General features: G+C 38.2%; 3 protein-coding genes and 1 pseudogene across 3 annotated transcripts; 2 read left to right on the top strand and 2 right to left on the bottom strand.

The window, feature by feature from the left end:
• Nucleotides 1-134832: 134832 nt before the first annotated feature.
• Nucleotides 134833-137170, bottom strand: LOC128651877 (C-C motif chemokine 3). Its single transcript, XM_053704852.1, has 3 exons — nt 137042-137170; nt 136558-136669; nt 134833-135370 (listed from the first exon to the last, which is right to left on the bottom strand). The coding sequence occupies exons 1-3, from the start codon at nt 137112-137114 to the stop codon at nt 135280-135282; spliced, it is 276 nt and encodes a 91-aa protein (XP_053560827.1). The 5' UTR covers nt 137115-137170; the 3' UTR covers nt 134833-135279.
• A 619-nt stretch (nt 137171-137789) lies between these two features.
• LOC128651875 (40S ribosomal protein S24-like) lies at nt 137790-138256 on the bottom strand (annotated as a pseudogene).
• Nucleotides 138257-202316: 64060 nt separating this feature from the next.
• Nucleotides 202317-204021, top strand: LOC128651874 (C-C motif chemokine 3-like 1). Its single transcript, XM_053704851.1, has 3 exons — nt 202317-202447; nt 203318-203432; nt 203819-204021. Exons 1-3 carry the CDS (start codon nt 202375-202377, stop codon nt 203907-203909), a joined length of 279 nt encoding a protein of 92 aa, XP_053560826.1. The 5' UTR covers nt 202317-202374; the 3' UTR covers nt 203910-204021.
• A 105278-nt stretch (nt 204022-309299) lies between these two features.
• LOC128651873 (C-C motif chemokine 3-like) lies at nt 309300-310910 on the top strand. The gene is made up of 3 exons (XM_053704850.1): nt 309300-309419; nt 309725-309839; nt 310226-310910. Exons 1-3 carry the CDS (start codon nt 309347-309349, stop codon nt 310314-310316), a joined length of 279 nt encoding a protein of 92 aa, XP_053560825.1. The 5' UTR covers nt 309300-309346; the 3' UTR covers nt 310317-310910.
• The last annotated feature ends 265806 nt before the right edge of the window (nt 310911-576716 follow it).

Raw genomic sequence — 576716 nt, 5'->3', positions numbered from 1 at the left:
TGTCCATACATATTTTATCCATAGAGGAAAAAAGGATCCTTATCAAAGGCCTCTCCTTTTGCCCACCAAATCCACTCAACATTTTTAATGTTTTTGTGGATCTAAATTGCTTCACAAGAAAATTGTCTTTACAAAAATATTTTGCCCAGAAAAATGTAAAAAAACAAAATCGTTGGGAAGAGAACACCTTATGTATTCTCACAGATACCATGAACACTGGTACTAATACATCCACTACACAAGGCTCCATTGATAATCTCACTACTCTCCTATTTGAAGACGTCATCCACACAAATGTTAAAATTAAATCATCTTTTTCTCCTCCATTAGGTTCTAGCCAATATGTTGAGATCTATCAAAATCTAGTAATAGATGATTTAGAGAAAATTACCTCAAAAATCTATAAAAAGAACTTCTATAGGAAGCTGAGTGAAAGGAGAGCAATTTCATCTCTCACTAGTAACCCTAACATCATTATTCGTGATGCAAATAAAGGTGGATGGATAGTGATACAAAACATTAGCGACTATCTCATGGAAGCAGAGAGAATACTTAATGATACTAATTATTATAGAATTCTTACGTCAGATCCTACAAACGCTTTTCTGAATACCTATCAGAAACTTATTGAAAAAGGCTCCAGCCTTAACATTTTGAATAAAGATGAAAAAAACTTTCTGAAAGTCAGTAACCCTAGTATAGCACACTATTACCATTTGCCAAAAATCCACAAAAGTTTAGACCATCCACCTGGACGCCCAATTATTGCTGGAATCGATAATCTCACTTATAATTTATCATACTATATAGATCTTCTGTTACAAAAATATGTGGTAGGGCTACGATCATATATCAAGGACAGCACCGATCTATTAAATAAAATCAAAGATTATAAAAATAATGGCGACCTTATATGGATTACATGTGATGTGGGCTTTTTATATTCAAATATTTCCCATGATCTAGGCCTACAGGCCATTTTTACAACTTTGAATCAAGATGACTATATGCCTGGGTTTCAGAAAGAATATATTGTAGAATGCATACAATTTATTCTACAACATAATTATTTTTTGTATCAGGATGTTTATTATCTGCAAATTAAAGGTACGGCCATGGGCACCAGATTCGCTCCCAGCTTTGCCAACATTTTTATGGGCATTTTTTAGGAGACCTACATCTACAATTCCTCAGCTGGGGCGAATCTGGTGTTCTATGGCCGATACATAGACAACCTTATCTTCATTTGGAAGGGTGAAATGACAGCTGCTCTCTCCTTTGCTTTGTCCCTAAACCCGAATGATTTTGGCTTATCATTTACAGCCATCATTAATGCACAGTCTATAGACTATTTAGACCTCACACTCAGTTGGGATCAAGTAGGTAATTTGTGTTGAAAAACCTTTTTCAAAAAAGTGGACAGCAATAGCTATCTAAATTTCACGAGCAACCATCAAAAAAGCTGGCTGTCAAACATTCCTTATAGTCAGTTTGAAAGAATTAGGCGCAATTGCTCGACACTTGAAACTGTTGATTCCCAGAGTCATATAATCTATGAAAGATTCATTGACAAGGGATATGCCAAAGACTTATTAAATCTTTGTAGGGAAAAAGCTAGACTTCTGGACAGAGACACTTTACTCAATAAAACTAATACTAGAAAGAAAGATGATTCCTTCTCTACTGATCCCATGTTTATGAATATAACAGTAACTTCAAACAAATCAGACAGATTTTAAATAAGCATTGGCACATTATTCTCAAAGACCCAGTTCTTAAAACTTTAGTAGGAAGCAACCTAGAATAGTTTACACTAGAGCCCCTACTCTTAGAGGTAAGCTAGCTCCCAGTAAAAGAGTCAAACATGTAAATTTGTATCCACAATAAAATCTTAAAAGAAATCAAACCACCTTCCTCAGTCAGACAGGGGTTTTTAAATGTGGCAAAAAAGGATGTAATACATGTAAATATACAGTATATGGTCTGGCAAAAAAACTTTTTCCTCCTTAACCACTGGAGAAGTCTTTCCTATAACCAAATTTTTCAATTGTAACTCCAGTTTTATTGTTTATGTTGTGGAATGTTTATGTGGGGTGCAGTATGTGGGGCGCACCTCCAGAAAAGCCAGAGTAAGCTGGGGCGAACACTGGCGAATTGTAAAAATTGCAAAAAGAAAAAAAATCAAACATAGTGTCCCAGAACATTGTCTTAACAAACATAATGGTAACCCTGAAATTTTCAAGTTCTATCCAATAGATTGTATTCCGCCATCTACAGATTATAATAGAATGCTGCTTTTAACTAAACATCAGCCAAACACTCAGACCCCACACACATACATAAATAGTCTTTTTTTTGGCTATATTTTCTAACATATTGTCAGTATTTAATTAATACATTATTTTTTCATTTGGATGCTTTTACTAATAGATTATTAGTTTTCATTCTTTTGCACCTCTCTTCACTCTTTAGTTCCTATATTCCACTCATTTTACATTGTGTTTAATATCTCATTGAGAATGACTTAGATGTCAACACATACGAATCGCATATTTATGCTATCTGCCATTCTGTCTTCATACACTGAGTTACAATATATACCAAGTACATATTAGATAGAGGCTCCTCCTATTTTTTTTTTAGTCCCTTGCTTATTTACAGTTTTTTGTACTTAGTCTGGGTTGTTCCATTTCACAAAATTACAATATATATTTATTTTGCTTAGGTTGTATTTTTGTTATCCAACACATCTTTTTTATAGATTAATTATAATTATTTATCTCCGGATAAGTAATGCATGTACTGTTTGTACCATTTGCTTGTGATATCATTATATTTTATTATTATTTGATTTTTTATTACCTATTTCCGGTCTCAGTCGCCCGCCTTATGCTTTGTTATTTCTTCTTTTTTTTTCTATATACCAAGTACATATTAGATAGAGTATCAGTATACATCTAGTATACATCTAGTACAGTATTAGGGTCCAGTGTCCATCTGCATTGTATATCTCATCCCCATCTGAGCTTGACAAGTGCTCTTTCACCATCAGCATATATACCTGGTCTAGCTTTAGCTTTATTATGACATAATATTCGTTACTTCTTATAGATATCGTTAACAAACATTTATTCCGCTATGTACAGACTACTAAATTTGGTATCTGTTTTTGCATTATTAATTCACATCATTTATGAACTGCTGTCACAACACCTTCTCCGTTCTGCTTTTTACACAATTGTCCCCTTTTTTTATTTTTTAAATTTTATCATTATAATGTATTTTTTCTTATGTTGATATGCTGTATTTTATCTTATGCATTTTTAGCTCTTTATTCGGATCATATAGATTCATTGTTTTATAAGTTATCCAATTGTTACAGATATGTTGGTTGCTTTGTATTTTAATACCTTGTATCAGATGTATTGCTAGTTTTTAAATTGGCGGAATTTCCCGCCCTATTATGTCTCACTAGAGTGTTTTTAAAAGCCCAAGTGAAGGCTTAACCTATTACATTACCTGATGAAACGGCCAAGAGCTTAACGCGTTGTATTGCTCTAATAAATACCTTTTTTTTTTTACAAATACATCTGATCCTGCTACATTATATTATATATACAGTTACAACCTTCCAAAGAACTGTTGGCTATTTCCTAACACCGGAAACTTCAAGACGCTACAGATCGCTTATGCAGGCTCTGTGTATCGCCAGCGTGCAGTGTTCCGGAGTTACCCGTGAGGCCAACCACTTGATCTACTCACGCTGATCCGATCTGCATACGCTGTGTGCAGGGGTACTCTCCACCATTGCGGCTACCTGGATTAGCCTTCTCTCCCTTTTGGCGGACCTTTGACAAGATTTACCTTTCAGCGTACTGACTGCTGTAAAGGTCAGCCTGCTCAGATGCACTTATCTTTAGTGCCAACTCTCTTGTGAGTACCTTTGGGTTTCTCTTTTTATCAGTACGATATCACACCATTAGGCGCTCTCTTTTTCTGTCTCCATTTTTCTAGATTACCCGAGTTAGCACCGGTTCTGAAGAGGAGCTGCCTTCATTATCTGAACTGTTTGGTGATTTCACAGATTCATTATTTGAACACTTATATTCAGAACACTTGCTGTTCTTTCAAATATCCTTTTTTTTCAAAAGACTTTTCACTTTCTTTTTTTCATATTATTTACCGAGGTTTTAAAACACCGGATTGCAATTGTTTGATGTTTGTGGTAAACCCGCCATATGATTACTCTATTCACAAATTATTTCACATTTAACAATATCGATATGCTTTTGTTTGCACATGCTATATGACTTTTTATTTTTAGTGTTCTTAGCGCTCTTTATTAACACCATATTGCATTGCTTCACAATTTACACTTGTTCCTTTGCACATATTATTGTGTTTCACATTTGACAATTTTTCTATTACTTTTATTTTTTTGTTAGTTGTGTATATTTCCTAAAGCACATTTGTGGTTTTATTAAGTCACAAGCGCACCCTATTGTGTGCTTTACTGCATACTTTCTTTTAATACTTTACAGTTAGTAAACAGTTAATAACTATTTACTAACTAGTCTACCTAGTTAAAATAAATACAAACTAACCTGTGAAATAAAAATAAAACCTAAGCTAGCTACAATGTAACTATTAGTTATATTGTAGCTAGCTTAGGTTTTATTTTACAAGTAAGTATCGCCTAGATTACGAGTCTTGCGTTAGGGTTAAAAAGCAGCATTGAGAGGTCCCAACGCTGTTTTTTAACGCCCGCTGGTTTTACGAGTCTTGCAGGTACAGGTGTACCGCTCACTTTTTCGGCCAGACTCGAAAATACCGCAAATCCACTTACGTCAATTGCGTATCCTATATTTTTAATGGGATTTTCCTAACGCCGGTATTTTGAGTCTTCCTAAAAGTGAGCGGTACACCCTCTCCTGTCAAGCCTGGTACCGCATTTGAAAGTTAGTAGTTAAAAGTTTTATGGGCTAACGCTGTAGTATAAAACTCTTAACTAAAGTGCTAAAAGTACACTAACACCCATAAACTACCTATTAACCCCTAAACCGAGGCCCCCACCACAACGCAAACACTAACATAAAAATTTTCACCCCTAATCTGCCAAACCGGACATCGCCACCACTATAATAAATATATTCCCGCCTCGCAAACACTAGTTAAATTTTATTAACCCCTAATCTGCCACCCCCAACATCGCCGCCACTATATTAAATGTATTAACCTCTAAACCTAAGTCTAACCCTAACCCTAACACCCCCCTAACTTAAATATAATTTAAATAAATCTAAATAAAATTACTATTATTAACTAAATTATTCCTATTTAAAACTAAATACTTACCTATAAAATAAACCCTAAGATAGCTACAATGTCACTAATAGTTACATTGTAGCTATCTCAGGCTTTATTTTTATTTTACAGGCAAGTTTGTATTTATTTTAACTAGGTACAATAGTTATTAAATAGTTATTAACTATTTAATAACTACCTAGTTAAAATAAAGGCAACTTTACCTGTAAAATAAAACCTAACCTAAGTAACAATTACACCTAACACTACACTATAATTAAATTAATTCCCTAAATTAACTACAATTAATTACAATTAACTACAATTATTTAAAGTACGAAAACCCCCCCACTAAATTACAAAAATAATAATAAAATAATTACAAGATTACACCTAATCTAATCCCCCAAATAAAATAAAAAAGCCCCCCAAAATAATAAAAAGCCCTACCCTATACTAAATTACAAACAGCCCTTAAAAGGGCTTTTTGAGGGGCATTGCCCCAAAGTAATCAGCTCTTTTACCTGGTAAAAAAAGTACAATACCACCCCAACATTAAAACCCACCACCCACACACCCAACCCTACTCTAAAACCCACCCAATCCCCCCTTAATAAAACCTAACACTAACCCCTTGAAGATCACCCTACCTTGAGAAGTCTTCACCCAACCGAGCCAAAGTCCTCAACGAAGCCAGGCGAAGTGGTCCTCCAGACGGGCAGAAGTCTTCATCCAAGCCGGGAAGAAGAGGTCCTCCAGACAGGCAGAAGTCTTCATCCAGACGGCATCTTCTATCTTCATCCATCTGGAGCGGAGCGGGTCCATCTTCAAGACATCCGACGCAGAGCATCCTCTTCCATCGACGTCGACTGTAGAATGAAGGTTCCTTTAAATGACGTTATCCAAGATGGCGTCCCTTCAATTCCGATTGGCTGATAGAATTCTATCAGCCAATCGGAATTAAGGTAGAAAAAATCCTATTGGCTGATCTAATAGGGTTAGGTTTAGGGGTTAATATATTTATGTAGAGTTAGTGATGTGGGAGGTCAGAGGTTTAGGGGTTAATAATTTATTTAAGTATATTTAATTGTGGGGGCTTGTGGTTTAGTGGTTAATAGGTTTATTATAGCGGTGGTGTGGGCGGACGGCAGATTAGGGTTTAATAATCTTTAAATAGTGTTTGCGATGCTGGAGGGCAGCGATTTAGGGGTTAATAGGTTTATTATAGTGGTAACAATGTCGGGGAGCGGCGGAATAGGGGCTCATATTTTTTTTTAGTGGCGGCGATGTCCGGAGCAGCAGATTAGGGGTTAATAAACTTATTATAATGTTTGTGATGCGGGAGGGCCTCGGTTTAGTGATTAATAGGTAGTTTACAGGTGTTAGTGTACTTTTTAACACTTTAGTTATGAGTTTTATGCTACAGCTTTGTAATGTTAAGCTCATAACTACTGACTTTAGATGGCGGTACGGATCTTGTCAGTATAGGGTGTACCGCTCACTTTTTGGCCTCCCAGGCAAACTCATAATACCAGCGCTATGGGAGTTGCATTGAAAAAGGACTTTTTTAAAAGCGCGGTACTGACGCTGTGTGACGGGCAAAAAGGTGTGCGGGACACCTATACCTACAGGACTTGTAATAGCGGCGTTAGGGAAAAAGCAGCATTATGAAGCATAACATTGCTTTTTCACTCATAATGGAAAACTCGTAATTTAGCTGTATGTGGATTAGCGACAGATCAATATAACCTATTTTGTGCCCTTACAAAGCCAAATCTGATCAAGTTCTCTAAGTTATCACACTGTTTTTTCTGTAACTCATATCTAGCAATCCGCCCATATAGCAAATATACATTTAGCATCTTTCTTGCTTTGAACACCATAGAACACAGTAGTCTCAAAGTCTGTCTGACATGTAGTGCTAGATCTAAAAAATCACATAACTAGTGTTTACCAAAATGTGTATTAGACACCAGTTTTCTTTTGATTACCTTAGATAACAATATGTATATAAGTGGGACCAGAAAAAGAAATCACATTACTTTTATAGCTTTGGAAGTATTCACAGTTGCAGCAATCTTCCTACTACTATGGCACCATTGACAACGTCATGCTCTACAGCAGAGGCAAGAAGTTATCCGTCAAAGACAGTGCATAAGGGTGCCCCATTTATTTATTTTTTGCCTCATTGTGTTTTGGAAGTACAGACCATAAATATAATTCCTATGGTATAGATAAAGGGACATAAATAATGTCCAGAAACTCCCTCACTAGCATAGAAGCCCACAATTGTTACATGAAAAACATGTCAAACGCCTAGATTACGAGTTTTTGTCGGTAAGGCTGTGCGGTGCTAACAAGCCTTTTTTTCTCACCGCTCACTTAAGACAACGCTGGTATGACGAGTTTTCTGCAACCCGGCTTTAGCCTCAGAAAAGTGAGCGTTTAGCAAAATTTAGCTCCACATCTCACCTCAATACCAGCGTTGCTTACGGTAGCGGTAAGCTGGCTAAACGTGCTTGTGCATGATTTCCACATAGGAAACAATGGGGCTGAGCCGGCTGAAAAAAAAATCTAACACCTGCAAAAAAACAGCGTTCAGCTCCTAACGCAGCCCCATTGTTTCCTATGGGAAAATAAAAAATATGTCTACACCTAACACCCTAACATGAACCCCGAGTCTAAACACCCCTAATCTTACACTTATTAACCCCTAATCTGCCGCTCCGGACACCGCCACCACCTACATTATACCTATGAACCCCTAATCTGCTGCCCCTAACATCGCCGACACCTACATTATAGTTATTAACCCCTAATCTGCCGCCCCCAACGTCGCCACAACTATATTAAATTTATTAACCCCTAATCTGCCGTCGCTAATGTCGCTGCCACTATACTAAATGTATTAACCCCTAAACCTAAGTCTAACCCTAACCCCCCCTAACTTAAATATAATTTAAATAAATCTAAATAAATTTACTAGTATTAAATAAATTATTCCTATTTAAAACTTCATTCAGTCGTCGGCCGTCGGAAGAAGAGGATGCTCTGCGTCGGATGTCTTCAAGATGGACCCGCTCCGCTCCGGAAGGATAAAGATAGAGGATGCCGCCTGGATGAAGACTTCTGCCGTCTGGATGACCTCTTCTGCCCCGATCGGATGAAGACTTCTGCCGTCTGGAGGACCACTTGTGCCCAGCTGGCTAAAGACGTCTAAAGGTAGGGTGATCTTCAGGGGGTTAGTGTTAGGTTTTTTTAAGGGGAGATTGGGTGGGTTTTAAAGTAGGGTTGGGTGTGTGGGTGGTGGGTTGTAATGTTGGGGGGGGATATTGTATTTTTTTTTACAGGTGAAAGAGCTGATTACTTTGGGGCAATGCCCCACAAAAGGCCCTTTTAAGGGCTATTTGTAATTTAGTGTAGGGTAGGGAATTTTATTATTTTGTGGGGCTTTTTTTTATTTTATAAGGGGGCTTAGATTAGGTGTAATTAGTTTAAAAATTTGTAATTTTGTTTTTATTTTCTGTAATTTAGTGTTTTTTTCCTGTAATTTAGTTTATTTAATTTAATTGTAATTAATTGTAGTTAGTTTAGGTAATTAATTTAATTATAGAGTAGTGTTAGGTGTAATTGTAACTTAGGTTAGGTTTTATTTTACAGGTAAATTTGTCTTTATTTTAACTAGGTAGCTATTAAATACACTGTGTGCAGAATTATTAGGCAAATGAGTATTTTGACCACATCATCCTCTTTATGCATGTTGTCTTACTCCAAGCTGTATAGGCTCGAAAGCCTGCTACCAATTAAGCATATTAGGTGATGTGCATCTCTGTAATGAGAAGGGGTGTGGTCTAATGACATCAACACCCTATATCAGGTGTGCATAATTATTAGGCAACTTCCTTTCCTTTGGCAAAATGGGTCAAAAGAAGGACTTGACAGGCTCAGAAAAGTCAAAAATAGTGAGATATCTTGCAGAGGGATGCAGCACTCTTAAAATTGCAAAGCTTCTGAAGCGTGATCATCGAACAATCAAGCGTTTCATTCAAAATAGTCAACAGGGTCGCAAGAAGCGTGTGGAAAAACCAAGGAGCAAAATAACTGCCCATGAACTGAGAAAAGTCAAGCGTGCAGCTGCCAAGATGCCACTTGCCACCAGTTTGGCCATATTTCAGAGCTGCAACATCACTGGAGTGCCCAAAAGCACAAGGTGTGCAATACTCAGAGACATGGCCAAGGTAAGAAAGGCTGAAAGACGACCACCACTGAACAAGACACACAAGCTGAAACGTCAAGACTGGGCCAAGAAATATCTCAAGACTGATTTTTCTAAGGTTTTATGGACTGATGAAATGAGAGTGAGTCTTGATGGGCCAGATGGATGGGCCCGTGTCTGGATTGGTAAAGGGCAGAGAGCTCCAGTCCGACTCAGACGCCAGCAAGGTGGAGGCGGAGTACTGGTTTGGGCTGGTATCATCAAAGATGAGCTTGTGGGGCCTTTTCGGGTTGAGGATGGAGTCAAGCTCAACTCCCAGTCCTACTGCCAGTTTCTGGAAGACACCTTCTTCAAGCAGTGGTACAGGAAGAAGTCTGCATCCTTCAAGAAAAACATGATTTTCATGCAGGACAATGCTCCATCACACGCGTCCAAGTACTCCACAGCGTGGCTGGCAAGAAAGGGTATAAAAGAAGAAAATCTAATGACATGGCCTCCTTGTTCACCTGATCTGAACCCCATTGAGAACCTGTGGTCCATCATCAAATGTGAGATTTACAAGGAGGGAAAACAGTACACCTCTCTGAACAGTGTCTGGGAGGCTGTGGTTGCTGCTGCACGCAATGTTGATGGTGAACAAATCAAAACACTGACAGAATCCATGGATGGCAGGCTTTTGAGTGTCCTTGCAAAGAAAGGTGGCTATATTGTCACTGATTTGCTTTTGTTTTGTTTTTGAATGTCAGAAATGTATATTTGTGAATGTTGAGATGTTATATTGGTTTCACTGGTAAAAATAAATAATTGAAATGGGTATATATTTGTTTTTTGTTAAGTTGCCTAATAATTATGCACAGTAATAGTCACCTGCACACACAGATATCCCCCTAAAATAGCTATAACTAAAAACAAACTAAAAACTACTTCCAAAACTATTCAGCTTTGATATTAATTAGTTTTTTGGGTTCATTGAGAACATGGTTGTTGTTCAATAATAAAATTAATCCTCAAAAATACAACTTGCCTAATAATTCTGCACTCCCTGTAGTTAATAACTATTTAATAACTATTCTACCTAGTTAAAATAAATACAAAGTTGCCTGTAAAATAAAAATAAACTCTAAGATGGCTACATCTATTGTAGCTATCTACATATATTGTAGCTATCTTATGGTTTAATTTATAGGTAAGTATTTAGTTTTAAATAGGAATAATTTATTTAATACTAGTAAATTTATTTTGTTTTATTTAAATTATATTTAAGTTAGGGGGGGTTTAGGGTTAGACAGGTTTAGGGGTTAATAAATTTAGTATAGTGTCGGCGACGTTGGGGGCGGCAGATTAGGGGTTAATAAATGTAGGTAGGTGTCGGTGATGTTAGGGATGGCAGATTAGGGGTTAATAAAATTTAACCAGTGTTTGCGAGGTGGGAGTGCGGCGGTTTAGGGGTTAATATGTCTATTAAAGTGGCGGCAATGTCCGGTCGGCAGATTAGGGGTTACATTTTTTTAATATAGTGTTTGTGATGTGGGGGGGGGGCTTGGTTTAGGGGTTAATAGGTAGTTTATGGGTGTTAGTGTACTTTATAGCACTTTAGTTAAGAGTTTTATGTTACAGCGTTATCCCATAAAACTCTTAACTACTGACTTTAAAATGCGGTAGGAGTCTTGGAGGTAGAGGATGTACCGCTCACTTTTTAAAGCGATCATAATACCGGCGTTAGGAAAATCCCATTAAAAAGATAGGATACGCAATTGACGTAAGGGGATTTACGGTATGCTAAAATCGAGGAAAAAAAGTGAGCGGTACACCTGTACCTGCCTGACTCGTAATACCAGCGGGCGTTAAAAAGCAGCGTTTGGACCCCTCAACGCTGCTTTTTAAGGCTAATGCAAGACTCGTAATCTAGGCGTAAATGTGTATAATAAAGTAAATAAAATTACTTTAGCCTAACAGCAAAAGCTTTATGTCTTGAGCTATCTAGTCTCTTGATAAATGCTTTAGCAGCTTTACATTTCCTAAATATATCTCATAGAGAAGTAGACAGTCCATTGTGGACACAGTTTTAATGTGTTTGCCAGCCTTATGTAAATAATGTTCACTGAACATGTTTTGTGCTTACGCCTTACAGATAAATGAGCTATCAATACTTTTATAAGTTTAGATCATTTCAGACTGAGCTTTGACACATGACTATGCAAATAAAATTGTAAATACTAACACACTTGTATGGGTCTTGAAACTGGTACATTTAGTTCAACAGGAAGGTGCTTTATTTCCTGTGCTATTTAGCCACTCTGCAATTTTGTTTGCAGTTTTCCACTCATACAGTGCTTAGAGAAGTAGGCAAACCTAGACCCATCCTATACAGCTAAATGTGATAAAAAAAGTATCTATGCAATATTTCTGCGGAAGCTATAAGTTTGTGCTGTAAAACATGACTAATAAAATACAGCAAATATAAATACTAGTTACCTTCCATGATTTTAGAACCTGTGACTTTATTTAGCCAGCAAGATGCCATATCCCTTGTACTATTTATTGACTCTTCAGTTACTTTTCTCTATTTTACAGTAAGTCACATCTAGTATCTACTTTCATTGAGTTTAACTGCCATTCTCTTGGATACACTTGAAGTCTGCTGGGATAACCCACCTGTCAATTTTAAATGCCAGTCAAATGTAGAGCTGTTGGTCTTACAAGATGAATTTAAGTTAAACAAAATTGATTCTACCTCCCACATCTTTTTCCTCCTTGATGCTTGAGGAGTGACACTGCTGACAAATTGTCAGAGAAAAACTATATAGTCCTTCCTTACAAAAAAAGATCCAGAATATTATTCTAGGATACTGATAAAGAAACAAATTTGCACTTCCCTATTGACCTTGTGTTATGCTCGTGGGATACTCCACTATCAGACCAAACTCGGCCAGTAGTCTTCTTATCCCGGCATCGAGCCGGAATGATAGGGAATATCCCAGAGCAGAGAAAGCTCACAAGATGAATTAAGCAGCACTCACCACAGGCAGGATAGTGTTCAGTGGCAACGGTAAAGCAGTCCAAGGGTAAACCACTAGAATTGTCAGGCAGGCAGGGTTTGGCAACGGTAAAGCAGTCCAAAGGGTAAACCACTAGAATGGTCAAGCAGGGGTTAACAACAGAGAGGCAATCCAGAACAATAGGGGTTAATCAAGCAGAGAAGTCAGACAAGCAGAGTTCAGCAGCAGTATATCAATCCGACAATATAGGGTTAATAGGCCAAGTAGTCAGACAAGCAGAGTTCAGCAGCAGTATATCAATTCAGCAATTTAGGGGTTAGTAGGCAGAGTAGTCAGACAAGCAGAGTTCAGCAGCAGTATATCAATCCAGCAATAATAAGGCAAATAGCAGTAATGATCTATCACACCCAGGAGCACACAAAGTAACACCTATACTTGGGCAGTGATAGATCGTTTCTGTACAACTTACATAGGCGCAGGATTCACACCACAGGAATCCAGACCCGCATCAGACATAGGAGCGTGTGGCGATTATGACGACAGCGCCACACGCATCCATAGCCTACACAACCCCTGACAACGAGCAGGGAAGGAGATGACGTGCTCCTAGCAACGGCTAGAGCAGAGCGGCGGGACATAGCCCCCTTCTCTAGGGTTCCCTTTGGGAACCAGAGTCGGCTTCAAAGGATGAGCAGCATGGAATCTAGAGACTAAAGACAGAGCATGCTCATCACGGGCAGGAACCCAGGAATGATCCGCCACAAATTAACCCAATGTACCAGATACTGCAGTTGTCTGCACCTGTATCTGGAGTCCAGGATCTTAGCAACTTCATATTCAGGATCACCATGGACCAGGAATGGAGGAGGAGGATCTCAGAGCTGGGTATATCTATTCTTGATGTAAGGCTTGAGTAGTGAAATATGAAAGGATCAGTAATCTGTAGTAAATAGAGGAGGACAGAAGCGCCACATGGCCCAATATTGTTGGGAATATTTTGAGATTATAAGGGTGTAATGGTTGCACTCACATGAGATAAGACACCCCTAGTGGTGTGGAAGGAACAATCTGGGGTCAAAAACAGTCACCCAGAAGACTGACCTCTGGTGGATATGTTGTGATCTGTAGAGGACAATACAAAGCACAAAAGGGTGACTATATGGCCTAGTATTGCTGATGCAAATAAATAAAAGAATATATGAAATGCACTCACATTTGGTGGAGCACCTCCCTTGGTGCTACAGGGGCAAACTGGGGTCAATATAGACACCCAGTAGACTTATTCATCGGCATCCAGGGGCTCTCAATGGTCCAAAAGCAGAATTAAGATGTAAATGGTAGAGAACAAACAGGCTGGTAAGTAGTAGCAACGCGTTTCTCAGCCAACAGGGCTGTTTCATCAGGCTTGGTAAAAGGAATATAAAATATAATACAAACACTTGCTATATATGGAATACAAACAATCCAATTAAATAATTAGTGTGATGAACTACACCTGAAATGGGAGTTACCAGGTAAACATACTGGATGAGTCATAGCCTATCACAAATGGACAAGTATTTACTGACATCACAATTCAATCAATATATTGACATAAATAAAATTATAAACACAATCTGAAGGTACAGATTCATCAATATTATGACAGGTATGATAAAAGACATCATCCTAGGTAAAAATTCTAATCTGTCAAAATAAATGAAAACATCAAAAAGTCAGCCTAAAGCACCCTATGTAAATTATTCAAAATCTTATGAGGGCTATAATATCTCATATCTAAGTTTGAATTGTTTCCCACCTGGGTCCTTAGCCTATATTTTAATAATTATTAGGATACCTGCAGTATAAAAGGTGTTTATATATATATATTACATCTATGACTGCAGTCATCATAAAGGACTAAAGGGAATGGCAGCTGTACTCAACTCCTAAAATAGTCGATTAATATAACATACTTAGCTGAGTTGAGAAGTTGAGTACAGCTGCCATTCCCTGATTCCAAGGGGGGCCTGAAACCTCGTAGCGATGCAGCCGCCTGAGGTCTCAACGGTCCAGATTTGGGCCCAGCGATCATGAACTCTGCAAGTTTGGCATCATTCAATTCAGTATTATTCATCCTGTTTAAATCTGAGGTGTATTTCAGCAGATGCTGCAGAACTGTCTAGGTAACCGGCGGATAAGGAGATCACACTAGAAGCCACAGATATTGACACCCTATCATGGCCGCCGCCTAGACATGCCCCCCCCCAGTTTCAGTACTTTTAAAATCCAGTATAAAAATATATCAATAATCAATAAGTCTTTTCAATAAAAACCTGAAGTTGCCATCTTGTTTAAAGATCACTCCAACAAAAAATAAAAATAAATAGTGTAAAAAAACAATAAGATTGTGCAATCCCATTTTAAAACCCGGTTAGGATGATGCTTGTACTGTTAGTGACAAACACAAGAGTGCAAGGGAAATAGCATTTAGGGGCCGAATTATCAAGCTCCGATGCCCCTGTTTCCGCGCGAGCCTTCAGGCTTGCTGGAAACAGAAGTTATGAAGCAACAACTTGTCCACCTGCTCTAAGGCAGAGGACAGAAATCAATCCGATCGAATACGATCGGATTGATTGACACCCCCTGCTAGCGGTCGATTGGCCGCAAATCTGCAGGGGGCAGCATTGCACCAGCACTTCACAAGAACTGCTGGTGCAATGATAAATGCCGACAACGTATGCTGTCGGCGTTTATCGATGTGCAGCGGACATGATACGCTACATCGTATCATGTCCACTCGCACTATGATAAATCTACCCCTTAATCTCTTTCTTATTACCATTTTTTTTAAAAAGCATGTCTGGCATTTTGCTGTAAGATTGACAAATGTTTACTGTAGTACATTTTACAAATATGTAGGGTTTCTACTTTCTAGCCATTTATTTAAAATGGATTCCAATGTATAGAAAATATTTGAACTGTTGTGAACTTTTTATTGTTGTGATCTTTGAAAATCATTTAGCACTTGTTCATACTTAAACTAAATCTTCCTTATAACACAGCAATAATTATGAAGAACAGATACTTTGTGGCTTAATTTTTTTCTTGTGGGTTTGGTGTTCAATTATAAAGCTAAAACATTCAAAACAAAAATAAGTTGAGGTTAGTGCGTAGTGGCAACCTGTCATTGTAGGACTGTCCCTTCAAAAGCATTTTTTGCTAGTTTCTCCAAAAAGCTTAGGAAAATGGGAAAATGTACAGAGAAAGCTAGTGTTATTCTTCCTCAGGGAACATTAATGGTTAATCAACGTGAAGATCCAGCCATAAATATTATAAGGGAGCTTTCATTTTTGCGGATAAGAATTCTGAGACCGGAATTCTGCAGCTTCTCCCATGGTTCAACATGGTGCGGAGAAAGAAATTCCTACCACCAAGAGCTGGATGAATCTTTTAGGGAAGATCTCATACATTTTTCCAATGGCCAGGTAGAGAATTATATCAAGATAATTATGTCCAAGGTGTCACGCCGCTCCGCTCTAACCATTGCTAGGGGCGCGACACCTCCTTCCCTGCTGGTTGTCATGGGCTGTGTCGGCTTTGGGTGCGTGTGGCGCTGATGTCATCGCCGCACGCTCTTCTGTCTTATGCTGGTCCGGATTCCTGTGGCGCGAATCCTGCGCCTATGTAAGTTGCACAGAAACGATCTATCACTGCCCAAGTATAAGGTGTTACTTTGTGTGCTCCTGGGTGTGATAGATCGTTACTGCTATTTGACTTATTATTGCTGGATTGATATACTGCTGCTGAACTCTGCTTGTCTGACTACTCTGCCTGTTAACCCCTAAATTGCTGGATTGATATACTGCTGCTGAACTCTGCTTGTTTGACTACTCTGCCTGTTAACCCTATATTGCTGGATTGATATACTGCTGCTGAACTCTGTTTGTCTGACTTCTCTGCTTGATTAACCCCTATTGTTCTGGATTGCCTCTCTATTGCCAAGAAAAAACAGTGGGTTTTAAGGAGCGCAAATCTACCCCTGCATTACACACTAATCTGCTCCCATCAAGCAAATAAAAGAATAGGTACAATGAGAAAAGGGGGGGGGGGGTGTATGCGCTAAGCAGCTACGGGGAAAAAAAATAATTAAGCAGTGGTATAGTGTTCCTTGTAAATAAGTGTGTTAAGGATGTGTAATACAGAACTGATAGGTTGGAATCACAATATACTTATATAGATGTACCATATAATATGTCTATTGATCTAAGAATGAATCTAGTAAAAAACAGGTGGAACAAACATAAGATTTATTAATCTCAGATTTAAAAGATATACTAATCTCAATAAAACATACATACATATATATATATATATATATAAGATTGGATGTTAATATGACCGGTCATACGTTAGTATAAATCAGCAAAAATTACAATATAAAATCCTAACAATAAAATCCTAACAATAAAATATATAAGTGCAACTAAATCTGGAGAAATGTGGAGTAGTTGCTACATATATGAATAAGAATAAATCCACCTTTGTTCTACTGACACAGGATGGGAGTGCAGTAAGAATATAAATTCCAATATGTTGGTATGGAGAAGTTCCGTTTGGCAATAAGCTTACTTCAGATATATGGCTAAGTTCCGTTATAGCAAAAAACAACTAGTGTGAAAGTCCTGTTATAGGGAACTAACTGGTGTTAGAAACAACATGTAGAGATAATGTTGCATTAGTTCCGTTATAGTTCCGTTATAGTTCCGTTATTCCAAAAGTTCATACAGTGGATTTAAAATAAAATGTTTTTTCTTTAAAAGATTAAAAGTTACCTCTGACTACCACGCTGTGGTGCCCTTACACCTCTATAGTGCCTACCTGCTCTTGTCACGAGCTGAATCCTCCGTCTGGGTACGGCACAGGTGTCCAAAGCGGCTTCCAACAGCTGGTAACGTCAGGGACGTAGGATGCGTGTCGACTGTAGATCCGGTTGAAGATATGAAACTCTGCGCAGAGTGCTTTAAAATTTGACAAAGTAGTTCCCACGAATCCTTTGTAATCCTTGTAAATAATACTTTCTTATCACCTTGTGATTAATAGTCTAGCTCCATCAACGCGTTTCGCCATGTAACATGGCTTTATCAAGATGGTTTAGACTAGTTTTGGGATCCTTTATAAATGTGTGATTCATCCGTGATTGGTCCTGGTTTGATTGTTAATTTCTTTAAGGCCATCCCTTACTTAAGGTGGATATTCTTAAAGGTGGATTTCCTAAGTTCCTATTCTCTATTATTGTGAAGCTATTTTCTCTGTTATTTACAAATAAAACAATGATCTAAAAACAATCTATTTTAATATGAAGCCATAAAGTCTTATTTGTACTGATTCTTTATTTACTCAAATAAATATGTACAATATATATTATCAATTTTCTTTAAAACATCAGATCAGGTATTGATGAAATACAGACATGATGTTATTTGTCTATCTATGTCTAACATCTAAGTTTCTAAACCTTTTTGGAAATCCTCTGAATGTCACAAAACGAATTATAATTTGTTAATATATGTATATTTGGTTTTTGGTTACGTTTGGAGAAAGGTCCAAATATGAATTGTTTTAATAACAACTAACCTCTATATTTATATTTATCAAAACATCTGTTAAAACTTTCAGTATACACATTAAATGTATGTGAGTTAAAAATTATACAACTATACTGTTGTTAAACCGTTATTAACTCTATGTGCTAATACTTTCTAGTTGATCCTGTGATTCTTAAATATAGAATTAAGAAGTTTTAAAATTATATGCTTACGAAAAACTGATTATATTGGGAAATATATATCTATGATTAGTGAATTTGTATAGTTGATTTAATTCAATGATTTTATTTTATAGATGTATATATTGTGTCATATTTATAGTTATACTTTTGTAGTGTGGATGTTCTCATTTTTTTGCTGATGTAAAATTGTGTTATTATATAAAAAGGCAAACAGTTATAACATGGTAAAATGTATAGTAAAACATATAAGGATAGTGTCTCTAATATATATAATTACAGATAGGTTATTGCTAGGTATGTGTATGTAGGTTGTTACTAGGTTTGTATGTATATATATGTGGAAATTTGCAAAATTAACGGTCTAGAATGAATGGATTTAAGTCTAGCTCTGAATTTAATCCTTGTGGGAACAATGTTTTTAATTCAAAAATAAGTTCTGCTTCTTTTCTAAGGAGTAGTTGATCGAAATTACCTCCTCTCCAAGGTTTTGCAATCTTACAGATACCCCAGTATTTAAGATCATTGATGTTATTATAGTGTACTGTCCTGAAATGTTCATATAGCCTAGTGTCTTGATCACCTTTCTTGATAAGGTTAAGGTGTTCTCTGATTCTTGTGCGTAAAACTCTGGAGGTCTCTCCTAAATATTGTTTGCCACATGTAGACTGTATTAAATATATGATGCCTTTATCGCTGCATCTAATGGTTTCTTTTATATTGTGTTTTTTGCCTGTATTGGAGGATATGTATTCTTTACATTTGCTGCTATGTTGGCAAGCTTTACAGCTATAGCAAGGATAGTATCCCCTCAGTTTTTTTCCCATCAGATCTTTCTCTTTAGACTTATTATTTTTCTTTTTGAAATCACTGGGTGCAAGGATATTTTTAAAGTTAGTCGCTTTCCTGTAAATAATTTTAGGGTAATCTGAAATGCTATTTCCCAAAATTGGATCAGATTTTATTAGATGCCAATGTTTGTTCATAATTTTGGTTAGATGTTTATGATGGCAGTTGTAATTAGTAATTAGAGGTACTATAAGGGTTTCATCAGTCTGGTTTATGGCTTTTGTTTTTTTGGAAAGTATGTTTTGTCTATCCATATTCCTGACTTTAATTATGTCATTTTTCAGAATACCATGATCGTAACCTTTTTCTAAGAATCTCTCCTCTAAGATCTTAACAGAAATAGAAAAAGTATGCATATTCAATCTCAGCAAAAAAACTCTTACAGAGGCTGAAACTAAGGTACTAAAATTGGGACTCACATTTGCACCTACTGTTCAAATGAATAAGTTTGAAACTCACATACACATTAAACAATTCGTGAGGCAACTGACCCTGAAAAGACATTTTATAAAAAATCCAGTTGAAAGACAAATAAGACAAACAGCAGAGACATCAAGTCAAATCACACATACTCAACTGAAACCCAAATCTAAATTTTACCCCTACCATAGTAAAGGAAGCAATGTAGAAGTCTTTGAAAGATCAATTCTATCTGAAATAGATAAACTAAGTCTAAAAGACAAGAATAGCGTCAAATACAATATGACTAAAAAGGAAAGGGAGGTTTTAATAGAATTACGAAAAGACAAAAATATCACAATTAAACCGGCAGACAAGGGAGGGGGATTAGTTATCATGGACACCGAGAATTATATTAGAGAAGCAAATCGTCTGCTGAACGACACAAACACCTATAAAAAGCTTAAACTAAACCCTATGAACAAAATTAATACAAAATTACTAGAACTTCTCAATAAGGCCAAAGTAAACAATTTAATTAATATGAAGGAATTTAATTTCATTTATCAAAAATACCCCAAAATGGCCATGTTCTACTTCTTACCCAAGATTCATAAAGATCTAACCAATCCACCTGGACGCCCCATAATTTCTGGCATTTCATCCATCTGTTCAAATCTCTCTCTATATATATAGACACCCAACTTCAAAGTTATGTTCAAAAATTGCCGTCATATCTCAAAGACACTACAGACGTCTTAAATCTACTACAAAATCTGAGTTGGCAAGATGACTACATCTTGGCAACCAGTGATGTAAGTTCATTATACACTAGCATAAAACACAATAAAGGTATTGCAGCTGTAGACTGGTTCCTAAAAAGTGAGAACAGTGTACAACTGAAACACAAGCAATTTATATTGAATTGTATTGAATTTATATTGGAAAACAATGTTTTTTCTTTCAATGATGATATATACCTCCAGTTACAGGGTACAGCTATGGGCACGAGGTTTGCTCCCAGCTATGCTAACTTATTTATGGGTAAGTGGGAACACCTATTTACCCAAGAGCATGAGCTGGGAGCAAACCTCGTGCTGTTCAAAAGATATATTGATGATATACTAGTAGTTTGGAAGGGGAGTGAGGAAAGCTTGTTGTCCTTCTTTGAGGATATGAACCATAATGATCTAAACTTGAAATTCACTTATACAATAATTAGACAGCAAATAACGTTTTTAGATTTGGACATTTTTATAGAACAGGGAGAATTAACAACTAAAAATCATTTTAAAACAACTGATGCGAACAATTATATCCCTACACATAGTTGTCACTTGAAAAAGTGGATAGACAACATCCCTAAGGGTCAATTCCTTAGGATCAGACGTAATTGTTCCAAACTTTCTGATTATAATACACAGGTTAAGATCTTAGAGGAGAGATTCTTAGAAAAAGGTTACGATCATGGTATTCTGAAAAATGACATAATTAAAGTCAGGAATATGGATAGACAAAACATACTTTCCAAAAAAACAAAAGCCATAAACCAGACTGATGAAACCCTTATAGTACCTCTAATTACTTATTACAACTGCCATCATAAACATCTAACCAAAATTATGAACAAACATTGGCATCTAATAAAATCTGATCCAATTTTGGGAAATAGCATTTCAGATTACCCTAAAATTATTTACAGGAAAGCGACTAACTTTAAAAATATCCTTGCACCCAGTGATTTCAAAAAGAAAAATAATAAGTCTAAAGAGAAAGATCTGATGGGAAAAAAACTGAGGGGATACTATCCTTGCTATAGCTAAAAAAGCTTGCCAACATAGCAGCAAATGTAAAGAATACATATCCTCCAATACAGGCAAAAAATACAATATAAAAGAAACCATTAGATGCAGCGATAAAGGCATCATATATTTAATACAGTGTACATGTAGCAAACAATATTTAGGAGAGACCTCCAGAGTTTTACGCACAAGAATCAGAGAACACCTTAACCTTATCAAGAAAGGTGATCAAGACACTAGGCTATATGAACATTTCAGGACAGTACACCATAATACGATCAATGATCTTAAATACTGGGGTATCTGTAAGATTGCAAAACCTTGGAGAGGAGGTAATTTCGATCAACTACTCCTTAGAAAAGAAGCAGAACTTATTTTTGAATTAAAAACATTGTTCCCACAAGGATTAAATTCAGAGCTAGACTTAAATCCATTCATTCTAGACCGTTAATTTTGCAAATTTCCACATATATATACATACAAACCTAGTAACAACCTACATACACATACCTAGTAATAACCTATCTGTAATTATATATATTAGAGACACTATCCTTATATGTTTTACTATACATTTTACCATGTTATAACTGTTTGCCTTTTTATATAATAACACAATTTTACATCAGCAAAAAAATGAGAACATCCACACTACAAAAGTATAACTATAAATATGACACAATATATACATCTATAAAATAAAATCATTGAATTAAATCAACTATACAAATTCACTAATCATAGATATATATTTCCCAATATAATCAGTTTTTCGTAAGCATATAATTTTAAAACTTCTTAATTCTATATTTAAGAATCACAGGATCAACTAGAACGTATTAGCACATAGAGTTAATAACGGTTTAACAACAGTATAGTTGTATAATTTTTAACTCACATACATTTAATGTGTATACTTGAAGTTTTAACAGATGTTTTGATAAATATAAATATAGAGGTTAGTTGTTATTAAAACAATTCATATTTGGACCTTTCTCCAAACGTAACCAAAAACCAAATATACATATATTAACAAATTATAATTCGTTTTGTGAGATTCAGAGGATTTCCAAAAAGGTTTAGAAACTTAGATGTTAGACATAGATAGACAAATAACATCATGTCTGTATTTCATCAATACCTGATCTGATGTTTTAAAGAAAATTGATAATATATATTGTACATATTTATTTGAGTAAATAAAGAATCAGTACAAATAAGACTTTATGGCTTCATATTAAAATAGATTGTTTTTAGATCATTGTTTTATTTGTAAATAACAGAGAAAATAGCTTCACAATAATAGAGAATAGGAACTTAGGAAATCCACCTTTAAGAATATCCACCTTAAGTAAGGGATGGCCTTAAAGAAATTAACAATCAAACCAGGACCAATCACGGATGAATCACACATTTATAAAGGATCCCAAAACTAGTCTAAACCATCTTGATAAAGCCATGTTACATGGTGAAACGCGTTGATGGAGCTAGACTATTAATCACAAGGTGATAAGAAAGTATTATTTACAAGGATTACAAAGAATTCGTGGGAACTACTTTGTCAAATTTTAAAGCACTCTGCGCAGAGTTTCATATCTTCAACCGGATCTACAGTCGACACGCATCCTACGTCCCTGACGTTACCAGCTGTTGGAAGCCGCTTTGGACACCTGTGCCGTACCCAGACGGAGGATTCAGCTCGTGACAAGAGCAGGTAGGCACTATAGAGGTGTAAGGGCACCACAGCGTGGTAGTCAGAGGTAACTTTTAATCTTTTAAAGAAAAAACATTTTATTTTAAATCCACTGTATGAACTTTTGGAATAACGGAACTATAACGGAACTATAACGGAACTAATGCAACATTATCTCTACATGTTGTTTCTAACACCAGTTAGTTCCCTATAACAGGACTTTCACACTAGTTGTTTTTTGCTATAACGGAACTTAGCCATATATCTGAAGTAAGCTTATTGCCAAACGGAACTTCTCCATACCAACATATTGGAATTTATATTCTTACTGCACTCCCATCCTGTGTCAGTAGAACAAAGGTGGATTTATTCTTATTCATATATGTAGCAACTACTCCACATTTCTCCAGATTTAGTTGCACTTATATATTTTATTGTTAGGATTTTATTGTTAGGATTTTATATTGTAATTTTTGCTGATTTATACTAACGTATGACCGGTCATATTAACATCCAATCTTATATATATATATGTATGTTTTATTGAGATTAGTATATCTTTTAAATCTGAGATTAATAAATCTTATGTTTGTTCCACCTGTTTTTTACTAGATTCATTCTTAGATCAATAGACATATTGGCCTAGATTTAGAGTTCGGCGGTAGCCGTCAAAACCAGCGTTAGAGGCTCCTAACGCTGGTTTTGGGCGCCCGCTGGTATTTGGAGTCAGTGATTAAAGGGTCTAACGCTCACTTTTCAGCCGCGACTTTTCCATACCGCAGATCCCCCTACGCCATTTGCGTAGCCTATCTTTTCAATGGGATCTTTCTAACGCTGGTATTTAGAGTCGTTTCTGCAGTGAGCGTTAGAGCTCTAACGACAAGATTCCAGCCGCCTGAAAATAGCAGGAGTTAAGAGCTTTCTGGGCTAACGCCGGTTCATAAAGCTCTTAACTACTGTACCCTAAAGTACACTAACACCCATAAACTACCTATGTACCCCTAAACCGAGGTCCCCCCACATCGCCGCCACTCGATTAAAATTTTTAACCCCTAATCTGCCGACCGCCACCTACGTTATACTTATGTACCCCTAATCTGCTGCCCCTAACCCCGCCGACCCCTGTATTATATTTATTAACCCCTAACCTGCCCCCCACAACGTCGCCGCAAGCTACTTAAAATAATTAACCCCTAATCCACCGACCGCAAATCGCCGCCACCTACGTTATCCCTATGTACCCCTAATCTGCTACCCCTAACACCGCCGACCCCTATATTATATTTATTAACCCCTAATCTGCCCCCCTCAACGTCGCCGACACCTGCCTACACTTATTAACCCCTAATCTGTCGAGCGGACCTGAGCGCTACTATAATAAAGTTATTAACCCCTAACCCGCCTCACTAACCCTATCATAAATAGTATTAACCCCTAATCTGCCCTCCCTAACATCGCCGACACCTAACTTCAATTATTAACCCCTAATCTGACGACCGGAGCTCACCGCTATTCTAATAAATGTATTAACCCCTAAAGCTAAGTCTAACCCTAACACTAACACCCCCCTAAGTTAAATATAATTTTTATCTAACGAAATAAATTCTCTTATTAAATAAATTATTCCTATTTAAAGCTAAATACTTACCTGTAAAATAAATCCTAATATAGCTACAATATAAATTATAATTATATTATAGCTATTTTAGGATTAATATTTATTTTACAGGTAACTTTGTAATTATTTTAACCAGGTACAATAGCTATTAAATAGTTAAGAACTATTTAATAGTTACCTAGTTAAAATAATAACAAATTTACCTGTAAAATAAGTCCTAACCTAAGATATAATTAAACCTAACACTACCCTATCAATAAAATAATTAAATAAACTACCTACAATTACCTACAATTAACCTAACACTACACTATCAATAAATTAATTAAACACAATTGCTACAAATAAATACAATTAAATAAACTAGCTAAAGTACAAAAAATAAAAAAGATCTAAGTTACAGAAAATAAAAAAATATTTACAAACATAATAAAAATATTACAACAATTTTAAACTAATTACACCTACTCTAAGCCCCCTAATAAAATAACAAAGCCCCCCAAAATAAAAAATTCCCTACCCTATTCTAAATTAAAAAAGTTACAAGCTCTTTTACCTTACCAGCCCAGAACAGGGCCCTTTGCGGGGCATGCCCCAAGAATTTCAGCTCTTTTGCCTGTAAAAAAAAAACATACAATACCCCCCCCAACATTACAACCCACCACCCACATACCCCTAATCTAACCCAAACCCCCCTTAAATAAACCTAACACTAGTCCCCTGAAGATCTTCCTACCTTGTCTTCACCATCCAGGTATCACCGATCCGTCCTGGCTCCAAGATCTTCATCCAACCCAAGCGGGGGTTGGCGATCCATAATCCGGTGCTCCAAAGTCTTCCTCCTATCCGGCAAGAAGAGGACATCCGGACCGGCAAACATCTTCTCCAAGCGGCATCTTCGATCTTCTTCCATCCGGTGCGGAGCGGGTCCATCTTGAAGCAGGCGACGCGGATCCATCCTCTTCTTCCGATGTCTCCCGACTAATGACTGTTCCTTTAAGGGACGTCATCCAAGATGGCGTCCCTCGAATTCCGATTGGCTGATAGGATTCTATCAGCCAATCGGAATTAAGGTAGGAATTTTCTGATTGGCTGATGGAATCAGCCAATCAGAATCAAGTTCAATCCGATTGGCTGATCCAATCAGCCAATCAGATTGAGCTCGCATTCTATTGGCTGTTCCGATCAGCCAATAGAATGCGAGCTCAATCTGATTGGCTGATTGGATCGGCCAATCGGATTGAACTAGATTCTGATTGGCTGATTCCATCAGCCAATCAGAAAATTCCTACCTTAATTCCGATTGGGTGATAGAATCCTATCAGCCAATCGGAATTCGAGGGACGCCATCTTGGATGACGTCCCTTAAAGGAACAGTCATTAGTCGGGAGACATCGGAAGAAGAGGATGGATCCGCGTCGCCTGCTTCAAGATGGACCCGCTCCGCACCGGATGGAAGAAGATCGAAGATGCCGCTTGGAGAAGATGTTTGCCGGTCCGGATGTCCTCTTCTTGCCGGATAGGAGGAAGACTTTGGAGCACCGGATTATGGATCGCCAACCCCCGCTTGGGTTGGATGAAGATCTTGGAGCCAGGACGGATCGGTGATACCTGGATGGTGAAGACAAGGTAGGAAGATCTTCAGAGGATTAGTGTTAGGTTTATTTAAGGGGGGTTTGGGTTAGATTAGGGGTATGTGGGTGGTGGGTTGTAATGTTGGGGGGGGTATTGTATGTTTTTTTTTACAGGCAAAAGAGCTGAAATCCTTGGGGCATGCCCCGCAAAGGGCCCTGTTCAGGGCTGGTAAGGTAAAAGAGCTTGTAACTTTTTTAATTTAGAATAGGGTAGGGAATTTTTTATTTTGGGGGGCTTTGTTATTTTATTAGGGGGCTTAGAGTAGGTGTAATTAGTTTAAAATTGTTGTAATATTTTTATTATGTTTGTAAATATTTTTTTATTTTCTGTAACTTAGATCTTTTTTATTTTTTGTACTTTAGCTAGTTTATTTAATTGTATTTATTTGTAGCAATTGTGTTTAATTAATTTATTGATAGTGTAGTGTTAGGTTAATTGTAGGTAATTGTAGGTAGTTTATTTAATTATTTTATTGATAGGGTAGTGTTAGGTTTAATTATATCTTAGGGTAGGATTTATTTTACAGGTAAATTTGTTATTATTTTAACTAGGTAACTATTAAATAGTTCTTAACTATTTAATAGCTATTGTACCTGGTTAAAATAATTACAAAGTTACCTGTAAAATAAATATTAATCCTAAAATAGCTATAATATAATTATAATTTATATTGTAGCTATATTAGGATTTATTTTACAGGTAAGTATTTAGCTTTAAATAGGAATAATTTATTTAATAAGAGAATTTATTTCGTTAGATAAAAATTATATTTAACTTAGGGGGGTGTTAGTGTTAGGGTTAGACTTAGCTTTAGGGGTTAATCCATTTATTAGAATAGCGGTGAGCTCCGATCGGAAGTTTAGGGGTTAATAATTGAAGGTAGGTGTCGGCGATGTTAGGGAGGGCAGATTAGGGGTTAATACTATTTATGATAGGGTTAGTGAGGCGGATTAGGGGTTAATAACTTTATTATAGTAGCGCTCAGGTCCGCTCGGCAGATTAGGGGTTAATAAGTGTAGGTAGGTGTCGGCGACGTTGTGGGGGGCAGATTAGGGGTTAATAAATATAACATAGGGGTCGGCGATGTTAGGGCAGCAGATTAGGGGTACATAGGGATAACGTAGGTTGCGGCGGTTTACGGAGCGGCAGATTAGGGGTTAAAAAAAATATGCAGGGGTCAGCGATAGCGGGGGCGGCAGAATAGGGGTTAATAAGTGTAAGGTTAGGGGTGTTTAGACTCGGGGTACATGTTAGGGTGTTAGGTGCAGACGTAGGAAGTGTTTCCCCATAGGAATCAATGGGGCTGCGTTAGGAGCTGAACGCTGCTTTTTTGCAGGTGTTAGGTTTTTTTTCAGCTCAAACAGTCCCATTGTTTCCTATGGGAGAATCGTGCACGAGCACGTTTTTGAGGCCGGCCGCGTCCGTAAGCAACTCTGGTATCGAGAGTTGCATTTGCGGTAAAAATGCTCTACGCTCCTTTTTTGGAGCCTAACGCAGCATTTGTTTTAACTCTCGATACCAGAGTTAAATTTATGGTGCGGCCAGAAAAAAGCCCGCGGAGCGTTAACAGCCCTTTTACCGCCGAACTCCAAATCTAGGCCATTATATGGTACATCTATATAAGTATATTGTGATTCCAACCTATCAGTTCTGTATTACACATCCTTAACACACTTATTTACAAGGAACACTATACCACTGCTTAATTAATTTTTTTCCCCGTAGCTGCTTAGCGCATACACCCCCCCCCTTTTCTCATTCTCTCTATTGCCAAACCCTGCCTGCCTGATCATTCTAGTGGTTTACCCTTCGACTGCTTTACCATTACCAAACCCAGCCTGCCTGACCATTCTAGTGGTTTACCCTTGGACTGCTTTACCGTTGCAAATCCCTGCCTGCCTGCCTGACCATTCTAGTGGTTTACCTTTGGACTGCTTCACCATTGCCACTGAACACTATCCTGCCTGTGGTTAGTGCTGCTTACCTCATCTTGAAAACTTTCTTTGCTGTGGGATATTCCCTATTATTCCGGCTCGAAGCCGGGATAAGAAGCCTACTGGCCGAGTTCGGTCTGATAGTGGAGTATCCCACAAGCATAACATTATACTTGGGCCATGGAGCCAGATGAGGTGGTACGAGCACTTTATCTTCAGGGACAGATGTTGGGAACAATCAGCCAATAGAATGCGAGCTCAATCCTATTGGCTGATTGGATCAGCCAATAGGATGAAAGCTCAATCCTATTGGCTGATTGCAACAGCCAATAGGATTTTTTCAACCTTAATTCCGATTGGTTGATAGAATTCTATCAGCCAATCGAATCTAAGGGACGCCATCTTGGATGACGTCATTTAAAGGAACATTCATTGTTGAAGAAGACGTCGAACGAAGAGGATGCTCCGCGTCGAATGTCTTGAAGATGGAGCCGCTCCGCGCTGGATGGATGAAGATAGAAGATGCCGTCTGGATGAAGACTTCAGCCCAGTTGGATGAAGATGTCGGCACGCTTGGATGAAGACTTCTGCCGGCTTCGATGAGGACTTCTGCCGCTTCATTGAGGATGGATGTCGGCTCTTCAGAAACTGTAAGTGGATCTTTGGGGGTTAGTGTTAGGCTTTTTTAAGGGTTTATTGGGTGGGTTTTAATTTTAAATTAGTGTTTGAGCTTTTGAAAAAGAGCTAAATGCCCTTTTAAGGGCAATGCCAATACAATTGCCCTTTTCAGGGCAATGGGGAGCTTAGGTTTTTTAGATTAGGTTTTTATTTGGGGGATTTGGTTGTGTCGGTGGTGGGATTTACTGTGTGGGGGGGGTGTTTGTATTTTTTATTTACAGGTAAAAGAGCTGATTTCTTTGGGGAAATGCCCCGCAAAAGGCTCTTTTAAGGGCCATTGATAGTTTATTGTAGGCTAGGGTTTTTTATTTGGGGGTGGGGCTTTTTTATTTTCATAGGGCTCTTAGATTAGGTGTAATTAGTTTAAATATTTGATAATTTATTTCTTATTTTGTTTAACTTAGTTGATAGTTTTTTGTAATTTTTATTAGTAGATTTAAATTATTTGAGTAGGGTTAGGTTTTTAACTATATAATATAGTTAATTTAATTTGTAGTTTAATGTAATTTTAGTATAACAGTTAGGGTAGGTTAATTTTTAGTTTAATCTAGTTTAATGTAATTGTAGTATAATAGTTAGGGTAAATTAAATATTAGTTTAATATAGTTTAATGTAATTTTAGTATAACAGTTAGGGTAGATTAATTATTAGTTAATATACTTTAATGTAATTTTAGCATAATAGGGTAGGTTAATTAATAGTTTAATATAGTTTAATTTAAATCTAAAGGTAACTTTAAATTTATTATAAGATAGGGATGAGTTAATATTCAATATAAAGTTAGCAGGTTGTTAGGTTTAGGGGCTAATAGGTTAATTTAGTTTATGACGATGTGGGGGGCTGGAGGTTTAGGGGTTTATAGGTTTAGTAAGTGTTAGTGATGGGGAAGGCCAGAGGTTTAGGGGTTAATACATTTAGTTAGTTGCGGCGGTGTCGGGGAGTGGCGGAATAGGGGTTAATAAGTTTATTAGAGTTGCGGTGGGCTCCAGGAGTCCGCGAGCGGTGGGATAGGGGTTAAACATTTTAGTATAGTGGCTGTGTTTAGTGACAGTATATAAATAAAGCTGTGAAAAAGCTGAATAGCAGCGAGATCGATGACTGTTAGTTAACAACAGTCTGCTGCTCATCGCCTGTACTTGGTGCGCGGCTTTTTGCCAGATTTTTTGTTAAATATGGAGAGCGTATTCAGGTCCGCGGCCGCAATGTCAGGTGAGCGTATTGGTGCCGTTGAATGCAAGTAAGTTGACGGCTTGATAAGTAGGCCTCCATGTCTAGTCCTTGGGAGAGAGCAGCAACTTTTGCTGGCATGACATAGGAGCGTGTTTCCCTCTGTGATGTCTGTGTGGTGGATTGGACTGCTGCAGAGAAGCAAAGTGGGTTCTCTATCCCTATCTCTATAGGATCTAGAAAGATATAAGGAACAAGAGAGGCGCATGTGTGTACCAATAAAACAATGGAAATGACCCAGATAAGACCCTAATCAGGGTACTCACATTTGTGAGGAGCACTCAGACAGTGCTATTGGATGCAGGCTGGATATTTTGCAGCAACCCAGCTCACTGTTCAGACTTGGATAACCGGAACATAGGATCCCAAAATCTGGATAGGTAAATAAAACAAAAGGGGCGCCTTTGTGTGCCAGTAGTATATTATAGTATTTGTAATAAAAAACCCTACTCAGCAACTCAGCTTACTGGTCACCTCCATAAGCCAAAGCTCTGGAATACAGGAACACAGGACCCTGAAAATGAACTGCAGCAACAGACTCCCAATGGGCTAAGGTGGGCAGCTAGCATATCCCACCTTAGGGTTTCATTGTGTTTTTTATATATATTTTATTATTTTTTTAAAATAAATTTGTTTTTATTATCAATATCATCTCTGGAACCTTATTCAATTAGCCTTGTACATACCAAATACTCCCATTGGGAGTCCTTTTGTTGGCTGCCTCCTTAGCTTATATACATTATTTTTTAAATAAAGACAGCCATAGAAAGAAGAAAAATGGATAATACGAGTGAATATGGTTGATTACAGATTCATACTTTATCAGAATACTTTCCAGAAAATAAAAACAAGCGGCTGGATTACGAGTTTTGCGTTAGGAGCTATGCGGTGCTAACGAGCAGTTTTCTCTCACCGCTCACTTACATACATGTTAGGTAAGGTGGGGCAGACTTGCTGGGCCTATGGCTCTTATCTGCCGTCAATATCTATGTTTCTATGTTTCTATTACAGGTTTTTACAAACCCGGCGTTAAAAGGCAAGAAGTGAGCATAGAGCAAAATGTAGCTCCAAATCTCACTTTAATACCAGCACTGCTTAAGTCAGCGGTGAGCCGGTCGTACGTGCTTGTGCACGATTTCCCCATAGGAATCAACGGGGAGAGCCAGCTGAAAAAAAGTCTAACACCTGTAAAAAAGCAGTGTAAAACTCAGTAATGCAGCCCCATTGATTCCTATGGGGAAATAACATTTATGTCTACACCTAACACCCTAACATGAAACCCGAGTCAAAACACCCCTAATCTTACACTTATTAACCCCTAATCTGCCGCCCCGACATCGCCCACACCTACATTATACTTATTAACCCCTAATCTGCCGCTCCAGACACCACCGCCACCTACATTATACTTATTATCCCCTAATCTGCTGCCCCCAACATCGCTGACACCTACATTATATTTATTAACCCCTAATCTGCCACCCCCAATGTCGCCGCCACCTACCTATATTTATTAACCCCTAATCTGCCGCCCCAACGTCGCCGCCACTATAATAAACATATTAACCTCTAAACCGCCGCACTCCCGCCTCGCAAACATTAGTTATTGGAACAATATCAGCTGATCGGAATCAAAGGGACTCGATCTTGGATGACGTCACTTAAAGGAACCGTCATTCGTCGTTAGTCCGTCGGCTGAAGAGGATGCTCCACGTCGGATGTCTTGAAGATGGACCTGCTCCGTGTCGGATGGATGAAGATAGAAGATGCCGTCTGGATGAAGACTTCTGCCCGTCTGGAGGACCACTTCACCCGGCTTGGATGAAGACTTCTCCCGGCTTCGTTGAGGACTTTGGCCCGGTTGAAGACTTCTGCCGCTTCCTTGAGGATGGATGTCGGATCTTCAGAACAGTAAGTCGATCTTCAGGGGGTTAGTGTTAGGTTTTTTTAAGGGGTGTATTGGGTGGGTTTTATTTTTTAGATTAGGGTTTGGGCCGCAAAAAAACTAACTGCTATTTTAAGGGCAATGCCCATCCAAATGCCCTTTTCAGGGCAATGGGGAGCTTAGGTTTTTTTAGATAGTATTTTATTTGGGGGGTTGGTTGTGTGGGTGGTGGGTTGTGATGTTGTGGGGGTTGTTTGTATTTTTTTTTTTACAGGTAAAAGAGCTGATTACTTTGGGGCAATGCCCCGCAAAAGGCCCTTTTAAGGGCTATTGGTAGTTTAGTTTAGGCTTTTTTTTATTTTGGGGGGGGGGGGGGGCTTTTTTTATTTTGATAGGGCTATTAGATTAGGCGTAATTAGTTTAAATATCTTGTAATTTGTTTATTATTTTCTGTAATTTAGTGTTTGTTTTTTGTACTTTAGCTAATTTAATTTAATTTAGGTAATTGTATTTAATTTAATTAATTTATTTAATTATAGTGTAGTGTTAGGTGTTAGTGTAACTTAGGTTAGGTTTTATTTTACAGGTACTTTTGTATTTATTTTAGCTAGGTAGTTATTAAATAGTTAACTATTTAATAACTATTCTACCTAGTTAAAATAAATACAAACTTGCCTGTAAAATAAAAAATAAACCCTAAGCTAGATACAATGTAACTATTAGTTATACTGTAGCTAGCTTAGGGTTTATTTTATAGGTAAGTATTTAATTTTAAATAGGAATAATGTAGTTAATTATAGTAATTTTATTTAGATTTATTTAAATTATATTTATATTAGGGGGTGTTAGGGTTTAGGATTAGACTTAGGTTTTGGGGTTAATACATTTAATATAGTGGCGGCGACATTGGGGACGGCAGATTAGGGGTTAATAAAAATAATGTAGGTGTCGGCGATGTTGGGGGCAGCAGATTAGGGGTTCATAAGTATAATGTAGCTGGCGCCGGTGTCTGGAGCAGCAGATTAGCGGTTAAAAAATGTATTTTAGTGTTTGCGATGTGGGAGGGCCTTGGTTTTGTGGTTAATAGGTAGTTTATGGGTGTTAGTGTACTTTTTAGCACTTTAGTTATTAGTTTTATGTTACGGCGTTGTACCATAAAACTCTTAACTACTGACTTTTAAATGCGTTAGGACTCTTGACGGGGTAGGGTGTAGCGCTCACTTTTTGGCCTCCCAGGACAGACTCGTAATACCGGCGTTATGGAAGTCCCATAGAAAAAAGACTTTACGAAGTTTACGTAAGGCCAAAAAAGTGTGCAGTGACCCTAAACCTTCAAGACTCGTAATACCAGCGGGCGTAAAAAAAGCAGCGTTAGGACCTGTTAACGCTGCTTTTTTACCCTAACGCAAAACTCGTAATCTAGCCAAAGTTTATTTATACACTGCATTTATTTATGTATTTATATATATATATATGTTTTTAAATATATATATATATACAGTATATATATATATATATATATATATATATATACTGCATGTAAATAAATATATATATATATATATATATATATATATATATATGTTATTTTAAATTGGTTGTTATTTTCATTGTAGGAAAAAAAGATTACATGCATTACAGCTGCAGATACATTACACAAAAGAAAATTATATCATGGATCTAATGTTGACATACAACTTTATATGTTCACAGATCTCAGGCGTCCGAGAGAACGTAACCCCTCGGTACGTCACTCACTCATGGAGGGTCGTCATGAGGACGAGTCAGGGACAGATGTGGATGTCCCTGATATCCAAGGTAAATTTCAAGTATAATGCTATCGGCTAGATTACAAGTTTTCAGCCTCAGAAAAGTGAGCGTTAAGCAAATTTAGCGCCACTTCTTACTGTAATACCAGCGTTGCTTACGGTAGCGGTAAGCTGGCTAAAACGTGCTCGTGCACGATCTCCCCATAGGAAACAATGGGGCTGAGCTGGGTGAAAAAAAACCTAACACCTGCAAAAAAGCAGCGTTCAGCTCCTAACGCAGCCCCATTGTTTCCTATGGGAAAATACTTTCTAAGTCTACACCTAACACTCTAACATGAACCCCGAGTCTAAACACCCCTAACCTTACACTTATTAACCCCTAATCTGCCTACCCCGACATCCTCGCCACCTGCATTATGTTATTAACCGGAACATCCTTCTAGGCCGACGACTACCCAACGAATGGCTGGTCCTTTAAATTACGTCATCCAAGATGGCATCCCTCGAATTCCGATTGGCTGATAGGATTCTATTAGCCAATCGGAATTAAGGTAGGAAAAATCCGATTGGTTGATTTAATCAGCCAATCGGATTGAAGTTTTTCCTACCTAAATTCCGATTGGCTGATAGAATCCTATCAGCCAATCGGAATTCGAGGGACGCCATTTTGAATGACATCATTTAAAGGAATATTCATTCGTCGTTAGTCCGTCGGCCTAGAAGGATGTTCCGCGCCGGAGGTCTTCAAGATGGAGCTGTTCCTCGTTGGATGGATGAAGATAGAAGATGCCGCTTGGATGAAGATGTCTGCCGGTCCGGATGTCCTCTTCTGCCCAGATAGGATGAAGACTTCTGCTGGTCCGGATGTCCTCTTCTGCCCCATCGGATGACCAGTGGTGCCCGGCTGGGTGAAGACGGCTAAAGGTAGGGTGATCTTCAATGGGGTAGTGTTAGGTTTTTTTAAGAGGGGATCGGGTGGGTTTTAGAGTAGGGGTGTGTGGGTGGTGGGTTGTAATATTGGGGAGGGGTATTGTATTTCTTTTTTTTACAGGTAAAAGAGCTGATTACTTTGGGGCAATGCCCCACAAAAAACGCTTTTAAGGGCTGGTAAAAGAGCTGATTACTTTGGGGCAATGCCCCGCAAAAGGCCCTTTTAAGGGCTATTTGTAATTTAGTGTAGGGTAGGGAATTTTATTATTTTGGGGGACTTTTTTATTTTATTAGGGGGCTTAGATTAGGTGTAATTAGTTTAAAATATTGTAATTTCTTTTTTATTTTCTGTAATTTAGTGTTTTTTTCCCCTTAATTTAGTTTATTTAATTTAATTGTTTTTAATTGTAGGTAGTTTAGGTAATTAATTTAATTATAGAGTAGTGTTAGGTGTAATTGTAACTTAGGTTAGGGTTTATTTTACAGGTAATTTTGTATTTATTTTAGCTAGGTAGTTATTAAATAGTTAATAACTATTTAATAACTATTGTACCTAGTTAAAATAAATACAAAGTTGCCTGTAAAATAAAAATAAATCCTAAAAAAGCTACAATGTAACTATTAGTTATATTGTAGCTATATTAGGGTTTATTTTATAGGTAAGTATTTAGTTTTAAATAGGAATAATTAATTTAATTATAGTAATTTTATTTAGATTTATTAAAAATAGATTTAACTTAGGGGGGTGTTAGGGTTAGGGTTAGACTTAGGTTTAGGGGTTAATACATTTAATATAGTAGCGGCGACGTTGGGGGCGGCAGATTAGGGGTTAATAATTGTAGGTAGGTGGCAGCAATGTTAGAGACGGCAGATTAGGGGTTAATAACAAATTTTATAGTGTTTGAGAGGTGGGAGTGCGGCGGTTTAGGTGTTAATACATTTATTATAGTGGCGGCGATGTCCGGTCGGCACATTAGGGGATAATAATTGTAGTTAGGTGGCGGCGACGTTGGGGGCGGCAGATTAGGGGTTAATAAATATAATGTAGGTGTCAGCGATGTTAGGGGCAGCAGATTAGGGGTTCATAGGTATAATGTAGGTGGCGGTGATGTCCGGTTCCGCAGATTAGGGGTTAAATATATTTATTATAGTGTTTGCGATGTGGGGGGGCCTCGGTTTAGGGGTTAATAGGTAGTTTATGGGTGTTAGTGTACTTTTTAGTACTTTAGTTAAGAGCTTTATGTTCCGGCGTTAGCCCATAAAACTATTAACTACTGACTTTTATATGCGTTAGGAGTCTTGGAGCTAGAGGCTGTACCGCTCACTTCTTCCAAGACTTGTAATACCAGCGTTAGGAAAATCCCATTAAAAAGATAGTATACGCAATTGACGTAAGGGGATTTGCGGTATGGAAAAGTCGCGGAAGAAAAGTGAGCGGTACACCTGTACCTGCCAGACTTGTAATACCAGCAGGCGTTAAAAAGCAGCGTTAGGACGCCAAACTCGTAATCTAGCCGTATGTTTGCAGTATTTTACATTAAAATTACTTTTTTTTTGCTACAGGTTCATTCAGTGTGCAGGTTAAAAGGGACAGTCTACTCCAGAATTTTTAATTTTAAAAAAGATAGATAATCCCTTTATCACCCATTCCCAAGTTTTGCATAACCAACACTGTTCTATTTATACACATATTACCTCTGTGATTACCTTGTATCTAAGCCTCTGCAGACTGCCCCCTTACCTCAGTGCTTTTGACAGACATGCAGTTTAGCTTATCAGTGCAGACGCCTAAATAACTCAACGGGAGTGAGCACAATGTTATCTATATGACACACATGAACTAGCAATGTATAACTGTGAAAAACTTTAAAAATGCTCTGAGCTAAGAGGCGGTTTTCAAAGGTTTAAGAAATCAGTTTGAGCCTACCTAGGTTTAGCTATTCAAAAATACCACCAAGGGAACAAAGACATTTTGATGATAAAAGTACATTGGAAAATTGATTAAAATTACATGCCCTATCTGAATCATGAAAGTTTATTTTTGTCTCGGCTGTCCCTTTAATGTAATTGATTTATTTTTTTAAAAAAAGTGTTTGTACCAGTTTTTCAACAACAATTTTGTGTATAATATAGGCCTTGTCACATATTCCTCATACTAACAATGATTTGTGTTTGTGCTTCATCTCTGACAGATGACCAAGTACCGGGGGAGGATCCTGCCCCAGCCTTTTCGCCAGCGCTGCCTGATGAGGAGGTGGCTGCAGTCAAATGTAAGAAAACTTAATATTAGGTTTTAACAATTGTATCTTGTTAATGAATTTGTATAACATATATTTTTTTGTGTCTTTTTATAGATATGGATCACGCCACACAAACAGAGCCCTTTTTTGCCGATATATTTAACCAGCTGGCAGAGGGGCTGGACATTGTATCCCGGGCTGTACGGGTCCTGCAGGAGGCTATGACCAATGTTAATTCATTTTTATTGATTTATTAAAAAAAAAAAGTTATCAAAACATTTTATAATAAATATCTATTCAATCAAAATGATGGTGTAGCTGTATTAATTTAAATATTATTTTGAAGTGGCATGAAAACAAAATATATGTTGAATGATGTATCAATAGCATGCAAAGCGTTAAATTATATATATTTTTGTATATTTTTTTAATATAATTAATTTCACTTCATCTTTTAAATAAACTTTGATGAAGAGCATATGCAGATAAACTATATTGCTGCTGATTGATGACTGCACATGCCTCATATGATTGGCTTGCACATGTGCATTGCTATTTCTACTAAAAAGGATATCTGAGGATTAAAGTTAAACTGAAACTCAATTTTATCAATCGATCCGCTTCCTGCAGTTTCCACTCTTATTTCACCGCTTTAGTGATTAAGTGGTTGTCCAATGCATATGTGGTCACGTAGGTCATCTGTTGAGGGGGTGTAACTTCTTCATCTTTTACTGATGTAGACCTAAGGGCTAGATCACGCATTTACAATAAGTTCTTCTTATTTTAATCCCTCTCTACGAATCTCTGAGTCATCTCAAGAAGATGAGAAGATGACTCCATCATGATACGCCCGGCTGATAAGGGAGGAGCAGTAGTTGTGATGGAAGAAGATGACTCCACCATGATACACCCGGCTGATAAGGGAGGAGCAGTAGTTGTGATGGACACCCTCGACTATAAAGCAGAACTTATGAGACATATTGGTCACCAACATGTACCAACCCTTATCTAAAGATCTAACTCAAAAACTAAAATGTTAGATTGACATCACACTGGCCAAATGGAAAGGTGCTGGTTACATCTCCAAACAGGATTTCAGGTTCTTACAACGGGATTTCCCGGTTACACCAATAATCTATACTCTACCCAAGATCCATAAAGACGCTTCGAAACCACCAGGTAGACCCATAGTCTCTGCCAGGGGTTCGTTATTACAGCCCCTGGCACAATTTGTTGACTTCTACTTACAACCATGGGTCAAACAACAGAAATCCTACATCCGAGACTCCTCCGACTTCATCTCGCAGATTACACAACTCACTGATATCAGCTCAACTGACATATTTGTCATGCTTGACGTAGGAAGCTTATATATTGTGATACCACATGATTCTGGCATAGCAGCAGCGGCTGAAGTCTTGAGAAAGGCGGTGCATAGTGGCCCATCTGAGGAAGTTCTTTTTGCTTCGACAACAGATTCTATTTACAAACATATACAATATATGGCCCAATATGAAACAGAGAGAATGGACATTTATGAGATGAGCAGTATCAAATTCTACTGTCGTTACATTGATGATCTGTTTTTAATATGGAGTGAAGGAGAAGATAAGCTTAACACTTGGATCAAACATCTGAATGAATTAAGGAGCACCATTTGATTCAGCCATAAAGCCAGCATCAAATCCGTTGATTACTTGGATGTAAGGATCTTTAAAGATACTGGCAGAATGGGGACAACCCTGTTTCGAAAAGACACAGATCGAAACTCTATGCTACACGCTAGGAGCTGTCACCAGCCGACTCTGATATAAAACATCCACAGGCACAATATCAGCGAGTCATCTGTAACAACACTGACTTATCTAAATGCACAAGACAACTAGAAGAGATGACTCAGAGATTCGTAGAGAGGGGTTACAATAAGAAGCATTACCCTTCAAGGGATGGAAAGCTCCCATGATTTGGTACAAGAGGGGCAGGAGCCTAAGAGATGCACTAATCAAAACGGACACTGATTCGACGAAAAAACAAAGTCAATGAACAAGAAGAAGTGCTGATATAGATGCATCAGCTGTGTCACATGTAGTGGGATGATCACTGGTACACACTTTCAACATCCTGATTGCAAAAGAAAATATGAGATTAAGTATTTTTTGACGTGCACCACACAATATGTGGTTTTTCTTCTTAACTGTCCCTGTGGAAAGTTTTATGCAGGCAAAACGGCTGATGATGCAAGAACTAGAATGGCAAACCACCGTTCTAGTATCCGGTTGGCCATCCAAAAAGGGAAATCCGATCTACCAGTGGCCTGGCACTTCCTAGAGGCTGGTCACACAGTGAAGGACTTAAGATTTCGTCTCATAGATCATGTCCCTAAATTGAGAAGAGGAGGTGATAGAGCGAAGATCCTTCTAAAGAAGGAGGCAAGATGGATCTATGAGCTTGGAACGCTCAGCTCAAGGGGACTCAATGGTCACTCTGGGTGGCAATTCTACCTAGAATGAACTAGGATATGGACATTAGTACATATGAGGGTCTGCATCCATCAGTGGTTCTGTCATGGGCGGCCATGACTGCGGTGATGACCTTTTGGTCTTCTGATTCTATGAGAGTGCATGTTCCACTAATAGGGTTGGAGTTGAGAGGGTGTCCCCTGAACTCAAAGAAGTCTTGTTAGTATTAACATCTATATTAATACATTTGATGCGAACACATGAGCCTATATTTAGGTCTATATTTATACCTCAGTATATAGTATAGCAGATTACCAGTGACCAGTTTGGTATATGTTTTTTTTTTTAAATTGTACATTTAGTTAGTCTTTTCACGCACACAGATATATTTTGATGCCTTAAACTTTGCTGATCACTAGTGGTCCACCCTGATATGGAGCTCCTCGATCAGCGTGGTTCTATATGTATATGCATATGCATATGCATGGATTATATATTTCACCATGATAAATACTCTAATGACATAGCTGATAGTATATAGCTTTTCTTAATTGCATGAGTAACAGGTGACCTGTTATTAGGACAATGTCCATTTTTTTCTGACTGGGTTCAAGAATAGAGAATATGACTGGTGATTATCAATTTCTTGCCCCATTATGTGTAATATTTGAATTAGGCTGTTTGTTTATAGTTTTAGGGCTATGTTATGCATTTCAACCTTTAGATGCCTTTATTACTGTTTATTTTACATAGGAGACTCTCTTTTGTATTAGCATAGACATGGAACTGATTGGATTGCCACTTGGTGTGTAGGCTGTGGGGTTAATGTGATAGTGCCCATGTGACAGGTTTTGTTTTGGTTGCAGTCATCTAGCTTTGTGTGATGACTTGTTCCTCTTGCTGCCATATGCTATAGTGATGGTGTGCTCTGGTTTTAATTTTGTTATGATTACGCATGGTCTATCCACGCCCATTATGGGCATGGCTTAGATTTGTCAGCTGTTAAGGGATATTTCTCACCGCAAATGATCGCGGATTGGATTGATATAGTCTTAATGTGGGGTATGCAAGTTCTGATTATAAGCTTGTTTGATTTTTTCTGGTTTTGAGTGCTAACGTATAAGGCCTATAGGACGCTATTGACAGGTCCATTTTTATACATCTGATTGGAGGATGATTAGAGTGTGTTATCAGAAAGAGGTCCCTATTGGTTGTTAAGTGAGAAGCATGACACATACGTAAGCTGTTAGTTTATGTTGAACCACTACAGGCCTATTATTAAAAATCTGATTGGAAGATGATTAGGGAGTGTTACTAATAAGTGGTCCCTATTGGTTGCTTAGAGTGAGCATGCTTTACATGTAAGATGTTATTTTATTACGGTATTTCATATTGTGTTACGGTATTCTATAGGTGGATCACTGCTGATTAACTTAGTGGCATCACACAACATATGATATTTTCACTTTAATACACTGAAATGAATATGCACTTAACTCTGTACAATTTGTACTAATGAGGTCACAAATTTGTTTGCACACGGGCAGCTGGGATTGGCTGTGAACAAGGGGGAGTGTCACAAAGTTCTTTAAAAGTTTGCAGTTTGCACTAGTTGTTTGTCAGAGGAAGGGACTGTTTGCGTCCCGAAACGTCACAATAAAGGATATTTTTTGTCACAGTTGACTGAAGCCCAGTGAGTGCTTATTTCAATATATATATATATATATATATATATATATATATATATATATATATATATATATATACACAGTATATATGGGGTACAATAAAGACATGTCAGTAAAAGCAGACTAGGGCAGCAATTACATGGCATGCTGATGCTCCCTAGAAAGATTACAATCTAACTAAGTAGAATGAAGATTCCACATCTCCATGTTATGGAAAGACACCCCAGATTCATATTATTCTGAAGAAACGTAACCCGTACATTACCATATTGCCAGTATAACACATTTTCCATCTAACTGACATCTCAATACCTATACAAATTACATTACCCAAACCCATGTGCAGACATTAGAATACTATTAAGAATTCTAGGCTGGGAATATTTTTTTCTCTGGAACCTCACATTACTCACAAGAATGCCCTATGTCCATATTAATGCTTACATACCCAAGGTCCTCAAGTTACTTCCAGGTGTATCTGAGCAATACCGCAATAATATATTAGTACAGTAGTACACAAATGTACTCATGTCATTACAGATTCTAGAAACGCATGTTATTGGCTTCTCATGTTTATTTGTTCATAGTGATCCTAGAACCCATGTCATGCATAGGTACCCCACCGTGATTTAGCCATAGGTGCCACAGCCCTAACATAACTTACAGTTACCAAAGCCCAGACACTCCCACTCCTCGTTATACTCGCAGGTATCATTTCTCTCCCTCAAGTTGCTGGTGAAGAGACACCGAGAAACCAAAGAGACCCTTGGGCACCCCGGCTTCCTTCAACACCAGGAACTGAGTGTCCACATTAAACCCAGAGCTCAAATGGCACAAACCAATAAGTAAGGGGGAAACCAACATCCCCATTCTGCAGGGCCAAGAACGATGCAATTTGAGACGGTCTGACACACTCTGAATGACTCCTTCATATGCCCCTGCTGCTCCACTTCAGTCCTCCACTAACCAGTCTCCCGGCCTTCTCTGTTTTCACCTCATCGGAAAGCCGTTCACGTGACCGCTCGGTGGTAAAGCTAAAACCACCCTGTCAAAAATATATATATATATTTTTTTTACAGCCACATAGTCAATGCAGTGCCGCCCCCCAATATCTGCCGCCCTAGGTATGGACCTTGTTGGCCTATGCTTTAATATGCCCCTGGTGAGGAGGCTTCAGTGGGTTTTACCAAACAGTCTACTGTGTCTTCTACCCAAAACATATCTTCTCCACTCATCTGTGTTGTGCTGCTGTTGGCAGGAGATGTAAAAATATCTGTGTTCTGCCTCTGCACTTCTCCCTAAAATAGAATTCCTCCCTTTTCTTGGACCACAATCACCCTGCAAATCCGTTTGTCCTTCCAAGTTGTCAGGCTATTTCAGAAAACCATTTCCCCCTTAATTCTCTGATCACACATGGTGGCCAGCATTTCTCCAGACACTACCACATGTGACCTTTCAATTGCTTCTTGAGCCTAATGACAAGTATTGCTACATCACTACTAAGTACTCCACCATGAATCACTTAATGAATTTCAAGGAAGGCATCCACGATGAGTGAACAAGGGTATGACTTGACCCATACTGGCAGTGTTTTGGCTCAAGTTCTCAGTGATATCCCTAAAAGGCTTAAGGACTGCCACTAACTGAACAATCATGGTCAACTTATCGCTGCCTAATGGGCTTCTGATCCCAAAACAAATATTGTAGGCCATAGCATAGATAGCCCTCTTCTGCTGAAAAATATTTTCCTCCAAAGTTGAAATTTCCACCTAGAAGTGATATCTTACTTAAAATGGTGCTAGGGAAGCCCAGCCTTCTCCTCTCCCTGCCTAATGAGCTAGCTGGCTTTAACACTGTGGTGGACGTGGCCTACAATCCTTCAACAGCAGTCAAGTACAACTACTACCTTATAATTTCCTTTTGGGATAGCAGGCCATTGAGGGAATACTTTTTACTTTCCTACTGCTGTCAGTGGAACTGCTAGTGGTGCTAGTGGTGGCAGTGGCGGTGGCAGCAGGGAACTGCTAATGCTGCTAGTACTGACAATGATTGCACTAGAAGTTGAGGTAGCAAGATGGGTGTCGCTGTTTTAGTAACAGGCTGCTCTACAACTGGAGATGATGGTGGCAATGGGAGTGAATGCAGGGGGAGACTGCTGCCCACTTTGCACAGCTTGTGTAGTGGAATCTCCTCCTCCTCAGGCTCATAATATCCTGGTGAAGAATAAAGGCTATAGTGGAATTTTCCTTGAGAAAGGGGCGGAGTCCCGAAACGCGCGTCGGAATCACTAAGACAATTTGGCAGCGGTCCATGTAGCAAACAATAGCCTGGATTAATTGTTTGCTACATTTTCTATACAGAAAGAATTTTCCCAATTTGTGCAAAGGCCGAGAGTTACATTGGACATTTCTTTTCCTTTTTTTTTAATTATTTTTTGATGCAGTTGGTGCTGGTCTTCACCCCCTGGGGACGCCCTGGGGGTGTTATGTTTACTATTATGTGCTGTAACAATTGTTGATTTATTCAGTGTTCAATTTATGTATGGTACGGATGTGTATGGTGGATGGGTTATGTGTGAATTTGAGTGAGCTTACATTCAGACTTTCCTGATTTATTATTGTACAGTGTGAAGCAACATATACAATTAAAAATCCTTTGTTTAAAGATTTCTAAGACTCGTTGGCTGGGATTTATTGATATTATGTTATTATTGAGTCAAGGACCAGACTCTATCCCGTGCATGAGCATGTTGTAAATTTATCTAGAAGGTGGTGCGGTCACTGTTCGGTAATTGTATTATTATTATTGCTAAAATATTACAACTAACCATTATATTATTTATATAATCATGTTTAGATATCTAGGATTTGTTTGAATGACAATGGCCCTAATTTATGAAAGTCTGGCGGACTTGATCCGACAGTGTGGATCAGGTCCCCCAGACCTCGCTGAATACGGCGAGCAATACACTTGCCGTATTCAGCAGTGCACCAGCAGCTCACAAGAGCTGCTGGAGCAACGCCGCCCCCTGCAGACTCGCGGCCAATGGGCCACCAGCAGGGAGGTGTCAATCAACCCGATCGTACTCAATCGGGTTGATTTCTGGTGCTGTCTGTCCGCCTGCTCTGAGCAGGCGGACAGGTTATGGAGCAGCGGTCTTTGTGACCGCTGCTTCGTAACTGCTGTTTCTGGCGAGCCTGCAGAAACACGGGGCATCAAGCTCCATTAGGAGCTTGATAGATAGGCCCCAATGTGTGTGTAATAAGTCTTTATTAGGAGACATATGTTTAAATATCCAATGTTAAATCTGATTGATCCCAGTTGCATTTAAAAAGGGACCACAACAACTGTGCTGTAAATGCCTGATGAAACGGCCATTTTGACAAAGGCAGAGAAACGCGTTGCATTAAGGGAGCACTGTGTTTGCCACTATACACTTTATGCCTTTTTAACTTGTTTTTATTAAAAGTGTTTGTTTAATACAAGCTTATAGTGCTTATATACAGCATGTTATGTTTTCAACTATTGAACAATTCACAAAGCGTTCCTGTTAGCTGGTTAACGTTGAGCTGATACACCTTTAACCTATCAGCCTGCGTCCACAAGCACACAATGGTGCTTCTTCCGAATGTGAGTACCCACTTTTAGTGTTTGCTCCGACCCTGGATGGTAACAACAATTGATATGCACATAAGGCGCCCCTCTATTTCTTTGTTACTGTAGACTGTGCTCCACTGGGAGTGTGAAGAGAGCAGTCAACCCCCATCACAGAAGACTCTGTTTAATCTTTGTTCAATTGGTTATATGCCATAGTATTATTATATTATTGTTTTATTATTATTTGTTATTATTTCATCATTTATATTGTTTTTTTACATTAAAAAAGAAAGAGAGGGGGTGCTCTAAGTGTGAGAAAAGAGATGTGACCAAATAGTTCTATATTTATCTAGCTAAATATTATAGATTAATATTAACAAATCTAAATATTACTAAAGTGATAAATCAAAGCAATATGCTGTATAAACCAGTATCAATGTGGTTTCAGAGTGATAAATCATACAATGTGCAATGTTATCCAGTGTTAATCAATAAAAATGTGATACAAAGTAATACAAATAATAAACAACCAAAACAAACACATTAGTTGGTCTAAGATTGAAAGACATTTTCTATCTATATATTGGATGCCACCCTATTAGCTACTCTGAGTGAACTTATTTGTTAGAATAATGCAATAAATAACACCTTCCCCAGAGCAAGGCAAGGCCCACATAGTATGAATCGAGTAATGCCCCCACTACAATAAAAAATGGCTTCAATAATATATGTGCAGTCACTGACTGCAGTATGCACTGTGGCTGCAATGAGGCACTAAAGTATTTTTTTTTTAATAAACATTGAACATTATGTTATACTAGACAAAGCCTAGCATATAGAGCAAAAGCAGGAACCCAGGAACCCACTGCAATAAAAATAACTTAAATTATATATATATGCAATGTACTCTTAGTAATATAAATTATTAAAAATGAATAAACATACTGTAAAACATTCTAAACAATCCATAGAATATAACTACAACTCCAATTCCATAAAAGTTGGGACAGTATGGAAAATGCAAAAAAACAAATAGAGCCATTTGAAAATTCTGTTCACCCTCTGCTATATTGAAAACACATTATTAACACTTTATTTGATATTTTACTTTGCAAATTTAATTTTTTTAAAAAAATATACTCTCATTTCAAATCTGATGATTGCAACACATTGCAAAAAAGTTGGGACAGTCAACTGTTTACCACTGTTTAACATCACCTTTTATTTTAATAACACTTATTGAGCATTTGTGCACTGAAGACACCAGTTGGTTAAGTTAACCAAGTGGAATTTTCCCCTATTCATCTATTATGCATGTCTTCAGCTGCGCAACTGTATGAGGCCTTCGTTACCTTATTTTGCACTTCATAATGCACCACAAATTCTCAATCAGAGACAGGTCAGGACTGCAGGGAAGCCATGCTAGCCCCTGCACTCTCCGTTTACACAACCATGTGCTTGTAATCCGGGCAGAATGTGGTTTGGCGTTGTCTTGCTGGAAAATGCAGGGACGTCCCTGGAAAAGACGACATCTAGATGGCAGCATATGTTGCTCCAAAATGTATACATATCTTTCTGCATTAATAGTGCCCTCAGTGATGTGCAAGTTACCCATGCCATGGCTACTGACACCCCCCATACCAAGACAGACGCTGGCTGTTGGACCTTACGCTGATAAAAGCTTGGATGGTCCTTTTCCTCTTTGGCCTGGAGAACACAACGGCTGTTTTTTCCAAAAACTTTCTGAAATGTTGACTCGTCAGACCACAAAACACAATTCCACTGTGGTACTGTACATCTCAGAAGAGACCGAGCCCAGAGAAGTCAGCTGTGCTTCTGGACAGTGTTGATGTATCGATTCTGCTTTGCATAGTAAAGCCTTAACTTGCATCTGTGGATGCAGCGGCGAATGGTGTTGACTGACAAAGGTTTGCCAAAGTATTCCTGAGCCCATGTCAGGATATTCATTACAGAATCATGACGGTTTTTGAGACAGTGATAAAGGGATTCAACAAACAGGCCTCTGTGTCCTGCACTGATCCACACTATAAAGGGCTGCCTGATGTCATCAAGTGCATCTGGAAACCCTGAGAAAAAAGCCAGAGTCAAATTTCTATAGCAACGAAATGCTACAAGCAAGGAAGTGGCAGCTACTGCAGATGGCATCTAGAAATCTTGTTTTTAAAATATTTCGGCTATAATTAGAGTTCTGCGGCCAAAGGGGTGCGTTAGCTACGCGTGTTGTTTTCCCCCCCGCACCTTTTAAACAACGCTGGTATTTAGAGTTCACAGAAGGGCTGCGTTAGGCTCCAAAAAGGGAGCGTACAGCATAATTTACCACCACTGCAACTCTAAATACCAGCGGTGCTTACGGACACGGCCAGCTTCAAAAACGTGCTTGTGCACGATTTCCCCATAGGAAACAATGGGGCAGTTTGAGCAAAAAAGCAGCGTTCAGCTCCTAACGCAGCCCCATTGTTTCCTATGGGGAAACACTTCCTAAGTCTACACCTAACAACCTAACATGAACCCCGAGTCTAAACACCCCTAACCTTACACTTATTAACCCCTAATCTGCCGCCCCCGCTATCACTGACCCCTGCATATTATTTTTAACACCTAATCTGCCGCTCCGCACACCGCCGCAACCTACGTTATCCCTATGTACCCCTAATCTGCTGCCCCTAACACCACCGACCCCTACATAATATTTATTAACCCCTAATCTGCCCCCCCCAACGTCGCCGCTACCTACCTACAATTATTAACCCCTAATCTGCCGACCGGACCTCGCCACAACTATAATAAATGTATTAACCCCTGATCCGCCTCACTCCCGCCTCAAAAACCCTATAATAAATAGTATTAACCCCTAATCTGCCTCCCTAACATCGCCGACACCTAACTTTAAGTATTAACCCCTAATCTGCCGACCGGACCTCACCGCTACTCTAATAAATGTATTAACCCCTAAAGCTAAGTCTAACCCTAACCCTAACACCCCCCTAAATGAAATATAATTTTATTCTAACTAAATAAATTAAATCTTATTAAATAAATTATTCCTATTTAAAGCTAAATACTTACCTGTACAATAAAGCCTAATATAGCTACAATATAAATAATAATTATATTGTAGCTAGTTTAGGATTAATATTTATTTTACAGGCAACTTTGTATTTATTTTAACCAGGTACAATAGCTATTAACAAGTTAATAACTAATTAATAGCTACCTAGTTAAAATAAATAAAAAATTACCTGTAAAATAAATCCTAACCTAAGTTACAATTAAACACTACACTATCAATAAATTAATTAACTAAACTATCTACAATTATCTACAATTAAATACAAATAAATACAATAACTAAAGTACAAAAAATAAAAAAAGAACTAAGTTACAAAAAATAAAAAAATAATTTACAAACATTATAAAAATATTACAACAGTTTTAAGCTAATTACACCTACTCTAAGCCCCCTAATAAAATTACAAAGCCCCCCAAAATAAAAAAATGCCCTACCCTATTCTAAAATAAAAATTGAAAAGCTCTTTTACCTTACCAGCCCTTAAAAGGGCCTTTTGCGGGGCATGCCCCAAAGAATTCTGCTCTTTTGCCTGTAAAAAAACCCATACAATACCCCCCCCAACATTACAACCCACCACCCACATACCCCTAATCTAACCTAAACCCCCCTTTAATAAACCTAACACTAAGCCCCTGAAGATCTTCCTACCTTATCTTCACCACGCGGGTATCACCGATCCGTCCAGAAGAGGCTCCGAAGTCTTCCTCCTATCCGGGCGATGTCTTCATCCAAGCAGGGGCTAAAGAGGTCCATCATCGGGCTGAAGAGGTCCATCATCCGGCTGAAGTCTTCTATCAAAACGCATCTTCAATCTTCTTTCTTCCGGCTCCATCTTCATCCCGCCGACTCGGAACATCCATCCTGGCCGACGACTTCCCGACGAATGACGGTTCCTTTAAGGGACGTCTTCCAAGATGGCGTCCCTCAAATTCCGATTGGCTGATAGGATTCTATCAGCCAATCGGAATTAAGGTAGGAAAATTCTGTTTGGCTGATGGAACGATTGAAGATGCCGCTTGATAGAAGACTTCAGCCGGATGATGGACCTCTTTAGCCCCCGCTTGGATGAAGACTTCAGCCGGATGATGGACCTCTTCAGCCCGATGATGGACCTCTTCAGCCCCCGCTTGGATGAAGACATTGCCAGGATAGGAGGAAGACTTCGGAGCCTCTTCTGGACGGATCGGTGATACCCGGCATGGTGAAGATAAGGTAGGAAGATCTTCAGGGGCTTAGTGTTAGGTTTATTTAAGGGGGTTTGGGTTAGATTAGGGGTATGTGGGTGGGTATGTTCGAAAACTGTAAGTGGATCGTCGGGGGTTAGTGTTAGTTTTTTTTTAAGGGTTTATTGGGTGGGTTTTATTTTTAGATTAGGGTTTTGGGCAATGTAAAAGAACTAAATGCCCTTTTAAGGGCAATGCTCATCCAAATGCCATTTTCAGGGCAATGTTTAGCGTAGGTTTATTTAGATAGGTTTTTATTTGGGTGGTTTTGTTTTGTGTGTGGTGGGTTTTACTGTTGGGGGGTTGTTTGTATTTTTTTTTTACAGGTAAAAGAGCTGATTTCTTTGGGGCAATGCCCTGCAAAAGGCCCTTTTAAGGGCCATTGGCAGTTTAGTGTAGGGTAGGTTTCTTTTTTATTTTGGGTGGGCTTTTTTATTTTGATAGGGCTATTACATTAGGTGTAATTCGTTTTTATTTTTGATAATTTTGTTTTTTATTTTGTGTAATTTAGTGTTTATTTTTTTGTAATTTAGATAATTGTATTTAATTAATTTCATTTATTTTATTTTATTTTATTGTAATGTTAGGTTTTATTGTAAGGCAGGTTAGGTTTTATTTTACAGGCAAATTTGTATTTATTTTAAGTAGGTAGTTAATAGCTATTTACTAACTAGTCTACCTAGTTAAAATAAATACAAACTTACCTGTAAAATAAAAATAAAACCTCAGATAACTACAATGTAACTATTAGTTATTTTGTAGCTAGCTTAGTTTTTTTTTACAGGTAAGTTTGTATTTAGTTTTAAATAGGAATTATTTAGGTGATAATTGTAAGTTTAATTTAGATTTATTTTAATTATATTTAAGTTAGGGGGTGTTAGGATTAGGGTTATGCTTAGGGTTAGGGTTACGTTAGGGTTAGGTTTAGGGGTTAATATATTTATGTAGTGTTAGTGATGTGGGAGGCCAGAGGTTTAGGGGTTAATAACTTTAGTATAGTGGCGGCGACATTGGGGGCGGCAGATTAGGAGTTAATAAGTGTAATGAAGGTGGCGGCGATGTTAGGTGCGGCGATTAGGGGTTAATAACTTTATGTAGGTATAGGCGATGTCGGGGGCGACAGATTAGGGGTTAATAACTGTAATGTAGGTGGTGGCGAAGTTAGGGACCGCAGATTAGGGGTGTTTAGACGTGGTTTTTATGTTAGGGTGTTAGGTTTAAACATAACTTTTTCTTTCCCCATAGACATCAATGGGGCTGCGTTACGGAGCTTTTCATTCTGCGATCGCAGGTGTTAGACTTTTTTTTGCCGGCTCTCGCCATTGATGTCACCCCGAATTGCCAAAGGCTCTTTTGTGTGCACACAAGTTTTTGCTGACTTAGAAACATTTTTAGGATGTATGTGCATGTATAAGGAATGACTGCTCTGGGTGTTTTTGAGAAGTGTACGTATGTGAAATATCTTTTTTCTACACCTGTTTACACTTTCTATTCAGTTCAGGAGCCTGGAACTGTATGAACTAAATAAAATAAGTGTTTATTGACATATAAACAGAGTGCTGTATTCCCTGTCTTTCTATAGGACTCGTTAAGAGGTTTAAGTCCTATCCTTTCTTTTCTAATAGTCTAGAATTAATATTAGGGGTTAATATAGTTTAATTTAGGTTGTTGCGATGTGGGGGCCGGCGGTTTAGGGGCTAATAGGTTTAGTTAGTGTTGGCGATGTGGGTGTATGGCGGTTTAGGGTTTAATAGGTTTAGTTACTGTCGGCAATGTTCGGGAACTGAGGTTTAGGGGTTAATAGGTTTAGTTTGTGTCTGCGATGTTTGGGAACTGCGGTTTAGGGGTTAATAAGTTTAGTTTGTGTCAACTATGGGAACTGCGGTTTAGGGGTTAATAGGTTTAGTTAGTGTTGGCGATGTCGGGGAATGGCGGTTTAGAGGTTAATAGCTTTATTTAGTGTTTTAGTTAGTGTCTGCGATGTTGGGGAACTGCGGTTTAGGGGTTAATAGGTTTAGTTTGTGTCGGCAATGTTTTGGAACGGCGGTTTATGGGTTAATGGGTTTAGTTAGTGTCGGCGATGTTGGGGAACTGCGGTTTAGGGTTAAAAGTTTTATTTTGTGATTTACTTAGTTTCGGCGATGTCAGAGAACTGGGGTTTAGATAGAACAATGAAAAATTCCTGTCCTGAATATTAATAATTGATCCGAAAATTCGGAAACTGATTTATTCATTTTTGGAAATTTTTCGGGATTTGCCAATTCGGAAATTGAGGTGCATTTGAATCTCTGAATCGGCCAAAATTCATCCGAAAACGAAATTCGGCCGAAACGAAATCTAATAAAACTTATATATTAAAAAACTAATCTGCAAAATGCCCTGAAAATGTCATTCACCTGTTTGGCAGCCCAGATTAAAAACAAACAAACAATCTAATCTTAAATAAAAACCACTCCAAAAATAAAAACTAAACTAAACCCCAAGATGATACTTATTGAAGATGATGGCGGCGGCGCTCCATCTTCATTCATCTTCTCATGCGGCGGTGGTCCATCTTCTTATCTTCATCCCGTTTGTGGTGATGAAGGTGGCGGCGGGGGTGGCAGTGAAGAGCAAGTTTGCGCAAACGAATTTGCAGTAATTGAATCAGCACGTCACTTGTAATATGGATTTGAGCGTAAAAAACAATGCAATCCCGTTTATGCTCCTAGCGCTAACGATAGCACTCCACTTGTAATCTAGCTCTTAATGCATTAGCATACGTATACTAAAATGACAAAAAGAAGACTTTAAGGGCCCGATGATCTAAATCTCTCCTCTCCAGTGAGATTGTCTAAGCAGTCTTGTCAGTACAGGTCCCTTAAAGATTTTTAGAAAGGCAAATTTTAGCTTGAGGGTTGTTTATCTTGCTATTTGGGTTCTGTATTTGAAAGAGAGAAACATAAATTGTAATATAATACTCACAGCCCCCAATGAGTTTACATAATTTCTCTCCATACTAGCGTGTTTTCAATCATCAAGCCCTTTATGTTCATGCACAGAAATGATCAAATTATTTATGAAACTGAACATAAACATGAATTTCTTATTCAACTGTCATGTGGTTAAACATTATATGAGGTAACAAGTAATACATTATCATTCTTCCCCTTTTTCTCACACTAACTTTCTATGGCCTAGATTTGGAGTTTGGCGTTAGCCGTGAAAACCAGCGTTAGAGGCCCCTAACGCTGGTTTCTTACGGACTCTGGTATTTCGAGTTCAGTTACCGACACTCCAAAATCACCTAACGCTCAAATATCTACCGACACCTCAGACCCAGTAGTAAACATATACCGACAAAATAAACATCCACGAATCACAAAACAAATATTACACAAACTACACTTACACTCATACAAACACTACACTATATTTATTTTTCAGATTTAATAATTTTTCATCAAAATACAAAGGATTAAAGTTGCGAGACTTTAACAACACAAATCCATTTTCCCATTGACTTACATTGACACACGGGAAAAGACCCTCATATACCTACATCTAACTAATAACATTATCACAAACATACACTCATCGATGCATACAAACAATATACACCACATGACATACAAAAAATATTTATTTATTACAAAAAGAACACGATTTAGTTACTTTTTCACACAAGCTCATGACGTCACTCACTTTACGATGAAAACCAGTCTTAGAAAAAAAAAATTACCAATTTTTAGAGCCTCCATTGACTTCTATTGGGAAGACGTGCTCGTGCACGCGAAACCCTCATTTCCCTAACACACGCAAATAGCGTAGACAGAAAAACTCCAAATACCAGCGCTAGAAAAGACATGATTTCATGCGTTAGACCCAGCTATGATAAATAGATTAAGAAATGACTATTTCCCTATGGTGGATTTATGGATTTTACTGTTTGAATATTCACAACACCATTAAATTGTTTCATACTTTTATATTACATCAACTACAAATCAACATCACTAGTGACAAACTTTTATTTAAAAAAATATTACATTTAAACGGACACAAAAATAATGTCAACTTTTCTGGATTCACAAACACTACACAATGGGAAACAATTCTCATTTACCTTTATTATTGCATTTCAGTTATTCAACTCATATGCTTGAAGCAACAGCATATCTACATAGGCTTAACACATGATAACTCATGGATGCACATACATTACTTTTAACATTCACTCATACATGTGCATTCAAATGATGGGGGAAAAACACATTACATTCTCTATAGGAATCACAAAACAGAACATATGGATTTTACTGTACTTTTAACATCATGATTCCATCACAATAAACCATTAGGAATTACGTACAACAAGAACATCATTACACCAGATTACAGATGTCACTTTATGGGAAGGAACAACAATGCCAGACCGCTTTATACAAGTCAGCATATGTGGGACACAATCACAATATATACGTACATGTACATAACACGCATCACCCATCACGCAACCACAAAGCACACATTTATATTTTATTCAGCACACAATAACAATGTAGCACAATACAACAACACAATGAGGATTTCAGAACTACATAGGCAGGTTAATAATATCATGACATCATTAGAAGATTCAACCATACACATCACAGATTCACGACTGTACCGCCCCTTTCTGAACTTTTACACTCAATACTACAATACAACATATACGTAAAGAACAGTTTGGAACAGCATTATTAGGGCGATTTCAATGGGACAATTAATAAATATTGTCAGATCGCAAATCACTTATATATATAATACTACAGATGACAGCCAGAAGTTATTCAGCATTAGTGCGATTTGAAAGGGACGCATAAAATATTGACAGCTCGGCAATCACTTATATATACAATACTACAGATGACAGCCGGAAGTTATTCAGTATTAGTGCGATTTGAAAGGGACGCATACAATATTGACAGCTCGGCAATCACTTATATATACAATACTACAGATGACAGCCGGAAGTTATTCAGTATTAGTGCGATTTGAAAGGGACGCATACAATATTGACAGCTCGGCAATCACTTATATATACAATACTACAGATGGCAGACGGGAAGTTCGGAATTATTATTGCGATTTTAAAGGGACGCATACAATATTGACAGCTCGGCAATCACTTATATATACAATACTACAGATGGCAGACGGGAAGTTCGGAATTATCATTGCGATTTTAAAGGGACGCATACAATATTGACTGCTCGGCAATCACTTATATATACAATACTACAGATGGCAGACGGGAAGTTCGGAATCATTATTGCGATTTTAAAGGGACGCATACAATATTGACTGCTCGGCAATCACTTATATATACAATACTACAGATGACAGACGGGAAGTTCGGAATTATTATTGCGATTTTAAAGGGACGCATACAATATTGACAGCTCGGCAATCACTTATATATACAATACTACAGATGGCAGACGGGAAGTTCTGAATTATTATTGCGATTTTAAAGGGACGCATACAATATTGACAGCTCGGCAATCACTTATATATACAATACTACAGATGGCAGACGGGAAGTTCTGAATTATTATTTCGATTTTAAAGGGACGCATACAATATTGACTGCTCGGCAATCACTTATATATATATATACAATACTACAGATGGCAGATGTTACTTTATCGTTTAAAAACAATGTTGCAGCAACATTGATCGATCACATTCGATGCACATTATACACAACTATGCACTGTCATTCATGTTAGCCTGGACGTGTGCTTTTTACTATAAGATCGCGTTTAAGAAATATTGATTACGCATATGATCAAACATTACAAACATGCACTGTATGTGTGATATTTGACACTTTCACATTGGGATTCATTTGGGGAAAACAACATTTCAGCAAACAACAAATAAACGCACACTGTGAAAGCATTCGCGCCGCTCACATACAGACAGGTGAATACAATCAGCAATCATTACAAACAATACCATTGGACTAATCGTACTATAAATCCCCCAAACAACATGGCCAATGCATCACCTGTGATCCACATCAGATCAAGTGCATACCTTGTTACGCTGTTTTGAAAGATGGATGACGATGACATGGTAGATGCTGCTGGTGCTGCTATTGGCGAACTAGCTGTTGGTCGAATCAGGCAGCCTCGGCGGCTCAGACTGAGACGAAGGGGTCGTCTGGTTCGAGGTCCTCCTGTCTACAGGGTGAGACCCACCTTGGAAAACATGAGCGACTTTGAGGTTTATGATAAGTATCGGCTCGATCGCGAACAGCTCATTGGCCTTTACGATCTTCTTAAACCTCATTTGGAGCCACGTATAAGAATAAGGACTGCTGTTCCCGCCATGAGTAAGATGCTAAGCTGTCTATATGTCCTGGCCTCCGGGAGTTTTCAATCCGGAGAACTGTACATGCATGGCCTGGCTCAAGGTACATTCTCTGTGGTGTTTGATAACTTTCTGGACGCCATGGTACGTATCAGTAAGCAATACATAGGATTCCCACAGAATGATGGTGATTGGAGGCGCCTGAAGCGGGAATTCTTTGATATTGCTCAATTACCCAATGTCTTGGGAGCCATAGATTGTACCCACATTGCGCTGAGTGCTCCAATTGATGACTCGCCCTTCAGAAATCGCAAACATTTTCATAGCCTCAACGTGCAGTATGTTTGTGACGCACAGATGAGGATTATGCATGTGTGTGCGAATGTTGGAGGGGCTAGTCATGATGCCCGCATCCTCTCTCTGTCGTCCCTGTGGAGACCGTTTGAGGAAAGACAAATGCCCCCTGGTTATCTCGTTGGTGAGTATTTGTGCACAACATGGTTAATTAGTTTGACAATTGCCACTGTAGTTTTAAAATGTTAGCGTAATGTTCAGCTATAGGATGCAATGTAACCATATATTTTCCCCCCGCTAATGTCTACTTTTAGTTCAATGCAGATATGTAGCATGTCTTACCTTCAATGCTCAGATAGAGAATGTAATGTAACCATGTAGTTAGCATTTTACACAAGGCTTGATTTAGGAGAAATACGCATATGTAGCATGTCTTAGCTGAAATGGGAAGATATTAGCTAATGCAATTTAACCATGTCATTGTCTCTTTCCGCTAATGTCTTTTAGTTCAATGCAGATATGTAGCATGTCTTACCTTAAATGCTCAGATAGAGAATGCAATGTAACCATGTAGTTTGCATTTTACACAAGGTTTGAATATGGAGAAATATGCATATGTAGCATGTCTTAGCTGAAATGGGAAGATATTAGCTAATGCAATTTAACCATGTCATTGTCTCTTTCCGCTAATGTCTACTTTTAGTTCAATGCAGATATGTAGCATGTCTTTCCTTAAATGCTCAGATAGAGAATGCAATGTAACCATGTAGTTTGCATTTTACACAAGGCTTGATTTAGGAGAAATACGCATATGTAGCATGTCTTAGCTGAAATGGGAAGATATTAGCTAATGCAATTTAACCATGTCATTGTCTCTTTCCGCTAATGTCTACTTTTAGTTCAATGCAGATATGTAGCATGTCTTTCCTTAAATGCTCAGATAGAGAATGCAATGTAACCATGTAGTTTGCATTTTACACAAGGCTTGATTTAGGAGAAATACGCATATGTAGCATGTCTTAGCTGAAATGGGAAGATATTAGCTAATGCAATTTAACCATGTCATTGTCTCTTTCCGCTAATGTCTACTTTTAGTTCAATGCAGATATGTAGCATGTCTTTCCTTAAATGCTCAGATAGAGAATGCAATGCAACCATGTAGTTTGCATTTTACACAAGGCTTGATTTAGGAGAAATACGCATATGTAGCATGTCTTAGCTGAAATGGGAAGATATTAGCTAATGCAATTTAACCATGTCATTGTCTCTTTCCGCTAATGTCTTTTAGTTCAATGCAGATATGTAGCAGGTCTTACCTTAAATGCTCAGATAGAGAATGCAATGTAACCATGTAGTTTGCATTTTACACAAGGCTTGATTTAGGAGAAATACGCATATGTAGCATGTCTTAGATGAAATGGGAAGATAGAGAATAAGATTGAACTAGATTTTTTAATTTTAAAATAAACATTTGTTACTGGATTATCGTGTACAAAACATTTTATTGGACTCCAAATATTATTTTGAGGATTCTGTTAGAATTATGTTCTGTTCATAATTTAAAGGTGATTCTGGGTACATGAGCCGGCCTTGGCTCATTACCCCCTTGCGTAGCCCGACTGATGTGTCTGAGGAGCGCTACAATAGGGCTCATAAGAGAACCAGGGCGGTGGTTGAACGGATGTTCGGGCTCCTGAAGATGAGGTTCAGGTGCCTGGACAGGTCGGGAGGAGCCCTCCAGTACAACCCAAAGAAGGTGGCTAAGATCGTTGTAGCCTGTAGCGTCCTGCATAATATTGCACAGCGGGCTGGGATGCTGCAGGCCGTCCGGCCGGACAGAAACGTCCTCAGAGATGAGGAGGATGATCCTGTTCTAGAGGGGCCATTCCGGGACGAGGGGCTCAATGTCAGAGCAGACATCATCAACCGCAACTTTAGACGGTAAAGAATAGAAGTTAGACTGGAGTATTGTCAATAGATGTGAACTAGGGAAATGACAAGTAGAGAATTGTGCAAACATGTTAGGATTGTTCATCAAATGCTAAAAATGTGTTTCATTTATTAATATAGGTGATGCTCTGGGCATTGGGTCCTGTAGCGAGTCTTTGCCACCTGGTTTTTAAAGAAGACATCAGCTGGTAAGTATAAATGTATGGACTGTTGCTGGCATGAATTGTACACAAATACATCATATGGCATACATTTTCTAAACTAGTATTTAGTTTACACATTACTTAAAATGTAAATACTCAGAAAGGGATCCTCTAGCATGACTATGGTTCAATGTCACACATTAGAGGTTTGTTCTGCTCAATATGACTCATCTTCACACTTGATAGAACATAACACAAGATGCTACACACGCTTAGTAAGCTAGTGACAGATATTTCTTATGAAATGGGGGGTGGGAGAGGGCTACAGAAATGATTCACACACTTGTAGTAATTTTTATTAAACTTTTTCTGCCATTAGGGAGCTGACTTAATCTAAAGACTGAAAGGGAAGAATTAGAAGCCTGACAGTGAAGATTGCCCAGACTGACAGTGGAAAAAGCCAAGATTGAAATTGAAGTATACCAATGGGATCATGTCTGGCATTATCTTTCAAATCTGCTGACCTTGAAAACCATACAAAGACATGTTCACATGGTAAGTGCCAACTATTTGATAGAATAAGGCTGTGGAGGCATCCTATTGGAGACACTTAGATGATTTTCTAATTTTTAGATGGTATTTCACAGTCCTCTATTTTTGAAATGATGAATAAGACACCTATTGAAGATCAACTGTTTAGCCCTGAATTGACTTTCAAAGACCATGCATTATCCAGGTTGGTGTACCAATGCATGCTAGTTAAGAATCACAGGAAGAATGTTGAATATTAGTAGCTTACATACATTAGTCATATTTAGTTCTTAATGAGATATTTAGGGATCACAATCAGACACTTAGATGATTTTACTTTTTTAGATGGTATTTCACAGTCCTCTATTTTTGAAATGATGAATAAGACACCTATTGAAGATCAACTGTTTAGCCCTGAATTGACTTTCAAAGACCATGCATTATCCAGGTTGGTGTACCAATGCATGCTAGTTAAGAATCACAGGAAGAATGTTGAATATTAGTAGCTTACATACATTAGTCATATTTAGTTCTTAATTAGATATTTAGGGATCACAATCAGACACTTAGATGATTTTACTTTTTTAGATGGGATTTCACAGTCCTCTATTTTTGAAATGATGAATAAGTCACCTATTGAAGATCAACTGTTTAGCCCTGAATTGACTTTCAAAGACCATGCATTATCCAGGTTGGTGTACCAATGCATGCTAGTTAAGAATCACAGGAAGAATGTTAAATATTAGTAGCTTACATACATTAGTCATATTTAGTTCTTAATGAGATATTTAGGGATCACAATCAGACACTTAGATGATTTTACTTTTTTAGATGGTATTTCACAGTCCTCTATTTTTGAAATGATGAATAAGACACCTATTGAAGATCAACTGTTTAGCCCTGAATTGACTTTCAAAGACCATGCATTATCCAGGTTGGTGTACCAATGCATGCTAGTTAAGAATCACAGGAAGAATGTTGAATATTAGTAGCTTACATACATTAGTCATATTTAGTTCTTAATTAGATATTTAGGGATCACAATCAGACACTTAGATGATTTTACTTTTTTAGATGGGATTTCACAGTCCTCTATTTTTGAAATGATGAATAAGACACCTATTGAAGATCAACTGTTTACCCCTGAATTGACTTTCAAAGACCATGCATTATCCAGGTTGGTGTACCAATGCATGCTAGTTAAGAATCACAGGAAGAATGTTGATTATTGGTAGCTTACATACATTAGTCATACTTATTTCATCATTAGATATTTAGGGATCACAATCAGAAAAAGGAATACATATTATAGTTGATATAGAGGTATTTGAATGGACATGAAATATGACATTTATGTTCAACATATATATTATTGAAATGGGATATACATTATTATGTATAATTTGAAAATCTGATATTTTAATTTATTTTTTATTACACAATATAATGGTGTATTTATTTATTTTTATTTTTTTAATTTAATTAATAAATATCTTTAAAAAATGTTGAACAAAGTTAGAGCATAGACACAAGATGATTGTAAATGTATTTTATGAATATTTGACAACGTGTGTATTAACTTTGTTAAAATTTTGTTTTTTAATTTCAGATTGGCATCTGATGACTTCCAGGAATATTTTTTTGTTTTTGTTTCCGAAACTTTTAATTTTTTAAATGGTAATAATAAACATTTTATTATTAAATACACTCTTTTGAACAGATTATAATAAATATCCATATAATCTGTCAATAAAAAACAATTTGACTCCCATGACTGGTAGTTGTCTATTTGACAAGCACATGCATAAGATCAAATAATGCATTAATTTTAGAAAATCCACTGATTCCGAGAATATTACATTAAACTATCTTTTTTAACATTAATTGGGGAGTGAGATCCATCGATGCTTTTCTTTTGAAATTCTTAGATGTTAAAATAATTTCGGATATGTAGTCAATTTCTCATAAATTATTTGTTTTCACTTTTAAGAAGGGGAAGTGGTTCAATTACATTAAAGTGACAGTGTTGTTGAATGTAAAATTAATTTTATAAGATCTTGTATCTTCCTTAGGTATCTCAAAACATTATTTGCTAAATTATTTTAATTTTTACATTTATAAATGGTAGGTCATTTAACTTGATATTTTTCACAAGCTAGTTATTGGATGCCAGGTTAATCGATTTTATTTTCTAGTGGAGTCATTTAACTATAGTTATTAATATTATGTAGTTTTTAAAATCTTACCTCTTGGGTTAGACATCACATATCTATATATAATTTTCATTCCCCTTTAGTTTATTTTGACAATGTTAAATCAACATTACAAATGTTTTGGTCCTTAAAGGGACATTCACAAAGTATATTGTGTATTGATTTTTAAATAATTCATAAAAGAATTTAAACATATTTAGAAAGTACTATAGAATTACATTCAGTCTTTAAATATACTTTGAAAAAAATACATCAATGCACATATCTTAGTCAATTACATAAGGCATCTATGTGCAACCAACAATCAGCATCAAAATAGCCTATGTAGATATGTATTTAATCCAAGAATATATATAATTACAATCTAATGATTGAATACCAAAACATATTAAGTTGTTCAAATATTATAATCTTATCCAAAATGCATACATAGCATATAGCTTAATGTCCCTCTAAGCTGAAGACTCCGAAATACCTCCTTTACAATATATATTTCAGTCAGTGTGTAAAACAATCCAGAAGTTAATCTAAATTTGCTTTACTCATATGTTATACTAATTTAGCAAAAGGAAGGTGCCTAGGTTTCTGATATTTCAAGCATTATTGTGAAATGTTTATTTAAAGGGACATTAACTAAAAATATACTTAAAGGGAGACAGTTAAAAAATTAATGATTTATACATTTCTGAATGAGTATTCTATTTTAATCAACTTTAAAAATTGTCTCATATTATGAATGCTCCTTGTGATGATAATTTATTTGCTTCAGTACTCTGGACAGAACTTGTTTTTTTGTGGTGGATTAATTTATCCAACAATCATCAAGGACAACCCAGGTTTTTTGCAACAATTGTCCGTAATCTAAAATATCATTATTGATTTGCAAAGAAAGATAACAAGATAATTCTTAACATTTGAGAATCGGATTAAATTATAAAGTTGATTAACATTTCATGCTCAATCTGAATCACCAACGCTAAATTTGTTTGGACAGTGTCCCTTTAAGAGATTTAAATAGTGTATTTACTTCTCTTCCTATCTTGACATACTTTGCTTGAAAAGCATATCGAGATAGGCTCAGTAGATGAAGATTGGTGGATGCACAGAGATGCCTTATGTGATTGGCTCAACCATGTGCATTTAAATTTCTTCTGTTGAGGATAACTAAATACTAAGATAAATTGATTTACATTTTAAAGTCTAAACAATTTTCTATCTCTACAGATCATTTGATACAATTGTTTGGTTGTAATGTCTATTTAAAAATAAAGACGCCATTGCACAATAACATATATGAGCAGTTCAGACAAATACAAGCTCGAGGTTTATTTACTAATAACAAACAAACCTGTTTATCCAAGTTACTGACATTATAACCTGAATTTGAACATTCAGAAATATTGCGTGGGAAACGCATCTTGAAACACCAGATTAGCATCTTTAAACATTAGAGTCTAATGTCACACAATAGCACACAATCAATGTGCATTATGAAATACATTTAATAGAGCAATGTCAATACTTCACAATAAGTCAAGAAATGGATTTTATGAACAATAAAGACATACAATATTAAATGTGTATTTGTATTAAAGAAACAGACCGTTATTAAACCGAGAAATGTCTACAACATTTAATAATGTGACAGTATTAGATTTTAAAGAGAATTTAATCATTAATATTTAACGGATCACGGATATTACATCTGCGTCACACATATCCGCATGACAGGCCCATGAGTTACAAATAAGTCTACATGAAAAATGAAGTAACAGCACCACCATGAGGTATGTGTAAGGAAGTTAATAAGATATGAAACATTAAGGAACGGCCAATCAGAGTTCATCAGACAAACACAACTTGAGTCAGGATGGTCTCACAGACATTCTAACAATATTTCAAACTTTTATCCAATCAGATGTACAGATAACTTGTCCCATGATGCATCTCATGTTTACTTCACCATATAAAAGTCCATTACACGTTGCCATCTTTGTCAGTTCTCTAATGCCTGCAGGCAGTATATCTGATTTTGTTTGAAAAAAAAATCTACAACCCAGCAGGCATGTCAGCTCCCAGGTTCACCAAGGAGGAGAGCGCTGCACTGGTCCACGCCGTCAAGGACTTTTATCCCCAGCTGTTTGGGAACAAGAGGAGGTTGACAGATGCGCATGTTAAGAAGGCCCTCTGGGAGTCTATCACCAATGCGGTTAGATTGGTGTGTGACGTCCAGAGGACCCAGGATCAGATCATGAGGAGATTCGGAGATATGAGGTTGCGGTTAACAAAAAAAGTCAACCTCATAAGGGACTGGGTACAAGCCCGTAAAAGAGGTGGCAAAAGAGAGGCCCCGCGGAAACTGTACCTACTCCTTTATGAGGTGACTTTATGCGAGCTCCTCAATCTCCGGGTCCCCAAAAGATTTAGATCCTCGCCATCCTCGGCCTCCTCTTCTTCCCTCCCAGCTGCGGGATCTGAAAGTCCTGACGCGGGGGCCAGGGCAGCTGCTTCTCCGTCCGGTGGCCTGGGAGGAGATGGAGAATCTGAACCAGGTAATTATCCAACTTCATATAATATCTTAATATTTTTTTTTATAAAAAAAAATGTGTATATAGTCAGATACTAAACCTATACACATCTCACAACATACACTACATATGATGTTTAGATATCTGATTTTAGATTAGTGACACATGAAATAGGAATGATGTGTCTTGCGCTCTACAGAATATGCGTCACAGAGCGAAAATGGAATTTCACATACACGTTAACATGGGTTAGCTGTAAGTGGCATTGCTTTATACATGTTGGTCAAATGACGGATGCGTAATTCCGCATGGAATCATTGCGCAATGATCGCGAAAATGGAATTTCGCATACACGTTAACATGGGTTTGCTGTAAGTGGCATTGCTTTATACATGTTGGTCAAATGACGGATGCGTAATTCCGCATGGAATCATTGCGCAATGATCGCGAAAATGGAATTTCGCATACACGTTAACATGGGTTTGCTGTAAGTGGCATTGCTTTATACATGTTGGTCAAATGACGGATGCGTAATTCCGCATGGAATCATTGTGCAATGATCACGAAAATGGAATTTCGCATACACGTTAACATGGGTTTGCTGTAAGTGGCATTGCTTTATACATGTTGGTCAAATGACGGATGCGTAATTCCCCATGGAATCATTGCGCAATGATCGCGAAAATGGAATTTCGCATACACGTTAACATGGGTTTGCTGTAAGTGGCATTGCTTTATACATGTTGGTCAAATGACGGATGCGTAATTCCGCATGGAATCATTGCGCCATGATCGCGAAAATGGAATTTCGCATACACGTTAACATGGGTTTGCTGTAAGTGGCATTGCTTTATACATGTTGGTCAAATGACGGATGCGTAATTCCGCATGGAATCATTGCGCCATGATCGCGAAAATGGAATTTCGCATACACGTTAACATGGGTTTGCTGTAAGTGGCATTGCTTTATACATGTTGGTCAAATGACGGATGCGTAATTCCGCATGGAATCATTGCGCAATGATCGCGAAAATGGAATTTTGCATACACGTTAACATGGGTTTGCTGTAAGTGGCATTGCTTTATACATGTTGGTCAAATGACGGATGCGTAATTCCGCATTGGAATCATTGCGCAATGATCGCAAAAATGGAATTTCGCATACACGTTAACATGGGTTTGCTGTAAGTGGCATTGCTTTATACATGTTGGTCAAATGACGGATGCGTAATTCCGCATGGAATCATTGCGCAATGATCGCCAAAATGGAATTTCGCATACACGTTAACATGGGTTTGCTGTAAGTGGCATTGCTTTATACATGTTGGTCAAATGACGGATGCGTAATTCCGCATGGAATCATTGCGCAATGATCGCCAAAATGGAATTTCGCATACACGTTAACATGGGTTTGCTGTAAGTGGCATTGCTTTATACATGTTGGTCAAATGACGGATGCGTAATTCCGCATGGAATCATTGCGCAATGATCGCGAAAATGGAATTTCGCATACACGTTAACATGGGTTTGCTGTAAGTGGCATTGCTTTATACATGTTGGTCAAATGACGGATGTGTAATTCCACATGGAATCATTGCGCAATGATCGCGAAAATGGAATTTCGCATACACGTTAACATGGGTTTGCTGTAAGTGGCATTGCTTTATACATGTTGGTCAAATGACGGATACGTAATTCCGCATGGAATCATTGCGCAATGATCGCGAAAATGGAATTTTGCATACACGTTAACATGGGTTTGCTGTAAGTGGCATTGCTTTATACATGTTGGTCAAATGACGGATGCGTAATTCCGCATGGAATCATTGCGCAATGATCGCGAAAATGGAATTTCGCATACACGTTAACATGGGTTTGCTGTAAGTGGCATTGCTTTATACATGTTGGTCAAAATGAAATGTGAATTATTATATATGTGAAGAATGCAGTATTCTTATTTTCAATATTATACATAATAAAAAAAGAAGAATCCAAATAAATTATAACATATGCCCATCAATTGATGAGAATGAAATAACACCAAAAAATAATTAAAGCTACAGTAAACAACACAACTGATTGAAAATAAGAGTACAGGATATATTTATCATGAATTGAATTGAGGAAACAATTAACTCATGGGACTACCAAAGGATTAATATTTTTAAATTGATTTGCTAATAATGTAAAGATTTTAAACATGGCATGATTTGTATTAATGATATCCAATCCTCATTTAATATATTACAGATATGGATGTTGCTGCTGGATCCTTAAGGCAGGGCTTGTCACAGTATGGTATGTCTCATTTTAGTTGACATTTGTCTTAGAAACATGGACAGAACATTACATACTAAATCCACATTGTTCAATATTTATATGTAATGTCCCTTTAATAGATGAAAATTAAATAATTCTTCGGATATCCTTAAATAACATATTAGATTGGAATTGCATGCTCAATCCCATTCATTACATCAACATATGGAGTAGAGAATTCATTAACACCAACATTGTCAAATCAATATAATTTTATATTAAAGGGATACTGAGCTAAAATTATTAATGTTGTCATTCAGATAGAGTATGCAATATTAATAAACATTTAAATATAATACTATAATCATATGTGAAATATTCTATTGCTAAATGTATTTTAAAATCAAGAATGTACGTTTATCTGCATCTCAATTTTGGTTGACCAACCTGGGTTTTGATTGATGATTGGTGGATACCTTCAACAAACAATATTTATTGAATCCAATATTGCTTATCTGCCTTTAAGATTAAAATGTAGCAACATTCAAATTATAATAGGAGTCAATGTTAAATCATTTGGAACAGTTTGAACAGTGAAATCAATGATTGAAATAAATCATGTCAGTGTCCCTTTAATAAACAATAGATTCATTCATCTTTACATTCTTTGGATTAAACAATATTGATATATAATTCACATATTCACTGTTGGAGTTACTTTATAGATATCAGCATACTCTAACAGCACCATGATTACATATTTGTACTAATCAATTTGGTTTTGTATTGTGATAAATATGTGTTGTGTCCTAAACAAGATTAATGTACATTGCACAAATGTGCCACATGTCTTTGTTTATATTTGTCAACAGCTGTTCTTCAAAATGTGGTTTGTGTGTATTCTTTTAAGAACATTGATCAATGGGTATATTTAGATATGCAATACCATTGTATGAGATGAGTTTGATATCTAATATAGTCAGAAATTAAACATATGTTCAATACATCATTTTTAACAGAATCCCCTTGATTCAATCAAGCATTTTTTGGTTTAATGACTGCTCTATTCTTCACATTTTCAAGTTGATTATTCTTATAAATCGATACAGATGTGATTTAGTGATATCCCAAATGTGTTCACTAATATATATCTATATCATTCATAGAGAGAGTTGGTGTGGGGAGCCCACAGGAATCCAGCAGTGACACAGAGCCGCCTTTGCGGTCTCCTGGTAAGTCCATTGACTCATTTATATGTCATTGAAGGTGTATTGGTAATCAATATTATGAGCATGATTCTGATAAAGCATAACATTTGAAACAAACATATAATTATATATTAATTTTCTTTGAATATTGAAAGATTAATAATTAAAACTTTATTAGTCTACACATTTGTTATTCAGAAGATGTATAGCATATGTTTGTTTCCATGTTCATTTTTGACAACAGTCATCAAGTGATACACACATGAGAAATCTTAAATGTTCTATGTACTATGCTTTTATGATTTTTAAATTAATACAAACAATACATCGAAAATATGAATCATTGAGAATAACAAATCTAATGTAATTTGTATGCTCCATCAAAATGATGTAAATCATAACTTTGGGTGTGTATATCTTTAATGCAACATTGATGTGTGTCTTTGATCAACAGTAACATATGTTATAATATCTGATCTTAACGTGTACACAACATGTTATGTTTTACAGAGATTGATGTAACATGTGGGACGGAGGAGGAAGAGGCTGCCTTGAAGTCTGATGGTATGTGAAATATATCTATCATGTTTCCAACATGTTGCTTTATTGGAAATCATTTTATTGAAGACATTCAAAGTCTACAGCTTTTGCACTTTAAAAAGGAAGATAATTTGTCTGTTCAAATACACTACTGCCCCCTTTCTATATCAGGCAGCATGACAAATTTTTTATTTTTTTATTTAATTTTTAAATTTATAATTCATGCCATCATTATGTCACATGCATAGTCCAGGCCAAAACACAATAATAATGTTATCATTGTACAGACAGTCATTGATATTCATCTGAGTGCCTATATGCATACCATATCCTCATTTCATAATTGTTTAGAAATTCAAACACACTTCGAAGTATATTGAAAACATAATCAATTTGAAATGCGTTGATTTCATGATGTATGAGATGTTAATATATTTGGATTATTTTTTTCAGATGGATCCTCCACCTCTGGTCATCTGGTTTCCGCCCCTGCCCAGTCCCCTGACCAGTCACAGACCCCTGCCCATGCCCAGACCACTGCCCAGGCCCAGACGCTGCCCATGCCCAGACCACTGCCCAGGCCCAGACCCCTGCCCATGCCCAGACCACTGCCCAGGCCCAGACCCCTGCCCATGCCCAGACCCCTGCCCATGCCCAGACTCCTGCCCAGGCCCAGACCCCTGCCGGCCCTTCCCATTTGTCATTTCCTGTCCCTCCCAAAAAACGCCGCTCTCCCCGTATTATGGGCCGTACAGCTGCCCAGACCCCAACTCACCACTCCCCAGCTGTACGGCCTACCCCGGAGCAGCAGCTCATCCCTCCCCAAGCCAATCCCATCCCTCCCCAACACAATCCCATCCCTCCCCCTGTCTCAACCTTCATTGTCCTGGGTGTCGGATTGTCCTTCCCAGGCACAGCTGTAAGTATCATTCAAAATCAACATTATAAGATACTTAAAGGTACACTGAAGGTAAATTTTTTCTATTGTGATTCAAATAGAGCATGCAATGTTAATCAAATTTATAATTTACTACTCTTATGAATTATTCTTCATTCTCTTGCTATCTTTATTGAAACAAAGAAATGCCTAGAATTAATTTTAAATAGAAAATAATTGTGGACATCATTTCTTTATTGTTGGATGAATGTATCCATCAACCAGCAGGGACAACCAAAGTTGATAAACAAATATAGCCTGCCCTAAAAACCTACATTCTTGCATTCAAAATCTAGCTAGAGAATTCTAACATTTAAAGAATATGTTTAATTTTTTAATATTTGTAATGTCATGCTCTATCTGAATCAGTCAATTAAATATTTAGGTTCAGTGTCCCTTTAATTTGATATCACTACATATACCAATCACCACTACTTGGATCCAACAATTTATGTACAAATGTTGATACATTATCTCTTGTCTAACCCAGTGGGAATGTAATTTCTTCAGGTTGCTATGTTTACACAGCTTGTCCTCAACGCCAAAATGTTTAAGGATAGGTGTGCCTACCACAGTATAATTAAAATATTTAAATTGCTAATGTAAGTACAATGTAAATCCTTTAACAAGATTTGATACACTCAAGCTGTATAAGTGGATCATCGAAAACCAATTAAAGGGGACAACATGTTTGAGTAAACTGTCCCTTTAATGATTTCTGTCTGTCTGAATAACATATTTCATGTGTAAAGAATCAATTTAAACTAATTGATGTAAAGAATGATTTGTCTTTATGATGACAATGTATCTTTGCTTATTTTTTCTTCTGTTGTGTAATTATCCTTAATATTTTATTTATTCTTTATTTTAGGCTGTGACTCAGCATGGCTCATGCTAGAAGGTATAGCACGAGTAGAGCAAGCCGTGTTGAGGAACGCAGCTGTCCTGAGAGGGATGAACGACACCATGCAGGCCCAGCTCCGGGTTCAGGACTTGACTCTGCGTGAAATCATGCGATTAACTTCAAGGCCTGAATCTGGAGCTGGACATGCACAGGACGATGAAGAGGATGACCAGTAAGTGGAGGATCTGGAGATGCTCCAAGGTCGCAGATAAGAATCCTCCGTCCACATGTTGATGTTTTTTTTATTGTTGCCATTTGGCCTTTTTCAAAGTTTATAGTTGTGCCTGTTGCACTCTTTTACCTTGTCATATGTCTCCAATGGGGCTATGGTGGCCCTTGGCAACTCTCTTCATGGACTGTGATGCACTGTGTTACCTTGTCATATGTCTCCAATGGGGCTATGGTGGCCCTTGTCAACTCTCTTCATGGACTGTGATGCACTGTGTTACCTTGTCATATGTCTCCAATGGGGCTATGGTGGCCCTTGGCAACTCTCTTCATGGACTGTGATGCACTGTGTTACCTTGTCATATGTCTCCAATGGGGCTATGGTGGCCCTTGGCAACTCTCTTCATGGACTGTGATGCACTGTGTTACCTTGTCATATGTCTCCAATGGGGCTATGGTGGCCCTTGGCAACTCTCTTCATGGACTGTGATGCACTGTGTTACCTTGTCATATGTCTCCAATGGGGCTATGGTGGCCCTTGGCAACTCTCTTCATGGACTGTGATGCACTGTGTTACCTTGTCATATGTCTCCAATGGGGCTATGGTGGCCCTTGGCAACTCTCTTCATGGACTGTGATGCACTCTGTTACCTTGTCATATGTCTCCAATGGGGCTATGGTGGCCCTTGGCAACTCTCTTCATGGACTGTGATGCACTGTGTTACCTTGTCATATGTCTCCAATGGGGCTATGGTGGCCCTTGGCAACTCTCTTCATGGACTGTGATGCACTGTGTTACCTTGTCATATGTCTCCAATGGGGCTATGGTGGCCCTTGGCAACTCTCTTCATGGACTGTGATGCACTGTGTTACCTTGTCATATGTCTCCAATGGGGCTATGGTGGCCCTTGGCAACTCTCTTCATGGACTGTGATGCACTGTGTTACCTTGTCATATGTCTCCAATGGGGCTATGGTGGCCCTTGGCAACTCTCTTCATGGACTGTGATGCACTGTGTTACCTTGTCATATGTCTCCAATGGGGCTATGGTGGCCCTTGGCAACTCTCTTCATGGACTGTGATGCACTGTGTTTCCTTGTCATATGTCTCCAATGGGGCTATGGTGGCCCTTCGCAACTCTCTTCATGGACTGTGATGCACTGTGTTACCTTGTCATATGTCTCCAATGGGGCTATGGTGGCCCTTGGCAACTCTCTTCATGGACTGTGATGCACTCTGTTACCTTGTCATATGTCTCCAATGGGGCTATGGTGGCCCTTGGCAACTCTCTTCATGGACTGTGATGCACTGTGTTACCTTGTCATATGTCTCCAATGGGGCTATGGTGGCCCTTGGCAACTCTCTTCATGGACTGTGATGCACTGTGTTACCTTGTCATATGTCTCCAATGGGGCTATGGTGGCCCTTGGCAACTCTCTTCATGGACTGTGATGCACTGTGTTACCTTGTCATATGTCTCCAATGGGGCTATGGTGGCCCTTGGCAACTCTCTTCATGGACTGTGATGCACTGTGTTACCTTGTCATATGTCTCCAATGGGGCTATGGTGGCCCTTGGCAACTCTCTTCATGGACTGTGATGCACTCTGTTACCTTGTCATATGTCTCCAATGGGGCTATGGTGGCCCTTGGCAACTCTCTTCATGGACTGTGATGCACTCTGTTACCTTGTCATATGTCTCCAATGGGGCTATGGTGGCCCTTGGCAACTCTCTTCATGGACTGTGATGCACTGTGTTACCTTGTCATATGTCTCCAATGGGGCTATGGTGGCCCTTGGCAACTCTCTTCATGGACTGTGATGCACTGTGTTACCTTGTCATATGTCTCCAATGGGGCTATGGTGGCCCTTGGCAACTCTCTTCATGGACTGTGATGCACTCTGTTACCTTGTCATATGTCTCCAATGGGGCTATGGTGGCCCTTGGCAACTCTCTTCATGGACTGTGATGCACTCTGTTACCTTGTCATATGGGTCAAATATTCCTTATTTTTACATGATTATTTCCAAACGTTGTTGATGTTTTCTTACATACTAATAAAAGACATGTCATTGCACGATTCTTTGTCCTCATTCTTCATGTTATTTTTTGAAAGCTCTAGTTTATCTGGTTGATCCTTAAAGGGACCTACCAAAAATAATGGTTTTTCCAAAATCATATATGTAAGACAATTGTAAATGACTTTAAGATTAACATCTCCAATGTAATCTTATTATTTGTCTTTATATATTTTTCTCAAAGCTTTATCATTGCATGATTATGATTAGCATAGTAATTGTTTTATATATGTATATATAGATTGTTATTTGTGTATATATGTATATTTCAATTTTCACATCCATGTGTGTATTTATAAACTCTGCATGAATTGATGCACCTTTAACAAATGATCTGAGGATTGATACAATGATATAATCCCTGTAAAGTGTTCATTTTATTGAAATAGTATTGTCTATGTGTATCCTCTTTTTAAAAACAAAATAATGTCCCTTTAAGTGATGGTGAGCACAATTGTTAATGAATGTATTTCCATTTCTAAAGCGTTTTTGTCCTTTTTACATGAACAAGGACATATAATCTTATTAATAAACAATCTTATTGTAATGTTGACAGCACATGTATTTCATTTTCAATTCTATCTTATTGTAAAAGTGTAACCAAATAAATCTCTGTGTGTAATGCAAATATTTTAGATGATGAATATTTTTTATCAAATATGTTAACAAAATACTTCTCCTCCCATATATGGCTATAGGTAGGCTGACCATATTTAAACTTGAATAAATGACACGTTTAATCAATACATGTATCATTATTGTTATTCCAAAACAATCAAAACATATCTTAAAACATCAATGGCATATGTATTTCTCATGTGTATCTTTTAAATGTTAAAGATATACACCATAGCTATAGTTCAAGGGACAGTCAAGTCCGAAAAGATGATTCATGATTTCGTGACATTCCTAGATAGCAATCTAGACACATACTAGTTCCTAAAATATAAATACGTTTCTTAGTGATATGCCAAGCTGTCAACTGAGTCCTTGGATTGGCTGCGGTTTTTCAGCGATCTCGGATGCGCCATGTTGCTTAAGACGTCACCTGCCAGGCTGTCCAATGATTCCTTGTATTGACTGACGTTCTTACGTGATCAAGAATGTGCCTTTTATTGGATGGCGTTTTGACGCGATCAAGGATGCGCCTTTTTTTTTGGCGTTCTTACGTGATCAAGAATGTGCCTTTTATTGGATGGCGTTCTTACGTGATCAAGGAAGCGCCATGTTAAGACGTCACATGCAAAGGTAAAAAAACGTCTGATTGTATTACGTAGTCCCGCAATATTTGTTTGTGCACGTTAAACACGTTTGTGACTGCAGCCAATTTTAAAAACCTTGCGAATATGTATTATTTGCATCATGTTACATTGTTGACCCGTAGCTGATAAAGACCACCACATTCTCTTTTGCTGGATGTCTGGTTGAATAAACGAACGAAAGCAAAATGTTTTCATGCATATGATATTTCGAGGCAAGTGCAAATCTCTATAGTCCATGTTGTTTAATATGTTTGTCAACAATATGTTCCTTTTTCAGAAAAATGACTGTTGTGTTTAATGTTAAAGATATCTAATTAATAAATATGCGCTATTGTGTTAGAATAAAGTAATCAATATGCATTTAGCTTTATCATATGCTAAATATATGATGCCGACTTCTTCTAAATGTAATTTCGTTGTATATTTTATTAAAGGTTCATTAGACACTCACATTATAAATGAAATCTTTTAATTTGGTCTCTAGTTAGATAGTCCATTGTTTAACAAATACACGTTTCATTTTGCTTCTGTTCAAATAAAATGTAATTAATTATCAGACTCCTTGCCAAGCCTCTAAGTTTCATGTGAGTACCATCTCCAGCTTTCTCCTGTTTTGTGTATGATGGTGTATTGTCTTGTTTTACGGTTGTAATGGGGGTTCATCTATATTTTCAATAGAGCTAACCCGATTTTCTTTGAAAGTGTTTGAAGCTTTGTAATATTGATATCAGTATATGTTAATCTTGTTGTTTCTAGTAGTGTCTATTACATACAGTTCTGTTAAAAATATAGTATACTGTCCCTTTAATGCAAATGTTGATTTTTGTATCATGTATGAGTTCCACATTGGTTAATCTTCAAATATATTATTGTTAGCATATTTTCACCCCCCACTCCTAAAAGGACTTTAAACCATATTCATTGTTAAAACAAATCTCTTTATAAAAATAAATTAACACAATAATGTCTCTTTAAGAAAATAGACTTTATTTAACACATCAATATAAATCTGATTTCAATATTTATTGTTTGAACAAGTACATGTAGATATACCAACAAGCTTCAAATATATGTTAGCATATGTAATTTTGTTAAAGGGACAGTTTAGAAAACAAATAATGTTTTGCATTATTCTAAAAGTCAATTTTGTAATATCAAATGTTTCTCACCAATTAATCATTTGTCTGTGTTTATTTAAATTTGCTAGCTAAACCTATGAGGTTCGTGTGCTCATTTCTTCGAGCTTGAAGAGTGCATTTGGATAGCATTTGTATATGTAAAACCTTGTGCTCATACAGCATATTATTTACCATGTATTGATCATTGATATCTAAAATGTTGTTATGTCAGAACAACAAATAAGTGGTCATTTTTCATAGTCATAGATACAAGGGTAAGCACATAAGTCACACGTATTTCTCCATGTTTTGTTGTTTCCAACTTGATAATGCGTAATACAGTGTTTTCTTTGTAATCAATAATTTTCTGACTGTCCCTTTAAGCTGTGTTATTGGCATTCAAACAGTAATATGCCATCATGGATAATTGTAATGGTAATTTTGTTTGCGATTCGGGAAACAGTTTGGACATCACATCACAGAAACCAATCAATATCATGAACAAGGATAGGTATGTGATGATGTGGTTTTCACACACTTATAACCCACACTCTGCAAACAATCTGCCTCCATGGACCCGGTCCCATAGAAGTAGATTATATACAGAGTGTGGTCCACAAGTGTATGAAAACCACATCATCACATACCTATCCATTACACATTAAATAAAAAAAACATTAAAGATGAAAATAAATACTTACTTCCTCTTCCTTCCCCTCTTCCCACGGGGCTGAGGCTCTGGGAGGGGCAACTGCCGACTCCGAAGAGTTCTCCTTGGAGATGTTGTGGGAAGAGTGGAAGGAAGAGTACTGGGACGACCAAGGTGAGGAGGAGAAGATGGCTGAGGAGGAGAAGATGGCTGAGGAGGAGAAGATGGCTGAGGAGGAGAAGATGGCTGAAGAGGAGAAGATGGCTGAAGAGGAGAAGATGGCTGAAGAGGAGAAGATGGCTGAAGAGGAGGAGATGGCTGAAGAGGAGTAGATGGGCCGGCAGGAGGAGATGGGCCAGCAGCAGGAGGCCCAGCAGCAAGAGGCCCAGCAGCAGTAGGCCCAGCAGCAGGAGGCGGACCAGGAGGCAGACCAGCATGCGCCTCCCGGAAAAAATTGAACATCTCTTGCTGTAGATTAATGATTCTGTTTTGGCCTTGTTCGATTCTATTAAGTATGTTTATTATTTGGTTTTGGCCTTCAATTATTTGATTTTGTCCATCAATAATTCGAGTTCGGCCTTCAATATTTTGTATCCGGGAGTTACGCATCTGGTCTATGTAGTCCAGTAGAACCCGCACCTCCGCTATTTCCTCTTGTTGTGCTTGGCGGGGTACCCGTGCACGGCGGGGTACCCGTGCACGGCGGGGTTCGGGTCCTTGAGGGGCCTCTGGTTCCGCGGACTCCTCCTCTGCTTCCGGGGCCTCTTCATCTGCTTCCGTGCCCTCTTCGTCACGGGGGGCCTCTTCCCTCCGAAGTGGAAATTCCTCCCCACCACTCTCATCCCGGGGAGATGGAGGAGGCTGTATTTCTTGTGCTGCCTCCTCCCCAGACTCTGTATATTAGAAAAAAAAAAAATGTATATATTAGCATATTTGCAAATCAAGCTTTAAATGACTTAGCTTACGATACAATTACAAATGCAGAATCATTAATCCACTTTGAAATCTAACAATCAATACGATTTCCACATTTTCTAAACCGTGTTTGTGATATCTCTGGTCAATCTGAATGTTTTAGCGTTTGTTTTCAGTCTGTTTAAATGCACACCTAACCTATAGCCTAGATACTGATGTAACCGCAAAGTAATTGTGAATGCGTGTAAAGAACGTTATAGCATTAATCTGATTCTTAAAGGGACATGAAACCCAATGTTTTATCTTTCATGATTTAGAAGCATACATTTATAATCAACTTTCTAATGTACTTTTCTTATCTAATTAGCTTCATTCTCTGGATATTCTTTGCTGAAAAGCATATCTAAATATGCTTATAAGATGCTGATTGTTAGCTGAATATCGCTGCCTCCTGTGATTGTTTCACCGTGTGCATGGCTATTTCTTCATTAAAATATATCTCAAGAATGATTCAAATTAGGTAATATAAGTACATTTGAATGTTTTGTCAAATTGTATTCGCTACCTCAATCATGAAAGTAAAGGTTTGCGTATAGTGTCCCTTGAAATACATTCGTATGTGAATTTATTGTTCAATGAGCTTACCGTCAGATGAGAATGGCAGGTTCCCGGTATCAATTCCTCCGATACCGACTACATCCACCTCGGAGATCCTGGGCCGCAACATTTCCTCCCATCGGCAGTACTCTATTTCCAGGGCAGGTCCGCCACCGGTTCCTGCGGAATGTCGGGCCTCCAGGCTTAACATTTTCTTGAGATCCATCTTACAGTCCCGGTAGCGATGTTTTATCGAATCCAGATCTTTGTTCCGGCCACCCACTGCATTGACTGCATTTCTTATCTCATTCCAGAGCCTCCTCTTGTCAGTCGGGGTAGTCTTCTGGTGCTGCAGCCTCCTATACCTGGCCATATAGGCCTCTACGAGGGCCTCCTTCTCCTCCATCGAAAACCTCGCCTCCCTAGTCGCCTTGGCCTTCCCCTGTGACGATGCCCTCTGTTTCCCAGACTGTGAAGCCCTACTCTGCCCGCCACTGGGCCCAGCCACTTGTTCATCTTGAACCAAGTGGCTGGGTCCACCCACCGCTTCCACCCCCGCTTCCTGCCCCCCTTCCTGCCCCCCTTCCTGCCCTGTTCCTCTCCCCCTCCCTCTTCTCTCCCCTCTACCTCTCCCCTGCCTGGCCTCCATCTGTTCCCTAAACTAAACCCCAAATAATCAAACAAAAAGTGAGTGTGATGAAATGAAAGGGGGTCAAAATAAAGAACTAAAAAGACAAAAAAAGTGCTGAAAGTGTGAGAGGGATGTAAAAAAACAAAGAGGGTAAGGAGTATTTAAATAAACCAAAAGAAGAAGAAGACTAAAAGGAGGATATGTAAACTAAATGTAACTAGGGGATGGGTATGGGATGGGTATGGGGTATGGGATAAGAGTAAATGGGATGAAAGGGAATGGGACTACAGGGAATGGGGTATGGAGTGTAGTATGAGGGGGTAGGGGGTATGGAGTGTATGTAGTGTTATTGATAAGTGTATGTATGTATTGAATGTGTTTGCGTGTAAATATGTTAAGTGTACAGAAAAATCACTCGCTCGCTAACTCACACTACTACTAATTCTCACTAACACACTACTACTAATTCTCACTAACAAACACTCCCACTAACTCTCACTAACTACCACTAACTCACGCTCCCACTAACAACTCTCACTAACAACTCCCACTACCACTAACTCACTCACGCTCCCACTAACAGACTCTCTCCCACTCCCACTAACTCCCACTAACTCACTCACGATAACACTAACAACTGACTCTCTCACGCTAACACTAACTCACTCACAATAATGCACCAACTCTCTAATCTTAAACCTCCAATCTCCAAAGACCCACCAGCAACACAGTCAAAGAAGCCATGCTTGTGTGGTGCTTATATACCCTGTATAAATGTTTAATGATGTACCAATTTCCGTTGTAAGTTGTGTTCAGGTGTGCTTTATTAGCAATTAATATTAGTGCAATGTGTATTAGTTGTGTGAATTTGCGCATGCTCATTTGGAGTTAGTATTTGTGGAATGTGTAGAATGCGATGATGTCATAGTGGTCGTTTTCTCTAACATTGTCCAATAGTATTCTTTTTAAATGTGAATTTGCGATGGTGTGTTATTAGTGAAGTGTTGTATATGTATGTTTGTCCTAATATATAGTGATATTGAATGCGATTATTTTTCTAGTGTATGTATATATTTTTTATTCCTTGTTGTTATTTTGCGAATGTCCGCATCTTAAAGTATATGCGTATTCCCCGTATTAAATTTTTTTTCAAATCCCCCCGCTTGTGAATGTGTAATGCTTGTGTGCTTTGTTGATTGATTGTTGTTGTGACATTTGCGGTGTGTTATTGTTGTGCATGATGTGGTATGCGTCATATGACCGAGCTGTGCGTATTTATCGCGAGATCGAGTGTTAGGTGAAAAAAGCAATTTTTTTGCTTTTCCATTGATCTCTATGGGAGACTGTGTAACGCGGGCAGGATTCCGCGTGTGACATACACGCATTAGGAGCATCGTTAGATGGTCTTTTTTGTACTCGAAATACCGGAGTCAAACAATGCTGTGCGTTAGACATAAAACACGCGTGGCGTTAGCAACCCATCTACCGCCACACTCCAAATCTAGCCGTATGTCTTTTTTTGTCTCACTTTTAACCCTATTTTTCCTTCTTCTTTTTTTTCTTTTTCACATTTAGTTTTCACTTTTTTATCACTATATAGTCTCTTTCCATTTCTTTCAGTCCTGGTATTTCTCTATTCCTCCCAATCAGTTTATCTCTCAAAATGTTTAATCTCCTATTTCTTTCTTGACACTGTGAGTCCACGGATTATCAATTACTGTTGGGAATATCACTTCTGGCCAACAGGAGGAGGAAAAGAGCACCACAGCAAAGCTGTTAAGTACCACTTCCCTTCCCACAACCCCCAGTCATTCTCTTTGCCTTTAGTGCAAGGAGGAGGTGAAGTTTAGGCTTCCCCTCCCTGTCACTTCCGTTCTTCAGCAGATTGGCATTTTCATCTTGGCTTTTCATGTCAGGAGGAGCAGGTAGGCACCTCAGCTTAGCGCTGAGGTGTAGAGAGTGCTTGGGAGGTTTATAGTAGTATTGGATACTGTTTAACACTAATCAAATTAACGGGATTTTTGCCTTAAGGGTTTTTGAATCCATAAATAAAAGTATTGACTGTCGTTTTTTATGATTGAAATCTAAATTATACAGATCTATCTCAGAGATTAGTTTTCGATCAATCAACAAGGGACTCCCTACCATGGTGGCTGTCACAAGAACATATGTCCCAGGGGACGTGTTTTCAGAGACCCTCTTGTATAATTGTGACCATGGATACCAGCCTGTTGGGTTGGGGAGCAGTCTGGGACTTGTTGAAGGTGCAGGGACTTTGGTCTCAGGAGGAATCTGCTCTGCCCATAAACATTCTGGAGTTGAGAGCGATCTTCAATGCCTTGATGGCTTGGCCTCAGCTGGCCCTAGCCCGGTCTATCAGGTTCCAGACAGACAACATAACTTCAGTGGCCTACATCATCCACCAAGGGGGAACTCGGAGTTCCTTAGTCATGAAGGAGGTGGCACGGATCATCCAGTGGGTGGAGAGTCACAATTGCTGCCTATCTGCTGTCCACATTCCAGGAGTGGACAATTGGGATGCAGATTTTCTGAGCAGACAAACTTTCCATCCCAGGGAGTGGGAACTCCATCTGGAAGTGTTCTCCAGGTTAACAACCAAATGGGGGTTGCCAGAATTGGATCTGATGGCGTCTCATCAGACCACCAAGCTCCCAAAGTACGGTTCAAGGTTGAGAGATCCTCAAGCCTTTCTGATAGATGCTCTGGCAGTTCCTTGGAACTTCAGGTTGGCATATCTCTTTCCTCCATTTGCTCTCCTTCTGCGAGTCCTCGTTCGGATCAAGCAGGAAAGAGCATCAGTGATTCTAATAGCTCCTGCATTGCCTCACAGGATCTGGTATGCTGATTTAGTAGAGATGTCATCTCTACCTCCATGGAGACTACCACTGAGGCTTCTCTGAAGCTGACTGCTTGGAGATTGAAAGCTTGATTTTAGCTAAGCGTGGATTTTCCAAGTCAGTCATTGAGACCATGGTTCAGGCTCATAAACCTGTCACTAGAAAGATTTACCATAAGATATGGCATAAATATCTTTATTGGTGTGAGTCTAAAGGATTTTTTTGGAGTATGGTCAGGATTCCAAGGATCTTATCTTTTCTCCAGGAAGGCCTTGAGAAGGGGTTATCTGTCAGTTCCCTCAAGGGTCAGATTTCTGCTCTATCCATTCTGGTGCACAAGCGTCTGGCGGACATGCCGGATGTACAATCCTTTTCTCAGGCCCTGGTCAGAATCAGGCCTGTGTTTAAATCAGTTGCTCCACCTTGGAACCTTAACCTTGTTCTTAAAGTTTTACAACAGGCTCCGTTTGAGCCTATGAATTCCATAGATATTAAGTTATTATCTTGGAAGGTTATGTTTCTTACTGCTATTTATTCTGCTCGGAGGGTTTCTGACTCTCAGCTTTGCAGTGTGATTCTCCTTATCTCATATTTCATGCAGATAAGGCAGTTCTCTGTACCAAGTTTGGTTTTCTTTGTAAGGTTGTTTCGGACAGAAATATTAATCAGGAAATTGTTGTTCCTTCTCTCTGTCCTAATCCTTCTTCTCATAAAGAACGTTTGTTGCACAACTTAGACTTTGTGCGGGCTCTTAAATTCTATCTGCAGGCTATGAAGGACTTTCATCAGTCTTCTGCATTGCTTGTTTGCTTTTCTGGAAAACGTAAGGGTCAGAAAGCTACTGCCACTTCTCTTTCTCTCTGGTTGAGAAGTATTATTTGTTTGGCATATGAGACTGCTGGACAGCAGCCTCCTGAGAGAATTGCAGCTCATTCCACTAGGGCGGTGTCTTCTTGGGCCTTCAAGAATGAGGCCTCTGTAGAACAGATCTGTAAGGCTGCGACTTGGTCTTCTTTGCACACTTTTTCTAATTCTATAAATTTTGTACTTTTGCCTCGGCTGAGGCTTCTTTTAGGAGAAAGGTTCTGCAAGCAGTGGTGCCTTCTGTTTAGATTACCTGTCTTGCCCTCCCTTATCATCTGTGTCCATTAGCTTGGGTATTGATTCCCAACAGTAGCTGATGATCCATGGACTTACCGTGTCTTAAGAAAGAAAACAAAATGTATGCTTACCTGATAACACATTTATTTCTTTCTTGACACAGTGAGTCCAACACCCTCCCTGTTTTTCAGACAGTTTTTTTTATATAAACCTCAGGCACCTCTGCACCTTGTGTTATTTCCTTTCTCTCCTTTTCCTTCAGTCGAATGACTGGGGGTTGTGGGAAGGGAATTTATACTTAACAGCTTTGCTGTGGTGCTCTTTGCCTCCTCCTGCTGGCCAGGAGTGATATTCCCAACAGTAATTGATGATCTGTGGACTCACCGTGTCAAGAAAGAAATTAATTTAGCAGGTAAGCATACATTTTGTTTTTCTCAATCAGTTTATCACTCAAAGGGCCAGATCACAAGTTGAGCAGTATTTAACGCTCCCGTTCACACGCTAAGTAAGCTAGAAGTAAGGTCTTTGCGCATGTCAGGTAGTGTTCGTATTACTAGTTGAAAGTAAAACGTTTTTGCTCACGTGCTAAATTGTTGTGCACAAAAAGCCGAACTTCAAATATTGCAATCGTGTTAAGTTATTCCCCCATAGAAGTCAATGGAGCAAAAAAATAAAGCCTAAAGGAAATAAGTTTTGTGCAACGTCTTTGTTTTGCAAAACAGTTAACCAGAGCTCTGAGGTAATCATTCTGGTGTAAATCGCGATTGCGCTCACCTGTTCGTGTTTACTTTCAACTTTTTTTTTTTTTTTTTTTTTTTTATAATATTTTTTATTGAGGTTTTAGAGATAATACAGCGTAAATAAAATGCCATGTAATAAGAATAACAGAATATTTAACATACAAATAGGTTATGGATAAATCAGAGATATTACATTAAATCTATGTAGGCAGCCTTCATGAACCTCCATTTTATGTTATTTTATTTTCTGTAATGTGTTCCTCTATGAAATAGGGGAGTTACTTTTGAACCCCAAAAAACTTATGTACACTGGTAGAGGAAATTGGCGTTTGAAGTGGCCACTTTTGGACCAAGTATCTGAGATAGTAAGATGGGGAAGGTCAGCAGGTTAAAGCTGCTTTAAAGAGATGAGAGGGAGGGGGGGGGGGGTAAGGTGAGAAAAGGGAAAAAGGAAGGGTGCGGATGTGGGGGGCGTGATGGGATTCAATTAATGCGAATATAACAGTGAGGCTTGTGAGCAGGAGGGGTTCCCTTGTGGTCATTGTGAAGTCTGGATCAAGTTACCTAGAATTGCAACTATCTTCTCGGGGCAATCAAGTAAAGGTCAGGGAAATAGGTAGATGGATGTTATTATAGGCTCTTAAAAAGAGATCATTCTATAAGTCTGTCTGTGAGCAAGATTTGTCTGGAGGGGTGGGTAGCTGTTTGGTATGTGGGAAGAGGGGGAAGGAAAGCGTGGCATTCCATAAATGAGGACTAACCTATTTAGCGGTCAGCAAAGTTTCTGCCAGTAGTGTCGGGTATGCCAAATGTTCTATATCAGCTAGAGCATAAGATAAATTGACTCTGATTAGTTCCATATAAAATGACATAACACTAAAACCGTCTGCACACCAATAGCAAAAAAAAAAAAAAAACAGATGATGGATCTCAATGCCAGGGTAAGGTAGTGAAGACATATTATATAGTTTGTGTACTTATATGTATGAGGAGGCTGTTTCCATACTGAGTATATATTTCGATGAATATATATAGTAGGGACCCTGGATCGGGATCCAAACTCAGAGTGCCTTAAGAATCTCACATGATATTACAAGCCCAATAATAAAGACATAAATATGCAGACAGTAAAAATGTGCTAGTATAACATTGTAGGAAAAGAATAAGGAACATCTTAGTTTGATATATGGGAATCAATCTCTGTGTGATTTCTGCGTTGATACTAACCATGCATACCTGCAGAGTGTCAAAGCTAAACAATATTGTGCTACTCATATGACTAAACTGCATTGTGTTGTCTGATTCAGACACAGGTTCTAACTGTCAGAATACTAAGTTATATAGAGCATCAAATACACTTATTTCCCTTTGAAATGGCGTTGCTAACTAAATTAGATATACTAATATCTATAGCCTTATAGTATTTCAAACATATTAAATATCAAAAGTAAATTATAGGTAAACTAGAGTAGTCAGGAACAGTATAGCCAATAAGCTTAGACTCAAATATAAACCCACAATAGGTAACAAATAGAAAGGAGTATAGGTAAACATCGTGGGATGCAACTGTCTCCCTATAACTATTGAGAAACTTGTGAAGTAGAGAGGAGTTATAACTTCTGGGGGTCTGGCCTCAGCCAAAGTCTCTTATCGTGCAGGCCATGTAAGCAGTCATACAGTTATGAAGAAGTCAGACCTCCCCTTCAGGCATCCTTATGTATACGTAGCAGGCAGTATAGACCCTTATGAGAAAGGTGCCATAAAGAACTTTAGCAGATATTGCGAGGCAAAATTACCCCACTCCAGTCCTCAGGCACTTGCGTTGGTCTAGGAGGTGCGGTGCATCCTGATGTAGCCTGCCCACGGCTGAGTTATAGCATGTAGGAGAGAGGTCTTTTCTGTAATCGGAATTCTGGTCAATTAGTGCTAACAGGGAGACTAGCTGTGCTCGCAAGCAAAGTGACTTAGACTCAGGCATATTGTCGGGCTCATCTGTATTCTCTGTCTCGGTGACGATCGGCCGCCTCGCCACCGAGTTCAGGAGTGTAGTCGCATCTCCTAAGCTGTGCCCAATTAAAGGTGTGAGGAGAATCACTTGAGTTTGGGCCTCTTTAGTCTGTTTAGTGTGTTTGGCTAGGCAGTCGCTTGGTACATAAGGCAAGTGGATCTCAGGCAGCTCTGCCGGGTGTAACAACCATTTATCGGATCCATCCGCTTTCGGTCTGGGGTGAGTAATCGGCTGGCTGGGATCAAAAGTTAGTGGATCAGGTTCTTTCTTTTGGAGAAGGAAGATCTGTTGCCTCAGGTCGTCAAATTGCCTATCCATGGTGCGCCCAATTGCAGCGAGTGCTGCTATAACTTGTGACTCCATTTGTTACGAGTAGTAGAATTGTTCAGTAATAGTTGCTGAGTGTGGCGCGCCGGGAGAGGGTGATGAAGATTCTGCGTCTGTAGGCCTCTATGCTGTTTATCAGGTATAAACCGGGTAGATGTTTCAAAGTTTGGTATGTTCTTATTCAGCACACACTTATGCACATAGATATGCAGTTTTCAAGATAATGTGCTATTTGATTCCTCATATAATTCAAGAAATATAGATCTCAAACAGGAGGTCTCTGTATTTGCTTCCTCTCCCGGCGCTGCTTGGGCACGCCCCCTACTTTCAACTTTTAATACAAGTGCTAAACCCAACATGCACAAACAATTGCGATAAACCCCTTTTCGCTCGCGTGTCACTCCTAAACTGGCCCAAAATGTTTAAAGGGACATGAAACCCGAATTTGTTTCTTTCAGGAATTAAAAAGAGCGTGCAATTTTAAACACCTTTCCCATTTACTTCTATCATCTAAATAGCTTCATTCTCTTGATATCCTTTGTTGAAAGGCATATATAAATAGGCTCAGTAGTTGCTGATTGATGGCTGCTCATAGATGCCTCATGTGATTGGCTCATCCATGTGCATTGTGATTTCTTCAACAAAGGATATCTAAAGAATGAAGCAAATTAGATAATAGAAGTAAATTGGAATATTGTTTTAAATTGTACTATCTATCTGAATCACGAAAGAAAAATGTTGGGTTTCATGTCCCTTTAATCTCCTATTTTCCCCAAGGACAGGGAATAAATAATACACTAATGTAACTGCATATCTAATTTCAGCCTGAGAATAGGAAGTGTGAATTACACAGTCATAGCTAAACATTTTTTGGGACATATTTTGGGCATGTATATCATAATCCTGACATAGTACCACAGTTTTGCTTTATATCCATTTTTAGCTGACTTCTCGTTTTAGGACTCACTAAACACAATACCATTGAAGGGAAAGTCCTACCTTAAAGGGTAAAACCCTGACACCCACAAAGCCCGTCTGCTTTTGTTGTAAGTTAGATCTTTTTTGATTTATCTCCAAATCTAGGATAACCATAGGTCACAATGTATATGTTCTTTAGCATTAGTTTGTAATTGCAATAAGGAAGAACAGGCTTTAGTATGAACGAGTGTTCTATGTTTTTCATATAAATAAAACGTTTATAGCTTTTTCAAAATACAGTTACACTCATAATAACACCATCTAATAGAAATTATTTAAAAAAATATTACACAAAATAGTTATAAAGGCTCAAAGGTATGAGATCTCAGGTGTTAGAAAAAAAAGGCAGGCAAAGGGCTTTAACATAGAGATACATACACATACATGTCTAAATATGTATATGTGTATATATATATATATATATACACATATATACGTATTTATGTATTTATATGTGTTTATATGTACTTACAGACCATAGATATATATATACACATAAATACGTATTATGGCCTAGGCCAACAAGACCTTTGCCAAGGGCGGCAGGTTTGTGGGGCGGCACTAATTCCATATCAAACATTCATGGAAAGCATAGATCTGAATACATTTATCCCCTGGCTTCCTAAGAAAGCTCAGTGATACGTTGTTGACCATTGTGTAATTCAGCGCTCAATTTTATTTCAGGAGCTTGGCACCAAGATTTTGAGATCCTTCATATTCTCTGATGTCCGTGGTATATGGGCCTGATATGTACATATTTATAGACATACATATATATATATATATATATATATATATATATATATATATATATATATATATATATATATATATATATATATATAAAAGTGAATTGGATTAATTTGCAGTGAAGTACATGAAAACATGTAAAAGCATATTTATGCAATATTAATTTTTAATAAATGTTTTAACTATGTATTTTCTGTAAATATTTCACATTACAATGTTCTTCACATGGGGGGAATATTTTTTTAAATAGATATTCCTATATATATTTGTATATATCTATACCTATATATAACCCCTTAAGGACCGGACATTTCAGACAAAAGCTTCCCCAAAAGACCAGAGCATTTTTAGCATTTTTGCCATCACTACATTTAAACAGAAATAGAGCCTTTTTTTACATTTACCTATCAAAACTATATATTTTTTTTAGTAGACAACCCAAAGTATTGATCTAGGCCCATTTTGGTATATTTCATGTCACCATTTCACCACCAAATGCGATCAAATATAAAAAAAATCGTTAACTTTTTCACAAACTTTAGGTTTCTCACTGAAATTATTTATGAACAGCTTGTGCAATCATGGCACAAATAGTTGGAAATGCTTCTCTGGGGTGCCCTTTGTTCAGAAATAGCAGACATATATTGCTTTGACGTTGCTTTTTGTTAATTAGAAGGCCGCTAAATGCAGCTGCGCACCACACTTGTAATATGCCCAGCAGTGAAGGGGTTAATTAGGTAGCTTGTAGGGTTAAATTTAGCTTTAGTGTAGAGCTCAGCCTCCCACCTGACACATCCCACCCCCTGATCCCTCCCTAATTCCTCTCAAACAGCTCTCTTCCCTCCCCCACCCCACAATGGTCACCCCCATCTTAAGTACTGACAGAAAGTCTGCCAGTACTAAAATAAAAGGCTTTTTTTCTTAAATATATTTTCTGTATTGTATGATCCCCTCTTACCCCCCAACCTACCCGATTCCCCCAAACAGCTCCCTAACCCTTCCCCCTCGACTTATTAGCTGCCATTTTAGGTACTGGCCGCTGATTGCCAGTACCTAGTTTTCCCAAATTTTCCAACTTTACATATTTTTTTTTTACATTTTATTTACTAATGTAGCTGCCCCCACCTCATTTACCCCCCTCCCAGAACGATTTCCCACCCTTTTATCCCATCCCTCAGTATGATCTCCCTCCTACCCCCTCCCTGCAGCTCTGAATGCTTTTTACGGAAGCCTCAGTGGTCCCGCCCACCTCCTGCCCCCCTCTAGCGATGGGCAGCCCACCTGCCTCCCTCCTTACCCTCCCAGCCACCAACGATCGGCAATACCGCTGCCCGATGCAGAGTGGGCCACAGAGTGGCCCTCTCTGCTTCGGTAACTCTGCCCGTCTACTTCTGCACTGCCCCACTCATGGGGCGTTCAGAAATAGCGCAATCTCGCTAGTTTTAGCAAGATCATGGAAGAGAGAGCCCCAAGTGCTTAACAACCAGCGTCGTACAGGGTTCTGCGCTGGTCGTTAAGGGGATAATCATCTATTTATTTATAGATATATATTGTACCAAAATACCATCAAATATATATGGAAATATACATTTATGAATGAGTAGAACATATTTTCTATGTGAAAAACATTGGAATGTGAAACATTCATATTTTTATGTCGGATTAGCGCACTTGAGATTATGCGTTTAGGTTAGCGGGAGAGTGGGGTGTTAGGTTGTTTTACACATTTTTTTCTCCATTGACTTCTATGGGGGAATACATTATTGCATGTGCAATATTCTAAGTTAGGCTTTTGATGCGCATCGAGTTAGTGCACAAGCAATAACTTTTTACTTTCAATACCAACACAACCCGGCACAGTTAGCGAACGAGCGAAAGCTGACAGTAACTGTAGGATAACTGTTCACAGAGCACTTACTGTTGAGAGATTATGACATTTTGTGGTAAAATATCTCCCTTTACATACAGTTGTTCAAAGGATATTTTCTTGTTTTTTCAGCTATGCTGCATCACTTTCAAGTGATTTATCATATGGCCATAACAGTATGTGCCTTTACCATCTTATGAAAGAAATATATATCTGCTGACATTATACATCTGTTTATATACTGACCTAGTTGTTACACTCTATATTTTTCTTGCTGACAGAAGATAATTATTATTCTCATGATAAATACTCTCATTTTTCTAGTTTCATTATGCAATAACTTTAAGAAAATTCAGAAATTACATGAGCATCAGAGAAAACATAATTTCAAAGTAACTTCTCTATTTCTGTGCCCAAATTACTACCCTTTTTTGTGAAATGGAAAATTTCAATATATGTTACAGTTTTGCAATAAAATGTGTTTGGCTTTCACTTGTTATAACTTGTGCACTTGTTATACAAGGTTGGTTCTACATGGTTTGAAGAACCCTCTTTGTAAACAGAAAAACTAAATATTAGAATATAGCTACAATCATCAATATGGATGGCCAATGCAACAGCATACAAGCAGCTACAGCATGTAGAGTGCAAAAAAATTAAATCAAAATTGACAAAAATCTCTTGTGGTGAGAGTCCACAAGCCATTACTCCTGGGAATTGCTTTTCTCTGCCACTAGAAAGAGGCAAAGATTCCCAGACCCCAAAAACTCCATAAAACCTCTCCTACCTCACTGGCACCTCAGTCTTGTCTTTGCCTCTGCTGGAGGAGATTGAAGAATGAAGATGTGCATTTGATTTTTCAGTGAGAGGGGTTCTCAGACCAAGTTGAGGCCCATTTCTCCTCAAAGTACAGTGATTTTTGGAGGGATTATCTGGAGTATAGGTAGTGGTGTATAGTTAATCTATTGGGGTCTAAGCCACGATATTCAAAACATCCCCGAGAAACTGCCTTTCTGTCCTCGATGGCCTCTGTCGATATTTTCAAAGTAAAGGGGCATGACCGAGCAGTCCCTGCGAGTGGCGATGTCTCTCACAATAAAGTAAATGGGAGTGGGACGTCACCGCATCACCCAACATCGCCGCTCGTCTGCAATTTGCTGTATTGGTTTGAAGTGGATCAACACTGCACAGACAGTGTGCTAACTGAAACTAAAAATTGTTTCCGTGTAGGCACACTACAAATATTGCTGGCTAGACCTAAATTGTACTACACCTGGCTAGCTGGTGAGACAAACATGGCTTCTACCCTCCTCGCAACTTGCACTTAGCTGATTAGAACATATAACACTGTGTCGATATGTCCAAATCAAAGTGCAGCCTACTCCCACTAGAATTGCCCCTCTAACTCTCCCTGAAAACCTATACCTACATCACATCTAACCTACACTTCCCCTGAACCACCTCACTACCCCCCACTGACCGGAATACACCTAAGTCAGAGCTAACCTACACTCCCTCTGCACTGCCCAGCTAACTCCCCTGACCACCTACACCTAATCTACACACCCCTGGAACGCCCAGCCAAGTCCCTAATACCTCCTACACTACTTCCTACACTTAGTAATATAAAGTCATGTCTAAACTATCCTCCCCTGGAACACCCCAGCTAACTCCCACATACTGCCTACTGTCAGAAAAATACCTGACTATAATAAACTATACTAAATAGTAAACCACCCTATTATAGCCATAGGAGCTATGTCGCTAAAACTATAAACAATGTTTAAATAATGTATCAAGGGGATACCACTTGTTTGGGGATGCTACCTTCTGGGAGGAATGGGGGACTGGAATTTAAGTGTCCCCCAGTCCTCACAGAAGATAGTACGCCCAAACAAGTGGTATCCCCAGGTGCCTCATTAAATTGCAGACAACTTACTAAAAGGGCGACTTCATCTCCTGCACCTTGCTCAATCGGCACCCCTTTTTAGAAGCTCCAAACCGGGGCTCAATTCCAGTTTGATGCTCAGTTTGAGGAGCCCAGCTAGGTTGGCGAGGTTTTGTCAACCATCTCCTTGACAAAAATATGCATTGCCATGTACATTGTAGATTCTTTAGAATATTGTATATATCTTAAAAGGGATTTGTTGTTGCTTTCTGTGTTTATTATTTCAAACATAAATATGTATTTGAAAATATATGTTTATGTTTAAAATAAAAGAAATCAACAATAAATACATTTTACTCTACAGATATATACAATACTTTAAACAATATGCATTACACATAAATATTCAATATTTAAATTGATGCATTGTTACGTAGAATGCATATTATTTAATTTTTTTGCAAATAAATTAAAATGTAGTTAATGTTGCTTGTTGTGTTTATTATTTGTTATTAAAGACAGTATAATTAAAATTATAGTTCTACATAACTGCATGTCTGTTAATTAAAAATATAATTTAATGCTACTGACTATTATAACATAAATATATATTACAACCCCAATTTTGAAAAAGTTGGGAAAGTATGAAAAATGCAAAAAAAAAGAAAAGAAAAAAAAATCACTTGAAAATTCAATTCAACTTGTACTATATTTTTCACACATTATTAACACATTATTTGATGTTTTACTTTATAAATGTATGTATTTTTTAAAATTTACACTTATTTTAAATCTGATGACTGCAACACACTCCAAAAAATTTGGGACAGTCGACTGTTTACCATTGTATAACATCACCTTTTCTTTAATAACACTTATTAAGCGTTTGGGCACTGAAGACACTAGTTGGTTAAGTTTAGCTAGCGTAATTTTTTCCTATTCATCCATTATGCATGTTTTCAGCTGCACAACTGTACGGGGCCTTCATTGCCGGTTTTTGGACTCTATAATGCGCCACACATTCTCAATCGGAGACAGGTCAGGACTGCAAGCAGGCCATGCTAGCCCCTGCACTCTCTGCTTACGCAACCATGTGCTTGTAATACGGGCAGAATGTGTTTTGGCATTTACCTGCTAGAAAATGCAGCATATGTTGCTCCAAAATGTATATATATCTTTCTGCATTAATGGTGCCCTCACAGTTGTGCACATTACCCACGCACTGGTACTGACACACTTCCATACCAAGATAGATGCTGGCTTTTGGATCTGATGATGATAACAGCTTGGATGGTCTTTTTCCTCTTTGGCCTGAAGAACACAATGGCTGTTTTTTCCAAAAACTATTTGAAATGTTTACTCGTCGGACCACAAAACACAATTCCACTGTGCTACTGTCCATCTCAAATGAGACTGAGCCCAAAGAAGTTGGCGGCGCTTCTGGACAGTGTTGATGTATGGATTCTGTTTTGCATAGTAAAGCCTTAACTTGCATCTGTAGATGCAGTGGCGAATGGTGTTGACTGACAAAGGCTTGCCAAAGTATTCCTGAGCCCATATCAGGATATCCATTACATACTCATGATGTTTTTTGAGACAGTGATGTCTGAGTGATCGGTTTTGGACTTGCCCTTTAGGCACCGATATTTAACTGTATTCCTTGAATCATTTAATTTTATTGTGCTCTGTAGAAGGTGAAATGCCCAAAATCCTACCGATTTCTCTTTATGGAATGTTGTTCTCAAAGTGTTGGATTATTCACTGATGCATCTGTTGGCAGATTTGCGAGCCTCAACCCACCCTTGCTCTTAAAGGACTAAGCCTTTTTTGGAGGCTCCTTATATACTATGATTACATGATTGACTCACCTGTTTCACATCACCTTCTTATTTAAACTTGCCACTTGTCATAGTTATTAATCCTAAATTGCCTCTTTCCCAATGTTTTTGGAACATGTTGCAGTTATCAGATTTGAAATGAGTGTATATTTTCAAAAATACATTTAAACATCAAAAAATGTGTTATTACTGTGTTTTCAATATAGTACAGGGTGAATTGAATTTTCAAATTACTCTTTTTGTTTGTATTTTTGCATTTTCCATACTGCCTGGGGTTGTAACATATATATGTATCTTATCACTAATAAACACAGCAAACTAACATACATACATTTTAATTTAAATGCAATATTTAAAAGAATATGCAATATACATGACCAATACATACCATTTTATATATTGAATATCAATTCAGTGCCTGACTTCATTATACATACAATGTTTAAAATAAAATGCATTTTCATGCATAGTGCATATTAGTTTAAGTTTTGGATATAAATTAAAATTGAGATATTCTTGCATGTTGTGTTTATTATTTTAAATATGAATATATTTTTAAAATATATATTTATGTTATAAAAGACTGTTGCATTATAATAATAGTATTACATAACTGCATGCATGTTATGTAATAATATAATTGTAATACTCCTGTCCCCTTCGCTCTGCTCACGATCTCCTACTCTCCTCATCTCTTGTTACTTCCTCACATTCTCGTTTACAAGAATTCTCCAGACTGGCCTCCATCTTGTGGAACTCCCTGCCTTGCTCCACAAGACTCTCCCCTAGTTTTAACAGCTTCAAGCGTTACCTAAAGACTCTACTATTCAGTGATGCATACAACCAACACTAACCTTCCCTAACTCCATTGTTTTCCCCTTGAACCCCTTAGAATGTAAGCCTATGAGCCCAGTTGTTTGTAGATCACCTTCATAAGAGCCGACTACAACAGTGCTACTCTTGGAAGGGCCCTCTACCTATTTCATCCCTATAAATGTTATCCTGTATACCAACTATGTTTATAGCGCTGTGGAATCTGTTGGCGCTCTACAAATACCTGTTAAATAATAAATAATAATAATACTAATGACTTTTGTAACATAAGTCATATATCAATAAACACAAGAAAACATAAATACATTTTAATTTATATACAATACTTAAAAGAAGATGCATCAAACATGAGAATGCATACTATTTTAAACATTTACATAAATGCTAAAATACACTATTAACCCCTAAGCTGCCCTAACTTAATCACCTAACCACCCCCCATTCAGGTGGTTAGGTAATTAAGGGCTACTAAATGCTAAACACCAATAATCACCTAATCAGCCCTCATACAGGTATGGGGGGTGGTTAGGTGATTATGCCCTTAACCGCCACCTCCCAACGCAAACTACAACTACACTAACACTTATTCTCCCATCTTAACTAAATTTCAATATTTTCTATTTCTTGCTACTGGCTGATTAAAATTCAGCCAATATAGATTGGATGATTAAAAAAAGGGGTTCACTGTATCCAGAAATTCAGTGTCCGGTGGTGACCGCATGAAGAGGAAGGCTCTAGGAAGAGAGCTGAAGACTTGAAGAAAGAAGACGCGGAGGAGAGGTGGCAGAAGAAGACACCAAAGTCCATCTCCGGTGTCGTGAAGATTGGCCCCTGGCATCTGGGCCTGGGATGAAGAGGGCCCACGCATTGAAGAAGATTGCTGTGCAGAGGTGGTGGAAGAGGCTCTAACCCTTAACCTAACCCTAATAACCCTTATGTAGCAGTGATTGCATGAAGAGGAATGCTCTAGGAAGAGAGATGAAGACTTGAAGAAAAAGACATGAAGCGGAAGTGGCAGAAGAGGCCACCAAAGTCTGCTTCCGCTGCCATGAAGATGGCCCCCGGCACCTGGACCCAGAATGAAGAGAGCCTCGATGTGGATGAAGATGAGCTGGATTTTCGCATGTTGAGTTTAAACTTTGGATTTAGTTAGGGCTTTTTTGAGGTGTTTTTATTTTATATTTCAAAGAATAGGGGGGTTACTTTTATTATAGAGGTGCATTGGTGTAATTTTTTTTAAATGTAAAAGAGCTGTATTGACTTTCGGGCATTGTCCTACAAACGGGCCTTTTTAAGGGCTATTGTAATTTACATTTAGTGTTAGGGTTTAGTTTTTTTTTGTTTTGGGTGTTTTTTATGGGGTATGTGTTGGGTATAATGGTGTTTTTTTTATTTTGGAGGCTATATTTTTTTATTCTGTAGATTTGTTATTTTTAAGTGATTTAGGGGGTTTAGTTTAGAGGGGTTTAGATGTTAGAGTAGGGTTAATTTTCATTGGGGTTGTGGTGGTTTAGGGGTTAATAGTATTGTGTACTTGTGTTGGGTTAGTGGCGGTTTAGGACTAGGAGTTAATAATGTAGGTTGCTTACCATGGGCTAGTGGCAGTATAGGGGTTAACAGTTTAGATGGGTACTTGAAGTGGGCTAGTGATGGTATAGGGGTTAATAGATTAGATCGGTACTTGTGGTTGGCTAGTGGCGGTATAGGGAGTAATAGTTTAGAAGGGTACTTGCGCTGGGTATGTGGCAGAATAGGGGATAATAGGATAGATACTTGCGGTTGGTATGTGGTGATTGAGGGATTAATAGAGTAGAGGGATATGTGGTGGTTTAGAGATTTATTAGTGTAGTGTTAGTTTGCGATCGTGGGATACTTCAGTTTAGGGGTATCAGGATTAGTGGTATATTTTGCCGCCTCGTAGCACTTTCGATCATAGTTACAACATAACATAACAGCCATAGTTACAAGCCTTTCCACAGATGTTGCAGGGACTTGTCATTTGCCTCCTTTTGTTGGTTCATCAATATACTTCTTTCCAGATCCTCTGCTGTTATGTTTTAGCACTGGTTTTGACTTCCTACTGGTTTCTTCCAGTAGTAGAGTGCCTATAGGTAAGTACTTCATTTCTAATTTTATATTTGGTACTCTTTAAGCCTGTTAGGTTATCACTATATATATATATATATATATATATATATATATATATATATATATATATATTACATATGTATATGACCTTGGGCCAGTTATACATTTTTTATGTAATTTCCCTATATTTATATGTTTTTTCGATTATGTCCCTAAATCTGCCTTAGAAGCTGGACCATTTAAAAACTTTTCAACAGTGTTAAGTGTTTTTAAGTTGATTTTTTTTATCTCTGGCTCTCTTATGCAATACATTTTTTTATATTTGAATGCATTCTAACCTATCTAACGCTGCTCTAAGGGTGATACTGCTCCTTCTGTTTGTCTCTTAAAGGAGAACCTGCTGATTCCTGGAATCAAGGATTTTATACAGTCTGCTGTGCCTGAAATTTTGGTGGCCATGCTTCCATCAAGTAAGTGTAAAAGGTCAGGTAAGAATTTACCTTCTACTAGCTCTAAGCCTGCTGAGGTTAATGTTTCTAGTCATGAAGTTGCTATGTCCTCAGAGGAAGAGGTTTGATTCTGATGATCAGAGGTCTACATCTGATTATGAATCTGTGTTATATATTTATTAATTTAAATTGAGCATATTTGTTCTCTTTTTAAATAAATAGGGCTAAATCAGGTATTTCTTTTAATCCTGCAAGGTTTAAGAAAATATGTCCTTTTCCAGCTTTCAATGTTAACTTTTGGGAAACTATTCCCAATGTGGATGGGGTTATTTCTTCTCTTGCTTTACTTACCTCTTACTTTTAGCACAGTAATGCTTTTCACAGAGTAGAACTTTCCTGTAGTATATTAGTCTGATCCTGCTTATTACGCTCAGTCCAGCGCCAAAATACCATGCAGTTCCTCTCTGAACAAGGAACACAGCAACCCTAAACGATCATTTCGGCCTTCATTGGGCCTCATCAGTAAGATGTAGCCATATTCCTTAAAGTACAAAAGAAGCTGCACTCAAGTGGTAAATCGACATAGAACAGGCTAACAATGTTATTGAGCTGGTTGTTAATTCCTGTGAGTGCGCTTCTCTCTGTGTGTATTTAGTCTCCCTGAGGGAAAAAGGGCCAACCAGACATGGACTCCTTGCTCAGTGTGCTTAAAGGAATATGGCTACACCTCACTGACGAGGCCCAATGAAGGCAGAAACAATCTGGGGTTGCTGTGTTCCTTGTTCAGAGAGGAATTGCCTGGTATTTTGGTGCTGGACTGACTGTAATAGGCGGGATCAGACTGATATACTACAGGAATGTTCTACTCTGTGAAAAGCATTACTGGGCTAAAAAGAGTCTTCAAAAAGGTGGTAAATCACCATAAAACAGGCTAACAATGTAAATGAGCTGGTTGTTCTTTCCTGTGAGTGCACTTCTCTGCGTATGTATTTAGTCTCCCTAAAGGAAAAAAGGGCAACCAGACGTGGACTCCTTGCTCAGTGTGCTTAGAGGAATATGGCTACACCTCACTGACGAGGCCCAATAAAGGCTGAAATGATCATCTGGGTTGCTGTGTTCCTTGTTCAGAGAGGAATTAGCTGGTATTTCAGCGCTGGACTGACCGTAATAGGCGGGATCAGACTGATATACTACAGGAAAGTTTTACACTGTGAAAAGCATTACTGGGCTAAAAAGAGGCTGCACCCAGGTGGTAAATTGCCATAGAACAGGCTAACAATATCATTGAGCTGGTTGTTTGTTCCTTTGAGCTCTCTCTCTCTCTCTCTCTCTATATATATATATATATATATATATATCTTTATCTCTGTCTCTCTGTCTCTGTTACTGTAGCGTTTTAATGGTTATTTTGGGGTTTTAATCTTTAAGACTATGCCCTTATGCACTTAAAGGGCCATGAAACCCAAAATGATTCTTTCATGATTTAGGTAGAACATACAATTTTAAACAACTTTCCAGTTCACTATTATCAAATTTGCTTCATTCTCTTGGTATGCATTATTGAAAGAGCAGCAATGCACTACTGGTTTCTAACTGAACACAGGGGTAACCCAATGACAATTGGTATATATATATGCAGCCACCAAACAGCAGCTAGAACCTTGGTTCTTTGCTGCTCCTGAGCTTTCCAAGATAAACCTTTCAGCAAAGGATAACAAGAGAAGGAAGCAAATTAAATAATAGAAGTAAATTGGAAACTTAATCATGGTATAGTGGTAAAAGCAGTAAAAAAATGATATTTATACATGGCAGGAATGTTTTTTAGCAAATTATATGGACCAGATTCTGAGTGGATCGCTAACAGTTACGCTCGAGCAATAAGGGGTTTATCGCAGGTTATTGCGTTTATCGGGTATACCGCAGGAATTACGAGTTGAAAGTAAACACAATCACTGGGGTTTAATCACAATTTAAGCTATAACAATTACTGCGTCCTCAAAGCTCTGCTTAAATGTATCACAAAACGAAATAGTTGCACAAAACACATCAAAATGCATTACAAAGTTACACTCATAATAACACTATATATTAAAAAATAATTTAAAAAAATATTGCACGCAAAAATTGTAAGGGCTCAAAGATAGGAGGTATCGGGTGTTAGAAAAAAAAGGCAAAGGGCTTTAACATAGAGATATATACATATCTATGGCTAAAGATGTAGATTTTTTAAAAAGAGGAAAAAGAAAGAAACAACTAAAGTAGAAACAGATGTAAAAAAAAGGAGACATCACGAAAGTCATGAAAGGAATTTTTAATTTAAGCAAGAAAAATCTTACTAAAGATCAGATTTCAGTCTTAAATAAAGGGTTAAAATACTCACCTACTCAACAATGTAACAAATTCCAAACTTACATCAGAATTAATACATGTATTTGAAAATTCTTTCTAAAATGATCCAATTATGAGAAATAATAATGTGACTAACAATCATTTTACACATATAGAAGTTGAAAAGAAATACAAATTTTACCCAACTCAATTCAGATCTGGACCTATGGACACGTTCCTAGAGTTAGTACAGAAAGATATAAGAGAATTGAAAATAGTACATAAAATCATCCTGAAAAGGGTAGAACTGAATGCATTAGAAGAGTTAAAAAAAGATAAAGAACTGGTGATAAAGCCTGACGATGAAGGTTGTACTTATTAATAAGGAAGATTATATTAAGGAGTGTTAAAAACAGCTAACAGATAAAAAAAAAATACAAATTATTAACTAGTAATCCTTTGTCAACATTTAAAGAAAGATTAAAAAAATATCTTAAAAAGGGCCTAGAATCAAACATATTGAATTAAAAGGACTTTATTAATATAGCACACGCTAAAATTCCAACTTTTTATATATTACTGAAAGTACAAAAAAACTCAGTCCAACCCTAAGCGAGACCTATTGTCTCTGGTGTGGGCTCTTTAACCAGTAACCTTTCAATATATATATATATATATATATATATATATATATATATATATATATATATATATATATATATATATATATATATATATATATATATATATTGTCTTACAGCCATGCATAGTTACCACAAAAGCATATTGAAAAGATACATTGCATATTTTATACATTTTGAAAGATATAACATGGAAAGAGGACTGATGGTTAGTATCAGCTAATGTGATGTACACAAATATCAGTAAATCTAAATGTATCTCAGCAGTAAGAAAAATTCTGGAAAAATATAAAAATTAAGATCCTCTACAATTAGAGTTTGTCCTAGAAGGAATAAAAATGATTATGGATACAAACTTTTTTTGGTTTTAGGACTCATTTTATCTTCAAATTGATGGCCCGGCTATGGGCACCAGGTTCACTCCCAGCTATGCCAATTTCTACATGTCTACTTGGAACAGACCTCTGTGTATGACGACATGTGCTGGAATAAGAATCTGGGGACCTGCCATAGATATATTGATGATTTATTTATCATTTGGAGGGGTTCCATAGAAGAACTTCATTCTTTTATGGAATCTTTAAATAACAAGGAATGTCAAATTAAGTTAAATTGTGAATCTAGCCAAGTATCCATGACTTTTCTAGATCTAGTCGTTTATATCGAGAATGGTCTTTTAAAAAACAAAAACTATTTTAAACCAGTGGACACTCACAGCTACATTCAATTAGATAGTTGTCATTTATTTAATTTAAATTTTTATTTAACTGGTTAAAATAAATATTCTTTATATAATTATAAAGAATTTGGTCCACTAATCCTTGACTTCTGTGCACAAAATAACGAAATTAAAAACAAAATTTATAAACATTGGGAGGCCCTTAAAAAAGATTATTGTCTTAGTAGCATAATACAGGACAAACCAATAATCATATTCAAAAGAGTAGCCAATATTAAAGACAAAATAACTAGAAGTTTTTGGAAAAAGAAAAAAAGGGAAATACCTGGTTAAATTATAATTTAAAAGGTTTCTACAAATGTGGTAAATGAATGAGCTGTAGGGAATTTGCTAGACAGGATAAGAACATAATATTTATTAAATGACCAATAGAAATAAAACCTATGAAATAAGACAAATTATTACCTGTAATTCAGACTATGTTATTTACCTGTTAAAGTGTTCTTGCAATTTGGTCTATATAGGATGGAAGTCAAGAAAACTTTCAGTTAGATTCAGAGAACACGTATTTAAAAGAATACATCAAAGTGATCCTAGAAATATCATTTTCTACTTAGGGATACAGAAAATAATACCTCGCTAGAGAGGGGGAGATGTAAATGTTGCTCTGCGAAAGATGGAGATGAAATTTATATTTGATTTAACCCCTTAATGACCACAGCACTTTTCCATTTTCTGTCCGTTTGGGACCAAGGCTATTTTTACATTTCTGCGGTGTTTGTGTTTAGCTGTAATTTTCCTCTTACTCATTTACTGTACCCACACATATTATATACCGTTTTTCTCGCCATTAAATGGACTTTCTAAAGATACCATTATTTTCATCATATCTTATAATTTACTATAAAAAAAATTATAAAATATGAGGAAAAAATGGAAAAAAACACACTTTTTCTAACTTTGACCCCAAAAATCTGTTACACATCTATGACCACCAAAAAACACCCATGCTAAATAGTTTCTAAATTTTGTCCTGAGTTTAGAAATACCCAATGTTTACATGTTCTTTGCTTTTTTTGCAAGTTATAGGGCCATAAATACAAGTAGCACTTTGCTATTTCCAAACCACTTTTTTTCAAAATTAGCGCTAGTTACATTGGAACACTGATATCTTTCAGGAATACCTGAATATCCATTGACATGTGTATATTTTTTTTTAGAAGACAACCCAAAGTATTGATTTAGGCCCATTTTGGTATATTTCATGCCACCATTTCACCGCCAAATGCGATCAAATAAAAAAAATCGTTCACTTTTTCACAAATTTTTTCACAAACTTTAGGTTTCTCACTGAAATTATTTACAAACAGCTTGTGCAAATATGGCACAAATGGTTGTAAATTCTTCTCTGGGATCCCCTTTGTTCATAAATAGCAGACTTATATGGCTTTGGTGTTGCTTTTTGGTAATTAGAATGCCACTAAATGCCACTGCGCACCACACGTGTATTATGCCCAGCAGTGTAGGGGTTAATTAGGGAGCATGTAGGGAGCTTTTTGGGGTAATTTTAGCTTTAGTGTAGTGTAGTAGACAACCCCAAGTATTGATCTAGGCCCATTTTGGTATATTTCATGCCACCATTTCACCGCCAAATGTGATCAAATAAAAAAAAAAGTTACATTTTTCACAATTTTAGGTTTCTCACTGAAATAATTTACAAACAGCTTGTGCAGTTATGGCACAAATGGTTGTAAATGCATCTCTGGGATCCCCTTTGTTCAGAAATAGCAGACATATATGGCTTTGGCATTGCTTTTTGGTATTTAGAAGGCCGCTAAATGCCGCTGCGCATCACACGTGTATTATGGCTAGCAGTGAAGGGGTTAATTAGGTAGCTTGTAGGGAGCTTGCAGGGTTAATATTAGATTTAGTGTAGAGCTCAGCCTCCCACCTGAAACATCAGACCCCCTGATCCCTCCCAAACAGCTCTCTTCCCTCCCCCACCCCACAATTGTCCCCGCCATCTTAAGTACTGGCAGAAACTCTGCCAGTACTAAAATAAAAGGTATTTGGCCCTTTTTAAAAAAAAAAAAAAAGAAGCATATTTACATATGCTGATGTGTACGATCCCCCCTTAGACCCCAACCTCACTGATCCCCCCTAAAAAGCTCTATAACCCTCCCACTCTAACTTAATGGGCGCCATCTTGGGTACTGGCAGCTGTCTGCCAGTACCCAGTTTAGAAGAAAAAAATGTTTTTTTTTAACATTTATTAAAAGTTTCTGTAGTGTAGCTTCCCCCCACACAAAACCAACCCCCCACCCCTCCATGATCACTTTTTGTGCTTTTGCACAAACAAGATTAGGTCTTAATTATTAAAACATTTTCCGTAGTGTAGCGGTTCCCACCCGCTCCCGCCCCGTGCACGCGCCCGCCCGCCACCCTCCGTGCACGCGCGCGCGCCCGTGCGCGCCCCCGACGATCGCGCCCCCGATCCCGCCCCCCTTGACGTCATGCGGCACACCGATGGCCGCCCACCCGCCTCCCAAGTCGGCTCCCACCCACCAACGAAACCGGCCATCGATGTCCGGTGCAGAGAGGGCCACAGAGTGGCTCTCTCTGCATCGGATGGCCGTAAAAGGTTATTGCAGGATGCCTCCATATCGAGGCATCACTGCAATAACCGGAAAGCAGCTGGAAGCGAGCAGGATCGCTTCCAGCTGCTTTCCACACCGAGGACGTGCAGGGTACGTCCTCAGGCATTAACTGCCTTTTTTTTGAGGACGTACCCTGCACGTCCTCGGTCATTAAGGGGTTAAACTCCTTCATACCAAATGGACTTTATAAGGATTTTGAACTTCATAATTTCCTATAGCGACTGTCTCCTACCTTAACATATTTTTTTTGTTTTACAAAATTATTACTCCTCTCATTGCAGCCTTTTTGTATATATCTCTATTTTGGAATATAGAAGATTTTACTTACTAATTGTCAAACAACCCTTTGAAGTTTAAGGTTAGAGTGGAGGACTAAGATTATGAATATTGCATTTTTGCAACTGCAAAGCAGCAAGTTCAATTCCTATGTTGGGGTTTAAATTCTTATCCCATTTTATGAATGCCTTTGCAAAATATTTTTTTCTAATTTTTCCTTTTTTTAGAATTGCTTTAAAAGTTATATTCTCAGTTTTCTAACAATGCAATTTTTATAGATTAAAATACACATGTATAAAACCAAAGTAACTTTTTAAATTTTTTTATTTCAGTCAATAAGTTTTCAAGTTAAAGGAAAGTAACTTGTAAGGTAATATAGCCTAGTGGATTAAAGGTGTGATTTTTTATGCTTTACATCAGTGATTTGCAACCTTTTTTTTGCCGTGGCACACTTTTTTACATTAAAAAATCCTGTGGCACACCACCATCCCAAGATGTTACCAAATCACACATTGTAGCCTAATACAGGATATATATATATACATATACAGGGAGTGCAGAATTATTAGGCAAATGAGTATTTTGACCACATCATCCTCTTTATGCATGTTGTCTTACTCCAAGCTGTATAGGCTCAAAAGCCTACTACCAATTAAGCATATTAGGTGATGTGCATCTCTGTAATGAGAAGGGGTGTGGTCTAATGACATCAACACCCTATATCAGGTGTGCATAATTATTAGGCAACTATCTTTCCTTTGGCAAAATGGGTCAAAAGAAGGACTTGACAGGCTCAGAAAAGTCAAAAATAGTGAGATATCTTGCAGAGGGATGCAGCACTCTTAAAATTGCAAAGCTTCTGAAGCGTGATCATTGAACAATCAATCGTTTCATTCAAAATAGTCAACAGGGTCGCAAGAAGCATGTGGAAAAACCAAGGCGCAAAATAACTGCCCATGAACTGAGAAAAGTCAAGCGTGCAGCTGCCAAGATGCCACTTGCCTCCAGTTTGGCCATATTTCAGAGCTGCAACATCACTGGAGTGCCCAAAAGCACAAGGTGTGCAATACTCAGAGACATGGCCAAGGTAAGAAAGGCTGAAAGACGACCACCACTGAACAAGACACACAAGCTGAAACGTCAAGACTGGGCCAAGAAATATCTCAAGACTCATTTTTCTAAGGTTTTATGGACTGATGAAATGAGAGTGAGTCTTGATGGGCCAGATGGATGGGCCTGTTGCTGGATTGGTAAAGGGCAGAGAGCTCCAGTCCGACTCAGACGCCAGCAAGGTGGAGGTGGAGTACTGGTTTGGGCTGGTATCATCAAAGATGAGCTTGTGGGGCCTTTTCGGGTTGAGGATGGAGTCAAGCTCAACTCCCAGTCCTACTGCCAGTTTCTGGAAGACACCTTCTTCAAGCAGTGGTACAGGAAGAAGTCTGCATCCTTCAAGAAAAACATGATTTTCATGCAGGACAATGCTCCATCACACGCGTCCAAGTACTCCACAGCGTGGCTGGCAAGAAAGGGTATAAAAGAAGAAAATCTAATGACATGGCCTCCTTGTTCACCTGATCTGAACCCCATTGAGAACCTGTGGTCCATCATCAAATGTGAGATTTACATGGAGGGAAAACAGTACACCTCTCTGAACAGTGTCTGGGAGGCTGTGGTTGCTGCTGCACACAATGTTGATGGTGAACAGATCAAAACACTGACAGAATCCATGGATGGCAGAGTTTTGAGTGTCCTTGCAAAGAAAGGTGGCTATATTGGTCACTGATTTGTTTTTGTTTTGTTTTTGAATGTCAGAAATGTATATTTGTGAATGTTGAGATGTTATATTGGTTTCACTGGTAAAAATAAATAATTGAAATGGGTATATATTTGTTTTTTGTTAAGTTGCCTAATAATTATGCACAGTAATAGTCACCTGCACACACAGATATCCCCCTAAAATAGCTATAACTAAAAACAAACTAAAAACTACTTCCAAAACTATTCAGCTTTGATATTAATGAGTTTTTTGGGTTCATTGAGAACATGGTTGTTGTTCAATAATAAAATTAATCCTCAAAAATACAACTTGCCTAATAATTCTGCACTCCCTGTACAGGGAGTGCAGAATTATTAGGCAAATGAGTATTTTGACCACATCATCCTCTTTATGCATGTTGTCTTACTCCAAGCTGTATAAGCTCGAAAGCCTACTATCAATTAAGCATATTAGGTGATGTGCATCTCTGTAATGAGAAGGGGTGTGGTCTAATGACATCAACACCCTATATCAGGTGTGCATAATTATTAGGCAACTTCCTTTCCTTTGGCAAAATGGGTCAAAAGAAGGACTTGACAGGCTCAGAAAAGTAAAAAATAGTGAGATATCTTGCAGAGGGATGCAGCACTCTTAAAATTGCAAAGCTTCTGAAGCGTGATCATTGAACAATCAATCGTTTCATTCAAAATAGTCAACAGGGTCGCAAGAAGCATGTGGAAAAACCAAGGCGCAAAATAACTGCCCATGAACTGAGAAAAGTCAAGCGTGCAGCTGCCAAGATGCCACTTGCCTCCAGTTTGGCCATATTTCAGAGCTGCAACATCACTGGAGTGCCCAAAAGCACAAGGTGTGCAATACTCAGAGACATGGCCAAGGTAAAAAAGGCTGAAAGACGACCACCACTGAACAAGACACACAAGCTGAAACGTCAAGACTGGGCCAAGAAATATCTCAAGACTGATTTTTCTAAGGTTTTATGGACTGATGAAATGAGAGTGAGTCTTGATGGGCCAGATGGATGGGCCCGTGGCTAGATTGGTAAAGGGCAGAGAGCTCCAGTCCGACTCAGACGCCAGCAAGGTGGAGGTGGAGTACTGGTTTGGGCTGGTATCATCAAAGATGAGCTTGTGGGGCCTTTTCGGGTTGAGGATGGAGTCAAGCTCAACTCCCAGTCCTACTGCCAGTTTCTGGAAGACACCTTCTTCAAGCAGTGGTACAGGAAGAAGTCTGCATCCTTCAAGAAAAACATGATTTTCATGCAGGACAATGCTCCATCACACGCGTCCAAGTACTCCACAGCGTGGCTGGCAAGAAAGGGTATAAAAGAAGAAAATCTAATGACATGGCCTCCTTGTTCACCTGATCTGAACCCCATTGACAACCTGTGGTCCATCATCAAATGTGAGATTTACAAGGAGGGAAAACAGTACACCTCTCTGAACAGTGTCTGGGAGGCTGTGGTTGCTTCTGCACGCAATGTTGATGGTGAACAGATCAAAACACTGACAGAATCCATGGATGGCAGGCTTTTGAGTGTCCTTGCAAAGAAAGGTGGCTATATTGGTCACTGATTTGTTTTTGTTTTGTTTTTGAATGTCAGAAATGTATATTTGTGAATGTTGAGATGTTATATTGGTTTCACTGGTAAAAATAAATAATTGAAATGGGTATATATTTGTTTTTTGTTAAGTTGCCTAATAATTATGCACAGTAATAGTCACCTGCACACACAGATATCCCCCTAAAATAGCTATAACTAAAAACAAACTAAAAACTACTTCCAAAACTATTCAGCTTTGATATTAATGAGTTTTTTGGGTTCATTGAGAACATGGTTGTTGTTCAATAATAAAATTAATCCTCAAAAATACAACTTGCCTAATAATTCTGCACTCCCTGTATATATATATATATATATATATATATATATATATACATACACATATATATACACACATATATATATATACACACACACACACTGTACTGTGCTTTCATGCCATGCCTCCTACAAACTATACATGACATATTGACACTCATTCACAAACAATCATAATGATTGTCTGTGAATGAATGTCAATGTCATGGTTGTAAATGATGCCTGATGAGCCTGTCACATACCTCCCAATATTTCAAAATTTGAAAGAGGGACACCCCCGCACTGTTGTCAGCCGCGGCACACCTGAGGATCTCTCACGGCACACTAGTGTGCCACGGCACACTGGTTGAAAAACACTGCTTTACATAATAGGAAGGTCACGAGTTTGATCCCCTACAAAGCAATCAATTTACATTTTAATTAATTTTATACAGTTTTATATATATTTTTAATGCCTTGATTTTATGTATATAGATCACTATGTTGTCGTATTTTATCGATATGGTATATTTTCATAACATAAATGTTAACATATGATGATCGTCAGATCATGGAATACCTTATGTGTACAATTAATAAAGGACCAATCAGAAGTGGACTTGGGATTTTAAAGGATCTAAAACAGAAAGAAGGACATCCTTGAAAAAGCTAAACGTTTATTGGGAAAACATACATCAGAGTTCTTTGTGTGACGTCACTGATAAAGGTGGAGACATTCCTTCTGAACCACTAACTGCAAATCGAGACATTGCTGTTATTGCAACGCTGTGTTCAGCTGGGATTCTTGCTGGGGTCTGTGCTCATGTAAGCTTTAGTGATAATCACTGTTTGTCTTAATAAATCGCTATTTCAAAGTATCCAGCTAAGCCCCACTTCATGTGTCTCCATAAGAAGTCTTCCCTGATTGTTTATATCTAGAGCTTGATGTGAAGCTCTAGAGTATGTGAGTACCTAAATACATCATAGTATTTTACCATTGCAGCAATATATGTCTTTCTTTTGAGGTACAAGCCTTGGAAACAGTCAGCAATTCCTTAATTTGGGACTGATTAAACCTGATATTTAAACGGACATTTCATATATCCTTTATGCACTAACACATTTTTTGTTTTATTTTATTTGTGTTTTAACAGGTTTATATATGGTTTGTTTGTATATATATATATATACAAATATATATATACTGTATATATAAAAGGAAAAACAGGCAGACACTCAAGAAATTCTTGAAATTTCAAAGGCTTTACTTCAGGGCAGCAGTACAAAACAGAGCAACGTTTCAGGGCTTACACCCCCTCCTCCGGCTCAATACAAAACTAACACATGTTCTATCCCTTAAATAGCCATAGACCCCCCTCTCTCTCTCTCTCTCTGACATCATCGAAAATCATATCATAGCAGCTGTGTCAAATTTACAATTTGTTTAACAATACATCAACATCACAGCAACCTGCATCTCTATGAGACTAACCAAGAGGCAATCACCTTTCAAATATTCTTGGAACAAAGAATATATAAGATAATACTATAGACCCTAAATTTCATATAATTTTATTAATTTTTATTTTTATTCTTTTATAAAGTTTTTTACTTTTTTATAATATTTGTAAAGCTTATCAAATATTTAATGTTTATTATTCTTATTTTATTCCTATAGTTTCAACAGATTTAAATACCAAAATAGATTTTTTCATATTATTACAAATAGCCATTAACAATTATATGCACATATAAAATGTTTTTCAAGCAAATGTAAATTATTATAGTAAGATGGCTAAATTGTAATCCCTGTTGAGGCCCTTAGGATGCATAGTATTTAACCTATGTATCCACATAGCCTCTTTTCTAAGTAACATCCTACCCCTATCAAAGCCAATTCTTCCCCTAGGTACATAATCCAGAATAATAAAGCATAATTGATTCACCTGATGACCCTTCTCATAAAAATGAGAGGGGACCAGTAAATGTCTCAGCTTAGGGTTTCTAATGGTCGACATATTGAGTTAGTGCTATTGTCTGGGAAATCTCCCCAATGTATAATAAACCACAAGGGCATTTGAGCTCATAAATCACATAAGTTGATTGACATGTATAATTTCCCTTAATGTGAAATGTCTTGCTAGAAAAGGGGTGACTAATAACATTACCCTTAATAATACTATTACAATAAGAACAATTCACATATTTAAATGTTCCATTCTCCACAGGTCTAAAGACTCTTTGTTTAGTTTTAGGGGGCATTATCTTACTAACTGCCTGCCAAGTGAATTACCCTTTCTAAATGCCGAGAACGGCGGTTGTTGAAATTCCTCAATTTCTAGCATGGAAAGACCCAACATAAACCAATATTTAGAGATAGTTTTATGCAATTTCACACTAGTACAATTAAAGTTAGAGACAAATGCCAATTTTTTAGAAGCAACAGTTTTCACCTGTGGTTCAAGATGAATAGGCTCCAATTCCTCCGAGGAATAACCTCTTTCTTGAAACCTATTGCTCATCTCATTTAAGCATGTTAAACAGGCCGAAGGATCAGAGACTATTCTCTTAACCCTCAAGAGCTGTGACTTTGGCACACTCTTGAATACTCTAGGGGGATGAAGACTGACAGGACAAAAGGGTATTTTTGTCCGTTGGCTTTCTATAGATATCTGTTTCAAAGTGATCACCAGCACGCATAACCACCGTATCAAAAAATTAAATTTGATTCTGATGATATTTAGTTGTAAATTGGACAGCTGGTACCTTATGCTATATCGTCTTGCGGAATCCCTCAATGGATTCCATGTTGTCCCGCCACACAATAAATAAATCATTTATATAGCTCCACCATGCCAAACAATTATGAAATTCAGGATCAGTATAGACCACTTGTTCCTCTAGTCTATCCATATAAAGGCAAGCGTAGGCGGGAGCAACATTGGAACCCATTGAGGTACCCCGTAGCTGCAGAAAAAAACTGTTATCAAAGGTAAAAAAATTGTGAATTAGAACCAATTTTAGTAACTCTATAAAGAAATTAATCTGATCTTCAGAATATTTTTCTGATTTGTTTAAGGCCATCCACGCACTATTTAATCCATCCATATGGGGAATAATGGTATATAAGCTACATACATCCCATGTAGCCAGAATGATGTCCTCAGGCAAATCAGACATATTCTTTTGTTTACCAAGAAAATCACTAGTGTCTTTGAGAAAATACTTACCCTGTCTTACAAATGGAGTAAGAATCTTTTCTAGGAATTTGGAGATGGGGCTGAACAGAGAATCTATAGAGGCCACTATGGGCCTACCTGGCGGATTCAACAAATCTTTGTAAACCTTGGGCAAAACATAAACATTAGGATTTTTTGGACTCTGTAAATACAAATAATTAATTAAACATTTTCTCAGAAAATATACCTGATTCAAATGCCCTGCCCAAGATCTCCCTAACCCTAGACATAAAGCAAGGGAGAGGATCAACATCAAGTTCCTGATAGACCTGTATGTCAGTAAGTTGTCTGTAGATCTCATTTTTATACTTTAAGGTATCCATGACCCCAGTGGCCCCGCCCTTATAAGTGGCTTTAATAGTGATGTCAGGATTCTGTTTTAATTTATTAATGGATACATTTTCAGCAGATGTTAAATTGTACCTTAAACATTGACCATCATGTTTACTCACTAACATATCAAACTCCCTATTGACAACATTAATAAATGTATCCACAGCATGATTATACGTTGTGGGAGTAAATGAGCTTTTAACATATAAGCCAAAGTCAGGTGGATTGAGGCCATCAGTTCCACTTCCAGTCCCAGAAACAAAAATATCATCTGAAGCACCAAAAAAAGCTTTCAATCCACGCTTGATCTATACAAACGGTGCAAATCCATGCTTGATCTATACAAACGGTGCAAATCCAGTTGCAACTGAAATGTGTCCATCTGTTCGACAGGGCAGAACGATAAAACCTTAGAAAACCAGGAAAGTTCAGCAGCAGTAAGCTCATAACTTGAAATGTTAATTACATTTTCATTGCTAACATTACCTACTTCTTTGCCTGGCGTGTCCTCTGTTGCATAGCCAGACCTTGACTTCCTTCCACACCTGCGGCCTCACTGCCTCCTTCGTTCTATGTGGGACTGTCATCCCCCCGAAGATGCTGATGAAGAGCTTGCCTCTGTAGAGGCTACATCTATGGAGGTTTTCTTACCCCGATGGGGCTTCCATGGTTTAGCCCTGGTCCAGTTCTGATAGCTTCCAGCTTGCCAGCGGTACACATTACCCGCTCTGTAGTTGGACTCATCACGTCTAAACTTCCAGCGCTTGTGTTCCTCCACTTCCTTCCTGAACACTGCGGCGCCATCTTTGGCCATTTGTAACAGGAGTTTGAAGTCCTCCTCTGATGAGGCCTCCCGCAGCATCTCCTCCTGTGCCTTCACCTTGTCATCCAGGGTAACTCCATTTTAGAGAATTTAATATTCAAGATCATAATATTTAAGGAGTATTTATTGAGTATTTGTTGGTATCTTTGGCAAAACTCAGGATTTTCTTTGAAGAAAGTAGGTTGAAGTCTTGAGTGCATTCCCCTCGGGATCCTCTTTACTCTATGGTATTCAGCTAGTTTAAGTTTAAGAATGTAGCAGAATACTATGTTGTCTTTTTATTAGCATCTCTAAATCTTTAGAGAAGAGATCTTTGTCAGGTGCTGTTAAGAAAACCCTTGGTCCCAATGCGAATGTAGCTATGCGTGCTGCATCCTCCTCTGAATAAGAAAAGGAAGTAAGGAAGAAAAAAAAAAAAGCAGTCTGTTTAATTGCACACAAAAGAAAAAACAATTGTATTATAAATTCATCAAAAATATATACATCAAGCAAGAGTTGACACTTCACACTGATTAATTACATAGGCACTAAGCGGGGTACCCCAATATTGGCACAGGTTAAAGCATTTCCCAAATGCCTAAAATCACAGCAGAATGGTATATTCATACAAATAATGGATGCATGTTAATAACATAAAGTTGAAACATATCAATCAAGTGTTACACATTGAAGAATCCCATGATTGTTGCTAAAGCTTGTTGTTACAAAATCCTTGTAAATGTAAAGAAATGCACATTGTAAAGTTCCTCTGTTCCAGCTATATTATTGTTCATGGTTTGTTAACACAACAGTCATCCTAGAGTGTGGCAGAATAATGAGGATACATTTACTCTCTCACAGGACTGCCAGGTCAGCCCTCCTCGAGCTTCCCCCTGCACATACACTCACCGGACCAGTATCGAGTGATTTTCCCAAACGCCAGGTATGCGGCACAGATGATCCTCCCAGAGCTAAACAGAGTACCTGCTCACTGGATCGTGCTCACCACGTCATAGGCTGGAATCAAAGCTGCAGGCAGCAGCTGTACTTTGCCACATAGTGAGTTACTTCACATGTAGTTACAAACAACAAATAATGGCTTCTCCGCTTAGGTTAGTAACCTTTCTCAGTGGTTAGCTTCAGACTTGGCACGCTCGTCAAACATAGGCGTGGCCAATATCGATAGCTAGGTACATTTCACCCATCACATCTGATTGGGCTTTCTCAAGCATCAAACACTGTTTTTTGAGTTTTTGTTTTATTTTATTTGTTTTTTTAACAGGTTTATGTGGTATGTGTGGGTGGTGTGATAGCTCTTAAAGATCAGTTTGCTATACCCAAAGGCACACACTAATCTCTCTAAATGTGAACAAGGTAAAGTAAATGTATGGGGTTAGGGTAAGCACTCAAACAAAACTGAGCCAACTGATATAGATAAATATATCAAATACAATATTTAGAGATAAAAAAGACAATTTAATAAGTGACTACGAATAAATAGTCAATATTACATAGATAATTGTGTAAGTACACAAGATGCCGGCATTAATAAAATAACAACAATATGTTTAAAACTCACATATAGCTAGATCTAAAATTAATAAAAAATAGAGTAAAAACAAGTTAAGTATTCCTAGTTCTTTGAAAACAGAAAAATACTTAATTAGCAGATAACCATAATGACAGATAATAGTAATATTAAACACATAGATAGTGCAAGGGCATAGGTAAATGACAGTGAACTATATATAAAAAGGGTTCCTTATTTACGGCAATCTCTTAGCGTGCTGCTAAGTCTTGGTAATAAAAAGTGTGATGTTAGGGCATTTTATCCTTGCTGTGCACAGCTGAGAAATACCTTACTGTATGTGAACGGTTGTTTTTGTGTAAAGCAAATGCTTCCTGGTCATGTGACCGTTAAAAGTCCAATTGGAATTGCTTAATCCCGAATAGTTGTTTTCCTGTAGAATACTCTTTTAGATACAGTGGCCTCTAGTTATCAAGCCGTCAACCTCAAATACGCTGGAATTCCGCAGTGTATTTAATGCGAGGCTGATTCGCCTAAGTTATCAAGCCCTGCTGCCGTGCAAAAGTAGAATTTTGTGACATAAACTTCGAACCGCCGGACTCAGTCCGACACAGATCGATTCTTACATCACTCCAGATGTTCCGAACACAAGTTCGGCAAATCTGACTACTTTTGCTAGTTATCAAAAAACTAGCAGGTACGCTCGGTACTTTTCCGGCCCAGCGTACCTGGTTTTCAATCCGCCACCCTGGAGGCAGCAGATCCCATAGGAATCAATGGGAGTCTGACCAAAGCGGACACCTATCCTGCCCCCCCTACACTGCCGCCACCTATAATACATTTATTAACCCCTATCCTGCCCCCCTACACCGCCGCCACCTATAATACATTTATTAACCCCTATCCTGCCCCCACTACATTGTCGCCACCTATAATACATTTATTAACCCCTATCCTGCCCCCCCTACACCGCCTTATTAACTAAATTATTCTTATTTAAAACTAAATACTTACCTTTAAAATAAACCCTAATATAGCTACAATATAAATAATAATTATATTGTAGCTATTTTAGGATTTATTTTTATTTTGCAGGCAAATTTCAATTTATTTTAACTAGGTACAATAGCTATTAAATAGTTATTAACTATTTAATAGCTACCTAGTTAAAATAAAATTTACCTGTAAAATAACAACTAACCTAAGTTACAATTACACCTATCCCTAAACTATCATTAAATAAATTATTCCTATTTAAAACTAAATACTTACCTGTAAAATAAACCCTAAGATAGCTACAATGTAATTAATAATTACATTGTAGCTATTTTAGGATTGATATTTATTTTACAGGTAACTTTGTATTTATTTTAGCTAGTTAGAGTAGTTATTAAATAGTTATTAACTATTTAATAACTACCTAGCTAAAAGAAATACAAAATTACCTGTAAAGTAAATCCTAACCTAAGTTACAATTAAACCTAACACTACACTATCATTAAATTAATTAAATAAATTACCTACAAATACCTACAACTAAATACAATTAAATAAACTAACTAAAGTACAAAAAATTAAAAAAAACTAAGTTACAAAAAATTAAAAAAAAAGTTACAAACATTTCAAAAATATTACAACAATTTTAAGCTACTTACATCTATTCTAAGCCCCTAATAAAATAACAAAGCCCCCCAAAATAAAAAAATGCCCTACCCTCTTCTACATTAAAAAGTTAACAGCTCTATTACCTTACCAGCCCTTAAAAGGGCCTTTTGCGGGGCATGCCCCAAAGAAATCAGCTCTTTTGCCTTTAAAATAAAAATACAACCACCCCCAACATTAAAACCCACCACCCACATACCCCTACTCTAACCCAAACCCCCCTTAAATAAACCTAACACTACCCCCCTGAAGATCATCCTACCTTTAGCCATCTTCAGCCAGCTGACCACCGATGGAACAGAAGAGGACATCCGCATTGGCCGAAGTCATCATCCAAGGGGCGCTGAAGAAGTCTTCCATCCGATTGAAGTCATCATCCAAGGGGCGCTGAAGAAGTCTTCCATCTGATTGAAGTCATCATCCAGGCGGCGTCTTCAATCTTCATCCATCCGGATCGGAGCAGAGCCATCTTCAGACGAGCCGACGTGGAGCCATCTTCTTCCACCGACAACTTACCGATGAATGACGGTTCCTTTAAGTGACGTCATCCAAGATGGCGTCCTTCGAATTCCGATTGGCTGATAGGATTCTATCAGCCAATCGGAATTAAGGTAGGAAAAATCTGATTGGCTGATTTAATCAGCCAATCAGATTGAAGTTCAATCCGATTGGCTGATCCAATCAGCCAATCAGATTGAGCTCGCATTCCATACAGCCAATAGAATGCAAGCTCAATCTGATTGGCTTATTAAATCAGCCAATCAGATTTTGTCTACCTTAATTCCAATTGGCTGATAGAATGCTATCAGCCAATCGGAATTCGAGGGATGCCATCTTGGATGACGTCACTTAAAGGAACCGTCATTCGTCGGGAAGTTGTCGGTGGAAGAAGATGGCTCCGCGTCGGCTCGTCTGAAGATGGCTCCGCTCCGGATGGATGAAGATTGAAGACGCCACCTGGATGATGACTTCAAACGGATGGAAGACTTCTTCAGCGCCCCTTGGATGATGACTTCATTTTTTTTATTTTGGGGGGCTTTGTTATTTTATTAGGGGGCTTAGATTAGGTGTAAGTAGCTTAAAATTGTTGTAATATTTTTGAAATGTTTGTAACTTATTTTTTTTATTTTTTGTAACTTATTTTTTTTATTTTTTCTACTTTAGTTAGTTTATTTAATTGTATTTAATTGTAGGTATTTGTAGGTAATTTATTTAATTAATTTAATGATAGTGTAGTGTTAGGTTTAATTGTATCTTAGGTTAGGATTTATTTTACAGGTAATTTTGTATTTCTTTTAGCTAGGTAGTTATTAAATAGTTAATAACTATTTAATAACTATTCTAACTAGCTAAAATAAATAAGATACCTGTAAAATAAATATAAATCCTAAAATAGCTACAATGTAATTATTAATTACATTGTAGCTATCTTAGGGTTTATTTTACAGGTAAGTATTTAGTTTTAAATAGGAATAATTTATTTAATGATAGTGTAGTGATAGGTGTAATTGTAACTTAGGTTAGTTTTTATTTTACAGGTAAATTTCTCTTTATTTTAAGTAGGTAGCTATTAAATAGTTAATAACTATTTAATAGCTATTGTACCTAGTTAAAATAAATTGAAATTTGCCTGTAAAATAAAAATAAATCCTAAGATAGCTACAATATAATTATTATTTATATTGTAGCTATATTAGGGTTTAATTTAAAGGTAAGTATTTAGTTTTAAATAGGATTAATTTAGTTAATAAGAGTTATAATATTTAGATGTATTTAATTAATATTTAAGTTAGGGGGGTGTTAGGGTTAGACTTAGGTTTAGGGTTTAATAATTTTATTATAGTGGCGGCAGTGTAGGGGGGGCAGGATAGGGGTTAATAAATGTATTATAGGTGGCGACGGTGTAGGGGGCAGATTAGGGGTTAATAAATTAAATATAGGTGGCGATGGTGTAGGGGGCAGATTAGGGGTTAATAAGTTTAATATAGGTTGTGGCGGGGTCCGGGATTGGCAGGATAGGGGTTAATAAATTTATTATAGGTGGCGGCGGTATAGGGGGGGCAGGATAGGGGTTACTAGGTATAATGTAGGTGGCGGTGGGCTCCGGGAGCAGCGGTTTAGGGGTTAATACATTTATTATAGTTGTGGCGGGGTCTAGGAGCGGCGGTTTAGGGGTTAATACATTTATTATAGTTGCGGTGGGGTCTAGGAGCGGAGGTTTATGGGTTAATAACTTTATTTAGTTGCGGGGGGCTCTGGGGCGCCGGTATAGGGGGTAGAACAGTGTAGTTTAGTGTGGGTGCTTAGTAACAGGGGTATCAATAAAGCTGGGAAAAAGCCGACGAGCAGCGAGATCGGATGAGTGATAACTATCACAGTCCGCTGATCATCGCCCCGTACTTGGTGCGCGGCTTTTGGACAGCTTTATTGATAACTTTGGCGAGCGTATTCAGGTCCGCGGCGGCGATGTGAGGCGAGCTTAGGCGGGCGTATTGGGGCCGGCGATGGCAGGTAAGTAGACACGTTGATAACTAGAGGCCAGTATATCTGAAGTGTTTGAAAGTATTAAATCTCTCTGTGTAAGTGCAGTCCTGCTCACTGCTGTGATATACCAATCATCGAATGAATGAATATGCGTGAATATAAGGAAAACCAAATACTTGCTCTGTTCAGAAGCGCTCAGGATATTAAGTATAGAGTTTTTACACATAAATGCACAAAGTATAACTTGAACCTGTTCAGCTCTTGTAGCAAATTGGCTTAAAAGGGTTTAGTGATCAAATCTATGTGTTTCTGCAGCGTTATCTGCCTTTATCAAGATGATCACTAACTGATTTTGTGGTTCTTATGTATCCCTTATCAATGGTGCTGGTTTTTGATTGATGGGGATCTTTTCCACTCACAGGGTAGCTTAATTTTTTGCCTGTTTGTGGTTGGGGAGTTTTTTTGGATCCCTTTTTTGTCTATGTTGCAAGTTCTTTATGTTTTGAGTTTTTTATATCTTATCCATTCAGGGGATTGATTGCTTTACAACTTGGTGTGATTGGTGTGTTTTTCTCAGGTTCTTAAAACCAATCATAGTAGGTATTTTTTTTATGAACCATGTTTATATTAGTCTTTTGTGAATCAAGTTGATACTAGTCTTAAAACTTTGTTGTGGTTTTCCTACTCGATAATTTAACAATAATTTAGAAAACTAAAAATACAATTCTATAATATAAAGTGCTACAATTAAAATGCTTTTATTTAAATTGCCTCACAATATATATTAATAACTGTCTAGGCAACTAAAAAATAAACACAATTCAAAAAATATACAATATGAAAATGTACAATATATTCAAGTCTAGATGTAAGATCTATATCTTGATGGTGAAGATAAAGTAGGATACTTATATTAAATATAATAATATAGTATTGGTGTATAGTAAAGAATATGTGGGAAGAGTGCATACAATCAAGGTTAGGGCTTCCCAAATAATTTTTGGCTGGTGTTAGAGAGGTTATATTCCAGTGTATAAGTTTAAATAGGTGTCTATAAAATTTAAAAGATTAAAAAATGTATTACTTAAAAATAGATGGATACAGTACTAAATCTAAAAGTATATAATGAGTTATTGTAGTATTCTTTTTATAGGTAGTTTATGTTATATTATTTTGGATTCTTTTAATATAGGAAGTTTAAATCTAATTCATTGTTAAGACCCTTAGGGTGACCCTTAGGATGCTAATCATCTATGATTAAGCGCAAGTGTGCGCAAAACATGTAAGATTGCTGTTTCCTTCCCTTGTTTTGTTGTGTCTTTCTATATTCATGTATTTTTTATTGGAATAAACACCCTTTTCTGTTGCTCAGTAGCCATCCGCTTTTTTCATCATTTGCCTTTGCGGTAGTCCTCCACTTTTTTGGTTGGCTCCACACACCCCTTTCATTTTGAGTTGGTCTGCTCTACCCCTCTACCCTTTACCCAGCGGAAGTTTACTTCAGCAGCACACCACTCCTACACATTTGTAATGTTTTAAAGTTAAAAATAATTTCGGCCTCTTTTTTGCAAAATTAAAGTGACGGCTATAGGCACAAGGTTTGCTTCTAGCTATGCAAAACTTTTCATTGGATACTTTGAAGAAACTTTCCTCCACAATAGCCAGTGGGGAGTGGACCTTGTGCTCTACAAACGTTTCATTGAAGACATGTTCCTAATCTGCAAAGGCGAAACAGAACTACTAGATCTATTTTTAGAAGATCTAAACTCAAACAACTTCGGTCTCACGTTTATACATGAATACAGCAATAGACAAATCCATTTCCTCGACATAGAAATACAAATAATAGAACAACAAATAAAAACCCAAACTTATTTTAAACCTATAGACTCAAATAATTTTATCTAATTTGACAGCTGTAATCTGGACCGTTGGAAGACTAATATTCCAAAAAGTCAATTTTTAAGAGTTAGGAAAAACTGTACAGACTTAGAACAATATGAGGTCCAATCAGAAGTACTAGTAGAAAGTTTTAATGATAAAGGTTATGATATGCAAAGAATTCTAAACACTAGGAAACAAATTAGAGATGTAGACAGAAAGGAACTTCTGAGAAAAACTTTTAATCAAAAGAAAAATATACAGAACAATCATATAATAGAAACTAACAAAATATAGGTTCCATTCTTTACAGGGTACAGCTCACAACATAATGAAATAAAGAAAATGTATCAACAGACATTGGCATTTCATTGGCAAAGATCTTATTTTGGGTGATAAAGTGAAACAAAACCCGGATTTAATTTTTAAAAATGCCAGAAACTTTAAAACCTATTTTGCACCAAGTGAATTTAAACACTCTAATTCCATCCATATAGATAAGAGTCTCACAGGGGAAAAAATTGAAGGCTTTTTTCCTTGTCATTCATGTAAATTCTGTAAACATAGTTCTAAGACCAAAGAAGTTTTTTTCTATTGAAGGTAAAAGAAGTTTTAAAATTAGAGGTATTCTTAGATGTGGAATCAAAAACATGATATATATCATTAAATGTTCGTGCAATCTAATTTATATTGGTCAGATGAGCAGATGTCTCCGCGACAAAATTAGGGAACACATCTGGAGTATTAAACAGAAGAAGACTAATACTTTACTATATCAACATTTCAAAGAAACACATCTGGGGGATATCAAATGCTTTAGATACTGGGGTATTTTAAAGATACAGATTAATAATAGAGGGGGCAACATAAAAAAAATTCTTCTGAAAAAAGAGGCCACAATTATTTTTAACTTTAAAACAATACACCCTAAGGGTTTTAACAATTAATTACATTTAAACTTCCTATATGAAAATAATCCAAAATAATATAACATAAACTACCTATAAAAAGAATACTACAATAACTCATTATATACTTTAAGATTAAAGTACTGTATCCATCTATTTTTTAAGTAATACATTTTTTAATCCTTTAAATTTTATAGACACATATTTATACTTATACACTGGAATATAACCCCTCTAACACCAGGGAAAAACATTTTTTGGAAGCCCTAACACTTATAGTATGCACTCTTCCCACACCAATGTAATACTCATTGAAGAATAAATATCCTTTACTATACACATTAACACTATATTCTAATATTTAATATAAATATCACACTTTATCTTCACCATCAAGATATAGATCTTACATCTAGACTTGAATTCTATATTGTACATTTTCATATTGTATATTTTTTGAATTGTGTATATTTTTTAGTTGCCTAGACAGTTATTAATATATATTGTGAGGCAATTTAAATTAAAGCATTTTAATTGTAACACTTTATATTATAGCATTGTATTTTTAGTTTTTCAAATTAATGTTAAATTATCGAGTAGGTTTAAGGAATACCACAACAGAGTTTTAAGACTAATATAAACTTAGTTCACAAAAGACTAATAAAAACTTGGTTCATAAAAAACTACCTACTATGATTGGTTTTAAGAACCTGTGAAAAACACACCAATCACACCAAGTTGTAAAGCAAATCAATCCCCTGAATGGATAAGATATAAATCACTCAAAAACATAAAGAACTTGCAACATTTACAAAAAACGGATACAAAGAAACTCCCAACCACAAACAGGTAAAAAATAAAGCTACCCTGTAAGTGGAAAAGATCCCCATCAATTAAAAAACTAGCACCATTGATAAGGGTATATAAGAACCACAAAATCAGTTAGTGATCATCTTGATAAAGGCAGGTAACGCTGCAGAAACACGTAGATTTGATCACAACCAATTTAAGTCAATTTACTACAGGACCTGAACAGGTGCAAGTTATACGTTGTGCATTTACGAGTTGGAGCACTTCTGAACATAGCAAGTATTTGGTTTTCCTTATATTCACGCATATTCATTCATTCGATGATTGGTATGTCACAGCAGTGAGCAGGACTGCACTTACACACAGAGATTTAATACTTTCAAACACCTCAGATACACTGTATCTAAAAGAGTATTCTACAGGAAAACAACTATTCAGGATTAAGCGATTCAGATTAGACATCTAACGGTCACATAACCAGGAAGCATTTGCTTTACACCAAAACAACTGTTCACATACAGTAAGGTAATTCTCAGCTATACACAGCAAGGATAAAATACCCTAACATCACACTTTTTATTACCAAGACTGAGGATCAAGCTAAGAGATTGGCGTAAATAAGGAATCCTTATTATATATATTTCCCTGTCATTTACCTATGCACTTGCACTATCTATGGCCTAGATTTAGAGTTGGGCGGTAGCCGTCAAAACCAGCGTTAGAGGCTCCTAACGCTGGTTTTTACCGCCCTCTGGTATTTGGAGCCAGTCATTAAAGGGTCTAACGCTCCCTTTCCAGCCGCGACATTTCCATACCGCAGATCACCTTACGTCAATTGCGTATCCTATCTTTTCAATGGGATCTTTCTAACGCCGGTATTTAGAGTCGTGGCTGAAGTGAGCATTAAAAATCTAACGACAAAACTCCAGCCGCAGAAAAAAGTCAGTAGTTAAGAACTTTCTGGGCTAACGCCGGTTTATAATGCTCTTAACTACTGTGCTCTAAAGTACACTAACACCCATAAACTACCTATGTACCCCTAAACCGAGGCCCCCCCACATCGCCGCCACTCTATTAAAATTTTTTAACCCCTAATCTGCCGTCCGCACACCGCCGCAAGGTACGTTATACTTATGTACCCCTAATCTGCTGCCCCTAACACCGCCGACCCCTATATTAGCCGGTCGTCATCGGAAGAAGATAGAAGATGCCGCTTGGATCAAGATGGTTGCCGGTCCGGATTGCCTCTTCTTCCCGGATAGGATGAAGACTTTGGAGCCTCTTCTGGACCTCTTCAGCCGCCGGATTATGGATCGCCAGCCCCCGCTTGGGCTTGGATGAAGATTTCGGAGCCTGGAACGATCGGTGATACCTGGCATGGTGAAGACAAGGTAGGAAGATCTTCAGGGGCTTAGTGTTAGGTTTATTAAAGGGGGGTTTGGGTTAGATTAGGGGTATGTGGGTGGTGGGTTGTAATATTGGGGGGGTATTGTATGTTTTTTTTTACAGGCAAAAGAGCTGAATTCTTTGGGGCATGCCCCGCAAAGGGCCCTTTTAAGGGCTGGTAAGGTAAAAGAGCTTTGAACTTTTGTAATTTAGAATAGGGTAGGGCATTTTTTTTATTTTGGGGGTCTTTGTTATTTTATTAGGGGGCTTAGAGTAGGTGTAATTAGTTTAAAATTGTTGTAATTTTTTTCTAATGTTTGTAAATATTTTTTTATTTTTTGTAACTTAGTTCTTTTTTATTTTTTGTACTTTAGTTAGTTTATTTAATTGTATTTATTTGTAGGAATTGTATTTAATTTATTTATTGATAGTGTAGTGTTAGGTTTAATTGTAGATAATTGTAGGTAGTTTATTTAATTTATTTATTGATAGTGTAGTGTTAGGTTTAATTGTAACTTAGGTTAGGATTTATTTTACAGGTAATTTTGTAATTATTTTAACTAGGTAGCTATTAAATAGTTCTTAACTATTTAATAGCTATTGTACCTGGTTAAAATAAATACAAAGTTGCCTGTAAAATAAATATTAATCCTAAAATAGCTACAATATAATTATAATTTATATTGTAGCTATATTAGGGTTTATTTTACAGGTAAGTATTTAGATTTAAATAAGAATAATTTATTTAATAAGAGTTAATTTATTTTGTTAGATAAAAATTATATTTAACTTAGGGGGGTGTTAGTGTTAGGGTTAGACTTAGCTTTAGGGGTTAATACATTTATTATAGTAGTGGTGAGCTCCGATCGGCAGATTAGGGGTTAATTATTGTAGGTAGCTGGCGGCGACGTTGTGGGGGGCAGGTTAGGGGTTAATAAATATAATATAGGGGTCGGCGGTGTTAGGGGCAGCAGATTAGGGGTACATAGGAATAATGTAGGTAGCGGCGGTATACGGAGCGGCAGATTAGGGGTTAAAAAAATATGCAGGTGTCAGCGATAGCGGGGGCGGCAGATTAGGGGTTAATAAGTGTAAGCTTAGGGGTGTTTAGACTCGGGGTACATGTTAGAGTGTTAGGTGCAGAGGTAGGAAGTGTTTCCCCATAGAAAACAATGGGGCTGCGTTAAGAGCTGAACGCTGCTTTTTTGCAGGTGTTAGGTTTTTTTTCAGCTCAAACTGCCCTATTGTTTCCTATGGGGGAATCGTGCACGAGCACGTTTTTGAAGCTGGCCGCGTCCGTAAGCACCGCTGTTATCTAGAGTTGCAGTGGCGTTAAATTATGCTCTACGCTCCCTTTTTGGAGCCTAACGCACTGAAAACCCAGCCATTCTGTGAACTCTAAATACCAGCGGTATTTAAAAGGTGCGGGAGAAAAAAAGCATGCGTAGCTAACGCACCCCTTTGGCCGCCAAACTCTAAATCTAGCCGTATGTGTTTAATATTACTATTATATGTCATTATTAGCATATCTGCTAATTAACGGCTAGATTACGAGTTTTTGTCGGTAATGGTTTGCGGTGCTAACGAGCCTTTTTTACTCACAGCTCACTTAAAGGGACATGAAACCCAATTTTTTTCTTTTGTGATTTAAAAAGAGTATGCCATTTTAAACACCTTTCTAATTTACTTCTATTATCTCATTTGCTTAATTCTCTTGACATACTTTGCTGAAAAGCATATCTAGATAGGCTCAGTAGCTGCTGATTGGTTGCTGCACATAGATGCCTTGTGTGATTGGCTCCCCCATGTGCATTGCTATTTCTTCAATAAAGGATATCTAAAGAATTAAGCAAATTAGATAATAGAAATAAATTGGAATGTTGTTTAAAATTGTATTCTCTACTTGAGTCATGAAAGAAAATATTTGGGTTTAGTGTCCCTTTAAGACAATGCTGGTATTACGAGTTCTCTGCAACCCGGAGTTTAGCTCCACATCTCACTGTAATACCACCGTTACTTACGGTAGCAGTAAGCTGGCTAAACGTGCTCATGCATGATTTCCCCATAGGAAACAATGGGGCTGAGATGGCAAAAAAGCAGCGTTCAGCTCCTAACGCAGCCCCATTGTTTCCTATGGGAAAATACATTTTAAGTTTACACCTAACACCCTAACATGAACACTGAGTCTAAACACCCCTAATATTACACTTATTAACCCCTAATCTGCTGCCCCCGACATCCTCGCCACCTGCATTATATTATTAACCCCTAATCTGCTCCTCCGGACACCGCCGCCACCTACATTACACCTATGAACCTCTAATCTGCTGCCCCTAACATTGCCGACACCTACATTATAGTTATTAACCCCTAATCTGCCATCCCCAACGTCTCAACAACCTATCTACAATTATTAACCCTTAATCTGCTGCCCCCAAAGTCGCCACCACTATAATAAAGATACTAACCCCTAAACCTAAGTCTAACCCTAACCCCCCTAATTTAGATATAATTTAAAATAATCTAAATAAAATTACTATTATTAACTACATTATTCCTATTTAAAACTAAATACTTACCTATAAAATAAACCCTAATTTAGCTACAATATAACTAATAGTTACATTGTATCTAGCTTAGGGTTTATTTTTTATTTTACAGGCAACTTTGTATTTATTTTAACTAGGTACAATAGTTATTAAATAGTTATTAACTATTTAATAGCTACCTAACTAAAATAAATACAAGTTTATCAGTAAAATAAATCCTAATCTAAGTTACAATTACACCTAACACTATAATTAAATTAATTACCTAAACTAACTACAATTAAATACAATTAAATTAAATAAACTAAAGTACGAAAAACAACAAACACTAAATTACAGAAAATAAAATAATTTTTTTTTTAAACTAATTACACCTAATCTAATCCCCCTAATAAAATAAAAAAAACCCAAAAATAATAAAATTCCCTGCCCTATACTAAATTACAAATAGCCCTTTAAAGGGCCTTTTGCAGGGCATTGCCCCAAAGTAATCAGCTCTTTTAGCTGTAAAAAAAAAATACAATACCCCCCCAACATTAAAACTCTAAAACCCACCCAATCTCCCCTTAAAAAAACCTAACACTAACCCCCTGAAGATCACCCTACCTTGAGCCGTCTTCACCCAGCCGGGCACAAGAGGTCCTCCAGAGGGGCAGAAGTCTTTATCCTATCCGGCCAGAAGAGGACATCCAGAGGGGCAGAAGTCTTCATCTAGGCGGCATCTTCTATCTTCTTCCATCCGGAGCGGAGCAGGTCCATCCTGAAGACATCCGACGCGGAGCATCCTCTTCCATCTGACGGCGACTGAAGAATAAAGGTTCCTTTAAGTGACGTCATTCAAGATGGCGTCCCTTGAATTACGATTGGCTGATGGAATCCTATCAGCCAATCGGAATTAAGGTAGGAAAAATCCTATTGGCTGATGCAATCAGCCAATCGGATTGAACTTGCATTCTATCGGCTGTTCCAATCAGCCAATAGAATGCGAGGTCAATCCTATTGGCTGATTGGATCAGCCAATCGGATTGAACTTCAATCAGATTGGCTGATTGCATCAGCCAGTAGCCAGTAGGATTTTTTCTACCTTAATTCCGATTGGCTGATAGGATTCTATCAGCCAATCGGAATTCAAGGGACGCCATCTTGGATGACGTCACTTAAAGGAACCTTCATTCTTCCTTTAATTTAGTGTTTGTTGTTTTTCATACTTTAGTTTATTTAATTTAATTGTATTTAATTGTAGTTAGTTTAGGTAATTAATGTAATTATAGTGTAGTGTTAGGTGTAATTGTAACTTAGGTTAGGGTTTATTTTACAGGTAAATTTGTATTTATTTTAGCTAGGTAGTTATTAAATAGTTAATAACTATTTAATAACTATTCTACCTAGTTAAAATAAATACAAAGTTGCCTGTAAAATAAAAGTAAACCCTAAGATGGCTACAATGTAATTATTAGTTATATTGTAGCTATCTTATGGTTTGTTTTATAGGTAAGTATTTAGTTTTAAATAGGATTAATTTATTTAATTGTAGTAATGTTATTTTGTTTTATTTAAATTATATTTAAGTTAGGGGGGTTAGGGTTAGACTTAGGTTTAGGGGTTAATAAATTTAGTATAGTGGTGGCGAATTTGGGGGCAGCAGATTAGGGGTTAATAAAATTTAACTAGTGTTTGCGAGGCGGGAGTGTGGCGGTTTAGGGGTTAATACATTTATTAAATTGGCGGTGATGTCCGGTCGGCAGATTAGGGGTTAAATAATTTTATTATAGTATTTGCGATGTGGGGGGTGGCTTTAGGGGTTAATGGGTAGTTTATGGGTGTTAGTGTACTTTTTAGCACTTTAGTTAAGAGTTTTATACTACGGCGTTAGCCCATAAAACTTTTAACTTCTGACTTTTAAATGCGTTAGGAGTCTTGACAGGAGAGGGTCTACTGCTCACTTTTTCCAGCAATCGTAATACCGGCGTTAGGAAAATCCCATAGAAAAGATAGGATACACAATTGACGTAAGGGTATTTGCGGTATGCTAAAATCGCAGAAAAAAAGTGAGCGGTACACCTGTACCTATCAGACTTATAATACCAGCCGGCGTTAAAAAGCAGCATTGGGAACCCTTAACGCTGCTATTTAAGGCTAATGCCAAACTCGTAATCTAGCCGTAAGTATTTTTCTGTTTTTAACGAACTAGGAATACTTAACTTGTTTTTACTCTATTTTTGATTCATTTTAGATCTAGCTATATGTGAGTTTTTAAATATATTGTTGTTATTTTATCGATGCCGGCATCTTGTGTACTTACACAATTATCTATGTAATATTGACTATTTATTCGTAGTCTCTTATTAAACTGTCTTTTTATCTGTAAATATTGTATTTGATATTTTTATCTTTATCAGTTGACTCAGTTTTTTTTGAGCACTTACCCTAACCCCATGCATTTTAATAGGTTTATATATTGTTTGTTTGTTTGTTTTCCTATATATATTTATTTATATATATATATATATGTATATATATATATATATATATATATATATATATATATATATATATATATGTTTTGATGTGTATTTTAAATATAAAGTCATCAGTTATTAAAAAAAAGGGTGCTAACTCACCCTGACTATACCGCTGCAGCTTGCAAAACTCAGCGGCTCCTCTACCAATGAGGTGACGTTTGCCCCTCTAAACCAATAGCTGTGCGGGCATACAGAACACTGTCAGCTGACATGCATAGCTATTGGTTTAGAGGTGTAAAAGTCAACTCAATGAAGGGGAGAGCTGTGTGGTGGGTGGCCGGAGCAGCTAAGTTTAGCAAGCTGCTGCGGCACAGTCAGGGTGAATTTAGCACCATTTTTTTTTAATAACTAAGGACTTAAACTCCACTTTATTTTTTGTGATGGTAAATCCTAGTGTTTGTCAAACGCTTTGATTTACCATCACTTGATATTAATAAAGCAATTCTATAGATCTATTTAGGTGTCTCTGCTTAAGATTAAGTTACATTTCAGAAATGTGCTTTTCTATTTTGCTTTGTATATCACCACCAAGAGATAATTAAAATTATTGTTATTTTTCCGTTCATAAGAAGCTTTTGAGTAAATGGAGGATATGTATTTTTCCACTTATTATTCTGTTTGTCAATTTAAGATCTTTCCCATTGCATAACCTTTTTCAGTTAATTATGGGGGAGATACACTTAGTGGTTATAGAATTATTTTAGATGTTATTTTTTATCTATGTGAGGTACCTGTGTGACTGTTTTTACTGGCTTTTAGATTCTAATAGATTTTTTGACCCCTGGTTTTGAGATCTGCCTTTTCTAGACTTAGGTTTTATACTACTGTTTATGAAATTTACTTAATACAGTTAGTTGCTGTTTTTAAGATGCTGTTTTACTTCTAGAATTCTAATTTAAGGATAACAGGGGTATACGGTTTCCCCCTACATTGTTTAATATTGTCTGTTCATTTCATAAATTGGTAATGAATGCAATTTATATACAAGATAATTATTTTGTCATTTTATAGATAAATAGTGGGAAATTCTACTTTGAAGTTTCTTATACCCAGTTTTTAGGTAGAAGGTGATTATGCTTTGAATAGTCTAGAGATGTGTTCTTATAAGAGCAGTTGCAGTATATTGGTCTTTTGAGATAGACAGTTTGCTCCCCCCACCCCCACCTATCTTTTATTGTGTATTGCTTTATAATCTTTTTACTGGTAAGTATTACCAGGGAAGGCCAAGATAACTAACCAAATATAAGCAATTTCTAAATCTTGGCCTATATCCCTGGGTAATATTTACCAGGCTCCCTAACCCCTTTTCTTAGTCCACTTTTTTGACTTGACATCTCTAGGAAGAGGAAGGAGAGGTACCTGAGGATTACCTTTATAGGTCAATTAGGGGAGTGGTGGTTCTGTCAAAGCCCCTTTGGGGAGGGTTTCTTCACTGGTAAGTATTACCTAGGGATATAGGACAAGATATTTAAATTGCTTATATTTGGTTGTTAAATTCTAGTTTTCTTAAATCCTACCCTTTAAATTAATTGCTTGTGGGCTCCACTGCTTGGATATTAGTTCCCAGCAGTAATGGATCATGGACTATCACCACTTGTATGAAACAAAACATCATTTATGTTTACCTGATAAATTAATTTCTTTCATGATGGGGACAGTCCATGAGACCTCACCCTTTGTTTTTTTTCTATGTTTTTTTTTTTTTTCTTGCGCACATCTTTTTTACTGCTCCTATTTTTTTGCTCTTATTAATTTTCCTTTCCGCTTTTATTTGTATATATGTTAGACTGAGGTGCCAGTGAGGTAGGAGGATTTTATAGAGTTCTAGGGGTTTGGGAATTTCAGCCTCCTCATAGTGGTATGGAAGAGTAATTACCAGGAGTCAAGAAAAGTCCTGAGCACTCCATGGGTAAATTGTAAAATATAACGTTTATTCCAAAAACTTAAAAAGCAAACATCATAGTGCAGGCATATAAGGCAGTAACCATTGTTTTGTGCTAGTTTAGCACTTAATCATAGGTAATAACAACAATCTACCACCATGTACTTAAAGCTGACACCAACAAACACAGTACATGGTATAGACCGCCCCTTTCCTTTCTTAAGGTGGACTGAAAATCGTTAAAATCATTTTGTGATATAAAAGTGAAATTTGTGCCTTTTGCTGTTGGAGAATGTAATTCATATATGTCACAGATATAGGAAACATTGTTTATCATTATACTTTATTTGTACAAAAGAGTGAACATTTAGATATATTATTATTTTTCATTTCTTTATCTTCATTTTTAATTCTGAATTTTATAGAGTTCTTGGGGTTTGGGAATCTTTGCCTTCTTCTAGTAGTATGGAAGAGTAATTACCAGGAGTAATGGATCATGAACTCTCACTACCATGAAAGAAATTAATTTATCAGGTAAGCATAAATTATGTTTTTATGGCAAAATGACAATGACATATAAGCAGCTCAGCAATTTCACAACTGTACCATAAGCAACTGCGCCATAAGCAAATAATTTTGCATATTATTAAAAAAAAAATCTGAAACCAAAATGGCTGCCAGACCTTGTAACATATAGTCTTGATATTACACACAATATTGCTCACTATCGACTAGATTACAAGTGTTGCGCTAACTGTAACGCAAGTGCGGTATTGTTTTTGTTAGGCTCCGGCAAGCGTGTTCAGCCTCGCTAGCCTCACCATTCTTTATGCTATTAAATAATATTTAATAACATAAGGACTGTTGAGGTTAGCGAGGCTGAAAACGCTCGCAGGAGCCTAACAAAACCATACCGCACTTGCGTTGTAGTTAGTGCAACATTTGTAATCTAGGTGCATAGTTGTTAATAAACATAGCAAATTTTAAATATTTTCATAAATTTGTTTTTGTTTAATGCTTAATTGTAAAATATCATTACGATTTTTTGATAAGTTGAAGATTGTAGCCAAACCACATGACCAATCTGATTCTGGGTTATAACAGCTCTGTCTTGCAGTTTTGGAGAAGATTTTTGCATTTTTTTTTAAAAACTGAGTATATGAAGTAAAATGTCTGCCACACTGTGTAAAATAAGGCTTTCAAATTACATATGTTAAACATATCTATACATATGTTAGACATAAACCTCTACAATTTCCTGAAGTTTCATTATTTTTTTTATAAATGTTTGAATACATGATAGCAGCCATGTTGTGCAAACTTTGACCTCCATATCCGAATCTGTATCTGTGTCATATCTGTAAATTATCATGTCTCTAATACACTGTAAAATAGTGTAATACTGTAAAAAAAAAATGCGAAAACTGAAATATTGATTTTGGAAAAATCATGGTTTGATCAACCATGGTTGATGATATTGCCAGAAGCACATATGCAAAATTTCACTTCATTCCCCTCAGTTTCAGAGAAGAAGATCTTTGAAAACTTTTGCAGAACCCTGAAGGCTCTCACAGAAACAGCTGTATTGGGGCTGATTCGGGCCATGATAAATCGGTCCCTAAGTCTCTACCAGCATATCTGTTTTCAAGAGTTTTGCATAACAAGTTAATGTTTTATGGGCAATTGAAGATTGTGGAGGAATAAAAAAAAAAAAATCCTGACAATAACAATAGGTTGTCCAGCAAGTTTGTTTAACTATATTTTTTGATAAACCTGTCAAAGCATATATTGATAAGCCTGACATAGTACCACAGTTATGCTTGTTATTCATTTTAGATAACTTCTCTTTTTTAGGAAAATTACTTTTGTAAGGGATACTTCCTTTATTTTAATTAGGAAAAGGAACTGCTGTTGAAGGGAAAGTCCTATCTTAAAGGGTAAAACCCTAACACCCACGAAGCACCATTACATCTGCTTTGTTTAGGAAATCTCTCAGTTTTGCTTTATCCTGTCCTGATGTCCTGATGTATCTGTTCTTAAGCATAATTTTGTCAGTATAATAATGCAGACCAGGATTAAGTATGTTCAAGTGTTACATGTTTTTCAAAGTTTATATTAATAAAAAGTTCAAAATATTAAAAAGGTTTTATACATTTGATTCTACGTCAGATTTTTATGTGCCACACCTACAACAAAACACCAAACAGCTTTTAGAAAAATTAGTATAACAAATGATGCTAAATACTAGTTTTATTCAAACTTCAATTAATTTTGACCTGTTCATTCACCTGTTCAAGGGTTTGACAAATATTTGTAACATTATGCATAATATATATATATATATATATAAAAAAATACACCATTTTTAATTACTTACATGTCTACCCTAATAAAAAAGGATGATCTTCCTGGAATCATTCTGAAGTAATCAATGACTCCAGACTAGTCATCAGAAGTATTCAATGGCTCTTCATGCTTGTGAAGTAATCAGTAAGGTAATCTGCTAATCGTTTTGAAGTCAGCACCCACATTTTTTTTTACCTTAGCTGATGACTTTACAAGCCTGATGATATCTGATGGTGTGACTGTGCAAATGACTTAGAAAGTATGATCATGTAATTCTGGTTGTTTTGGGAAATCAAATATACTACCTGGATTTCTCTAACTCTAAATCAAAACTACTTGGTACAGCACTAACCTATATTAACCCTTTCACTACTAAGCCATTTCCATCCCTAACCTGATCCGTTTTGGAGTGTTTAGAGGCTGCTCACATTTAAGCTCCACTGTAGGTAATTTTTCAGTGAGAAACCCACACATATTACATATATATAGTTTTTTTCAACAGACCCAACAGATTCACACTACTTAATTACTGTATGTATAAATGACACATGAAAACTCAACCACAAAACCTGAATATATATATATATATATATATATATATTATTTAAATTTTAATAAACAAGGTTCTAAAAAATAATGTGTATGTTTTTTCTTCCTAAACCATGTTGTAAAAAGAAGAAGGGTTTATCTGCATATAAAAAAGTATATAAGTTTATAACTTTGATGTACGAAAAGGGGCTTCCATGAGCCTCTTATCAGATAAATGCACATTTATACACACCAGATTTTCACTGTTACTACAGAGGGGCTCCTTGGTGTTAAACAAGGGGTCATGGGGGTATTTAGGACTTTTTGGTGACTTCCAGCCTGCAAACAGTGTGGGGATTTTTTATTTTATATTTTAGATATTGGCGATTGCCCTTAAAATGATATGTCTTCTGAGTTCTAGGACTTAAGGGAACTGAGATTGAGGGGTTTAAATACTTACCCCCATACAGCTCCCTTAAGTCCTATGGAGCTGATCTTCACTTCCTGGTTGGCATCCCCAGATTCTCCCAATGATGTTGGTCCACTGGACCTACAGGAATTTGGGGGTTAGTGCAGGGGGGCCTGTGATGAGCTGCAAAAGTGCTCTCCCTCTTGGATAATGACACGTGGTTGTCATCAGCTCTTAACTCCATCTTTAGATGATGACCATGTGATATCTTACACAGTAAAGGGATTAACTTAAGACACAGAGACATTTTATATTTTGAAGGGACAATATAGTCAAAATGAAATGAATATGATTCAGATACAGCATGTAATTATAAACAAGTTTCATATTTACTAATATTATCAAAGGTGCTTTGTTGTTGGGTAGTAAACATAGGTGGCACAGGAGCTGCATGAGGCATATATGTGCAGGCAGTGCAGCCACCACCACATTTTCATTATGGGTTTAAAACATGAACCCATTTTCCTATCATTGGGGTTATAGGGGGTATTTGATTCCTAATTTTAAAACTGCATTTATCCTTGTAGGTCCTGATTCTGGTGTTCTAGAGAAAACTATCCTATCTAGGATGTATGTATTTATTTTTTAATAAAAACTAATTCTGACTTCTCCAACATTTTATGATGAAGCATCCACAAATGGATTTGCATCCTTTTATTCACTTCACGTCAAGGATGTTTCAACACTGCTGTACCCTCAACTCATCCTAGCCTTACATATTTTCCCCTCATGCATCACTCTGTCCCTCCCTGTGCTCAATCATACTTTGCTTGCTCTTGCCCCTTTTGTTTTCCTGCCCACACTTAGCCCATTTCCACCTTTTGACCCTACTCTACCCCTCCTTTCACCAAATCCCTCAATCATCCTACGCTTTCTTACCCCCCAGTCAATCAACTACTTAAAGAAACAGTCAAACTGTGTATTTTATCATTGAGACAGCTTTTTCATTGATAAACATATATGTGGCATGGATTCAAAATACAGATTTTAGATACAAGGAATAAATAATTAAAATGTTTAGAACAGAAGAATTCATTGTATTAACTTTGAAATTTACCAGAAAATATTCTACTGTTAATTTCAAATTCAAAATAATCTTATTATTCAGTATTTGTTTGTTAAAGGGACAGTCTACTCAAGAATTGTTATTGTTTAAAAAGATAGATAATCCCTTTATTTCCCAGTTTTGCAGAGCTAACACAGTTATATTAATATACTTTTTACCTCTGTGAATACCTTCAAAGCTTCTTTGCCCCCGTATTTAAGTTTTTTCTAATAGACTTGCATTTTAGCCAATAAGTGCTTTAGCTTCAACAAAGAATACCAAGTAAATATAAAAATGATAAAAGTAAATTGGAAAGTTGTTTAAAATAGCATGCCCTATCTGAATCAGGAAAGTTTAATTTTGACTGTCACTTTAATTAATTCTACTGTATTTAGTGATGCTTTAAAGGGATATGAAACCCCCCCAAAAATATTTTGTGATTCTGATAAATTTTAAAAAGTTTCACATTTACTACTTTTAGCAAATTTGCTTCATGCCCATGGTATTCTTTGGTGAAGAGATATATAGGTGTCTGGATCACTATATGGTAGGAAATAGTGCTGCCATTTAGTGCTCTTGCTAATGGATAACATTCTTTCAAAACTGCTGCTATATAACGCTCCAGTCTCTGCTTTTCAACAAACGATACTGACAGAACAAAGAAAATGTGATAATAAAGGTAAATTAGAATGTTGTTTAAAATTGCATGCTCTGAATCATGAAAGAACGTTTTTGGGTTTCATGTACCTTTAAGCTTACAGTGCAGGGACAGAAATAAATGTGTGGTCCTCTGTGGGGAGGTTCCACAAGTTTCAATGAAAATTTCCTTCCCCATCGCCAGTTGATGTCAGAACTCTTTGTGCATGATTACATCACAGGAAGCAAAGAAGTCCCTGTGGATGCAAATATTACCCAGCAGGACGCTATATACAGATTATGATCAGAAGTACACAATAAGAAGTTGATGGCCAGCAGGCCACTATATACAGTTAATGTCAGCAGGGCATAATAAAAAAGGTGATGGCCACAAGGACACTATATACAGATAAGCCTACATTTATCATCTACCTGATGGACAGTTTTTGCTAACGCAAACCTCTCCGCCTAGGATCAAAGTATGCGGGCAGTGTATTACAGCAATATATTAACATATGTATTTAACATTGCACAAGTATTTGCTTGTGCAATGCGTCCCCTGCTCACACTAGCCCAATGGCATGTGAGTAAGGGGTTGCTAACTACTCCGGGTTGAATGTACCCAGAGTTACTTAATCTGCCAGATCTGGCATACTGGTTAGGAAACTGTGGTCTGTTGACTGCTGGTACCTAACTTCCGGCCGCAGGTGATATGCCCCCAGAGCTGCATACACAGCTTGATAAATGTGGCCATAATATCAACAGGACACTGTATAAGGTAATGTCAGCAGTATACTATACACAGGTGACTTCTAATAAATGCTAGATAGCTAGGCAGCTAATGATAAGGGAAGTTGTAGTTCAATAAGTAAGCTGGTATGGTTGACAGGAGCTAATACTAGGAATGACTGTCAGGAGCAGGTGGCAGATGCAGGTATTGACTAGCAGGATATATTATACAGGTAACAGCCGACAGTACACTGTATGCAGGTAATGGTCAGCAAGGTACAATAGCTAATTAACAGCAGGGTACAATATGCAGGTTATGGTCAGCAGGATACTATATACAGGAATTGCACAATAGATACTTAGCAGGATGTTTAGGGAGGGAATGATTAGGTAGGAATGATGCAGGTACCAAGCATCATTTTTTTTAATGACCTATTACAGTGTTCTAGAAGGATGCTGCAATGCTAGGCAACAAGCCAACAGGAAAGCATTATATTATATATGTGGGTGCTCATCACTTTTAGTAAGTAACTTGTAAAAAACTAATATGTAACTGATCTTAATAGGGAATATATATTTTAATGTTTTCAATAGTAATCAAAATTGCAATAGCTATCTGATGTTAATTCAAACTCAGTCTTTGAAGAGCATATATTTCACTTCATCAGGCATTTTATTCAGGGTATTTGCTATTTAATGTCCCAGATTCACTAAGTCAGGTGAGGTAGGAAATAGTAAGGAGAAGTGAGATTACTTTGCAGAAGTTACTTATTCATGATTTTATTTAGATTTTTACACTAAAAGAACATAGCTGTACATTCAATATTAAATATCAATAAAGATAATAATTGTTTTTTTACCAGGGTACTGGTCCTCTTATCTTTTATGTGCAATTTTATATGTGCGTGTGTGTTTTAGTAGCGCATTTTGTTAATAGCATAAGGTTATGTGTATCTATGGATTTATCATATTCTTGTATGATTAGTTATGCAGGTCTCCCTCCCTCTCCCACTCAACAGTAAACTGACAGACTAACAAAGGGATGATATGAGATAGATGACAGACAGACAGAAGATAGATAGATAGATAGACATAAATAGATAAAATAGATCTTTTTTGTAATACCCTTAGTGCTAAGTTACATTTTATTTACATTGACGCCCTAAACATTCAAACACTGATTTAGAAAAGCATATCAGCTCAGTCTTTTGGACACTGAATTGTTTTCTATAGTTGATATCGCAGTGCACAGTAATTTTTTTTTTGGCACAATAATTTAAAAAAATGAAAATATAAACAACCAGATGTTTACAAAAGATTTATTTTCACTCAAACTATTAAAAAAATAAATTAGACAAATATACAGAAAATGTGTATACACAAATATTCTTAAATACTAGAGGTAGTCAGAATAGAGACAACACAGATACAGCATTGAACTATGGGACTAAGCACAAAAAGACATTTGCTGAAGCCAAACCAAGAACATATATTTAAATTAATTAATTTTGAAATAAATAACTTTGATGCTCATATTTTGTTTCAGTCAGTTGTATGTTCTTATGGTTCTCCAATTGTCAAACAAATCCAACTGTGGCCGTTACTGTAAGAAGGCCTGACAGCCCAAATATAATTTGTGATATAAATATAGTATTATTGTGATTTGTTTGTTACACATCATCCTGCTATTTCCAAACCATTATCTAAGGACCAAATGACATTTTAGTACATTTTCTAATCTATATATATATATATATATATATATATATATATATATATATATATATATATATATATATATATATATATATATATATATATATTTATATATATATATATATGTACTGTATATACTGTATATATATATATATATATATATATATATATATATATATGCGTGTATATTTTATGTTTTGTGTGAATACAGTTTTTTACACTAAGGGCTAGATTACAAGTTACGCGTAAAATATTGCTTACGCTAAATCGTTATTTGCACTCAGCAGAGTAATGCCAGTGCATGCTAATGCACAGAAGCATTGCAATCATGAGAGCGCTTCCTTAGGCACCAATGGGGGCCGGGCTCGCATATTATCAGATACGGCATGAGAACTAGAGCAGCAAAGGGCATTAATTTTAAATATATCAGTTTATGAATATATACATATATATTTATTTATGTTTTATTATGTGTATATCGTCATACTAACACATGAATATATATGTATAGAAGCATATACATATGTATTTACTGGGAATACACAGTCCCCATAGACTGCAATGTAAAGGCCCTTTTCAGTTCTGTTTTTGTTTTTCTAACACCCCACAGCCGCCACTTTTAGCTCCTTATAACTGCTTTTTGCAATTACCTTGTTAAAAAATAAAGATGCTACCATTTTTATTATTTAATAAAGATTTCCGTATTTTGAGGACATTTAGAAAATTAATCAGAGATCTGATCTCTGGTTAATTTTCTGAGCGCTAATTGCTACCGCAAGCTCACAGTAGCAATAACCAGCAGCTTGTAATGGCTGGTTATTTATTGCGTGCCTGCAAATGGGCAAATTTGCATCCACTTGTAATCTAGCCCAAATTGTTATAAAATTAATATCACACAATAATATATTGTTCTGCTTAAATAAATATTTACAAAAATATTTTCACATTTAAACAATAAATTAACACAAATATCAATACACTTGCAAAATAGATTAAAATAAAATTAAAATAAACTGCGCATTGTTCTTATGCAATAACAATAGGATACAAATAAACAACAATAAGTCATAAATTCTGTTAACAAAATGCAACATCAATAAAAGTTTTTCTTGAACAGAAATGAATAAAATTCCTTATTTAATTCCTGATGTAAAATCTGTGTTCATTCTGAATTAATTGCTAAATTGAGAAAAAAGAAGAAGTTTATTTCCTGTTATGCTAAGGAAATATTTGGTAAGAATAACATAACTACTTTACAAAATGTAGTGATTCTGCTCTATAGGATAACATGAACATTTGAGAGATTTTCTCACTAATAGGATACATTCCAATCCAATAGAAACATGTAAAAAAAAAAAATATTTAAGAAAAAAAATTATCATAGGTATTAAAAGAAAGTTAAGTAGAAAAAAAAAGTCATGACAAATTCTCTGATTAGAATATACCTCAGTGGTTCCAGCTACAAATGATATAAACATGGGAAAATCTAGTTTTACATTTGATACAACGTTGATCAATTTGTCTTTTTTGGATCAGGTATAATGCAACACTCGTTGGTTTGTTGATTGCAACGTTGGTTTGTTGATTGCCATTCTTTTGAACAATGAGTAATCACAAAGGTGTTCCATTGTTGATCAAATAATCTTTCACCCATTGGTCACTTGGATTACTGCATATGCTACGTCCTTTTATGGTCTTAAATCTGTAAAGTGTAACATTAGAGGATTTAGTCGCCTGTTTTAACATTAGCACCACTGAATAAGAATTTTCAAAATTATGTTGTCATAACATTATTCATTTGCTTTAATTTGTTATTGCTACGCATCTCCTTTACTTCAAGGCAGGGCAGCCAAAAGGTTAAAGGGACAGTCTACAATATATTTTTATTGTTTTAAAATATAGATAATCCCTTTATTACCCATTACCCAGTTTTGCATAAACAACACTGTTATATTAATTTACTTTTTACCTCTGTGATTACCTTGTATCTAAACATCTTCTGACAGCCCCCTGATCACATGACTTTGTATTTATTATCTATTGACTTGCATTCGTTATTGTGTTGTGCTAAATCTTAAATAACTTCTCGGGTGTGAACACATTGTTATCTATATGGCCCACATAAACTAGTAGTCTCCTGTTGTGAAAAGCAAATACAAAAGCATGCGATTAAGAGGCTGTCTATAAAGCCTTTGAAACAGGCAGAAATTTAGAGATTTAAATGTTATAAAGTATAGTAATCTAGCAATGTTGGTTGTACAAAGCTGGGGAATGGGTAGTAAAGGCATTATCTATCTAATTAAACAATAACAATTTTAGTGTAGACTGTTGTTTAAAGGGACATAAAAGTAAAAAAGGAACATTCATGATTAAGCCAGAGCATACAATTTTAAAGTATTTTCCGATTTACATACATTATCGAATGTACCTGATTCCCTTTGTATCCTTTGTTGAAGAGTTTAAATATAAATGCTCAGGAATATGCATGTCTATTGAGCACTATATGGCAATATTTTTAACAATGTTATACACTTTTAAATGGCAGCAGTGCTCAAAACATGTGTAAGCTTCTGAGGATATCTAGATAGGCTCTTTAATTTGAACATTTGATAATGGAAGAAAATTGGAAAAGTAGTTTAAATCTCAAAAGTATTATTTTGACTGTCATGTTACTTTAACTAGCAAGTCTACATAAGCATATATTTTTTCACTGTTACATTTTCAAACTTCCACTAGAAGCACATTAGAAATCATGCATAACCGCTATATTGATGACATAAAAAAAAAAAAAAATTGTAAACTAAAAAATGAAATGTTCCCACAAGGTCTGCATTTCTCTACAACGGCAAATAATCTTAACCCCTGTGGCAGAAGTAATGCAATACTTACATGACACCAGGATTGGAGCAGTGGCTGCTTGTGAAGTAGTAGTCAGAGATTAATTTTTGTGGAATTGGCTTTGTTGAGTAATTAAAGCAACAGGCGGATGGAGATGCTCCCACTGGAAGACAAATAAGAAAATAATGGGTTATTACATGCTGATCAGTAAAAAGAAAATATCTTAATGTTCACATTATTTTGCCATTATTTAGAATTAAAAAGTTTCCTTAGAAACAACAAAATCCTATAACATATAATGATAATATTTAAAGAAACAGTAAACATTTTTTCTCCTTTGCATAGGATAACAACTTGCTGTCCTGCATGAGGGTGGATCTGATTTTTCTCTAAGGGAGTAATATAATGACAAAAATATACAAATTACAATTTTACTTCTAACTAATAAATAAGTTGACACATATTGACTCCAGTAATTTGTAACTACTGATTAGTCTTACAGTGTAGCATAAAGAAAATTTAAGCAATTACTTACATGGTGCACCGCGGATCTGTGAGCAACAGGCACTGAGCAGCAGAAGAGAGAGAGCAGCCAGAGAGATCTGCATCTTGGTAATTAGGAGCAGAACTGGACAATGAAATCTCAAGGCTTCTAAATGTCTGATCGGTCATCTGTCATCCAGCATCTATTTATTGCCAAGCACAGGAAATGGAATATTGCGAGTGAAGAAAAGTGGAAGTTCCAGACGTAGATCACTAAGTGATGTCACCCAAGAGCCTGCAGTAGAAAGAGGAACTAAGAAGTGGGCAGCGGAGGTGCAAAATGTAGATTTAGCTATAGCTACAATATATTCCAATATTTTTTTGTGAGCAGTAATAATTATGAATCCATGTAGAAATCAGCTATGTTCCACATTCTTAGTGACTATAAATGTTAAATACACACTGTATCTTTTATTCGCTGCACAGTAAAAATGAGCTGCATGTATGTTATACTGATATTAATTTAAAATACCTTAAAGAATATACTAAATGATATTCAACTGTTTATTTCAGGAATATGCATGCAGCTATGAAATCTGATTATCCATACCATATGCAGTACTTTGAATGATTGATTTATTTGTTATGCCAACCCAACCGTAGAGCTGAGGTATAGGCACTAAAGCAATAGCCCATATTAACAGGCTTCAGTTATTTACATAATAAACAGGTGAAATCAAATGGTAGACATCAGGGGGTTGACTACAATCTTTTTTTTTTTTTCTTTTTTTTTTTTTCAATTTTTATAAATGTTATTACAAGCTCCTGGATTAAAGTACAATCTTCAGACGCACCATCCTTGAATTTGTTAGTCCTTCTTTTTACCAGCACCCACGGTTGCTTTGGCTGTACCCCTAACTTTCTTCATTCTGTTCTTGCGTTCTTTACATTGTTTTCTAGGTGTCTTTTTCTTCTCGTAAAGCCCGTGCCTTGCGAGTCTGTGCTTGGGCTCATTTTTCTTTGCATAGTCTAAGGAATCGTAGATCATGCAAAATCCAGTGGTTTTGCCACCACCAAAGTGAGTTCTGAAACCAAATACGAAGATGACATCCGGGGTTGTCTTGTACATCTTTGCCAGTTTGTCTCTGATTTCAGTCTTTGGGACAGTGGCTTTTCCAGGGTGAAGAACATCAATGACCATCTGCTTGCGCTACAGAAGTCTGTTTGTCATGAACTTCCTGGTTCTGATGGTCACTGTGTCGTTCATCTTGGCGGCTGTCTCACTCAGGGACGAAGGAAAGAAAGAATGAGGGGGTTGACTACAATCTATCAGCAATATCCTCCCAAAATGTTAGTTTCTGGCCAAATCAGTTGTAAAGTTATTTGAGTGATCACAGCACAAAATGGATCCATGTGTTAAAGGCCTGTAGCTGCAAAAGGGTTTTCAACAGAAAAATTCCTGAAAAGGCCTTTTCGTGTTTTAAGTACTTGTTTTCAAAGTAGGAACTGGAAAGCCATTTCACACCTTTTACAGTTAAAGTACATGTATTTTGAACTAACCCCTTTGTTTATTGTGTAAGGGAAATGTGTGAGATATAACCTATTGCAATGTGATTCCATCCTCACCACTACTTAGCAACTGTTTGAGATTAACCTATTGCAATCTGATTCCATCCTCACCACTTTTTTATAGTATTGAAAATGTAAAGTGGAAAGCGCTATGATAAAACAAGATTGCACCTTTGTAACTGGGTTTTTATAGGTGATGTTTCTTTGTGCATGCTAAGTCCTGGATTTTATGCACTATTATGACTGTGTTTGGACTTAACATGCATAAAGGTGTGTCTCCTATAAAAACCCAGTCACAAATGTGTGATCTCATTTCAAAATCCTCTATTCAGATAATATTTTACAATGGATTATATTCATAATTTACAGTGCTTCTAATAGAAACGTGTAGACTTCAATTTGTTGTAATGCCATGCGAAACTGGAAAGAGTACATTTGAAAAAAGAAATATATGTTATTAAAAAGAATACTTGTCATATATGGAAAGTGACAATTTAGTGATTGAGTTATTGTGATTAGTATGCTCATCATGCCAATATGCAAATGACATTCAGATGATTAAGCAGTGGTGAGGAGGGAAACAGATTACAATAGGTTCCTTTTAAATTCTTGATTGTGTGATCCCATTTGAGAGCCTGGTTATGAAGTTGCTATTACTGTCGGTGGCAATCAAGTGTGACTTAAAATCAAACATTTACAGAGACAGATTGCTCCACGACTTTTTGTATATGTTGGAGTACTGATGTGACTTTTCCTGCAGATTCACTTAGCTGTATAGGATATAGGAAACTCAACACATATACATACAGAATGTAAATGTGTGTCCTGTCCACTGTAGACAGATTATACAATACCATGTATGCTAATACACCTTTACAATGCCTCCTTTGGCTTTTTGAGATTGTTTTGAACATGTGCAAGACAATTTACTGTTTTTAATATATCCAAAATGCCATTCTTTATCAAGTGCATTGAGTTCTCAAATTTGAAAAGTCAAAACTGGTCTTGAAAACTGGATCTCTCAAAAATGGATTGTGATCACCAAGAACTTTTCAGCCCAATAGTAAAAATAAGGATTTTAGCAAGGATCCGAAAACACAATTGTGGGTGTGTGAAATATCTGTCAATGCAGCAAATGGCCTTTTCAACCAAAAAAAGAAAAGTTCTCTACCAATGTACATTATTGTCATTGACCCCTAGGTCAGAACAGAGTGGGAAGAGCAGTCTGACCAACAGACCACCAACCAAGTTGCTAAAGCTTATAGGGAGTGTGACAGAACTTAACCAAGATGACAAAATAACCAACTGTGCTTCCCTTAGCCATGTCATGGTTGCTTTTCTTCTAATGTGACATATCTGGCTTCTTTTCCTCTCCCATTCTCTTTAACCACATAGTCATATAACTGATAGAAGACATAGGGGTCAATTTATTAAAGGCGCGGCGGACATGATTCATTGTAGCGAATCATGTCTGCCCGCCATCGCTAAATGCCGACAGCATACGCTGTCAGCATTTTACATTGCACAAGCATTTCTTGTGAAATGCTTGTGCAATGCCGCAACCTGCCCATTCGGAGGTGTCAATCATCCCGATCATATCTGATCGGGATGATTGCAGTCCGCCACCTAAAAGGTGGTAAACAAGTTAAGGAGCAGCTGCTTTTTAACTTAGGTTTCAGGATGACCTGAAACCTTGTGCAGAGCAAGCAGCATCATCTGCTTGATAAATCTCCCCCTTTGACATAATTTTATCAAAGTCTAATTTAAATTGACAGTTATAATAGATCAGCATAAGTACGTTAACTTGGGGCCCACATTTTAGATTGCTGACCACACCATTTGTGGCACTATGCTAAGGGGGAAAGATAACCCATTGGACAGTAGTTCAACTCTCTAGGCTAGAGTATGCTGTCTGAGCACCCCCACATTTTCTGCATCTACATGCCAAGCCCAATTTCACTACAACCAAAAATGGGGCCTCTTTCCACCACCTCTAATCTTAACCAATCTTTCAACCATTCCTATTTTATCCAGAAATAAACTGTTGCCCATGTATATTCAGTGCACCTCATCTGTTCTGGTGTTCTGGACAGTTATTTCCTTGCTGTAATGCGGGGGAGGGGGGGTGGTCACTACTTCTGAAGACCTTTTCTTTAGTCCTAAATTATATTTGTGAGTCATGTTTTTTAATCACAATTTAGCTTTCTAAAACAATATCTACCTTTTCAAATTAGGGACTCTACTGGAATATTATTTCACTCAAAAGCATGTGAACATATTTTTGAAACATCACTAATTAAAACTAAAATAATACATCATAGTAATTTAAAAACACCTTTCAAATAGACAAAGTTATAGCTTGAAATATGAAATTGTTACTTGAAAATATGTATCTGCTAGCATTATGCATCAGTGTATACAGACTAAGTCAGACGTGATTTCCCTACCAATTGGTGCATCCTATATCTTTCTTCCTGGCTGAAGATCATTTTTACTCTCATGATAAATGCACTCCTTTTTTCAAAGTTTAATTCTGCAATATGTTTATAAAAATTCAGAAATTACATAAGCATCAGGGAAAACTTAATTTCAAAGTAACTTCTCTATTTCTATCCCCAAATTACATTTGTATTTTTTGTTGTTGTGTGAAATGGACAGAAGAATATTCAAATATTAAATATGTGGTTAATAAGCTGAATACTGATTTATCTTATTGCAATAATTTCATAGTAAACATTGTTATTATACTACTGCATTTTTGTGTGTGAATTTCCCTTCTCTGTACTATAGTTAGACTTAGTTTGCCTATGCTCAATGTCAGGACATATCAAATGGTTATGTCATTTTTCTGCATATAACTAGTGGTAAAAGCTGTGTACATGGGCCAAAATGTTGAATGAAAAAAATATACCTACCCATCCCTATCCCTCTATTCATCTATCCCCCTATTCCTCTGTCCCTGCCCCTATCCCACTGTCCCCCTGTCCTTATCCCCCTGTCCCTGTCCCCCTGTCCCTATCCCCCTGTCCCTATCCCCCTATCCCCCATCCCTATCCACATGTCCCCCTGTCCCTATCCCCTATCCCTATCCCCCCTGTCCCTATCCCCCTGTCCATATCCCCCTGTCCCCCTGTCCCTATCCCCCTTTCCAAACACTAAAATTGCAAAAAATAAAAAAATAAAAGTTTACTAAAAATAAAAAAAAGCTAAGATTACTGAAAAAAACAAACTTCATTGTCCAAAATAAAAAATAAATATTCCTAATCTAATACTCTTTTTTTTTTAAAAAAGCCACCCCAAAATAAAACCCTAATCTAATTTAAACTACCAATAGCCCTTAAAAGGGCCTTTTGTAGGGCATTACCCTAAATTAAACAGCTCTTTTACCTCAAAAATGACTAATCTCCCCTCTAACATTAAAACCCCCCTCCCACCAAACCCCCTAAAATAAAGTAAAAACCTAACACTAATAAACCTAAAATGCCCATTTCCCCTCAAGGGGCATTTGTATGGGCATTGCCCTTAAAAGGGCATTCAGCTCTATTTTACTGCCCTTAAAAGAGCATTCAGCTCTTTTTCAAATTTCCCAAAAAACCCTAATAAAAAAATAAAAAAACAAACACATTTTTTTTAAAAAAACCCTCACACTAAAGCCCCAAATAGGTACTTACGGTTCCTGAAGTCCAGCGGAGAAGGTCTTTTTACAGACGGGTCTATCATCTTTATCCACAGCAAAGGCGGCGTGGGGCAGTGTTACAGGTGTGACGTTCCTCAGCGGGGGCGATCCTCAACAATGGCGGTGCTCGGCAGCGGTCCCCGGCGGCGGCGCTCCTCCACGTCGCTGAGGCTCCTCTTCATGGGATCATCTGCCGTACACTGAAATCAAGAGCAAGTGAAATCTTATTGGCTGGTGAACAGCCAAAAGGTTAAGAGCAACTGAAATCTTATTGTGAAAATGTCACATGAATTATGTGAAAATGTCAACCAATAGGAATGCAAGATACCCCAGTAAATATGGGGTACCTTGCATTTAATCTTCAGTGTGGACGATCGCATTAAGAGGAGCGCTAAGCACCAAAGACCGTTGCCACCAAGGACCGTCGCCACAGAGGGAACGTTGAAAGTAATCACGATCGCTTGAGCTCAGAGCTCTGGTTAACTGTTTCGCTAAACAAAAATGTGTTACAAAACATAAAAAATACATTACAAAGTACAGTTACACTCATAATAACACTATATAATAAAAGAAAAATTGCACAACAAAGCTATAAGGGTTCAAAGATATGAGATCTCAGGTGTAAGGAAAAAAAGGCAGGAAAATAACTTTAAACATATATACACATAAATACATATGTATACATATATAGACATACAGTATACAGTGGGTTGTGAAAAGAATCACCCCCTTTGAAAAGAATCACATTTTGTTGCTTTGGAGCCTGAAATAAAGACAGACACAGATTTTGTTTATCCAGTTGTATTTACTCAGTGCAACTTATAACATCTAAGTGAAAGATATAACACCAACATGTCAGGCAAAGATAAAGACAATTCAAAAACAGAATTACTTAGTTTCAAAAAGGATCACCCCCCTTGTGTCAGTATTTTGTTAAACCACCTTTTACTTTAATTACAGTCTTTAGTCTGTTGGGATACGAACGTCTCTACTAACTTTGCATATCTAGACTGGGCAATATTTGCCCACTTTTCTTTGCAGAACTGGGCACTATTTGCCCACTTTTATTTGCAGAACTGCTCCAGTTCCGTTACATTTGATGGTGATCTTTTGTGGACTGCAATCTTCAAGTAATGCCACAGCTATTCAATGGCTTTTAAGTCTGGGCTCTGACTAGGCCATGCAAGGATATTCACCTTTTTCTCCTTCAACCACTGTGTGGTCATTTTTGCTGTGTGCTGTGTCATTGTCATGTTGGAAGGTAACCTTTCTTCCCATTGACAACTTCCTGGCAGAGAGCAGCAGATTTTCCTCAGGAATTTGATGGTATTTTGCCCCATCTATTATTCCTTCTATCCTGACAAGTGCTCCAGTGTCTGCTGCAGAGAAACACCCCCATAACAGGATATTACCACCTACATGCTTTACTATAGGTATGGTGTTATTTGGATGGTAAGCTGTATTGGATTTCCTCAAGACTTATTGTTTGGTGTTGAGGCCAAATAATTAAATTTTAGTCTCATCTGACCATAACACCTTTTTCCATGTGGCCTCAGAATCTCCTAGGTGTGTTATGGCAAAGTTCAGTCATGACTGCATGTGGCCTTTCTTGAGGAGTGGCTTTTATTTTGCAACTCTTCCATAAAAGCCACATTTGTGGAGAATTTGTGATATTGTTGTCATATGCACACAATGACCACTCTTTGTCATAAATTCCTGCAACTGCTTCAGAGTTGCTGTGGGCCTCTTGGTAGCCTCTCTGGCCAGTTTCCTTCTGGCTCTTTCATCCAGTTTGGAGCAACATCCTGATCCAGAGAGTGTATGTGTTGTACCAAACACCTTCCACTTCTTAATAATAGACTTTACTGTGCTTCTAGGCATTGATAAAGCCTTTGATATTTTATTTTACCCATCTCCTGACTTGTGTCTGTCCACAACATAATCTCAGAGATCTTTTGACAGTACCTTGCCACCCATAGTTGATTGTTTGCTTCAGTTGCACTACCAGGGACTGATATGCTCCAGGAAATCTCTTTTCATGCTGAGCTAATCACTATGCCCACAACTGATCACAGTTGAAGGTCAAATGGATTTGTGTGTGCCATTGAGAAGGTGATTAGCTACACCTGTTTGAGTTTACAAGTAATTTTAGGAGGGGGTGATCCTTTTTGCAACCCAGTGATTCTTTTTTGAATTGTCTTTATTTTTGCCTCCTGACATATTGGTGTTATATCTTTCACCTGGATGGTATAAGTTGCACTGAGTAATTACAACTGGATAAACAAAAATTATTTTCAAGGGGGTGATTCTTTTCAATACCCACTGTATATAAGTGCATTTGAGCCCTTTTTCAGTCAAGTAGATGAAAAATATGTAAACGCATATTTATGCAATATTCATATTTAATAAAGTGTTATACTGTGTATTTACTGTAAATATTTCACATTCCAGTGTTGTGCACATAGCAGAATATGCTTTATGTATTTTAAAAGGGACATGAAACCCACATTTTTTCTTTCATGAATCAGATAGAAAATACATTCCAATTTACCTCTATTATTTAATTTGCTTCATTCTTCAGATATCATTTATTGAAGAAATAGCAATACACATGGGAGAGCTAATCACACGAGGCATCTATGTGCAGCCACCAATCAGCAGCTACTGAGCCTATTTAGAAATGCTTTTCAACAAAGGCTATCAAGAGTATCAAGAGAATGAAGCAAATTAGATAATAGAAGTAAAGTGGAAAGATGTTTACAATTGCATGCTCTTTCTAACTCATAAAAGAAAATATCTGGGTTTCATGTCACGTTAAATAGATATTCCTATATATCTGTATATATAATCATGTATATCTGTATATATAATCATAGGTATAGATATATATTGTACCAAAATACAATCAGATATATGTAGAAATATGTATTTATGAATTAATAGAACATATTCTGCTATGTAAAGAATATTAGAATATGAAATAATTATATTTTCATGTCGGGTTAACGCACTTGAGAATATGCAATCATGTTTGCGTGCGAGTAGGGTTTTAGTATTTTTTTACTTTTTTTCGCTCCATTGTCTTCTATTGCATGCACGATATTCTAAGTTCAGCTTTTTACACATTGGGTTAGATAAAACGTTTTTTTTTCAACTTGTAATACCAGTGCTACACGCTTTAAATACCGCTCCACTTGTAATACGGCTCTAAATGTGGTTCGCAGGAAATCTTTTAAAGAACTGAAGCATTCACATAAAGCTTTTTTTATTCTATATTACAAAAACTGGCAGTTGTGTCACTATTTGCTGCAACACCGCATTCCAATTATTCTCCCAGCCTCTAATTAAAGGATTCTATACCTGCAATAATTGTTTACTTTGAACACTACTACCTAATTCATTTTATGTCATCCTATTGATCACAGTGGGTTAATTGATGTAAATAATTATAGGCCCAAACCTGCTTTAAAAGTTGAAAATTAGTTAAGTGCCAATGTCCTATTAAATCAGAAACAATAACAAATACACAATTACATTTCAGGAATGTGGTGACCTATAAACTCTATTAGACAATTTAATTCTACATAACATTCCTCTTTCTCCTGTTAAGTGTAGTCAGTCCACGGGTCATCATTACTTATGGGATATTAACTCCTCCCCAACAGGAAGTACAAGAGGATCACCCAAGCAGAGCTGCTATATAGCTCCTCCCCTCCACGTCACACCCAGTCATTCTCTTGCACCCAACTAATAGATAGGATGTGTGAGAGGACTGTGGTGATTAAACTTAGTTTTTTTATATCTTCAATCAAAAGTTTGTTATTTTAAACGACACCGGAGTGTGTTGTTTCCTTCTCAGGCAGAATTTGAAGAAGAATCTACCTGAGTTTTTGTATATGATCTTAGCGGACGTAACTAAGATCCGTTTGCTGTTCTCGGCCATTCTGAGGAGTAAGGTAACTTCAGATCAGGGGACAGCGGGCAGGTTCACCTGCAAAGAGGTATGTTGCAGTATATTATTTTCTAAGGAATGGAATTGACTGAGAAAATACTGCTAATACCGATATAATGTAAGTACAGCCTTAAATGCAGTAGTAGCTACTGGTATCAGGCTGATATGTATATATGTTTACACTTAAGTATTTCTGGGGAATGGCACTTCACTGGGAAAATACTGTATGCATATAACTTTTAGCCTAACTTGCAGTGTGAGCGACTAGCAGCAGGCTTTTTAATGACATTTCATATATTAGATTTTAAACGTTTACTGGCATGTTAAATCGTTTAATTATCTGAGGTACTTGGTGAAAATTGTTTTGGGCTTATTTTCCACATGGCTGTCGTTTGTTTTAAATTAAAACAGTTTACTGAGCTTCCCTCACTGTTGTAGTGTGAGTGGGAGGGGCCTATTTTGGCGCTTTTACTACGCATCAGAAATTCAGTCACAGTCTGTCTTTTTCTCCCTGCATGATCCAGGACGTCTCCACAGAGCTCAGGGGTCTTCAAAACTAGTTTTGAGGGAGGTAATCACTCACAGCAGACCTGTGAGACTGTGCTTGACTGTGATAAAAACGCTTATATTGTCAATTGTTATACGTTTTTTTCTGATATTAAGGGTTAATCATCCATTGCTAATGAGTGCAATCCTTTGCTAAATTTGGTTTCTATAACTAATCCGGTTCATTGTTATTCAACTGTGACAGTTTTTTTGTGTGCTTCTTAAAGGCACAGTAACGTTTTTTACATATTGCTTGTAAATTTAGTTGAAAAGTATTTCCAAGCGTGCTAGTCTAATTGCTAGTTTGTTTAAACATGTCTGACACAGAGGAATCTCTTTGTGCAATATGTTCAAAAGCCAAGGTGGAGCCCAATAGAAATTTATGTACTAATTGCATTGATGCTACTTTAAATAAAAGTCAATCTGTACATGTTAAGCAACATTCACCAGACAGCGAGGGGGAAGTTATGCTGACTAACTTGCCTCACGTGTCAGTACCTGCATCTCCCGCTCAGGAGGTGCGTGATATTGTAACGCCAAGTACATCAGGGCGGACATTACAAATCACTTTACAAGACATGGCTAATGTTATGACTGAAGTTTTGTCTAAATTGCCAGAACTTAGAGGTAAACGAGATCACTCTGGGATGAGAACAGAGTATACTGATAATGCTAGGGCCATGTCTGATACTGCGTCACAATTTGCAGAGCATGAGGACGGAGAGCTTCATTCTGCGGGTGACGGATCTGATCCAAATAAATTGGATTCAGACATTTCAAATTTTAAGTTTAAGCTGGAAAACCTCCGTGTATTGCTAGGGGAGGTGTTAGCGGCTCTGAATGATTGTAACACAGTTGCAATCCCAGAGAAAATGTGTAGGTTGGATAAATATTTTGCGGTACCGACGAGTACTGACGTTTTTCCTATACCTAAGAGACTTACTGAAATTATTACTAAGGAGTGGGACAGACCCGGTGTGCCTTTCTCACCCCCTCCTATATTCAGAAAAATGTTTCCAATAGACGCCACCACACGGGACTTATGGCAAACGGTCCCTAAGGTGGAGGGAGCAGTTTCTACTTTAGCTAAGCGTACCACTATCCCGGTGGAGGATAGCTGTGCTTTTTCAGATCCAATGGATAAAAAGTTAGAGGGTTACCTTAAGAAAATGTTTGTTCAACAAGGTTTTATATTACAACCCCTTGCATGCATTGCGCCTGTCACGGCTGCGGCAGCATTTTGGTTTGAGTCTCTGGAAGAGACCCTTGACTCAGCGACATTAGATGAGATTTCACTTAAGCTTAAAACCCTTAAGCTAGCTAATTCATTTATTTCTGATGCCGTAGTACATTTAACTAAACTTACGGCTAAGAATTCCGGATTCGCCATTCAGGCACGCAGAGCGCTGTGGCTAAAATCCTGGTCAGCTGATGTAACTTCTAAATCGAAACTACTTAACATACCTTTCAAGGGGCAGACTTTATTTGGGCCCGGTTTGAAAGAAATTATCGCTGATATTACGGGAGGTAAAGGCCATGCCCTGCCTCAAGACAGAGCCAAACCAAGGGCTAGACAGTCTAATTTTCGTGCCTTTCGTAACTTCAAGGCAGGAGCAGCTTCAACTTCCTCTGCTCCAAAACAGGAAGGAGCTGTTGCTCGCTACAGACAAGGCTGGAAACCTAACCAGGCCTGGAACAAGGGCAAGCAGGCCAGAAAACCTGCTGCTGCCCCTAAGACAGCATGAAGTGAGGACCCCCGATCCGGTAACGGATCTAGTGGGGGGCAGACTCTTTCTCTTCGCCCAGGCTTGGGCAAGAGATGTCCAGGATCCCTGGGCGTTGGAGATCATATCTCAGGGATATCTTCTGGATTTCAAAGCTTCTCCTCCACAAGGGAGATTTCACCTTTCAAGGTTGTCAACAAACCAGATAAAGAAAGAGGCGTTTCTACGCTGTGTACAAGACCTTTTACTAATGGGAGTGATCCATCCAGTTCCGCGGTCGGAACACGGACAAGGGTTTTACTCAAATCTGTTTGTGGTTCCCAAAAAAGAGGGAACCTTCAGACCAATATTGGATTTAAAGATCCTAAACAAATTCCTAAGAGTTCTATCATTCAAGATGGAAACTATTCGGACAATCTTACCCATGATCCAAAGAGGTCAGTACATGACCACAGTGGATTTAAAGGATGCTTACCTTCACATACCGATTCACAGAGAACATTACCGGTATCTAAGGTTTGCCTTCCTAGACAAGCATTACCAGTTTGTAGCTCTTCCCTTCGGGTTGGCTACGGCTCCAAGAATCTTTACAAAGGTTCTGGGCTCTCTTCTGGCGGTACTAAGACCGCGAGGAATTTCGGTAGCTCCGTACCTAGACGACATTCTGATACAAGCATCAAGCTTTCAAACTGCCAAGTCTCATACAGAGTTAGTACTGGCATTTCTAAGGTCGCATGGGTGGAAAGTAAACGAGGAGAAGAGTTCTCTCTTACCACTCACAAGAGTTCCCTTCTTGGGGACTCTTATAGATTCTGTAGAAATGAAAATTTACCTGACAGAGGACAGGTTAACAAAGCTTCTAAATGCTTGCCGTGCCCTTCATTCCATTCAACACCCGTCAGTGGCTCAATGCATGGAGGTAATCGGCTTAATGGTAGCGGCAATGGACATAGTTCCTTTTGCACGCCTGCACCTCAGACCGCTGCAATTGTGCATGCTAAGTCAGTGGAATGGGGATTACTCAGATTTGTCCCCTACGCTGAATCTGGATCAGGAGACCAGAGATTCTCTTCTATGGTGGCTTTCTCGGCCACATCTGTCCAGGGGGATGCCCTTCAGCAGGCCAGACTGGACAATTGTAACTACAGACGCCAGCCTTCTAGGTTGGGGCGCTGTCTGGAATTCCCTGAAGGCTCAGGGATCATGGACTCAAGAGGAGAGTCTCCTTCCATTAAACATTCTGGAATTGAGAGCAGTTCTCAATGCCCTTCTGGCTTGGCCTCAGTTAGCAACTCTGAGGTTCATCAGGTTTCAGTCGGACAACATCACGACTGTGGCTTACATCAACCATCAGGGAGGGACAAGGAGTTCCCTAGCGATGATGGAAGTATCAAAGATAATTCGCTGGGCAGAGTCTCACTCTTGCCACCTGTCAGCGATCCACATCCCAGGCGTGGAGAACTGGGAGGCGGATTTCCTAAGTCGCCAGACTTTTCATCCGGGGGAGTGGGAACTTCATCCGGAGGTCTTTGCCCAAATACTTCGACGTTGGGGCAAACCAGATATGGATCTCATGGCATCTCGCCAGAACGCCAAGCTTCCTTGTTACGGGTCCAGGTCCAGGGACCCGGGAGCGGTCCTGATAGATGCTTTGACAGCACCTTGGACCTTCAAGATGGCTTATGTGTTTCCACCCTTCCCGATGCTTCCTCGATTGATTGCCAGGATCAAACAGGAGAAAGCATCGGTGATTCTAATAGCGCCTGCGTGGCCATGCAGGACCTGGTATGCAGATCTAGTGGACATGTCATCCTGTCCACCTTGGTCTCTGCCTCTGAGACAGGACCTTCTAATTCAGGGTCCTTTCAAACATCAAAATCTAATTTCTCTGAAGCTGACTGCATGGAGATTGAACGCTTGATTTTATCAAAGCGTGGATTTTCGGAGTCAGTAATTGATACCTTAATACAGGCTAGGAAACCTGTTACCAGGAAAATTTACCATAAAATATGGCGTAAATATTTACACTGGTGCGAATCCAAGAGTTACTCATGGAGTAAGGTTAGGATTCCTAGGATATTGTCTTTTCTACAAGAAGGTTTAGAAAAGGGTTTATCTGCAAGTTCTTTAAAGGGACAGATCTCAGCTCTGTCCATCCTTTTACACAAACGTCTGTCAGAAGTTCCAGACGTTCAGGCTTTTTGTCAGGCTTTGGCCAGAATTAAGCCTGTGTTTAAGTCTGTTGCTCCACCGTGGAGCTTAAATTTAGTTCTTAACGTTTTACAGGGTGTTCCGTTTGAACCCCTTCATTCCATTGATATCAAGCTGTTATCTTGGAAAGTTCTGTTTCTAATGGCTATTTCCTCAGCTCGTAGAGTCTCTGAATTATCAGCCTTACATTGTGATTCTCCGTATCTGATTTTTCATTCAGATAAGGTAGTTCTGCGTACTAAACCTGGGTTCTTACCTAAGGTAGTCACTAACAAGAATATCAATCAAGAGATTGTTGTTCCATCATTGTGTCCTAACCCTTCTTCAAAGAAGGAACGACTCCTGCACAATCTAGATGTAGTCCGTGCCCTGAAATTTTATTTACAGGCAACTAAAGAATTTCGACAAACTTCTTCCCTGTTTGTCGTTTATTCTGGACAGAGGAGAGGTCAAAAAGCATCTGCTACCTCTCTATCCTTTTGGCTTCGTAGCATAATACGCTTAGCCTATGAGACTGCTGGACAGCAACCTCCTGAAAGGATTACAGCTCATTCTACTAGAGCTGTGGCTTCCACTTGGGCCTTTAAGAACGAGGCCTCTGTTGAACAGATTTGCAAGGCTGCAACTTGGTCTTCTCTTCATACTTTTTCCAAATTTTACAAATTTGACACTTTTGCTTCTTCGGAGGCTGTTTTTGGGAGAAAGGTTCTTCAGGCAGTGGTTCCTTCCGTATAGAGATCCTGCCTGTCATCCATGTACTTAGCTTTGGTATTGGTATCCCATAAGTAATGATGACCCGTGGACTGACTACACTTAACAGGAGAAAACATAATTTATGCTTACCTGATAAATTCCTTTCTCCTGTAGTGTAGTCAGTCCACGGCCCGCCCTGTTTTTTAAGGCAGGCCTAAATTTTTAAATTATACTCCAGTCACCACTGCACCCTATAGTTTCTCCTTTCTCGTTTGGTTCTCGGTCAAATGACTGGGTGTGACGTGGAGGGGAGGAGCTATATAGCAGCTCTGCTTGGGTGATCCTCTTGCACTTCCTGTTGGGGAGGAGTTAATATCCCATAAGTAATGATGACCCGTGGACTGACTACACTACAGGAGAAAGGAATTTATCAGGTAAGCATAAATTATGTTTTTTATATGCTTGGTGATTGGTCATGGATATGTTTCAGACTAATTGAAAAACAATGTAAATCTAAAGTCAACCCCATTATAAAAAAGAGAGAGCAATTACTTATCACTAGTGCAGATAAGTGAGGCACTATTGTCATTCTTAACACTAATGATTACAGGGGCAGGTGTTTATAGAACAGAGAAAAATTAATTATGTTAATGTGTTACATTTAACATCACAATAAAATATCATAGAAAGGTTAATCAAATATTGGAGGAAGGAAGATGTGAGGAATTGTGGGAATGGTTCTCTTGGGGATAAACTTGGAGAATTGGTTGCTAATTACCTCAAACCTATAGTATTATCTATCCCAGGATATCTTAGACCTAGAAAACAACCTTTAAAAATGATAGAAGACTGGAAAGACAATTATATTCAGTACCAGCAAATTACAGCGTTACTTAAACCAGCATAACAATAGGTTGGCATAAGAAGAAGCTCATTCTCTCACTATCATATTTCCGCTGGTAAAAATAAAAATAAAAATAGAGGGTCAGTCACAAATTCCCTTTAGAAAAGCTTACTGATTTATATACAAATAATCTCATAGACTATAATGATGAATTGTATACAAAAATAATTAGATAATGTTTGAAAAGAATTGTAATCGATCCTTAAGGTAGGAAATGAAATATGACAGCTAGCATTATGATCATCTTTTTTATATGGATATTCAAACGCAAACATCACATGCTCTAATTCTTTAGAGCATGTAATTTTTCATTTTAACCCTAGATAACTATGTATTTAACAGACACAAATGGGTTAAACACATATTCAAAATCCCACTCTGGAGCTGCAGGGCCTGCAACATTAGAGCAGGACACACAAATTGACTGGTGGGGTTGTGCCGTTGTCTTTCCTGATAAGCTAACTGGCCATGTACAGCTTGGATGGAAACTGCAAGTCCAAATTGGACTTTACCTATGTATTTAACCTCTGTGCAGAAGTTAAACACATGTTTATCTAGGGTCAGTAATGAAAACATAAGGAATGTAAGGAATTAATGTTTTGTTATGTATACAAGTTCAAATAACTGTAACCTAGTCTTTACTTTTCAGTACAATGAAATACCAGACCTCTAAACTATCCCAATTTGAGAGGGACAGCCCCTAATTCTGAACCCTGTCCCGCTGTCCTCCTGAGACAACCATATTTCCTGATTTGCAGGATTTCCTTTAGACCCACCCATGGACTACCTGGGCACGCCCATGATCCACCCAGTCATACCCACTGACCAATAGACACAACCGTGACCTCATCCACTATCCACCCAGGACTTCATGTCCTCCTGGCGTAAACCTGCCCACAAAAGGGTAACAGGCCCTCTTAACCTCCTGAGTCCCAGAAACCCAACTACAAATGTTAGGAGGTAGAAAAAACAATAGATTGTTCAGACATTAGACTAATTTTCTCATTGGGTAAAGAAACAAAAGTTGCTGAAGTATCTAGGGAATTAATTTCTGACAACACCCTATTGAGGATTAATTCCATCTAATAAATGACATCAGTGGAATGCCAAAATGTTAGTTTGTTTAAGGCCACATTTTTGTCTCATAATGGGAAGTATACAGCACATTTTGTACATAGATTTGTGGAAAGAGGTTGCAATTTAAAGAAAATGCACAAAGTTTGAGATGATGTGGTAAATATTAAGAAACAACTTTTTTAAACATGTTAGAAAAAAAAGTTAAATGAAAAGACAGTTTTGTATTTGATTATAGCCACATGATATTATTTAACAATGTATACCCATCTTATTATTAGGTGACAAAAATAGTTCATTTAATTTTGTAGCTAAGGAACCCTTAACTATTAATAAAACATTTTGCTAAAAAATCAATAATAAAAACTAAATACAATGGGCTCCATTTAACAAGTTGCATGAATGTAATTTTGGAGCGTCTTTAGCTGCAGGCTGGCATTAGCGAGCTTGCAGCTGATAGTGAAGAAGCAACGATCATCAGACTGCTGCTTCCTAACCTATACCCTAGCTCTGAGCTGGTGATCTGCAATCTTTTCCAACCAGGGTGATTGACAGCCCCTTCTCTTGTGAGTGAGTGACAATAGAATACAAAAAGGTATTATAAAACTTGCTATAACAACAATTGCATATTAGTTGTTAGGAAACTGCAAAATCACATTTTTATTTTTTTCTAAGCAAAGTGACAGTCTGTCACTATGACTCATTAACTTCCAACCAGAGAGACTGGGGTTAGAGAAACTATCTTTAATGAATGGAAAGCAAAATTTGCGGGTAATAAATTTAAAAGTGTATAAATTGTGCAATCCAAGGTTTAAATAAAGAACAAAGGAACATCTTTAAATAGGAAATAACTGGTACAATTAGGAAGCTATAGTTATTTGAATTTACAAACGATTTTGATGATATTAAACATGTTCAGATGTCTTTGGTATGTTAGATAGATACACAGACAGACAGAAAGATAGTTTAATATACAATAAAAAATGGTCATGAAAAAATCAGATAATTGTTAGTTTTTTTCTTCTTTTGGATGACCTTGTAAAGAACTATGGAGGTTAAGAGGTCAGCATCCAAAAGTGTGCTACAGAATAGTAATGTATTTAAATACAAATTAACCTATGATAGATAGGTACAAAAGAAAATGCCGTAAAGCACAAGGAACAAATATCACATTCAAAATGAACATTTATTCAGTCAATTAAAAATAGACAGCTAAACATCTTAGGAAAAATGCTGCCTTTGGAAATTTTAAAAACACATCTCTGCCTTGTTGGTCCAAAACATTATATTATTGTTAAGTGTCTGTGGATATTACAAAATCACATCCATTACTGGGGTTAGGACACTTTAGACCAGGAAACACAAAATGACTGGTGGGGCTGTGCAGTTGTCTTTCCTGATTAACTAACTGGCCATGTACAGCTTGGATGGGAACTGCAAGTCCAAATGGGACTTTACCTATGTGTTTAACCTCTGTTCAGAAAGTAAACACATAGTTATCTAGGGTCAGTAATGAAAACATAAGGAATATAAGGAATTAATGTTTGGTTATGTATACAAGTTCAAATAACTGTAGCCTAGTCTTTACTTATCAGTACAATAAAATGCCAGACCTCCAAACTATCCCAATTTCAGAGGGACAGCCCCTAATTCTGAACCCTGTCCTGCTGTCCTCCTGAGACAACCATTTTTTCTGGTTTGCAGGATTTCCTTTAGACCCACCCATGGACTACCTGGGCACGCCCATGATCCACCCAGACACACCCACTGACCAACAGACACAGCCATGACTCCATCCACTATCCACCCAGGACTTCATGTTCTCCTGACGTAAACCTGCCCACAAAAGGGCAGCAGGCCCCCTTTACCTCCTGAGTCCCAGAAAACTAACTACAAATGTTAGGAGGTAGAAAAAACAATAGATTATTCAGACATTAGACTAATTTTCTCATTGGGTAAAGAAACAAAAGTTACTGAATTATCTAGGGAATTAATTTCGGACAACACCCTATTGAGGATTAATTAATTCCATCTAATAAATGACAACAGTGGAATGCCAAAATGTTAGTTTGTTTAAGGCCACATTTTTGTCTCATAATGGGAAGTATACAGCACATTTTGTACATAGATTTGTGGAAAGAGGGTACAATTTAAAGAATATGCACAAAGTTATAGATGGTGTGGTAAATATTTAAGGGACACTCAACCCACATTTTTTATTTCGTGATTTAGATAGATCATGCAATTTTAAGCAACTTCTCTAATTTACTCCTATCATAAATTTTTCTTCATTCTCTTGCTATCTTTATTGAAAAAGAAGGCATCTAAGCTATTTTTTGGTTCAGATACTGGACAGCACCTGTTTTTATTGGGTGGTTAAATTAATCCACCAATCAGCAAGAACAACCCAGGTTGTTCACAAAAAATGGGCCTTACTTACATTCTTGCTTTTCAAATAAAGATACCAAGAGAATGAAGGAAATTTGATAATATGAGTAAATTAGAAAGTTGATTAAAATTGCATGTTCTATCTGAATCATGAAAGAAAAAAAAAATTGTTTCAGTGTCCCTTTAAGAAACAACTTTTTTAAACATGTTAGAAAAAAAGTTAAATGAAAAGACAGTTTTGTATCTGATTATAGCCACATGATATTATTTAACAATGTATAACCATCTTATTATTAGGTGAAAAAAATAGTTCATTTCATTTTGTAGCTAAGGAACCCTTAATCCTTAATCAAGAGTTAGGTAACAGTTTTGCTGAAAAATCAATGGTAAAAACTAAATACAATGGGCTCCATTTAACAAGTTGCATGGATGTAATTTTGGAGCGCCTTTAGCTGCAGGCTGGCAGCGAGCCTGCAACTGATAGTGAAGAAGCAGCGATCATCAGACTGCTGCTTCCTAAATTATATGCTAGCTCTGAGCTGGTGATCTGCAATCTTTTCCAACCAGGGTGATTGACAGCCCCTTCTCTTGTAAATGAGTGACAATAGAATATAAAAAAGTATTATAAAACTTGCTATAACAACAATTGCATATTAGGTGTTAGAAAACTGCAAAATCACATTTTTTTTTTTCTAAGTAAAGTGACAGTCTGTCACTATGACTCATTAACTTCCAACCAGAGAGACTGGGGTTAGAGAAACTTTCTTCAATGAATGGAAAGGAAAATGTGTGGGTAAGTAGATGTAAAAGAGTCTAAATTGTGCAATCCAGGGTTTAAATAAGAACAAATGTACATCTTTTAATAGGAAATGATGGGTACAATTAGGAAGTTATAGTTATTTGAATTTACAAAAGATTTAGATGATATTAAACATGTTCAGATGTCTTTGGTATGTTAGATAGATACACAGACAGACAGAAAGAAAGAAAGATAGTTAAATATACAAAAAAATAATGGTCCTGAAAAAAAGCAGATAATTGTTAGTTTTTTTCTTTTTTTGGATGATCTTGTAAAGAACTATGGAGGTTAAGAGGACAGCATCCAAAAGTGTGCTACAGAATAGTAATGTATTTACATACAAATTAACCTATGATAGGCAGGTACAAAAGAAAATGCTGTAAAGCAAAAGGAACAAATATCACATTAAAAATAAACGTTTATTCAGTCAATAAAAATAGACAGCTAAACATCTTAGGAAAAATGCTGCCTTTGGAAATATTAAAAACACATCTCTGCCTTGTTGGTCCAAAAAAAAATATTATTGTTAATGGTCTGAATATTACAAAATCACATCCATTACTGGGGTTAGGGAAGGGGTTAATACTATTCTATATTGTTGTATAATGGTGAATATAGACTGGTTGTCTTAGAATATATAGTTAGTTGCTCCGCAAACTGGAGAGGGCAGTGTCAGATTGGCCTACCAGGATACCAGGAGATTTCCCGGTGGGCTGCAGCACCTGAGGCTGGAAAGCCACAATTTAAAGGGGTGATTAATTGATGCAATTGGGTTGTAAGGTTGATATATAGCATCAATCTGACATTTGTATTTAATACAAAGTAATATACTTTAATTCTGAAAATAATATTGGAGAAAGAGTGTCCCAGTAATTCTCTTCGAGAAAAATGGGGCATATGCATTCCACCGTCTCAATGGAACATAGGGCTGGTCTTCATATTTTCCAGGGCTGCTTTTTATTTCCAGTCCGGCCCAGGGAGAGGGATTAACCCTATGTCTTCTAGGTAAGTTGGACTAATAGGGGCTTATTTACTGTATCAAAGTACAAGCAGACATGATATGATGATCATGTCTGCTGCACATTGATAAATGCCGACAGCATACGCTGTCAGCATTTATCATTGCACAAGCAGTTCACCAGAACTTCTTGTGCAATACTCCCCCCTGCAGATTCGTTGGCAATCGGCCGCTAGCAGGGGGTGTCAATCAACCCAAACATATTTGATCGGGTTGATTTCTGTCCGCCGCCTCAGAGCAGGCGGACAAGTTATGGAGCAGCGGTCTTTAGACTGCTGCTTCATAACTTCTAGTTCCGGCGAGCCTGAAGGCTTTCCGGAAACAAGGAGCATCAAGCTCCATTAGGAGCTTGATAATTCGCCCCAATGTCTCATATGTGGATAGTTGCTAAGCAAACAGACAGAGGAGAGGATTTCCAAGTACCAACCCCATTCCCTTGCATCCCTTGTTGACAGACAAACATATAACATATAGTTGTATAATGCTGGACAAAACAGACAGAGAACTGGTTAAAACACACACAGGACCCCTGGCGCATATTTCACAATAACGCTTCCTCAGAGGAAGAGTTATTTAACCGCTTACCTTAACTTTAATGACTTAAACTTGATTCTATGCTAATATATCTGGAAACCTGCAGCTAGATTATCACTGTAATATTAAAAGTAATATGGCTTCCGTATTGTAGGAGCCTAGCCAAACTTATTTACTAGTCTACTGCAGTACTTCCAGCACTCATATTTAAACATATTCTCAAACTTATACACAGTAAAAGGTTTAAGTGTTTTAAATGCACAGCTAATTTGACTGTTTAATTAATAAAGGAATGGTATGTATGTGGACACGTAAATTTTTATGATTTACTATTTGATGTTATTCTCTTAAAGCAGTAATTGCTATTTCAACACAGGGTTAGGCAACCTTTTTCAGTTGTTTATCTATTTACAATTATTAAATAAATGTTTCTATCTTGCTCATACCCTGGACATAAAACCCTCAAAGAATATAAATATTAATATATAATAATCTTGGAATAAGTGTTTTTTTCGCAGATTTACTTACTGCTGTCCCCCACGTTTTGCTTTTTGCACACATATAAACACACCTACATACATACCACCTGCAAAAATATTATGGCTCACTGAAGGCTCAGATTTTTTTTAGCAATAACTACTATTTTTAGCAATAAACTATTTTTTAATTAAGGTATGTACATTCTTTTTTTTTTTTTTTAGACATAATGCTATTGCACTCTTTATAGACTACAGTATAGTGAAAATATAACTTTTATATGCACTTGGGAACAAAAAAATGAGTGTGATTGACTTTATTGTTATATTCTCTTTATTGCGGTGGTCTGGAACCAAACCCGCAATACATCCGAGGTATGTCTGTACATTTAAAATCAGAATTAGACTGCTCAAATGGACATGCCTTAAAGTGATGTTGACTTGACATGCTTTTAAATCAGGTCCGGAATCTAATTTTATTTAGAGGGACTTTAATTACTCACTTCTAGTAAAGATTCGCTGTAACTTACTTTTTAATCTAGTCTTGCCATTCTAATACCCCACGCTCCGGCCACCCATTTCAAAACTCACACACATTTTTTTTGTAGCTAGAGCGCTGATTGGAAAACAGTCAAAACCATTAGCTCACAAAAAATTAGTTTTGTAGTGGGCGGCTGCAGAGCGGGGTATTAGAATGGCAGAAAATAAAGAATAAATATTGAAAGAAAGCCTCTGTCAAAATGAAACTTCTTCTGAGTGTGATGAAAACTAGTTATAAACAAATGAGCATTTAAAATCAGTCCTATCAGCTTTACTGTCCTCCTGAGACAACCATTTTTCCTGGTTTGCAGGATATCCTTTAGCCCACCCATGGACTACCTGGGCATGCCCATGATCCACCCAGACACACCCACTGACCAACAGACACAACCGTGACCCCATCCACTATCCACCCAGGACTTCATGTCCTCCTGGCGAAAAACCTGCCCACAAAAGGGTAACAGGCCCTCTTAACCTCCTGAGTCCCAGAAACCCAACTGCAAATGTTAGGAGGTAGAAAAAACAATAGATTGTTCAGACATTAGACTAACTTTCTCATTGGGTAAAGAAACAAAAGTTGCTGAAGTATCTAGGAAATTAATTTCTGACAACACCCTATAGAGGATTAATTCCATCTAATAAATGACATCAGTGGAATGCCAAAATGTTAGTTTGTTTAAGGCCACATTTTTGTCTCATAATGGGAAGTATACAGCACATTTTGTACATAGATTTGTGGAAAGAGGGGGCAATTTAAAGAAAAGGCACAAAGTTATAGCTGGTGTGGTAAATATTAAGAAACAACTTTTTTAAACATGTTGGTTTAAAAAAAAAGTTAAATGAAAAGACAGTTTTGTATCTGATTATAGCCACATGATATTATTTAACAATGTATACCCATCTTATTATTTGGTGACAAAATTAGTTTATTTAATTTTGTAGCTAAGGAACCCTTAACCATTAATAAAACATTTTGCTAAAAAATCATTGGTAAAAACTAAATACAATGGGCTCAATTGAACAAGTTGCATGGATGTAATTTTGGAGCGCCTTTAGCTGCAGCCTGGCATTAGCGAGCTTGCAGCTGATAGTGAAGAAGCACCGATCATCAGACTGCTGCTTCCTAACCTAGCTCTGAGCTGGTGATCTGCAATCTTTTCCAACCAGGGTGATTGACAGCCCCTTCTCTTGTAAGTGAGTGACAATAGAATATAAAAAAAAATATTATAAAACTTGTTATAACTACAATTGCATATTAGTTGTTAGGAAACTGCAAAATCACATTTTTTTCTTTTCTTCTAAGTAAAGAGACAGTCTGTCACTATGACTCATTAACTTCCAACCAGAGAGACTGGGGTTAGAGAAACTATCTTTAATGAATGGAAAGGAAAATTTGTGGGTAAGTAAATGTAGAAGTGCCTAAATTGTGCAATCCAAGGTTTAAATAAAGAACAAAGGAACATCTTTGTATAGGAAATGACTAGTATAATTAGGAAGTTATAGTTATTTTAATTTACAGAAGATTTTGATGATATTAAACATGTTCAGATGTCTTTGGTATGTTATAAAGATACACAGACAGACAGAAAGAAATATAGTTAAATATACAAGAAAAAATGGTCCCGAAAAAAAGCAGATAATTGTTAGTTTTTTTCTTGTAAAGAACTATGGAGGTTAAGAGGACAGCATCCAAAAGTGTGCTACAGAATAGTAATGTATTTACATACAAATTAACCTATGATAGGCAGGTACAAAAGAAAATGCTGTAAAGCAAAAGGAACAAATATCACATTAAAAATAAACGTTTATTCAGTCAATAAAAATAGACAGCTAAACATCAGTCAATTAAAAATAGACAGCTAAACATCTTAGGAAAAATGCTGCCTTTGGAAATATTAAAAACACATCTCTGCCTTGTTGGTCCAAAAAATATATTATTGTTAATGGTCTGAATATTACAAAATCACATCCATTACTGGGGTTAGGGAAGGGGTTAATATTATTCTATATTGCTATATTGTTGTATAATGGTGAATATAGACTGGTTGTCTTAGAATATATAGTTAGTTGCTCCGCAAACGGGAGAGGGATTAACCCTATGGTTTCTAGGTAAGTTGGACTAATAGGGGCTTATTTACTGTATCAAAGTGCAAGCAGACATGATATGATATAGCGTATCATGTCCGCTGCACATCGATAAATGCCGACAGCATACGCTGTCAGCATTTATCATTGCACAAGCAGTTCACCAGAACTTCTTGTGCAATACTGCCCTCTGCAGATGCCTTGGCAATTGGCTGCTAGCAGGGGGTGTCAATCAACCCAAACGTATTTGATCGGGTTGATTTCTGTCCGCCGCCTCAGAGCAGGCGGACAAGTTATGGAGCAGCGGTCTTTAGACCGCTGCTTCATAACTTCTGTTTCCGGCGAGCCTGAAGACTTTCCGGAAACAAGGGGCATCATGCTCCATTAGGAGCTTGATAATTCGCCCCCAAAGTTTCATATGTGGATAGTCGCTAAGCAAAGAGACAGAGGAGAGGACCTCCAAGTACCAACCCCATTCCCTTGCATCCCTTGTTGACAGACAAACATATAACATATAGTTGTATAATGCTGGACAAAACAGACAGATAAATGGTTAAAACACACACAGGACCCCTGGCACGCGTTTCACAATAACACTTCCTCTGAGGAAGCGTTATTTAACCACTTACCTTAACTTTAATGACTTAAACTTGATTTTATGCTAATATATCTGGAAACCTGCAGCTAGATTATCACTGTAATATTAAAAGTAATATGGCTTCCGTATTGTAGGAGCCTAGCCAAACTTATTTACATTCTCATTGGGTAAAGAAACAAAAGTTGCTGAAGTATCTAGGAAATTAATTTCTGACAACACCCTATTGAGGATTAATTAATTTCATCTAATAAATTACATCAGTGGAATGCCAAAATGTTAGTTTAAGGCCACATTTTTGTCTCATAATGTGAAGTATACAGCACATTTTTTTGCATAGATTTGTGGAAAGAGGGTGAAATTTAAAGAAAATGCACAAAATTATAGATGGTGTATTAAATATTAAGAAACAACTTTTTTAAACATGTTAGAAAAAAAGTTAAATGAAGACAGTTTTGTATCTGATTATAGCCACATGATATTATTTAACAATGTATACCCATCTTATTATTAGGTGACAAAATTAGTTTATTTAATTTTGTAGCTAAGGAACCCTTAACCTCTTAAGGACATATGACGGAATTTTTCCGTCATAAAACAATTGAGCAAACTGAAAGCTGTGTCCTTAAAGGGTTAACAATTAATAAAACATTTTGCTAAAAAATCAATGGTAAAAACTAAATACAATGGGCTCCATTTAACAAGTTGCATGGATGTAATTTTGGAGCACCTTTAGCTGCAGCCTGGCATTAGCGAGCTTGCAGCTGATAGTGAAGAAGCAGCGATCATCAGACTGCTGCTTCCTAACCTATACCCTAGCTCTGAGCTGGTGGTCTGCAATCTTTTTCCAACCAGGGTGATTGACAGCCTCTTCTCTTGTGAGTGGGTGACAATAGAATATAAAAAAGTATTATAAAACTTGTTATAACTACAATTGCATGTTATTTGTTAGGAAACTGCAAAATCACATTTTTATTTTTTTTTCTAAGCAAAGTGACAGTCTGTAACTATGACTCATTAACTTCCAACCAGAGAGACTGGGGTTAGAGAAACTATTTTTAATGAATAGAAAGGAAATTTTGTGGGTAAGTAAATGTAGAAGTGCCTAAATTGTGCAATCCAAGGTTTAAATAAAGAACAAAGGAACATCTTTGTATAGGAAATTACTGGTATAATTAGGACATTATAGTTATTTTAATTTACAGAAGATTTTGATGATATTAAACATGTTCAGATGTCTTTGGTATGTTAGATAGATACACAGACAGACAGACAGACAGACAGAAAGAAATATAGTTTACTATACAAGAAAAAATGGTCCTGAAAAAAGCAGATACTTGTTAGTTTTTTCTTCTTTTGGATGACCTTGTAAAGAACTAGGGGCCCGATCCGATATGCAGCGTCGCCCGAAAAAGCCGGCGACGCCGAAATTTGCACTGGTTTGGTATCCTATATACGGCGTAACCTAGAAGTTACGCTCGTATATTTCTGCCTTCGCCCGTAGTTTTTTGGGCCATAGTCAGGTATACCAAACCAGCGCAGTTTGGTATCCAATATACCATATATATATAAGGACTTACGTGGCGAAAATGGAGAAATCTTACTTCATTTTCACCTCGCCACAAAATGCAGCCGTAGTAAGCCTTACGCTGTCTATTGGAGCCCCGTAACTCCCTAAACTACCGGCAAAATAAACCTAACACCGAACGCATACGCAATGTCTATCTACCTGTCAACCACGATCCCCCGCCGCAATCCCTAATAAAGTATTTAAACCCTAAACCGCTGCTCCCGGACCCTGCCACCACCTACAATAAATGTATAACCCCCTAATGTGATCCCCCTACACCGTCGCCAGCTACCTTACCTACCCCCTAAAGTGAGCCCCTACCCCGCCGCCATCTACCTTACCTACCCCCTAAAGTGAGCCCCTACCCCGCCGCCATCTTCCTTACCTACCCCCTAAAGTGAGCCCCTACCCCACCACCATCTACCTTACCTACCCCCTAAAGTGAGCCCCTACCCCGCCGCCATCTACCTTACCTACCCCCTAAAGTGAGCCCCTACCCCGCCGCCATCTACCTTACCTACCCCCTAAAGTGAGCCCCTTACACCGCCGCCATCTATTTTATAAATATTAACCCCTAATTTAATCCCCCTACACCCCCGCCAGCTATATTAACTATATTAACCATAATTATATTAGGGTTAATATAGTTAATATAGTTATTATATTATATATATTAACTATATTAACCCTAATTATATTAGGGTTAATATAGTTAATATCGTTATTATATTTTATATATAAATATATATATATATATTAAGTATAATAACCCTATCTAACTCTAACATCCCTAACTAAATTCTTATTAAAATAGATCTAATTAATATTAATATTATTAATTAAAATATTCCTATTTAAATCTAAATACTTACCTATAAAATAAACCCTAAGATAGCTACAATGTAATTAATAATTACATTGTAGCTATTTTAGGGTTTATATTTATTTTACAGGTAACTTGGTATTTATTTTAACTAGGTACAATAGCTATTAAATAGTTAATAACTATTTAATAGCTACCTAGTTAAAATAATTACCAATTTACCGGTAAAATAAATCCTAACCTAAGTTACAAATACACCTACACTATCAATAAATTAAATAAACTACAAATATCTAAACTAAAATACAATAAAATAATCTAAACTAAATTACAAAAACAAACAAACACTAAATTACAAAAAATAAAAAAAGATTAGAAGATTTTTAAGCTAATTACACCTATTCTAAGCCCCCTAATAAAATAATAAAGTCCCCCAAAATAAAAAAAATTCCCTACCCTATTCTAAATTAAAAAAGTTCACAGCTCTTTTACCTTACCAGCCCTTAAAAGGGCCTTTTGCGGGGCATGCCCCAAAGAAAACAGCTCTTTTGCCTATAAAAAAACCCCACAATACCACCCCCCAACATTACAACCCACCACCCACATACCCCTATTCTAAACCCACCCAAATCCCCCTTAAAAAAACCTAACACTACCCCCCTGAAGATCTCCCTACCGTGTCTTCACCCAGCCGGGCAGAACTCTTCATCCGATCCGGGCGATGTCCAATCAAGCGGCAGTGAAGTCTTCTTCCATCCGGCGATGTCTTCAATCAAGCGGCAGTGAAGTCTTCTTCCATCCGGGCGATGTCTTCAATCAAGCGGCAGTGAAGTCTTCTTCCATCCGGCGATGTCTTCAAGCAATATAATTAGGGTTAATATAGTTAATATAGCTGGCGGCGGTGTAGGGGGATTAAAGGGGGATTAAATTAGGGGTTAATATTTATAAAATAGATGGCAGCGGTGTAAGGGGCTCACTTTAGGGGGTAGGTAAGGTAGATGGTAGGGGCTCACTTTAGGGGGTAGGTAAGGTAGATGGCGGCGGGGTAGGGGCTCACTTTAGGGGCTAGGTAAGGTAGATGGCGGCAGGATAGGGGCTCACTTTAGGGGGTAGGTAAGGTAGATGGCGGCGGGGTAGGAGCTCACTTTAGGGGGTAGGTAAGGTAGATGGGGGCGGGGTAGGGGCTCACTTTAGGGGGTAGGTAAGGTAGATGGCAGCGGGGTAGGGACTCACTTTAGGGAGTAGGTAAGGTAGATGGCGGCGGGGTAGGGGCTCACATTAGGGGGTTATAGATTTAATATAGCTGGCGGCGGGGTCCGGAAGCGGCGGTTTAGGGGTTAATACATTTTTTATTGTTAGGATAGTGAGGGGGGATAGCGGATAGAGGGTTAGACGTGTCGGGCTATGTTTGGGAGGCGTGTTAGACAGTAGGGGTGATTTTATAACTTTAGTCAGTTTTTGTAGGCGCCGGCAGTTTCTAAAGTGCCGTAAGTCACTGGCGACTCCAGAAATTTGTGCTTACGCAGATTTCTGGACATCGCTGGTTTGTCAGACTTACGGCACTTTAGTCTCTGACGGCGCCGTATATAGGATAGCTCGAGTTGCGAGTTTCCAAGTACCAACCCCATTCTCTTGTATCCTTTGTTGACAGACAAACATATAACATATAGTTGTAAAATGCTGGACAAAACAGACAGAGAGCTGGTTAAAACACACACAGGACCCCTGGCGCCGTTTCACAATAACGTTTCCTCAGAGGAAGTGTTATTGTGAAACACGTGTCAGGGGTCCTTAGGAGAGGCTTGGTCTCTAATTTTTTTAACCGCTTACCTTAACTTTAATGACTTAAACTTGATTCTATGCTAATATATCTGGAAACCTGCAGCTAGATTATCACTGTAATATTAAAAGTAACATGGCTTCCGTATTGTAGGAGCCTAGCCAAACTTATTTACTAGTCTGCTGCAGTACTTCCAGCACTCATATTTAAACATATTCTCAAACTTATACACAGTAAAGGTTTAAGTGTTTAAATGCACAGTTAATATGACTGTTTAATTAATAAAGGAATGGTATGTATGTGGAAACGTTAGTTTTTATGATTTACTATTTGATGTTATTCTCTTAAAGCAGTAATTGCTATTTCAACACACGGTTAGGCAACCTTTTTCAGTTGTTTATCTATTTACAATTATTAAATAATTGTTTCTATCTTGCTCATACCCTGGACATAAAACCTCATACATATAAATATTAAAATATAATAATTTTGGAGTTTTTTTTTGCAGATTTACTTACTGCTTACCCCCACGTTTTGCTTTTTTGCACACATATAAACACACCTACATACATACCACCGGCAAAAAGATTATGGCTCACTGAAGGCTCCGATTTTTTTTTAGCAATAAATACTATTTTTTTTTTTAGACATGTTTTTTTTTGTAGACATAATGCTATTGCACTCTTTATAGACTACAGTATAGTTTAAAAATAACTTTTATATGCACTTGGGAACAAGAGTGTGACTGACTGTATTGCTATATTCGCTTTATTGCGGTGGTCTGAAACCAAACCCGCAATATATCCGAAGTCGCCTGTACTTTTAAAATAAGATTTAGGCTGCTCAAATGGACATGCCTTAAAGTGATATTGACTTGACATGCTTTAAAATCAGGTCCGGAAACTAATTTTATTTAGAGGGACTTTAATTACTCACTTATCACTAATAAAGATGCGCTGTAACTTACTTTTTAATCTAGTCTTGCCATTCAAATACCCCACGCTCCGGCCACCCATTTCAAAACCCACACACATTTTTTTTGTAGCTAGAGTGCTGATTGGAAAACAGTCAAAACCGTTAGCTCACAAAATATGAGTTTTAAAGTGGGCGGCAGCAGAGCGGGGTATTAGACTGGCACGGCTAGATTACAAAGTAAGTTACAGCGCAGCTTCATTAGAAGTGGTAAATTAAAGTCCATCTAAATATTGCTCAGATTCCGTTTCTGATTTTAAAACACATAACGTTTACCATCACTTTAATGCCACAAAAAGTTAACAATACTTGGCAAACCATTATGTTTGTGCAAAGGGGATTTTACGTGTTATATTTAGTGATGTCGCAAAACTAAAAATTTGGGTTCGCGAACGGAGAACTCAAACTTCCACAAAAGTTTGCGAACCGGTGAACCAGGCGAACCGCCATAGACTTCAATAGGCAGGCGAATTTTAAAACCCACAGGGACTCTTTCTGGCCACAATAGTGATGGAAAAGTTGTTTCAAGGGCACTAACACCTGGACTGTGGCATGCCGGAGGGGGATCCATGGCAAAACTCCCATGGAAAATGACATAGTTGATGCAGAGTCTGGTTTTAAACCATAAAGGGCATAAATCACCTAACATTCCTAAATTGTTTGGAATAACGTGCTTTAAAACATCAGGTATGATGTTGTATCGATCAGGTAGTGTAAGGGTTACGTGTAAGGGTTACGCCCGCTTCACAGTGCGCAGTGTAGGTGATATACCTGCCCTGACCATACTTTGCAGACCAGGTATCAGTGGTCAGATGGACCCTTGCCTCAACACTGTGTGCCAGACATGCCATTATAGCAGACTTATATGGCTTTGACGTTGCTGTTTGGTTATTAGAAGGCTGCTAAATGCCACTGCGCACCACACGTGTTTTATGCCCAGCAGTGAAGGGGTTAATTAGGGAGCATGTAGGCAGCTTGTAGAGTTAATTTTAGCTTAAGTGTAGTGTAGTAGACAACCCAATGTATTAATCTAGGCCCATTTTGGTATATTTCATGCCACCATTTCACCGCCAAATGCGATCAAATTTAAAAAAAACTGAAATTATTTACAAACAGCTTGTGCAATTATGGCACAAATGGTTGTAAATGCTTCTCTGGGATCCCCTTTGTTCAGAAATACCAGACATATATGACTTTGACGTTGCTTTTTGGTAATTAGAAGGCTGCTAAATGCCACTGTGCACCACACATGTTTTATGCCCAGCAGTGAAGGGGTTAATTAGGGAGCATGTAAGCAGCTTGTAGAGTTAATTTTAGCTTAAGTGTAGTGTAGTAGACAACCCAAAGTATTGATCTAGGCCCATTTTGGTATATTTCATGCCACCATTTCACCGCCAGCTTGTGCAATTATGGCACAAATGGTTGTAAATGCTTCTCTGGGATCCCCTTTATTCAGAAATAGCAGACATATATGACTTTGGCGTTGCTTTCTGGTAATTAGAAGGCTGCTAAATGCTGATGCACATCACATGTGTATTATGGCTAGCAGTGAAGGGGTTAATTAGGTAGTTTGTAGGGAGCTTGCAGGGTTAATTTTAGCTTTAGTGTAGAGATCAGCCTCCCACCTGACACATCAGACCCCCTGATCCCTCCCAAACAGCTCCCTTCCCTCCCCCACCCCACAATTGTCCCCGCCATCTTAAGTACTGGCAGAAAGTCTGCCAGTACTAAAATAAAAGGTTCTTAAATTTATTTTATTTTTTTTAGCATATTTACATATGCTGTGGTGTAGCATCCCCCCTTAGCCCCCAACCACCCTGATCCCCCCAAAAACAGCTCTCTAACCCTCCCCATCTGCCTTATTGGCAGCCATCTTGGGTACTGGCAGCTGTCTGCTATTATTTCACAGTCAAAAAAGTTTTTTTTTTTTTTAAATGTACACTACTGTTACACCAGATATGAGTGGTGGCACTGGGCAAGTGGGCACAGTATACACTGTGAGGCTGACACACACGCTGGCAGGCAGGCAACTGCAATTAGATTACACAGGAAAGAAAAAAAAAAGCAGACTGATGTTCTAGCCCTAAAAAGGGCTTTTTGGGGTGCTGTCCTTATAGCAGAGATCAGATGAGTCCTTCAGGACTGTAGTGGACACTGAATACACTAGCCTAGCTATCGATTTCCCTATTAAATCAGCAGCAGCTACACTGTCCCTCCTCTCACTAAGAATGCAGCTTCCAAATTAATCTAAAATGGATGCTGTCCAGGAGGTGGGAGGATCTGGGAGGGAGGGTCTGCTGCTGATTGGCTGTAATGTGTATTCTGACTGTGAGGTACAGGGTCAAAGTTTACTCAATGATGACGAATAGGGGGTGGATCAAACATCGCATATGTTCGCCCACCGAAGCAAACGCGAACATGCTATGTTCGCCGGGAACTATTCGCCGGCGAACAATTCGCGACATCACTAAGTTATATTCCTATCCATACTGTACAGACTCTTGCACTGATTATTTATGTATGGATTTATTAAGATTATCTTTATTAACTGATCTTTCCTTTAACTGTCAGATCATGTAGTTATCTGCTGCACGTTACAATTACAAATATACTGTATATACAGTATGTATATGTGTGTATATATTTATTTATTTATATATATATATATATATATATATATATATATATATATATACACAGTATATTTATAAAGTTTAAATAGGGATTAGATGAGCCATTATTCGACTATAACTTATAATTAGACAGATACATTTATATCAGCATATTCAAATTTAAAGGACATGAAACCTAATTTTTTTCTTTTAAGATTCAGAAAGAACATACATTTTTAAACAACTTTCCAATGTACTTCTTTTATCAATTTTGCTTCATTTTTTTGCTATTTTTTATTGAAGGAGCAGCAATGTGCTGCCAGGAGATAGCTGAACACATTCACCTAGATTACGAGTCTTGCGTTAACCTTAAAAAGCAGCGTTAAGAGGTCCCAACGCTGCTTTTTTCCTAACGCTGGTATTACGAGTCTTGAAGGTACAGGTGTACCGCTCACTTTTTTGGCCAGACTTGAAAATACCGCAAATCCACTTACGTCAATTGCGTATCCTGTCAAGACTGATACCGCATTTAAAAGTCAGTAGTTAAGAGTTTTAAGGGCTAACGCTGTAGCATAAAACTCTTAACTAAAGTGCTAAAAAGTACACTAACACCCATAAACTACCTATTAACCCCTAAACCGAGGCCCCCCCACATCGCAAACAATAAAAACATTTTTTTAACCCCTAATCTGCCGAACCGGACATCGCCGCCACTATAAAAATATATTAACCCCTAAACCGCCGCCCTCCCGCATCGCAAACACTACTTAAATTTTATTAACCCCTAATCTGCCATCCCTAACATCGTCGACACCTACCTACATTTATTAACCCCTAATCTTCCGCCCCCAACGTCGCCGCAACTATATTAAATGTATTAACCCCTAAACCTAAGTCTAGCCCTAACCCTAACACCCCCTAACTTAAATATAATTTAAATAAATCTAAATAAAATTACTACAATTCACTAAATTATTCCTATTTAAAACTAAATACTTACCTATAAAATAAACCCTAAGCTAGCTACAATATAACTATTAGTTACATTGTAGCTATCTTAGGGTTTATTTTTATTTTACAGGCAACTTTGTATTTATTTTAACTAGTTAGAATAGTTATTAAATAGTTATTAACTATTTAATAGCTACCTAGTTAAAATAAATTCAAATTTACCTGTAAAATAAATCCTAACCTAGGTTACAATTACACCTAACACTACACTATAATTAAATTAATTACCTAAACTAAATACAATTAATTGTACAATTATTGCCCAGGTTAAGTAATCAGGTTTTCCTTTAAGAGGGAGGTTGAAATAGAGTTTATAATTGATAAATTGGTGTCACGTGTGATGTTAACAACCAATAAAGAGACAACATTAGGTTTACATTTTAGCATTGTATTTTATTTAAGTTATTTCTATGAATAGGGACACTGGCCAAAACATCAGACGTTTCTTTACCTAAGCTATTTTAAGACGTGTCAAAAAATTTCAAGTTTTAATAAAGTTTATGCTGGCTATTTGAACTTTATATATATATATGCATTGGAGCCCTTTGCAGCTAAGTAGATGAAAACATGTAGACAGTGGTGTATTTAGCTTTTGTGCTGCCATAGGCACTTAAAACTTTGCTGCCCCCCCACCCCACCCCCACACAGGTTTTAGGCCTTTTTTAGACAATATATTTTATTGTGCAGGGTGTAACTAGACTTTTTTTTTTTCTGCATTTCCAAAGTAAATAGCAGAAGGGGATGGAAAGGAGGGGGGATACATGGCAGATGAGAGAGAGAAGGGAAGAGGAAATAATCAATGTAGTCAGAGTCATGGTGGTGGAGGATAGATGGTCTGGAATAGCAAGACTACAACCTAAGTAGTAATACATGTTTGATATCACTGTGCAGCCATTGTCCTTCTTTGATTGATTGTTACTGTTTTTCAATCCTTCCTTCCTTCCTTTTTTTTTTTTTTTTTTTTTTAAATTTTAAATGTTTATTGAGAGCAAATCAAATACATACAGTCAATATGCAAAATAAAATAAGTTACAACTTTGAATCGCTTCATGACTGAAGTAATAAGGGGGGCACAGTGGAATGGGGTGGGAAAGAAAAAAGGGGGGGTTATGCATATACGGTTACAACATATACATGGATAAGCATGTTATTCAGGTCAACTGACAGTTCTTTATTGTACATTTACAATTTTACATAGATTCATTATTTCTGGGCCCTTTGAGAGATGTGTGTTTTAGTTTGTAGATAGGTTTCCCACAGAAAAAGCATTTGGGCATATGTGTCCATGTTTTTATTTTTCATATAGTGATATTCTTCTAACGAGATTGTACGCTGACACTCTGATTGCCATTGTGCAAGGGAGGGGACTCTATCTGTTTTCCAGTTTCTAGCTATTATAATCTTAAAGCTATTACTTAGTATGTGGAATATTTTTTTGAAAGGAGTGGAAAGTTTGCATGGAATCTTATTGAAGAGCCATATACATGGATCCAGGGGAGTAGGTACTCCTAAAATTGTGTTGGCCTCTTGAGCTATCATATTCCATGCCAGAGATATTTTACTACATAGCCACCAAACGTGGGACATGTGGCATTCGGTTGATCCACATCTCCAGCACTGTGCCGATTTAAGTTTGTAGATTTTTTTACACCGCTCCGGGGTCCAATACCATCGCTGTAGGATCTTAATATTAAGTTCAATGTATTTACATGAAATTGATGTTTTTTTGATATCGCTAAAAATTTGCAAGGCATCTGTGTATGTGATTTCTATACCCAATTCGGAATTCCACCTGTCTATATAATATGGAAGCGAGCCGTGTGGTTGTTGTGATAAGAGTGCGCGTGTGATGGACAGCGCGTGTCTGGTCGGGGTACTTTTCTGACAGAGGGTTTCAAAGGGTGTTTGTGATCTGGTCATGTTATTTGCCTGTGGGTGAGTTGTAATATAGGAAAAACACTGTCTGTAGAAAAGCCAGTCTCTAAATACAAAAAATCCTGAGGAAACCAGTTCATCTATGGAGGGGGAATGCTGTTCGTTTCCTAGATAGCATATCTGCAGGGAGCGTAAGGGGGTGCCTATGAGCTTTGATGTTAGTGGGAGCCCTGGGAGGAATTCGGTATTATGTGTCAAGGGTGTAAGAGGGGAGAACTTAGATGATAAGTTGGGATATTCTGTCAATATTTTATCCCATACTTTAAAAGTCTCAAGTATGGTTTGTGACGGGAGTTTTAAGAATTTGTTCCGGTCTTTTGGGACCCAGCATAACTGGCCTAGGTGTTGTGTCTGGGACATGTCCTGCTCAAGTTGTGGACCCATACTTTGTCATTTAGATTGGTGTGCCAATCTATGATTCGCTGCAAGAAGGTGGCTTGTCTATACCTATGAAAGTCTGGGACCCCCAGGCCACCCATATTAATGGGCAAGAGCATAGTTTTTTTATTGATTGTTGCTTTGTTATTAAACCAAATAAAGTCCAGGACATTTGGCTGTAATGTGTTCATGAAATTTGTTGGGAGTGGGATGGGCAGGGCGTGGAAAAGGTATAGAAGTCTGGGAAGAATATTCATTTTAATAATGTTAACTCTACCTAACCAGGAGATGAGTTTTTTCTTCCAGGAAGATAGGTCCGCGATTATTCTTGTTAGGAGAGGTTTATGGTTTAAGGTGAAAAGTTGGTCTGGGGTTGGCGTCAGATGAATACCCAAATATCGAAGTGAGAAAGTTTGCCATCTGAATGGGCATTTTTGCTTGATTGTATCTATTTCTATGGGGGGGGGGGGAATTATGTTCATGATTTCTGATATGTTTTTATTAATCAGAAAGTTAGACACCGCTCCAAATTCATCTAGGAGTTGGAGGATATGGGGTATGCTGGTGAGTGGATTTGTAATGCAGAACAAAACATCATCTGCGTATAGCATTAATTTGTGATGCAAAGTTTGGGTTTGTATGCCTGTTATTTGAGGATTATTACGAACTTTGTGTGCTAGGGCTTCTATTACACAGGCGAATAAGAGTGGAGAAAGAGGGCAGCCTTGCCTGGTGCCATTTGTAATATTAAAGGGGGCTGAAAGGGAGCCGTTTACTCGGACTCTGGCTGTGGGGGTGGTGTATAACGCAAAAACTCGTTCTGTAAATTCCTGTCCCAGTCCCATTTTTAATAGTACCGCCCTCAGGAACTGCCAACCGACGCGGTCGAAAACTTTTTCCGCGTCGGTTGACAGGACCAGGAGCGGCACGTTTTTGTAAATGGCATATTCTATCAATTGGGTGGCCCTAGTCGTGTTGTCCTTCGCTTCTCTTGTTGGGACAAATCCAACTTGGTCTTTTCCTATAAGCTGTGGGAGTACTGGATTAAGTCGTGTTGCGAGGATCTTGGCGTAGATTTTTAGATCTGAGTTTAAAAGGGAGATTGGCCTGTAATTCTCTACAAATTCGGGGTCTTTACCAGGTTTTGGTATGATGGATATAAATGCTTCTAAAGTCCGGGAGGGGAAAGGGTTATCTGGCGTTATTGAATTAAAGAGGGTTAGTAAGTGTGGTGAAAGAATTTCCGCGTACTTTTTGTAATAGTAATTGGTATAGCCGTCAGGGCCTGGGGCTTTATTAGTTGGGAGGTCTGTTATAGTTTTCCTGATTTCTAATAACGTAAAGGGCTGCTGAAGAGGGGATAGTTGTTCCTTTGTCAGTGCAGGGAAGTTGATATCTGATAGAAAATGTTCGATGCGGGAAGTGGGGTCGTCTAGGGTGTGTGGATGAGCATTAGTGGGTTTTATGGCTAGGTTGTAGAGTTGGTCGTAGTAAGAGTGGAAAGATTCCGCTATGTTGGAGGTATCGTGATGTATAGTGTTAGTGGATCTAATCTTAAGAATATATGCGCGGTTAGAGATACGCTTCAGTTTGCGGGTGAAAAGCCTACTGCACTTATTGTCTCCTTCGTAGAATGATTGCCTAAGTTTGAAGGCTAATTTCTTACACTCTTTGTCTAGAAGATTGGTTGTTGTCTGTTTACAGTCTTGTAAGGCCTTAGCTATTTGTGTGTCAGTTCGCTTTTTTTTGAGCTGCATTTCCAGATCGTTCATCCTATACAGGGAGTCCTGCAACAGGAGCCTTTGCTGTTTTTTATAATGGGATTGCATACTCATTAACTCCCCTTGTATAGTACCTTTATGTGCTTCCCAAATAGTGTGGAATGCTGATATTGAGCCAATATTAAAATTAAAGAATTCTTCTATGGATTTTTGTAGTTTATCGTTATATTGTGGGAGGTCTAATAGTTCTTCGTTAAGTTTCCAAATGTACGTGGAAGGTGAGGCTGAGGGCCAGTGTATTATGCATGATACTATGGAGTGGTCTGACCAAGACGTAGGGAGGATTGAGGATTGTGTGGCGTATGATAGCGAGGTAACGTCAGATAGGATATAGTCTATGCGGGTATAGCGTGAATGTGGGTGTGAGAAGAATGTGAAGTCCTCCACTGCTGGATGATGTACTCTCCACACATAGTGTACAGCTAGGTCTCTCAATTTTTGTTTTATGGAAGTTATGGTTCTATGGGGGGTAGAGGAAGAGTGGTTGGAATTGTCCATGTAGGGGTCTAAAGAGATGTTAAGGTCTCCCCCCACTATTAACATACCTCTGGTAACCTCTAGAATCTTATTTGTCAGGGAGGAAATTAATTTATCTTGGGCAGTATTGGGGGCATAAGCACTGACCAAAGTAGTAGTCGTGTTGTATAATTTACCCACCAGTATGATATATCTCCCTTCGGTGTCTTTATATGAGTCCTGCAACTGAAAGGGTATTCCCTTTTTGATTAAAATTCCAACTCCATTCGTTTTGGAGGTATTAGAGGAGTAATATGACGGGCCAAATTTATAGAAAAAGGTCTTGGGTTCATGACCTTTTAAGAAATGGGACTCCTGTAAGAATATCAGGTCTCCTCCTTTATTCTTGAGATCCCGTATGGCGATATTTCTTTTAGACTGGTTGTTTAAGCCCTTCGCATTTATAGATAAGAAAGATAATGTTCTATTGTATTTTGTAGTTTGAGTCATTGTGTGGTATATAATAAGGCGTGCAGTGTGATAACATTAGTAAAATTGTGAATTGGGGTATGTTCCAAGTCTACTTGGCTCAGGCACTTGGCCCTGTGGGAATAGAAGTAAAAACAGGTATGGTGTATGTCCATAAGCGACATCTGTATATAATTATCGGATTGAACCTTTGTGTACATGCAGCAACCGTTAGGGTGAGTAACTGGGGGGGGGGGGGAAATGGTATAAAACCATAATAATGACTGAAATTACTCTCATTTCAGTCTGAGGTTTTACAACAGCGAGAACTTAATCATTTTAAAGAAACAAAATAGCAGTGCAAACTATTACATTAGTAGTTTTAAGTTTAAACCTTCAGGAATAAGTATTAAATACCTTTATGGTTTGAGATAATGGTGATTAATTTATCACCATAAACAAATTGAACAATATGATTAGACCTAAGTCAGAACGTCATTAATAACCAAAAACATATAGTAAACAGTAATTAAGCATAACAGCAACAGTCCATTAAGTGCAAATACAAGGTCTCACCACCTGTGGGCATCATCAGCGGAACTCCTTCCTATCAGTCCTTGTATGGGTTTGGAGAGGAGCTAAGATTGTCTTTTCTTTTCTTTTTAAGTGATTGGACTTTATTCCATGATGATTTCTGCAGAGATGAAAGGTGTGATTGTAGAGTAGGTGGGGGAGACCCATCTGAGGAAGAAGGGGGTCCTGGGAGTTTCAGGGGGATTCCCAGTCCTTTAGAGAGTTTGTCCAGGTACTGAACACCTTTGTAGATAAGTGTCGCACCATCGTGGGGGACGATTAAACTGAAGGGAAACCCCCAGCGATATTTAATGTTCCTGTCTTGTAGCACAGAGGTGATAAATCGAGCTTCTTTTCGTTTTTGAATAGTACTGGGGCAAAGGTCTGTGTATACTTGTAATTCATGGTCCAGGTATGATATCGTGTGAGAGGACCTTGCTTTCTGCCAAATGGCTTCCCTGTCGTTAAACCTGAGAAATTTGAGAATGACATCTCTAGGTGGAGCATTCGGAGGTGGAGGGGGTCGGAGGGATCTATGGGCTCTTTCAATTTCCCAAGGTGGGGCTTGTTGATCGCCTATGAGTTGGCGGAAAAGATTTTGTAGGTAATCCAACAGTTTGTCGGATTTTATAGTTTCTGGGATCCCCCTGATACGGAGATTGTTCCTCCGCCCCCTTTTCTCTAGGTCTTCCAATTTCTCTTGAAGAGTCTCAATTTGTGCCTCATGTGTGTTGGTCTGGTTGTGTAATAAACTAATTGCTTCTGAGGTGGTGTCCTGTGTTTCTTCAATATCTACTATTCTCTCTCCCATCTCTGTCATATCTTTTCGCAAAGATGTTAACTGTTTTGTGATAAGAGCTTTAAGTGAGTCAAAATCTTCTTTTGAAGGGAGTTTAGCGATATCTTGCTTAAGCTGTATCATATAATCCGGTGGTGATAAAGCGCCAGCTAAGGCGGTGGATTCTGGGGGGTCTCTGTCCTGTGATTCAGGGGTGCTGGCTTGGAAAAAAGAACTGACCAAAGTATTAGCTTGAAGCTGACTTTTAGTGCTTTTATCCCCCTTATTTTTTCGCTTTGACGCCATTTTATCTGTGTTTCTGCCAAACCTCAGTATGGTGCTGAGAAATTATTATAAAAGTCCCCAATCCTCAAAGAGAGACCCGCCTATGGAGCCGTTGTTATCACCTTCCGTTTCTGCTTTATGGGGTTATCAGTTCTGAATCCGAACAAATGTGGTCTTAGTGAAAGGAAATATGTTAGGACACATGTTATCTGGGGGGAGTGCATGTCGCTTAGTTATCTGTGCACTGATGTTACCATAGCCTCGTGGGTTATGTAAGTTGCGACATAGTGCTTGAGTTTCTGTCCGCCATGATAAGGCATAATTTCAGTGTGTAAAAGCGCCTTCTATGCTTATCTTACCCTCCGCTCTGGGATCTATCGGGGTATCAGCAGTTTAAGAGGTCTGCGGGTGTTCCAAGATGGCAGCAGCGCGATATGCAGCGGCTGTTCAAAATCACTACACAGCTGGAATCGCTCACTCCCGGCTAAAGTGCGATGATCTTTAGGGTCTGCAGGTGTTGAGCCGTCTGTCTGTGACTTCAAAAGTTGTTTAGCACCGGGTCTTAATAGAGCTAGTCCTGCCGTTGTATCGGAGCTGTGTGGCTACGCAGCCATTTGCCTGCTCGGCCAAGCTCCGCCTCCTCAATCCTTCCTTTTTAAGTTTTATTGTATATTTTTCTGGGACAGCTTGCACGGATGATAAACAAATTGGAATTGTAGGTGTGCACCTCTATGTTTAAAGCTTTTTTGCTGCATACATATATATATATATATATATATATATATATATATATATGATACTTGAAGAAAAACGAGGAACCAGGAATTTCAAATGCCAAGTGGTTTATTCAAACACAGGGTGGGTAGCACTAACACAGGTGTGCAAGGGGTGCTAGATCTGACGCGTTTCGCGTATGCTCACATGCGCTTCATCAGAGATCATATATATATATTTAAACCCCATAATATACTCATATAAACATTTGTAACAAAAAAACTTTTACATTTTGTCTTAAATCTATTATCAAAAGAAAAAAAATAAACTCAAACACACCATCCAGTTTTTAACTGTGTGCAGAATTCATGTAAAGTCATGCATAATTTTATGAATTTACATGATTCGTGTGCACTAGCAGGCTAGGGTCAAAAATAATGCTTCAAAAGAAAATAAAATGTATGTGTTTACAATCTTGGAAAAATACAATTTATGTGTACACAGTGTTTTCATACCTTCTCAGTAGTAAAAAACTATCCAAAATATAACTAAGCATATTGAGAATGCACATAACCAAATAAAAGCGGGAATCTATGGACAGAGATCACTCAATAATACGTACTTAAATGCAATAGCTGTCTGAAATACATATAAACAAGTTGTGTATACACGTATTAAAATAACAATGGGAATCAATGTACAGAGATTACACAATGATACATTCTTAAAGACAATAACTGTCTGAGAAACAGGTAAACATGTTGGATGTAATGAAACCTCAGTTTTCTTTTAAGTTAGATCAGTAGGGTAACTACATCACTGGCCACTTTTGGACCAGCCAAAACATAAAGATTAAATTAAATGGTAGTTACCTATTGACCACTCTTGGGTCACTAGAAAAATATAGACCTCCCAACTGATATATAAGAATATACTTTACATCGCTGGAGGTGGTATGACTAGAATGATAAACAAGTATATTTAAAATTAGGAACTTGGATGACATGGAGCCACACTTGTGCATGGTAAAATAGATAACACTTAGAATATTGTGTAAATACTATCAGAACCACTTCGGAGTTAAACAATGCTAACAAATGAATCTGAAAGTGGATACTATTTGGTCACTTGTTAAAATAATTGCTAGGGGTTGATTTTTCTTAGCTCTAATTATAATACAAAGGACAACAGAACATTGATGTTAGGGGGAATCTGAAGACATACTACCTAGAATGAGAGTAAGTTAGCAATTAAGGGACACAGACTGTAATATAATTATGCTCTTACCGACACTTATGAATGTATTTATACCAGATTGTCTTGAGCAATGTTATATCAGGGACAGTGAGGTAAAAAGCAAATATCAACAACTGGAGCATTACCTACCTAGGGCATATATACATAGATCCTTTTTATAGACACATTTGCCCTATCCCACAGACTTGGCCGCTGTCTGCGGGACCAGGGTTTTTTGCAATCCTAGGTTAAGACCCCAGGAGACTATAGTAAAGTATAAAGATTAGACCACTGTGCCCTAGGCAGGCCAAACGTATAAGCTTGTAAATTATCACCTATAGTAGGAGACATAATAAATAAATAAGGAGCTGTTACCTGATAATTGGGGCTATAAGTTGTTTAGGGTATTGCTCATCTTGACCCTTGATACCTCAAACACTTTCATGAGCAGCAGCTCCTATATGGTGTTCTTTAAGTTCCCTAGTGAAAACAACTATTGGGATTTAGAGAGAGCAGCCTTATAAGACAGCAACTGCAATTTCTACATACAGTGAATCCCTGCTAATATTATCTATACGCAGCTGTTTATTACTGTTAACATATTTTGGGAGCTCATGTCTTAGGTCTCCACGGAGCTCCTATATTACTCTTGCTTGTCCCCCTCTAAATACTAACTCTTGGGGAAGCATAAACAACATCTAACATTAAACTACAATGATGAAAAGAAAGATGCCAAAAGGACAACTGATTATTCAAAATATAAAAAAGCAAAAAACATAAGAGTTCATCTGCATTGGTACTGGGTACTAGATCCCCTCTCTGCTGTGTAAAGTCAGTGAGTTAGCCCACAGCAGACGTGAAAAGGCTGTGGCAGTATAAGCGAAAAGTCTTCCCCCTCCCTGAATGGTGTAACAGGTGTCGGGACCCCAGCCATGTCGGAGAAGGGTTAATACCATTGTCTGTTAGCCCCTGCGTTTTCCAACCCTCCCTTAGTGTAAAACCATCTGAGACTTTGAGATCAATTAAGCTTGCCTGCTTGTCTTGGGGAGAACCGGGCGCTGACACGATGTCTCCTTTGTATAGTCCGGTAAGCAGACTAATCTAGCCAGCTATGACTCTGCATCAACAACTCAAACGGCAGAAGTTGTCCCTCTCAATCATGCCGGAACAAGCCTCACCCCCTGGGTCAAAAAGTATCCACATCCATTCATAGATTGTTAAGGGAGGCATCAAGCATCGTAATACCCCTTTCAGCCTGCTACAGTCCCCTTGGGTAAAGTCCGGTATCAGTCTGACCATCATGGAGCCCCCATTGCTATGGGAGAGGGACCTCTTACTACTCTCCGAGTATCCCTTTGCTGTCACAAACAAAACAGGATTCACATCTCCAACAGAGGTCTCAGCTTCTCCCCTGTGCCCTTCCATTCTCGACTCTCACGTGTCCCATGTAGCGCCTAATGCTTCTGCCAGTACTATTGTGGGCTCCATTTCTGTCTCAGGTGTCGTCCAGCTCTGCCAGTGATTAGGTGTTAGTCCTAGGCTGCATGTCGGGTCACTACGCATAGTATGCGTCCCTTGATAGTCATCCCTGATAGGTGCAAGGTCCACACCGCAGGGGTCATCTATTGGGCAGTGACGGGTAAGAGAGGTTGAGTCGGCCCAGCCGGAACATAAAGCTGCAGGTTCGCCATTGTCATCTCTCATAGGGACTGCCGTAGCTCCTGGGTTAAAGAGTAATCTGCACAATTCTTATTCTAGGCTCCGGAAATGGTTGTTTAGGAGCTGCGTCACTGTGTGTTCCCACTTGTCCAGGGCCTCCATGTTTGGGACAATATTTGTACAGTTCTCCCCAGCACATGAAAGTCCTAGGAAAATTTGGCAAATTGGCTCCCTTCTGCAGTATAGTGGGCAGTCTATAGAAGACTGCTGTACCCCGATCACGGGGGGGGGGGGGGGGTTGGGATCTTGTGTAGAGGCTGCCGCCTAAGATCTCAACGGGCCAGATCTGGGTCCCATAGATCATTAGCTCTGTACCCTTGAGGTAGTAATATGCTGTGCTCTACAATCTAGTCAAAGACGGGTTAGATACCTATGTAAGGTGCAGAATTACTGCTTAAATCAGAGGATTGAGCAGTTCACTTTAGGAGCTCCAGATATTGCGACCGTTCATGGCCGCTGCCTAGCCACGCCCCAAAATGTATGTTTTTTATTGTTGCTCTGTAAAAGTCAGAAGCAGGCTATAAATCACAGATGTGTGTGTGTATATGTATGACGTGCAGTCATAGGAGGCAGGTGAGGCAGCGCCTCACCTGTCCTATGTATGCAATTACACTTTCTAAATAATGTTTTAAAAAAATATTTATTTCTTAAATTTTTATATATATATTTTTTTGGGTATCCCAATGTACCCCATGTACCCCCCCATCCCAACACCGCCGTCATGTCAAAAATAAACGTTACTATGATCCAAGGCACAAGTCAGAGTCAGACAAGATCCATATTGCTCAAAGGAGAGGCTGTGAGACGTTCAGCTATCCCTCCTTTACGCAATATGGATATGTTATGTATTGAGCAAATGAGCCGCTAGAGACTGCAACCCAGTGGCACTTAAGGCTTAAGTCTCTTTAGTTTGTGCGGCCCATATGCTCAATACAGAGGCTATGTTTATTAGCAGCCTCGGCAGGGGCACAGCCAATAAGTGCCTCTCTCTTGTGGGTCTGTCTGGCTCTGGGCGCAGGGCGGGAAATAGAGAACAGAGGCGCGGAGAGAAATGCATCCAGTGAGCAGTCACGTGAGTCATTATGGCCTCAGTGAAGTTAGGTCCGTCGTGAAGAACAGTCAAGACAGTGGAAGGAGCCGGAGGCAAGTGACATGGTGAATGGCAGCCATGAAATTTTCACGCAGTGCATCGCAAAGCTCCAGCTACTAATATGATATATATATCATATATCACATTAGTAGCTGGAGCTTTGCGATGTGTGCCTGCGTCAAAATTTCTATGCAGGGCACTTGGTGGGCGGGTGGACTCGGTGGAGCTGGAGCCTGGAGGTGAAGGTGATTTATATGTGGATCGGTCACTGGAGTAATCCACAGTCACCCGGTCCTCTTATTGCATTTGCAGGGACTGTGCTAGTCAGTTCAGAGGTGACAGCACAAATATTTGCTGGATACATTTTTAATGGCATAATGTTAAGGTTCATGTAATTTAAATAATTAATCTAAAGAAGGGAAAACATGGGCATTCCATTAATCTGAACAAAATTATATTTTTTACATAAACAAATTTCATACGTGCAGTTATTTTCATGTTGATTTTAGTCTGATAATGGCCACAAATTTAGATAGAAAGATATACATCTACCAAAATGATTAAAGTATTTTATAGATGCAAAGGGAAAGAGCAAATATGTGTTGTGACTTGTGAATGGGCAATGGTAGATGAGTAATGTACGATCACAGTGGCATATTGGTCAAATTGAACTATTGTTAAATAGCCCATGGTCTAGATACAAGCACATTAATCTCAGGAAGTAGAAAAAATAAAATATTAATCCCTAAGCAAAAGCATGATTTGGAAATCATAGGATCTTCTTCTAAATGTTTATATAAGGGTGTAGCATTTTTAACTAATCTTAAAAGTGCACCAGAAAAACTAGTGATCTTTACATATCATATATCATCACATTAGTAGCTGGAGCTTTGTGATGTGCTGCGTCAAAACTTCTATGCAGGGCACTTGGTGGGTGGGTGGACTCTGGAGGGGATTTATATGTGGACCGGTCACCAGAGTAGTCCACAGTCACCCAGTCCACATATTGCATTTGCAGGGGCTGTGCTAGTCAGTTCAGAGGTGACAGCAGGCAGGACAGGGCTTTGGGGACTTGGGGACCACTGGTGGCGTGGTGAACATGGTGAGGAGAGGGAGGGAGGGAAAGGTAACTGTTTAAATTGTATTTGCCTAACTTGTCTGTCTTACATTAAGAAAGGAGTGTTTATTTTTTAATTGATGTGCTGATCATGCAGCTGATGTTTCAGTTAGTGCTTGTATGGGACTCATGCTGAGGATGTTTATTTACTTAAAAAACAGAAGCATTTTTACGGTCATGGAGTGGGGGTGTGCTGTGTAGCTCAGTAAACTCTTTGGAAGCTGAAACTCAAACACCCCCCAACAAATTCTCCAGGTCAGATGTAAAGGAAGAATAAAATGGGAAATGCAGAGGGTGTTCCATTGTATTGCCCCATTTGTAATATTTGTATTAGCTTGCTTATGCTTACAAGCCCTATTCTGCAACACTGACATATTAATTAGTAGGAAATCAGTCATTAGCACTGCTAATTATGTGCTACAACTTATCATTTTATAAGTGAAATTCACACACACATACATACACATTATACATACAACACACACACATACACATATACACAAATACACACATGTACAAAAACACACATACATACATAGTCATACATATACATACACAGACACACATATACACAAACACACAAATACACACATACAACATACATACACATACATACACATACATAATATATACACACACATATACATACATACACACATATATATAGTTCACATATACACACTGTAGTCCTGAGTTGTTTGAAATATATTTATTAAAAATATAGAATTTAATTACTCTGCATTTTCCCTTTAGTGTGAAGTTTCTAATGGGAACATTCTGACACCTATCTAGTTAAAAGAAAGCAGAAAAGCAATTTGAAGTTTGCACAGTGCAGTGCAAGATCCTTTATTTAGTGAGTCATATAATGCAGGAGAGGTCAATATATTGAAGCTGGTATTGGATCTGAATTTGAGATATATTTATAACTTTACTACATGGTTTTATCTGCTGGTATTGGAGCTGTATTTTAGATATATGCATTACTTTTACTATATGCTTTTATCTGCTGGTATTTAGATGAGCTGGTGCTTAAATACAGTGTTTCTCAACCATGGTCCTCAAGTACCCCAACAGGCCAGTTTTTCATTATAGCTGAATAGGTGCACAGGTGAAGTAATCAGCTGACCAGTAACAGTGGTTACTAACTTGCTCTCAACCATTAGCTGATTATTTTACCTGTGTACTTGTTCAGCTTTAATACTTGCGGCCCGCGGTATATGTGTTTCTCCGACGTATCATATCTAGTGCCTCACCAGCCTCTGACATCACCGCAAATGTATGTGTGTATGTATGTGTGTGTGTGTGTGTATGTATGTGTGTATGTATGTATGTATGTGTGTGTGTAATATGTATGTATGTATATATATATATATATATATATATATATATATATATGTCTGTGTTTTTGTGTGTGTGTATATCTGTGATTTATAGCCTGCTTCTGACTTTTACAGAGCAACAACAAAAAACATACATTTTCTTTTCTTTTGAAGCATTCTTTTTAACCCTAGCCTGAATTCTAGTGCACAGTTCCACATCTGCTTCCTTTTCCTTACACTTTAATAACACAGAGAAGCTCCTTGGAGACAAGGTACCTGTTACTGTGTCTATGTTGTTATCTAATCATGCTGTGGAGAAAGACCATAAAACAAGCAGAACTGCAATAGTCATAAACATACCTCCCATGTTCGATGTCAGCTTCTCCACGCTGAAAGCCCAGCCCCCCAGCTCTCTTCTCTGCTACATTCAGCAGGGGAGTTAGAAAGCATGGTTTTCAGCTGACCAGGAGAGGTGTACCTCTGCTTCCTGCGCTGCACTCGTCCTCACTCAGCCATAGCGTGCATAACTTTTTCTCCTGATCAGGGCACATTTTTAGGTGCTAATGACAATCAACCGTTCTAAAGCAGTATAACTAGCCTCAGTGCTCACCCGTATGCGCTAATTTTAAGTGCATACCGGCTCATTAAAATATTTATGTAATATTCATCCAAAAACAAGTATTTGCAGCACAACTGAGGAGGAGGAGTCACAATTGATATATAAAATTATGAAAGATTGATATAAAAAAATCTTATAAAAACAACACCACAAAACAATAACAATCAGTTAAAATTATTGCAATTATAGTGTAAGGATAATAATTATACTTTTACCATATCCAGCTACACACTGAGTGCTGTTTACAGAAGATCAATACAAAAAGTCAAGTGTCTTTTCCCTTGTTGATGATCACACAGTTAGATTGGCCAGTACGATTGTTACACGGTTTTCCACTCTAAGGATTGCAGCTTTATTTCAGAGATATGTCACCAAACAATCTCTATACCTGGAGATCCTATAGCAGAAAAAAGAAAGCGCAAATCCCATCAAGGTAGACGTTTTATATTTTTTAATTAGCACACACGGTTAAAAACACTTACAAAAAGAAAAAGTTACAAACCTGTATCCCATTCTTAGGAAGAAGCAAAAGAGTCCCAGTTGTAATTGATATGGTATTACAGTCACACTTCGACTGTTCAGCTGTTTGGATTACCCGACTCTTGTAAATGCTATCCAAAGGAGCCTCGTCAAGCCCCGCCCTCAACGCGTTTCGTTCGGCCTATTCGAACTTTCTCAAGAGGAAGTAGTTATGTGCTGTGTACTACAGCGTCTCCTTAAGTGCTTCAAAGTTTATCCTGATTGGTTTAGTTCCTATCCAATCCATTTAGATAATCTGGACTGGCCTTCCATAAATGGGCGTGATTAGAGTGATCCGTTGTCCTCCTGGCCGGTCTGTGTGTTCTGATCTTAGCCAATCTGTTTCCATATTCAAGACCAGCCTCCACATACATTCTAATCTATATCGGACTGACACAGAACCATATTTGCAAGGAGATTAACATAATATGATTATATACACATTAATTTAAAACACCCCTAAAAAAACGAGTAACAACAAATTGAAAAAATAATAAAAATATTGATACTAACTTATATTCAAAATCACTTTACGATAAGGGTCTAATGTTGAATACAGCTTATCCACTTATTCACAATTGTTTCACTGTTATTATTCTCAATATATTCCTATCTTTATCACAAGTAGGAACATAGTTTTTTTATAAAAAAATCATAAAAATATCATAAAAATATACAATCCCAACAGCACCTCATCATAATTCATATATGTATATACAGAAGTAGAAAAATACATAATAGAATTGATTTTAAAAAATTGTTGTTAAAAAGTTGATTAATTGGGGGGCGGAGTTAACTGCCATGCTGGAAGGAAGCACTCTTGAAGAGCTCCGTGTCTAAAACTTTATTAAAAGTTTGTGAAAGTGGTTAAACTAGTTCCCTGGCTGAAATTTTAAGGTGTAAGGGAGAGTTTTGCCCTACAGGACATTGCCGTTGCTTTTTTGTGATTTATAGAAACTCCTTTTCTATCTTATTGCCATCGCTCTTGTTCGCTACCCGGAAGGTGCAGAGTCTACTGGCATACTACACAGGACTACGCAGATCCAACCTGCCTGCTAGAGGGGAGATCAGTTGCCTCGGCTGCAATATAGAGCTACCTAAGCTCCGGAGGTTCAGAGACCCATACCGGAGCTGCGGATCAAGCCACACTGTGCAGCGCTGCTTCATCAGCCGTCTGAGCGGCTGATTCTATGCTCGGGAGCTTACAGAGACTTTAGGGACATAGTCCCCTGAAGAGATAGTACTAGAACAGCTTGGTGTCCAATACGATCTTTTTCAAAGAGAGAGTGAGGTACGATTTGGTCTGAATAGTGCCCACGGAAGACCGGAGAGCATTATTGAGAGGAATATACTGTAATATAGGCTGCCTGCTGTTAGGGGCGAATCGCGGCCATCTTGGACTGATGCCAGAGCAGCAGGGCGGCCTATGAGTTGAGAAGGCCGTGTCTTGGTAATACCGAGGCAGCTGGGGTTCTTATTGAAGAGACTTCTAGAGGATTATTCTGGTCCTATAAGTCTGTGCTAGTAGTGGATCTGCAGCTCTCAGAAAGAATTGGGACAAGCGGCCTTGTTTGAGTAAGTGCGCAGTTTAAATTCACACGTACACAAGTTTTACAACAGCAGAGGCCTAACTTTAATACCTCTAAATCGCCCACAAATACAGAGGTCTGACTTTAAGTGCATTTCAACTGGGGACACAGTGGCTACTAGGAGAGGCCAGATAAATTCTGTGAACATAACATATATACACCCTCTGACAATTGCTCCTCACTCCTTGTATAGAAATAGCCAATTCCTAGCTGTTATCACACCATTCTCATGTGGCTTGTTTTGTTATAGAGGGTTGTAGCAAGACTCTAGAAGGAAGGATTTCTGAGAACAAATAATTATATATTAAAGCACAGCCAGTACTAGATACTATTCATTCTACCACACCACTGCAGCCTATTAAATCATTAACTGCCACTGCAGTGTCTAGATCGGACTTCAAAGCTTTCCTTATATGGGAACTACAGACAACATTGCATCTGGCCTGAAAGAGGACTTGCCTCACAACTACAGAGATAACAGGGCCCTCTCCTCCCTTTCCCGCTGGCCCACTTGCCTGCGGGTCATACTCACTTTCCTTTTGCCTTACATTGTTCAGAAGGAACAGCTCCCCAGGAGAGAGCCCTTAGCTATACAGTACAAGAAGTCTTACAGGTGAATATTACTTGGGCTGAGCAGCGCTAGTGCTTTATTTGTGCCCCATCTATGTTAGACACTGCTGTCGACAGCTGAACTATTACCCTGGATAACACATACAAATGAGGTGCTAATGTGCTGATGCCAAGGAGGAGGGGGTGATGTGAACCACTGAGCATATTTTTTCTCTTATTTTTGCTCCCACTTATTTTTTATTTGTTTTTTGGGTTGCCTGTTTTTCCTTTCATTTTCTGCAATCTTATCTGCGGCTTCAGCCTAGCTGTATTGAAAGAGGAGCGGGGCAGAGTGGTGCGAGAGAAACAAAAAAACAATAATTCTCACTGATAGCCCTCCTCTGCTGCTCCACATCAGTCTACACTCATGGCGCATCTGAATAAAAGAAAGTCTAAGGCATTAGCAGCTGGGCCCAAAAGAACGGTAGCAGATCATTTCCATACTATATCTCCCTCATCTCCAGATGACCAACAAGAGGATTCAAATATGTCCCAAGCGGAAGGGGACACTGTGGCCTCCACTTTTCAAGCACTTCAAGAGGCAGCTCCTACTACAGTGTCTCCTACTTTCATCCTGGATTCTCTCAAATCCCTGCTGGCTGCCCATCATTCAGCTTTCCAGTCTCAGGTAACTGCTTCTCTAGTGGACCTTCGTAGAGATCTCACCTCAACCTCAGAAAGAGTGGATACTGTGGAGAGGAAACAAGAGGACATGGCTATAGACCAGGCTAACGTTCTAGCTTATGCCCAAAGTCTGGCTGAGCAGATGATCTGCTTAGAGGACAAACTAGCGGATATGGAGGACCGCTCTCGTCGAAATAATTTACGACTGAGAGGTATCCCAGAAAATATATCCCCTGGGGAGCTTACTCCTTTTCTGGCAGAGTTTTTTGAACACCTTGCTCGCCCTGCTGATACGACCGAGGGCCTTATCGATACAGCTCATAGGGCGCTACGGCCTAGAAGTCTGTCGTCTGACAAGCCAAGGGATGTCATTGTAAGATTGCATTTTTTTACATACAAAGAAAAGCTAGTCCGAGCATCTCTTACCAGGCCTACCCTTCCAACTAAATTCCAAGATATCACTGTGTTCGCAGATCTCTCCTATCACACACTCCAGCAGAGGAAATTATACAGAGACTTTACTAAGTTCCTGAGGACTCATGATATCAAGTATCAATGGGGTCACCCCACCAGAATCATAGTTCACAAAGACAATCAACAGCATATTGTTACTACTCTAGACCAGAGCCAACGGCTTATGAAACTATGGGACGCTCCAATCTCAAATGACTGTCCTTTGAGAGATTCCTTGAATCCATCAGCTTTGCCTTGGGCCTCCTCTGCATTGGGGACTTCAGCTAACACAGACCCTTCTGGTTCTGTGCAGGATGCAGATGGAGACTGAATATGGACTGTCTGTAGGGTAATATGTGTACTAACCTTTCTTTGTTTCAGGCACCTCCGAGTAATTCCACATTGCAGCTAGGCTGTAATGTGTAATATGTGGTTTTGATTGATTTCCCCCCCTTTTTTTTTCTCTCCTCCCCCTCTCAGTATATAGATATGTTCTTCCACTTAGGAAGATGTAGAAGTTCTGTTTAATATGCCCTTGGGGTCCTTTTGATGCAACATGATTGTTACTGTCTCGTGCTCTACCCTACTATATTGTAGAAGAACACATGTAGGGGTTTATAAGGCTCCGTTATGGTCCAGCTATGTTCTGGATGAATGTGCCCTATATGTGTGTTCAACTATATATCACTAATTACTGTTTTGTTGTTGTTTGATAGTTTCTACCAACTGTTCAACTTAAAATATAGCAACACACGTTTGAGAGCCTGTGAAGTCCTGATATAGTTCAGCTATGTCTTAGACAAGTTCACCTTAAATGTGTCTAGTTACATGTTTTAATTCTCTCATTTTTTGCTCAGTTTACAAGCATTACACTTTTTCTCTCTATACCCCTAATGGGAGTGCTCAACGCTACATTATTTTCCATGCCCACTAGCTGATCGAATACATTGTTTTTCTCTCCCCTTTTTTTTTTTTTTCCTCACTTTCTCCCAGTACCTGGATATGTTTTTCTAGTTAAGAAGATGTAGAAGCTCTGTTTTATATGCGTTTGATGTCTCTATGATACTGTATGATTATAATTGTCCAATATTCTAGTTCCTGTGGGGGAGCACACCTAGGGGCCTCCAAGATCTTGCTTTGATCCAGCTGTGACCTAGACGAGCTTGCCCTATGGGTGTGTTCCACTATATCTCATCATTCTGCTAAATGCCAATTTAATCACCCCCTGATTGTTATTAACAATTGTTTTGCTTAGATATAGAGACACTCACTTAAAGTTATGTAAAGTTCGAATAAGGTCTCATTATGCTCTGGACGAGTTAACCCTAAATATGTCTGATTATATGTCATCATAGTCCTATTTGTGGTTATATTCATGAATATTATACTTGTCTTTTTATACCTTTCATTGAAGTGCTCTACACTACCTTCTTCTACATGCCTGCTAGTTACTTGGATGTCCTATCCTCTCCCCCCACCCTCCCCATTTCTCCTCCCCCCCTTTTTTTTTTTCTTTTTTTTTCTCCCCCTTCTTATAAATGCATACTCCAATGTGGTTCCCCCCCCTCCTCCTTCCCTTTTAGCATCTCCTGTATGGCACTCTATTTAGTCCACCTTTGATTGTCTACCAAGTCACGGTGGCATAAGATCCTCTCCCCCCCCCCCCCTTTTAAGGTACTCTGACTTTCATTTTCAGAAGCTATCAAGGCGGTTATCTATTTTATATACCGCACAACTTTGTTTTGTGACATTAGGTTATGACGCCCATATAAGGTCTCTATTGTGATATCTGTATTCTCTTTCCTCTTCTCCTACCTCTTGACTTCTTTTCATCTCTCTCTCTCTCTCTCTCTCTTCTTCCCCTTTTTCCCCCTTTTTTTTTTTCTTCTCTTTCTTCCCCCTTTTTCCCCCCCCCTTTTCTCATTTCCTTCATTCCCTCTCCCCATTCTTTTCCTCCCCCCTACCCTCCATTTCATCTACCAATAAAGTTACTCAACACTTGGCATCATGCCATACACTTGTGTCACCCAGAATGCTAGGGGGCTGAACTCCCCGACCAAAAGAAATATGTTGTTGCGATCTCTGTACAAGAGCAGAGCCCACTTGGTCTTTCTTCAAGAGACCCATTGGCTCAGAGATATGAAAGTTCCTTTACGATCTAAGTTGTTTCCCGTGGTGGAGACCTCTAGCTTCTCACAAAAATCGAGAGGGGTTGCTATCCTTATTCATAAGGATATAGCATATGAACCTATTCATCTAGAAATGGACCAGCAAGGCAGATATCTAATTCTCCTCTGTAAATTAGATGGAGTGATCTATACGCTAGCTTCTTACTATGGGCCTAATAAACAGCAAATTTCGACTTTACGTAAGTTTTTACATAAATTAGAAAGTTTACGACAAGGCTCCCTTCTTCTTGCAGGGGACTTCAATTCTGTTTGGGACCCCATTCTGGACAAAAAAATGGATAAAACCCGCAAGTGTGATAAGGCTGTGGTGGACTTATCATACAAATGTAAAAATCTCATGTGTCAATTCAATTTGTTTGATGTGTGGCGGGCTCTTAATTTGACTTCACCAGATTATACATATTTTTCGTCGGTCATTAACTCTTTTTCGCGGATAGATTTTTTCTTCAGTGAACCGGGTCTTTTGGATTGCATTTCTAGATTATGGATCTCTCAATGCCCCTGGTCTGATCATGACCCTGTACATATCATTCTTAAATCTCCTTTGGAATTACAACGTATACCAACATGGCGTCTTTCACCATCTGTTTTTTCGGACCCTAATTCAGTAGCTGATATATCTAAGGATATTACTGAGTTTCTCCAAATTAATGATAATAGAGAGGTAGACGATTTCACTTTATGGGCATCATTAAAGGCGTATGTGAGAGGGTCTTTTATAAAAATAGCAGCGGCACAAAAAAAAATAGAGGTAAATCCTTGGCTCAACTAACGTTATCTCTCCGTAACCTCACTATTGCACATAAAAATGATCCAACACCACGTTTGTATGAACAGCTAACAGCTGTTAGGGCGAAATTAGTCCAATTGGAAACGGAGAGGTCGGCGACTAGGCTTCTTAGACTTAAAGAGATTTTCTATTTTAAAGGCAACAAAGCGGATAGGCTCTTAGCCAATCGGTTACGTCAACGCACGGCGGCGACTCGTATACACTCTCTGAAAACGGGAGGCAAATATGTAACTCATCCGCGCAAGATAGGGACGGCTTTTGCGAATTACTATACGTCCCTTTATAATCTATCAAAAGATAAGGAGACCCCGCCTCCTACTCTAGACAGTATTAATAATTTTTTGTCCAAGTTAGACCTTCCGGTGATGAGTGATCCCCAAGCAGAGGCACTGCTGTCCCCCATTTCTGGTGCTGAGATTAAAACCGCCATACTCTCTCTTAAAGCCCTTAAATCACCAGGGCCGGACGGCTTCTCAGATCTCTTTTATAAGAAATACCAAGCGCAACTTGTCCCACCTTTGTTGCGGTTTTTCTCTAAGGCAAGTTCATGTGGTACATTCCCGGCCGAGTTTCTGCAGGCCACGATTATTACATTACCTAAACAAGGGAAGGACCCTACGGAATGTTCCAGCTATCGGCCAATCTCATTGTTGAACTTAGATATCAAGTTGTATGCAAAAATCTTAGCTACACGCCTCAACTCCTTGCTACCAGCTTTGATCCACTGTGATCAGGTGGGTTTGTCAAGGGTCGCGAAGGACCCGATAACACCAGGAGATTATTAAACGTATATTTTGCTGCTCATGAACTAAGCTTACCATGTGTCACCCTGTCGTTGGACGCAGAAAAGGCCTTCGACAGGGTGAACTGGGAATATATGTTTGCAGTCCTGAGGAGGTTTGGCTTGCCGACCTCTTTTATAACATCTATAGCGGCTCTATATTCCAGCCCTTCGGCCACAGTTCAAGGACTCGGGTTTTGTTCTGATCCCTTCGAGATCACGAATGGAACGAGACAAGGTTGTCCATTGTCACCGCTCATTTTCGCTCTCGTGATGGAACCGCTAGCTGCTGCCATTCGGCTGAACCCCCATATTAAGGGAGTGGACATATATCATACCACCCAAACTACAGCCTTATTCGCTGACGATCTGACAATTTTACTTTCAGATCCTATTGGCTCTCTACCGCACCTCTTTGCGCTATTGGAGAGGTTTGCTTCAATTAGCTATTATAAGCTTAATGTCTCCAAAACGGAGGCTTATGCTCTACATGTCCCGGAGGAAACATTGACTGAATTAAAGAGGAAATATAAATTTTGTTGGTCTACCACACATGTTAGACACTTAGGCGTTTTTCTGTCGCATAGTATCCCCACTATTCTTTCACTAAACTTCTCCCCTCTGCTGGCTGAAATAGCAAAAGCCACGGAAGCATGGAATGTTCCCTCCTTGTCATGGATGGGGCGCATAGCCGCATTTAAGATGAGCCTCTTGCCCAAGCTGACATACCTCTTTAGATCCCTGCCTATCCCGATATCTAAGTCCCTCATCCGAAAATTTCAACAACAATGTAATACATTTATTTGGCGACATAAAGTTCCCAGAATTGCCACTAGCACCTTACAACAACCTATACTTACAGGAGGGGCAGCTACTCCTAATATTCTCTATTATCACGAAGCTGCTCGTCTTTCACATGTAACACAGTGGGGCTCACCAGCTTGTAGCCGATGGGCAGAACTGGAGCAGGCTTCCCTCCCATTGGGGGTTTTCCTTGCAGACCTGATTTGGCTTCCTGCACATGCTAGGCCAAAAATGGCTTTAGGGGCCTCCTTCTTGCACTAACAGACACCCATCCACTCCTTTGGGAGGATCTGGGTATCACAAAAGTTTCAGACCTATATGAAGGGACCCAACTACTCTCCCACCAGGCCTTTCTCCGAAAATATAATCCACCGCTCCCCCTCCATTTTGAGTTTTGGAGACTACGAAGTTTCCTTAAATCTTGGGGCTTCGACAAAGACCCACTACATCCTAAAACTAAGTGGGAGACGAAATGGGACCTCAAACTATCGTTTAAGAAATTACTCTCGTCATCTTACCAGGACATACTGTGTCCTGCAATTTTTCTAAAATCCTCACCGATAAAGAGTTGGGAATCTTCCCTAAACATAACCCATGAACCACAGGTATGGCATATAGCGACTCAACTAACCAGAAAAACGGTGCACTGTGTCACTCTGTATGAATTGTTTCTCAAAGTACTCTTGCAATGGCATCTGACGCCGGTCCGCTTATTTAAGATCTCACACACAAATTCCCCAAAATGTTGGAGAGGCTGTGATGCCTTGGGCACCCCAGCTCACATCTGGTGGTCCTGCCCGGTTATTACACCATTATGGCAAAAGGCGATTCAATATTGCAATACGAAAGGTATTCTAATACCATCTACACCAAGTGTGGCTTTGTTTCACATCTTGCCTCCTAAACTGCCTGTCCCACAGAAAATGTTTTGTGTCTACTTATTCCTTGCACTCAAATTATCTATCGCTAGGATGTGGCTACAATTGGCCTCCCCAAGCTGGGACCAAATTGTAGAAACCTTGAAATATCTCAAATCAATGGAAGCCTATGTGTCTCATGTTCATAGTACTGAAGATCAACACACTCTGATTTGGGAGTACAGCCCTGATTAGCGCTTCTTAGGCTTAGTAGCCTTCGCAACCTCTGTCCAAGCCAATAAGCCTGGGGACTTTGTGTCCCTATGACTTGACCCTCCTGGTCCCTAGGATTATGATCCATTTCCCACCACTTATCTGCCCTTAAAACGATGACTTCCTATCCCTTTTTTCCCCTTCCCCCGCCCTCCACCCATTTCCCTCCCCCCCCCTTTTTTTTCTCTCTCTCTTCTTTCCCTCTCTCTTCTTCTCTTCTTCTAATATACTCTACCTCTTTCCCTCCTGTCCTCTTCTTATTTCCATCTGGAGATATTGTCTATTGCTGAGACCTAAATATAGACTAACTCACAGAGCGCTCCATTTTGTTGATATACATATACTACCTGTGAGTCAACTCTGAAATGTCTGTTAATTATTTGCTGTTCAACAATTATCACACTGTCATAATTACATGTCAATGTTGAATACAGATGCTATTTCCTTATTATGTTGAAGGACACTATACTCCGCTGAGAACTTTGAGAGCTCAGTTCTCTCATTATATATTGTGGACTACGCTTCGTGCATCTTACCATCATGCACAACTTGCTGGATATGACTACTGCTCCTGTAACCTTATTAACTGATGTTCTTAATTATGACTGTACTGTGAATGTTTCAATAAAGCATTTAAAATTAAAAAAAAAAAAAAAGTTGATTAATTGCATATTTCCCCATACATCTACTTAGAACAATAAAAAAGCTATTTTAAGTAGTCACACTCATCTATCTCGATTTATCTATGTATGTATAACAATTAAAAAATATATTGATAATTCATTCTAAGCAACCTATGAACCTTATATTACAAATCCATATCTAGGAAAAAAAAAAACTAATGTCATGAAAGTCTGTAGGTCCAACTAAATATTAAGCACCTTAGGTGTCATACAATCTAATAAATGGATCCATTTTGTTTCACATTGTCTTAATTTTATGAGTCTTTGTTGCTCATTACCTACAGAAACTGGTATGAGTTCTAAAATTCTAACTAAAAGATTTGGCCATGGACTGTTTTGAAACAGTCCATGGCCATGGACTGTTTTGAAATGCTCAGAGATGCTATGATTTTCATAGCCCCTTTTTATATTATCTATGTGTTCATATATGCGGCGCTTGACCTTTCGTTTTGTTCTGCCATGTAGATTTTCTCACATTCGCAGGTTATGCAATACACCGCATACATGAATACACAAGTAGCCTTGTCTTTGATTCTAAATTCTTTTGATTGATTCCAATTGCTTATCACATCTCCTTTTCTGATTAATCCACACATACAGCAGTTCAGTCTACCACATTTAAAAGTCCCCCCTCTGTTGGTACTCCAGGCTCAAAGATTCCCTGTATTGGATGATTTTTTAGACCTTAATTTTGAGGGGGCTATTATGTTTTTAATATTCCTATTCTTTTTAAAAATTGTAACTGGATTTTTATCCAAATGTGACCGTAAAATGGGGTCCATTTTTAAAATATTCCAATGTTTCTTCAAAGTTGATTTGATAAAACCTGCCCCAGAATTATAAGTGGTAATAAATTTTGCTCCTATCCTGTTTATGTTTGTATTAGATCTATTGTTGTTGATAAGAAGATCCTCCCTAGGCTTATCTCTACTGCTCCCTCTAGCTCTTTTTATCAGTTCTTTGTCATAGCCTTTCTGTAAGAATTTATGTTCAAGAACATCAGCCTCTTTTTCAAAGTCATCCATGGCCGTGCAATTTCTTCGGATTCTTAGAAATTGCCCTGATGGTATGTTGTTCTTCTATTGGGGCAAATGCCCACTCTTTGCATTCAGGAATCCATTACTATCCATAATTTTTCTGTAGTTTTTTACTGCTATTCTGTTGCTATTCTCATTTACATATAAAAGCAAATCTAAAAATTCTGTTTATTGTTAACCTTCCCAGTAAACTCAAGACTAAAACTATTATTATTCATATAATTAATAAATTTGGAAGCATACTTTTCATCTCCCTTCCACACCATGAGGATGTCGTTGATGTATCTACGATACAACACGACATTCTCCGCAAAGGGATTATTGTTCCATACATACCTCTCCTCGAAGGCTGCCATATAAATATTGGCATAGGATGGAGCCATGGATGTCCCCATGGCTGTTCCCCTTATCTGTTGGTAATACTTGCCCTCAAAAGAGAAGTAGTTATGGAACAATATAAATTCAATTCCTCTAGATATAAATTTTACTTGAGCATGGGGGAGATCACAATAAATACCAAAAAATTCTTTAATGGCCTCTACTCCCTGTATATGTGGGATATTTGTGTAAAGGGATGTGACAAATACCCTTCACCCCAATCTATTCCTTCAAAGGTCTTTATGGTTTCCGTCGTGTCCTTCAGATATGACTTCATATGTTTGACAGTTGGTTGTATATCAGAGGCTATACTCGTAAGAGTTGTGCGCTGTTCAGAGCCTGTGTATACCGAGTAGTGGAACTGCAAGTTCCTGGATCTTTGTAAGCGGAAAGGCTAAGACTTTATTTAGGGGTGTGGGTACCCAATGAGAGAGAGAGTAAACTACTGTAAATGTTTAGCTCCTGGACTGGACATTTACAATCCACCACTACCAGTAGGACTCATATTGTTAAGGACAATCTTCACTATTCTAGTGCCACCTCATTAACAAATTAGAGATATAAAATGCCCCCGCAATTAGAGAAGAAAAAAGGATACATCTAGTTGCCTCGGCCGCAGGCAACAGCAGATACATTTCTGGGCAAAACTGGGTTGAGTTGCATTGTGAGGTGAAGCACAAATGAGTAGGAGACCTCTATGTGCTACTACATAATCTGGCGTATGACATTCTCAAGTTAGATAGTCTCACAGGAACTCTGTGTAATTAATATAGCACTCTCATATATCACTAGGCAGCTTGATAAAAAGTTGCATAAAAGACTCCTCTATTGAGGGATTTTGCTTGTATTGTTCTCTAATGCAACCCATGTATGTAGTCCGATCTTTCCCAGATTCTTATATATCCTTGCTTTAAATCTTAATGAAAGTGGTCTAGAATATATTCAAGTAAAACTTAGGCATATACCTTAACAGCTGCAACATATATAATAGAACACATTAGGGAACTACATACAAATTAAAAACTTATACTAAAATATCCCCATCTTCCAAACACAGTTCCAAAGTCCACGTGGAGATAATATGGGCTTCAGTGCTATGAGCCTTAACAGCAAAAGAGTAAACAAAACATGAAAAAAGTTCCATATATCAACTTGGTAAAGCCCATTGAGAACAAAAGAATTACCGTCTCTGGCAAACAATGAGTTATGTTAGCTGTAAGCGTGGTTGTCTTCATGAGGACGATATTAATCTGGTAACAGTATTAGTCTGGAGAGCCACCCGGATCCAATGACATCCATGTCATCAGCTCTGAACAATATAAGCACAACCCATGAGTAGTAACACACAGTGCTGTTATACTGTAAAGACTATGGCCCCTATTTATCAACCCGTCAACTTACTTGCATTCGCCGGCAACAAAACGCTCGCCGAAGATCAGCTAACATCGCTGCCGCGGACCTGAATACGTTCTCCAAAGTTACCAAAAAAGCTGCCAAAAAGCCGTACACCAAGTACGGGGCGATGAGCAGCGGACTGTTGTTAACTAACAGTCATCGATCTCGCTACTCTTCGGCTTTTTCCCAGCTTTATTTGTATACTGTCACTAAACACCCACACTATACTAAACTGTTTTACCCCTATCCCGCCTCTCCCGGACCCCGCCGCAACTACATAAAGCTATTAACCCCTAAACTGCCGCTCCCGGAGCCCACCGCCACCTACATTATACTTATTAACCCCTAATACACCATCCTCTACACCTCCTCCACCTACATTATGTTATTAACCCCTAATCTGCCCCCCTACACTGCCACCACCTACATAATACTTATTAACCCCTAATCTGCCGTCCCCACTGTCGCTGCCACTATATTCAATTTATTAACCCCTAAACCTAAGTCTAACCCTAACACCCCCTAACTTAAATCTAATTTAAATAAATATAAATAAAATTACTATCATTAACTTCATTAGTCCTATTTAAAACTAAATACTTACCTATAAAATAAACCCTAAGCTATCTACAATATAACTAATAGTTACATTGTAGCCATTTTAGGGTTTATTTTTATTTTACAGGCAAGTTTGTATTTATTTTAACTAGGTAGAATAGTTACTAAATAGTTATTAACTATTTAATAACTACCTAGCTAAAATAAATACAAAAGTACCTGTAAAATAAAACCTAACCTAAGTTACAATAACACCTAACACTACACTACAATTAAATAAATTACATACAATTAACTAAATTATATACAATTATCTAAAGCCCAAAAAAACAAAACACTAAAATACAGAAAATAATAAACAAATTACAGAAATTTAAACTAATTACACCTAATCTAATAGCCCTATCAAAATAAAAAAGCCCCCCCAAAATAAAAAATCCCAAGCCTAAACTAAACTACCAATAGTCCTTAAAAGGGCCTTTTGCAGGGCATTGCCCCAAAGTAATCAGCTCTTTTACCTGTAAAAAAAAAATACAAACAACCCCCCCAACAGTAAAACCCACCACCCACATAACCAACCCCCCAAAAAAAAATCCTAACTAAAAAAACCTAAGCTCCCTATTGCCCTGAAAAGGGCATTTGGATGGGCATTGCCCTTAAAAGGGCAGTTAGCTCTTTTGTGGCCCAAAGCCCTAACCTAAAAATAAAACCCACCTAATACACCCTTAATAAAACCTAACACTAACCCCCTGAAGATCGACTTACTGGGAGACATCTTCATCCAAGCCGGGCAGAAGTGGTCCTCCAGACGGGCAGAAGTCTTCATCCAAGCCGGGCAGAAGTGGTCCTCCAGACGGCAGAAGTTTTCATCCAGACGGCATCTTCTATCTTCATCCTTCCGGCGAGGAGCGAGTCCATCTTCAAGACATATGACGCGGAGCATCCTCTTCGGCCGACGACTACCCGACGAATGAAGGTTCCTTTAACTGACGTCATCCAAGATGGCGTTCCTTAGATTCCGATTGGCTGATAGAATTCTATCAGCCAATCGGAATTAAGGTAGAAAAAAAATCCTATTGGCTGATGCAATCAGCCAATAGGATTGAACTTCAATCCTATTGGCTGATTGGAACAGCCAATAGAATGCGAGCTCAATCCTATTAACTTTTCCTACCTTTATGCCGATTGGCTGATAGAATTCTATCAGCCAATCGGAATCTAAGGGACACCATCTTGGATGATGTCACTTAAAGGAACCTTCATTCGTCGGTAGTCGTCGGCCGAAGAGGATGCTCCACGTCGGATGTCTTGAAGATAGACTCGCTCCTCGCCAGAAGGTTGAAGACTTCTGCCGTCTGGAGGACCACTTCTGCCCGCTTGGATGAAGACTTCTGCCAGTCTGGAGGACCACTTCTGCCCGGCTTGGATGAAGACGTCACCCGGTAAGTCGATCTTCAGGGGGTTAGTGTTAGGTTTTTTAAAGGGTGTATTAGGTGGGTTTTATTTTTAGGTTAGGGTTTTGGGCCACAAAAGAGCTAACTGCCCTTTTAAGGGCAATGCCCTTCCAAATGCCCTTTTCAGGGCAATGGGGAGCTTAGGTTTTTTTAGTTAGGATTTTTTGGGGGGGTTGGTTGTGTGGGTGGTGGGTTTTACTGTTGGGGGGGTTGTTTGTATTTTTTTTTACAGGTAAATTGCTGATTACTTTGGGGCAATGCCCTGCAAAAGGCCCTTTTATGGGCTATTGGTAGTTTAGGCTAGTTTAGAAAATTAGTTCAGCACCTGGGTAGCGCTTGCTGATTGGTGGCTAAATGTAGTCCACAAATGCATTCTAAGTTCTTAGAATTAGAATTTGCTTAATTTTCAGAGCTAAATGACATGAAAGTAGAGTAAATTAAATAATGAAAATATGTTGCAAAGTTGTTTCATTATGAATAACTAAAGAAATTACATAAAAATATAAAAGTCAACCAAATTTATTTAGATGTATTATGAGCGGATGGACACATTTAAAAGTACAGTAAAAATTAAAATTTCATTATTCAGATGTAGTATGCAATTTTAATAAAAGAACCAAAGGGAGTATAGTACAGGCTTCAATTTGCGTAGCAACACCTCAATGCGTTTCTCAGCTACTTAAGTTGGTTCTTCGCTTGAACAAACAGCTTGAGAAGCTGAGAAACACGTTGCAGTGTTGCTATTCAATGCATTCAATTCATGCTATTCAATTCATGCATAGCCATAGTGTAATCTAAATTGTATTTTTAGGAAAGAATATTATGATTAAGATAAGCCTAAGAAACAATCACCTAGATTACGAGTGTTGCGCTATACCAGGTGCGTAAGGAACGCAATCAAATGAGTGGTCCCACACTTTCCATAGCGCTGCCATTAAGAGTTACTGAAAAACTTCCTTGTTCTGTGTGTGCGTTATGGTGCAATAAGATCCATTCCGCACAAAAACCAAGGACTGAGATTACATGCTCGTGCACGCTTTCCCCTATAGACATCAATGGGGGAAAGAAAGTTACGTTTAAAACACACCATAACATAAACCCCTAGTCTAAACACCCTTAGTCTGCGGCTCCCCGACATAGTTGACACTAATAAAAGTTATTAACCCCTAATCCGCCACCCCCGACATCGCCAACACTAAATAAAATTATTAACCCCTAATCCGCCGCCCCAAACATCGCCGACACCTAAAGTAATTAACCCCCAATCCGCCACTCCCCGACACTAAATAAACCTATTAACAGTAAAAATTAAAATTTTTACTGTTGTGATGTGCTGGCCCCCCACATCACAACTAATAAACTAAAGCTATTAACCCCTAAACTGCCAGCCCCCCACATCACAACTAATAAACTAAACCTATTAACCCCTAAACTGCCGACCCCTCACATCGCACCTAATAAACTAACTATCTTTAAATACATAAAAACTTACCTGTGAAATAAAAAACTAACTAACATTAAACTATAAATTACCCTAACATAACTATTCTTATAATTGTTAATAGGTTTAATATAGTGTTTGTGATGCGGGAGGGTGGCGGTTTAGGGGTTAATAGGTAGTTTATGGATGTTAGTGTACTTTGTAACATTTTAGTTATGAGTTTTGTGAAACATTTTTGTTTCTTAACTACTGGTCTCAGATGGCAGAATGGCTTGTGTCGGTATAGGCTGTAACGCAAGCATTTTAGCTGGACCGCACAACATGTAACACAGCGCTTTGGAAAGTTCCACACTCAAACGTCATTGTTTTGAGTGTGGAATGGACGTTGCATTACAGTCTAAAATGCTTGCGGTATAGCTATACCACCGTGAGTCGTAATATGTGTTACCGGCAACTTCAGCGTAATGGCCAATTATTCAGCGGTAATAACCGTACCGCACCATAATGCAATACTCGTAATCTAGGCAAATATAAACTAAATATTTTTAGGATGCATTTACAATTTACAGACACTAATATAATAAACAAAGCTGTTATATACAAATATTCATAAATAAAATGTGCTTCCAAAATGATGTAAAAGTTGTCATGAAAGTAAAACTAGGAATATCCAGTAACTATTTATAGCTGACTGTGCATTTAGCACCCCCTATGCCTCTTTCTTCCTTCTTGTTTTCTGTCTACTGTAGGCTCGTGGGTGACATCACTTACTGACCTACGTTGGGAACTTCCACTTTCTTTTACTTAACTATTCCATTTCCTGAACCTGACAATAAATAGATGCTGGATGAGAGATGACCGATCAGTCTCTGAGAAGCTTTGAACGTTCATTGTCCTGTTCTGCTCCTAGAAAACTCTTCTCATTACTAAGATGCAGATCTCTCTGGCTGCTCTCTCTCTGCTGCTGTTCACTGTCTGCTGCTCACAGATCCATGGTGCACCAAGTAAGTTATGACTTGAATTTACTTTATGCTACTCTGCAGTGGTAAAAATTACTGGGGTCAAGATGTGTGTAAACTTTTTACTCTTTAATGATGTTGTGAATATATACAGTATATATACTTAAACACTCATACTATTGTACTATATGTCCCACTGCCTGCAAGTAACTAGTATTTATTGTGTGGTGCTGTGTATATATATATATATATATATATATATATGTATATATATATATATATATATATATATATACACACAACATATATCATATTCATATGAAGAGTTTGTGTCAGAAAATATAAAAATAATTTAAAGTCAGGGCAGGGTAATATTAACAGTAATATTTTTTATTAGTTCTTAAAGGGATAGTCAAGTCCAAAAAAACTTTCATGTTTCAAATAGGGCATGTCATTTTAAACAACTTTCCAATTTACTTTTATCACCAATTTTGCTTTGTTCTCTTGGTATTCTTAGTTAAAAGCTATAGGAAGGCTCATATGATAATTTCTAAGCCCTTGAAGGCCGCCTCTTATCACATGCTTTTTTATTTGCGTTTCACAACAGGGGAGAGCTAGTTCATGTGAGCCATATAGATAACATTGTGATCACACCCGTGGCTTGTGGCAGACACTGCACTAATTGGCTAAAATAAAAGTCAATAGATAATAAATAAAATGTCATGTGATCAGGGGGCTGTCAGAAGATGTTTAGATACAAGTTAATCACAGAGGTTAAACATATATTAATATAACTGTGTTGGTTATGCAAAACTGGGAAATGGGTAATAAAGGGATTATCTATCTTTTTAAACAACAAAAATTCTGGTGTTGACAGTCCCTTTAATGTCTTCTATTTTTCATCTTTTTTTTCAGTTGGAGCTGCTGCCCCAACCTCATGTTGCTTTACCTATAGAAGGAAGCCGATTCCAGCAGGAAATATCTCTGGCTATTTCATGACTAGCAGCCTGTGTGCCAATCCTGGTGTCATGTAAGTACTGCACAACTTCTATCTGAGTTAAACAATACCAGAGTTACAAATAATCATCTTAATAAGAGGAGTCACCGTTATTTACTGCTGTGCTCACTGACAGAGCAGATACAAAAATTTCATTCTCTTTTTATTTCTATAAATATTTTTTAAACATGAGTGAATGTCACAGTTGGTATAACACGATCAGTTAGTTGTTATTTATGTACCAGGCAAACAATAGATAAGATTTAGGGTGAATTGTACCCACAAAGAGCTCTAATTTAAATGATGTTTAACCACCAAATAAAGTAAAAATACAGTGTGTGCTAATCAGATTAAAACTATGCAGATCCAGTATTGGATATGTGGAAATGTTTAATATCATTCTCTTTTGCAATTTACAGATTTCAAACCATAAAAAACCATAACATTTGTGCTGATCCAAGTGACCAATGGGTTAAAACTTATTTGGAGAAGAATGCAAACGCCTTGTGATTGGTCAGCTTCCTGTGATGCTGCAACCACCAATAATCCTTTATTTGAATTTTAAATATACAAATGTCCACAGCACTTTAAAGCAGAATTTTGTCCTTTAATGAGTTACGGTAAAAACATTAGTGTCTAAATTGTAAGCTGCTGCAGTTTTCATTGTCTTTATTTGAATTTGAGATGGCTACACAGTGTCTAATATTCATTTAGTGTTATTTTATCTGCTATATACAAGAAGATGCACATTACATGCAAATTCTGTGCAGATTTAGCTTTTCCTTCACTTTACATTAGATGTAGCTGAAAACTGTTAAAATATATATATTAGCATCGCCTATATGAATCATTAAGTAAAAATGTGTCTTTTCATGTCCCTTAAACACTAATACTATTGTACTATGTGTCCCACTGATATATCCCATTCATTGCTACAGAATAAAGTGACACTTTAGTTAGCAATTCTAATTTTATTGAATTGACTCCTTAGCAAAATATAGGGAGTAAACATTTATAGTTCATCACTGCAGAGTTGAAATGGGTTTTAGCATTGGTTGAGGCATAATGAGTTTTATTACTTCCTTAAAAAAAAAAAAGGTGTTTATATTCTGTTTGCAGCATTATGCATATAATGTATTGTGGTTTCTATTTTTATTTTTGCCATTGCAAACACAGCTTTTGTAAAGATGAAATTATCAAAATTATTTTGTAAAATATCTGTGTTCACTGTTTAAGAATATTTATGTATATACACAATGATGCATTTGTCTAATTTATTTTTTAAATTTTGTCTTATGGAAAATAAATATTTTTTATATATCAGATTGTCTTTCTTTAATTATTCATTTATTTATTTTTGGTAACAAAAAAAAAGAAGATGTTTTTACCATGCACCACCAATGTGATTCAATTCAGCATTTACAAAATATCGGCTAAATTTAGAGTTTTGCGGCCAAATGGGTGTGTTAGCTATGCGTGTTTTTTTCCCCCCGCACCTTTTAAACAACGCTGGTATTTAGAGTTCTCTAAAGTGCTGCGTTAGGCTCCAAAAAGGGAGCGTAGAGCATAATTTACCGCCACTTCAACTCTAAATACCAGCGTTGCTTACGGACGCGGCCAGCTTAAAAAACGTGCTTGTGCACAATATCCCCATAGGAAACAATGGGGCAGTTTGAGCTGAAAAAAACCCTAACACCTGCAAAAAAGCAGCGTTCAGCTCCTAACGCAGCCCCATTGTTTCCTATGGGGAAACACTTCCTAAATCTGCACCTAACACCCTGACATGTACCCCAAGTCTAAACACCCCTAACCTTACACTTATTAACCCCTAATCTGCCGCCCCAGCTATCGCTGACCCCTGCATTTTATTATTAACCCCTAATCTGCTGCTCCGTACACCGCCGCAACCTACATTACCTATGTACCCCTAATCTGCTGCCCCTAACATCACCGACCCCCATATTATATTTATTAACCCCTAATCTGCCCCCCCAACGTCGCCGCTACCTTACCTACACTTATTAACCCCTAATCTGCTGACTGGACTTCGCTGCTACTATAATAAATGTATTAACCCCTAAACCACTGCACTCCCGCTTCTCAAACATTATAATAAATAGTATTAACCCCTAATCTGCCCTCCCTAACATCGCCGACACCTAACTTCAAGTATTAACCCCTAATCTGCCGACCTGACCTTGCCGCTACTCTAATAAATGTATTAACCCCTAAAGCTAAGTCTAACCCTAACACTAACACCCCCCTAAGTTAAATTTAATTTAAATCTAACGAAATAAAATAAATCTTATTAAATAAATTAATCCTATTTAAAGCTAAATATTTACCTGTAAAATAAACCCTTATATAGCTACAATATAAGGAATAATTATATTGTAGCTATTTTAGCATTTATATTTATTTTACAGGCAACTTTGTATTTATTTTAACTAGGTACAATAGCTATTAAATAGTTAATAACTATTTAATAGCTACCTATTTAAAATAATTACAAAATTACCTGTAAAATAAATCCTAACCTAAGTTACAATTAAACCTAACACTACACTATCAATAAATAAATTAACTAAACTACCTACAATTACCTACAATTAAATCAACTAAACTAAATTACAAAAAAAACAAACACTAAATTACAAAAAATAAAAAAAGATTACAAGAATTTTAAACTAATTACACCTACTCTAAGCCCCCTAAAAAAATAACAAAGCCCCCCAAAATAAAAAAATGTCCTACTCTATTCTAAAATAAAAAGTTAACAGCTCTATTACCTTACCAGCCCTTAAAAGGGCCTTTTGCGGGGCATGCCCCAAAGAAAACAGCTCTTTTGCCTGTAAAAAAAAACTTACAATACCCCCCCAACATTACAACCCACCACCCACATACCCCTAATCTAACCCAAACACCCCTTAAAAAAACTAACACTAAGGCCATGAAGATCTCCCTACCTTATCTTTACCACGCCGGGTATCACCGATCCGTCCAGAAGAGGGTCCGAAGTCTTCATCCTATCCGGCAAGAAGAGGTCCAGAAGAGGGTCCGAAGTCTTCATCCTATCCGGCAAGAAGAGGACATCCGGACCGGTAGACATGTTCATCCAGGCGGCGTCTACTATCTTCATCCATTCGGCACGGAGCGGGACCATCTTGAAGCAGCCGACGCAGATCCATCCTCTTCTTCCAGCGACTCCCAACGAATGAAGGTTCCTTTAAGTGACGTCATCCAAGATGGCGTCCCTCGAATTAGGATGAAGACTTCGGACCCTCTTCTGGACGGATCGGTGATACCCGGCGTGGTGAAGATAAGGTAGGGAGATCTTCAGGGGCTTAGTGTTAGGTTTTTTAAGGGGTGTTTGGGTTAGATTAGGGGTATGTGGGTGGTGGGTTGTAATGTTGGGGGGTATTGTATGATTTTTTTTAAATGCAAAAGAGCTGTTTTCTTTGGGGCATGCCCCGCAAAAGGCCCTTTTAAGGGCTGGTAAGGTAATAGAGCTGTTAACTTTTTATTTTAGAATAGGGTAGGGCATTTTTTTATTTTGGGAGGCTTTGTTATTTTTTTAGGGGTAGAGTAGGTGTAATTAGTTTAAAATTCTTGTAATCTTTTTTTATTTTTTGTAATTTAGTGTTTGTTTTTTTGTAATTTAGTTTAGTTGATTTAATTGTAGATAATTGTAGATAGTTTAGTTAATTAATTTATTGATAGTGTAGTGTTAGGTTTAATTGTAACTTAGGTTCGGATTTATTTTACAGGTAATTTTGTACTTATTTTAACTAGGTAGCTATTAAAAAGTTATTAACTATTTAATAGCGATTGTACCTAATTAAAATAAATACAAAGTTGCCTGTAAAATAAATATAAATCCTAAAATAGCTACAATGTAATTATTCATTATATTGTAGCTATATTAGGGTTTATTTTACAGGTAAGTATTTAGCTTTAAATAGGATTAATTTATTTAATAAGATTTATTTTATTTTGTTAGATTTAATTTATATTTAACTTAGGGGGGGTGTTAGTGTTAGGGTTAGACTTAGCTTTAGGGGTTAATACATTTATTAGAGTAGCGGCGAGGTCCGGTCGGCAGATTAGGGGTTAATAAGTGTAGTTAGGTAGCGGCAACGTTGGGGGGGGCAGATTAGGGGTTAATAAATATTATGTAGGTGTCGGCGATGTTAGGGGCAGCAGATTAGGGGTACATAGGGATAATGTAGGTTGCGGCGTTGTGTGCGGTCGGCAGATTAGGGGTTAAAAAATTTTATTAGAGTGGCGGCGATGTGGGGGGACCTCGGTTTAGGGGTACATAGGTAGTTTATGGGTGTTAGTGTACTTTAGAGCACAGTAGTTAAGAGCTTTATGAACCGGCGTTAGCCCATAAAGCTCTTAACTCCTGACTTTTTTCTGCGGCTGAAGTCTTGTCGTTAGAGTTCTAACGCTCACTTCAGCCAAGACTCTAAATACCAGCGTTAGAAAGATCCCATTGAAAATATAGGATACGCAATTGACGTAAGGGGATCTGCGGTATGGAAAATGAGCGTTAGACCCTTTCCTGACTGACTCTAAATACCAGCGGTCGGCCAAAACCAGCGTTAGGACCCCATAACGCTGGTTTGGATGGCTAATGCAGAACTCTAAATCTAGGCATATGAGTTTCTAAAACACTTGAGTTAAAACTATGAGTTTTGTGTTAGAGCCTATGCGGTGCTAACGAGCAGTTTTCTCTCACTGCTCACTTACCTGCAGCGCTGGTATTACGGGCTTTTACAAACCCGGCGTTAAAAGGCAAGAATTGAGCGTTGAGCAAAATTGTGCTCCTTACCGCACTCCAATACCAGCGCTGTTTAAGTGAGCCGTGAGCTGGTCGTACGTGCTCGTGCACAATTTCCCCATAGGAATCAACGGGGAGAGCCAGCTGAGAAAAAGTCTAACACCTGCAAAAAAGCAGCGTAAAACTCAATAACGCAGCCCCATTGATTCCTATGGGGAAACACATTTTATGTTTACACCTAACACCCTAGTGCTTACCTTAGTTAAATATTATTAACCCCAAATATGCCGTCCCTAACATCGCCACCACCTACCTACATTTATTAACCCCTAATCTGCCGCCCCCAACATCGCCGCCACTATACTAAATGTATTAACCCCTAAACCTAAGTCTAACCCTAACCCTAACACCCCCTAACTTAAATATAATTACAATAAATCTAAATAAAAATTTATATTATTACCTAAATAATTCCTATTTAAAACTAAATACTTAGCTATAAAATAAACCCTAAGCTAACTACAATATAACTAATAGTTACATTGTATCTAGCTTAGGGTTTATTTTTATTTTACAGGCAAGTTTGTATTTATTTTAACTAGGTAGAATAGTTATTAACTATTTAATAACTACCTAGCTAAAATAAATACAAATTTACCTGTAAAATAAAACCTAACCTAAGTTACAATAACACCTAACACTACACTACACTACAATTAAATAAATTAACTAAATTAAATACACTTAAATAAATTAACTAAATTAAATACAATTAGCTAAAGTACAAAAAACAAACAAACAAACACTAAATTACACAAAATAAAAAACAAATTACAGATCTTTAAACTAATTACACCTTATCTAATAGCCCTATCAAAATAAAAAAGCCCCCCCCCAATAAAAAAAATCCTAGCCTAAACTAAATTATCATTAGCCCTTAAAAGGGCCTTTTGCTGGGCATTGCCCCAAAGAAATCAGCTCTTTTACCTGTAAAAAAAAATACAAACACTCCCCCAACAGTAAAACCCAGCACCCACACAACAAAACCCCCAAATAAAAGGCTTACTAAAAAAAACTAAGCTGAAAAGGGCATTTGGATGAGTATTGTACTTAAAAGGGCAGTTAGCTCTTTTGTGGCCCAAAGCCCTAACCTAAAAATAAAACCCACCCAATACACCCTTAAAAAAACCTAACACTAACTCCCTGAAGATTGACTAACTGTTCTGAAGACCGGACATCCATCCTCAAGGAAGCGGCAGAAGTCTTCATCCAACCAGGCCGAAGTCCTCAACGAAGCCGGGAGAAGTCTTCATCCAAGCCGGGCGAAGTGGTCCTCCAGACGGGCAGAATTCTTCATCCAGACGGCATCTTCTATCTTCATCCATCCGACGCGGAGCGGCTCCATCTTCAAGACATCCGACGTGGAGCATCCTCTTCATCCGGAGTCTTCTTACTGAATGACGGTTCCTTTAAGTGACATCATCCAAGATGGCATCCCTTAGATTCCGATTGGCTGATAGAATTCTATCAGCCAATCGGAATTAAGGTAGAAAAAATCCTATTGGCTGTTCCAATCAGCCAATAGAATGCAAGCTCAATCTTATTTGCGCTATGGAAGTCCCATAGAAAAAAGACTTTACGAAGTTTACGTAAGTCGTTTTGCTGTAAGGCCAAAGAAGTGTGCGGTGCCCCTAAACCTGCAAGACTCGTAATAGCAATGGTAGTGAAAAAGCAGCGTTAGGACCTGTTAATGCTGCTTTTTCAGCCTAATGCACAACTTGTAATCTAGCCGTAATTGTGTTTGGTTACAAAAGTGAATCAAATATAACCCAGCCTTTACAAATGGACCAAATGTTTAAACTCTTAGATCAGTTTCTCTAAGCCTTTTTGCAGTAGGTACCCAAATACAACACAAAAATATTATATGAAATCCAAAATTTACAGCATGCAAATTTTAAACAAATTTCCATTTTACTTTTATTATCAAACTTGCTTCATTCTCTTTAAATCATTTGTTGAAAAAGCAGCAATGCACTACTGGGAACCAGCTGAACATCGGGTGAGCCAATCACAAGAGGTATATATGTGCAGGCACCAATCATCAGCTAGTTCCCACTAATATTTTGCTGCTTCTGAGCCTACCTAGGCATGCTTTACAACAAAGGGCATCAAGAGAGCAAACCAAATCAGATAATAGAAGTAAATTGGATAGCTGTTTAAAATGTCATGCTCTATCTCACTGTTTTTTTCTCTCAGGCCTCCCCAAGAGAAGGAAGACAAAATTATAATAGGAGTAAATAAGAAAGTTGCTTAAAATTGCATGCTCTATCGGAATCATGAAATAAAAAGTCTGGTTTCCTATCCCTTTAACAAATTAGGCTCATACTTTGTATTATTATGTGTATATTTTACAAATTATATTTCACTTTGAGTTTCTTCTATTTAAAATAAAACTTAAAAACTGACAGCTTCAGTTTTCCAGAAAATGCCTGATAAGCAAAGATTCTCTAGTTTGTAGAGCAATTATAGTGCAGACTTCACTGGCTGAACTCGATGAATTCTATAAGAAAGAGGGCGGAACCTAAAAGTCCCAGATAGGGGCTTTCCATAGAAATTATAGAGGCTCTCTGGGACACAGAATTTCACAGCAGAGAGAGAAGTTAAAAAGAGAACACCTGGGGCAGATATAAAGTTTCAGTTTGCATCAAATACAAATTAAACTGAAATGTTTTCACTACAATTTAAAATGTTTTTTTTTACAGTAGTTTAGTATATATATTAGTTTTTTGTATTGTGAATTTTGAGCAATTTTCACCTGCATACAGTTGGTGAGAAAAGCATTTTATAAGAATTGTGAGAGCTCCAGACATACCCAGGGAGTTTACTGTTCAACCCATGGAACTCCCTATCCCTCCTACTTTCTGAAGCTCTGTTTTATGTTACAATAGAGAAAATACAAAGTGCAATGTAAGTTGTAAAAAAAATAAACAGACATTTACAAAGTATGATCCTAAGTTTTTAACATCGAAAATTTCAAAAACATAATCAGAATTTGTAAATTCACGGCTGGATCTTTTTTTTTTTAAATTTTATTTCTTTAAGTCCAACACAGATAGACGGATACACAAAAGCAAAAGAAACAAAACAAAGTCTGCATGACTTCAAAATACGGTAACACAAACAGGGAAGCCACACCATACAAAACTGCTTATAATCACTTAAATAATAATATATATATTCACACTTTGTTCACTAATTGTTATGGTTATCTTAAATTCTTAGTCACAAAATGTATTAGGATTTTCACATTTTATACTCAAGGAAAAAAAAAAAAAAAAAAAGAGGGGAACATAACATGACCGCAATTCACTTCCTCCCTCCTCCCACACTGTAGGCAATGTTCCATATAACTAATATTGATCCACCTATAGCTCTGGGAATTCTTTGTTTGCTATGGCCAGCTCTAGAGTCTCTGTACCTCGAAAAGGTAGAATTACCAACAATTGAATTTCTTTAGGAAAACTAATGATTACGTTCCCCCATTTGATCAGGAAGCATTTGATTTGTGCCTCAGAATTTATTGAGGTATCCATCTGCTCCATTGTAAGTTGGTTTTTAAGCTTATGCCTGAGTTCTGCCAGTTTAGGGGCTTTAAAAGATTTCCATTATTTAGGAATCAAAAACTTGCCTGCCATTATTACAGTATTTAGTTGTGAGGTGTTTTTATGTAGGCCTTCTTTGTGGGCGTCTATAAAAAAAAGATGTGTTCATCTTTAAAATGGAACTGGATATTATTAATTTTATTAATCCAGTAATTAATCTTATGCCAGAATTTCCTAACTGTTGAAAATAATAAGCAATATCTGTCTCTGTTTTTTGCAGTGCCTTTGTGAGGTCTGAATGGGTTAATTTGTATGTGGGCATTATTAGTCAGGAGCAGCCACTCTAGTTAATGGGGCCATAAAATATAGCTAGGTCTGAGAGTGTCTGTTTATTTTTTCTAAATCTAATCTCTTTCTATCCTTGTTTAAGTCCTTGCATTCCAGCTAGTATCAGTAAAAACTTAAGTTTCCTAGTTATCTTGATATGCCAAATTAATGAATGTATGTACACAACTTATTGTAAACATTGGGAATGTATCTAGTTCATCCCTGACCTTTGTTTTTTTATGTATTGTCAAAACACAGTAAAACCTACTATTCTGAAGTATAGAACTGTTATTTACTTATGTTGTAACCATATTTGTTAAAACCCCTGCATTTTTTAGCTAGCTAATCATAAACTGTAAATAGCCTAGATGTGGAATGTATAAATACCTGGGAAGGGGACTGACCCCCTCAGAGAAAACTTTGTATTGTTTTTCTCCATACTGCAGTGTGTAATCAATAAACAAACTCTTTTTAACCTGTCTTGGTCTGAAGAAGTTATTCAATCCAGGGTGAGCATTTCACCAACACATGGCGTAGTCGGCAGGATGGCAAAACCTCAGACAGCAGTCCAAGTGGCAAAGGCTTTCTGCTCCAGGGACACTCAATTATGACCGGTCTTCTGAATGGTAAGAACATTTTTGTTTTTAGTTTAACAGTAATTGAGTGTCTCTGGGTAAGGGGTCAGAGCTGTTTGGCGTTCTGGGTGACGCTATCCTAAGAGGCTTTGTTTATTGATTTATTAATGTTATATGTTGTATTGTGTAAATTGTTTTTGTAAAAAGTTAAAACTTGTGACTTAGGAGGGTGTCTATTTAAAGGCAACTGGGATTAGGAGACTGGGTTCACAGTTCTAGCCACCCCAACCTGACTGTAAGTCCCACTGGACATTAACCAGTCAGTGTTTGCATGCAAGGGGAACTGTGACAAACCTATATCCGAAAATGTGACCTAGCAAACACCCCAAGAGGAAACATAGTTACCTGTTACCTGATTATTTGTTTAGGAAAACCTCCTGGATAAATCCTGATTAGACAGCTTTATTTCTTGTATGAGCACTGATAGTATTCCCAGTGAAGAAAATATTGTTAGTCTTAGTGAAGGGGCTATCCTGGGTAGACGTAAGACTGCAGCGGTCATTTAAGGGCAGACATGTTATGTAGTGTCGCCATGGCAGACACGTTGTGTAGTGTTGCCAGGTTGGGGTGAAGGTTCCCCTGATACAATACAATTCTCTTTTGTTCTGTTTTGTTGGTTTTGTTGTTTTAGGGTTTTTTTTGTTTTTTTTAGAATTTGTGCTAAATTATAAGTAAAAACCCCAAGTGACATTAAAAAAAATATATATATAAAAAAAATATATATATAGTAAAATAAATAAAAAGTCCATTCAAAATGGGACATAGCTCCTCTAAAGGGTGTTCCAATAATCCTAAATGGCCAAAGGGTTCCCCAGCAGAATATATGAATCAACACCATGGTCTTTTTTGTAATACCATGTATATAAAAAGTTAGTCTTTTTAGTCCAGACTAACTCAAAATAAAGGGTCCAATATATGGCCAGAGTGTGGCTCTTGGAACATAGATAAAATAAATACCCTAAGTAATGTTTTAACAGAGGTTTCATAAAAAAGGGATAGCCCTACATCAGAAGAGGGGAAAGCATATTTTAACTGGAATACTGAGGCAGTTAAAAGACAGCGTGAGTCGCTAAAAGGCTTCGCTAGAGGATAATTATCAAAAAGAAATTAAAAAATTAGAGTTAAATCTCACAGTAAGGGAAGAGAAAGAAAAAAACAAAAACAAAAAACCTCCTCCTTATTGTGAACCAGATCCTATAATAGAACAGACAATCATGCAGGCACATAGCATATATCCTGAACTGCCTCCCCAAGATGCAGAGCCAATAAATCAAGCTGAAATACCAACTGCTCCTGAACCACAAGCTGAAACATCAGTTAGACACTCTAACAGGCATAGAACTGTATCACACAAACTAGCTAACACAGTAGTTCCCAACAACATTGCTAAATTACTACATAAACAGGCTGGGGGTGGGAGTCCCACATCAATCTATTCAGACTGTAGTGATGAAGGGGGGATGAGTAGTCACTTAATAGCTCCCCTAAGAGAGGTATCCCACAGTGAACAGGGAGAAGTTAGGAGAATACACTTACCCTGGACCCCCCAGGACATAATGGCTATGCAGAGTAATTTCCCTTCCGCCACCACAAATCCCCAAGAATTTGCAAAAAGATTAGTATGCTCCTCGTATTCCCCAACAACTAGGGATATATGGCAACTGATGGAGTCAGTTTTGACCCCTTCAGAGCGAACTAAGTTCATTGCCAGATATGATGCAGATCCTTACAATTGGGGGGATGCAGTTAATCATGCTATCCCCAATTGGAACAGTCTGCGTGATGAAAGAGATACAACAAAATTGGGTATGTGGTATACACATTTGCAAACTCTAATCCAAAATACTTTTAAAATTGAGGTGAACTGGGGCAGAATTTATAGTATGAAACAAAGAAAGGATCAGACCCCAGATGAATTTGCAGAAGAGATCCTAGAAGCCATAAAACAGTATGGGGGCATTGAGGATGTTGAGGGAAATGCCACCCCACTAGTCAGTGCTTTCATGCAGGGTTTACTTCCAAAGGTGGCACAACAATTGCGGGTATCATTACTGGGTTGGCAGAGTCAGTCCTTGCAAATAGTGAAAACAGCAGCTGGTCAAGTATATAGAGAACTTGAGGAAAAATAACAGAATAAGACACATAAACTGATGCAGGCACAGGAAGAAGCAGCTAAAATGCAAACAATTTACTATGCCCAACAGACAGATTGAAATAAAAATCGGATGACAAATAAGGAAAAGAGAGAAAGAGGTAAAAGAATCAAATGTTTTAACTGTGGGAAGGTGGGACACATGATAAAAGATTGCTGGTCACTCCAGCAGGACAAAAACACAGACACAAGAGCTGCAGGCAAAAGGGAGGGGTGAGAGGAGGACAAGGGACTGAAATATGCAAACTATGATTGACTAGTTGACACACATACTTTTTTTTCCATTCCTGTTAGAAAAGGCACAGAACCCCTTGTAGATATAGCGATAAATTGGGTGCAATATCCATTTTTAATTGACACTGGAGCTTCACGATCCACTTTGTCTAGTAAATTATCCTCTCATATAAAAATGTCATATGAAAAGCCCTTAATGATTACTGGAGTTGGAAATAAGAGTATTCCACACCACATTTCAGAACCCCTGAGTGTAACTGTAGGTCCTTTAACAGAGCAGCATGCCTTTTTGTTAAGTCCAACCTGCCCAATAAATTTACTGGGGAAAGACTTATTGTGTAAACTAGGGTGTACAGTATACTGTACACCAGATGGAGTCTTCCTCGATGTGCCTGGAGGGAAGCAAGACAGCGTATACGCTGCCTTGGAACGACAAGAAGAAAGCAATGGTGTCTTTTCTCTCCCTCCTCAATTTGATCAATTACCAGAATCCCTATGGGCTAAGGAAGGTGATGATGTGGGATTAATAAAATCAGCAGGGGACATTGTTATTGAACTCAAAGAAAATGCCAAATTACCCCGCATTCCTCAGTCCCCCCTAAGTAAAGAGGCCAGTGAAGGTATTAAACCTATAATACAGCTGACACAAGGAGTTCTTAAAGAAACTGTAAACCCCTGTAATACTCCTATTCTCCAAGTTCGCAAACCACATACTAACCCCCCTGTGTACAGGTTTGTGCAGGATTTAAGGGTATTGAATGCAGCTGCAAAAGCATCTTTCCCAGTTGTGCCCAATCCCGCTACCATAATGTCATCCATACCAGAAGATGCCAAATATTTTTCAGTGATAGATCTGAGCTCTGCATTCTTTAGTATCCCATTGCACCATGACAGCCAGTACCTATTTGCATTCACCTACACTCTAGGGTCTGGCCCCCCAAAACAATATACATATCAACGTATCCCAATGGGTTACAGTGAGAGTCCAGCTATATTCACTAAGATTTTAGCTGAGGATCTGAAAGATGTCCAAACCACCCAAGGAACAGTCCTAATTCAGTATGTGGATGACCTACTGGTCACGGCACCCACACAGTGTTTAGAAGACACGCTAACACTGCTCAAACAAGGGGCATAAAGTAAATAAAAAGAAGTTACAGGTAGCGAAGGTAGAGGTAAAATACTTAGGACACCTCATTAGCCATCACACAAGAAAGTTGAGTCAGGACCGAAAAAGGACCTATATTACAAGCCCCACGTCCAACCACAGTAAAGGGAGTTAGAGCAGTCCTAGGAATGGCAGGATATTGTAGACAGTGGATTCCTGCTTTCTCAGAACTAGCTGCACCTCTGCAGGCACTTACACATAAAGGAGTAACACAGCCCCTCCCTTGGTCAAAGGAATGTGAGAATGCTTTCACAGCACTAAAGAAAAGTCTCTCCAGTGCTCCAGCATTAGGTTTGCCTGCATACTTTATTCCTTTCACCTTGTACTGTCATGAACATAATGGCCATGCTGTAGGAGTTCTCACTCAGTCACATGGGGGCAAACACAGACCTGTAGCATATTTCAGCACAGCACTAGACAGTGTGGCTTTGGGATTTCCCACTTGTATGCGTGCAGTGGCAGCTGCTTCTTTACTAACAGACTCATGTCAGAATTTAGTATTGGGACATCCCTTGAATGTAAAAGTACCACATGCAGTACAGACACTCCTCACGCGCAACTCCACACAAATATCTAATGCCCGACTCACAAAATATGAGTGCATACTGACCGGGAGCGAGAATATAACTATATCTCGCTGTCCACCTTTAAATCCAGCCTCCCTGTTACTCATCTTACAAGAGGAGGGTGAATACCAGGGCTGTGTAGAGGTTACAGACATAATAGAAACAGTTCCCCCAGACTTACAAGAAACCCCTTTACAAAACCCTGACTTGGTGTTATATGTAGATGGTTCTTGTTATTGTACAGAAAAAGGGCCGAGAGTAGCAGGCTATGCAGTTGTTTCTGACACTGAGGTGGTAGAAATGGGTATAAACTCAGCACAGGTAGCAGAACTGGTAGCTTTAACTCGCGCCTGCATCATTGCAAAAGACAAATCTGTAAACATTTACACAGACTCACGCTATGCCTTTGGGGTAGTGCATGATTTTGGAGCATTGTGGAAACTTAGAGGGTTCAGCAGGTACCCCTATTCAGAATGCTAAGTATGTGAGAGGGCTCTTACAGGCTCTTTTGCTTCCAAAAATGATTGCAGTCATTAAAACAGCAGCACACACACAGGGAACTGACACAATAAGCAAGGGAAATGCTTATGCTGATAAGGTGGCAAAGTCAGCAGCCCTAGACAGTCTAACAGCTTATCCCAGCATCCTCACCCAAGAAGAGAGAGATGGTCCACTAGTTTGTTTAGAGGCATATTATGACAACCTGCTGCAGGAAGAAATAGAAAGGTGGCGCAACCTAGGGGCCACATTAGAAGCTAATAACTGGTATGGTCCTAACAAACTCCCAGCCCTTCCCACTTCTCTCATGCCCTACATAGTGCGGCTTGCTCATGGTATCTCTTATGTCAATAAAGAAGCTATGCATGGTATTATCTCTTCCCATTGGTGGGCACCTGGGCTGAGGCAGGGGATAGATGCAGTGTGTTCAGCCTGTGTGGTATGCTTACAGCATAATGTAGGAAAACCTGTGAAACCAGTACAGCTTAATCACCCACCTTGCCCCTGGGGACCTTTTGTCAATTTGCAAATGGATTTTATTGAACTGCCTAAAGTCCCATATCATTTGCATTGCTCACATCATCCTCAGAGTGCTGGTGTAGTTGAAAGAGCTAATGGCATTCTGAAAAACAAATTGGCAAAAATCTGTGAGAAAACAAAATTGAAATGGCTGTATGCCTTGCCTCTGGCATTAATGGCAATGCGTTCCACTCCAAACCGTAAACACAAATTGTCACCTCACGAGATTCTCCTAGGTAGACCAATGAATACTGGTTTAACATTTGCTCAGAAACAAGTAGGCTGTAAAGATCATAATATATGTGATGATGCTATTAGAGACTATTGCATGCAACTAACATCAATACTTAAGTCTCTCCATCTCCAGGTACATTCTGCGCAGCCACAGGACGATAATCGTGCCATGCATGCCATCTCACCTGATGATCTCGTAATGGTTAAAAATTTTTCTAGAAAAACAGCTCTACAGCCAAAATGGAAGGGACCTTTCCGTGTACTACTTATCACGCATACAGCCATTAAAGTTGCAGAAGTTAAATCGTGGATCCACGTATCTCATTGTAAATTGGTGCCACCACAGACTGATCCTATCACTGGCAAGGAAGTCCAAAAAGACTGAGCCTTTGGGAAGTATTATTCTTTGACAGTGCTTGACTATTTCCTGAGATTTGACTCATTTTTACTTGTTATTATTCCTGTATGCTGCATTTACACTCTGGTGATGTTTACTAGAGTGTAAAAAAAATTCCCTGATTTATATACCTTCTATAGTCACTTAGATAATAACAGTTCATTTTGGTATAATTTGTTTATTCTATCACCGTTTAATTGTGTTATATGTGTATCAAACCCATCATGTACCCTTTCATACTTCTGGGTATTATCACTATTCCCAGTTATGTCTGCCACACTACCCCATGGGAACAGGATAATTCATTTATTGCTACTGCCAAAGCCTATTACCGCCACACTGAAGGTACAGGTGCCTGCTGGATATGTGGATTCATACCACATAGCCATGATTCTGGGTATCCCTATATTGGTGTCCCTCTAGTTAATGAAACTCTTATAGCTTTAATTAAAAAGGGTGTTGGTAAATTGCATTCTTTTTATACACCCCATGAAGGGAAAATAGAAAGAATTCCTTTAGCAGATTTTGTAAGACATGGAGACCTACAGATTACTAACCATAAACCTGGGGCCCCACTCATGTCCCTCATAGACGAACCAAAGGGTATGTTTACTGTACAGTACTACCACCCCAGACATATTTGCCCTAACAAACAAAATTGTTCCCCCCTCCTAAATCATTGTTGCAATGTCTCTGAGGGCTATGTCACTAATGATTTCCACAACTGGTGATATAATTCAACCATAGGGAATTCCACTCTTTACAGGGATCTTCTTACATCATGGTTTTCTGCAATCCCATTAAAATTTCCTTTTTCAAATCCTAACTGTAATCCTTCCCAATCATGGATGTTAATTGACAATCTGTATTTTCTATGCAGCCGCTGGGCCTACAAGAGTATGCCATGTGCATGGAGGGGTACTTGTTACTTAGGTGTTATTATCCCAGCCCTATATAGCACACAAACCCTACCTGAAGGGCGTTTGCGTAATAAACGTGAGATTGCAGGTTCCAAGGTAAAAAATTCAGATAACTCTGATCTTACTGTCCGCACTGGTATAGGTGATAGAGTTTACATGGGCATACTCCCCTGGTATGGTACTGTCCAACTGCAGTATAAATTAAATCTCCTCATGGACATATTAGACGACATTTTTAACTCAACACACCATTCTTTACAGTTGTTAAACCAGGAACAGAAACAAATACGTCTTGTGGCCCTGCAAAACTGCCAAGCCTTAGATATCATGTTAGCTGCTAATGGCGGAGCATGCTCTTTAATAGGGGCTCAATGCTGTGTTTTTATTAATGATTCCAGTGTAGCAGTACAGGATGATCTTGATCAAATTACTAAATTACAGGTTAACATGAGAAAAGTGCATGACATTAAGTTCAATGGTTTTGATGTTGATTTAACTTTTGGCCTGTCAGGAAGGCTGGGAAAATTGGGGGTACAGATACTGCAAGGTTTGCTAATCTTATTAATTGTTTTTCTTTCTCTCATAGTAATCTGTCTCAAACTAATGCTACACAAGCTCTGCAGCCTTGTCAGCCCAGCAACCAGCAGACTGATACCCTCCTGTGAAGATTCAGCCCCGCATGTGCCCCATCGCTATGACCACAGCGACTCTATACTGCAGTTTGAGATGGAGTTCACCCGACAATCATATTGCTGTTTGATGCTATTGTCACAGAGTTTAACAGCATCAGAGGAGGGACTGTTGAAAATAATAAGCAATATCTGTCTCTGTTTTTTGCAGTGCCCTGTGAGGTCTGAATGGATTAATTTGTATGTGGGTATTATTAGTCAGGAACGGCCACTCTGGTTAATGGGGCCATAAAATATAGCTAGTTCTGAGAGTGTCTGTTTATTTTTTCTAAATCTAATCTCTTTCTATCCTTGTTTAAGTCCTTGCATTCCAGCTAGTATCAGTAAAAACTTAAGTTTCCTGGTTATCTTGATATGCCAAATATATGAATGTATGTACACAACTCATTGTAAACATTGGGAATGTATCTAGTTCATCCCTGACCTTTGTTTTTTTTTTATGTATTGTCAAAACACAGTAAAACCTACAATTCTGAAGTGTAGAACTGTTATTTACTTATGTTGTAACCATATTTGTTAAAACCCTTGCATTTTTTAGCTAGCTAATCATAAACTGTAAATAGCCTAGATGTGGAATGTATAAATACCTGGGAAGGGGACTGACCCCCTCAGAGAAAACTTTGTATTGTTTCTCTCCATACTGCAGTGTGTAATCAATAAACAAACTCTTTTTAACCTGTCTTGATCTGAAGAAGTTATTCAGTCCAGTGTGAGCATTTCACCAACATAACCTTAGGACAGTCCCATTGCATTTGTGGCAAGAAGTACCTGAGTTATCCCATAATGCTTTCATACAAGGTGTAATATATTTACGATTAATAATTTTCGTATGTGATTCTCTCCAACAAGTGGAGAGTGTTGATGCATCTGCCAGCCTATAGCTTTTGTGTATAGTTTCAACCGGGACCTTCCATCATTCTGCGATTTTTTTTACATTTTCATTACCTTTCAAATTCATAACTATTTTATATAATGTAGTTATGTTATATTTCCCTGCTTTAAAAAGAATTATCACAGGTTCCACGATTTCTGATGTCGGATCCTCCTGCAGATCCTCTAAGAGAGCCTGTAGGAGGTGCCGAATCTGGAAAAAGGGGAAAAAGTCTTTATTGGAGATTCCGTATTCTTGAATTAGGTCCTGCATTGATCGGCAGGCTCCAGTACCACTGTCTCTTAACTGCTCTAGGTATATTAGGCCCCTTTGTGCCCAGCTATTAAAGGTTTTAGAATTTAAAGCCGGAGTGAAATTAGAGTTACCTGCTATAGTCAGATATTTGGAGAATTTATGTGAGATATGTAGATTTTTTAGTATTTTGTGCCAGGCCTGAATTAAATTATAAATAGCTGGCATCTGTTTAATTTTAATTGGGCATTTATCAAGATTGCAATGTAGCAATGCCTTCAAGGAATATGGCTGCACTAGGGTTTCTTCTGTTGGTAGATCTGCGTAGTAGTCAGGGCCTGTTAGCCAATCTAGTGCTATTTTTGAGATACAAACTAAGTTATAAATCTCTATATCTGGGAGTGCTAGCTCCCCATCGAGTCTGGACAATGATAATTTATTAAACGCAATGGCCTTCCTTTTTCCCCCCAAATAAATTGTGTAAATATCTGTTTAAGTGTTTTTAAATCTGCTTGTTTTATTACAATTAGCAAGTTTTGCATCAGATAAAGAAGTTTGGGAAAAATCACCATTTTAACCAAGTTAATTTTATCAGATAACGTAATCTGAAATTTAGCCCAGTTATCTAGATCGCGTTTGATTTTAGGGAGGATTGGCCTGAAGTTTAAATCATACCACTCATTACTGTCTTTGGACAATTTGATCCCTAAATATACAAAGGTGGTTTTAGCTTCCACGGCTGGATCTAAATCTAAATCTATTAAAATATACAATAGAAAGTGTAAAGCTTAAATGTAATAATACTGAAATTACCCAATCTGAAATGTAAAGTAATATAAAATACAATGCACAAAGTATAAGTAATAACAGAACTCTCATATCATGCAGTGCAATATTGCTCTGGACTTGTCTCTCCTTCATGTACAAAAATTAGAGAGATCTTGCAGTGCTGGAGAGTTCCGCTGTTATTCTTTGATCATTCTTTGAATTCAGCCCCTGTGAAGTCTGAACTACAATTTCTCTCTAAGCAGGAGAATATTTTATCATCAGGGTTGTATCCCTTTTCTCATGGTCACTCTCTCATACTCCATATATTTATCACCATTACTCTCCCTATATGTTTCCCTCACAAAACAGACAAACTTTAGTAAGCAGTAAACCTCATCCTTCATTATCTTGTTTTAAAGAATAAAACCTCACCTTTCAAATGAATGGTCCTGTATCCATTCAGCTGCTAGTTGTCACAGCATTGGTTCCAATGTAGTGTTCTGGCTGTTTTTAAAGAGGCCTTTATAACCTCCTCACCTTAATAATATATCATAAGTCCACACATTTGAAACATTGAGGTTCCATGATTCAAATATGGGGCCATGTCCTTGTGTAATGCTTTAACAACAACTGATGTATGTTTGATGTTAGTAGTATGTAGCTTTTCAGATTCTTTAGTTCCATATGAGTATAAGTGAACTAATTGTTGAAAAAGCAATTCATCTGAATGAGTAGTTAAACTCAGATGGTAAGGTTGTGAGTGTTAACCGTTTGAAAAGAGAAAGTATCTCTATAATCATATGAGGAATTATGGATGATCAGACTTAAGATGATTCAGTTCTTAAGATCTTAGAGACAAGATCTCATTGGAGTTGTAGTTCATATTTACACAGTGTTAGTTGATAGGTTGCAGTCCATATATATATATATATATATATATATATATACACAGTATTAGTTGGTGTATTGTAGTTCATATATGTACACGTGATAACTTGATATGTTGCAGTTCATATATTAAAAAGTACAAATTCATAAACTGTGACCTTGTTCTATTATGCCTTTAGTTAGGATAAGTAGTTTCAACTGTAGTTCATATTAATATGTCACATTCGATATGTAATATTGCAGTTCATAAGTTTACACATCAAGTACTGTTGGATTTGATAAGATAAACATTTGATACAGAGAAGACAAGTATCTGTTAGAACTCTCTCCAACAGAAGAATACTTGCGGTCTGTAAGGTTCAGCGTCTGTGGAGCGGAATGAGGAGCTGTAGCTGTATGAGAGATGCAGACCAGAACGAGGCTGATGATGTCACTGGCTGAGTAACTCCATATTACAGAGATTGTATAACTCGGCTTAGAGAATCAGCTTGTAAGTGAATGGTAAGGCAGAAGACAAAGTCTGCTGATCCGGGTTAGATAAAAGATTATCCCACGATGCAGGGAGAGTAAGGGAAACGGTCAAGGTGGACAAGGTTTGGGATTCTAGATAACACGCTCTGTAGTTCTAGAGATCAAATAAATGCTGAGAAGGAAAGTGCATTCAGCTACAATGTTAACTGTTAACACAAATAACTAAGCACTAATAGGGAGGACATGACATGCTTAAATAGCTAGAGGTTAGAATGGGAGGTGTAAACCTTAAAGGTAAAGGCAACCATGACAGATCTCCCTCCTCAAGGAATCCTCTATGAGGATTGCTAGTGTGGTTTCTGGGGATAGGCTTTATGGAAGGCTGCAACCAATCTGGGAGCATGAACATCTTGATGTGATACCCAAGTCTCCTCTTCTGGCCCATACTCGAGCCAATGTATGAGATATTCAAGATTCTTCCTACATATACGAGAATCCAATATCCTCTTGACTTGGTATTCAGAGTGGTCGTCAATTATCACTGGGGTGGAGAAGTTTTATGTCTGGAAGAATTTGGGTCTGATATATAAGGTTTGAGAAGAGACACATGAAAAGATGGATGTATTTTGTAAGTTTGTGGAAGGTCTAGAACAACAGCATTCAAATTGATTATCTTCTGGTTGGAAAAAAAGACCTATATACTGGCAAGCAAGCTTCTTTGTAGGAACATCAAGTTTTAAGTTCTTTGTTGAGAGCTAAACAAGATCTCCCTCTTTGTATGGTGGACAGGGTCTTCTTTTTTTATCAAAGTAATATTTTTGTTTATTTTTAGCTTCTATTAGATGTTTCTTTAACAGATCAAGAGTTGATCTCAGGTGATCAGAGAAGTTATTAACTGCTGGTGTGTAGGAGATAGAATTCAGAGGGGAATATTAGTAGATGGTATCCAAAAGTTGCAATGAATGGACTCAATTTAGTGGAGGAATTTATAGAGTTGTTGAAAGAGAACTCTGCAAGAGGTAGGATTTTAGACTAATCATCTTGCAGATGGGAAACATAGCAATGGAGATATTGTTCTAATATCTGATTTATTCTCTCTTGAGGATGGTATGCTATAGATAGTTTCAGGTCAATCTTAAGGGCTTGACATAACTCTCTCCAGAATCTTGAGGTGAATTGTGTAACTCTGTCTGAAGTGATGGTAGTGGGTAGTTCATGTAGCTTAAAGGGACAGTTCACCCAAAAACTTTCTCCCCTTTAAATTATTCCCAATGATCCTTTTTACCTGGTAGAGTATATTAAATTGGTTGCAAGTGGCTCCTTTACTCCTATTTCAGCATTTGAAATAGCTGATTTAGCTTGTGGTTTCCCAACCTATACTGAAAGTTTTGATACTGGCGTATACGCTATTGACAAGCCTAAGTAAACACAGCCAGCAGAAGAGATTATACCCTCAGTGGGGGGCATGATAGTTAAGTAATAAAATGATAATTTTCCATTGTTCTCTCTATGTATTGAGCTTTGGTGTTCCAGACAAATATAAGATAAGGAAGCAAGTCTGTGTACATAAAAGTGATAACATAATGAGATCTGATATTACCTGAAGCTCAACCCATTGTAATAGGCTGTGGTTTCAAAGCACAAAACCAGCTACTTCAGATACACAAATAAACCTGAAAATGCAATTTCTCAAATATTTTATACTCTGCAGTTGGTATAACAAGTCATTTAAAATACATTTATGGAAAAACAATTTTACAGTGTACTGTCCTTTAACAATATGAGAGATAAATGTTTTTGCTGTAGTTATAGCATTTGGTAATTTCTTCAGGGGTATAAAATGAGCGAGTCTTGTCAAATGGTTAGCTACAACTAGTATGGTGGTGAAATGATTTGATGGAGGTAAATTCACAATAGAATCCATGGAGATCACGAACCAAGGGGTATTAGGTATAGTTAAAGGACATAAGTATCCAAAAGGTTTCTGGTGATCCATTTTGTACCTGGCACAATTTGGACATGATCTAATATATTCTTTGATATCTTGAGTCATCTTTGGCCACCAGAAGTGTCTGGTAATGAGATCAATGGTTTTAGATGTGTCGGGATGTCCCGATATGGGAGAGTCATGGTAATGTTGAAGTATCCGATTGTGAGATGGTTTTGGAACGTATAATCTATCTTTGTAGTAATATAACCCAGATGTGGCTTGTGAGCTCTTTGAGTATGGTATATCATGGTCATCCTTTAGAGTAGTAAGGAACTTTGAAGATAGAGAGGTAAGAACACCAATGATTTTCAGGTGGAAGTATGAAAGAAGGGGTTTCCTTGTCAGGAGATTCTGTGATACTGCGTGATAGAGCGTCTTCCTTTGTGTTCTTAGAGCCTGTTCGATAAGTTATGTGGAAGTTGAATCCGTCGAAAAACAGGCTCCAACGAACCTGTCTGGATGACAGTGTTTTACTTTTCCTAAAATACTCTAGATTTTTATGGTCTGTATAGATGATGAAGGGTTTCTTGGATCCCTCTAAAAGATGAAGCAAAGACTCCAAGGCACACTTTATGGCAAGAAGTTCTTTATCTCCCACGGAATAGTTCAGCTCAGATGGAGTCAGTACTCTAGAAAAATAAGCGATAGGGTGCAGGCCGGAAGAAATGGTGTTACGTTGGGATAGAATGGCTCCTATTCCAATGTTGGATGCATCTACTTTGATGGTGAATTGATGATCTGGATTTGGAGGATGAAGAATTGGGGCAGAGATGAATTTTGATTTCCGGAGATCGAAAGCTTTCTGAGATTCTAGTGTCCATTTGAATCGGTGTTAAGTACCTGTCAGTATAGTTAGAGGTTTCACAATAGAGGAGAAGTTCTGTATGAATTTCCTGTAAAAATTGGAAAACCCAAGAAACCGTTGCAAGGATTTATCTGTTGTTGGTTAAGGCCATTTGAGTATGGCTTGTACTTTTTCCGGGTCCATTTGGATGCCATAAGGTGATATGATGTATCCAAAAAATTTTATTGTTTTGACATGAAAGTGACATTTCTCCATTTTGGCATACAAGTGATGTTCCCTGAGTCGATTCAACACCCAACGGACGTGTTTAATGTGATCCTGCTCATTCTGAGAGTATATTAAAATGTCATCCAAATATATGACAAAAAACACGTCCATCAGATCCTCAAATATATTTTTTATAAACAATGTAAATGTTGCTGGGGAATTGCATAAACCGAACGGCTTAACGTTGTATTCGAATAAACCGTATCGGGTTCTAAAGGCAGTTTTCCACTCATCTGCACTTCTAATCCTAATTAGATTGTATGCACCTTTGAGATCCAACTTGGTGTAAATTGTGGCATTATTTAATCTTTCCAACAATTCAGGGATTTAGAGGGAGTGGATATCCGTTTTTTAGGATTATAGAAGATCTCCCTACCTTGAGCCATGTTCACCCAGCTGGGCACCGATGGATCAAAAGAGGACATCCAGAGCGGCAGAAGTCTTCATCCTATCCGGGCAGAAGAGGACATCCGGACCGGCAGACATCTTCATCCAAGCGGCATCTTCTATCTTCATCCATCTTCTTCCAGCCGACGCGGATCCATCCTTCTTCACCAACGCCTACTCGATGAATGAAGGTTCCCTTAAATGACGTCATCCAAGATGGCGTCCCTCGAATTCCAATTGGCTGATAGGATTCTATCAGCCAATCGGAATTAAGGTAGGAAAAATCTGATTGGCTGATTGAATCATCCAATCAGATTCAAGTTCAATCCGATTGGCTGATTGTATCAGCCAATCAGATTGAGCTCGCATTCGATTGGCTGATCGGAACAGCCAATAGAATGCGAGCTCAATCTGATTGGCTGATTGGATCAGCCAATCAGATTGAACTTGAATCTGATTGGCTGATTCAATCAGCCAATCAGATTTTTCCTACCTTAATTCTGATTGGCTGATAGAATCCTATCAGCCAATCGGAATTCAAGGGACGCAATCTTGGATGACATCACTTAAAGGAACCTTCATTCGCCGGGAGTCGTCGGAAGAAGAGGATCGAGCCTCGTCGGCTGCTTCAAGATGGTCCCGCTCCGCGCCAGATGGATGAAGATAGAAGACGCCGCCTGGATGAACATGTCTACTGGTCCGGATGTCCTCTTCTTGCCAGATAGGATGAAGACTTCGGACCCTCTTCTGGACGGATCGGTGATACCCGCGTGGTGAAGATAAGGTAGGGAGATCTTCAGGGTCTTAGTGTTAGGTTTTTTAAGGGGGGTTTGGGTTAGATTAGGGGTATGTGGGTGGTGGGTTGTAATGTTGGGGGGGGATTGTATGTTTTTTTTAAATGCAAAAGAGCTGATGACTTTGGGGCATGCCCCGCAAAAGGCCCTTTTAAGGGCTGGTAAGGTAAAAGAGCTGTTAACTTTTTATTTTAGAATAGGGTAGGGCATTTTTTTATTTTGGGGGGCTTTGTTATTTTTTTAGTGGGCTTAGAGTAGGTGTTATTAGTTTAAAATTTTTGTAATCTTTTTTTATTTTTTGTAATTTAGTGGGGTTTTTTTTGTAATTTAGTTTAGTTGATTTAATTGTAGATAATTGTAGGTAGTTTAGTTTATTAATTTATTGATAGTGTAGTGATAGGTTTAATTGTAACTTAGGTTAGGATTTATTTTACAGGTAATTTTGTAATTATTTTAACTAGGTAGCTATTAAATAGTAAATAACTATTTAATAGCTATTGTACCTAGTTAAAATAAATACAAAGTTGCCTGTAAAATAAATATTAATCCTAAAATAGCTACAATATAATTATTCGTTATATTGTAGCTATATTAGGGTTTATTTTACAGGTAAGTATTTAGCTTTAAATAGGATTAATTTATTTAATAAGATTTATTTTATTTCGTTAGATTTAAATTATATTTAATTTAGGGGGTTGTTAGGGTTAGACTTAGCTTTAGGGGTTAATACATTTATTAGAGTAGCGGCGAGGTCCGGTCGGCAGATTAGGAGTTAATACTTGAAGTTAGGTGTCGGCGATGTTAGGGAGGGCAGATTAGGGGTTAATACTATTTATGATAGGGGTTTTGAGGCAGGAGTGAGGCGGTATAGGGGTTAATACATTTATTAGAGTAGTGTTGAGGTCCGTTCGGCAGATTAGGGGTTAATACTTGAAGTTAGGTGTCGGCGATGTTAGGTAAGGCAGATTAGGGGTTAATACTATTTATTATAGGGTTTTTGAGGCGGGAGTGAGGCGGTTTAGGGGTTAATACATTTATTATAGTGGCGGCGAGGTCCGGTCGGCAGATTAGGGGTTAATAAGTGTAGGTAGGTAGCGGCGACGTTGGGGGGGGCAGATTAGGGGTTAATAAATATTATGTAGGTGTCGGCGATGTTAGGGGCAGCAGATTAGGGGTACATAGGGATAATGTAGGTTGTGGCGGTGTGCGGTCGGCAGATTAGGGGTTAAAAAATTTAATTGTAGTGGCGGCGATGTGGGGGGGCCTTGGTTTAGGGGTACATAGGTAGTTTATGGGTGTTAGTGTACTTTAGAGCACAGTAGTTAAAAGCTTTATGAACCGGCGTTAGCCCAGAAAGCTCTAAACTCCTGACTTTTTTCTGCGGCTGGAGTCTTGTCTTTAGAGTTCTAACGCTCCCTTCAGCCAAGACTCTAAATACCAGCGTTAGAAAGATCCCATTGAAAAGATAGGATACGCAATTGACGTAAGGGGATCTGCGGTATGGAAAAGTCGCGGCTGGAAAGTGAGCGTTAGACCCTTTCCTGACTGAATCTAAATACCAGCGGGCTGCCAAAACCAGCGTTAGGACCCCTTAATGCTGGTTTGGATGGCTAACGCAAATCTCTAAATCTAGGTGATTGTCTTTGTAGTACCTAGGCTTAAAAATATCAGCAGCCAACTTGGCAAGTTGGTATAGAGATAATATCTCCGCTATTCTACAGGACAATAAAGATAAAATGAAGAGCTGGGCAACTCTGCCAGTCTCATTGTCCGGTAAAATCAATCTTCTTAAAATGTTCATAATTCCCAAGATTCTATATACACTTAGGATGCTTCCCTTGTTAATCACTAAAACTGACCTTTGGCGTTTTAATCAATCTTTGAGGTATTTTTTGTGGAGTGAAAGGAAAGCAAGAATAAAATTAGCTAATCTATATCAATCATATTCCAAAGGAGGGTAATATGTTTTTTTTCCTTTGTATGTTGTAATAAAAAAACAAAACATACAATTTTAAACAATTTTCCAGTTTACTTCTATAAGCAAATTTGCTTTGTTCTCTTGGTATGCTCTGTTTAAGGAGCAGCAATGCACTACTGGTTTCTAACTGAACACATGGGTGAGCCAATGACAATCTGTATATATATATATTTATATATATATGCAGCCACCAATCAGCAGCTAGAACCTAGGTTATTTGCTGCTCCTGAGCTTTTCTAGATAAACCTTTCCACAAAGGATAACAAGAGAAGAAAGCAAATTAAATAATATAAGTAAATTGGAAAGTTTAAAATTGTATATTCTTCCTAAATCATGAAAGATTGTTTTTGTTTTTCATGTCCCTTTAAAGCCTAATGATGTAAACCTTTTGGCTTAGATGATATAGAGCATATTTATCAAGCTCCGTATGCTCCCGATCGAATACGATCAACCTGATCGAATACGATCGAGTTGATTGACACCCCCTGCTAGCGGCCGAATGGCCACAAATCTGCAGGGGGCGGCATTGCACCAGCAGTTCACAAGAACTGCTGGTGCAATGATAAATGCCGATAGCGTATGCTGTCAGCATTTATCGATGTGCAGAGGACATGATCCGCTATATTTTGGATCATGTTCGCTCGCACCATAATAAATAGGCCCCATAAAATGATCCTCCAGCACTGCGAGATCCCTAGTGAAATTCTAAAAAGTCTGATTTTTCCATACTTTGCTAAGGGGTGTTCCCTGCATTTCTGTATGTAATGGAGAGAGAAGCCCAGTGCAATATGGAACTGCATGACATGAGAGTTCTGCTGCATTTACACTTTGTGCTTTGTATTTTTATATCTTTAGAATTCAGATTAAGTTTTATTACATTTAAACTTTCTATTTTGTATTTTATTTTGCATACAGCAGTGTAATTAAGATTGGAATTTTACACACTCGGATTATGATTTCTCAGTTTATGTGTAATTTTAAAGGGATATAAAACCCACATTTTTTTTTTACATTTAGCCACCAATCAGCAAGTGCAACCCAGGCGCTGAACCAAAGATGGGCCATCTCGTAAGCTTACATTCCTGTTTTTCAAATAAAGATACCAAGAGAACAAAGTAAAATTGATAATAGGAGTAAATCAGAAAGTTGCTTAAAACTGCATGCTCTCTCTGAATCATGAAATAAAAAATTTGTTTTCATATCCCTTTAACAAATTAGGCTCATACTTTGTATTTTTATGTGTATATTTTACAAATTACATTTCACTTTGAGTTTCTTCTATTTAAAAAAAACCTGAAAAACTGACAGCTTCAATTTTCCAGAAAGCGTCATTACTTTCTATGGGCATGATAAGCAAAGATTCTCTAGTTTGGAGAGAAATTATAGTGCAAACTTCACTGTCTGAACTCAATTAATTCTGTAAGAAAAAAGGCAAAACCTGGAAGTCCCAGATAAGTGCCTTCCATAGAAAGTATAGAGGCTCTCTGGGACACAGAATTTCACAGCAGAGAGAGAAGTTAACAAGAGAACAGCTGGGCAGATATAAAGTCTCAGTTTGCATCAAATACTAATTCAACTGAAATGTTTTCACTACAATTTAACATGTTTTTGACAGTAGTTTAGTATATATCTTAGTTTTCTGTATTGTGAATTTTGAGCAATTTTCACCTGCATACAGTTTGTGAGAAAAATCAATGAGACAATGAGAATTGTGAAAGCTCCAGACATACCGAGGGAACTCCCCTATTTAACCCATGGAACTCCCTGCCCCCCCTTATTTCTAAAGCACAGTTTTATATTACAATAGAGAAAATACAAAGTGCAATGTCATTTGTAAAATATAAACAGAAATATACAAAGTATTATCCTAATTTGTTAACACCGAAACTTTCAAAAACATAATCAGAATTTGTAAAATCACTGCTGGATCTAAATCTAAATGTATTAAAATAGAAATATAATAATACTGAAAGTAAAATCTGAAGTGCATAGTAATATTAAATGCAATGCACAAAGTGTCAGTAATAACAAAACTCTTATATCATGCAATGCAATATTGTTCTGGGCTTGTCTCTCCTTCACATACAAAAATGAGAGAGATCTTGCAGTGCTGGAGAGTTCCGCTGTTATTCTTTGATCATTCTTTGAGTTCAGATTAGAAAGAGAAGGGGCACCTCATAGTGAACTTCATTTGCAAATGTGGTAAAAGGTGATAAAGAATAAAACTCACAATTGTGGTGGCACTTAGAAAGTGCAAACAGGCAGGCTGACACTCTCAATAATCAGCTAACTGGATACTTGTCCTGTATCAGGGCAGATATATTCTCTGATCAGCTTCTAAACAGGAACAGGATAGTATGCATCTTCCAGCAAGCACAGGTCAGCAATGAACTGGATAAAAATCACCTGTATAGTGATAACGTACAAAGTTAATTCTATGGTAGTAAAAAGGCAGACACCTCCATGATAAAGATTAAATGAGAATCGCGTTGCAATATTAAACCTTGTTTTTAATCTTTATCATGGAGGTGTCTGCCTTTTTACTTTTAACTTTGTACGTTATCACTATACAAGTGATTTTTATCCAGTTCATTGCTGACCTCTGCTTGCTGGAAGCTGCATACTATCCTATTCCTGTTTAGACACTGATCGGAGAATATATCCGCCCTGATACGGGAGAAGTATCCAGTTAGCTGACTACTGAGAGTGTCAGCCTGCCTGTTTGAACTTTTTAAGTGCCACCACAATTGTGAGTTTTATTCTTTATCACCTTTTACCACATTTGAAAACGGAGTTCACTATGAGAAGCCCCTTCTCTTTCTAATCTAGATCATCACGGTGAATTGAGATTGTTCTCCACAAGTGGAGCTGCCTTATATCATTTCAAGAATTAGAGTCTTATTACCATTACTCACCCTTCAACGGACCCCCCCCTATTTTTATATGGACTGTTTCCATCTAAGAATTAGCAATTATTTGTAGCTATTTAAACACTTGTGCATATTGTATTATATTTGTCAAGATATTACATTTTTCTCAACATTAATTTGTGTATATATGTAGTAGTATTTCCACTAACTATATCCTCATTGTATAAATTTTCTTTGGGAATTAATTTCCATCCTATCCTATTAAGAGTGCCCCACCTTCCTAGGTTTATTCATGTGAAGTCTAAACTACAATTTCTCTCTAATGGTCCCATGTACGAAGGAACAAGTGGACATACTTGCTGATTACATTAGCGGTGAGCTGGCTGTGTGTGCTCGTGTACGATTTCCCCATAGGAATCAACAGGGAGAGCCGGCTGAAAAAAAGTCTAACACCTGCAAAAAAGCAGCGTAAAACTCAGTAACGCAGCCCCATTGATTCCTATGGGGAAATAAAATTTATGTCTACAACTAACACCCTAACATGAACCCCAAGTCTAAACACCCCTAATCTTACACTTATTATCCCCTAATCTGCCGCCCCAACTGCCGCCACCTACATTATACTTATTAACCCCTAATCTGCCACCCCCAACGTTGCCGCCACTAATCTAAATTTATTAACCCCTAAACCTAAGTTTAACCCTAACCCCCCTAACTTAAATATAATTTAAATACATCTAAATAAAATTCATATCATTAACTAAATTATTCCTATTTAAAACTAAATACTTACCTATAAAATAAACCCTAAGCTAGCTACAATATAACTAATAGTTACATTGTAGCTAGCTTAGGGTTAATTTTTATTTTACAGACAAGTTTGTATTTATTTTAACTAGGTAGACTAATTAGTAAATAGTTATTAACTAATAACTACCTAGCTAAAATAAAGACAAACTGACCTGCAAAATAAAACCTAACCTAAGTTACACTAACACCTAACACTACACTATAATTAAATAATTTCTCTAAATTAATACAATTAAATACAATTAAATTAAATTATCTAAATACTGTAGTAGTAGTTTATCTAAATAGGTAGTTTATTAAATAGTTAATAACTATTTAGTAACTATTCTACCTAGTTAAAATATATACAAACTTGCCTGTAAAATAAAAATAAACCCTAAGCTAGCTACAATGTAACTATTAGTTATATTGTAGCTATTTTAGGGTTTATTTTATAGGTATTTAGTTTTAAATATGAATAATTTAGTTAATGATAGTAATTTTTATTTAGATTTCTTTTAATTATATTTAAGTTAGGGGCGGTTAGGGTTAGGGTTAGACTTAGATTTAGGGGTTAATAACTTTATTATAGTGGGGGTGGCAGATTAGGGGTTAATAAATGTAGGTAGGTATCGGCGATGTTAGGGACGGCATATTAGGGGTTAATAATATTTAACTAATGTTTGTGAGGCGGGAGTGCGGCGGTTTAGGGGTTAATATATTTATTATAGTGGCGGCGATGTCCGGTTCGGCAGATTAGGGGTTAAACATTTTCTTTTAGTGTTTGTGATGTGGGAGGGCCTTGGTTTAGGGGTTAATAGGTAGTTTATGGGTGTTAGTGTAGTTTTTAGCACTTTAGTTAAAAGTTTTATGCTACAGCGTTGTAGTGTAAAACTCTTAACTACTGACTTTAAAATGCGGTACCAGTTTTGACAGGAGAGGGTGTACCGCTCACTTTTTGGCAGACTCATAATACCGGCACTATGCAAGTCCCATTGAAAAAAGAGGATACGCAATTTACGTAAGTGGATTTGCGGTATTGCCAAGTCTGGCCAAAAAAGTGAGCGGTACACCTGTACCTGCAAGACTCGTAATACCAGTGGGCGTTAAAAAGCAGCGTTAGGACCGGCTAACGCTGCTTTTTAAGCCTAACGCAAAACTCGTAATCTAGGTTTTAATAAAAGTAAACATAGGTGATATTTTGTGATATTCTATATAGGATGACTTTTTGTAAACTAGTTTGTTTAAATGGTTTTTATTGGGTCAAACATATTTTTAACATTGTATGTATGTATTGGGTACTTGTAAAGCGCGGCTAATCACCCCTTAAGGGTCTCAAGGCACTGCTCATTTTATCGACCTCGGAAGGATGAAAGGTTAAATGGACCTTGCCGGGGATCGAACCTGCAACCCTTGGGTTGCTATAGAGCTCAGCCACAGTGCCTTAGCATGCTGAGCTATCTATCTGGTAGTACATCTATAGCTATCCATACACATGGTAGTACATGAGAAATTTTTATACATTTCAATCTAAGATACACTACTGTATTACAACCCACATTTTCTGTTTTTATAAGGTGTACACATAGGGTAGGGGCAAATGAAAACTATAGTTGATAATTGAAAGAAAAGAAAAAGGGGGAGGAGAGAAGGAAGGGGTATATCCTATACAGTTCAAACAGATTTAACTATGTATATAAAGGCCAATAATTAAAATGACACTCTTGGTTGATTTTTCCTGTACTGACTAATTCAATGTAATATAATACTTTTTATACGGGTGAATTTCCATAATGTGCCTAGGCATCGCTACTGAGTTCTCTTTTCCCAAAGAAATATTATATCAAGTATGAAGTCACATTTCCCTATATAACAATAATACAATTTCTAAAGTGTGATAATGTGATTAACTTCTGAGACGCACTGGGAGAAAGTAGGAGTCTGTTGTGACTTCCAGTGTCTGGGGATTAGTATCTTAGCGCAGGTCAGCATCAGATGAAACAGTTTGTACGGTAACACAGCCTAATCATGGAGTTTGATTAAGGAGGATAGTGTTAGGATTAAGAGTTTTATTGGTATTTAAAATCTGGTTAAAGCAGCATTTTATTTGTTCCCAGTAATTCTTAATCTTGGGGCAGAACTACTAAATGTGAATAATAGTTCCCATTTCCCCACATCTTCTCCAACAACTAGAAGAAGCATTGGGATAGAGAATTTGCAATCATTGGGGTATAAGGTACCAACAGGCTAGTATTTTATAATTAAAGGGAAACTAAACCCAAAATCTTTCTTTCATGATTCAGATAGAGAATAGAAATTTAAACAACATTACAATTTACTTCTATTAATTATTTTGCTACATTTTTTAGATATCCTTAGTTGAAGAAAAAGCAATGCATATGGTGAGCCAATCACACGAGGCTTCTATGTGCAGCAACCAATCAGCAGCTGCTGAGCATATCTAGATATGCTTTTCAGCAAAGAATATCAAGAGAATAAAACAAATTAGATAATAGAAGTAAATTAGAAACATGTTTAAAATTGCATTCTCTTTCTAAATCATGAAAGAAAAAATGTGGGTGTCATGTCCCTTTAAGTTCCGTTAGAGTTAGTGAAATGGAGGAAGAATGAGTCATTCTGAAACAGTGTTTCCATTTATGATCACATGTTAGATTGTAACTTTACGTTCCATTTTGCTAAATATGTAGGTTTGTTCCCTGGAAATGAGCCTTGAAGCATTTTGTATATAATGGAGAGGTGTGCATTTTTTTTTATATTAGGGTTGATGCATATTTTCTCAAAAGATGTGAGGGGCCTAATAATGTCTTTTTTATGGGGACTGGTAGTGATTGCGTGTCGGATTTGTAGATAGGAGTACCAGTTTTGGAAGTGGGGTCCTAGTTCCTCATTTAATGGTGTACTGTCTTTAATGTTAATGGTATCAGTTATTAAAGGGACAGTCTAGTCCAAAATAAACTTTCATGATTCAGCTAGGGCATGTAATTTTAAACAATTTTCCAATTTCCTTTTATCACTAATTTTGCTTTGTTCTCTTGGTATTCTTAGTTGAAAACTTAACCTAGGAGGTTCATATGCTAATTTCTTAGACCTTGAAGGCCACCTCTTTTCAGAATGCATTTTAACATTTTCACCACTAGAGGGTGTTAGTTTGTGTGTTTCATATAGATAACACTGTGCTCATGCACGTGAAGTTATCTGGGAGCCAGCACTGATTGGCTAAACTGCAAGTCTGTCAAAAGAACTGAAATAAAGGGGCAGTTTGCAGAGGCTTAGATACAAGATAATCACAGAGGTAAAAAGTATATAAATATAACTGTGTTGGTTATGCAAAACTGGGGAATGGGTAATAAAGGGATTATCTATCTTTTAAAACAATAACAATTCTGGTGTAGACTGTCCCTTTAAGTAAATAGGAAGATTCTGGTGTTCCTTAATCGGATTTATATGAATGAAGGAACAATATTGTAGAAAAAGTTGATTATTTAATAATGGAGTTAGGGGTGACACTTGGGTGGATATTCCTTTTGTACGTGCAATTACAGTGTCCCAAATATCTATAGTGGCTTTGATGTATCTATTGTCTGAGATGGTAGATGTTCTGGCTGACCTACGAAGCCAGTTTATATCTCGCATATGTTGGGTGTTTGATAGGAAAGCTTCCATCTGGATCCATTTGGTAACCTATTATATATATATATATATATATATATATATTTTTAATTTAATATATATATTTTTTTTTTAATGAAAAATGCATTACAATGTACAAACAATTCATAGAAACCACCTAGAAAGAAATGTCTAATTAATTTGGCAGGCTGGCTCTCTTACCTCCAAAAGCACACCATTTGACAAAAAAAAGCAAATATTTCTGTAATTTACTAAACATATTCATTTATTTTAGTTACCTCCAAATCAATTTATATTTTGAGGGGTGTTCTGTCGTAAACACCAAGAAATTGAAAACTCCAAGATGACGTCACCTCCAGTGACTCCATTTTCACTATCTGTTTTTGCCTCTGTCTGGGGGCGCACTGCCGATCCTCTGGCCTCCACCCCAAGTAAACCTTGGGGAATGACGTTTACAAAGGGGGCTTTGCCCCCCTTGAACCCCCCAGGCAGAGGCAAAACAGACAGTGAAGATAGGCGATTACAGTCCCATCTTATTGCCCCGTGTCTCCGTGAGGGACAGGATGCACAACCAATCAGATGTATAGATTCACCGGAAGTGACGTCATCCTGGAGCTCTAGATCCCTTGAAGTTTTTGGTAGAACAGGGGCTAATTCTTATTTGCATAACCTGTATTATATAGTGCAGTGCAAAAATGTTACATGTGTACAAGTGATAAGCAGAACATAAACACATTTTGTATTTATTCCTGTGTATTTTTCTTCTCTTTCAGCGGTTTTGCAAGTTTCTATCTCCCTCAGCAAAGTAGAAATTAGTGTTGGTCAATCTAAGTTTCACATGCACAGGTATGTATTGTAATGTTCGTCATCTTTATTTGTTATCTATGTATGTATAATATCTTCACGCATCACTTTTGTATGAAGGTTTAACTGAGCACATTTATTTAATGATTTTAAGGGTACTTATTCACATTCAGGCCATTGATAAATTAGGCTTTTGATTCCAATATTTAATAAAATAATTAAGATTTAAAAAAATGTATTAATCTTATATAGCATTAAAGTTGGATGCAAATTTACTTTATCATAATTACCTTTTTACCATGGTGTCCTTTGTTGTAACCTTGGGCTCCAAGTACGAAGCAGCGTAAGGTGCTCCAGAGCCCTTGTGTGGCAGGTTTGCACAGATGAGCCTGCTTCCTGCAATGTAAGAAGCAGCGGTCATCGGACTATTGCTTCTTACACTCTTCGCCACCTCTGAATGAGGTCTTGTAATTGACAGTCGGGTGAGTGAAAGAGCGGGCATTACACACTGCATGTGTAATGATGCATACAGGCCAGCAGACAAATCTACTGCCCGTATGCAGCAAAGGCATTCAGACAGCTTCTCAAGTTAAGAAGCTGTCCACACACCATTTAATACATAGGGCCCCTTGCTTTTTTTGCCATGAGAGCAACAATGTTTATACGATGTTATATATGGTTGCAAAAAACACTTGCACGATCATCAGCTTACCTAGGCATACTGCCATGGAAAGGAGATAGGTTTCAACAAAAGGTTTTTAGAGAATGAGTGAAATTTGACCACAGGAGTAGATTGAAACATTTATTAAGACTACACGTTAAAATCATGAACTTTAATTTTGCTTTTCGTTTCCATTTAAAATTACTTTAAAAAAAAAAAAAAGAAAAAACAAAGCATCTGCATGGACGCTGTGTTAGGTCGGGATTCTGAGAGCTGGGAAGAGACAGATATTAATCTGTCAAATATCTCTGTATATTAATTACATCTATCTCTAATCTAAAAAGATGTTGTAGCTGTTTAACCCCTTAATGACCGAGGACGTGCAGGGTACGTCCTCAAAAAAAAGGCAGTTAACGCCTGAGGACATACCCTGCACGTCCTCGGTGTGGAAAGCAGCTGGAAGCGATCCTGCTCGCTTCCAGCTGCTTTCCGGTTATTGCAGTGATGCCTCGATATGGAGGCATCCTGCAATAACTTTACATGGCCATCCGATGCAGAGAGAGCCACTCTGTGGCCCTCCCTGCACCGGACATCGATGGCCGGTATCGTTGGTGGGTGGGAGCCGACTTGGGAGCCGGGTGGGCGGCCATCGGTGTATCCTCTGACATCAAGGGGGCGGGATCGGAGGCGGGGCCGTTAGGGGGCGCGCGCGGGAGCGCGCACGTGCACGGAGGTTGGCGGGTGGGCGCGTGCACGGGGCGGGAGCGGGTGGGAACCGCTACACTACGGAAAATATTGCTAGGAAAAAATGGCCAAATCTTGTTTGTGCAAAAGCACAAAAAGAGATCGTGGAGGGGTGGGGGGTTGGTTTTGTGTGGGGGGAAGCTACACTACAGAAAATTTTAATAAAAATAAAAAAAACCCCATATTTTCTTCTAAACTGGGTACTGGCAGACAGCTGCCAGTACCCAAGATGGCGCATATTAAGTTAGAGTGGGAGGGTTATAGAGCTGTTTGGGGGGGATCAGTGAGGTTGGGGGGCTAAGTGGGGGATAGTACACAGCAGCATATGTAAATATGCTTTTTAAAAACACAAAAAAAAAACAAATATAGCTTTTATTTTAGTACTGGCAGACTTTCTGCCAGTACTTAAGATGGCGGGGACAATTGTGGGGTGGGGGAGGGAAGAGAGCTGTTTGGGAGGGATCAGGGGGTCTGATGTTTCAGGTGGGAGGCTGAGCTCTACAATAAATGTGATATTAACCCTGCAAGCTCCCTACAAGCTACCTAATTAACCCCTTCACTGCTCGCCATAATACACGTGTGATGCGCAGCGGCATTTAGCGGCCTTCTAAATACCAAAAAGCAACGCCAAAGCCATATATGTCTGCTATTTCTGAACAAAGGGGATCCCAGAGAAGCATTTACAACCATTTGTGCCATAATTGCACAAACTGTTTGTAAATGATTTCAGTGAGAAACCTAAAATTGTGAAAAATTTAACGTTTTTTTTAATTTGATCGCATTTGGCGGTGAAATGGTGGCATGAAAAATACCAAAATGGGCCTAGATCAATACTTGGGGTTGTCTACTACACTACACTAAAGCTAAAATTACCCCAAAAAGCTCCCTACATGCTCCCTAATTAACCCCTTCACTGCTGGGCATAATACACGTGTGGTGCGCAGTGGCATTTAGTGGCATTCTAATTACCAAAAAGCAACACCAAAGCCATATAAGTCTGCTATTTCTGAACAAAGGGGATCCCAGAGAAGAATTTACAACCATTTGTGCCATAATTGCACAAGCTGTTTGTAAATAATTTCAGTGAGAATCCTAAAGTTTGTGAAAAAATTTGTGAAAAAGTGAACAATTTTTTTTATTTGATCGCATTTGGCGGTGAAATGGTGGCATGAAATATACCAAAATTGGCCTAGATCAATACTTTGGGATGTCTACTAAAAAAAAATATATACATGTCAATGGATATTCAGAGATTCCTGAAAGATATTAGTGTTCTAATGTAACTAGCGCTAATTTTGAAAAAAAAAATGGTTTGGAAATAGCAAAGTGCTATTTGTATTTATGGCCCTATAACTTGCAAAAAAGCAAAGAACATGTAAACATTGGGTATTTCTAAACTCAGGACAAAATTTAGAAACTATTTAGCATGGGTGTTTTTTGGTGGTTGTAGATGTGTAACAGATTTTGGGGGTCAAAGTTAGAAAAAGTGTATTTTTTTTCAATTTTTCCTCATATTTTATAATTTTTTTTATAGTAAATTATAAGATATGATGAAAATAATGGTATCTTTAGAAAGTTCATTTAATGGCGAGAAAAACGGTATATAATATGTGTGGGAACAGTAAATGAGTAAGAGGAAAATTACAGCTAAACACAAACACCGCAAAAATGTAAAAATAGCCTTGGTCCCAAACGGACAGAAAATGGAAAAGTGCTGTGGTCATTAAGGGGTTAAGTCATTGATCAGATCGAAGTGTATGGTATTCTGCCTAACATTGACATTACACACTTGTTTGTGAATTGTGAAAAAGTTGCCCCCACCCTTGTTGTCACTGCTGAGGGCAGTGCAGTTTTTTTTAAGGCACTGTATTTTGAGTGTAAAGTATACTTTTATTTTTATTATTTTTTTTTTATATTTTTTCTTTTATTGAGGTAAATTAAAATAAGTACAGGCATGTCAAGACATAGTCTCTCTTTGAGTTACATTATTACTCAGAGACAATTATATATACAAACTGTGTCAGCTGTACATAAATAAGAAAACGGAATAGCACTGGCTTAATTATGAAGAATAATGAAAAAGTCTACAAATAGCAATTCAGTCAATATCCAGCACTTACCTCAGTAGAGTTTTATAAAAGTTTAGAATTCCTGTAGTCCTATTAACAAACTGTTGTACCAGTGGATTCTCCGGAAATCTAAGTCAAAGGTCCTCAAGCGTGACCTCAATCTGACATAATCCTCTCCTTATCCCTTCGGTTACACCTTATGGTATGGGGATCTAGTTCAATTTGTTGGGGGATACACTCAAAATGTAGAAATTAGGGTATTAAATATAATTTTTTTTATGGAATAGTGATAAGGTTATGATATATATTTTTGAGAGGAGCCGAACCTAACTGGGCAGGGGAGAAATTTGGCATATTATTATTTGCCTACTTTTCCTATTTCAACTGCTACTTTCACGGTGTATCCAGGCAGGCAGAGCAAAGGTAAAGGGGGAGAGAAGGGTTAGAAGAGGCGGGGGGGGGGGTAGAAAGACAGAGAAGAGGAAAGCAGGGCTTAGTCAGATAATAGAAAGGGAGGAAAAAGACTCCCATACACGAGGGGACTCACAGCCAACTGTCCATAGACTAGATGGGTCCACATATTCCAGGGTCATTTTAATGGGTGCCTGACTGATCCTGCCTATGTGCCCAAAGGTCCCAGATTTTCCAATACGACTCAATTTTGTTCAGGTGGAGATAGAATCCCTTCTCCATCGAGACATACGTTTCCATAATCCGATGAACGTCAGTCAAGGATGGTGGGCTTACCTGTCTCCACATTCTAGCAATCAAAGTTTTAGTGGCGGCAAAAATAAAGGTAGCCAATTGTTTCTGAACTTTATAAGTTGTCCGCGGGAAGAGATTCAAGAGGGCTACCTTTGGTGTTTTCGGAATGGAAATCCCAATCGACTCGCACAACTGGAAAGTGTCCTTCCATAGTTGTTGCAAGACTGGGCATGGCAACCAGATATGAAAATATGTGCCTACTTGTCCACAGCCTCTCCAACACAAAGGCGAATGGGATGGTGCCATCTGTGCCAATCTCTGTGGGGTATAATGCCATCTAAGGCAGACTTTAATATAGAGTTCTAGTGAGTTAGCACAGTGTAATGTCTTTTTAGTTTGTAAGAAAACTAGTGCCCAACTCTTTTCTGAAACTTGAATTTGCAGCTCACATTCCCACGCCCTCAGTTGCCATATCTCCCCTGCACATATATCCTTCATTATTAATGAGTAATGGGTAGATAGGGGGCTTCCACAGGTGTGAACCAGATCTACATTTCTGTTCCCACATGGTTGGATCTCTAAGGCCTGATGGCAGAAATCCCCAGCTAGATAAAAATTTGTGTACCCTAAATCTTTCAAACTGAAACCATGGAGGGATAGAGGAGCCATCTTCGAGACACTTCGGGTCAACTGGTTGCAGGGTATTCTGATAATACAGATCAGAAACTCTATGAAGAACCCATTGCCTCCATTGGGAGCCGTGGGAGTCCCGAAGGCCTCTCAACAGACCCAGGATCGAATGGATCGGGGATGGGTGCGGGGCTATCTCCGAATAGTGTCTAATATTTTTCCAGCAGTCAAGAGCTTGTTTAACTATTGGATTTAGGATAAGGGAACTATCAGTTTTGTAGTCCGGGATCCAGGGTAGATCCCTAAGAGTAATGCCTGGCGGAAGGGCGAACTGTTCAACCCTCTTCCAACCTTGAGTCATGTCATTCGTCTCCCAGTGGGAGATGTGGGTCAGTCTAGCTGCCTCATAATAGATGGTGATATTAGGGAGAGACACTCCTCCCATTTGGTAGGGCCTCTGGAGTGTCTTCCTGGAGATTCTTGTTTTTTTCCCTTGCCATATATATCTGGCCATCAGGGCATTGAACTTTTCTAGAAGAGAACGGGAGAGGTTGAGCGGGAGGCAACGAAAATAATATAATATCTTAGGCAGGATTGTCATTTTGACTGAGGCCATACGACCCATCCAAGAGACTTCCTGGAAGCTCCATGAGTTGAGCAGTTCTCTGATTTCTGATAAGAGTTTGTCGTAATTTTTTGTCCTGACCAATTCGATGTTCGGGCCTAATTGGACTCCCTGATGAGTTATAGTGTCTGATTGAAATTTATAGGCTTCTCGAAGAATCTCTTGTTCGAATTGCGGGATATGGATCGCGAGAGCTTCAGTTTTGGCGAGGTTAAGTTTATAAAAACTTAGGGAGCTGAAATGAGAGAGAGTCTCAAAGTGCCGGGAATGATCCTAAAGGGTTGGTCAGAAAGGGGGTAATGTCATCTGCGAATAACGCTATCTTTTCTCCCCCTCCTCCCCTCCCCTCAACTCGGTGGCTTAACGGAACTCCCTTGATCAAAGGCGAGTTCCTAATAGCCTGGCCAATGGCTCAATCGCCAGAGCGAACACAATGGGCGAGAGAGGACACCCTTGCCTCTTTCCATTAGTTATGGGGAAACTCGATGAACAGAAGCCTAAGCCTCTGACTTTGGCACTCGGAGAACTGTATAGAGCTTGGACTGCAACAACTATATCTTTGGGGAAACCAAAGCTAAAAAGTACCTCCCACAGATATTCCCATCTGACCCTGTCAAACGCTTTTTCAGCATCTAGTGACAGGGCCAGCATGGGGACTTTCAATCTGTGCGCTTCATAAAAAATATTTAGAATGCGCCTCGTATTATCAGGTCCCTCTCTACCCATAGTGAACCCTACCTGGTCTGAATGCAAGAGATTAGGAGTGATGAGGCATAGTTTGTTGGCCCACAACTTGGAATAAAGCTTTACATCTATATTAATAAGGGAGATTGGACGGTAACTTCCACATTGGGAAGGGTCCTTGTTAGGTTTAGGGATGGTAAGTACTGTTGCTTCTAATAAATCACTTCTGAATGAGCCTTTTTCCCTAGCCTCTGTAAAAGCCTGGAGTAGCAGGGGCGAGAGTTCCGATCGAAAGGTCTTGTAGAACATAGCTGGGTACCCATTGAGGCCTGGGGCTTTCCTATTTTGGAGTTGAGTAATCGCCACTTTCAATTCGGAATTTGAAAAGGGAGCCTGCAACCGATCAGCTTCATTTTGGGACAAAGTGGGCAGGTGTAAGGCTTCTAAGAAAGTTCTAATCTGGTCTCTAGGGGGGATATTCTTCCCTTCCGTTACATGCAGATTATATAGGTTAGAATAGAATGCCGCAAAGTCCTCCTTAATATCTCTGGGGGAGGTTACCTGAGTGTTCCTCTTGTTAATTAACAAAATACGGGACGAGGCAACCTTACCTCTCAGCTTACGTGCTAACATAGTGGAGGTTTTGTTACCCTGATAATATAAGAGTTGTCTAAACCTACCCATTGCCTCCTTAATGCGATGCAATTCCAACTCATTGAATTGTTTACGAAAGGTGTCTATTTCAGCCGTCAACTCTGGAGAGGGGTTGTTTTTATTAAGGGTTTCTTTGGTCCTGAGTTGGGCCACCACAAGACCACAAGAGGGCTGCCCAGAGTATTTGGTGGGAGGAAACAGAGTTTGTATTATGGTTCAGAAATTCCAATATGGAGTTCTGGATCAGGGGTTGAAACTCAGGATCCGACCATAGCGAGTCTGGGAGTTTCCAACTCGGGCTGGGAGAGTTATGAGGTCTGGAGAAGTACGTAAACTCTTTGGTGGTTGGGTGACAAGATCTCCAAATATCAAACAAGTTGTACTGGGAGATTAGATCTCTGAATTTTTTAGCTGTGGACAATGAATATGAATCTACCGTTTTACCTCGACTGACTCTTTTGTCTAGGGTAGCATCCCAAAGCATGTTGAAGTCACCCCCTTAAAGAAGTCTCCCCATCTTTACTCTGCAAATATTTTGTAATAAAGTCTTAAGAAACTTAGACTGGTTTTGGTTAGGGGCGTATAGATTAACTAGCGTGTACACTTGACCGTCTAGTTTACAGATTAGGATGAGGTACCTACCCTCAGGGTCTGTTTCAAGGTAAATTTTTTCATAGCTAAGGTTTACTACTCCCCTGGTCTTATCGGAGTGGGAGGCCACTTCATAATTAGTAAAATGTTGAAATTTAAACTGAATTGATGGGTCATTCATCCAATGGGTTTCCTGGGCAAATACTATTTTAGCATTATTGAATTTCATGTAGTTACCCAGGAGACTGCGTTTAGTAGAAGAATTTAGCCCCTTACAATTAAGAGAGGCAAAAGTTAAATTAGCTGGAGTATTCCTCATCTTGGGGGAAGTGGAAAAGGGGGATGGATCAGAGCTAGACAGGAGACACATGCAGGAGAAGAGGACTAGAAGGGAAGGGGCGCTCTACTCCACTTACCTGGAACACGGCTCGTCGGCACAGTTGTGGAGAAGCATGTGGTTTCATGATGTATTCGTTCTTCGCTGTTGGGTGAGCTGTGGGATATCGGTTGATCTAGTTATCCGGAGGGTAAGCTTAGAGAGGGTCAACCCGTTGGTCTATCTCTTACTCTTGAGAAAATAGATTATATGTGTTAGATGGGAAGCAATAAGTTCAAAGAATAAGAAAAAGAATAACTGATAAACTAGATGAAGTCTAGATGCAATCAGTAATGGGTGAAAGTGGCAGCACTATTCACTGCCTAACAAGGAAAATATCAAAGAACCCAAGGGGGTATGTTACTTCCTTGTTCTCATCAAAATGAGAATTTACTATGGGGGGGAGGATAAAGGATCTGAGCTAGATCTTACGTCTAGATATCAGATTCTCTCTACTGCCTGAAGGGATAAGTGCCACTGAAGGGCCACTGGAGGTGTTTAGTGGGAATAACTATAGGGTCAGGAGACCCTTCCTTCAAATACTAGAACAATCATACACCCTACACATGCTTAAGTATGAACAACAATAACTTACAACATCTACTGAGGTAGGGAAATACTAGTCAAACATTAACAGATAAGCAAGATACATATTGGTAACGTTAGAACGAAGATCAATAAACATATTGTCACAGCAACATTTCACTTGAGAATAAACAATCACATCATCATATTATGGAAACCTTATTAAACCTTCTCTTCACAGTAAGTCAGTCGAATTGGACTAAAGGAGTTGCGAGGATGTCAGGGACTCTAGTGGGCTTAGTTAACGCCTTATAGGAGAAAAACTAGCTTATCTTAGGGCACGTTTCAGTTTGCTTAACTCTAGTTATGGTAGAAATAATTATGGGTAGTTAGCTCGGGCCCTAACTCCACTTCTATGGCATTTTCTTATTATCATGATACAGTAAAAGGGGCCTTTTCACTTTCTCTCTCGAGTAACTACCTAATCTGCTACACATCTGGGGCGCGATCCGATATAGATCGCAGTTTGCGGCGCAAGCGAGGGAACCGGCGTCGCCCGCAGTTTCAGCTCGCAACTCGAGCTATCCCATATAAGTCGCCGTCAGATGCTAACGTGCCGTAAGTCTGACAAACCAGCGATGTCCAGAAATCTGCGTAAGTACAAATTTCTGGCGTCGCCAGTGACTTGCGGCACGTTAGAAACTGCCGGCGCCTATAAAACCTGACTAAAGTCTATAAAACCCGCACTGTCTAACACGCCTCCCTAACATAGCCCGACAAGTCTAACACGCCTCCCTAACATAGCCCGCACTGTCTAACCCTCTATCCGCTATCCCCCCTCACTATCCTAACAATAAAAAAGCTATTAACCCCTAAACCACCGCTCCCGTACCCCGCCGCAACCTAATAAAGTTATTAACCCCTAAACCGCCGCTCCCGTACCCCGCCGCCAGCTATATTATATCTATAACCCCTAAAGTGAGCCCCTAACACTGCCGCCATCTATATTAAAATTATTAACCCCTAATGTAAGCCCCTTACACCGCCGCCATCTCTATTAAAATGATTAACCCCTAATTTAATCTACCTACCCCGCCGCCAGCTATATTATCTATATTAACCCTAAGTATATTATAGTTAATATAGGTATTACATTATATATATTAACTATATTAACCCTAATTATATTAGGGTTAATATAGTTAATATAGTTACTATAGTATTTATATTAACTATATTAACTCTATCTAACCCTAACACCCCTAACTAAATTTATATTAAATTAATCTAATTCATTTATAAACTAAAATATTCCTATTTAAATCTAAATACTTACCTATAAAATAAACCCTAAGATAGCTACAATATAATTAATAATTACATTGTAGCTATGTTAGGGTTAATATTTATTTTACAGGTAAATTGTTAATTATTTTAACTAGGTATAATAGATATTAAATAGTTATTAACTATTTAATATCTACCTAGTTAAAATAATTACCCAATTACCTGTAAAATAAATCCTAACCTAAGTTACAAATACACCTACACTATCAATAAATTTAATAAACTACAAACATCTATCTAAAAATACAATTAAATTAACTAAACTAAATTACAAAAAAAAACAAACACTAAATTACAAAAAATAAAAAAAAGATTACAAGATATTTAAGCTAATTACACCTATTCTAAGCCCCCTAATAAAATAATAAACCCCCAAAATAAAAAAAATTCCCTGCCCTATTCTAAATTAAACAAATTTCAAAGCTCTTTACCTTACCAGCCCTTAAAAGGGCCTTTTGTGGGGCATGCCCCAAAGAATTCAGCTCTTTTGCATACAACAAATACAATTCCCCCCCCCCCATTACAACCCACCACCCACATACCCCTATTCTAAAACCACCCAAACCCCCCTTAAAAAAGCCTAACACTACCCCCCTGAAGATCTCCCTACCTTGTCTTCACCACACCGGGCCGAACTCCTGATCCGATCCGGGCGATGTCTTCCTCCAAGCGGCAAAGAAGAATTCTTCCTCCGGCGATGTCTTCCTCCAAGCGGCAAAGAAGAATTCTTCCTCCGGCGACGTCTTCCTCCAAGCGGCAGCAAAGTCTTCATTCTTCCGGCGGCATCTTCAATCTTCTTTCTTCGCTCCGCCGCCGCGGAGCATCCATCCAGGCCGACGACTGAACTTGGAATGAGGTACCTTTAAATGACGTCATCCAAGATGGCGTCCGCCGAATTCCGATTGGCTGATAGGATTCTATCAGCCAATCGGAATTAAGTTAAAAAAATCTGATTGGCTGATTGAATCAGCCAATCAGATTCAAGTTCAATCCGATTGGCTGATCCAATCAGCCAATCAGATTGAGCTCGCATTCTATTGGCTGATCGGAACAGCCAATAGAATGCGAGCTCAATCTGATTGGCTGATTGGATCAGCCAATCGGATTGAACTTGAATCTGATTGGCTGATTCAATCAGCCAATCAGATTTTTTTAACTTAATTCCGATTGGCTGATAGAATCCTATCAGCCAATCGGAATTCGGCGGACGATATCTTGGATGACGTCATTTAAAGGTACCTCATTCCAAGTTCAGTCGTCGGCCTGGATGGATGCTCCGCGGCGGCGGAGCGAAGAAAGAAGATTGAAGATGCCGCCGGAAGAATGAAGACTTTGCTGCCGCTTGGAGGAAGACGTCGCCGGAGGAAGAATTCTTCTTTGCCGCTTGGAGGAAGACATCGTCCGGATCGGATCAGGAGTTCGGCCCGGTGTGGTGAAGACAAGGTAGGGAGATCTTCAGGGGGGTAGTGTTAGGCTTTTTTAAGGGGGGTTTGGGTAGTTTTAGAATAGGGGTATGTGGGTGGTGGGTTGTAATGGGGGGGGGAATTGTATTTGTTGTATGCAAAAGAGCTGAATTCTTTGGGGCATGCCCCACAAAAGGCCCTTTTAAGGGCTGGTAAGGTAAAGAGCTTTGAAATTTGTTTAATTTAGAATAGGGCAGGGAATTTTTTTTATTTTGGGGGTTTATTATTTTATTAGGGGGCTTAGAATAGGTGTAATTAGCTTAAATATCTTGTAATCTTTTTTTTATTTTTTGTAATTTAGTGTTTGTTTGTTTTTGTAATTTAGTTTAGTTAATTTAATTGTATTTTTAGATAGATGTTTGTAGTTTATTAAATTTATTGATAGTGTAGGTGTATTTGTAACTTAGGTTAGGATTTATTTTACAGGTAATTGGGTAATTATTTTAACTAGGTAGATATTAAATAGTTAATAACTATTTAATATCTATTATACCTAGTTAAAATAATTAACAATTTACCTGTAAAATAAATATTAACCCTAACATAGCTACAATGTAATTATTAATTATATTGTAGCTATCTTAGGGTTTATTTTATAGGTAAGTATTTAGATTTAAATAGGAATATTTTAGTTTATAAATGAATTAGATTAATTTAATATAAATTTAGTTAGGGGTGTTAGGGTTAGATAGAGTTAATATAGTTAATATACATACTATAGTAACTATATTAACTATATTAACCCTAATATAATTAGGGTTAATATAGTTAATATATATAATGTAATAACTATATTAACTATAATATACTTAGGGTTAATATAGATAACATAGCTGGCGGCGGGGTAGGTAGATTAAATTAGGGGTTAATAATTTTTATATAGGTGGCGGCGGTGTAAGGGGTCAGATTACGGGATAGATAAGGTAGATGACAGCGGTGTAAGGGGTTCTAATTAGGGGATAGATAAGGTAGATGGCGGCGGTTTTAGGGGCTCACAGTAGGGGGTTAGTTTATGTAGATGGCGGCGGGGTCCGGGAGCGGCGGTTTAGGGGTTAATAACTTTATTAGGGATTTCGGGGGGGGGGGGGATCGCGGTTGACAGGTAGATAGACATTGCGCATGCGTTAGGTGTTAGGTTTATTTTAGAAGATCGCGGTTGACAGGGAGATAGACATTGCGCATGCGTTAGGTGTTAGGTTTATTTTAGCAGCCAGTTTAGGGAGTTACGGAGCTCCAATAGTCAGCGTAAGGCTTCTTACGGCTGCTTTTTGTGGCGAGGTGAAAATGGAGTAAGTTTTCTCCATTTTCGCCACGTAAGTCCTTACGCTGCATATTGGATACCAAACTGCGCTGGTTTGGTATACCTGCCTATGGCCCAAAAAACTACGGGCGACGGCAGAAATATACGCGCGTAACTTCTAGGTTACGCCGTATATGTGATACCAAATCAGCGTAAATATTGGCGTCGCCGGCTTTTGCGGGCGACGCTTTATATCGGATCGACCCCCTGATGACTAGTGCGGTATGGTCATTAGGGTACTACTTCTTGGGATTTAAAAAGAGGGTAGACATGGACATTTAACCCAAACCTAGATAAGTTAAACTGATCTAAAAACCTGGAAGAGAAAAATAAGGCAGTTAATCGGCCTAAAACATGGAACACAGAAAGAAAGAACATATATAACAGTAAACAATTCTCACATCATTGGTCTAGAACCTGATGTGATTGCTTAGTATTAATTACTTCACTCATTTGTTGATGCTGCGACCACTAGGGTCAGTCCCAAATCAGGATCAGTCTCATCAGGTGGTCTCATCTACAGTACAGTCCCTGGGCAAACTTGGAGTGTCCACAGAATTCCTCCTAATGGAAGGAAGCTGTGGGAGAGGGGCCCATTCTGGCGCTGAGGCTTGAAGTGATGAGGATGAGGGGCCCACCTCTCTTGATTGAGATGGAAGTTTTTGAAGATCCCACTTCTTAAGGAGGTCCATCCCCTCACTGATGGAAGAGACTGTATGAAGAGTGCCGTTTCTGTTGATAATTAGCTTGGTTGGATAACCCCATCTATACTTGACGTTGTGTTGCCTGAGAATCTGTGTGAAAGGAGTGAAAGATCTATGCCTTTGAAGTGTAAATTGGGAGAGATCTGGGAAGACCTGGATAGCTTGGAACTTTTCCAGCAATGATGGTTTGTTTGCCAGCTCTCCTAAGATCCTTTCTTTGTGGGTGAAAAAGTGAATTCTGGCGAGAACATCTCTAGGTTTATCTGTCGAGATATTGCGGGGTCTTGGGGTGCGATGGACCCTGTCGATGAGGAAGGTTGGGGTGTCTGGATCAGCTAGGAATAAAACACAGAATTCCTTGATGTAGTTTTCTAGATCACTAGTTTATCTCAGATTATTCCTTCTGGATCTGTCCTCTAAATCTGAGAGTTTAAGTTCCAGATCCGAAATCTGGGTAGCCAAATTCTGAGAGTAGGACAGTAAATTTTCATGGTCTACCGCTAGATCCTCATGCTTTCATTCTAAAGCTTCTGTCCTTTCTCCTATCACCGCCATATCTCTATGTAATTCTGTCGCAGACCCCTTAATGGCCTTAGTAAGGGTATCTTGTAGAGTGTTCATACATTTTGAAAGAGTTAAGAAAAAATATATAGTGATTAGTAGTGTATATGGCCAGGAGTAAATATCAACTTCCTTTAAATGTCCAAGTACAGTGGCTGGATGTGAGTAAAAGAAAACACACTTAAGAAAGACCTCTGAGCCTGTTATAAAAATAAAAGGCAGGCTATCAGGTATGCTAGTGTGTATAGGGACCAAACATTTATATGAACATCAGATTAAAGTCCATGTATATGAAACAGTACCATGGTCAGATGATCCCAAATCACCAATTTCACAGCTCAAGACAGTACTTGGTATCACAGTAGCAATAGAGCTTGCACTCCCCAATCGTCATATATTAAACAGCATAAGTGCAGCATAAGTAGGTATAGCTGATAGACTTGATATCAAAATAGCAATGAAGCTAGCACTCACCTAGTACAACAGCATAGGTAGTCACAGCTGATAAAAGCTGACATGTAAATCCAAAGTAGCGTGTAGCTGTAGCTCTTCCCTTGCTGGCTCTTTGTAACGTAGCTCTGACGTGGCGTACCACGTGGTCACGAACCAACCAATCAATAGGGATTTTCCGACCCTTCTGGTTGCTGTAGAGTGACGATGACGTGGCGTACCACGTGATGACGATCCGGCCAATCAATGGGGATTTTTTCCGGCTTGTAGTACAGGACGTCTGAATCAGCTGTATGGTCCTCGCTGTCGGCGTAAGAAGAACCAACTGCTGTGAGTCCACACCTGGCCGCTCCTCTGGCAGGGATAAAAGCACAAATCCTCCAGGGTCCCCAAATCAAATTTAGGCAAGAAATCACAATTGCTCACTGTAAATAAAGTTGGCCATTATAAAAAATACATATACGTATGTATGTTGAGCCCAACAGACAAAAAACTGCTTAGTTGAAAGGTGGTGTGGATGCCCCAACAATCCACTATAAGATGCAATAAAAATAAAAAAAAGTACCATAAACGAAGCCAAAGTGATAGAAAAACGGATCACTTTATTCCATTAAACAGTATGTAGACATACAAAACCATGTGGTTAGGCTGTTAGCAATGCTGAGTCTGACCGGTTTCGGTCGTATTGACCGTAATCATAGAATAGCACCTGTGAGGGGGTGCTCCCTTTTATGCTAAACACACAATGACTTGATTGGTTAAAAACAAATGGCTAACAGTTTAACAATTTAAAAGCTTGCTGGCATATGTACAAACACATAATTCACAATGATTAAATGACTATTAAATAGTTCTGATGTTAAAATTTAGAATATTAAACTATGATTGCATTTATGTTTGTTACTGGAGTATATAACAACAAGATGGTCAATAATTGCCATTAGATTGACTAATAAAACATATAGCAAAATAATACTTATATCTATACAAGTAACATATGAGAAAAGTGTAATATATGAGAAAAGTGTAATAGTAATGATACTGTTGACATGGAAAAGTGCATATATATACAAGCAAGTGCAGATGTATGCATTGAGATATACACATGATGAAGTCAGTGAATGAATGAAAGAATGAGAAAATATATAATTGTATTTAAGATTACCTTATAAAAACAAATATGCATATATATAAGGATCTAAGTGCCATGGTAAGTGTTGCATCTAGCATTTACCTCAAAGGACAAGTAATTACTGCAAACACTACATACTTGTTGGGTATAAAACCCATCAAAATTAAAGGTATATTTGTCTCAGTCAATATAAATTATAGATTACAGGACATAATTTCTGATATTAAAACTATGCTTGTTAAACCTATTATTAATCTGTATAGAAAAAGTCTATTTCATTTCTTAAATACTCTCAAAACGTACATTAAGATGAAGTGTCAGAAAACATACTATGAACGGACATACTATGAACAGACATCTAATAATATATCATGGATAATGCCATGGGAATCTAGATGGTATTAATTATTTCTGCCAATAGTTGATGATATCATACTCTGAATTAAATCCCAATGGTAATAAACATCTGGTTTTGAAAATCCAATATGTTTCCTGTTTACAGAGTATGGGAAGCTTATCTTCACCCCTAGGTGGTGTTCTAATCTTTCCAATAGCCTGCCATCTAAAATATGTCACATCCTGATGGTGAAAATCAATAAAGTGTGTAGAGAGTGCTGAGCATTTACGTTTACTGGTGATGTAGGACAAATGCTCTCTAATAAGTTTGCCTACCTCTCTAGTAGTTCTACCTGTGTATTGTTTTTTACACTGGGTACACTCTATGATGTAAATGACAAAAATACTTTTGCAATTTATACATCCTTTTGTGTCATATTGCTCTCCCGTGACATGAGATTTAAATGTAGTGGAGACATTTATGTGATCACATGACGTACAGGTTTTATGGCCACATTTATAGGTGCCATTGTACCGCATCCAGGATGACCCAGAGTTGGTATCAGTCCTTAGCATGCTTGGGGCAAGAATGTTGCCCAACGTTACATTCCTTTTTGGAATGAACATACATCCCTGTTCAATAGTTTGTCTAAGACCTTTATCCCCCATAAGTATGGGGAGATTTTTCTTAATTATTCTACACACATCATCATATTGGTTTGAATATGATGTGATGAATTTTGGTTTGGGCGTATTATGTTGGTTACTGTTGTCCTTAAATTGTCCCCTGCTATTGAGTAGATTGGCTCTGTCAATTTCCTTACTTTCAAAATAGGCTTTGTTAATTACTCTCTTAGGATAGCCCCTCTTCATCATGCATGTTCTCAAATCTCTGCTCTCCATACAAAAAGTGTTCTCCTGGGAACAGTTTCGTTTCGCTCGTAAAAATTGGCTTCTTGCTATGCCCTTAAATACATGCTGCGGATGACAGCTTCGGGCATGTAGAAGACTGTTACCAGAGATAGGCTTTCGATAGAGAGCAGAATTCACTTTATTATTTTTCCCATCACCTGAGAGGGTAACATCTAAAAAGTTAATTTGTGTTTTTTGCCATTCATGAGAAAATTGCAATCCCACATAGTTTGTGTTTAGGATGGCAACAAAATCGCTGGCCTTCTGTGAGTCTGATGACCACACGAAAAGCAGGTCATCAATAAACCTGACATATTTAACAATATGTTCTGAGGGGGTGGTACTACCTCCATAGATGTGGCACCTCTCCCACCAACCCATAAATAGGTTTGCGTAGGAGGGCGCAAATTTGGCCCCCATCGCGGTGCCACATCTCTGGAGGTAGTAGCATCCTTGGAACATGAAAAAATTATGCTCCAATAAGAATTGAACAATTCTTACATTCAGTTTTAGATTCAGATGACAAATCAGTAAATAAGTTGAGAAAAAATTACACTGCATGGAGACCATGTGCATGTGGAATAGAGGAGTACAGGGACACCACGTCTATGGATAGGCAACTGTACTCCTGCCTCCAGGCTACTGGCTCCATGAGTTGTAAAGCATGTGATGTGTCCCTAATGTAGCTAGGTAGTAAATGAACTAGTGGCTGTAGGTAATCATCAACCCACTTGGATAGAGGTTCTAACAAGGAACCTATACTGGCCACTATAGGTCTCCCTTTTATGTTTTCTAGACTCTTATGTACCTTTGGGAAGTGGTGGAAGATAGATGTCACTGGATCTGAGACCAAGAATAATCTTGTTGTTTCCTGGTCCATAAGACCTTCCTCCGCCACCTCATCCAAAAGACAAGATAGTTCTCGTGTAAATGCTGCACTAGGATTTTTAGAGAGAACTGTGTAGGTATTAGTATCCCAAGTTGTCTTAGTGCCTCTTGATTATAATCCACCATATCCATAACCACTACACTCCCTCCTTTATCAGATTGTCTGATCACTATTTTCTCATTTTTTTTGTAGATTTAGTAAGGCCTCTCTCTGGACTAGATTTAGAGTTTGGCGTTAGCTGTCAAAACCAGCGTTAGAGGCTCCTAACGCTGGTTTTGGGCTACCGCTGGTATTTAGAGTCAGTCATTAAAGGGTCTAACGCTCACTTTGCAGCCACGACTTTTCCATACCGCAGATCCCCCTACGCCAATTGCGTATCCTATCTTTTCAATGGGATCTTTCTAACGCCGGTATTTAGAGTTGTGGCTGATGTGAGCGTTAGAAATCTAACGACAAAACTCCAGCCGCAGATAAAAGTCAGTAGTTAAGAGCTTTCTGGGCTAACGCCGGTTTATAAAGCGCTTAACTACTGTGCTCTAAAGTACACTAACAACCATAAACTACCTATGTACCCCTAAACCAGGCCCCCCCCACATCGCCATCACTCTATTCAAATTTTTTAACCCCTAATCTGCCGCTCCGTACACCGCCGCCACCTATGTTATCCCTATGTACCCCTAATCTGCTGCCCCTAATACCGCCGTCACCTACATAATATTTATTAACCCCTAATCTGCCGCCCCCGCTATCGCTGACACCTGCATATTTTTTTTAAACCCTAATCTGCCGCTCCGTACACCGCCGCAACCTACATTATACCTATGTACCCCTAATCTGCTGCCCCTAACACAGCCGACCCCTATATTATATTTATTAACCCCTAATCTGCCGCCCCCAACGTCGCCTCCACCTACCTACAATAATTAACCCCTAATCTGCCTACCGGACCACACCGCTACTATAATAAATGTATTAACCCCTAAAGCTAAGTCTAACCCTAACACTAACACCCCCCTAACTTAAATATAATTTAAATCTAACGAAATAAATTAACTCTAATTAAATTAGATAAATTGTTCCTATTTAAAGCTAAATACTTACCTGTAAAATAAACCCTAATATAGCTACAATATAAATTATAATTATATTGTAGCTATTTTAGGATTAATATTTATTTTACAGGCAACTTTGTATTTATTTTAACCAGGTACAATAGCTATTAAATAGTTATTTACTATTTAATAGCTACCTAGTTAAAATAATTACAAAATTACCTGTAAAATAAATCCTAACCTAAGTTACAATTAAACCTAACACTACACCATCAATAAATTAATTAAATAAAATACCTACAATTATCTACAATTAAACCTAACACTACAATATCAATAAATGAATTACATAAAGTACCTACAAATAAATACAATTAAATAAACTAACTAAAGTACAAAAAATAAAAAATAACTAAGTTACAAAAAATAAAAAAATATTTACAAACATTAGAAAAATATTACAATTTTAAACTAATTACACCTACTCTAAGCCCCCTAATAAAATAACAAAGCCCCCCAAAATAAAAAAATGCCCTACCCTATTCTAAATTAAAAAAGTTCAAAGCTCTTTTACCTTACCAGCCCTGAAAAGGGCCATTTGCGGGGCATGCCCCTAAGTATTCAGCTCTTTTGCCTTTAAAAAAAACACATACAATACCCCCCCAACATTACAACCCACCACCCACATACCCCTAATCTAACCCAAACCCCCCTTAAATAAACCTAACACTAAGCCCCTGAAGATCTCCCTACCTTGTCATCACCATGCCAGGTTCACCGATCGATCCAGAAGAGCCTCTGATGTCTTCATCCAAGCCCAAGCGGGGGCTAAAGAGTGACGTCCATCCTCCGGCTGAAGTCTTGATCCAAGCGGCAAATGAAGAAGTCCATCTTCGGGAAGAAATCTTCATCCTATCCGTGCAGAAGAGGACATCCGGACCGGCAAACATCTTCATCCAAGCCGCATCTTCTATGTTGTTCCATCCGATGACGACCGGCTCCATCTTGAAGACCTCCATCGCGGATCCATCCTCTTCTTCCGATGACTAGACGACGAATGAAGGTTCCTTTAAGGGACGTCATCCAAGATGGCGTCCCTCGAATTCCGATTGGCTGATAGGATTCTATCAGCCAATCGGAATTAAGGTAGGAAAATTCTGATTGGCTGATGGAATCAGCCAATCAGATTCAAGTTCAATCCGATTGGCTGATCCAATCAGCCAATCAGATTGAGCTCGCATTCTATTGGCTGTTCCGATCAGCCAATAGAATGCGAGCTCAATCTGATTGGCTGATCGGATCAGCCAATCGGATTGAACTTGATTCTGATTGGCTGATTCCATCAGCCAATCAGAATTTTCCTACCTTAATTCCGATTGGCTGATAGAATCCTATCAGCCAATCGGAATTCGAGGGACGCCATCTTGGATGACGTCCCTTAAAGGAACCTTCATTCATCGTCTAGTCGTCAGAAGAAGAGGATGGATCCGCGATGGAGGTCTTCAAGATGGAGCCGGTCGTCATCAGATGGAACAACATAGAAGATGCGGCTTGGATGAAGATGTTTGCCGGTCCGGATGTCCTCTTCTGCCAGGATAGGATTAAGATTTCTTCCTGAAGATGGACTTGTTCATTTGCCGCTTGGATCAAGACTTCAGCTGGAGGATGGACGTCACTCTTTAGCCCCCGCTTGGGCTTGGATGAAGACATCGGAGGCTCTTCTGGATCGATCGGTGAACCTGGCATGGTGAAGACAAGGTAGGGAGATCTTCAGGGGCTTAGTGTTAGGTTTATTTAAGGGGGGTTTGGGTTAGATTAGTGGTATGTGGGTGGTGGGTTGTAATGTTGGGGGGGGGTATTGTATGTGTTTTTTTTACAGGCAAAAGAGCTGAATTCTTTGGGGCATGCCCCGCAAATGGCCCATTTCAGGGCTGGTAAGGTAAAAGAGCTTTGAACTTTTTAAATTTAGAATAGGGTAGGGCATTTTTTTTATTTTGGGGGGCTTTGTTATTTTATTAGGGGGCTTAGAGTAGGTGTAATTAGTTTACAATTGTTGTAATATTTTTCTAATGTTTGTAAATATTTTTTTATTTTTTGTAACTTAGTTATTTTTTATTTTTTGTACTTTAGTTAGTTTATTTAATTGTATTTATTTGTAGTTATTGTATTTAATTAATTTATTGATAGTGTAGTGTTAGGTTTAATTGTAGATAATTGTAGGTAATGTATTTAATTAATTTATTGATAGTGTAGTGTTAGGTTTAATTGTAACTTAGGTTAGGATTTATTTTACAGGTAATTTTGTAATTATTTTAACTAGGTAGCTATTAAATAGTAAATAACTATTTAATAGCTATTGTACCTGGTTAAAATAAATACAAAGTTGCCTGTAAAATAAATATTAATCCTAAAATAGCTACAATATAATTATTATTTATATTGTAGCTATATTAGGGTTTATTTTACAGGTAAGTATTTAGCTTTAAATAGGAATAATTTATTTAATAAGAGTTAATTTATTTCATTAGATTTAAATTATATTTAAGTTAGGGGGGTGTTAGTGTTAGACTTAGCTTTAGGGGTTAATACATTTATTATAGTAGCGGTGTGGTCCGGTCGTCCGATTAAGGGTTAATTATTGTAGGTAGGTGGAGGCGATGTTGGGGGCGGCAGATTAGGGGTTAATAAATATAATATAGGGGTCGGCGGTGTTAGGGGCAGCAGATTAGGGGTACATAGGGATAACATAGGTTGCGGCAGTGTACGGAGCGGCAGATTAGGGGTTAATAATAATATGCAGGGGTCAGCGATAGCGGGGGCGGCAGATTAGGGGTTAATAAATATAATATAGGCGTCGGCGGTGTTAGGGGCAGCAGATTAGGGGTTCATAGGGATAACATTGGTTGCAGCGGTGTACGGAGCGGCAGATTAGGGGTTAATAATAATATGCAGGGGTCAGCGATAGCGGGAGCGGCAGATTAAGGGTTAATAAGTGTAAGGTTATGGGTGTTTAGACTCGGGGTACATGTTAGGGTGTTAGGTGCAGACTTAGAAAGTGTTTCCCCATAGGAAACAATGGGGCTGCGTTAGGAGCTGAACTCTGCTTTTTTGCATGTGTTTTTTTTCAGCTCAAACAGCCCCATTGTTTCCTATGGGGGAATCGTGCACGAGCACGTTTTTGAAGCTGGCCGCGTCCGTAAGCACCGCTGGTATCGAGAGTTGCAGTGGCGTTAAATATGCTCTACGCTCCCTTTTTTGGAGCCTAACGCAGCCCTTCTGTGAACTCTAAATACCAGCGGTATTTAAAAGGTGCGGGGGAAAAAAAGCATGCGTAGCTAACGCACCCCTTTGGCCGCAGAACTCTAAGTCTAGCCGTCTGTTTGTGAGAGAGATTTGATGGACCAAAGTCCAATGAGTTGGAGAGGTCTGTAAGATCTTCAACAACCCTTTCATGAAATATTTCAAGTAGTTTACCTCTTGCTTGTGTAGGATAGAATTGAGACTTATCTTTAAGCTTAGGTTTAATTCTCAAAACCTGGGATGGTTCACTATCCTGATTTTCATTATTTAAATCTTCAAGGGTAACTATAGCACATGAATCTGCAAAGGTGGTATTACTACCAACACTTGTATCAGTATGTGGAATATCAGTTACCTCTGATCTTGATTGATCAGTACATTGAAAAATTTTTTTAAGGGTTACATTTCTGATTAGTTTGTTAAGATCAAGAATAGTCTGAAAAAGATTAAATTTCCTTGACGGGACAAAACCTACACCCAGATTAAGCAATCTAGTTTCTTCTTCTGTCAATTGATAAGTAGAAATGTTAATCACCTTAGTCACTGGTATTTCTTTGTTTTGGTGTTTTTCCCCCTCAAGGTGTACCTCATCTGTTGTGTATTTACCTTGCTTTTTGTCGCCTCTATAGTTCCCCCCCCCCCCTGGAATTGATTGGGGACCTCCTGAAAAACCTGTGGGTTAGAACTAGACTAATGTGGCTGTACGTGAGTTGGTGTAAGACCATTGGTTTTGGGTCTAGCTCCATGATTGGGATGTCCTTTTAAGATGCTCTTATGTACATTAGTACTCACATTCATCTGAGGCACATTGACTGTTTCATCTGGTTCAGAGTTAGACTCTTCTCCCCCTGAAGTACCTTCAAAGCTGGATGCAAATTTGTCCTCATCTGTCAGATCATTATCAGAATCAGAGAACGTGACCTTTTTAAGATTACTTACTGAGTCCAGAACTGCATCTTGATTTGACTGTTTATTGCTCCTGTAATGTCTTCTCTGTTTGTTCTTATTTTTATTTTGTTTATTGCTAAACTGTGGTTAATCGCTATTTTCTTTATTATACCATGTCTTGCTGCGTTGTTTGCATCTCCAGACATAAACAATATCCAGTGAGTAATCTTTTTGATCTCTTAGAATCTTGGTATGTTTGGTTTGTATTACCAGTTTCTTAGATTCCTCCATGGTTTGTTTAAAAATCTGTTCAAACTTCGCATAAATTTCACAGTTAGTAAATTTAGACATATCTGTTTCTATATTTACAATCTTATTTTTAACATCACACAGCAATATTTCTTTATATTCAATGAGAAGTGCAATAGGTTTTAGTGAGCAGTCAGTGAGAGCCTGATTCCACCTATCAATGAATGATTGACCTTTAATATCATAGGTGGGAAATTTGTTAAGTCTTAGTCCTCTTGGAATCATTTTTAAGGCTAAATACTTAGTCAGTATCCACTTGTCCCATTTTAATCTTTGTTCTTTCTGCTTCAAATATTCATAGTCTTGATATAAATCTCCAAGTTTAACATTAGGTGCATCATAATTGAAAACATCTTCCAGATCTAAACAGTCCAAATTATCTTCATTTATGTCCTTAAATGAGTATGTGTTATCTAACGGCTAGATTTAGAGTTTTGTCGGTAAGGACCCGCGTAGCTAACGCTGGCTTTTTTCTGGCCGCACCATAAAAATTACTCTGGTATTGAGAGTCCACAGAATGTCAGCGTTAGGCTCCAAAAAAGGAGCGCAGAGCATATTTAACGCAACTGCAACTCTCGATACCAGAGTTGCTTACGGACGCGGCCAGCCTCAAAAACGTGCTCGTGCACGATTCCCCCATAGGAAACAATGGGGCTGTTTGAGCTGGAAAAAAAACTAACACCTGCAAAAAAGCCGCGTTCAGCTCCAAACGCAGCCCCATTGTTTGCTATGGGGAAACACTTCCTACGTCTGCACCTAACACTTTAACATGTACCCCGAGTCTAAACACCCCTAACCTTACACTTATTAACCCCTAATCTGCCGCCCCCGCTATCGCTGACCCCTGCATATTATTATTAACCCCTAATCTGCCGCTCCGTAAACCCTAATCTGCTGCCCTAACATCGCCGACCCCTATATTATATTTATTAACCCCTAATCTGCCCCCCACAACGTAATTAATTAACTCTTAAGTTAAGAATACTATTTAATAGCTAAAATAGTTAAAATAATTACAAAATTACCTGTAAAATAAATCCTAACCTAAGTTACAATTAAACCTAACACTACACTATCAATAAATTAATTAAATAAAATACCTATAATTATCTACAATTAAACCTAACACTACACTATCAATAAATAAATTAAATACAATACCTACAAATAACTACAATGAAATAAACTATCTAAAGTACAAAAAATAAAAATGAACTAAGTTACAAAAAATAAAAAAAATATTTACAAACATAAGAAAAATATTACAACAATTTTAAATTAATTACACCTACTCTAAGCCCCCTAATAAAATAACAAAGCCCCCCAAAATAAAAAAATGCCCTACCCTATTCTAAATTACTAAAGTTCAAAGCTCTTTTACCTTACCAGCCCTGAACAGGGCCCTTTGCGGGGCATGCCCCAAGAAGTTCAGCTCTTTTGCCTGTAAAAAAACCCATACAATACCCCCCCCAACATTACAACCCACCACCCACATACCCCTAATCTAACCCAAACCCCCCTTAAATAAACCTAACACTAAGCCCCTGAAGATCTTCCTACCTTATCTTCACCATACCAGGTTCACCGATCGATCCAGAAGAGCTCCTCCGATGTCCTGATCCAAGCCCAAGCGGGGGGCTGAGGAGGTCCATGATCCGGCTGAAGTCATCATCCAAGCGGGAGCTGAAGAGGTCCATGATCCGGCTGAAGTCTTCATCCAAGCGGGAGCTGAAGAGGTCCATGATCCAGATGAAGTCTTCTATCAACGGCATCTTCAATCTTCTTTCTTTGGGAGCCATCATCTTCCATCCGACGCGGAACATCCTCTTCTCCCGACGCCTACTAGCCAAATGACGGTTCCTTTAAATGACGTTATCCAAGATGGCGTCCCTCGAATTCCGATTGGTTGATAGGATTCTATCAGCCAATCGGAATTAAGGTAGGAATATTCTGATTGGCTGATGGAATCAGCCAATCAGAATCAAGTTCAATCCGATTGGCTGATCCAATCAGCCAATCGGATTGAACTTGATTCTGATTGGCTGATTCCATCAGCCAATCAGAATATTCCTACCTTAATTCCGATTGGCTGATAGAATCCTATCAGCCAATCGGAATTCGAGGGACGCCATCTTGGATGACGTCATTTAAAGGAACCGTCATTCGTCGTTCAGTCGTCGGCCAGGATGGATGTTCCGCGTCGGAGGTCTTCAGGATCCTGCCGCTACGCTCCGGATGGATGACGATAGAAGATCCCGCTTGGATGAAGACTTCAATCGGATGGAAGACCTCTTCTGCCCCGCTTGGATGAAGACTTCTACCAGATGGAGGACCTCTTCTTGCTCCGCTTGGATGAAGAATTTGGCTCGGCTGGGTGAAGACGACTCGAGGTAAAGAGATCTTCAGGGGCTTAGTGTTAGGTTTATTTAAGGGGGTTTTGGGTTAGATAAGGGGTATGTGGGTGGTGGGTTGTAATGTTGGGGGGGGTATTGTATGTTTTTTTTTACAGGCAAAAGAGCTGAACTTCTTGGGGCATGCCCCGCAAAGGGCCCTGTTCAGGGCTGGTAAGGTAAAAGAGCTTTGAACTTTAGTAATCTAGAATAGGGTAGGGCATTTTTTTATTTTGGGGGGCTTTGTTATTTTATTAGGGGGCTTAGAGTAGGTGTAATTAGTTTAAAATTGTTGTAATATTTTTCTTATGTTTGTAAATATTTTTTTATTTTTTGTAACTTAGTTCTTTTTTATTTTTTGTACTTTAGTTAGTTTATTTCATTGTAGTTATTTGTAGGTATTGTATTTAATTAATTTATTGATAGTGTAGTGTTAGGTTTAATTGTAGGTAATTGTAGGTATTTTATTTAATTAATTTATTGATAGTGTAGTGTTAGGTTTAATTGTAACTTAGGTTAGGATTTATTTTACAGGTAAATTTGTAATTATTTTAACTATTTTAGCTATTAAATAGTTCTTAACTATTTAATAGCTATTGTACCTGGTTAAAATAAATACAAAGTTACCTGTAAAATAAATATTAATCCTAAAATAGCTATAATATAATTATAATTTATATTGTAGCTATATTAGGATTTATTTTACAGGTAAGTATTTAGCTTTAAATAGGAATAATTTATTTAATAAGAGTTAATTAATTTCGTTAGATTAAAATTATATTTAATTTAGGGGGGTGTTAGTGTTAGGGTTAGACTTAGCTTTAGGGGTTAATACATTTATTAGAATAGCGGTGAGCTCCAGTCGGCAGATTAGGGGTTAATGTTTGAAGTTAGGTGTCGGCGATGTTAGGGAGGGCAGATTAGGGGTTAATACTATTTATTATAGGGTTAGTGAGGCGGATTAGGGGTTAATAACTTTATAATAATAGCGGTGCGGTTCGCTCGGCAGATTAGGGGTTAATAAGTGTAGGCAGGTGGAGGCGACGTTGAGGGGGGCAGATTAGGGGTTAATAAATATAATATAGGGGTCGGCGGTGTTAGGGGCAGCAGATTAGGGGTACATAAGTATAACGTAGGTGGCGGCGCTTTGCGGTCGGCAGATTAGGGGTTAATTATTGTAGGTAGCTGGCTGCGACGTTGTGGGGGGCAGGTTAGGGGTTAATAAATATAATATAGGGGTCGGCGGTGTTAGGGGCAGCAGATTAGGGGTACATAAGTATAACGTAGGTGGCGGTCGGCAGATTAGGGGTTAAAAAAATTTAATCGAGTGGCGGCGATGTGGGGGGACCTCGGTTTAGGGGTACATAGGTAGTTTATGGGTGTTAGTGTACTTTAGAGTACAGTAGTTAAGAGCTTTATGAACCGGCGTTAGCCCAGAAAGCTCTTAACTACTGACTTTTTTCTGCGGCTGGAGTTTTGTCGTTAGATTTCTAACGCTCACTTCAGACACGACTCTAAATACCGGAGTTAGAAAAATCCCATTGAAAAGATAGGATACGCAATTAACGTAAGGGGATCTGCGGTATGGAAAAGTCGCGGCTGAAAAGTGAGCGTTAGACCCTTTTTTTAATGACTCCAAATACCGGAGGTAGCCTAAAACCAGCGTTAGGAGCCTCTAACGCTGGTTTTCACTGCTACCGCCAAACTCCAAATCTAGGCCTAAGTTAGGTAAGTCCTCCATACTTAATGGAATTCAGGTAGCAGTTGATTATTGCTTAAAATCAAGATATAATGCTACCAGTGCAAAAATTCAATATGCAACAGACTACATATATAGCACTCATGGGGGTTGATATAGGGTATAATTATAAGTGGTATAAAAGACTTTATTCCTTAAGGCAAATCAGAGTTGCTGATAGTCTAGTGAGCTTGCGTGTTCAACGTTAAAACATAACTTTTATTGTGTCAAAATTAATATAAAATACTGGAAATTAATTTAAAAACACTCTTAGATGCTGGAAAATCAGTAGTTAACCTGTTCTCATTGGATAGATTCTAGCAAGATAGGTCATTGATTGTACTGGTAGACTTCTTAGGTATAATTGTATCAAGTTAATTTAAACTGATGCAGACTCATAGCAAGAAGTCTTATAAAATAATTGTGTGTATATATATGTAACAAACAAAGTAGAGTAAGATACTCTGTAATCTTAACTAGTAATAATATTGATGAAATATCACTTTATTATACACAACTGTTACTGTATGTTACAAATTGACCATATGTCAGTACAGCTCTATCCTTCTAATTCAACTCAATACTGTCTACTTATGGGTAGTATACTCTGTATATTAACATGGGATGGTAAGAGTACCATGTATCCTGTTAAGGAGATTAATAGTGGTGTAGTAAGTGGTTTTTAACCTAATGTGTTAATCTTTAAATGTCAGATTGGTACTCCACATAAAGAAAAGCCCCTACTATCTTCATAGGATTATTATAGGCTCATATGTTTGGCGTAACACTTATGCATTGAGATTCACATACATTGGTTATAAGCTCTTAACATACTGTTGTAACCCGTGAATTAGGTGTGCTAAGGCAGCTTCATAGATTTATTGTAGGCTCTTATGTTTTTGTATAACTCTTATGTACTATGAATTAATAATACCCACTCAAATAAATCTAAGTTCAGCACATTTATTATAGGTTGATATGTTTGGCATAGCGCTTAAATATCATATGTTAAATCAGTGCCCACTCTCATGGGATACTTACTATAATATCATATGTCTGGCTTAATACTTGTGTACCCTGTTTGACAGCTGTGCCCGCTGAAATGAATCAAAATTTAGCACATTTATTATAAGCTTGTATATTTGGCACAACACTTATATGCCATGTACAGGAGCATGTCAACTCAAGTCAGACAATGTTCAACATATTTGTTGTTGGTTCATATGTTTAGCGCAAAGTTTGTATGCTAGAGCAGTGCCCCTAAACATAAGTAAAAACTCAGCACACATAAAGGTTCAAAGTTATAAATGTTCAGATAGAGATAGTCAGTTAATGTAGTATATTGTAGTTAAAGATATTAATAATACCACAGGCTAGTTGTAGACTTATGATTGTAGCGTAACCGTTATTCTCAGATGAGTGAGAGAGATATTCATTAATTTTATAAAGGGTTAAAGTGCTGCTACCTCGATCACATATGCTGTCAAATTTCAGCACATATCCATATGGCAGGCTGCTGCAGTTCAATTGGAGCTAGTGGCGCAAAGTTTGTATGCCGTATATTAGAGCAGTGCTCCTTAACATAAGTAGAAATTCAGCATACCTACATATTACAAGCTATAACTACTCAGCTACAGCCAATCGATTTTAAAATGGTGTATTGTAATTTAAGATATTTATAATACCAGAAGTTAGTTGTGAGCTTATAACTGTAGCGTAACGGTTATTTTTAAATAAGTGAGAGAAATATTCATGAATTAAATAAAGGGTTTTAAGTGCAGCTGACTCGAACACAGATGCTGCCTAATTTCAGCACACACACATATTGCCGGCTCCCGCAGTTCAAATGAAGCTACTGTTGACCACACTGCTCGGTTTTTAGCCGGTGCAGTAAGTGCACTCTTACCCGGTATTAGTTAAATCCTCTGCCAGTATTGTATTTAAATTACTAGTTTGTAAAATAAAGTTAACAGTACACGTCTGTGTCGAATAATTACTACAACTCAGCCCCACTCCCAGGTATACTACTTTCGTATCACTTGCCCATTAGATCTATCTATTGGGTATTGAGTGTGTAAGATCAAATATTATTAGATTATGACAGAGATAATAACCAACTTGAACTAGTATATTAATAAGTTTGAACAGGTTTAGTAATACAGCATTCTAAGGCTAATCTAAAAATACAGGAGCTCCAGGACTCCTCACCAATTCCCTAACGTCCCTAACATGTTTCGCCCTAACGGCTTTCTCAAAGGGTGAGCACGCCGCTCACTTGCTGGTTATTTAAAAGGTTTCAAGTCCCTCCTTTCAGATGACGTCTTCCTCCTACTTGCAAATAGATGCTTCCTATTGGACCACCTTGTCTTCACTGATGAGATCTGCATTATGTTATGATTTGGTTGCTAATCATATTCCTATGTTGTATATTCAAATACTTGAATCATTGTATACATGCATTGAACATGAATTGGGCCTGGAAGCAGTGAGGTGGTTCCTAACTATGGGATCAGAGGAAGATATACTACATGATGAGTTTGTATTACATCTACTTCAATTTGTACTCAAACATCATTATTTTACCTTTAATAATGGCTTCTTCCTACAAAAAAGAGGAACCGCGATGGGTACTGCTTGTGCCCCTACCTACGCCAACCTATTTTTAGGATGGTGGGAGCAAAAATATGTCTTTGCTGACAAAAACTCACATTTCTTAGAGAAAATTCCCTCTGGATACGGTTTATAGATGACATACTGTTCCTCTGGGAGGGCACCAAGAATGAATTAGATCTCTTTCTCCAAAATCTTAATAGGAATAGGCTCAATATTAAATTGACTCATGAAACCAGTTTAACAAAGATCAACTTTCTGGATTTAGAAATCAGTAAAACTACAGAAGGACTCTTATCCATGGATGTACACAGAAAACCAACAGCAACTAATAGTGTTTTACACAGTACAAGTGCACATCCACCAAACACTATACAAGCCTTACCGGTGGGCGAATTCCTCAGAATGAGGAGAAATTGCTCCTCAGACACCAACTACAACAAAAGGGCCAAAGAACTAACAACAAGACTATTGGCCAGAGGCTATAGTAAAAGAGCAATTAAAAAAGCAGAACACCGAGCAAGATGCACTGACAGGAATGAGCTCCTACAGAAAAAACAAAAATGCCAACAGGAAAAATCAGATTTATTTCTACATACAATCCAGCAAGTTCACAAGTAAGAAAAATCTTACAAGAAAATTGGCATATTTTACTATCAGACCCTATCCTAAATAAAACTTTAGGACCAAAAATCCTAACAGGCTACAGGAGAAGTAGCAATCTGGAAGATCTAATTAGCCCTAGTCATCTGCAAAGTAAAAAAACAGCAACTGCCTTTACCAAAGGATCCTTTAAATGTGGTACATGTTCAACATGCTGTTTCATGTTGAAAACACACACAGTAAAGGACCGGTTTAACAAAAGTCATACAATAAACTCACATATCAACTGTCAAACAGAGGGGATCATCTATGCAATAAAATGCACATGCAACCTATTTTACATAGGTATGTCGACCAGAAAAATAAGAATAAGATTGCAAGAGCATCTTAGAAACATCAAAAATGCAGCAAAAGACCTACAAGCAGGAAAACAAATAACATCAGTAGCAAGACATTTTATGAGCAAACATAATTGTAGACAAAATGATCTGAAATGCTTTGGACTACAAAAAATTAAACTGGGTATTAGAGGTGGAAACTTAGAAAACAAACTACTACAAGCTGAAAGTAGATGGATTTTCTTAATGAATTCAGTCCAACCCTCAGGTCTTAATGAGAATAAAAACTTTTCATCCTTCTTGTAATGATCAAAATTTATAAATCTTACTATATCTAACCCTATAGAACCCCAATTCTGGAAATACCATATAACCACTGATCAGATTGGTTAAGTGAGTTTGGAGGCTACTATCAGAATTTGTTTTTCTTTTAAATAAAGAAGTATGAGAACTCATTACATGTTTAACATAACATATATTTGAGAATTATATGTTATCAGCGACTATCAAATATAAGATCCAATCATATATAAGAAAAAATAAAATCTTCTTACATGAAATTGGATATTGCAATTATCAAGATGTAATATTTAAAATCTAGTTATTAAATTTATCAAACACAATTTCTACACTATCACCCCTAAAAAAACTTTTAAAGATTTATTCTTCTTAAATAAAGTTCAATTCACTGAATCTTAGTTAATTTCACAATATCAATTTGATACCATTTTGTTAGAGCTATACTAAATAACAGGTATCATCACTTAATAGCATTGGTGTCTATGTAAATATACAGATTCTTTTAATTCTTGAATAATTTTTGCATAAAAAGTCACACAATTGTACTAATATGTCCCCAAAAATGAATATAAATAACAACGGTAGCACATCAATTTTAAGCACAATTAATTTCACAAATTTTGCACTATATTTTATTTATTTATTTTATTTTAAATTTTTCACTACTTCACTAAAACATAATTCTTATTTTCGACAATAGCACAGTACACCTAGGAGTTAATAACATAATGTTACACTATAAAGAATTATCTGACATCTGTTGTTCCAAAAAGAGATACTTAAGAGTAAGAAAAATCTGATGACAATAACCTTATTGTTTCTGATACAAAATAACAAACATAAAAAATGGATACCTATGGAAACAGAGTCATGGGAATTAATATTATAATATTCTAAATGCTTTTCTAGATCTATTGGTCCTATTAAATGGACAGATAGTTCTGATATGAATATAACAGCCTTTTGACAAGTATTTGAATATACAACATAGGAATATGATTAGCAACCAAATCATAACATAATGCAGATCTCATCAGTGAAGACAAGGTGGTCCAATAGGAAGCATCTATTTGCAAGTAGGAGGAAGACGTCATCTGAAAGGAGGGACTTGAAACCTTTTAAATAACCAGCAAGTAAGCGGCGCGCTCACCCTTTGAGAAAGCCGTTAGGGCGAAACATGTTAGGGACGTTATGGAATTGTTGAGGAGTCCTGGAGCTCCTGTATTTTTAGATTAGCCTTAGAATGCTGTATTACTAAACCTGTTCAAACTTATTAATATACTAGTTCAAGTTGGTTATTATCTCTGTCATAATCTAATAATATTTGATCTTACACGCTCAATACCCAATAGATAGATCTAATGGGCAAGTGATACGAAAGTAGTATACCTGGGAGTGGGGCTGAGTTGTAGTAATTATTCGACACAGACCGTGTACTGTTAACTTTATCTTACAAACTAGTAATTTAAATACAATACTGGCAGAGGATTTAACTAATACCGGGTAAGAGTGCACTTACTGCACCGGCTAAAAACCGAGCAGTGTGGTCAACAGTAGCTTCATTTGAATTGCGGGAGCCGGCAATATGTGTGTGTGCTGAAATTAGACAGCATCTGTGTTCGAGTCAGCTGCACTTAAAACCCTTTATTTAATTCATGAATATTTCTCTCACTTATTTGAAAATAACCGTTACGCTACAGTTATAAGCTCACAACTAACTTCTGGTATTATAAATATCTTAAATTACAATACACCATTTTAAAATCGATTGGCTGTAGCTGAGTAGTTATAGCTTGTAATATGTAGGTATGCTGAATTTCTACTTATGTTAAGGAGCACTGCTCTAATATACGGCATACAAACTTTGCGCCACTAGCTCCAATTGAACTGCAGCAGCCTGCCATATGGATATGTGCTGAAATTTGACAGCATATGTGATCGAGGTAGCAGCACTTTAACCCTCTATCAAATTAATGAATATCTCTCTCACTCATCTGAGAATAACGGTTACGCTACAATCATAAGTCTACAACTAGCCTGTGGTATTATTAATATCTTTAACTACAACATACTACATTAACTGACTAGCTCTATCTGAACATTTATAACTTTGAACCTGTATGTGTGCTGAGTTTTTACTTATGTTTAGGGGCACTGCTCTAGCATACAAACTTTGCGCTAAACATATGAACCAACAACAAATATGTTGAACATTGTCTGACTTGAGTTGACATGCTCCTGTACATGGCATATAAGTGTTGTGCCAAATATACAAGCTTATAATAAATGTGCTAAATTTTGATTCATTTCAGCGGGCACAGCTGTCAAACAGGGTACACAAGTATTAAGCCAGACATATGATATTATAATAAGTATCCCATGAGAGTGGGCACTGATTTAACATATGATATTTAAGCGCTATGCCAAACATATCAACCTATAATAAATGTGCTGAACTTAGATTTATTTGAGTGGGTATTATTAATTCATAGTACATAAGAGTTATACAAAAACATAAGAGCCTACAATAAATCTATGAAGCTGCCTTAGCACACCTAATTCACGGGTTACAACAGTATGTTAAGAGCTTATAACCAATGTATGTGAATCTCAATGCATAAGTGTTACGCCAAACATATGAGCCTATAATAATCCTATGAAGATAGTAGGGGCTTTTCTTTATGTGGAGTACCAATCTGACATTTAAAGATTAACACATTAGGTTAAAAACCACTTACCACACCACTATTAATCTCCTTAACAGGATACATGGTACTCTTACCATCCCATGTTAATATACAGAGTATACTACCCATAAGTAGACAGTATTGAGTTGAATTAGAAGGATAAAGCTGTACTGACATATGGTCAATTTGTAACATACAGTAACAGTTGTGTATAATAAAGTGATATTTCATCAATATTATTACTAGTTAAGATTACAGAGTATCTTACTCTACTTTGTTTGTTACATATATATACACACAATTATTTTATAAGACTTCTTGCTATGAGTCTGCATCAGTTTAAATTAACTTGATACAATTATACCTAAGAAGTCTACCAGTACAATCAATGACCTATCTTGCTAGAATCTATCCAATGAGAACAGGTTAACTACTGATTTTCCAGCATTTAAGAGTGTTTTTAAATTAATTTCCAGTATTTTATATTAATTTTGACACAATAAAAGTTATGTTTTAACGTTGAACACGCAAGCTCACTAGACTATCAGCAACTCTGATTTGCCTTAAGGAATAAAATCTTTTATACCACTTATAATTATACCCTATATCAACCCCCATGAGTGCTATATATGTAGTCTGTTGAGTTAGAGTTTCTCTCTACCAAAAAGCTACATGTGTTGAAAACTACATTGCACCTTCTAGTCCAAATATTTGTAAGGGAATTATTCCCACATACATCAAGGACAATAAGGGGTCAAATAGGGAATCAGAAATATTTAAGCCACACTAGGCTAGCAGTGCCGTTGATACCCCTCTCTTCTAGCTAAATTGTGTATAACCTGGTTACCAGGTTTTCTTATCAGCAGAGCACACTTATATAATTTTTATAAAGATCCATTCCACATCATGTCTTCCAAATGGGAAACAGACAGAGCATCTAGGCAACAAAAAAGAGAAACTGATTTAAATTCGTTTTTTGAAAATCCACAAACAAACACCTCATACAACCCAGATTCCATGAACCAAACGTTAAAGGAAATTCATAAACTAATGTACAAACAGGATAAAGTGTGGTGGAACCACCACTTCTTTGAAAAGTATATCGAACTCAATTTAATTCCAAGAGGATTAAGAATCCAACTGTTTCCTGCTTTCGAATTTAAAAATCCGGAGCACAGTATAGAATGGGAGAAAGCTCTCTCAGAGTGTTCAGGAAAATTAATGCAGCTATTAATCAAGCATGATAAGGCTGAATATGATATTCTAGAGAGTAAAATACAAGAAATTAACATCAAATTACAAGAGTTTGAAAAACTACAAGAATTTGAGTCACTTTATAAACAATATCAGAAGGAACTGGACAAATATGAAGAGGAAATAAAATCAACAAAACAGGGAAAACTAGCTAGAGACAAAAATGACTATGCTAACAACAAAGTGTATAAATGGAAAAAGAAGTTCAACCCTAATACTAACAAACCTTCTAGGGTAAACATTGTACAAAGTGATGTCTCGGACACAGAAGGAGAAGAATCAGAAACACATGAATCTGATAGTGAACCATCAATTCCAGTAACAGACAGCCACATGAGAATCACAAGGGGTAAAAGGAAAGATTTTTTAGGAGGAAAGGCCTCTTCAAGTTCAGACACACCAGAAGAGGCAGGGGGAAAGGCAAAAAGAAACAACAAAAGCCAACCACACAACAAAACACACAAGAAAGGCTGGAAACCATACCAGAGACCCCCATGTCCCTTCTCTCAGATGAAGTAGACTCTCTAAGAATCATTAACTTGTCCTCCAAACTCCTAACAAAAGATCATATAGAGGTTCTCACGAAAGGCATGACCTTCTGTCCCACCCCTGTAATAGATAGATTTGAAACAATCAAAGATATTCAGCTTTTCCTCCGGAAGATTGCTTTGAAAAGATTCCATCTAACTAAAAATGGAAGTAACTCAGACTTACTCTCAGATGAAGAAAGAACCACTTTGGAAAACCTAGAGACCCTCCTTTCTGAAAGTGAAATGCAAACTGTAACTGAAACAGGAGACAATTGGAGAACTAAAATTAAAAACAAATCCTCTTTCATGCCTAAAATGTGTTCCCAATTACAAGTCTACAATGATATAGTCTGTGCAAAGATAATGTCTATCCCTGAAAATAACAAAAATGCCAATCAGAATCTAACATTTAAAGAACGTAAGGCCTTAAAAGATATGCAATCTTGGCAAGACGTCATCATAAGAAATTCAGACAAGGGGGGCAACATTGTTCTATGGCCTATGAATATGTACAGATTGGAGACAGATAAGCAATTAAGAGATCAGAGATGTTATTCAAAATTGGGGTATAACCCAACTCAAGAATACTTAAACAAGTATATCAACTTAATTCAAGGGGCCAAAAATGATAACATCATAAATAATAAAGAATACAACTTTCTTAAAGTCACAAAACCTACAGTGGCAACCTTCTATCTGATCCCCAAAATTCATAAAAACAAACATCATCCCCCAGGCCGACCAATTGTTTCAGGGATAAACAGTCTTACTGAAAAAGCAAGTGAATTTGTAGACTACAGATTGAGAAATTACCTAACACAAATAACATCCTATTTCCAAGATACCACAGATGTACTAAAAAGACTGGAAAACATTTACATCTCACCTGAAACATGGCTGGTAACTGCGGACGTAGAATCATTGTATACATGCATTGAACATGAATTGGGCCTGGAAGCAGTGAGGTGGTTCCTAACTATGGGATCAGAGGAAGATATACTACATGATGAGTTTGTATTACATCTACTTCAATTTGTACTCAAACATAATTATTTTACCTTTAATAATGGCTTCTTCCTACAAAAAAGAGGAACCGCGATGGGTACTGCTTGTGCCCCTACCTACGCCAACCTATTTTTAGGATGGTGGGAGCAAAAATATGTCTTTGCTGACAAAAACTCACATTTCTTAGAGAAAATTCCCCTCTGGATACGGTTTATAGATGACATACTGTTCCTCTGGGAGGGCACCAAGAATGAATTAGATCTCTTTCTCCAAAATCTTAATAGGAATAGGCTCAATATTAAATTGACTCATGAAACCAGTTTAACAAAGATCAACTTTCTGGATTTAGAAATCAGTAAAACTACAGAAGGACTCTTATCCATGGATGTACACAGAAAACCAACAGCAACTAATAGTGTTTTACACAGTACAAGTGCACATGCACCAAACACTATACAAGCCTTACCGGTGGGAGAATTCCTCAGAATGAGGAGAAATTGCTCCTCAGACACCAACTACAACAAAAGGGCCAAAGAATTAACAACAAGACTATTGGCCAGAGGCTATAGTAAAAGAGCAATTAAAAGAGCAGAACACCGAGCAAGATGCACTGACAGGAATGAGCTCCTACAGAAAAAACAAAAATCCCAACAGGAAAACATCAGATTTATTTCTACATACAATCCAGCAAGTTCACAAGTAAGAAAAATCTTACAAGAAAATTGGCATATTTTACTATCAGACCCTATCCTAAATAAAACTTTAGGACCAAAAATCCTAACAGGCTACAGGAGAAGTAGCAATCTGGAAGATCTAATTAGCCCTAGTCATCTGCAAAGTAAAAAAACAGCAACTGCCTTTACCAAAGGATCCTTTAAATGTGGTACATGTTCAACATGCTGTTTCATGTTGAAAACACACACAGTAAAGGACAGGTTTAACAAAAGTCATACAATAAACTCACATATCAACTGTCAAACAGAGGGGATCATCTATGCAATAAAATGCACATGCAACCTATTTTACATAGGTATGTCGACCAGAAAAATAAGAATAAGATTGCAAGAGCATCTTAGAAACATCAAAAATGCAGCAAAAGACCTACAAGCAGGAAAACAAATATCATCAGTAGCAAGACATTTTATGAGCAAACATAATTGTAGACAAAATGATCTGAAATGCTTTGGACTACAAAAAATTAAACTGGGTATTAGAGGTGGAAACCTAGAAAACAAACTACTACAAGCTGAAAGTAGATGGATTTTCTTAATGAATTCAGTCCAACCCTCAGGTCTTAATGAGAATAACAACTTTTCATCCTTCTTGTAATGATCAAAATTTATAAATCTTTTCAAATTAATTTCAAATTAATGAATATCTCTCTCACTCATCTGAGAATAACGGTTACGCTACAATCATAAGTCTACAACTAGCCTGTGGTATTATTAATATCTTTAACTACAATATACTACATTAACTGACTAGCTCTATCTGAACATTTATAACTTTGAACCTGTATGTGTGCTGAGTTTTTACTTATGTTTAGGGGCACTGCTCTAGCATACAAACTTTGCGCTAAACATATGAACCAACAACAAATATGTTGAACATTGTCTGACTTGAGTTGACATGCTCCTGTACATGGCATATAAGTGTTGTGCCAAATATACAAGCTTATAATAAATGTGCTAAATTTTGATTCATTTCAGCGGGCACAGCTGTCAAACAGGGTACACAAGTATTAAGCCAGACATATGATATTATAATAAGTATCCCATGAGAGTGGGCACTGATTTAACATATGATATTTAAGCGCTATGCCAAACATATCAACCTATAATAAATGTGCTGAACTTAGATTTATTTGAGTGGGTATTATTAATTCATAGTACATAAGAGTTATACAAAAACATAAGAGCCTACAATAAATCTATGAAGCTGCCTTAGCACACCTAATTCACGGGTTACAACAGTATGTTAAGAGCTTATAACCAATGTATGTGAATCTCAATGCATAAGTGTTACGCCAAACATATGTGGAGTACCAATCTGACATTTAAAGATTAACACATTAGGTTAAAAACCACTTTCCACACCAGTATTAATCACCTTAACAGGATACATGGTACTCTTACCATCCCATGTTAATATACAGAGTATACTACCCATAAGTAGACAGTATTGAGTTGAATTAGAAGGATAGAGCTGTACTGACATATGGTCAATTTGTAACATACAGTAACAGTTGTGTATAATAAAGTGATATTTCATCAATATTATTGCTAGTTAAGATTACAGAGTATCTTACTCTACTTTGTTTGTTACATATATATACACACAATTATTTTATAAGACTTCTTGCTATGAGTCTGCATCAGTTTAAATTAACTTGATACAATTATACCTAAGAAGTCTACCAGTACAATCAATGACCTATCTTGCTAGAATCTATCCAATGAGAACAGGTTAACTACTGATTTTCCAGCATCTAAGAGTGTTTTTAAATTAATTTCCAGTCTTTTATATTAATTTTGACACAATAAAAGTTATGTTTTAACGTTGAACACACAAGCTCACTAGACTATCAGCAACTCTGATTTGCCTTAAGGAATAAAGTCTTTTATACCACTTATAATTATACCCTATATCAACCCCCATGAGTGCTATATATGTAGTCTGTTGAGTTAGAGTTTCTCTCTACCAAAAAGCTTCATGTGTTGAAAACTACATTGCACCTTCTAGTCCAAATATTTGTAAGGGAATTATTCCCACATACATCAAGGACAATAAGGGGTCAAATAGGGAATCAGAAATATTTAAGCCACACTAGGCTAGCAGTGCCGTTGATACCCCTCTCTTCTAGCAAAAATTCAATATGTCTGTGGGCATATAATGTTCAACACAATTTCCAGTTCATAATGGAATTTATACACTACTCTGTGGGGAAAGTATTTAAGAAACAATATATAGTGATTAGTAGTGTATATGGCCAGGAGTAAATATCAACTTCCTTTAAATGTCCAAGTACAGTGGCTGGATGTGAGTAAAAGGAAACACACTTAAGAAAGACCTCTGAGCCTGTTATAAAAATAAAAGGCAGGCTATCAGGTATGCTAGTGTGTATAGGGACCAAACATTTATATGAACCATCAGATTAAAGTCCATGTATATGAAACAGTACCGTGGTCAGATGATCCCAAATCATCAATTTCACAGCTCAAGACAGTACTTGGTATCACAGTAGCAATAGAGCGTGCACTCCCCAATCGTCATATATTAAACAGCATAAGTGCAGTATAAGTAGGTATAGCTGATAGACTTGATATCAAAATAGCAATGAAGCTAGCACTCACCTAATCGCCAAGTGTACAACAGCATAGGTAGTCACAGATGATAAACGCTGACATGTAAATCCAAAGCAGCGTGTAGCTGAAGCGGTATCCTCTTCCCTTGCTGGCTGTTTGTAACGTAGCTCTGACGTGGCGTACCACGTGGTCACGAACCAACCAATCAATAGGGATTTTCAGACCCTGGTTGCTGTAGAGTGACGATGACGTGGCGTACCACGTGATGATGGTCCGGCCAATCAATGGGGATTTTTTCTGGCTTGTAGTACAGGACTATTGAAAACAAAAAGAAAAAAACTGGCACTACACTGTAGGTAAGTGAGATAAGAAATTTGTATTCCGGTGCTACCCCTTTAAATAAGATACATTTAAACACTAGAGGATAGACAGATTAGGGGTTTAGATAGCACTCACTCTCACTTTCAAAGGTGACATTATAAAACATACATGCTTTATTTAATTAAGTAAAAAAGAAAAGGGGGATAAACCTCCCTAGAAATGGTTAAACTACCCACAACCTTAGAACCAAAAACAACTTTTAAAAGCAAATAAACCGCTAGTCACTCCTCTGTTTCCTGGCCGGGAGCTGGAAACACCGGCATCAGGTGGCTAGAGTGACAATGCGGTATTAGACTCTAAAGTTTAAATAACAAACGCGTTTCGGCTCCGTGAGCCTTTGTCAATGTTTCACTTAGAGATTCTAAAATGAATAAGCCGAGGCTGTAGTGTGCGCGGCTTTTTATTTGAACCTTGTACTATTGCTATCCAATCCGGAGGGTGCCACAAGACAACGCCTCATTATCTATCAATGGGCGTTCAGGTATGCTTCCACCCACTGTTAAAAGAACTAGGATTGGATATTAGTTAGGTTCTCTTCTAATGGTCTGCACTATTATTGGTGGATTATATCAGAAAAGTAAAAGTCAATCACGCTCTTTCTCTTGCATTACTTAAAAGATGACATTTATTACCATCCTATAACGGTGAATTGAAGATATATATTATCAATGAAAAATCGTTCAATTTGGAAATTAATCCAACACCGGATAAATCTCTTATAAAGTGTTATTATTTATCATTCATGGTAAGACATCAACCTACAAGTAAGATGCATATTAATTAGAATCCGAATTTCAATCCCTATTTGCTTATAGATAACAATTCCTTAGAAGATAGTCTATAGCTCCCCATTATTGTGTTATTCACAGAGTGTATTTCATGGTTGCCATAAATATCGCACTTGTTAAAAAGGATTGTGTTTATATTTATATAAGCTTCTTAGGTTATACATGCACAAAATTCTTATACAAAGCTCCACTATGTATCTTACAATTATAAAATAATATGACTTTGGACAGTGGGTGATTACAGATATATGTGCAGTTTTGAAAAACAAATATAATGATTCTATTGCATCTATATCACTAGCAATCAGAGCATCTGAAGTCAGTGTGTGAGATGGTTAGGTTATAATGTAGGGTGGTGGGTCACATATGACATATAAAGGCCATTGACTTTCTTTAGCAAAAAGGATTAAACAGGACAAGAAAACGTATTATCGTCTCACTTTGGCCTTGTTTATTTATCATTTACAGAGCCCTTATGTTAGCTTGTCTATGGACTATTTGATATATGCCCAATTCACCGTTACACATCCAATTATTACGGTGGCCAAATTATTCATTATTGGGAACCACGTATCACTCTAAAATAAAGTGATATTAATTGGAAATACAAAACACATACTGACAGACAGCAATAGAGAAAGTAATCACTATTCAGATATATACCCAATAATTGTTAAACTCATTCATGCCATTGGGTATGACAGTGTTCAGATTGAAAACCCATTTGGTTTCCATCTTTAACAGTCTGTTTTCCGTATTCCCCCCTCTTATTCCTGGTTTCAGTTTCTCTAATCCCCAGCATTTTAAAGCATTGGTTTTCCCACTATGATATTGAAGAAAGTGTTTAGCTACACTCGTTATTTGTTTTTTATCTTCAATATCTTTGTGGGCTGTCCTTATATTGCTCAGATGTTCAGTTATACGTTTACCCAGACTGCGTGTAGTCATGCCAACGTAATATAAATTACAACTACAGGATATGCAGTAAATTACGTTGGTACTTTGACAATTGATGTGTTCTTTTATGGTCCACGTATAATTAAATCTGTCCACTATAGATTGTTTTTTTACCATATGCTGGCATACTTTACAATGCCCACAGCCTATAGAACCCTTGTAAGTTGGAGATTTCTTTGCATTCCTGTCATAGTGACTAGTTATAAGCTTGTCACTGATGTTACTTGCTCTCCTGTATGTTACTAACGGTCTCTCAGGTAGCAATGGTTTTAAAAGTGTGTCCTGGGTAAGGACATACCAATGTTTTCGTAAAATGCTGGTAATGTGATCACTTTGTGGTGAGAAAGTGGTAATAAACCTAAGAGGGGTATTAGATTCTTTTAATTTGGGAGTTAAAAGTTCCCGTCTATCCTTCAGTAATACTCGATTGTAAGCTTTGGCTAGTAACTTTCTAGAATAACCACGTTCCAATAATCTTTCTCTCAGATCTCTCGCAGCTATCTTAAAGTTCAATAATGGGGAGCTATAGACTATCTTCTAAGGAATTGTTATCTATAAGCAAATAGGGATTGAAATTCGGATTCTAATTAATATGCATCTTACTTGTAGGTTGATGTCTTACCATGAATGATAAATAATAACACTTTATAAGAGATTTATCCGGTGTTGGATTAATTTCCAAATTGAACGATTTTTCATTGATAATATATATCTTCAATTCACCGTTATAGGATGGTAATAAATGTCATCTTTTAAGTAATGCAAGAGAAAGAGCGTGATTGACTTTTACTTTTCTGATATAATCCACCAATAATAGTGCAGACCATTAGAAGAGAACCTAACTAATATCCAATCCTAGTTCTTTTAACAGTGGGTGGAAGCATACCTGAACGCCCATTGATAGATAATGAGGCGTTGTCTTGTGGCACCCTCCGGATTGGATAGCAATAGTACAAGGTTCAAATAAAAAGCCGCGCACACTACAGCCTCGGCTTATTCATTTTAGAATCTCTAAGTGAAACATTGACAAAGGCTCACGGAGCCGAAACGCGTTTGTTATTTAAACTTTAGAGTCTAATACCGCATTGTCACTCTAGCCACCTGATGCCGGTGTTTCCAGCTCCCGGCCAGGAAACAGAGGAGTGACTAGCGGTTTATTTGCTTTTAAAAGTTGTTTTTGGTTCTAAGGTTGTGGGTAGTTTAACCATTTCTAGGGAGGTTTATCCCCCTTTTCTTTTTTACTTAATTAAATAAAGCATGTATGTTTTATAATGTCACCTTTGAAAGTGAGAGTGAGTGCTATCTAAACCCCTAATCTGTCTATCCTCTAGTGTTTAAATGTATCTTATTTAAAGGGGTAGCACCGGAATACAAATTTCTTATCTCACTTACCTACAGTGTAGTGCCAGTTTTTTTCTTTTTGTTTTCAATAGTATTATAATTGATGTGAGAATTATACTCATATTTTCTTTAAAACTAGAGCACACACTTAACGTTTAAATATGGCCTCTTTTGATTTAGGGGCAGAAATGCTCCAGTGGACGAATGATATTACTAATTTAACAGCAGAATTACAAAATAAAAACACCAATGAGAGTAATAAGAATTTTGAGTGGTTTGAATCTTTGAAACAGCTTAAAAAAATAAGAAGGAAACAAATTAAAAAACAATGGAATATTGGAATGTATAATTTTTATAAGGAGAACAATGTCATTCCAAGAGGATTACGTTTAAAAATGTTTCCTTCTTTCCAAGATTTCAAACCTGAATTTAAAATAAAATGGGAAATGGCACTTACTGAGTGCTCCCTTAAACTTATGGGATATCTTACTGAACATGAATTAGACAAATTAACTGAAATTAATGAGGATATCACGACTTTATGTAAAGATCTTAAACAATATGAGTTAAATGAGGATTTTCAAAAATCTTATAAGAAAATTAAAGGGGAAGTTGAGAAATTTGCACGCTTTATATCAGAGCGCAAAGAACGCAAAATAGACAGGGACCTTAAAGATTATTCCTCTGATACAATTTATTCATGGGGGCAAAATAAAATTGTTAATTCAGATACAGAGATGTCAGACAGAGAAGGTGACAGCACGGAAGCTGAAATCTCTGAGGATGAATCAAGGCCCAAAACCATATTAAAAAACACAAACAGAATTAAGCCACATAAAGTCAATAATTCAGATATCCCTTTAGGCGTAGAACAAGAAGGGGGCGCAAAAATAAAACCCAGAACAAGGAAACAAGTGAGGTTCAATTACAAACCCCAGTACACCAAGAAATGAATACTCAGGAATTAAACATTATTAATCTCTCAGATGTAATTCTTACCCCTGAACAAATATCTGTCCTCAAAAAAGGCCTATCCTTTATACCCACACCACAATTTAATAAATTTGAGGCAATAAAAGATTTACACTTATTCACGCGTAAGATTCTTTTAAAAAAATACTTCAGTAACTCTGATTCAGAGAATTTGAACTCTACAGACCAAGCAGCTATTAATGATTTGATTGCATTATTAGAAGAAACTAGCAGCTCCATAAGTAGTAGTGAAAACACTAGTTGGCGCAACATATTGAAAACAAAGTCCAAATTTGTACCCCCGAACAGTACTTCACATAGTGCACTCACATTTCTGAACTTAGTATGCCAGGATATTCTTAATATTCAAGGGAACACTGAAACTTCCGGTTTTAATCTAAGTAAAGAAGAGAACATGGCACTAAAACAACTATCTGAACTAAAACATGTCCAGATTAAAAGTAGTGATAAAGGGGGGAATATTGTAATTTGGCCTGACAATATGTACAGAGAGGAGGCATTACGCCAACTAAATAATCCTCTGAATTACAGAATTCTACTTTGTAATCCTATGGATATGTTCCTTAATAGTTACAATAAACTGATCAAATCAGCTCTAGCATGTGGTACTATAGATCAAAAAGAATTTAACTTTCTAGAAATTACACAACCCAAAATAGCCACTCTATATTTACTGCCTAAAATTCATAAGGATACTATCAAACCACCAGGGAGACCAATAGTCTCAGGGATCGGTTCCTTAACTGAGAAAGCTAGTAAATATATTGATGCTCAGCTTAGATACATTGTAGAATCCCTACCATCATACACGAGGGATACAATGCATCTTTTGAATAAAATCAATGATCTCCAGATTGATACAAATGCTCTGTTGGTAACTTGTGATGTGGAATCGCTCTACACTAGCATAAAAACTGAGTGGGGTTGTAGAGCAACCACACACTATCTCAACAAGAATACAAATATGACTCAAGAGGTTAAAGAATTTATTTTGGATATGTTAAAGTTTGTACTCACTCACAACTTTTTCGTATTTGACGATAAATTCTATTTACAGACATGTGGTACCGCCATGGGCACATCCTGTGCCCCGACATACGCTAATATATATCTGGGCTGGTGGGAGGAAACAGTGGTTTTCAATGAAGACCTTAAACATCTGACCCAATATGTCTCCCACTGGTCCAGATATATAGTTGATATATTATTCGTATGGAATGGACCACCAGACCTTTTGACTGAATTTATAACAGTTCTCAATGACAATCCCTTTGGACTATACCTCACATCTACCATAAATAAGACAAAAGTGGAATTTTTGGACCTGTATATTCATAAAACCGATAATACTATTGAAACATCGGCATACAGAAAGCCTACCTCCACTAATAATATTTTAGATGCTAATAGTTATCACCATCCAGCAACTATTAGGGGGCTCCCAATGGGGGAATATATACGTCTACGACGTAATTGCAGTACTATTGAGAACTTTAAGATAGCTGCGAGAGATCTGAGAGAAAGATTATTGGAACGTGGTTATTCTAGAAAGTTACTAGCCAAAGCTTACAATCGAGTATTACTGAAGGATAGACGGGAACTTTTAACTCCCAAATTAAAAGAATCTAATACCCCTCTTAGGTTTATTACCACTTTCTCACCACAAAGTGATCACATTACCAGCATTTTACGAAAACATTGGTATGTCCTTACCCAGGACACACTTTTAAAACCATTGCTACCTGAGAGACCGTTAGTAACATACAGGAGAGCAAGTAACATCAGTGACAAGCTTATAACTAGTCACTATGACAGGAATGCAAAGAAATCTCCAACTTACAAGGGTTCTATAGGCTGTGGGCATTGTAAAGTATGCCAGCATATGGTAAAAAAACAATCTATAGTGGACAGATTTAATTATACGTGGACCATAAAAGAACACATCAATTGTCAAAGTACCAACGTAATTTACTGCATATCCTGTAGTTGTAATTTATATTACGTTGGCATGACTACACGCAGTCTGGGTAAACGTATAACTGAACATCTGAGCAATATAAGGACAGCCCACAAAGATATTGAAGATAAAAAACAAATAACGAGTGTAGCTAAACACTTTCTTCAATATCATAGTGGGAAAACCAATGCTTTAAAATGCTGGGGATTAGAGAAACTGAAACCAGGAATAAGAGGGGGGAATACGGAAAACAGACTGTTAAAGATGGAAACCAAATGGGTTTTCAATCTGAACACTGTCATACCCAATGGCATGAATGAGTTTAACAATTATTGGGTATATATCTGAATAGTGATTACTTTCTCTATTGCTGTCTGTCAGTATGTGTTTTGTATTTCCAATTAATATCACTTTATTTTAGAGTGATACGTGGTTCCCAATAATGAATAATTTGGCCACCGTAATAATTGGATGTGTAACGGTGAATTGGGCATATATCAAATAGTCCATAGACAAGCTAACATAAGGGCTCTGTAAATGATAAATAAACAAGGCCAAAGTGAGACGATAATACGTTTTCTTGTCCTGTTTAATCCTTTTTGCTAAAGAAAGTCAATGGCCTTTATATGTCATATGTGACCCACCACCCTACATTATAACCTAACCATCTCACACACTGACTTCAGATGCTCTGATTGCTAGTGATATAGATGCAATAGAATCATTATATTTGTTTTTCAAAACTGCACATATATCTGTAATCACCCACTGTCCAAAGTCATATTATTTTATAATTGTAAGATACATAGTGGAGCTTTGTATAAGAATTTTGTGCATGTATAACCTAAGAAGCTTATATAAATATAAACACAATCCTTTTTAACAAGTGCGATATTTATGGCAACCATGAAATACACTCTGTGAATAACACAATAATGGGGAGCTATAGACTATCTTCTAAGGAATTGTTATCTATAAGCAAATAGGGATTGAAATTCGGATTCTAATTAATATGCATCTTACTTGTAGGTTGATGTCTTACCATGAATGATAAATAATAACACTTTATAAGAGATTTATCCGGTGTTGGATTAATTTCCAAATTGAACGATTTTTCATTGATAATATATATCTTCAATTCACCGTTATAGGATGGTAATAAATGTCATCTTTTAAGTAATGCAAGAGAAAGAGCGTGATTGACTTTTACTTTTCTGATATAATCCACCAATAATAGTGCAGACCATTAGAAGAGAACCTAACTAATATCCAATCCTAGTTCTTTTAACAGTGGGTGGAAGCATACCTGAACGCCCATTGATAGATAATGAGGCGTTGTCTTGTGGCACCCTCCGGATTGGATAGCAATAGTACAAGGTTCAAATAAAAAGCCGCGCACACTACAGCCTCGGCTTATTCATTTTAGAATCTCTAAGTGAAACATTGACAAAGGCTCACGGAGCCGAAACGCGTTTGTTATTTAAACTTTAGAGTCTAATACCGCATTGTCACTCTAGCCACCTGATGCCGGTGTTTCCAGCTCCCGGCCAGGAAACAGAGGAGTGACTAGCGGTTTATTTGCTTTTAAAAGTTGTTTTTGGTTCTAAGGTTGTGGGTAGTTTAACCATTTCTAGGGAGGTTTATCCCCCTTTTCTTTTTTACTTAATTAAATAAAGCATGTATGTTTTGTAGTACAGGACGTCTGAATCAGCTGTATGGTCCTCGCTGTCAGCGTAAGAGGAACCAATTGATGTGAGTCCACACCTGGCCGCTCCTCTGGCCACTCTTTTGAAAGAGTGTCTACTATAGTGGCCACCATATTATCGAGGGGCGGTGTCTGGGCTGGGTGTATTGTAGATCTAATATCTGTATCCTAGTCATCACATGAATTGGTATCCTCAGGAGAGGAGCTCCTTTCTTCTCTAGGGGTAGCTTTAAAATGATCAACAACAGTTCTCCTAGGTTGGTTCCCCTGTTTAGGCTTTTTCTTATGGGATTGTGACATAATGAGAACTGGCCTGATGGGACTTGGTTTATATGAGATTTTTAGCCCCTCAAATGACAATTGACAGCGTAGGGATGTATCCTGCAGATCCCCACCTCCTTCTGGTCCCCTTCCCTATCTCTAGGCCATTGTGTGGCACAACATGATTAGCAAGGAAACATCTGGTGTAGTTTGCTTAAGGCCTCTCTCCTGGGGGAAGGTGTCATCTAATGACGATGTGGGAACGGGAAGGAGTATATGACCCTCTGGGAGTGCCCCAGAGGGAAATGGAAGGAGAGAGTCTCTTATTAATTGGACCCAGTAGCCCCCTGTTAGGGAAGAAGGAGTCTTTGAGGATTTGGGTTGTGATAGAAAAAAACCTTGAGATGTAAAATTGGTTGTATAGCCCCCTCTACTGAGCCCAGCGGACTATTAGGGTCTTGAGGATTAAAATTGTTCCTGTTAAGTGTTGTCCCTTGTCACCTGTGACCTTAACGTTAATGTTTATAAATTTTATCCTGAACAGAGATTTAATAACAGAATTTTGGTCACTCTGGGGAGTCACAGTGGATTAGAGCTGAGCATCTGAAAGATCTGTATAAGCCACACTGTTTATATGTCTCACTATACAGAGTTTCCTTTTCAGGTCGCAATGTAGGTCACCAGTCTTTTTTTTTTTTATGTTCTCTTTTTTTTTTTCCTTCTTTCTATTGCTTGGGGGGGTTGAAGGGTCCCCAGGGCAGTCCTAATGTGTGGTAAGGGCTATGCAGGCATTGCTATCTATATAGGAGGGCCTCCTAAAGTCTCAGTATCCTAGGCCCAAAAGTACCTTGTGGGCCAACTAGGTTTGTTTTATGCTGCCCAATGTAAGAGAGGAGGTCTGGATGGCATAGATTGCCCCAAGAAGCAAACCCTGGGCTATGTGTCTCTCTTACAAGTCCCTCCACACCTCCTGGTTTTACCCCACCTCTGGATGTATGCAGTGACCGTCAGATAAGGTGCGTTCCTGTGGGTCGGATGTCGGTGATTCCCAGCTGTCGCACTTTAGAGCTTGTGGTAAGTGGGCCCGCTCCCCAGGGTCAGACAATACTTTTCTCAGGTGGGAACAGCAGGCAATCTGGCGAGTAGGCCACTCACTCTTCGGGGAAGAAAGGCACCCGGCAAGATGGCGGATCTTCGCGCCAAAACTTTGAAGGGAAGCCGGGTCACAATATGAAAAGCAGGAGCCTGTCGGAGGTGAGGTGGGGGAAATCTTGCGGTCAGTTAAGAAGGGAGTTGGTGCGGTCCTCCGGGTAACTCTCAGAGCAGGTGACTCTAGGTCAAAGCAGGGTTAAGCGTTAGCAGGGTGAAGCGTTACCATGCAATCCCCGGTAACGAACGTAGGAGGCAGTTCAACCCCTAAACTTGTGCATCTGCGATGGTTTTTTGCTCCGGAGTGGATCCCCGACCCTCCGGAGCAGATGTGGGGCACCTCTGAAGTGCTGGGTAATAGCCGGGTGAAACTTAAGCTTGAGGACAGGGAGCAGCCCAAAAATCTCCAGAGTCCTTGCTTGATGGTGTAGGACCACTCTCTTTGTGGGATATCAGACTGGTTTGTGCCCAAAAGTTAGCAATAAATCAGCTTAATATCACTGTTTAATAACCCCAAAATCAGGAGCTCTCCTACTTCACGTCTGTTCCTGTTGGCGGTTAACTCCGCCCCCTAATTTAATATTTTTGATACACTGTGAGTTTAGACAGGAAGTAAAAAAATGCATATATTTCCAAAATGGGTTAAATCACCCCTCTGGGAAATCAGAGTTTTGTATAATTTAAAAAGGTGTGTAGTATTTGTATGGTTAAACATTTTAGAGATTCTCATTTCCTGCATAATTTGCAAGATGGCAAAAATAATGCATTTCTTCTTCTGCTTTTTAAATGCTAATTTTAATTGAATAATAAAGGTATAAAATCCTAAATTTTGGTGATTTGGTTATAGTGAACTGATGCTAAATGTGCCACAATAAAATGTTTTGTTTAATATTTAGGAAATAAAGACTCCTGCACTGCTCTTTTCTAAACATGATTGGTCTGCTGAAAAAATGAGGTATCATTTGTGTGGCTACCTCACAGGAAAAAATATCTATGTGTAAAGGCAACATTTCCCAAACAACTAAACCCAGCTTTAGCACAGGGGTATGAAAATGGCTCAGAAGCGAAAGAGTAATAAATGTAGATTTACTAATGGAGTTGGATATCTTAGAATAAGAAAATGGATTAAAGGATTACATAATTTGATCAGCAAAATATAACACAGTGTGGTCAGATGAAGAAGGAAGTTAACAATTTTTTTTGAGATGTTTCATAAACAGACGGACACATTTGAAGTAAAGTAAAAATTAAACTTTCTTGATTAAAATATGCAATTTTAAATAAATCTCCAATTTACATATCAACTTCTTTGTTGAAGAGTAGACTCAGAACACATCTAGTGAGCCTATTACAAGTATGTGGGTGAAGCCACCAATCACCAGTTAGCGCCAAGCAGTGCTTTGCAGCTCCTGAGCCTACCAACGCTTCAACAAAGGATACATACGGTTAGATTTAGAGTTGGGCGGTAGCCATCAAAACCAGCGTTAGAGGCTCCTAATACTGGTTTTGGGCTACCGCTGGTATTTAGAGTCAGTCATTAAAGGGTCTAACGCTCACTTTGCAGCCGCGACTTTTCCATACCGCAGATCCCCTTACGTCAATTGCGTATCCTATCTTTTCAATGGAATCTTTCTAACGCTGGTATTTAGAGTCGTGGCTGAAGTGAGCGTTAGAAATCTAACGACAAAACTCCAGCCGCAGAAAAAAGTCAGTAGTTAAGAGCTTTCTGGGCTAACGCCGGTTTATAAAGCTCTTAACTACTGTGCTCTAAAGTACACTAACACCCATAAACTACCTATGTACCCCTAAACCGAGGTCCCCCCACATCGCCGCCACTATACACTTATTAACCCCTAATCTGCTGTCCGCACGCCGCCGCCAGCTACATTATAGCTATGTACCCCTAATCTGCTGCCCCTAACACCGCCGACCCCTATATTATATTTATTAACCCCTAATCTGCCCCCCTCAAAGTCGCCTCCACCTGCCTACACTTATTAACCCCTAATCTGCCGAGCGGACCGCACCGCTACTATAATAAAGTTATTAAAACCTAATCCGCCTCACTCCCGCCTCAATAACCCTATAATAAATAGTATTAACCCCTAATCTGCCCTCCCTAACATCGCCAACACCTAACTTCAAGTATTAACCCCTAATCTGCCGATCGGAGCTCACCGCTACTCTAATACATTTTTTAACCCCTAAAGCTAATTTTAACCCTAACCCTAACACCCCCCTAAGTTAAATATAATTTTATTCTAACGAAATAAATTAACTCTTATTAAATAAATTATTCCTATTTAAATCTAAATACTTACCTGTAAAATAAACCCTAATATAGCTACAACATAAATTATAATTATATTATAGCTATTTTAGGATTAATATTTATTTTACAGGCAACTTTGTATTTATTTTAACCAGGTACAATAGCTATTAAATAGTTAAGAACTATTTAATAGCTAAAATAGTTAAAATAATTACAAAATTACATGTAAAATAAATCCTAACCTAAGTTACAATTAAACCTAACACTACACTATCAATAAATTAATTAAATAAAATACCTACAATTATCTACAATTAAACCTAACACTACACTATCAATAAATTAATTAAATACAATACCTACAATTATCTACAATTAAACCTAACACTACACTATCAATAAATTAATTAAATACAATATCTACAAATAAATACAATGAAATAAACTAACTAAAGTACAAAAAATAAAAAAGAACTAAGTTACAAAAAAATAAAAAAATATTTACAAACATTAGAAAAATATTACAACAATTTTAAACTAATTACACCTACTCTAAGCCCCCTAATAAAATAACAAAGCTCCCCAAAATAAAAAAATGCCCTACCCTATTCTAAATTACTAAAGTTCAAAGCTCTTTTACCTTACCAGCCCTGAACAGGGCCCTTTGCGGGGCATGCCCCAAAGAATTCAGCTCTTTTGCCTGGAAAAAAAACACATACAATACCCCCCCCCAACATTACAACCCACCACCCACATACCCCTAATCTAACCCAAACCCCCCTTAAATTAACCTAACACTAAGCCCCTGAAGATCTTCCTACCTTATCTTCACCTCACCGGGTCCCGATCTGTCCAGGAGAGCCTCCGATGTCTTGATCCAAGCCCAAGCGGGGGGCTGAAGAGTGACGTCCATCTTCGGGCTGAAGTCTGGATCCAAGCGGCGGCTGAAGAAATCCATCATCGGGCTGAAGTCGGAAGTCCATCATCGGGATGAAGTCTTCTATCAAGCCGCATCTTCAATCTTCTTTCTTCTGGAGCGGAGCCATCTTCTTTCCAACCGACGCGGATCCAACCTCTTCAAGTGACGCCTACTAGCCGAATGACGGTTCCTTTAAATGACTTCATCCAAGATGGCGTCCCTCGAATTCCAATTGGCTGATAGGATTCTATCAGCCAATCGGAATTAAGGTAGGAATATTCTGATTGGCTGATGGAATCAGCCAATCAGAATCAAGTTCAATCCGATTGGCTGATCCAATCAGCCATTCAGATTGAGCTCACATTCTATTGGCTGTTCCGATCAGCCAATAGAATGCGAGCTCAATCTGATTGCTGATTGGATCAGCCAATCGGATTGAACTTGATTCTGATTGGCTGATTCCATCAGCCAATCAGAATTTTCCTACCTTAATTACGATTGGCTGATAGAATCCTTTCAGCCAATTGGAATTCGAGGGACGCCATCTTGGATGACGTCATTTAAAGGAACCGTCATTCGGCTAGTAGGCGTCGCTTGAAGAGGTTGGATCCGCGTCGGTTGGAAAGAAGATGGCTCCGCTCCGCTCCAGAAGAAAGAAGATTGAAGATGCGGCTTGATAGAAGACTTCATCCTGATGATGGACTTCCGACTTCAGCCCGATGATGGATTTCTTCAGCCGCCGCTTGGATCCAGACTTCAGCCGGAGGATGGACGTCACTCTTCAGCCCCCCGCTTGGGCTTGGATCAAGACATTGGAGGCTCTTTTGGACAGATCGGGACCCGGTGAGGTGAAGATAAGGTAGGAAGATCTTCAGGGGCTTAGTGTTAGGTTTATTTAAGGGGGGTTTGGGTTAGATTAGGGGTATGTGGGTGGTGGGTTGTAATGTTGGGGGGGGTATTGTATGTGGTTTTTTTTTCAGGCAAAAGAGCTGAATTCTTTGGGGCATGCCCCGCAAAGGGCCCTGTTCAGGGCTGGTAAGGTAAAAGAGCTTTGAACTTTTTTAATTTAGAATAGGGTAGGGCATTTTTTTATTTTGGGGGGCTTTGTTATTTTATTAGGGGGCTTAGAGTAGGTGTAATTAGTTTAAAATTGTTGTAATATTTTTCTAATGTTTGTAAATATTTTTTTATTTTTTGTAACTTAGTTCTTTTTTATTTTTTGTACTTTAGTTAGTTTATTTCATTGTATTTATTTGTAGATATTGTATTTAATTAATTTATTGATAGTGTAGTGTTAGGTTTAATTGTAGATAATTGTAGGTATTGTATTTAATTAATTTATTGATAGTGTAGTGTTAGGTTTAATTGAAACTTAGGTTAGGATTTATTTTACAGGTAATTTTGTAATTATTTTAACTATTTTAGCTATTAAATAGTTCTTAACTATTTAATAGCTATTGTACCTGGTTAAAATAAATACAAAGTTGCCTGTAAAATAAATATTAATCCTAAAATAGCTACAATATAATTCTAATTTATGTTGTAGCTATATTAGGGTTTATTTTACAGGTAAGTATTTAGATTTAAATAGGATTAATTTATTTAATAAGAGTTAATTTATTTCGTTAGAATAAAATTATATTTAACTTAGGGGGGTGTTAGGGTTAAAATTAGCTTTAGGGGTTAAAAAATGTATTAGAGTAGCGGTGAGCTCCGATCGGCAGATTAGGGGTTAATACTTGAAGTTAGGTGTCGGCGATGTTAGGGAGGGCAGATTAGGGGTTAATACTATTTATTATAGGGTTATTGAGGCGGGAGTGAGGCGGATTAGGGGTTAATAACTTTATTATAGTAGCAGTGCGGTCCGCTCGGCAGATTAGGGGTTAATAAGTGTAGGCAGGTGGAGGCGACGTTGTGGGGGGCAGATTAGGGGTAAATAAATATAATATAGGGGTCGGCGGTGTTAGGGGCAGCAGATTAGGGGTACATAGCTATAATGTAGCTGGCGGCGGCGTGCGGACGGCAGATTAGGGGTTAATAAGTGTAGGCAGGTGGAGGCGACGTTGTTTGGGGCAGATTAGGGGTTAATTAATATAATATAGGGGTCAGCGGTGTTAGGGGCAGCAGATTAGGGGTACATAGGGATAATGTAAGTAGCGGCGGTTTACGGAGCAGCAGATTAGGGGTTAAAAAAAATATGCAGGTGTCAGCGATAGCGGGGGCGGCAGAATAGGGGTTAATAAATGTAAGGTTAGGGGTGTTTAGACTCAGGGTACATGTTAGAGTGTTAGGTGCAGACGTAGGAAGTGTTTCCCCATAGAAAACAATGGGGCTGCGTTAGGAGCTGAACGCGGCTTTTTTGCAGGTGTTAGTTTTTTTTTCCAGCTCAAACTGCCCCATTGTTTTCTATGGGGATATCGTGCATGAGCACGTTTTTGAAGCTGGCCGCGTCCGTAAGCACCGCTGGTATCTAGAGTTGCAGTGGCGTTAAATTATGCTCTACGCTCCCTTTTTGGAGCCTAACGCACTGAAAACCCAGCCATTCTGTGAACTCTAAATACCAGCGGTATTTAAAAGGTGCGGGGGGAAAAAAGCACGTGTAGCTAACGCACCCCTTTGGCCGCAGAACTCTAAATCTAGGCGTAAGAGAATTAAGCAAATTTGATAATAGAACAAAAGTTGTATAAAACTGCATGCTGTATCTGAATTATGAAAGTTTTATTTTGAATTTATTATACCTTTTTATAGAAAAAACCCCTGAAACTAAAATTGCCCAGTTCATTGTGTTCTTGAGGCTTCTTGTGCAAATTATTCTATAAAGTTGTATTCCTTTTTTCTCACTTAATTCATCCTCCCTCCCACATTTAACATAATACTTAACATGGTCCTACAAATGGAGGGATATTGTGCGCTAACACTGCTCAAGTTAAATCCATAGCACTTTTTTTGTGCCCATATTAGATAATATGTTATCGTTTGAGAAAATGCTTAAGGCGCTCCAACAACTGGATATCAGATATCACTGGTGCACTAAATCTCTCTTATAATAGACTTCTATGGGAGCACCCCAAAAAATTAATGTCCGCTATTGCTCGAGCACTAAGTGTCAGGTACCAGTCCTCATGCATACACCTTTAAGCTCACATTACTTAAACTTACTCCTGCCCCTTCCACCTGCCAATTGATGTTTAGTGTATAGCGTGCTTGCTACTGTGAAGCAGCTATTTCTAAGCTCCTGGCTAAAACAAATATTGGCGCCTTCTTCTTTTTTGTGTTCTAAACAAATATTGGAAGCTGTTCTAAGGAACCTAATCCATACCTTTACTTCGGAGTGAATTACCAGCACTAACCTCCCTCCATATTTCATTTACGGCACAAACTGAGGATTACCACTGTATGCCCTTCCTCCCTAACAGACCGGACCCAGCCGTACTTCTGTTCAATACAAGTAACGGACCTCCTTCCTCAACCGGAGCAACCTCAGCTCCCATTTCCTGCTTGCCAGCTCCAAAACAAGTATTGAGGATGTCCACGGCTTTCCCCGCTGTTCCAAATCCGCTCTGTGTGCATACTCAGCCGAGACCAGCCTGTCAGCATTTCCTCACTGCTGATTGGTCACCGGGTACACACCCCTCACAGTCTCTGCGTCTGCTGCAGGCAAAGTAATTCTCCCTCTGTTCTGGTCCGCTGACAGCCTGTGCACTCGCTCCTGTAACAAGTGTATCTCATAACCTCAGGACTTAACAACACTTGCTACTATCCACCAACATCAGATAACTAAACCAGCTTCTCCTATGAACACTACTCCTAGAACTGGGTGTACTTGAAATAGACTGACCTCTTGACATCAGGTTCAATTAACTCCTTTCACTTTCCGGCAATTCTCTGCTTCGCCCTCTCCTGTAACAAGTTAACAGGAAAACCACAGGGATCTGACCAAGATTAACTATTGCCTGTCTGCAGTTGTGATCCACAACAACCACATCTGCTTCCTGACATATTAATTGGCCTAAAATAAAACATAAATCCAGCAGACTTGCCTAGTGTTGTGTACAACCTTTCCCAAAGGGTTGACCAACTATCACAGGGTTTGAGAGAGTTACAACTACAGAATGATAGCCTAAGGGCAGCCCTAAGAGACAACACCCCTGAACCACAGGTGTGTTTACCTGAGAGGTTCTCAGGCAACAGGAAATCATTCAGGCAGTTCAGGAATGCCTGTTACCTCCTCTTCCAGATGAGATCATGGACCTATCATACTGAGAGACTTAAGGTGATGACAGTTATTTCTTTTTTATCTGGTGAACCCAGGGTATGGGCTGACAATTTTTTTGAAAGCAATGATCCCATTCTGGGATCCCTCACAGACTTTTTTACACAGATGTGATTGCTCTACGAAGATACACAGAAACAGCTCACAGCAGAGGCCAAGATGCACTCCCTGAGACAGGGCAGACGCCCAGTAGAGGAGTACTTAACTGAATTTTAGCTCTATACCAAAGATTCTGAATGGAGCAAGATTGCCCTGTGCAACCAATACCGCTTGGGGTTATCAGACACCTTAAAGGACGAACTTGTCCGTATTGAACTACCCAGGACACTGCAAGGTATCATGAACTTATCCATTCAAATTGACAGGAGGATCAGAGAGAGAAGGTCGTAACGTCAACAAACTGAGACCCCTCAGAGATACTCTCCAGCTCCTCAACCCTTAAAAGATACATCCGTACCTATGGAGTTAGGTTTCACCAAAGGGCCTCTAACGTTGGAAGAGAGACATCGCCGACAACAGAAAAACGTATGCATGTATTTTGCCTCACCTAATCATCCAGTAAAGGACTGTCCTCTGCTTCAAAGCCAAAAAAGAAGTAAGCCAAAAACCATAAGTGATTGTTTGACTAACAAGGTTGTCGATATTGCTTATTGTACCTTATGTCTATCCTTACAGTGGGACCTCCAGCCCTTCAAGCTGAAGCAATCATTGATTCCGGTGCATACTCCAACTTCATGGATCTCTCCCTTGTGAAAAAGAATAAAATACCCTTACTTGTTAAAGCAATTCCAGTGTCGATTCGTGTAATTGATGGTACCCTTGTCAGCTCTGGTCCTATTACACACCACACGATTTCACTCAAAGTTACTATAGGTAAGGGACATTCTGAATACATGAGTTTTGATGTAATTCCTTCTCCTTTATATCCTGTAGTGCTAGGACTGTCGTGGTTACAACAACATCAACCGTCCATATCTTGGCAGTCTCTTCAGGTTGATCTGAACTCCACCTATTGTAGGAATACCTGCTATCCCCAGCAACAGCTGTTACAGCTCTCTGGAACACCTATACCTCAGGAGTATCATGATTTCCTGGATGTTTTCAACAAAAAACAAGCTGAAGCTCTACCTCCCCATCGTATCTACGACTGTCCCATTGAGCTCTTACCAGGTTCCAATATTCCCTTTGGACACATATACCCCCTCTCACAGCCGGAACTGGTTCATCTGAAGGCATATTTAGACGAGAATCTAAAGAAGGGCTTCATCAGACCGTCTACCTCTCCGGCAGGAGCCGGAATTTTCTTTGTGAAAAATAAGGACAACTCTTTACGTCCCATAATAGACTATCGGGAATTAAACAGGAGAACCAAGAAGAACAGGTACCCCCTTCCGTTGATCCCAGAACTAGTGGAGCGCCTCAGTGAGGCAACCATCTACACCAAGTTAGACCTTAGAGGTGCATACAACTTGATCAGGAATGGATCAGGGAAGAGGACGAGTGGCTCACAGCATTCCGTACACGCTACAGACTTTACAAGTACTTGGTGATGCCATTCGGGCTCTGCAATGCCCCTGCAACGTTCCAATATTTCATTAACGACATATTCAGAGACTTATTGGACGTATGTCTAGTGATCTATTTAGACGACATCTTGATATACTTGGACACTTTGGAAGATCACAAAAAGCATGTCCATTGGGTCCTAGGTAGACTGAGAACTCACCAACTGTACGCTAAGCTAGAAAAATGCTCTTTCCATACACAGGAAATAACCTTCCTTGGCTACAACATCTCCTCCTCTGGTGTTAAGATGGAAGACGGGAAAATAGAGACCATTCTAAACTGGCCTACACCTACATCCAGAAAAGAGGTCCAACGCTTTCTCGGATCTGCGAACTTCTACCGTAAGTTCATTAGTGGATTCTCTAAGATAGCCAAACCTCTATGTAAACTCACAGGAACTCAGACGCGCTTCCTCTGGAACTCAGAGACACAAAAAGCTTTCAACTATCTCAAACATTGCTTCACTACCTCTCCCATTCTCCAGTTCCCGGATACAAATCTCCAGTTTATTCTCGAGGTCGACGCATCAGAATATGCCTTAGGTGCAATTCTCTCACAATGGAAAACTCCGTCTGAACCCTTGCATCCCGTAGCATACTACTCCAGGCTCATGACACCACCTGAACAAAATTACGCTATAGGAGAAAAGGAGCTTCTGGTCATTAAGTCCTCACTCGAACATTGGAGACATCTTCTGGAAGGAACGGTCTACCCAATACTCATTTTTACAGACCAACGAAACTTAGAATATCTCCAATCTAGTAAAATCCTTTCAGCCCGACAAGCTCGTTGGAGTTTGTTCTTCACCAGATTTAATTTCCTTATTACATACCAGCCTGGTACAAAAAACGGGAAGGCAGACTCTCTCTCCAGACATCTACACCGGCCAGACCAGAGCACACAATCCCGTCCTATCTTGTCTCCGCAACACTTCCTGGGAGTTACCATGGATAGCTTACGCACTTTACGCTCTCACCAAAAGGTTGATACAACTTTCCCTAAGGATCTTCAGGAATTAGATTCTAAGGGGATTATTCATGTGCACCGCAAAATAAATATACCACCAACTCTACGGGAAGAGGTACTTCGTGAACACCATGAGTCTCCTCTAGCTGGGCACCCAGGGATCCACAGAACCAGTGAACTTATCAGGAGGAACTACTGGTGGCCTGACCTTCAGCATTCTGTCGACAGATACGTTAAAGGGACAGTAAACCTAAAAAATAATGTTATATAATTCTGCACATAGTGCAGAATTATATAACATTATTTTAGTGCTATAGTTATTAAACCTTTTTTACCCTTTGAATTTTTTTAAAATATACCGTTTTACAGACCCGCTCTCTGCTGAGCGGGTCTGTTTTTTTTACACAGCGCATCGGGCCAGCTGTATAGTCACAGCCTGGCCCGACCGCGCCATTACATTAAGTGCAACTCGCTCCTGCTGTCAGACAGAGCAGGAGCGAGCAGCACTTAATGTTATGGCGCGGTCGGGCCGGGCTGTGATTATACAGTTGGCCCGGAGCGCTGTGTAAAAAAAACAGACCCGCTCAGCAGAGAGCAGAGAGCGGGTCTGTAAAATGGGTATATTTTAAAAAAATTCAAAGGGTAAAAAAGGTTTAATAACTATAGCACTAAAATAATGTTATATAATTCTGCACTATGTGCAGAATTATATAACATTATTTTTTAGGTTTACTGACACTTTAAGTCATGTCATATTTGTGCTGTCTCCAAATCAGAAAAAAACAAGCCTTTCGGCAACCTAAAACCTCTTCCCATCCCGGAAAGACCGTGGCACAAAGTCGGTATGGACTTTATTGTGGATTTAACCGAATCAAACCACTCAAACACCATCATGGTTGTAGTGGACTTACTCACAAAGATGGCTCATTTCATCCCTTACAAGAAACTACCCACAGCCTCGGAAACTGCACTTTTGTTTCTAACACACATTGTACGTCTCCACGGGCTGCCTTCCATCATTGTATCAGACAGAGGCTCACAATTCACCTCTAGGTTTTGGAGGCAACTCTGTTCCGTACTGAAAATCAACCATCGCTACAGCACAGCGTATCACCCACAAATGAATGGACAAACGGAGCGAGTAAACCAGTGGATAGAACAGTACATACGTTGTTATTGTTGCTACCAACAAGATCAATGGGAAAGCAATATACCCATGGCTGAATACGCCTACAACAACACTCTAAAAAGTGTTCTCCGTTCTATGCGAATTATGGATTCCACCCAACTTTCCACCTCTTTCCACATCTCAATACCACTTCCCCTCACGTAGATGATACTTCAAATACCCTATCAGATGTCTTCACATTCCTCAAGGACAACATACGTTTAGCCCAACAGAAACAGAAACAATACTATGATTCCAAAAGACGTAAACCTCCTCTCTACCGCACTGGGGACATGGTGTGGCTCTCGACTAAACACCTGAAGTTGAGGACACCTTCCCGAAAATTCTCCCACCTATATATTGGTCCCTACATGATTATGAAGATAGTTAATGACAACGCAGTGACCTTGGCTTTACCCCCTGAGATTCCTGTTCACCCCACCTTCCATGTATCTCTCTTAAAGCCTTACACCCCAAGCAGACAACAGACCTCCGCTCTGTCCAACCCTCCTATGTTAGCCGAAGAGGACATCTATGAAGTTTCTTCTATTCTGAACTCCAGGCTCCATCGTGGGGTGTTGCAGTACTTAATCCGATGGAACGAGGATTCTTGGGAGCCTTCTTCCAACCTCAATGCTTCCCGTCTGGTTGCCCGATTCCATCGGATTCATCCGGATAGGCCTGGTCCTGCTGCTGCGGTGCAGCACCTTTGAGAGGGGGATCTGTCAGGTACCAGTCCTCATGCATACACCTTTAAGCTCACATTACTTAAACATACTCCTCCCCCTTCCACCTGCCAATTAATGTTTAGTGCATAGCGTACTTGCTACTGTGAAGCAGCTATTTCTAAGCTCCTGGCTAAAACAAATATTGGAAGCATACCTTACTTTGGAGTGAATTACCAGCACTAACCTCCCTCCATATTTCATTTACGGCACAAACTGAGGATTACCGCTGTATGCCCTTCCTCCCTAACAGACCGGACCCAGCCGTACTTCTGTTCAATACAAGTAACGGACCTCCTTCCTCAACCGGAGCAACCTCAGCTCCCATTTCATGCTTGCCAGCTCCAAAACAAGTATTGAGGACGTCCGCAGCTTTCCCGGATGTTCCAAAGCCTCTCTGTGTGCACACTCAGCTGAGACCAGCCTGTCAGCGTTTCCTCACTGTTGATTGGTCACCGGGTACACACCCCTCACAGTCTCGGCGTCTGCTGCAGGCAAAGTAGTTCTCCCTCTGTTCTCGTCCGCTGACAGCCTGTGCACTCGCTCCTGTAACAAGTGTATCTCATAACCTCAGGACTTAACATCTTGCTACTATCCACCAACATCAGATAACTAAACCAGCTTCTCCTATGAACACTACTCCTAGAACTATGTGTACTTGAAATAGACTAACCTCTTGACATCAGGTTCAATTAACTCCTTTCACTTTCCGGAAATTCTCTGCTTCACCCTCTCCTGTAACAAGTTAATAGGAAAACCACAGGGATCTGACCAAGATTAACTATTGCCTGTCTGCAGTTGTGATCCACAATAACCACATCTGCTTCCTGACACTAAGCCAAAGGAACACTAAGTCAAAAGTCAAATAGTGTAGTTCCTCACTAACTTTTAAACTATGTTTTTCTATTGCATTTAAAACACTGCACACATACATACACATACTGTATATACTGTACATACACACATACACATAAATACATACACACATATATCTACACACATACATACACACATATATACATACACACATACACATAAATACATACACACATATGTCTACTACACAAATAAATACACACATACACACACATAAATACATACACACATACATCTACACACATACAAATACACATTTGAGCCCTTCCCAGTTCAACACCTTGTCATATACTATATCCCTTTAAACAGCTGTTAAAACATTTATTTATATAAAATATTCTAGCCATAACACTTTACTTCAGGTCTAGTAGAATGCTAAATTTTTCAGTGCTAATATATGTTGCGGTCAAGCACTTGAAAAATGGCCTTTGCGTGAGGAATGGTCACCTACTTGATATTACAAGTCCCACGGTATGGCTTTACCGCAATCGTTATGGCCTACACTGCAACGATCCATACCGCATTTAAATACCTGTAGTTATGTTTTTTGAGAAACAAAAAAGTTTCAAGAAACACAAAAAAAATATTGTCTGACAAGCCTCTGCCTCTTTGCCACGCCTGCTGCTTCTCCTTCATTGTTCCTTAAGCTTACCCCAGCGCTCTCCGCTGTTCACACCCCTCCCCAGGGTCTTTACAGGCCTCCCAGCTGCCCAGCCCTCCCATTTTCCTCCTCTACCTAATGGCTGCCGCTGTGCGGCCATGATGCTGGTGTGCCAAAGGCACATAAAAGGTAAGTCCACCAGCGCCCGTCCACCTAGACAACCCCAACAACCACAAAACAACCAACCTTCTGGAAAACCTTGGAACCATTGGACTGAAGCAACTCATCAACTCCTCAACCCACGTAGCTGGACACACCCTCGACCCGATCTTCTCCACCTGCAACCACGTCTCAGTCAACCCCATCACTGAACTCCATTGGACCGACCACCACTGCATACACTTCTCCTTAAACAAACCCACCAGACACTTTCGGAACTGGAACAACATCACCGAAGACCAGCTGTACTCCACCCTGAACAAGTCCCCACCAGTGACCTCCACAGATGCCAACTTGTCTGCCCAAAAGCTCCAACGCTAAATAACCGACTGCGCCAACACCCTCGCCCCCCTAAAGAAACTGCACAGTCGTCAACCCACCAACAAGGCAAGCTGGTTCACCCTGGCCCTCCAGGACTCCAAATGCCACTGAAGATGACTAGAAAGAACCTGGAGATCCACCAAGACACCTACAGACAAAGCGGTCTACAAAGAAGCCATCACCACCCACCACCACCTCATCAAAACCACCAAGAAAACAGCCATCAAAGACAACCTCGCCACATACTTCCATCACAAGGTCATTGACATCTACGACAGCCTCGCATCCCAGACCTAATCCACCACCGCCGACCCACCAACCCCCACCAACACATCACCCATAAACACATCCGTCTATCCCCCATGGTCCATACAGAGTTCCCTTACCACAAAGGATACCCAAAGGATCATGCCCTCGGACCCATGCCCACATCACATCTTCAACATAGCGGGTGATACCATCGGCCCGAACTCCGCCGCACCATCAACTGCTCCATCAAAACCAGCACCTTTCCGGAAGACTGGAAGCACTCAGAGGTGAACCCCCGGCTGAAGAAACCCACGGCAGACCCCAAGGACCCTAAAAACTTCCGTCCCATCTCACTACTCCCCTTTCCGGACAAAATCATTGAGAAGGCAATCAACGCTCATCTCGTAGACCACATTGAAGCCAACCACACCTTGGACCCCTCCCAGTCCAGTTTCAGGAGCAACCACAGCACCGAGAACACTCTCCTCACTGCCACAGATGACATCCGCACCCTACTCGACCGAGGAGAGACTGCTGCCATCATCCTCCTGGACCTCTCAGCAGCATTTGACACCGTCTCCCACCACACCCTCCGCACCTGCATCCACAATGCCGACATCCACGACAAAGCCCTGGAATGGATCACCTCATTCCTCACTGGCAGAACACAGAAAGTGAGACTCCCACACTTCACCTCCAAGCCCACAGACATCAGCTGTGGTGTACCCCAAGGCTCCTCGCTGAGCCCTACACTCTTCAACATCTACATGGCCCCCCTCGCTGCCATCGTCCGACAACATGACCTTAACATTGTCTCCTATGCTGATGATACCTAGCTGATCCTCTCACTCACCAGAGACCCCACCACCGCCAAGAGAAACGTCCACAAAGGGATGACAGCAGTCTCTGCCTGGATGAGAGACAGCTGCCTCAAGCTGAATGCAGACAAGACAGAAGTCCTCCTCCTTGGACCCTCCACATCGGCCTGGGATAACTCCTGGTGGCCCACAGCTCTTGGAAACCCTTCCTACCCCCACTGACCACACATGAAACCTAGGTGTCATCCTGACTCATTGGTCTCCATGGACCGACAAGCCGACGCTGTCTCCTCTTCATGCTTCCACATATTCCACCTGCTGCAACGGATCTTCAAGTTGATCCTAACTGAGACCAGGAAGACAGTCACCAACGCCCTTGTCAGCAGTTGACTGGAGTATGGAGTCTCCACCATCAAGCTCCAAAACAGACTCCAGCGCATCCAGAATGCCTAGGCCAGACTCATCCTCGACCTCCCTCACCAATGCAACTTTACCAAGACCTGCACTGGCTACCCATCAACAAAAGGATCATGTTCAATCTTCTCACCCACACGTTCAAGGTCCTCCACAACATTGGTCCCGAATACGTCAACCACCGCATCACCTTCTACACCCACACCAGACAGCTTTGATCATCCTACCAAGCCCTCGCAGTCATCCCCTGCATCAGGAGACAGATCCTTCTCTCACCTGGCAGCCAAGACATGGAACACTCTCCCGCTGCACCTGTCATGGATCATACCTATTGCTTTTAATGCTTTTGCTCCTCCTTCCTCTTCACCTGTTATAAGCACTGATTACCATCAATTCAGTGCTATGATATTGTTTCCTCTTAGCTACATGCTGCTGGAGACTCTCAAGCTCCTTAAGATTTGACACAGTTTATTCCTTCTGCCTGTTTCAGATCTAACTGCTCAAACCTGGCTGAATCTACAGTGTCTCATTTCAGCAATCAGCTTGTTAACTCTCCTCTGTAGAAATCTTCAGCGTCTGCTTCACATCAATCAGCCTGTCAGCTCCTCTCTACATCAGACTAAGCCACCTCCCTCTGGGCAGGCTGTAACATCTCTGAGCTTGTCTGTTTTGGGAGAAGCTTTGCTGGCTCACCACACTCCCTCTAACTGGTCTTATCCCTAAAGGTTATCTGTCTGTAAACTGTTCTGGTCTTACAGAATGCACAAACCAATGGCTGATGTTACTCTTCCCATTTGCAAGATAACTGGTCCGAATTGCTCTCCCTAGCCAAATTTGTATACAATAACAACTTAAGTACGACAACCAAAAGCACCCCTTTCTTTGCAAATTACGAGTTTCATCCTACCTTTCATATCCTTAGACAAGCTACCTCCCTAACTAAGTTCAGAAAGGACCTCAAAACCTGGCTCTTCGACTGAACTGCAGCAACCCCTAGTGCATTAAAACCCTTATGGCTGAGCTACCACACTTAACAAAGACCTAATAGATAGATAGATAGATAGATAGACAAAGTACACTAACACCCATAAACTACACTATTAACACCTAAACCACCATCCACCCGCATCACAACAAATAAATAAACATATTAACCCCTAAACTGTCTTCCGCCCACATTGCAACAAACAAATAAACCTAATAACCACTAAACCACCACCCCTCCACATCACCAACACTAAATAAACCTATTAACCTCTAAACTGCCGCCCCCCCCCACATCGTTAAAGGGACAATCAGGTTAAATTAAATTTTCATGATTCAGATACAGCATGTCATTTTAAACAACTTTCTAATTTACTTCCATTAAAAAAAAATGTGAACAGTCTTTTATATTTACACTTTTTGAGTCACTAGATCCTACTGAGCATGTGCAAGAATTCACAGACTATACGTATATGCATTTGTGATTGGCTGATTGCTATCACATGGTACAAGGGGAGTGGAAATATACATAACTTTGAAATGTGTTATTAGAAAATCTACTACTCATTTGAAGATCAGACTAAGTGCTACTGCATTGTATACATAACTTTGAAATGCGTTATTAGAAAATCTACTACTCATTTGAAGATCAGACTAAGTGCTATTGCATTGTCTTGTTATCTTGCATTTGTTGATTATGCAAATCTAATGTGTTGACTGGTCCTTTAACACTACATAAACTTATTAACCTCTAAACCCCCTAACTTTAACATAATTAAAATACACCAAAATTAAAGTTACAATATACGAACTACCTTAAAATAAATAAAAACTTACCTGTAAAACAAAAATAAAACCTAAGCTTAAACTAAAAAAAATCTTACTTGTTTAAAAAATAATAATAAAAAAAAAAATATTACAAAAAATAAAAAAACACTAAAATTACAAAAAATAACAAATAATTTTTTTTTAAAATAATAAAAAATATTCCTGGGGGGGGAGGAGCCAACTGCCGGGGTGATAGGACGGATATAGCAAGAGCTCCTGCATTTAATGCTTAATTTTGGATCTTTTTCACATGATTTAACGGAAAAAAATTTCCCCAGAAACACCTATCACCCTGGCTAAACTATACCTATAGAAAGTCAATATAAAGAATTGAAGAACTTGTTGAAAATACGGCTCTTATTATGTTCTCCTTCATTGCCACGAGGTAACCAGTATCTTTGGCCTGTATACATATTGTGGAGGCTTCCTTACATCTGTCTTTCCCAGGCGCTGGGGCACGGATATCGAAACTTTACCTTCTGACTGGCAGTCTTATCTATCGACTGGTCCCTACTAATAACTGGCATCTACCATGGATCCCCATGCCCTCCTGCAGGAAATCGGCTCTCTATTACGGCAGTACCGGGAGGCCTACGCAGTTTCCCTTGACCCTGTTTGTGACGCCCTTACTCTCAACCCCTTAGACAAGGACTTCGCCAGCGCTACTTTCGTTGCGCTTACCCCTGGAGGCACAGCATTGTCCCCTTGCAGCACCTCATCACCTTCACTCTTAGAACCCCAATCGCAGGGGCTTGCCAGCTCATTGCCGGTTGGAGGGAGCTGCCTTGAGACCGCTTTGTCCCGCGAGTCCATAGCTGACTGGGGGCCTATTGATATGGGAGCTGCGGCTGTCAGTTTGGTTGCGGAGGAACCCTACAATCATAAAAACCAAATTGCAGAAATAGTGGAGCATGTAATGTTTAAGCTCCCCCTAAAGCTACTAAATCAACTGCCTGCCCGACAAAAGTTAGGCTTGGACCTGCGGATTCTAACTGGAAGTGAGGAGTCGGAGCCTAAAGTTATAATGCAATCAAAGGATGATCACTTGCATGGGACCTTACCACACTCATGGGAACTTAAGCCCCGGATAACCGATGCTCGCAATAGCTTGAAAGCTGGGGTAGGATAGAGATATTATCCCTGTCACCTCCCGGTGGTTTAGCCTATCTACACTAGATGTTGTGCTGGCTTGTCGACCTAGGAGAGACACTGTTAAAAATTTATCTGGCCGGATAGTCATTGAACTGTTATAACATTTTTAACCAATTGTCATGTATTTCTATTGTCTTGCTTAGCTGTTAGGCTGCTTGTGCTTCCTCCTCTATATCTGTATAAGCAGTTTATTCATGAGTAGAGTATGATCTATGTTTTTTCTTTAGTTAACTTGGGAAGTACAGTTATCCTTATAAATACCTTGCCTTATCAACTGTTTAGCATGCTTTGTTACAGTTAAACTTAACGTTGTGTTCATTTATTATAACCACAAGCTCCTGGAAATATACTATGTGATGGTACAAACATGGCAGGAACCTAACTTACTACGGCGCTACTCCACCTAAGAGACTCTGTTATGATTATAATTTAGACATAAGGATCTGCCGTAATAGGTACATAAGACTTTAGTGTTCCATATTGTTTTTAAATGGTTAATTTCTCCCAAACATGTCATTGGTAAAGTGTTTGGCTGCTAACTTCTGTGACTGCTTTGCTCCTTATGCTGAATATGCTTTTGCACCACCCATTTAGTTGGCTCTCGTTAACCTAATCTACACACAGCTCTATCATGCTAATATTAATACCACCCTCTATCTACTGCATTATCAAGGTCTTATGTAGAGGCTCTGGAGTACTACCTTCATGCAGAATTTCTGCCTTAGTTATTAGGTTACCTATATCGCAGAGTGTATAGACTTAGACTTATATTAGATTCTCCAGTACTTTATTTATCCATGTGCACTTAAGACTCTTAACTATTAACCTATTGTTATAAACACAATTTTAGGAGTTATAGTTTGCTTAGAGAACCGTTGTTTGCCTAAATGCCATGAGTGCAGTCCTTTAAACCAACGCTTAGAATAGGTTCCTGTTGTGGGGTATAGGGCCCATACCCTACCAGCAGGTCCAATGACCCCATATAGAGAATAGAAAATAAGTACTGAATGTAGTGGAGATAAACACCATAGTTTTTTCACACTGAGGTAACACTACCCTGTTTTAAGGAAACTCCAGCCCTATAGTACCTCTCGAGACTCTACCTATTATAATTTTATCTATCTGCACTCAGATAAAGCACAGCATATTTCTTCCCCTCTAGGCATATGTTACACTGATAAGTTCAATTTCAAGTCAGTCTTAAGCTACCTTAGCGGCAGGATTGGTTTGTGCTATTTCTTATCTTTGCAATTCCCCACGACCAATCTATACCTTCCTTCTCCTCCCCCCCCACGTAATGAGTCCCCTAGTAATAGGAGAACTAACCATGCGGTTTCTCTCGCTTATACCGCACCTTTAACCACTCCCCTAGTTCTCATTCTCTTTTACACAAAGCCACAGCCTGGGATCCTTCCTTTCTACCCGGATCAGCTGGTCTGATCACCAACGACTACCATCTAAGCCCCCATTACTAAATTACTTGTCAGGGACCTCCCTTATGACCACAGAAAACAGAACAAAACCTGGAAGTGCCCCCATTCGTTAGTTAGAAGGCTGCCCTACGGATCACATACATTACTAGGGGAGTTCATATCTCATCCCACTATATAGCACAGAATCCATTACATCCCACACTATATATCATATCCTGTACTTGTTCCTTAGCTTTAGGGATGGTTGAACTTATGTGTTAAAGTTAAGAAAAATTGAGGCTGACTTAGCAATATTCTATTTTTTTTTTTTGTGCACTACCATAATTTGAACGTCTTACACCATTGTAACTTTGACCATTTGTATTTCTACTATTTGTTTTACATTGGCTGTTTATGCAGCAACATTGTAGTGCTTTCATTTTCTTTTTCCTCAATAAAAAAAAATAAAAAAAAATATTCCTATTCTAATAACCCAGTTTAGAAAAAAAAACACCCCAAAATAAAAAAACCATAATCTATAAATAAACTACCAATAGCCCTTACAAGGGCTTTTTTGTAGATAATTGCCCTAAAGTTAACAGCTCTTTTGCCAATAAAATAAACCAAATATCCCCTAACATTACAACCCCCCCAAAATAAAAAAAAAACAAAATAAAAAAAGCCTAATCTACCCATTGCCCCGAAAAGGGCATTTGTATGGGCATTGCCCTTAAAAGGAGATTCAGCTCTTTTTAACCCCATAAAAATAAAAAAGCCCTTATCTTAAAAAATAAACCAACACCAAAAATTAAAAAAAAATTAACACTTACCCCAAAATCGGTACTCACCATTGCTGAAGTCCGGCGAAACATCTTCATCCAGATGGCTCCATCTTCATCCATCGCGGGTCCATCTTCCATCTGAATGGCAGAGGTAGGCAGAGCGGTCAGCGGAGGTAATCTGCGCAATGGAGGTCCTCTTCATGCGATCGTCCGCCACACACTGAAGATTGAATGCAAGGTACCCCTTTTATATGGGTGCACCCTTGCATTCCTATTGGCTGAAAAATTCAAATCAGCCAATAGGATGAGAGCTACTTACTTCCCATTGACTGATTGGATCAAAGTTACGGGGTGTTAGGTTTTGGGTTTAATAGTTTCATTTAGGTAGTTGAAAGGTGGGGAAAGAGCGGTTTAGAGGTTAGTACGTTTATTTAGTGTTGGCGATGTGGGGGGACAGCGGTTTAGGTGTTAATAGCTTTATTTAGTGTTGGCGATGTGGGGGAACGACGGTTTAGGGGTTATTAGACAAGGGGTTTATGTTAGGGTGTTAGGTTTTTTGATAACTTTCTTTTCTCCATAGACTTCAATAGGGAATGTGAAAATGCGATGGCGATTTCCAACTTTTTTTCTCCATTGATATCTATGGAGGAATACGTGCATGAGTACGTGAAGACGAAAATTGGTTTGTGTGCAGTATGCGGGTTACTTCACCATAACACATGCAGAAAGAAAGTTTTATTGTAACTTGTAATGGCGGTGCAAATGACATTTTCATTACAGCCACATTGCGCACGGTGTGTACGCAACAGACTTACCGCACAACTTGTAATCTGGGCCCTCAGGGTTTAATAAAAAATGTTGGCCGCATTATGATTTTCTAGTAAAAAAATTTCACTATACCAGATTGTGCACTAAATTTAGAGCACAATTGTAATATGGATAGTGCTCCACTTCTATTATAGTCCATTATGCCAGAAAATGGTTGCCTATCCAGGGGCAGAACTACCATTGGTGTAGCAGGTGCAGTGGAACCAGGGCCCAAGTCCTGGAGGGGCCCATAGCAGCCATTTTATACATAGGCGTGTGCAGAACATGTACAATCCTAATGCAGATCGGTTTATCTATCCAAACGTATTATCCAGAACAAGTATATTATTACTATTGCACACTACTGAGTTACCTGGGGGCACAAAAACTATTTTGCACCAAGGCCCTCTGTTGAGTAGGTCCACTACTGTGCCTTTCACAGCTGACCTTAGATCTGCAGTATCTCATGACTTGGTACCTTTTCTGTGTGCCAAAACCCCTATTAATATGTTTATTAATACTTTTATTGCTTCAGTGCCAGAATCTTGAGTCTCAGGTTTGGTGAACATAGAGCATAAAATAATGATGACAACTGCAAAGTGCCTCAAATAGTAATAAAATCAAGTATCATAATCTAACTTGTATCTTTAGGACGGAATATTGTGATTAAGATGAGCCTAAAAAAAATATACACTAAATATCCATAGGATGTATTTACAGACACTAATTTAATTAACAAAGCTGTTATATACAAATATTCATGAATGAAATAAAATTTGCTTCCAAAATGATGTAAAAGTTGTCATGAAAGTAAACTAGGAATATCCAGTAACTATTTATAGCTGACTGTGCATTTAGCACCCCCCAATGCCTCTTTCTTCCTTCTTGTTTTCTGTCTACTGTAGGCTTGTGGGTGACATCACTTACTGACCGACGTTGGGAACTTCCACTTTCTTTTACTTAACTATTCCATTTACTGAACCTGACAATAAATAGATGCTGGATGAGAGATGACCGATCAGTCTCTGAGAAGCTTTGAACGTTCATTGTCCTGTTCTGCTCCTAGAAAACTCTTCTCATTACTAAGATGCAGATCTCTCTGGCTGCTCTCTCTCTGCTGCTGTTCACTGTCTGCTACTCAGAGGTCCTTGGTCCACCATGTAAGTTATGACTTGAATTTACTTTATGCTACTCTGCAGTGGTAAAAATTACTGGGGTCAAGATGTGTGTAAACTTTTTTATTCTTTAATGAAAAGTTGTGATAGAAAATGCTTAATAGTAGGGTTTTGACATGAAAAAAATATGCTGATATTTCTCTCTAATGTGTGATATTTAGAGTTTGCATCAGAAAATATATTAAAGGGAAACTGAACCCAAATTTTGTCTAAAATGTTTATGTTCAGCAAATATAAAGACATTTTTTTATTAGTTTATATTTAATGTCTTCTATTTTTATTTTTTCCAGTTGGAGCTGCTGCCCCAACCTCATGTTGCTTTACCTATAGAAGGAAGCCGATTCCAGCAGGAAATATCTCTGGTTATTTCATGACTAGCAGCCGGTGTGCCAATCCTGGTGTCATGTAAGTACTGCACAACTTCTATCTGAGTTAAACAATACCAAAGTTACAAATAATCATCTTAATAAGAGGAGTCACCGTTATTTACTGCTGTGCACACTGACAGAGCAGATACAAACATTTCATTCTCTTTTTATTTCTACAAATATTTTTTTAAACATGAGTGAATGTCACAGTTGGTATAACATGATCACCTTATAGTTGTTATGTACCAGTCAAACAATAGATAAGATTTAGGGTGAATTGTACCCACAAAGAGCTCTAATTTAAATTATGTTTAACCACCAAATAAAGTAAAAATACAGTGTGTGCTAATCAGATTAAAACTTTGCAGATCCAGTATTGGATATGTGAAAATGTTTAATATCATTCTCTTTTGCAATTTACAGATTTCAAACCATAAAAAAACATAACATTTGCGCTGATCCAAGTGACCAATGGGTTAAAACTTATTTGGAGAAGAATGCAAACGCCTTGTGATTGGTCAGCTTCCTGTGATGCTGCAACCACCAATAATCCTTAATTTGAATTTCAAATATACAAATGTCCACAGCACCTCAAAGCAGAAATTTGTCCTTTTATGAGTTACGGTTAAAACATTAGTGTCTAAATTGTAAGCTGCTGTAGTTCTCATTGTCTTTATTTTAATTTGAGATGGCTACACAGTGTCATTTAGTGTTATTTTATCTGATATATACAAGAAGATGCACATTACATAACAATTCTGTGCAGATTTAGCTTTTCCTTCACTTTACATTAGATGTAGCTGAAAACTGTTAGTTGAATAGATTTAAATAGTATTTTAACATCTCTGCAGTTAGAATTAGCTTTCCCCTTATTCTAGATTTGAAACTGGACATTATAACCATGCAATTAAAAAGCAAGAACATATTTAACAATATTTTTTCTTGTGCAAATACTGCTGCAATCTAGTGCTCAAAAGCATTTTTGCAGAATTGATTACATATAATTCACCGGAATAAGGCCAGCAACCTTCCTAGTTATTCTTTGCAATAAAGAATACCACAGGAACAAGGTAAACTGGAATCTTCTTTATATATATATATATATATATATATATATATATATATATATATATATATATATATATATATATATATATATATATATATATATATATATATGCAAAATAGAAATGGCTGCAGCACACCAAGTTGGAATTTATAACATTTTTATTTCAAGCTGTGAAATACAGGCGACGTTTCGGGCTTCTGCCCTTTCTCAAGCCAAGCTCTTGGCTTGAGAAAGGGCAGAAGCCCGAAACGTCGCCTGTATTTCACAGCTTGAAATAAAAATGTTATAAATTCCAACTTGGTGTGCTGCAGCCATTTCTATTTTGCATATTAATACCTGTCAAGGTGAGACAGAGGCTGCTTGCACCCTTACTTAGAAGTGAATTGGTGCTGGACTTTAACTTGTTTATATATATATATATATATATATATATATATATATATATATATATATATATATATTTATTAGTATTGCCTCTATGAATCATTAAGCAAAAATGTGTCATGTCCCTTAAACACCAATACTATCCCACGGATCACATACTCACTGCCACAGAATAAAGTGACACTTTAAATATGGTACTAATTTAGTAACAAGTGAGGTAGCACTCCTAATCTTAGTTAATTGACTCCTTAGCATAATATAAGGACTAAACAGTTTCAGTTTGTCACTGCAAAGTTGAAATGGGTTTTAGGATTGGCTGATGAGTAATGAGTATTATAACTTCCTTAAAGTGAATGTAAAGTTTGCGATATGAGTACCTGGTTTTTATAAATCCTATTAAAAACAGGGGCACTTTCATTCATCAAACTTTACATTTCACTAGTTTTGTTATAATACTTACCTTTTCTTTTTTAAAGCCGTTTTAGCACTTCTCCAGCCCGTCACAAGCCTCTTCATACAACAGCAATGACGATTCCGGCATCCTCAAATCACGGCTTCCCCCCCGGGGAATCATTGCCTAAAGCCACGCCGTGATTGGAGGAAGGCCGGGATCATAATTTCTGACATAGGAAGAGGCTTGCGACGGATGGGGAAAGCGCTGGAGCGGCTTTCACAAAGAAAAGGTTAGTATTTTAACAAAACCAGTGAAATGTAAAGGTAGGGTTATTAAAAACCGGGCACTGATTCATCAAAATTTACATTCACTTTAAAAGGAAAAAAAAGGTGTTTATATTCTGTTTGAAGCATATAATGTATTGTGTTTTCTATTTTTATTTTTGCCATTGCAAACACAGCTTTTGTAAAGATGAAATTATCAAAATAATTTTGTAAAATATCTGTGTTCACTGTTTAAGAATATTTGTGTATATACACAATGATGTATTTGTCTAATTTATTTTTTAAATGTTGTCTAATGGAAAATAAATATTTTTTATATATCAGATTGTCTTTCTTTAATAATTCATTTATTTATGTTTGGTAACGAAAAATAAGTTATTACCATGAACCACCAAAGTGATTCAATTCAGCATTTGTTTAAAAGACCAGCTCTTACAAAATATGAGTTTCTAAAACACCAACGGCCAGATTACGAGTCTTGCGTTATGAGTAAAAAAGCTGCTATTACGAGTCTTGCATATTTAAGGGTACCGCACACTTTTTTTGGCCTTACCGCAAATCAACTTACGCAAATTGCGTATAGTCTTTTTTTCTATGGGACTTCCATAGCGACGGTATTACGAGTTTGTCCTGGGAGGCCAAAAAGTGAGCGGTACCCCCTATCCCATCAAGATTCGTACCGCATTTTAAAGTCAGTAGTTATGAGTTTTGCACTACAACGCTGTAGCATAAAACTCATAACTAAAGTGCTAAAAAGTACACTAACACCCATAAACTACCTATTAACCCCTAAACTGAGGCCCTCCCGCATCACAAACACTATAATAAAAATATTAACCCCTAATCTGCCACTCTGGACATCGCCGCCACTAGAATAAACATATTAACCCCTAAACCGCCGTACTCCCACCTCGCAAACATTAGTTAAATATTATTAACCCCTAATCTGCTGTCCCTAACATCGCCGCAACCTACCTACATTTATTAACCCCTAATCTGCCGCCCCCAATATCGCTGCCACTATATTATATTTATTAACCCCTAAACCTAAGTCTAACCCTAACCCGAACACCCCCTAACTTAAATATAATTAAAATAAATATAAATAAAACCTACAATTATTACCTAAATTATTCCTATTTAAAACTAAATATGTACCTATAAAATAAACCCTAAGATAGATACAATATAACTAATAGTTACATTGTAGCTAGCTTAGGGTTTATTTTTATTTTACAGGCAAGTTTGTATTTATTTTAACTAGGTAGAATAGTTACTAAATAGTTATTAACTATTTTATAACTACATATCTAAAATCAATACAAATTGACCTGTAAAATAAAACCTAACCTAAGTTACACTAACACCTAACACTACAATCAGCCAATAGGATTGAACTTCAATCCTATTGGCTGATCCAATCAGCCAATAGGATTGAGCTCACATTCTATTGGCTGATTGGAAGCAGCGCTGACTATTGGCTGACTTAAGCAGCGCTGGTATTGGAGTTTCTGAAAACCTGTAATAACAGCACTTTAGGTAAGTGAGCGGTGACAATAACGTGCAAGTTAGTACCGCACAGCTCATAACGCAAAACTGTCCGTAATTTTGTTAGGGTAGAAATGTGAATAAAATATAACCCAGCCTTTAGAAATGGACCAAATGTTTAAACTCACTTAGATCAGCATCTCAAATCTTTTTTTAGTAAGTACCCTGAAGAGGCAAATATTTTTTGTCCTAAATTCCAAAAATACAACATGATAATATTATTATAGGGACATAATATCCATAATGCGGATAGAGCATGCCGTTTTATACAACTTTCCAGTTTACTTTTATTATCAAATTTGTATTATGCTCTTAATATCCTTTGTTGAAAAAGCAACAATGCACTACTGTTAGCTAGCTGAACATCAGGTGAGCCAATCACAAGAGGTATATATTTGCAGCCACCAATCATCAGCTAAATCCCACTAATATTGTGCGGCTTCTGAGGCTAAATAGGCATGTTTTTCAACAAAGAGCATCAAGAGAACAAACCAAATTAGATAATAGACTTACTTAATTTCATGAGTCAGAGAGTGTACAATAATAATAAAAAACAATTGACAGTTTACTTCTATTATCACATTTACTTTATCACGGTATCGTCATGAGAGCATACCTAGATAGGCTGAGGAGCATGCACATATCTTTAGCACTCTCTGGCCAGAGTGTTTGCAACAATGTTTTAATGATATTATACATATAATTCTCAAGTGACGTGCATGCTCCTGTGCCTACCTCAGTATGAAAAGTTACATTTGTGTCTCCCATGTCCCTTTAAATGCTACACCATTAGACTATAAAATGATCAGATAAATCTATAAATACACAACCTTATACCATATGTCATTGTGTGCTGCTGCAACATGGGCACAGGAAATATACTAAATTTTGATCCCAAGCATAGAGGACCAATAAGTAAAATAATAAAGTCCTACATTACAGTAAGTAGCAAATACACAGCCGTGAGGTTGCAATACTTTAACTCATAGAACCTGCATTACATGTTGTGCCTTTAAAAATATCAAAACCTCAGTCTCAGACGTAGATATTTAATTCCCTCACTGACTTAAAGGGACACAAAACCCAACATTATTTTTTCATGATTCAGGTAGAACATACAATTTTAAACAATTTTCCAGTTTACTTCTATAAGCAAATTTGCTTTGTTCTCTTGGTATGTTTTGTTTAAGGAGCAGCAATGCACTACTGGTTTCTATTTGAACACATGCGTGAGCCAATGACTATCGGTATATATATGCAGCCACCAATCAGCAGTTAGAACCTAGGTTCTTTGCTGCTCCTGAGCTTTCCTTGACAAATCTTTCAGTAAAGGATAACAAGAGAAGAAAGCAAATTAAGAAATAAAAATGGAAAGTTTAAAATTGTATGTTCTACCTAAATCATGAAAGATTTTTTTGGGGGTTTCATGTCCCTTTAAGGACTAATGATATACACCTTTTGGCTTAGATGAGATGATATAAAATGATCCTCCAGCACTGCGAGATCCCTAGTGAAAATCTAAAAAGTCTGATTTTGCTATACCTCACTAAGGGGTGTACCCTGCATTTCTGTATGTAAAGGAGAGAGAAGCCCAGTGCAACATGGCACTGCGTGACATGAGAGTTCTGCTGCATTTACACTTTGTGCTTAGTATTTTTTATTACTTTATACTTCAGATTAAGTTTTATTACATTTAAACTTTCTATTTTGTATTTTATTTTGCATACAGCAGTGTAATAAGGATGGAATTTTACACACTCTGATTATGATTTAACAGTTTATATGTAACTTTAAAGGGATATGAAACCACATTTTTTCTACATTTAGCCACCAATCAGCAAGTGCTACCCAGGTGCTGAACCAAAGATGGTCTGTCTCGTAAGCTTACATTACTGTTTTTTCAAATAAATATACCAAGAGAATGAAGTAATATTGATAATAGGAGTAAATCAGAAAGTTGCTTAAAATTGCATGCTCTCTCTGAATCATGAAATAAAAAAATTGGTTTCATCACTTTATCAAATTAGGCTCATACTTTGTATATTTATGTGTATATTTTACGAATTACATTTCACTTTGAGTTTCTCCTATTTAAAATAAAACTGAAAAACTGACAGCTTCAGTTTTCCAGAAAGCTTCAATACTTTCTATAGGCCTGATAAGCTAAAATTCTCTAGTTTGGAGAGAAATTATAGTGCAAACTTCACTGGCTGAAATCAATGAATTCTATAAGAAAAAATGCGGAACCTGTAAGTCCCAGATAGGTGTCTTCTATAGAAAGTATAGAGGCTCTTTGAGACATAGAATTCCACAGCAGAAAGAGAAGTTAACAAGAGAACAGCTGGGCAGATATAAAATCTCAGTTTTGCATCAAATACAAATCAAACTGAAATGTTTTCACTATAATTTAACATGTAGTTTAGTATAAATATTAGTTTTCTGTATTGTGAATGTTTAGCAACATTATTGTGAATGTTTATCAATTTTCACCTGCATACAGTTGGTGAGAAAAATCAATGAGACATGGTTGTGTAAATGCTTACAGAATTTCTCAAGAATTGTGAGAGCTCCAGACATACCCAGGGAACTCCCCTGTTCAATGCATTGAACTCCCTGTCCCTCCTACTTTCTGAAGCACAGTTTTATTTTACAATAGAGAAAATACAAAGTGCAATGTCATTTGTAAAATATAAACAGAAATATACAAAGTATTATCCTAATTTGTTAACACCAAAACTTTCAAAAACATAATCAGAATTTGTAAAATCACTGCTGGATCTAAATCTAAATGTATTAAAATAGAAATATAATAATACTGAAAGGACCCAATCTGAAGTGTATAGTAATATTAAATACAATGCACAAAGTGTCAGTAATAACAAAACTCTTATATCATGCAGTGCAATATTGTTCTGGGCTTGTCTCTCCTTCACATACAAAAATGAGAGAGATCTTGCAGTGCTGGAGAGTCCAGCATTTCTCTACCCAAAATTACGGTCATTTTTACTTGGTTTACCGGCTTTTTACTTGTATTTATATGACTTTTGCCTGATGAAACGACCGTAATATTGGGTCGAGAAACGCGTTGCAATATTAAACCTTGTTTTTCATCTTTATCGTGGAGGTGTCTGCCTTTTTACTTCCACGGAAGTAACTTTGTACGTTATCATTATACAAGTAATTTTTATTCAGTTCATTGCTGGCCTGTGCTTGCTGGAAGCTGCATACTATCCTGTTCCTGTTTAGACGCTGATCAGAGAATATATCCGCCCTGATACAGGAGAAGTATCCATTTAGCTGACTACTGAGAGTGTCACCCTGCCTGTTTGCACTTTCTAAGTGCCACCACAATTGTGAGTTTTATTCTTTATCACCTTTTACCACATTTGCAAATGGAGTTCACTATGAGGCGCCCCTTCTCTTTCTAATCTAGATCATCACGGTGAATTCACAAGCGGAGCTGCCTTATATCATTCCAAGAATTATAGTCTTACTACCATTACTCACCCTTCAACGGACCCCCCCCCCTATTTTTATATGGACTGTTTCCATCTAAGAATTAACAATTATTTTTAGCTATTTCAACACTTGTGCATATTGTATTATACTTGTAAAGATATTACATTTTTCTCAACATTAATTTGTGTATATATGTAGTAGTATTTCCACTAACTATATCCTCATTGTATAAATTTTCTTTGGGAATTCATTTCCATCCTATCCAATTGAGAGTGCTCCACCTTACTAGGTTTATTTTACCTAGTAACAGTGTTGATTCTTTGAGTTCAGCACATGTGAAGTCTAAACTACAATTTCTCTCTAAGGGCCCCATGTATGAAGGATCAAGTGGACATACTTATCAACTTGAGAAGTTGTCTGCTCGCATTTGCTGCATACGGGTGAGCGTGTAATGCCCGACCCCTTCTCTTGCGTGACCAATCACGTAAGAGAACGGATTTTCAATCACCTAGAGCAATCTTGCTCTCTGTGATTTTCCCTCGCCACCTCAGAGGTGGCGTAAGGTGTAAGAAGCAGTGGTCTAATGACCGCTGCTTCTTATATTGCGGGAAGCAGGCTCGCATATGCAAACTTGCCCCACAAGGGCTCTGTAGCTGCTTACGCTGCTTAGTACATGGAGCCCTAAGAAGGATAATCTTATATCATCAGGGCCTTAGCCCATTTCACAAGGTCACACACTTTCACTCTCTCATACTCTATATCTCTATCACCATCACTCTCCCTCTATGTTTCCCCCACAAAACAAACAGACTTCAGTAAACAGTAAACCTCATCTTTAATTATCTTGTTTAAAAGTATAAAACCTTTAGATTTCAAAATATGGTCCTGGGTCTATTCAGCTGCTAATTGTCACAGCATTGGTTCTATTGTAGTGTTCTGGCTGTTTTTAAGAGGCCTTTAAAACCCTTTTACCACATTTGAAACATCAAGGTTCCATGAGTCAATTAAGGGGTCATAGCCTTGTAGCCATGACGCAATCATCATAGTTATAATGATAACCTGGCAGTCACCACTAGCCTTATATGTTTCTGTGAACTAATACAACATTTAGAAATCAAAATTAATAACAAAAACTTAGTAAATGTAAACATAGGTGATATTTTGTTATATTCTATATAGGATGACTTTTGGTAAACTATTTTGTTTAAATGGTTTTTATTGGGTCAACCATATTTCTAACATTAATGCACAAAGTGGTATATGAGAAAATTGTATACATTTCAATCTAAGATACAGTACTGTATTACAACCCACATTTTCTATTTTTATAAGGTGTACACATAGGGTAGGGGCAAATGAAAACAATAGTTGATAATTGAAAGAAAAGAAAAAGGGGGAGGAGAGAAGGAAGGGGTATATCCTATACAGTTCAAACAGATTTAAAGGGACAGTAAACCTTAAAATGAATGTTATATAATTCTGCACATAGTGCAGAATTATATAACATTATATTAGCCAACCATTATTTAACATAATATTGCCTTTTTATTTTTAGCAAAAAACGCTGTTTTGCTAAAAATAAAAAGGCAATATTATGTTAAATAATGGTTGGCTAATATAATGTTATATAATTCTGCACTATGTGCAGAATTATATAACATTAATTTTAAGGTTTACTGACCCTTTAACTATGTATATAAAGGCCAATAATTAAAATTACACTCTGCTAGGTTGATTTTTCCAGTACTGACTAATTCAATGTAATATACTTTTCATATGGGTGAATTTCCATAATGGGCCTAGGCATCGCTACTGTGTCCTTTGTTCCCAAATAAATATTATATAAATTATGAAGTCACGTTTCCCTATATAACAATAATGCATTTTCTCAAGTGTATTAATGTTATTAACTTCTGAGACCCACTGGGAGAAAGTAGGAGTCTTATGTGACTTTCAGTGTCTGGGGATTAGTATCTTAGCGCAGGTCAGCATCAGATTAAACAGTTTGTACAGTACCACAGCCTAATCATGGAGTTTGATTAAGGAGGATAGTGTTAGGATTAATAGTTTTATTGTTTTTTTAAATCTGATTTAAGCAGCATTCTATTTGTTCCCAGTAGTTCTTAATCTTGGGGCAGAACCACCAAATGTGAGTAATAGTTCCCATTTCCCCACATCTTCCCCAACAACTAGAAGAAGCATTGGGATAGAGAATTTGCAATCATTGGGGTATACGGTACCAATGGGCTAGTATTTTATAATTAAGTTCCGTTAGAGTTAGTGAAATGGAGGAAGAATGAGTCATTCTAAAACAGTGTTTTCATTCATCGTCACTTATGTTAGATTGTAACCCTATGTTCCATTTTGCTAAATATGTAGGTTTGTTCCCCGGAAATGAGCCTTGAAGCATTTTGTATATAATGGAGAGGTGTGCTTTTTTCATATTAGGGTTAATGTATATTTTCTCAAAAGATGTGAGGTGCCTTATAATGTCTTTTTTATGGGGACTGGTAGTGATTGTGTGTCTGATTTGTAGATAGGAGTACCAGTTTTGGAATTGGGGTCCTATTTCCTCATTTAATGTTGTACTGTCTTTAATGTTAATGGTATCAGTTATAAAGTAAATAGGAAAATTCTGGTGTTCCTTAATCGGATTTATATGAATGAAGGAACAATGTTGTAGAAAAAGTTGATTATTTAATAATGTAGTTAGGGGTGACACTTGGGTGGATATTCCTTTTCTATGTGCAATTACAGTGTCCCAAATACCTATAGTGGATTTGATGTATCTATTGTCTGAGATGGTAGCTGTTCTGGCTGATCTACGAAGCCAGTTTATATCTCGCATATGTTGGGTGTTTGATAGGAAAGCTTACATCTGGATCCATTTGGTAACCTATTTTATATATATTTTTTTAATTTAACATTTTTACTACACTGAGTGAGTTTAGACAGGAAGTAGAAAAATGCATATATTTCCAAAATGGGTTAAATCACCCCTCTGGGAACTCAGAGTTTTGTATAATTTTAAAAGGTGTGTAGTATTTGTATGGTTAAACATTTTAGAGCTTCTCATTTCCTGCATAATTTGCAAGATGGTTCATACTGGCAAAAATAATGCATTTCCTCTTCTGCTTTTTAAATGCTAATTTTAATTGAATAATAAAGGTATAAAATCCTAAATTTTGGTGATTTGGGTAGTGGGAACTGATGCTTAAAGGGACATAATACTCATATGCTAAATCACTTGAAACTGATGCAGTATAACTGTAAAAAGCTGACAGGAAAATATCACCTGAGCATCTCTATATAAAAAAGGAAGATATTTTACCTCACAATCTCCTCAGCTCAGCAGAGTAAGTTCTGTGTAAAAAGTTATACTCACTTGCTCCCAGCTGCAGGTAAAAAATTAAAAAAAGTGAAGAAATGAACAGCAGCCAATCAGCATCAGCAGTGCTGAGGTCATGAACTCTTACTGTGATCTCATGAGATTTGACTTAACTCTCATGAGATTTCAAAGTAAGCTTCCTTTACCTGATGAAATAATATGAGAGTGCACAATGCTCATCCCTTCTGCTGTCCTAGGACAGACACACTAAAATGCTGCTTAGAAATCCTTTACAATGGGAGGTGGCTACTGAGGAACTTTTGAGGTAAAATATCTTTCTTTTTTACATAAAGATGTTCAGGTGATATTTTCTAGACAGCTTTTACAGCTATGCTGCATCACTTTCAAGTGTTTAAACATTTGGGTATTATGGCCCTTTAATGTGCCACAATAAAATGTGTTTTGTTTAATATTTAGGAAATAAAGACTCCTGCACTGCTCTTTTCAAAACATGATTGGTCTGCTGAAGAAATGATGTATCATTTGTGTGACTACCTCACAGAAAAAAACATCTATGTGTAAAGGCAAAATTGCCCAAACAACTAAACCCAACTTTAGCACAGGGGTATAGCCTCAGAAGCAAAAGAGTAATAAATGTAAATTTACTAATAGAGTTGGATTGGATATCTTAGAATAAGAAAAGGGATTAAAGGATTACATAATTTGATCAACAAAATATAACACAGTGTGGTCAGATGAAGAAGGAAGTAAAAAAATTTTTGGAGATGTTTCATAAACAGACAGACACATTTGAAGTAAAGTAAAAATTAAACTTTCTTGATTCAAATATGGAATTTTAAATAACTCTCCAATTTACATATCAATTTTGCTTTTTTTCTATTGGTATTCTTTGTTGAAGAGTAGGCTCAGGACACATCTAGGGCCCGATCCGATATGCAGCGTCACCCGCAAAAGCCGGCGACGCCTAAATTTGCGCTGGTTTGGTATCCTATATACGGTGTAACCTAGAAGTTACGCTCGTATATTTCTGCCTTCACCCGTAGTTTTTTGGGCCATAGGCAGGTATACCAAACCAGCGCAGTTTGGTATCCAATATACAGCGTAAGGACTTACGTGGCGAAAATGGAGAAATCTTACTCCATTTTCACCTCGCCATAAAATGCAGCCGTAGTAAGCCTTACGCTGTCTATTGGAGCCCCGTAATTCCCTAAACTAGCTGCTAAATAAACCTAACACCTAACGCATGCGCAATGTCTATCTACCTGTCAACCGCGATCCCCTGCCGCAATCCCTAATAAAGTATTTAACCCCTAAACCGCCGCACACGGACCCCGCCGCCACCTACATTAAAAGTATAACCCCCTAATGTGACCCCCTACACCGTCGCAAGCTACATTACATACCCCCTAATGTGAGTCCCTTACACCGCCGCCATCTATCTTACCTACCCCTTAAAGTGAGCCCCCTACCCCGCCGCCATCTATCTTACCTACCCCCTAAAGTGAGCCCCCTACCCAGCCGCCATCTATTTTACCTATCCCCTAAAGTGAGCCCCCTACCCGCCGCCATCTATCTTACCTACCCCCTAAAGTGAGCCCCTACCCCGCCGCCATCTATTTTAACTAGGTAGCTATTAAATAGTTATTAACTATTTAATAGCTATTGTACCTAGTTAAAATAAATACCAAGTTACCTGTAAAATAAATATAAACCCTAAAATAGCTACAATGTAATTATTAATTACATTGTAGCTATCTTAGGGTTTATTTTATAGGTAAGTATTTAGATTTAAATAGGAATATTTTAATTAATAATATTAATATTAATTAAATCTATTTTAAGAATTTAGTTAGGGATGTTAGAGTTAGATAGGGTTATTATACTTAATATATATATAATATAATAACGATATTAACTATATTAACCCTAATATAATTAGGGTTGATATAGTTAATATATATATAATATAATAACTATATTAACTATATTAACCCTAATATAATTAGGGTTGATATAGTTAATATATATAATATAATAACTATATTAACTATATTAACCCTAATATAATTATGGTTAATATAGTTAATATAGCTGGCAGCGGTGTAGGGGGATTAAATTAGGGGTTAATATTTTTTAAATAGATGGCGGCGGTGTAAGGGGCTCACTTTAGGGGGTAGGTAAGATAGATGGCGGCAGGGTAGGGGGCTCACTTTAGGGGGTAGGTAAGATAGATGGCGGCGGGGTAGGGGGCTCACTTTAGGGGGTAGGTAAGATAGATGGCGGTGGGGTAGGCGGCTCACTTTAGGGGGTAGGTAAGATAGATGGTGGCGGGGTAGGGGGCTCACTTTAGGGGGTAGGTAAGATAGATGGCGGCGAGGTAGGGGGCTCACTTTAGGGGGTAGGTAAGATAGATGGCGGCGGGGTAGGGGCTCACATTAGGGGGTTATAGATTTAATATAGCTGGCAGCGGGGTCCGGGAGCGGCGGTTTAGGGGTTAATACATATTTTATTATTAGGATAGTGAGGGGGGATAGCGGATAGAGGTTTAGACGTGTCGGGCTATGTTTGGGAGGCGTGTTAGACAGTACAGGGGATTTTATAACTTTAGTCAGGTTTTGTAGGCGCCGGCAGTTTCTAAAGTGCCGTAAGTCACTGGCGACTCCAGAAATTTGTACTTACGCAGATTTCTGGACATCGCTGGTTTGTCAGGGGGCTCACTTTAGGGGGTAGGTAATATAGATGGCGGTGGGGTAGGGGACTCACTTTAGGGGGTAGGTAAGATAGATGGCGGCGGGGTAGGGGGCTCACTTTAGGGGGTAGGTAAGATAGATGGCGGTGGTGTAAGGGACTCACATTAGGGGGTATGTAATGTCGCTTGTGACGGTGTAGGGGGATCACATTAGGGGGTTATACTTTTAATGTAGGTGGCGGCGGGGTCCGTGTACGTCAGTTTAGGGGTTAAATACTTTATTAGGGATTGCGGCGGGGGATCGCGGTTGACAGGTAGATAGACATTGCGCATGCGTTAGGTGTTAGGTTTATTTAGCAGCTAGTTTAGGGAGTTACGGGGCTCCAATAGACAGCGTAAGGCTTACTACGGCTGCATTTTGTGGCGAGGTGAAAATGGAGTAAAATTTCTCCATTTTCGCCACGTAGGTCCTTACGCTATATATTGGATACCAAACTGCGCTGGTTTGGTATACCTGCCTATGGCCCAAAAAACTATGGGCGAAGGCAGAAATATACGAGCGTAACTTCTAGGTTACGCCGTATATAGGATACCAAACCAGCGCAAATTTCGGTGTCGCCGGCTTTTGCGGGCGACGCTGCATATCGGATCGAGCCCCTAGGGAGCCTATTATAAGCATGTGGGTGAAGCCACCAATCATCAGTTAGCTTCAAGCAGTGATTTGCAGCTCCTGAGCCTACCAACTCTTCAACAAAGAATACTAAGAGAATTAAGAAAATTTGAAAATAGAACAAAAGTTGTTTAAAACTGCATGCTGTATCTGAATTATGAAAGTTTTATTTTGAATTTATTATACCTTTTTATAGAAAAAAAAACCCTGATACTAAAATTGCCCAGTTCATTGTGTTCTTAAGGCTTCTTGTGCAAATTCTTCTATAAAGTTGTATTCCTTTTTTCTCACTTAAAGGGACATAATACTCATATGCTAAATCACTTGAAACTGATTCAGTATAACTGTAAAAAGCTTACAGGAAAATATCACGTGAGAATCTCTATGTAAAAAAGGAAGATAATTTACCTCACAATTTCCTCAGTTCAGCAGAGTAAGTTCTGTGTAAAAAGTTATACTCAGCTGCTGCTCAGCTGCAGGTAAAAAATAAATAAATGAAGAAATGAACTGCAGCCAATCAGCATCAACAGTGCTGAGGTCATGAACTCTTTTACTGTGATCTCATGAGATTTCAATTAACTCTCATGACATTTCATTGTAAACTTTCTTACACTGAATAGGGAAATAAGATGAGTGCGCACGTAAGCTCACCCCCTTTGCTGTCCCGGGACAGACCTACTGATTTGCTGCTTAGAAGTCCTTTACAATGGGATGTGGCTACTGAGAAATTTTTGCGGTAAAATATCTTTCTTTTTTACATAGAGATGTTCAGGTGATATTTTCTAGTCAGCTTTTTACAGCTATGCTACATCACTTTCAAGTGTTTAAACATTTGGGTATTATGGCCCTTTAATTCATCCTTCCTCCAACATTTAACATAACACTTAACATGGTCCTACAAATGGAGGGATATTGTGCGCTAACACTGCTCAAGTTAAATCCATAGCACTTTTTTTGTGCCCATATTACAAGTTCAAAGTAATATGTTAGCGTTTGAGCAAATGCTTAAGGCGCTCCAACAACTGGATATCAGATATCACTGGTGCACTAAATCTCTCTTCTATGGGAGCACCCCGAAAAATTAATGTCCGCTATTGCTCGAGCACTAAGCCAAAGGAGCACTAAGTCAAAGGTCAAATAGTGTAGTTCCTCACAAACTTTTAAACTATGTTTTTCTATTGCATTTAAAACAGTGCACACATACATACACACATACACATAAATACTTACACACACATATATATCTACACACATACATACACACATATATATACATGCACACATACACATAAATACATACACACATATATCTACACACATACATACACACATACACATAAATACATACACATATATCTACACACATACATACACACATACACATAAATACATACACACATATATCTACACACATACATACACACATATATACATACACATATATACATACACACATACATACAAACATATATACATACACACATACAGATAAATACATACACACATATATCTACTGCACACATACATACACACACACATACACATAAATACATACACACATACATCTACACACATACAAATACACATTTGAGATTTCCCAGTTCAACACCTTGTCATATACTATATCCCTTTAAACAGCTGTTAAAACATTTATTTAAATAAAATATTCTAGCCATAACACTTTACTTCAGGTCTAGTAGAATGCTACATTTTTCAGTGCTAATATATGTTGCGGTCAAGCACAACACATAACTCACCAATTGTAATATGAGTGATAATAGTGCACCCTATGCTATCCATTAAAAATATAAGCCCGGATTACAAGTTGTGCTATATGGCTTTACCACTTGAAAAATGGCCTTTGCGTGAGGAATGGTCACCAACTTGATATTACAAGTCGCATGGTATGACTTTACCACAATCGTTATGGCCTATACTGCAGCGATCCATTCCGCATTCAAAGACCTGTAGTTATGTGTTTTGCAAAACAAAAAGTTTCACGAAACACATAAAAAATATTGTCTGACAAGGCTCTGCCTCTTTGCCACTCCTGCTACTTCCACTTCATTGTTCCTTAAGCTTACCCCAGTGCTCCCCACTGTTCCCACCCCTCGCCAGGGCCGTTACATGTCTCCCAGCTGCCCAGCCATCCACTTTCCTCCTCTACTTAATGGCTGTCGCTGTGTGGCCGCGACACTGGTGTACCAAAGGCACGTAAAAGGCAAGCCCGTCAGCACCCATCCACCTAGACAACCCCAACAACCACAACACAACCAACCTTCTGAAAAACCTTGGATCCATCAGACTGAAGCAACTCGTCAACTCCTCAACCCACATAGCCAAACACACCCTCGACCCAATCTTCTTGGCCTGCAACCACATCTCAGTCAACCACATCACCGAACTCCATTGGACTGACCACCATTAAATACACTTCTCCTTCAACAAACCCACCAGACACTTTCGGAACTAGAACAACATCACCGAAGACTAGCTGTACTCCACCCTGAACAAGTCCCCCCAGCGACTCCTCTGCCCGAAAGCTCCACCACTAAATAACTGACTGCGCCAACACCCTCGCCCCCCTCAAGAAACTGTCCAGTCGTCAACCCACCAACAAGGCCCTCCAGGACTCCAAACGCCACTGTAGATGACTAGAAAGAACCTGAAGATCCACCAAGACCCCTAAAGACAAAGCGGCCTACAAAGAAGCCATCACCACCCACCACCACCTCATCAAAACCACCAAGAAAACAGCCATCAAAGACAGAATAAACGCCAACACCCACAACAGCAAGGAGTTGTTCACAGTCACTAAAGAATTCTCCAAACCCAAAAGCAACACCAACAACATCCTGCCCTCCCAGGACCGTTGCAACAACCTCACCACATACTTCCATCGCAAGGTCATCGACATCCACGACAGCCTCGGGTCCCAGATCTCACCCACCACCACCGACCCCACCAACCCCCACTGACACCGCACCCATAAACACTTCCGTCTACCCCCCATGGACCATATGGAGTCCTCTCACCACAAAGGACACCCTAAGTATCATGAGATCAATCCACTCCGGAGCACCCTCGGACCCATGCCAGCATCACATCTTCAACAAAGTGGGTGACACCATTGCTCTGAACTCCGCCGCACCATCAACCCCTCCATCGAGACCGGCACCTTTCCAGAAGACTGGAAGCACACAGAGTTGAACCCCTTGCTAAAGAAACCCTCTGCTGAAGAAACCCACGGCAGACCCCAAGGACCCTAAGAACTTCAGTCCCATCTCACTACTCCCCTTTCTGGGCCAAAATCATCAAGAAGGCAATCAACGCTCAACTCGTAGACCATATTGAAGCCAGCCACACCTTGGACCCCTCCCAGTCCAGTTTCAGGATCAACTACACCATCGAAAACACTCTCCTTGCCACCACATATGACATCCGCACCCTACTCAACTGAGGAGAGACTGCCGCCCTCATCCTCCTGGACCTCTCAGCAGCATTTGACACCATCTACCACCGCACCCTCTGCACTCGCATCCACAATGCCGGCATCCACAACAAAGCCCTGGAATGGATCACCTCATTCCTCACCGGCAGAACACAGAAAGTGAGACTCCCACCCTTCACCTCCAAGACCACAGAGATCAGCTGTGGTGTACCCAAAGGCTCTTTGCTGAGCCCTACCCTCTTCAACATCTACATGGCCCCCCTTGCCGCCATCGTCCGACGACATGACCTCAACATCGTCTCCTATGCCGATGACACCCAGATGATCCTCTCACTCACCAAAGACCTCACCACTGCCAAGAGAAACATCCAGGAAGGGATGACAGCAGTCTTCGTCTGGATGAGAGACAGCTGCCTCAAGCTGAATGCAGACAAGACCGAAGTCCTCCTCCTTGGACCTTCCACATTAGCCTGGGATAACTCCTGGTGGCCCACAGCTCTTGGACACCCACCTACCCCCACTGACCACTCATGAAACCTAGGTGTCATCCTGACTCATTGCACTCCATGGACCGACAAGTCAACGCCGTCTCCTCTTCATGCTTCCACATATTCCACCTGCTGCGACGGATCTTCAAGTGGATCCCAACTGAGACCAGGAAGATAGTCACCCACGCCCTCATCAGTAGCCGACTGGAGTACGGCAACACACTCTACTCCAGCTCCACCATCAAGCTCCAAAACAGACTCCAGCGCATCCAGAATGCCTCGGCCAGACTCATCCTCGACTTCCCTCACCAATGCCACTTTACCAAGACCTGCACTGGCTACCCATCAACAAAAGGATCATGTTCAATCTTCTCACCCACACGTTCAAGGCCCTCCACAACATCGGTCCTGAATACGTCTACACCCACGCCAGACAGCTTTGATCAGCCTATCAAGCCCTCTCAGTCATCCCCCGCATCAGGAGGCAGATCCTTCTCTCACCTGGCAGCCAAGATATGGAACACTCTCCCGCTGCACCTGTCATGGATTATACCTATTGCTTTAAATTCTTTTGCTCCTCCTTCCTCCTCACATGTTATAAGAACTGATTACCATCAATTCAGTGCTTGGATATTGTTTCCTGTTAGCTACGTGCTGCTGGAGACTCTCAAACTCCTTAAGATTTGACACAGTTTATTCCTTCTGCCTGCTTCAGATCTAACTGCTCAAACCTGGCTGAATCTTCAGTTTCTCATTCCAGCAATCAGCGTGTTAACTCTCCTCTGTAGAAATCTTCAGCATCTGCTTCACATCAATCAGCCTGTCAGCTCTTCTCTACATCAGACTTAGCCACCTCCCTCTGGGCAGGCTGTAACCGAAATATCTCTCAGCCTGTCTGTTTTGGGAGAAGCTTTGCTGGCTCACTAAACTCCCTCTGACTGGTCTTATCTCTGAGGTCATCTGTCTGTAAACTGTTCGGTTTCTCCTTTTCAGATTTACACAACATGCCTGCTCCTGTTCAAGTTACAGTCTGCTTCCCAGCCTCACAAAAAACAACATCAGCCTATTCAAAGTGTTACTACCGAGAAGCCTCCTGTTAGCCAGTCTGACTCATTTGCCAAGAGACACTAAGTATTTGTTTGATTCATTACTGTTATCTGCATTCTGTTCAATACCTTACAGAAGAATTCAGTTCTCATGCATACTAACAGTTACTCACTGTGAACTCTCTAATATCATTTCCATAGTCAAATGACTAGTAAAGAGTTTATTAGTTACTTTCCTCTAATATGAATGCTTTGGGAGCGCTGCTTCCTTTAATCCTTTCATACTTAATATAAAATTGCAGTTTCTCTGAACCTTTACCTTTGTATGGGTAAATTGGTTACTTTCACTGCATACATTTCAATCATTAATAAAAAAAATGTTTTAGTTAAAAGTATCTGACAGAATATCCAAGCCTAAAAATGAATGTGACTGAAATGGCCACACATTTAGTTAGTCTGTCCCAAAAGGTTGATCTTATAACCCAACGTGTTCAGGACTTACATCTTGAAAATCAAAACCTAAAATCCACTTTAACTAATTTAACAAGTGTACAAACTGCACCTGACCCCGCTGTTAGTCTCCCTGAATGTTTTTATGCTGACAGATTACATTTCAGGGATTTCAAGATATCATGTGAATTACTTTTTTTGATGAAACCCAAGACCTACAGTTCAGATCATATTAAAGTCTGTATCGTCATCTCATACCTTCATGGGGAACCAAGGATATGGGCTAACATTATATTGAAAATCAAGATCCTATTCCAAATTCACTAAACCAATTTTTTACTGCTATGTCAACCCTGTATGAGGATACTGACCATCATAACTTGGAGTACCTAAGAACCACTAAAACATTGTCCTCTAGACAAGTTAGATGGAGCCTTTTTTTGACAGATTCAACTATCTGATCACATATAAACCTGGTTCTGCTAATGGTAAGGCAGATTCCTTGTCACGCATGTTCCCCAAACCATCTACAAGCTTCTCAATAATCCCAGCGGAAAGAGTAATTTCACTACTGCACAACTTTCCATCAAGATTTATAAGAGCCTACAAGGAGGATACTTGTATTCCATATCATACACTTACTAAAGGTGCAGATCAACTCTGGTACAAGGGGATAAATCTCTATGTTCCTGATGCCTTACATTTGGATCTCTTAAAACACTTCCATGATGCACCTTTAACAGGACATCCCGGTGTCCACAGAACCTTACATTTACTCCAACGCGATTTCTGGTGGCCATGGATGTATGACTTTGTTAAAAGATATCTCAATTCATGCACCCAGTGTGCAATGTGCAAACATTCCCAGACAGCTCCTTCTGGGTATTTAATGCCTCTGTCCATTCCAGAACTTCCCTGGCAATCCATATCAATGGATTTTATTGTGGATCTACCTCCATAGGAAAACTACACCACTATTTTTGTCGTTATAGAACAGTTAACTAAAATGGCTCATTATATCCCTCTTGTTGGTATACCTTCAGCTCCTATAACTGCCCGTATTTTTATTGATAACATAGTACTTTTTCACGGCCTTCTTGCCTCTATCACTTCTGACAGGGGTGTTTAATTCATCTATAAATTCTGGAAAGAGTAATGCAATAAATAATCCATAGAAAACAATTTTAGTTCTGCTTATCACCCACAAAGTAATGGTCTTACAGAACGCACAAACCAATGGCTGGAACAGTACGTTCGATGTTACTCTTCCCATTTGCAAGATAACTGGTCCGAATCGCTCTCCCTAGCCAAATTTGCATACAATCACAACTTAAGTACGACAACCAAAAGCACCCCTTTCTTTGCAAATTACGGGTTTAATCCTACCTTTCATAACCTTAGACAAGCTACCTCCCTATCTAAGTTCAGAAAGGACCTCAAAATCTGGCTCTTCGACTGAACTGCAGCAACCCCTAGTGCATTGAGACCCTTACGGGTGAGCTACCACACTTTACAAAAACCTAATACATAGATAGACAAAGTACACTAACACCCATAAACTACACTATTAACACCTAAACCACCATCCACCTGCATCACAACAAAGAAATAAACATATTAACCCCTAAACCATCTTCTGCCCACATTGCAACAAATAAATAAACCTAATAACCCCTAAACCGCCATCCCCCCACATCACCAACACTAAATAAACCTATTAACCTCTAAACCGCCGTCCAAACCCACATCGTTAACACTACATAAACTTATTAACCTCTAAACCCCCTAACTTTAACATAATTAAAATAAACCTAAATTAAAGTTACAATATACTAACTACCTTAAAATAAATACAAACTTACCTGTGAAACAAAAATAAAAGCTAAGCTTAAACTAATAAAAAATCTCGCTTGTTTAAAAAATAAAAATAATAAAAAAACTAAAAAAAAATAATATTACTAAAAATAATAAAACCTAACATAGCAAAACATAAAAACTACAATTACAAAAAATAAAAAAACACTAAAATTACAAAAAATAACAAATACATTTTTTTAAAATAATAATAATTATTCCTATTCTAATTCCCCAGTTTAGAAAAAAAAAACACCCCAAAATAAAAAAAAGTAATCTATAAATAAACTACCAATAGCCCTTAAAAGGGCCTTTTGTAGAGAATTGCCCTAAAGTTAACAGCTCTTTTTCCAATAAAATAAACAAAATATCCCTTAACATTACAACCCCCCAAAATAAAAAAAAATAAAAAATTAAAAAAAGCCTAATCTACCCATTGCCCCGAAAAGGGCATTTGTTTGGGCATTGCCCTTAAATGGACATTCAGCTCTTTTTAAGCCCATAAAAATAAAAAGCCCTTATCTTTAAACCAACCCCAAAAATTAAAAAAAACTTAACACTAACCCCAAAATCGGTACTCACCATTGCTGAAGTCCGGCAAAACATCTTCATCCAGATGGCTCCATCTTCTATCTGAATGGCGGAGGCGGAGAGGTAAGCAGAGCGGTCAGCGGTGGTCATCTGCATCATGGAGGTCCTCTTCACGCCACACACTGAAGACTGAATGCAAGGTACCCCTTTTATATGGGGGTACCCTTGCATTCCTATTGGCTGAAAAATTCAAATCAGCCAATAGGATGAGAGCTACTTACTTCCCATTGGCTGATTTGATCAAAGTTAGGGGCTGTTAGGTTTAGGGTTTAATAGTTTAATTTAGGTAGTTGAAATGTGGGGCGACAGCGGTTTAGAGGTTACTACATTTATTTAGTGTTGGCGATGTGGGGGGACAGCGGTTTAGGGGTTAATAGCTTTATTTAGTGTTGGCGATGTGGGGGCGATGTGCTAGGGGTTATTAGACAAGGGGTTTATGTTAGGTTTTTTGATAACTTTTTTTCTCCATAGATATCAATAGGGAATGTGAAAATGTGATGACGGTTTCCAACATTTTTTCTCCATTGATATCTATGGAGGAATACGAGCACGTCAAGTCGAAACTTGGTTTGTGTGCGGTATGCGGGTTACTGCACCATAACACATGCAAAAATGAAAGTTTTATTGTAACTTGTAATGGCGGTGAAATGGAAATTTTGTTACAGCCACATTGCGCATGGTGTGTACGCAACGGACTTACTGCACAACTTGTAATCTGGGCCCTCAGGGTTTAATAAAAAATGTCAGCCGCATTATGATTTTCTAGTAAAAAAAATTCACTATACCAGATTGTGCACTAAATTTAGAGCACAATTGTAATATGGATAGTGCAGCCTGTGCGGTCGATTGTGCTCCACTTCTATTATAGTCCATTGTGCCAGAAAATGGTTTCCTATCCAGGGGCAGAACTACCATTGGTGTATCAGGTGCAGTGAAACGAGGGCCCAAGTCCTGGAGGGGCCCATAGCAGCCATTTTATACATAGGCGTGTGCAGAACATGTACAATGCTAATGCAGATCGGTTTATCTATCCAAACGTATTATCCAGTACAAGTATATTATTACTATTGCACACTACTGAGTTACCTGGGGGCACAAAAACTATTTTGCACCAAGGCCCTCTGTTGAGTAGGTCCACTACTGTGTCTTTCACAGCTTTTTTCAACCTCTCCTGACCTTAGATCTGCAGTATCTCATGACTTAGTACCTTTTCTGTGTGCCAAAACCCCTATTAATATGTTTATTAATACTTTTATTGCTTCAGTGCCAGAGTCTCGAGTCTCAGGTTTGGTGAACATAGAGCATAAAATAATGATGACAACTGCAAAGTGCCACAAATAGTAATATAATCAAGTGTCGTAGCTTCATGTATATCACTAGTGTAAACTAACTTGTATCTTTAGGAAGGAATATTATGATTAAGATGAGCCTAAAAAAAATATACACTAAATATCCATAGGATGTATTTACAAACATTAATATAATAAACAAAGCTGTTATATACAATTACTCATGAATAAAATTTGCTTCCAAAATGATGTAAAAGTTGTCATGAAAGTAAAACTAGGAATATCCAGTAACTATTTATAGCTGACTGTGCATTTAGCACCCCCTATGCCTCTTTCTTCCTTCTTGTTTTCTGTCTTCTGTAGGCTCGTGGGTGACATCACTTACTGACCGACGTTGGGAACTTCCACTTTCTTTTACTTAACTATTCCATTTCCTGAGCCTGACAATAAATAGATGCTGGATGAGAGATGACCGATCAGTCTCTGAGAAGCTTTGAACGTTCATTGTCCTGTTCTGCTCCAAGAAAACTCTTCTCATTACTAAGATGCAGATCTCTCTGGCTGCTCTCTCTCTGCTGCTGTTCACTGTCTGCTGCTCACAGATCCACGGTGCACCAAGTAAGTTATGACTTGAATTTACTTTATGCTACTCTGCAGTGGTAAAAATTACTGGGGTCAAGATTTGTGTAAACTTTTTTTTATTCTTTCATGAAAAGTTGTGATAGAAAATGCTTAATAGTAGGGTTATGTCATGAAAAAAAATATGCTGATATTTCTCTCTAATGTGTGATATTTAGAGTTTGCATCAGAAAATATATTAAAGGGATACTGAACCCAAATTTTTTCTAAAATGTTTATGTTCAGCAAATATAAAGACATTTTTTTATTAGTTTATATTTAATGTCTTCTATTTTTATTTTTTCCAGTTGGAGCTGCTGCCCCAACCTCATGTTGCTTTACCTATAGAAGGAAGCCGATTCCAGCAGGAAATATCTCTGGCTATTTCATGACTAGCAGCATGTGTGCCAATCCTGGTGTCATGTAAGTACTGCACAACTTCTATACCAGAGTTACAAATAATCATCTTAATAAAGAGGAGTCACCGTTATTTACTGCTGTGCACACTGACAGAGCAGATACAAACATTTCATTCTCTTTTTATTTCTACAAATATTTTTTTAAACATGCGTGAATGTCACAGTTGGTATAACATGATCACTTTATAGTTGTTATTTATGTACCAGTCAAACAATAGATAAGATTTAGGGTGAATTGTACCCACAAAGAGCTCTAATTTAAATGATGCTTAAACACCAAATAAAGTAAAAATACAGTGTGTTCTAATCAGATTAAAACTATGCAGATCCAGTATTGGATATGTGGAAATGTTTAATATCATTCTCTTTTGCAATTTACAGATTTCAAACCATAAAAAAACATAACATATGTGCTGATCCAAAAGAACAATGGGTTAAAACTTATTTGGAGAAGAATGCAAACGCCTTGTGATTGGTCAGCTTCCTGTGATGCTGCAACCACCAATAATCCTTTAATTGAATTTCAAATATACAAATGTCCACAGCACCTCAAAGCAGAAATGTGTCCTTTTATGAGTTATAGTTAAAACATTAGTGTCTAAATTGTAAGCTGCTGCAGTTTTCATTGTCTTTATTTGAATTTGAGATGGCTACACAGTGTCTAATATTCATTTAGTGTTATTTTATCTGATATATACAAGAAGATGCACATTACATGCAAATTCTGTGCAGATTTAGCTTTTCATTCAATTTACATTAGATGTAGCTGAAAACTGTTAGTTGAATAGATTTAAATAGTATTTTAACATCTCTGCAGTTAGAATTAGATTTCCACTTATTCTATATTGTAAGTTATTTGAAACTGGACATTATAACCATGCAATTAAAAAGCAAGAACGTATTTAACAATATTCTTTGTTGTGCAAATACTGCTGCAATCTAGTGCTCAAAAGCATTTTTGCAGAATTGATTACATATAATTCACCGGAATAAGGCCAGCAACCTTCCTAGTTATTCTTTGCAATAAAGAATACCACGGGATCAAGGTAAACTGGAAACTTCTTTATAATTCACCGGAATAAGGCCAGCAACCTTCCTAGTTATTCTTTGCAATAAAGAATACCACAGGAACAAGGTAAACTGGAAACTTCTTTATATACTGTATATATATATATTAGTACACGTATTGCCTCTATGAATCAATAAGCAAAAATGTGTCATGTCCCTTAACACTAATACTATTGTACTATAAGTTCCACTGATCACATACTCAATGCTACAGAATAAAGTGACACTTTAAATATGGTACTAATTTAGTAACAAGTGAGGTAGCACTCCTAATCTTAGTGAATTGACTCCTTAGCATAATATAGGGACTAAACATTTTCAGTTTGTCACTGTAAAGTTGAAATGGGATTTAGGATTGGCTGATGAGTAATGAGTATTATCACTTCATTAAAGTGAATGTAAAGTTTGCGATATGAGTACCCGGTTTTTAAAAATCCTATTAAAAACAGGGACACTTTCATTCATCAAACTTTACATTTCACTAGTTTTGTTATAATACTTACCTTTTCTTCTTGAAAGCCATTTTAGCTCTTCTCCAGCCCGTCACAAGCCTCTTCATGCGTCAGCAATGACGATCCCGGCATCCTGAAATCACGGATTCCCCCCCTGGGGGAATCATTGCCTAAAGCCACACCGTGATTGGAGGAAGGCCGGGATCGTCATTTCTGACGTAGTAAGAGGCTTGCGATGGATGGGGAAAGCGCTGGAGCGACTTTCACAAAGAAAAAGTAAGTATTTTAACAAAACCAGTGAAATGTAAAGGTAGGGTTATTAAAAACCGGGCACTGGTTCATCAAAATTTACATTCACTGTAAAAGGAAAATAAAAGGTGCTGATATTCTGTTTGCAGCGTATAATGTATTGTGGTTTCTATTTTTATTTTTGCCATTGCAAACACAGCTTTTGTAAAGATGAAATGATCAAAATTATTTTGTAAAATATCTGTGTTCACTGTTTAAGAATATTTATGTATATACACAATGATGTATTTGTCTAATTTATTTTTTAAATTTTGTCTAATGGAAAATAAATATTTTTTATATATCAGATTGTCTTTCTTTAATAATTTATTTATTTATGTTTGATAAAGAAAAATAAGTTTTTACCATGCACAACCAAAGTGATTCAATTCAGCATTTGTTTAAAAGACCAGCTCTTGCAAAATATGAGTTTCTAAAACACTCATTTTGTTAGGGTAGAAATGTGAATAAAATATAACCCAGCCTTTAGAAATGGACCAAATGTTTAAACTCACTTAGATCAGTGTCTCTAAGCCTTTTTTAGTAAGTTCCCTGAAGAGGCAAATATTTGTGTCCTAAATTCCAAAAATACAACATGATAATATTATTATAGGGACATAAAATCCATAATGCGGATAGAGCATGCCGTTTTATACAACTTTCCAGTTTACTTTTATTATCAAATTTGTATCATTCTCTTAATATCCTTTGTTGAAGAAGCAACAATGCAATACTGTGAGCTAGCTGAGCATCAGGTGAGCCAATCACAAGAGGTATATATGTGCAGCCACCAATCATCAGCTAAATCCCACTAATATTGTGCGGCTTCTAAGCCTAAATAGGCATGCTTTTCAACAAAGAGCATCAAGAGAACAAACCAAATTAGATAATAGACTTACTTAAATTCATGATTCAGTGAGTGTACAATAATAATAATAAACTTGACAGTTTACTTCTATTATCAAATTTACTTTATCACGGTATCCTTTATTGAACTTAGTTTCTCGTCATGAGAGCATACCTAAATAGGCTGAAGAGCATGCACATATTTTAATGATATTATACATATAATTCTCAAGTGACGTGCATGCTCCTGTGCCTACCTCAGTATGAAAAGTTACATTTGGGTCTCCCATGTCCCTTTAAATGCTACACCATTACAATTTAAAATGATCAGATAAATCTATAAATACACAACCTTATATCATATGTCATTGTGTGCTGCTGCAACATGGGCAGATGTAATATACTACATTTTACTCCCAAGCATAGAGGACCAATAAGTAAAATAATAAAGTCCTACATCACAGTAAGTAGCAAATACACAGCCGTGAGGTTGCAATACTTTAACTCATAGAACCTGCATTACATGTTGTGCCTTTAAAAATAGCAAAACCTCAGTCTCAGACGTAGATATTTAATTCCCTCACTGACTTAAAGGGACATGAAACCCAACATTTTTTTTCATGATTTAGGCAGAACACACAATTTTAAACAATTTTCCAGTTTACTTCTATAAGCAAATTTGCTTTGTTCTCTGTATGTTTTGTTTAAGGAGCAGCAATGCACTACTGGTTTCTATTTGAACACATGGGTGAGCCAATGACAATCGGTATATATATGCAGCCACCAATCAACAGTTAGAACCTAGGTTCTTTGCTGATCCTGAGCTTTCCTAGACAAATCTTTCAGCAAAGGCTAACACGAAAAGAAAGCAAATTAAGAAATAAAATTGGAAAGTTTAAAATTGTATGTTCTAACTAAATCATGAAAGAATTTTTTGGGGGTTTCATGTCCCTTTAAGGACTAATTATATAAACCTTTTGGCTTAGATGAGATGATATAAAATGATCCTCCAGCACTGCGAGATCCCTAGTGAAAATCTAAAAAGTCTGATTTAGCTATATCTCATTAAGGGGTGTTTTCTGTATTTCTGTATGTGAAGGAGAGAGAAGCCCAGTGCAATAGGGCACTGCATGACATGAGAGTTCTGCTGCATTTACACTTTGTGCTTTGTATTTTTTTATTACTTTAGACTTCAGATTATGTTTTATTACATTTAAACTTTCTATTTTGTATTTTATTTTGCATACAGCAGTGTAATTAGGATTGTGATTTTACACACTTTGATAATGATTTCACAGTTTATGTGTAACTTTAAAGGGATATGAAACCCACATTTTTTTTTACATTTAGCCACCAATCAGCAAGTGCTACCCAGGTGCTGAACCAAAGATGGTCCATCTCGTAAGCTTACATTACTGTTTTTTTTTCAAATAAAGATAACAAGAGAACAAAGTAAAATTGATAATAGGAGTAAATCAGAAAGTTGCTTAAAACAGCATGCTCTCTCTGAATCATGAAATAAAAAAATTGGTTTCATATCCCTTTAACAAATTAGGCTCATACTTTGTGTATGTATGTGTATATTTTACAAATTACATTTCACTTTGAGTTTCTTCTATTTAAAATAAAACTGAAAAACTGACAGCTTCAGTTTTCCAGAAAGCTTCATTACTTTCTATGAGAAATTATAGTGCAAACTTCACTCGCTGAACTCAATGAATTCTATAAGAAAAAATGCGAAACCTCGAAGTTCCAGATAGGTGTCTTCTATAGAAAGTATAGAGGCTCTTAAAGACACAGAATTTCACAGCAGAGAGAGAAGTTAACAAAAAAACAGCTGGGTGGATATAAAGGGGCCTATCTATCAAGCTCCGAACGGAGCTTGAGGGCCCGTGTTTCTGGCGAGTCTTCAAACTACCCAGAAACACCAGTTATGAAGCAGCGGTCTAAAGACCATTGCTTCATAACCCTGTCCGCCTGCTCTGAGCAGGCAGACAGGAATCACCGGAATTCAACCCGATCAAGTACGTTCGGGTTGATTGACACCCCCCTGCTGGCGGCCCATTGGCCGCGAGTCTGCAGGGGGCGGTGTTGCACAAGCAGTTCTTGAGAGCTGCTGCTGCAATGCTTAATACGGCGAGTGTATTGCTCTCCGCATTCAGCGATGTCTGTCGGACCTGACATCCGACAGACATTTGTTAAATAGGCCTCAAAGTCTCAATTTGCATCAAATACAAATTAAACTGAAATGTTTTCACTATAATTTAACATGTTTTTGACAGTAGTTTAGTATATATATTAGTTTTCTGTATTGTGAATGTTGAGCAATTTTCACCTGCATACAGTTGGTGAGAAAAATCAATGAGAAATGCTTGTGTAAATGCTTACAGCATTTCACAAGAATTGTGAGAGCTCCAGACATACCCAGGGAACTCCCCTGCTCAACCCATGGAACTCCCTGTCCCTCATACTTGCTGAAGCACAGTTTTATTTTACAATAGAGAAAATACAAAGTGCAATGTCATTTGTAAAATATAAACAGAAATATACAAAGAATGATCCTAATTTGTTAACACCGAAACTTTCAAAAACATTATCAGAATTTGTAAAATCACTGCTGGATCTAAATGTATTAAAATAGAAATATAATAATACTGAAAGGACCCAATCTGAAGTGCATAGTAATATAAAATACAATGCACAAAGTGTCAGTAATAACAAAACTCTTATATCATGCAGTGCAATATTGTTCTGGGCTTGTCTCTCCTTCACATACAAAAATGAGCGAGATCTTGCAGTGCTGGAGAGTTCCGCTGTTATTCTTCGATCATTCTTTTAGTTCAGCCCATGTGAAATCTGAACTACATTTTCTCTCTAAGGGCCCCATGTACGAAGGAACAAGTGGGCATACTTCTCAACTTGAGAAGTTGTCTGCTCGCATTTGCTACATATGGGTGAGCGTGTAATGCCCGACCCCTTATCTTGCGGGACCAATCGCATGAGAGAAGGGATTCTCAATCACCTAGAGCGAGCTCGCTCTTGGTGATTTTCCCTCACCACCTCAGAGGTGGCGTAGGGTGTAAGAAGCAGTGGTCTAATGACCTCTGCTTCTTACATTGCGGGAAGTAGGCTCACATATGCAAACTTGCCCCGCAAGGGCTCTGTAGCTGCTTTTGCTGCTTAGTACATGGAGCCCTAAGAAGGATAATCTTTTATCATCAGGGCCTTAGCCCATTTCACAAGGTCACACACTTTCACTCTCTCATACTCTATATCTCTATCACCATCACTCTCCCTCTATGTTTCCCCCACAAAAAGTAAATTTATGCATACCTGATAAATTAATTTCTTTTATGGTACGACGAGTCCACAGATTCATCCTTTACTTGTGGGATACTATCCTCCTGCTAGCAGGAAGTGGCAAAGAGCACCACAGCAGAGCTGTCTATATAGCTCCTCCCTTAGCTCCACCCCCAGTCATTCGACCGAAGGTACAGGAAGAAAAAGGAGAAACTAAAAGGTGCAGAGGTGACTGAAGTTTAAAATAAAAAAATATAATCTGTCTTAAAATGACAGGGCGGGCCGTGGACTCGTCGTACCATAGAAGAAATTAATTTATCAGGTAAGCATAAATTTACTTTTCTTCTATAAGGTACGACGAGCCCACGGATTCATCCTTTACTTGTGGGATACAATACCAAAGCTACAGGACACGGATGAACGGGAGGGACAAGACAGATGGCTAAACAGAAGGCACCACTGCTTGAAGAACTTTTCTCCCAAAAATAGCCTCCGAAGAAGCAAAAGTATCAAATTTGTAAAATTTGGAAAAGGTATGAAGCGAAGACCAAGTCGCAGCCTTACAAATCTGTTCAACAGAAGCATCATTTTTAAAAGCCCAAGTGGAAGCTACCGCTCTAGTAGAGTGAGCTGTAATTCTTTCAGGAGGCTGCTGTCCAGCAGTCTCGTATGCCAAACAGATGATGCTTTTCAGCCAAAAAGAAAGAGAGGTAGCCGTAGCTTTTTGACCTCTACGTTTTCCAGAATAGACAACAAACAGAGAAGATGTTTGACGGAAATCTTTGGTCGCTTGCAAGTAAAACTTCAAAGCACGAACCACGTCCAAGTTGTGCAACAGATGCTCCTTCTTAGAGGAAGGATTAGGACACAGAGAAGGAACAATTTCCTGATTAATATTCTTATTAGTAACAACCTTAGGAAGGAATCCAGCTTTGGTACGCAAAACCACCTTATCAGCATGGAAAACAAGATAAGGCGAGTCGCATTGCAATGCAGATAGTTCAGAATTTCTTCGAGCCGAAGAGATAGCAACTAAAAACAGAACTTTCCAAGATAGAAGCTTAATATCTATGGAATGCATAGGTTCAAACGGAACCCCTTGAAGAACTTTAAGAACTAAATTCAAACTCCATGGCGGAGCAACAGGTTTAAACACAGGTTTTATTCTAACTAAAGCCTGACAGAACGACTGAACGTCTGGAACATTTGCCAGACGCTTGTGCAGTAAAATTGATAAAGCAGATATCTTTCCCTTTAGGGAACTAGCTGATAGCCCCTTCTCCAATCCTTCTTGGAGAAAGGACAAAATACTAGGAATCCTGATCTTACTCCATGAGTAGCCTTTGGATTCGCACCAATAAAGATATTTACGCCATATCTTATGATAAATTTTCCTAGTGACAGGCTTTCGAGCCTGAATCAAGGTATCTATGACAGACTCAGAGAATCCCCGCTTGGATAAAATCAAGCGTTCAATCTACAGGCAGTCAGCCGCAGAGAAACTAGATTTGGATGCTGGAACGGACCTTGAATGAGAAGGTCCTGTCTAAGTGGCAGAGTCCATGGTGGTAGAGATGACATGTCCACCAGGTCTGCATACCAAGTCCTGCGTGGCCACGCAGGTGCTATCAAAATCACCAAAGCTCTCTTCTGTTTGATTCTGGCAATCAAACGAGGAAGGAGAGGAAAAGGTGGAAACACATAAGCCAGATTGAACATCCAAGGTACTGCTAGAGCATCTATCAGTACTGCTTGAGGATCCCTTGATTTGGACCCGTAACAAGGAAGTTTGGCATTCTGACAAGATGCCATCAGATCCAATTCTGGTGTGCCCCATTGATGAATCAATTGAGCAAACACCTCCGGATGGAGTTCCCACTCCCCCGGATGAAAAGTCTGACGACTTAGAAAATCCGCTTCCCAGTTCTCCACTCCTGGGATATAGATTGCTGATAGATGGCAAGAGTGAGTCTCTGCCCATCAAATTATTTTGGAAACCTCTATCATCGCTAGAGAACTCTTTGTTCCCCCCTGATGATTGATATATGCTACAGTCGTGATATTGTCCGACTGGAATCTTATGAATCTGGCCAAAGCCAGCTGAGGCCACGCCTGAAGCGCATTGAATATCGCTCTCAGTTCTAGAATATTTATCGGGAGGAGAGCCTCCTCCTGAGTCCACACACCCTGAGCTTTCAAGGAATTCCAGACTGCACCCCAGCCCAATAGGCTGGCGTCCGTCGTCACTATGACCCATGCTGGCCTGTGAAAACATATTCCCTGGGACAGATGATCCTGTGACAACCACCAAAGAAGAGAGTCTCTGGTCTCTTGATCCAGATTTATCTGAGGAGATAAATCCGCATAATCCCCATTCCACTGATTGAGCATGCATAGTTGCAGTGGTCTGAGATGCAAGCGAGCAAATGGAACTATGCCCATTGCCACTACCATTAGTCCGATTACCTCCATATACTAAGCCACTGACGGCCAAGGAATGGAATGAAGAGCTCGGCAGGTGGTTAAAATCTTTGATTTCCTGACCTCCGTCAGAAAAATTTTCATGTTCACCGAATCTATCAGAGTTCCCAGGAATGGAACTCTTGTGAGAGGGATAAGTGAACTCTTTTTTACGTTCACCTTCCACCCGTGAGATCTTAGAAAAGCCAACACGATGTCCGTGTGAGATTTGGCTAGTAGGTAAGTTGACGCCTGAATTAAGATATCGTCTAGATAAGGCGCCACTGCTATGCCCGTGGCCTGAGAACCGCCAAAAGGGACCCTAGCACTTTTGTGAAAATTCTGGGAGCTGTGGCCAACCCAAAGGGAAGAGCCACAAACTGGAAATGCTTGTCCAGGAAGGCGAACCTGAGGAACTGGTGATGATCTTTGGGGATAGGGATGTGTAGATATGCATCCTTTAAGTCCACGGTGGTCATAAATTGACCCTCCTGGATCATTGATAAAATAATCCGAATGGTCTCCATCTTGAAGGATGGGACTCTGAGGAATTTGTTTAGGATCTTGAGATCTAAAATTGGTCTGAAGGTTCCCTCTTTCTTGGGAACCACAAACAGATTGGAGTAAAACCCCTGCCCCTGTTCTGTTTTCGGAACTGGGCAGATCACTCCCATGGTATATAGGTCTTCTACACAGCGTAAGAACGCCTCTCTTTTTGTCTGGTTTTACAGACAATTGAGAAAGATGGAATCTCCCCCTTGGAGGAGAATCCTTGAAATCTAGAAGATACCACTGGGTTACGATTTCTAAAGCCCAGGAGTCCTGAACGTCTCTTGCCCAAGCCTGAGCAAAGAAAGAAAGTCTGCCCCCTACTAGATCCGGTCCCGGATTGGGGGCTACCCCTTCGTGCTGTCTTGGTGGCACCAGCGGGCTTCTTGGCCTGTTTACCTTTGTTCTAAGTCTGGTTAGGTCTCCAGACCGACTTGGATTGAGCAAAATTCCCCTCTTGTTTTGCAGCAGGGGAAGAGGAAGAGGGACCACCTTTGAAGTTTAGAAAGGAACGAAAATTATTTTGTTTGGTCCTCATCTATTTGTCTTATCCTGAGGAAGGGCATGGCCTTTTCCTCCACTGATGTCTGAATGATCTCTTTCAGTTCAGGCCCGAATAGGGTCTTACCTTTGAAAGGGATGGCTAAAAGCTTAGATTTTTATGACACATCAGCAGACCAGGACTTAAGCCATAACGCTCTATGCGCTAAAATGGCAAAACCTGAATTCTTTGCCGCTAATTTAGCCAGTTGAAAAGCGGCATCTGTAATGAAAGAATTAGCTAGCTTGAGAGCCCTAATTCTATCCAGAATATCATCCAATGGGGTCTCAACCTGAAGAGCCTCCTCCAGAGCCTCGAACCAAAAAGCAGCTGCAGTAGTTACAGGAACAATGCACGCTATAGGTTGCAGAAGAAAACCCTGATGAATAAATATTTTCTTTAAGCGACCCACTAATTTTTTATCCATAGGATCTTTGAAAGCACAACTGTCCTCAATAAGTATAGTTGTACGCTTAGCCAGGGTAGAAATAGCTCCCTCCACCTTAGGGACCGTCTGCCACGAGTCCCACATGGTGTTTGATATGGGAAACATTTTCATAAAAGTAGGAGGGGGAGAAAACAGAATACCTGGTCTATCCCACTCCTTAGTAACAATGTCCGAAATCCTCTTAGGGACCGGAAAAACATCAGTGTAGGCAGGAACCTCTAGATACCTGTCCATTTTACACAATTTCTCTGGAACTAAAATAGGGTCACAATCATCCAGAGCGGAGGTGTTCTAGTTTAATTTTAAAAGCCGTCATATCTGAGTCTGTCTGAGGGAACCTTTCCTGAATCAGAAATCTCTCCCTCAGACAGCAAATCCCTCACCCCCAACTCAGAACATTGTGAGGATACATCGGATATGGCTAATAAAGCGTCAGAGGGCTCAGCATTTACTCTCACACCAGACCTACTGCGCTTCCCCTGCAACCCAGGCAGCTTAGATAAAACCTCTGTGAGGGTAGTATTCATAACTGCGGCCATATCTTACAGGGTGAAAGAATTAGACGCACTAGAAGTACTTGGTGTCGCTTGTGTGGGCGTTAATGGTTGTGACACTTGGGGAGAATTATATGGCATAATCTGATTCTCTTCTGACTGAGAATCATCCTGCGACATACTTTTATTAGCTAAAATATGTTCTTTGCAATTTAGTGCATGAGGGACACATTCTAAGTGGGGGTTCCACAATGGCTTCTAAACACATGGAACATTGGCTTTCCTCAATGTCAGACATGTTGAACAGGCTAGTAATGACCACAAACAAGCTTGAAAACACTTTATTTAGTGAAAAAATAACAATCTGAAAAAACGGTACTGCGCCTTTAAGAGAAAAAAAGTATACACGTTCTGCAAAACTGCCTTAAAATACACCAATCCTTTCAATTTTTTGATATGATATACAAATAATGCAGCTGAGATTGCCCCACAAAGAAACAGTTAACCCTTTACTGTGCAAAACCGGATAGTTAATAGGCCTAAATCCGGACAAAAACACCCCCTGCACCTCGCCACAGCCCTGCTGTGGCGCCTACCTGCCCTCAGGGGTTGGAAAAATTGAGTTAAAGCTTCGATTTGGCCCAACACTTCCACAAGGGCCCACCGGAGTTGGAGCTTACTGCTTTGCAATTACAACTGTGGCGCCAAAATAGGCCCCGCCCATCTCACTCAATGTTTTTACAGCCTAAGGGAACCGCACCAGAGCAGTTCCAAACTAGCCATGTGGGTTCTAAAACCCAAACCAGAAGCCAAGTGTACCCTCAATAAAGTCACAAAAAAACGTTATTGAAATAAACTCTTTCAGTTCCCAAAAAAACGTTATCAGCACTCCCAGTTCACAAAACGTTTGCCCACAAACATTCAACTCAGTGTCATCCATTTTTTTATTAGCCCCTTATGCAAGCTTAGTAATACCCCTCTATATCTTTAAGGATTACTGCTTACCCTCTCCCTCATGGGGATACTGTCAGCCAATTCTGAAATACCACAGTCTCTCCAGAAAAAAATGACTGAACATACCTCACTGCTTATAGCATGAAAGGGTTCCTCACACTGAAGTTTCTTGTACTCCTCAGCCATTCTGTGGGAACTGCTCTGGATCTTAGTGACAAATGCTAAGATCATAAGCCTCCAGGCAGAAGTCTTCATCCATCTGCTGCCTGAGAGTAAATAGTACACACCGGTACCATTTAAAATAAAAAACTCTTGCTTTAAGAAATAAAAACTAATATTTTATCACCTCTTTCACTTTACTCTTCCTAGTACTTAGAGTAGGCAAAGAGAATGACTGGGGGGTGGAGCTAAGGGAGGAGCTATATAGACAGCTCTGCTGTGGTGCTCTTTGCCACTTCCTGTTAGCAGGAGGATAATATCCCACAAGTAAAGGATGAATCAGTGGACTTGTCGTACCTTATAGAAGAAACAGACAGACTTCAGTAAACAGCAAACCTCATCTTTAATTATCTTGTTTAAAAGTATAAAACCTCAGATTTCAAAATATGGTTTCTTGTCCATTCAGCTGCTAATTGTCACAGCATTGGTTCTATGGTAGTGTTCTGGCTGTTTTTAAGAGGCCTTTATAACCTTCTTACCTTAATAATTTATCATAAGTCCCCACATTTGAAACATTGAGGTTCCATGAGTCAAATAAGGGGTCATGTCCTTGTAGCCATGACGCAATCATCATAGTAATAATGATAACCTGGCAGTCACCACTAGCCTTATTTTATTTTATTGTTGGGGTCCCGGCTCATAGATACATTTTTCTGTGAACTATTACAACATTTTAGGAATCAAAATTAATAAAAAAACTTAGTAAATGTAAACATAGGTGTAATATAAAGCTTCAGATGAAATCTCACTAATGCTATGTGAGAGATTTGGGTGAAATAGCAGATGATTTTGATCATCTGTGCATAATATTGCTTTAAAGAAAGATGGGGTTTGTATCACGATAAGATATAGGTAAATACTGAGGTTTATAGTATTACCTATATATAAATATTAATTTACTATATAAGGAGTCTTATTTATGTTGTGCAAGACTGGAGTAGATAAAACCGCTGAAATAGGGGAATGGCACGAACTATATAAGACTACTTATAGAAAAATGAACTGCAGTTTTAGAAGGTAGCTAACAAAGTGCTTATAGTACAAACTCGAGTCAAAGTAAGATGCAGAGCTTACCGTTTCCTTTCGGACTGAATAGTTTCTGTATGGTCTTTCAGGCAGGCTGTAAATCCAGAATGCTGAGGAGACACGCTGGGAAGCAAGACGGCTCAGGTGAATGACGTCACTCCTGCAGCATGAGATGGAGGAGTGGATCTGGTAATTGCAGCTGAGAAGGAATGCTGGATAAAGTTGTAAATTAAGGTTAGGATACCTCTGTGGGAAATTAGATATCAGTAGGAAGGATCATTGTAAATTGATAACAGGAGGAGATGAAATCTTAAAGAAAGGATTTAACATCTAGGCAGCTTAGTACAATAAGGCTTAGGGAGAAGCTGGATACTTCAATACCATGCATTGATCTGAAGTATCCAGCACAATAAATAGGGAAAGCAAAGAAGAAGTACCTCCCCTTAAAGAGACAGAATGTTACAGAGCTCCCCCCTTAAGGAACCACTACATGGTTCATGGTCTAGGATGATCGGGATTCCTCCTGTGAAAGAACGACACCAATCTAGGAGCGGAGAGATTAGCCGAAGGCTCCCAGGAGTCTTCTTCAGAGGGAAACCCCTTCCAGTGTATGAGATACTGTAAACGTCCAGAAACCTTTCTGGAGTCAAGAATAGTCTCTACTTCATATTCAACTTTTGGGTTAATTGGCAGTGTATCCGAAGGAGGGAAATGGAGGTTGCGGAGAGCTTTATAGGGTTTGAGCAAAGCAACATGAAAGTTGGGATGGATCCTAAACTGAGGAGGAAGCTCAAGCGTAACGACATTTTCATTAATTATTTTGGATATAGGGAACGGACCAATGAATAGTTTATTAAACTTTTTGCATAGAACAGTGAGATGTAGATTCCTTGTCGACAACCAGACAAGATCACCAACAGCATATGAGGGTGGTGGTCTGTGCCTCAGGACATAATATTTTTTCTTTCTCTGTTTGGCAACCTTAATATTATTCGATAACAAAGAGAAGGTTTCTGACATAGTGTTAGTGAGGTCATTTATGATAGCACAGTCACTATGGATATCCGGAAAAAGATGAAAAGTAGGGTGGTATCCATAATTGGCAAAAAAAGGAGTAGTTTTAATGAATGAATGGTGAGTGTTGTTGTGAGCAAATTTAGCAAGTGGGAGTAATGACGTCCAGTCATTATGGTGCTGAGTAGTATAACATCTGAGATATTCTTCTAGCCAGTGGCCACCAATAAGATATTTTGATCAGTTCAGAGGTTTTATTCATACCTGGATGACCGGATAACTGAGATTCATGACAAGCAGAGAGAATTTGTTCTCTAAGAAGAGGGGGTATGTAGAGTTTTGTTTCATGATATAGTAACCCATCATCCCCCTTTTGCAAGTTATACTGAACTGTAGTGTGATCAGCAGATTGTTGTTCTTTTAAACAATTTGCGGTTATAGTTAAAGTTCCCAGTATGTTGTCTAAAGGAATGAGTGATTCATTCTTTAAGTTTATATGTGGCCTATTCGGGAGTCTAGATAAGATATCAGCCTTGGTGTTTTTAAGTGCTGGCCTGAATGTGATAATGTAATTGAATCTAGAAAAGAAGAGACTCCACCTTACTTGTCTTGAAGTTAAGGTACAAGTTGTTTTTAGAAATTCTAAGTTACGGTGGTCAGTAAATATAATGATAGGTTCAACAGTACCTTCAAGTAGGTGGCTCCAATTTTTGAGAGAGCTTTTCATGGCTAAAAGCTCTTTCTCACTGACATGATAATTCAGTTCTGAAGGTGTTAATACACGTGAATAGTATGCAACTGGGTGCAATAACCCAGTGGATGGATTTTTTTGTGAAAGTATTGCACCAAAAGCATAGTATGGTACGTCTACTTCTAGAGTAAATTGGAGCTGTGGGTTGGTATATGATAATATGGGTGCAGTAGAAAATGCTGTCTTCAGGAAAGTGAAAGCCTCTTCTGCAGAATTATTCCATTTAAAAGGTGATTCTGTTTGGTAAAGTTAGTTAAAGGTTTTGCAATTGCAGAGAAGTTTTTGATAAACTTTCTATAAAAATTAGCAAAACCTAGGAATTTCTGCATTTGTTTTCTGGTTTTGGGTATGGGCCAGTCTAAGATAGTTTGGATCTTAGATTTGTCCATGTATATGCCCTTAGAGGAAATGTGGTGCCCTAAAAAGGTGATATCAGAAGAGTGAAAAGTACATTATAGCTGGTGAGCCTGTAGTCTGGAGAGAACCGTCCTAACATGCTTGATATGTTCTGTTATATTTGATGAAAATATTAGAATGTCGTCTAAATAGATGACTAAATATGTGTCCAGGAGGTCACGGAACACATCATTGATGAACCTCTGGAAGGTGGCCGGGGCATTACACAATCCATAGGGCATCACTGTGTATTCGAATAGCCCATATCTAGTGTGGAAAGCAGTTAACCACTCATCACCAGAGCGTACACGGATCAGGTTATAAGCTCCTCTTAGATCTAGTTTGGTATATATAGAGGATCCGTGTAATCTTTCAATCAGTTCTGGGATGAGTGGCAAAGGGTATCTGTCTTTCTTTGTAATTTTGTTTAACTCTCGGTAGTCAACAATTGGACGTATAATTTTGTCTTTGTTAGTGACAAAGAAGATACCATCTCCTGCCGGAGAGGTAGAGGGCCTAATAAAACTTTTCCTAAGGTTCTCATTGATATATTCCTTTATTGAGAGTGGGAATATATGCCCATATGGGACTGTTGACCCAGGTATTAGATCAATGGGACAATCATAATCCCTATGGGGTGGTAATGTTTCTGCCTCTTTTTTGTCGAAGACTTGTGTGAAATCAGAATAGACATGTGGTATTTGATTTTCTGAAACATGTAGGAATGGATGTGATGGATAACAAGTGGAAGCATAATATAGTGATTTCAATTCTATTTTTTTTCTGCCCAGTGTATGAGAGGCTGATGTTTACTTAACCAATGTAGGCCTAATACCATTGGGAAGATGGGGAAACTTATAATGTCAAATGAAATAAATTCTTGATGAGAGTTATGTATAGATATCAACAATGGGATAGTTTGGTGAGTAATGGGTCCGGGCTCTAAATGCTTACTATCAATTAAACCCACAGAAATAGTTTTTTTCTTTTCAACTATAGGTATTTTATTTTGTTTAACAACACTCAAATCAATATAGCTGGTGTAAGCTCCAGAATCCAATACAGCATCAAGACTGTGTTGGTGTTGACCCCACTGTAACGAGACAGTAACAAGGAAATAAGTAGGATTCTGGGTTGTTAAAGAAATTACTGGTTTTGAAGTATGTCTTACCTAATTTTTGTCGTTTTAGAGATGGACAGTCAGGAACTGAATGCTCCTTAGAAGTACAATAAAGGCAAAGACCCTTTTCTTTTCTACGAGGCTTCTCTTCTGGGGAGAGAGGTCCTCTTATGAAGCCGATATCCATGGCTTCTTCAGGGTTTTTTGTAATATATGTAGGAGGTTTGTGAGAGGGGTTTTTAACATAAGAATCTGGGTTAAACTTTTCCTGTTTCCTTTCTCTAATACGTCTGTCAATTTTAATTGCTAAAGACATTAGAGATTCTAATGTTTCTGGGATATCTAACCTGGCTAGTTCGTCTTTAATATTATCAGTCAAATCAATTCTAAATTGGTTCTTAAGTGTGATCTGATTACATTGGGAATCTTGTTGCCAAATCTTAAATTCCGAGATGTATTCTTCAACTGGCCTTTTATTTTGTTTTAAACCACAGAGCTTGGTATCTGCTGTAAACTGCCTGTGTGGATCTTCGTAAAGATCAGACATTGCCTTGAAGACATCATCTATTGAATTTAAGATAGGGTCATCATTTTCTAGAAACATGTCTGCCCAAAGTCTGGACTCCCCTCTTAGAAATTATATTACTGTGAGGACTTTGATGCGATCATTAGGAAATGTTTTGGGTTTAAGAGTAAGGAATAACTTACAGGCATTATGAAATTGTCTAAATGTTTTTCTATCCCCAAAAAATGTATCAGGTGGACTAACACTTTCAGGGTTTTTTTACAGCGCTTTAGCCTTCTTTTATAATATTCCTCAGTGTAAGATTCTACAACTTTAAGGTCTCTCAGACCCTGAGTTAACTGATCTACTTTGTGAGATATGTCCATAACATGTGCTGTGATATCCCCAGGATTCATCATGTTGATCTGATTTTCTTTTATAGGCTTGGTATTCTGTAATATAAAGCTTCAGATGAAATCTCACTAATATTATGTGAGAGATTTGGGTGAAATAGCATATGTAAATTAGAGTTATTTGTATCATCTGTGCATAATATCGCTTTAAAGAAAGATGGGGTTTGTATCATGATAAGATATAGGTAAATACTGAGGTTTATAGTATTACCTATATATAAATATTAATTTACTATATAAGCAGTCTTATTTATGTTGTGCAAGACTGGAGTAGATAAAACCGCTGAAATAGGGGGATGGCACAAACTATATAAGACTACTTAGAAAAAAATGAACAGCAGATTTAGAAGATAGCTAACGAAGTGCTTATAGTGCAAACTCTAGTCAAAGTAAAATGCAGAGCTTACAATTTCCTTTTGGACTGAATAGTTTCTGTATTGTGTTTCAGGCAGGCTGTAAATCCAGAACGCTGAGGAGACACGCTGGGAAGCAGGACGGCTCAGGTGAATGATGTCACTCCTGCAGCGTGAGATGGAGGAGTGGATCCGGTAATTGCAGCTGAGAAGGAACACTGGATAAAGTTGTAAATTATGGTTAGGGTACCTCTGTGGGAAATGAGATATCAGTAGGAAGGATCGTTGTAAACTGATAACAGGAGGAGATGAAATCTTGAAGAAAAGATTTAACATCTAGGCAGCTCAGTACGATAAGGCTTAGGGAGAAGCTGGATACTTCAATACCAAGAATTGATCTAAAGTATCCAGCACAATAAATATGGAAAGCAAAGAAGAAGTACCTCCCCTTAAAGAGACAGAATGTTACAATAGGTGATATTTTGCTATATTCTATATAGGATGACTTTTGGTAAACTATTTTGTTTAAATGGTTTTTATTGGGTCAAACATATTTTTAACATTAATACACATAGTAGTACATGAGAAATTCTTATATATTTCAATCTAAGATACACTACTGTATTACAACCCACATTTTCTGTTTTTATAAGGTTTACACATAGGGTAGGGGCAAATGAAAACAATAGTTGATAATTGAGAGAAAAGAAAAAGGGGGAGGAGAGAAGGAAGGGGTATATCCTATACAGTTCAAACAGATTTAACTATGTATATCAAGGGCAAATAATTAAAATTACACTCTGCTAGGTTGATTTTTCCTGTACTGACTATATCAATGTAATATAATACTTTTCATATGGGTGAATTTCCATAATGTGCCTAGGCATCGCTACTATGTCCTCTGTTCCCAAATAAATATTATATAAATTATGAAGTCAAGTTTCCCTATATAACAATAATACATTTTCTAAAGTGTGATAATGTGATTAACTTCTGAGACCCACTGGGAGAAAGTAGGAGTCTGTTGTGACTTCCAGTGTCTGGGGATTAGTATCTTAGCGCAGGTCAGCATCAGATGAAACAGTTTGTACGGTAACACAGCTTAATCATGGATTTTGCTTAAGGAGGATAGTGTTAGGATTAAGAGTTTTATTGGTATTTAAAATCTGGTTTAAGCAGCATTCTATTTGTTCCCAGTAGTTCTTAATCTTGGGGCAGAACCACCAAATGTGAGTAATAGTTCCCATTTCCGCACATCTTCTCCAACAACTAGAAGAAGCATTGGGATAGAGAATTTGCAATAGTTGGGGTATACGGTACCAATGGGCTAGTATTTTATAATTAAGTTCCGTTAGAGTTAGTGAAATGGAGGAAGAATGAGTCATTCTAAAACATTGTTTTCATTCATCGTCACTTATGTTAGATTGTAAGTCTACGTTCCATTTTGCTAAATATGTAGGTTTGTTCCCTGGAAATGAGCCTTGAAGCATTTTGTATATAATGGAGAGGTGTGCTTTTTATCATATTAGGGTTGATGCATATTTTCTCAAAAGACATGAGGGGCCTTATAATGTCTTTTTTATGGGGACTGGTAGTGATTGCGTGTTGGATTTGTAGATAGGAGTACCAGTTTTTGAATGGGGGTCCTAGTTCCTCATTTTATGTTGTACTGTCTTTAATGTTAAAGGTGCAGTAAACTTACAAACTAATTTTATATAATTCTGCACATAGTGCAGAATTATATAACATTAGCTTACCGGCAGCTTTATACATTAAATTATTGCAGAGAAATTATAAGTAAATGCTCCTTTTACCAGAACGCCGCTCTTTGCTCTACCGAGCGGGTCTGTTTTTTTCACAGCGCATCCTGCAACACTGTCTAGTCACAGTGTGCCAGGTCGCGCCATTAAAATGAATGTAGTTCGCTCCTGCTACTAGACCAGAGCGGGTCTATATGGAGTTGGATATTTTAGAATTAGAAAAGGGATTAAAGGATTACACAATTTGATCAACAAAATATAACACAGTGTGGTCAGATGAAGAAGGAAGTCAACAATTGTTTTTAGATGTTTCATAAATGGACATATTTGAAGTAAAGTAAAAATTTAACTTTCTTGATTCAAATATGCAATTTTAAAAAACTCTCCAATTTACTTATAAACTTTGATTTTTCTATTCGTATCCTTGGTTGAAGAGTAGGCTCAGGAGAGCAGCAATGCACTACTGTGAGTTAGGTGAACACATCTAGTGAGCCTATTACAAGCATGTGGGTGAAGCCACCAATCACAAGTTAGCTCCAAATAGTACTTTGCAGCGCCTGAGCCTACCAACGCTTCAACAAAGGATACTAAGATAAATAAATTTGAAAATATAACAAAAGTTGTTTACAACTGCATGCTGTATCTGAATCATGACAGTTTTATTTTGAATTTTTTTTATACTTTTTTATAGAAAAAAAAATACTGAAACTAAAATTGCCCAGTTCATTGTGTTCTTAAGGCTTCTTGTGCAAATACTTCTATCAAGTTGTATTCATTTTCTCTCACTTAATTCATCCTCCCTCCAACATTTAACATAACACTTAACATGGTCCTACAAATGGAGGGATATTGTGCGCTAACGCTGCTCAAGTTAAATCCATAGCACTTTTTTGTGCCCATATTACAAGTTCAAAGTAATATGTTAGCAATTGAGCAAATGCTTAAGGTGCACTAACAACTGAATATCAGATATTTATGTACAAGAAATGCAAAAAGAATTTGCAAGAAAAAAGAAAAGATTGCCTGTCTCTAAAAAGATTGCATCATGAACCCAATTACAGATTAATATGAAAAAAGATAAATATATTAAAATTGTCTAATAAACAAGACCATTTAAACTAAATAACTTTATTTGAGACAAAAAATAGTCTGACTGGACATGTACACACGCACACACACACACTTTTAAAACTAGCTTGAACTCAGAAAAGGAACAATACTGAAATCGGATTGAAATATGCATGAGTCAGAAAAATATTCTGGCAAGTGGAACAAAGTAACATTATGATTTATGTCACCTGTTTTGATTCTATTACAAATGGCTCACATATACAGATTATAGCTCACACTTGCCTAGGTAAATGTTAAGATTGCTATTATGTATCTTTTTATGTTGCCCCACTAGATACGCATAAGAGACTACTTGGGAAAAGCACAATTTGTCAAATATAACCACTGATTATACATATGTGTTTCTAAAAGACACTTGGTTTTTATCTGTGTATGGTATAATCCAAAGATTATCAGGTGTTAAATTAACAGTTTGTTTGCCACTCTAACAAATTGCAACATTCAATTTATCTAGACCACACATATGGTACTGCACAAAGTGACGCAAACACAAGGGGGGGTTTGGTTAAGTACACCACAAAAAAACATTTTTAAGTTTTTAAAATACTAGCACACATATTGTGGGAGTGCTGCCAAAAAGACCAAAACAATAACAAAACAACAAAGAGGGTTGGCGCACATCCAAATACTTGAATCCACATGTTTATAACATTTACAAGCAAAATTATATTTATGCTGCAAGACTTTAAGCCTATATACCTTTAAATAAAATTGGGATCTTAGTCACACAATATGGCCATATTCTGCTAAGCCAGTCACCACTTACAAGGTGTCCCAAAAAAGACTGGTCCTAACACTAGTCTATTTAGCTTTGCTGGGCTGAGTCATTCGATTCTAATATTAAATACAGAATTCCAACATTGCAGTGCTATGCCTCAAATCATGACTGCACAGAATGAAACTCCCTAGCTTTATATATATATATATATATATATATATATATATATATATATATATATATATATACCATAATCACATTATATCCTAACACTAGTCAGTTTACCTTTGCTGGGCTGAGTCATTCGATTCTAATATTAAATACAGAATTCCAACATTGCAGTGCTATGCCTCAAATCATGACTGCACAGAATGAAACTCCCTAGCTTTATATATATATATATATATATATATATATATATATATATATACATATATATTTATATATATATACCATAATCACATTATATCCTAACACTAGTCAGTTTACCTTTGCTGGGCTGAGTCATTCAATTCTAATATTAAATACAGAATTCCAACATTGCAGTGCTATGCCTCAAATCATGACTGCACAGAATGAAACTCCCTAGCTGAGTGTATATATATATATACCATGATCACATTATATGGAATACACCTGGGCTCCTGGGCTGGGTGGTGTGCATTAACCAAAGGGATTTGGTCAACTCCCTATTATAGAAGCAAACACAAGGGGGGGTTTGGTTAAGCACACCACAAAAAAACATTTTTAAGTTTTTAAAATACTAGCACACATATTGTGGGAGTGCTGCCAAAAAGACCAAAACAATAACAAAACAACAAAGAGGGTTGGCGCACATCCAAATACTCGAATCCACAGGTTTATAACATTTACAAGCAAAATTATATTTATGCTGCAAGACTTTAAGCCTATATACCTTTAAATAAAGTTGGGATCTTAGTCACACAATATGGCCATATTCTGCTAAGCCAGTCACCATTTACAAGGTGTCCCAAAAAGACTGGTCCTAACACTAGTTTATTTAGCTTTGCTGGGCTGAGTCATTCGATTCTAATATTAAATACAGAATTCCAACATTGCAGTGCTATGCCTCAAATCATGACTGCACAGAATGAAACTCCCTAGCTTTATATATATATATATATATATATATATATATATATATATATATATATACCATAATCACATTATATCCTAACACTAGTCAGTTTACCTTTGCTGGGCTGAGTCATTTGATTCTAATATTAAATACAGAATTCCAACATTGCAGTGCTATGCCTCAAATCATGACTGCACAGAATGAAACTCCCTAGCTGAGTGTATATATATATACCATGATCACATTAAATGGAATACACCTGGGCTCCTGGGCTGGGTGGTGTGCATTAACCAAAGGGATTTGGTCAACTCCCTATTATAGAAGCAAACACAAGGGGGGGTTTGGTTAAGCACACCACAAAAAACATTTTTAAGTTTATGGTACTGCACAAAGTGACTCTGTCAATTATCAAATGGCTTGTAACCTTATTTAATTTTATAACATTAGTCTGAATATCAGCACTGTCTTAAAGTATATAACATTAAGACATGCAAATAAATGTATAAAGAGTAAGTATCAAGTGGAATTAGATGGAAACACCATGGTAAACTTCCAAGAATAAGCCTCTTCTATAACGGAGGCTGACATTAACATTAACCTATATGATTACAAGGCAACACAGAGCTGACCTATAAAAGCCTCTTCTATAGCGGAGACTGTATTAACATTATGCTGACTTGATCATTATGACCAGTAGACGTGTGTAAATAAACGCTTCTTTGGATGGGTACGCGCCGGCCGAACTGAGCAGGTAATACCCGTATGTTAAACCCGCCCTTATGCTGGAATTGGATCATTGTAGTCTCATTCAAAGTTAATGATTTGTTATGATTCCTAATACTGAACTTTGTCTAAACCAATCAGGGATGGTTTTTCCTACCATTGTTGTTTACTAGGCAGAGTAGAGGAGGCGTCACATTAGTAACTGAAAAATATGGATAAATTATATGAAACTTAAGTGCCCATATATTATAACGATCTTATGATAAGCTTTAGTTTTACAGTAATTTAAAACATAATTTGAAGAATGCTTCCTTAGTAATAATGTTATGTTATATGCTCAAACTAACAAAATAATTGCAGATATCCACAGAATGATTTGGAAATTGAATCTACTAACAGGCAACAACGTGTTAAAATGTGCATATACGTGTGCATGTAGTGCATGATCTATTAGATGTGAAAAATAAAACCATAATTAAATACTAAAAATATAGTGATAGAAATTTGTGAACATTAAGATTATAATGGTAGCAAAATCTTTTTTAATAAAAAATCATAGGAAATGACGATAAGCTAAAGTGAATAAATAAAAAGTAAAATGATAATTCTAGTGGTGACAAAATAAGTATAACTAATAATGATGTAGATATACATCAAAATAATGCTAGTGAAAATGTGTTCATGAAAGTTGTGATTTAAATATCAATATGGTTGCCTGATGAGAAGACATTATTATCAATGTCATTTTAAGTGGATAGTATGTGTAATCACAAATATACAATATAATTATTGAACAAAAAAAGAATATACAATAGGATAGCTACTTCCCTTTAGTTAGAACAGCTGCCTTCCAAACAGTCTCTCTCAAAGCTGTACAAACGATGTATATTGGCAGATAGAGGTGCTGGTTCTAAGGGATCTCCAAAGGATTTTTCTCTCTTTTTCACAATTTTCCCAGAAGAATTCTGTCTGTATAAAGTAATATCAGAAAAGCGGCTCCACAGGTGATTTCACAATCTTCCCAAAAAGGGGTTCTGTCTGTATCTGTGTTCAAAGAATATCACATTGACATAGTATGTATGTGCACCTTAATATATAAGTGCAGTATACTCACAGAATGATATCAGGCAAACACAGGTGATATCACAACAAAACAGCAGGTGATTTCACAAAAAGACAAAGATCAGGAAAGGAAAAAAGCTGGCTTTTTAAATAAAATGTTTATTTTGCTCAACGCAAAAGCGTTTCAACGGCTATACCGTCTTTTTCAAGAGCTATTTAAAAACTTTCTATAACTTACAAAAAATCATATACAATGCCACATCGCAGGTGGCCTTAAATACACAATCATGGGCGGTATCTGATACCGCATTGATTGAGGTCAGATTTACACTCGATTTTAAAAACATTTAAAATAGAAAAACAATTAAAATAAAAGTAAAAAAAACAAATTAAATGGTAAACACATATTTAACAATTCATTTAAACAAATGTCTAAGAGTAACATTATTTAAAAAGAAAAAAAATATAGACCAATCCTAGATTGTTGTATTTCTCAGTTCCCTTTATGGCTTGGTCACATGATATTATTCATCCAATAGTGTAACAGATAGTTGTTGGAAAATATGTTCAGGAAAAAGTCCATATTGAACTAAAGCATTCAAAAAAGAATTTTCGCCAAAAAGAGAAAGACACATTGATTAAATTATTGTATTTAAAAAGTATTTTAAATAGATACAATGGTGTTGTTTAATCGATACAATAATGTTGTTAATATATATCAAATTAAACATTATGTATATATTTATCTTATCTTTTCTGTCAAAATATTTGTATAGTGTTAAACATTTGAAATTTATAGATTATATAAAGTGCATTATATCTTGTCTTTTTCAAATGTAAATTTTAAAATTAAACAAAAGCAGCCATCTTTGTATCCTTATTCAATCCCCACTGTGCATAAGTTTTAAGTGTATATATCCATTTAAGTTCTCTTTGACCTAACTCTTTTGATATTTGGCCCCCTCTCCAATGCACCTTAACTTTCTATATTCCCAGCCACAGAAAATTTTCCTTCTTAAAAAATTTACAATTATTACAATGCACCGGTATACTGTGATCTTCATGTTCTTTCTCTATTTTATGAAAGTGTTCTAATATCCTTGCCTTAAGGAATCTTGAGGTTTGTCCTAAATACTGACTTTTGCACCCACATTGTAGCAGGTATATAACATTTTTTGTTTTACATGTTATAAACTCTTTTATTTAAAAGACTTTTCCTGTGACTGATGAGGAAAAAGTTTTATTTGTCCTTTTAGGGTAGTTGCATCCCTTACATCTCCCACATGTATAGAAACCTACTAAATTATTAATTTGTATTGTTTTTTTTGGGGCATCCCTTTTATCATAGAAGGTGCTAGTTTTTGTTTTAAATGATGACCTTTTCTAAATATTATAGTAGGTTTTGTTGGTATATTGGGACCCAAAAATTCATCATCCCTTAGGATATGCCAATGTTTCTCTATGATTTTTTTAATAGCGAAATGTTCATTATTAAAAGTTGTTACAAATCTTGGGAAATTGGACATGGGATTATTCCTCTTAGTTTGAATTAGGAGATTGGATCATTCTCTCCCTCTTACATCTAATCTGTCTTGTTCTAATATGTGATTATTATACCCTTTTTCCAGAAATCTTTGTTTGAGCATGATTGATTGGTTATCATAATCCTCTAAATTGCTACAATTTCTGCGGATTCTTAGAAACTGGCTCTTAGGCACTACTTTCAGCCAGTTAGGATGATGGCAGCTGTCATGTTTTATGTATGTGTTGGTGTCACATTCTTTAAAGTAGGTTTTGCTATATATCATATTATCCTTAATATATAGTGTTAAGTCTAAAAAATTTATTGTTCAAGTATTATATTCGGGATTAAGGACAATAGACATGTCATTACCATTAAGTTTTTCTACAAAAATGTTAAGATTGGATTCTCCTCCCTTCCAAATACATAGCACATCATCAATATATCTATGACAGGACACCAGGTCTATGCCAAGCTCAGGGCCATGCTAGATGTAATTATTTTCAAAAAAATCCATATATATAATGGCATAACTTGGCGTGAACCTGGTGCCAATGGCAGTACCACATATTTGTAAATAATGTTTATCATTATACCAAAAGAAATGGTGATGTAAAATAAAATCTATAGCTCTTATAATGAAATCTAAGAGACTAGGTTGTAAATTTGGATCGTTAGAGAGCTTCCATTTTACCGCTTCTATACCTTTTTGATGATCTATAATAGAGTAGAGGGAGGTAACATCCATCGTTACCCACATAAAACTATCTTCCCAAGTGATATTATTTATGATCTGTAAAACATGTCTAGTATCTTTTACATATGATTTTGCCTGTTGAGGAAATAATCTATGAAGGCTGATAGGTTGGAGGTAGGTAAATCAATGCCACTAATAATAGGTATAAGAAAATAAAAACCTTTTTGAGTCCTCCTTATATAGAAAATCAAACTCTTCTTTGGAGATGAGTTTTTGGTTCTGTGCTTCTAATAAAAGATTATATAATTTAGAAGTAAATTCTTTTTTGGTATTGTTTTTTAATATTGTAAATGTATAGGGATCACCCAGAATTCTGTTTGACTCTTCCAGATAATATTCTTTATCCATAATCACTATCCCTCCACCCTTATCAGCCTTCTTGAGACAGAGTGTTTGGAAGGCAGCGGTTCTAACTAAAGGGAAGTAACTATCATATTGTATATTCTTTTTTTGTTCTGTATATATATATATATATATATATATATATATATATATATATATCTTATACAAAATGGATAGTAGTGTATCAAATTATAGTAATACATTGAATGATTGGAGGGCAGCGAGACAATCAAAATATTTAAATACTTTAAGCAAATCTGATACAAAAGATTCTGAATGGGAAGCCACCATCGCTAGGCTTCAAAAGTTATTTACCAAGGAGGCAAAGAAATGGTGGGAAGTAACCTTCCTAAGCAGATATTTGAATGAAAGCATTGTACCTAGGGGGCTCAGATTTTTTAAAATACCAGCTTTTGGGATGGATGATGAAGTTTTCATGAATAAGTGGAATGCCGCTTTGCATAAGTGCTCTTTGGAGTTAGTTAGCCTTCTGTATGAGATGCAAGATATACAACTGAAAAATATTGAGAAAGAAATAAACTCTTTAGAGAACGATATAAGTAATCACACAATAAAAAAAGAATATTATTTGGAAGAGTCAAACAGAATTCTGGGTGATCCCGATATACATACAATATTAAAAAACAATCCCAAAAAAGAATTTACTTCTAAATTATATAATCTTTTATTAGAAGCACAGAACCAAAAACTCATCTCCAAAGGAGAGTTTGATTTTCTATATAAGGAGGACTCAAAAACTCCTATTTTTTATTTTCTTCCCAAGGTCCATAAAAATGCCACCTGACCACCGGGTAGGCCTATTATTAGTGGCATTGATTCACTTACCTCCAACCTATCAGCCTTCATAGATTATTTCCTTCAATTATATGCTCAACAGGCAAAATCATATTTAAAAGATACTAGACATGTTTTACAGATCCTAACTAATATCACTTGGGAAGATAGTTTTATGTGGGTAACGATGAATGTTACCTCCCTCTACTCTATTATAGATCATCAAAAAGGTATAGAAGCAGTAAAATGGAAGCTCTAACAATCCAAATTTACAACCTAGCCTCTTAGATTTCATTATAAGAGCTAAAGATTTTATTTTACATCACAATTTCTTTTAGTATAATGATAAACATTATTTACAAATATGTGGTACTGCCATAGACATCAGGTTTGCGCCAAGTTATGCCATTATATATATATGGATTTTTTCGAAAATAATTACATCTGGCATGGCCCTGAGCTTGGCACGGACCTGGTGTCCTGGCATAGATATATTGATGATGTGCTATGTATTTGGAAGGGAGGAGAATCCAATTTTAACATTTTTGTAGAAAAACTTAATGGTAATGACATGTCTATTGTCCTAACTCCCGAATATAATACTTGTACAATAATTTTTTAGACTTAACACTAAATATTAAGGATAATATGATATATAGCAAAACCTACTTTAAAAAATGTGACACCAACACATACATAAAACATGACAGCTGCCATCATCCTAACTGGCTGAAAGCAGTGCCTAAGAGCCAGTTTCTAAGAATCCGCAGAAATTGTAGCAACTTAGAGGATTATGATAACCAATCAATCATGCTCAAACAAAGATTTCTGGAAAAAGGGTATAAATAATAATCACATATTAGAACAAGACAGATTAGATGTAAGAGGGAGAGAACGATCCAATCTCCCAATTCAAACTAAGAGGAATAATCCCATGTCCAATTTCCCAAGATTTGTAACAACTTTTAATAATGAACATTTCGCTATTAAAAAAAAATCATAGAGAAACATTGACATATCCTTAGGGATGATGAATTTTTGGGTCCCAATATTCCAACAAAACCTACTATAATATTTAGAAAAGGTCATCATTTAAAACAAAAACTAGCACCTTCTATGATAAAAGGGATGGCTCCCAAAAAAACCAATACAAATTAATGATTTAGTAGGTTTCTATACATGTGGGAGATGTAAGGGATGCAACTACCCTAAAAGGACAAATACAACTTTTTCCACATCAGTCACAGGAAAAGTCTATGAAATAAAAGAGTTTATAACATGTAAAACAAAAAATGTTATATACCTGCTACAATGTGGGTGCAAAAGTCAGTATTTAGAACAAACCTCAAGATTCCTTAAGGCAAGGATATTAGAACACTTTCATAAAATAGAGAAAGAACATGAAGATCACGGTATACCGGTGCATTGTAATAATTGTCAATTTTTTAAGAAGGAAAATTTTCTGTGACTGGGAATAGAGAAAGTTAAGGTGCATTGGAGAGGGGGCCAAATATCAAAAGAGTTAGGTCAAAGAGAACTTAAATGAATACATACACTTAAAACTTATGCACAGGATACAAAGATTGCTGCTTTTGTTTAAATTTTAAATTTACATTTGAAAAAGACAAGATATAATGCACTTTATATAATCTATAAATTTCAAACTTATAACACTATACAGATATTTTGACCGAAAAGATAAGATAAAATATATACATATTGTTGAATTTTTTTATTTTTTTGGTATTTTTTGTGTAAATACAATTTATAAATCTTAAATTTATAACACTACATGAAATGTCTGTCATTCTTTGTAAACAACAGAAACTTTGACAGAAAAGATAAGATAAAATACATGATGTTTAATTGATTTTTTGTATTTAATGTATAAAATGGATATTTTTCTAAATAAAATACATACAAGATAGTATAATATACATGAAATGTCGGTTAGTTTCTGTAAACAACAGACATTTTGATAGAAAAGATAAGACAAAATAAATGATGTTTAATTTTTTGTATTTAATGTATAAAATTGATGTTTTGTGAAATACATACAAGGTAGGACAAAATACATGAAGTAGCAACTCTTCTATATAAATACAATACAATACATATAGGGATTTATATCTTAATGTATATTTCGATTTCATAATGTTTAGAAGGAGAGGATATATTTTGATATACATTAACAACATTATTGTATCAATTAAACAACATCACTCTATCTATTTAAAAGACTTTTTAAATACAATAATTTAATCAATGTGTCTTTCTATTTTTGGTGAAAATTGTTTTTTTAATGCTTTAGTTCAATATGGACTTTTTCCTGAATATATTTTCCAACAACTATCTGTTACACTATTGGACGAATAATATCATGTGACCAAGCCATACAGAAACGGACCTGGTTGAGAACTTGCATACAGATGACAACCTGAAAGGGAACTGAGAAATACAACGATCTAGGAATGGTCTATATTTTTTTCTTTTTAAATAATGTTATTTTTAGACATTTGTTTCAATGAATTGTTAAATATGTGTTTACCATTTAATTTGTTTTTTTTATTTTTATTTTAAATGTTTTTCTATTTTAAATGTTTTTGTTGTTCATGATTGTGTATTTAAGGCCACCTGCGATGTGGCATAATTTGTATATGATTTTCTGTAAGTTATAGAAAGTTTTTAAGGTGCACAGAAATACTATGTCAATGTGATATAATTTGAACACAGATACAGACAGAACCCCTTTTTGGGAAGATTGTGAAATCACCTGTGGAGCCGCTTTTCTGATATTACTTTATACAGACAGAATTCTTCTGAGAAAATTGTGAAACAGAGAGATAAATCCTTTGGAGATCCCTTAGAACCAGCGCCTCTATCTGCCAATATACAACGTTATAATTATTGTATTCATTGAGTCCAAAAGGATATACTGTATTTAATAAGTATATCCAACGGCATTCTGCCCTAAGTAATGAGTTCTCAAGACTACCTCCTCTAATACCCAGGGAGATTTTCTGCATTACAGAGAATTTAAGTTGATTGTATTTGTTTCGGTGTTTGAGTAAAAAATGTTTTGGCAACATTTATTAAATACAGTATATCCTTTTGGACTCAATGAATACAATAATTATATTGTATATTTGTGATTACACATACTATCCACTTAAAATGACATTGATAATAATGTCTTCTCATCAGGCAACCATATTGATATTTAAATCACAACTTTCATGTACACATTTTCACTAGCATTATTATTTTGATGTATATCTACATCATTATTAGTTATACTTATTTTGTCACCACCAGAATTATCATTCACTTTTTATTTATTCACTTTAACTTATCGTCATTTCCTATGATTTTTTATTAAAAAAGATTTTGCTACCATTATAATCTTAATGTTCACACATTTCTATCACTATATTTTTAGTATTTAATTATGGTTTTATTTTTCACATCTAATAGATCATGCACTACATGCACACGTATATGCACATTTTAACACGTTGCCTGTTAGTAGATTCAGTTTCCAGATCATTATGTGGATATCTGCAATTCTTTTGTAAATTTGAGCATATAACATAACATTATTACTAAGGAAGCATTCTTCAAATTATGTTTTAAATTACTGTAAAACTAAAGCTTATCATAAGATCGTTATAATATATGGGCACTTAAAGTGAAGGTCAAGTCCGCCTCTCTAGTTAACAGTATCCTAAGTAACTTTTGAAAATAGTATAATGTTCATTCATCAATTTTTCTAAAATTATGCATGTCGTTTGTTTTTTTAATTTTTATTTACCGTCCGTATTGCTGCAATTGTCTGCCCGACATTTATCCGTTTTTGATTGACATATTTTCAGAAATTCCTAACCAATTGCTTTACTTCCCCCGTGGCGTCCTGCCCCTTTTTACCTGCGTCATCATTCAGTATTGCACATGCGTGTAACTGCATGTGTCGTCCTAGTTGTCATGCTCGTTCATGATTTACGCATGCGTATTAGCCGGTCTGTCGTAATTAGATACATTGACTCAGTCACTACTGATCCCAATAGAACAAAGCAAGCACTTTAAAAAAAAAAGCACTTTATTGTATTGCGTACAGAAGTATTGATACAAGTTGCCAATACTGTGACTACAATATAACACTGCTCCGGAATGAACAAAGCGACAGACTGAAATTTTTTACGCATGCGCCAATGAAGATATAATATGCATGCGCATATCAAAGCCGGTGTTGTGCACGAGCTTTGAAGAGACGCGTTCAGCTTCTTCTTATGCTCGCTACATCATTAGAGAAAAATTAGGAAGTTGACCGGGGGAGGAGTAACAGTAAGAAACCTTGGTATAATATATATATAAATTTCGATAAATTCATATATTTTTTTTTTTTTTAAAAACTTAGCGACTGTAATATTTAGAGGTAAATGTTTAAAGGGGTGATGAGCAGTGAGGTAAAATTGAACTTCACTTTAAGTTTCATATAATTTATCCATATTTTTCAGTTACTAATGTGATGCCTCCTCTACTCTGCCTAGTAAACAAAGATGGTAGGAAAAACCATCCCTGATTGGTTTAGACAAAGTTCAGTATTAGGAATCATAACAAATCATTAACTTTGAATGAGACTACAATGATCCAATCCCAACATAAGGGCGGGTTTAACATACGGGTATTACCTGCTCAGTTCGGCCGGCGTGTACCCCTCCGAAGAAGCGTTATGTGAAACGCATGTCAGGGGCACTCGCACAAGGTCATAGAACCTCTCTGTGTTTTTAGTTGCTTACTCAGTTACATATTTATTTACACACGTCTACTGGTCATAATGATCAAGTCAGCATAATGTTAATACAGTCTCCGCTATAGAAGAGACTTTTTTAGCTCAGCTCTGTGTTGCCTTGAAAAGATATAGGTTAATGTTAATGACAGCCTCCGCTATAGAAGAGGCTTTTATAACTCAGCTCTGTGTTGCCTTGTAATCATATAGGTTAATGTTAATGTCAGCCACCGCTATAGAAGAGGCTTTTATAGCTCAGCTCTGTGTTGCCTTGTAATCATATAGGTTAATGTTAATGACAGCCTCCGCTATAGAAGAGGCTTTTATAGCTCAGCTCTGTGTTGCCTTGTAATCATATAGGTTAATGTTAATGTCAGCCACCGCTATAGAAGAGGCTTTTATAGCTCAGCTCTGTGTTGCCTTGTAATCATATAGGTTAATGTTAATGACAGCCTCCGCTATAGAAGAGGCTTTTATAGCTCAGCTCTGTGTTGCCTTGTAATCATATAGGTTAATGTTAATGACAGCCTCCGCTATAGAAGAGGCTTTTATAGCTCAGCTCTGTGTTGCCTTGTAATCATATAGGTTAATGTTAATGACAGCCTCCGCTATAGAAGAGGCTTTTACAGGTCAGCTCTGTGTTGCCTTGTAATCATATAGGTTAATGTTAATGTCAGCCTCCGTTAAGCTAAGTATAGAACTTCATAGCGTTAATTCTTTGATGTATATACCTGCTGTTGCTATTTACATGTCCTAATGGTATACACTTTAAGACAATACTGATATTCAGACTAATGTTATAAAATTAAATAAGGTTTTAAGCCATCTGATAATTGACAGAGTCACTCTGTGCAGCACCACATGTGTGATCTAGATAAATTGAATGTTGTGATTTGTTAGAGTGGCAAATAAACTGTTAATTTAATACTTGATAATCTTTGGAATATACTATACACAGATAAAAACTGAGTGTCTTTATTTAAAACATATACAGTATGTAGAATCAGCGGTTATATTTGACAAATTGCGCTTTTCCCAAGGATTCTCTTATGCGTATCTAGCGGTGCAATATTAAAGATACATAATAGCAATCTCAACAATTACCTAGGCAAGTTTGAGCTATACTCTGTAATTGTGAGCCATCTGTAATAGAATCAAATAAGGTGACATATATCATAGTGCTACCTTGGTTCACCTGCTCACATCGGATATCTGCTATATAAGCAGGAGCTGAGCTAAGTATAGAACTTCATAGCATTAATTCTTTGATGTATATACCTGCTGTTGCAACCGTAGACAATACCTTATGATAGGTTTATTAAATATTGCCATCTAATGGTTATTTACAGACCCAGCACAATTTCCCTCACTATCTTTGCTTCAAATCAATGAATATCAGATATCACTGGTGCACTTAATCTCTCTTATAATAGACTTCTATGGGAGCGCCACGAAAAATTTATGTCCGCTATTGCTCAGGCACTAAGCCAAAGGAGCACTAAGTCAAAGGTCAAATAGTGTAGTTCTTCACTAACTTTTAAACTATGTTTTTCTATTGCATTTAAAACACTGCACACATACATACACATATATACATACACACATACACATAAATACATACACACATATATCTACACACATACAAATACACATTTGAGACCTTCAGAGTTCAAGACCTTGTCATATACTATATCCCTTTAACCCACTGTTAAACATTTAATAAAATAAAATATTCTAGCCTTAACACTTTACTTCAGGTCTAGTAGAATGCTAAATTTTACAGTGCTAATATATGCTGCGGTCGAGTACAACACATAACTCACCAATTGTAATATGAATGATAATAGTGAAACGTACGCTATCCATTAAAAATATAGGCCCGGATTACAGGTTGTGCAATATGGCTTTACCACTTGAAAAATGGCCTTTGCATGCGGAATGCTCACCTACTGTACCGCAACGATCCATTCCGCATTCAAAGACCTGTAGTTATGTGTTTTGCAAAACAAAAAAGTTTCACGAAACACATAAAAAATATGTTACAAAGTACACTAACACCTATAAACTACACTATTAACCCCTAAACCACCATCCACCCTCATCACAACAAAGAAATAAACATATTAACCCCTAAACCCCCTTCCCCCCGCATTGCAACTAATAAATAAACCTAATAACCCCTAAACCGCCATCCCCCCACATCGCCAACACTAAATAAACCTATTAATCTCTAAACCGCTGTCTCCCCACATCGTTAACACTACATAAACTTATTTACCTCTAAACCGCCGCCCCCCCACATCGCAACTACCTAAATTACTAACTAACACCCCCTAACTTTAACATAATTAAAATGCACCTTAATTAATAATACCATATACTAACTTACTTAAAATAAATAAAAACTTACCAGTGAAATAAAAATTAAACCTAAACTTAAACTAAAAAAAACCCTAATATTACTTGTTTAAAAAAATAATAATTAAAAAATAAGAAAAACTAAATTTACCCCAATTGGGAGCAATATTTTGGCTACCCAACAGTCAATGGCCTAAAACTAAACAGTCCTACCCTATCATTGATCTGGTCTTTCAGACTTGGTCAAAGAATATAAACCATAAAGAACAGATTTCAACAATACCCTCCCCATTGACTTCGGTCATTCTAGATCGAACACTACCTTTTAGTGACAATGTTCGGAATCTGACAATGACATCACTTAGGGATGCTATACCCTTCTTCTTGATCACTGACGGGACTACCCTGAAAGATAGGAAGGACTTACTCGACTGTGGACAGGGGACTCTCTCTAATTGGTTTAGCTACTCACAACTACACCACTTTCTCTCCACTCACACACAGAAACATAACTTAACGAGACAGAGAACAGCCTTTGAGTCATTATGCACAAACGTATTACACACCAAGGGCTCACTCTCCTTAATATATAAAATCTTAAACTCACACTCTACTGATCCACTTCCCCAATACACCAAGAGCTGGGAAAGAGATCTACTACACCCTCCCTCCGCCAAGGAATGGGAAAAAATATTTCAGACTACAGCCAAAGCCTCCATATCAACAAATATTTTGGAAACAAATTACAAACTACTTATGAGGTGGTACCTGACCCCCCACCGATTAAGATCAATATATCATAACACCTCAGACAGATGTTGGAGGGACTGCGGAGAAAGGGGAAATCTTGTCCACATATGGTGGTCATGCCCATTATTAGTTCCATTTTGGACGCAAGTAATAGTGCAGATAAACAAGATAGTGTCTATAGATTTAACACTTGACCCCACAGTGGTGTTATTAAATAAACCTGTCCCCAAGCTCACAAAAACACAACAAAACGCTCTACTGATCTTGCTAAACAGCGCAAAACAGACAATCCCCAGACATTGGAAATCTAGAGAAATTCCAACAGTGGAGGAATGGGAAAGGCAAACTAGAACCACATTCTCTCTAGAAAGACTGCATTTTCAGATGCAAGATCAGCTGGAACTTTATTTTAGCATAGCAAAAATGTTAAAGATTGAGATATAAGCAGTCCATCAGGAATGGATCAAAGAGAAAGCTAACCAACATCCCATTTAGTTAGGAGATGGTTTTATCTGGTAGGATGGAAGTTTTGGATCTTAAAAGACATAACACACTTAAATATAGAACACTCACTGGTTTTCTGAATCCTTACATTTTTGAATTTTTCTTGTAATAGTTTTGGTTTATTGTCTTTGTTACTGTTTCTTCCTATAAATCCAGCGGATGGTTCAAGAACTGTGTTGAACATGAGAACATTGATGAATAATGTTGACTTTACAGTTCGGTAACTATACCAAAGCCTGTTCAGATGAGACTTTAGCACTCCTAAAGAGAATTATTCACAGGCAAGATTGTATTGTATTGATGATTGTTAAGTATCTCATGTGGGGACTTTTTGTATTGTTTGCATATTAATAAATAAAAATATAAAAAAAAAAAAAAAATAAGAAAAACTAAAATTACAAAAAATATATATATTTTTAAAAAAATAATAAAAATTATTCCTATTCTAATACTCCAGTTTAGAAATAAAACACCCCGAAAACAAAACAAAACCCTAATCTATAAATAAAATACCAATAAACTTTAAAATGACCTTTTGTAGAGCATTGCCCTAAAGTTTACAGCTCTTTTGCCAATAAAATAAACCAAATATCCCCTAACATTAAAACACCCCAACCCCCCAAAAAAAAACCTAACTAAAAAAAGCCTAATCTACCCATTGCCCCGAAAAGAGCATTTGTATGGGCATAGCCCTTAAAAGGGCATTCAGCTCTTTTTAAGCCCATAAAAATAATAATATCCTAAAAAATAAACCCACCCCAAAAATTAAAAAAACTTAACACTAACCCCAAAATTGGTACTCACTATTGCTGAAGTCTGGCAAACCATCTTCATCCAGATGGCTCAATCTTCATCCATCGCGGGTCCATTTTCTATCTTCATGGCGGAGGCGGAGCGGTAGGCAGAGAGGTCAGTGGAGGTCAGTGGCAACACGGAGGTCCTCTTCATGCGATCGTCTGCTGCACACTGAAGATTGAATGCAAGGTACCCCTTTTATATGGGGGTACCCTTGCATTCTTATTGGCTGAAAAATTCAAATCAGCCAATAGGATGAGAGCTGCTTACTTCCCATTGGCTGATTTGATCAAAGTTATGGGGTGTTAGGTTTAGGGTTTAATAGTTTAATTTAGGTAGTTGCGATGTGGGGCAACAGCGGTTTATAGGTTAATAAGTTTACGTAGTGTTAATGATGTGGGGGGACGGCGGTTTAGAGGTTAATAGGTTTATTTTGTGTTGGCGATGTGGGGGGACGGCGGTTTAGGGGTTAATAGCTTTATTTAGTGTTGTCGATGTGGGGGAACAGCGGTTTAGAGGTTAATAGCTTTACTTAATGTTACAGTGTTAGATGTTTATATAATTTGTTTTCTCCATTGACTTCAATGGGGAATATGAAAATGCAATGGCGATTTTGCTATCGCAGGTTTTAGGTTTTTTTTTTCCAACATTTTTTTCTCCATTGATATCTATGGAGGAATACGTGCACAAGCACGCCAAGTTGAAACTTGGTTTGTGTGCGGTATGCGGGTTACTGCACCATAACGCACGCAAAAAGAAAGTTTTATTGTAACTTGTAATGGTGACGCAATGGAAATTGCGTTACAGCCACATTGCACGCGATGTGTATGCAACAGACTTACCCCACAACTTGTAATCCAGGCCCTCAGGGTTTAATAAAAAATGTCGGCCGCATTATGATATTCTAGTAAAAAAAATTCACTATACCAGATTGTGCACTAAATTTAGAGCACAATTGTAGTATGGATAGTGCAGCCTGTGAGGTCGATTGTGCTCCACTTCTATTATACTCTATTGTGCCAGAAAATGGTTGCCTAACCAGGGGCAGAACTACCATTGGTGTAGCAGGTGCAGTGGAACGAGGGCCCAAGTCCTGGAGGGCCCCATAGCAGCCATTTTATACATAGGCGTGTGCAGCACATGTACAATCCTAATGCAGAACGGTTTATCTATCTAAACGTATTATCCAGAACAAGTATATTATTACTATTGCACACTACTGAGTTACCTGGGGGCACAAAAACTATTTTGCACCAAGGCCCTCTGTTGAGTAGGTCCACTACTGTGCCTTTCACAGCTCTTTTCATCCTCTCCTGACCTTAGATCTGCAGTATCTCATGACTTGGTACCTTTTCTGTGTGCCAAAACCCCTATTAATATGTTTATTAATACTTTTATTGCTTCAGTGCCAGAGTCTCGAGTCTCAGGTTTGGTGAACATAGAGCATAAAATAATGATGACAACTGCAAAGTGCCACAAATAGTAATGTAGTCAAGTGTTGTAGCTTCATGTATATCACTAGTGTAAACTAACTTGTATCTTTAGGAAGGAATATTGTGATTAAGATCAGTGGCGTCACAAGGGGGGGGCGGGGGGGGGCGGGCCGCACCCGGGTGACACCCTCCAGGGGGTGACACCAAAAAAAAAAAAAAAAAAATTTTTTTTTTTTTTTTTTTTTTTTTTTTAATTTTATTGAAATTCAAAGAAATACAATGTTGAGATGCATAGATTTTTTTTTTTATTAGAGGGGCTGGCATTTGTGAACATTGGTGGGACTGGGGAAGTTGTAGACACACAATTTTTTTGCCCCTTGAGCCAGTGCTGCAATTTCAACAAATAGTTTTCCCGGCTGCTTTTGCTTGTTTGTACTTTGCTTCTCCCCTGTCCAATTTCGCTATGAATGTTGTGGGCATGCCGTGGGGCTTGCAAAGTTGCGCTGCTAGCCTAAACCTGCCTGCCTATCTGTGCTCACTGCTCAGTGACATGTGGAGCAGTGGAGTCACTCACTGCTGTGCTGTCTCTCTAAACGGGAACTGGCAAATCATGAGGGGATGCCTGGCACCTGACCGCATGACTGTTTGACACTGTCTTTAAAGTGAAGGAGCCACGTATGATGCCCACCAGACCATTACGGTTACGGTACACTAAGTGCACACTGAACAGGTAGGAGGGCGGGCGGGGGTATGGGGGTGGGCAGAGTGCAGAGGTGATTGGCCATAAGAAGCGGTAGGCACGCGGCCCGGGCTGTGCACTGACAGACTTGGAACAGAGTCAGAGAGAAGAATTTTCATAGTTTGTGCCTAAACCTTTTCTTTAGTGATTTATTTTTAGAGTGCTCTGTTTATCTTTCATTTGATGCTCTGCTGAGCCAGGGAGCAGCTCTAGGCATGAGCTTCATAATGAATGCAGTGCAGTTTACATATTTTGTAAGTGTGTGTATGAGTTTTTGTGTGTGTGTGTCTGAGTGTGTTTCCGAGTGTTTGTGTGTGCATCTGAGTATGTTTTTAAGTGTGTCTGGGTGTTTGTATGTGTGTGTGCCTGTGTTTTTGTGTGTGTCTGCTTTCTGGGGGGGGGGTGACACCATAACTTACCGCACCGGGTGACACCAACCCTAGTGACGCCACTGATTAAGATGAGCCTAAAACAAATATACACTAAATATCCATAGGATGTATTTACAGACACTAATTTAATAAACAAAGCTGTTATATACAAATATTCATAAATAAAATTTGCTTCCAAAATGATGTAAAAGTTGTCATGAAAGTAAACTAGGAATATCCAGTATATATTTATAGCTGACTGTGCATTTAGCACCCCCTAATGCCTCTTTCTTCCTTCTTGTTTTCTGTCTACTGTAGGCTCGTGGGTGACATCACTTACTGACCGACGTTGGGAGCTTCCACTTTCTTTTACTTAACTATTCCATTTCCTGAACCTGACAATAAATAGATGCTGGATGAGAGCTGACCGATCAGTCTCTGAGAAGCTTTGAACGTTCATTGTCCTGTTCTGCTCCTAGAAAACTCTTCTCATTACTAAGATGCAGATCTCTCTGGCTGCTCTCTCTCTGCTGCTGTTCACTGTCTGCTGCTCACAGATCCACGGTGCACCAAGTAAGTTATGACTTGAATTTACTTTATGCTACTCTGCAGTGGCTTTTTTCTTTAATGATATTGTGATAGAAAATGCTTAAAAGTAGGGTTTTGTCATGAAAAAAATATCCTTAACTGATATTTCTCTCTAATGTGTGATATTTAGAGTTTGCATCAGAAAACATATTAAAGGGAAACTGAACCAAATTTTTTCTTTCATGATTCAGTCACCAATCAGCAAGCGCTACCCAGGTGCTGAACCAAAGATGGACTGGTTCGTAAGACTAAATTCCTGCTTTTTCAAATAAAGATACAAAGAGAACAAATAAAAATTGATAATAGGAGTATATTAGAAAGTTGCTTAAAATTGCATGCTCTATCTGAATCATGAAAGAAAAAATGTAGGTTCAGTGTCACTTTAATAATTTAATGTCCGGGCAAAGTAATCTTAAAAGTAAAATGTTTATGTTCAGCAAATACAAAGACTTTTTTTATTAGTTTATATTTAATGTCTTCTATTTTTCATTTTTTTTTCAGTTGGAGCTGCTGCCCCAACCTCATGTTGCTTTACCTATAGAAGGAAGCCGATTCCAGCAGGAAATATCTCTGGCTATTTCATGACTAGCAGCCTGTGTGCCAATCCTGGTGTCATGTAAGTACTGCACAACTTCTATCTGAGTTAAACAATACCAGAGTTACAAATAATCATCTTAATAAGAGGAGTCACCGTTATTTACTGCTGTGCTCACTGACAGAGCAGATACAAACATTTCATTCTCTTTTTATTTCTACAAATATTTTTTAAACATGCGTGAATGTCACATTTGGTATAACACGATCACCTTATAGTTGTTATTTACCAGTCAAACAATAGATATGATTTAGGGTGAATTGTACCCACAAAGAGCTCTAATTTAAATTATGTTTAAAGGGATGGTAAACACCAAAAATGTTATTGTTTAAAAAACGAATCGGTTTATTTACCATTACCCAGTTTTGCATAACCAACACTGTTATAGAAATGTACTTTTTACCTCTGTAATTACCTTGTATCTAAGCTTCTGCTAACTGCCTCATTATCTCAGATCTTTTGACAGACTTGCATTTCAGGCAATTAGTGCTGACTCTTAAATAACTTCACGTGCATGAGCACAGTGTTATCTATTTGAAACACATGAACTAACACCCTCTAGCTGTGAAAAATGGCAAATGCATTCACATAAGAGGCGGCCTTCAAGAGCTTAGAAATTAGCATATGAGCCTACCTAGGTTAAGCTTTCAGCTAAGAATAACAAGAGAAAAAAGCAAATTTGATGATAAATGTAAATTAGAAAGTTGTTTAAAATTACATGTCCTATTTGATTCATGAAAGTTTATTTTGGACTTTACTATCCCTTTAACCGCTAAATAAAGTAAAAATACAGTGTGTGCTAATCAGATTAAAACTATGCAGATCTAGTAGTGGATATATGTAAAGCTTTATTAACATTCTCTTTTGCAATTTACAGATTCCGAACCATAAAAAATCATCACATTTGTGCTGATCCAAGTGATCAATGGGTTAAAACTTATTTGGAGAAGAATGCAAATGCCTTGTGATTGGTCAGCTTCCTATGATGCTGCAACCACCAATCATCCTTTATTTGAATTTAAAATGGTTACATGATGCCTAATATTAATTTGTGTTTTTTTGTTTGTTATTTCTTGGTGTCAGAGACAAGTTATACAAAGAAGATTCACATTGCATGCAGATTCAGTTAGAATTAGTTTTCCATTTATTCCAGATTGTAAGCTATTTGAAACCCACAGTTTTTCTTTCATGATTCAGAAAGAATATACAGTAAAAAAATGAAAAAGAAAAAGTCAAAAAACAAAAAAAAAATCTAATTTACTTCTATTCACACATTTACTTTTCTTTATTTTGGTTTGCTTTGCTAAAAAGCAAGTTTGTAAGCTCAGGAGTGTGCATGTGTTTGGAACAATATATGGTAGCAGTTAGGCAAATATGGCTTTAACAATATTTGACGTTCTGGAAATACTGCTGCCATCTAGTGCTTAAAAGTGTTATTGCATAATTGCTTACATTTAATTCTCTAGAACCATGTCTGCGGCCTTACTAGCTATTATTTTCAATAATATCAAAGTCAATTTCATAAAATAAGTAAACTGGAAACTATTTTATTTAATTATATCACCTATTATATAAGTCATGAACTAAAAATGAAATAGACGTTTCATGTCCCTTAAACTCTATTCTTATTGTAGTATATATTCCCCACTGATCACATACTCACTGCTACAGAATACAGTGGCACTTTAAATATGGTACAACTTTACTAGCAAATTAAGTAACACTAACCTTAGTGAATTGACTCCTTAGCATAATATAGGGTCTAAACCTTTTCAGTTTACTACTGCAGTGTTGAAATGTGTTTTATCATTGGTTTCTGAGTAATGATTATTATCACTTCCTTTAAAAAAAAAAAAAAAAAAAAAGGTGTTGATATTCTGTTTGCAGCATGTAATGTATTGTGGTTTCTATTTTTATTTTTGCTATTGTCAACACAACTTTTGTAACTATGCAATTATGAAAATTATGCTGTAAAATATATGTTCACTGTGTAATATTTATGAATATTTATGTATATACACATTGGATGTATTTGTCTAATTTATTTTTTTAAATGTTTATTCGAAGTGCAAAAAATAAATATTTTTGTATATATCAGATTGTCTTTATTTAACAATTAATTGAAAGTAAATGCTATCGCTTGAGCACAATTGCATTTACACTTGAATGATTACCGCATCCTCAGAGCTGTGGTTAACTGTTAAGCAAAACAAGAAAGTTTCACAAAACGCATCAAAAATACATTAGAAAGTACACTTACACTCATAATAACACTATCTAATATAAATTATTTAAAAAAATATTGCACACAAAAGGTAAAAGGGCTCAAAGATATGAGGTCTGAGGTGTTGAACGAAAAAAAAGGCAAGTAAAGGGTTTTAACATTGAGATACATACTGTACATATACATGTCTAAAGATGTATATGTATGTATATACTGTATATGTCTATATATGTGTACATATGTATTTATGCATTTTTATGTGTATATATGTATTTACAGACATAAAGATATTCCTGTATATGAAGAACATTGGAATGAGAAATATTCATATTTTTATGTCAGGTTAGCGCACATGAGAATATGCAACCGTGTTTGCGATTGAGTATGGTGTTAGCTTTTTCCCCCACTTTTTTTGATCTATTGACTTCTATAGGGAGAAAACATGAACACGCAAGCAATATTCTAAATTCGTCTGTTTGAACTCATTGGGTTAGCGCGCAAGTGAAAACAGTTTACTTTCAACTCATAAGCTAAAAGCTTACTTCTACAGCAGTTAACGCTTGAGTGGGAGCATTGTAATCTGGCCCATAGTTCTTTAATATCATATAATATACATTAGAAAAAATATATGCTAAGGGAAGTAGTATTCATGTTACCAGATTACTGCATTAAATATATTACATAAACAAAAGGGGTTCTGGGTATAGAAAATGCTAAAAAAATATATGGCTGTCGTCAAAAAGGTAAGCGCTATAACAAACTATAGTGCTAGTGTTGCCTATATGAGGCCAGTGGTGCAGACTCTTGTATAGGAATTACACAAAATTCAAAAAGAGGAGAGATGTAATAATAAAATAGGTATCATTCTTCCAAAAAAGATAGGGAATTCAGCAGTCTTTAAAAAAAATATGACAACCAGCACAAGATCAAATAGCAAATAGAAATATATAAATGTATTACTCATAATAAATAGATAAATACACAGCTTGAATGAAAACAGCCAAAGCATAATATAGCTGCAGAACAAGCGTTCAACATTCACACATATGTACTACACATTAAGAACAATGACCGGTCATGTAAACAATAGCAAGAATAATCACACCAATAAGTAATGTAAAGGATGTAAAGGATAAAGTCAATACATGGAGCAACTACACCCACTCAGCACACGGAACCTCCCAGATAAAGCAAGGAGGATAATATCTGGGCTGAAAAGTACAGAAGGGGATCTAAGTTGTCCGTGATTGTTTATCCAAGCAAATACTTGCTAAGCATGAGCTGCATCACATAAGTGAGAGTGTTATATAGGGCTGGAGAGATAAATGATTAAGTAGCTACTCAAAAAAGCAATTGCCAACACAGTTCAAAGTAAAGATAGCCACAGTCCAAGTCCTATACAAAGTGAGTCTTGGCTCTAGGTAGTGGTATATGGCATAAGGTGACTTGTTCATATAGATGCCGAGTCCCTTCTTGTGAAAAAGTGACTCCAAACAGAAAGAGAGTAATGTGTATCCACTTTGTAGAGTCAATAATCTGGGGTAGTACACAAGCAAGAGCTATTCAGACAGAGGCAACAGTTGGAGCAAGCAAAGGTGATAAAATGAGACAGCGTATACTTCAAGTATAAAATATAGCTGCATGAAAGCAACTGTTCAAAAAACTCACAGGTCTCCTTCGGGTACTCGTAACTGAGTGTCTTCACACAATACACATAATGCTTCTCATAAACATAAGGGAAGCTTGCTGGGGAGAGCAAAGCTAGTAGGTAAAAGGGGGCAAACTTTACAAATTAAATACTTTAAAATAAATCAGATTACCCTGTTTTCAGTGTTTTTACACCATTTTGCATTTGCTAATAATTTAATATGCATGTGTTTTGCAAGATAAAATCTGCTGGGGAAAATGTTTAGAGAATATGCCAGTCTTGGAAGAGAATTTTCAACTATGCCCATGTAACAACCCTGTTCAGCTCCCAAACAGAGGCGTGGAAACTCTTTTTACAATAAGGAAAACAATATTCTTTGAATTTCAAACGTATAAATATGAATTTCTTCGCATTTGTTTACATCTGCATGTCATTTTAATTCTTTCATAAAATACAATTTTTTGCAGAACAATGTTGTCATGATTGTAATGCGATCTAACAACTTATTTTTAAAGTAGAATACACATATAAAATTAAGAAAATATTATAAAAAATGATTCACAAAAGTTCAAAATTGCTATTCTTGGCTGTGTCTACCCCAAGATCAAATGGTTCTTCCATTTTTTTGAAAATCCTTTAAAATAACAAATGTAGAAAAATATCTCCCTTCCCCCTGGAATTGTGCTATTGTTACCAAAGCATTGCTTTGAGTCCCTTGTTTGATGCCAACAAGATGCCATTTTTAAAATAATGTGCAGTTTGTGTATATAATAAGTAACTCTTTCCTGCTGCGCATCTTGCCACAGGTATTATGTTTGAAGCACTTTATTCTTTTCAACCTAGGTAGAGGATTTTTGTAGTTGCCCGTGACTGAGCATATTGCTCTCTTTTTTCCCTTAGTGTTACTGCAGTCTGCAAATTCTAGGAGCCCTGTGAGATTCATTCTTACAAGCTACCTTTATGCCATCTAGGCCATTCTGTTGCACTGATCAAAACCAAGACAGACAAACTCAATCATTATTGAACATGTTATTGTTCCTACATTTTTGTCTTACTATTTCTATCATCTGTACATGAAAACTCTACAAGTAATTTCCATATTTCATTTTTACATCATAGATATTTTTAATCATTTCCTTTTAAGAAAAGGTTGTGATAACATCTTTTTTCTTTCAGGCTATTCAATATATTGTGGTTTCTTTTGCTACTGCACAAGCACTGTTAGTAAATAAGTACACAGTAATTTTGTAAAATGTCTATTTTTTTTTTTAAAGGGCTCATAATCTTATAATTTATAATGTTTTTACATTGTATTTGTTTCTGTCACACAAAGTAATACATAATCTTTTTTGGTTATATTATTTATATTATATATAGGTGGTGTCACATGATTTAGAAATACTGTAAACTAATAAGGACTATAGGGTATATCACAAGACCGGATTGGCCTACCATGACACCAGGAAATTTCCCGGTGGGCTGCAGCAGCTGGAGTTGGCCAGCTACAATTTAAAGGGATGATGCTGCTGGAGAGGCTGAGCTAAACGTGTTAAGATCACAAAGTATTTTCTCATAGGTTGCATTCTGTTTACACTCATATATTTCTTATGATCTCATGATGTTGACATTTGCTTAAGATACAGTTTTTGTTCATATGAGTAAATTACATTTATAGAAAAACTGACTTTTATTTTGTATACTTGCTATCAATGTTGTTTAAATACAAAATACTTGCAAGTTGTATTCCAAGGTAGTGGACCTATCATTGCCCAGCATATATTAGTCAAAGCACTTGGTGTTGATCCCTTTGATATGCAGTTGAACAAAGGAAACATTTCACCAGAAGGCAAATTTATAAGTTAAAATGTCAGTGCTTTATTTACATATTTAAACAACATGTAACCAACCCTTATGAAACACAAAGAACAGCACATGATGCATTGCCTACCCGCTATTGCCACTTCGGAGTTAGATTCACACTGAATAAACAAAAATAAATTATATACATAATGGATGTGAACAAATTATTTAAAGGGAAGCAAAATGTATGCTTACCTGATAAATTCCTTTCTTTTATAGTGGTGAGAGTCCACTAATTCATTACGCCTGGGATTCACTTTCCTGCCACTAGGAGGAGGCAAAGTTCCCTAAATCTCTCAATTGCACTTCATCCCAACCACTTCACTGGTATGTCAGTTATATGTGAGTTATATGTATACAAACAAAGTAGGTAATGACAAAGCAGGACAAATTAAGGTGCACATTGGAACCAACATCAAAACAAATTGATCCTTCAAAATATTTGGGTGGGACTGTGGACTTTCACCACCATGAAAGAAAGGAATTTATCAGGTAAGCATACATTTTGTTTTCTTTCATTAGGTGGTGAGACTCCACAAATTCATTACTCCTGGGACCTTATACCAAAGTCCACTAGTAATGATGGGAGGGGTAAAGAATGATAAGTAAATAAAATGGCAAGAATCTTTTTTCTAGCCATTGCTGCCTGAAGAAATGTATTCCAAAGGCCACTTCTGAAGAAGCAAAAACTTCAAAATGATAATATTTAGTAAAAGTATTTAGGGATGACCAAATCTGCTCTTCCAAAGCCTCATTTTTAAAAGCCCAAGAAGAAATAGAAACAGATCTAGTGAAATGAGCAATTTAGGAGGAAACCTTCTCACTTCCAAGTAAGCTTTCAATCCCTTCTGGGAACCCGAGATTTTGATTTAAAAGACTAGAAGATCTGAAATCTTTGGTAGCCTGTACATAAAACTTCAATGTCCTAACCATGTCCAAGTTATGAAGAAGTCTTTCTTTCAAGTTTTGTGGATTAGGACAGAGAAATGGTGTGCCAATCTCCTTATTTATATTTTCAGCTGAGACAACGTTTTGTAATATAAAACAGATAAAGCAAATATTTGGCCATTAAAGAGCTATAAGATAAACCCTTATCCAAACCATCTTGAAGAAATTGGAGAATTAAAGCCATTCTTTTCACACTATAATATATAAACCCTTATCCAAAGAAATAATAGAAAATAATATAAAACAGAACCACTGATTGCTGTTCTTCGAACCTTGAAAGTGACCAAAGTCCAAGAACAGGCCAAGGGTCAGGTACAGTGAGATCATTTGAGAAAGGAGAAACCAATACAGAGTCTAGTAGGTTTAGATGGACATGCAGGCACAGGATACCCAGCGGGTACTGCTGGTGAGGCTGCCACAAGATACCAGGTAGTTACAACAGGATTGAGGTAGGCTGTAACTGGTATATACAAGCCGGCACAGTATACCCAGCGGGTACTGTTAATGAGGCTGCATCAGGATACCATGTAGGTGCAGCAGGATTGAACAAAGCTGTCACTGTTATAGCAAGCCCAGGAGTCTCAGCAGGCACAGGATACCCAGTGGGTATTGTAGGTGAGGCTATCACAGGATTCCCATTAAGTGCAGCAGGATTCAGGTAAGCTGTAACTGGTAAAGCTAGCACAGGATACTCAGCAGGAACAGGATACACAGTGGGTAGTGTTGGTGAGGCTGCCAGGAGATACCAGGTAGGTACAATAGGAATAAAGAAAGCTGTCACTGATATAGCAAGCACAGGAGACACAGCATTCACATGATACCCAGCGGGTACTGTTGGTGAGGCTTCCACAGGATACCAGGTAGGTGCAGCAGGAATGAGGAAAGCTGTCACTAGTATAACAAGCACAGGAGACTCAGCAGACACAGGAACAAGGTAAGTATTCACATAGCACAGAAACTAGGTAAGCAAACATGTAGCACAGGAATTGGTTTCAGTTAACAATAACTCAGCTCAGTGTGATGGTTTGAGTTGCTTTACATAGGAACTCTGACACCTGTAGACACTAGGTGGGAGTTCCTCTAAATAGGTTGCATTCTCTTTAAATCTGAGTAGAGCGAAGTTGCACGTGCCTCGGGAGAGGCAGCAGTCGCTGCTGAAGATGGACTTCAGTGTTCCACAGTGCTCAAGTAAGCTCCTTACACAAAATTATTTGAGGTCAAGCTGGAGCTATCAGTATTGCAGATTATCATGCTTGTTCGATCCAAGAGATTACTCTGTAAAGAAGAACATTTGGTGGAAAAATGCAGGCCAGATGAAAAGACCACAGAGATGCTAGAGCATCCACTGACTCAGCTTGTGGATCTCTGGATCTTGCAAAATACCTTGGAAGCTTGTTTTTCAGTTGAGAAACCATCAAGTCCATCTCCAGATGACCCCAAAGGGGCACTTTCTGGTTAAACACTTCCTGATGTAGAGACCATTCTTGTTAATATTCAATAACAAAAATAAAATTATCTTTCGCAATACCTCAATAATTATAGTAGAATCCTATCAGTACACTCCTGTGAAATGTTATATGATCTCTGTAGTGTATTCCAAGATAATATTATTGAGGTGTTCAGCAATTAATGACAACAAAATTATTATTAAATATTAATATTCAATCCCAAATTAAAATAATTCCTAAATTCTGATATGTGAAGATTATAGACACAGTGCTTATATTTATGTAGTAAACTAAATATCACCTATGACCAGATATATATATCAATTGATTATTACAATATTAAAATAATTTAACAAGCTATAAACATATTTAGATCAATTAATATTCAATTAAATCGTCTATACTTCTGTAAATGGAAACAATGGGCTAGATTACGAGTTTTGCAGTATGAGTGAAAAAGCAGCGTTAAGCCTCATAACGCTGCTTTTTCACTACCGCTGGTATTACGAGTCTTGCAGGTTAAGGGACACTGCACACTTTTTTGGCCTTAATGCAAATTAACGTACGCAATTTGCATTGTCTTTTTTCAATGGGACATCCTTTGCGCCAGTATTACAAGTCTGCCTGGGAGGCCAAAAAGTGAGCGGTACACCCTATACCAAGATTCGTAACACATTCTAAAGTCAGTAGTTATGAGTTTTATGTTACAACGCCGTAACATAAAACTCATAACTAAAGTGCTAAAAAGTACACAAACACCCATAAACTACCTATTAACCCCTAAACCGAGGCCCTCCTGCATCACAAACACTAAAATAAAATTATTAACCCCTAATCTGCCGCTCTGGACATCGCCGCCTCTAGAATAAACATATTAACCCCTAAACTGCCGCACTCCCGCCTCGCAAAACTAGTTAAATATTATTAACCCCTAATCTTACACTTATTAACCCCTAATCTGCCACCCCGACATCGCCAACACCTACCTAATGTTATTAACCCCTAATCTGACGCTCCGGACTTCGCCGCCACTAGAATAAACATATTAACCCCTAAACCGCAGCACTCCCGCCTCGCAAACACTAGTTAAATATTATTAACCCCTAATCTGCCGCCCCTAACATCGCTGTCACCTACCTACATTTATTAACCCCTGATCTGCCGCCCCCAACGTCACCGCCACTATACTATATTTATTAACCCCTAAACCTAAGTCTTACCCTAACCCTAACACCCCCTAACTTAAATATAATTAAAATAAATCTAAAAAAACCTACTATTAATAACTAAATAATTCCTATTTAAAACTAAATACCTGTAAAATAAACCCTAAGCTAGCTACAATATAACTAAGAGTTACATTGTAGCTATCTTAGGGTTTACTTTTATTTTACAGGCAAGTTTGTATTTTAACACCTAACCTTACACTACAATTAAATAAATTACCTAAATTAAATACAATTAACTAAATTAAATACAAGTACCTAAATTACAAAAACAAACAAACACTAAATTACAAAAAATAAAAAACAAATTACAAGATATTTCAACTAATTACACCTAATCTAATAGACCTATCAAAATAAAAAAAGCCCCCCCCCCCCAAAATAAAAAAAAACCTAGCCTAAACTAAACTACCAATACCCCTTAAAAGGGCCTTTTGCGGGGCATTGCCCCAAAGAAATCAGCTCTTTTACCTGTAAAAAAAATACAAACAACCCCCCAACAGTAAAATCCACCACCCATACAACCAACCCCCCAAGTAAAACCCTAACTAAAAAAACCTAAGCTCCCAATTGCCCTGAAAAGGGCATTTAGCTGTTTTGCAGCCCAAAGCCTAACCTAAAAATAAAACCCACCCAATAAACCCTTAAAAAAACCTAACACTAACCCCCAAAGATCCACTTACCGTTTTGAAGACCGGACATCCATTGTCAACAAACCCGGAAGAAGTCCTCAACGAAGCAGCAAGAAGTCCTCAATGAAGCCGAGAGAAGTCTTCATCCAAGCCGGGAGAAGTGGTCCTCCAGACGGGCAGAAGTCTTCATCCAGATGGCATCTTCTATCTTCACCCATCAGGCGCGGAGCATCCTCTTCTTACGACGACTCCTGACGAATGAAGGTTCCTTTAAGTGACGTCATCCAAGATGGCATCCCTTAGATTCCGATTGGCTGATAGAATTCTATCAGTCAATCGGAATTAAGGTTGAAAAAATCCTATTGGCTGATTTGATCAGCCAATAGGATTGAACTTCAATTGGATCCAATCAGCCAATAGGATTGAGCTTGCATTCTATTGGCTGATTGGAACAGCCAATAGAATGCAAGCTCAATCCTATTGGCTGATTGCATCAGCCAATAGGATTTTTTCAACCTTAATTCTGATTGGCTGATAGAATTCTATCAGAATTCTAGGGGAATCAGAATCTAAGGGACGACATCTTGGATGATGTCACTTAAAGGAACCTTCATTCGTCGGGAGTCGTCGTAAAAAGAAGATGCTCCACACCGGATGACTTGAAGATGGAGCTGCTCCACGCAGGATGGATGAACATAGAAGATGCCGTCTTGATGAAGACTTCTGCCCATCTGGAGGACCACTTCTCCCGGCTTAGATGAAGACTTCTCCTGGCTTCGATGAGGACTTCTTGCCGCTTTGTTGAGGACTTCTCCCAGCTTCGTTGACGATGGATGTCCAGTCTTCAAAACTGTAAGTGGATCTTCAGGGGTTAGTGTTAGGTTTTTTAAGGGTTTATTGGGTGGGTTTTATTTTTAGGTTAGGGCTTTGGACTGCAATAGAGCCAAATGCCCTTTTAAGGGCAATGTCCATCCAAATGCCCTTTTCAGGGCAATGGGGAACTTCGGGTTTTTTTAGTTAGGGTTTTATTTGGGGGGTTGGTTGTGTGGGTGGTGGGTTTTACTGTTGGGGGGTTGTTTGTATTTTTTTTACAGGTAAAAGAGATGATTTCTTTAGAGCAATGCCCTGAAAAAGGCCCTTTTAAGGGCTATTGGTAGTTATATTGTAGCTAGCTTAGGGTTTATTTTACAGGAAAGTATTTTGTTTTAAATAGGAATTATTTAACTATTAATAGTATGTTTTATTTAGATTTATTTTAATTATATTTAAGTTAGTGGGTGTTAGGGTTAGACTTTGGTTTAGGGGTTAATAAATTTAGTATAGTGGCGGCGACATTGGGGCTGCAGATTAGGGGTTAATCAATGTAGATAGGTGGCGGAGATGTTAGGGGCGGCAGATTAGAGGTTAATAATATTTAACTAATGTTTGTGATGCGGGAGTGTGGCGGTTTAGGGGTTAATATGTTTATTATAGTGGCAGTGATGTCCGGAGCAGCAGATTAGGGGTTAATAAGTATAATATAGGTGTCAGCGATGTCGGGGGTGGCAGATTAGGCGTTAATAAGTGTAAGATTAGGGGTGTTTAGTCTCGTAGTTCATGTTAGGGTGTTAGGTGTAAACATAAATTTTGTTTCCCCATAGGGCTGCGTTACTGAGCTTTACGCTGCTTTATTGCAGGTGTTAGGCTTTTTTTCAGCCGGCTGTCCCTATTGATGTCTATGGGGAAATCATGCACAAGCACGTAAAACCAGCTCACGGCTGACTTAAGAAGCGCTGGTATTGGAGTGCGGTAAGGAGCACAATTTTGCTCTATGCTCACTTCTTGCCTGTTAACGCCGGGTTTATGAAAACCTGTAATACCAGCGCTGTAGGGACGTGAGCGATGATAATAACTTGCAAGTTAGCACCGCACCCCTCATAACGCAAAACTCATAATCTAGCCATATTTTAACTATAAATTTACCTTAACTCAAAATGAAATAACTATCAAATGTCACAATTGAATTTTACTAGAATAATATATAATTAGCCAGAAATATTAACCAATTAAATATATAGCTTAATTAACAAAGTTTGGGCAGCACATATATCCAAATATCACAATAAAATCTTAGCTTAACTCCCACAAATCTAATGGAATTTCAAGGAAAATATAATTCAACTGTCTAGCCCACAAAGTAACTTCAATCAAACAACTAGAGAGATCTAAACATTATAGGCAAACTAATAGACTACTCAATACAGCAAGAATAATACAACATTACTAATTTACCATACAAATTCTAATATACATTATAGCAACTTGAAATCAATTTATAAGTAAAAAATACAAAATCTCACTTTTGCTCAATTGTCAAATTACTTAATGCTAAACATAATTATTATTATCTAAAATACCCTGGTCTATGCAATGTTAATTTAAAAATACAAAATACACTTTTAAATCACAACTTCAATTAAACTATGGCTATAGAGAATATCTTATCTAAAGTCTATTACTTATTATTCATAATATATATATTTGTGAACCTTTTTATTCAGTGGTCCAAGAGTTACCATCTTTTTCAGTTGAGACTCTCCCCTGTGTCATATATCCCTGTCTGGGTAAAAGAGTGACCCTAATTAGATTGGGAGGCGTTACAATCCTACATAAAATGAGATCTCAGAATAATCTGACCATTTATACATATGATATAAAAAAAATTGTAACCTCTCATAATTAACAGTTTGTTCTGGCTTACAATTGGCTATTATAACGTATATAGTATAGTCTTGAGAAAGGCCTAGTCTAGGCCGAAACGTGTTGGCATACTGGTGAGCTTGGTTTTAATTACCTATATTATATATCATATACAGTGTTGCACTATTTGTTTCTCTTTTGTTCCCTTTTAGGTATTTTATCGATGTATTTGTTTGTTATGGATCTTACCAAGGATTTTTAACATCTGAATTAAGGATTTGTTTTCACTAGATCTTTAGTGCTTTTTAATATTATCACTGATTTTCTATTTTTGTCTTTTGATATTTTTGTCTTTTGATTTTTGTCTTTTGATTTTTGACCTTTGTTTATCATTTGAATTCAAGTTTTCCACGTGGATTTTTTCACAAGTTATTTTTATTTTTATACACCTCACGGATTTACAATTTTTTAATTTAGCAGCTGAACCACAATAATTTGACCCACTCAACGTTTACATTCTACTATTATTGACTTCACGTTATATTTCTACACGTCACTTTGGAGGAAACACTACTGGATTCACTTACATATAACCGGTTGAACATTTGAACATTTTTTATGTACGCCAATTTTTGTGAACACTATTTTTTGTGAATGCTATTTTTCTTTGTTGAAAGCTATTGTGTGCACTCAATCACTCACTTAGGTTGTTTATATTATTGAATGTACATGTCCTAACTCCTCATCACTGGCTCACTAAGTCAGCGTCACATGCTATACTCCATTGGATATTTTTAGATATTTTTAGATTTGTTTATTATATATATATATTTTTTTTTTGTTAAGTCAGACATGGATCCATGCGTCTGATTGCCATTTGTAAATTTTTATATGTATTAAAATGTACCTTTTACTAGCCTTTTAAGATTTTTAGCGCTTACTCTCTCCCCATTTTAACTATTATAATGTATCACCCTAATAGGCAGCAATTCATGACCCAGAGGTTATAGTATTAAGCTATCATATAAATTAAAAAGAGGTATCATATTATTTCTTGCACTTTAGGTATTGCATAGTTATTAGAGACAACCTAGTTTGTCATAGTTTCTGAGAAGCTTATTTGTTGGCTTCAGATTCGTCAAACGGGAGAATTTATGTGAAAAATATGTTTAGTTTTATTTTCTTGTCTGTTTGACATGATCGTTTGAGCGCATCTTCTAAAATATGCATTTTGTATTGTATTTTATATGTATGCTAGCACAAAGTGAATGTAATTTTACGAAATACCTCAATAAAAAACTTTAATTAATTAATAAATTAAAATTTGATTAATAAAAAAAGTAATACAGAAATATATATTTTTATAGAAATGTACATTCAATACATTTATAATTTCTTAGTTTTAATAAAACAATGGGGACATCTTCATATGTGATTTAATTTAATTTCACTGAGTATGTATTTTTATATATTTAATACTAGACAATGGGTATAATATTAAATCTTATCATATACAGGGAGTGCAGAATTACTAGGCAAGTTGTATTTTTGAGGATTAATTTTATTATTGAACAACAACCATGTTCTCAATGAACCCAAAAAAATCATTAATATCAAAGCTGAATAGTTTTGGAAGTAGTTTTTAGTTTGTTTTTAGTTATAGCTATTTTAGGGGGATATCTGTGTGTGCAGGTGACTATTACTGTGCATAATTATTAGGCAACTTAACAAAAAACAAATATATACCCATTTCAATTATTTATTTTTACCAGTGAAACCAATATAACATCTCAACATTCACAAATATACATTTCTGACATTCAAAAACAAAACAAAAACAAATCAGTGACCAATATAGCCACCTTTCTTTGCAAGGACACTCAAAAGCCTGCCATCCATGGATTCTGTCAGTGTTTTGATCTGTTCACCATCAACATTGCGTGCAGCAGCAACCACAGCCTCCCAGACACTGTTCAGAGAGGTATACTGTTTTCCCTCCTTGTAAATCTCACATTTGATGATGGACCACAGGTTCTCAATGGGGTTCAGATCAGGTGAACAAGGAGGCCATGTCATTAGATTTTCTTCTCTTATACCCTTTCTTGCCAGCCACGCTGTGGAGTACTTGGACGCGTGTGATGGAGCATTGTCCTGCATGAAAATCATGTTTTTCTTGAAGGATGCAGACTTCTTCCTGTTCCACTGCTTGAAGAAGGTGTCTTCCAGAAACTGGCAGTAGGACTGGGAGTTGAGCTTGACTCCATCCTCAACCCGAAAAGGCCCCACAAGCTCATCTTTGATGAAACCAGCCCAAACCAGTACTCCACCTCCACCTTGCTGGCGTCTGAGTCGGACTGGAGCTCTCTGCCCTTTACCAATCCAGCCACGGGCCCATCCATCTGGCCCATCAAGACTCACTCTCATTTCATCAGTCCATAAAACCTTAGTAAAATCAGTCTTGAGATATTTCTTGGCCCAGTCTTGACGTTTCAGCTTGTGTGTCTTGTTCAGTCGTGGTCGTCTTTCAGCCTTTCTTACCTTGGCCATGTCTCTGAGTATTGCACACCTTGTGCTTTTGGGCACTCCAGTGATGTTGCAGCTCTGAAATATGGCCAAACTGGTGGCAAGTGGCATCTTGGCAGCTGCACGCTTGACTTTTCTCAGTTCATGGGCAGTTATTTTGCGCCTTGGTTTTTCCACACGCTTCTTGCGACCCTGTTGACTATTTTGAATGAAATGCTTGATTGTTCGATGATCATGCTTCAGAAGTTTTGCAATTTTAAGAGTGCTGCATCCCTCTGTAAGATATCTCACTATTTTTGACTTTTCTGAGCCTGTCAAGTCCTTCTTTTGACCCATTTTGCCAAAGGAAAGGAAGTTGCCTAATAATTATGCACACCTGATATAGGGTGTTGATGTCATTAGACCACACCCCTTCTCATTACAGAGATGCACATCACCTAATATGCTCAATTGGTAGTAGGCTTTCGAGCCTATACAGCTTGGAGTAAGACAACATGCATAAAGAGGATGATGTGGTCAAAATACTAATTTGCCTAATAATTCTGCACTCCCTGTATATAAAATGCACATGTATTTTTAGTATATGTTCCCATACAATGTTCCTACTTATAATATCTAAAAAGATGTACTTAAGAGTCATTTTAGTTATTATGTATGTATCAACATACATGTAAGTAGAATTTTGTTGTAATTAATTATATAGCTATATTTATATCTGATCACATTATTCCATTTTAATATAAATATATTCCACATTTAGTACATCTCTTGATAAATTTTGAGTGCATAAAATCATATCTATGATATACTTTATAGTACAAATTATTAGGTATAAATCAGTCGTCTTCATAACCTTATTGGTACATCAGACGTCTGTAATAAACTGCAATTCATTCTGAAATAATTTGTTAAACATTTTATATATCAATACACATATATATATTTAATTCACATCATAGTTGTGCTATGCTTAGACATATGGGATATCTCTCAGAACCCATATATATATATTTATACAGTACTGAGGTACATATTAAATATATCTGCAAATTACAGATATAAGTAAAGCTTTAAAATCAAACGCCTAGATTTAGAGTTTTGCGGCCAAAGGGGTGCGTTAGCTACGCGTGGTTTTGACCCCCCGCACCTTTTAAACAATGCTGGTATTTAGAGTTCTCTGAAGGGCTGCGTTAGGCTCCAAAAAGGGAGCGTACAGGCATATTTACCGCCACTGCAACTCTAAATACCAGCGTTGCTTACGGACGCGGCCAGCTTAAAAAACGTGCTTATGCACGATTCCCCCATAGGAAACAATGGGGCAGTTTGAGCTGAAAAAAAAAAAAAAAAAAAGCAAAAAAGCAGCATTCAGCTCCTAACACAGCCCTATTGTTTCCTATGGGGAAACACTTCCTAAGTCTGCACCTAACACCCTAACATGTACCCCGAGTCTAAACACCCCTAACCTTACACTTATTAAACCCTAATCTGCCGACCCACCTATCGCTGACCCCTGCATATTATTTTTAACCCCTAATCTTCCGCTCCGTACACCGCCGCAACTTACGTTATCCCTATGTACCCCTAATCTGCTGCCCCTAACACCGCCGACCCCTATATTATATTTATTAACCCCTAATCTGCCGCCCCCAACGTCACCGCCACCTACCTACAATTATTAACCCCTAATCTGCCGACCGGACCTCACCGCTACTCTAATAAATGTATTAACCCCTAAAGCTAAGTCTAACCATAACACTAACACCCCCCTAAGTTAAATATAATTTTATTCTAACTAAATAAAATAATTCTTATTAAATAAATTAATCCTATTTAAAGCTAAATACTTACCTGTAAAATAAACCCTAATATAGCTACAATATAAATAATAATTATATTGTAGCTATTTTAGGATTAATATTTATTTTACAGGCAACTTTGTATTTATTTTAACCAGGTACAATAGCTATTAAATAGTTAATAACTATTTAATAGTGACCTAGTTAAAATAATTACAAAATTACCTGTAAAATAAATCCTAACCTAAGTTACAATTAAACCTAACACTACACTATCAATAAATTAATTAAATAAACTATCTACAATTATCTACAATTAAATCAACTAAACTAAATTACAAAAACAAACAAACACTAAATTACAAAAAAAACAAACACTAAATTACAAAAAATAAAAAAAGATTACAAGAATTTTAAACTAATTACACCTACTCTAAGCCCCCTAAAAAAAAACAAAGCCCCCCAAAATAAAAAAAATGCCCTATCCTATTCTAAAATAAATATTTTACAGCTCTTTTACCTTACCAGCCCTTAAAAGGGCCTTTTGGGGGGCATGCCCCAAAGAATTCTGCTCTTTTGCCTGTAAAATAACATACAATACCCCCCACAACATTACAACCCACCACCCACATACCCCTAATCTAACCCAAATCTCCCTTAAAAAACCTAACACTAAGCCCCTGAAGATCTTCCTATCTTATCTTCACCACGCCGGGTATCACCGATCCATCCAGAAGAGGGCCCAAAGTCTTCATCCTATCCGGCAAGAAGAGGTCCAGAAGAGGGTCCAAAGTCTTCATCCTATCCGGCAAGAAGAGGGCATCCGGACCGGTAGACATCTTCATCCAGGCGGTACCTTCTATCTTCTTCCATCCGGCGTGGAGCGGGACCATCTTGAAGCAGCCGACTCAGATCCATCCTCTTCTAACGACGTCCGAAGTCTGAATGAAGGTTCCTTTAAGTGACGTCATCCAAGATGGCGTCCCTCGAATTCCGATTGGCTGAATGGATTCTATCAGCCAATCGGAATTAAGATAGGAAAAATCTGATTGGCTGATTGAATCAGCCAATCAGATTCAAGTTCCGATCAGCCAATAGAATGCAAGCTCAATCTGATTGGCTGATTGGATCAGCCAATCGGATTGAACTTGAATCTGATTGGCTGATTCAATCAGCCAATCAGATTTTCCTACCTTAATTCCGATTGGCTGATAGAATCCATTCAGCCAATCGGAATTCGAGGGACTTCAGACCCTCTTCTGGACCTCTTCTTGCCGGATAAGATGAAGACTTCAGACCCTCTTCTGGACCTCTTCTTGCCGTATAGGATGAAGACTTTGGACCCTCTTCTGGACAGATCGGTGATACCCGGCGTGGTGAAGATAAGGTAGGAAGATCTCCACGGGCTTAGTGTTAGGTTTTATAAGGGGGGTTTGGGTTAGATTAGGAGTATGTGGGTGGTGTGTTGTAATGTTGGGGGGGATTGTATGTTTTTTTACAGGCAAAAGAGCAGAATTCTTTGGGGCATGCCCCGCAAAAGGCCCTTTTAAGGGCTGGTAAGGCAAAAGAGCTGTAAAATATTTATTTTAGAATAGGGTAGGGCATTTTTTTATTTTGGGGGGCTTTGTTTTTTTTAGGGGGCTTAGAGTAGGTGTAATTAGTTTAAAATTCTTGTAATCGTTTTTTATTTTTTGTAATTTAGTGGGTTTTTTGTAATTTAGTGTTTGTTTTTTTGTAATTTAGTTTAGTTGATTTAATTGTAGATAATTGTAGATAGTTTATTTAATTAATTTATTGATAGTGTAGTGTTAGGTTTAATTGTAACTTAGGTTAGGATTTATTTTACAGGTAATTTTGTAATTATTTTAACTAGGTAACTATTAAATAGTTATTAACTATTTAATAGCTATTGTACCTGGTTAAAATAAATACAAAGTTGCCTGTAAAATAAATATTAATCCTAAAATAGCTACAATATAATTATTATTTATATTGTAGCTATATTAGGGTTTATTTTACAGGTAAGTATTTAGCTTTAAATAGGATTAATTTATTTAATAAGAATTATTTTATTTAGTTAGAATAAAATTATATTTAACTTAGGGGGGTGTTAGTGTTAGGGTTAGACTTAGCTTTAGGGGTTAATACATTTATTAGAGTAGCGGTGAGGACCGGTTGGCAGATTAGGGGTTAATACTTGAAATTAGGTGTTGGCGATGTTAGGGAGGGCAGATTAGGGGTTAACACTATTTATTATAGGGTTTTTGAGGCGGGAGTGAGGTGGATTAAGGGTTAATACATTTATTATAGTAGCGGTGAGGTCCGGTCGGCAGATTAGGGGTTAATAATTGTAGGTAGGTAGCGGCGACGTTGGGGGGGGGGCAGATTAGGGGGTAATAAATATAATATAGGTGTCGGCGATGTTAGGGGCAGCAGATTAGGGGTACATAGGGATAATGTAGGTTGCGGCGGTGTGCGGTCAGCAGATTAGGGGTTAAAAAATTTAATAGAGTGGCGGCGATGTGGGGGGCCTCGGTTTAGGGGTACATAGGTAGTTTATGGGTGCTAGTGTACTTTAGAGCACAGTAGTTAAGAGCTTTATGAACCGGCATTAGCCCAGAAAGCTCTTAACTCCTGGCTTTTTTCTACGGCTGGAGTCTTGTCGTTAGATTTCTAACGCTCACATCAGCCAAGACTCTAAATACCAGCGTTAGAAAGATCCCATTGAAAAGGTAGGATACGCAATTGACGTAAGGGGATCTGCGGTATGGAAATGTCACGGCTGGAAAGTGAGCGTTAGACCCTTTCCTGACTGACTCTAAATACCAGCGGGCGGCCAAAACCAGCGTTAGGACCCCTTAACGCTGGTTTTGATGGCTAACGCAGAACTCTAAATCTAGGAGTTAATTTTTTATATGGACTTAATTTTTCCCTTAGAATAGGAATGGTAATTTCTCTGTTATATCTAACACAGACACAAAGTCTATGGGTTTGTATGTTTAATCCAGCATGTTTGATTAACTATTATGTGAGAAATGGTTACCTTTCCTGGAAGCTTGTTTATATTCCATTTTAATCTCAGACGGAACGTCCACTCCTCACTACAGGGGTTCTATGATCAGCAAATTTTATTACCAACTATTCAGACAGGAAAACCTTTTGAAGTTAGAGTTTGACAAAGGTCTGCTTTTAACTCTGAGATGTCTTGACTGGATTAGTGATGTGTATTGAATATAACAAATGGGTTGAGCCATGGCCCCTTGAATAGATCTGTATTTTGCCATAGTCAAAACATATCCATTTAATATTTCACATACAATTGAATTCTTTATCTACATTATATATATATATATATATATATATATATAAAGATCTAGGATGGCGCTAAATTTATGAGATGTATCACACTTATAAATAGTAATTGGTTTTGCTAATAATAGTAACAGTTACTACTAGAAATAACTATTACTTCAAAGCCACAGTTTTCGTTACTTCTGTGCAATGGTATTCGTTACTTAGGCGCAATAATATGAAAACGTATTAATAATACAATCATATTCATATACACCAAGCATATACAGAAATCGCATTGAAGTACATATAAAGTAGGATATCTATACACAAAAGAATCAATCTCTATCAAGGTCCATATATAAGAAAAACTTGGTTAGATGTAAAGTCCTCAGTCCAAACAGGTGAAATATGTCAGAAAACAGTGTTCCACACCCAATCAGATGTACACTTACTTTCAGCACCCTCAATCAGTATGAGGTAAGTAGATAGTATCGATAGGCACCTCCCAGAGTATGGATCAAGTAGTCAGTTAATAACGGAATCCTCAAGTTCCATTGCTTGTGATGACAGAAACTTCCAGTTTCCCTTCACGTAACCTCCCCTCTGTATCAAGGCCATTGGATCTACAAACAGACAGGGGAAAAGAACAAACACAAGCCAGAAAGGGCCAATAGTGTTATACCGTTTATTGAAACTAACATAAAAACAGACAGGAGATTATTCAGCTCACAATATTAAACCTAAATATTATGAAGTATATGTACAGCATTGATGGTATTTATCCCAATACAGACACCACCAGCCAGTAACTTTACAATATAGCAATATAGCAATTGGAGTATTCAAACTAAAAACTGACAAATAAAATTATCCCTATCAAGGGGAGGCCTTCTGCCTCTTAACTCTTAACCTTATGCGTTTTGAAGGGCATATAATACCAATAAATTCCCTTCTTCATCAGAGGTGTCTATGCGGTGGATTGACTCACTTTTATGGAGTTGGACCATCTTAAAAAGGATGTGAATATCGTGGTCAGAGAAGCGGATAAAGGGGGCAGAGTGGACATCCAAAATAGGAGTGATTACATTAAGGAAGCCTAAAGACTTTTGGATGATGATATAACGTACAAGAAAATATCCAGAAATCCTATTAATGTTTTTCAATCGCAGTATACCAATTAATTGGATACTGCATAACATAATGGTATTTTAAATGACAATAAATTTATGTTTCTAAATAGGAAAGATCCTAAAACAGCTATCTTTTATCACCTTTTAAAGGTACATAAAGATGCTGTGAATCCCCCAGGGAGACCAATAATCTCCGGGATTGATTCTTTCACCTCGCCCCTTTCAGAATTTGTGGACTATTATTTGCAGCCGATTGTACACGACAATGAAATCTTATATCAAAGATACCCCAGATGCAATAACGAAAATGACTAATCTGAAATGGGATGAGTGTTTTTTCTGGGTAACAGTGGACGTGATGGCATTATACACCAATATCCCACTCGCTTTGGGCATAAAAGCAACATAATTTTGGTTAAGATATATATGTATAATGTCTCTCACAATGTACCTGACACCCAGGATGAAGGGATTGACAACTTAAGAAATCTGCTTCCTTGTTAGATACACTTGGGATATGAATGGCAGATATTATCCAATGATTTTTCTCTACCCCTCGATATAATTCAGAATACTTCCTTCGTAGCAAGAGAACTGTGAGTTCCCCCTTGGTGGTTGATATATGCCACTGCTGTGACATTGTCTGATTGAATGTAAATATGTTTCTCTTGACTCAAAAGAGACCTGCTTTGAAGAGTCCAAAAGATAGCACAAAGTTCTAAGATGTTTATTGATAAACTCTACTCCTGAGGAGGCCAAACTGCCTGTGACCTCCTGCACTCCAGCCTGAAAGATTTGCATCTCCTATGAATATTGTCCAAGAGGCATGAATGAAAGATTTTGCTTGTAGAAAAATTGGTTCTCTATCAATCATGATAGAGAAAGTTTTGTTGTTGAATCCAAAATAATCTTTTGAGACTATTGAGTATGTCCATGCAATACTGATGAAGCATGGAGATCTGAAGAGGTCTCATGTGAAATTGAGCAAATGGAATTGCATCTGATGCTGCAATCATCAGACCTAAGACCTTCCTACACAGTACTACAGATGGTTTGGATTGAGGCTGTAGTTTTACACAAGTTGTTTGTAACTTGAATCATCTCTGCTTTGCTAGAGACAGACTCACTGACATAGAATGTATGATGACTCCAATAAAAGTTACTAAGGTTTGTGGAGATAGAGGCCTCTTTGGTTTATTAATTCTCCAACCATGCTTGTGAATAAACAACAAACGTTTGTTGGTATGATATACTGCTAAAGGGAAATATTGAGCTTGAAGCAGGATGTCATCTAAGTAAGGAACTACTGAAATTCCTTGAGAGCGAATTACAGCCAAAATCGTAACCAGAATTTTTGTAAAAATTATAGTGGCAATAGCCAGGCCAAACAGAAGTGTAACAAACTGATAATTTTTCTCCATGAAGGCAAAATATAGGAACTAATAATAGTCTCTGTGAATAGAAATATGATTGACATAAATTGCCCATGTAGAACAATTGGAAGAATAGTTCTGATAGTTCCATTTTGAATGAATGAACTCAGAGAAATTTGTTAAGAGTCTTTAAACTCAGAATTGGTCTGAATGTTCCCTTTTTTTTTTTAAATAATTGTAGTAAAAACACTGACCTTATACTGGAATTGGAACCGGAAAAATTACCCCATACAATCTAGTTCCTGAATAAAATGAAAAAAGCTTGAGCCTTCACTGAATTTTTGGAAACATAGGACAGAAGAAACCTTCTCCTTGGTGGCTGGATCCTTGGACCCTGAACAGTTTGAGAGCAGACCCACTGAAAAAAGAGTAATCTTCCCCCTACCAGAACTGAATCTGTACGGGGGCCATACCTTCATTGTGACTTAGGGGTGGAAGAGGATTTATTGGACTTCTTAGACTTGTTCCAAGAATAATTTGATTTCCAGGAAGGTCTAGTTGATTACTGTTTTTAACCAGAGGAGGAACAGAATTGGTTCTTAACCTGATGAATGGAACAAAAACGATCTGATGATTTCGCCTTTCCCTTAGACTTCTTGTCCTGAGGAAGAAAAGGACCATTTACCTCCAGTAACAGGACCAAATAAAATCTTTCCCTTGAAAGGGAGAGTTAAAAGTCTGGATTTGGATACGGTCAGCTGACCAAGGCCCTTCTCGTCAAATTTGAAAAGCCATATTATTGGCATTTAATTCGATGACATCAATAATGCGTTTGCAGATTTGATATGTTTAAGACGTGATTGAAGATCTTCTTCAACCAAATTTTCTAAAAGTTGTTCTGCTAATTATTATTAATCATTAGGGGGAGCTGAAGAATTAAAAAAATATACTTACAGTTTGAAGCATCCCATCCACTATACTTACATCTAGGCAGAAATAGTTATCAGTGGTAGCCCAACCTGTGCTGAGCTTATTACAACAGAGGGTATAACATTTCCAATCAGCATTTGCACTAACATTGGCGATGTAAAGTAAAGGATCCCTTTTAAATGTATTGAACCAAGCCTGATAAATATATCTATGTACCCTTAAACTGACATAACCCATCACCGCAAACTAACGCTACACCACTTAAGCCCAAAACTGCCAATAGCCCACTGCTCTTTTCTTTTGCCCTGAAGAAAAAAAAATCCTGTATTCTAAAATCCCTATCCTAAAAAAGTCATTATAGCTCTATTGCCCTGAAAAAAAGCCCTATCTTAAAAAAAATTCATTAGGATGCATAAAAAATAATAATAATTTTTTTTTTTAAAAAAAAGCAAAGTTCAAAAATAAAAAACCCTATCCTAAATATAATAACAAAAAACACCTACCCAAAAAAAGCCTATACCCCAAAGATGTTATTCATTCAACTTAAATCCATCTCCTAGGAGGGCAGCTTCTATTCCAAGGCAGTGTTCCTCTTCTATCTTCAGCCATGGTGGCGTGCCGCTGGGGATGTCTTCTTCCACTCGACCATTCTTCTTCCATCTTCTGTCTTCTTCCATCTTCTATCTTCCATCTTCTGTCTTCTGCCTTTTTCCATCTTCCATCCGATCCTCTACCATCCGATCCTTCTTAATTTGGTCACCACTGCTCACTGAAGCTTGAATAAAAGTATAATATTATAGGGATGCCCTTGCATTTCTAATAGCTGATTTTTAAATTCTTATTCCAATCAGCCAATAGAAAAAGCTTCAAAAGAATTAAAACATCATACAACAGAAATGTGTTGAATATTAGCTCATACTGAAAAATGTCTTGCAGACTATACAAAAGGGGTTTTCCCTGTATGTGGAGAGTTCCCTATTCCCTTTCCTACTCAGTCTCAAAATATTTTAATCAAACAGGAAGTTAGGGAATTTCCATGTTTTTGTTCAATGTATTTCCTTTGTAAAGTACTATATTAAATAAATAATAGAGGAGAAATGTGAATGTTTGTGATATAATTTCCTTTCAATATTGTTTTGCCTTGTCATAACTTTTCCCATTGTATTTTTGTGTTTGTACAGTGATGTAAAGGCTTTTTCTAGTGGACAAAATATTACATTGTGATATCCAGGAACATTTAAATGGACTTTAGATGCAAAATATTTACACCATATATAGCTTGAGTGTGCCTTAAATTAATTTTATGAGTTGTAAATATTACCCATAACTGGCTGTTAAATAGCACTCCTGGAAGTCTCCCACCAGCACCACAAAGTCTAAAGTCAAACACTAGTGGGAGCTGCTGCTAATTGGTGCCTGCAGACATTTGTCTTTTGTGATTGGCTGAATAGATTAAATTAATTTTCTGAGGTGTAAATTATACCCATAACTGGCTGTGGAAAAGTCAATTGAAATAGCACTCCTGGAAGTCTCCCACCAGCACCACAAAGTCCTTAGTAAGGCTTCCATCCCCCCTGTTTTCTTACATTGGTGTTTATACATTAGAGCGTGCACACAATGGAAAGTAAATGGCACAGGCACAGCATCTGACTCTCTTTATTGAATCCTTTTGTATATGCTGGGAGAGTTGTGTCCCCAGGGAGTGTGAATTAATCATAAAAAGGCACTAAGTTCCCGACAAAAATGCAAAGACATGTCAGAAATACGATATGAAACAATGGCAAAGACAAAATGACAAAAAATAAATGTGGAAGACGCAGTAGCAATACATAGGATAATGCTGTGAGTTAAAAGGATGTGGAAAGTAAACAAAAACTGGTAAGTGTAAAAAATAGCAGGTACCTCTGATAGTACTCAAAAAGGAGGCAGATATAGTTAACCACTTTGGAATATTTAACAAAAAATAATGTATATATGCAAGTGCGTGGTCTCAATTTTGACATTGAGGGCCATTAACGCTTTCAGGGATTGGTTGGATAGGATTAATTTGAGTTTGAGATCAAGTAAATTTAAAGGGATAGGAAAGTCAAAATTAAACTTGCATAATTCTGACAGAGCATGTAATTTTAAGACACTTTTAAATTCACTTCCGTTTCCAAATGTGCTCTTTTCTCTTGTGCTCTTTGTCCTTCTTAAAAATGAATACGCACATATCATACACTAGAGGGAGCTGCAGCTAAGTGGTGCCTGCAGACATTTGTCTTTCGTGATTGGCTGACTAGATGTGTTCATCTTGCTGCTACTAGTGCGATGTTGTTCCTTCAGCAAGGGATAACAAGAGAACAAAGCAAATTTGATAATGGAAGTAAATTGGAAAGTTGTTTAAAATTGTATGTTCTACCCAAACCATGAAAGAAAATGTTGGGGTTTCCTGTCCCTTTAATAACCGGTTCAAAGTTAGGGTTAATTGGATATCTGGCTGGATAGTATTTTTTATGTTTTGTTTGGATTGTCTGTTAATTGCAATAGTGGTAAGTTGAAGGTAAGGTTACTGGGCAGTACCACTTATAACCTTATGATATAGTTGCATTAATACTGGAACTGGGATTAGATATTCCTTTGCAGCTGGTCATAATGACAAGTTTAGGGAGCCATTATTAGCAAAAATGTATTAGCAAAAAGGAGGTTTATGCCACTACCAATAATGTCATACTTAAAATTTAAAAACAAATAGTGTATTATATGTGAATATAGATATTATAGTACCTTGAGCAGAATTTTAGGATACCAATGACCTTAAAACTATGTAGACATGATAAGTCTTATCAAAGAAAAAGGAACAGCCACACTAATAAGGCACCAAGGAGAAGGGATAATAAAAACAAAAATTTATTGGAACAGTTTAAAATAAGGTATGTGACAGGCAAAACTCCTGACTAGTTTCGTGCTCACAGGAGCACTTAATCATAGGATCCCATGATTAAATGCTCCTGTGAGCACTTAACTAGTCAGGATATTTGCCTGCCACATACCTTATTTTAAACTGTTCCAATACATTTTTGTTTTTATCAGCCCTTCTCCTTGGTGCCTTATTAGTGCGGCTGTTCCTTTTTCTTTGCTATGTTTATCATGGTCCTCCTGGCCATTTTTACAGCCTAGCACCCCCATAGCCAAGTCTGGATGGACTATTCCAGTCACTGCTCATTTTTGTCACAAGCCTCGTTTTGGGATCTGCAGCAGTGGAGAGTGTGTTTGGAGATTTACATAATAAGTCTTGTACGATAAAATATGTTGGTATGTTGGAATCTTTGATCATGGTTTTGGCTAAGCAGGAAGATCCCTTGACATTGGGGTTTATTCCAGTCAAGCAGCATTCTATTGCAAAGTGCATTGAACGGCTTTTTGTGTGATTTTCCAATTATATTCCTTTCCATATATGAAAAATATTGTGTTTATTCTTTATTAAAAAGACATTAATAAAACACCTCTTGCTTTTGTGTAGGAGGTTAAAAAGCAAATTCTGTAACCTTGGATACAGATTTTGCTTTTTGGCCTCTTTAGGGAACATGGGATAAAGCACACATTTTACATACAATCAACAGATATTTAATGTTTCTTTAATACCACAGAAATACAAAATATAGGAATATCTGTAAATATAGAAAGATCTGTAAATGTTTTTTTCTATAAAAAAAGTGAAACTGTAAAAGCCCAGTATGTCTTCAAAGCTGGCTCAGCACTTGGCTCTGCTCCCTTTCTCAACCTACATTTCAGATGACGAAGGGGTTCAGTGTCCCTTTAAGGAATTTCCATTTTGTTTCGTCCACAATATTTAAGAAAGAGGATGGGTGTCTCACAGCGCCCTATTTCCTTCTGGCTCCCCAAAAAACAAGATACCTAGTATGTCTTGTGATTAGTTAAAGTGAAGGATCTAGGGAGCGCCCCAAATGGGCGAAGGATAAATATAGAACATGTTGGTATAATCAATGTCAATAATGTGCAAATAGTTGAAGATAAAATTATAATTATTACAGATTTTATTAAACAGTGTATACGCAGCTAAAAAATAGCTAAACAATATATGACCAGTCAAATAACACTTAACATAAAAACTTCATAATAAACGTAGAAACATACTCATGGATCCATGTATCATAAGTTAGAAGCTGATAAAATTCGGAAAATATTAAAAGCGCATATAAAAACAAAGAACACAAAAAATAGTCTTAGGTTGACTGAAAATTGGAATACAATGCACTCCTCTCAAGTTGGGAGCAGTGGTTTAACATCAATACAAAAGGAACAATAACAATATAATAATTGTGCTGATATAAGAATTTTTGTTGAATGTTATACGTGCGCTTCCGCACTAAATGTCACACAATCCTAGTGAAAAGAAAAGGTGTCCAAGTCTTTCTGTGATGGCCAGATTCAAAAAGTAAATTCCACTTTGTCCGGTAGGAGTGGGTATTAGGTGAAGGTGTCCAAAAAAAGAGAATGTGGTAAAAAATAAATGTGAATTCGTAAAAAAATGAAAAAAATTAAAATTAAAATATGCAAAAATAGTGAAAAAAAAATGAGAAATTAAAAATGGAAAATTTGTGGAAATCTTAAAACTGATAAAGATCAGTAACAAAATATGGGAAAATATAAGTGAGAAGAAAAAAATAAGAAAAAAGTGCTTTCTCAGCTATATAAAGTTCATATACCAGTAAAAATATTCCAGTAAAAATATTCAGATCAATAATAGAATAAACAATCCCAGTGTACCTGTGGGATACAAAAGACAAAAAATAGTGCAAGATTGCTTTTTAAATCCTAAGTATAAATGAAATGAGGCTTACCATAAATAGCCACAGCGTTTCGGCCCTTCCTTAGGCCTTTTTCAAGACTGTATTATAGTAAGTCACATAAGCCATATATATTTTGTCACTGATATTTATCAGTTGTAAGATTTCCAAAAAAATTTAATTTTCCATTTTTAATTTCTCATTTTTTTTCACTATTTTTTCATATTTTTATTTTTTATTTTTTTACGAATTCACATTTATTTTTTTACCACATTCTCTTTTTTTGGACACCTTCACCTAATACCCACTCCTACCGGACAAAGTGGAATTTACTTTTTGAATCTGGCCGTCACAGAGAGACTTGGACACCTTTTCTTTTCACTAGGATTGTGTGACATTTAGTGCGGAAACGCACGTATAACATCCAACAAACGTTCTTATATCAGCACAATTATTATATTGTTATTGTTCCTTTTGTATTGATGTTAAACCACCACTCCCAACTTGAGAGGAGTGCATTGTATTCCAATTTTCAGTCAACCTAAGACTATTTTTTGTGTTCTTTGTTTTTTCCGAATTTTATCAGCTTCTAACTTGTGATACATGGATCCATGAGTATGTTTCTACGTTTATTATGCAGTTTTTATGTTAAGTGTTATTTGACTGGTCATATATTTTTTAGCTATTTTTTAGCTGCGTATACACTGTTTAATAAAATCTGTAATAATTATAATTTTATCTTCAACTATTTGCACGTTATTGACATTGATTATACCAACATATTCTATATTTATCCTTCGCCCATTTGGGGCGCTCCCTAGATCCTTCACTTATTTTAACTCATCCACAATATTTCCTTTATTGAGTCTGATACTAAATTGATGATGGATGAGAGGTCGTCAATTAAGCAATGTGGAGGATTGCCTCTATAACTTTAATTTCCCTTCTTTACTGCTTGGACCTCTAAAAATGCAGGATACAGTTTATCTGTAACAAAGCTATTTCCAATTACTTCTACTGTGATCTCAATGCTCCCTCTAATGGACAAAATAGTTTGTTATGAGAGGAATTCACCTAAATTCACTTCAAATTACATTTAAAGTTGTATTTTCACAGTATCAAAGTGCTGACCAGAAATTCTTAAGATTATCATCTGATTTCCTTTTTCTTCACAGATAATAGTGATAATATAATCTTGAGTTAAAGGCACAGTCCGGACACAATACATAATTTTGTTTACTTATTGTTACATACCAGAGAAGCATCCTGCAACTGGTCCCACAGCTACAGGTTATAAAAAGCACATTAAAATATTAATCAAGAGCCGAAAATAGTTGCCAAGCTCTGTCCACCTATTGCATGTATATTTTGGTATGTTATGTTTTTCCAATCATGATCAACTCTTAAATAAGTTTTCCTACTCACTCATGTTGATTTGTGCATGTGCGATTTGAAATAGCTAACTGAAATATATTTAACATGTACTGCTAAACTGTCATACAAGAAAACACATAACTGGACAAAAAGAAAGCTGTAGTCAGAACTTTTCAGCTGCTAACAAACAATGATTATTTAAAAGTTTCATATACTTCTTACAAGCTTATAGATGTGGAACCCATTGCAAGATGATTTTCTGGTATGTAACAATAAGTAATAAAGAATAAGTATTTCTGACTCTTTGGAGAGCATGTTTGCTGCAAGACATCAAGTAACCAACCTCATCAAATGTTGGTGCCCCCCTAAAATCCTGCTGCTCTAGGCACTGATTAGAGTGAGATTATGCGTGGAGTGCTATTTAGTGCTGCCGCTCGCATGTAAACTTCGCTAGATGGATGCTTTTTACACGCGATGGGTAACACTTGTATCTGAGTTGAAAGTATAAAATAAGCACGCAAGCAAAAATCCGACGTGCGCAAAAAGTGGAACTTAGAATATTGTGACTGCATTAGCATATTCCCCCATAGAATTCAATAGAGAAAAACTGCAAAGAAAACTAACCACATACTCGCGCGATAACCCAACAGCGTTTATTCAAGAGAGCTAAAACCTTCACATAGCAGAAGAGGTTATATTTGTTCTTAAATACATACACAATTAAACACTTTATTAAAATAAATATTGTATAAATATGATTTTCCATGTTTTTAGCTACTTGAATGCAAAGGGCTCGAATGCACCTATATATATGTATAGATGTGTGTACATGTGTATTTATGTGTTTATATGTATATATATGTCTGTAGATACACGTATACACATATAAATACATAAATGCATATGTACACACATATAAACATACACACACACACACACACACACATATATATATATATATATATATATATATATATATATATATATATCTCAAGGATCACCTTGATAACAAAAAATGTAGATCCTATTGCAATAAAGGACACTGATTTAAATTAATTTAAGCAGAAAATAAAACTGTTTATACTTCTGACTTACCAATAGGAGCATAGGAACATGGCAGCATAAGGGTATATGTTTTTGAGCTGCCTTTATTTGCTAGGAAACAAAGAAGGGCAAAACACACCCTTGACCCCGGAAATAAATACACTAACCAATTTGGTTTGTGGGAGAAAATACCCCTCCCTCCAATGTGGAGGAAGGGTTTGACTTAAAAAAACTTAAGAAACCAAAAACTTAATTTGTAGTAAATGCTGACTGACAAGACAACCCTGGCTACAACCCACAATAGAGGGGGTGCAGATATGAACACGCTGAGGAGGAGATCTAGCAGTGGGACACCTACTGTCAGCCCCCCAGTGACTGAAGTTCTATTGCGCCCTAAGATTAGCTGAAAAAATGTTCATGTCAGAAACACAAACTTCATCTGCTGAGGAAAAAACAGAGTAATCAATTTTGATGCTGTCATGCACAACTATCCTGCCCCCAGCAGTGATAACCGATCTACCAACATCCCTGTTCAACTTAATCTTTACTCTAAATCCTGCATTCCTCAAGTCCATGTGTCTCCAAATATTTCTAGATATAATGTTGGACCACACAATCTTCACTCCCTGAAGCTGCGGCAACAACCATCTGGTATCAGAGACCATCACACTCCACATGTCACCCATGAACATCATCCCCACATTGTTCTAATAAATTAAGTACAATAATATCAATCTACCCCATCTTCTTCTGGCCTACATGTCTTGAGCTGGCAAATCCGCCCACAACATGCCACGCCTCCCTAGCTATGTGATGCTCAACTTGAGAAAACACACCAAATCAAAACAAAACTATCTAAACATGCACTTGGATACCCCCAGGCAACCCCAACTGTCAAAATTGAAAACAAACCAGAGTTATCTCCTTGAAACCTCACCCCAACCTCACTGAAAAAATCCCCAATGAAAAAACTTCCTTAAAAAAGCCTGACAAGGTTCAACTGGGATGCAAAAGTCTAATATACTGCTTGTCCATGGCAGATTTCCATCTACCCAGCATTCTTATCTTTTCACTATTGTATCCTGCCAATCCTGAAGGTATGGGGTTGCCACAGATGCAGCCTTGGCGGGGTAAAATAGTGATCAGATAAATTGTGTTATTGTGTTTTGTTTGTTTGTGTGTTAATTGCAATGTGAAGCTCATTGCAATGGTGGTAGGTTAGAGATTAGGTTACTTGGAAGTACCACTTATAACTTTATGATATAGTTGCAGTGTTACTGGCAGTATAACTGGATTACTATGTTACTGGTGCTGGGATTAGATGTTCCTTTGCAGCTTGTCATAATGACAAACTTAAGGAGCCACTATTATTTAGTGGCATGCAGAAAGTGGGCTATCATTAAGTAATAGTGATATGAGTGTGATGCAGGTACTGAGATGGAGTTACTATGGCCTAGATTTAGAGTTCGGCGGTAGCCGTGAAAACCAGCTTTAGAGGCTCCTAACGCTGGTTTTAGGCTACCGCCGGTATTTAGAGTCAGTCAGGAAAGGGTCTAACGCTCACTTTTCAGCCGCGACTTTTCCATACCGCAGATCCCCTTACGTCAATTGCATATCCTATCTTTTCAATGGGATCTTTCTAACGCCGGTATTTAGAGTCGTTTCTGAAGTGAGCGTTAGAATTCTAACGACAAAACTCCAGCCGCAGGAAAAAAGCAGGAGTTAAGAGCTTTCTGGGCTAACGCCGGTTTCTAAAGCTCTTAACTACTGTACTCTAAAGTACACTAACACCCATAAACTACCTATGTATCCCTAAACCGAGGTCCCCCCACATCGCCGCAACTCGATTACATTTTTTTAACCCCTAATCTGCCGACCGCAAAGCGCCGCCACCTACGTTATCCTTATGTACCCCTAATCTGCTGCCCCTAACACCGCTAACCCCTATATTTATTAACCCCTAATCTGCCCCCCTCAACGTCGCCGACAACTGCCTACACTTATTAACCCCTAATCTGCCGACCGGACCTCACCGCTACTATAATAAAGTTATTAACCCCTAATCTGCCTCACTAACCCTATCATAAATAGTATTAACCCCTAATCTGCCCTCCCTAACATCACCGACACCTATCTTCAATTATTAACCCCTAATCTGACGACCGAATCTCGCCGCTATTCTAATAAATGTATTAACCCCTAAAGCTAAGTCTAACCCTAACACTAACACCCCCCTAACTTAAATATAATTTAAATCTAACGAAATTAATTAACTCTTATTAAATAAATTATTCCTATTTAAAGCTAAATACTTACCTGTAAAATACATCCTAATATAGCTACAATATAAATTATAATTATATTATAGCTATTTTAGGATTAATATTTACTTTACAGGTAACTTTGTAATTATTTTAACCAGGTACAATAGCTATTAAATAGTTAAGAACTATTTAATAGTTACCTAGTTAAAATAATAACAAAATTACCTGTAAAATAAATCCTAACCTAAGTTACAATTAAACCTAACACTACCCGATCAATAAATTAATTAAATAAACTACCTACAATTACCTACAATTAACCTAACACTACACTATCAATAAATAAATTAAATACAATTGCTACAAATAACTACAATTACATAAACTAACTAAAGTACAAAAAATAAAAAAGAACTAAGTTACAAAAAATAAAAAAATATTTACAAACATAAGAAAAATATTACAACAATTTTAAACTAATTACACCTACTCTAAGCCCCCTAATAAAATAACAAAGACCCCCAAAATAAAAAAATGCCCTACCCTATTCTAAATTAATAGAGTTAAAAGCTCTTTTACCTTACCAGCCCTGAACAGGGCCCTGAACAGGGCCCTTTGCGGGGCATGCCCCAAGAAAATCAGATCTTTTGCCTGTAAAAAAAAACATACAATACCCCCCCCAACATTACAACCCACCACCCACATACCCCTAATCTAACCCAAACCCCCCTTAAATAAACCTAACACTAAGCCCCTGAAGATCTTCCTACCTTGTCTTCACCATACCAGGTTCACCGATCCGTCCTGGCATCCGGTGCTGAAGAGGTCCAGAAGAGGCTCCAAAGTCTTCCTCCTATCCGGCAAGAAGAGGACATCCGGACCGGCAAACATCTTCTCCAAGCGGCATCTTCGATCTTCTTCCATCCGGTGCGGAGCGGGTCCATCTTGAAGCAGCCGACGCGGATCCATCCTCTTCTTCCGGCGTCTCCCGACGAATGACGGTTCCTTTAAGGGACGTCATCCAAGATGGCGTCCCTTGAATTCCGATTGGCTGATAGGATTCTATCAGCCAATCGGAATTAAGGTAGGAATATTCTGATTGGCTGATGGAATCAGCCAATCAGAATCAAGTTCAATCCTATTGGCTGGTCCAATCAGCCAATCAGATTGAGCTTGCATTCTATTGGCTGATCGGAACAGCCAATAGAATGCGAGCTCAATCTGATTGGCTGATTCTATCAGCCAATAGGATTGAACTTGATTCTGATTGGCTGATTCCATCAGCCAATCAGAATATTCCTACCTTAATTCCGATTGGCTGATAGAATCCTATCAGCCAATCGGAATTCGAGGGACGCCATCTTGGATGACGTCCCTTAAAGGAACCGTCATTCATCGGGAGACGCCGGAAGAAGAGGATGGATCCGCGTCGGCTGCTTCAAGATGGACCCGCTCCGCACCGGATGGAAGAAGATCGAAGATGCCGCTTGGAGAAGATGTTTGCCGGTCCGGATGTCCTCTTCTTGCCGGATAGGAGGAAGACTTTGGAGCCTCTTCTGGACCTCTTCAGCACCGGATGCCAGGACGGATCGGTGAACCTGGTATGGTGAAGACAAGGTAGGAAGATCTTCAGGGGCTTAGTGTTAGGTTTATTTAAGGGGGGTTTGGGTTAGATTAGGGGTATGTGGGTGGTGGGTTGTAATGTTGGGGGGGGGTATTGTATGTTTTTTTTTACAGGCAAAAGAGCTGATTTTCTTGGGGCATGCCCCGCAAAGGGCCCTGTTCAGGGCTGGTAAGGTAAAAGAGCTTTTAACTCTATTAATTTAGAATAGGGTAGGGCATTTTTTTATTTTGGGGGTCTTTGTTATTTTATTAGGGGGCTTAGAGTAGGTGTAATTAGTTTAAAATTGTTGTAATATTTTTCTTATGTTTGTAAATATTTTTTTATTTTTTGTAACAGTTCTTTTTTATTTTTTGTACTTTAGTTAGTTTATGTAATTGTAGTTATTTGTAGCAATTGTATTTAATTTATTTATTGATAGTGTAGTGTTAGGTTAATTGTAGGTAATTGTAGGTAGTTTATTTAATTAATTTATTGATAGGGTAGTGTTAGGTTTAATTATAACTTAGGTTAGGATTTATTTTACAGGTAATTTTGTTATTATTTTAACTAGGTAACTATTACATAGTTCTTAACTATTTAATAGCTATTGTACCTGGTTAAATTAATTACAAAGTTACCTGTAAAATAAATATTAATCCTAATATAGCTATAATATAATTATAATTTATATTGTAGCTATATTAGGATGTATTTTACAGGTAAGTATTTAGCTTTAAATAGGAATAATTTATTTAATAAGAGTTAATTAATTTCGTTAGATTTAAATTATATTTAAGTTAGGGGGGTGTTAGTGTTAGGGTTAGACTTAGCTTTAGGGGTTAATCCATTTATTATAGTAGCGATGAGCTCCGGTCGTCAGATTAGGGGTTAATAATTGAAGTTAGGTGTCGGCGATGTTAGGGAGGGCAGATTAGGGGTTAATACTATTTATGATAGGGTTAGTGAGGCGGATTAGGGGTTAATAACTTTATTATAGTAGCGCTCAGGTCCGCTCGGCAGATTAGGGGTTAATTATTGTAAGTAGCTGGCGGCGACGTTGTGGGGGGCAGGTTAGGGGTTAATAAATATAATACAGGGGTCGGCGGTGTTAGGGGCAGCAGATTAGGGGTACATAGGGATATTGTAAGTTGCGGCGGTTTACGGAACGGAAGATTAGGGGTTAATAATATAATGCAGGGGTCAGCGATAGCGGGGGCGGCAGATTAGGGGTTAATAAGTGTAAGGTTAGGGGTGTTTAGACTCGGGGTACATGTTAGAGTGTTAGGTGCAGACGTAGGAAGTGTTTCCCCATAGGAAACAATGGGGCTGCGTTAGGAGCTGAACGCGGCTTTTTTGCAGGTGTTAGTTTTTTTTTCAGCTCAAACAGCCCCATTGCTTCCTATGGGGGAATCGTGCACGAGCACGTTTTTGAGGCTGGCCGCGTCCGTAAGCAACTCTGGTATTGAGAGTTGCATTTGCGGTAAAAATGCTCTACGCTCCTTTTTTGGAGCCTAACGCAGCATTTTTTTGAACTCTCGATACCAGAGTTAAATTTATGGTGCGGCCAGAAAAAAGCCCGCGTAGCGTTAACAGCCCATCTACCGCCAAACTCCAAATCTAGGCCTATGAAACTCTGCTGATTCTAGATTAGTTTTATAGTGACATTTTAGTAACACATATATAATTTAGCATATTTTCTCATACATCTGATATAGAAATACACTGTACATCTGATATGGTAACACTGACCCAGGAAATTACACTGGGAATGTTTAAATGTAAATGATAATAAGCCCCTGACATACATATAATACATTTTTATATTATTCATGGAGTCACATTCTTATTAATATTAAACTAAGGGTTTGGGCAAATGAAAGACTCCACCTACAAATTCCAGTTGAGCCATTTTCCCTTAGCCAGCTGGTCAGTCTTCAGTTTGGAGACATAAATGAGAACAGTCTCATCCTCCACAATCACATGCTCCTCAATCACATGCTTCCTTAACTTGCTGACCTGGATTACCAGCTCACTAACTGGGAAAGCTGCAAAATAGGCAATAGCAAAGGCAATAGAAAACATGAGTTGCTCATAGTCAGAGCCAGGGCCGCATTCAGGAGGTGACAGTGGTGACTCCTGTCAGGGGCCTAATGGGCCAGGGGGCCCCATGAGGCAAGAATAACTATTATTTAAATATTTTATTTTTAATTTTTGACAGCCACCAGAGGGTACTACAGCAGAGTGCTATTGAGCGTGGCAAATGTTATTACAAGGAGTAAAGCATTAGCATTTGAGAAGATTTCTGAGTGTTCACTAAACCACTATGCACAGTGTGAGACAGACTTGGCACTTAAGTTTGTACAGTGTGTGTGCCTGAGTCACATGGCAGATCACTTTCTTTTACAGAGGAGGTAGGACTTATTTAGTAAATGTTTTTTATTTCTTTGTGCAGTTTTGGATTGTAACTTCAGTGTCGTAGTAGTTGTATGGTGGGGCCAGGGGTCCATAAAAACACATTTTTTTTTTAGCAATATGCCGCAGTGTATTTATGATTATTTGACAATGCTCTAGAAATGTTATATTTAAACCATGCAGAAATGTTTCCTCCTCAATACACAAATAGTAGGTGCCCTTTTGGCAGATATGCATTTTTTTTTATTAATATATATATTTTAATTACATTCCAGTTTACTGCCCTTTTATGCAAGGACTTTCCAGAAGCAAGGAAGCATTTTATCTAAGATTTTTTTTCTGAATAAAATGCTATACTCAGAGACTAAGATTGCTCAGTGTTAGAAATGAGACAGGTTAACTTAACACTGTTCAGTTTACACTACAGCTGACTTAATTTTGAAATACATATAAACAATCCTGCATCTAACCAAATCTAATGGTATGAGACTGAGTATCGCAGCTTATGGTTTCACCAAGACCATATAGAGTACAGCATTATCAAAATCCATAAGTACAGCTGACAGATGGGAACATTTGTACACCATATTTGAAGTGGTGCACTTTGTTGGGGAAAATGGGAAAAAACAAACATATGTCAACCTTTCAAAAGTACTTTTCTTCATCTAGCCATCTACCCAGATCATTAATGTACAATCTTGAATTCACAGATTGATGTCACACTTTTATATATTTTACAAATCATGGGCGCGATCCGATATACGGTGCAGGTTCCGGTGCAGGTTTCCACGCTTGCGCCGGAACCTGCACCGTATATCGGATCGTATATTACCCCCTAATATTCCAGCGTCGCCGATCTTCAGTTCCAGGGAGGACAGTCTTCAGCTCCGTGGTCATCGGTCTTCAACTACTCTGCTCCGCGCCGGCTGGTTCCTGGAAGAAGAGGAGGTCACCGCCTAGAAGAAGACTTCTCCGCCTGGAACAGGACCTTCTCCGCCGAGCTTCAGGACAGGTAAGGAGCACTTGGGGGTTATACTTAGGTTTTTTTAAGGGGGGATTGGGTGGTTTTTAGAGTAGGGGTGTGTGGGTGGTGGGTTGTAATGGGGGGGTGTTCTTTTTTTTTTACAGGTAAAAGAGCTGATTACTTTGGGGCAATGCCCCACAAAAGGCCCTTTTATGGGATGGTAATAGAGCTGATTACTTTTTGTAATTTAGTTTAGGGTAGGTACATTTTTTTATTTTGGGGGGCTTTGTTATTTTATTAGGGGGCTTAGATTAGGTGTAATTATCTTAAAATTCTTGTAATCTTTTTTTATTTTTTGTAATTTAGTGTTTGTTTTTTTTGTAATTTAGTTTAGTGTATTTAATTATATTTTAGTTTAGATAATTGTAGTTTATTTAATTTATTGATAGTGTAGGTGTATTTGTAACTTAGGTTAGGATTTATTTTACAGGTAAATTGGTAATTATTTTAACTAGTTTGGTTTGGTATACCTGTCTATGGGCCAAAAAACTACGGCCGAAGGCAGAAATATACCAGCGTAACTTCTATGTTACGCCGTATATGTGATACCAAACCAGCACAAAATTTGGCGTCGCCGGCTTTTGCGGGCAACGCTGCATATCGGATTGGGCCCCTGATTCTTTAAAAAGTTATCTCTTAATTTCTGTAATTTTGTTATCATGCATGTCACACACTGTGGATTTAGGGGATGCAATGTGCAGAAATTTTACCTCCTGTGAGTGTTTCTGTGGGTGTCTGTGTTTATGTCTTTGTGCTTTTGTTTGTGTCTCTATGAGTGTGTATGCATTTTTTTTCTGTGGATCTCTCTGTGAGGGTGTGTGCATATGTCTTTGTGCTTCTTCTATGGGTGTCTCTGTGAGGGTGTGTGTATGTATGTCTTTGTGTGTTTTCTGTGGATGTCTCTGTGAGGGTGGGTGTGTGTATGTATGTATGTCTGTGTTTTCTGTGGATGTCTACGTGAGGGTGTGTGCATATGTCTGTGTGTTTTCTGTAGGTGTCTCTGTGAGGGTGTGTGCAGGACTACCATCAGAGGGTGACAGGGGTAAATCCTGTCAGGGGCCCAATGGGTCAAGGGGCCCCATGAGGCAAGAACAACTATAATTAAAAAAAAACGTATGTCTGTGTTTTCTATGGATGTCTGTGTGAGGATGTGTGCATATGTCTGTGTGTTTTCTGTGGGTGTCTCTGTGAGGGTGTGTCAGAGCTACACATAGCAGGCAAAATGCTAATTAACCATAGCAACCTGCTCCTGGTAACAGACTCCCTATTATATTTACCTTTTCTTCCCAACTTTGCATGCCTTTCATTGCAGCCCAAGCCAAACAATTCCTGTTAACATCCTTTGCTCCATACAATGTGGACAAAAAGAAAACTGCAGCTACACACCACCTATTGCCCCTGGTGATAACCCTTTATCATACAACAATGCCAATCACTCAATAAGCAAGGGCACTGTGGAGTCTCGCTATGAAGTAACTTTTGAAAGCAAATATTCCTGCAACTCACATCATTATGTCCCATATGCCTCCTAAGTTCTATGCTCCATCGAACCTCTCAGAAGCCTTTACGCAGTTCCTCAGAACACATCACATGCTATAGATAGCAGCTGTCAAAGAACATTAACCACTGAGGGTGAGGAAGCAGATAAGGGGTTAATGGGATGAACAACAGGTTGTCAGAGAAAAAAACTACTACCCTATCTTACAAGCACTCTCACCATAACTTTATTGCCACCACGATTAGGAACAGCTCTAACAGCATCAAATTTCTGAGTAAGTCCTGTCTGTGAAAATCTAGTTTCAGGGTGTAGTGCATCATTCATCACTGCTTGCAGCATCAGTGAATAGGTTTAATGCTTGGTTATATATTGGAGGAGGCAACCATAATCTCACCTTATTAGTATCTGAGAAACAACAACCATACCTTAAAATCACCCTTATCCCCTTCGGAAAGCTAAACCTGCACTATGGTATTCAGCAACCCCGCTAGTGACTGCCTCCATCTTATGTGTAAATTTAAGCAAGCCTTGATGCAATTGCATTCCATGCAGTGTCACTGTACCCAGCTCTAAGATAGCTAAAAAAGACACAGTGGCCTGGTTAATCTTCAAACTTGCAATCCTTTGCAACAATGTCAATTTAAATTCCCAAAAAGACCAGGCAAGTTGAAGGGCATTTTGTTTTATCCCTAGCAAGGTGGACCCCTAACCTATCCATTAGGTGTTTCATGGTGAACAACAAGTGTGCACACTGTTCAGACCTAGCCTCTTCTACCAACATAAAAGTAATAAGCTACCTGTTCCAAGCCAGCCTTGTGCTCCTCTGCCTAATGTAAAAAGTAGCTAAATAGCTCAAAATAGGAACAATAAATGGAGGCAGTGGTCCATATAATACTGACCATTGAACCTGCAACCCATTAAGTAGAAGCTATCAGGATTAATGGGTAAGAGCCAGATGAGGACTCAATGTCCACCTTAACCATCTCTCCCTGGGGGCCTAACCACTGAATGTGCTCTAAAGCTTACTCGAAGGACTGATGGCTAGATGTATCTCCCTCATCTAATGCACCATTTACTGAGGAGCTCCTTGGAAGCAACAAATGCTGGTTAAGCCTTGTGGTTATTAATTAATTTAAAATATTTTTACTTTATACTAAATATAATTCAAATTTAGTACTAAATCTCTATGGTACAACCACTAAACCAATCCAAGTAAGTTGTGAAATAAACTCTATGAGAGGGTCTCCATTGTTTCCAAACAGTTTATTTGGAATCAATATATGTTAATAATAAGATAAATATTTACAGGTATATATACACATCAATTCACAGCAAAACAGTCCAAATATTTAAGACAGGGCAACTTTACCAAAAACTCAATTTCATCTCTCATTCTCCGGTTTTTTTTTGTTTGAGTTCCCAATAACTTAAGTTGGCCTTATTGCTTATCTCTATTAGCCTCAGCCTCCAATTTTTACACTTGTTTTCTCCTCTGTTAATGTCACCATTCAAATTCCTGTCTCTCCAGTTTCCTGTATTTGAAGCTCTGCTATTCTGATATCCCCAAACATGTCTCCTGTTACCCCTCTCTGATTCCTGCCTGTGAATATTCAGATTGTTCTCCAGTGACTGCTTCACTGCAGAAATTGCCTTAATGGTGTATGGGTGATAATTCCACCACTTCTCAGCTCTAGTGAGCACCATATCTAAGTTTGTGGAGTTTGGATCATACAGCTTTACAAACTCCTGACATTTTCTGGGGAGAGCTTCAAGTACCCTCTGTATGTGTACTGGGGATCCCCAGACCATTTGAGTCTGTGGCTGGTGCAGCACACCCCAGAATAAAACTTTTTTTGCTATTTCAAATGGTCTATCTAGAGGTTTCATGGTAATTTCACTAATCTCTTTTCATTTATTCTCACAGCCTGATCAGATATGCTTGAGGTGAATCCTAATAACCTGTTGGCAAAGGTGCCCATGGCATCTTGAAGCAATTCTGTCCATTCCTGCATGCTCATACCTAATTTTATGGCTTTTTCAGATCCCTTGTGAAACCAATGTGAAAAGTTATTAAAGCTGTTTGTGGGGATTGTGCCCCACCATTTCTGAAAAATGTCTTTATCTGCTACAGTCATTGGCCTAGTCTGATTTGAAAAACTTGTAGGAACTTTCGGGGGCAATTGAAACAGAACTTGGATTTTTAGTGGGACCCAGTGACATATTATCTTGTTTTTCACTTGTTTTGGCTCTCTGTGTGACAGTGAGTCACAGTGATCTCAATCTGCATTGTTCCCAGAAATATCACTAATTATTTTTTCTTCTTGTTTTATTTTCATCTTTAACTCAGTAATTTTATTTGAGTATTCGTTTTTGCTGTGTCCTGTTAATTTTAATTGACAGTGTAATTTACTGATCTGTATGGTGTTAGTTAAAGCAGAAAGCTTAATACAATCTCTGTCAGTCTGTGTGTTATCTAACTTTAATTTAAGGTCTTTATTTTGCTCTGTCAGGTCTCCAATAATGTTTGTCAGTCCCCTTATTGTTGAAATCACTGCCTGCACTATCATATATTTTCTTTTATTATTATTATTATTATTATTATTATTAATCTTTTTAATAGATACTACCTGTATTAGAATCTCTAAAACACTTTTGCATTTTTGGTTCTTAGCTTCTGGGATGAGGAATGGACCATTGTATTTATGAATGTAATGGTTAAAATAATCAAAGATTTCCTGTGAAATATAGCTTTTTCCAGACATTTTAACAGATAGCCGTTAGAACTAAAATAATAAAATAAAAAATAATAATTATATATATATATATATATATATATATATATATATATATATATATCAATATTTTCCTAACCACTGAATGTAATCTGAGGAACAGACTCTGAATAGTGTGTCTCTCACAGCATAGTAGTTTATTTTTTTTTAAATGTTTACACAGGATGTACAAGGTACCATTAGGATGCTAATTTTACACAACAAAGTACATAGCAGTTAAGCCACCTAGAAGAGGTAGTAATTAGATCTGTTTATAAGCAGGTCAGTATTCCAGCAGAGGTGGTAATATAGTTAAATTTAGTTTTCCAAACCACTGCTCAGTATTCATTATTTTAAATCTGGGGAACAGACTTTGAATAGTGTGTCTCTCGCGCATAGTTTGCCAGACTATTTTACCTGCCCCAAAGGCAAGGAATTATCATATCTATAGGGCAGTGAAACACCAGACTAAACAGAAGTTAAGGAACTTACGGCTAGATTTGGAGTTTTGTCGGTAACGACCCGAAAAGCTAACGCCGGCTTTTTTCTGGCCGCACCATAAAAATAACTCTGGTATTTAGAGTCCACATAAAGGCTGCGTTACGCTCCAAAAAAGGAGCGTAGAGCATTTTTAAAGCAACTTCAACTCTCGATACTAGAGTTGCTTACGCAAGCGGCCAGCCTCAAAAACGTGCTCGTGCACGATTCCCCCATAGGAAACAATGGGGCTGTTTGAGCTGAAAAAAAAACTAACACCTGCAAAAAAGCCGCGTTCAGCTCCTAACGCAGCCCCATTGTTTGCTATGCGTAAACACTTCCTACGTCTGCACCTAACACCCTAACATGTACCCTGAGTCTAAACACCCCTAACCTTACACTTATTAACCCCTAATCTGCCGCCCCCGCTCTCGCTGACCCCTGCATATTTTTTTAACCCCTAATCTGCCGCTCCGTAAACCGCCGCTACTTACATTATCCCTATGTACCCCTAATCTGCTGCCCCTAACACCGCCGACCCCTATATTATATTTATTAACCCCTAATCTGCTCCCCACAACGTCGCCTCCACCTGCCTACACTTATTAACCCCTAATCTGCCGACCGGACCTGAGCGCTACTATAATAAAGTTATTAACCCCTAATTCGCCTCACTAACCCTATAATAAATAGTATTAACACCTAATCTGCCCTCCCTAACATCGCCGACACCTAACTTCAATTATTAACCCCTAATCTGCCGACCGGAGCTCACCGCTATTCTAATAAATGTATTAACCCCTAAAGCTAAGTCTAACCCTAACACTAACACCCCCCTAAATTAAATATAATTTTAATCTAACGAAATTAATTAACTCTTATTAAATAAATTATTCCTATTTAAAGCTAAATACTTACCTGTAAAATAAATCCTAATATAGCTACAATATAAATTATAATTATATTATAGCTATTTTAGGATAAATATTTATTTTACAGGTAACTTTGTATTTATTTTAACCAGGTACAATAGCTATTAAATAGTTAAGAACTATTTAATAGTTACCTAGTTAAAATAATTACAACATTACCTGTAAAATAAATCCTAACCTAAGTAACAATTAAACCTAACACTATACTATCATTAAATTAATTAAATAAAATACCTACAATTACCTACAATTAAACCTAACACTACACTATCAATAAATTAATTAAATACAATATCTACAAATAACTACAATGAAATAAACTAACTAAAGTACAAAAAATAAAAAAGAACTAAGTTGCAAAAAATAAAAAAATATCTACAAACATAAGAAAAATATTACAACAATTTTAAACTAATTACACCTACTCTAAGCCCCCTAATAAAATAACAAAGACCCCCAAAATAACAAAATGCCCTACCCTATTCTAAATTACTAAAGTTCAAAGCTCTTTTACCTTACCAGCCCTGAACAGGGCCCTTTGCGGGGCATGCCCCAAGAAGTTCAGCTCTTTTGCCTGTAAAAAAAACATACAATACCCCCCCCCAACATTACAACCCACCACCCACATACCCCTAATCTAACCCAAACCCCCCTTAAATAAACCTAACACTAAGCCCCTGAAGATCTTCCTACCTTATCTTCACCATACCAGGTTCACCGATCCGTCCTGAAGAGCTCCTCCGATGTCCTGATCCAAGCCCAAGCGGGGGGCTGAAGAGGTCCATGATCCGGCTGAAGTCTTCATCCAAGCGGGAGCTGAAGAGGTCCATGATCCGGATGAAGTCTTCTATCAACGGCATCTTCAATCTTCTTTCTTCGGGAGCCATCATCTTCCATCCGACGCGGAACATCCTCTTCTCCCGACGCCTACTAGCCGAATGAAGGTTCCTTTAAGGGACGTCATCCAAGATGGCGTCCCTCGAATTCCGATTGGCTGATAGGATTCTATCAGCCAATCGGAATTAAGGTAGGAATATTCTGATTGGCTGATGGAATCAGCCAATCAGAATCAAGTTCAATCCGATTGGCTGATCCAATCAGCCAATCAGATTGAGCTCGCATTCTATTGGCTGTTCCGATCAGCCAATAGAATGCGAGCTCAATCTGATTGGCTGATTCCATCAGCCAATCAGAATATTCCTACCTTAATTCCGATTGGCTGAATCCTATCAGCCAATCGGAATTCGAGGGACGCCATCTTGGATGACGTCCCTTAAAGGAACCGTCATTCTTCAGTTGGACGTCGCCGGAAGAAGATGGGTCCGTGGTGGAGGTCTTCAGGATGGAGCCGGTCGTCATCGGATGAAGATAGAAGATGCCGCTTGGATCAAGATGGTTGCCGGTCCGGATCGCCTCTTCTTCCCGGATAGGATGAAGACTTTGGAGCCTCTTCTGGACCTCTTCAGCCACCGGATGATGGATCGCCAGCCCCCGCTTGGGTTGGATGAAGATTTTGGAGCCAGGACGGATCGGTGATACCTGGTGAGGTGAAGACAAGGTAGGATGATCTTCAGGGGCTTAGTGTTAGGTTTATTTAAGGGGGGTTTGGGTTAGATTAGGGGTATGTGGGTGGTGGGTTGTATTGTTGGGGGGGGGTATTGTATGTTTTTTTTTACAGGCAAAAGAGCTGAACTTCTTGGGGCATGCCCCGCAAAGGGCCCTGTTCAGGGTTGGTAAGGTAAAAGAGCTTTGAACTTTAGTAATTTAGAATAGGGTAGGGCATTTTTTATTTTGGGGGTCTTTGTTATTTCATTAGGGGGCTTAGAGTAGGTGTAATTAGTTTAAAATTGTTGAAATATTTTTCTTATGTTTGTAGATATTTTTTTATTTTTTGTAACTTAGTTCTTTTTTATTTTTTGTACTTTAGTTAGTTTATTTCATTGTAGTTATTTGTAGATATTGTATTTAATTAATTTATTGATAGTGTAGTGTTCTTTAGAGTACAGTAGTTAGGAGCTTTATGAACCGGCGTTAGCCCAAAAAGCTCTTAACTACTGACTTTTTTCTGCGGCTGGAGTTTTGTCGTTAGATTTCTAACGCTCACTTCAGACATGACTCTAAATACCGGAGTTAGAAAGATCCCATTGAACAGATAGGATACGCAATTGACGTAAGGGGATCTGCGGTATGGAAAAGTCGCGTCTGAAAAGTGAGCGTTAGACCCTTTTTTGAGTGACTCCAAATACCGGAGTTAGCCTAAAACCAGCGTTAGGAGCCTCTAACGCTGGTTTTCACGTCTACCGCCAAACTCCAAATATAGGCCTTAGACTTTCTGTAAAGGAGATAACTTTGTATATATAAGGAGCAGAAATCAAGCATTTAAAAAACAAAAAAAAAAAAAAAACATTTGTAGTCCTAAAATATAGACCAAATTGAAAATGCATATATATATATATATATATATATATATATATATATATATATATATATATATATATCCTGCAATATTCTAAAATTAAATCAACGTGTTTTTTAATTCCTGCAAAATCAATTGGCATATGGATTTGTCTACAACTTCCAAAATGTGGTTATTAATTAATTTAAAATATTTTTACTTTATACTAAATATAATTCTAATTTAGTACTAAATCTCTATGGTAAAACCACTAAACCAATACAAGTAAGTTGTGAAATAAACTCTATGAGAGGGTCTCCATTGTTTCCAAACAGTTTATTTGGAATCAATATATGTTAATAATAAGAGAAATATTTACAGGTATATATACACATCTATTTTAAAGCAAAACATTCCAAATATTTAAGACAGGGCAACTTTACTACAATACTACAATTTCTGCAACACTGCTAAAATAATGACAGGATTTTATCCAAGGAATATACTTAGCCACATTCTCCAGTGTGTCCAAAATCAGCCATCCTTTCAGGAACAGGATAAGAAAAGAAAGAGAGCAAGAGATAGAGAGTGTTCCAGTTTTTATACCCCAATTCAATAGGGATTGGTTTATCAAATGCAATTTAAATGCTATTGGGAGTGTCCTACTTAGACAGACACTAGGCCAAAGAACTACTTGTATATTCAATTTTAAAACCAGCTATCTGAATTGCCAGGTATAAAATCTGTGAGCTATATTTTAATATTACAGTGATAAAATGTCACCACAAGCCTAAACTTGCTTTTCTCTTTATGGGGATGACCCCCAATGCTGACACAACTAACGCTGGCATGGGTGGAGAGGGAAACGGACCTGCTTAACTTTTCATGCAGTGCTTCAGGGAACTGATAAAAAGTTTACATTTTGCAACCTTGCTTGAAATTTAACATATCTTTTAATAGGGATGGAAAACTCTGCTGCTTCCTTGTTTAGGTAATCCCTCAGGGAGCTAAACAGCTCCCTAAGTTTCATTAGGATGTGAGCTTTTTCCTCCAGCATTCTCACAGGACTACTGCCTACCACTAAAGTTTTCCTTACATCTGTTGCAGACACTAACTGAGCCTGGGCCCCTGCAATAGATACAGATTTGCTGAAAATACACTACGCCAGCCTATAGCAGCCTTTTTGCAGCTGCTGTGAATGCAAGTGTCTTTCATACCGAAAAGCACTATGGGGCGAGCCTCCAAACACCTCCAATAATCTGCACGCAGCACCTTTGAACCTAATTTGAATGTCATCAATGACATCCATATATTTTAGAATTTTAAGGGCATGTACTTGAGGGTGAGCCTCCAAGTAGTAGGAAGCAAACACCCTGAACACCTTACCTACTCCTCATAGGACTTAGGCTGCTTAGCATTCTTATCCCCTCTACCATCTTTTGACATTTTCCTAACCTGATAGGCCTCACTTGATAATTTAAACATCTTAAAATAGATCCCTTCCTTTATCTTCCTATATATGCAAGGTTTCAGGTGTAATGAGTGAATGATATAAGCATAGGTATCTGAAGTAGCAGCAACCATTGAGCAAACCTTAACTAGTCCCTTGCACAGGTGAAGCCAACAATATCTGTCAGCTTGTTATTTGAATACCTGGCACAGAACCTACTGGTGTCCTTTTTATTTACCAGCTTGTGTCCGTAAACTGGCACATTCGCCATTTACGGCGCGTGATAAAGTGGCTGTTTATTGCTACCGCGAGCACTCCAGAGATCAGATCTCAGATTAATTTTCAAAATGTGCCCCAATTGGCCCCAAATTTAAGTGTGGTGTTTGTATTAATACATAGTGATAATACATAGTGATAGCATAGTGATAGCTTGTTCGCATTCGCGTTTGTGGGCTAACACATGGCGATGTTCGTTCCGCCCCTATGTGTCATCATTGAGGAAACTTTGACCATTTACGTCACAGCCGCCTGACACATTAGAGCCAATCAACATCAGACACTCCCTCACAGACCCTCCCAGCTACTCGGAATCCGCCATTTTAGACTCATAACGACCTTGCTTTCTTAATGAGAGGACGTGTTGTGTTTTTGCTCCTGACATTAATAGGAAAAACATAGCTAGGCTAGTGTATTTACAGTCCAGAAGGACTCCACTCATCTCTACTGCAAGGACAGCACCCCAAAAAGCCCTTTTTAGGGCTATATTTCGTGCCGTTTTTTTTTTTTTCGTTTTTTTTTATTAGCATTTGCCTGGCTTTCAGGCTGTGTGTTTAAGGCTCACAGCATATGCTGTGATTACTGCCACTACTGATATCTCCCTAACAACATTAGTTTAAATTTAACTAACCAAAAAATTTAATTATTTTGCTAGTGTAATTTTTTTTCATTTTCTATCAGGCCAGTGTCACACAGCATATACTCTGGTTCATTGCTCTGTGCCAGCCAGCAGCCACCAGTGTTAACATCCGTTTATAACATTATTTTAAATTTAAAAAAAAAAAAAAAATTTGCTAGTGTAATCTAATTACATTTACTATCAGGCCTGTGCCAGGCTCACTCAGCATTAATATACCTATTTTTTTTTAGTCTTTTGGTTAATTGGTCTGTGCCAGGCAGCCACCAAGCACTCATATCTATTCTTCTTCACCTTAATTTTAATATAAAAAAAAAGTTTAAATTTGTTTGATAGTGTAATCTAATATAATTTTCTATCCGGCCTGTGTGTTTTGCTGACATAGAGAGCCTACTGTGTTTACTTGCTGCCCTCCCTAGTCTATGAGCCACGACTCATATGTGTTTAACCTTTTTTTAATTCCCCCCCCCCAAAATAATTTAAATCATTTTTCTAGTATAATCCAATAGTATTTTCTATCCGGCGTGTGTGTATCTGACTTACAGAGCCTACTGTTTTTAATAGCTGCCCCTCCAAGGCTATCAGCCACGACTCATATGTATGTGCTTAACCTTTTTCTTTAAATTCCCCCAAAAAAGTCTTTAAATCATTATGCTAGTGTAATCTAATTTTATTTTCTATCAGGCCTGTGTCTAACTGTCTATCTGACTTACACAGCATACTGTTGTTAATTGCTGCCCTACGTAGCAGCCAGCCAGTGCGACCACTCATAGAGTCATATGTGCATTGCACTTCTTAACATAATTTTAATATTAAAATCTAAAATTTTAAAATATTTTGCTAGTGTAATCTAACTTAATTTTCTATCAGGCCTGTGTTTTTGTCACTTACACAGCATACTGTGTTAAATTGCTGCCCTACCTACCATCCACGACTCATATCTGCCAGCCTGTGTGCCAGGCCCAACTAGCCAATTAGTGGAACCAATCATAATTCTTGTAACAGTATATAAAAAAATAAAAATCATAATTTTTTGGACTGCAAATACTATATCTCCTAGTGCCATTGAATTGCATTTACCTCCTGCCTGCCACTGCCAGCCTTTTGTGCCAGGCCGTCTAGCCAACTATTTACACCAATCATAATTGTTGTCACAGACAGTATAGTTACTAATTAAAATTAAAAAAAATTTGATTGTTGATCTTAATCCTCAGTTTGCTCGTGCCCTAGAATTGCACTTTTCTACTGCCTTCCAAGCCTGTGTGCCAGGCCTACTTGAAAAATATTTACACCAATCATATTTGTTGTCACAGTATTCTTAATAATTAAAAATTAAAATTTTTGGTAATAGTTGTTGTGAATCCTCAGTTTGCTGGTGCCATTGAATTGCACTTTCCTCCTGCCTTGCAGCCTGCTGTGTGCTAGGCCCACCTAGCCAATTATTGCCAGCAATCATATTTCTTTTAACAGTATTGCAAAAATTGTCAATCATCACTGTTTTGACTGTCAGTAATCAGTCTCCTAGTGTCCTTGAATTGCATCTACCTCCTGCCTGCCAGCCTTTTGTGCCAGGCCGTCTTGCCAACTATTTACACCAATCATAATTTTTTGTCACAGTATAGTTACTAATTAAAATTAAAAAATTCTTGATTGTTGATGATCTTAATCCTAAGTTTGCTTGTGCCCTAGAATTGCACTTTTCTACTGCCTTCCAAGCCTGTGTGCCAGGCCTACTTAAAAAATATTTACACCAATCATATTTGTTGTCACAGTATTCTTAATAATTAAAAATTACAATTTTTGGTAATAGTTGTTGTGAATCCTCAGTTTGATCGTGCCATTGAAATGCACTTTCCTCCTGCCTTGCAGCCTGTGTGCCAGGCCCACCTAGCCAATTATTGCCAGCAATCATATTTCTTTAAACAGTATTGCAAAAATTGTCAATCATCACTGTTTTGACTGTCAGTATTCAGTCTCCTAGTGTCCTTGGATTGCATTTACCTCCTAGCTGCCAGCCTTTTGTGCCAGGCCGTCTAGCCAACTATTTACACCAATCATAATTGTTGTCACAGACAGTATAGTTACTAATTAAAATTAAAAAAAATTTGATTGTTGATCTTAATCCTCAGTTTGCTCTTGCCCTAGAATTGCACTTTTCTACTGCCTTCCAAGCCTGTGTGCCAGGCCTACTTTCAAGATATTTACACCAATCATATTTGTTGTCACAGTATTCTTAATAATTAAAAATTAAAATTTTTGGTAATAGTTGTTGTGAATACTCAGTTTGCTGGTGCCATTGAATTGCACTTTCCTCCTGCCTTGCAGCCTGTTGTGTGCTAGGCCCACCTAGCCAATTATTGCCAGCAATCATATTTCTTTTAACAGTATTGCAAAAATTGTCAATCATCACTGTTTTGACTGTCAGTAATCAGTCTCCTAGTGTCCTTGAATTGCATTTACCTCCTGCCTGCCAGCCTTTTGTGCCAGGCCATCTTGCCAACTATTTACACCAATCATAATTGTTGTCACAGTACAGTTACTAATTAAAATTAAAAAATTCTTGATTGTTGATCTTAATCCTCAGTTTGCTCGTGCCCTAGAATTATACTTTTCTACTGCCTTCCAAGCCTGTGTGCAAGGCCTACTTGAAAAATATTTACACCAATCATATTTGTTGTCACAGTATTCTTAATAATTAAAAATTAAAAATTTTGGTAATAGTTGTTGTGAATCCTCAGTTTGATCGTGCCATTGAATTGCACTTTCTTCCTGCCTTGCAGCCTTTGTGCCAGGCCCACCTAGCCAATTATTGCCAGCAATCATATTTCTTTAAACAGTATTGCAAAAATTGTCAATCATCACTGTTTTGACTGTCAGTATTCAGTCTCCTAGTGTCCTTGAATTGCATTTACCTCCTGGCTGCCAGCCTTTTGTGCCAGGCCGTCTTGCCAACTATTTACACCAATCATAAATGTTGTCACAGACAGTATAGTTACTAATTAAAATTACATTTTTTTTGATTGTTGATCTTAATCCTCAGTTTGCTCGTGCCCTAGAATTGCACTTTTCTACTGCCTTCCAAGCCTGTGTGCCAGGCCTACTTTCAAAATATTTACACCAATCATATTTGTTGTCACAGTATTCTTAATAATTAAAAATTTAAATTTTTAGTAATAGTTGTTGCGAATCCTCAGTTTGCTGGTGCCATTGAATTGCACTTTCCTCCTGCCTTGCAGCCTGCTGTGTGCTAGGCCCACCTAGCCAATTATTGCCAGCAATCATATTTCTTTTAACAGTATTGCAAAAATTGTCAATCATCACTGTTTTGAGTGTCAGTAATCAGTCTCCTAGTGTCCTTGAATTGCATCTACCTCCTGCCTGCCAGCCTTTTGTGCCAGGCCGTCTTGCCAACTATTTACACCAATCATAATTTTTTGTCACAGTATAGTTACTAATTAAAATTAAAAAATTCTTGATTGTTGATAATCTTAATCCTCAGTTTGCTCGTGCCCTAGAATTGAACTTTTCTACTGCCTTCCAAGCCTGTGTGCCAGGCCTACTTGAAAAATATTTACACCAATCATATTTGTTGTCACAGTATTCTTAATAATTAAAAATTAAAATTTTTGGTAATAGTTGTTGTGAATCCTCAGTTTGCTTGTGCCATTGAATTGCACTTTCCTCCTGCCTTGCAGCCTGTGTGCCAGGCCCACCTAGCCAATTATTTCCAGCAATCATATTTCTTTAAACAGTATTGCAAAAATTGTCAATCATCACTGTTTTGACTGTCAGTATTCAGTCTCCTAGTGTCCTTGAATTGCATTTACCTCCTGGCTGCCAGCCTTTTGTGCCAGGCCGTCTTGCCAACTATTTACACCAATCATAAATGTTGTCACAGACAGTATAGTTACTAATTAAAATTACATTTTTTTTGATTGTTGATCTTAATCCTCAGTTTGCTCGTGCCCTAGAATTGCACTTTTCTACTGCCTTCCAAGCCTGTGTGCCAGGCCTACTTTCAAAATATTTACACCAATCATATTTGTTGTCACAGTATTCTTAATAATTAAAAATTTAAATTTTTAGTAATAGTTGTTGCGAATCCTCAGTTTGCTGGTGCCATTGAATTGCACTTTCCTCCTGCCTTGCAGCCTGCTGTGTGCTAGGCCCACCTAGCCAATTATTGCCAGCAATCATATTTCTTTTAACAGTATTGCAAAAATTGTCAATCATCACTGTTTTGAGTGTCAGTAATCAGTCTCCTAGTGTCCTTGAATTGCATCTACCTCCTGCCTGCCAGCCTTTTGTGCCAGGCCGTCTTGCCAACTATTTACACCAATCATAATTTTTTGTCACAGTATAGTTACTAATTAAAATTAAAAAATTCTTGATTGTTGATAATCTTAATCCTCAGTTTGCTCGTGCCCTAGAATTGAACTTTTCTACTGCCTTCCAAGCCTGTGTGCCAGGCCTACTTGAAAAATATTTACACCAATCATATTTGTTGTCACAGTATTCTTAATAATTAAAAATTAAAATTTTTGGTAATAGTTGTTGTGAATCCTCAGTTTGCTTGTGCCATTGAATTGCACTTTCCTCCTGCCTTGCAGCCTGTGTGCCAGGCCCACCTAGCCAATTATTTCCAGCAATCATAATTCTTTTAACAGTATTGCAAAAATTGTCAATCATCACTGTTTTGAGTGTCAGTATTCAGTCTCCTAGTGTCCTTGAATTGCATTTACCTCCTGCCTGCCTGCCAGCCTTTTGTGCCAGGCCGTCTAGCCAACTATTTACACCAATCATAATTGTTGTCACATACAGTATAGTTACTAATTAAAATTAAAAATTTTTTGATTGTTGATCTTAATCCTCAGTTTGCTCGTGCCCTAGAATTGCACTTTTCTACTGCCTTCCAAGCCTGTGTGCCAGGCCTATTTGAAAAATATTTACACCAATCATATTTGTTGTCACAGTATTCTTAATAATTAAAAAATAAAATTTTTGGTAATAGTTGTTGTGAATCCTCAGTTTGCTGGTGCCATTGAATTGCACTTTCCTCCTGCCTTGCAGCCTGCTGTGTGCTAGGCCCACCTAGCCAATTATTGCCAGCAATCATATTTCTTTTAACAGTATTGCAAAAATGGTCAATCATCACTGTTTTGAGTGTCAGCAATCAGTCTCCTAGTGTCCTTGAATTGCATTTACCTCCTGCCTGCCAGCCTTTTGTGCCAGGCCGTCTTGCCAACTATTTACACCAATCATAATTTTTTGTCACAGTATAGTTACTAATTAAAATTAAAAAATTCTTGATTGTTGATGATCTTAATCCTCAGTTTGCTCGTGCCCTAGAATTGCACTTTTCTACTGCCTTCCAAGCCTGTGTGCCAGGCCTACTTTCAAAATATTTACACCAATCATATTTGTTGTCACAGTATTCTTAATAATTAAAAATTAAAATTTTTGGTAATAGTTGTTGTGAATCCTCAGTTTGCTGGTGCCATTGAATTGCACTTTCCTCCTGCCTTGCAGCCTGCTGTGTGCTAAGCCCACCTAGCCAATTATTGCCAGCAATCATATTTATTTTAACAGTATTGCAAAAATTGTCAATCATCACTGTTTTGACTGTCAGTAATCAGTCTCCTAGTGTCCTTGAAATGCATTTACCTCCTGCCTGCCAGCCTTTTGTGCCAGGCCATCTTGCCAACTATTTACACCAATCATAATTGTTGACACAGTACAGTTACTAATTAAAATTAAAAAATTCTTGATTGTTGATCTTAATCCTCAGTTTGCTCGTGCCCTAGAATTGCACTTTTCTACTGCCTTCCAAGCCTGTGTGCCAGGCCTACTTGAAAAATATTTACACCAATCATATTTGTTGTCACAGTATTCTTAATAATTAAAAATTAAAATTTTTGGTAATAGTTGTTGTGAATCCTCAGTTTGCTGGTGCCATTGAATTGCACTTTCCTCCTGCCTTGCAGCCTGTGTGCCAGGCCCACCTAGCCAATTATTGCCAGCAATCATATTTCTTTTAACAGTATTGCAAAAATTGTCAATCATCACTGTTTTGAGTGTCAGTAAGCAGTCTCCTAGTGTCCTTGAATTGCATCTACCTCCTGCCTGCCAGCCTTTTGTGCCAGGCCGTCTTGCCAACTATTTACACCAATCATAATTGTTGTCACAGTATAGTTACTTATTAAAATTAAACATTTTTTGATTGTTGATCTTAATCCTCAGTTTGCTCGTGCCATTGAATTGCACTTTTCTACTGCCTGCCAGCCTGTGTGCCAGGCCCAACTATCCAATTAGTGCCAGCAATCTAGTGCCCAATTGAATTGCAGTTTCCTCCTGCCTGCCTGCCTGTGTGCCAGTCCCAACTAGACAATTAGTGCCACCAATCATATTTATTGTAACAGGATTGGAATTTTTGTTAATCATAACTGTTTTGACTATGATTCTTTAGTTTCTTAGTGCCATTGAATTGCAGTTTCCTTTCTCCCAGCGTGTGTGCCAGAAAGGCCCATTTGCCAACTAGTGCCAAACAATCATATTTGTTGTCACAGTACTTGTAATATTTAAAAAAATTAACAATTTGTGATTTTTAAAACATCTGTCTTTTTTGTTGTCTCACAGCGTATACTGTGCCCACGTTCACAGTGCCACTACTCAATTGGTGTAATAGTATTGTTAGTGTCCATTTTAAAAAACAGGCAGAGGCAGGCCACCCCGCTGGTTCCATGGTCGTGGTGCTGTGATTCCTTTAGACCCTACAAATATGCACATTGTTCAGACGCCGGGTGCCAGGGGGGACGCGAAAACTTCTGAGGAGGACCTAGTTGAATGGCTAACACAGGACACCCAATCTTCTTCAGCTTCCGCTGCTAGTTCTCCTAACCTTGACGCACCATCTAAGTCCAGCTGTGCTTTGGGCAGGTCTCAAGTGACCAGTGCCACTCCCCCGCCTGTCGCCACCACCAACACTAGCACCACAGCCGCTTCACTTGATCGGTCACAGGAGTTATTGACACATCATTTGGAAGAAATGTGTGATGCGCAACCATCATTGACAGAGGATGTAGATAATAGTGATCAGTCTCAGTCAGGCAGCATTACCGACATGGAGGTACGGTGTGATGATGATGATGATGTTGTACCCGCTGCTGCTTCCTTTCTTGATGTTTCAGATACAAGTGAAGCCGTTGATGATGATGTGTCGGTGGATGTCACGTGGGTGCCTGCTAGAAGAGAAGAAGAAGAGGGGGAAAGTTCAGATGGGGAGACAGAGAGGAGGAGGAGACGATTTGGAAGCATGGGGAGGTCGTCTCAAGGAGCTAGTGGCACAGTCAGACAGCATGCATCATCACCAGGGGTCAGCCAGACAGCACGCCGACGCCCATCAACGCATGCTGTTGCCACCACCAGAATGCCGTCATCGCAGAGCTCAGCAGTGTGGCATTTTTTTTTGTGTGTCTGCCTCTGACAACAGCGATGCCATTTGCAACCTGTGCCAAAAGAAACTGAGTCGTGGGAAGTCCAACAGCCACCTAGGTACAACTGCTTTGCGAAGGCAAATGGTCTCCCATCACAAAGGCCGATGGGAAGAACACATGAGTAGAAGCAGCACACAAAGTGAAAGCCGCCCTCCTCCTCCTGCTCCAGCATCTTCAGCCACGTCAACCAGTGCTGTCCTCCTTGCCCCCTCTCAACCATCCTCCACTCAGTCTCTCTTACATAGCAGTTCCTGGTCATCTGCCCACAGTCAGGTGTCTGTCAAGGACATGTTTGAGCGTAAGAAGCCAATTTTTCAAAGTCACCCCCTTGCCCGGCGTCTGACAGCTGGCTTGTCTGAACTCTTAGCCCGCCAGCTTTTACCATACAAGCTGGTGGAGTCTGATGCTTTCAAAAAATTTGTATCTATTGGGACACCACAGTGGAAGGTACCTGGCAGAAATTTCTTTTCACAAAAGGCAATCCCAAACCTGTACTCTGTTGTGAGAAAGGAAGTTATGGCATGTCTGGCACACAGCGTTGGGGCAAGGGTCCATATGACTATGGATAGCTGGTCTGCAAAGCATGGTCAGGGCAGGTATATCACCTACACTGCGCATTGGGTAAACCTGCTGACTTCTGACAAACATGGAATGAGTGGCTCTGCAGAAGAGTTGGTGACACCGCCACGACTTGCAGGAAGGCCTGCTGCTACCTCCTCTACTCCTCCAACTCCATCCTCTTCCATAACCTCTTCCTCGGCTGAGTCCTCTTCAATTTCTGTGTCTTGCTCCACATCTATGGCACCCCCCCAGCTCCCCAGGTACTATGCTACATCCCGGGTACGGCAGTGTCACGCCGTCTTGGGGTTGACTTGCCTGAAAGCGGAGAGTCACACCGCACCAGCACTCCTGACCACCCTGAACGCACAGGGGATCAGTGGCTGACTCCGCACCAACTGGAGATTGGCAAGGTTGTTTCTGACAATGGAAGTAATTTGGTGGCGGCATTGAAATTGGGCAAGTTGACACATGTGCCGTGCATGGCACATGTGTGTAATCTAATTGTACAACGATTTGTCCATAAGTACCCAGGCTTACAGGACGTCCTGAAGCAGGCCAGGAAGGTGTGTGGCCATTTCAGGCATTCCTACACGGCCATGGCACACTTGTCCGATATCCAGCGTCGAAACAACCTGCCAGTGAGGTGCTTGATTTGCGACAGCCCGACACGGTGGAATTCAACACTCCTAATGTTTGACCGCCTGCTCCAACAAGAAAAAACTGTTAATGAGTATTTGTATGACCTGGGTGCTAGGCCAGCCTCTGGGGAGCTGGGGATATTTTTTCCAAATTACTGAACGCTCATGCGCAATGCCTGTAGGCTCATGCGTCCTTTTGAGGAGGTAACAAACCTTGTCAGTCACACCGAAGGCACCATCAGCGACATCATATAATTTGTTTTCTTCCTGGAGTGTGCCCTGCGAAGAGTGCTGGATCAGGCAGTAGATGAGCGTGAAGAGGAAGCGGGAGAGTTGTGGTGTCCATCACCCCCACAAACAGCCGAATCAGCATCGCTTGCTGGACCTGCGGCAACGCAGGAAGAGGATTGTGAGGAACAGGATTCAGAGGAGGAATGTGGCTTTGAGGAGGAGGAGGAGGAAGACCGAGCACAACAGGCATCCCAGGGTGCTCGTTGTTGTCACCTCTCTGGTACCCGTGGTGTTGTACGTGGCTGGGGGGAAGAAGATATCATCAGTGAGGAGGAGGAACGGGACATGATTAGCTCGGCATCCAAACTTGTTCAAATGGGTTCTTTCATGCTGTCATGCCTGTTGAGGGACCCTCGTATAAAAAAGCTGAAGGAGAATGACCTGTACTGGGTGTCCACGCTCCTCGACCCCCGGTATAAGCATAAAGTGCCTGAAATGTTACCAAATTCCTGCAAGTCGGAAAGGATGGAGCATCTTCATAATAAATTAAAAACTATGCTTTACACAGCGTATAAGGGTGATGTCACAGCACCACGGGAATGTAACAGGGGAAGAGATGAAATTAATCCTCCTCCTCCTCCTCCTCCCACAACCACGGCGGCAAGGACCGGACGCTTTCCTGACGTCTTGTTGATGGAGGACATGTGTACCTTTTTAACTCCCATGCACCATCAGAGCCTTTCGGGATCCAGCCTTAGAGAAAGACTCAACTGACAGGTAGCAGACTACCTAGCTTTAACTGCGGATCTCGACACACTCAGGAGCGATGGACCCCTTGACTACTGGGTGTGCAGGCTGGACTTGTGGCCTGAGCTATCCCAATTTGCAATGGAACTTCTGGCCTGCCCTGCTTCAAGTGTCCTGTCCGAAAGGACTTTCAGTGCAGCAGGAGGTTTTGTCACTGAGAAGAGAAGTCGCCTAGGTCAAAAAAGCCTACTATCTCACTTTTATAAAAATGAATGAGGGCTGGATCCCGAAGGGACTGACATTGGGCGATACATTTGAATAAAAAAGGCCTGATGATGAGATGAGCTGGCTTGGGCTACAACTGGTACACAGGCTGGCCTTTTTTTTTGTTATAAAGCCGGAGGACTTGCTTGACTTATCCGCCAACAACTAGTGTTCAAGCCACAAGCTTTTAGGGCACTTTATAAATGTTTTACAAACATCAATTTTTCTGGCCGCTGCTACAGCAGTTGCTACAACAATACCCAATTTTTTCAGTCATTTGTACATTCCTATTTTTTCTAGCCTCTGCTGCAGCTCTGTGGGTACAAAACTCAAATAAAAAAAATAAGGCACATAACACTAGTGATTAAACTGTTACGAATTGTACAACTTAGCAAACCACTCATATCTGGTGGACCATTAAATTGAACGCAAAATGCCACAAATTTGAAGGAGGAGGACCGACCAAGCATCTTTATCCGTCTCTTGGCTGCTCTAAATTATCTCCGTGTTCCATCTATGCCATACCTGTACTCTATTGTGCAAAAGGGTGGCATATGTGGTGTTTCATGCTGTTGTGCCTGTTGCGGGTCATTTCCCATGGTATAAAAAGGCTGAAGGAGAACGACCTGTAATGGGTGCCCCATCAAATTTTTAGAAAAATGTTCCTGGTTCCTCTCAATTATCTCTGGGTTTCTAAAATGGATGCCATACCTGTACTCGCTTGTGCAAAAGGATGGCATTTGGTGGTATTTCCTGCAGTTGTTTCTGTTGAGGGTGCTGGACCCTCTTATAAAAAAAGCTGAAGGAGAACGACCTGGAGTGGGAGTCCAAGCATGGTTTTTGGGGCTATTTCACTTTTCCAAACAATTATCTGTGGGTTTCTAAAATCAATGCTGTACCAGTACTCTATTGTTCAAAAGGATGTCATATGTTCTCTTTCCTGCTGGTATTTTGTTTGAGGATCCTGGACCCTCTTATAAAAAGGCAGAAGGAGAAAGAAGTGTACTGGGTGTCCATTGAATCATTTGTTTGATTCAAATTCCCGGTTGCAACAAATTATCTCCGGGTTTCTAAAATCAATGCCTTTCCTGTAATCTAATTTTCAAAAGGATGCCATATGTCCTCTTTCCTGCTGCTGGTTTTGTTGAGGGTTCTGGAGCCTCTGCTAAAAAAAGGCCTAAGGATAAATAAGTGTACTGGGTGTCTAATCAATCATTTTTTAGATTTCACGGTTGCAACAAATTATCCCCGGGTTTCTAAAATCAATGCCTTTCCTGTAATTGATTATTCACAAGGATGCCATATGTCCTCTTTCATGCTGGTGTTTCTGTTGAGGCTCCGGGAGCCTCTTATAAAAAGGCCTAAGGATAAAGAAGTGTACTGGGTGTATAATCTATGTTTTTTTTAGATTTCACGGTTGCAACTAATGATCTCTGTGTTTCTAAAATCAATGCCTTTGTTGTAATCTAATTTTCAAAAGGATGCCATATGTCCTCTTTCATGCTGCTGGTTTTGTGGAGGGTCCTGGAGCCTCTGCTAAAAAGGCCTAAGGATAAATAAGTGTACTGGGTGTCTAATCAATCTTTTTTTAGATTTCACGGTTGCAACAAATTATCCCCGGGTTTCTTAAATCAATGCCTTTCCTGTAATCTATTATTCACAAGGATGCCATATGTCCTCTTTCATGCTGTTGTTTCTGTTGAGGCTCCGGGAGCCTCTTATAAAAAGGCCTAAGGATAAAGAAGTGTACTGGGTGTATAATCTAAGTTTTTTTTAGATTTCATGGTTGCAACTAATGATCTCTGTGTTTCTAAAATCAATGCCTTTCCTGTAATCTAATTTTCAAAAGGATGCCATATGTCCTTTTTTCATGCTGCTGGTTTTGTGGAGGGTCCTGGAGCCTCTGCTAAAATGGCCTAAGGATAAATAAGTGTACTGGGTGTCTAATCAATCTTTTTTTAGATTTCACGGTTGCAACAAATTATCCCCGGGTTTCTAAAATCAATGCCTTTCCTGTAATCTATTTTTCAAAAGGATGCCATATGTCCTCTTTCCTGCTGCTAGTTTTGTTGAGGGTCCTGGAGCCTCTGCTAATAAGGCCTAAGGATAAATAAGTGTACTGGGTGTCTAATCAAGGTTTTTTTTAGATTTCCCGGTTGCAACAAATTATCTCTGGGTTTCTCAAATCAATGCCTTAAATGTAATCTATTGTTCAAAAGGATGCCATATGTCCTCTTTCCTTTTTTTTTTTTCTCTGTATTTTTGTTTATTTTAGAAAATGTAATGCACTTATAGGTTCACTAAGATTATGACTTTGCACACTGCCATTTTCCATGCAGCATTTTGACATGTCGTGTGATATGACTAGAAGAATGGTATGTTTTGAATCTGCTGAGCATAATAAAAATAAAAAAAAAATTAATTTAACTTGAGTTAATAACTGAAGCATGACTTCAGGAGTCAGGTGTGGTCATATGTTGTGGTTGTTAGCAGATTCTTTTTAATGCAAATTGCAATTGCCACAGCGTGAATAAAATGTGCGTCACTAGTCTCCAAATCTTACCTTTTTTTTCATTCAGGATTAGTTTGGTGTCCGGCGCCATATTGGAAAGGCAAAATACAGGTCTCCGTACCCGTTGATATAAGGGGTGACTAGTGCTTTTCCTTCTCTTTGTCAATAGTTGTGATTAACGAGTTGTCCAGTTACTATAGAACTGGTTTGATAACCCAGGGTCCTGGGGGGGTATATTGGCGGCAGCTTTGACAGCACTATCAGGCTAGAGAGGCCTCTCAGTGTCGCGGCTAGCTGTAACGCAGTCAGCTGAGGAACATAGGTAAGCCGATATGAGTGAGGCATCTCCAGGCTCCTCTTGGATAGGCCCAGAAAGTGTGACTATGAATCCCAAAAAGAAAATTAAATTAAGGTTGAAAACTAACTCCAAAGTAAATTGTAAGACCTGGAGCTCCTCAAACACACGTCCTACCGCAACAGCTATAGGCTCCGCCTCCCCAAATCTTACCTTTTTAATGCCAATTGATATTGCCACAGCTGGAACAACAGTAAATAACATGTGCGTCACCACATTCTCCGAAGCTGTTGTCGGATGTATACAAAAACACTGATAAAGTATTCCTTTCGGGGCGCAAAGAGATGGCTACCAGAACACTCCAGGAACTTCCCAAGAGTCGCTGTCTTGTGTTTCTGGTGATGTTGGAGACATCTGGGTAGTGTACAGGGAGGCCCAAAATCCTCTCTATCTCTGTGCACCACAGGACAGGACGTCCTTGTCATCCATAAGCACATGAAATTGCTTGCATTTTCCTTGGTTCAAGAAGTTCAGCTTTTGTGGTGATAGTACAGAATTAAATAAACTTTGGTTTCCTACCATACTCAAGACAATCTTGTAGTTCAAGCTTCGGACTTGCTGTGGGAAACAGTGGCCTGTCCATACCAGGAAGATGATTTAGACAGAAGTAACGGGCTCTGATTGCAGGTGACACATGTATATCGTCAATCATCAAAGGGGTTGCGTGCAGAATATGGCTGATGGACCCTTATTCACATGTTTGTCCAGAGCCACAACATTTGCAAACAGCCGGAAGAAAGGTCAGTTCTCACCAGCCTTAAGTTGAGCTTCAATTACCAAATGCTGATATTCAAAAAATAGACAAACAGTGCCTTAAAAAACACATTTGCAATATGGATTCACCAGAGCAAGGTCATTGCAAGTACTTCCCATGATAACAAAATTAAAATGCCACAACTCCGCAATCTTCCCCTTCACATTATTATTGTCACACTCCATTGTACTCCTATGCCCACCTCCCTGCTCTTGTTTTTGTTGAGGGTCCTGGAGCCTCTGCTAAAAAGGCCTATGGATAAAGAAGTGTACTGGGTGTCTATTCAACGTTTTTTTAGATTTCCCGGTTGCAACTAATTATCTCTGTGTTTCTAAAATCAATGCCTTTCCTGTAATCTATTATTCAAAAGGATGACATATGTCCTCTATCATGCTGTTGTTTCGGTTGAGGCTCCAGGACCCTCTTATTAAAAAGGCCTGAGGATAAATAAGTGTACTGGGTGTCTAATCAATGTTTTTTTCTATTTCCCGGTTGAAACTAATGATCTCTGGGTTTCTAAAATCAATGCCTTTCCTGTAATCTATTATTCAAAAGGATGACATATGTCCTCTTTCATGCTGTTGTTTCGGTTGAGGCTCCGGGACCCTCTTCTTAAAAAGGCCTGAGGATAAATAAGTGTACTGGGTGTCTAATCAATGTTTTTTTCTATTTCCCGGGTCATATAAATGATCTCTGGGATTCTAAAATCAATGCCTTTCCTGTAATCTATTATTCAAAAGGATGACATATGTCCTCTTTCATGCTGTTGTTTCGGTTGAGGCTCCGGGACCCTCTTCTTAAAAAGGCCTGAGGATAAATAAGTGTACTGGGTGTCTAATCAATGTTTTTTTCTATTTCCCGGGTCATATAAATGATCTCTGGGATTCTAAAATCAATGCCTTTCCTGTAATCTATTATTCAAAAGGATGACATATGTCCTCTTTCATGCTGTTGTTTCGGTTGAGACTCCGGGACCCTCTTATTAAAAAGGCCTAAGAATAAATAAGTGTACTGGGTGTATAATCAATGTTTTTTTCTATTTCCCGGTTGCAACTAATGATCTCTGGGATTCTAAAATCAATGCCTTTCCTGTAATCTATTATTCAAAAGGATGACATATGTCCTCTTTCATAATGTTTTTTCTGTTGAGGCTCCGGGAGCCTCTTATAAAAAGGCCTAAGGATAAAGAAGTGTACTGGGTGTCCAATCAATGTTTCTTTCTATTTCCCGGGTCATATAAATGATCTCTGGGATTCTAAAATCAATGCCTTAACTGTAATCTATTATTCAAAAGGATGACATATGTCCTCTTTCATGCTGTTGTTTCGGTTGAGGCTCCGGGACCCTCTTCTTAAAAAGGCCTGAGGATAAATAAGTGTACTGGGTGTCTAATCAATGTTTTTTTCTATTTCCCGGGTCATATAAATGATCTCTGGGATTCTAAAATCAATGCCTTTCCTGTAATCTATTATTCAAAAGGATGACATATGTCCTCTTTCATGCTGTTGTTTCGGTTGAGACTCCGGGACCCTCTTATTAAAAAGGCCTAAGAATAAATAAGTGTACTGGGTGTATAATCAATGTTTTTTTCTATTTCCCGGTTGCAACTAATGATCTCTGGGATTCTAAAATCAATGCCTTTCCTGTAATCTATTATTCAAAAGGATGACATATGTCCTCTTTCATAATGTTTTTTCTGTTGAGGCTCCGGGAGCCTCTTATAAAAAGGCCTAAGGATAAAGAAGTGTACTGGGTGTCCAATCAATGTTTCTTTCTATTTCCCGGGTCATATAAATGATCTCTGGGATTCTAAAATCAATGCCTTAACTGTAATCAATTGTTCACAAGGATGCCATATGTCCTCTTTCATGCTGTTGTTTCAGTTGAGGCTCCGGGAGCCTCTTATAAAAAGGCCTAAGGATAAAGAAGTGTGCTGGGTGTCCAATCAATGTTTTTTTTTATTTCACAGTTGCAAAAAAATTATCTATGGCTTTGTAAAATCTATGCCTTACCTGTCATCTATTGTTCAAAATGATGCCATATGTCCTCTTTCCTGCTGTTGTTTTTGTTGGGGGTCTGGAACACTATTCTAAAAAGGCCAAAGGAGAACGACCTGTACTGTACTTGGTGTCCAATCATGTTTTTGTTTTCAATTTCACGGTTCATAATAAATATCGCTGTGTAACTAAAATCAATGCCATACCTGTACTCTGTTGTTCAAAAGGATGGCATATGTGGTGTTTCATTCTGTTGTGGTTGTTGAGGGTCGTGGCTATGGGACAGCGTATAAAACGGCTGAAGGAGAACAACCTATACAGCCTTGCTCCTCTTTTTAGGCAGGCCAGCTCTTTGCATATATGCCCACAGACTCTGTAACGCATGCCTCTTTTAGGGAGAGGTGCAGCCACAATGCAGGGTCAGAACCTCTGCCTGCAACTGTTATACTCGATTTTGCGAAAGGAAGTAAGCTTACCATGGTTCCCTGCACGCACGTATTGTTGTTATACTTTGGTGAGGGTAATCATGATGGCCATGTAGACCACCACCACTGAGAGTCCTGGAAGTAACAGGGATGAGATGAAAGAGCTAAGAATAGTAGAACTTGAAACAACAGAGTTAGCCATGGGTGTTAGTGCAAGACCGCTTGGCTTTTTTTTTGGCTTTGGGTGCGGCTATTCATGCAGGCCATATAGAGCTGCCACCATTCGGTGTTGTATCAGGTATTAAACTAATAAGAACAGTACTACCAAAATACAGCCAATGAAGGGCCATATGAAGACTGAGCCAAGGTTGGATTGTAGTATTTGGTTAGGCTAATCATGATGGCCATGTAGACCACCACCGAGAGTCTTGGAAGTAACAGGGATGATGAGATGTAAGTGCTAAGAATAGTACTACTTGAAACAACAGAGTTAGCCATGGGTGTTAATCCAAGACCGCTTGGATTTATTTTTGTATTGGGTGCGGCTAATCATGCAGGCCATATAGAGCTGCCACCATTCAGTGTTGTATCAGCTATAAAAATAATAAGAACTGTACTATCAAAATACAGCCAATGAAGGGCCTATGAAGACTGAGCAAAGGTTGGATTGTAGTATTTTGTTCGGCTAATCATGATGGCCATGTAGACCACCCGTAACAGGGATGAAAGTGCTAAGAATAGTACAAATTGAAACAACCGAGTTAGCCATGGGTGTTAGTCTAAGACCACTCTGCTTTTTTTTGGGTTTGGGTGCAGCTAATCATGAAGGCCAGATAGACCTGTCACCATTTGGTGTTGTAACAGGTATTAAACTGCAAAGAACAATACTACTTAACACAACCTACTTACCATGGGTCCCAGAGCATATGTTTGGTTATTATATTTTGTAAGGGTAATCATGCAGGCCGTATAGACCTCCACCGATAGGGTGAGTATGAGTAACAGCTATTAAAATGCGAAGGACATTACTAATTAACACAACATAGTTACCATGGGTCGCAGACCAAGAGCAGATGTCTTATTATTATATTTTGTATGGGTAATCATCCAGGCCATATAGACCTCACCAAATAGGGGGAGTTACAGAGATTAAAGTGCTAAGAATGGTAGTACTTAAAACACAACCTAGTAAAATGGGTACCAGACCGCATGTCTTATTATTATATTTTTTCAGGGTAATCAGGCAGGCCATATAGAACACCCCCGATAGGGGGAGGGGGGGACAGGGATTAAAGTGCTAAAAAAAGTACTAATTAACACAAGCTAGTTATCATGGGTCCAACACCGTGTGTCTTGATGTTATACTTTGTCAGGGTAATCATGCAGGCCATATAGACCTCCCTTGATAGGGGGAGTAACAGGGATTACAGTTATAAGAATAGTACTACTTAAACACAACCTAATTACTATGGGTCCAAGACCAGATGTTTTATTATTATACTTTGTCAGGCTAATCATGCAGGCCATATAGAGCTCCAACAAAAGGGGGGGGTAAGAGGGATTCAAGTGATAAGAAAAGTTTTACTTAACACAACAAAATTACCATGGGTCCCAGACCGCGTGTCTTGTTGTTATACTTTGTCAGGGTAATCATAACCGCCATATAGACCTCCACCAATAGGGGGAGTTACAGGGCTGAAAGTGCGAAGAACAGTACTACTTAACACAACCTAGTTGGGTCCAAGAACGCATGTTTAATTATTAGACTTTATTAGGGTAATTATATATCTAACAAATCTATCTATTTCTCTTCTATCGATCTAAATATCAATCTATGTATATCTATCTATCCTATCTATCAATCTATCTTCTGTCCGGGATGTTTTGAGACAGCCACTTTGGGAATGTTAGTTGATTTAGGACCATTATGGCTTAAAAGCAGACTCTGCATAAACTATGTAATTTTCCATGGGAGTTTTGCCAGGGATCCCCCTCCAGCATGCGACAGTCCAGGTGTTAGTACCCTTGAAACAACTTTTCCATCACTATTGTGGCCAGAAAGAGTCCTTGTAGGTTTTAAAGTTCGCCTGCCTATTGAATTCAATGGCGGTTCGCGCGGTTTGCGGGTTCGAAAACAATACCGGAAGTTCGAGTCCGCCGTTCGCGAACCGAAAATTTTAGGTTTGCGACATCACTATTAATACATTGTTTTAAAAATAAAACTGCACAAAGCAGTTTTTAAGGGTTATAGTTGGCTGGTGTGAGGTGTTAAAAAAAAAACCAGACTCTGAATGATAAAACATATGGTTATTTATTTAGCACACATGAAAAGAAGTGTGTATAGTACACAAGATAGAATGGGAAGCTATTGGGATATATGGGATAGATGGGTAAATGCTGAGAATAGGGACAGTTAATTAGGTTGAATAAAAGTTGTATGGACTGGTCATATAATGGTGAAGAACAGAAAAAAATATTTTTTCCCTCTTATCTTCTATCTCTTAATTATTATTTTTTTACCCTGTGTGTGGGCATTCACAATTCATTGTAGTTTGAACCATAAACTGGTGAATCATTCTGTGACAAATGTAACTATGTTTAATACGTATATGGTTTTGTATTAATTATCTCCTGTGATTTTTCTTCAGTGTTTAATGCAAGCAATATATATTTTCAGCGACAGGCCCCGTGTGATTTCCTGACTTGCAGAGTCTGCTGATCAGACATTGTGAAACAAGACTACGGTGGACTTGTGCAAGCTCTTTAAACTGTTTAACAATAGTGATCCTTAAAACATAGGGTCAGTTTGATGGTTATATGGTATATTGTATACAAAAATTATAAAAAATGTTTTGTCTATGATGATTGTATTGCTAAAATGTTAATGCATGTTATTTAAAATACAAAAAAAACAAACCTAAGGCACTCGTATATATTTAGGTATCTACTTTGCTTTAATGACTGTGTAATACAGCCCTATAATTGGGTATAAATAGTAGTGGAAAGATAGTTGTGCTGGGAGTCATTTTATTTTCTCACCTAAGCAGTACCATGTAACTGGCCCTGGATGTACCACATTATTGACTACACTATGAAGCAAGAATAACTTCTTGTAAATTGTTCTTCTGTCTGAGACAATAATTAAAATGTACAGTATTCAAAGTACTTTTCAATTTTTATATGCCATGAATCATCAAGTATATTAAAGGATTTATCAAAGCTTGAAACCATTTTTCATGAAGAGAGCAACACCAGAACGAGGATCTCAATCAGAAGGATAGTAGGTTCAGGTGTATCTTGTGGAAGCAGTTTCTTTTTTATAGAAAGAACGGCTGATTCATGGAGTAACCTTCTATTAGAGGTGTAAGAACAAAGACTCTAGGGAAATTGAATAATGCATAAGGCTATGCTAAAAACTATTTAAGCTCAAGCTTTTGAAAAAAATATGGGCAAACTTGAATGACCTTCTGGTCCATATCTGCTATCAAAACTTATGTTTCTGTGTTAGTAGTCAGCATTGAAGCAAATTCTAAACATTACTCCTATCTACAAAAATCAAAGGAACCACATTCTGCTTAATTCATTATTGTGCAATTATAATATTGCAAAATTATATCAAACTGCAGGGAATAGCGCTTAGTTTAAACAACACACATAGAAAAGGTTAAGGAACAAATACTTTTATATGAACATAAACGCATATACACTCGTATAAACGCATAGATGCGCATATAAACGCATATACAATAAAATCACTGTAAAATGTTAAAATTAATAGATGATAGAAATTAAACAGCACAAGTGTTTCTGAAAGCACACAAACAGTTTGGCCAGATTATTCAGACTCTGGGCTAGATTATGAGTGGTGCACTAACAGTTGCGCTAGAGCAAAGTAGCATGGGAAGTAGTGCGTGTTGTACAAGTAGAAAGTAAACACGTTCACTCTAGCGTAATTGAATGTGACGTGCTTCAGGAAAGTGTGACTACAGAGCTCTGTTAACTGTTACACTCAACTAAAAAGTTCCACAAAAAAAAAGTATATTACAAAGTACAGTTACACTATTTGATACAATTATTTAAAAAAAATTGCAATAAAAAGTCATAAGGGCTCAAAGATATGAGTATTAAAAAAAAGGCATGCAAAGGGCTTTAACATTTAAATATATATATATATATATATATATATATATATATATATATATATATATATATATACAGTATATATGTGTGTGTGTACATACGTATTTATATGTGTATAAATATATGTCTGTAAATACATAAAAATACATATGCATACATATAGACATAGATATATAGGTATAGATATATTTTACTAAACAAACATCAGCTATATATAGAAATACTGTATGTATTTAGGAATAAGTGGAACTTAGGAAAAAATTTGGAATGTGAAATATTAATATTTCATGTTGGGTTAGAGCACTTTAGAAAACACGATTGGGTTTGCATAACTTGTTGGGTGTTAGTTTATTTTTCCACTTTTCACTCTCCATTGAACTCTTCGGGGGAATACGTCAACGCGGTTGCAGGAAAATTCACTTTCAATTTTAACAACTTTAGCTGTAATATACATATCTATTACTAAAATGCTAAACAAGTCTCTTTTTTTTCAAATATTGTACTTTCTTTCCTCACAACAGCACTCATTTTAAATACATTTTATATACAGGCAATGTTAGGAAGGGGGCTCCAAAGAAACATCTGTCTAGTGGTGCCACATTGATATATCAGGCCCTGTACATTAGATACTGCACCTTGGATTACAATAAGGTTAGTCATCTGAGACCAGACTTTTACTTGACCAAATAGCACAATCTATAATTGTAGTGCTGAAAAAGATAGCAATTACTATTATTTATCTAGGAAAGATGTAGGTATGCAGACATTATCAGTTACGAGAAAATGATCATAATACATCTTGGTGCCAGTTTCGAGACTATACTGGAAGACAATGCAGATAAAAAATAACCTGTAACCTTAATGGTTTGAGTTGCTTTGTGAGAAAAAGCACAAACTGAAAAAGGTTTTTTTCTGTGCTTACCTTTCTTTACAACATTTTATTACTTTAAACGTTGCAATCATTTTCCTTTTATAGTATTCTATTCTGAAATTGTTTAAAACATTGCATACAACTTTAAACCAATGTACTAAGCACAGTCTGAAATAAAATGAACTGAAAACGTTTTTTATAGTTATGTTATTATTATAATTATTACATAACATTTTATATTTGAAGATATAGATCATTGGGAAAAAAACATTATTGAGGCAAAAATGAAAACAAATTTAGAGCAAAAATGTAGTTCTTTTGATTTTTTCTACCTACATACCCTGTTTAAGGGGCACAAAACCCAATTTTTTCTTTCATGATTTTTAAAGATGAGTTTACATATATTATTAAATATTGTTTGTTCTCTTGTTATTCTTTGTTGAATAGATATCTAGATAGGTAGCGTGCACATGTCTGGAGCACTACATGAAAGCAAATAGTGCTGCCATCTAGTACTCTTGCTAATGTATAGCATTGTTACAATAAACTGCTGCCTTAAAGTACTACAGACATGTGCACATTCCTGAGCTTACCATCCTGCTTTTTAACAAAGGATAACAAGGAAACAAAGTAGATTTAAAAATAGAAGACTATTGGAAAGTTGTTTAATATTGAATGCTATATTTGAATCCTCTGCAGATAGATACAGTTCCCAACTAAATTCCTTGTGCAATCCCGACCACTGCTCTCATGCAACCAATTGTTTAAGAGCAGGGGCTGTCAATCACACTGGTCATTTCACTTTTCCACCACAAGGGCTTCAAAGCTTCATCTGCAGTTTCATAAAGAAGCAAATGTGCAACTGCAACAACATGCCTCTAATCTTTATAACCCTGGATTGCGTGTAAGAGATCAGTTTGTGTTCTCTGGGATGGTATGGTGCTGTAATCCAGGGGTCCAGGTTCAGATGAATGTGGTTAGGACTCGAACAATCCTAGATGTTTATGATAACACCCCAGTTGTAAAAGGCATAGGGGCATTAATTTTCAATTTATAGTATTCACACTCTAGAACAAGTACTTTGGTTGGAGTTCCTGATCAGTGCCGGACTGGGAAATCAGACTGGCCCTGGAAATTTGTATAGACCAACCCAGCCCCCTCTAAGTCAGCCCCGTCCCTTCATCTTAGCCCCACCCCCTCTGACGCAGAACCCTCCGGCTCAGACTCGTCCCCCTCCGGCCCAATCCCCCCGGCAATGTAAAGACACCCTACCTCACCTCACACTGTGTAATGTTGCCTTGTGCTATACCGTTTTAAATGCATAATTTTCTGACAATTTCAATGTTCCATAATACACATATAACAATAACATTGTGCACTCTTTTGTCTCCTCACTTTAAGAAAAGTGTACAGAACATCGAAGGCCATTACAGGGTTAACAGAAGGATTGTATTGACAGTCTGGCACCAAATGAAATCTGCTATGTTCAAGCATATGCAGTGAGCAATAGTTAATATTTCTCATATCTGTGCAATATGCCAACCATTCCTCATATTAACTCTTCTTAGTATCAGAAGCATACGCTAAGAATACAATCCCACTTATTACAGTCATCTCCCTGTTATTATAGAAGAGCTGAGCCCTAATTAAAGCTCTTTTTCTTTATTTATTACAATTGTACCATTTAGTATTAATATTTCACACCAGATTATTTAGCTATTGTACCCCTGGAAATAAGATTTTCTATCATTTGGGAACCAGGGATGCCCTCATCCCCAGCATTAGAGCTGCTGTATCCCATACATTAGAGCTAAGGGGTCCCTCAGCATTAGTGTTAAGATAACTGGCTGTGTTCTCAGTATTAGGACTATTGCTTCCCTACTACTGGAGATGTATTACTTTATTAGCTGTATTCCAGGTATCCCAAAATTCCCTAACAATAGCAGCTGCAACCCAGGTATTATAGCTGTTAGCATAAGCTCTGTATTAGAATATAATTCTTACTTTTAACATTGCTCTGCCAGTAACAAGGTACCATGTCATAGAAGATCTGTATATTAAGTCATATATAAACACTCAATTTTAGCTAAAGTCTAGGTTCAACTAAAAAAATTCCCATATCCTGCTATAAACCTAGATACCATAACTGTATACCAGTAACACCTGTATTTTAGCAATTTCATGATGTGTATTAGATATAATAGTCCTGTTACTAAAGCTATATCCCATTACATTATAGTGTACCCCATGCACTGAATATTAGGCTAAGAATCTATTTTATCCTATGTATACCTACTGTATAACAAATGTACCCAAGGCACCCCCACTATGAGAGATAATGATATAACCCAGGTGTCCCCAAAAATATAGATACACCCCAGGATTTTCCACAGAAATCTCTCTACCTCAGTATATCAGACATACTCCAGTATTAGATATGTATCATCAACTGGTTTTCAGGTGTTTTAGGCACCAGGTACAGCCACAGCTATATCCCTGGTATCAGACCCGCACCTCAGGCGGTACTCACGTGTGTTGTTGCGGGAAGCTGATTGGGTCCTACTGAACAGGATGAGGCCGGTGTGTATGAGGCACAGAGCAGGAAAAAGTGGGTGGGGAGCCATCCTGAGGACGCAGTAAATAACTTACTCTTTACTTGCACAGTGTCCTCTGCAATGCATGTGGCTCAGAGAAGGCGCAATCCACATAGGTCCGCTCCGCCCCCTGACTCTCACACTTGTATCTCCTGGCTGTTGCTGTCGCATCTGCAGCTGAGCTGCTTGAGAGCCTACTAACTTTCTTGCCTATGTGGCAGCCCAATCCGACCCTGTGCAGCTGCCGGCCCACTGGGATTTTTCCCGGTATCCCAGCAGCCCAATCCGGCCCTGTTCCTGATTCCAGGTAACATGATCATCTGGTAATTTGGTCATGGTGGGTTATCCACACAGAGTTTAGGCTACTCATAACCTTATGCAGTTGGGAAGTCAGCAAAATACATGGATATTTTGGTGTGTTTGGGCACACCTAATCATAGAAGGGGTTTTCTTTATTACTACTATTTTCCATAGTTTGAATAATAGTAAAAACTATGAAATAATGCCATTGGAATTATACAGTGACCAAGAAATGTAAAAAAATAAATATGTAAATAATTTTATATTTTTCAAAATAGCTACCATTTGCCTTGATAAAATGTTTCCATACTCTTAATCAACTTAAAGTGATGGCAAATCCAAGTGTTTAAAAAAACGCTAGGATTTACAATTACAAAAAATAAAGTGGACGTTCATTGATACTAAACTCACCCTTTCTGTGCTGTGGCGTCTCGATAAAGTCAACGCCTTCTGGCCACTCACAGCACAGAGCTCTTCTCTCAATGAGGGGAAATTTCCACCTCTAAACCAATAGCCATGCTAGTCATCTGACAGTGTTCTGTATGCTAGCACAGCTCTTTGTTTAAAGGTTGAAACATCACCTCATTGGTAAAGAGCACTGTGCCATGAGTGGCTGGAGGTGCCAACTTTGGCGAGGTGCCATAACACAGTTAGGGTGAGTTAAGCATACTTTTTTTTAACTAAGTAATCACTTAAAGTCCACTTTATTTTTAGTGATGGTAAATCCTAGCGTTTTTTAAACGCTCAGCTTTATCATTACTTTAATGAAATAGTGACCTGGGATGCTTCAAGGAGTAACCATATATGATAGGCATTTGTTTGCTGCTTTTCCTACAGTAAAACTCACCCAAACCATCTCTATTGTGTTTGGGTGAGGTGACAATAGAGGCTAGGTCATCTGAAGCCTCACAAAATCTCTTGATCAAATAGCTCTTATACAACCTGAAGATATGTTTGGGTCATTGTCCGCTTGAAAAACAAATGACAGCTTAGCTAAGAGAAAACCAGATGGGATGAGGCATTGCCATGCTAATTAAGGGTGCCTTCAATTTTAACTAAATTGCCAAAGGAGTCACCAGGCAAGCAGCCCTATTTCCATGCTTTAAGGGTAAACAAATAAAAACTTAAAGTAGGACTCATCAGGCCAAAGGACAGATTTCCACTGTCTGATGTTCACTGCCTGTGTTGCTTGGTCCAAACAAGTCTAACTTGATGTCTTTATTTAGGGCACTGAGATACTGAAATATGCAGGCTTTCCTTCCCATACATTTAATACTGCTGACATACAAAGCAGCCTATCTCAGGGACATCTAAGGAGGAAAAAAAAACATATACAAAGCACACTAGAAAAAAATTCTCAAGGAATGCAATATAATCCAGCACCAGGCTATTCTCTGTGCACTCTGTAAGGTGTGTAAGCTATTAGGGATCAGTGCCACAATCCCAAAGTCCAATAATGTCAAAAAATCAAATAGCAGCTCCACCAAAATAATAAAAGTAAAGAATGTATTAAGCCAATAAAGAAAGACAACATTTCAGATTAATATCCTTAATCATCATTAAGGATATAAATCTGAAACATCTTTCTATGTAGGCTCAATACATTATTTGCTTTTATTTTTTTGGTGGTGCTGCTATTTGCTTTTTTGACATTTTTAGAAAAAAAGTCTCAAGTTTCATCTGTCCCACTATTCTTTTTTGAAGGAACTGCTCCCAAACTAGGCTGTCTGTAAGAAGATAAGGTCAAGGAAACTTCCATAACTTCCTGAAGATTACATCCTCAACACCAAAAAAGGTTCAGGACAAGGAGATAAAAAGGCTTCACAGAAAGAGTCCTACAAATTAGAATAATTTTAGAGAAACTTCTTTTGAATGCAGTTGAATCAATGTCCATGGAAGGCTCATCAGACTCAACTACATCAGGCAAAGCAATATTCAAAACATCATCTGTAGTCCCTGGAACTTCTTCCAATGATAGTGAGCCATCAGCAAAGGCAGCCTGGCAGATGTTCTCCATCCCTGGCCCCTTTAGGAGCCACCACCACATCTCCTGCTCCAGACTCTGCAGAATCCCCAGCCATGACAGCTACAAATGATCTTGGTCCAAGTACTGATGTTTTCTTTAAGTTGTGGTAAAATGTAGCCATATGCCCTTCTTCCTCACACAAGTCACACTTCCTAAACTGCCAACATTCTGCTGATCTGTGACCTGACTAGCCACAATTAAACAAAAAAGTTAATCAGGGCAGTCATCAGTTTTATGGCTGAATCTCTTGCATCGGCGAGAAAAGGCAGGCATGTCGGGGTAAAACAAAAACGTCTGCGGGGGATGAAAAGTGTTTCCATGAGCATCTTTCTTAAATTCGACCCGGAATCTGCACTTTCCATTAAAGAAACTCTACCATAAATGCATTCTAGATATGTGCATCGCTTAAAATGTTGTTTAGTTTTCATTAGTTAAAAAAATAATTTCGTTTCGGCAAATTAGTTAAGTTAAGTTTCAAAAAAAATTGTTTTGCAAATTAGTTATGTTAAGTTAAATCATTTTTTCGGATCCGTTCGTTTTTTCTGATCCATTCTGAAAATTAGAATAGAATAATGCATATGAATAAAGAATGGATCTGAAAAAAACGAAAGGATCTGAAAAAACGATATAACTAAACATAACTAATATGCTGGCAATTGCCGAAATAAAATTATCTAAAACCGCCACCACCACCCACATCTGCGACACTAAATAAAGCTATTAACCCCTAAACTGCCGTACCCCACATCGCCAACACTACCTAAACCAATTAACCCCTAAACCGTACCCCCCACACATTTCTGACACTAACTAAACCAATTAACCCCTAAAACGCCATTCCCCGACATCACTGACACTAACTAAACCTATTAATCCCTAAACTGCAGTTCCGCAACATTGCAGACACTAATTAAACCTATTAACCCCTAAATCTCATGTTCCCCGACATCGCTGACACTAACTAAAACACTAAATAAACCTATTAACCCCTAAACCACCATTCCCAAACATCGCCAACAGTAACTAAACCTATTTACCCCTAAACCACAGGTCACCGACATCGCTGACACTAACTAAAACACTAACTAAAACTATTAACCTCTAAACTGCCATTCCTAAACATCACCAACACTAAATAAACCTATTAACCCCTACTCCGCAGTTCCCCGGCATTGCCGACACTAACTAAACCTATTAACCCCTAAACTGCAGTTCCCCAACATCACTGACACTAACTAAACCTATAAACCCCTAAATCATGGTACACCCACATTGCCAACACTTCTAATTCCCCCCTCTAGCTCCACTCCAGTCTCTAATTTTTCTATCACTGTTGGTGGCACCACTATCTCCCCATCACCCCAAGTCCGCTGCCTCGGAGTCATGCTTGACTCAAATCTGTCCTTCATTCCCCACATCCAACTGCTCTCTTCATCCTGCCGCAATCACCTACGCAATATCTCCAAAATTCGTCCGTTTCTGAGTGCTGAAACTACCAAACAGCTCATCCACTCCCTGGTAATTTCCCGACTTGACTACTGTAACAACTTACTAACTGGCCTCCCTCTCTGCCGCCTCTCTCCCCTCTAATCCATCCTAAATGCATCTGCTAGGCTAATCCACCTCTCTCGACACTGTTTCTGCTGCACCTCTCTGTGAGTCCCTTCACTGGCTCCCCATTCACAACAGAGTTAATTTCAAAATTCTCACCCTGACCTACAAACCCCTCACCAATGCTGCCCCACCCTACCTGTCCTCACTCATCAACAAATATACTCCTGCCCATCCCCTAAGATCCAACAACGACCTGCTTCTTGCGTCCTCTACCATCACCTCCTCTTATTCTAGACTACAGGACTTCTTTTGTGCGGCACCAACCCTCTGGAATGCCCCTAACCTCTCCTCCTTTAGTTGAAATATTTTTTATTGAGTACAAATCATAATGACAGAGAAGTAAGAAACATTTCCAAACATTAACACTTAGTAAGTCCCCCAGCGTTGGGTTTTCTGAACTAACAAATTTTTGGTCTTGAATAGTCCCATATGCAGCGAGAGGGGGAGATTTCAGAAACATCTCCAACATCTATCGCTTGATATTCCCCCCCAACATAGGTCCCAAGCAGAAAATAGTCTCTTTGTGATCTTGGTGGGTCCTTTATGTGGAGTAGTGTCCTATTGGTTCAACTGATTATAACTCATTTTACAGAAAAAGAAAAAAAAAAAGAATTTTCAATATAATATCCATAGCATTGTCCTTGTAAAAAACCTCTTGTAAGTATATAGTAGCTGGATATATAAAGAAAAAGGGAAGGAAAGAAAAAAAAAAAGAATCTTTCCCAGAAAAAAACAGTACTTAACAATATTGGCCGCTGTGTTCCCAGTTCCCTAGTTCACATTTATGTATTATCTCAAATACCTCTTTCCCCTTATCTACCCAGAGCCCTCAATAATTCCAAACCTAATTGTTGTCATAATTAACCCCCTCCATTATCCAATAGAACCATATTTTGCCATAAGCATCCGTGGTGTTTTGTAAGTGGGCCACTGTCTCGTACATTGCACATGTGTGTTTAATTTTAAGGATAATCTCTGACCACTCTGGGGCCCCTGTCTTCCAATATTTAGCGATGGAGGTCCTAACAATAGTGTATATAATCCTAAGGAATGTATTGATATGTGCATTATAAGTCTTGTTTCTGACGTGTAGTAAAGCTTGAGGGGCCGTAACTCTTACCTGATCTCCCAATAGTCTGGTCAGAAGATCTGACACTCGATCCCAAATCATCTTAACCCTGGGACAGTCCCACCACATGTGCATGTAGGTTCCCTTGTCTTTACATCCCCTATAACAGGTGTTTGATCTTTCTATAGCTGAGTGTGCTGTCCTCTCCGGTGTCAGGTACCACCGGAATGTTGATTTAATACTGTTTTCCCTTAAATCTGCGCTTAATAAACCTCTACTGGCCTCATTTGCGTTTGATTCCCATTCTTCCTCCGAGATGTCTAGTTCTAGATCTGCCTCCCACCTATTAATAATAGAAGATTTGCCTTTGATTTTGGATGACTGGATAGCTAGGTACATGTTGGATATTGCTTGTTTGGGCCTAATCTCTGCACTACATTGCTTCTCAAGTGTTGTGGTCTGGGTTCTAGGTCCCTTTTGAATGTAATTACGAACCGCAGACAATAACTGCAGGTACAGGAACCAGTGCAGTGGAAGAGGGTGTATTTTTTCCTGCAACTGAGTAAAAGTGAGTGGGGATCCTCTGTGTAGGAAGTCAGCCACTCTGTAAAGGCCTTTGTTTTCCCACTTGTCAAGGATGGTGCAGCTATCTTTCGGTATAATGTATTTTAGTGGTCGTATGCTAGTGTTTGTTGGGATCAATCTGTCTTTAGTAGTTTATCTATTCCATTGCTGGTGTGCTAGTATTAGGGCTCGTGGTTTGTATCCCTCCCCAGCCCCTCCCAAGTCCTTCCTCCATAGGACATCCTCTGGTGAAGTAAGTCCTCCCATTGAGGCTTCCAAAGTGGGCCACACTATATCACTACTCCGTCTCCCAAGAATTGAGTTTTGCGCTAGTCTAGAAGCTTGGTAATAATCCCATAAGTTAGGGAATCCCACTCCCCCCAACCTTCTGTGTCGTGTAAGGATCTGACAGGGAATCCTAGCATGTCTGTTACCCCGAAGATAAGAAAGGAGCGTTGCCTGCAAGGTATCTAAGTCTTTTTTATGAACTTTAATCGGCAGTGTCCTGAAAAGATACAGCAACCTAGGTAAAAGGGTCATCTTAACCGCAGACAGTTTCCCATACCATGAAAAGTTATACTGTTGCCATTTAACAATCTCTTTTCTTATATTTTTGAAAAGTGCTAAGAAGTTAATTTGGTATAGTTTATCATAATCCGGCGTCAGCTTAACTCCCAAATAGTGTATATGATCTTTCGCCCACCTGAAGTCGAAGTTGGCCTCAATAGGTTTAACCGTATGATTAGGGATATTTATAGGAAGGGCCTCACATTTGTCTGTATTGATCTTGTATCCTGAGATGGTAGAAAATCTGTCTAAGATGTGATATACTACAGGTAGAGATGTCAGTGGTTTGGTCAAGGTCAATAAAACGTCGTCTGCGAATAATGTTATTTTATAAGATTGTCCTCCCACCTCTAAACCCTTGATGTCTGTCTATTTGCGGATATATTCAGCTAGTGGTTCCATGAATAGTGCAAAAAGCAAGGGGGACAGTGGGCACCCCTGCCTGGTACCATTTAATATATTAAAAGTGTGTGATAGGTGGCCGATCACTCTGACGAATGCAGTAGGGAAGGAGTACAGCGTTTTAATTGCAGACACGAAAGGACCATCAAATCCTACCTCTCTCAGAACCGTCAGCATATAATTCCAGTCCACTCTATTGAATGCCTTCTCCGCATCCAGTGATAGGAGCAGAGAAGGCACCCCATGAGCCCCGAGATAGTCCAATACCGACACCATCCTTCTAATATTGTCTGGGGCCTCCCTATCCTTAATAAAACCCACTTGGTCGGGATGTATAATAGTAGGGAGAATCTCTTTTAGTCTGTTTGCTAATATTTTCGTTACAATTTTGATGTCCTGGTTTATGAGGGAGATCGGTCTATAGCTTGAACAGTATTTCGGGTTTTTCCCCGGTTTTGGGATAACAACTATTTTGGCTTGGAGTAGATCTTTGGGTAAGGGACTGCCCTCTAGGATGTGGTTTGCAAATTTGGTAAGATGTGGGACAAGGGAGGCCGCAAACAATTTGTAATATTCCCCCGGCAGCCCATCTGGACCCGGTGCCTTCCCAGGTTTAAGGTCCTTAATAGCCTGGGAGACTTCCTTAGTGGTAACAATGGCATTTAACTGATCTCTGTCTGAGTCCGCTATTTTCTTTAAGTTTGCCTTGGCTAGAAAGTCCTCGAGTAAGTCTTTAGTGGATGAAGTGTGGTTTACTTTTTTGCCATCATAAAGCTCTCCATAATATGAAGCAAAGGCATCAACTATCTCTTGGGGGTGGGATGTTTCCACCCCATCTGCTCTGCATAGTACAGGAATGGATGTGGCCATATAGTTATCTCTGATCTTTTTGGCTAGGAATTTGTCAGGTTTGTTGGCATATAGAAAGTAGTGTGTTTTCATTCTATGGGCATATTTTACCGACTGTTCTCTAAGTATCGTGTCAAGCTGTTGTCTTTTTTGTTGTATCTGTTTCAAAATGGGTGGCGCCAGTGTCAGTTTGTGTTGTTTCTCCAGTATCTCAATGTCTTTTGTGAGGGAGTTAATTGTGGAGTTTCTTTTTTTAATAAGTGTTGATTTCTCTTTTATTAGTAAACCTCTAAGTACCGTCTTTTGTGCCGCCCATACCGACACTGGGCTTACAGTAGACCCCAGGTTAATATTCCAATATTCTCCCATAGCTTTAAGTGTGTTGGTTTTAGTCTGCGGGTCTCGGAGGCACGTAGGGTCATATTTCCAGGTCTTAGTCCTGTCTCTGTCTTTTACACTGTTGAGTAGAATCTGCGTGATCGAGTGGTCTGACCAAGTGCAAATGTGGATGTTAGCTGATACTAATAAAGGGCATAGAATCTGGCTAATCAGAATATAGTCTAACTTGGAATAGCTGTTGTGTGCCGTTGAGAAATATGTGGTGTCGGATGTGGTCCCATATAGATATTTCCATGTATCTGTGAGGGTATGTGGTGAAAGAAGTTGTAAAACTGTATTAGCCATTGTTCTTGCCCGGGTTTGTTTTTTGGATAGGTGCACGTTTGTCCTGTACTTAAGTGCCTGTAAGTCAATGTTGAAGTCCCCGGCTAAGATTATCCGTGTTTGTGACCAGTCTGTTAGCAAGTGTGTGATTTCCCTAAAGAACACGTCTTGTCGGTCATTTGGGGCATAGACATTACATAATAACACATCCACTCCCTGCATCCGGCCCTGCACCAACAGGTATCTACCCTCCTTGTCTGCAATTGTTTTAGTGTGTGTAAAGTGTAGTGAAGAGTGTAGTAATATTGAAACTCCCCTTTTTTTTGTGTCTGCTGTAGAATGGTAGGACTGCTGGAAGTTCCTGCCCCAATATTTAGGTATATGTGGTTTGGTGAGGTGGGTTTCTTGCAAGAAGATCACATTTGCCTGTAGTTTTCTATAGTGATTAAATGCGGTGCGCCTTTTACAGTCTGAGTTCAACCCTCTCACATTGTGTGAGACTAAATTAAGTGTTGGGATAGCCATGTACATGTAAATATTTCCCCAGTGAATGTCTTGTACCTGATCTCTGTAATCGAAGTGTGCAAGTATAAAGGTTTTGGCAATATAGAAGCATATACCCGTAGGCATAACCAAAACCATTCACGGGACTGGGCAAGGGAGCAAAGGATGGGGAACTGTTCCCACAGCGACCAATTCTTATACTATAATAAATAAAAATTAAATAAAACATATATACATATGAAACTGCTGTGCTAGCCCAGGCATCTAACTGCCCAGACATGTAATGAAATTCCATATAAATAAGTGCAGATGATTTAAATAAAACATGTAAAGCAACATTTTGATATCAATAATGCTAACAAGTTTAAATCAATGTAAAGACTAAACCCTAGCCTTTAATTAGCTTCTTGGGTTCTTATATTTTTTCACACACAATATTACCCAGAATGAACATTCAGGTCTTGAGTTTTTTCTTGTTTGAGACTCTTGCCCATCTGGATTTCCGTGCAGATGCTTGTGGGCTCCTAGGGCCAAGTTGCGATGGGGGAGAGGAATCTTGTCGAGTCTCTGGTGGTTCGATGTTCAGGTAACTGCAGATCTCCGGGATATCCTTGTCAGATTTGAGAGTGAGTACCCTGTTGTTGTGAGAGATGTGCAGGGCGAAGGGGTACCCCCATCTGTAAAGAATTTTCTGTTTCCGCAGCAGAGAAGTGAGAGGGCGGAGGGCATATCTCCGTTGAAGAGTGCGTATGCACAAATCTTGGAAAAACTGGATAATGTTCCCTTTGTATTTGAAGGTTTGATGTTTTCTGGCGGCTGACATGATGGTTTCTCTATCTGTAAATCTCAGCATCCGAACTATGACATCCCTAGGTGGGAGGCTTTCTTTTGGTTTAGGCTTCAGGGCCCTGTGGGCTCTTTCTATCAGGAATTCTGGGTCCCCCTCATCTCCAGTGATAGCTCTGAACAGGTGGGCGAGGTAGGAATGTAGATCAGTGGCTTCTATAGACTCTGGAACACCTTTAAGTCTAATGTTGTTTCTTCTGTTTCGATTTTCAAGGTCCTCCATCTTGTCTTGAAGGTCCTGAATTTGTTGTTGGTGTTGTGAAACGTTCTCAGTGGTTGTTGCTATGTCTTCTGCCAGGGTTTCGTGATCATTCTCTACCGCCTCCACTCTGTCCCCTAGATCAGATATGTCCTATTTAATTTCGGCTAAGCTGTTGGTAACCGAGGTATGGAGGTTATCTATTTTGCTCATTAGCTTTTCGAAGCTGACCGTCATGTCAGCCTTTGAATCTAGTGCCTGAAGGTCAGCCTTTGTGACAGCAGTCGAGGCCGCTGCAGCATCCTGTTGAATGTCAGCTAGTGTATTAACCTCTTCACCTTCCCTCTCCAATGTCTCTGACATGCTAAAACTTTTAGATTGTTTCAAAAAGTTTTCCATAGCCGTAGATTTTATCCCTTTGTTTAATTTAGTGTTCTTTCTGGCTGACATATCTGTGATATTATAAGCCTAGTCGCCATGTGTGCCGCGATGTGTGTCCTGATCTGATGTAAAGAAGATATTAGGCCTTGTCCCCAATAAATGCACCTCTTCGTAAGCGGGGAGTTAAAATTGTCTCTCAAATATTCCTCAGTCAAGCAGGCAATAGTTAACTCTGCGCAGTATTATACAAGCTACCTCCGTAGTTTGGGGTCTGTTGATTTTAGGTTAATAACCACCTCCCCAGGCCTTTTTTCAAAAATAAAATGTCCAGTAATCGGTTATCTGGCCTTTTGATATTCGATTAGAAAATGGGAATATTTGTCTATATCAAGTCATGCTGTGCGAGTCGGCTGTTATAGTGGTATCAGCACTACCGCACTCATTTCCTCTGTCATGATCCTTTAAGCTTTGCTTTGTCACATATGGCTTACCATCTTGTTAATGTCCATCTTCGTTTCTGCTACACCGCTTACCAGCCTAACTGTGTCCTTGTCTGACACTGCGTGTCGGTAGCGGCTAGAGGAGTGAGCTTGATCGTGCAGGGAGCACCTCCTGTTTGGCGCGTAGTAACTGCTACGGAGGATTCCGCTGTTGTTAGGCCTCTGAGTCCGGACCTCGGCACTTGCGTGTAATGTTGCACCAAAGTTTGCCATCTGGGTGACCACTGCCTTGTCAAAGGATCGCTGCTCAAGTATTGCTTGTTAGCTGGTTATATGAACAAGTTTTGCTAAGTGTAGCTCATATTCTGCACGGAGCTCCCAAGCTAAGCTGCCATGCTGGAGCTCAGTAAGGCTCCACCCCCACCTCTCCTCCTTTAAACGTTCCCTAAAGACCTTTCTGTTCAGGGAAGCTTATCACCCAACTTATCAACAAACTAACTTCACTTAACTAACAGTTCCCCTCTATCTCCTCACTAATATTCTCACCTCTGCAGTCCCTACCACCTCTTTCCCATCCTTTTATCCATCTAGATTGTAAATTCCCAAGGGAATAGGGCCCTCAATTCCCCCTGTATTTGTCTGTAAAATTTTGTGTCTTATCGTATTGTTTCTCCACTGTACTGTTATCCTTATACCCATGGGCAGCGCTGCGGAATCTGTCTGTGCTTTATAAATAAAGAATAAAAAATAATAATAATAATAAAAGACCTATATTTATTAAATATAAATAAATACAAACTTGCCTGTGAAATAAAAAAAAAAAAATAAGCTTACACTAATAAAACCTAACATTACTAAAAATAAACAACCTAACATTACTAAAAATAAAAAACTAAGATTACTACAAAATTAGAACTACAATTACAAAAAATAATAAACACTAAAATTGCAAAAAATAAAAAAACAACATTTACAAAAAAATAACAAACGAAATTATGCAAAATAATAAAAATGATTCCTATTCTAATACCCTTAAGGGATTAAAGGAGCAATGTCGTGCGACCCTGTAAGAAAAAACCCCAGTCTCCGCCACTTAACCGTCTGCTTAACCTAATAAATAAAGACACAACAACAAATTGGGATTTAAAGACCCTTGGGTCATTTATTAACTCGAGGCACCCCTGGATGTTTATTTAACGAAACATCCGGGCGTTTTACCTAACTTACTAACTCGTTTACATGGTTACATGTAAACGTTATAACCTCAACTTAAAAGAACATTAAGCGGCAAACAAACTAACTACCTAACTCACATGAAGCGGGAAGCAGGCCCAGGCAGCTGACACAAAGCGGAGCCCGGCTACAACGCATAACGGATAGAAGGATTTACTCGAGCTGTTCGGCCCACCGCAAAACCAGGAGAAGCTTTCCCCAGGCACGCGCCTGGCTACGTCACTCCTCCCTGCTTTCTATCTGACGCTTGGGTCGCTACCGCCCGCCCCCTAGAGTGTCAACACCGCTCAGACCTTATTGGTCTTCCGGATTCGCCAGGCGAACACCAGACGATTTCCGAAAGGAGCTGAAAAAATTAATTATTAATGCGGGCATGTCGTGCCAACAAAGCCCTCTTCGGCCGAGCCACCTGACAGACGCCCGGGAGGGGTGAAAGCCCAATCGGCTCCCAGCCGGGAGTGTTGCTGCTTATATGGAGGCCCAGTGTATGAACGAATGGCCGACAACCCAGATTTTACAACACCCTGTTCGCCTTCCTGAAAAAACACAAAACTTCGTTAAACTATGTAAATCAACAGCTGATCACCCCAATGATCCCCTTGCCCTGGGCTAATAGCCAAAACCCTCACCCCAAGGCATAATCCCTTCGTTCCGCTCAATCTATGGGTGCTTTCGAAGGCCTCACGTATGTTTTATAGCGCTGCGAGTTCCATCGACCCAGCGCTTTGATCCTATCTGCCGACCAACCTAACGCTGCCACGCTGGTCGCTGCGCCCACCCTAAACGAATGCGGCGCTATGCATGATGCGTCCAGGCCGGCCTGCTCAGCTGCCATCGCCAATACCCTACGAAATTGGAATCTTGAAAGCACCGACCCATCCTGATGGATTAGATACGGGCCTGTCCCTTGAGGGCGTACACCCTCGTATGTTGTCAAAAGCGAGACCGGACAAATACTGTCGTCTCCCAGCTTTGGTAGGTGTAGCCATACGCCTCTCCCTTCCTGGTCCGTCTTGGACCTTGGAATAAGCAACAAAACTGCATTTTTGGCCCATCTAACATGTTGCCCCTGAATACCCAAAAGTGGCAAATTTCTGGATGGTGGCACCAGTTCGCTCACTCGCAACGCCCCGTGAAATGCCAGCGTGAATGCCGCCTTAAACAGCGCGACTTCGTATTGCCCTGTGCACACAGCCTCCAGTGTGTGCATCAAATCCACCAACCGGGACACCGTAATTGGTTCCCTCTTGTCTGCCCTAGGGGGCTCCTTTCTCCCCCAACCTCGCAAACTTTGCTTGACGAGGAAAGTACCAGTGAAATCCTGTACCCTAAACAGCTTACTAAAGAAAGATAGTGCCGCGAGCTTGCCCTGCACTAGCGATTTTCTGGTGCCCTTCCTCTGAAGGTCCCTTAACCACTCTAATAGGGTTACCTGAGAAGTGTCGCAGTAGGATAACATCCTTCTCCCGCAGAACTCCTGCCATTCGTTCCAGTGCCTCACATAAGATGTCCAGGTCGCCGGAGCCAATGACGCCTTAACTAAGGGGAACACGAACTCCCATGGAACGCCAGCTGCCAGAGATAAGACGGGCAGGTCAAACCATGAGGTGAGGCACAAGGGGCAACCCTCCTGAACACCTCCCATTTCCCTCTAGACAGCGCGTCAGCCATGATATTCTTAACCCCCGGCACATGCTTAGCTGAAAACTTGATGTTATGCTGAAGACATCTGAGTACCAGCTGCCTAAGGAGTCTGACTACGACCGTCGAGGTAGCTGACCAGTGGTTAATAGATGAAACCACACTTTGATTGTCGCACCAGAAGATAACCGTTCGATTTGCTAGCCTCTGCGCCCATAATTCAACGGCTACTATAATCGGGAATAACTCAAGGAAACACAGGTTTCTTGTCAGACCCGCCTGAAACCACGAAGTAGGCCATGCTTCCGCGCTCCATTCGGCGCCAAGCATCGCTCCGTACCCCACGGAGCCCGCTGCATCGGTGAATAGATGCATGGATTGATTGGACTCCGCATGTGTTCTCCATATACAGACTCCGTTGAAGTTTGTAAGGAACTCCTCCCAAACCCACAAGTCCTCGCGCATCCCTTCTGAGATCACTATCTTCAACCGCTGCGGCTTACCACCCCCCAGTTGCGCCTCTAACCTGCGATTGAACACGCGGCCCATCGGGATGTTCCATCCCGCAAAGTTCAGGAGACCAAGCAATGACTGCAGCTCCTTCACCCTCACTGACTTAGCCTCCCTGGTGCACCGTACCATGCCCAGCAGACGGCTCAGCTTGTCCACCGGAAGCCTACATAGCTTAGCTACGGAATCTATTTCAATTCCCAAGAAAGTGAGGCGCGTGCAGGGCCCCTCCGTTTTATCGGATGCCAGCGGGACCCCAAACGCCTTCATTAAGGATGTCATGCTCCGCATTAGTTCCCGACACTGGGAGGAACCCGGTTCCCCCACAAGCAAGAAATCGTCCAAATAATGGGCGATCCACTCTGAGCGTGCAAACCGTGCCAGCGCCCAATGTAGAAACGTGCTGAACGTTTCGAAGTAGGCGCATGAAATAGAACAACCCATCGGGAGACACCTATCCACATAATAGCTGCCCTCGAAGTAACACCCCATTAATCAAAAGGAAACGGGGTAAATGGGAAGTAGCCGAAATGCTGATTCAATATCCAGCTTCGCCATCAGCGAGCCCACCCCCGCCTCCCGCACAATATCCACAGCAGATTCAAATGATTGATACTGCACGGAACTGAGCTCTGGTGAGATGGCATCATTCACCGATCCCCCTTTCGGGAACGAAAGGTGCTTTATGAGGCGAAATATCCCGCTTTCTTTTTTAGGCACCACACCCAATGGGGACACAATTAGTCCCTCCATCGGCGGATGCTTGAATGGGCCTGCCATCTGCCCCAAACTAACTTCCTTCATAATTTTCTCACGAACAACCCCTGGGAACTGCGTTGCTGATTTCAAGTTCCTCCGGATTACGGATCCCGTTACCACTCCCTCCACGGGAATGACAAACCCCTCCCTCAGACCGGATTGCAGCAATCGCGCCGCTTCCCGGTCCGGATATATGGCCAGCCATCTTTCAAGGGCGTCCACCCTCAGCGGGGTGGCTGCCCTTCCCAGCTGGCGGCAACTTGCCCCTGCTGCGATCACCTGCCTGCTCACGCTTTCTAGTGCATTCGACCCCTGGATGCTGGCCACCGCAGTAGCGGCACATGTCCCGAAAGGAACAACTTTGCCCCCTGTCGCACTGCTTCTCTTGAAATTTCCAGCATTCCCAACCTTTCTGCCATGCCAGTGCGCCAGCCCGAAAAGGCTGACTACCCGATGACCCTGCAGGTGAAGCCTGCACCTTAGGCCCTAGTTTGTTCCATAGTAGTAACTCAATGGATCCAAATGACAATGATGGATCTGCTGCCATCTGTCTGCGATACGCAATATCATAATCCCTCCATATTCCCTCTTTATGGCATTTATAGATCCTTTCTATGGTGCTTTGATATTTCAAGATATCTGCCCCTTGCGTAGGCCATTTGGCCAAATAGCAAGACCCCAGCACCCTAAAGCAGCTCACCCACTCCTCGTAAGTGTCTGGCCTCTTCAGCTTTTTGGGGCCCGTTCCGTCCTCTGCCATTTCTTTTTGTTTTTGAGCCTCAGCCGAGAGTTCAAATATATTCACGTATTTCCTACCGTGTATTTTCTTAATTGGCTTGGTTTTTAGGTGCTCGTGCAAGCAGTGCACCTTTACCGTGACCGAATCCCCCTCTACCGCAGATTTCCTATTACCCCCTTGGGTACTCCCCTGCTCCCCTGCCGCGCCCGTTTCCTCACAACCCCCTTGCTCTGTTTGCGGCCCTGAGCCCTGGCTGCGCGCTTTCTTCCTATCCGCCATTAGGGTCCTTAGTATCCTGTACATACGCTTCTCCCCTTTCTTGTGTAACCCTAACTCAGTGTCACTGTCAGACCCCGACTCTGATGAACTGGACTCTCCCTCTTCCTGTGTCTGTGGTGCAAGATATTGCTCACCTGCCCCTGTGCTTCCTTGTCCCGTTTCTGCCGACTGTGCCGGTGGCGCCACCGAAGTTACCGCTGCCATGGAGGTAGTTGAAGGCAATCCAGTCCCCTGCACCGCCGCCTGCTGCGAATGTACCTGTGGGAAGAGAGACAGGAGAGGAGTACCGGCTGACTGGGGAGGCAAGGACACATTCACACCTAAATCATTCACTCTGCGCTCCCTATCCTCAGCCCTCTGCCCTCCTTGCAGCAAATGTTGAACCCCATCCTGCATGCTCCCCATTCTTCCCCAATTTTGGGGCTCTGAGCCATAATCACCTAAATGGGGCAAACCTGCAACCTCCCTGTCTTGCATATTCAAATATGTACCCCTGTCCCGTGGGCCTGACTGCCCAGGGCTCATAGTGTAATAATCAGTGAATTCACCCCTTTCCCTAAACGCAGAACCCCTATTTGTGCATACTCCCCTTGTCCCCCCAAATGTCTCCCCCCTAACCCCCATTGTATTCATCAATTGATCCCCAGGCTCGCGCACTACCGCTGGGCTGTGTGATGCCCGCATCTCCCCCCCTATCCCCCCAAATGCCTCGCTCCCACCCCCCATTTCGTTCACAAAATAATCCCCAAGCGCGTGCATGAGGCCTTCCATGCGCAAACCCCCACCCCCCTGCAGCCGGCACCCCCCTCCTACCTTCCGGGGAGAGGGATGCAGAGAGAGCCGTCCGTTTGGCTCCTCTCCTAGCTGCGTCACAAGTTCGAGTGCGGCCGCGTCCGGAAGTCCCGCCCACCGGAAGTACGTTAGTGGGCGGGGCTCCGGGTGCATGGATGGGCCGCACTGCTTGTTCCAAGGCCCGTGGAGGCCTAGCGAGGCCCTGAAGACAAGGCCTGCCTGCTCCCACACCACCCGGAACAGCAGATGGGCCATGCGACGGCCCGGTGGTGAGTGCCGAAGGAGGTCCGGAGGCCGCCACGTGGCCATCCAGGCAAGTGGGTGGACCACGTGGCGCTCCGGTTACAGCAGGCGGTAGTGTGGCGGTAGATGTACCGACGATCGCTGCGGGCCCCTCCAAGCTGTCGGATGGGCCGCGCGGCGCGCCGGTGCTTGGGGCATTTGGAATAACAGAAGGCCCAGCGGCCGCCAGGGGCCCATCCCTGCTCACGGATGGGCCACGTGTCGGACCGCTGCTAGGCCCCAGCAGGGCGGTGGATGAGGCCACCGCCTGGGAGAGAACCCCCCCGCGGATGGCCCCCCGCCCTGAGCATTTGACAAAGAAGCGGAGGACAAGGGAATAGCCCCTTGCCCTCCGAAAACCGGGGCTAAAACATTAGAAAGGGACTGCACTAGCGACCACACGGTCGCTAGCTGTCCCTGGGGAATAGCCCCCCCATCAAAGGGCTCCATGTGCCCCACTAGGCCAAGGCTCCCCCTACCTTCCTCATCAGCCTCATACTGAACTGATCCTCGGCCCCTACCACCCTCAGTGCTAGTCCCACCCAGCTGCTCCCCCCTTTCCCTGACTCCCCCTCTACCCCTCTCCCTATCCACCTCCTCAGCCCTTGCAGAGACCTCTGCTGGGCGTACATTCCCTCTCCCCCCTCCCCCCCTAGCACTAATCCCCTGCAAAGTACTACGGCCCAGCCAAAGGGTTGGTCCCTGTGACCCTGGGGAAGGGGGGAACAACTTCTACATCACTCATCTCTTTTTCTGCAGGTTCCTTGCGTCCACGCTGAGGGCCCGCGTCCCTGAACCGGAGAGGAGGCAGAGAAGACCTGCGTGACCTATTCATCACTGCACTTCAGCAACACAGCTAACAAGAGAAGATCTGTGATGGTCAGGAACAGAAAAAGAGGGCCTCAAACTCCCAGAAGCCCCTTTTTATTGGTAAGTCAAGATCCCTCCCTTAGCCTGCAACATTGTTGCTAGTCTCACTCACACAACCCACATACACTCCTCCTCCCTGCTTCCTTAACCCTTAAGCCGTTTCTGGCTATTCTGCAGCCCTGCACTTTCCGTTTAAAAAAAATAAAAAAAAAACACCCCAAAATAAAAAAAACCTAATCTATAATAAACTACCAATGGCCCTTAAAAGGGCCTTTTGTAGGGCATTGCCCTAAAGTTAACAGCTCTTTTGCAAAAAAATAAATAAAAACAAACACCCCCTAACATTACAAACCCCCACCCCCCAAAACCCACAAAAGGCAATATTCAAAACATCATCTGTAGTCTCTGGAACTTCTTCCAATGATTGTGGAGCCCCGCCATCAGCAAAGGCAGTCTAGCAGATGTTCTCCATCCTCGGCACCCTTGGGAGCTGCCACCACATCTCCTGCTCCAGACTCTGCAGAATCCCCAGCCATGACAGCTACAAATGATCTTGGTCCAAGTACTGATGTTTTCTTTAAGTTGTGGTAAAATGTAGCCATATGCCCTTCTTCCTCACACAAGTCACACTTCCTAAACTGCCAACATTCTGCTGATCTGTGACCTGACTAGCCACAATTAAGTCAGAAAAGTTAATCAGGGCAGTCATCAGCTTTATGGCTGAATCTCTTGCATTGGCGACAAAAGTCAGGCATGTCTGGGTAAAACAAAAAACTTCTGCGGGGGATGAAAAGTGTTTCCATGAAGATCTTTCTTAAATTCGACCTGGAATCTGCACTTTCCATTAAAAGTGCCAAATTTGTTGGTAAGACACTCTACCATAAACACATTAGAAACGTGCATCGCTAAAAATGTTGTTTCATTTTCATTAGTAAAATAAATAATTTTGTTTCTGCAAATTAGTTTAGTTAAATTTAAAAAAAAAATGTTTTGGCAAATTAGTTATGTTAAGTTAAATCGTTTTTTTGGATTTGTTTGTTTTTTCTGATCCATTCTTTATTCACATTATTCTTTTCTGAAGTGTACAATAGAATAATGAATAAAGAATGGATACAAAAAACGAAAGGCTCCGAAAAAACGATTTAAGTAAACATAACTAATATGCCGACGATTGCCTAAACCGCCACAGCCACTCACATCACCAACACTGAATAAAGCTATTAACCCCTAAACTGCCACCCCCACATCGCCAACACTTCCTAAACCAATTAACCCCTAAACCGCCGCTCCTTCGCATCGCCAACACTAAATAAACCTATTAACCCCTAAATCGCTGTTCCCCGACATTGTCAACACTAACTAAACCTATTAACCCATAAACCACAGTTCCCTGACATCGCCGACACTAACTAAACTTTTTAACCCCTATACTGCAGTTCCCTTACATTGCCGATGCTAACTAAACCTATGAACCCCTAAACAGCAGTTCCCCGACATCACCAACACTAATTAAACCTATTAACCCCTAAACCGTTGTACACCCACATCGCCAACATTAACTAAAACACTAAATAAACCTATTAACCCCTAAACCGCCGTACACCAACAAGGCCAACACTAACTAAACCTATTAACCCCTAAACCGCCACCCAGATCGCAACAACCTAAATTAAACTATATTAACCCATAAACATAACACCCCCTAACTTTAACATAGTTAAATTAGATCTAAATTAAAGTTACAATTATTAACTAACTACCTATTTAAAAATAAATACAAAATTACCTGTGAAATAAAAATAAAACCTAAGATATCTACAATATAATAATTTACTAACTACCTAGTTAAAATAAATACAAACTTACCTGTGAAATAAAGTTTACACTAATAAAACCTAACATTAATAAAAATAAAAAACCTAACATTACTAAAAATAAAAAACCCTAAGATTGCTAAAAAAATTAAAACTACAATTACAAAAAATAATAAACACTTAAATTACAAAAAAAAAAAAAAAAAACTACCATTACATACAATAACAAATTAAATTATCCAAAAAAATTAAAATTTTTCCTATTCTAATACCCCGTTTAAATAAACCCCCCCCCCAAAAAAAAATCTATAATAAACAACCAAGGGCCCTTAAAAGGGTCTTTTGTAGGGCTGCGGGCATTGCCATAAAGTTAGCAGCTCTTTTGCAAAATAAAATAAAAACTCCCCCTAACATTACAAACCCCAAACCCACAAACTAAAAATATTTAGAGGGTGTTAGGTTTAGGGGTTAATTGTTTAATTTAGGTTGTTGCAATGTGGGGGCTGGCGGTTTAGGGGTTAATAGGTTTAGTTAGTGTTGGCGATGTTTGGGAACGGCAGTTTAGGGGTTAATAGGTTTAGTTAGTGTCAGCAATGTCGGGGAAATGCGGTTTAGGGGTTAATAGGTTAAGTTAGTGTTGGCGATGTTTGGGAATGGCAGTTTAGGGGTTAATAGGTTTATATAATGTCGCCGATGTTGGGGAAATGCGGTTTAGGGGTTAATAGGTTTAGTTAATCAGAAGACATCTGCCATTTGATACTCTTCAGCAAATGTACAGTAACTTTGTCTCATATAAACATACTTTGTTGCCTGCATTGTGATTGGCCTAAGGTTGGAAAAGAGCCATATCACATTTATGCTGAAACTGCGATTTGAGACTGCCTTTTGTCTGCCTATCTGATGCACCAAGTTTTGGGGGATTATTTATAAGCAGACTTTGTTGCCATGTTCTGTATCTGTCTTTGATTTAGACGGGGATGCCTTTGAGAGTGTTTGTTAACCCTTTGTAGTATTATTACTCCAGTCTTGCTTTGTAAATATTACGATAGTTCTTATCCCCTTAATACTTTATGAGATGTACATCAGTAACTTGTTATGTGCTGGCCAGCAATTTTGTACTGTGCTTTAACATGGTGTGTGTGAGTGTGTGTGTGTGTGTGTGAGTGAGTGTGTGTGTGTGAGTGAGTGTGTGTGTGTGAGTGAGTGTGTGTGTGTGAGTGTGTGTATGTGTGTGAGTGAGTGTGTGTGTGTGAGTGTGTGTGTGTGTGTGAGTGTGTGTGTGTGTGTGAGTGAGTGTGTGTGTGAGTGAGTGTGTGTGTGTGAGTGTGTGTGTGTGAGTGTGTGTGTGTGAGTGAGTGTGTGTGTGTGAGTGAGTGTGTGTGAGTGAGTGTGTGTGTGTGAGTGTGTGTGTGTGAGTGAGTGTGTGTGTGTGAGTGTGTGTGAGTGAGTGTGTGTGTGTGAGTGAGTGTGTGTGTGTGAGTGTGTGTATGTATTAAGTCTCACACATCATGCATAACATTTTGTATTTAATAAAATGTATTTGATTATTCAAAAGAGTGCTGTAATCCCTCCCTGTATGTAGGTCTTTACATTTTTTTATAAATATTTTTTTATATATATTTTTTTTTATTGTATTAGTCATTATTATTCATACTAGCATGATGTTTAGTATGTTTTTTGAAAATATAAGGCGTGTTGTATTTTAACAACACTCTAATTTTTCTTGCATTGTTTTTTGTTAATACTTTATGTATTTTTTAGTATTTTTATAGTATTCTTTGTAGTTATTTTTCATTTTGTTTTTGTTTTTGTTTTCATCTAATAATTGTTTTTAGGATCTTTCCATGTAAATGTGTAAACAACGAACAGATTTCCAATCAGTAGCGATATCGATAGGATCGCTATATAAATAGTATCATTGGTATATAGTCTTGTAGGTAATATATACTATATTTTAGTGAAATTTTCTAATGGTAAACTGATCTATCAATGTATGACACTGTTTACATTTGGGCGTTATTAATGCCTTGACGACACTCAGTCAATTTGGTATATAGTACTTTCAGCGAATCCGTACATTGGACGACAAGTAAGGCCGGGTAAACCAAGCCCCCAAGTTAGCAACCTATCAACAATAAGCCGGTTTGTCGATTGTTGCTGATTGGTTATTCATTGTTGAGGTTGTTCACGCATGCGCTCTTTGTCGAGTTAGACGCAGACTTGGGCTTTATAAGCTGTGTTACTTTGTATTACAATTTACACCTGATGAAACGGTCTTAGTAACCGGGAAACGCATTGTGATAATATTTGTTTTTAATAAACATTTTTTAATATATAGTAACACTGCTTTTTAGCTTTTATCTATCATAATCATCTGCCGCTTTGGTGAGTGAATTCCTGTGACTTTTTCGGTGACACCACGTTCATCTGAATTTGAGAGTGCAGAGGATTGCTTTAGGACACAGTGATCTGGACAGCTGTAAATTGTCCAGGAGGTCTGTGTGGCACTTATCAAGTGCTCTATATCTTGTGAGTATATTTTATATTTTGCACACAAGTTAATTATCTCACTGATATACACTATTGGGGCGCTTCTGTGTCTTTCTGTTTCACCTACAGCCCGCAACTGGAGGATATATTTGCTAACACAGCTAGCTGGACGGCTGCTAATTGTTCAGAAGGCTCATGTGGCACTTCTCAAGTGCTGAAAATCTTGTAAGTAAGATTTGTATATGGGGATTTGGCCTCTTGTAGCAAAACGGTACACACTATTTGGCGCCTCTTCTCTTCTTCTTTTTAAAAGGTCTTTACATAGCCCTATTGCTTTATCTTCCTTTTTGCATGTATATATATATATGTATATTTTTTATTTTTTTTAATTTTTTTTTCTTATGTCTAATGATATGAGCTGTAATTTTTTCTTAACACCTCCCATGCGTGTTTATTGGACACCTTTTTCATTGTTGTGTCTATAAATGGTGTGTAGTTTGTATTTGTGATTAGCTTGAGAAAGGGGCAGGTGCCCCAAAACGTTGCTCTAATACAAGGTATAGCCTTTATACTGTGTGCCACTTGGTGTCATGCTTATATGTATCCTAGAGGGTGGTCTCTTAAAGTGTTGCACCGGACTGTTTATGAATATACACTGGAAATACTGAGATTTACTCTGTGGTGAAGTGCGGATTTCATTGTTTCAGTATATATTGTACCCACAGGGATCACAGCACCACCGACATTACAGAAAATGTGTTTTTTATTGGAAGCCTAAAATGGACTGTGAGACAGGAGTATTTGCCTACTGAGCAAGAGGCAGCACAGATAGCTACTACCCAGAGAGTTCCTGACAGAGCTGATAGAGATTCACAAAAACAAGACCTGGAAAGGGTAATGAAAAGAAAAAAAAAGTGAATCTACAAATACACTCTGCAGCGTTGGCAGATTAGGAGCTGTGGTGGTAATGGATACCACAAAATATAAAGATGAAATTATGCGACAGTTATGTGATACAGATGTATATGAAAAGCTAAGTGGTAACCCCACAGATAATGTGTATAAGGAATTATTAAAACATTTGGATACAGGCTTAAATGATAACATCTTGACACAAAAAATGTACAAATTTCTAATTCCAATGTACCCCATGACACCTGCGTTTTATATTGTGCCAAAGGTCCACAAATGGCTTATAGATCCTCCAGGCAGGCCCATAGTGGCTGGCATAGGCTCACTCTTGAGCTCTACCGCTTAATTTTTGTATAAAGTATTGGCACCCCTTGTAACACAAGGAAAATCATACATTAGGGATACTGTACAATTTATAGAAAAGTTAGAAAAGAGTTACAGGAAGAGTTACAGGAAATGGATGAGGAGGTTGTACTGGCCACTTATGATGTGAATTCCCTCTATATGCTCATCCCACACACTACAGGGGTAGACTGTATAAAGGAGGCTTTATTAAAAAGCAATCTGTATAGTGAGGCACAGCTCGGATGGCTTGTTCAACTACTACATCTAGGGCTGACAAATAACTTTTATCTATTAAAAAATCAGTTTTTATGCAGAAAAGAGGCACAGCGATGGTGTCGAATGTGGCCCCATCCTATGCCTGTTTGGTAATGGATGCCATTGAAGAGAGGCATGTCTACACTAATCCCCTTTTCAGACAGTACTGCAAAGGGTTGTTCTGCTACACCACCTTTAATGTGACCTATAAACTGTACAACTCAATTGAAAAACAAACTGAAATGTTTTAGGATGAGGGAAGAAAAAATATAAAAATAAAATAATATGGTTGCATAAGTGTGCACACCCTTAAACTAATACTTTGTTGAAGCACCTTTTGATTTTATTACAGCACTCAGTCTTTTTGGGTATGAGTTTATCAGCATGGCACATTTTGACTTGGCAAGATTTGCCCACTCTTCTTTGCAAAAACACTGTCACATTGCGAGGGCATCTCCTGTGCACAGCCCTCTTCAGAACAACCCACAGATTTTCAATCGTATTCAGGTCTGGGCTCTGGCTGGGCCATTCCAAAACTTTAATCTTCTTCTGGTGAAGCCATTCCTTTGTTGATTTGGATGTATGCTTTGGGTCGTTGTCATGCTGAATGATGATGTTCCTCTTCATGTTCAGCTTTCTAGCAGAAGCCTGAAGGTTTTGTGCCAATATTGATTGGTATTTGGAACTGTTCATAATTCACACTAGCTTAACTAAGGCAACAGTTCCAGCTGAAGAAAAACATCCCAAAAGCATGATGCTGCCACCACCATGCTTCACTGTGGGTATGGTGTTCTTTTGGTGATGTTTAGTGTTGTTTTTGCGTCAAACATATCTTTTGGAATTATGGCCAAAAAGTTCAACCTTGGTTTCATCAGACCACCTTTTCCCACATGCTTTTGGGAGACTTCAGATGTGTTTTTGCAAAATGTAGCCTGGCTTGGATGTTTTTCTTCGTCAGCAAAGGCTTTCATCTTGTCACTCTATCCCATAGCACAGACATATGAAGAATACATGAGATTGTTGTCACATGTACCACCACACAGCCAGTACTTGCCAGATATTCCTGCAGCTCCTTTAATGTTTCTGTAGGCCTCTTGGTAGCCTCACAGACCAGTTTTCTTCTCATCTTTTCATCAATTTTGGAGGGACGTCCAGTTCTTGGTAATGTCACTGCTGTACCATATTTTCTCCACCTAATGATGACTGTCTTCACTGTGTTCCATGGTATATCTAATGTCTTGGAAATTCTTTTGTACCCTTCTCCTGACTGATACTTTTTAACAATGAGATCCCTCTGATGCTTTGGAAGCTCTCAAGCTTTCAGGAAAGACCAACTAGAGCAGCTGAACTTTATTTGGGGTTAATCAGAGGCACTTTAAATGATGGCAGGTGTATGCTGACTCCTATTTAAAATGATTTTGAATGTGATTGCTTAATTTTGAACACAGCTACATCTCCAGTTATAAGAGGGTGTGCACACTTATGTAACCACATTATTTTAGTTTTTTTTTGTTTTCTTCCCTCCACCTAAAAGATTTAAGGTTTTTTTTTGTAGTGGATATAAAAAGTCTACACACCCCTGTTAAAAACGTCAGGTTTCTGTGATGTAAAAAGAATGAGACAAAGATTAATCATTTCAGAACTTTTTTTTGTTTTCTTCCCTCCACCTAAAAGATTTAAGTTTTTTTTTGTAGTGGATATAAAAAGTCTACACACCCCTGTTAAAATGTCAGGTTTCTGTGATGTAAAAAAAATGAGACAAAGATTAATCATTTCAGAACTTTTTCCACCTTTAATGTGACCTATAAACTGTACAACTCAATTGAAAAGCAAACTGAAATCTTTTAGGTAAAGGGAAATAAAACTAAAAAACTAAAATAATATGGTTGCATAAGTGTGAACACCCTTTTATAACTGGGGATATAGCTGTGTTCAGAATTAAGCAATCACATTCAAAATCATGTTAAATAGGAGTCAGTACACACCTGTCATCATTTAAAGTGCCTCTGATTAACCCCAAATAAAGTTCAGCTGTTCTAGTAGGTCTTTCCTGACATTTTGATAGTCGCATCCTACAGCAAAAGCCGTGGTCAACAGAGAGCTTCTAAAGCATCAGAGGGATCTCATTGTTAAAAGGTATCAGTCAGGAGAAGGGTACAAAATAATTTCCAAGACATTAGATATACCATGGAACACAGTGAAGACAGTCATCATTAAGTGAAGAAAATATGGTGCAACAGTGACATTACCAAGAACTGGATGTCCCTCCAAAATTGATGAAAAGATGAGAAGAAAACTGGTCTAGGAGGCTGCCAAGAGGCCTACAGCAAAATTAAAGGAGCTGCAGGAATATATGGCAAGTACTGGCTGTGTGGTACATGTGACAACAATCCCAGTATTCTTCATATGTCTGGGCTATGGGGTAGAGTGGCAAGACTGAAGCCTTTTCTTACAACATAAAAAATCCAAGCCCAGCTAAATTTTGCAAAAACACATCTGTTGCAATAGGTGATATGGTCTGATGAAACCAAAGTTGAACTTTTTGGCCATAATTCCAAAAGATATGTTTGGCGCAAAAACAACACTGCACATCACCAAAAGAATACCATACCCACAGCGAAACATGGTGGTGTCAGCATCATGCTTTGGGTCTGTTTTTCTTCAGCTGGAACTGGGGCCTTAGTCAAGGTAGAGGGAATAATGAACAGTTCCAAATACCAGACAATATTGGCACAAAACCTTCAGGCTTCTGCTAGAAAGCTGAACATGAAGAGGAACTTCATGTTTCAGCATGACAACGACCCAAAGCATACATCCAAATCAACAAAGGAATGGCTTCACCAGGAGGAGATTAAAGTTTTGGGATGGCCCAGCCAGAGCCCAGACCTGAATCCAATTCAAAATCTGTGGGATGTTCTGAAGAGGGCTGTGCACTCTGACAGATTTAGAGTGTTTTTGCAAAGAAGAGTGGGCAAATCTTGCCAAGTCAAGATGTGCCATGCTGAAAAGCTCATACCCAAAAAGACTGAGTGCTGTAATAAAATCAAAAGGTGCTTCAATAAAGTATTAGTTTAAGGTTGTTCACACTTATGCAACCATATTATTTTAGTTTTTTATTTCCATTTACCTAAAAGATTTCAGTTTGTTTTTCAATTGAGTTGTACAGTTTATAGGTTACATTAAAGGTGGAAAAAGTTCTGAAATGATTTATCTTTGTCTCATTTTTTTACATCACAGAAACCTGACATTTTAACAGGGCTGTGTAGACTTTTTATATCCAAGCTCCGAATGGAGCTTGATGCCCGTGTTTCTGGCGAGCCTGCTGCTCCATAACCTATCTGCCTGCTCTGAGCAGGCGGACAGACATCGCCGGAAATAATCCCGATCGAGTACGATCGGGTTGATTGACACCCCTCTGCTGGCGGCCAATTGGCCACGAGTCTGCAGGGGGCGGCGTTGCACCAGTAGCTCTTGTGAGCTGCTGGTGCAATGCTGAATACGGCGAGCGTATTGCTCGCCGTATTCAGTGAGGTCTGGCAGACCTGATCCGCAGTGTCGGATCAGGTCCGCCAGCCCTTGATAAATAGGGGCCTATATCTAGATTATAAATTACCACGGTAACAGGGCCCTCAATTCCCCCTGTATTTTTTGTTAAACTTTGGTGTCTTTTATATTGTATTGTACTGTACTTTTATCTTTGTACCCATGGACAGCGCTGCGGAATCTGTTGGCACTTTATAAATAAATATTAATAATAATAATAATAATATATACCCTATATTACTCCAAGGTTAATTAGGGACACTTTTGCTAATGGAGAAGCTCCTGCCACATTGTCATCCATTATTTAAAAATTGTTAATCCCTGTATATATGTAAAATATGAATTACCCAGAAATCTAAAAGTAAAGATCTATTACATTTGTTTAATGCTTATTATGCTTTTTAAATTGGTTTACTGATTTAGGGCTAGATTACAAGTGGTACGCTATTGGGTTTTGCACACAAGTTAAATTCCGCCCGTATTACAAGTTGAAAGTAAATGTGAACATGTGGGCACAATCACGATTTGCACTAGAATCATTACCGCAACTTCAGACTCTGGTTAACTGTTTCACGAGTCAAAAACGTGTCATTAAACCCATCAAAAATACATTTAAAAGTACAGTTACACTTAGAATTTTAAAATTGCAATAAAAAGTTATAAGGGCTCAAAGATATGCAATATCTGGTGTTAGAAAAAAACAAATATCCCTTTAAAATGATGATAACTCCATTTCTTTTAAATATAAATACGTGAAATACCCTTGTCCTAGTCATGTACATGTAACATGTGTGATCACATACTGAAAGGAGAAACTTTCCCCAATTATAACGGGTCAGAAACATATTTAATTAAACACAGATGCATCTGTGAATCCACATATGTGATATATCTTTTAAAAGGTAGATGTGAATTAATTTGTATAGGAAGTACGAAAAGAAAGATCAAGAAGACATTCAGTGAAAATCTTTTTAATATTAGGAAAGGTTTTAAAACCCATTGTGTGTCTAATCATTTTAAGAATATAAATGGAAGTTGCAATAGGGGATTAACAACATGAATTATAGATTGGATTTCACCTAAAACAGAAAATAGGTTACTGAAACTCTGCCAAAAAGAGACCCTATGGATACAAAAATTGAGAAGTCTACATCCTATGAGTCTCAACATTGATTTGGACATTCAGGCGTATCTATAAGATTGACATATGGGAAAAAAAGATGGTGATAAATCAGATAAAGTGACACATTCAACAAGGTAATAGTAAGAGAATAAAATACATCATTAAAGAATTACATCATGGCAAATGATCAATACATCCCTTTATGTAGAATATTTAATGAATAAACATCACGTTGAAAGTTCCACCATTTGATGATTGTACCAACCCTGAAAAGTAATGAATATCGCAAACGATTGTATATAGTTATTCACTTAGAAAAAATAATTGTTTTAGATTTTTGGTTAATTTGAAATATCTTTTCCGTGTAATATATGTTCCTATTTACATATAGTAATGAAGTATACTTTATGCCCCTTTTTAATGTTGAAACATCAAAATGGTAATCTCCGTTTTACATAACTTTATTCATTATGCTACAAAAAGATTAACTTGTTTTTAGTTTGATTGTATCATTTTTAATTTGTTTGCACGGGCTGGAGGTTACTGTGTATATTTGCTAATAACTCTATCTATCATCTATCTATCTATCTATCTGTCTATCTATCTATATATCTATATATACAGGGAGTGCAGAATTATTAGGCAAATGAGTATTTTGACCACATCATCCTCTTTATGCATGTTGTCTTACTCCAAGCTGTATAGGCTCGAAAGCCTACTACCAATTAAGCATATTAGGTGATGTGCATCTCTGTAATGAGAAGGGGTGTGGTCTAATGACATCAACACCCTATATCAGGTGTGCATAATTATTAGGCAACTTCCTTTCCTTTGGCAAAATGGGTCAAAAGAAGGACTTGACAGGCTCAGAAAAGTCAAAAATAGTGAGATATCTTGCAGAGGGATGCAGCACTCTTAAAATTGCAAAGCTTCTGAAGCGTAATCATCAAACAATCAAGCGTTTCATTCAAAATAGTCAACAGGGTCGCAAGAAGCGTGTGGAAAAACCAAGGCGCAAAATAACTGCCCATGAACTGAGAAAAGTCAAGCGTGCAGCTGCCAAGATGCCACTTGCCACCAGTTTGGCCATATTTCAGAGCTGCAACATCACTGGAGTGCCCAAAAGCACAAGGCGTGCAATACTCAGAGACATGGCCAAGGTAAGAAAGGCTGAAAGACGACCACCACTGAACAAGACACACAAGCTGAAACGTCAAGACTGGGCCAAGAAATATCTCAAGACTGATTTTTCTAAGGTTTTATGGACTGATAAAATGAGAGTGAGTCTTGATGGGCCAGATGGATGGGCCCGTGGGTGGATTGGTAAAGGGCAGAGAGCTCCAGTCCGACTCAGACGCCAGCAAGGTGGAGGTGGAGTACTGGTTTGGGCTGGTATCATCAAAGATGAGCTTGTGGGGCCTTTTCGGGTTGAGGATGGAGTCAAGCTCAACTCCCAGTCCTACTGCCAGTTTCTGGAAGACACCTTCTTCAAGCAGTGGTACAGGAAGAAGTCTGCATCCTTCAAGAAAAACATGATTTTCATGCAGGACAATGCTCCATCACATGCGTCCAAGTACTACACAGCGTGGCTGGCAAGAAAGGGTATAAAAGAAGAAAATCTAATGACATGGCCTCCTTGTTCACCTGATCTGAACCCCATTGAGAACCTGTGGTCCATCATCAAATGTGAGATTTACAAGGAGGGAAAACAGTACACCTCTCTGAACAGTGTCTGGGAGGCTGTGGTTGCTGCTGCACGCAATGCTGATGGTGAACAGATCAAAACACTGACAGAATCCATGGATGGCAGGCTTTTGAGTGTCCTTGCAAAGAAAGGTGGCTATATTGGTCACTGATTTGTTTTTGTTTTGTTTTTGAATGTCAGAAATGTATATTTGTGAATGTTGAGATGTTATATTGGTTTCACTGGTAAAAATAAATAATTGAAATGGGTATATATTTGTTTTTTGTTAAGTTGCCTAATAATTATGCACAGTAATAGTCACTGGCACACACAGATATCCCCCTAAAATAGCTATAACTAAAAACAAACTAAAAACTACTTCCAAAACTATTCAGCTTTGATATTAACCTCTTAAGGACATGTGACGGAATTTTTCCGTCATAAAACAATTGAGCAAACTGAAAGCTGTGTCATTAAAGGGTTAATAAGTTTTTTGGGTTCATTGAGAACATGGTTGTTGTTCAATAATAAAATTAATCCTCAAAAATACAACTTGCCTAATAATTCTGCACTCCCTGTATATATATATATATATATATATATATATATGCAATGATACCGCCTCCTTAGACAGCTAACGAAGTACATACAGTATAAGGAGAAGGTGAATTGTCAAAAAAGACCAATAGGAGAAGGCTTAACCGTTACTTATACCAGGATCTTTTGCAAACACAGTATTGCAACTCTTGACTAAGTCCAGACACATATAAAATAATATTGAAGAAAATGCTTTTTCAAGTATTTTTTAATTCACCTTCTGCTTTAGCGCACTTGGCTAAGAGCACCTTCTGGTTAGCGCATGAGCGAAAGTCAGAACAGGGTGCTGTAGCACACCTCATAGGAGTCTATGGGGAGAGGAAGTTAATGTGTCCATGCTATCTGACCACCAGATGTTAGCACGCCTGAGGCATTCGGTTGAACAAAAACATTTTACTTTTAACTTGTAATATGAGAACAAGAATAGAAGTGCTAATGATTTAACTTGAGAGGTGTTAGTGCTCAATAAGGCAAATATTTTTTCACTTCAAGCATTCTAGCAGTTCGCTACAGCTCCTGATCATTTGAGTGAGTCAAACACATAGACTTGCAGCATTGCCAGTGTTAAAATGACATGCTCAAATGAATTCAAGCATTTATGAGGCTGTTGGCTCTAATAAACGTATCCTGTGCAGGGAGTAAATTTACAAACCCTGCAGGTGAAGAGGTTCGCAAGCAGTGAACCTGTCTGCCTGCAATCGGCAATTGCAATTTTTCATCACATGGTGAAATGTATCATTGCACCAGAGCATTCTTGTGCAATGCCACCCCCTTTTTCCCGCTGCAAGAAATAGAGCAGGGTATATCAATCATCCTTAATGAGTGTTGCAGTGATTGATCTCGCTACTTCTGAGGTGGAGTAGAGGAAAAAAGAACTACATTTTGCTTCTTAAATATGTGGCAGTAGACTCGCTAATGAAAACCTGCTCTGGAAAAGCTGCACATTTTTGGTTTTGATTTGTCTTATCTGTTCCAATCCTCATGACACCTGTTTAATCGTAATGCATTAATGTGTTTGCCACTTTATTAAAGAAACTTTGCATTTTCCATATGACCTTGACTTTCATTTCTGGGCATGGGCAAAAAAAAGAACAAACAGTTTTGCTTTAAAGATTAGTTTCTGATTTGTTTTGGCAGAATTACGGTCATGCTGGTGCTTGTAAGAATATTTGGTAAAGATGCTGAGACAGGACTTTTAGAACGATAATTAAAAAATACATTAGAAAAAGTGACTAATTAATATCAGTTAATCATTTACTACCTTTTTTTCAATACTCTATTGTCACCCTCTTCTAACATGTTACTTCCCACTTGTACAACATTTCCGTACCATCTTATTTTCTGCACTTATTCTTCCTCCCACATTCTGTGCTGTCGTATTCTTTCTTTGTACTCTATCAGTGGGGAAGCTAGCGGGGCACTTAAAGTAGAGTTTGTGGCACAGCAAACCAATCTACACAAGTGGAGTGAAAGTAATATGTGCTCAAGGAAATACATTTCTTACATTCCTTGCCTTCCAACACAACAGTTTCTTCAACAGGTTTGAAGTTATCATCGCAAACACAATTCAGAGATCTGTTTACAAAAGAATTGTAAAATTCCATCAATGTTAGCAAGAGCAATATCTCTCGGAAGCCCAACTTACACAGAAGGGAGAGATCTTCTTTGAAAATGGTGATTGGTGGAGGGAGGGAACTTCAAATAGATGCATCACTGTGTTGTCCATTCCCATTTCCTAACTTATGTGCACTCAACATATTTAAAGCACATTATTTGAATTCCAAGACAGCCTCCAGCCTGACATAGTTATGACCTTAAACCACTAATGGAAGAATACAGGACCAAGCAAACAAAGATATAGGGCAAAATTGTGTTAAAGTCAATGGATAGCTCTTCCCTAAGGATTTAGAATTAACTGATGACCAACACAGAAGGGAACACAAGCAGCAAGAGCAGCAGGAAGTAGCCATGTTACTGAAGGAGCCTTCTAGAGTATAGTAAGCCAACCCGATAAATTCACAATCATAGAAGGTGAACAAGACTCTGGATTTGTGTTGGAGGACTTAAACTATCCTCATTATCTTCCCAGTGTTTAAAAATCAAAACTGCATTTCAGATAAACCCAAAACATAACACTGGTGCAGAAGGATTGCAGGCCACTTCCACAGCAGTGTTAAAGCCAGCCAGCTCATTAGGCAGGAACAGTTGAAGGCAGCGCTTCCTCAGCTCCATCTTAACCTCTTAGTGAGCGGACCATTTTTCAATTTACCTTTAGGGACCAGGGCTATTTTTACTTCTGCTGTGTTTGTGTTTAGCTGTAATTTTCCTCTTACTCATTTACTGTACCCACACATACTGTTGTTCTCGCAATTAAATAGACTTTCTAAAGATAACATTATTTTCATCATATCTTATAATTTACTGTAAACCTTTTTATAAAATATGATGATAAAATGTGAAAAAAACACATTTTTTTCTAACTTTGGCCATCAAAATCTCTTACACAACTACAACCACCAAAAACCCATATTAAATAGTTTCTAAAATTTGTCCTAAGTTTAGAAATATCAAATGTTTACATGTGCTTTGATTTGCTTTTTTTTTAATTTTTTTTTTACAAATTATAGGGCAATAAGTACAAGTAGCACTTTCATTTTCCAAACCATTTTTTTTTTTCAAAATTAGCGATAGTTACTTTGTAACACTGATATCTGTCAGGAATCCCTGAATAACCCTTCACATGTATATATTTTTTTAGTAGACAATCCTAAATATTGAAGTAGGCTCATATTGGTATATTTTATGCCACCATTTCACCCCTAAATGCAATCAAATAAAAAAAATTGTTAACTTTTTCACAAACTTTAGTTTTCTCACTGAAATTATTTACAAAGAGCTTGTGCAATTATGACACACATGGTTGTTCAGAAATAGCAGACATTTATGGCTTTGACATTACTTTTTGGTAATTAGAAGGCCACTAAATGCCACTGCATACCACACTTGTATTATGCCCAACAGTGAAGGGGTTAATTAGGAAGCTTGAAGGGTTATTTTTTAGCTTTAGTGTAGAGATCAGCCTCCCACCTAATCACCCCCTGACCCCTCTCAAACAGCTCTCTTTCCATGCTCACCTCACAATTGTCACACCATCTTAAGTACTGGCAGAAAGTCTGCCAGTATAAAAATAAAGGTGCTTTTTTTTTTTAAGATTTTTTTTATTATATTTTTTCTGAAGTGTAGCATCCCCCATTACCCTCTAACCTCGATCACCCCCCTCAAACCACTCTCTAAGCCTACCCCTCAACCTATTGGCTGCCAGTACCCTGTTTACTAAAAATGTGCCCTTTTTTATATAAAAAAACGAAAACCCCCAATTTCTGTAGTGTAGCTGCCCCCCTCAATACCCTCCCCCCTCCCCATCCCAGATCCCTTTCCCAATACATATAAACCCTTCTCCCTCCTTCCCTTTCACCCTGATGTCCTATAGTGTAGCGGTCCCTCCCTCCCAACCCCCATGTGCATGCTCCCACCCCCCCATGTGCGCCCCTGTGCACATGTGTACGCTCCCAAACCCATCATTCCCACTGACAGGAAGCTACCAGCCATGGGCCGCCCACTGCCTCCCTCCAAGCCCTCCCATGCCACCAACGATCGGCACCATGGCTGGCTGATGCAGAGAGGGCCACAGAGTGTCTCTCTCTCTGCATCGGATGTTTAAAAAAGGGTATTGCAGGATGCCTCAATATTGAGGTATCGCTGCAATACCCTGAAAGCGTCTGGAAGCGATCAAAATTGCTTCCACTGCGTGAAACCGCAAAGGACGTGCCAGGCACATCCTTTGTCGTTAATGACCATTTTTTGGACGACGTGCCTGGCACGTCCTTGGTCGGTAAGGGGTTAAAGGGACATGAAATCAAACATTTTTTTAAATTATTTTTCATGATTCAAATAGAGCATGTGATTTTAAACAACTGCATTGTTTACTTATTTTATCCAATTTGCTTAATTCTCATGGTATCCATTTTCAAAGGAGCTATGCACTACTGGGGAACTATCTGAAGACATCTTGTGAACCAATGTAAAGATGCATTTTTGTGCAGCCACAAATCAGCAGCTACCTCCCAGTAATGCATTGCTTCTCATGAGCCTATCTAGATATGCTTTTCAATTAAGGATACCAAGAGAATGAAGCAATTTAGATAATAGAAGCAAATTGGACATTTGTTAAAAACCACATCATCTGTCTGAATCATTAAATATTTTTTTGGGCTTTCATGCCCCTTTAAGCAAGACATAACTAATAGGTTTAACTTGACTTTGTAGCTGATGGAACACATTTTGGAACATTAGAGAGCTATGCATTCCATTGCCTTCTATTTATTGGGATCAGAAGACCCATTACGCTGAGATGAGAGGACTATGATTGGTCACTTAGTGGCAGTCTTAAAGCTTTTTAACAATGTTAATGAGAACTTGAGCCAGTATATAGATGGCTTGGAAACAGGAAAAACAATTGACAAATGCCCAACATATAGTATATGGAATCTCCATGTACTCTATTTTGTCTGGTACTGTGTGTGTATATACAGTGTGTGTATATATATATATATATATATATATATATATATATATATATATATATAAAAGTTAGTTTTACTGATATATTATATGTTCTGTTATCATCAAGTATTTCCTTCTGGTTTCTTATTCGTTCTCACCTATTTACATTTTCCATTCCTATTTACTGTATATTACATTTTTCATTCCTTAATTTTCCATTCCTTAGTTGTGTTTTAATAAACTATTTTTTGTGTAACTGAACTATTATTTGCTTTTTTATATATCCATTACATGTACACTTCAATCAGCAGCACTCCTACCTCACTCTAAAATGATCTATTAATTTCAGTAGATTAGCGGTTTTGTAGGCACGTTTTAAAATTAAGCAAACACATTAACCAGTACTAGATTTTGTCATCTGTTATCTTCCTACATAAATGTGTATATCACATTATATGTCTATTTCTGCAGACCTCTGTGCACTTAGAAATTTTATAATGTTCATAACAAATTATATGGTAATTTATAATCTTTCCAAAAATTATATGGAATACATAGTAACAACAAACGTTTATAAACATTATAGCTAATATCTTTGCATGTCTTTCCACAATATAATCACTGACCCACATACAAATTATTAAAGCAATCTCCGTAACCATTCACATTGCATAATTCATTTTTTCAAACACAGAAAATAGATATCCAGATGCAGAATTCTTGAATTTATATATATATAACAGCAAAAAAATGAGAGATCTTAAAAAAAATGACCCTTCTTTATATTCATGTTATGTAATATAGAAAGATCTTAAAGGACCACTAAATAAAGTATAGTTAACAAGGGCATAATAAAAATTTATTTTTAACTCCCATTTGCCAGCCCCCTATATCATGTGACAGACATCAGCCAGTCACAGACTAGTATACAGTACATATACCCTGTGAGCTTCTGCACATGCTCAGTAGGAGCTGGTGCCTTAAAAAGTGTGCAAAAGATTGTGCAAAATTTGATAACTGAAGTAAATTGTAAAGATTCTTAAAATTGTGTGCTATTTCTGAATCAGGAAAGCTTAATTTTGACTTGAGTGTCCCTTTAAAGGTATTCATTTTATGTTTTCATTTAGGATTAATGTCAATATACCTTACATCATACAATCAAACTGATAATACATCCTATGTTGTGCATCTCTTTATAATATGGCTATAACTGACATCTTCAACATGTATTTTTCTTCTACTTAAAGTATTCGTAATAAAAATGCATAAAATCTTTTTTATATTTTGCCAGATCTTAATTTTTCTCTATTTTGATTTTTAGTATGCAAAGGCATACCAGGCATTCAGCCAGATTACGAGTTTTGCGTTATGGCTGGCACGCTAATAACTTGCAAGTTATTTCCACCGCTCACCTTTAATAGCGCTGCTATTACAGGTTTGCAAAAACCCGGCGTTTGCAGGAGATATTGCTGCGTTGAGCTCCATACAAATACCAGCTCTGATTTGAGCTGGTTTTATATGCTCGTGCACGATTTCCCCATAGACACAGACCAGCCATGAGGGCAACGGATTGGGTTCCGTATGTGTGGCGTTATTATATTCACGCCCATTAACAAAAGGCTGGCCTGGATTGACCGAACAGATTGGCCAGGAACTAGACCAATCAGGAACAACCTTAAAGCACTTAACCATTTCCTCTTGAGAAAGTTCGGATAGGCCTGATTTATTTTAGGCAATGCCCAGCAAAAGGCCCTTTTAAGGGCTATTGGCAATTTAGTGTAGACTAGGGTTTTTTTTTTTATTTTGGGGGGGCTTTTTTATTTTGATAGGTCTATTAGATTAGGTGTAATTAGTTTAAATATTTGATCATTTATTTTTTATTTTGTGTAACTTAGTGTTTTTCTTTTTTATACTTTAGTTAATTGTACTTCATTAATGTAATTTTTTTTTTTTTTTTAAGTTTCAAATAATTTTTATTTAGAAAAACATCAAATATACAATATGCTTTTTTCGGGTTGGGAGGGAGACAATCCCTCTCCTCCCTTCCTTCATTACAATTCTTTCAAGTTGTCATCCAAAATTGTTTTTCATTCCTTGTGTTACCAAATCTAACTATGCATTTAACTGTTCACTATACCATTGTTAACAAGTGTCCATCCATGTTGCCTGTTTTTTACAATGTCCATAAGGCAATTCTGAGTTGTTCGTTCTCCTTCAACTGATATCTTGTCAAGTTTTATATCATACATCCTTGCCAACAACTAACTGACTATAACCACTAGTTCAAGGCTATGCATAGGTGGTATAGTTTGTTATTAACTGTTGGAGGGTTCCAGCTTTGCCCATATAGATCTATTGTATCTTTCCCCTCAATATCTTGTTTCCTTGATATGTCTTGTGTTCTAACTTCTATAATACTGTGGTGTGTATTCAGCAAACCCTTGGCCTGTAAGATTCTTGACACTCCTTCCACTGCATCAGCATTATCTCGTGAGTTTCTAATGAGTTGTGTTGTATGTGGTGATACCTTTCCAGGTGTAGTAGTGTACCTGTTTTTTCCATTGCTCAACTGATGGTGCTACCTTATTTTTCCAATGTTTGGGGATCAGCATTTTCGCCCCATTTAACATGATTAGCCTAAGTGCTTTTGCGGCCTTACTGTCAAGGTTGGGTAGCGATAGAAATAGGAGGGTCTTGGGATTGTTCTGCAAAGATTTCCCTGTTGCTATCCTCACATATTCTAATATTTCCACCCAGAATCTATCCAAGCCGGGACACTCCCACCATATGTGAGTTAGTGTGCCTTCTTGTCCACATTCTCTCCAGCACTTCCCTGTGGTTGTTTTATATATTTGCTTTAACCTGTTAGGGGTCAGGTACCATCTTGATAAGAATTTGTAGTTTGACTCTTGTACCCTGGCTGAGATTGATGATTGTTTAGTGGTCTGAAATGCTATTAGCCATTCCTGTAGTTCAATGTCCGTGTTTAGTTCCTTCTCCCATGCTCTAGTGTATGAGGGTAAGCTTTGTGTTCCTTTGGTATCAATAGTTTGTATAGGATAGATGTGGCATGTTCTGTGGGGGTTTCAGCTAAGCTGTGAGTTTCAAATGCAGTGGGCTGTATGAGTAAGTTATGTTTATATCTATGTGTCGCAGGATAGTGGTTCATCTGTGAGTGCTCTAGCCAACTCATTTTGTCGCCTATCTCAGTCTCCCTAATGTTCTCAAGTGGTTTCATTTTACCATTGTCAGTCAATGTCTTGAATACGCGTGTGCTTACCAAAGTGTTTTGATCTATTTCCAAACTTCTATAATTCCAAGGTAATGCCGGGTTTTGGCAAATTGGTGTCAGGGGTAAAAAGTGTGAGGAGATTTTTTCTGAGGTGTTTATGAGTTTATCCCATGCAGTGAAAAAGTCTACATATAATGTATACTGTTCTACCATCTTTGGTCTGTCCTTTTTTGCTAGCCAAGCCAAGCCTCCCACATTCCCTGTGCCCAGTATGGTACGGTCTAGTTGTACCCATATTTTAGTATGGTCGTTATAGCACCAGTCAAGTAAAGTGCGTAACATAATCGCCTGTTTATATACTTCTATGTTAGGTAGCCTTACCCCTCCTCTGTCTTTTTGTAGATAGAGCATTTTTCTTTGGATTCTTGGTCTAATGTCCCCCCAGATATATAGTTCTATTATACTTTGAAGCTTTTTTATGTATTTTGGAGGTAGAGGTATGGGTGTTGTTTGTAAAAGGTATAGTAGTCTTGGTAAGATATTCATCTTAATGACATTGACCCTACCTAGCCATGAAATTGTTTTGTTTTTCCAGTTAGATAGGTCAATTACCAAGTTTTTTTTCCAATTGTTTATAATTTGCATGAAAAATCTCTTGTTGGTCTGGTGATAAGTAGATGCCTAAGTATTTCATTTTGGTGAATTGTCTTCTGAGTGGGCATGTTTGCAGTATATCAGTAATTGTTGCCGTGTCACATGTTATGTTTAATAGTTCAGACTTTGTAAGATTTAGCTGGAAGTTAGAAACGTTCCCATATTCCTTGAAGATCTCTAATACCCGGGGCAGTGACGTGTCTATGCTTGTTAAAGTGAATAAGATGTCGTCCGCGTATAACGCTAATTTATGATGTCTGTTTGCTATGCGAAGACCAGTTACTAGATTGTCGCTTCGAATTTTCTGGGCCAGTGCCTCTATTGTGAGTGCGAAGAGTATCGGGGAAAGTGGGCATCCCTGCCTTGTGCCATTTTGAATTATAAACTTCTCGGAAAGTAATCCATTTACTTTTACCTTTGCTGTGGGGTTTCTATATAGTGTGAGAATTAACTGTATAAACCTACTACTAAATTTCATTTTGTGGAGGATTGATTTAAGAAATTGCCAATTTACCCTATCAAATGCCTTTTCTGCGTCTGTTGATATAAGGGCCATTTGTATCTAATTTATTTGGGCATATGTAATTGATTGGAGGGTTCTGAGAGTGTTGTCACGTGCTTCCCGTCCCGGTACAAAGCCCACTTGGTCTGGGTGTACTTACCCTGGGAGATAAGTGTTCTAGTGGCTAATATTTTGGCAAAAATTTTTATGTCCGAATTTAGTAGGGAGATGGGTCTGTAATTTTCAGGTCTGTCCGGTGTTTTCCCCGGCTTAGGGAGAACTGTGATGTGTGCCTCTAACATATTATCTGTGAAGCCCCCTTCCTTGAGTAGAGAGTTGAAGAGATTGGTTAAAGGGGCCAGTAAATGGTGCATGAATGTTTTATAGTATTTGATACTTAGGCCATCTGGCCCAGGGCTTTACCCTTTGGCATGTTTTTAATGGCTTTTTTTATTTCTTCAGGTGTGATTGGCGAGTCTAATTTTTCTGAGTTGTCACTATTCAATTGGTGGAGTTCTATGTCATCTAGAAAATTGTCTATGTCTTCCTGTGTGCCTTTCGTTGGTATGCTATACAGCTTTCCATAGTACTGCCTGAAGGTGTCTGCTATGTGTATGCTGTCATTGTGTGTTTGTCCTGCCGTGTCAGTTATGTTCTATATATGGGTATCTAGTTGTTTTCTTTTCAGAGACTTCGCTAGGGATGAGCCAGTTTTGTCATTAATATCAAAGTATTTCTGCTGTAGTATGTTTGCTTTCCTCTGATATTCCTTCAGTAAGTGATTGTTAAGTGTGGTTTTACTTTTGGTGAGTTCTTGTAGTATTTCATTGGAATTAGGGTGTTTTTTAAGTTCTGTTTCCCAGTATCTGATTTGGGAGGTTATTGAGTTTGTGAATTGTCTATTGTTTTTATTTTCCCTGGCTTTGTGTCTTATAAATTCTCCCCTCAGTACGCATTTATGTGCCTCCCATATTACTGACACGTCGGTGTCTGCGTTTGTATTTTCTCTGAAATAATGACCTATAACAGAATTCAAATCTGTCTGTATTAGTGCATTGTCCAGCATGTGCTCGTCCAGTCTCCATATAAATGGTTTTATGGGTATATTTGGCCATCTAATTGTGCATCTTACTGGGGCATGGTCTGACCATGTGGTCGGTAGTATCGTTGATTCCTCTATCAATGTTAACCCTACTTGGTCTGCTAGAATATAGTCTATCCTGGTGTATATGTGATGGGGGTGTGAATAAAATGTATAATCCCTTTTTTATGGGTTTTTTGTCCTCCAAACATCGTGTATTCGAAGTTGTTGCATCTGGGTGTGTATTCCCTTTATTACCTTGTGAGGTGTGCTGGTTTTACCTAAAGAGGTGTCCTTTATTGGGTCTAATGGGGTGTTAAAATCTCCCCCAAGCAGTAGAATACCTTTAGAATATTCCAATAATAATTGAGTGACTTGTTTGAGTAGCAAGTGCTGCCCTGTGTTTGGCAAGTAAATATTTGCTAGTGTGACTTGTGTATTGAAGAGAAGGCCTATCACTATTATGTAAGCGCCATTAGGGTCTTTAATAACTCGCGAAGGACAAAAATGTATATGGTTTTTCATAAATATACCTACTCCTCCCTTTTTTGTGGGGCCTGATGCCAGAAAAAAACGTTTTGTATCTATTGTGGATAAGCTTTGGTTCTTTTCCCTTTTTGAAATGTGTTTCCTGTATGTACACTATGTCTCTCTGTTCTTTATGTATATGATTAATGGCTATGGAGTGTTTTTCTGGGCTGTTTAGGCCTTTTGCGTTAATAGTTAACAATTTTAATTGTCTCGTCTGCATGATGCTGTGTGTTTTCTCCCTCACTGTGTCTCTGGGGGTGTTACTCTACCCTGTTTTCACAAGAACAAGTTCTTTGTATGTATTTAGCTCTTGGTTGTTATAAGCACTTTATGTGGATAGTTGCCAGTTACTATACTGACCAGAGATGAGTCTGCGTGTAATCTAATAGGTAATGCTCTCTTGTGTATAGTGTACTCTCCCTTTTCTATGTGCTATGAGAACCAGTATATGGGGGGTAGTTATCAAGCCGTCTACTTTTCTGACTTCGCCGGCCCAATACGTCCGCCTAAGCTCGCCTACCTTCGCCGCCGCGGACCTGAAAAAATACGCCTAAGTTATCAAATAAAGCTGTCAAAAAGCCGCGGGGCGATGAGCAGCGGACTGTGACAGTTATCACTCATCCGATCTCGCTGCCCTTCGGCTTTTTCCCAGCTTTATTGCTAGCCTGTCACTAAGCACTCACACTAAACTGCACTGTTCTACCCCCTATACCGGCGCCCCCGGAGCCCCCCGCAACTAAATAAAGTTACTAACCCCTAAACCGCCGCTCCTAGACCCTGCCGCAACTCTTATAAATGTATTAACCCCTAAACCGCCGCTCCCGGACACCGCTGCCACCTACATTATACCTAGTAACCCCTATCCTGCCCCCCCTATACCGTCGCCCTCTATTATAAAATTATTAACCCCTATCCTGCTGATCCCGCACCTCTCCGCAACTAAATAAATAGTTTAACCCCTAAACCGCCGCTCCATGAACCCGCCGCAACCTATATTAAACCTATTAACCCCTATCCTGCCCCCCCTACACCGTCGCCACCTATAATACATTTATTAACCCCTAATCTGCCCCCCCTACACCGTCGCCACCTATAATAAATTTATTAACCCCTATCCTGCCCCCCACTACGCCGCCGCCACTGTAATAAAATGATTAACCCCTAAACCTTAGTCTAACCCTAACCCTAACGCCCCCCTAACTTAAATATTAATTAAATAAATCTAAATAAATTAACTCTTATTAACTAAATGAATCCTATTTAAAACTAAATACTTACCTTTAAAATAAACCCTAATATAGCTACAATATAAATAATAATTATATTCTAGCTATCTTAGGATTTATATTTATTTTACAGGTAACTTTCAATTTATTTTAACCATGTACAATAAATATTAAATAGTTATTAACTATTTAATAGCTTACCTAGCTAAAATAAAGAGAAATGTACCTGTGAAATAAATCCTAACCTAAGTTACAATTACACCTAACACTACACTATACTTTAATAAATTATTCCTATTTAAAAATAAATACTTACCTGTAAAATAAACCATAAGATAGCTACAATGTAATTAATAATTATATTATAGCTATCTTAGGATTTATATTTATTTTACAGGTAACTTTGTATTTATTTTAGCTAGTTAGAATAGTTATTAAATAGTTATTAACTATTTAATAACTACCTAGCTAAAAGAAATACAAAATTACCTGTAAAATAAATCCTAACCTAAGTTACAATTAAGCCTAATACTACACTAAATAAACTACCTACAAATAACTACAATTAAATACAATTACATAAACTAACTAAAGTACAAAAAATAAAAAAAGCTAAGTTACAAAAAATAAAAAAGTAAGTTACAAACATGTTAAAAATATTACAACAATTTTAAGCTACTTACACCTAATCTAAGCCCCCTAATAAAATAACAACCCCCCCAAAATAAAAAAAATCCCTACCCTATTCTAAATTAAATACATTTCAAAGCTCTTTTACCTTACCAGCCCTTAAAAGGGCCATTTGTGGGGGCATGCCCCAAAAAGTTCAGCTCTTTTGCCTGTAAAAGAAAAATACAACCCCCCCCCAACATTAAAACCCACCACCCACATACCCCTAATCTAACCCAAACCCCCCTTACAAAAACCTAACACTAATCCCCTGAAGATCATCCTACCTTGAGCCGTCTTCACTCAGCCGAGCAGCGATGGAACTGAAGAGGACATCCGGAGCGGAAGAAGTTAATCCTCCAAGCGGCGCTGAAGAAATCTTCCATCCGATGAAGTCATCATCCAGGCGGCGCTGAAGAAGTCTTCGATCCGGCCGATGTTTATATTGTAGCTATATTAGGGTTTATTTTAAAGGTAAGTATTTAGTTTTAAATAGGATTCATTTAGTTAATAAGAGTTAATTTATTTAGATTTATTTAATTAATATTTAAGTTAGGGGGGCGTTAGGGTTAGGGTTAGACTTAGGTTTAGGGGTTAATAATTTTATTACAGTGGCGGCGGCGTAGTGGGGGGCAGGATAGGGGTTAATAAATTTATTATAGGTGGCGACGGTGTAGGGGGGGCAGGATAGGGGTTAATACATTTAATATAGGTTGCGGCGGGTCAGGGAGCGGCGGTTTAGGGGTTAATACATTTATTATAGTTGCGGTGGGCTCCGGGAGCGGCGGTTTAGGGGTTAATATGTATAGAGTAGCTTGCGGTGGGCTCCGGGAGCGGCGGTTTAGGGGGTAATAACTTTATTTAGTTGCGGCGGTGTAGGGGGGGTCAGATTAGTGGTGTTTAGACTCGGGGTACATGTTAGGGTGTTAGGTGTAGACAGCTCCCATAGGAATCAATGGGATGTCTGTCAGCAGCGAACTTGTACTTTCGCTATGGTCAGACTCCCATTGATTCCTATGGGATCCGCCGCCTCCAGGGGTGGCGGATTGAAAACCAGGTACGCTGGGCCGTAAAAGTGCCGAGCGTACCTGCTAGTTTTATGATAGCTAGCAAAAGTAGTGAGAATGTGCCGCACTTGTGTGCGGAACATCTGGAGTGACGTAAGAATCGATCTGTGTCGGACGGAGTCCGGCGGATCGATGCTTACGTCACAAAATTCTACTTTTGCCGGTCTCGAGCCTTTGATAACTAATGCGAATCAGCCTCGCCACAAATACGCTGCGGAATTCCAGCGTATTTGAGGTTGACGCCTTGATAACTACCCCCCCATATGTCAGCGTTCTGGACCTCCGTTGAACGAAAAATATAGAGTGAAAATATTCCTTACGAATAACTGCCTTACCCTATCCTTTTTCAGTAAAGTGCAACAGTTTTACAGTGTCGAACCCAGATACTAATCTGTGTCCCAATGTTGTGTTCTACAGAACAGTACAACTTAATGCAATACAAAAAATAGTAGAGGCAGTATCCCTGCCCCCAAACCCAACCTGTATAAAATAAACAGTAAATTAAACATTGTTAGCATACAACCTTATATCAGTTGTCTAGTGTCCATGTATATTCTGCCGTTATTACACAGCAGGTAGTCCGCCAGTATGTGTTTCAGAGTCAAATATGGCACCTGCTGCTCTCTCCGGATGGGGAGCTTTCTGTAGTGTGGAGGAAATTTTCTTTGGGGAAGAGCTAGGGCCTCTTTCATGTGGAGGTGGTCTGTTGTCTACTTGCTTCGCCTTTTCCAGATGTTGTAGATAGAGCTTCAGGGCCTCACAGAAGTGCGGCAGATCTTCTTGGGTTTTAATGATCACTGTGGTGTTGTCTCTAGTTGCAATAATACTGACTGGGAAGCCCCATCTGTATATAATTTTTTGTTCTCTTAGGAAGTTTGTAATGTAACTGAGTTCTCTCCTTTTTTGAAGAGTGGTCGGGCTGAGGTCCTGGAAGATTTGTATGCGGTTTCCCGCATGCATGATGTTTTGTTTTATTCTTGCTTGTTTCATGATTTCTTCTTTGTCTTTGAAATGGAGTAATTTGAGTATTACATCTCTCGGCGGTGCTTTGGGTGGTGGTTTCGCACGTAGTGCTCTATGTGCTCTCTCAATCTCTATCTCAGGGGCACAGTTATCACCTTTAACCGTTCTAAATAGGTCTTGCAAGCACCCCTCCAATGCCCCTGTCTGTATTGTTTCTGGAATGCCCCTTATCCTCAGGTTGTTTCTCCTTCCTCTATTGTCTAAGTCTTCAACCTTGTCTAATAATTGCTGTATGGTCTCTTCCTGGTCATATGCCTGACGTGACATGTGTTGAATATCCGTATCCATAATGTTATGACTTTCTTCTTAGGTTGTTACTCTCTTGTCACTCTAGATAGGTCTCTTTTCAAGTCCCCAAACCAATTTTTAACTTCAGCAACCATTTCTTTGAGATCATTCATAGTACATAGTGGTAATAGATCTTCCTTTGTAAGCCCAGCGTTGTCATGTGCCACTGATGTGTTCTCCGACATGTTTCCCTGTGGTTTATCTATTTCAGTGGTTACTGGTGCGGAGTCTGGCACATGTTCAATAGGCTTTAAATATTGTTGCAGCATTCTGGACCTTGGAATAGTGTCTGTTTTATTGATCTTTTTTCCTGGCATTTTGCTTATGTAATGGGAGCAGGAGGTGTCAGACGTGTACCTTTAATAAATATATCGGGGTTCAGCGTATCTTAGCCTATGTGTTTGCTTAGTTTTGGTAGTTCTCCCCCTTGTAATGCTGTTTCCTTTTGTTTTTAGTTTATTTGCCTGTTTCTACGGTCTGCTTAGCGTGTGGGGCTCGCTTTATAGTACCTTATAATGCTCTTATCTATGGCCCCAACATATGGTGCAATGTGTTACACGGGTATTTAGTGCTTTTTGTTCCTTTTTCAGAATCGCTGCTCATGCGACCTTGTTTCCTCTTGCGCACTGTAATTTTGGGCTTTTGCTGAGCGTGTGACCACGTGGTTTGACGGCTCCGTTCTCCGTCCACTATCTCCGCTTTTTACCACTGCTGATCGGATGTTCTCTGGGACCCGCAGTCTTCGGTCAGTGCTTCTCCCCTATTGTATCTGCTGTCCGGTGCTGTAATTAGGCGGTAGCTCACACTTTATAGTCGGTGTCTCTGTCCTCTCCTCTCACCTCCGCTGCTGACTTTATTTCCCCAGCTTCCTCTCTCTGCCGATATCTACAAGTTGTTAGGTACTGGTTGTTGCTTTTAAGGATGGTTAATAATGACAATGTCTGCTAGTTTATTGGGTTTGGGGTGCCAGGGCCTAAGAGCTATAAGATCACGCAGCCATCTTCCAGACCGGCTAAGCCCCGCCTCCAATTTATTTAATTTTAGTGTAATGTTAGGTTTTAGTGTAGGGCAGGTTAGGTTTTATTTCACAGGTAAATGTGTATTTATTTTTACTAGGTAGTTTGTAAATAGTAATTTTTAATTGGAATTATTTTAATTATGTTAAATTTAGTGGGTGTTAGAGTTAGGGTTACGTTAGGGTTAGGTTTAGGGGTTAATAACTTTAGTATAGTGACAGCAACATTGGGGCAGAAGATTATGGGTTAATAACAGCAATGTAGGTTGCGGCGATGTTAGGGACAGCAGATTAGGGGTTAAAGGGACATTAAACACTAAATACATGATAGATAGAATGATGCATTCAAAGAAAAGATTAGTCCATGACTAACATGTAGATGTGTTTTTTAAAGTTCCATTAGTTGTTTAAAAAGTGACAAAATAAGTGTAAAGTTTTAGTGTCTATAAAACACTGGGAGCTGCCATGTTGTAACTTTTGTTACCTTCTCTGCTGTGGCCAATTAGGGACAGTTATAAATAGGTCACTAGAGTGTGCAGCCAATGGTTGTGCTCGATTTAACAGTGTTCTGCACTTCCATTTCTAACAGGAACTGAAAAGTTCACAATTTCAGAATGGAATTACAGGCAAAGAGGACAAAATAAATAATGAAAGTATATTGCAGAGTTGTTTTATTATATACAATTTATCATTTTATATTACCATCTCAAAGTGTTTAATGTCTCTTTAATACGTATATGTAGGTGGCGATGACATTGGGGGCAGCAGATTAGCGGTTAATAATATTTAACTAGTGTTTGCGATGTGGGAGTGCGGTGGTTTAGGGGTTAATATGTTTATTATAGTGGCGGCGATGTCCGGAGTGGCAGATTAGGTTTTAATAATTTTATTTTAGTGTTTGCAATGCGGGAGGGCCTCGGTTTAGGGTTTAATAGTTAGTTTATGGGTGTTAGTGTACTTTGTAACACTTTAGTTATGAGTTTTATGGTACAGCTCTGTAACGTAAAACTCAAAACTACTGACTTTCACATGGCAGTACAGATCTTGTAGTTATAGGCTGTACCGCTCACTTTTTGGCCGGACAGGAAAACTCGTAATACCAGCACTATGGAAGTCCCATTGAAAGTGGACTTTTTGAAAGGTGCGGTAGTTACGTTGCGTTACAGCCAAAAAGGTGTGCGGTACAGCTATACCTAAAACAACTGTAATACCAGCGGTAGTGAAAAAGGGCCATAACGCTGCTTTTTCACTCATAACGCACAACTCGTTATCTAGCTGTTTGTTATTTAGATGCAAAAAATGAGATTCAGGGAATTAAATACAATAACATTGGGACATTTGTCTCACTGTCCCGGTGAGAGAGCCGTCTTGCCCACATTGCCTTTGGCCCCTGGCTGCTGTACAGTGGAGTTAAAAAACTAATTGAAAAAAAGACTTCCTGCTTACCTTTCTTACATCACCATGGTCACATGATGTTTTCAGGCAAAATATTCCTGCAGTTTGCAGTGGCCTGAGTCAAATTGGTGCATGTAAGATCAGAGACAACAGGGTTTAGCTCCTCACTGTCGGACTCTAAGTAGCAGTTGTGCATGCGCCGGCTCAACTGCAAACTCTGTCTCAGTAGCAGTCTCTAGCTCAGGTGTATTCAAATACTATCAATGGAGACAGCACTTATACACCTAGGACACAGATTCATCAGGGACTGCCAATCCCAGTATACACAATGAAAGACATTTGAATCCAACCTCTTTTTTGCTTCCACAACATGGGGAAAAAAGACAATGTTTCCGGCCCTATGTTGGGCTCTTAGTCATGTCTAAGTAAGACTACAAACACACAATTTTTTTATAACAAATTTTGGCTCCAAAATTAACTTCATGTTCATCTAGTGACTAAAATCAGACATTACAGCTCATATTTATTATATTGTTATATAGCAACATGGGAAAGTTCCTTCAAAATCCCCAACTTACCATACTCTGAGTGTATGTATCAATTTAAAATGTCATCAGACTAAAGCATAGTGATTTTCACAGAAAAATAAGCATGTGAAAATGTTTAAAGAGACAGTACACCTATACAATTAGTAGAAAAAAATTCTGCTAAAAAAACTCCAACAGATCTTCTTTTTAAATATATACATCAATTCGGGATACAATCTTGTACATAGAAAAAAAGTATATAAGTATTTTTAAAGGGTCAGTGCAATGGAAATTATTTTACAAAAATAAAGTCCAATTGAACTCCCTATTGAGTCCCTTAGGAATTAAATTATCAAATGTATTAATCCAAAACATCTCCCTTTTCTTTAAAAGATGCTTCCTGCCTCCTCCTCTCCTTGACCTATGTATACTTTATATTACTTGAAACCTAAGTTGGCTGATGTTATGGTCCATTTTAAGGAATTGAGAGGACACAGGAGCATCCTTTTTTTTAACAGCTGATCTTGGATTTGTGTTGTTTAATCCTCTCTCTTATCTCTCTGCTCATTTCACCAATATATACAAGTCCACACTGACATTTTATTAAATAAATTACAAAGTCTGATCTGCAAGTAAAATATTACTGGATCTTATATTTAGTTCCTAGTAAAAGATGGTAGAAATAACTGCCTTTTATCAAAGAATTACAATTTTCACATGACAAGCACATAAAGCATCCCATCTTGGGTGTACTTATTGTTCACTGAATTGTAATGTTTTTACTCCCTGTATCTGTTTTGACAAGGTTATCTTTTAAGTTTATTTTCTTTTATAAGCTGGTAGGAGATATTAAAAAAAACTTTTTACATGTGGATTACATTCTTTTAATATAAGCCTATGTTTTCGCAGTTCACAGTGGGTACTTAAGGTCTAGATCTCATGACTGCATTCTGATCCAGGTTGAAGTGCCTCACTCAGCCTTCTAACAAGAGCAGGTCGGTGCTGAAAAAACTCTAAAGGCTCTAGATCTCCTGAATGCATGTCTGGTAGTAGTAGTAGTGGTCCTGGTAAGCAGCTCACTCTTTCAGAGGATATGTTAACTAACTCCTTGTGACTCACTGAGCAACCAGTGTGTTTCCTAAAAGCTACCTCTTACTATCGCTGAGCTGCCTTAGGAGAAAGCATTGCAATGATCACTTGTAGCACAGCAGGTGGACTGAGGATCTGTGGCACCAAGTCATGTCAGCTAGTTTCCTTATACTGTACCTTTTTGTCCCACCCTGCTCACTCCGTGTTAGTCATAACCTCACTCATATGAGTTCCTTGTATACTAGCCAATGTGCCCTGTGACAGTTAAAACCCCACTTGTACAAGCCCCCTGCATGCTAGCCACTGTGCCCTGTGTGCCAGCTGCATGTATGTCAGTTATTGCCTCAAAACTTCCAGCTGGTTGCATGCCAGAATTTTAACTCTATGCCAGTCTCCCACCTAGCAGTCATTGCACTACTTATTCCAGCTTTCTTTAAACAATGATTGCACTACTGGCACACTGAGAGCAGGCCCCAGAATGCTAGAGCCCCCATTCCTAGCAGTCATCGCTACTTTTCTGCCAACCCTGTATACCCCTTGCTCGACACCTTTTACTAGCTTCTACATTCTACTAATTGTCCCCATATATGCTGATTGCGACTACAATCCAGGACTCTGTCCGCCAGTGTTCCCATTAATACACCTTCTTGCAATCTACATTCCATGCCAGCCTCCTGCATAACTATGCAAACCTATTTAATAGTAACTATTATAGCTCCTATATTGTATTTGTTCTCTGAAATTGTATCTATCATTAGAAATAAGTGTAAAATCAAGTTCTTTTTGTAAAAAAAATAAAATAAAATATGTATCAAAGAGCATATACTTTATTTGCAAAATAGTCTCATAATGTTGTTAAGCAACTCCTCATCTCTGCCCCTGCCCACCCTATATCATACTTTTGCCCGGGGGGGGGGGGGGGGGGGAGGAGTGTCCCACTTTCACATTTTAAAATGTTGGGAGCTATGCAATAATATTAATTATAATACTAATAATAATGGTAACATATATATATATATGAAAAATGTTAGGGAAAATATTTTAGATGATTCATTTTTTGAGATGGTTTTAGCTGTTAGGGTTAACTTGTAGTGGGGTAGTTGGATTGAGTCATGGTTAGTGTTTAAGGGACATAAAGCACACCATTTTTCTTTTATGACTCCAATTTCTAATTTACTTACAATATCTAATTTGCTTTATTTCCTTGATATGCTTTGTTGAAGCAGCTGCAATGCATTACTGGGAGCTATCTGGACACATTGGGTGAGACAATAACAAGAGGCATATGTGTGTAGTCATCAATCAGCAGCTAGCTCCTCCCAGTAGTGCATTGCTGCTCCTGAGCCTACCTAGGTATGCTTTTAAAAAAAGATACAAGGAGAACAAAGTATATAAGATAATAGAAGTCATTTAGAAAGTAGTATAAAACTACAAGCTCTATTTGAATTATGAAAGTTTCATTTTAACTTTACTATCCCTTTCGTGCAAAAGATTTTCACTTTAATAAAAATCCACTTCATGGAATTAAAGTACCAGTCTTACAAAAAAGCATGGAGTTGCAATATTGTAAACAGTCTCACTAGGGAAAAAAACACCTGTAGAATATTTTGTAAATATGATCTTTAATACCAGTGCACTTACATAACTATGCAAGTAATATTTTCTTTCTTTTCTCTAAGTGCCTACTCAAGGTTTGAAATAGTAATGCATGTAAACAAGATTTATTTCATAAGTGAAGTGACTTTGGTGTAAATCACTTTAGTGTTCCCAGCAGAGTGGCTAGATTACAAAGCAGATATAAGTATGACAGCGCTATAAGGATGTTTTTGAGTAGCAATCTGATCATATGCAGACACGGGTGTGTTCTTGCATAATCCCTTGTTTATCACCAAATATATTAATCTTGGTGTCATTAAGATGGATGCTAAGTATTAAGGATAATTTTGGTGCGGGAGGGATGCAAAATGGAGTTGTTTCAGGCTTGTGGTACTAATTTGATTAGCGTTTATGAGAGCTATATCCAATGGAGCTTATTGTGATTGGGAAGTAGGTTAGTTAGGATCTATTACTGTTGTGGAAACTTATCACCATACTTTTCACTGTGAAATATAAGAAGCCATTATTATTATTAAAGAGACACTGAACCCACATTTTTTTTGTGATTCAGATAGAGTATGCAATTTTAATCAACTTTCTAATTTACTCCTATTAAAAAATTTTCTTCATTCTCTTGCTATCTTTATTTGAAAAAGAAGGCATCTAAGCTTTTTTTTTTGGTTCAGACTCTGGATAGCACTTTTTTTTATTGGTGGATGAATTTATCCACCAATCAGCAAGGACAACCCAGGTTGTTCACCAAAAATGGGCCGGCATCTAAACTTACATTCTTGCATTTCAAACCAAGATACCAAGAGAATGAATAAGATTTGATAATAGGAGTAAATTAGAAAGTTGCTTAAAATTTCATGCTCTATCTGAATCACCAAAGAAGAAAATTGGGTTCAGTGTCCCTTTAACCCCTTAATGACCGAGGACGTGCAGGGTACGTCCTCAAAAAAAGGCAGTTAACGCCTAGGACGTACCCTGCACGTCCTCGGTGTGGAAAGCAGCTGGAAGCGATCCTGCTCGCTTCCAGCTGCTTTCCGGTTATTGCAGTGATGCCTCGATATGGAGGCATCCTGCAATAACCTTACATGGCCATCCGATGCAGAGAGAGACACTCTGTGGCCCTCTCTGCACCGGACATCGATGGCCGGTATCGTTGGTGGGTGGGAGCTGACTTGGGAGGCGGGTGGGCGGCCATCGGTGTGCCGTGTGACGTTGAGGGGGGCGGGATCGGGGGCGGGACCTTCGGGGGTGCGCACGGACGCGCGCACGTGCACGGAGGGTGGCAGCGGGCGCGTGCACAGGGCGGGAGCGGGTGGGAACCGCTACACTACGGAAAATGAATAAAAAGTAAAATGTTAAAAGTGGCCTAAGCACAAAAAAAAATAAACACAAAAAGAGATCGTGGAGGGGTGGGGGGTTGGTTTTTGTGTGGGGGGGAAGCTACACTACAGAAAAGTCTAAAAAATGTAAAACAAAAACATTTTTTCTTCTAAACTGGGTACTGGCAGACAGCTGCCAGTACCCAAGATGGCGCCCATTAAGTTAGAGTGGGAGGGTTATAGAGCTGTTTGGGGGGGATCAGTGAGGTTGGGGGCTAAGGGGGGATAGTACACAACAGCATATGTAAATATGCTTAAAAAAACACACCAAAAAATACAAATATAGCTTTTATTTTAGTACTGGCAGACTTTCTGCCAGTACTTAAGATGGCGGGGACAATTGTGGGGTGGGGGAGGGAAGAGAGCTGTTTGGGAGGGATCAGGGGGTCTGATGTTTCAGGTGGGAGGCTGAGCTCTACACTAAATCTAATATTAACCCTGCAAGCTCCCTACAAGCTACCTAATTAACCCCTTCACTGCTAGCCATAATACACTTGTGATGCGCAGCGGCATTTAGCAGCCTTCAAAATACCAAAAAGCAACGCCAAAGCCATATATGTCTGCTATTTCTGAAAAAAGGGGATCCCAGAGAAGCATTTACAACCATTTGTGCCATAACTGCACAAGCTGTTTGTAAATGATTTCAGTGAGAAACCTAAAATTTTGAAACATTTTACGTTTTTTTTAATTTGATCGCATTTGGCGGTGAAATGGTGGCATGAAATATACCAAAATGGGCCTAGATCAATACTTGGGGTTGTCTACTACACTACACTAAAGCTAAAATTACCCCAAAAAGCTCCCTACATGCTCCCTAATTAACCCCTTCACTGCTGGGCATAATACACGTGTGGTGCACAGTGGCATTTAGTGGCATTCTAATTACCAAAAAGCAACACCAAAGCCATATAAGTCTGCTATTTCTGAACAAAGGGGATCCCAGAGAAGAATTTACAACCATTTGTGCCATAATTGCATAAGCTGTTTGTAAATGATTTCAGTGAGAAACCTAAAGTTTGTGAAAAAATTTGTGAAAAAGTGAATGATTTTTTTTATTTGATCGCATTTGGCGGTGAAATGGTGCCATGAAATATACCAAAATGGGCCTAGATTAATACTTTGGGATGTCTACTAAAAAAAATATATACATGTCAATGGATATTCAGAGATTCCTGAAAGATATCAGTGTTCTAATGTAACTAGCGCTAATTTTGAAAAAAAAAAAAATGGTTTGGAAATAGCAAAGTGCTACTTGTATTTATTTCCCTATAACTTGCAAAAAAAACAAAGAACATGTAAACATTGGGTATTTCTAAACTCAGGATAATATTTAGAAACTATTTAGCATAGGTGTTTTTTGGTGGTTGTAGATATGTAACAGATTTTGGGGGTCAAAGTTAGAAAAAGTGGGGTTTTTTTCAATTTTTCCTCATATTTTATAATTTTTTTTATAGTAAATTATAAGATATGATGAAAATATTGGTATCTTTAGAAAGTCCATTTAATGGCGAGAAAAACGGTATATAATATGTGTGGGTACAGTAAATGAGTAAGAGGAAAATTACAGCTAAACACAAACACCGCAAAAATGTAAAAATAGCCTTGATCCCAAACGGACAGAAAATGGAAAAGCGCTGTGGTCATTAAGGGGTTAAGTTGCATATAAATAGAGCACTTTTACTAAATAAAAGCACTTTAACTATAATATACTTGTAAAGACTATATCAAAATGACTTCAGAGGGTTTCACAATATGAAACCACATCTTGAACCCTAGGGTAAGTCTCAAAAAATGAATGGTCTTCTTATAGTTTGTTAAATTATAGTCTATGAGAAAACACATCCAGTTCTTGAACACAGTCTTATGTATAGGTTATATGAATATTTACCTGCATCAGAGTGATGGTAAGGTAAATAGTTAGAAAGAAAAGAACTGTACATGATCCAAAGCAACTAACTGATCTGTAAACCATAGTAAAAGCAGTGCTATGGTTTGAGCTATCATGTGAACTAAGCCTCATTTATTTATTGATAATGTGACTGTCAACATCAGCAACAACACAACATTTTGAATTGTACAGAAACATCATATCCTACTAAATGCTTCCAAAAGTGGGCACTTGATAGACACTTCTTTAACAGCCACATAAATCAACCAAACTGAATCCAACTGACCATGAAGACACATCTTAAGGTTGCCAACCCTCCTATATTTCCTGTAATTCAATAAAAAAATAGCTGTCTCTTGGCTCCTGTATAATGTCCATAGCCTCCCATTTTTCTCCTATGTCCATGTCCAACAGTTGGATGTAATTTTTTATTTTATTTTAATGACAGCATTTTGTTAAGGCCTCCTGAGTTCCCGTCCTAAATTGAAGGAATTATGGAGGTGAGGTAGAGCCAGAGCACTAGTTCAAGTGGTTGGCCAGAGGCAGATTGGGTAATAAGAGGACATTGAGTGAAAGCACTTGTATTCTCAGGCAATGAAGCAGTCTGTGGGGCGGAGCCACCCTGAGAAAACGTGTAGACTGGTCTAATGCAGCCAGGTGTTTTGAGGTGAACGCAGCAGCAGCCGTCTGAGGCCCCTGTTTAGTTGGTATGACAGCTTTGAAAACACCTATACAAGAATTTTTCTGTGTAAAAGAATCACAAAAACAAAGGCGCCTCCTAGTGTGATAGAGTTATGGAAAAACGGAATGCTGTGAATGCCAAATTTATACTCACAGATATAGCAGCACTCAGTTGTGCTAGTAGAAGCAGACTGGGAACTATCAGTTTCCCGGCTCACTGTTAGCAAAGGAATATCAGGTCTCTCCAATGTCCAAAGGTGGACCGAATAAGCTCAGACTCTCAATATATGATAAAACCACAATTTAATGGTATATTAAAATGTCAGACAAATGACAATGATATAAAAGAACAATAAGCAACACGTTTCTCAGACTGCTGTCTGTTTCATCAGGCTTCTGTTCCTAAAATGAGAGTACTGGCTTATATGTACCTAATGTCCAATCACCATCCTCAAAATGGAACACACCTATTTCGTGTGAGTACACGTGATTAGTTAAATTAAACAACCTCCTAGCAGCTAAGCTCCTTAACCTAACAATGGCACACCCTCTCTGGTGTGTATATGTCTGATTAATCTAAATTGATAAACCTTATAGTGCTAAAATATGTTGTTTATACAAACAATACAAATAACACCAATATAAAATATATACATCGATGCCACGAATAATCCTCATATTTTGTAGTGTATATCATGTCGACTTTAAGTGCTGATAAATGTAACCGGATCTCCAATTGATATAAACAGTATTAAGTGTAGTGCTGCTAGCACTATACTATTTACCCATAAATGCAGACCTTTGGATTAGGTTAATAAATCTAACAATAGATGATATTGGGAAATCTAATCTTTATTATTTTGATGATCGTTAATAACATTGCACTTTGTGTGTTTATAAGTTCACTGTTATTTGTACGATCTCATAGTCCTATACTAACAATGGTTACATGTTTCAATTATGATGTGGGAAAAAGAGGAGTATCATTTATATACTATTCAGTCATACCTTATTACGGTCACTCTTAACGGATCCCTTTCCGTTTGTATACGGTGAACATATGGTTACTTCCGTATTTGTCACTGATGACATCGTGACCAGGGCCCAATAGGAATTGTGGTAGTCCAAGAGCTGCCGATTTGCATGATGACTAAAATTACGTAGCAGCCTGGGATATTTTCTGGGTAGAGCCAACGTTTAGGTTAGGATTTAAGAACAATATATATATATATATATATATATATATATATATATATATCTTACATCTAATGAAAACTATGTCTAATTTGTGCTATAAACGAATGGTGTTATATACTAACTAGAGTGCCTCTGGACTGATAAACCAGCTTAACACTTTAAAAATAATTATAAGTGCATATATAAAGAAGGAGTAGGGAAAATGATCCATCATCCATAGTTGGTCTAAATAATCAAATAAATGAATTGAAAGCTAAATAATCTCTTTTGTGAAGTGTGTCTATACTAAAAAAATATAATTGATGCTAGTGTTAATAATAATTAATTAATCAAATATAATGTGATATAGTGTGGTTGTGAACAGTTAATGTCAATACATAATATAAAGAAGAAAATGTCTTCATAATAACCTACTAATATGATATAACTAACTAATGACTATTTAACTCTACACAAAATCTAGTGATGAATGTGATTATTATGTAATATGTGGTATGAAATGGTGCAATAATCTATATTTGTAAACCTATAATTAACCTACGCCTAGATTTAGAGTTTTGCGGTAGATGGGGTGCGTTAGCTACGCGTGGTTTATTTCTAACGCACAGAGTTTTTTAACGCGGGTATTTAGAGTTTATAAACAACCTTCTAACGATACTCCTAACGCGTGTATTTCACACGCGTAATCCCGCCCGCGTTAGACAGTCTCCCATAGAGATCAATGGAAAAACAAACAAACACGCTTTTTTCATCTAACACTCAATCTCGCGAGAAATACGCACAGCTTGGTCATATGACGTATCCCACATAATGCACAACAATAACACGCTGCAAATGTCACAACAACAATCACTAAACAAAGCACATAAGCATTACACATTCAGAAGCGGGGGGAAATTTAATAAAATAAAATACAGGGAATACGCATATCATTTAAGATGCGGAAATACGGAAAATAACAACAAGGAAAAAATAAATCACAATCATACACTAGCAAAATACTCGCATTCAATATTACTATATATTAGGACAAACATACATATACAACACTTCACTAATACCACACCATCGCAAATTAACATTTAAACATAATACTATGGGACAATGTTATAGAAAATGAGCACTATGACATCATCACATTCTACACATTCCACAAATACTAACTCGAAATGAGCATGCGCAAATTCACACACCTAATACACATTGCACAAATAATCAGTAAGAATAAAGCACACCTGAACACAATTTACAACGCAAACCGGTACATCATTAAACATTTACACAGGGTATATAAGCACCACACAAACATGGCTTCTTTGACTGTGTTGCTGGTGGGTTTTTGGAGATTGGAGCTTAGAGATTTTGTGCATTATTGTGAGTGAGTTAGTGTTAGTGTGAGAGAGTCAGTTAGTGTTATCGTGAGTGAGTTAGTGGGAGTTAGAGAGTTAGTGGTAGTGTGAGTTAGAGAGTTAGTGGTAGTGTGAGTTAGAGAGTTAGTGGTAGTGTGAGTTATTGAGATTTAGTGGTAGTGTGAGTTATTGAGATTTAGTGGTAGTGTGAGTTAGAGAGTTAGTGGTAGTGTGAGTTAGAGAGTTAGTGGTAGTGTGAGTTAGAGAGTTAGTGGTAGTGTGAGTTAGAGAGTTAGTGGTAGTGTGAGTTATAGAGGTAGTGGTAGTATGAGTTATTGAGAGTTAGTGGTAGTGTGAGAGAGTCAGTTAGTGGTAGTGTGAGTTAGTGAGCGACAGTTGGTTTGGGTGAGTGTGCGAGTGCTTTTTCTGTACACTTAACACATTTACATGCAAACACATTCAATACATACATACACTTATCAATAACACTACATACACTCCATACCCCATACCCTCTCATACTACTCTCCATACCCCATTCCCTGTAGTCCCATTCCCTTTCATCCCATTTACTCTTATCCCATACCCCATCCCCATCCCATCCCCTAGTTACATTTAGTTTACATATCCTCCTTTTAGTCTTCTTCTTCATTTTGTTTATTTAAATACTCCTTACCCTCTTTTATTTATATCCCTTTCACACTTTCAGCACTTTTTTGGTCTTTTTAGTTCTTTATTTTGACCCCCTTTCATTTGATCACACTCACTTTTTGTTTGCTTATTTGGGGTTTAGTTTAGGGAAGAGATGGAGGGCAGGCAGGGGAGAGGTAGAGGGGGGAGGAGAGGGAGGGGGAGAGGAACAGGGCAGGAAGGGGGGCAGTAAGGGGGGCAGGAAGCGGGGGTGGAAGCGGTGGGTGGACCCAGCCACTTGGTTCAAGATGAACAAGTGGCTGGGCCCAGTGGCGGACAGAGTAGGGCTTCACAGTCCGGGAAACAGAGGGCATCATCACAGGGGAAGGCCAAGGCGACTAGGGAGGCAAGGTTTTCTATGGAGGAGAAGGAGGCCCTCGTAGAAGCCTATATGGCCAGGAATAGGAGGCTGCAGCATCAGAAGACCACCCCGACTGAGAAGAGGAGGCTCTGGCAGGAGATAAGGGATTCAGTCAATGCAGTGGGTGGACGGAATAGAGATATGGACTCTATTAAACATCGCTACAGGGACTGCAAGATGGATCTTAAGAAAAAGTTAAGCCGGGAGTCCCAACATGCCACAGGAACCGGTGGCGGCCCTGCACTGGAAATCGATTACTGCCGATGGGAGGAAATGTTGCGTCCCAGCATCTCCGAGGTGGATATAGTCGGCATCGGAGGAATCAATACCGGGAACCTGCCATTCTCATCTGACGGTAAGCTCATTTAAGAATAAATTAACATACGAATGTATTTCAAGGGACACTATACGCAAACATTTCCTTTCATGATTAAGGTAGAGAATACAATTTTAAACAACATTACAATTTACTTATATTACCTAATTTGCTTCATTCTTTAGCTATACTTTAATGAAGAAATAGTCATGCACACGGTGAACCAATCACAGGAGGCAGCTATGTGCAGCTACCAATCAGCAGCTACTAAGCATATCTAGATATGCTTTTCAGCAAAGAATATCCAGAGAATGAAGCAAATTAGATAAGAAAAGTAAATTAGAAAGTTGATTATAATTGTATGCTTCTAAATCATGAAAGATAAAAAATTGGTTTTCATGTCCCTTTAAGGATCAGATTAATGCTATTACGCTGTTTACACGCATTCACAATTACTTTGCGGTTACATTAGTATCTAGGCTATAGGTTAGGTGTGCATTTAAACAGACTGAAAACAAACGCTAAAACATTCAGATTGACCAGAGATATCACAAACACGGTTTAGAAAATGCGGAAATCGTATTGATTGTTAGATTTCAAAGTGGATTAATGAGGCTGCATTTGTAATTGTATCGTAAGCTAAGTAATTTAAAGCTTTATTTGTAAATATGCTAATATATACATTTCTTTCTTTTTCAAATATACAGAGTCTGGGGAGGAGGCAGCACAGTAAATACCAGCTCCTCCTTTTCCCCGGGATGAGAGTGGTGGGGATGAATCTCCACCTCGGAGGGAAGAGGCCCCCCTTGACGAAGAGGCCCCCCTTGACGAAGAGGCCCCCCTTGACGAAGAGGCCCCGGAAGCAGAGGAAGAGGCCACGGAAGCAGAGGAAGAGGCCGCTCAAGCACCAGCAGGCCTCCGTGCACCAGCAGGCTGCCGTGCACCAGCAGGCCGCCGTGCACGGGCACCCCGCCGTGCACAACAAGAGGAAATAGCGGAGGTTCGGGTTCTACTAGACTACATTGACCAGATGCGTAACTCCTGGATCCAAAATATAAAAGGCAGAAATAGAATTATTGAAGGCCAAAACCAAATCATTGAAGGCCAAATCCAAATCATATACCTCCTTACTCGAATAGAAGAAGGCCAAAACAGAACCCTTTGACTCCAACAAGAGATGTTTAATTTCTTCCGGGAGGCGCATGCTGGTCTGCCTCCTGCTGGTCTTCCTCCTGCTGGGCCTCCTGCTGGTCTGCCTCCTGCTGGGCCTTCTGCTCCTGGGCCGCCATCTGCTGGGCCTCCTGCTCCTGGGCCGCCATCTGCTGGGCCTCCTGCTCCTGGGCCGCCATCTGCTGGGCCTCCTGCTCCTGGGCCGCCATCTGCTGGGCCTCCTGCTCCTGGGCCGCCATCTGCTGGGCCTCCTGCTCCTGGGCCGCCATCTGCTGGGCCTCCTGCCGGTCCATCTGCTCCTGCTGGTCCATCTGCTCCTGCCGGTCCATCTGCTCCTGCTGGGCCATCTGCTCCTGCCAGGCCATCTTCTCCTGCCGGGCCATCTCCTCCTGCCGGGCCATCTCCTCCTGCCGGGCCATCTCCTCCTGCCAGGCCATCTCCTCGGCCATCTCCTTCTCCTCACCTTGGTCGTCCCAGTACTCTTCCTTCCACTCTTCCCACAACATCTCCAATGAGAACTCGTCGGAGTTGACAGTTGCCCCTCCCAGAGCCTCAGCCCCGTGGGAAGAGGGGAAGGAAGAGGAACTAAGTATTTGTTTTCATGTTTACTTATTTTTTATTTAATGTGTAATGGATAGGTATGTGATGATGTGGTTTTCATACACTTGTGGACCACACTCTGTATATAATCTACTTCTATGGGACCGGGTCCATGGAGGCAGATTGTTTGCAGAGTGTGGGTTATAAGTGTGTGAAAACCACATCATCACATACGTATCCTTGTTCATGATATTGATTGGTTTCTGTGATGTGATGTCCAAACTGTTTCCCGAATCGCAAACAAAATTACCATTACAATTATCCATGATGGCATATTACTGTTTGAATGCCAATAACACAGCTTAAAGGGAAAGTCAGAACATTATTGATTACAAAGAAAACACTGAATTATACATTATCAAGTTTGAAACAACAAAACATGGAGAAATACGTGTGACTAATGTGCTTACCCTTGTATCTATGCCTATGAAAAATGACCACTTATTTGTTGTTCTGACATAACAACATTTTAGACAATCAATGATCAATACATGGTAAATATGCTGTATGAGCTCAAGGTTTTATATATACAAATGCTCTCAAAATGCCCTCTAGTGGTCAAATTGCATTCTGATTACATGCACTCTTCAAGCTCTAGGAAATGAGCACACAAACCTCATAGGTTTAGCTAGCAAATAAACACAGAAAAATGATTAATTGGTGAGAAACCTTTGATATCATTGATATTACAAAATTGTCTTTTTTATTAATACAAAACATTATTTATTTTCTAGACTGTCCCTTTAACAAAATTACATATGCTAACATATAATATTTGGTGATTGTTGGTATATCTACATGTACTTGTTCAAACAAGAAATATAGAAAAAATATTTATATTGACGTGTTAAATAAATTCTATTTTCTTAAAGAGACATTATTGTGGTTTTTTTTTAGAAAGACATTTGTTTTAACAATGAATATGTTTTAAAGTCCTTTTAGGAGTGAAAAAAAAATAAATATGCTAACAATAATATATTTGGAGATTAACCAATTTGGAACTCATACATGATACAAAAATCAACATTTGCATGAAAGGGACAGTATACAATCTTTTTAACAGAACTGCATGTAATAGACACTACTAGAAACAACAAGATTAACATATACTGATATCAAAATCAATATTAAAAAGCTTTAAACACGTTCAAAGAAAATCGGGTTATCTCTATTGAAAATATAGATGGAAACCCCATTACAACCGTAAAACAAGACAATACCCCATCATTAACATATGAAAAGACCCTTTACACAAACAGGAGAAAGCTGGAGATGGTACTCATATGAAACTTTGAGGCTTGGCGAGGAGTCTGAAAATTACTTCAATTTTATTTGAACAGAAGCAAAAGTAGACGTGTATTTGGTAAACAATGGACTATATAACTAGAGACAAAATAAAATATTTTGGTTTTTAATGTGAGTGTCTAATGAACCTTTAATAAAATATACGACGAAATGACATTTAGAAGAAGTCGGCATCATATATTTATCGTATGATAAAGATAAATGCATATTGATTACTTTATTATAATACAATAGCGCATATTTATGAATTTGATATCTTTAACATTAAACACAACAGTCATTTATCATAAAAAGGAACATATTGTTGCCAAACATATTAAACAAGATGGACTATAGAGATTTGCACTTGCCTCGAAATATCTTATGCATGAAAACATTTTGCTTTCATTCGTTAATTCAACCAGACATCCAGCAAAAGAGAATGTGGTGGTCTTTATCAGCTATGGGTCAACAATGTAACATGATGCACACAATCCATATTCGCCATGGTTTTAAACTTGTCTTCTCATTCACAAACGCGTGTAACGTGCACAAACAAATATTGCGGGACTACGTAATACAATCAGACATTTTTTACACCTTTGCATGTGACGTCTTAATTAACATTGCGCTTCCTTGATCACGTAAGAACGCAATCCAATAAATGGCACATCCTTGATCACGTAAGAACGCAATCCAATAAATGGCACATCCTTGATCACGTAAGAATGCAATCCAATAAAAGGCGCATCCTTGATCGCGTAAAAACGCCATCCAATAAAAGGCGCATCCTTTATCGCGTAAAAACGTCAGTCAATACAAGGAATCATTGGACAGCCTGGCAGGTGACGTCTTAAGCAACATGGCGCATCCGAGATCTCTGAAAAACCGCAGCCATTACAAGGACTCAGTTGATAGCTTGGCATATCAATAAGAAACGTATTTATATTTTAGTAACTAGTATGTGTCTATATTACTATCTAGGAATGTCACGATAGATAACGAAATACTGTGATCTATAAAATAGATACCAAAATAAGGAGATATTTAATTAGAAGCAGAGGATTTATAACTAAACTATTTAGCAACCAGCATGTTTTAAGTACAAATTAAATCAATATTGGTTACACGATTATGTACGACATTGCAATTTGAAATATATTATTACAATAAATGTAAATATTTGGATATTTTTGTTTCCTGTCCCTTTAAAAGAAAATTAATGCTAGGAGATGCATTAGTAAAATAGGGATGTGTTAGATATTATATGCTAAAGAGACAGTCAACCCCAGAAATTGAATTTTAAAAAATATAGCTAATCCCTTTATTACACATTACTCATTTTTGAACAACAAACACAGTTATATATTAATATACATTTTACTTCTGTTATTATCTTGTATCTAAGCTTCTGATGACTGCCCCATTATTTAGGTTCTTTTGACAGAAATGCAGTTTAGCCAATCAATGCTCACTCCTTGGTCACTTTACGTGCATGATCTCAATGTTATCTATATGAAACATGTGAACTAATGCCTTATAGTAGTCAATATTTTTAAAACAGGCAGTCTTCAAGGTCGAATAACTTAGCATATGAACCTCCTCTGTTTACCTTTCAAATAACTATAACAAGAGAAGAAAGCTAAATGTTGAATAAAAGCTAATTAGGAAGTTGGTTAAACTCGCATGCCCTATTTAAATCATAAATCATCTTTTCGGACTTGACTGTCCCTTTAACTATAGCTCTGGTGTATATCTTTAACATTTAAAAGATACACATGAGAAATACATATGCCATTGATGTTTTAAGATATGTTTAGATTGTTTTGGAATAACAATAATGACACATGTATTGATCAAACGTCTCATTCATTCAAGTTGAAATATGGTCAGCCTACCTATAGCCATATGGGAGGAGAAGTATTTTTTACAAATATTTAGAAAAACATATTCCTCATCTAAATATGCGCATTACACACAGATATTGATTTGGTTACACTACTACAGGGAGTGCAGAATTATTAGGCAAATTAGTATTTTGACCACATCATCCTCTTTATGCATGTTGTCTTACTCCAAGCTGTATAGGCTCGAAAAGCCTACTACCAATTAAGCATATTAGGTGATGTGCATCTCTGTAATGAGAAGGGGTGTGGTCTAATGACATCAACACCCTATATCAGGTGTGCATAATTATTAGGCAACTTCCTTTGCTTTGGCAAAATGGGTCAAAAGAAGGACTTGACAGGCTCAGAAAAGTCAAAAATAGTGAGATATCTTGCAGAGGGATGCAGCACTCTTAAAATTGCAAAGCTTCTGAAGCGTGATCATCGAACAATCAAGCGTTTCATTCAAAATAGTCAACAGGGTCGCAAGAAGCGGGTGGAAAAACCAAGGCGCAAAATAACTGCCCATGAACTGAGAAAAGTCAAGCGTGCAGCTAGCAATATGCCACTTGCCACCAGTTTGGCCATATTTCAGAGCTGCAACATCACTGGAGTGCCCAAAAGCACAAGGTGTTCAATACTCAGAGACATGGCCAAGGTAAGAAAGGCTGAAAGACGACCACCACTGAACAAGACACACAAGCTGAAACGTCAAGACTGGGCCAAGAAATATCTCAAGACTGATTTTTCTAAGGTTTTATGGACTGATGAAATGAGAGTGAGTCTTGATGGGCCAGATGGATGGGCCCGTGGCTGGATTGGTAAAGGGCAGAGAGCTCCAGTCCGACTCAGATGCCAGCAAGGTGGAGGTGGAGTACTGGTTTGGGCTGGTATCATCAAAGATGAGCTTGTGGGGCCTTTTTGGGTTGAGGATGGAGTCAAGCTCAACTCCCAGTCCTACTGCCAGTTTCTGGAAGACACCTTCTTCAAGCAGTGGTACAGGAAGAAGTCTGCATCCTTCAAGAAAAACATGATTTTCATGCAGGACAATACTCCATCACACGCGTCCAAGTACTCCACAGCGTGGCTGGCAAGAAAGGGTATAAAAGAAGAAAATCTAATGACATGGCCTCCTTGTTCACCTGATCTGAACCCCATTGAGAACCTGTGGTCCATCATCAAATGTGAGATTTACAAGGAGGGAAAACAGTACACCTCTCTGAACAGTGTCTGGGAGGCTGTGGTTGCTGCTGCACGCAATGTTGATGGGGAACAGATCAAAACACTGACAGAATCCATGGATGGCAGGCTTTTGAGTGTCCTTGCAAAGAAAGGTGGCTATATTGGTCACTGATTTGTTTTTGTTTTGTTTTTGAATGTCAGAAATGTATATTTGTGAATGTTGAGATGTTATATTGGTTTCACTGGTAAAAATAAATAATTGAAATGGGTATATATTTGTTTTTTGTTAAGTTGCCTAATAATTATGCACAGTAATAGTCACCTGCACACACAGATATCCCCCTAAAATGGCTAAAACTAAAAACAAACTAAAAACTACTTCCAAAAATATTCAGCTTTGATATTAATGAGTTTTTTGGGTTCATTGAGAACATGGTTGTTGTTCAATAATAAAATTAATCCTCAAAAATACAACTTGCCTAATAATTCTGCACTTCCTGTACAATAAGATAGAATTGAAATTGAAATACATGTGCTGTCAACATTACAATAAGATTGTTTATTAATAAGATTATATGTCCTTGTTCATGTAAAAAGGACAAAAACGCTTTAGAAATGGAAATCCATTCATTATCAATTGTGGTCATCATCACTTAAAGGGACATGAATTTTTATTTAAAAAAGAGGATACACAGAGAGAATACTATTTCAATAAAATGAACACTTTACAGGGATTATATCATTGTATCAATCCTCGGATCATTTGTTAAAGGTGCATCAATTCACGCAGAGTTTATAAATAAACACATGGATGTGAAATTTGCAATATACATATAACAATCTTTATATACATATATAAAAGAATTACTATGCTAATCATAATCATGCAATGATAAAGCTTTACGAAAAATATATAAAGACAAATAATAAAATTAAATTGGAGATGTTAATCTTAAAGTCATTTACAATTGTATTACATATATGATTCAGGAAACACCATTATTTTTGCTAAGGTCCCTTTAAGGATTAACCAGATAAACTAGAGATTTCAATCAATGACATGAATAAAGAGGACAAAGAATCGTGGAAAGACATGTCTTTTATTAGTATGTCAGAAAACATCAACAACATTTATAAATAATCTTTTAAAGATCCTGAAAATTGGAGCCATATGACAAGGTAACATAGTGCATCACAGTCCATGAAGAGAGTTGCCAAGGGCCAGCATAGCCCCATTGGAGCCATATGACAAGGTAACAGAGTGCATCACAGTCCATGAAGAGAGTTGCCAAGGGCCAGCATAGCCCCATTGGAGCCATATGACAAGGTAACAGAGTGCATCACAGTCCATGAAGAGAGTTGCCAAGGGCCAGCATAGCCCCATTGAAGCCATATGACAAGGTAACAGAGTGCATCACAGTCCATGAAGAGAGTTGCCAAGGGCCAGCATAGCCCCATTGGAGCCATATGACAAGGTAAAAGAGTGCAACAGGCACAACAATAATAACAAAAAGGCCAAATGGCAACCATAAAAAACAACATCAACATGTGGACGGAGGATTTTTATCTGCGCCCTTGGAGCATCTCCAGATCCTCCACTTACTGGCCATCCCCTTCATCATCCTGTGCCTGTCCAGCTACAGATTCAAGCATTTAATTGAACCGCATCATCTGACGCAAAGTCAAATGCTGAACCTGTAGCTAGGCTTGCATGGTGTCATTCATCCCTCTCAGGACAGCTGCATTCCTCAACACGGCCTGCTCTACGCGGGCTAGACCTTCTAGCGTGAGCCATGTTGAGTCACAGCCTAAAATAAAGAATAAATAAAATATTAATGATAATTACACAACAGAACAAAAAATAAGCAAAGATACATTGTCATCATAAAGACAAATCATTCTTTAAATTAATTTGTTGACATTGATTATTTACACATGAAATATGTTATTCAGACAGACCTAAACCATTAAAGGGACAGTTTACTCCAACATGTTGTCCCCTTTAATTGGTTTTTGATGATCCAATTTTACAGCTTGAGTGTCTAAAATCTTGTAAAAGGATTTACATTGTACTTACATTAGCAATTTAAATATTTTAGTTATACTGTGGTAGGCACACCTATCCTTAAACATTTTGGCGTTGAGGACAAGCTGTGTAAACATAGCAACCAGAAGAAATTACATTCCCACTGGGTTATACAAGAGATAATGTTTGTACATAAATTATTGGATCCAAGTAGTGGTGATTGGTATATGTAGTGATATCAAATTAAAGGGACACTAAACCAAAATATTTTAGTTACTGATTCAGATAGAGCATGACATTACATTTTTTTATTAATTTACTCCTATTATTTAAATGTTAGAATTCTATAGGTATATTTTAAATGCAAGAATGTAAGTTTATCGGGCAGGCCATTTTTGGTTATCAACTTTGGATGTCCCTGCTGATTGATGGATACATTCATCCAACAATAAAGGAATGATGTCCAGATTTGTTTTATTTAAAAATAATTAGAGGCATTTCTTTGTTTCAATAAAGATAGCAAGAGAATGAAGAATAATTGATAAGAGTAGTAAATTATAAATTTGATTAACATTGCATGCTCTATTTGAATCACAATAGAAACAATTTGCCTTCAGTGTACCTTTAAGTATCTTATAATGTTGATTTTGAATGATACTTACAGCTGTGCCTGGGAAGGACAATCCGACACCCAGGACAATGAAGGTTGAGACAGGGGCGAGGGATGGAATTGGGTTGGGGAGGGATGGGATTGGGTTGGGGAGGGATGGGATTGGGTTGGGGAGGGATGGGCTACAGCTGGGGAGTGGTGAGTTGGGGGCTGGGCAGCTGGGGTAGCTGTACGGGCCAAAAGACGGGGAGAGCAGCGAAGGGGGACGAAGGGGCATTTTTTGGGAGGGACAGGATAGGAAAAATGGGAAGGGCCGGGAGGGTCTGTGGTCTGTGGAGGGGCAGGGGGCTGGGCAGGGGACTGGGCAGGGGCGGAAAACTGCTGACCAGAAAAGGAGGATCCATCTGAAATAAATAATAAAAATATATTAACATCTCATACATCATGAAATCAAATCAACGCATTTCAACTTGATTATGTTTGCAATATACTTAGAAGTGTGTTTGAATTTCTAAACAATGATGCCATGAGGATATGGTATTCATATAGGCACTCAGATGAATAGCAATGACTGTCTGTACAATTATAAAATTATTATTGTGGTTTGGCCTGGAATATGCATGTGACATCATGATGGCATGAATTAGAAATCCAAAAAAAAAAAAAAAAAAACAACCATATTTTCATGCTGCCTGATATAGAAAGGGGGCAGTAGTGTATTTGAACAGACAAATAGTATTCCTTTTTAAAGTGCAAAAGCTGTAGACTTTGAATGTCTTCAATAAAATGATTTCCAATAAAGAAACATGTTGGATACATGTTAGATATATTTCACATACCATCAGACTTCAAGGGAGCCTCTTCCTCCTCCGTCCCACATGTTAAATCAATCTCTGTAAAACATAACATGTTGTGTACACGTTAAGATCAGATATTATAACATATGTTACTGTTGCTCAAAGACACACATCAATGTTGCATTAAAGATATACACACCCAAAGTTATGATTTACATAATTTTGATGGAGCATACAAATGACATTAGATTTGTTATTCTCAATGATTCAGATTTTCGATTTATTGTTTGTATTAATTTGAAAATCATAAAAGCATAGTACATTGAACATTTAAAGTAAATGTAAATTTTGATTCTAAAGTGCCCGGTTTTTTAAAACTTTGATTAAAAACAGGGGCACTTTAATTCATCAAAATTTTCATTTCACTCCTGTTGTGAAAATAAACTTACTTTTTAATCTTCACAGCAGCTCCAGCTTCCTCCACCCGTTTCAAAGCCTCTTCCTGGGTCTAAAATGAGGTATCTGGCTTCCTCAAATCACAGCAGTGAATCAGACACTGAATCCCCCAGGGGGAATCTGTGATTGGAGGATGACCTATCAATCATTTCTGACATCAGAAATGGCTTGTGAGACCGGAGGAAGCAGCAGCTGCTGTGAAGTTTAAAAGGTAAGTTTTTTTTCACAACAGGAGTGAAATGTAAATTTTGATGAATTAAAGTGCCCCTGTTTTTAATCAAAGTTTTAAAAACCGGGCACTTAAGCATCAAAATTTACATTCACTTTAAGATTTCTCATTTGTGTATCACTTGATGATTGTTGTCAAAATTGAACATGGAAAGAAACATATGCTATATATCTTCTGAATAACAAAGTTGTAGACTAAGAAAATTGTAATTCTTAATCTTTCAATATTAAAATAAAATTGATATATACAGGGAGTGCAGAATTATTAGGCAAGTTGTATTTTTGAGGATTAATTTTATTATTGAATAACAACCATGTTCTCAATTAACCCAAAAAACTCATTAATATCAAAGCTGAATAGTTTTGGAAGTAGTTTTTAGTTTGTTTTTAGTTATAGCTATTTTAGGGGGATATCTGTGTGTGCAGGTGACTATTACTGTGCATAATTATTAGGCAACTTAACAAAAAACAAATATATACCCATTTCAATTATTTATTTTTACCAGTGAAACCAATATAACATCTCAACATTCACAAATATACATTTCTGACATTCAAAAACAAAACAAAAACAAATCAGTGACCAATATAGCCACCTTTCTTTGCAAGGACACTCAAAAGCCTGCCATCCATGGATTCTGTCAGTGTTTTGATCTGTTCACCATCAACATTGCGTGCAGCAGCAACCACAGCCTCCCAGACACTGTTCAGAGAGGTGTACTGTTTTCCCTCCTTGTAAATCTCACATTTGATGATGGACCACAGGTTCTCAATGGGGTTCAGATCAGGTGAACAAGGAGGCCATGTCATTAGATTTTCTTCTTTTATACCCTTTCTTGCCAGCCACGCTGTGGAGTACTTGGACCCGTGTGATGGAGCATTGTCCTGCATGAAAATCATGTTTTTCTTGAAGGATGCAGACTTCTTCCTGTACCACTGCTTGAAGAAGGTGTCTTCCAGAAACTGGCAGTAGGACTGGGAGTTGAGCTTGACTCCATCCTCAACCCGAAAAGGCCCCACAAGCTCATCTTTGATGATACCAGCCAAAACCAGTACTCCACCTCCACCTTGCTGGCGTCTGAGTCGGACTCAGCTCTCTGCCCTTTACCAATCCAGCCACAGGCCCATCCATCTGGCCCATCAAGACTCACTCTCATTTCATCAGTCCATAAAACCTTAGAAAAATCAGTCTTGAGATATTTCTTGGCCCAGTCTTGACGTTTCAGCTTGTGTGTCTTGTTCAGTGGTGGTCGTCTTTCAGCCTTTCTTACCTTGGCCATGTCTCTGAGTATTGCACACCTTGTGCTTTTGGGCACTCCAGTGATGTTGCAGCTCTGAAATATGGCCAAACTGGTGGCAAGTGGCATCTTGGCAGCTGCACGCTTGACTTTTCTCAGTTCATGGGCAGTTATTTTGCGCCTTGGTTTATCCACATGCTTCTTGTGACCCTGTTGACTATTTTGAATGAAACGCTTGATTGTTCGATGATCACGCTTCAGAAGCTTTTAAGAGTGCTGCATCCCTCTGCAAGATATCTCACTATTTTTGACTTTTCTGAGCCCGTCAAGTCCTTCTTTTGACCCATTTTGCAAAAGGAAAGGAAATTGCCTAATAATTATGCACACCTGATATAGGGTGTTGATGTCATTAGACACACCCCTTCTCATTACAGAGATGCACATCACCTAATATGCTTAATTGGTAGTAGGCTTTCGAGCCTATGCAGCTTATACAGCTTGGAGTAAGACAACATGCATAAAGAGGATGATGTGGTCAAAATACTCATTTGCCTAATAATTCTGCACTCCCTGTAATCAGAGGAGTAAATTATATGTTTGTTTCAAATGTTATGCTTCATCAGAATCATGCTCATAATATTGATTACCAATACACCTTCAATGACATATAAATGAGTCAATGGACTTACCAGAAGACTGCAAAGGCAGCTCTGTGTCGGTGCTGGATCCCTCTGGGCTCCCCACAACAACTCTCTCTTTGAATGATATAGATATATATTAATGAACACATTTGGGATAGCACTAAATCACATCTGTATCGATTTATAAGAATAATCAACTTGAAAATGTGAAGAATAGAGCAGTCATTAGAATAAAAAATGCTTGATTGAATCAAGGGGATTCTGTAAAAAATGATGTATTTAACATATGTTTAAATTCTGACTATATTAGACATCAAACTCATCTCATACGATGCTATTGCATATCTAAATATACCCATTGATCAATGTTCTTAAAAGAATACACACAAACCACATTTTGAATAACAGCTGTTGACAAATATAAACAAAGACATGTGGCACATCGAGTCATTTTTGCAATGTACAGTAATCTTGTTTAGGACACAACACATATTGATCACAATACCAAACCAAATTGATTTGTACAAATATGTAATCATGGTGCTGTTAGAGTATGCTTATATCTAGAAAGTAACTCAAACAGTGAATATGTGAATTATATATCAATATTGTTTAATCCAAAGAATGTAAGGATTAATGAATCTATTGTTTATCAAAGGGACACTGACATGATTTATTTCAATCAGTGATTTCACTGTTCAAACTGTTCCAAATTATTTAACATTGACTCCTATTATAATTTAAATTTTGCTACATTTTAATCTTAAAGGCAGATAAGCAATATTGGATTCAATAAATATTGTTTGTTGAAGGTATCCACCAATCATCAATAAAAACCCAGGTTGGTCAACAAAAATGGAGCTGCAGATAAACGTACATTCTTGATTTTAAAATACATTTATCAATAGAATATTTAAAATATGATTATAGTATTATATTTAAATGTTGATTAATATTGCATGCTCTAGCTGAATGACAACAGTAATAATTTTAGCTCAGTGTCCCTTTAATATAAAAATATATTGATTTGACAATATTGCTGTTAATGAATTCTCTACTCAATATGTTGATGTAATGAATGGGATGGAGCATGCAATTACAATCTAATATGTTAGTTAATGATATCCTAAAAATTATTTAATTATCCTCTCTTAAAGGGACATGAAGCTCAAAATGTGTAATTGTATACTTTTTGAAACTATGTACTACTGTTATCTGAACACATGATTTTAATTTTTGAAAAAATGCCAATTTATGCATAAAAAAACAGCCGGATAATACCAGTAATGCATTGTTTAACCTAAACCAAAATCAATATGTTTTTAGAAGAACTAAAACAATAGACTGAACCAATTTAGCTCATAAAATGTTTATACAAAACAATAAAATCACGTTTCAAAATCATTCAATGTAAAATTTAGTTGGCATGTCCCTTAAATGACGTGATCAATTTCAAAAATTGAATCTATATTTTAAAAATCAAAACATATGCAAAAGTGTGTGAATTTTGTCAAAATGTATCCAAATAAGATTAAGCAATACACAGGGGAAGAATATAAATTGGACATTCAAAGAATCTTACATTAAAATTAAGATATCAAGAATAGATGGGATATCTTAAAATCGAAAAAATTCAAATTAGTATTACAATGTAATCCTATGTTTGTTTGTTTTTTATTCTTATTTGTAAATATTTTACAAATCCATTTTGCGGATACATATAAATATTGAAGAATGTGGATTTTGTATGTAATGTTCTGTCCATGTTTCTAAGACAAATGTCAATTAAAATGAGACATACCATACTGTGACAAGCCCTGGCTGGAGGTTCCAGCACCAACATCACGATCTGTAATATATTAAATGAGGATTGGATATCATTAATACAAATCATGCCATGTTTAAAATATTTACATTATTACCAAATCAATTGAAAACTATTAATCTTTTGGTAGTCCCATGAGTATCCTGTACTCTTATTTTCAATCAGTTGTGTTGTTTACTGTAGCTTTAATTATTTTTTTGTGTTATTTCATTCTCATCAATTGATGGACATATTTTATTATTGATTTTGATTCTGCTAGTCTTTTTTTATTATGTATAATATTGAAAATAAGAATACTGTATTCTTCACATATATAATAATTCACATTTCATTTTGACCAACATGTGTAAAGCGATGCCACTTACATCAAACCCATGTTCAAGTGTGTGCGCAATTCTATTTTTCGGGATCATTGCGCAATGATTCCAAGCGGAATTACGCATTCATCATTTGACCAACATGTGTAAAGCAATGCCACTTACAGCAAACCCATGTTAACGTGTATGCGCAATTCTAATGTTCAGGATCATTGCGCAATGATTCCAAGCGGAATTACGCATCCGTCATTTGACCAACATGTGTAAAGCAATGCCACTTACAGCAAACCCATGTTAATGTGTATGCGCAATTCTAATGTTCGGGATCATTGCGCAATGATTCCAAGCGGAATTACGCATCCGTCATTTGACCAACATGTGTAAAACAATGCCACTTACAGCAGACCCATGTTAACGTGTATGCGCAATTCTAATTTTCGGGATCATTGCGCAATGATTCCAAGTGGAATTACGCATCCGTCATTTGACCAACATGTGTAAATCAATGCCACTTACAGCAAACCCATGTTAACGTGTATGCGCAATTCTAATGTTCGGGATCATTGCGCAATGATTCCAAGCGGAATTACGCATCCGTCATTTGACCAACATGTGTAAAGCAATGCCACTTACAGCAAACCCATGTTCATGTGTATGCGCAATTCCATTTTCGCTCTGTGACGCATATTCTGTAGAGCGCAAGAAACATCATTCCTATTTCATGTGTCACTAATCTAAAATCAGATATCTAAACATCATATGTAGCGTATGTTGTGAGATCTATATAGGTTTAGTATCTGACTATATACACATTTCTTAAAAATCTAATCAAATATTAATATATTATATGAAGTTGGTTAGTTACCTGGTTCAGATTCTCTTTCCGCTCCTTCCAGGCCACCGGACGGAGAAGCAGCTGCCCTGGCCCCCAGGTCAGGACTTTCAGATCCAGCAGCTGGGAGGGAAGAAGAGAAGGCCGAGGATGGAGAGGATCTAAATCTTTTGGGGACCCGGAGAGTGAGGAGCTTGCATAAAGTCACCTCATAAGGGAGTAGGTAGAGTTTCCTCGGGGCCTTTCTTTTGCCCCCTCTTTTACGGGCTTGTACCCACTCCCTTATGAGGTCGACTTTTTTGGTCAAGCGCAACCTCATATCTCCGAATCTCCGCATGATCTGATCCTGGCTCCTCTGGACGCCACACACCAATTGAACCGCATTGGTGATAGACTCCCAGAGGGCCTTCTTAACAGGCGCATCTGTCGACCTCCTCTTGTTCCCAAACAGCTGGGGATAAAAGTCCTTGACAGCGTGGACCAGTGCAGCGCTCTCCTGCTTGGTAAACCTGGGAGGTTTCATGCCTGCCGCGTTGTATAGGTATATTATATAACAAATATATAAATTGCCAGCAGGCATTAGAGAACTGAAAAAGATGGCAACGTGTAATGGACTTTTATATGGTGAAGTAAACATGAGATGCACCATGGCACAATTTATCAGTACATCTAATTCGATAAAAGTTTGAAATATTGTTAGAATGTCTGTGAGACCATCCTGACTCAAGATGTGTTTGTGTGATGAACTCTGATTGGCCGTTCCTTAATGTTTCATATCTTAGCAACTTCCATACACATACCTCCTGGTGGTGCTGTTACTTCATTTTTCATGTAGACTTATTTGTAACTCATGGGCCTGTCATGCGGATATGTGTGACGCAGATTTAATATCCGTGATCCGTTAAATATTAATGTTTAAATTCTCTTTAAAATCTAATACTGTCACATTATTAAATGTTGTAGACATTTCTCGGTTTAATAACGGTCTGTTTCTTTAATACAAATACGTTGGATTAATACACATTTAATATTGTATGTCTTTATTGTTCATAAAATCGATTTCGTGACTTATTGTGAAGTATTGACAATGCTCTATTAAATGTATTTATAATGCACATTGATTGTGTGCTATTGTCTGACATTAGTCTCTAATGTTTAAAGATGCAAATCTGGTGTTTCAAGATCCGTTTCACACGCAACATTTCTGAATGTTCAAATTCAGGTTATAAGGTCAGTAACTTGGATAATCTGTTTATAGATGTTAAACTACAGGTTTGTTTGTTATTAGTAAATAAACCTCAAGCTTGTATTTGTCTGAACTGCTCATATGTTATTGTGCAATGGCGTCTTTATTTTTAAATAGACATTACAACCAAACAATTGTATCAAATGATCTGTAGAGATCAAATATGTTTAGACTTTAAAATGCAACTCAATTGATCTTTGTATTTAGATATCCTCAACAGAAGAAATTTAAATGCACATGGTTGAGCCAATCACATAAGGCATCTCTGTGCATCCACCAATCTTCATCTACTGAGCCTATCTCGATATGCTTTTCAAGCAAAGTATGTCAAGATAATAAGAGAAGAGAAGTAAATACACTCTTTAAATCTCTTAAAGGGACACTGTCCCAAAAAATTTAGCGTTCGTGATTCAGATTGTGCATGAAATGTTAAGCAACTTTATAATTTAATCCGATTCTCAAATGTTAATAATTATCTTGTTATCTTTCTTTGCAAATCAAAAATGATATTTTATATTACGGACATTTTTTGGCGAAAAACCTGGGTTGTCCTTGATAATTGTTGGATAAATTAATCCACCCAAAAAAAAAGTTCTGTCCAGAGTACTGAAGCAAATAATTTATCAATTTAATGCCTTATTTTTCAAGTAATAATAGCAACATCACGAGGAACATTGATAATATGAGTCAATTTATAAAGTTGCTTAAAATTGAATACTCGTTCAAATGTATAAATAATTAATTTTTTTAACAGTCTCACTTTCAGTATATTTTGAGTTCATGTCCCTTTAAGGAGACATTTCGCAATAATGCTTTAAATATCATAAACCTAGGCACCTTCCTTTCGCAAAATTAGTATAACATATGAGTAAAGCATATTTAGATTAACTTCTGGATTGTTTTACACACTGAATGAAATATATATTGTAATGGATGTATTTCGCAGTCTTCAGCTTAGAGGGACATTAAGCTATATGTTATTTATGCATTTTGGAGAAGATTATAATATTTGAACAACTTAATATGTTTTGTTATTCGATCATTAGATTTTAATTATATATATTCTTGGAATAAATACATATCTACATAGGCTATTTTGATGCTGATTGTTGGTTGCACATAGATGCCTTATGTAATTGTCTAAGATATGTGCATTGATGTATCTTTTTCTAAGTATATTTAAAGACTGAATGTAATTCAATAGTACATTAGAAATATGTAAAAATTCTTTTATGATTGTTTAAAATTCAATACACAATATATTTTGTGAATATCCCTTTAAGGACCAAAACATTTGGAATGTTGATTTAACATTGTTGAAATAAACTAAAGGGGAATGAAAATTATATATAGATATGTGATGTCTAACCCAAGAGGTAAGATTTTAAAAATTACATAATATTAATAACTATAGTTAAATGACACTTTAAATGACTCCACTAGAACATAAAATCAATTAACATGGCATCCAATAACTAGCTTGTGCAAAATATGAAGTTAACTGACTTACCATTTTTAAATTTTAAAAAGATAAATTTATTAAAAAAATGTTTTTAGATACCTAAGGAAGATACAAGATCTTATAAAAGAAATTTTACATTCAACAACACTGTCACTTTAATGTAAGTGAACCACTTTCCCTTCTTAAAAGTGAAAAGAAGAAAGTTATGTCAAATTCTGACTACATATTCGAAAATATTTTTACAAATTAACATCTAAAAATTACACAATAAAAGCATCGATGGATTTCACTCCCCAATTAATTTAAAAAATATAGTTGACTTTAATATTCTCTGAATCAGTGGATTTTCTAAAATTAATGCTATACATAATGCCTAATTTGATCTTATGCATGTGCTTGTCAAATATACAACTACCAGTCATGGGAGCCAAATTGTTTTTTATTGACAGATTATATGGATATTTATTAAAATCTGTTCAAAAGAGGGTATTTAATAATAAAATGTTGATTATTACCATTTTTAAAAAAAAAATATTTTTCTTTTAACAAAACAAAAAAAAAAAAATCCTGGCAGTCATCAGATGAAAATCTGTAAAAAATAAAAAATATTTTACAAAGTTAATACACACTTTGTAAAATATTCATAAAATACATTTACAATCATCTTGTGTCTATGCTCTAACTTTGTGCAACATTTTATCAAGATATGTATAAATTAAATTTTTGGATTAAAAACCAAAAAACATACACAATTATATTGTGTAATCAAAATTACATTTAAATATCAGCATTTCTAATTATACATAATAATGTATATCACATTTAAATAATCAAAAAAACATATATGTATGCTGAACATAAATGTAATATTTAATGTCCATTCAAATACCTCTATATCAACTATAATATGTATTCCTTTGTCTGATTGTGATACATAAATATCTAATTATGAACAAAGTATGGGTAATGTATGTAAGCTACAAATATTCTACATTCTTCCTGTGATTCTTAACTAGTATGCATTGGTAAACCAACCTGGATAATGCATGGTCTTTGAAAGTCAATTCTGGAGAAAACAGTTGATCTTCAATAGGTGTCTTATTCATCATTTCAAAAATAGAGGACTGAAATACCATCTAAAAATTTAAAAATAATCTAAGTGTCTGATTGCGATACATAAATATCTAATTCTGAACAAAGTATGGCTAATGTATGTAAGCTACAAATATTCTACATTCTTCCTGTGATTCTTAACTAGCATGCATTGGTAAACCAACCTGGATAATGCATGGTCTTTGAAAGTCAATTCTGGAGAAAACAGTTGATCTTCAATAGGTGTATTATTCATCATTTCAAAAATAGAGGACTGAAATACCATCTAAAAATTTAAAAATAATCTAAGTGTCTGATTGTGCTACATAAATATCTAATTCTGAACAAAGTATGGCTAATGTATGTAAGCTACAAATATTCTACATTCTTCCTGTGATTCTTAACTAGCATGCATTGGTAAACCAACCTGGATAATGCATGGTCTTTGAAAGTCAATTCTGGAGAAAACAGTTGATCTTCAATAGGTGTCTTATTCATCATTTCAAAAATAGAGGACTGAAATACAATCTAAAAATTTAAAAATAATCTAAGTGTCTGATTGTGATACATAAATATCTAATTCTGAACAAAGTATGGCTAATGTATGTAAGCTACAAATATTCTACATTCTTCCTGTGATTCTTAACTAGCATGCATTGGTAAACCAACCTGGATAATGCATGGTCTTTGAAAGTCAATTCTGGAGAAAACAGTTGATCTTCAATAGGTGTCTTATTCATCATTTCAAAAATAGAGGACTGAAATACCATCTAAAAATTTAAAAATAATCTAAGTGTCTGATTGCGATACATAAATATCTAATTCTGAACAAAGTATGGCTAATGTATGTAAGCTACAAATATTCTACATTATTCCTGTGATTCTTAACTAGCATGCATTGGTAAACCAACCTGGATAATGCATGGTCTTTGAAAGTCAATTCTGGAGAAAAAAGTTGATCTTCAATAGGTGTCTTCTTCATCATTTCCAAAATAGAGGACTGTGAAATACTATCTAAAAATTTAAAAATAATCTAAGTGTCTCCAATAGGATGCCTCCACAGCCTTATTCCATCAAATAGTTGGCACTTACCATGTGAACATGTCTTTGTATGGTTTTCAAGGTCAGCAGATTTGAAAGATAATGCCAGACATGATCCCATTGGTATTCTTCAATTTCAATCTTGGCTTTTTCCACTGTCAGTCTGGGAATTCTTCACTGTCAGTCTTCGAATTCTTCCCTTTCAGTCTTTAGATGAAGTCATCTCCCTAATGGCATAAAACGTTTTATAAAAATTATTACTACAAGTGTGTGAATCAGTTCTGTACCCCTCTCCCACCCCCCATTTCTGAATAAATTTCTGTCACTAGCTTAATAAGCGTGTGTAGCATCTTGTGTTACGTTCTATCAATCAAGTGTGAAGATGAGTCATATTGAGCAGAACGAACCTCTAATGTGTGACTTTGAACCATAGTCATGCTAGAGGATAGTTATGCTAGAGGATCCCTTTCTGAGTATTTACATTTTAAGTAATGTGTAACCTAAATACTAGTTTGGAAAATGTATGCCATATGATGTATTTGTGTACAATTCATGCCAGCAACAGTCCATACATTTATACTTACCAGCTGATGTTCTCTTTAAAAACCAGGTGGCAAAGACTTGATACAGGGCCCAATGACCAGAGCATCACCTATATTAATAAATGAAACACATTTTTAGCATTTGATGAACAATCCTAACATGTTTGCACAATTCTCTACTTGTCATTTCCCTAGAGTTCACATCTATTGACAATACTCCAATCTAACTTCTATTATTTACCGTCTAAAGTGGAGGTTGATGATGTCTGCTCTGACATTGAGCCCCTCGTCCCGGAATGGCCCCTCTAGAATTGGATCATCCTCCTCATCTCTGAGGAGGTTTTGGGGCGCCTGGACGGCCTGCAGCATCCCAGCCCGCTGTGCAATATTATGCAGGACACTACAGGCTATAACGATCTTAGCCACCTTCTTTGGGCTGTACTGGAGGGCTCCTCCCAACCTGTCAAGGCACCGGAATCTCATTTTGAGGAGCCCAAACATTCTTTCAACCACAGCGCTGGTTCTCTTATGCGCCCTATTGTAGCGCTCCTGAGCCACATCAGTAGGGCTACGTAAGGGAGTAATAAGCCAAGGCCGGCTCATGTAGCCAGAATCACCTATAAATTATGAACAGAACACAATACAAACTGAATCCTCAAAATTGTATTTCGATTCCAAAAAAAGTTTGTGTACACGATAATCCACTAACAAATGTTTATTTTTTAAAAGAATAATCTAGTTCAATATTATTCTCTATCTTCCCATTTCAGCTAAGACATGCTACATATGCGTATTTCGCCTAAACCAGACCTTGTGTAAAATACCAACTAAATGGTTACATTGCATTCTCTATCTGAGCATTTAAGGTAAGACATGCTACATATCTGCATGGAACTAAAAGTAGTCATTAGCGGAAAGAGACAATGACATGGTTAAATTGCATTTGCTGCTATCTTCCCAGTTCAGCTAAGACATGCTACATATGCGTATTTCGCCTAAACCAGACCGTGTGTAAAATACCAACTAAATGGTTACATTGCATTCTCTATCTGAGCATTTAAGGTAAGACATGCTACATATCTGCATTGAACTAAAAGTAGACATTAGCGGAAAGAGACAATGACATGGTTAAGTTAAATTGCATTTGCTGCTATCTTCCCATTTCAGCTAAGACATGCTACATATGCGTATTTCGCCTAAACCAGACCTTGTGTGAAATACCAACTAAATGGTTACATTGCATTCTCTATCTGAGCATTTAAGGTAAGACATGCTACATATCTGCATTGAACTAAAAGTAGACATTGGCAGAAATATAAATAAATGGTTAAATTGCATCCTATAGCTGAACATTACGCTAACATTTTAAGACTACAGTGGCAATTGTCTAACTAATTAACCATGTTGTGCACAAATACTCACCAACGAGATACCCAGGGGGCATTTGTCTTTCCTCAAACTGCCGCCACAGGGTGAACAGAGAGAAGATGCGGGCATCATGACAAGCCCCTCCAAAATTCGCACACACGTGCATAATCCTCATCCGTGCGTCACAAACATACTGCACGTTGAGGCTATGAAAATGTTTGCGATTTCTGAAGGGCAAGTCATCAATTGGAGCATGCAGTGCAATGTGGGTACAATCAATGGCTCCCAAGACATTGGGCAATTCAGCAATAACAAAGAATTCCCGCTTCAGGCGCCTCCAATCACCATCATTCTGTGGGAATCCTATGTAGTGCTTACTGATACGTACCATGGCATCCAGAAAGTTATCAAACACCACAGAGAATGTACCTTGAGCCAGGCCATGCATGTACATTTCTCCCGATTGAAAACTCCCGGAGGCCAGGACGTAAAGACAACTTAGCATCTTACTCATGCAGGGAACAGCAGTCCTTATTCTTATACGTGGCTCCAAATGAGGTTTAAGAAGATCGTAAAGGCCAATGAGCTGTTCGCGATTGAGCCGATACTTATCGTAAACCTCAAAGTCGCTCATGTTTTCCAAGGTGGGTCTCACCCTGTAGACACGAGGACCTCGAACCACACGACCCCTTCGTCTCAGTCTGAGCCGCTGAGGCTGCCTGATTCTATCAACCGCTAGTTCGCCAATAGCAGCACCAGCAGCCTCTACCATATCATCATCATCATCCATATTTCCAACCAGCAGAGCAAGGAGTGACAGGTTATGCGAATTGATATGATGTTGATCACCATGGATGCTTTGGCCATGTTGTTTGGGGGATTTATAATACAATTAGTCCAATGGTAGTGAGTTTGTAATGATTGCTAATTGTATTCACTTGTTTGTATGTGAGCGGCGCGAATGCTTTCAAGGTGGGCGTATTTTAGGTGTTTGCTGAAATGTTGTTTTCCCCCAATGAATCTCAATGTGAAAGTGTACAATATCACACATACAGTGCATGTTTGTAATGTTTGATCATATGCGTAATAAATATTTATTAAACGCAATCTTATAGTAAAAAGCACACGTCCAGGCTAACATGAATGAAAGTGCATAGTTGTGTATAATGTGCATCGAATGTGATCAATCAATGTTGCTGCAATATTGTTTGTAAACGATAAAGTAACATCTGCCATCTGTATTATTGTATATATAAGTGATTGCCGAGATGTCAATATTGTATGCGTCCCATTCAAATCGCACTAATACTGAAGAACTTCCGGCTGTCATCTGTAGTATTGTATATATAAGTGATTGCCGAGATGTCAATATTGTATGCGTCTCATTAAAATCGCACTAATACTGAAGAACTTCCGGCTGCCATCTGTAGTATTGTATATATAAGTGATTGCCAAGATGTCAATATTGTATGAATCCCTTTAAAATCGCAATAATAATTCAGAACTTCCCGTCTGCCATATGTAGTATTGTATATATAAGTGATTGCCGAGCTGTCAATATTGTATGCGTCCCATTAAAATCGCAATAATAATTCATAACTTCCCGGCTGTCATCTGTAGTATTGTATATATAAGTGATGGCCGAGCTGTCAATATTGTATGCGTCCCATTCAAATCGCACTAATACTGAAGAACTTCCGGCTGTCATCTGTAGTATTGTATATATAAGTGATTGCCAAGCTGTCAATATTGTATGCGTCCCATTCAAATCGCACTAATACTGAAGAACTTCCGGCTGTCATCTGTAGTATTGTATATATAAGTGATTGCCGAGCTGTCAATATTGTATGCGTTCCATTCAAATCGCACTAATACTGAAGAACTTCCGGCTGTCATCTGTAGTATTGTATATATAAGTGATTGCCGAGATGTCAATATTGTATGCGTCCCATTCAAATTGCACTAATACTGAAGAACTTCCGGCTGTCATCTGCAGTATTATATATATAAGTGATTTGCGAGCTGACAATATTTATTAATTGTCCCATTCAAATCGCCCTAATAATGCTGTTCAAAACTGTTGTTTATGTATATGTAGTATTGAGTGGTAAATTTCTGAAAGGGGCGGTACAGTCGTGAATCTGTAATGTGTATGGTTGAATCTTCTAATGACGTCAGCATATTATTAACCTGCCTATGTAGTTCTGAAATCCTCATTGTGTTGTTGTATTGTACTACATTGTTATTGTGTGCTGAATAAAATATAAATGTGTGCTTTGTGGTTGCGTGATACGTTTTATGTACATATACGTATATATTGTGATTGTGTCCCACATATGCTGACTTCTATATAGCGGTCTCACATTGTTGTTCCTTCCCATAAAGTGACAGCTGTAATCTGGTGTAATGATGTTCTTCTTGTACGTAATTCCTAATGGTTTATTGTGATCGAATCATGATGTTAAAAGTACAGTAAAATCCATATGTTCTGTTTTGTGATTCCTAGAGAGAATGTAATGTGTTTTTCCCCCATCATTTGAATGCACATGTATGAGTGAATGATAAAAGTAATGTATGTGCATCCATGAAGGATCATGTGTTAAGCCTATGTAGATATGCTGTTGCTGCAAGCATATGAGTTGAATAAATGAAATGCAATAATAAAGATAAATGAGAGGTGTTTCCCATTGTCTACTGTTTGTGAATCCTGAAATGTTTTAATTATTTTTGTGTCCGTTTAAATGTGATCTTTTTTTTTTAAATGTTTGCTACTAGTGATGTTGATTTGTAGTTGATGTAATGTAAAAGTATCAAACAATTTAATGCTGTTGTGAATATTCAATAAGTAAAATCCATAAGTCCACCATAGGGAAATAGGCATTTCTTTATCTATTTGTCATAGCTGGGTCTAACGCAGAAAAGCATGTTTTTTTTTCAGATTTCTAGCGCTGGTATTTGGAGTTTTTTTGTCTACGCTTTTTGCCTGCGTTATGGAAATTTGTCTGTTGCGTGCACGAGCACGTCTTCCCCATAGAAGTCAATGGAGGCTCAAAATTTGTGTGTAAATAAAATCAAAGACTGGTTTTGAGCGTAAAGTGAGTGACGTCATGGTCTTGTGTTAAAAAGTATCTAAATCATGTTCATTTTGTAATAAATAACTTGTTTGGGTATGTAATGTGGTGTATATTGTTTGTATGCATCGATGAGTGTATGTTTGTGATAATATTATTAGTTATATGAAGCTATATGAGTGTAAGGGTTAATTCCTTGTATGTAATCCCCAAGTTTAAACAGCAGTGTTTCTGAACTCAGCTGCAGACCTTTAAAAGGTTTGTACCACAAAGCAATAGTTACAGAAATATGTATTCAGTAACTACAAATTGCACAGTGGAGTTGATAAAGAAAATGGCAAAATGTAACTAGTATGGTATTACATAATGCGGTTATAACTCTTAAGTAGGAAGTCAGCGAGCAAGAATTAAGTAATGCCTGCTTCAGGTAATTGGCAAGCTGGAAATGTTCACACAAAATGACAGTTACGCTAAAGGTAACTGACTGCTTAAAAAGACAAAGTCCAGAATAATGAGGAGATATTAGCAAGAGAAGCCGCAATCCAACTTACTGATCACAATTAGCTCAGGAACCTTGCTTGACACAACAGCTGATGTGAGGAGAGGTACGGAGCACAACAAACTACTATGGAGACTGAGAGGGAGTTTTGTTGTTAACCGATCAGCTGAACGGTTACTGCAGGCGTGGCTGATGTCGGATCCTTGAGTGACAGGTGACGTCACACGCTGGCGGTCGGCTCGCAAACGGCAAAAGTTTAGCAGTTAGAAGTAAGTGAAAGGTGGCTTTTGTATTAGATGGATGTTGTCGGTAATAATAATTCAGATTGCCAAGGTTACTGGAGAGGATGCTTAGAAAAGGATGGCTTGTTTGCAACCCACATTGCTGACTGTTTGAATTAGGATTCACTTAGCTGACAAGTTCCAACAGGCATGAAAGCAGCTTGTGCTGCAGAGATTTGTAATCCACGTAGGTGTAGGAGAATGAGTAACAATGAAAGTTACTAGATAAATTTCAAATAGTTGAATAGAGCTCAGGAGCTAGCAACTACCTTAGGGAAAGTAGCAACAATACTAAGCACTAGGAACAGGGCGTAGCTAGCATTTAAAGGGCAGGAAGCATGATGACACAATAGTGGGAGGTAACAGGTAGATTCCTGACATCATCCCCCCCCCCAAGAGAGACAACGTAAGTCAAGGAGCAGGACGATCCGGATGACGCTGATGGAAGAGTGACACCTTTAGAGGAGCACGGACATTGGAGGAGGGCTCCCAAGAATCGTCATCGGAAGGGTAACCCTTCCAGGCAACGAGATACTGCAGTTGTCCATTGCAGATCCTTGAATCTTTGATAGAGGAGACTTCAAACTCTTCAGTTGATGAAAAGGATGCCAGTGGAGGACTGATAGTGCCCTGGGACCTCATTTGCTTGCATGGTTTCAGCAGAGATATGTGGAAGGTAGGATGAATCCTGATGGTAGGTGGTAATTCCAGAGTAACAGCATTCGGATTGACAATCCGGCATATCCGAAAAGGACCAATAAACAAACCACCCAACTTCTTACTGGGGATTCTGAGTTTTAGATTTCTTGTTGATAACCATACATAATCACCAATTTCATAAGCTGGAGCGGGGCTTCTACGCAGATTATAGTAATGCATCTGCCTCTCTTGAGCGGCAGCAATGTTACGTTTTAGGGTATCAAAATTTTGTTGAAGATTAGCAGCGAAGTCGTTTGCAGTGGGACAATCTGTTGAACTGGAATTTAGAGAGCCTGATGTAGGATAAGGGGTAGGATGGTAGCCATAGTTAGCGAAAAAAGGTGAGCACTTGGTGGATGAGTTTTCTGAGTTGTTAAAAGCAAATTCTGCCATTGACAAATAAGACAGCCAATCTTCCTGCTGATATGCACAGAAGCAACGAAGATATTGCTCCAACCATTGGTTAACCCTCTCCACCTGTCCATTAGTTTGTGGGTGGAAAGACGTTGAGAATCGATGGTCGATCTGGAGAAGAGAAGTTAAGGATCTCCAGAAGCGAGAAGTAAATTGGGTCCCTCGATCCGAGGTTAAGATCTTAGGGAAGCCATGGAGTCGAACTACATTTTCCAGAAATAGTTTTGCTGTTTCCGATGCTGTTGGTAATTTTTTATACGGTACAAAATGAGCCATTTTGGTGAAGAGATCAATAACAACCAAGATGGTGTTCATTCCTGAAGATATTGGAAGGTCTACAATGAAGTCCATTGAAACGTGATTCCAAGGATGTGATGGAATGGGCAATGACATGAGGTAACCCACGGGAAAAGACTTGGTACTTTTAGAAGTAGTATACACGATACAACTGGAGACGTGTTCTTTTATGGCTTTTGACATAGATGGCCACCAATAATTCCTTGTAAGGGCTTCCAAAGTTCTTCTCTCTCCAGGATGGCCTGCGAGAGGGGATTCATGGTGCAGATTCAATAAAGTTAATCTCATACTCTGTGGTACATAAATTTTTCCTGAGTGCAACAACAAACCATCCGTATCAGATTGCAAGTCATGATGTGTTAGTTCCTCATCTGTGCTGTAAGCATCCTTGATTGATCTTGTGAGGTATGAGGTTACTCCTATGAACCTTTCTGCAGGGAGTACAGGGGTGGACTCAAGTTGATATTCAGGAGGTTGATCTTTCCTTGACAAGGCATCAGCCTTTCCATTTCTGGATGAAAGTCTATAGACTATATGGAAATTAAATCTGGTGAAGTAGAGACACCAACGTGCTTGTCTCGCAGACAATGTTTTGCTGTTTTGAAGAAAGGCTAGATTCTTGTGATCTGTGTATATGATGATGGGGAGTTTAGTACCCTCTAATAGATGTCTCCAGTTTTCCAAAGCCTTTTTAATTGCCAGCAGTTCTTTCTCACCAATAGGGTAGTTTCTTTCTGAAGAATTGAGAACCTTTGAGAAGAAGGCTACAGGGTGCATGGATTCCGTAACCCCAGACTTTTGAGACAGAACAGCTCCTAAAGCGAAGTCTGAAGCATCCACTTCAAGAATATACTGATGTTCGGAATTAGGGAAGCGAAGAATAGGTGCTGAGGTGACCTTAGTATTCAAGAGATCAAATGCTGAAGCAGCGTCTGAAGTCCAGTGGAACTTATTACGAGTACTTGTAAGTTGGGATAGAGGTTTTGCAATCTTTGAGAAGTCCTTCACAAACTTTCTGTAGTAATTTGTGAAGCCTAGGAATCTTTAAAGTTCTTTCCGAGTCCTTGGTGTCTGCCAATTTCTAACAGTCTCCACCTTCTCCTCTTGCATGCTGATTCCATTAGGTGAGATGTTATAAACCAGGAAAGAAATAGCATTTGTGTGGAATTGACATTTCTCGAGTTTGGCATACAATCTGTGAGTTTGTAAACGTGAAAGCACTTGCCGTACATGTTTTACATGATCATCAACAGATTTAGAATAAATGAGAATGTCGTCAAGGTATATTACTAAGCAGACATCAAGAATATCGCGGAAGACGTCATTGATAAAGTGTTGGAAAGTTCCTGGGGCATTACAGAGCCCGAAAGGCATAACCAGGTACTCAAAGATACCATACCTGGTCCTGAAAGCCGTCAACCATTCATCTCCCTCACGTATTCTCACAAGGTTGTATGCACCTCTTAGGTCTAATTTAGTAAAGATGGTTGCATCCTGAAAACGCTCAATGAGCTCAGGGATCAGCGGGAGCGGGTAACGGTTCTTTATTGTGCATTGGTTCATTTCTCTGTAATCTATGATGGGCCGTAGAGAACCATCTTTGTTTTTAACAAAAAACATACCAGCACCAGCTGAAGATGTGGAGGGTCGAATGAAGCCTTTGCGAATGTTTTCCTCAAGATACAGTTTTAGATGTTCAAGTTCCGGTGTGGATAATGGATAGAGGCGTCCAAATGGAATGGAAGAACCAGGTTTGATGTCAATTGGGCAGTCGTAGATACGATGTGGGGGTAGTGATTCTGCCTCTACTTTACTGAAAACGTCACTGAAGTCAGAGTACTCTTCAGGAAGTTGAGGTACATCTGATGGGAGTGAAAGAAGGGAATGTTTCAGTAAACAATGTTGCTGACAGTGGGCGGAGGTCAAATTTACCTGCAATGATAACCAATCTATCTGAGGCTGATGTTTCTTGCACCAGGAGACTCCTAAAACTAAAGGAAAAATTGGTGAAGGTAAAACATAAAATTCTAAAAATTCAGCATGACCTTCTGATGTAGTTAGTAATAAAGGTATGGTTTGATGAGTGACAGGACCACTAACGATAGATGAACCATCAATGACTCGAATGGCAACAGGGGAATGCTTAATCACATATGGAATTTTATTTAGTTTAACAATGGATAAGTCGATGAAGTTTCCGTAGGTGCCAGTATCTATAATGGCCTCAGTATGTAGTTTTCAGAGGTCCCACTGCAATGACATAGAAAGTTTACAGTAAGTGTTAGGAACTTTAGAAGCTGGTATTGCTGATAAGGAGTTGCACTTACTTTTCTTAGACTTTAGATGGAGGGGACAGTCGGTCACTGTATGTGATGAATTTGCACAGTACATGCAAAGCATGTTCAATCGCCTGCGTGTCCTCTCCTGTAGTGTCAGTGGAGCTCTTGCTAAGCCAACCTCCATAGGTTCCGGTGCTGTTCTTGTGGGTGTCATGGAAGATGTTGGAGATTGTATTGATTTAACAACAAAGTCATAGTGACCTCTTTCTGACCTCCTCTCTCTTAATCTCCTGTCAATCTGAATGACTAGAGACATCAGATTTTCTATAGTCTTAGGAAGTTCGACACGGGCCAATTCATCTTTTATGTTGTCAGCAAGCCCCAGTCTGAACTGATTACAAAGGGCTATAGGATTCCACTGCGAGTCACGTGCATACTGCTTGAATTCCGTAATATAATCTTCCACGACACGTTTCCCTTGTCTCAGATTACGCATGGAGGTCTCAGCAGATAATTGAGCATCAGTATTCAGGTATAATTCATCCATATGAGTGAAGAAATCGTCAAGAGATCCTAGTATGGGTTGATTGGTTTCGAAAGTGGCATCAGCCCATACTTGGGGTTCACCCCTGAGAAAAGATATGACTGTGAATACTTTTACTCTTTCAGTACAATAAGTTTTAGGTTTTAAACCAAATAAAAGCTGGCAAGCTGTCTTGAACTGACGATATTGCTTCCTATTGCCAGAAAAGGGTTCTGGGAGCGAGACAGTTGGTTCAGGTATGGACTCTGGTTTGAGTGACAAAGAATCTCTTATAATCCTTCTTAGAGATTGGTTCTCAATCTCAAGTTCCCTGAGAGCAATTCTCATTTGATCGACTCTTTGAGATAAAGAGTAAACAAATTGGGGCAGGTCTGCTGGTTCAGACATCTCTTTTTTGGCTTAGTATTCTGTAAGGGTTAATTCCTTGTATGTAATCCCCAAGTTTAAACAGCAGTGTTTCTGAACTCAGCTGCAGACCTTTAAAAGGTTTGTACCACAAAGCAATAGTTACAGAAATATGTATTCAGTAACTACAAATTTGCACAGTGGAGTTGATAAAGAAAATGGCAAAATGTAACTAGTATGGTATTACATAATGTGGTTATAACTCTGACTGCTTAAAAAGACAAAGTCCAGAACAATGAGGAGATATTAGCAAGAGAAGCCGCAATCCAACTTACTGATCACAATTAGCTAAGGAACCTTGCTTGACACAACAGCTGATGTGAGGAGAGGTACGGAGCACAACAAACTACTATGGAGACTGAGAGGGAGTTTTGTTGTTAACTGATCAGCTGAACGGTTACTGCAGGAGTGGCTGATGTCAGATCCTTGAGTGACAGGTGACGTCACACGCTGGCGGTCGGACCGCAAACGCCAAAACTTTAGCAGTTAGAAGTAAGTGAAAGGTGGCTTTTGTATTAGATGGATGTTGTTGGTAAAAATAATTCAGATTGCCAAGGTTACTGGAGAGGATGCTTAGAAAAGGATGGCTTGTTTGCAACCCACATTGCTGACTGTTTGAATTAGGATTCACTTAGCTGACAAGTTCCAACAGGCATGAAAGCAGCTTGTGCTGCAGAGATTTGTAATCCACGTAGGTGTAGGAGAATGAGTAACAATGAAACTTACTAGATAAATTTCAAATAGTTGAATAGAGCTCAGGAGCTAGAAACTACCTTAGGGAAAGTAGCAACAATACTAAGCACTAGGAACAGGGCGTAGCTAGCATTTAAAGGGCAGGAAGCATGATGACACAATAGTGGGAGGTAACAGGTAGATTCCTGACAATGAGTGTGTTTTCCCGTCTGTCAATGTAAGTCAATGGCAAAATTGATTTGTGTTGTTTTTTGTCTAACACCCGAGATCTCGCAACTTTGATCCTTTCTATTTTGATGAAAAAATATTAAATATGAAAAATAAATATAGTGTAGTGTTTGTATGAGTGTAATTGTACTTTGTGTAATATTTGTTTTGTGATTCGTGGATGTTTATTTTGTCAGTAGATGTTAACTACTGGGTCTGAGCTGTCGGTAAGAGATTTGTGCGTTCGGAGATTTTTGAGTGTCGGTAACTAAACTCTAAATACCGGAGGGCAGTAAAAACAAGCGTTAGAAGCCCTATACGCTGGTTTTGATGGCTAACGCCAAACTCTAAATCTAGGCCCTAGACATTAACCTATAATGTATATCTAAGGACTATGTTTATATGATGTTGCGTGGGAGCACCTAAAAAACCCTACTATATGTACCGCTAACAAGGGTAACCTAAGGATATTAGGATGGGAGACTATCATACAAATCTAACTCACGTAAATGATAGGGTATCTACCAAGTCCCTGTAGTAAGTGGATATTAACAACTAATGGGGAATCTTATTTATTGTAGCTTATGTACATAACTATAACTATTATTTTAGCTTGATCCTTTACTGACGAGTGTTGCATGTAGTTAAATGAAAACATGATAGACACTATACAAGATGTACATTATAAAACACAAGTGTCTTTTTGTGCAGTAAATGTGAGGGTGTGTGTGTGGGTAACTAAAGATGTGGACATATGTCTATGTTCTCGTTTAAGCCAGCTGGAAAAAGTGTACCGAATTTATAAATCCAGTACGTTTCCCTTTGGCATAGGATCTTAAACCTATTGGTACCCTGTTTATTATAAATCTTTTCCAGCGGGGTTATCCGGAACTGACAAGTATTACCAGGGTGGCATTTAACATGATGTCTGGAGACACTGTGTTTTAGCTTTCCCTTATCTAAATTTCTGTAATGTTCACCCCATCGGCTTAGGACTTTCCTAATGGTTCTACCCAAATATTGGACCCCACAGATACATGTTAGAAGGCATATTACATAGTTGGAGCTGCAATCCAGTCTGTCTCTAAGTTGATATATATATCCTGTAATGGAAGATGTAACACTGGTTACTCCATGTGTCACATATTTGCACATATTACACCTTTTTACTCCACATCTAAAAGACCCTTTTTGTTGAAATCTATTGTTACTTGGATTACCTATTTTTAATGTTCTTTTAGACATTATTATTTTGCTGGGGGCTATTTTTTGCTTAATAGTAGGGGCTCTCCTGAAAATGATATTAGGCATATCATCGCTTAAGAATTGGATACTTTTTGAGAAGATACCAGTGTTTGTTCAATATTTTCCTAATAGCTTTATGGTTGGAATTATAGTTTGTAATAAATTATGTAATTTGACCTTTATTTTTGTTATTATTATTTTGCCCCTTTCTTGATGAAGGGTTTATAATCTCCTCTCTTTTTAATTGTCTGGCTCTCATAAAGCTATCTTCTATTAGTGTGGATGGGTAACCTTTTTCAATAAATCTATTCTTCAGGATGAGGGACTGTTTGTCATATGTCTCTAATAAGGTGCAGTTTCGTTTAATACGTCTGAATTGGCTGTATGGAATATTCTTTTTCCAACTTTCTAAATGGTTACTTCGGTAATCCAAAAAATTGTTGCTATCCACTAATTTAAAAAAGGTTTTGGATTCAACCATATTATTAATATCCCAAGTGAGGACTATGTCTAAATACTCTATCTCTTCCGGATGTATTTTATGAGTGAAGGTTAGCCCAAATGCATTGATACTGTATTTAATTTAGAAGCAAACTCTCTAGCTGAGTCAGCAGACCCATTCCAGATAATAATCTACCATAGAAGACCAGGTTCTGCTCCCAGTTCCCACGATATATATAGATGTCTTCAAAACATCCCATGACCAAATTGGCGAAACTGGGAGCGAACCTGGTCCCCATGGCAGTACCCTTAGTGTGTATATAGAAGTTGTCTGGATATTTAAAATAATTATGTTTTAATATGAAGTCTATTAGCTGCAAAATATATTCTTTCTGTGTTTGGGCATGTAGATATCATCATATAGATAGTCAGATACACATTTTACTCCTATTTCGTGTGATATATTAGAATACAGTGCATTTACATCACATGTTATCCATATATATTGATTATCTCTTTATATTGGAGAGTTTTTGAAGTAGGTCTGTAGTGTCTTTGATAAATGAAGGAAGTTGTTTAACATATTTCTGCAAATAGAAATCTATATAGGCCGAAAGATGATCTGTAATACTATTCATGCCCGCTATTATAGGCCTACCTGGAGGTTTTTGTATATTCTTATGTATTTTAGGTAAGTAGTAAAAATACGGAATATTAGGATTTTTAGGTGTTAAATATTGTTTTTCTTTAAGTGATAAAATCCCTTCCTCATACCCAAATTGAATAATTGAATTTAGTTTCTTCATAAACACAAATGTGGGGTCTATAGTATTGAACATCCAAAATTATTCTGCTTCTTTAAGATAATCCTGGTAGTCTTGTATGACTATATCGCCACCCTTATCTGCCTGTAACTATTGAATCGTTATTGGATAGCTTCATAAGAGCTCTTCTTTCATTGGGCCATAGATTTGAATCACCTAAGATATTTTTCGGGATGTGAGCTAGATCTTCTAATACAAGGTTTTGAAATAAATCTATAAATGAACCTTCCTCTCTTGGTGGCATGAAGGAGGAGGTAGAGGATTTATCTGAGTATATATAGCCATCATATAGGTGGTCCACTATATAATCTATATCATTGGGAACCACTAGTTGGGGATGTCTTTCAGACATCAAATTAGTTAAGATAGGTGTACCCTCAATCCCTTTGATTCTCAATGTTTTTTTTGCAAAATATTTTTGTAAGGATAATTTACATGTAATTTTCTTATATGGACAACTGTAAAAAACAGAAACAGAGGCGCCACATGTGTAGATCAATAGATACCAAGATGTATATCTGGACAAGACACAGGATACTCACAAACGTGAAGGCACTCTCTTGTGCCTGTTAGAGGCAGGCTGGTATTCTAAACAGCAAACCAGCTGGCTGTGTATACGAATCCCCGTCGTGATGTCCTGGAGAGATGGATGTCCTGCAAGGCAGTCCTTGCCTGGATAGTGTCCTAGAGGTTGGAACAAGGGAGAAAGGCTGGACAGCCTTTGGGTTACTTGGAAGAGATTGATGCACACACCAGACTTAGTGAATCATAAAACTAGCATTTATTATACAGAATAAAATCGCCAGTAATGTAGCACATTACAGCTGGTGTGTTAAAATCAAATCTCTTATGGTATATAGAGAAGTAAAGCGACGCGTTTCTCGGGAGTGACCCCGTTTCCTCAGGCTTGTATGCTCTATCTATGTCTTAATCACCCTTAAATAGGCCCAAGTAACCACATGTTCACAATAAACACTCCCCTTCCTTCCTTTACTTAAACCAATCAGAACCTTCCTTTCCCCCCACTCCCACTTGTTGCAGTAATTAGTTATTATTTACTAGATAAATTTGTCATTGACAATATACTGTTTATTCCCTCTTATTCTTGTTATATATACAGGTGATCTTGAGATTTATTAACAAACTTGTTTTTGCGATCGTGTAGAAAGTTACAACCGGGATTATATAAACAAATCATGTGATGTATGTCTAACCCACCAATGATAACGAAGAACTATGGGGCTTGTCTTAAAATCTGAATCCGATTGGTGGGAGTCTATTTAATCATAAACTAAATTTCCCATGATTCCTGTGAACTCATTTTGTGTGATCATATAGAGAGTTACAACCGGGATTATATAAACATGTGATATTTACCACCAATAATAACGAAGAACTATGGGGCTTGTCTTAAAATCTGAATCCGGTTGGTGGGAGTCTATTTGTTAATGAACTACATTTCCCATGATTCCTGTGAACTCCTTTTGTGGGTGTGGACCGCACCGGTTTTGTATCCACCGCCATCAGCATCACAGATAATGATTTTCATTGCTCAGGTTATCTGTGACACCCAGTCACAGAGTTTCCAGTTTGTAGTATTTATTATCCATCCATTTATTGGTTTGATAGGAGTGCTGCTAGACCATCATGCTATCCTCCTCTGAAAGAGCATTGAGGAGACAAAATTCCACTAGCAATGATGGGAGTATACAATCTATTACAGATCCCACCACCAATGCCAGTGTAGAAAGCCTATTCTCCAAATTGGAGGATCTGTTAAAAATTGAAAACAGACATTGGTGGGACTTAGATGTTTTAAAAAAATATAAAGAAAAGAAACAGATCCCTAGGGGTCTACGTATTTTTAAAAATTGTTCTTTTAAAAATAACACAGAATTGTTGACCAAATGGTACAGTATATTAGATGAATGCTCTTTCAATCTCATAGACTTACTCATCTCTCACAGGCAACAGCTAGTAGATGAGGTGGGATTGGAGATAGATTCTGTACAGAAAGAATTGGAGGTACATAAAGAACATGTAGAGTATCAGAAACTAAATAACCAGACTATTAAATCAATTGACGAGTATCAGAAAGAAATTATAACTAATAAAAATCTGAAACTCAAAAGAGATGAGGATGACTACAGTAAAGGGGAGGTATATACCTACAACAGAACTAAAAACACTCAGAAGGGTGAATGGACGGTAGTCCAGAACCACAAACGACAAAATAGAAATATGAATAGAAACAACTACCACCACAACCACCCGGCTGATACAGATAGGAACACAATGCAAAATATTAATCATACTAACAATCACCAACAACAGAATGTAACTTATCCCCATAGAAACCAATATCAGAACAATAATGGGAATTCACATAGATCCTCATACACAGATAGAGACTATAGAAGAATGTCAGATTATCAGGAACACAACAATCCCAATTATATTCCCATATCCAACAGATTCCAAGCTCTGAACTCAATTCAAGATAATGGCTTTGAACATCCCAGAGATGAAAGGCCAGGGCCATCTAGAATGGACAACATTCCAACCCCTCAAGCTGAGGTTTTTTTAGGAACCCCCAATCTGGCACCTCTATGGAGGAGACCCAATCCCGGGACAAACCAAAAGAAAAGGCCCTACCCAAACGGGGAAGGAGAGGGAGAGGGAAAACCAAACAAAAAAACAAACTTCAAAAATTGAAAAAAGGTATCTTTAATCTATCTTCCCACCATCTTACCGATGATGAAGTGAGGGTGTTGGGAAGAGGATTATCGTATTGTCCCCCCAATCCTCATAATATATTTGAACTGTTTGTAGACCTTAACAAATATACCCGCAAGTTGTCATTACAGAGATACTTTGCAATTAAGACCCTAAGAAAACAAAACATTGAAGGGGCCCCGGTTTTGTTAAATTCCCAACAAACTAGAAACCCCCCATTGGTAATAATGTATGACCCCAGCCAACTAACAGAAGAATTGTTTGAGGGAATAATCCATACCTCATTAGCACCCCCGTCCACTTTCCATCCACCGAAAGAAGAGGTATCTTACATCGACCTATATCAGGAATTAGTTTTAGAAGACTTGGAATCTATGCCCAAAAGAATTATGGGGAAAAAACAAACCTGGCCCAATGAAGCCAGAGCCCTCAAAAGCCTGACGGGTGACAAGAATTTGGTCATCCGTCAGGCGGATAAAGGTGGGGGCATAGTCCTACAAAATTATATAGACTATACCAAAGAAGCACATCGTATCTTGGATAATAGAGAATACTACATTAAGCTATCTCATGATCCTACCATCGATTTCACTAGGAAACTTAATCTTCTATTAGAGCAAGGGCTCAGAGATGACATTCTTACAAAAAAAGAAAAGAGATACCTCACACCCGACCACCCCAGTACCCCATATTACTATCACCTCCCCAAACTGCACAAAGATGATAAGGTCCCCCCTGGTAGGCCCATAATAGCGGGCATCAATAGTATTACTGACAAACTGTCCGAGTATATAGACATCTATCTTCAAAAGCATGTAATCAACCTACCATCTTATATCAAAGATACCAGGGACCTACTCAATAGATTATCCAGTATCAAAGTTAATAGTGGTAATTATTTTTGGCTTTCATGTGATGTTGGATCTCTATATTCAAATATATCCCATGATTTAGGGATACGAGCAACACAGTTATATTTGAATAGAGACCCCTACATGCCTGGGATACAAAAAGAATATTTGATTTCTCTTATAAATTTTATTTTGAAACACAATTATTTTCAGTTTTTAGACACTTTTTATTTACAGATTAAGGGAACGGCCATGGGCACCAGATTTGCCCCAAGTTTTGCAAATCTTTTTATGGGTCAATTTGAAGACCTATACATTTACAACTCACAATGGAGGGGCAATCTGGTGTTCTATGGCCGTTACATAGATGATTTGATTTTTATTTTTGATGGTTCAGAAACAGAAGCATTAGAATTTGTTTCATATCTGAATCACAATAATATGGGTATAAGTTTTTCTCACAATTTACAAAAGGATCAAATAGAATTTTTAGATATTATACTTGCCTGGGACCCTTGGGGCAATATATCCACCTCTACCTACTTCAAAAAGGTAGACTGCAACAATTTCTTACACTTTTCAAGCAACCATTTAACAAAATGGAAGACTAATATTCCATACAGTCAGTTCTGTCGATTACGTAGGAATTGTAGCACGGTAGAACAGTATGACCTACAAGCGCCCATTTTAACATCAAGATTCATAGAGAAAGGATATCTTATTGAACTTATTGACAAGGGTTCCCAGAGAGCCAGGGATCTAAATAGAGAACAACTATTAACTTCAATTCCCACAGAGCAACATGACAATCAAGAAAAGTGTAATTTTAAAAAACAACCACTATTTATTACACAATATAACTCTAATCACAAAAACATTAACAAAGTTTTAAAAAAACATTGGCCGATTTTATTAAAAGATCCGATTTTGAACAAAACACTTCCGTTACAACCTAAAGTAGTTTTTAGAAGAGCACCCTCCTACAAACAAAAACTAGCCCCAAGTAAGGTGGTGATGACAAAAAGAAAGGTAACGAATACATCAAAATTTGGAGAGAAGACAGGAAACCATATTTTTAGTAAAAAGGGAACATATAAATGTGGAAAGAGACTGTGCCACATGTGTAAATATATTTCCCATGGAACAACTAGTATAGAGTCACACAGCAATAAGAAAAAATTTACCATCAAAAGCAAAATGACCTGTGACTCCAGCTACGTCATATATGCGCTATCCTGCAAGTGTGGCATACAATACATAGGCAGGACCTGTAGGAAGGTTCGCATCAGATGGAGTGAACATCTGAGGAACATAAAAGCAAAATCACCCAAACATAGTGTGTCTAGACACACCTGTCAACATTATTTATCTGGAAAATGTCCATTTATAATAACCCCCTTAGAAAATATTCCGAAAAGCAATACATATAATAGGTTCACCAAACTCAGACAGAGGGAAACCTATTGGATTTTCAAATTCAATAGCTTGTTTCCCACAGGCTTAAACGAAGTTATAGATTCAGCTGTATTTACATAACATAAGTCACTATTTTATAGATCTTGAGATGAATTGCAATATGAATATCAATAATATAGGTACAAATGAGGCTATAGATTTAGATGTACTCACATAGCATATGTCAATGTCATTGTTTGGTAATTCTGGAGACAAATTACAATATGAATATCAATATTATAGATTTCATCTGCTTTGGGTATACCATTTACAGTATTTTTATTTTTTATGCGGTTGAAGAGCAACATACAGAAATATATATATATATATATATATATATATATATATATATATATATATATATATATATATGTGGTTATAGTGATTTTGTACACTGGACTTTCACCCCCCACTTGTTGCTTATGATAGTGAGTACCTCAAATGCGCATATATATCAGTACCAATAACATATATTAGAACGATCATTGTAACCATATGATATTTAGTAATTATAAGCAGGATGATTATGAGGCTCCATTTATATTCCCTTTTCATTCATGGTCCTCCATTAGCCCCATCTTTATGGAGTAACCAATCAATATTATATTGTATGCCACTTCTAACAAATATCAACACCGTTATCACTGATCTCATTGTTTACCATATACATTTTTCATTATTTTATTTTATATCATTAACACGTATGCACTTAGCCTTATAGACATCAACTAGCAGCACTAAACAATCACATAATATTTCTAATAAATGAATCCCGCTGACATTCACCATACATATCGTTAACACGATATGCACTCACATATATTATATTTAACTCATTTTATTAAAATATTGCCACCACGTCCAGAGATCACCATCTCGGTTATTTATAGGGTATTTAAAAATACACACAGATATAGTCACGTTAATTTATGCAATATGCTTGGTACACCAGTGCACATTACCAAACATAGAGATATAGTCACTTCACCACATAAGCGAAGAGGGACATTTAGGAATGAGTCCCTGGTCTCTAAAATATAGTTTTATAACACCGATGTTCCGTACACATTAATTTTTATTGCACATCGTTTTTATATACATATTTGTTATCACGCATATAGCCATAATTATTGGACATTTAAACTTATTTGGGCATAATATAGAGTCCACTATTGATCGTATATTGAACATGGTTGGTTAACTTGACGTTAGTGTGTTTACGCCATACCAACCTATCAGATTTTTGGGTGTGTACCTGTATTGAGCAATGAAAATCATTATCTGTGATGCTGATGGCGGTGGATACAAAACCGGTGCGGTCCACACCCACAAAAGGAGTTCACAGGAATCATGGGAAATGTAGTTCATTAACAAATAGACTCCCACCAACCGGATTCAGATTTTAAGACAAGCCCCATAGTTCTTCGTTATTATTGGTGGTAAATATCACATGTTTATATAATCCCGGTTGTAACTCTCTATATGATCACACAAAATGAGTTCACAGGAATCATGGGAAATGTAGTTTATGATTAAATAGACTCCCACCAATCGGATTCAGATTTTAAGACAAGCCCCATAGTTCTTCGTTATCATTGGTGGGTTAGACATACATCACATGATTTGTTTATATAATCCCGGTTGTAACTTTCTACACGATCGCAAAAACAAGTTTGTTAATAAATCTCAAGATCACCTGTATATATAACAAGAATAAGAGGGAATAAACAGTATATTGTCAATGACAAATTTATCTAGTAAATAATAACTAATTACTGCAACAAGTGGGAGTGGGGGGAAAGGAAGGTTCTGATTGGTTTAAGTAAAGGAAGGAAGGGGAGTGTTTATTGTGAACATGTGGTTACTTGGGCCTATTTAAGGGTGATTAAGACATAGATAGAGCATACAAGCCTGAGGAAACGGGGTCACTCCCGAGAAACGCGTCGCTTTACTTCTCTATATACCATAAGAGATTTGATTTTAACACACCAGCTGTAATGTGCTACATTACTGGCGATTTTATTCTGTATAATAAATGCTAGTTTTATGATTCACTAAGTCTGGTGTGTGCATCAATCTCTTCCAAGTAACCCAAAGGCTGTCCAGCCTTTCTCCCTTGTTCCAACCTCTAGGACACTATCCAGGCAAGGACTGCCTTGCAGGACATCCATCTCTCCAGGACATCACGACGGGGATTCGTATACACAGCCAGCTGGTTTGCTGTTTAGAATACCAGCCTGCCTCTAACAGGCACAAGAGAGTGCCTTCACGTTTGTGAGTATCCTGTGTCTTGTCCAGATATACATCTTGGTATCTATTGATCTACACATGTGGCGCCTCTGTTTCTGTTTTTTACAGTTGTCCATATAAGAAAATTACATCACTTGTGAAGTGAAGACTGAGAGCTGCCTTCTCCACTTTTCCCTTTCTCAGACGGACTTTATTTGGGACTTTTTATTTGCACCGTTTATATTGGACATCTTCCAGTACAACGTGTGTATTTTTATATATACATTTGCATTTTTATTTTATTATTATATTTTTTGATTTACATATCATATTAATTTTCCAATTAAGTTTATATATGATTTTAACAATTTATATTCTATAGTAATTTTGTACTTTAGTTATGTTTTTATTTACATATGTGTTTATTATTACACATTTACACTAGGGCCACCCACACCACCTGTTAAGTAAGCGCCTCCTATAGGTTATCTGTGACACCCAGTCACAGAGTTTCCAGTTTGTAATAATTTACATGTAAATCTATTAAGATCCACAAATAAATTAAATATATTGTGGGTATTTGAAGGACAAAAAGAAAGGCCTTTGCCCAAGACTCTGATTTCATCATTATTAAGTGTGTAGCTAGATAGATTAAATATACCTTTCTTTAATTTCTCTAGTTTTCCTTTTTTTGTGGAGTCCCCTCTACCACTTCTCCCTCTTGCCCGTACGTTCTTTTTAACTCTTGATTGGTCTTTTGGGGTAGATGCTGAGCATCTTTCCTCCAAAGTGGTGCTAGGTTCAGGGGGGGTTTGTCTATAAAAACCTTGCTGATGTGAGTTGTTCTCCACATAATTAGTCAATCCAGATGGCCCTTCTAGGGGATTAGAGGGATTATGCTGTCTATTATTTCTCTCTTGCATATTCGGTTCTCTATTATGTGATTGTAAGACCTCAAATCTATTTTGGGTGGGTACAGGTGATTGATATTGTGCATGAAACAAATGGGTTGGTGGAGTGTTTTGACCTTTTTCATTATAATAATGTTGTCTATTATAATTTTGGTTTTGGTTTCTATTATTACCAGAGTGATGAAATCCTGAATTTCTTTCATTTCCAGAATGGTACCCTAAATTTCTACCTGTGGAATGTTGGTAGTGTTGTTGTCTATTATTGGTTTGTTGATGTTGCGAGTAATGTGGACGTTCCGTATATGTGTTAGAAGAATTATGGTGCTGGTGATGTTCAGTACTATGAACATCCCCCTTTGTATTGTAACTGTTATGAGCAACTTTAGACCGTTCTTGATTCTGAAATCTATTAGCTTTATAAGGTCTATTGGAATTATTCTGTCTATTAAATGTATAAACCTCTCCTTTAGAGTAGTCTTCCTCATCCCTTAGTCTATTTTTTCTATAATCTCATTTTGGTATTCATCATCAGTTATTTTTAAAGTATGTTCATTAAGTCTGTTATAATCAGAATGATTCTCTAGGGGTTCCAACCAAATTTTTTCAATCTCTAGTCCAATCTCTTCCACTAGTTTTCTTCTGTGCTCAATTAATAATTCTATAAGTTTGAAAGAACAATTTTCCAAAATGTCAAACCAGGATCATTTTTGAAGGAACAATTTCAGGATCATTTTTGAAGGTACATTTTTGAAGGAACAATTTTTGAGAATACGTAAACCCCTAGGTATTTTGCAAATCTCTTTATAATGTTTTAAGGCCTCTAGATCCCACCAATGTTGATGCTCATCTTTAGTTAAATCTTCTAATTTGTTAAAAAGTTGTTTAATATCACTATTGTGTTCAGATTAACCAGAACATTTTTATTATTACCTAACTGTTGTATTTTGTTATTTCTTTCAAGTGTAGACACCATGTTATTTATATCAATTTATAAGGACAAATGTATTCCTAAACAAATACTAACTAGAACAATTGCTGCACTATAGCTATGGGAACTGTGTGTATACATTATACAGGGAGATGTGAGAATTCACTGTGCTGTTCCTATACACTATACAGGGAGCTGTGTATATACAATGTGCTTTCCCTATACACTATACAGTACATGTATCTTGTGTAGTCTATACACTTTATTTTCATACACATAATAGCTCTATAATATTTAAATTCAGTAATTATTTTCACATGTACCATATCTGCATTACTTTATGCCACATTAACCCTGTTTGTCTATTTCATGCATGAAACTTTGTCAATTTCTAAATCTCCCTTATTTTATTCAAGAAAAGTTGGCAACCCTAGCATGTTTTGAACAGCCATACTAATCACCCAACCTAAATCCAGCTGAGCATGCATTTTAATTAGTAAAGACACAACTAAAGTAAATGCCTCAAAATAAACATGAATAGATAATGGGGCCGATTTATTAAAGGCCAAATGGGCCCCTGATGCCCCTGTTTTCCTAACTGGTCCACCACCTCTGAGGCCGTGGACATCAATCCACCTGATCTCACACAATCAGGTTGAATGACACCCCCTGCTAGCGGCCGATTGGCTGTGCATCTGCAGGGGGTGGCATTGCACAAGCAGTTCACCAGAACTGCTTGTACAATGCAAAATGCCAACAGCGTATGCTGTTGGTATTCAGCAATGTCTGTCGGACACGATCTGCTGAGCACACCATGTTGGACACACATTTAATAAATCGGCCCCTATGTCTGCAGTACACGCATGGTATGGTTTTACTAGAGAATTACCCAGCATCTGGTGATATCTATTGATGACAGATTTGAGAAAGTCATTGGATACAAATGATTTGCAACCAAATGCTAAATATGATAACTTTGTTTAGGATAATGGAAATTTGTCAATTTTCAGCCTTCAAATTAAAGTAATTATGAATAAAAATAAAAATAATATGAATTCTATAGCAAGGCTGAAATAATCTCCTAATTACATCTCTGAACCAAGGGGAGCAGATACACAGCCCAAAAACTGACCCTGAGAGATAACTAGAGCAACAAGCAAGCGGAGGAATCAGAGGTAGGCCCCGACCTGACTGAAGTGCACAGCATCATCCAAAAACCACACAGTCACTCGAGGTGAAGATAACCCAGATACCGGCACACCAATTACTTGCCGCTGAGTGGGGCATACCCCACGGCTGGAATTTAACACATAGCGGTCCTACAGCTTCACGGGCTCAGCTGTACTGCCATGCCGGAACCGTCACTGTTTGCAGGCTCAGTCACATTGTGGTGAGTTACCGGCTCTTCTGCAATTTGTTATATAGAAGATAAGACTGGCATAACAAGGGGCTTAACTGTTTAGGACATTAATATCTTTCTTTAGAGTGAGGCCTGTTTGCTAGAGTGTGTCTGCATAGTCTGTCTACCACACGCAAGTGACGCAGTGTTACTCCGGATTTGCGCCCTAACATTGAAAATTAGAAATTACATATTAAAGTTAAAACTGCAATAAATAGTGTTGTGGGGGAAAAGGGGAGAGACCACATGCCTTAACAGAGTTTACTTTGCACACAAAACAAAGAAAGAAGTGACTTTATCCTATAACTAGCCCCACTGCACCATAAGGGTTGCCTCACGTGCAGCTTACACCCTCATTAACGGGCTGTGAGACAGAACAGCAGGGGGAAAAAACAAAAAACAAAAAAAAACCTCTGAACCATACAGCACAGTTTTTAACCAGACCACCTTTGGGTTCCAGACACAAGATAGCTCAGAAAACAACAGGAATGCAAGAAATAGGTTCCAAAACCAGAAAAATGAACAACTATCTCAAGAGTGTGGAGACACAGTTAGATGATGATGAAAGTCAAACACAGCAGCAAATGAACATTAATGAAACAGCCCAAACCTCATCACTACCTCATACTCTGCCTCAGTATGTATCAAAGGAGGACTTGATATCTCTCTTCTCTAAAGAGGATATAAAAGAAGTGGTTTCTGAAATTAAAAACCTGTTCAGTGAGCTACGCAAGGACCTCATGGAAGTGACACCGAGAGTTGCCACCGAAGAACAGTCACAAGGTGCTCTGCAGGAGAAACTAAAGGACAATACTTAACAAACACAACAAAACGATAACATGGTCCAAAGTTTACTTGACCAGATAGAAGACTTGGACAACCACAGCAGGAGGAATAACTTACGAATACGGGGTATTCCATCCAAATGCTCTGCAGGGATACCTGCAGGACCTCTTCAGGATGATTAAAGGCACCTCTATGGCACCAGAGGTTGAGATAGAAAGAGCTCACAGGGCCCTCCATCCCAAACCATCTTCTAAGGCCCCGCCAAGGGACATCATCCTCAGACTGCTGAATTATAAAGATAAAGAGGAGATACTCAGGAACAGTAGAAGTAAACACCCGGGCAGCATGTGGGCATCACTTTGCAGGTTTTCTCAGACCTCAGTTCAGCGATACTTCAGAAGCGTTGAGACATGAGATTTCTTACCTCCATACTACAAGAAAGCAAGGTATCCTACAGGTGGCGATTCCCCATATGCATCATCGCTTCCAATGGAGAGAAGACTGCTCTGTACAGATCTCTAGCTGATCTAGAACTGTTCTGCACCACTTTGGGCATAACACCTCCAGGTCCTGAATATCTCCCACCCCAGGCCCCAGTGGAAAGGGAAAAGCACCTCCAGACCTAATGGGTTCAACAGATAAGATACTTTCTCTCCAGCACAAAATCCTACTGTATTTCTGTGACTGAATGTCACCATAAAAGATGGACATGGGGGGTACCACGCCCCTACTGGGTCTGTTTTGGTATGTACATCTATATGCATAGCATGTTTTGTTTCATAGCTTGCTTTTTTTCTCTAGTAGATGTCACCAGGACCTTATTGCTAAATGTTGATGGTAGAATACCACCCCTCACTCACTAGCTACAACTAGTTTCCACTCGGTTCTTATGTAGAAAGGTATGCAATTGTCTTTATGTTTTCAGATTCAGTGGCAACACCATTGTTAATTTGTTTGAATGTTCAGCCTTACCTTTATGTTTTCAAATGGGCAAACTTACGGCACATTCCCTTCTAAGTAAACTTTTAATAGACAAGAGTTGGTTTTGGAGCGCCGACCGGCATTCCAGAGTTTTCCTTTTCCTTAATTGTCCTTGACCTTTTCTCTCTCTCTGTCACTTTACTCCTTAGCTACTTAATAAAACAGTATAGCCCTGGGGAGGCGGGGCGTAGCCGTGCAGGAACATGGCTGCACTGTAACAGAGCTCCGTTGCCTTTCCCCTTCAATTGGCATATAAATAGAGCAGTTTTGCTCTGGCAATCATAAAAGCAGCAAGCAAATGAACCGGAACACCTAGGACCTCCTTACTGGAACCTACAACTAAAATCGAGTCGGCAGATCCCTTTGAAAATCGGGACTTACAAATTTACAACAGGCGCCATCTTGACAGCGCAACCTGAACTGACTAAGCCCTGCAACAACAAAGATGGGGCGCGACAGGGCAGAAAACACAATAACAACTGATTACCCCTAATAAACTGTAAGTTCACGCTCCATAACATACGGGCGAGACCAAAGCAGGGCCGCGGTCACTTCTCTCCGGCCGCGCTCAGTCGCATCACAGCACCCCAGCAGCTACGCAGGACCACGCGGCTATATAGCTATACCCATAACGGCCAGACAGAGATACAAACAGGTAAAAACATTATCTTGGACTGCCCGCCTATCTACACTGGCAATACCATATTATAACAAGCGACTGTTTAATGGGGGCTGACACTGTCAATAAACATAAGCCCAGATAAGAAACAAGAAGATAGCTCAGCTGCAGCACACGCTTCACAAATACGTTGCACTCTCCCCTTATATGGTGCAAAACGAAGTGAACCCTTAACTCAAGCGACCACCTAGCTCCAACACAGGACACTCTGATCTGGCCAAAGTCGTTGGCCTCATTGTTCCCCACAATACTAGCACATGGCAACAAGGAGATCTACTAGGCCACATAAAGCACCACATAAGGCAACACTACCTAAAAAATCACCATCAGTCTGCACCTATTTCAAATCTACGCAAAAAAATTCACCTCACCAGCTGGAAAATCCTGACAACCCTAACAAAATGGAATCACAACTTACTACAAGCCTTGCTCCTCTCCAGCATGACCAACTCTCACAGATACAACAAAATATAGCCTCCTTACCCTCCAAGAGCGACATAGCTGATTTGAAAACATTTATCAAGAACGAGATTTCATCTTTACGAAAAGATATGTCTGACATGAACTCTAAACTTGAATACCTGGAGGAAGGACAAGAATATCTAGAGTCTCAAGTTAGTGATAACATCCAATGTCTAAGCTGTCAAGACTCCATTATCCAGTCACTACAACTAAAGGTCGAAGACCTTGATAACCGCAGTCGCCGCAGCAATCTGCGCATCCGAGGTATACCTGAGGATGTTACCCAGGAATCCTTAGTCGAATACCTACTACAATTTTTCAAACAATTGGAGCCCGCACTGGAGACCTCTGAGGCAACCCTTGAGAGGGCCCACCGCGCCCTAAGACCGAAACCTACACCGCCGAGCCCGCCTAGGGATGTGATTCTGAAATTCACTCACTTTCACCAGAAAGAAGCAGTGTGGAAACAAGCCCGTAGCCAACGGTCAATATCCTTCCAAGGCCATTCCATCCAGGTCTATCAAGACCTTAGCCCAGCTACTATTGAAAGGAGACGAAACCTACGCTTTATCACAACCCTCCTGCAAGAACACAAAATAAAATATCGATGGGGATTCCCTTTTAGCCTTTTGGTGCATAAAGATGGCAAAACTATTGCTTACAAGGGTCCAGAAGACTTAGAAGCTCTATCTAAAAATCTCAATATTAACTTCCCGGACCCCCCTTCTCCTGCAGCGACGACCCGAGACACCGCACAAGATGATCCTCCAAAGGCCCAAAGGTCGACATGGACCAAAGTACCCAGGAAAAATGTGAAAGACTCCAAGCCTAAATGAGGCACATATATCTTACCCACAAGAGTCTTCACAATGCGAGACCTGAAACATGTGACAGTAAGGTCATATACTCCCTTTATATGACAGACACTGTGAACTCGCTAATGCACACTAACTTTTGCTCTTTGCCCAATGCTTGAGAAGATACCAGAGTTTACCTGACTTTATTCTTAGGCAGAGAAGGAATACCCACAGGGAATTACTTTAACCACTTCTCTTACCATATCAATCCACCAAAGTTATACTGTTATGTTATGTTTACTTACCCCCTTATTTCTTTTAATAACAAATGTTTACATTTTAAATGCATAGAACACCTACCTCTGCTGACTAACCACCATAGCCAAGATGATCGACTACAGGTAGATATATACTAAGAGGGTTCTTAATGTCTTATGTTTAATGTTTAATGTCGTTATGATGCACTATATACCAATGTTACTGTACCGGGCTGCCTTGTTTGCCTGTTATAGGTTGATATGCTTTAACATGTTAGATCAATATGTCTTATTTACAAGCTAAGTTAGTCAAGTCACCACAACTGGTATAAATTGTTAATTGCTGTGAAAAGTTAACTTAAGCCAGTGAAGGGGAAACGCTTCCTCTACATCTTATTTCTCTTACTAATGTTTTTATTCACTCTTTCCTTCTTACCTAATCCCCTTACCCTCTGCTGTACTAAATTACTACTAATACTATCACTTGACAAACTAACTAGTCATACTGACTCCTACACAAACATTGAATTAATATACTCTATAGACAACTACCATAAACTCACTTTGCACTATCCTAATGGCTGAACACTCACATAGAAAACCACCCACCAACTTAATACGGATTCAATCTATAAACGCAAAGGGACTCAATATCCCCTCAAAAAGAACGCAGGCCTTGAGAGATGTTAACAGATACAAGTCAGACCTACTGTTTCTCCAGGAAACACACTTCCGCAAAGGAAGGGAACCCCTCACATTTACCCTCAAATTTGGAACCTGCTTTTATGCCTCCCATCCCAAATCTAAAAAACATGGAGTGGGAATACTGATAAAGAAAAATGTCCCTTTTAAAGAAATTAAAATCATTAGAGACAAAGCTGGAAGATATATTATCCTAATAGGCTTACTATATGGCCGCCCAGTCACGTTAGTATCTATCTACACCCCTAATACAAAGCAAGCCACATTTATTAGCAACATAACTAATCTCATTCTAGAACACCAAAAAGGTGTCTTAATAATTTGCGGAGATCTTAACATGCCGCTTAACCCACCTTTGGATTGCTCCTCCTCTAACTCCTCAGTCCCTACTTCACAGATAACTTGTACACTCACCTCACTGAAGAAATTAACAGCACAAGACTTATGGAGAACCCACCATCCTAACAAGGAAGACTACACCTTCTACTCACACCCTTACAAGCAATACTCTAGAATTGATTATATTTTCACGGACGTCACAGGCCTGTCACTATTTACATCTACCCAAATCACCCCCATAACATGGTCGGCCCATGCATCAATACTAGGCACATTAACATGGCCGTCTAAACCCATACACGACTATATATGGAGATTGGATGAACAGCTCCTCTCCGACCCTATAATATCCCAACAAATATCTAAATCCATATCGGAATACTTTACCCACAATTCTACAGTTGACACGTCCCAGTTAAATATATGGGAAGCCCACAAATGCGTAATTCGGGGCGAGCTTATGGCCATTAAGGCCTCCATTAACAAACAAAAGCAAGCATTTCTATCAACACTTCTCTCAGAAATTGACAAGTTAGAAACCCAACACAAATGCTGCCCGACTGACCACGACCTCCTACTCTCTATTCAAGCTGAAAAAGATAAACTAGCACTCTACTTAAATAAGGAACATAAACGCCAAGCACTCCGCTTACAACAAGCGAACTACTAAGGCCGCAATAAATCAGGCAGATCCCTTGCTCGTTACCTCAGATTAAAACAGAAAAAAAACTACATCCTACACATCAAGGACGATAACAGTACATCACACTTTTCAACCCAGGCTATTACAAACACCTTTAGGACATACTTTCAAAAACTATATAACTTGCGCTCCAACCCTGGCAATTCAGCGAGCCCACAAACAGCCCTATCAGACGACATAAATACATACTTATCATCTCTTAACTTACCTCATCTTACCACTAACCAACAAAACCAACTAGAGGACCCCATAACCGCAGAAGAAATCAAACTAGCCATTAAAGATCTCCCATCTGGGAAATCACCAGGGCCAGACGGTTTTAGCAACCGATATTATAAGACATTCCAGGAAGAATTACTCCCCCACATTACCTCATTTTTCAAATACATTGATGAGTCTAAACAATTCTCCCCTACACTGTTAGAAGCCCACATCATTCTCCTACCTAAGCCTAACAAATCATTAGAACATCCCTCTCACTTTCGCCCTATTTCACTAATTAACTCAGACGTAAAAATATTCGCAAAGGTATTAGCTAATAGAATGAATCTGGTACTACCAGACCTGATCCACCAGGATCAGGTGGGATTCGTCCCTAGGCGCGAGGCGAAAGACAACACGGTCAGGGCCCTCAATTTAATTCAATACATGCAAGATAAGGAGGTCCCAGGGATCCTTCTGTCAATAGACGCCGAAAAGGCCTTTGACCGTGTTGGCTGGGATTTCCTTAAAGCCACCTTAACTAAATTTGGTCTCGGACCTAAGATCATTACCAGAATATTTGCCTTATACTCCCACCCCAACGCAAAATTAATTATCAATGGCACACTATCCAATTCCTTCAACATAACCAACGGCACAAGGCAAGGTTGCCCCCTATCTCCCTTATTGTTCGCCTGCTTCATAGAAACCTTGGCCACAAAGATCAGGCAAAACCCCTCAATTAGCGGAAGTAGGAACACAAACATACGTAATGTCTCTGTTTGCCGACGACATCTTATTCACGTTAGCAAACCCCGAAAATTCAATAACCCCCCTCTTACAGGAATTCCAAACCTTCCAGTCACTATCCAACTTTTCTATAAATGTTTCCAAATCCGAAGCCTTAAATATTAACTTAACCAGCACAGCTCTAGCACATATTAAAACTCTAATGCCATTTACGTGGCGAACCCACTCCCTACACTACCTAGGAATACAACTAACCACTTCTATCGAACAAACCTACATACAAAACTATATACCAATACAAAAAACAATTATCAGGTATCTATCATCCTGGCTCTCTAAAAAGCTCTCCTGGCTGGGCAAAATAAATGTTCTCAAAATGAATATATTCCCACGACTACTATATATAATGCAGGCCCTACCAATCCCGATCCCTAAAAACTACATTCCCACCCTACAGAAAGCATTTAGTGACTTTGTTTGGCGCCGCCGCCCCCCCAGGATAAATAAAAACATCATGCAAACCCCAAAACTCCAAGGAGGACTAGGCATACCTAACATATCAAAGTACCGACAAGCCATATTCTTGCAAAGGATAGTTGACTGGTGTATACATTATGAACATAAAAGATGGGTTCAATTAGAACACTCATTATCAAACAATCCACACCTAGGAAAACAGTGCTGGAATCTTTACAAACCGACTACAAAGCTTAATTATAACTCACACCTGATCACAGAAACATATAAAATATGGGAAATCACAATAGCTACACACACCTACATATCATCTAAACCTTCTCCACTAACCTCAATTATAGATAATGGCCAATTCACACTAGGAACACCCCTAACAAAAGATACTCCGGGTTCATACTATAGGGATATCCCTATTCACTATATTATATCAAATGAAAAATTATTACCACAGGCGGAATTGATTGACATGGGATACCCTCTTTTCCAAAACTGGTTCCAATATGCCCGCGTCCATCACATCATAACAACACATGAACACTCTAGAAACATGGTTCGACCATTAACCAACTTTGAGAAACTATGCATAAGGACTCCTCCAATATCACACACTCTCGCACTAATTTATAGAATATTAACACAAAACTCTCCTGGCCAAACCCCTCCCTTCCTAGAAAAATGGGAAGACGAACTAGGTATAACAATCTTACCCCACACCGGCACACTAATTTTCCAAAATATCACGAAAACATCAATCTCACTCTCCATACAGGAAATCAATTTAAAAATCTTACACAGATGGTACCTTTCCCCAACTAAACTACACCGACTATACCGCGACACATCCAAGCAATGTTGGAGATGTGGACATAGCTGTGGCAACCTGGCTCACATGTGGTGGTGGTGTAATGCGGTCCAAAACTACTGGAGAGATATAATCAGAGAAATAGAAAAAGTTCTTGATACCCAATTCCCTCTAGACCCCACAATCTGGCTACTAAGTAGACTTCCCCACATTAAACAGAAACATTGCCTCAAACTTTTTTACATCATGACTAATAGTGCTAGATACCTATTGGCTAGAAACTGGAGAAGTAAGGAGGTCCCCTCCACATTGCTTTGGACTAAGAGAGTATCAGAATTCCTGGATCTAGAGGAGTTTTATTTTGTTAAATACGCCAAAATGGAGATATATGCTGAAATGACAACACTATGGGAACACTACCTTAAACTATAACACCCTACACTAACCACGCGTAAACAAAACGAACTATAACATTGCTGCCTAGTCACACCCAAAAAGCACAGATAAGGTGGGAAACACAAACACATCGCCAGCCCCACGAAACCCTAATTGTCTAAACAGAATCCTAAACGAGTCAACTTGTCTTAACTAAAAGAAAAATTGTTGATAACCATCTCACTAAGTACAGCAACACTAACCCCTCACCCTTTCCCTCATTCCCCCTCTCCTATTATCTTCTTTAACCCCTTTCCTATAGTTTATCTAAATTGTTTACAATACTCTTTAAAAATGAGGTTTACTGAACGAGATCCATAAGTGGTCTCTTATTCTCTGCAAGAGCCTTTTATTGTTTTATGAAGACAAAGGGACCCAAAAGAGGCCCCTTGTGAACCCCAGAAGGCTCGAAGACTGTAAGGCACGTTAAACTCTGTTAAGATTGTATTCTGATACTGTTTTGTTTAAATGTTATCTTGATTTCAAGAACTTTGTAAGCCTTTATCAAACCTCAATAAAAAACAAAAAAAAAACACAAAAAAAACAACAAAAAAACAGTATAGCCCTGGGAGTACTAACAACGCTATCACACAGCAACTAATATTCTTATATGTAAATATTCTTGACCCTAAGAGAAAGGTAATTTTTTTTTGGCCTGTACAATACTGCAGTAAAGGGTGTTCTCTCCTCTCCTATCCCTCCTTTCCCCCTTTTTTTCTGTTTTTTTTCTTCACTCTTCCTCTTTTCTTCCCTCCTCCCTTTCCCTTTTCTCACATATGCGACCTCTCTCCTGTCTCCTTCCCTCAAAATGCCCTTACAACATAAGCCGAATATTCACTCACTCAAATTCCTAACAATCAATGTGAAGGGTTTAAACAACCCGGGTAAACAGTCTATAGTTTCAAGAGACTAACAAAAAATGCAAGGGGATATCATTTTCATACAAGAGACGCACCTTGCAAGAAATAAAAAGCCCAAATGGCATAATTTTAGATTCCCCACAGCTTTTTTTCATTGGGCCCTCATAAGCAGAATGGAGTGGGTATACTAATTCACCACAGAACCCCTTTCCAACTCCAAAAATTAGAGAGAGATAAAGACAGCAGATTTGTTTTTGCGTTGGGATTTTTACAGGGCAGGCAGGTAACACTCGCAAATATATGCGCCTAACACAGCCTAGCATGTTTTTTTCAGGAACTTGTCAGGCAAACTGTTAGAGATTGCTAAGGGCATGTTATTCCTGGACGGAGACTTCAATGCCGCGCTCAACCCTAGAATAGATACCTCCAATGGTATTTCGAGTACCCCTCACCATATTTTGAAACAAATCAACATGGTGCTCAAAGACAACATGCTACATGATATTTGGCAAAAAATGCACCCTACCGATGCAGACTACACCTATTACTCCAGCCCACATAAGAAATATTCACGTATAGATTTTTTTTCACTGACTCACAGGGCATTGCATACATTACACATAGTGATATTACTGCAATTACCTGGTCTGACCATGCACCGGTCACCTTCTAGATGAATTGGCCAGACACTCCAGCAATGCTGTATATATGGCGACTGGAGGAAACACTTTTAGATGACCCACTAGTAAGAGAGGATATTTCCTTTATGATATCTGAATACTTTAACTTGAACTTGACTGAGGACTTGCCTTTACCTATCATATGCGAAGCACATAAGATTGTGATCACTGGGCATGTAATAAAACACAAAGCGAGACTGCTGAAATGACGTAGGGAAAAATACAACTCGGCCCTTGACAACATCATGACACTAGAAGAGCAGCATAAAAAGAATCCACTCAACTCAGACATAGAAGCAGCCCTCAACCAGGCTAGAGCAGAGTTCAAACAGCTCCTACAGGAGGAGAACCAACATAAAGTGCTCCTACTACAGCAAAAATACTATGAGGGTGGGAATAAATCCGGGAGACTGCTTACAAGAGCGTTACAATGCTCACAGCTGAGATCCTTTGTATACACGCTCAAGGATAGTACAGGGAAAATTCACAAAGACAGCCCCAACATTGCAGACATTTTTTGATCATACTACAGTAACCTGTACAACCTTGACACAAACTGCCCTAACATACATACAGATATAAGGCACAGGAGTACTTACATACCACCAATTTACAGAAATTAGACCAAGCCGCAACCGACTTTCTTGAAACATAGAGTACTTACCACCTTCCATGCTGACTGCTTACATTACTGTTATCCCAAAACCAGGGAACCCAGGGGATTTGCCACAAAGCTATAGACCAATATCACTATTAAACGTGGACATGAAAATCTTGGTGAAGGTCCTAGCGAATAGAGTAAACACATTTCTGCCGGGTTTGATTTCAGCAAATCATGTAGGGTTTGTGGGAGGGAGGGAGGCAAGGAATAACACCCTTAAAGTACAACAACTAATAGCCCAGGCCCAAAAGAGCGGGGTGTCATTCTCCCTGTTGTCCACAGACGCTGAAAAAGCATTTGACAGGGAGAGCTGGCACTTCCTACGGACCACTTTGGTGAAAATGGGATTTGGTGAGAGATTTATTAAAACTGTCTTTGATTTGTATCCTTCTCAAAATGCACAGGTTAAGGTAAATAATATTCTCTCAGACACTTTTGCTATCTCCAATGGGACTAGACAGGGGTGTCTGCTTTCACCCCTGCTATTCACCATCTCAATAGAGGCGTTAGCAAGCAATATCAGAGCCAATCACCTTATTAAAGGGATGGAAATGGGAGGTAGATAAAATAAAATAGCAATGTACACAGACGATCTGTTGCTTACTATTACAGAGGTAGAAAAAACAATTCCAGCCTTGTTAGATGAATTTAGGAAATATGGGGAGGCTTCTTACTTTCATCTTAATGATGTGAAATCAGAACTCCTAGGTATCTCATTGCCCCCCACCACTTTGGCATGACTTAGGGAACACATTCCTTTTGCTCTGAATAACAAATACTTAACATACCTGGGTATTAAATTAGCAGCCTCAGTCTCAGATATGTTCACTGCGAACTTTGTGACACTAAAAACATAGATCTCAACGGATCTCTCATCCTGGAGACATAAATCGATCTCATGGCTGGGAAGAATTCATTTTATCAAAAATGAATATCCTTCCAAGGTTACTGTATCTGCTCCAGACTGTTCCAATCCCTCTTTCCCCCACATTCCTCCCCTTTCTACAGAGAATAACTGAAGAGTATGTGTGCCAGGGCACAAAACCCAGAGTAAACAAAAGAACCATGTACTTGCCCAGAGATGAGGCAGAGCTAGGGTTGCCAAACCTTCTGTTATACGGAACAGCTATACTACTTCAGAGAGTGGTGGAGTGGTGTCAGGGTAGTTACCAAAAAATCTGGATAGTTCTAGACAGGAATGCTTTGCACACCAGGGACCTGGCTTCCCTTCTATGGACACTGAAACGACATAGACAAGTAGATCTTAGACATTTCCCACTATTGGAAGAACTGATTGGTGAATGGGATAAGACACTGCAGATTGATTCACATATTTCAACAGTCTACTCCCCGCTGACACCTATATATGGTAACCCTGAGCTCTCATTACAAACTAAAATGACACCTGTACAGACCTCACTGCAAAACAATCACTGTTTACCGAAACATTCCCTTCTTTCACTCCCATCAGATGTACCTCAACTTCCTGAAGAGTACTCTGACTTCAGTGATGTTTTCAGTAAAGTGGAGGCAGAATCACTACCCCCACATCAAATTGACATCAAACCTGGTTCTTCCATTCCATTTGGACGCCTCTATCCATTATCCACACCGGAACTTGAACATCTAAAACTGTATCTTGAGGAAAACATTCGCAAAGGCTTCATTCGACCCTCCACATCTTCAGCGGGTGCTGGTATGTTTTTTGAGTGAAGAAATCGTCAAGAGATCCTAGTATGGCTTGATTGGTTTTGAAAGTGGCGTCAGCCCATACTCGGGGTTTACCCCTGAGAAAAGATATGACTGTGAGTACTTTTACTCTTTCAGTACAATAAGTTTTAGGTTTTAAACCAAATAAAAGCTGGCAAGCTGTCTTGAACTGACGATATTGCTTCCTATTGCCAGAAAAGGGTTCTGGGAGCGAGACAGTTGGTTCAGGTATTGACTCTGGTTTGGGTGACAAAGAATCTCTTATAATCCTTCTTAGGGATTGGTTCTCAATCTCAAGTTCCCTGAGAGCAATTCCCATTTGATCGACTCTTTGAGATAAAGAGTAAACAAATTGGGGCAGGTCTGCTGGTTCAGACATCTCTTTTTTGGCTTAGTATTCTGTAAGGGTTAATTCCTTGTATGTAATCCCCAAGTTTAAACAGCAGTGTTTCTGAACTCAGCTGCAGACCTTTAAAAGGTTTGTACCACAAAGCAATAGTTACAGAAATATGTATTCAGTAACTACAAATTGCACAGTGGAGTTGATAAAGAAAATGGCAAAATGTAACTAGTATGGTATTACATAATGCGGTTATAACTCTTAAGTAGGAAGTCAGCGAGCAAGAATTAAGTAATGCCTGTTTCAGGTAATTGGCAAGCTGGAAATGTTCACACAAAATGACAGTTACGCTAAAGGTAACTGACTGCTTAAAAAGACAAAGTTCAGAACAATGAGGAGATATTAGCAAGAGAAGCCGCAATCCAACTTACTGATCACAATTAGCTCAGGAACCTTGCTTGACACAACAGCTGATGTGAGGAGAGGTACGGAGCACAACAAACTACTATGGAGACTGAGAGGGAGTTTTGTTGTTAACCGATCAGCTGAACGGTTACTGCAGGCGTGGCTGATGTCGGATCCTTGAGTGACAGGTGACGTCACACGCTGGCGGTCGGACCGCAAACGGCAAAACTTTAGCAGTTAGAAGTAAGTGAAAGGTGGCTTTTGTATTAGATGGATGTTGTCGGTAATAATAATTCAGATTGCCAAGGTTACTGGAGAGGATGCTTAGAAAAGGATGGCTTGTTTGCAACCCACATTGCTGACTGTTTGAATTAGGATTCACTTAGCTGACAAGTTCCAACAGGCATGAAAGCAGCTTGTGCTGCAGAGATTTGTAATCCACGTAGGTGTAGGAGAATGAGTAACAATGAAAGTTACTAGATAAATTTCAAATAGTTGAATAGAGCTCAGGAGCTAGCAACTACCTTAGGGAAAGTAGCAACAATACTAAGCACTAGGAACAGGGCGTAGCTAGCATTTAAAGGGCAGGAAGCATGATGACACAATAGTGGGAGGTAACAGGTAGATTCCTGACAATGAGTGTGTTTTCCCGTCTGTCAATGTAAGTCAATGGCAAAATGGATTTGTGTTGTTTTTTGTCTAACACCCGAGATCTCGCAACTTTGATCCTTTCTATTTTGATGAAAAAATATTAAATATGAAAAATAAATATAGTGTAGTGTTTGTATGAGTGTAAGTGTACTTTGTGTAATATTTGTTTTGTGATTCGTGGATGTTTATTTTGTTGGTAGATGTTAACTACTGGGTCTGAGCTGTCGGTAGAGATTTGTGCGTTCGGAGATTTTTGAATGTCGGTAACTAAACTCTAAATACCGGAGGGCGGTAAAAACAAGCGTTAGAAGCCCTATACGCTGGTTATGACGGCTAACGCCAAACTCTAAATCTAGGCCCTAGACATTAACCTATAATGTATATCTAAGGACTATGTTTATATGATGTTGCGTGGGAGCACCTAAAAAACCCTACTATATGTACCGCTAACAAGGGTAACCTAAGGATATTAGGATGGGAGACTATCATACAAATCTAACTCACGTAAATGATAGGGTATCTACCAAGTCCCTGTAGTAAGTGGATATTAACAACTAATGGGGAATCTTATTTATTGTAGCTTATGTATATAACTATAACTATTATTTTAGCTTGATCCTTTACTGACGAGTGTTGCATGTAGTTAAATGAAAACATGTTAGACACTATACAAGATGTACATTATAAAGCACAAGTGTCTTTTTGTGCAGTAAATGTGAGGGGGTGTGTGTGGGTAATTTAAGATGTGGACATATGTCTATGTTCTCGTTTAAGCCAGCTGGAAAAAGTGTACCGAATTTATAAATCCAGTACGTTTCCCTTTGGCATAGGTTCTTAAACCTATTGGTACCCTGTTTATTATAAATCTTTTACAGCTGGGTTATCTGGAACTGACAAGTAAGACCAGGGTGGCATTTAACATGATGTCTGGAGACACTGTGTTTTAGCTTTCCCTTATCTAAATTTCTGTAATGTTCACCCCATCGGCTTAGGGCTTTCCTAATGGTTCTACCCAAATATTGGACCCCACAGATACATGTTAGAAGGTATATTACATAGTTGGAGCTGCAATCCAGTCTGTCTCTAAGTTGATATGTATATCCTGTAATGGAAGATGTAACACTGGTTACTCCATGTGTCACATATTTGCACACATTACACCTTTATACTCCACATCTAAAAGACCCTTTTCGTTGAAATCTATTGTTACTTGGATTACCTATTTTTAATGTTCTTTTAGACATTATTATTTTGCTGGGGGCTATTTTTTGCTTAATAGTAGGGGCTCTCCTGAAAATGATATTAGGCATATCATCGCTTAAGAATTGGATACTTTTTGAGAAGATACTAGTGTTTGTTCAATATTTTCCTAATAGCTTTATGGTTGGAATTATAGTTTGTAATTAATGATGTAATTTGTCCTTTATTTTTGTTATTATTATTTTGCCCCTTTCTTGATGGAGGCTTTATAATCTCCTCTCTTTTTAATTGTCTGGCTCTCATAAAGCTATCTTCTATTAGTGTGGATGGGTAACCTTTTTCAATAAATCTATTCTTCAGGATGAGGGACTGTTTGTCATATGTCTCTAATAAGGTGCAGTTTCGTTTAATACGTCTGAATTGGCTGTATGGAATATTCTTTTTCCAACTTTCTAAATGGTTACTTCGGTAATCCAAAAAATTGTTGCTATCCACTAATTTAAAAAAGGTTTTGGATTCAACCATATTATTAATATCCCAAGTGAGGACTATGTCTAAATACTCTATCTCTTCCGGATGTATTTTATGAGTGAAGGTTAGCCCAAATGCATTGATATTTAATTTAGAAGCAAACTCTCTAGCTGAGTCAGCAAACCCTTTCCAGATAATAATCTACCATAGAAGACCAGGTTCTGCTCCCAGTTCCCGCGATATATATAGATGTCTTCAAAACGTCCCATGACCAAATTGGCGAAACTGGGAGCGAACCTGGTCCCCATGGCAGTACCCTTAGTGTGTATATAGAAGTTTTCTGAATATTTAAAATAATTATGTTTTAATATGAAGTCTTTTAGCTGCAAAATATATTCTTTCTGTGTTTTGGGCATGTAGATATCATCATATAGATAGTCAGATACACATTTTACTCCTATTTCGTGTGATATATTAGAATACAGTGCATTTACATCACATGTTATCCATATATATTGATTATCTCTTTATATTCGAGATTTTTTGAAGTAGGTCTGTAGTGTCTTTGATAAATGAAGGAAGTTGTTTAACGTATTTCTGCAAATAGAAATCTATATAGGCCAAAAGATGATCTGTAATACTATTCATGCCCGCTATTATAGGCCTACCTGGAGGTTTTTGTATATTCTTATGTATTTTAGGTAAGTAGTAAAAATACGGAATATTAGGATTTTTAGGTGTTAAATATTGTTTTTCTTTAAGTGATAAAATCCCTTCCTCATACCCAAATTGAATAATTGAATTTAGTTTCTTCATAAACACAAATGTGGGGTCTATAGTATTGAACATTCAAAATTATTCTGCTTCTTTAAGATAATCCTGGTAGTCTTGTATGACTATATCGCCACCCTTATCTGCCTGTAACTATTGAATCGTTATTGGATAGGTTCATAAGAGCTCTTCTTTCATTGGGCCATAGATTTGAATCACCTAAGATATTTTTCGGGATGTGAGCTAGATCTTCTAATACAAGGTTTTGAAATAAATCTATAAATGAACCTTCCTCTCTTGGTGGCATGAAGGAGGAGGTAGAGGATTTATCTGAGTATATATAGCCATCATATAGGTGGTCCACTATATGATCTATATCATTGGGAACAACTAGTTGGGGATGTCTTTCAGACATCAAATTAGTTAAGATAGGTGTACCCTCAATCCCTTTGTTTCTCAATGTTTTTTTTGCAAAATATTTTTGTAAGGATAATTTACATGTAAATCTATTAAGATCCACAAATAAATTAAATATATTGTGGGTATTTGAAGGACAAAAAGAAAGGCCTTTGCCCAAGACTCTGATTTCGTCTTTATTAAGTGTGTAGCTAGATAGATTAAATATGCCTTTCTTTAATTTCTCTAGTTTTTCTTTTTTTGTGGAGTCCCCTCTACCACTTCTCCCTCTTGCCCGTACGTTCTTTTTAACTCTTGATTGGTCTTTTGGGGTAGATGCTGAGCATCTTTCCTCCAAAGTGGTGCTAGGTTCAGGGGGGGTTTGTCTAAAAAAACCTTGCTGATATGAGTTGTTCTCCACATAATTAGTCAATCCAGATGGCCCTTCTAGGGGATTAGAGGGATTATGCTGTCTATTATTTCTCTCTTGCATATTCGGTTCTCTATTATGTGATTGTAAGACCTCAAATCTATTTTGGGTGGGTACAGGTGATTAATATTGTGCATGAAACAAATGGGTTGGTGGAGTGTTGTGACCTTTTTCATTATAATAATGTTGTCTATTATAATTTTGGTTTTGGTTTCTATTATTACCAGAGTGATGAAATCCTGAATTTCTTTCATTTCCAGAATGGTACCCTAAATTTCTACCTGTGGAATGTTGGTAGTGTTGTTGTCTATTATTGGTTTGTTGATGTTGCGAGTAATGTGGACGTTCCGTATATGTGTTAGAAGAATTATGGTGCTGGTGATGTTCAGTACTATGAACATCCCCCTTTGTATTGTAACTGTTATGAGGAACTTTAGACCGTTCTTGATTCTGAAATCTATTAGCTTTATAAGGTCTATTGGAATTATTCTGTCTATTAAATGTATAAACCTCTCCTTTAGAGTAGTCTTCCTCATCCCTTAGTCTATTTTTGCTATAATCTCATTTTGGTATTCATCATCAGTTATTTTTAAAGTATGTTCATTAAGTCTGTTATAATCAGAATGATTCTCTAGAGGTTCCAACCAAATTTTTTCAATCTCTAGTCCAATCTCTTCCACTAGTTTTCTTCTGTGCTCAATTAATAATTCTATAAGTTTGAAAGAACAATTTTCCAAAATGTCAAACCAGGATCATTTTTGAAGGAACAATTTCAGGATCATTTTTGAAGGTACATTTTTGAAGGAACAATTTTTGAGAATACGTAAACCCCTAGGTATTTTGCAAATCTCTTTATAATGTTTTAAGGCCTCTAGATCCCACCAATATCGATGCTCATCTTTAGTTAAATCTTCTAATTTGTTAAAAAGTTGTTTAATATCACTATTGTGTTCTGATGCAGGGCCCAGATTAACCAGAACATTTTTATTATTACCTAACTGTTGTATTTTGTTATTTCTTTCAAGTGTAGACAACATGTTATTTATATCATTTTATAAGGACAAATGTATTCCTAAACAAATACTAACTAGAACAATTGCTGCACTATAGCTATGGGAACTGTGTGTATACATTATACAGGGAGATGTGAGAATTCACTTTGCTGTTCCTATACGCTATACAGGGAGCTGTGTATATACAATGTGCTCTCCCTATACACTATACAGTACATGTATCTTGTGTAGTCTATACACTTTATTTTCATACACATAATAGCTCTATAATATTTAAATTCAGTAATTATTTTCACATGTACCATATCTGCATTACTTTATGCCACATTAACCCTGTTTGTCTATTTCATGCATGAAACTTTGTCAATTTCTAAATCTCCCTTATTTTATTCAAGAAAAGTTGGCAACCCTAGCGTGTTTTGAACAGCCATACTAATCACCCAACCTAAATCCAGCTGAGTATGCATTTTAATTAGTAAAGACACAACTAAAGTAAATGCCTCAAAATAAACATGAATAGATAATGGGGCCGATTTATTAAAGGCCAAATGGGCACCTGATGCCCCTGTTTTCCTAACTGGTCCACCACCTCTGAGGCTGTGGATATCAATCCACCTGATCTCACACAATCAGGTTGAATGACACCCCCTGCTAGCGGCCGATTGGCTGTGCATCTGCAGGGGGTGGCATTGCACAAGCAGTTCACCAGAACTGCTTGTACAATGCAAAATGCCAACAGCGTATGCTGTTGGTATTCAGCGATGTCTGTCAGACACGATCTGCTGAGCACACCATGTTGGACACACATTTAATAAATCGGCCCCTATGTCTGCAGTACACGCATGGTATGGTTTTACTAGAGAATTACCCAGCATCTGGTGATATCTATTGATGACAGATTTGAGAAAGTCATTGAATACAAATGATTTGCAACCAAATGCTAAATATGATAACTTTGTTTAGGATAATGGAAATTTGTCAATTTTCAGCCTTCAAATTAAAGTAATTATGAATAAAAATAAAAATAATATGAATTCTATAGCAAGGCTGAAATAATCTCCTAATTACATCTCTGAACCAAGGGGAGCAGATACACAGCCCAAAAAACTGACCCTGAGAGATTGTGGTGAGTGACCGGCTCTTCTGCAATTTGTTATATAGAAGATAAGACTGGCATAACAAGGGGCTTAACTGTTTAGGACATTAATATCTTTCTTTAGAGTGAGGCCTGTTTGCTAGAGTGTGTCTGCATAGTCTGTCTACCACACGCAAGTGACGCAGTGTTACTCCGGATTTGGGCCCTAACATTGAAAATTAGAAATTACATATTAAAGTTAAAACTGCAATAAATAGTGTTGTGGGGGAAAAGGGGAGAGACCACACGCCTTAACAGAGTTTACTTTGCACACAAAACAAAGAAAGAAGTGACTTTATCCTATAACTAGCCCCACTGCACCATAAGGGTTGCCTCACGTGCAGCTTACACCCTCATTAACGGGCTGTGAGACAGAACAGCAGGGGAAAAAAAACAAAAAACAAAAAAAAACCTCTGAACCATACAGCACAGTTTTTAACCAGACCACCTTTGGGTTCCAGACACAAGATAGCTCAGAAAAAAACAGGAATGCAAGAAACAGGTTCCAAAACCAGAAAAATGAACAACTATCTCAAGAGTGTGGAGACACAGTTAGATGATGAAAGTCAAACACAGCAGCAAATGAACATTAATGAAACAGCCCAAACCTCATCACTACCTCATACTCTGCCTCAGTATGTATCAAAGGAGGACTTGATATCTCTCTCCTCTAAAGAGGATATAAAAGAAGTGGTTTCTGAAATTAAAAACCTGTTCAGTGAGCTACGCAAGGACCTCATGGAAGTGACACAGAGAGTTGCCACCGTAGAACAGTCACAAGGTGCTCTGCAGGAGAAACTAAAGGACAATACTTAACAAACACAACAAAACGATAACATGGTCCAAAGTTTACTTGACCAGATAGAAAACTTGGACAACCACAGCAGGAGGAATAACTTACGAATACGGGGTATTCCATCCAAATGCTCTGCAGGGATATCTGCAGGACCTCTTCAGGATGATTAAAGGCACCTCTATGGTACCAGAGGTTGAGATAGAAAGAGCTCACAGGGCCCTCCATCCCAAACCATCTTCTAAGGCCCCGCCAAGGGACATCATCCTCAGACTGCTGAATTATAAAGATAAAGAGGAGATACTCAGGAACAGTAGAAGTAAACACCCGGTGCAGCATGTGGGCATCACTTTGCAGGTTTTCTCAGACCTTAGTTCAGCGATACTTCAGAAGCGTTGAGACATGAGATTTCTTACCTCCATACTACAAGAAAGCAAGGTATCCTACAAGTGGCGATTCCCCACATGCATCATCGCTTCCAATGGAGAGAAGACTGCTCTGTACAGATCTCTAGCTGATCTAGAACTGTTCTGCACCACTTTGGGCATAACACCTCCAGGTCCTGAATATCTCCCACCCCAGGCCCCAGTGGAAAGGGAAAAGCACCTCCAGACCTAATGGGTTCAACAGATAAGATACTTTCTCTCCAGCACAAAATCCTACTGTATTTCTGTGACTGAATGTCACCATAAAAGATGGACATGGGGGGTACCACGCCCCTACTGGGTCTGTTTTTGGTTGTACATCTATATGCATAGCATGTTTTGTTTCATAGCTTGCTTTTTTTCTCTAGTAGATGTCACCAGGACCTTATTGCTAAATGTTGATGGTAGAATACCACCCCTCACTCACTAGCTACAACTAGTTTCCACTCGGTTCTTATGTAGAAAGGTATGCAATTGTCTTTATGTTTTCAGATTCAGTGGCAACACCATTGTTAATTTGTTTGAATGTTCAGCCTTACCTTTATGTTTTCAAATGGGCAAACTTACGGCACATTCCCTTCTAAGTAAACTTTTAATAGACAAGAGTTGGTTTTGGAGCGCCAACCGGCATTCCAGAGTTTTCTTTTTCCTTAATTGTCCTTGACCTTTTCTCTCTCTCTGTCACTTTACTCCTTAGCTACTTAATAAAACAGTATAGCCCTGGGAGTACTAACAACGCTATCACACAGCAACTAATATTCTTATATGTAAATATTCTTGACCCTAAGAGAAAGGTAATTTTTTTTTGGCCTGTACAATACTGCAGTAAAGGGTGTTCTCTCCTATCCCTCCTTTCCCCCTTTTTTTCTCTTTTTTTTTCTTCACTCTTCCTCTTTTCTTCCCTCCTCCCTTTCCCTTTTCTCACATATGCGACCTCTCTCCGGTCCCCTTCCCTCAAAATGCCCTTACAACATAAGCCAAATATTCACTCACTCAAATTCCTAACAATCAATGTGAAGGGTTTAAACAACCCGGGTAAACGGTCTATAGTTTCAAGAGACTTACAAAAAATGCAAGGGGATATCATTTTCATACAAGAGACGCACCTTGCAAGAAATAAAAAGCCCAAATGGCATAATTTTAGATTCCCCACAGCTTTTTTTCATCGGGCCCTCATAAGCAGAATGGAGTGGGTATACTAATTCACCACAGAACCCCTTTCCAGCTCCAAAAATTAGAGAGAGATAAAGACAACAGATTTGTTTTTGCGGTGGGATTTTTACAGGGCAGGCAGGTAACACTCGCAAATATATGCGCCTAACACAGCCCAGTATGTTTTTTTCAGGAACTTGTCAGGCAAACTGTTAGAGATTGCTAAGGGCATGTTATTCCTGGACGGAGACTTCAATGCCCCGCTCAACCCTAGAATAGATACCTCCAATGGTATTTCGAGTACCCCTCACCATATTTTGAAACAAATCAACATGGTGCTCAAAGACAACATGCTACATGATATTTGGCAAACAATGCACCCTAATGATGCAGACTACACCTATTAATCCAGCCCACATAAGAAATATTCACTATAGTTTTTTTTTTTCACTGACTCACAGGGCATTGCACATTACACATAGTGATATTACTGCAATTACCTGGTCTGACCATGCACCGGTCACCTTCGAGATGAATTGGCCAGACACTCCAGCAATGCTGTATATATGGCGACTGGAGGAAACACTTTTAGATGACCCACTAGTAAGAGAGGAAATTTCCTTTATGATATCTGAATACTTTAACTTGAACTTGACTGAGGACTTGCCTTTACCTATCATATGCGAAGTACATAAGATTGTGATCACTGGGCATTTAATAAAACACAAAGCGAGACTGCTGAAACGACGTAGGGAAAAATACAACTCGGCCCTTGACAACATCATGACACTAGAAGAGCAGCATAAAAAGAATCCACTCAACTCAGACATAGAAGCAGCCCTCAACCAGGCTAGAGCAGAGTTCAAACAGCTCCTACAGGAGGAGAACCAACATAAAGCACTCCTACTACAGCAAAAATACTATGAGGGTGGGAATAAATCCGGGAGACTGCTTGCAAGAGCGTTACAATGCTAACAACTGAGATCCTCTTTATACACGCTCAAGGATAGTACAGGGAAAATTCACAAAGACAGCCCCAACATTGCAGACATTTTTCGATCATACTACAGTAACCTGTACAACCTTGACACAAACTGCCCTAACATACATACAGATATAAGGCACAGGAGTACTTACATACCACCAATTTACAGAAATTAGACCAAGCCGCAACCGACTTTCTTGAAACATAGAGCACTTACCACCTTCCATGCTGACTGCTTACATTACTGTTATCCCAAAACCAGGGAACCCAGGGGATTTGCCACAAAGCTATAGACCAATATCACTATTAAACGTGGACATGAAAATCTTGGTGAAGGTCCTAGCGAATAGAGTAAACACATTTTTGCCGGGTTTGATTTCAGCAGATCAGGTAGGGTTTGTCCCTGGGAGAGAGGCGAGGAATAACACCCTTAAAGTACAACAACTAATAGTTCAGGCCCAAAAGAGCGGGGTGTCGTTCTCCCTGTTGTCCACAGACGCTGAAAAAGCATTTGACAGGGAGAGCTGGCACTTCCTACGGACCACTTTGGTGAAAATGGGATTTGGTGAGAGATTTATTAAAACTGTCTTTGATTTGTATCCTTCTCAAAATGCACAGGTTAAGGTAAATAATATTCTCTCAGACACTTTTGCTATCTCCAATGGGACTAGACAGGGGTGTCCGCTTTCACCCCTGCTATTCGCCATCTCAATAGAGGCGTTAGCAAGCAATATCAGAGCCAATCACCTTATTAAAGGGATGGAAATGGGAGGTAGATAAAATAAAATAGCAATGTACACAGACGATCTGTTGCTTACTATTACAGAGGTAGAAAAAACAATTCCAGCCTTGTTAGATGAATTTAGGAAATATGGGGAGGCTTCTTACTTTCATCTTAATGATGTGAAATCAGAACTCCTAGATATCTCATTGCCCCCCACCACTTTGGCATGACTTAGGGAACACAGTCCTTTTGCTCTGAATAACAAATACTTAACATACCTGGGTATTAAATTAGCAGCCTCAGTCTCAGATATGTTCACTGCGAACTTTGTGACACTAAAAACATAGATCTCAACGAATCTCTCATCCTGGAGACATAAATCGATCTCATGGCTGGGAAGAATTAATTTTATCAAAAATGAATATCCTTCCAAGGTTACTGTATCTGCTCCAGACTGTTCCAATCCCTCTTTCCCCCACATTCCTCCCCTTTCTACAGAGAATAACTGAAGAGTATGTGTGCCAGGGCACAAAACCCAGAGTAAACAAAAGAACCATGTACTTGCCCAGAGATGAGGCAGAGCTAGGGTTGCCAAACCTTCTGTTATACGGAACAGCTATACTACTTCAGAGAGTGGCAGAGTGGTGTCAGGGTAGTTACCAAAAAATCTGGATAGTTCTAGACAGGAATGCTTTGCACACCAGGGACCTGGCTTCCCTTCTATGGACACTGAAACGAACTAGACAGGTAGATCTTAGACATTTCCCACTATTGGAAGAACTGATTAGTGAATGGGATAAGACACTGCAGATTGATTCACATATTTCAACAGTCTACTCCCCTCTGACACCTATATATGGTAACCATGAGCTCTCATTACAAACTAAAATGACACCTGTACAGACCTCACTGCAAAACAATCACTGTTTACCGAAACATTCCCTTCTTTCACTCCCATCAGATGTACCTCAACTTCCTGAAGAGTACTCTGACTTCAGTGACGTTTTCAGTAAAGTAGAGGCAGAATCACTACCCCCACATCGTATCTACGACTGCCCAATTGACATCAAACCTGGTTCTTCCATTCCATTTGGACGCCTCTATCCATTATCCACACCGGAACTTGAACATCTAAAACTGTATCTTGAGGAAAACATTCGCAAAGGCTTCATTCGACCCTCCACATCTTCAACGGGTGCTGGTATGTTTTTTGAGTGAAGAAATCGTCAAGAGATCCAAGTATGGGTTGATTGGTTTTGAAAGTGGCGTCAGCCCATACTCGGGGTTCACCCCTGAGAAAAGATATGACTGTGAGTACTTTTACTCTTTCAGTACAATAAGTTTTAGGTTTTAAACCAAATAAAAGCTGGCAAGCTGTCTTGAACTGACGATATTGCTTCCTATTGCCAGAAAAGGGTTCTGGGAGCGAGACAGTTGGTTCAGGTATGAACTCTGGTTTGGGTGACAAAGAATCTCTTATAATCCTTCTTAGGGATTGGTTCTCAATCTCAAGTTCCCTGAGAGCAATTCCCATTTGATCGACTCTTTGAGATAAAGAGTAAACAAATTGGGGCAGGTCTGCTGGTTCAGACATCTCTTTTTTGGCTTAGTATTCAGTAAGGGTTAATTCCTTGTATGTAATCCCCAAGTTTAAACAGCAGTGTTTCTGAACTCAGCTGCAGACCTTTAAAAGGTTTGTACCACAAAGCAATATTTACAGAAATATGTATTCAGTAACTACAAATTGCACAGTGGAGTTGATAAAGAAAATGGCAAAATGTAACTAGTATGGTATTACATAATGCGGTTATAACTCTTAAGTAGGAAGTCAGCGAGCAAGAATTAAGTAATGCCTGTTTCAGGTAATTGGCAAGCTGGAAATGTTCACACAGAATGACAGTTACGCTAAAGGTAACTGACTGCTTAAAAAGACAAAGTCCAGAACAATGAGGAGATATTAGCAAGAGAAGCCGCAATCCAACTTACTGATCACAATTAGCTCAGGAACCTTGCTTGACACAACAGCTGATGTGAGGAGAGGTACGGAGCACAACAAACTACTATGGAGACTGAGAGGGAGTTTTGTTGTTAACCGATCAGCTGAACGGTTACTGCAGGCGTGGCTGATGTCGGATCCTTGAGTGACAGGTGACGTCACACGCTGGCGGTCAGACCGCAAACGGCAAAACTTTAGCAGTTAGAAGTGAAAGGTGGCTTTTGTATTAGATGGATGTTGTCAGTAATAATAATTCAGATTGCCAAGGTTACTGGAGAGGATGCTTAGAAAAGGATGGCTTGTTTGCAACCCACATTGCTGACTGTTTGAATTAGGATTCACTTAGCTGACAAGTTTCAACAGGCATGAAAGCAGCTTGTGCTGCAGAGATTTGTAATCCACGTAGGTGTAGGAGAATGAGTAACAATGAAAGTTACTAGATAAATTTCAAATATTTGAATAGAGCTCAGGAGCTAGCAACTACCTTAGGGAAAGTAGCAACAATACTAAGCACTAGGAACAGGGCGTAGCTAGCATTTAAAGGGCAGGAAGCATGATGACACAATAGTGGGAGGTAACAGGTAGATTCCTGACAATGAGTGTGTTTTCCCGTCTGTCAATGTAAGTCAATGGCAAAATGGATTTGTGTTGTTTTTTGTCTAACACCCGAGATCTCGCAACTTTGATCCTTTCTATTTTGATGAAAAAATATTAAATATGAAGAATAAATATAGTGTAGTGTTTGTATGAGTGTAAGTGTACTTTGTGTAATATTTGTTTTGTGATTCGTGGATGTTTATTTTGTCGGTAGATGTTAACTACTGGGTCTGAGCTGTCGGTAGAGATTTGTGCGTTCGGAGATTTTTGAGTGTCGGTAACTAAACTCTAAATACCGGAGGGCGGTAAAAACAAGCGTTAGAAGCCCTATACGCTGGTTTTGACGGCTAACGCCAAACTCTAAATCTAGGCCCTAGACATTAACCTATAATGTATATCTAAAGACTATGTTTATATGATGTTGCGTGGGAGCACCTAAAAAACCCTACTATATGTACCGCTAACAAGGGTAACCTAAGGATATTAGGATGGGAGACTATCATACAAATCTAACTCACGTAAATGATAGGGTATCTACCAAGTCCCTGTAGTAAGTGGATATTAACAACTAATGGGGAATCTTATTTATTGTAGCTTATGTATATAACTATAACTATTATTTTAGCTTGATCCTTTACTGACGAGTGTTGCATGTAGTTAAATGAAAACATGATAGACACTATACAAGATCTACATTAGAAAACACAAGTGTCTTTTTGTGCAGTAAATGTGAGGGGGGGTGTGTGGGTAATTTAAGGTGTGGACATATGCCTATGTTCTCGTTTAAGCCAGCTGGAAAAAGTGTACCGAATTTATAAATCCAGTACCTTTCCCTTTGGCATAGGTTCTTAAACCTATTGGTACCCTGTTTATTATAAATCTTTTCCAGCGGGGTTATCCGGAACTGACAAGTATGACCAGGGTGGCATTTAACATGATGTCTGGAGACACTGTGTTTTAGCTTTCCCTTATCTAAATTTCTGTAATGTTCACCCCATCGGCTTAGGACTTTCCTAATGGTTCTACCCAAATATTGGACCCCACAGATACATGTTAGAAGGTATATTACATAGTTGGAGCTGCAATCCAGTCTGTCTCTAAGTTGATATGTATATCCTGTAATGGAAGATGTAACACTGGTTACTCCATGTGTCACATATTTGCACATATTACACCTTTTTACTCCACATCTAAAAGACCCTTTTCATTGAAATCTATTGTTACTTGGATTACCTATTTTTAATGTTCTTTTAGACATTATTATTTTGCTGGGGGCTATTTTTTGCTTAATAGTAGGGGCTCTCCTGAAAATGATATTAGGCATATCATCGCTTAAGAATTGGATACTTTTTGAGAAGATACCAGTGTTTGTTCAATATTTTCCTAATAGCTTTATGGTTGGAATTATAGTTTGTAATAAATGATGTAATTTGACCTTAATTTTTGTTATTATTATTTTGCCCCTTTCTTGATGGAGGGTTTATAATCTCCTCTCTTTTTAATTGTCTGGCTCTCATAAAGCTATCTTCTATTAGTGTGGATGGGTAACCTTTTTCAATAAATCTATTCTTCAGGATGAGGGACTGTTTGTCATATGTCTCTAATAAGGTGCAGTTTCGTTTAATACGTCTGAATTGGCTGTATGGAATATTCTTTTTCCAACTTTCTAAATGGTTACTTCGGTAATCCAAAAAATTGTTGCTATCCACTAATTTAAAAAAGGTTTTGGATTCAACCATATTATTAATATCCCAAGTGAGGACTATGTCTAAATACTCTATCTCTTCCGGATGTATTTTATGAGTGAAGGTTAGCCCAAATGCATTGATATTTAATTTAGAAGCAAACTCTCTAGCTGAGTCAGCAGACCCATTCCAGATAATAATCTACCATAGAAGACCAGGTTCTGCTCCCAGTTCCCGCGATATATATAGATGGCTTCAAAACGTCCCATGAC

Source organism: Bombina bombina, chromosome 3 (assembly GCF_027579735.1).
Source record: "Bombina bombina isolate aBomBom1 chromosome 3, aBomBom1.pri, whole genome shotgun sequence".
NCBI classification, from domain to species: Eukaryota; Metazoa; Chordata; class Amphibia; order Anura; family Bombinatoridae; genus Bombina; species Bombina bombina.
Note: the sequence above shows the minus strand (reverse complement) of the source record. Positions and strands in the feature narration are given on the sequence as shown.

Coding starts and splice junctions, on each gene's coding strand:
- LOC128651877 (XM_053704852.1), bottom strand. CDS start 137,114: ATGCAGATCTCTCTGGCTGCTCTCTCTCTTCTGCTGCTCAGTGCCTGT. Junction 136,670..137,041: donor ACAGATCCGCGGTGCACCAT/GTAAGTAATTGC, acceptor TTTGTCTTCCAG/TGGGAGCATCTCCATCCGCC. Junction 135,371..136,557: donor TGCTCCAATCCTGGTGTCAT/GTAAGTATTGCA, acceptor TACACTTTACAG/ATTTAAGACCATAAAAGGAC.
- LOC128651874 (XM_053704851.1), top strand. CDS start 202,375: ATGCAGATCTCTCTGGCTGCTCTCTCTCTGCTGCTGTTCACTGTCTGC. Junction 202,448..203,317: donor ACAGATCCATGGTGCACCAA/GTAAGTTATGAC, acceptor CTTTTTTTTCAG/TTGGAGCTGCTGCCCCAACC. Junction 203,433..203,818: donor TGTGCCAATCCTGGTGTCAT/GTAAGTACTGCA, acceptor TGCAATTTACAG/ATTTCAAACCATAAAAAACC.
- LOC128651873 (XM_053704850.1), top strand. CDS start 309,347: ATGCAGATCTCTCTGGCTGCTCTCTCTCTGCTGCTGTTCACTGTCTGC. Junction 309,420..309,724: donor AGAGGTCCTTGGTCCACCAT/GTAAGTTATGAC, acceptor TATTTTTTCCAG/TTGGAGCTGCTGCCCCAACC. Junction 309,840..310,225: donor TGTGCCAATCCTGGTGTCAT/GTAAGTACTGCA, acceptor TGCAATTTACAG/ATTTCAAACCATAAAAAAAC.